This window comes from Miniopterus natalensis, chromosome 2 (assembly GCF_054644295.1).
Source record: "Miniopterus natalensis isolate mMinNat1 chromosome 2, mMinNat1.hap1, whole genome shotgun sequence".
In the NCBI taxonomy this organism is placed as follows: domain Eukaryota; kingdom Metazoa; phylum Chordata; class Mammalia; order Chiroptera; family Miniopteridae; genus Miniopterus; species Miniopterus natalensis.
The window spans coordinates 176,938,593-177,435,692 of NC_142082.1; the positions used below are offsets into that span (position 1 = coordinate 176,938,593).

Genomic DNA, 497,100 nt, shown 5'->3' on the forward strand with positions numbered 1-497,100 from the left:
CACGGGCAAGGGGCCCGCAGGCCGCCCTCGCCCCGCCCCGGCCGGGTCCGCGCGCAGCCCACCTGCCGGCCGCACGGGGGGCGCGCGCCTGCCCCGCCGCTTTGTTCCTCATCCGGGCCGAGCTCGCCTCGGGACCCTCCCCGCGCCCCAGGGGCCGCTCCGCTAACGTTTCCCGCCCGGCCCAGCCCGCAGTCTCCTCGGGGCCGCACCCTCGGCGGCGCGTTTCCGGCTCCTCAGCCAGTCTCCCGACCCCGCCGCTCCGCCCCTCGCGCGTGCGCCCCTCCCCGCCGCGGCCCGCCCCTCCCCCAGCCGGGCCCCTCCCGCGCGTGCGCACCGCGGGCGCGGGGCGGGGCGCGTCTCAGCCTGGCCCGACCGCGTGGAACGCCGAGCGATCGACCCGGTTGCTAGGCGACCAGGGCCGGCGTGTACTCGGGGAGTAGGATCAGCTGAGCCTCGGAAGCAGCCGAGGCGCCGGGTTTCAGTCTTCCAAGAGTTCGCCTCCGCCGGAAGCCTGCGTCCAACCAAGCCCACGATTTTCGAAATACGGGATCTAGTCCCCAGATGGCAGTGTTAGCCAGGAGGAATTGGGATTGGATATCCAATAACCATAACTTAGCAATTTCTTATACCCTGCAATTCAATAATTACACCCAAGAGAAAATTAAAATATATGTGCAAAGGCTTATAAGCAAATGTTCATAAAAACTTTATCTGTAATAGCCACAAACTGGAAATAATCCAAATGTCCATCAACAGGTGAACGAATGAACAAATCAGAGTATATCTACACAGTGGAATACTACTCAGCAATAAAAAAGAACAAGATCTTGATACATGGATGAATCTCAAAAGCATTAAGCTAAATGAAAGAAGCCACAAAAGACTACATATGATGTGTGTCATGTATATGAAATTATAGAAAAGGTAAAATAGTACTAGAAAGCAGATTATCAGGAACCAGAGATGATTGGGAGGGGGGTGAGATTGCCTGCAAAGGGTCACAAGGGAATTTAGGGATGATGGAAATTACCTTGATTGTGGTAGTGGTTACACAACTGTATATATACCGTATTTGTCAAAATATATAATACACTTAAAATGTGTGAGTTTTATTATATGTAAAAATACCTGAAAAAGTCAATTTTTAAAAAATGATGTCAGGATCACCAAAAATTGAAGCATCCTAACCTCGTTCCCCAGACTAGATTAGGTCCACTGTATGCTCTCTCATCATTCTTGTCTTTATTGTAAGTAATTGTTTCATTTTTTGGCGTGCCAAGCAGAAACTTTTAAGTTTTGGGGACAAGACCCATGTCTACCTCATTTAGTGCTATATGACATAGCACAATACCTAGCATACATGAGGTGCTCAATAAATGCAAGCCAAACTGGTATAGTCTAAGCTATGCTTATTGACTCACATATCTATTTATTTGGAGATGTACAACAATTGGCTGTCCAGAGGTTGGGTGAGGAGCTAACCTAGGGTGACTTGCCACTTTAAAAAGACACCAAGGCCCAGCTGGGCGTGGCTCAGTGGTTGAGCATCAACCTAGGATCTAGGAAATCCAGGTTCGATTCCCGCTCAGGGAACATGCCCGGGTTGTGGGCTTGATTCCCAGCCTGGGGTGTGCAGGAGGCAGCCGACCAATGACTCTCTCATCATTGATGTTTCTCTCTCTCTCCCTCTCCCTTCCTCTCTCTGAAATCAATAAAGATATACTTTAAATAAATAAATAAATAAATAGACACCAAGTTGCCAGTAAGACAACAAAAACAGTGGGAGACTTGCTGACCAATCAGACAAGTAGAAATTAAGAGTGCTGCATTTCTTTTACTATTAGAAACCCAAGTATTAGAAAGACTCTGAAACAAAGATGCAGGGTAGGCCTTAGAGATAACTATATATAAGATAAACCAGATAACAACCATTAACATTTTTGCTAGTGGGAAAGAAAAATGGAGAGAGCAAACTACCTTTAAACATTATCTTCTAGCCATAAGACAAGGACAGTAATGGGTGAATTTGGGCTTGGATTGGGCTATTCTGGATATCTTTCTTTCAACTGACTAATTATGATTTCAAAATCCCGCTTCTGATCGCTCATGTTAAGGAGGTTCTGGAAATGGGACTTTTCATGAGGGTAAATCTGTTCTTTGACATTCTTGGGGTTCTCCTCCATAAGCTTGATACAATCATAATTTATTGTATCAGATTCTAATGGATTCATTTCTTTATTTAATATTTGCAGAAAAGGCATGGAAAGAGAGTTTATTCAACAAATATTTGTTGAGTGCCTACTATGTACCAGGCATTGCTCTAGGAACTGGGGACACAACAGTAAACTAAACAGGCAAAAAATACCAGTCCTATGGAGCTTACATTATAGTAGAAGACAGATAAGAAACAAATAATTAAAATATACCACATAGCACTAAATAACCATGAAAAAAATGTGACAGGGAGGATAATTAGAAAGTGCTCAGGAGTGGGGGTTGCAATTTTAAGAAGGGTAGACAGAGGAGTCACCATTGAAAAGGTGGCATTTGAACGGAAGGAGGTAAGGGAGTGATCTATGTGGACATCTAGAAGAAGAGTATTTCGGTCAGAGGGAAAGACAAGTGCAAAGGCCCCAGGGAAGGAGAATGGCTGGCAGGTTTGAGGAATTGAAAGGAGGCCGGGGACACTAAACTGTACTATTTAATATGGTAACCTCTAGCCACAGGCCACAGGTGGTTACTGAACCCTGAAATGTGCCTGGTCCAGATTGTGTGATTACCGTAGGGTGGGAGAGTAAAATAAAGGGATTGTGTTAACAGCCCCAGTTCTTTACTCCTCGTGGTAACCGTGCCATTTGCAAGGTGACTTTAGAGCATCCCAGGAAGAGGTGAAGCTTTTTTCTGCCCCTTAATTCTGAGTTTGCCATACCAGACATGCTAGAACTCAGCCAAACTCAGCCTACATCATTGCCTTTCAGGCTCACATACTAAATACATGCTTTTTGTCTTAAGGTACTTGAGTCTTGCCCAGCCGGGCGTGGCTCAGCAGTTGAGCATCGACCTAGGATCCAGGAGATCAGGGTTCGATTCCCGGTCAGGGCACATGCCCGGGTTGTGGGCTCGAGGCAGCTGATCAATGACTCTCTCATCATTGATGTTTCTATCTCTCTCTCTCCCCCTCCTTTCCCCTCTCTGAAATCAATAAAGATATGTTAAAAAAAAAAAGATACTTGAGTGTTGGGGAATGTTGGGGTGGTTTGTTTGATGGCCATTCTGATGAGGCAGCCTTCCCTTTCTTGGATACTGCTGACTCTCTGCTCTGATGTTGGGAAACTGCTACATGGGTATAAAAGATTAAGCATTAGTATTTGGAACAGTATTTCTCGTGGGTTCGTGTTCCAAGTACCTGGTGTAACTCTTCTAAGGGCTGCCGAATGACTTGTTTTCTCAATGGAGCTGATATGGGACTGGAACTGGGATAATCTTGAGTGTTCTGTTACCTCTTTGGACTCAAGTGGAAAACATGTTGTGTTAAACTAATTGGATTTCTCAGACCTGAAGGAACTAGAATAATTTCAGTGGAAGACTGCCCAGGCTGTAACTGCTGAAGGAACCCTGACTCTGCTTGGGCTTTGGAGTACCCTGCTAGTTGAGACCGAGCAGAATTCAAAATTGCAGGAATTGTCTATGGAGTTTAATCAAAGAAGTTTTGATGTTGGTATCTTTAAATTTTAACCTACAAAGGTAAGGTTCTTTAAACTTTGGGTTTAAATTTTTCCCTAGCAATTTGATAATGGGGGGGGGGTGTGATTTTAAATTTGGAGTATTACTCTGTTGATCATTTATTTGATTGCATAACCTTTGGCCAGCTATATTGGAATGTTCTTCATTAGAGAGAGGAATCAAGATGAGTTTTTGGCTTAGGGACCACCAGGCTTGGGATTAATTTAATGTATTGCTCTGATCTATTTTAGAGATTTTAAGGCATAAAAATTAAACTGCCCATCTGTGATTCTAGGATGATACACAAAGGAGGAGGAGTTGCCAATGAAAGAAGACGAAAACTCAGGAGGGAAAGATAAGAGCATTACTAATGGCCTCCTAAAATTCCAACAGTAATGATCAAAGAAATTAAAAAGTAACTAAACATTTAGCGTTAAGGAACTTCCATGTGGTTATTAGGATGTATTGTACCAAACCTTTAAGGAATAGGTCATTTCCACCTTTTACAAATGGTTCCAGAGCATAGAAATAGATGGAAAGCTACTCAACTTATTTTTTAAAAGTTTAAACCTACGCTGAAACCAAAACAGGAGAGCACAAGAAGATAAAACTATGAGCCGATATAACTTGGGACCTGTAGGAACAAACTCTCTCAATAAAATTTTAACAAGTTGAATCCAGCAGTATATTAAAGGAATATGACTCCATAGGGTTTAATCCCAGGAATGTAAGAAGGCTCAGCATTAGCAAACCTATTATTGTAATTTACTGCAATAATAAATTAAAGAAGAAAATATGCATGATTATCTTTAAGATGCATTTGATACAATTTAATAGCCATTCCTGATAATACTCTTAGCAAACTAAGAGTAGAAGAACATTTCCTTAATTTGATAGAGAATATCTTCTACACGGTGAAACATTAGAAGCTTTCCCGTAAAAAATACAAGGGTGCTAGCTAGCTCTTACTACTACAATTAGCATCGGATTGAAGATCTTAGGCAGGGAAATTCAACAAGAAAAATGAATGAGTTATAATAGCAAGGAAGAAACAAAACTATCATTATTGGTAGACAATATGATTATAGTTTTAAAAATCCTACAAAATCATCTTTTAAAAATAACAATTAGAACTATCTTGAGTGGGATGTTGTTTTACAAGTGTATACATTTAGCAAAACTCATTGAATTGTGCATTTAATATATGTGCATTTAACTGTATGTAGATTTTACCTCAAAAACCATTAGAACCAATGAGAGAGATCGCTGAAATGTCCGGATTAAAGATTAACCTGAAATAAATCAGCAGCTTTGAAGAACAGAAAAAAATACCATTCACATCGGCAACCAAACCTATGAGACATCTTGAGATAAAAAATAACAAGAACCATGTTAAGATCTACATGAAGAAACCTGTGGAACTTTATTAAAGGGCAAAAAAGAAGATCCGAATAAATTAGTTCTATGTTCCTATAAGAGAGATTCAATGTTTTATAAAAACTCAATTCTCTCAATATACCAAACTCAATATACCAAAAATTAATTGGTATATTTAACACAATCCCAATTAGAATCCCAAGTTTGTTTGTTTTTCTCCTAGATATAAAAGAGCATGTCACCTTCTTCGCTCTTCTCTCCCAAATTTGGGCATCCTTGCTCAACAGTCCTTCCAGGTGAGCTGTGGTCAGCCGTCGGTTCTCCAAGCCTGGAGTTCGGGGCCTTTTTCTAATTCACACCAAGGTGCCACACAGACAAGGAAAGGCCTTGCAAAGTGCGTGGTTGGAGGCGGTCGCCTTAAATAAGAAAGAAAAGACAAAAACCGTAAGGAAAGAATGTATTTGACTACATCAAAATTTTTCATTTCTATATGATAAAAGACTGCAGAGACTAGGTTAGAATGCAGATAGTGTTTAAGAAGAACAACAAAATAGCACCGAATTGTACCTGCATATTTGCGGTTCTTTAAATCTTGCTGTAAATTATGTTATCTTTAAAAGAGAGCTTCGTGATGTGGGTAGAGGATCAGTAGAGCTTTTATCTTTCCGCATGACTGTTCGACCTTCAGTTAACTTTCTGTTATCTGTTCCTCTAAAACCCGATAAAGGCAGACTTGTCAACTAGGTCGTTAGGCAACATTACTTATAGCAGAGCAATTACTTGATTGGTAAATTGCATTTGGCCTGGCAAAACTGTAATTACCTGATGGGAGAGCATAGCTTTGGGCTTTCCTGAGTGTGAAAACTCTTTAATTGGGCCCTGGTGGGGCCCTGGAAGCTATGTAGGTGAGGCGGGTACCAGAAATCCCGGCTCCCCAGGGCTATGAGCCTCCTAAGCCAGGGATCTGGTGTCAGTCTTCTTTCCTCGACCTGAGCTCCATGTGGCCGCAGGCGGGTGAGGGGGAGCTGCTGTGCGGTCACGGCAGTGGATTATCCTAAGCACTCCCAGGGAGGCGGGACACCCAGTTCTGTCCCGCTCCAAGCTGTCGCTCCTGACCTGTCTCCTTCCAAACGAACCTGGTGCTAAATCTCGGTGGCGAATCCCAATGTTTAGTTGTACCTAAGAAGACCTCTGGTGGGTGTTGCATATAGTAATATAGTTTCTACCTGAGCTGTATAGAAAAAGACTCCTAGGATAGAACCGTGTTAGATAATCCATCTGAGATTTAGTGAACTACACCTGTGAGGAACCTGATTTCTATCAGGAGGTCATAATACTGTTTACGTTCCCCTGTCCCCTCTTGTGACAGCTGAAGCAAACTGCCAATACGGGGCCAGAAGAGTATGTACCCCTCTGTGCCATGAGCCTAGGAAACACAAGTCTATAATGTGATATCAGATATATCAAGAGAGGATCAGGAGGATCAGTATCTTTACCTCACATGTTTCAGCGAGCGGCGAAGGCCCTGTCAGAGTTTTAGGGGTGGAAGTCTTCCGGGACCTTAGAGATCCCTTTAAATCTACCGAGCCTGGTCTTTAGTGACCCGCAGATCCACGGAGGACTCCACAAACCTAGTCCCAGTGTCCCTGGAGGCTTAGTATAGCTGTAACCCAATCTAGGCATCTTTAAAGTTGGAGAGAACATTTGTCTGGGTCAAAACTGGCTGGGGAGTGATTGGGACTCAGAAGTTCCTCTCTTGATCTCTTTTGTCTTGAAGAAGGCAGCCTCCAGCAGCCCCCACCTTCCCATAATGCGAGTAAAACAATGCTGCTCACCGGAAAAGCCACTTATTTCTAAAGCATTTATGCCTTCAAAAAGCATAAGAAAAGCTCTTCTCAGCATTCTTTGTGACCGTGTAGATACATCATTACATCACTTAGACCCTATAAAAAGACCACTACAGGATCCGGATCTGACAATTTTAGATTGCGGTATTAGGGGGGTGGTGCGGGAGGGGAGGACCTTAGTCCTGTAGGTATTTATTCTCCACAGACAAATTTCTAAAGAGCCAGAAAACCTGGCCCAAGAGCTTTAAATTATAATAGTAAATCTGTTGGTTTGTCAGGGTGTCCTTTACGTTTTCTTTACATTCTCTTACTGTGTTAAACTTCATTAGATTAAAAAATACAAAAGTAATGTGTTCTTTTGTGATGGGTTAAACAGGAGAGAGATCCATAAAGGAAAAAAAAACACTCCCATCCTCAATGGCACCGTTTTAAAATACCAATGACGAAAACTCAGGGCTTGTCTTCCCACTTCATTTTCTGTGCTTACACAAGCACATGTAAGGACGTATGTGTCATGCAAAATAGTTTGTTTTGACTTAAAGCTGGATATGTTATCCTGCAATTAGCTCTTTTTCACTTAACACATGGACATGTGTGCAAGTTCTTACATATGGATCTAACATTATTTTGAATAGTAGCATGATATTCTAAAAGTATTAGCTCTTTTCCTATTGACGGACATTCAGGCTGTTTCCTTTTTTCTTTTTTAAAATCACTGCAAACAATGTTGCAATAGATATTAGTGCAAGTAGACATCCATATTGGTGTATTTATTTTTGGACAAAATTGTAGGGATCTCTGGGTCAAACCATATGTGATGTGCGCTATTAATTTCAATAGTTACTTTCCCAAAAACTCGTAGCAGTTTATGCTCCTGCCCCTTCCCCAAATCTTTGCCTGCCCTGGATGTTAGCAATCTTTTTCATTTCTGTCAGTCTGGGGATGAAAAATATCTTTTAACTGTTCTCTGCTTTGCTCCCTCACCCCCATCTATTCTCCACTCTGCAGATAGTGATCTTCTTGAAAAACAAATTTTGTTACATCGCCTACCTGCTCAAAATACTTCATTTATTTCCTGTCACTCTTAGAATAAAGGCCAATATCTTTGTCATGACGGAAAAAGCACCTTGTGATCTAATCGTCTATCTGCCTCTCTGTGGTGGGCTTTTCTCCCAACACGAAGGGCCTTCTCCGGATCTAACTCTACTGAGGAATTAAGATGACATATTAGCTTGTTTGCCGGAACAAGCCATATAGGGAGTTATGCCTTTTAAAATGTGACTAACTTATGCCTGAAAGGAATAATTATTTCAATTTTATTTGCCTTGATGGAAGTGTTTTTCCAGTTGCTTCGGGCAGATCATTTAGAGTAAACAGGGAAATGCAGGACTTGTCAAAAAAACATGTTAGGGCGACACCTTGGCTCCCAAGGAATAAGCAGATAGTCTGATTGTAAATGTAGGGGGTTTTTGCTTCTCTTGTTTTTAAGTTGGACTTTTAAAGTAGACGCTGCCTTTAATGTGCTGGTGTGCAGAACAGGAAATCTGATTTTTCAGTGCGATAACACATTCTTTGACATTAACCAGTACAGTTGGATTTTTAATGACACTTTCATCTTCAAAGCCCTTCACCAACACTGGTGGATTAATTATTCATTTTTTGGTTGTGTGTTAAAAAGAAAAGTCTTCAAAGCCATCATCCTTACTCCTTGGAATTGGGGCTCCGCACCTTTCAAATGTTGCTTTCCTGCCCCCAAGGGAGAAAAGAAATTGCATCTTTTTTTTAAGACCAAAAAAATACAATAGAAATACACTCTTTCCACTATGGAAAGACAATGTCCTTATATCCTGGGTGGGATTAAAGAGGTCGGAAAGCAGTGTTTAAACTGTGTTTACAGTAAGCACTGTGAGATAAAACTCTGGCAAAAAGTGTTTGTTACTGCTCAGTCTTTTGATGTCTCCTGAAAAGTAGCACAAATACATAGAGCGCCCAGCCTTCGCTGTAAATTGAAGCGTAGCAGGCAGACCCTTATACTTGTTGCTAAAGTACATTTCATTCCTGTCCCCTTCAAACAATGTCTAATTGGGTTTTTTTTTCAAGCCTTCCCCTGGGGTCCTCCTGGATTTGACACATTTCATAACCACAAGGGAGCAGTCTTTCTTTTGATGAGGTCCTCCCTCCACCTCCCCAAAAAGGAAGGAGCAAGTGTAAGTTTGCAAACAGTCTAAAAGCCCTTTCCACGAGCCCTGGACGCCGGAAACCACAGAGGGCAGTCCCCGTTTTGATTTTCAAGGAGAAAGCCTCTGGAAAACTTTCGCTCCGCCGCCAGGAGGCCTGCGGTTCCTGGGAGGAGCTCTTCTGAATCCTCGGGGATTCCTGTGCGCCTGAAGACCCAGCTCCGCGGATTACAGTCATTGTCAACCTCAGGTGGCTTCGCAAGATTACTGTCTGGTGTGCGCTCACATGTCCAGGCCAGGGGACCGCGCGCAGGAACCCCCTTTTGTTATCTTTTGAAAGAAGGAGATCAGAGAGGAAGACGGGGTTTGAAGTGTGGATTAGGGGTCCTCGATCTGCGCCTAGCGCCTCCGACTGGAGCTTTATATAAAGAGCCCGGGGAGCGCGGCGCATCCACCGAGCCGCGCAAAGCTTCCCGAAGCCTGTCCTGGAGCTGAGCGGACTCAGGAGCTTCTCCCAGAACCGAACTTCTGGGCCAGGCGGCCCGAATGGACCGTCGTCTCCGCTTTGAAGAGCCGCAGCCTCGTTTTCCGCCGAGACCTTCACCTCTAGGTTGACCTGTCGGCTCTCCGGCGAGGGATGGAGACGCGCCAAGCGGCCGCGCTGCTGACCCTGCCGCGCCACCTGCACCCGGGGCCCCTGAGCCTGCCGGGGGCGCTGCCCCGCCTCCCCCTCGGCGACCCCTTCAGGGTCTCCCTGCGCCTGGACGCGGCGCGCTGCGCCCCGAGGCGGCCCCGCCTGGCCCTGCCCCTGCCGCTGGGCGGCGCCCTCGAGCCCGCCTTCCTCCGCAAGCGCAACGAGCGCGAGCGGCAGCGGGTGCGCTGCGTGAACGAGGGGTACGCGCGCCTCCGCGACCACCTGCCCCGCGAGCTGGCGGGCCGGCGCCTGAGCAAGGTGGAGACGCTGCGCGCCGCCATCGGCTACATCAGGCACCTGCAGGAGCTGCTGGAGCGCCCCGCCAGGGGGCAGGAGGGCCCGGCCGGCGCCCCGCGCAGGCCCGACTGCAACAGCGACGGCGAGTCCAAGGCCTCGTCCGCGCCGTCGCCCTGCAGCGAGCCCGAGGAGGCGGGCAGCTAGCGGGGCCCGGGCCCGGACCGGACTCGGACCCGGACCTGGACACGCACCCGGACTCGGACCCGGACCCTGGCGTCTGCGCCTCGCGCGCCTTTGCAGTGCGGTCGAAGGTTCTCTCCAAACGGGGGTTGCATTTTTAATCTTGTTTTTTACTCCAGGAAAAAAAAAAAAAAATCTTAGGAAAAAGAAATGAGTGCTTTACGGGGAAAAAGGCATCCTGACCTTCTAGTTGGGATTTACCCCCTTTTATTGGCTTTTGCGCCTGCAACTCAAAGGTGCTCGTTTAAGGGAACCTCTGTGCGTCTCACCTGCAAACTCAAAGGGTAGGAACTGCGGGAGCACCGTCCTGGGTGTGGGTAAAATATATACATAAATATTGAAATAAACCCAACCTCAGCCAAAGAAGAACTTAGCAAAAATAGATACATAAAGGGCAGTTCTTAAGAGGAGGGGGGCCGCTGTCCTGCGTTCCTCCCTGTGGGAATCATATTAGCGATGTCAGGGGCACCGTGCCTTGGGCGAAGGGGACCCGGCTGACCCCGGGACACACCTGCCAGCGAGCGGCCAGACCGCCCTGTGCCGTCGACCGAGCGCGTGAACCGCGGTGCTGGAAGAGACACTCTATGTATTTGATACATCCTGTCTTATAAAAAAGGGACTAATACGGAAACGCCACAGAATGTAGCAGATAACACGTTAGTACCGATGATCTTTTTGGAAGAGAATTCGGATTTGTATGAAAGTTTATTTTTCCTCTCGGTTGTAATTTTGTCCAGTTTTTTTTGTTTTTTTCCATTTTCTTTGCATCGCCCCTTGTAGTTCTGATTCAACTTTTGGTTAAATCGAAGTGACACTGTGACTTTTTTTTTTTTAATTTAAGTAAATGCTTCGATGGTTGAACGGGGTGGACTGAGGTCAGTCCATTCTCAAACCTGAATCGCAACGTGGGCTCCCCAGTATATGGACATTATCTAGTGACTTCGGCTTGTTTCTGGTCTTAAAAAATACTTAATTCTGGTCGTTTATTTTTTTTTCCTCTGAGCAACTATTATAAGACCATAGATAAGTAAAAAACCTTGACATAAGAGAAGATAAGCTTCCTCTGTTTATTTTCTAACATGCTAAATTGCCCTTTTCAAGCAGGCAGCTTTGATATGGGGCAGGGAATGGGGCTAGGAAATAGGCAAGGAGAGGAGACTGACAAGGGTGAGCCCTTTCAGGGAATTGTTTCACCTAACCCCCAGCTGGCCCCATTGGGTAGGGTTTATTACCCCCTTTTTACAGGTGTGTCAACTGAGGGAAGTTAATATTCAATGAACATCTTTTACGTGCCAGGAATTATGTTGTGTGCGTTCTTACATTTTGTTGTGTTTAATTTTCATAAATCTGTGAGATGGGTATTACACACATTTTGTGATAAAAAAAAAATGCTCAGAGATTACCCCCCTTGCCCAGATTAGTGTTGCTACAATTGCTTGACCTGAGAGCCAGTCCTGCGGCTGACCACAAAGCCCAGACTTGCTGTTTCCCTTCGCATGCCTTCTCTTGCACTTAGCACATGTTACCTGACCCTTGGAATGCTGAATCCATGCTAAAAAGTATAATTACTAATATTTATAATGATTAGTATAATGGTTTTCTATTGTTTTTGGCTGCACAGAAAAATGCTGTGCAATGATTCACAGCCAAACTTTCCTTTTTCTTAAGAGCAGTGGGGGAGCCTTTTGGTTTGAATGGGCAAGATGTAAGAGCCGCTTCCTCTTGTTTTCTCTTACCCATCACTTAGTGGAACCTCACACACTCCTGCACTGTATCCATGTTAGCCTCCAGGTGGGTGGTTATTCCACATGGAGGCTTCAGGAAGCAAGCCTGAGATATATTTACTAATTAGGGAAAAAAAGGGGGAGACATTCCTGCTACCTTCCTAGGTGAGTTAGAGGAAATGCTAATTAACCAAGTTATTAAGAGCGTTGAAAGACTTTTTAAGGGGTCCTAGTGGGGCAGTAATCACACTTTCCATTCCTTTATTCTACTCTTTTGCAAAGTAGAAATAATAACCTGGCTGGGTAGCTCAGGTGGTTAGAGCATCGCCCTGATGATATCCCAAGGTTGTGGGTTTGATCCCTGGTCAGGGTACATACAAGAATCAACCAATGAATGCATAATTAACAGGGACAACAAATTGATGTTTCTCTCTCTTTCTCTCTCAAATCAATCAATAAAAAATTTTTAAAGTGGGAATAATAATAGAATATATTTTGTTTAATCTACACAGACTATGTGATTGCTTGCTTTTTAACTGCAGGGGAAAATATACTTTTTTTCATTTCTTTAAAATCAATGTATAAAATCTATGAATAAATATACTTCGCTGAGATCAGTGACTTATAAAGAACAAGGGCAGTTTTAAAGAACTTTATTCTGGGTTAAATGCCTTGAGAAACTTTAATGTGGTTTTGTTTGAAGCCCTATTGAGAATAAGGCAATGATTTTGAGGAACGCTTTGAAAAAAATGAAATCCCAGCTCAATTGTATAACTGTTTTTAGAGGAAAGAAATAATCAGGCAGTTTTTCTGGAACCTTCCTGATGGCTTACAGGAGGAGCACCAGCCCAGGAATGAGACCTTTTAAAATGTTGTCTTCCCTCGTGAATGAACGCTTCATTAACCACGGAACCATTGGACTCTCAAAACGAAAATTGGTTCTAGGTCCTTCCCCTGTAGCATCCTAGCCACAATAATTTTTGCTGCAGACATTTTCACCCACATAACTAGTTGGTCATAAGGCAATTTTGCTGTAAAAAAGATAAAGTAACGGGTTGACCATTTGGGGTTTTGTTTGGTTTCATTTCCCCATCGACATATCAACCACGTTCAGCAGATTTAATGTATTTAAGCTTGTTGTCAGTTTGGTTTCATTTCTCCACTGACAGGTTTTCACAGTTGCTCCCATTTCTATATTATGTATAAATCTTACCTAGGCCTCGTAATGGCCTGTATGGTGACCAGCAGATACGGTGGTGGCGATGGTCTTAAAATAGCATTTCTTCCAGATGAGGATGATTTGCGCCAAGAGTTGGTTTCTTATTTTGAAGCCCACGACATTGGGAGGAGAGAGGCTGAGGGCCCTCTGAGGATGCAGAGTTGAACCCACATTTCCCATAGAGAGCAAAGACAGGCACTTAGGTACGATTCATAAAAGCAGGTATCTGCACAATATCTATGAATCTACACACATTTTTAATGTATTCAAATATTTTGTATTTCTCAATAAACTCTCTTAAATTTTGTTATGTCCTTTTTAAGGCCCCTCTCTTATTTTTGATGATTTTATGCTTTTTACGGCAAAATTGCCTTAGGCCAGTTAGTTGTTTGCGGTGAAAATGTTTGCAGAGAAAATGCTTGCGGCAGATATCCAAGGCAAAGATGCTACTGTGAAAATACTAGATGTGGGCAAAATTAATTATCAACAAGCTATGTAGAAGCAGTGGAGGGGACTTTCAAGGAAACGATACACTCATGAAAGGAGAAACACTTACATGGCCTTCAAGCTCTTCCCTAGTTTTTTGGCCAATCAGCCCAAACATATCCATTGACTATACTTTATTGCTTTTACAATATTCCCTGCGGTTTATAACCCTAATTCACTGACACCCCACCCTCACCCTCGAATGTATAAAGGAGGAGGGGCAGTGTGAAGGTGTGGCGGAGTGTGCCGGGGTCCAACTCTGCCACTCACTGACCTAGTGACCTTGGGTAAGTCCCTAACTTCTGGGGTCTCAGTTCCCTGTGCCAGGACACTCGAAGATTAGATTGCATCATCTTTTAGGCTCAAAAATGCCATTCATCTGACCTGTGCAAAGTCCTAGACCAGGGGAAACAGGTGTCGGGAAGACATGCCCACGTGCCCACTTCCTGCACGTGGTACAGTAACTGTTTCTGTAGCCTCTTTCCCACTAGAAAGATCCAGTCCCAGAGCTGCAGCTTACTCTTTTTGAGTTCTAGTTTCTGTTACAATGCCTAATTTTTTTTTTTTTAAAAAAAGCAAGCTTCATAATTTTTTGTTGAATAGAATTTAAAGAATCTTACAATCTAGAGGAAATATGGACCCATTTGGCCTCAACACGAGGAAAAAAGGTGTAAGTGGTATAACTGATGTCCCAAGTGAAAAATGCTGTGAGGATACAGAGCCGCTTCAAGCGCATAGAGAACTAGGAGGGAAGGCTTGGGGGCTGCAGCACCCGCGGGTGAAAGCGGAATGAGAGGCACAGGCAGAGGGCCCAAGGGAGCGGGATGCCTCAGGGGCGGGGGCTGTGTTTAGAGTGGAAGCTGAGAGAGAGGGTGGCTGAGCCGAGGCTCTAGAAGGCATTGAGACCTAGGTTAAACAGTCCTGAACTTTATTTTTTAGACAATGGGGAGCTATTGAAAAAACTCCTGGTTTTGTTTGGAAAGAGGGTGAACCGTTTGGCGCTGCGGCTGAGGGTCACTAACGGCAGGAAGCCGCAGGCGACAGCGCAGCGATTTCCAACCTTTCTCGTCTCATGGCGCACAAACCAATTACTACAATTCTGCGCCACTCCAAAATAGATATTTTTTGCTGATCTGACAAAAATATAGGTATAATTTCGACTTACCCTGAATGGCTAATGTGCTGGCTGTTGTGTCACCTTTTTATTTGACCATCGACGGGAAAAGAGGTCGGTGCCCCTGACTAAATGGTCAGGTATCGCATGTTTTAAAAATTCTTGCGGCAGACGGGTTGAAACCGCCACCATCGGGCACTGTAATAATAAGAGAGGAAGTGAGAGCCTGACCTGCGGCAGGGAGGATGGGAAGGAGACGGACTGGGAGGCCATGGGGCCTAATAAACTGTTCGAAATGCTAATGCCGGGGTCAGGAAGGAAGCCAAGGCCAGCTGCGGCCTGGAGGGCCACACCCCGCAGGGAGGAATGGGGACCGAGAGCTCTCCCAGGGAGGGGCTGGTGAGAACGGGCACGCTGGCAGGCCCACACCCGAGCGGCGCCCGAGAACGAATGTCTCTGAAGGCGATGAAGACGTTAGTTAGGAGGCCCAGGCTCGCATGAGATCACGGCGATCAAATGCGGATATTATTTTATAAGAAGGAGGGCTTGGTTGACAATAACCGATGAGTCAGAGGTGTCAGGGAGCCTAACTAGGGGACGGACCCTTTGGATTTAACCATGAAAAGATCACTAGAGACCTCTGTCAGAGCGTAAAAGGGGTGGGAGTAGATAGGGGTAAGGGAAGACTGCCCTCGGAAGACGCCTCACAGCGAAGAAAGAAAGAGCTGGGTTGATGTGGAGGGAAACCGGCTGGAGAGAAGGGTGGTGTGTCAGAGAGCTCTGAGCCTGAGGCCTTAGAGGTCGAAGTTCTAGTCGATTCAGACAAGGCTTCAAGGAGCCTGAAGTCCAGTGGAGGTGAAGGTCCCAGGAACTGGGAGGGTAACAGACTCAGGTAAAGCCTGAGGTAGGTGTTTAAGTCAGGAAGGGGAGCAGGGTCCGTCATTTGCCGGTGACAGTGATGAACATGAGCAGAGGGTTTACATTCAGTATGATCTTGAATTAGTTTCAGGTGTCCCCCCTGATAATTCTAGCTCCCCCGGCACCACACAGTCATTATAATATTATTGACTATCTTCCCTATGCTGTACTTTACATCCCCGGGACTATTTTGTAACTACCAATCTGTACTTCTCCATCCCTTCACCTTTTTCACCTGTAATTGAAAAAAAACTTTTTTATTTACAAACACACACACACACATGCACACAGAACTTCTACAACTCAACTACAAAAAAATCCAAACATTAAAAAATGGGCGAAGAGAAAAGAAGAGGGTTGTGTGAAAAGTGTGACTCTATGGGTTTAATGTTGTCCCTTAGGTAATGTCTGCTTTCAAAAGTATTGAGTTAGCAGTTTTTAATGACTTGGTTAAAAAGTTGGCACAAGTCACCTCTGTGATGACACAATTTTAAATTATATTCGTATTTACTTTATATTTTATAGTTTTATGACGATAGGTAACTCTGGAAAGTTCTACAGTGTTTATTATATGAGATAATGCTAATATATGCAACACATCTTGCCCAAGAGTCTGGCAGCAAATAACAGACACTCAATAATTTACTAATTGCCTTTTGTCTGTGGCTTCCGAGGTTAAAAAAAAAAGTTGTCTCATGTAGAAAAACTTCAACAGAGCAACCAGTGCAGAGTGAGGGTCAAAGGCTGGAGAGAAAGAAACCTTAGTTTCTTCCCTTTGTGGAATTTCTGGGGCCAGGGAAGGAAATAAGATAACCTGGGGGGGGGGACGGGACAGAGTTTGGAGAGTAGAACTGAGATGCCCTTCATTCACCTGGGTCTGGTCTGCTCCTTTGGCCAGCAGTTTCTGTCAGTAGGATAACTTTACCCCTGGACAAGGGGGCTGAACCGTCCTCCTGAATCCAGATGCTATCAGCCTTAAATTGAATTTTCGAGCAAAGACCCATCAGGCTGGAAAAGCATTTCACAGGATGAGTCAGCCTTACTCAGCTATAGGCAAGCCAACCAAGATGCCAGATGGTGCATTTCAAAAGCTCTCTGAGCTGTCTCTGTCTAGACAAAGGTTTTCTCAAAGCCCCCAAAGTTATCATTGTCATCTGCAGAGGTGGGTAACAACCCCACTTGTCACCCTGGGAATGAGGCTTTTGATGGAAATGCAGGCCAAGTGCTGGAACCCTTCTCTGTGGAGTGATCTCTAAAAGGCAGCTCTCCCCCAGGCCAGCGCGCTCAGCCCTTCTCTGCCATCCGTCGCCAACCGTTTCATGCCATCAGGCAGACGGGCTGCGGGAGAGGGCGGAGGGCCTAAAGTCGCTTTATATTTTCTTTATTGGTCCGTGAAACCATAGAACTATTTCCAGCTCTTTGATTACCATCGCTGAGCTGTGTGTGTGTTTGATGCACAGGCTGTCTGGGTGGTGAGATTGGTTTTTAATCCTTTCGTAGCTATTTAGCTGCGTCCTTTTGTGAAAACCTGTCAGCGGCCTTTTCATGTTGGGTTACTCGCCGTCATTAATCGCGGCCAGAACGAAACCGCAGATGCTGCAGGAGGCGCAGCCTGACTATAAAACTCTCCAAACTGGTTTCTGCCTACAGAGCAAGCCTTGGGGGGGCCACTCCTGACGACGGTTCTCATTTCCCTGACGGTGGAAAAACCTGAGGAGGGAATCCTATCCAGAGTCACAGGACTAGAACGCGCCTTGGGAAGTGACCTCACTTAACCCTGGGGGTTTTAGTGAAATGAAGGATTAAACCGCGCAGGGCAGAAGCATATCTGTTCTCTTAAAACACCTCTAATGACAGAAACTGCCCACAGCTAACATTTCCTGGGGGCCCACGAGAAGGCAGGCTGCCCCTTAAATGTAGTATTCTCATCTGATCTTCACAACATTCCTAAGAGGTACGTATTATATATCACTCCTATTTTAAAGATGAGAAAACAAGCTTAGAGAGGTGACAGGCAGGCAAACTGTCAAACTGTGTCTGGTTGGTCTTCCTCCATCCATTCATCAATCAGCAAGTATTTACTGCCTGCCTGCAGGAGCTTCATATCAGGAATGCGTACGTTTCAGGTGGTGACAATGGCGAAGAAAAATAAAGCCAGGATTTCTGTGATCCAATTACTTTTCATCCTTATTTTCAACCAGCATCTCCTTTCGCTGTTCTGAAGCAGCCCTGTGCAGATTCAAATGACTAGGTAACTTTCGATCCTAACAGCGCATTTGAAGACTGACATTAAGTCCCGCTCTGTAAGCTCTCGTTTGAGACCCATGGTTACCATACTCATAGCTCAGTACCCACGTAAGAAAAACCAAAGCAAACGAACCAAAACCAAAACCAAACGAGGGACAAGTAGAATAAAGTACATTTGGGGTCCTGGCCATTTAGGGGATTCCCCGTGACACCCATTTACACCCACAGGAACCAAGGTTGATTAGGAACAGAACACGTCCTGATGTCCTCTGGCTTGACACCCGAAGGGAGAGCAGCACTCTCTACAGAAGGCCCGCGGCTTGGGCTGACTTGACAAAGCGGAAAGGACCTGGATTCCCATCCCGGCTTCAGCACTCGCCGGATGTGTTTCCTCGGGCAAGTCATGGGACTTCTCTGAACTTATTTCTTCATCTGTAGAACTAAGGATGGTAACACCTATTTCATCGCACGGGCTTGTGGTAAAGGTGCAGTGAGGTGACGTAAGGGTAAGATCTCTGTGAGCTAGAAAATGCCATCATCACTGCTAACCCACAAGCGAAGCGAGTCTCTCACGGAGACGGATAGCTTTGCAGAGAACAACTTCTCTATTAGGCGGAGGAAAAATTCTATTTGACAGTCCGTTGATGTTGGTTAGATTCTCAAGTAGGATGATGGACAGAGTGACACGCTAGGTTTTCTGATTTGTGTAATGAGTCACTTACAGCCACCGTGACCTACTATTTCTCACAATGGAGAATTGAAATTGCTGGGTGGTGTAAGACGGTCTCTCCCCATGTTGTCCTCCCACATCCTCTTCACTCACATTCCCCGACTGTTTATATTTACCCCATTTGCCCATTCTGCATAATTAATAATCACTAGTTGTTTTCTGAATCTTTAAACATGAGCTCCCATCACCCTTAAGCATTAATTTTTTCCAAATAAGGTCCGATGTGTTTTTTCAACACCACCAAGCAATTCTCAAATTTTTAGTGTACACTGGCCGCGTGTCCAATTTAACTCAATTCTGACACCACTGATCTGGAGATAGCCTCAGATCCCAAAGGTTAAGGGCTCGGTCCCACAAGACTTCAGATACCAATCTGAGTCCAGGTTTACCTGTGCTTCTGACTATAAGTTGAAGGTTCCCATGACCCCTTTCTTGGGTTTGATTTGCTAGAGCGGCTCACAGTACTTAGAAAACCAGTTTACTTACTAGATTACTGGTTTATTACAAAGGCTACTACGCATATGAATGAGCAGCCACATTAAGAAATACAGAGGGGGAGGCCTGGAAGGGTCCCAAACACAGCTTCTGTGCCTTAAGTTTGGGGAATGTCACCCACTGGGCACAGGGATGCGTTCTGGCTCAGCAATCAGGAAGCTCTCTGAACCTCGACCTTTGGGTTTTTTATGGCGGCTTCATGACACAGGCACGATGGATTAAATCACTGGTCATTGGTGACTGACGTCCATCTCCAATCCTTCTCCTTCCCTGGAGGTCAGGGGTGGGGCTGAACGTCCAACTCTCTAGTCACAGGTTGGTTCTCCAGGCAACCAGCCCCCATCCTTAGGGACTTCCCAAAAATCACCTCATTAATATAAATTCTGTTGTAGTTGAAAGGGACTTACTATGAATAATAAGACACTTTATTCCTGTTACCACTTAGGAAATCCCAAGGGTTTTAGCAGCTCTGTGCCAGAAACAGGATAGAGACCAAATATGCATTTCTTATTATATAATCACAGTTCACACAAGGACATGACCCTGCATAACCACCAAGAAATCAACCTGGGCACATCACTGCTGACCCATTTATAGATTCTATTCAGATTTCACCAACTGTCCCAACAAGGCTGGTTTTCCCCTTTCAGCCCAGGATCCTATCCAGAATATATATTGCCTATAGTAGTTGTGTCTTTCCAGACTCCAGAACGGTTTGTCAGCCTTTTCCTGGCTTTTCATTTCCTTGAGTTTTGAGTGTATGGGCCTTCATTCTGCAGGAGGACCCTCAACGTGGGTCCACCTGATGTTTGCTCATGACCAGACTCAGGCCATGCATTCTTTTTATTTTAATCCTCACCTGGGGCTATTTTTTCCATTGCTTTTCAGAAGGAGTGGAAGGGGGGGCAGAGAGAGATGGAGACACAGAGACATTGATGGGAGAGAAACACATTGATTGGTTGCCTCCCAAACGTACCCTGACAGGGGCAGGGGATGGAGCCTGCAACCAAGGTACATGCCCTTGGCTGGAATCAAACCCGGGACCCTTCGGTCCATGGGCCATCGCTCTAAACACTGAGCCAAACCGGCCAGGGGTGTAAGAATGTTTTTTAGGGCAAGTCTCTGAAAGCATCCTGGAAGAAAATCAGAAAACATTAACACCGACCAAAGTGACTAATTGTCCTAAGCTATAAAATACTAAGCACAAAATACAAACAATATATTGCAACTTTATTAGATTTTTATATTTTACTGGCTATTTGGACTCAACCGAAGCCTTAGTAACCTATAACTTTAGCATCTCCAAGGTGTCACAGTAGACAACATGAAATCTAATTAGGTGGCACAAGACTAGTCAGCTTAACACAGAGCAACCATTAACATCACAGACGTGGTTCCTGCTTTTATAATGATCTGATCACCATGTAAACATATTACTTGTGCTGTGCAAGTTATTATTCAAGAAAAGTTTGCCAGACCAGGTCTAATTAATGACAGATACCACCAGCTGATGCCATTTTGCAGGCTAAGTCAAAACTGCCTTACATTCAGAATGAGAAAAGTAACAAGTCTACGAAAAATTATTTTCTCTTGGGTCCCTATTCCTACACTGCCACACACTCACTCATCACTGTGTCCCACCATCCAAATAGCTAACATCCTGACATGACCCTATGGAGGCTCTCCAAGCAAGAATGGTATTTAGGACTTTGCTCAGAGTAGGGGAACGGGGTAGATGGTAGATGAATGGACAAAGTGATAAAAGGAGGGCAGAAAGGAAACATTCTAAAACCTTCCCATTTAACAGAATGTTCATGACACCTCTCAGGATGTAGAGTTCATTCTGATGATTAAAGACTTGTGTGACCGAGTAAGGCAGTTTCTTGAACTATCCCCACCCTCTAATAGATTTCCCTAACAATCTGTGGGACAACCAGAGAGGAAGCATATGCATCCCTTTCCAAATGGGGAACATGTGAGTCCTCCCAGAAGGTAATTTGACAGCACTGGCTCCTGAAGCAGCAGCCTCCGTCAGCCACTTCGCAATGGCAGTTACAGCCACATGCTTTGGAACCTGTCAGGTCTCTGAGTCTTGATGTCTGAAGAGCACTTCAGTCCACTTCCACTACAGTGAGGGTGACTGGAGTCCGGTGGCCACAGGCAGGGTTCTATCCTTTGATAACAGCAATCGGTCGCAGTTTAATGGCCTTCTTGCTGATTCCAGCATCGTGGCAGGTGTTCACAACATCTGTCACATTCTTATAGGACTCAGGCGCCTGCAGGGGTGGAGTTAAACATTGTAAAAGTCTATTTAAACGTCACTTGTGAAAAAGAAGTGCACACTAAAATAATACTGAGATTTTTTCCTGGCTCACAGTCACTCTCCTACTATACTTCTGATTTCAGTATCGAGGAAGAGGATCCTTACAATATTTTTTCATTCAGCCATTCAACTAATACTTATTAAACATCTGCTTAACTAGGCACTATTTTAGGTGCTAGGAATACTGCAATGAACAAAACTAACATAAGTCCCTTCCTTGTAAAACTTTCCGAATAGTAAAGTACCTTGGCTTCTTAGTTCATTGGTTTCTACTCCTTCAGTGTTTACCCTGGCCATTCACTCCCTGGGTCAGACCCCAGAACTTGTCATTACCATTGATCACAAGTCCTTCATTATCTGTTTCAAGCATCTCAGGCTGGTGATCACAGCCTAGGTTTTCAGCTCACTCCTCTCATGTTCCATCTCTGATAATCCTTCAACCTCATGAGACCTACAATCCCTTAGCAACACCCTCAGCAATCCTGCCTTTTCACTGTGCGTACGTGCAACCCGGGTTAAAGGTAACCCAACCTCTACTTCATGCCTGCACCTCTGCATCTGAATGTACTTGTCAACACCCAACACTGAAGTTAGCTCAGGTGGGCCCTTCGTGCCGTCCTGGCAATTACCCCAAGTTTCACTAGACCAATTACTCTTTCTCTCTCTTAGGTGACTATTTCACTCTCTCCTGCATCCTCACTCTGTTGCTGGCCCTACTTCCTATTACACTGAAAAACTGTTGAACACCCAAGCATGATTTCGCCTGGGTTTTTGCGCCTGCTGTTCTTTCTGCCTTTCCTGGAAAGCTTACCCCTAGATACTCACATAGCCCATCCCTCACTGCCTTCAGCTCTTCACTCGAGTATCACCTTACCACGTCCTACTTAAAACAGCACCCACTCCCAATCTCTCCGTAGCCTCCTCTCCATTTTTACTTTGTTGCGCTTATCGCCACCTAATGCACTGTTAAGGTTTTACTATTCGGAAAGTTTTACAAGGAAGGGACTTATGTTAGTTTTGTTCATTGCAGTATTCCTAGCACCTAAAATAGTGCCTAGTTAAGCAGATGTTTAATAAGTATTAGTTGAATGGCTGAATGAAAAAATATTGTAAAACATGCAAGCAAAAAATATACCAAATGTTAATAGAGGTTATCTCTGGTTGGTGGAATTCTAGGTGTTTCCTTTTTTGTATTTTCTAAAACCTCTTATATAAACATGTGTTGTTCTTAAAATCAGGGGAAAATTAATAGTTATTAAAAAAATAAAGCCTTTGTCACTTACCTCTTCCATAACCAGTTTGGGTGATGCGACACGAATTGCAATTCCCATATCTGCCAATTTGTCTAAGACATCCTGGAAATCTAAATTACGTCGCGATTTTGCTCGGGACAGTGCACGGCCCTAGATTAGGAAAGAAATGAACTTCACTTTATAAATTCTGAGCTACAATTTATGTCCAACCCCAACAATTATTTAAATCCTTATAATTATATGCCTTTTCCTCGACTTCTTTTGAAACTAAAAAAGGAGTTAAAAGACAATCTTGAACTATTTTATCAACCTTATTATGTGCCTTTTGTTGTAAGCCTCACCATACCCCTTTGGAAAACAAATTTCTATCTATACAAAGCATTTAGTATTTAAAGATTTAGTTTTGTGTATCTAATTGGTTAATTATCAGGTGAATATAAATATTTTACTTTTTAATTGTAAACAGTATGTCTGTTATCACAAAAGCTTTGTACTCTTTATGATTTAAAAAGGTTTGTCGCCAGGCCGGGTGTGGCTCAGCGGTTGAGCGTTGACCTAGGATCCAGGTGACTGGGGTTCGATTCCCGGTAAGTGCACATGCCTGGATTGCGGGCTCGATCCCCAGTCAGGGGGGCGTGCAGGAGGCAGCCGATCAATGACTCTCTCATCATTGATGTTTCTCTCTCTCCTTCTCCTTTCCTCTCTGTAATCAATAAAGATATATTTAAAAAAGAAAGAAATGTCTATTAAAAAAATAAATAAAATAAAACGGTTTGTCAACCTTACCACTACTGACATTTTGGACCAGATAATTCTTAGTTGTGGGGACTGTCCTGTACATTGCAGGATGTTTAGCAGTACCCTTGGCTTCCACCCATTAGATGCCAGTTGCAAAACTCCCCTCCCCAAGTGTGACAATCAAAAATGTCCCCAGATATTGCTTGTGTGGGTGTAAGATGTCACACTGGTTTTGATCACTGGGTTAAAATTAAGAGTTGGGAGGCAGTTGGCAATGAAAAAGGATCAGAGTAAAAAGGTAGAATTAAAACATATTTGTGACAATTTGTGCTATAAGAAGGTACTCCAGACAGTTTCTATTTTCTACTACATCATTAGCTGACCACTCTGACGGCTTAGAACAGGGCTTGGCAAACTGGTTTGTGAGCCAAATCTGGCCTAACACAGCTGTTTTGTAAATAAAATTTTATTGGAACACAGCAATGCCCATTTGTTTACATACTGTGTATGGCTGCTTTTTTCACTACAATGGCATAATGAACAGCTGCTAGAGACCATATGGCCCCCAAAGCCTAAAATATTGACTGTCTGGCACTTACTGAAAACTTGGCCAAACCCTGGCTTAGAAGAGGCGATATGTTGATATAGTTGTGTAGTCTACCCAAGGGTTCTGACTGGCAAATAGGGCATATCCCACAAATCTTGAGTGGACCCACCCAGTAAGGAGCAAATTATGCAAATGAATAGGTCCGGTGAATAAGATAACTTGAGGTAAATCTGCATCAGTTAAAGATGTACTAGTTATGCTAGTGTGACAATTTCTCAGGCCAGACTTTGTGAACTTGCAGAGATGAGAAACAGTCGCTGGCTTGAAAATGACCCTGCAAGTAGAGATACTAGATGACTTCACTGGTTCACCAGACAGTATATATTATGAGAATAAATTCAGGTAGAAGATAAGACCCAAACCTCAACTTTGTTAATGCTCAATCAAGTACATTTACCTGTCAAAATGCAAAACAATGACGAAACAGAAGAGAGCATTTCTAAGTCAGTTTTTGTTTTCCTTACCGCTCCATGACAGGTTGTTCCAAAGGTCTCAGTCATGCCCTGTTCAGTGCCAGTAAGAACGTAACTACAGGTTCCCATGGTGCCACCAATGAGCACTGGCTGTCCAGTGAGCTGAGGATGCACACAAATCAAACATGTTAAAATTTAAAACAGCACGAGCTTTTCATGTTTGAGATTTAAACTTCCTTTTGCATTGAAGGACTGTGGGAGAAATCTGAGCCACCTAAATGCATTTCTCTCACAACTATGTTGACATTATTTTGGTTTTTTGATAATTGAGAGAGGAGGGGAGAGGAAGGGAATGAAACTGTGAGGACTGGGAAGGCAGCAGAAGGCAGACTGAATTCAAGAGCAAAGCATTCAGGGAAAGGTTATTAGGAAGAACCATCCTAAGTGAGGCACCTGCCCTCTCCATGCTTCCATTTCCTCATCTGTGAAATGGGAGTAGGTTAAGGGTCTTTCTAACTCTGTTACACCAAAGGGATAAAAAGGAATGAAACAGGCTGAGTTTAATCTTAATTCTGTCTTCTAATCATTCAAAGGCTTTAAAAAGATAATCCTAAAGTACAGATGATGGGGGAATTCGCTTCAGAGATGAGAAATCACTGTTCTCATGGATGACAGATTTTCTTTTCACAACTGCTGCCTTCCTGTTTAAATTCATCCATATTTATAACTACCTAAGTCACATACACACAAATAGCTTAGCACATACTTGGTAATCAACAGCAATGAGGGGATGGTGAGGAGGGAAAGCTCGGGTGGATCCCTTCCTGTGTACTAACAGGGTCCGCTCCTTTCCGTCCACCACATGCTGCTCCACTTTGGCGATATTGTGGGAAACATCATAGATCACGTGTAGGTCCAAGTCATCAGGGGTTGTGTTGAAGACCTTGGCAAAAGCCTAAGAGAGAAAGCTTAATTTAAGAGCAGCCAGAACCAGCTCTTCAGAACTTACCTTACTGATTCTAGCTAGTCTGTTCCTGAAGGGAGCAAGGGATTTAAGAGTTGAAAATAGCAGTATTATTAATCTTCATGTGAAGGACAAGAACTGTCCTATAGACCACACAGAAATTCCATTCCATAAATTCCAACTTTGGTTGAAAAACTGCTTGGCTACTCTTGACCCCGCCTTCAGAACGGACTCTTCCTCAGCTGTCTGAATCTTAGTGAATGGCACTTCTAGCTTCTCCAAAGCTCAAGGAAAATTCCAGGAACAATGCTGGCTTCTTTCTTCCCTCATTCCCACACCCGATACTCTGCTTATTTATTTTAAGTAGACACCAAAGGTTTAGACATTGCTGATATTTTGAATATTCATTAATATAAATTTCCAAACCCCAAATTTACAGGCTCTGACTTGACTACACTGTTTCAAAGCACTTAACTTCATCATGAATAACTTGGACCAGAAAAGCAACTTCAAGTACCTGGCGGGTTAAGAAGGTCATGGAAGAGCGGTTGACCCAGGCATAGTTCCCGGCCGCTGCCATACCCTTCAGGTAGTCCTGGCCCTCTGGAGAAGCGATTCGAGCACAAGCCAACTGACGGTCATTGACTATAATCTTGTCTCTCTTCATGGCTTTTTCCATAGCAACCAGGGCATCTGGAACAAGAGAGCAACAAGTCCAAACTAGCCAGCTTTCCCTAAATAATTCAGATCTATTGCAGAAAGCTAGGCTCTATTCAAATCCATTCTATAAAAAAACAAGTAAAGTGCAACTTTCCCTTTGAAGTGTTTCTGAGTTCATCTATTTGCTTGGTCAAGATACATTATTGAGAATCTTTTCTGTCAGAGCTGTGACACAAGCTAAGTGGGCTACAAAGACAACACCTGCCCCGCCAGGAACTTGTCGGAAATGAGATGTGTACAGCACAACAACATGGCGTGCACCACTCCTCTCCCAGCATGTAAATGGGTAAGGACAGACAGGAGTAGTAAATACACTTGATGATCATCATGGTTTGTAAAAATAATTTTCAGTGACTTAGTGTAAAAGAGCTAGATACAAGTTGCTAGATCTTCTGCAGGAAAGTCAAATCCATGACAAAGTGTAGAGAAGTGCTCAGCAGAAAGTTCAGAAATACGGTCACTGCTCCGTATATTTGCTAGGTGAAGTATTCTAACGGGCCAGGCTGGCACAAATTATCAAATTCCCATAGCAGATGAACCATAATATGCAGTTTCAAGTTTAAAATAACTTCCAAGTCTCTATAACTTTTTATCTTTCGCACATCCTACAAATTACTGAGAGCAATCTTCCTACTACTTCCCTGTCTCCTACTTTTGGTCCTGCATGTCCTTGTGCATGACTGTCCAGACTGCAAACATTTGTCCACAAAGCCACCTCTGAAATCTTGAAATGTTTTTCCTTTTCTCTTCTGTAACATTTAATCAACCACCACGTCTATCTTTACTTTCTTTGTAACGGACACCACGTCTCTTTCACGAGACAATGTAAGGGCAGAGTCCTTGCCTATTCCATCGCTGAATCCACTGTAGCACCTAATCGGTACAGGTATCTAAGACATATTTGCTAAATTAATGTCTACAACACAAACTCCACAATTTAAGGTCCTTCTTGCTCTTTCTCGGCCAGATGATAGTAAGAGTAAACAAAATAACTGGAGCCAATATTTATTAAGTACTAACCAGCAGACACTGACGTAAGTACTTTACATATATTATTTCATTTGCTCTCCTATGGCAACACCATATGAAATAATTATTATTCCTATTTTTTTGTCAAACAAGGGAGTTAAGGCCCAATGAAGTTAATTTGTTCAAGGTCTAGTTAGAAGAACCAGGGTAAAAATCTAAACAGTATAATTCCAGAGCTTTCTTTCTTAAATCTCCCATAAAATGCATATTTTAGCACCACACCAAAAATTAGGTCCAGAATATACCTGTGGCTACTTGGTGGCCCAAGCCTCTGCTTCCACTGTGGATCATTACACACACCTGTCCCTTATGGTCAATGCCCATCTTCTTAGCAGCATACTCATTGAAAATCTCATCCACAACCTGGATTTCTGCATAGTGGTTACCTGCTCCCAGGGTCCCCAACTGCAAATATAAGAATGTCTGATAAAACAGCTCTATTCCGATTTTAAAAAATCAACTTAAAAGCATATACATAAAAACCAACCAATAACATAATCAAGAAAATAATCACACAGATAGTGTTTTATGTAATAAAAATATTTCTAAGCCTTAGAAATGCTTCATTCATTTAAAGCAATATTCTACACAACAGCAATAATGCAGAGCAGCTCCTGAAGTTTACTGTCATTATCTGCTTGAGGCACACACGTCTCAAAAGCTTCATAAACCAAAACCCATATCATTAAATGGCTCAAAGGAGATTTGAAACATCATTGAGAGAAGGGTCAAATTTTGGGATGACTATCTATGATTTCACTGGCACCACTATTATTGAAAGAGTATGTCCCTTAACTGGAACTAGCAGATGATTTAGGGAACCAGAGGATGGCAGTACTCGAAGAGTTTTTAGAAGTTGCCTACCTTTAACCATCCAAATTTTTAGATGAGAAAATGAGACCCAGACAGGCAAAAAGAGACTTGCCCAAGGTCAGAGTGATTTAATGGCAAAGCCATCAATTAGCTGTAAATTTCAAATATCTGGTCTATTTTTATCTCATGGACACCATGAACTGACAAAGTTTCTCTTTTTGTCTTCGACGTGAGAAAACTTTCAGCCAAATCTTGTCAAACTATGTACATATGCAATTTTAGCATACATTTTAAGCCTGACCCCATTCTAATTCATGATATCTTGTTTTCTCTTATGAACATCGGCAAGCTCCTGAGAGCTTTTTAAAAGAGTAAGAATGAAGTGCAAACACAAATTTGTGATCATTTTGATATACTGTGAAAAAACCTGGGGAATGTAGATTTCCTACACAGAAAACAGGTTTTTTTTCCCCACCAACAAAAAATATGAGAAATATGAACACGTTCTCCTCCAAAGTAAGTTACCTGAGGAAGGCCTCGTTTTTTTGCCCTTGCAGAGACCTTATTGGGGTCAGCTTGCAGCATTCTTCCATATTCCTCACAGTGCTCCTTGTCTTCAGCCCAGGCATAGCCTTCTCTAAGCGACCAGTCCACACCCATCTCCAAGGCCTCTTCCAAGTCTCTAAGTGAGTAACAAGTGCCAGTCATTTTAGTCAAGGCAGATCAAAACCTAAGGATGACCACGTCTCAAAGGGCAGAGGAAACGGCATTTACTGACTATCGCCTGTATACTAGGCATTGTGCTAGACACAAAGTTTATGTTCTCAGCAACTCTATAGTTTTTGGAGGAAAGCAGCTACATAAAAAATTGCAACATAAGATAGTAAATGCCATATTAGAGAAGTATCTTTCTTGACTTTTTTATAGCCCTTCATATTTTTCAAATCTTATTTACATTAGATTTGCCTCTTTGATCCTGAATTCTATGAGGTGGTGGTCAAGCAGCCAAAGAAAATTTATGACCAGTCAGATATCACTATCTACCATTGACTTTACCACAGCTACCTGCCATCATTAATAATTTATGAAAAATAGTCAAATAATAAATAAAGCTATCTACATGTCTTCAGGAGACATAGGTTAGATTTTAAGTTCCATTCCTACCTTCATAGCACTACGTGGCTTTATTGCACATGGATTTTGAAGCTGAGGTGCACATACATTAATGCCCCTAGAAGGAAAAAGCTCTGATTGTCACCTAAGGGCCAGCCTTCTTCCAAAGCACTGCCAGGAGAAACTGCAATGTGCAGTGTTCAATGTTCCTGCCCTGCCACACCCCATTTCAAACATTTATTAGGACAAAATTCCTATCTAAAATATTCCAGACACGCTTTTCAAAGTGGGCTGGACCTCATGCTTAAAAAGCCAATTCAATACCACTTCCTGAAAAAAGACTGAACAATCTCCATCTCCCAAGTGTCCTGCATTGGAAATGAATGTGAGGGCCTTATGGGTATTATTTCTCTCACTCCATTTATTGGAAACTTGTGCTCTTACTTGGCATTCATTGGGATGACACCTTTTGATCCCACCCCTACAGGAATGTGGTCAAACATAGCTTGGGCAAGTTGCTCCTTCACAGGCTGGACATCACTTTCATCTAAATTGGTTCTTAGCAAGCGGACACCGCAGTTGATGTCAAATCCGACGCCACCTATGAAAGAGAAAAGTTAGTCATATATTATGATAACCAGGTAGTTGGGCATTGTTACCCATGATTTCCCACCATTAATGAGGGTTTAAAGGACAGACATTCTTTTAAACATAACTGTTTTATAGTAGCCAATAAAGGGGTTCTCTGCGGGTAAAGTCTGACCATACCAAAACAATTTAAAGTAACAGACATACTAAAGGTACTTTGTGGGCCAGAGAGGCAGTAATGAACAACGAATAACATCTAGACCAGACATTAAAATGTGGATTATGTTTCTTTTTTCCCTTGATCACTCTTGTTGGAGGTTTATGAATTAGATTAGGTTTTTCAAAGAACCAACTTTTAGCTTTGTTGATCGTTTCTACTGTGTACTGTTTCATTAACTGTGCTCTTCACTATGTCCCTCTTTCTACCTTTTGGGGTTTTTAATTTGTTGTTCTTCCTCTAACTTTTTGAGATGGATGCTTAGATTACTGATATTTCAACCTTTCTTCTTTTCTAATTTGCACATTTAAGGCTATATATTTCTATCCAAGTATGGCATTAACAGTAACCCACAAATTTTAAACATAAGTCTTTTTTAATTAACATTAAATTATTTTCTATTTCTATTATGATTTTTTTGACCCATGGGTTATTTAAATGCATATTGCTTCACTGAATATAAATATATGATGGTTTTAAAAAAATAGTTTTGTTGTTGTTAATGATTTCTTAATTCTAATATGGCAGAAGAATGTCCTCTATAACAATGGTTCTAAAGTGTGGTCCAGAGATCCTTTCAGGTCTAAGACTAAATGTAAAGTAATGCTAAGATATTATTTGGCTTTTAAACTTATTCTCTTGAGTGTATAGTAAAGTTTTCCAAGGGCTACACGGCATGTGATAACATGTTTGCTCTGATGGATAATGAAATATGTACTTGTATATTATTGTTTTAGAAATGTCTCAGCTTTAATGTCTAGTAAGGTAAACACTGATAAAAGCCTTTGAGATCAACCTCAAAAAACTGTAAGAGTGTAAAGGGGTCCTGAGTCCAAAATTTTTGAGAACTGCCTCTCTATGATTTCAACGCTTTGAAATTTGAGACCTGCTTTCTGGCTTAGCACCTGGTCAATTTTGTGTGCACTTGAAAAAAAGTATCTTCTACGGTTCTTGAATGCACTGTAATGTGAGAATGCACAGAACCATGCACGTAAATTAGAGGTCAAGGTGTCAAGTTTGTCAGCGGCATTGCTCAAATCAATGGTTCCTGACTGCAACCTGCCATTACCTCAAGAGAAAAGCAGTGCTCAATGTGGAACTCACGTATTTGTACTTTTCTTTAGATGGTAGCCTCACAAATTCTTACTGCTGTAATAGCTTTCCCATGCTCCCAAATAGATTATTAAAAAAATTGCTTTTTTGTTAGCCTTTCTTATTATTCCCAGCAAGGGATGTCTGAAATAACCATATTTAGCACTGCCAGAGGAAGAACTCTCAAGACGTAATTTATACTCCCCCCCCTCCTTCAGATTCTGAAAGCAAAGATATTACTTCTGATGTGAAATATTTCCAGTGAAAGCACTCACAGCAGAAAAGACATGCACCACGGGAGGTGAATGATGACAACGAGAACAAACACTGAGCACTTCCTGTGTGCCTAGCACTGTTCTTAGTATTTTACACAACTTAGCTCAGAGTCTTCACAATAATGCTCAATTTGCTCAAGAGGTAACTGGGATATCGAAATACATAATTTGTCAGGAAAGTGTTTCAGTTTGTTTTGTAGCCAATGTCTGAATAGTGCCTGACATACTGTGAGAGCCTAAAGGATTCTCCTAAATATATACTTTACTTGATATTTTAAGAGCCTCTGAGTGTCGGTAATTCATTCTCTCAGTAAATGAGGAAAAGAAATGGTAGTGTTGGATGAGACAGGTGCACACACAGGAAGCAGCCACTCTCTAGTTCAGAGAGGCGATGACACAATGAGAAGAGCTACACGTGACAGCAGCGTGCAGCCACCTTACCTGGGGACACCACTGCTTCAGGGTCATTCATATCAAAAGCTGCCATATTCCCAATAGCAAACCCGTAACCTGAATGGACATCAGGAAGCCCAATGGATCTCTGAAAGAGAATTAGAAGATGAAATACAGCTTTTTCAACCTGGCACTCTGGTTGCCAGATGGACCTGATACTGATTCTCAAAGAGGCTGCAGGCTTAAGCCTTCCTCAAATCAAGATCCTAGTTTCATAAAATATTCTCCATTGGTGAAAATTAGGTGTAAAAACTCCTAATCATGAAGTTAATACAGTGGAGAAAAATCCTTCTTATAAAGTCTGACCATTAACTGAAGAAACCTAAAACAGAAAAGCCTCAGTATAACATGACACAGGAGGACCACAGGCTAACTTTGATGTGCTATCACATTTTAAAGACATCTAAAGACAGACATTGACAAATCATGGTCATGGCAGGTTAAAAGGAGAAAAATACCCAACTTATACAGGTCTTTAGTATTTAAGTAATCATAGACAAATGTAATCCATTTAATGGTATGAATACTGTATACTTTCTACATCTGGGGCCTAGAAAGGGATCCTGACCCAGAAGGAATGCAGGTTAAACATGGTGAGGATTTATGGAGATCCTGAGACACTTAAACCCCTTTATACATAAGCCATGTCTTTTTATCCCTGCCCCACCCAGTGCCCAGCACAGTAATGGCATAAAGACCTCAAAAAATGTCTGTAGGGTGGATTCATTTTAACATCTACCTGTAACGTTGGCATCTGAATGTTTGACTGCAGCAGCGGCCCACTTGTACCATCCAGTTTTATCCGTTATTGTCACTACCCTCTTTTTCAATCATGTCCAGAGCAGCTATATCATCCTCTCTCCCTCTCCTTAGTCCCACCCCTTAAACTTCTTTCTATTCCTTCTCTAACCATCCTCTTAGATGGGGCCACAGTGAAAACCACAATGGCGGTATACTACTTCAGGAAAAATGAGGTACAATGACAAAAACCAAGAACACATTAAAAACTACTTTGAAGGTTCTCAAATGCTTATAGATTGTAGCCAAAGGCAATCAGAACCTGTGATGTTATTTGGGCCCAATTACTTCTTTATGTTCCATGGTTATTTCTAGATGTTCAAAGGTCACTGTCTAAATGACACCATTATCAGTGAGGCATGGCCATTCACCCATTCAACAAACTTTTAGACTAAGAGAAAATATAAATGATTAAAGCTCAGAACATGGACTCACATGAACAATCCCAGGCAGGGCTGCCACATTGCCAATTTGTTTCATGGCAGGCAGGAAGCCACCAACACCTGAAGACAAAAATTCAAAATTAGCAAAGAGGACACACTTGATCTTTAGTAAGTATTCCCATACATTTCTAGATTGCACTACATGAAGGGGAGTGATGAGGGCTACTAAAACAAAGCAGAAAAGGATGTCTGTGACGGCAGTGTGAAGGCAGGTCCTTCAGAAGGCAGTGCAGGCACAGAAAGGTAGCGAGGGCAACCGGAATAATGGCAAACACCCGTAAGTGTGCAAACCAGGGAAGGTTGTTGGCAATGTACTGCGAGATGTAAAACGTAACTATTAAATATTATGTTGTCAATAAAGAAATATGTTCTTTCAGAATTCACATTATTTATCAAAAAACATCAACACTGGTTTTATTCTAAGTGACAGAGAAGGGCAATGTGGAGCTGGAAAAGCACTGGGTTAAGAGTTAGGGGACTGAGGTTCTAGTCCCAGCTGTCACTTGGTTGCTCTGTCTTTTTAGACAAGTCAGTATACCCTGGTGGGAGGCAGGTGGGATTTAGTTGGTTGATCTAAAAAATAAAAGGGTTAAAATTAGATTTCAATTCCACCATCACTATTAGAGCTTTGTATAAGAACTTTATACATTTACCTCTAAACCTCGCTGGAGTCCTGCAAGATAGTTGTAATAAACTCTCTTTTATAGATAAGGTAACTGAAGTTAGGTGAAGCTACTCAGTGTACTGGTTAAGAATACTGACTTTGGAATCAAGGTACTCCTGGGTCTGAAATCTGGCTCTGTCACCAAGAAGTTGTGAAACCTTGGACAAATTAAAATTACTTAATCTCACTGAACCTTGACTTACACATCTTTAAAATGGAGACAATATCCTCCTCTTAGAGTTACTCTAAGAATTACAAGTGATAACCTAAGTAAAGCTCCAGTAAAGTGCCTGGCACATAGTGAGGGCACAATAAATGGTCGCTTTTATTATTATCCAAGGTTAGCTTCAAAACCAACCAGATCCATCCAACTCCAAATGGTTTCTACAAGGTCAGGTAGCTAACAGAATTACCACAAATTAGAAACAGTTTTTTTTGGTCTCATTTCAAGCCTTGGTCATTCCTTGACAATATTTTTGTTTTTTTAAGTAATGTATTAGGTGAATTATCATATTTTTCAGGCTATAGGGGAGACACTACTTACGCTACCACATGTAAAATTTTAATGTACTTACCACCACCTCGACAGGCATTCCTTAATTCTTCAAACATTAATTTTTCCAGAGCATCATTCACATAGAAAATCCCTTCAACCTGGTACCAATGAAAATGAAAAACCATGTCTAAGCACATGTACATGATGTATAGACACTGGATGGAATACAAATACTGGATACAGTATTCGTTTTGCTTTACTCTTTCTAAAACACTTTCACAATATCTTAAATAAGCAAAAAACTTCCTATCAAAAAGTAGATGTTTTCATCCTTAAATACAGTTGCCTCTGAACAACATGGGGGTTTAAGGCGCTGACAGCCCCTCTCCTCGGCCCTCCATGCAGGTGAAAATCTGTGTATAACTTTTGACTCCCCCAAAACTTAACTAGGAATAGCCTAACTGTTCACCGGAAGCCTTACTGATAACATGAACAATTGAGTAACAAGTATTTTGTATGTTATATGTATTAGTACTGTATTCTTACAGTAAAGTAAGCTAGAGGAAAGAACATATTGTGAGAAAATACATTTATAGTATTTATTGAAAAAAATTCGTGTATCAATGGACTGGTGCAGTTCAAACCTGTGCTGTTCAAGGGTCAACTGTATATCATAAAAATGAAGTATTCTGAAATGTTCACAAATTGTTTTGTTCATTCTCCTATTCTCAAAGACACATTTAAGAACTTAGGTAAAATACTTCGTATGTGTGATAAAAGTCTTCCAATTGCTCTCACTGCCAAAAGGTCTCCGTATTCTTGTGCTTATAAAATACCAATGGTTTTTAGTGTGGTGACTGTCGGGGGGAGGTGGAGTGGAGGGAGATAGAACAGGGTAAAGCAGGGATAAATGGTGATGGACAGAGATGTGACTCGGGGTGGTGTCCAGATGGTGGGTAGAATTGTGCACCTGAAACCTGTATAATTTTGTTAAACAGTGTCACTCCAATAAATTCAAAAAGGAAAAAAATATCAATGGGTTTTGAAAAAACAGACGAACCAAAATTTCAAATTCCAAACATAAAAATGCAGACTTCTGACTTAAGTGTACTTTTTCTGTGCTTAAGACAACAGCACATCACACTTTATTGTGTCCTATGCTAACTTACAAATCTATACTTAGGTAAATGGTGAGTAAAAAAAATTTAACATGTAGCTATGTAGCTGTGTGCTCAGCTCTATAATCTATATAATGTTAAGAGGATAAACAAGTTTGACAAAGGAGCAAACAAAGGCAATAAAAAATACAATTATGTAACTAACATCAAAGGTCAGAACATTTTTATCAGAGATCAAATATTATGAAGGAACTGCCTGATAAAGAAGAACCAAAGATTTAACACTTAATCATCCAGACAAGTAAATTTCTTTCATTAGAAAGATGATTTTTACATCTTCCCACTGCATGAATATCAGTTGACAGAAAATGTCTCTAGTACAATTTCAAAGGGTTACATCTAGTAACTCCCCAAACATTCACTGAGGACTTAAAATGTGTCAAGTACTGTACTGGGCACAAGGTGAGACAAAGAATATTCAAGATCCTGAGCATCTGGCTAGGCTATAGCCCAGACAAGCAAGTTAAGAGCACAGCGGGGCGAGTGCTGTAACAGAAGCGCAGGGCGCCATGAAGACTCTGATGAAGTGGCTCAGTGGTCTGGGAAGGCTTCACAGGTTGCTCACTTTTTGTTCAGTTTGTTCACTGTCTGAGTTGGCTCTTTAAAGACGAGCGACATCACTGGAACAGCAGCACATTTAGGAGCTGAACACAAAGATGAGAGAAAGATGGGAGCGGAATGGTTTTAGGGAACAAAGAGGAATTTTTAGTGCAGTGTGTGGGCCTTGGGGGGGGGAATAGAGATTACAAAACAGGATAATTATTAGTGTGAAATTCACAACTTTCATAAGAATGGGAAACCAATTTAAGTTTGGCGAGAGGTTGGTAACTTTTAAAGAGCAATATATCAAGATTTCAACTGCCCCTTCTCAAGGAATGGGCTATAGTAGTAAAGTGTTATACAAACAGCTAAACCGCAAGTGCCTAGCAAAATCAGACTTACTCTTAGACAGAATTAGCAGCAGTATGCGCATCAAGGTTAAGCCAGAACTGCTACTAGACAATGACAGTGTTATTTCCCTTTGATGATCATGTCATGGCGATATTTATTTTCTATTTCATTCAGGGAACCACCACACGCAGAAACCGACCATGTAGAAAACAGAGCAAAAAGGAGTCTTTATGACTCTGGGCCTTTTTCCCCCCCTCAGCGTTTAGCTAAGTGCTCTACTTATTGGGGACACTTAATAAGTTCTGATATTGAACAAAAGGGTGGGTGGTTACCAGGAACTTCTACCAAGACAGGACCACCAGCCTTCCGTGCGCTTGCACGGCCCCTTAAGGGATTTCAAAAGCCACTGAACACACGCACCAAAACCTCACAGATGCCGTCCTTAGTTCTCTACGTTAATGGAAGACACTGGGCAGGAACGGCAACGAGGCCCGAGAGACGCGGGAGGAGCGGCTTCCCAGCCCTGGTGCCGGCCGCCCCAGTCCCCACCCTGTCAGGGGGAGACGGGAACCGGACCGCGCGTCCCGGCCGAGCCGCTGACTAAGCGGGCAGAGGGCGCGCGTCGCCGACTGTTCCTCAAGGTCCTCCTGCCAAGTGAATGCTAAAAACAAACAATACCTGCCTTGTGAGTTTTCTAGGCTGTTGCGAGGGAACAAAACCGTTTTTATTAAAAACCAACGCGGAGCAGTGATTGCTAAAAACCGGTTCGGCGGACAGATCTGTAAAAGTCACTTAAACGACCAGCATGACTCGGAGGAACTGAGTTCCAGTCCCGGCAAGTCCACCCCGAACTGGCCGTGCCACCTTGTAAAAGGCAACTAACGTCTCTGCAGCTCAGGAATGTAACGCCTCCCACGGTGCGTTTACGAGACGCAGGTGTGAAAACGGTTCGCAAGCGCCAACGTCGGGTTTACTGGGACCCCCCGCTTTGCTTGTCCACGGGATCTGGGGGCCCCTCCAGCGGGGAGACGGGGTCGGCGCCGGCCAGGCGGTGCTCAGGCCGGAGGGCGGGGTGGGAGGAAATCTGCTCGGGGTGGGGGCGGCCCCGAGGACCGCGGGGCGTCGGGAGGGCGAGGAGGCGGCCCGGCCGGGTGGCCGAGGCGCCGCGGGCCGCAGCCGGAAAGGCCCCGCGCGGGTCTCGCTCCCCTGCCTCACCTGCATGTTGGGCACGAAGCCCTTCTTGATCCTCCAGCAGTTCTTATTGATCTTTTCCAAAAACTGCAGCTCATCGTTGTAGTTGCGACTCATGGCGATGACGGCGGTAGCGACTCCCCGGGCCGCTTTGAAGAGAACTGCCGCGCTGTCCCGGGCCTGAAGCACCGCCTTCCGGGACCCAATGCGCAGGCGCAGTCGGCCCGCGGCAGGGTGGGCTACGGCGAGAGCCGAGGCTCCAAACTCCTCGCACAACCGCTTTTCCCTCGGTTACGGTAGACTGCCCTCCAGTGTTTCCCTTGTAGGGTACCAGTGGTCATCTTCCAGGCTAGAGCTAAACTAGCTAGCTAAATCCAGCCGTTTTCTGTATGATCTAGCTATCTTCTGTTTCGGAAGAGCTTGCAGTGCTGAAAAACGTGCTGACTCTGGGTCGGGTCTGGCTGCCCTAATGAATGAACCAGCTTGGAGTTTCATCCCCAGCAGGGAGAGGGAGAGATGTTTGCAGCTGAGAAAGATGAACACGTTTAATACCACAACTGAGCATTTGTATACACCTTGTATATATTTGGATATACCTTGAGTAACTCTTATGTCAGAAAAGAGCACCCCAAGGAATGAAACATGACAGTTTTAGTACAACGAACACTTACGGGACACCCATTCTGGCCAGGTGTGCACCCCAAAACCCATCAGTGTCAGGCCCTGTGGATGGCAGGGCTTCCCAGCCTAGCCTTCTTTGGCAACTAAGTACTCTAGGATCGTGCTTTTATCAGCAGTGTCTCTTGTTCGGAGTACTAAGTGTGCTTTTAAGTGGCTTCCGTTCCTAGTCCTACCTCTTGCAAACAACAGCGACTTGAGAACCAGAAAGACCTGGATCCAGTTTCCACCTTCGCCGTTTACCATCTTTGAGTGGTGAATCTCTCTTGACCTTTGTGTCCTCATCTGTAAAATGGGGTCCTAATTCTTCATAGAGAGGCTGTGAGGATGAAATGAACTGACACTCCTGAAGTAACCAACACAGGGTCTGGCATGTGGTCAGCACTCCAACCAATGCCCATCCCCCCCAACAACACAAAAGCCAAGTGTGGTTTCTATTTATTCCTTACATCATCCAGGCCAGTTTCCCTTTCCTCCTCTTTTGCTCCAATTACACCCCATTGATTAGGTGCTCTAACAACATTAATATCATCATTAACTATGAGTTATCTAGGGTTAGTACTCTGCACCACCATTTCATTTAATCTGGGAGGGAAAACATCTTAAAACTTAAAGAAGTGATACAACTTCCAGAGTTTCCTGAGACTACCCTTGTTTCTCACTGGAAACACTAAAGAGTAAAAATCAAGCCTTGAAATCTACACAACCTCAGTTTTCATCGTTAAAAATGCTAAATTCATTTCCTTCTTTTCTGTCTTATTTTAAAAAAAATCTGGGGCAGGAAATTTTGCAAAGAAAAAGACAAGGTTGAAATTGATAGAAAACAATTTTAATTAAATACAGGGAACAGTAGTAGTAAATATAAAACACAAAATCCAATATACAGGGAGGGGAGAACCCTCGAGAGCTGAAAGGGCTGAAGGGCTCTTCACTGACACCACCAATTCAAATCTGTACGTAACAGTTTCTCATGCACCTCGTCAGAAGCGGATGCCTAGCTCTTGGCCACAGAATCTCATAAACACAGGAACACACAACATGATTGAAACATGAACACACATTCAAATGTCCATCCCTCCACACGCCCAGAGATGTACCCACCCTGATTTAGCTTTTAACCCAGTGCGCCTCCTGCTGTCCCTGAGGGCTGGAGAAGGAAAGCTTTAAGCCTAGCGTTTCACAAGGACGTTAAGGCTCCAGTGTGCACTGTCTTCTCCCTCTGGGTTTACAGCAGGTGGGATTAAGGGCCATTGACTTCCTGGAGTGGACTCCAAATGGGCAATCAGGGGACTGATTTCCCCCTCCATTGTCCACCTATCAGGTTCAGACCTTCCCAACCGTAGAAACTTGGTTGCTGTTTTAAGGGCGTTTCATACTTCAGGTCAGTGGAAATCAAAAGGAAATGCTGAAAAAGATGCAACAATGAAGACAAGGTTAAACTTTGGGCCCTGGCAGCTATGGGATATCTAGGTTTACCTGAGGGGTGAGGGAGAAATGGTTTCTTTACCATTCTTTACCATAGGTCATACTGTGTCACGTCTTCTCCTCCCCATGCCCCCCAGCCATGCATATTGCCAGATACATAAGCCACTTCACCTCTCTGAATCTTACTTTTCTTATCTATGAAATGGGACTAATACTCCTAGCCTTACAGGTTGGCTTGAGGAATAAAGAAAATAAAGTGCGCTGCAGTCCCTCTTGTTCTGTGGTGTGAACGAGTTTGGCTGCAAAAGGAAATTGGACCTGGTCTGATTTTAAAACTCAAGTTGAAATGCTTTTCATTGTTAATTGCAAGCTTCAAGGGCTAACCATTTTGCTCTAAAATTCCCTGGGCTGGGGAAAAAACAAAGCAGAACAAAATAAAACAGAAAGTAAGCAAATAGAAAGAGGCTTATTCTACTGTGAAAAGCAATGGGGCAGTTAAGAGAATATTCCATCCTTACCTCAAGGACTTCGATGTCTGAATTGACCAATGAGATTTTGTGTGGGTTGGGCAGAGGAAATCCTTGCTGCAATTTTGCTAAAATAGAAAACAAGATGTAAAATCATTGGGCACAAGCACAGATGTTTTGGCAAGCTTTTTTTTTTTTTTTTTTTTTTTTTAAGATATGTCTTTATTGATTTCAAAGAGAGGAAGGGAGAGGGAGAGAGAGATAGAAACATCAATGATGAGAGATCATTGATCAGCTGCTCTCTACTGGGAATCGAGCCCGCAACCTGGGCATGTGCCCTCACCGGGAATCGGACCGTGATCTCCTGGATCCTAGGTAGATGCAACAGCTGAGCCACACTGGCCAGGCTTGGCAAACTTTTTAGTAAGAGACTAGCAAGCAGATATTTAACAATTTGTCTTTTATTCTCCCTGGTTCTCTGTTTTCGTTTTCTCTGATATGTCCCTAGCATTTCCCCAGAAGAATGGTTAATTAATCCATGCTTAATAGAAATGCACCTGCAATTATGTGCATTTGGATGGCAGAAAAATGTTGGCACCTTGTCCAATTTTGTTGTTGTTAATCCTCACCTGAGAATATTTTTTCCATTGATTTTTTAGAGAGAATGGAAGGGAAGGAGGGAGGGAGGGGGGGAGAGAGAGAGAGAGAGAGAGAGAGAGAGAGAGAGAGAGAGAGAGAGAGAGGAACATTGATGTGAGAGAGACACATCGATCAGCTGCCTCCTGCACACGCCCAGACCGGGGCCAGGGATTGAACCTGCAGCCCAGGTACATGCCCTTGACTGGGAATCAAACCTGCAACCTTTCAGTACACAGGCTGCTGCTCCAACCACTGAGCCACACTGGCTATGGCTGTCCAATTTTTATTTTGAAAATACCTTACTTGTTGGGTCCTGAGAACATTCTTGTCTCTAGTAAAAGCATATTTTAATTAAGCCAAACTTAGGCTGCTGCTGTGTGTTAGCAACTGTTGTTCGTTAAGACTGTGTCCACCCAGGTGGTGGTCTTGGCTTCAGGACCACAGCCCCAGCCCTAGGGGGAGTAATGCCATTTCTGGCTGAAGGAGGCTCTTCGCTGCGTAAGGAGAATGGTTCAATCTCCAGAACTCAACCAGAGGCAGCCTTTCTTGCTGCGTCTTAGGTAGAGTTGCTAACAAGGCTTGGACCTGGAATAACTAATTTTGTAACTGTACCGTTGATGGTACAAACTTTTGCAAATCCTAGCGCTGGCCTGGATTCCTAATAACACTCTAGAAGTACAAGCTTCAGGGTGGAAAGTCCCAAACAGTCTCCACCATTCAGCCAGTGTCAGGTCACATTGTTTCCCAGTAACCTCTTACCATTGGCCAGTGGGAGGACGCCAAAGTGGAGGATGGCGGACAGAATATTTTCAAACCTCAGGACCTAAAATGAAAGCGGAAACTAAATCAGTTGCCAAATCAAGGCATTTTGAAAGTCCCATGCCTGGTTTGGACCTGCACTTTCCCAGACCTCAGCGGATAGAGAGCTATAGTTAGACTCTCCCCATGGAGATATGTATTCCAGCCCCCAGACAGCAAAAGCTGTTTTGTGGGAAGCCATATTACAGAGTTCCCTGATACTTTTCCTGCTTGAGGATGAACATTTCTGTTCCCCTGTACCCTGGATCATGGTGACAACAAATGCAGAGGGACCACATGGTGGCAGCAAACATGGCAACTTAGATATCTACCAAGTAAGACAATCTAGAACAACTAATATATAGGGTGTCCCACAAAAATGTATACACACACTTGGAATAATTATAAAAGCAGTGTTTGTTAAATAAAATACACTTCATTTTCAAAACGGAGCCATCAGCTGTTAAAATGTGTATACTTTTTTTGGGACACCCTGTATGTCCCAATTAGTAGTCTTTCCTTAATTTACTGGGAAGCCCAGCCACAGCAGTGCCCTCTTATTATGTCATGCTCCACAGTTAATAGCATCACCAGAATGCCCAACTTATCTTTAATAAATCATGATAGTTGTACAATCTTAGCAAAGTGGTTTCTGGGAAGATTCAGCTATTAAAAATAAACCAACTGATGACCATGAATTCATTCAATGAATATCTTTTTGAGCATCCTATAGGTTTAGCAGTAATGAGGACCTCTGCAGCTTAGCAAGGGGGGCCCTGAAGCAGACTTCCTAGGCTTACCTCCCGTTTTTACCACAGGAGCTATGCCTCAAGCTCCTCAATTGTAAAGTGAAGATAACAGTACTAATCTCACAGGATGCTGCCAGGATTACACAAGTTAACATTATGCCCAGTATATACCATTTCTATTTTTTCAGAAATGTCATTGTTAGTACACTCTGTTGTTGATACTAAGCAGTTTGTGGGTCTTCCTGGAAGACTTGGACTCATTTTGACCACTCTGGGCTCAGGAAATATTATTTATGAGATAGTCAGCTATGCATTTACTGACTATAGTCTGTCATCTAGCAAAAGGCTATACACAGTGGTGCTAATCCACAGTGACCCTACTTGAGAACCACTGCTCTAGCATATAAGAGCCATGAGGGTTGGACGCTAATTAGTGAGATGTGGCTGATCTTCCTGAAGCTTGGAGGTGGGGCGAGGGGGTTTCAAGTCGCATGTTGGGATGTACTCTTCTAATCAGGAGATAATCAGGCTGCCCTCCCCTAAAAGGTAATCCTTCTAGTTTTAGAAGATGGCTAGAAAGCCTTTGAGGAGCAAACTTGACCAGGGCCTAATAACTGACATAGAGCCTCGTCCTTGGTAGCCTGGATCTTCGATTTAACTGTAGAGGATCATTTTATACAAAAATTGAAATCGCCCTGAAAATGCCTTTTCCCCCAACATTGCACAATGTCTTAACAGTCTTTTGAGTTCTTTTTAAAATCTTTTTGGACAGATAAGAGTGAACTGGAGAGTTCCTCTAAGTTAACGCGTTTGGTGAATGAGTAGCTACATGAATAATTTTAAAGTTAAAACCTACACTAGTGGGAAAACCAAGTACCCCTCAGAGGCGCAGGAAACAATCACCCAGCTACTGTATAGGGTTCTCATGTTCCCTGGCCAGGGAACTCTGAGACCGATCCCTACCTCAATGTTGCCGCGATTGGACTCTGGCAAAGAGAGACGGAACCTGGAAACAAAACAAAACAACAGAAAGAAACAGGAAAAGGTTAAAGGAGAAGATTTTAAAACAACCATTTCCATAGAAATAAACAAAAGGCGTAGGGGATTTTTTAAAGCTCAATAAGTTGCTATTTTAATAAAACACCCAATCTCGTAAGGACATAACATTCTATTACCTCTTTTTTTTTTTAACCTCACCTGAGGATATTTTTTCCATTGCTTTTCCAGAGAGAGTAGAAGTAGGGGAGAGAGAGAGGGAGATGGGGGCAGTGGAGAGAGACACATCAATTGTTTGCCTCCCACACTCGTCCTGACCAGCCTGCAACCGAGGTACATGCCTTTGGCCGGAATCGAACCCAGGACCCTTCAGTCCACGGGCCAATGCTCTTACCACTGAGCAAAACCAACTAGGGCTCTATTACATCTTTACCCCTATATTTGCTTCTTAAGAAGCAGAGCAGGAATAGCAGAAGGCTTGGGTTCCCCAAGGGCACTCGCTCTGCGGGACTTACTGTTGGCAACTTGGAATTCAGAGCAATGTTAAGAAATAGTTTTCAGTCTACAGCCATACCCCCTCTGTGCCCAATCTCGTCTGATCTCTGCAGCTGAGCAGGGTTAGGCCTGGGGAGTACTCAGATGGGGGTACAGTTTCAGGTCTTCTTGCTCTGAACTCAACCTCACAACTTCTCTGGTCTAGGCTGGTTCCTTATTAATAAACATGACGACAATGGTAGTGATAGCAATGACACTATACAATATGTCCTGGTTTAGGATATTTATAAGGATTTCAAAATTTAATCTTCACAATAACCCTGTGATAGATGCAATTATTGTTGCCCCATTTGCAGACAAGGAAATGGATGATCACAGAAATTAAATTACCCAAGTTTCAGAGTTAGCAACTGATGGATCCGTCTGACCAGTCTCACTGTACTTGACTCTAGACTCTCTCAGAAGACTGAATCACCTATATCACTTTTTATCTGCTCAATCATAACACACAGGGGAGACGTTAGCTACGATAGCTGCCTGTCATTAGGCAGTGCAGTGTAATTGTTAAGGCACTGCTGGGGAAATGTGAGAGGGTGCCTCCCCCGGCCACACTGCCTCTCATCATGGACAAGGCAGGCCAGGTTAGAAGCCCGGCCTGCATGAAGGTGCCACACACTTGTGAATTTTCCTTTTTTTCTTTCATCACATGTTCCACACACTTGTGAGTTTTCTTTTTTTTCTTTCATCACAACTCTAAGCCACGATTGGACATTTTGGGACCACCTGCTGTATGAGTGAGCCTGTCTGGGGTTTCCCATTAACCTACTATCCTTCCTTCCTTCCCAAGGCCATCTTCTGTCTCTCTCTCTGTTCTCTAGGCACAGTCACAGGGTTAGTTTACTGACGGACTCGTCTCACCAACTGCAGAGAAAAAGGCAGAAGAGCAAACTCTCCCTCCTCTGGTTCTGAAAAACACGCAAGCACAGCTCAGACCACTAGGTGGCGACTGAGGTCAGTCCTTTGACCTTTCATTCTCTACAGGCCCCTAACCTGCTACTTAAAGCCTTGACACTAGGAACTAGTTTTTATTAAAGAACCACAGAGTCCTTGGGGAAAACTGGAGCTCAAATAGCCCTACCTTGCAGACATATAGCCTATTTAAAAAGTTCTGGAGAAGGTTTATTGTCCTGATTGAAAACCAGAGCTAAAGTGCAAACTCTTAAGCATGGCAAAAGGCCCTTTATGATCTGGGTCAATACAGCAAATATGACACAGTGAAGGTCAAGTGGAACAAACACAGGCACTCACAATGCCATTCCTCCAACCCTGTAGCTGCGGCAGACGTTGAAAATCAGTTCCACACTCAATACCCTCTGTGTTTTGTAAAGATCCCTCTGGTTGCAGTGTGGAGGAAAGACTAGCAGGCTGAGAGGTTTCCCAGGAGCTCATTCTATGCTCAGTAATTTGCTATGCAATGTGCAGAATTTTATTTATGCGAGGGATGGAAAGAAGCTGCATGTGCAAGAAGCAATTAGAGAGCAATGCTAAGCAGTGTGTATTCAGGTGCTCTTTTGTGAGTTTACACACCACACTGACTTGCTGCAGGAATTCTGAGATGTGAAAAGGTAAGAAAGCCAGTGTGAGTAGTGTGTGTGTATGTGTGTGTGTGTGTGTGTGTGCATGTGAGAGAGAGAAAGAGAGAGAGAGAGAGGGGTGTGGGAGGAAAATAAACTGCCCTTTGAGAGAAACACTCTGTACACTCCCATGTCCCAGAGCATCCAGTACTGTAATTGCCTGTTAATCAGTGTGTTTCTCTCACCAGGTCGTGGATCTGGAAGGTGAAAACCACTGTCCTCTCTACTCTCTGTATCAAGAACAGTGCAGAGCACATAACAGGTGCTTAATAAATTCTCATTGAGTGGACATATGGATACACACGAGTAGATAAAGGAGATGGGTGGGGGAGTGTTTATTGGAATTGAGGTCACTTTGAGGGTGAGCCAGTGTGGGTTTCATTCCACCACCAGAATGCTCATTTTAGGGAGCTGTGGGAAGCAAGGCTGGCTGGCTTGAAAGGTAGAACCAGTCATTGAAGAGTTTGAAACCCCCAGGCTGTGGATTAAGTCTAACCATGTTGGGTTTTGAGGGGAGGAATGTGTTGGGCCATTCCAGTAATTAAGGAGCCTCTCGAAGACAAGTGCCCCAGTGTTTTAACTTCATTGACATCTGCAATCTGGGAATTCCTCCAAAGAGTCAGGGAGGAAGTCATTTGGGGTTCCCACCTCCGATGGGCCCCCCTGCAGTGGCATTCCTCTGTCCTGGCTTCAACAGCAGCTCAGAGAAAGATGGAGATGGAGGTCTACCTAGGCGCCACGTCTGAGCTCTGCTCACCTGTCCAGCGCACGGTTCCAACAGAAACTGAATCCACTCTTCCCAGACCTGTTTTCCATTCCGGGTTGCTCTCCAGATGGCTCACCTGGGGAAATGTTTATCCGCCCAGGCTGTGAGGAGTGGAATTAGGTGGTGATTCAATCTGTTCGTAGTCAGCTATATTTGCATTTTCTGCCAGTGTTGCATGGGAGGGGTTGTAGGGCATGTGTGTGTGTAGATGGTAGCGGGGTGGGGTGCAGTTTGGGAGCACCCAAAATCTTAATCATAGCAATGTCAAAAAAATTATCTAAAGTTCTAAATGGTTCAACAATAGTGTACATTTGATTGCTTCAAGCTTTGCTTGCGATTAAGCAAAGAGGGTTAGAATTACATCACCTGGATGAGAAACAAATACGGGAAAGTGTCCTTTAATTTGACTTCTGAAATAATCTCAAAATGTCTACTATGTGGGCCAACCTGTGCTGGGGTTACCTCCGAACAGAACTGTGTTTGGAACAAAATTCTCCATTGTAGATAGAGCAGTAAAAATCTGGTGTATGACCCTGAGTGCTAATTCTTCAGCTTGTAAGACTACCCTGGCTTGTCATGTCTCTTGGGACCAATTTCCCCCTCTTACTTGCTCAGACTTTGATCCTAGAATGGGGAAAGAATGAAACACCACTGCTAGGAGGAATGTCTCTCTTGAGCACTGACTATGTGCTGAGTGTTGTACTTTTCACATTAGCCCATCTAGCCATGCAGCTGCTCTGTGGAGAGGTGCTCTGCTTTGCTGGAGAGGAAACTGATACTTAGAGAGGCTCAGGGTCCCACAGCTCCCAATGGCCGAGGCAGAGTTCAAACTCACACATGCCTGACCCCAGAGCCCGTGCTTCGCTAGACATACCCAAAAGCCAGGTTTATTATTTATGCTCCCAGCTTTGGCTTTCTTCATCCTTCCTTTACTCAGCTCCTTAATGCCACGAGAAGGGCCGTGTCGAATGCCAGCGTCTTCCCATCTGTCAACACTTATCATTGAGAAAGGTCATGCTGCCTGTTTCAGTTCAGTGGGACTCCATGCTCAGAGGTTTCTGCTCCTAGGCAAGGGCATTTATTTCCTAAGTCTTAGGTGTAAATCTAATTTTCTAAGTCTCAGGTTTTCACTGCATCAAAGGTACCATAATCCAGTAAGTAAACATTCAAGGATTTGAAAACAGACTCTCCCAGGTTCAAGTTCTGGCTCTGCTACTCTAGTAGCTCTGTGACTTGGGTAAGTCATATAACCTCCAGAAACTGAAATGTGGGTATACTAGTACCTACCTCCAGGGCTATTCACTCAATCTACAGACATTTATTGAGCACTGTGCCAGGTCCTGAAGATTACGGGGTTGTGAGGTTTAAATGAAAAAATTTATGTGCAGTGCTTGGCCTGGGACCAGCAGACAGTAAAGGCTCAATAACAGAGAGTAGTCATAAGTATAGAACAAAAGGTGAGTTCTCTAAGCACTACCCCTGGGTGGGAGATGGGCATGAGGTGTATTCTGAATAGCAGAACTCTTGTAATGATCTTGTATGACTGAGCACCACTTTCCCCTGACTGCGGCCAGCCCCAAATTTTAAATAATAGACACAGCCAACATTTCTTGAACATATAACACGCACTTCACACGTATTAATACATGTATTCCTCACAACAACCCATGAAATAGGTTTTATTTCAGCCCTATTTTATAGAGGAGGAAATGGAGGCCCAGAGAGGTTAAGAAACTTGCCTGAGACTCCACAGCTGATGAGTCTGGGCTGGGATCTGAATCACCTAGTCAGATGGCAAAGCCTGTGACCTCACTACCTCTCTAACCTCCTCACTCTGGATGTGCCTCTGATTTCCACAGATCACAACTACGTATCCTACCCTGAGCAGCTCCAGAAAGGGGCTCCTCCAGGTAGCGGATGGTTAGAAAGGTGAGGTGTTCTGGAGAGCTGTATTTGGAGACACTGTGCTCCCCGGTTCTTCTCAGGGAAGTTTCACTGATCCCCACCCGCTTCCCACCCCTTCCTGCTGTGTCTCTCTGACATCACTGAAGATGAAACCAGCCCATCCTGAAAAGCAGTGCTTGCCTGGGAAGCCCAGGAGTGGAGACACTGGCTGGGGTGGCCTGTGTGGGTGGCGGGGCTACCACTCTCACTGCCAAAGGCTAAGGCTGCTCTTTCAGCACCGCCTCCGCTCCTTTGCAAAGTCTGGCCTCTCACTTTGGCTGCCTGAAGCAAGAGTGAAGCCTGGCTGATCTGCCTTGGCCTTAGTCCATTTACTGCCTGAGGTTTGCTATAGCACCCCCTGCAGGAGCCACCTCAGACTCAATGCAGGCAACCTGTGCAGTTAGGACAGGGCTTCTGCTCAGAAGGGCCCCTGCTTGGTAGAATGCCCCGCTATCTCCATCTTGAAATTCTACGTAATTTTTGAACAAGGGGTCTGCATTTTAATTTTGCACTGGGTCTTGCAAATTATGTAGCAGTGAGGAATTGGTAGCAGCTGAGCTAGGCCATAAGAGAAAGGATTTACACATTTCTTTGGATGATGCGAATGCAGCAGGTTACAACCAGTTTTTCCAATTACTCCATAAATAAACATAACGCCTGCTGAGCACGCAGTCTCTTAGCAGCAGGAACGCTGGAGATTAGGGTCAGCCTGATTTAAGCAGAGAAGCAAACCTGGTCTCTCTGCTCCCTGAGGTCTTTTCTACCTGTCTGCCACAAGCCTGCAGCCCCATCCATATCAAATCCTTCTCTCGGATCCTGACAGTAAACCAGACTGCTGCTCGAGAGCAAATGCTGTCTCCACCTGCTTAGGAGCTTGTGAGCAGCCCTGCCCCGTTCTCCCCATCACTCCAGACTTCCAGCCTCCCTACCAGCCCTCTCCTCTCAGTCTTCAAACAGATGGAGGTCTCCCCTGTCCTTACAGTCCTGCTTCTCAGGCAAACCACGTTCTGAATGCTCTCCTTTCTCTTGTGGCCTAGTTCAGCTGCTGCCAGCTCCTTACCTTTAGTCCCTTCCCTCCTTGTCTCCTGCTCTCTGGCTCAACCATTAAAACTGCCATCCCAGAGGCCACCCACCAAAGGTCAGAGTTTCATGAGCCTTGGTCTCCTGGAAATAGGGCTACATTATGACTTTTGGGGGCCTGAGGTATTTCTGCCTTTGGGAACCTTTCCTCCATAAAAAACGTTATAAATTATATATTAAGACCATGTTGGTATAAAGACAAGTATAATCCATGCTGGATTGTATTCATTTTTTTAATTCTTATTTTAAAATATATTAAAACATTTTCATGGATCCCTGAAGTATTGTGGGCTCTAGACACTGTGCCTATTGAGTCTAATGGAGAAATAAGTCCTGTTTTGAAGAGCTCAGAAAAGTTCAGTAAACCTTGAAATCGTTTGTCTCTGGGAAACCATGCTACCTTCAACTTTTTTTTGTTTTTTTGTTGTTGTTCCTTTTACTGGGAAAATGTACAGTTGACTCTTAAACAACACAGATTTGAACTGTGTGGGTCCACTTATATGCAGATTTTTCCCAAAACTACTGCCGGTCCTCTGTTTCCATGGATTTCACATCCATGGGTTCAACCAACCAGTAGTCACATAGTATTTTTGACCAGCAGTTGGGAATCCGCAGATGCAGAGGACCGACTGTATGTATCGCTCTACATCATTTCATATAAGGGACTTGAGCATCCTTGGTGTTCGGAATCTATGGGGCATCCTGGAACCAATACCCCTCAGATACCAAGGGCCAACTCTAGTTAAGCTTTTTTGGGGGGTCAAAAGTTGTAGCAAATTTTTGACTGCATGGGGGAGGGGTGTCGGCACCCTAACACCTGAGCTGTTCAAGGGCCAGCTTTGTAGTTCTAAAAAACATTTAAGGAAAAGTGCACCTGTTGTAATCTACTCTCTGAACATAGCTCTTCCTTTGCTGTTCACTTCCCTGTCCAGGTAGAAAGCTGTTTTACAGGGCTGACTGTTGTGTTCATGTGGTTCTGTATTTTTCTTGTTCCATTTAGTATTATTTTATTGCAAACATCTTGCATGTTTCTGTAATAGTCCTTCCTGACGGCCATCAGGTTGCCTGACGGTGACTGACTGACTGTCCCCCGCTGCTGGCTTCCTAGTCTTTTTGGACTCCGCTTTCTTTGTTTTAGTCTTTGTATCTTCCTTTCACAGCGTTAACCTGGGCCATGTTACCATTCTTTACTGCCCCCCCCTCACCCAGGTAATCTGACTCATAGCTTCAACTACAGGCTTCAAAGTGCTGAGGAAAATGGGCCATTTTCCCAAGTGGCCCTTAACGTTCAGTGGTCTGTGTCTGTGACCTGCTTGACCCCTTTCACACTGCATGGCCTGCCTCTGAGAGCCAGCTGGCCGTGCGGCACAGGCTTGTTAAACCCTACCTCACATTAATGGGATCCGAGTGTCAGAGCCTGAAGGTATCTCGGGAATGAGTCAGTCCAACTTCATTATTTCTCGGATAAAGAAATGGAGACTCAGCGGTAATAGACTCGATCATGGTTATGGAACCAGTGAACAGGGATTTGGAACTTCATTCCTTGACCTCCAAGATTCATGCTCTTTCCTCAATGGCATGCCTTCTGAATTTGTTAAAGAGGAATTTTAGTTTAATATGGCTGTTCCATTAGAATGTACATTAATATTAAAGAATTCTAATTATTTCGTTGCCCGTTTTAGTTTAGCATTATGTAATGGGAAGGAAAAAAGAAAAACATCGCGATGCATTTTTAAGTCCCTGCTTTGAAATGATCTGGACTATTGCAGGAGAGGTGCTCATGTGACTCGTGCTCTGTCCAGTGGGCACTACACTTGCTCACTTTGTCTCTACGGCCTGTCGACTCACTTGCAATGAAGGTTCCCAACAGTCAAATCAATTGGTCTTACCTGTTCAGAGACAAGGAGCAGACCAGCCTTTGTCCCAAGATAACCAAGCCAACACTGGTACTGGCGACCTGCAGACGACAAAAACATTGGTTACCAGGAGGAGAGGATCCCTCTGGCCACAGGCTGGTCATAAGTATCAGTCCCTATAGTGGAAACATCATAAGTTCCACTTTCCCGCTCACTCTGAGAGATATTAGAAATAATTCTAAAAGGTACTGTCTTTCAGGTAAGAAAACTAACTCTAAAGACTTTCTGTTTGAAGATCTCCTTTGAACTAATTTTCTCCCTTTTCCTAATCTTTCTTCTGTGTGTGTGGTATCTGGCTTCGGTTCATTGTATTAGTCCCTTTTTATGGAATTGCATTTGGCCTTTGTCTGCTCAAGTAAACTTGAATTCCTCCTTGATTGTTTCAAGAAAAAAGAAGTTTGGCTGTCAATGTAACTGAAGCAGAGGGAAGGGCGCACAGGGAGTGGAGAAGGGTGCAGGGCTATCTTACAATGTAGGGCTGTTGAGCACTGGCCTCCCACCTCTCCCCAGCACCCCTCTCAATCCTGTCTCCACTCCTCACTGCTGTATTGCTTCCCAGCCCTCCAAGCACTTGGTAGACGGCTGCTGGCCAGGGGTCTGCTACAGGAACAGGATTGGTATCTGTCGGCTGCCCTTCTGTCCCTGTAGACTTACAAAGTCCATGGAAACGATGGTTTCAGTAGTTGAGTTCTCAGGCTGGGTGAGTATCATGATGGAGGCAGGAATGTCCAGGGTGAAGTTCCCTGGTAGTAAATTGATCACGGGAGGCTCCGTGGCCATGATGCGAACCATGAAGGGCTGGGATAAGATGTAGGTCTCTGCAATCTGCCCGTGTTCAGGAAATAAAAACACCGACATCGGGAGTTGTGAGTTGATGTGGGAAAGTCACAAATACGGAGTGATTAAATCTTACGTTATGCACTAAGAACAGGAAAACAAACTCTTTAATAATAACAACAGTAACATGCAAAGACCAAATAATAATGGTTGAGTTTATCAAACACACACCGTGTGCTAGGTACCATGTCAGGGCTGCCTGTATTATCTCATTTAATCTTCACAAAAATCCCTGTGAGGCAGCTTCTCCCCATTTCACAAATGAAGAAAGTATGTCTCGGAGAGGTTATTTTCTCAAGGTTCCGGGTGAGTAAGTTGTAGGATTGGGGTTCAGATCTAGGTCGGTGTAATTCAAGATCCTTGCTCTAAAACCAGGATGCTCTAAAAACAGCATGTCTCCCTTTGTCCTCAGGGGCAAACCTGAGCTCTCAGTACACTGTGTCCAGCACTCAGGTGCTCTGAGGCATGACATTAATAGTTGCTTTGCTGAAGTCACAAGCGTAGGCACTAGTCCTTCATTTTCCATTTAAGCTAATATCTCAAGTGTGGTAGATCCTTGTGGATGGAACAGATGATTTATTTTGTGAACTTAAAATGCCTTTAATAGTAACTGGTTCAGTAACTATTTGTAGATATTTGATCAAAAGAAAGAAAAATCCCTTAACAGTGCGACGATGGAGTCAGGCTTGTGCCAAAAAGGGATATAAAGAACCCACAAGTGCTCCAGAAGTAATTTCAGTGAAGCCAAATACACTGCCAAGGAGCCAAATCCTGACCACTTACCCGGGAGAGCACATTGCCGATGCCTTGAGAGTTTTGAACCAAATGGCTGGAAATCTGGAAAATTAAGAACCATTGTGTCACTGTGAAGTTTTTACCCTGGGCCATCTTTTCAGGGAAAATATAGCATTCCCTATAATTTTCATGAATTATGAAGCTGTTGCACCAAAAAAGCTGTTTGAAGGCGACATATCATTTTGTAGATCAACCACATGAAGTCTGAGGCCCAGAGAGGTAAAGGGACTTGCACACAGGGAGTCACCCAGGAGTGACATTCCTTCTGAGTAAGTGACTTTTAATCTTGGGAACACTGTGTATATCACATATGTGTGATCCACATGTAAATATTCTATGGTGGTTAACAATACGTTTGTGCCACTGTTCTCATTTTCCGAGATTACAGGGCAAGAATGCTTAAGTGATTCATCTTCACAGACGGGTGTTTTTCAAGTCTTGAAGCTAAAAGTGTCTAATTTTCAGCACCCTATGGTAGCTGGTGTTGCCAACTTAGCTTTTTGAATATAAGGTTTATAACTACTTGTATAATTAAGACCTACAGAATGAAAAGATTCAAAAGGGATGCTCAGTAAAAGTTGTTGGCTGACTGGCTGGAAAGAGAGTTCTCATTTTATGTAAAAGAGAGGGGCATGGCGAAGAGAATCAATGAGTATCTGTGTTCTCACTGGTCATTGCAGATAAATCAGTGGCAACTGCTAATAGGAGAAAACTTTATATTAGCATAACATAAGGAATAATAATAATGATGATGACCAACAACACTCAGAGAGCACTTACTCTGAGCTGGGCACTGGTCTAAATGCTTTACGTATATTTAACCTTCCTTAATGTCCATATCAACCCTATGGGAATAGAATTATTATTATTCCTATTTTCCAAATGAGGGAATTCTGGCACAGAGAAATTAAATAAACTGAAATTGCCCAAAATCACAGGGAATAAGTGATGGAGGTGGTCCTGTCATTATTTAAGAGCGATCTAGAACAGTGACTCGGAATCATAAAAAAGTGAAATGAGAGGAACTGGAAACCCAACAAGTTTCCAACTAATAACATTCATTCCACAACTCCTTCATTTACTGTCTTGATAGGAGTGACAGTCTACAAAGCTCAGGAATAGAAATTATGGCATTAAAAAACCCATAATGGGACACTTATGATAAGACTAAATGTTGGTGCCAATTGTCATCACCTGTTAACTTTCCTCACCTCTTTTGTGGAGAGAGTGACGTTGAAAGCCCCAGCAGAAAAATGAGCAAAAGATGCAGATTTAAAGAAATACTCGGAGATTCCAATGTAGAGCATGGAGTTGCTGCGTTCTGGGAGCACAAAAGGCACCGGGGAGAAGGGGGGGTCAGTGAGGTTTTCCAGTGGATAGAATACGCCCTGTGGGAAAAGAGAGACCAGTGTGTCAAGAGAAGGCTCAAATGTGCAAGACTAAAGAAGGTGGACCCTCTCAGGTCAGAATAAGGAAAATTCCGGAAACTCATTAGGGACGGGAAAAACTGTAAGGCCTTCTGACTCTTTGACTAATGACTATGTTTCAAAGCTCTGAGGTCTTACACGTACATCTAGGCATGCCTGTCCACCCTAGGGTGGTAACCTAGTGAGAAGTCCTTGTTGCTCCTTTGCTCCAAGAAAGAAAGGCAGGCATATTTAGCTGGCGGTGGCAGCTCTGAATAGTTCCTGAGGTGCCAGGTAGAGATGTCAAACCCTTGACTTTCAAAATCCGTGACTGCTGAGCCTCTGGGTTGTCACAGAAAGACTCAGGAGGCCCCAGAACTCTGAATGGTTTAAAGCATTTTTTTTTAAGCACTTAACAAACATTTATTGAGTTGAACTGAGTTGAACACGGCACCTGAACTGCACCTGCATCGTGTGTTCATGACTGCATCATGGACGTCAAAGGCATAGGAGAAAGCCCACAGCATTTCTAATGCTGCCCTCATTAACTATTGGTTGTTATTAGAAAATGGTGTCTTGTGTAAGATTTAACTAATTTGAATGACTCTGAGTGATTGAAATATAAGCCTATATGCATTTTAAAAAAACAATGACATTAACTTTGGGGCAAAAGTAAACATAAGGGCAGTTGATCACTTTTCCAGAATCAGCAAACACCATTTTCATGTGCTAATGGCCCCAACAGAGGTCAGTAGCCCGCAGTTAAACGGACTAATCTGAGAGGAATATGTACACTTACAGATAAGGTAAGTTCTCATAAATGCAGACTACTCTACTTGCTGCCTCCTAGCTCAAACCTACTCCCAGGGGCAAAGGCATCATGAGACTCTTCTTGAAGAAGACAGACATGTCTTGTGCAATCCAAACAATCATTTCCTAGTCAAGGAAATGTTTAAGAGTCTTCTGAAAGAGAATACACAGCAGGGAATGCTTGGAAGGAAATTAAATTATTTGAAGAGCATATAGGTATATTTCCCTATGTACATAATATCTGTTTCCCAAATAGAGTCAACCCTCTGTATCCATAGGTTCTGCTTCAACCAACAGCAATAAAAAATATTTGAAAAAAAAAGTTATGTGGTTGCTGACGGGCACTATGTAGTTGGGCCTATGATGGTTGTGTCTGTACTGAGTATGTATATATTTTTAAAACAACTATCTACATAGCACTTGTATTAGGTTTTATAAGTACTCTAGAGATGATTTAAAATATACAGAAGGATGTGCACAGGTTAAACGCAAACACCATGCCATTTTACATAAGGGACTTGAGGACTGCAGATTTTGGTGGGGAGGTGTCTGTAACCGATCCCTGGAGGACACCAAGGGACGCCTGCACTGGCCGTCACTGGCCAGGACGACGACTCTGATGATGATGAAAAAGTTACCTTCAAATTCAGGTCAATGTAGTTCTCAGTAATTTCTGGAGGACTCATTAGGGAATAATCCAGCAGGGTATAGTTGTTGATCTTGGTTAAGACTAAATAACAAATAGAGCAAAAAGAAAATATACGTTCATGAAAGGCATAACGTATGATTAATGTATATCCAGAACAAATTTTAAATAATTTAATAATTTTAAATTCTCTGTTGTTTACAGTAATAATTACCCTATTTCATAAGCAATATATGTTCACTTTTCCCCCTTATTTATTTATTTAAATTGCAGATGACATTTAATATTATATTAGTTTCAGGTCATGCTCACTTTTTAAAATCCAGGAAAAGTAGGTAAGTCAAGAGAAGAAAGTAAAAACCCTTTAAAATCATATTACCCTGAGAGAAACTTAAGTAAAATTTTGGTGTATACCCTTTTAATCTCTCCCTTCCTTTTTCCCTCCCTCCCCCCCCCCCCCCCACACACACACAGGATGGATATATACTTCTTTCTTAAAAAGGAAGTTAGAGAAACAAAAGTCACTGGTCAATATTAAGCCATACATACTAGGTTGGTATAATGAGAGACTTTCAAGTTCTATGTTAAAGCCTCCTATGTAGTTAGAACTTAATTTTTTTACAGTGAACATGTATTACTGTAGTAATTAGAAATAATTTTTAAAAAGAAATATCAAGAGAAACAGACAGACAGACAGACGAACAGGAGTAAAATTCCCATAGTTGGAGGGGCCGAGGACATTGTCAGGCACAGTGCTACTGACTCGCGTCGCTTTTGAACGAGCGCTTTCAGAGCCAAGCAGAAGGGGAGGCAAGGGCCAGGGAACAGCGGGCGTGGCTTGCAGGAAGCGTGGCTCTCTGTCCGAGACAGGGTGCACCACAGTGGTGTGGTGCTCGGTTCGACCTGCCTGGGAGCTGCTTTGCCGACCACCACCATGTGCAGTGACATGAAGACTCCCTCCCTGGTCTGCAGGAAGGCACATGAGCACCACAGCTTCCCTTCCTGCATGTCATGTTTGGTTTATTCCACAGATGGAGATGAGAAATGAGAAGAGATGAAGTGATTTGCCAGGGTGAGGGAGAAATACTGCCCTGTGTCACCATAGTTTTAACAACTGCTTTCAAATTCGCAATCGCAATGGCTCCATCACCACATAGTGATGGAAGCAGGACAGTGACCATTTTACAGGTGAGAAGAGTGAGGCTCCCAGAGGTAAAGAAACTTGCCCGAGGCAGCTAGGACAAGAGAACCCTTGGCCAGTTCTTTCTTCACTCCATCTTCTGTTTCTTCACCTCCCCAATCCCTTAATTTTCTTTCATCCCCCTGTATCCATTCATCAATCCATTTGTCCAGCTGCCCATCTCCTGTCATCCCTTCATCAATCCAATATTTATTAACTTAGTGTGGCTTTGGCACTGTGCCTGGTGCTGGGGTCACAGAGATGAGTCAGAGTCCCTGCCCTTATGGAACTCACAGTCTGGTGGAGGAAATAGACATGTAAACAGGAAATTAGAACACAGTGTAGTAAAAGCCGATGTAAAGCTGAGCTCTTGATGGCCCCACCACAAACCTATTCTTATAGTCTTCCCCATTTGTATAAGTGGTAGTTCCATTCTTCCAATGTTGTAGTGGCTCAGGGTAAAAACCTGGGGATCATCCTTGACTCCCCTCACGACCCACATTCAACGTGTCAGCAAATAGCACTGTCTCTACCTGCAAGGTGCACCTAGGACGTGACTGTGTCTTACCATCTTCACTCGTGTGGGTCACCGTTGTAGCCTCTTAGGTGGTCTCTCTGCTTCTACCTTTGCCTCCCTCCTTTCTATTGTTAATAGAAGTCAGAGCACTTTTCTTAAAATATAGGTGAGATCATGCAAGCCTTGCCTTCCCAGTGACCTACAAAGCCCTGGACATCTAACAACCTGCTGTCTCCTCCCTGCCCTCACCTCCTGCTTCTCCCCACCTCGCGCCCCCTGTTCCCCATATGGCCTCCTTCAGTACACCTGGCACATTCTGCTTTAGGATCTGTGAGCCTGCAGTTTCATCTACCTGAAATGTTCTTTACCCAGATCTAGGAGTGGCTCGCTCCCTATTTCATTCAGATCCTCACTCTGTGTTACTTTCTCAGTATCTAAAATGGAAATCTAAAATAGAAGCCCCTGGCCACACTATCTAGAATGAAAACCACTCTCCAGCTCCTTACCTGCTTTATTTTTCTTCTTATCACTTATCACTAGGATGCCATAGGTTTTACTTATCTTGTTTGCTGTCTGTCTCCTCCCACTAGTCCTATTAGGGCAGGGATTTCTGTTTCCAATGCTTACTGCTGTATTACAGCACCAAGAACAGCACCTGGTCTACACTAATGGTGAATGAATGGGTGGAGTGGAAAGAGACGGATACTTTCAAAGTATCATGTGAGTACAGAGGTAGCAGAACTTTGGGGTGCGGGCATCAGGTAAGATTTCTTGAAAGAGACTATGCCTGAGCTGAGCTTTAAAAGATAAAGAGGAGTGAACAGAGGTAGGGATGGCTGAGGGGTAGGGAGTGGAAGGGACTGCATCCCTCACGGCTTAGCTCAGTGTTGGCAAAGAACTAGGCGTTCAGTAAATATCTATTAAATGAATAAATGGATGCAGAGGAGAGAAAGCTCTTCTAGGCAGAGAGGACAACATGAGCAATGGCCGGGGTGTGAGGGTAGGAGAAGCAGTTTGATTGCTGGAGCAGGGAAAGGTTCAAGGTGAAGCCAGAGCATGGTGGGTGGGTCTTGTAGTCCATTTATAGTGTTTGGACTTGATCCTGAAGGCAGCGAGGAGCCAATGAAGGGGTTAGAACCGGGGGATAATCTGTCCCCTATTAGCATTAATCATTCTGAAGAGAATGCATTTAGTGCCAGAGCTGGGATTAAAGCCTGTGATAGTTTTAATTCTCTGAACTGCCACTGGTCTCCTGAAGCCACTCTCTCCTGCAAGAAATTGGTTGCAGCAGCAAAGAGTAGGCCTCATACACAGGTAGTGTCCCTCCACACACTGTCCCCCAGCTCTGGTTTGCAGAATGGAAAGCACACTGAAGAGGCGGAGCTATACTGTGTGGAAAGCAAACCTGGAGAGCACCAAAGTGGAAAGGTGGGGAGAGAACCGCCCAGAAGAGACAGTTCAGAGACTCACCTTCCAGCATGCTGAGATTGGCATTCAGTGCTTCCACCTCACCCATGATAATGGGACAGAGCTGGCCATAAAAGGAACCAAAAAAATGCAGGTTAGTGTATTATACTGGAAACCTCTATTAATGGGCCTAGACCCTGTAAACAAAGGCTAGGAGACATCCTCCCTTTGGCCATCAAGACTGTCTCTTAAATTAGTTGATGCCTATGGGCCTCAAGTTACGTATGTATGGGTGGCATGTCACTGAATGCTGACTAAACTCCACAGCAACTGGACTACACCCAGAGAGGCCCATAAAAGAATGATCCCTTGCCTTTTCTTCCTGTGGCATGACAGGACATGTGCCCCAGTCCATGCAGTGCTGTCACACCCAAGGAACCCGCAGTGCCTTTCCCCTGCCCTGCCGTCTGTGCCATGCTGCCAGGAGCGGTCACACCTGGGGCCTTTACCTCCCCGCTGGGCTGGTTCGACAGCCCATTAGATCAGGTATCTGTTTCGATCAGAACCCCATTTGGAAATAGAAAATCAATCTTGAATCAGACTGAAGCACATCTGTAGGAAGGAGGAAGGGTACCAACATTGATGGACCTGCTGTGTGCCAGGCATGTGCTAAGTAGTCAGTGTGGTGGTTACTAGCAGATGCTTGGGAGCTGGGCTGCCTGGGTTGAATCCCTTGGCAGGTTACCTGTACTCTCTGTCCTCAGTTTCCTCATCTGTAAAATGGGACTGATAATCGTATCTACCTCATCAGGTTATTAAGAGTAAGCATTCAGTATATGTTAGCTGTTGTTTTAACCCCCTTTCATCCTTGCTACAGCTCTGGGAGGTAAGCACTACTATTCCCTAATAATGGGAAAACTGAAGAAGAGGTTGAGTCACCAGGAGTCACATCTCTAGCATGGTCTGAGCATTCTTTTCATTTTCCAGTGGTTCAGAGGGTATCCAAGAGGCAAAGGATCTATGATTTCTAAGTCGTATATAAACTCCAGGCAAACTTAAATATTGGCTTCCTCTCAGAGGCCAAGAACCACGCCTCATTTTGAACACAGGAATGATCAAGCGTGAGGTCCTGGAAGGTGGCAGCACTATCTCCCAGTCACTCTTTAATATGCACATTCCTGGGCCCCCAGCACCTGTCAGGTGAGATGGAGAAAGACCATGGAGCCTCAGAGTCCCCTGACCAGCCGGCAATCTCACTGGACAGGCTGCTTAGTGCTCCTATGTGTCGATTTCCTCGCTGACACTTGTTAAGCACCTGCTGTCTGCCAGACACTGAGCTGAGCACAGGGAGAGGGAGGTAGCCAGGCACCGTCCTTACCCCTCTTTTCCAGAAAGGGGTCTCCCTTCTTTTCCAGTCCTCCCCATCCCTCTCCTTGTCTCTCACAAAGTACAGGTCAAGGGGTCAGGGAAGGTATGGTCAAGATTGGAGAGAGGGCACACGGCCAGCTCTGTCTTTCCCCTTCCTCAAGCAATGCCTTCTGGAGTCCAGATGCTTGTAGCTTCGGAAGCCCCTGTTTCTATTGGCTGGAAATGTCCTGTCTTCTTTCCATTCCTTACCTATCCAAATCCTACCTACACTTCAAGGCCCAGTTCAAGTCCTGCATCCTCTGAAACTGTCTCTCAGGATACTTCCAGGCTCTATTTATTTAATTTCCCCATTCTGCTGAACCCCTTCAATTCAATCTAATGGTCAAATAAGTATGTACATATTCAGTGAATGTTTCAAAGCCTGAGTTTAGTTCTTCTAAAAAGATGGTAAGTTTACTTCTTTTCACATCCCTAGCAGGCGCTAGCCTGGTGCTGGGCATGCAGTAGGTATGCGATAAATAAATTCTTGTTGATTTTTTGCCCACCCTGTAGCATGAACTTGAGGAAGGGAATGCTGTAGGGTGATATGTGTGAAAGAGCCTTGGATGGTGCCTAGCACACAGTAGGTGCTCAGTAAAGGTTTATGGATTGGGAGTTAATTGAAACATGGCAGAACTGCTGTTGATGGCATTTTACCATGGTTATGTAACCTCAAAATACTTACCATTTCATTTAAGTTCTTTAAAATGGGTTTCTCCATGGGCTCAGCAAAGGAGTTATACAGGACACTAGGGAAATAAGGGGAAAAAGGGCTCACTCAGGGACCGTACCTGTTGGTTATAAACCCCCCCTAGGTGCTGCCCGGGAACTAGCCCCTGACTAGCCACTGCCAACCAAGGCACTCTCACTCACCTGAGTTCTCCAGTAAATGAGACATGGGCATGGCTCACTTGGGCATAGCAGTCTTGGAGCTTCAGGATGGGTTGACCAAAGTCATTTCGGCCCACGATAAGGATACCAGTGAAGTAGACCCCAGAGAGAAACAGATTAGCCCCTCCTGAGTCTTGGCTGTTGAGAGAAAAAGTACAAGGTTACCCAGGCCTCGCAGGGGAGGAGATGGCTCAGCTCTCTGATTACTCATGGACTCTGAGCTCCTGGAGGGCAGGACCTTTGTCACCTCTGGATTCCTGGCACCTATAACAGGTAGGATCAGAGTAGGTGCTGAACGAACATTTGTTGAACAAATGAAGTGATGAATTATGTGAATGGTGACAGCTTTAGGGACCTTGCAGTTATTTCATCCTGAGTGCTCTCCCCTCCCCCCACAGTGGTTGAGCACATTTTGAGCACCATTCACATACAGTGCTTGTTTAGAGAGAACATGGGGGTAAAGTTGGCCACACCTATGTAGGAGAGACACAGATGGGGAAGTGACACTTAGATATAGTCTGTGAACTCCTTGAAGGAGTGGAGTGTGTGTTACTCATGTGTGTGTCCCCAGGACTTAGCTGGTGGCCTAATGCAAAATAAGCATGCAATTTGTAAGGCTGATGAGTCAGCGAAGACAAGAATGGATACGTGAGTCCATGTTACTTATAGGAGAATATGTCATTTCTCTCCAGTCTACAAGAGTTCTTGGAGTTCTTGAGATGGGAATAAATGGTAAAGAGTAGGTACTCAAGAAATGGTTGTTAAATGACCAAGTGAGTGAATGAATGTATTATTCTGAGGCACCAACCAAGGCAGACCTAAACATTATGCCCAGGATAGCAACTTGCACCTAGTAAGGTGGTCTGTAAGCACGCCCTGAGTTTGATGGCTTCTTTCTAAGGGGGGTGTAAAGGCCTTTTGTTAGGGGAGAGCTGGGCTCAAGCTGACTATCATCCTCCAACCTCCTTGTGAGGCAGGAAGGCTCCAGTTCCCATCAGATGCCCCATAGGTGGGGAATGTGTTAGATGACTGGCTAAGGTCACACAGTGGACTTACTGGGGATCTCAAATGTTGAGCACATGTCCATTTCTCCAACTGTCTGGGACTTCTAGCTCTTAGGAAATCGTAAAGGACATTTTGATCAGTTGCTTTGCCTTTAAGGTAAAGATGATTTTCAGCCCCCTCCCCTCTCTCACTCCCAGCAGAGACATTCTGATTTAAATCTCTCCTGGAAAAATGCTCTTGAGAAAGAGTATCAATGGTTGAGGAAAGAAGCTTAACACCAAAAACATCAGCAAATTTATACACTTTGGGTTTTTGCTCCATTTCCCCCCAGATCAGCAGCAGGCTTTCCAGGGAATACTTACAAAAGTGGAGACTTGACTTCCCAGTTGGTGCTGATGTTGGCAGTGCCGTGGTTGGTCAGCGCCTTGATTCCCACCCCAGGCACAAAGGCTAATGAAGTGTTTGGGAATGATAAGGCGTTGATTTTTATGCTGTAAAAACAAGAAACAGAGAGTTAGGGAGACTCCTCTAATACATCTCTAAGTAAGGCAAAATCAGAAATGCAGTTGTAGAAATCACGGCTGTGAATTCCTAGGGAGCAAGGAACCTCAGGTCTGCAGTGCTGCCTCTGAGCCCAACTTTCTAATTCCCCTCAAACTCTGGGCAGGGAGCTCCTGTGTCTCACTGAGGGGAGAAATGAGCAAGTGTAGAAACAAATTTGCAAAGAATCAATCTACTTTTTTAGTTTCTTTATAGACAGAAAGAGGAACATTTGCCATCATATCTTTTCCTTCAGCTGTTCCAGTGTTTCTAAGTTGGGGGGACATTAGTAGTTTGGGTGGGACAACTTTTAAAAAAATTTTTTTTATTTTAGAGAACTGTTATATGCATTGCAGGATATTTGGTGTATATGCCAACTAAATACCAGTAGTGCCCCTCCCCCCAAATTACTGGGACAATCAAAAGGGTGTCTTCTCCTCTTCCCAAATGCCCTCTATGTGGACAGTATCTCCCCTAGTTGAGAAACTTATTTTAGAGCTTCCCTAGGATTTTCTGAGCTGTCAAACAGGTACCTAGGAGGCCCTGGGTTGCATGTAATCTATATAGGTAGATGGCCACTTGCATTATAATGTTACTGTTATGAACATTGACGGTGATTACCCCCTGCCAGGCACAGTGGTGAGCACTTCACATGTGTTAGCTCATTTTTACCCTTGCAATAATCCTATGAGGCTGCTGCTGTTTTTTGCAAACTGCAGTTCAAAGATGGGAAGATAAGAAACTTGGCTGAAGTCATATATAAGTGGTAGAACCAGAACTAGAAGCCTTCCCAGTCTTCTTCAGACCGTGTTCTTAACCACTAGGCTATGCTGCTTCATTACTGGGCAAAGGGCACTCGACCCGGAGACAAGTTTTGCGCTGGCTGTGCAGCCCTGGGTAAGACACGCAACCTTTTTCAGCTAGTCACTCGGAGGAAGTGTTACAGGCAGGTTACAGAGACAAAATGAGGCCAGCTGAGTATAAGTGTTGCACAGGAGGAAGCCACTGCTGTGAGCTAGATCAGGAAAAATTTAAGACACGTGTGATAGCTGGTAAGACGTGATGGCTGGCTATCTCCTCTGCTTTGCATCCTTTCCTACTTATTCTCTGGGACACACCTGAGACCCTTCGTGGGAAGACAACATCTTGGAAATATTTTCCGTTTGACAGATATGGGTCTTACCCATTCTTTGAACTACTGTAGAGTATTCCAAGCTGTGGGTGTATCATTAAAAAAATAGTAATTCCTTTTTTGGTGTCCACCAACAAGGCTGTTTCCAGTGTTTCTGTATTATAAATGATGCCACCGTGAAAATCCTCACACGTGCAGTAAAGGTATGTGTTTCTCTACAGAGGATGCTGAGAAGCAGAATTGTTGGGTCAAAGGGCATGTGTAAAAAAAGGTCCCTGTAAATCTGTCCAATAGAGATATAATGTGAGCCATATAATTTAAAGTATTCTAGAAACCACATTAAAAAGGGGAAAAAACAGGTGAGAGTAATTTTACTTTTTTTAACTTCACCCAATACATCTAAAATATCATTTTAACAGTAATCAATATAAAAATTATTAATGAGATGAGAGAGAGACGGAGAGAGAAACATCAATCCAAGAGAAAGACATTAATTGGTTGCCTCCTGCACGTGCCCAGACAGAGCTGAGAGTACTGAGCCTGCAACCCACGCACGTGCCCTTGACTGGGAATCAAACCTGCAACCCTCCAGTGCATAGGCCAAAGCTCCAACCACTGAGCAATACCAGCCAGGGCCTCTACTGTCTCCTTTGAGCTTCTTATTTGTGAGACAAAAATAAATCCCTATTACATCTAAGCCACTGTAATTTGCTGTTATATTCAGCTGAACTTTATTCCTAATTAATTCAATTTCAAAACTCTGGGCTGGGTGCAATAAGGATATGAACCGATGTGGCAATTCCATTGTTCTGACAATGATGTCCTTACGCTATCATTATGGACACCAACTAACAACACTTGTGCAGCAAGCAGTTTCAGCTTCATGAAGTGTTTTCACATTTGTGACATCATCTGATTCTGACTGTTAACTGATTTTGACATTTGACTTTATTGCTATAACCTGGCAGAAAGGATTACAGCTGCTACCAGAACTCTTCTTAGGAAGAGAAGTTTGTTGATTGGGAAATTACTTTGAAAAGCACTTAGAGTGTAAAGGAAGGGCCTTTGGTACCCTGAGTGGGTAGGGCTGGGTTGCATGAGCCAGTGGAAGAAACCTGTGTTCCCCAGAGGAGAGGTCAAGAGAGCAGGAGGGCGGAGACCATGTGCCCTGTGACCTCTGAAATCTTGACTACCCTTTAATTAATAAAACAATATTTGATGAGAGTAGATTTATTTTCAAGACTGTGGTTGAATTCTGTTCTTGGTTTATGGGGGGTAAAGGTAGCAATGGGATGAAAAAGAATTTCCTTTAGAATGTGAGGGGTGAGGTGGCCGCAGCTGACAACTGTGTTGGATTAGAATTCTCATTTTAGGGGAGAGGCCAGGATGCAAGGACATCAAGACTCTGAGCAGACTCGCCAGGTGCACACAACAGTATGCAGTGGAGACATGACCTGGACCCAGGTGTTCTGACCCAAATGCCACACTCTTTGTCAGCTTCATGACCCCTTTTTTCTTTGGTGGTTTATCTGATAAGCCCCTCACCAAAGGTTGGTTAACTTCTACTCTGCAGGTCCTGGTGTGTCACCAGAGCAGGTGGTGGCGTATCCACAACCCTGAGAGTTTGAAAATGAGTTTCACTGCCAACAATGCTCTTCTCTTTTACTTACTTTGAAAAATTGTAGTTCACATAATCAACCTTCAGAAATTCAAGAGACTCAGAACCTTTTAAATCTGGGATGTTTCTTTCTTTGGCCATTTGCTCAATAATCTCCATCCCAGCTTGAACGGCTGTGAAGGAACCAAAGGAAGTGTTTATTGATAATGAACAAAGATGGTAATGGCGTAATATCATTAACTATATGAGTGAAATTTATTGAGTAAGGCATGCTCTTAGATACACAGAAAACAGCAATCTTACAAGGTGGGTATTATTGTCCCTGCTGTACCTATGAAAACACTGGTTCTCAGAGGGGCTAATAAAGTTGCTCAAGATCCCAGAGCTAACAGCATGAGGGATTTTCATTATTTCAAATAATGTTATCACAGGACAGTATGATAGGAAAAGTGCAAAATATTATCATTATCCACATTTTACAGGTGACAAAACTGAACCTAACAGAGGTTAATCCTTGCCTAAATCACCCAGCAAAGAACTGGGGTCCCCAGTAGTCAAATCTGGGCAATTTGGTTCCAGAACCCATATTCTTATTATAGCCAGTTCCAGAAAGTAATCTCCCTGGGCCACAGATTCTTTAAGCTCAGGAATTTTTGGCCTGAGGTCCATGGACCTTTGGGAATTTTTGAACCCCCTGAAATTCTAGTAGAAGACTGTGATTGGTTGTACATGTGCCTACAGGGTTCGACAAAAGTCGGTTTACAGTGGTTCATATGGAAAATTATACAATAATTAATAAATAATAATATAAGAATAAACTCCATGTTTCACATACACCTGTAAACCTACTTTTGCTCAACCATATATGTAACCTCATTTTTCAAGGGAGGGGGTCCACATTTTCATCAGATTCTCATAGGATTCCAGGACTCCCAAAAGGTTGGAAACTACTGCTTTTTATTCAGGAATAGACCTGTCTTGATGTGGTAGCACTGCAGGACAGATTCCTCTGAGTTCAGGGAGAAAGAGGCCCCTTCCAGCTTAAAGAGCTTTGAAAAGCAACTGACACATTATGAAGAGTAATCTGTTTACTGAAGCCTTCTTAAGGAGGGAGCTTTTCCTTTACCCCTTACTTTGTGGCTTTCGCTCATTTGCACTTACTCTATCCCTGTTGGAGGTGAAGTAGGCAAGAGTTTGTCTCTGTAGTACCGTAAGTAATACTGCAATATGGGGATGTAGAGATAGAACGTGCGGATGGAAAGATGGAACCAAAGCATTGTCACAGAGCTTTGGGGAATCCCAACACTGCCACTAACTAGCTTGTGTGACTCTGCAAGTTACAAAATCTCTTTATCCTGAACTTTCTTCATCTGTAATACGGGACATTAGTGAAGATTAACCTTTATTTAGCTAATCTTAGGCAAAAGTTGACAGGTGAGAAACAGGCCCACATATTCTGATTTTGTAGGTCCTTTCTTCTATATAATCTGTCCTTATCCGAATTTAGCTCAGAGAAAATCTCCGCCCAGCATTCTCCTCTGCCTGTGTTTATAAATACCTCTAAAGAGGCGGTTCTTAATCTTTCAGTGTTTCAGACTCCTCTGTGCATCTCGTAAACGTATGGAGCCTTTCTCAGGAAAAATGCATAAGCATCATCTCCATTAAGTTTTGCACACAATTTTAGGGAACTCTGGTTCTTTCAGAATCAAGCCCTTTCTGAAACTCTAAGTTATTACTTTTACTCCAAATCTCCTTTCCTCTATCCTATCATGCACTCTCCTTTAGAGCTCTGAGATGTTCATTGTGTGTGTATGTGTGTGAGAGAGACAGGCGAGAATGAATCTGTGGCTGTGTTTGGATATGCCAGCTGTGAAGGTGGTTATTTTTTAGGCAACACTTTCTTCCCAGCCATCTTAGTAGCTTTTGAGTAACGGACTAGATCATCTCACAGTAGAGCCTGTCTCAGTTATGACACAGCTCCCTATGCGCTTTTGGGTTTGGGTCACAGACTCCACCTGGGCAAGGTGGGATGGGGAGGGGGGCTGTGGCCTGGCTTCTGAAAGCATCCAACTCACCATAGTCCAGAGCCCGCTGAGTAGCCCTTGCCTTGATTCCAGGGTATGTAGTCTGAGCAGATGAGATGTAGAAATTCCACAGGAGGAAGCATCCCCAAAAGACTTGGACCATCTTTGTACACATCTGCAATTAACCAACATATATGGTCCTTTATTATTCTTAACTTTCTTGTTCGTCAATTCCACCCCGCATTTCTAGGCTTTCTCATTTTCATTGCTCACTTCCAGGACTCCATCCATCCATCCATCCATCCATCCATCCATCCATCCATCCATCCATCCAGTAATCATTTATTGAACACACTAGAACATGCTCTAGATGCTGACGATGTAGAGATGACCTATGTGTGGCCCCTGACCTCTGCTTCCCACAGACTAGTGGTGAGTCACACACACATATAGACATGATTATAACACAATACAGTATGATGCAATACAGTGTAATACAAGAGCCTTACAATGATTGGGATATGCCTTGGGAAGGATACTGGGGTGGGGGTGAGGAATTCTTGATAGTTTTAGAACAAACGAGTCAGTAGTCTAGAAGGTAGCCTCAGTGGATGTGAGGCAATCACCCACCTACTTAAAGACCCCTGATGACTCCGTTTTGCCTATAGGATGGGGTTTCAGCTCTTAGCATGGCAATCAAGGACTTTCACAACTGGCTCCAAACTTCTTCCAGGCTCCTATCCCTCCTCTCCTGTCCAAGTAAGTGGTAATCTTCTGAGCTGGGCAACCTGAGCTACGTGCTATTCCTCATTTTGCCAGTTCCCTCATGATTGAGGGCTTGTTTAATGCTCCCAATGTAAACACACGCCTGTACACATCCTCTGTCCCTCTCCTCTTTCCCCTTCCTCCCCTCTGCCTCTGGATCACATACACACATTCTGTGAGTGTATCCTCTAGGGCCAGCTCCAGTGTCTACCCTGTGAAAGCTTCCCTCACCATGTCATTTTGCACTGGCCTCAATGCTGTCTCCCCTGTGCTTTCACTGCACTTTGTACAATACATATGCATGCACCTGAGCATTTGAAACACCATGAGCTTCTAGGCAGGCTCATCTTCCACCGTTATACCTCCAACCGTTACACCAAGCCAGTATCACTTCATGCGGATACTTACAAGCTCCTTGCTGGTCCCTCTGCTTCCCTTGCCCTCTTCTGGCTGTCTTCCACATCACCACCAGAGTAGGCCTTTTAAAATGAAAGTGAGATCTTGCCACCCTCACCCCATAAAAGCCTCCAAGTGGTTCCCCATCTCACTCAGCGTGAAAGCCAGAGCCCTTTCACCAGCTGCAAGGCCATCGCCTACTCCACACCTTAGCCTTCTCGTTGACCTCCTTCCTTCTCACAGCTGTCTGGCTCACCTGCCCCCAGCCTCGCTGGCTGACTTGATCTTTCCTGAACACTCTAAGCAGCCTGTGTCCCCAGGTCTTCATGCTGGTTGTTCCCTCTGCCTGGCACAATAATCCTCCAGGCAATCACATGGGTAGGTCTTTCACTTTCTTCAGGTGGCTCAGGTGTTATCTCAGTGAAATCTTTCCTAACCACTCTGTACAAAACAAGGACCAAGCCCACCCCCCTGTCCCCCGTGACTCTGACATTCCCTATGCCCCTCCTTGCTTTTATTTCTCTCCAGGCACTTATCATCTAGTACAGTCCATAGTTACTTATTGTTCATTGCTTGTCCCTCCTACCAGAATTTTTAGGCTTCATGGGGAAGAATTTCATCATTTCAGCACCTTAAACAGGGACTGGCACGCAGTAGGAATGGGTAAATATTGAATGATTGATTGAATGAATGAATGAATGAATGAATGAATGAATGTCTCTTCCTGGAGACTGTGAAGTGGGCCAGATTAGCCTTCTGAGTTCCCACAGCACTTGGAGTAGTCCTTGATCTTAATATGCACCATCTTGTATTGTGATTGTCTTTGTCCCTTCATCACAGGCACTGTCTTACTTTATATACCCAAAGTCTGGTACAATGCCTGGCACATGGTAGATACACACAAAAAATCTTAATAAAACATCTTCTCTAAGGAAAGGGACCACATTTTCTTCACTGTTAGATTGCTAGTGCTCAGCATATGTTAAATGTTCAATGCATACTTAACGGATTAATGGACTCAATGAATTAATGCCACCTGAAGCACAGGTACCAACAGCAACAGTGGCACGGGTTTCTTTTAATGACAGCCAAGTGAGTGATATATTCACAGGCCATATTTGTAGTTCTAGGAGTTTATCATCTCAGCAAGCTATCACTGCTGCATTCACATATGCCAAAGACCCACAGGTGACAGATACCCACTGAGTTAACACACAAATATGAAACAGATCAAAGAAGCATCTCTACGGGGGTAATCAAAGAAGAGGAAGTATGGGAGCCATGCACTTAGACAGAGGGAGGGGTGGGGCAGGGAAGGACTAAAAAGGGTGGGATTCAGGAGTAATCTGGATGAAGGGAAAGGGGTCACTCTAAGAGGTGTGTGGGGTGCTTGGCCAAGATAAACAAGAGCGTTGATAAAGGGGCTGTGTGGGCTTATGGGTAGGGCCATAGAAGTAGAAATGGGGCAACGCAGACAAAAGGATGTCCCAGAGGATTTATTTGAAAGGAATACAGCACTCTGACCAGGGAAGGGAGTATCTGAGTAGGGCTGTTGCTAGCCTATTTTGGGCTTTTGTGTGAAATGGGAAAAAGTGCCCCCTGGCACAAAGTGGGGCCAGGGAAAAGTGTTTTAAGAAAAGCCCACACCAGTGTATCCAGTTTGATGGGGGGAGCAAGGGCTTCCCTGCTCACCCCTTGGGCTGGCATTTGTCTAGTGCGCAAGCTGCCCAACTCATACGGTGGACCTAAGCTCAGTTTAGTGCATGCTCAGGCAGGTATTTTGCTGGAGGGCCATGAGGCTGAGAATTGTATACCTACTGTTTGTCTGTTCTGTATGGTATAAGTCCACCTTCAGGTGTGAGAAGAGGCTGGCTCAGTCAACCTGCTTACATTTCTCACCTCATCTCCCTGGACTCCTCTCTGTGTACCCCATTGTCAAGACAAACTGAACTCCTGGTTCTAAACACAGGCATGTGTCCTGATGCCTGTTTATGCTGCTCGTCTTTACCTGGGCCTGCAGAAGCCCTGTGCATCCAAAGGCCCATGTTGGACACAGCCTTCTTTCTGAAGCCACTTCTGACTTCCCAAAGCTAATCCCATTTCTTTTGGAACCCTCAGTCAAAATATATCTTTATTCATGTATGTATGTTTATCTTCTTGCTTACTGCCTGTCTCTCCTACCAGAATATAAGTACCCTGAGGGCACAGATGTCATCCAGTTTGTAGGTCCTGGAGCTTGGCTCAGTGTCTTGGACGCAGTGAGTGATTGACAAGTATTGGCAGAATGAATCAATGAATCATAAATGGAGGAACAGCCCTTACCTCACTCTACATTATAGTTCTTTGCAGAGAAGGCTGAAAAAGCATCTGTACCCTAGCAGAGCACAGGCACCCCTGAGAGCAGGGGTTGGCCACAGTCCTGGAGCACAGCCAGGTTAGGTACTGGATTGTGCGGAGGACAGGAGAAGCCTTGGAGGAGTGGTCAGTGTTATTGGGGTACTGGGAGTGGGGAGGACACTCAGAGTAGTGACAATTTACTATTGATACTTATTTTTTTCAATATTTTAACACTGCTGTGGCCACATGCTTTCAGTGTGATGTTCCAGCCCTACAGAGTTGGTTTGGGTTGTACAGGACAATCTATAGGAAGAACCTGGGCAGCAATGCCAAGGGCAGGGCTAGCCGAGGATGATCAGGGTGCACACAACACGAAGGCAGTACAGAGGAATGAGACTGAGGGCTAAGGGGAAGGGACTCAGGTAGGACAGGAGGGCCTCTGGTCAAGCAGTGAGTGACCTGAGGGCTGGGAGAAATCAGAGGAGTGGGAGAGCCAGTGAGAACTCTTCCACATTCTGGGAGACAGGGTGATAGTAGCATCTTATACTCAGAACGGACTCAGGAGCTAGGTCCAGTTGACATGTGCGCTAGGCCTTCCCTGATCCTTTAGCTGACCTGGGGGGTGGCCGGGTCTGGGACAGGGAGGTAGCAGCAATGAACGGGACTGTGGGAGTAAGGGAGCACTCCTGGGGCTCAGGTTTGTGGCTATTCCCCAACTGCTGTTGGAGTATTTCCACATTTTAACAAACGATGAGGCCATACAAACATGTAGTCATGCTAGTATCTGCAGGCAAAGAACTGTAAGTGGGTGTGTCATGCCACGGCAGGCATAAGACGAATTTTTCAAAAGAGAAAAACAATTTTCATAGCAGTGGAAAGCAGTGGGAAAGAATGTTAGACCAAAAATTTTATGCCCATTAGACTGCATGCAAATCAAGATAGAAATTGTATCTCTGCCTGGCACATAGTAAGACCTCAATAAATATTTACTCACTGAGCAGCCAACTGACTTATATATCCTGGTTAGCTAAGAAAGTTTCTAGAATAGGGTGAAAAAAATGAGAAAACCAAACCATTGCATAACCAGTTCTCCATTTCTACAGTGAAAAAGCATGATACACAAAAGCAGAGATGTTACTTGATCATGGAATCACAACTAAAATAATAAATTTGTATTTCTTTGCTATTTACAAAGCTCAGAACAATTCTTTGAGGTGGATGTTGTCCGACGTCCCTTTTGGGCATGTGGACACAGAGTCTGAATGACCTGTCCGAGACTACATAGTAAGTCAGGTGCTTGGGTAGCAAACCTCGTTCTTCTGGCTCCCACTTTTACTGTTTATAATTTTCTCCATTTATTGACTTCATAAATGCTAAAGTTTTCGTTTTCATTTGGGAATTTTAAACAGGAGTTTCTCGATGCCATCTTCTATGTGGAAAAAATCATTAAGCATCTGGAAATTTTCTAGCATTGAGCGCAAATCCCTTTGTCTTTTCCTGAGCATAAGTGAAGTTTTAAATTCCCTTCCACCAGCAAAATCCTGTTTTCTTTTCTTGGTTAAATAAAGTTTCTGAAGTGCTCCACTTTGATGGAGATCCAGGACCTCAAAATTGCACATAAAAAACATATTTTTCCTCTAAAAATTTTATGAGTGAATTAAATTACTGGGCTATAAAGGGATGGGTTGTATGTGACTTTCAGTTGAATTGCTTGGCTAGGACAATAATATATGGGCAGGGGAGGAAAGAAACCTTGTCAAACAAGGAGATGACTCCTAAAAGGTTAAGTAATTTGGCTGACAAGTAAGGGCAGGGTGAGTTGCCTGTTAAAAGAAAGGATCCAAGATGATTTAAAAACCCTGCCAGCCAAATTACCTATCCTGTTGCTTCTGAGGAATTGCTTCTTTCCAAGATTCAAAGCCTCGGAACTCATGATATTTCCATACCAATACATGGACAGAATAACACTTCTAAACTAGATGGCCCTTGCTGGAGCCTTTCCGATGACTAGCCATAAGAAAACTCTGGTAAAACAGAAAATTCCTGAGACAGATCAATTCGCCATTACTGCTCATGGGGCAGAGCTTTGACAGACTCTGGAAAAATTGATTAAAGAAGTGATAAGTGAATGAAATGTAGCCTTTAAAAAAGAGGCAAAGGTTGAAAAATTAAGCTCATTGGTTTAAAGAAGCCTAGACTATAAGAATATTCCAACCTGCCCTGGCTGGGTAGCTCAGTTGGTTAGAGCATCGTCAGTCAGGGCACATATAAGAAACCAATAAACGCATAAATAAGTAAAACAACAAATCTCTCTCTCTCTCTCTCTCCCTCTCTCTCAAACTAAAAAAAAGAATTCCAACCTAACAGTGAAGACAAAATGTATATTAAAAGTCTAAATCAACATGTATGGAAAATGGGAAGAACTGGAGAATATTTCTAGGGATTCAGCCCACACATCTGATTTTATATCAAGATCTCTAACAAAAAGGGTCTTGAAAATTTACACCAAATCTTTCTTCCCCAAACTCCATACACAACATGGACAAGTTAAAACTTTCAGACAAGTGGGAGGGTCGTTTGCTCTGACAGGGTCTTGGTCACGGATGTGGTTTCAAGGCCTGGCCCCAAAGCAGAGAAATCACAGCAGCTCCTTAATCTTATCCATACCGGTTGAGACACAGGTTAGAATTTTCTGCCACTGTGCTAGTTCCCCATTGAAATGGAGGCAACCCTCTTAAAACTGCTGAACGATGCAAAATTGAACATGGAAGTCCCAACCAATTCTCTTTTCTTTCTTAGAGCTGTTCACGGCCTTCTGAGTGAGTATGAGTGACATAAAAAACAAAACAGAAAAATTGAGGCAGACAATAATAACTCAGAGTATGTGACAGCTGCCTGTTCAGGGTGTCCTGCCAGATCTGGGACACCTCCAGCTAGAGGGTAATCCCGGCTGGGAGATGGTGAGCTGGCAGAGGCCTCAAGTTAGTTCATGATTCTTACCTTAAGCAGAGGAAGAGTCCACAGCTGGGGAGCACCTTCGAGTCCCTCTGCCTTTGAAGTAGATGTGTTCTCCACTTGAGCTTTGAACTCAGCTGCCGCAAAGACAAGATAATTAAGTCTGAATCACCTAGTGGTGGATTTGTTTAAATGCCTCTTTCAAAATATGATACATAATTGCTTCACTTCAATTACCCAATGGCATGAATGAACACTACAGTCTCTGCCTAGATGAGCAGACAATGCCACCTATGTGATAATTACCTCCCTGCAACACGTACACACACACACACACACACACACACACACACCCCCCACATGTGAAATCGTTATGGCTACTTTACCGGATAATTAAGTCAAGACTTCCAATGTATTGAAAAAGGCGTTGAATTGGGAGAGGAAGATTTTTTCTCTCTGGAGTAAGCAGCTGGTTTCTCCTGGTCAAGGTGCCAGCAGGGGTTGGCTCCACGGCTGCCCTCCATACCTACTGCACTTAGAGTGGATCAGATTCAGGCTGAAAGCATGAGGCTTGATAGCCAGGCTGACCTACTTACCATCTTTATCTTCTAGGGTAAGACCACAGGCGGCATCTCTAGGCGTCCGCTCCTTTTCAGGAGGTTATTAATGACTTCCTGCCTCAGCATTCCTCTGAAGTAATGGTGGGTGCATCAATTAGGTATGATGAAACTTGGTATCTTTAGATTCTAAGCCCCATCCCCACTCCCATCCCCATGTTTTAGTCATTGTGTTTTCAATGGCCAGGGATCTGATTGCACAAAGTGTCTAGTGTCTAACTTACAGTTTTCTGGCTAAGATAGGGTGACTAATTGTCCTGGTTTTCCTAGGAGGCAGGATTTTTGGTACTAAAATGAGGACAGTCCTAGGAGAACTAGGAGGATTTGTTACCTTAGTAAGAAAAACAGGCATGTTCACTTGGCATTGCCTGCCCTTCTGACAGCTTATCAGTTTCCTCATCTAGTATACCTACCATGACATTTACCTACTTAGTCCGAGTTTCCTTAGGGGTAAAATGAAGGTAAAAATAGTATCTACCTTGATAGGTTCTGGTGAAAAGAAAATGTTGGTAATTGTTTTAGTTCGTTTGGGCTGTTATAACAAAATGCTATGGAACAGTCTAAGCTAAACTAAGCTTATATGCTAAGACCACATAATTTATAAACAGGTATTGTTGCTCACAGTTCTGGAGGCTGGGAAGTCCAAGATCAAGGTGCCAGCATGGTCATGTTTTGGTTAGGACCCTCTTCCAGGTTCCTAGCTGGTGTCTTCTAGCTGTGTCCTCACATGGTGGATAGAGTTGGGAGCTCTGTGGAGCCTCTTTTATAAAACACTAATCCCATTATGACGTAAGGGTCCACCTACTAATATCATCACCTTTGGGGATTAGGATTTCAACATATAAATTTTGGAGGGACACAAACATTCAAACCGTAGTAAAAACCTGCGAGAATGTGCTCGTAAACCTATAAAGTGCATGCCCTGGCTGGGTGGTTCAGTTGGTTGAAGCACTGTCCTGTGCACCAAAAAGTTGTGAGTTCGCTTCCTTGTTGGGGTGTGTTTGAAGGGCAGCTGATGGGTGTTTCTTTCTCTCTCTCTCTCACCCTTCCTCTCTCTCAAATCAATAAAAACATATCCTTGGGTGAGGATTTAAAAAAATGAAAACAAAATAAAACTATAAAGTGCTATAAAATCTTATCCATTAGTATGTGGCCATTATCAATGTTGATACGAGACTCAGAGGAGTGTAGACTCACTCCTCACAGAATCACTTATTGTCAGTCATCACAGATTAATCCACTCATTAAATCAACAAATATCTATTGGGCACTTACCACATGCAAGGTCCTCTTCAACAAAAAAGACAGAACCCCTGTCTACTTGGGGTTTATGTTCTAGCAGATGGAGATATAAAATAAGCAAACAACAAAATAAACTAAAGGTATAGATTGTGGATGTGCTATGATGGAAATAAGGGCACATAGCTTGTGGGGTGGTCTTATAATTGGTATGGTGATATAACTGAGGAAGGAGTGCTTACTTTGTTAGGATGGTCCAGGAAGGCTTCTCTGAGGAGGTAATATTTGAGCATTTGAAACTGGGCAGGCAAAGCACTGAAGGGAAAGGTGGAGGGAACAGCAAAGGTGGGCCAGTGTGTCTGGAATGTAGTAGGGGCATAAATAATGGTTTTAGACATCTAAATGGTAATGTTGGAGTTCTGGGAAGAAGTTGGTGGGAAATATGAATTTCCAAGTCATAATCCTCAAAGTGGAATTAAAGCCACAGGAGTGGATGACATCTGAGGCAGTTTCTATGGTGTAGGTGCTACCCTGGAGGGATGCGGAATAATTTCAGATGCTACACCTGAAATTGTATTGTGATTATCTTTAGCGTATTGGAAAAAATACACAGAACCAGACACGGAAGATGAATGACATCACACATCACCTGAAAAAAAATTCATGAAGTACCCCTCTTTCTGTCCTTTCCTCAGAATCTTCTCTGGGCGGCACCAGTTCCCTCCTTCTCTCTGGTCCTAGGTTTCCTCTTATCTCCCCTCCCCAGAGCAGCTTCTTGGTTCTCCCTTCCCTGCTCCTCCATTTTGCCCCCATTCCTTTTAGATCATGTGCAGCCTCCTATTTGTATCTCATATCCATTGACCATAGGATCTGCTAGACTTAGGAGGAAGCTGAGAACTGTAAAATAACAGTTACAAATATTCCCTGATGCAAATGTGAATTTTTCTTTTTGTCACAAAAGACCTGAAACTCTAACCATATCTTGGTGAAAACCTAGTCATCATTGTGTATCCTGGGAGTTTCTGCACAGGATGTGAGGGGCGTTCTCAGGAAGGGAGGCCTGGATGAGCGAGAGAGAAGGTGAAACGTGGGGCCTCCGTCCAGCAGGCCTCCAGGGCTTGCCCCTCACATGGCCCTGCTCTGCCCTCCTGGCTCTGGGACCGTGGGCAACTTTCTCATCCCTCTAGGGCTCAGAGTGGAGATCACATGTACTTTGAAGTCATTATGAGAATTAAACTAAAAGAGCTAGAGCGTATTAAGTTTTTCATAGTGTCAATAAATGAGATACGTGATTACTTGCATTTCCTCTATTTTTATTTTAAATTCATAAGATATTTTAAACAACTTTTATTTTTAAGAAATATGTTTAGTTTTCATGTTTTGTTTTTTTTTTACATTTACTCTCTATTTGGAAGATAATAAAATTTTTCCCTTTATATAACTTCTCCTTTAAACAAATTTACATATAGTTTAAGAAGTAGGTTGATTTATAGGGAAAAAAGTAAATAATGGTACAACTCATGAAGGACATGGAATAATTTTGGGAAAAGGGCTGAAATAGAGTTTAGGAAATGATAAGATTAAAGAAGAGAGTGTAGCTAGTCTATTTTATTTCATTTGAAAGGGGTTACAGATTATTAACCAATGTCACCCCAATAAATTTAATAAAAAGTAAAATAAAAGAGAAATGGGCTATAGAAATCAGCTCATTGGCTTTCCTTTCTGTTTAAGGAGTCACTTTAAGGCAAATTTGGCAAATTCATCATTAAAAACAATAACAATAAAAGCCAGCAGCACTCTATCCAGTTTCACTGTTTATTTTAGGTTTCCAGGTTTAACTGAAGATTTGCTGGGAACCCCTGCTTATCCAGCCTACCCACGATGCCATCTAGAATGCAAAATTAATTACTTCACTTGCTAATGGCTGACAGCGTATTAGTCTCTGCAGATTAAGGGGCACCTTTAATCAAAACTCCGAAAGAAAAATCATAATGAACTAGGTAGGATAATTGTTCATTAAAGAAAGATGTCAAGAGACAGTGCTAAGGAGCTGAGTGAGCATGCTAGCTCTTGGTTTCTAGAATGTCTAGGCTATTTCCATACAGAAAGAATCTATTTGAACATCAGTCTTTTTTTTTGAACTTGGAAGACAACTTATGTTCTTCATGGCAGACAAAAGTGGGAGGGGACAGGGATTAGGTGTATGTGGGGGACAAACCCAATAGGGCAGTTTTAGGGCAAAAGACAATTTGAGCTCTGATCCGTCACTTCTGCCCACCAACATTTTGTGCTGGCCAAATCTGGTTAAAAGGAACCATTGAAAAGAGATATAAAGCGTAGAGAAAAGTAAGAGGTTAACATTTATTGAGTGTTTGTTATGCTCTGGGCACCAGCTATATGTGAACTCATTCAGCCCCCACCGAGACTGTATAAGGTACTCATATTATCTGCATTTTATAGATGAGGAAACTAAGAAATTAAGTGATGTGCCTAAGCTTAGGCATCGCGGACAGTCAGTTACAGAGCCAGGACTCAGGACCCAGCCGGGTAGGTGTTCTGCTTTTGGAAGTCTGTACTCTTAGCCACTATGCTAAGCAGCCTTTTTAGGAAGGTCACTACAGGGCAACTCACAGTCCAGGGGATGTGGAAGGTGAGGAGAGAGAAGGATGCTGTTGCTCAGCAACACATCTGGTTTTTCAAGCTGCTGATTGAATCTGTGTAATTGCTAGCTTGAAATTGCTAGTTTACTCCTGACCAGAGGAAGCTGCCTGGGGTTTGTGTGGCTTTTGAAAGAGGTAAGTGACCCTACAGTTCAGGCCAGAAGGCCTGGGGAGACACCTGGCAGAATTGTCCTACCACCTGGCAGCATCTCCTCCTCTCTTCCCTGTTCTGTTCCAGGCCATTCTCCCGAAGTCTGTGTGATGATGTTTCTGGGTGGACACCAGGGACTGACTCAGACTATGGCTTCTCCCACTCACCAGTCACTCTGGAATGATTTACAGCAGTGGCTCCCTCCTGGTTTTGAGAAATAAACACACCCACTTACCTACTCACCTCCGCTTATCATCAGTTATCTAAAGGAGTTCCATTTGATTATTTGCAGTACAAAGTGAACCTAAATTCATGCTAAATTTTAAGTGCACATACATATGACTTTTTAATTTTTATTTATTTTATTGATTTTAGAGAAGGAGGAAAAGAGCGAGTGAGAGAGAGAAAGAGAGAGAGACTGAGACATTGATGTGAGAGAGACACATTGATCGGCTGCCTCCCGTACACACCCCAATCAGGGATCGAACCAAAGACCTAGGTATGTGCCCTGACCGGTAATTGAACTGGCAGCCTTCCAGTGCATGGGATGAAATTCCAACTGAGCACACTGGCCAGGGCTACATATGACTTTTATGAGAAATGAAGGGTACTGTGAAACCAATCAAACAAGATAGTATGATACAACTCTGACATGTCTGAGAACCACTGATGTGAGCCCAATTCAAACAAATAAGAATTTCTCTACCTTGGCGTTAATTACATTTTGGGCCATATAATTCTTTTTTTCTTTTTAACAATTACTTTTTTTAATTAAAAAATTTTTCTTCAATTACAGTTGATATTCAATATTGGGCTACATAATTCTTTGATGTAGGGGGCTGTCCTGTGTTCTGTAGGATGTTTAGCAGCATCCCTGGCCTCTACTCTGATGTCAGCAGCACCACACTCTCCTACATGAGTTGTGACTGTGGCAAAGGACCCTGCACAGGTCTCAGCTGAGAACCAAGGAAACATCTATATTTAAGTATTCTATCTAGACTTTGCAGTAGAAAATGACACTTCTCTTGAGGATCAGATTCTAATATTCTTTATAATATTTTTCTTAATTACCAATAAATATGTGAATACATTATCTTGGTAAAAGATTCAAACAATACCGGGTTACAGATCAAGCTGTGAGAGTCCTGATGTTCCCCCCATCCCCGACCTCATCCCTGTCTACTGTCTGCCTTCGTCTGGTTTGCTTTCCAAGAATATTTTTCTTTCTTTCTTCCAATAGGTTCCAGACATGGACAGGATTTTAATTATTTCAATAACTTCTGGAGATTTTTCTTCTAACTTGCATGCTTCTAATTTCAACTCACATTTTTTAAATGGTCCATTTAATTTTCTCACCAAGCACAACATCTACATAAATTATTTGAATTTCTTCTGCACAGGAGATTTGCCTATTCTCTATTTATTCAATCATTTGTTTATATCAGTTTGGACTCATACTTATTTTATAGTTTGGCTTATAATCAAAGTCTTAATAATTCTATAAATCTAAAACCTCAAAGTCTTTTTATAAGTGTTAAAGAAAAGTACCAAACAACCACAGTAAGACCATATGGTATAGACCAATGGTTCCCAAAGTGGTATCATAGTAGCATCACCTGGAAATCATTAGAAATGCAAGTTCTCACCTGTTAAATGAGAGGCTCTGGAGGTGGGACTCAGCAATCTGGGTTTCAAAAAGCTCTCTAGGTGATTCTGAGACTAAAGTGTGAGAACTATTGGTAAGTAGATAAAAGCTCAAAATTCAGGAAACTATAATGGATTTGTAAGAAAAAACACCCACACTAAGGTCAACCTGACTTTCCCTGGTAGACAGAATGAGGATCTTACTTTTCCAAACAGATACATTAAGAACTCCAAGACAAGCATGAACATATCATTTTAAATCTTGCTTAACCAGTCGTCATGCTGGACATGGGGATTGAGGGTTGTTGAAGATAGATAAGAACTGCACTTTCCCATTGAGAAACTCATAATCTAGGATTGGAGAAAACCTGGTGTACAAATAATTGCACTGTGATGTGATGGATAACACTGAAAAGTGTGTTCCCAGTGCTCTTGGAGCATAAAGGAGAAACATTCTGCTTGGAAGAAGGGGAGGAAAGGTATTCCAGATAGAAGATTGGCATGTGCAAAAGCACAGAGAGGCATGCAAATTAACTACATATGTACATACATATATCTCCTTGCTCTGTCAGCTGAGAAGGCCTGGAAGCAACAATACCCCAATAGCCATGAGCACACCTAGCACCCAGGTTTTGGTTTCTAATACCATTCTCGGATGAAAGGAAGTAGGACTCCTTGGAAAAAATGGCTGATTCTAGGGTTGGGGCAAGATATACACAAAATGATCCTGCAGCATCTTATAGTGCTAGGAAGTAAGAAAGTGTTCAGAAACAGAACAAATCAAATGCACAAAAATCCACAATGATGTTAAATGGATACAGCAGCCAACCAAAAGATCTCCCAATGGCCAAAGTTGGAACAATTTGAGCAACAAAATAGTCTTAGATTATAAGCCAAAGTAAAAATAAATAAGTCCAAACTGATAAAAACAAATGAATGAATAAATAGAGAATAGGCAAATATCCTGTGAAGAAATCCAAATGATTTAAGCAGATGCTTCACCCCTGAGGAGGTGGAACATAACTCCCTCTCTTTAAGTGTGGTCTGCACATAGTGGCTTTCTTCCAATGGCTACAATATGAAAAGGAGAAAAAGAGTAAATTTACAGTGGAGAAGCCAAATGATTAGGTTTAACACCAACAGTGAGAAGTCATATTGATAGTATGTACTGTTGATATGATGTGATGAGAACGGTCCTCCCAGGAGCATATCACCTCAGTCAAATCATGAGAAAATACAGGCAAATCCCAACTGAGGAACATTCTACAAAATACCTAACCAGTGATCCTCAAAACTGTCAAGGTCATAAAATACAAGGAGAGTCTAAGAAACTGTTACAAACAAGAGAAGCCTAAGGAGCCATAATAGCTAAATGTGACATGGGGTCCTGGATGGGATCCTGAAGCAGGAAAATGACATAAGGTAAAAACTAAGTAAGTCTGAATCAAGTATGAGAACTTTAGTTGATAAAAATGTATCAATATTGGTTCATTAATGGTGACAAATGTACCATCCTAATATAAAATGTTAGTAATAGGAAAGATTGGCTATGTGGTATATAAATCTTTCCTGTATATCTAAAATTGTTCTAAACTGTTTATCTACAAAAGCCTACAGGGAGCCAATGAATAGAGTGCCACAGAAGAGTGACATGATCCCTTTGTAGTATTGTATGAAATACTACAAAAAAGAAATTTAAATTTAAATTTCTGAACTCTTTGAAAGTCACAGTGCCTGTTACTTGCAGACACTAAGGTAACATCCTGCAAAAGAGAAAAAAAAATTTCAAGGAGGGAGGTAATTGAGAGAAGGGGCATATAACATTCTTAGGAACCTCTGAAGTGTTGGGGGATAGTCCTCCAGAGTACCTTACATCCTGGCAGTGCTCTGGTTCTCTTTTAGGACCCTTGTACACTCCTTAGGTTGGATCACTTCTGCCATCCAGTGGTTATACCCTATTGGATAAAGGATTGAGATAAGGATCCCACAGGCACTAGTTTTCTATTGTCATAAAAACTTAGTGTCTTAAAACAAAAGGTGTTATTTCACTAAATCTTTACAACACACCTGTCTGATATATATATTTTAAAATCTTTATTAATTTCAGAGGGAGGGAGAAACATCAATGATGAGTGTCTTTGATCGGCTGCCTCCTGCACCTCCCCCACTGGGATCGAGCCCGCAACCTGGGCATGTGCCCTGACTGGGAATCGAACCACGATCCTAGATCACGGGTTGATGCCCAACTGCTGAACCACGCAGGCTGGGCACTTTTTCATTTTTATAGATGGTAACTTATCCAGGTTTACATAGTATTAAGAAGTGGTCTGTGGTAGATAGTCTCCATGGCCACCATGTTAGCCTTGCACCGCTTTCTCAAAGAATATTTCAGAGAGAAATAAACTTACATTTGTTTAGGTCACTATTATTTCAGATTGTTAGAGCAGCTGAAGCTATATCCTAACTAATATAGTCTCCAAATACACTCACTTTCCAAGTTCTATTATTTCTACCTCTGTATCACATTATTCCTGTCCATCCTATTGCCTCCATTTCCACTGTCATTCCACTTATTCCTTTCTTCTATTACCAAAAGAGCCTCCTAACTGAGCTGGTCTCTAACCCAGTGGTTCTCAAGGCAATTTTGCTTCCTGGGGGATATTTGGCAAAGTTTGGAGACATCTTTGTTTCTCACAACTAGAGGAGGAGGGTTCTACAGGCACTTTGTGAATAGAGACCAGGGATGCTGCTAAACATCCTATAAGGTACAGGATAGTTCTCCACAACAAAGACTTATGAGGCCTCAAATGGCAGTAGTGCTGAGGCTGAGAAACCTTGATCTAACATATCCCACACTAATATATCTACCTGTGATACGTTCAATTTCATATGTGACCCATGCCCCTTATAGTATACGCTTGTCAGATTCATGGCTTCCCATCTTTTGTTTTTGTTTAATATATCTTTATTGATTTCAGAGAGAGGAAGGGAGAGGGAGAGACAAGAACATCAATCATGAGACAGTTGTCATTGATCAACTGCCTCCTGCATGCCCCCAACCGGGGGTTAAGCCCAAAACCCGGGCATGTGCCCTGACTGGGAATTGAACTGTGATCTTCTGGATCCTAGGTCAATGCTCAACCACTGAGCCAAGCCTGGCCAGGCTCTTATCATCTTTTAAAAGCCTTCCTATATTTGGGGACATTCCAATATTTTTTAAAGTTCTGCCTCCCGAGGAAAGGAGTTCAGACCCCAAATTCCAGTGTCTTTGCAGCCAGGACTCAGGCATGGGACTTGGTCTCCCTTAGTTAGATATATCCCTATGAACCTTTGATTTAGAAGTGAGCAAGGATAAATATATATATATATATATATATATGTATATATATATATATATATATATATATATATATATATAAATACATGTAACTCAATGGGAAGGAAAAGATTAATACTTGGATGAAAGTTAAAAATTGACCATAAATAAATAAAAACTGAATGAAAGTACAGAAAAAAAAAGTGAGCAAGGCGAGGAAACAGGCTCCTTTAGAAGCTTAGCATGTTGTCGGTGCAGGAGGCTGCAAAAATGTGCTGCATTTGAAGGTGGCAGCCATTCCCCAGCAGTGACAGCAGTTTCCTCCAGTGTGGGGTGCGGTGGCAGCAGCAATCCCAGTCACGGTAGTTTTCTCATCAGGCCAGTTCTTCAGCATGGTTCTGAGCTTCATTCCTGGAAGCTTAGCCTGGAGCCGCTTCTCCAGTCCTCCCCAGAATTCCCTGACCTATCCAGTATCATTTTAATATGCTCTTTTTTTGCTTAGTCACCCAGCAATAGAAGCTTAGCTTAGCTTCTATTGCTCAGAACTAAGATCCCCAGTAGATAAAGACACCCCTGCTTAAAACTCTCCAGTGGCTTCCCATATATTCCCATGCATCCCAAATCCTTTGCTTAACCCAAGGCTATTTTTGATCTGGGGATGCACCCACTGTCCTTTACCTGGCCACACCCAGCTACCTGCCTCAGTCCCATACTGCCTGCTACTAGAGAACCCTACCGTCACAGCAACCCTCCTCTAATCCCCCCGGCTTTCTCTTACCTCTTGCATAAACAAGACACTTTTTTCGCTTTACTACAAGAGTTAATTCACTCAGCTGTAAACTCTGCACTGGTAGAAACATGTCTTTTCAATCTGTGAGTCCTCAGCGCCTAGAACAGTGTCTGGCACAAAGGTGATCCGTACAGGTTTCCTTAATGAAGGCCAGGATGTGGACAGGCACTGCCACCTATGGGGAGAAAGTGAATTCAACCCTTATGACTTGGACGATGGCTATCACCCCGGGACGGCACTGGGATACTCTCTCCCTCCTCTAAGCCTCCGTCCTCGGCACCGTCAGGCCCTCTGCGGGTCTCCCGGACGGCTCCCGAGGATCCCCGTCCGTCCTACCGCTGGGCTGGTCCTCCCGCGCTGAAGGGCTGGTTTGTGATTAATACAATATGACAGAAGTGTTGGTAGACTTTTAAGGCTAGATCATAAAAAGCCACCGCGGCTTCTGCTTGGGTCTCTCCGGGGTCACCTGCGGGGAGGGAAGCCAGATGCCAAGTGACGGGGACCCTCAAGTGGCCTGAGGCGGAGGTCCGTGCAGTGAAATACCGACGCCTCCCGCCGACGGTCAGGAGGCAGCCACGGGGGACGCCGACCTGCAGCCGAGAGCGAGACGTCAGGTAACCGCGGCCTCGGCCGCACCCCGACTGTAATCTCCCCAGAGGCCAGGGCGGAACGGCCCAGCCCCGGGCCCAAATCCCGCACCTGCGGAACCTGTGGGGCGATCAACGTCCGTCGCGCTAAGGTGTCACGCTTTGCGGGGATCGTTATGCGGCCACAGAACACTAAGGCACTCTCCCGCAGAGATCACTTACTACAAGTTGGTGTACATTCTGCGTGTACAGGAGGAAACTACCGGGGCCTGGGCTCCGCCTGAGGCGTCTCAGGGCAGACGCCGCGGGAGCCGGGCGCCACGGAGGAACCGGGGTAAGAACCAGGCACAGCTGGGCGCTGCAGGGCTGCGGGGCGACGAGGCGTGTGGGCCGCAGCACCCCTTTCAGGGTAAACGTTCTCCAGAAGCAGATGGACCGAGCCGGCCCGGTCACTGCCACGGCGGCGGCGGAGCCGCGACACGCGCGTGCGGGTGCAGCCCCGGCGCCTGCGCAGTGCGCTCCTCGCGCGCCCAGGCGGCGCCGCCGAGCGCCGAGCCATCGATCGCCAGGCCCTGAGCGGCCGGTCGCGCAGCCCGTCAGCCGCCGCTCGGAGGGTGGGCTCCAGAGGGCGCCCTCAGGAGAGGGGCCGAGCGCCCCAGTGCCAGAGGCCCGCCGGCGACGCGGTCTCTCCCCGTGACACCTGAGCACCTCCCCGAGCTCCGGCAGTCGCCGCTCCGGGGCCGCTGCCGCTCGAGGCAGAAGCTGTCAGTCGGCACCTTCGTCCCCGCCGCCACCTCCGGGTCCAGGCCCCTGGGCCCCGCCGCCGCCACCGCCATGAAGCTGCGGGTGCGGCTTCAGAAGCGGACCTGGCCGCTGGAGATGCCGGAAGAGGAGCCGACGCTGGGGCAGCTGCGCGCGCACCTGAGCCAGGCCCTGCTGCCCACCTGGGGCTACAGGTACGCGGCGCCGGCTCGGGGCCGCGGGAGGCGTGGCGGGCGGCGCGGGCACGGCCGTCACGTGAGGCGGGCGGCGGGCGAGCGGGCGGCCCGGGGAGGGCGCGGCTGGGGCAGTGTCGCGCGAGGGCCGGGCGGTGAGCGGAGAACATGGCCGGGCGTCCGGGGGGCTCCGTCCCCCTCCGGGGTGAGCTGTCGCTTCCGTTTTTCAAGGAAACGGAGCCCGGGATAGGCGGGCGGGCGGTGTCCTCCCGCCCTCAGATGCGGGAGGTTGGAAGTGACGGGTTTGGTTTGGGTTAAACCTTCCCAGGCCCTCAGGGAGGTAACTTCAGCGTCTCCAGCTGCCGGGGTGTTTCAGTGAAAAAGTTTGGAAAGTACTAGAAAGAGTGAGCGATCGGGCCCCTCTCCGCGGCCACCTGTTCCTTGTCCAGCTGCCGCGAGGCCGCCGGTGTCTTAAGGCTTCTTTGTTTACACCGGCGGGGCGCCGCCGTGCGCGCTTTGACTTACCGGCGCAATTTTTAAAAAATTTTATTTATTGATTTGCGAGAGTGAAAGGGAGGGAGAGAGAAACCTCGATTTGTTGTTTCACTGGTTTGTGCATTCCTTGGCCGATTCACTGGTTGGTTTCATTGGGGTGCGTGCTGACCCGGGATCCAACCTGCAACCTTGGCTCCTGGGGAGGACGCTCTAACCGGCGGAGCTGCCCCGCCAGGGCCCGCTGCGAAGTCCTGCAAAGCGCCGCGCGTCCGCGTGTTTCAAATGACTGTGTTTTCCTGGGCGACCTGTTGCTCTTTGCTTGAAAGCAAGTTGCGCGTTGGCCTTACGATGGCTCTGGAGGCTCGCAGTTGGGGGCAGGCGGCGACGTTGAGAAGTATAGGGTCGAAGTCTTGTTAATTGCGGCGTTGCAGATGAGGCTGCTTTGTTTCCACTGAAGGTATCTTTTGGGGACAATAATCTGGGAGTAGACGGGCGAAAGTAAGGGTGGTCCTCTTCCAATACTAAACTAGCAGATTTGGAATTGGTGCCAAGGAAAAAAAAAGCTCGCTGGGGCTTTTTAGGCGAATTCTTCAAAAGAAAACCTTTCTGTTCATTAAGCGGCTCCTTTTATAAGACTTTTACAAACTTTCATTTTATTTTCAGGAGTTCAATAAAATGAGGCCATGTTATGAACTTCTCACCCTTCCATTTTTCAGGTTATAAGTAAGCCTGATTTTTTTCCAGATTAAGACAAAAACAGAAAATGAGGCATTGACATAACCCCCTCTAAACATATTAAGTGGCATGCCTATTGTAATTTCTTGGTGTTAAACGTGTTTTGCATGCTGACTTCATTACCCCACCACGAATTTTCAAAATTAATTTCTCATTTTACTTATGTATTTATTTATTTATTTACTTACTTACTTACTTACAATCCTCACCCAAGGATATTTTTCCCATTGCTTTTCAGAGAGAGTGGAAGGGAGAGAGAGAAAAAAACATTGATATGAGAGAAACTCTCAGATTGGTTGCCTCCCTCCCATATGGACCCCAAGAGGAGCCTGAAAGGGAAGTATGTGCCCTTGACTGGAATCAAACTGGGCACCCTTCAGTCCCTGGGCCCTTGCTCTAACCACTGAGCATTATTATTTTTTAATTAGGAGGGGCAGTCTTGAAAGGATGTGCAACCCAATATGACTCCTTGTTTACTCAAGAGCCCAAGTTAGTTTCTCTTTCAGGTTTGTTTTTATAGTGGAGGCTGGTTAACTGGAAGGAATGTAAGCTTCAACTTGTGAAAGTAAATTAAATTCTTCTGAGTGTGTGTTCATTTTATAATAAATAGGCACTTTTAAAATGTGTCCATATGACATTATTTTGAAAGTATTTTTGCTGAGCAAGTGGATCTGGGGTTGCTAGAAAATATTTTTTATAAGGCTTGAAGTTTCTGGCATGGAATTTCCTGATGAGCTTGAAAGGTGTTGTTCCCCCCCCCCCCACAATTTCAGAAAACAACTGTTTTTTAAAGCTTCTCCTGGAAAACCATATATTACTTTAGAAATAAGTCTTCCCATTTTCTGTGGTAGAGGGAAGCTCAACATTTTTATTAAGCAGAGAATTCTTTACCTTTTCTACAGATAGATATTTGGATGAATGTTGTATTTAAAAAAATAACCTTTTGCTGCGATCCATAAACACACAGTTTGTTTGAGGTGTTTTTCTTTTTTCTGTCCAAGTTGGGGTGGTGTTTTTCTGGGCAACTGGAAGATTTCAACATTTATCAAAGTAAATGAAAACAGAAGCATAGCTACTCATTTTCTAGTAAGCAGGAGTAGTTTCTAAAGCCTCAGGAAGTTCTCAACCAGACATTCTAATGGGTAAGAAAGAAAAAGCCGTGAATTATTTTGAGCCCTTTTGAAAATGCAGCATTGTGAGAAACAGTAAACAGAGCATGATTTTTGAAAGAACTTCATCCTTTGACTTTTTTTTTTTTAACCCTCACCCAAGGATATTTTTTCCATTGCTTTTCAGAGAGAGTGGAAAGGAGAGAGAGAGTGAGAGAGAGACACATCTATGTGAGAGACAAATAGAGTGGTTGCCTCCCGCACAGGGATTGAGCCTGCAACTGAGGTATGTGCCCCTGACCAAAATCAAACTCGAGACCCTTCAGTGGGTGGGTCAACGCTCTAACCACTGAGCCAGACCGGCTAGGACCGTCCTTTGACTTTTCAAGAAGTTAATGAAGTCAGCATTGCTGGGCGTAAATGTCTTATTAAATCCTCTATAATTGTTAATCATGCTCACCACTACATGGTGAAATGATGGTTATTCTTTCCAGGTGACATACCCTGTGATGCAGAGAGAGTAGTAGTTCATTGCTTCAGGATAATGTTAGTCCTTAGCTTGTTCACCAGTGAGTTTTTGGATTTGTGCTGTCTTCCCTGTAAAAGACATCATAACTGGTCATCAGTAAGAAGAGGATTTGTACTTATCATAGGAGGGATGAATTAGTCATCCACATACACTCATCTAACTTTTTGTGATTATGAATATTCATTTAGGACATGAGTCTGGTATGTTGGAACCAACATAAGCTAACTGTTTTGTAGGGACATTCGATGTGTAGCCTGATTTCAGTCTCATCTTGACTTCCCAACTAATGTTGGTTGCATTTATTCCACAAATACTTTTATTTGCCAAGTGCTACAGGTACAGTTTTGAACTAGACATACAAGGTACCTGATCTTATGAAACTTCAATTCTTATGTGGGATTGGGGAAGAGAGACAACTTTATTTTCAAATAGTGAAGTTATAATCAATAAGACATCAGAATGGAATAGAGTGATGGAGACTGGGTGGAAGGCATCTCTGAGGAGGTGGCTTTTGAGTTGAGACCTGAATGATGGAAAGAGTCAGTTACTTGAAGAGCTGGAAAAGCAAATGCAGATGCCCAAAGGCTGCAATGAAATTGATCTGTTTTGAGGATGGATAGAAAGCTCATGTGAATAGGAAATAGTCAGTGAGAGGAAGGATGGCACATGGTAGATGAGGTAGGAGAAGCAGGTTGTGCTGTAATGCTGGGCTTGGAGGCCATGTTAAGGACTCTATTCCAAGTTCAAATAGAAGCTATTGGAGGATTTTCAGCAGAGGAATGATGCGATATAATTTACATTTTAAAAAGACTATATTTCATTGAATCTCAGTTGCTGTCACTCTTAAGACAGATTATTTCATGTAACACTAAAGGAAAAAATGCTTTCAGTTAAGCTGTGATATGTCATTGATTTTAAGAAGCATCCTTATTTCAAAGATACCAGATATAAAAAAGTATGTATCTTAGAGTTGATGAAAACATGGATTAATGATAGAGAATTACTGTATCCTATCCCCCAGGCTAGAATTTTAGACATTATAAATCTATAACCTAGGTGTTTGGTGATAAGAATGAATAATTTGGTTGTTTTTCCAAAACTTTGACTTCCTTCTTATTTTTTGTTTTGTTTTCATTATTAATGTTTATCTAGGGTCATACCATGTACCTTATATATGTTCCAAATGTACTGTTGAGGATAATGGTAATAGGTAGCTCTTACCATCCTTATCCGTCTTTCTTGGCAGTTCTGATACCCGGTTTGCAATTACATTGAACAACAAGGATGCCCTCACTGGAGATGAAGAGACCTTGGCTTCATATGGGATTGTTTCTGGGGACTTGATATGTTTGATTCTTGAAGATGCCATTCCAGCACCTAACTTACCTTCATCCACAGATTCAGAGCATTCCTCACTCCAGAATAATGACCAACCCTCTTTGGCCACCCCCTCCAGTCAGTCCAGCATACAGGATGAACAGCAGAGTGATTTATTCCAAGAAGAGGCAGCCCAGTCTGATGTCTGGAACGATGGCAGCATGGTGGGTATTAATATTAAGAGAGGAAATGGGTAGCTGACAAATCATACTGAACACCTCGATTGAATTCTGTACCAGTCGGGATCATTTTCATCAGTAGATTGCACATTATATTCTTATAGAAAAAATTTTTTTAAAACTACTAAGTGCCTGGATCAATATTGGGCAGGCATTCTGAAGAACCCAGTTTTTACCTATTTATTTTGTTCAGACATTCACTCCTTCAAATAAATTATCCTTGGCTTCCATTATTGCCTCTCAGCTCATGTTCCCAGCTTTGTTTCTCTGGTCTACTCCACTCATTAAGGCTATATATAGTCCAGTTATTTCCAAATGATTTGCTGGACATTTATACCTGGGTTTTAAAATTTGTAACCTCAGATTCTGTATGCCAACATAAATTTGAAAATGTGTGAACTGATGTTCTCCTCTTCCCAGATCATCCACCCTCTTTGTCAGTGGTACTACTATTTTCCTGAGCTTAAAACCTTGGAGTGATTTTTGACTCCTCTGACCCAACTTAACAAGCCCTGTCAGTTTTTCCTTTCCCTTTCAGGCTTTCAATGTCTGTTTTTCAGGTTCATTTTCTTCCTACAGATTTTTGATTATGTTGTTCCCTGGCTCTTTTGTTACTGTGTATCACAGATACACCTGTTCGCATATTTTTGAATCGAAAAAGACCAAATATCTCTAGGTCAACCCTGTCATGGTACAGAGGAGGAAGGTCTGTCTTGTACCAGTTTTTAAGGCTTTCTAAGAAGTTGCACTACAACCTTCGCAGGGCTAGTTTCTACTCTTCCTTTCTGTAAACTGTCATCTCCTGTCAGACCAGACTCCTCACTTTCCCTCTACCAGCCAACATGTTCACATGCTTGCATGTGCACACATACATGCTACTAGTGACTGCTTCATGCCTTTGCTCTTGCTGTTCAACCAGCCTGTAATCCACTACCTCTCCTCCCCCTCCTGTCTGTGTGTCTACCCATTCTCCACGGCCTTGCCAACCACAATAACTTTTTAAAATTTCTCTTTATTTATTGCCTTGTAAACACCTCATTTATTATCCTGTCTTTTGATTTCCTGTATGGCTCAAGTGATCACTTTTATTACTTAACAATAACTATATATGGCATCTTGTTAATTGCTTTGTGTGTGTGTACTTGTCACTTCAACTTGATTTTTTTTGTGAGCCTTAAACATTAATTGTGCTTTTTGTGTTATTCAGTATATACAGATAATAAATAATACTTTCTAACAGGTTTGTAAATTATGAAAATCATCTGTGTTCAGATTTTTAGTAATAGTATCCAGAGAGATTAAGCAAGTTAAAAAAAGCTTTTATAAAGCTCAGCGTATTTTTATTTATTTAATTTTTTAGAAATTATTATGTATTGTGTATTTTTGTTTCATAGAGTTAATCGTTTTTTCTGATAGACTCGTTCAGAGATTCTGGTAGAAAGGCCCATTCCCTTTACTTCTATGTACTATTAAAACTGTCCAGTAAAATGGAACTTTTCATAGTATATGTAATACTTTACTAGTTTCCTTTTGGAATATTTGGAGATATTAATATTGCCTTAAGTTAGTAATTTAACTTCTAAAAGCATGTTATTTTGTGCTCTAAGACTTGTATAGGGCGACTGTAAAACCTTAGTGTGGAAACTGAGCTTGAAGTCTCATAAATAATGTGTTAAGTACTTGAAACAGTAGGATCTGCTAATTAAATGTAGAATGGAGCATTAGAAAAGGAAAACAGGAAAATTTTACTCTTGCAGTTAAGTGTAAATTAATTTTCTTATGTCATTATATTTGGGAACTCATCTAGTACCTGTTGATTCTTTAATGGGAAACAGAGATAACATGGTATCAGACTCTAATATTAGCTCTAAACTGCATTTTAGTTACTTGTTCCAGTCATTTGTAAATGACATATGACAAATGATATCATCAGAGAGGTGGTGCTGAACATTTTTTTTCATTTCCCATGTGTGAAGACTAAGATAAATATTCATATCATATCAGAATGGCTCAGAGAATGCCAGCAGTTCTCATGGAGTGGGAGTAAGGTTTGATAAGCTCACCAGGGGATTCTGATACCTTCCTCTTATGTCATTTTCAGTTTAGGGCAACTCTTTTTAATATTTTTTTCACATGTATTCTCTCCCATACAGCTGTCAGTAAGTAGTAAATGGCCAAGAGTTAGGCATAATAGATAGGTAAGAAGTAAAAAGCCTGCATACTTTATAATTTAGTTAGGTGTTAAGTAGTTTTAATAAGTAATTTCTATTTGTTCAAAATTTGATGGAGCCTCCTTTTGTAGGGAGCATAATTGTCATAGGTCTCTAGGTTTTAACAAGAGAATTTGGATCTTTTCCATAAGCTATCAGGGATTTTAGAACAGCCTCATGCTCCTTGACATTCTTCCACCCCTGGACTCATACTGTGTAATTTTAATTTCCTTTGCCCCTTCTTTAATGGAAATACAAACTTAAAAACAAACATGTGCTTTGCATTAAAAGTCGAGCACATGCCTAGGAAACAAACTTTCTGAACACAACAATTAATATAGGTAACTTAGTCTTATTGAAGCAGCATGTCCAAAAGCCCTGAACTGGGCTGGGAATCTGGTGAGCTTGGTTCACTTCAAATTTTATTAGTTGGTAACAGTGATTATTATTTAATCTGAGTCACAATTACAACATGTATCATTTGTCTTGCCTATTTTATAGCATTTTTGTATGGCGCAAATGAGAAAACACTGAAAACAAAAACATTATGAACTTGTAAGATATCCTTTAGCATTTGTTCAACAAATGCTAGAGATAGATGAGTGTGAAATATTGAGTACCTATTTAGCGTTTGGTACTATACTGGGGTTACAAAAATAGGGTACATGTAGTCTGTTCCTTTTTAAACTTGCAGTCATGGTAGGTTGTAGATGCATGATTAGAAAATTGCAATACAGTGTGATGAAGTGCAGTAATAAAGGCTTTGCAAGGCAGAGTGATAGTCTTTGTCACCTCTGTTGAAGAGGTGTGGGCTGCTAGAGTGGGGTGGAAAGGACTAGCAGAAAGTCAACTTGATACAGACTCAGGGATCAGGTGACGAAGGGCCTTGTATGCTAAGGAGTTTAGGAGTTTGGACTTCATTTTGTAGGCCTGCATTTCTCAGCATGTCCTCTATGAAAAACTTGTTTCATGAGATTATAAGTAAGCGTTAATAGGATGCTGAGTGTTGAGGAAGGAGGATAGCGTTTCTGGGTTAAATGTTATGCACACATTATTATTGGACTTCCCAGAGCTTTGTAATGCCCAAACATACTTTGTGAATATGGAGGGCAAGGTTAGGTGGCTGTAGCATGTAGCGTTTTCCAAACTTAATTTTATCGTCAACCTCTTTTTTCCTAAGAACATCTAGGGCACATTCCAAGGCCCAATTTAGGGAAATGCTGCTGTCTTCATTGGGGAAATATTGGCAGGTTTTAAGTTCGGACCTAGGACATAACTGGATTCTTAATTGTCAGAAAACTGGCAACAGTGGGTAGAATGTATTGGAAGATAAAAAAGTGGAGACCGGGATATTGGGGAGGCTGTTGCTAGAAGTCAGGAGATAGATGAGTGTGAAGTATTGTTGGAGTAGGAAGGGGCAGATTTTAGAGATACTTAGGAGATAGATTCAGTGGAATTTCCAAGTATGATCAGATTGAAGGTGGGGCTTAGTAACATAGATAGAGAAGTCTAGGAAGATTTCCAGGTTTTTGGCATATTGGAAGAGTTAATGGAGATAAGGAATTCAGGATGGAGGAGTAGATTGCAGGCTCATTTATGTAGGAGGGCTCGCTTTAATGTCCCATTTCTGAACCCAATCATGCATTTTGGCTTTGAGCACTAATCTCAGTTCACTTTAGGATACAAAATATTGTGTGTAAAAGTCTGTTTAATGAATTCATTGTTTTGTTATCCTTTTCAGCCGGGGCCCAGTCAAAATGTTGAAACTGAGTCAGTTGAAGATGTTGTGGATATGGAAGAAGGCACAGGTTTCTACCCCTCAGAGCCAATGCTCTGCAGTGAATCAGGGGAAGGGCAAGTGCCCCATTCATTAGAGATCCTGTATCAGTCAGCTGACTGTTCTAGTCCCAGTGATGCCTTGATAGTATCCATACATCTACTCATGTTGGAGTCGGGTTATATACCTCAGGTAAGACGACAAGAGAAAACAAGCATTTTTTTTTTTTTTTAATATGTCTTTATTGATTTTGGAGAGAGGAAAGGAGAGGAAGAGAGAGAGAAAGATAGAAACATCAATGATGAGAAAGTCATTGATCGGCTGCCTCCTGCATGCCTTGCACTGGGGATCGTGCACAACCTGGGCAGGTGCCGTGACTGGGAATCGAGCCTCCATCTCCTGGATCATAGGTTGATGCTCAACCGCTGAGCCACACTGGCTGGGTAGAAAACAAGCATCTTGCTAGGGTTTAAGTTTCCCATTGGGAAAGGGGGTGTATCAGTAACTATCACTAGAGTGTTGTGTATTCTAGATTTCTTTATTAAATGTGGTTGGGTATTTTTAAAAATAGATACATATATTTTTATTGTTAACAGTATTATAGGTACCCTCATTTCCACCTCCTTACCCCTCCGCCCAACCCTGCCCTTCCTAGGCCTTCACCACACTAAAATGTGGTTGGGTGTTAAATGTAATGTGCTGAACACAGTGATGGGCATACAGTAGATAATTAGTAGATGTTCCCTTTCCTCTTCTTTTCTCCATTTGTTTTATCATTTTTTTAAATTAAAAAATTTGTTTTTATTGATTTTAGAGAGAAGGAGGGAGAGGGAGAGAGAGAAACACTGATGAGAGAGAAACATCAACATTGATCGGCTGCCTCCTGCAGCCCCCCACCAGGCACTGAGCCCGAAACCGAATCGAACTGGCAACCTCTTGGTGCATGGGTCCACACTCAACCACAGAGCCACACTGGCTGGGCTGTTTTATAAGTTTTTAATTAATATTATAGAAGTGACGACAACTCTGGTTAAAAAAAAAAGACAAAAGATTATATATGATAGTATGTAGATAAAATGGGGTCAATGAGTGTAGATTGGGTGTGACTGGTGGGGAACACCCGGCCTGTGGGCCATATAAGACCCTCAAAATCATTTGGCCTGGCCCTGCCAAAGCAACCTCAGGCGGGACTCGAAATTTAATAAATCTAGGAGCTTTTTTCTTTTTTTTTTTTTGTTGTTTATTTTTAAAAAAATATATCTTTATTGATTTCAGAGAGAGGAAGGGAGAGGGAGAGAGAGAGATAGAAACATCAATGATGAGAGAGTCATTGATCAGCTGCCTCGAGCCCACAACCCGGGCATGTGCCCTGACCGGGAATTGAACCCCGATCGCCTGGATCCTAGGTCGACGCTCAACCGCTGAGCCACGCCCGGCCGGGCTAGGAGCTTTTTTCATAGCTAATTTTTAAGTTGATAATTTTGTATGGACCGAGAATGACGTTATAAATATAGAAATGGCCCTTAGCAGAAAAAAGTTTCCTCGCTTTTTAAGATGATGACTCACTACGTTATTTTTTATGTTGGTAGGTCTATAAATTACCAGTAACTTAATAAGATTCAGTTAGGAAGAGGGACAGTTGTTCTTATGCTGTAGTTGCTTTCATTCATTCATTCATTCATTCATTCATTCATTCATTCATTCATTCATTCATTCTCTATAGTCAGATGCAGTGCTTTGTCCCAGCTCTCACGTTACTTGTAGTCCAAGAGAAAGAAAGATACGTATATAAACCCATTGTACGGTATCGGTTAAATTCTAGGAGAGACTTATATGTGGACTGGATGCTAGAGATTCACAGAGAGCGTTTAGAGTGTGGATCTTATTAAAATGTAGATTCTAATTTAGTAAGTCTAGGGTGGAGCCTGAGATTCTGCATACTCCCACACAATAGCGATGCCACAACTGGCCATGTTATGAGTACAAGAGTAATGCAGTGATCATTGAACACCTGCAGCATGCCATGCACCGAGCCAGGAATCAGGATATAAAGACAGTCCTCTTCCTCAAGAGTCCACAAGTGTGGGAGGTAAACAACTAAAAAGGAAATTGTAGTGTATTATGATAAATAACATAATAGAAGTATGCAACCATAGAAATAGGAGCAGAATGCCAGGGGATAAGAGAGAATGATGGGTGACAAACAGGGCTTGTTATCCTCACCCAAGGATATGTTTCTCTTGGTTTTAGAGAGGAAGGGCGAGAGAGAGACAGAAACATTGGTGTGTGAGGGAAACATCAGCTAGTTGCCTCTTGTATGCACCCTGACCAGGGACTGAACCCGAAACCTAGATATGTACCCTCACCGGGAGTGGAACCCGTAACCTTTTGGTGTACAGGATGATGCTCCAACCAACTGAGCCACCAGCCAGGGCAGGATTTTTTAAAAATTTATTTTTATTAAATTTATCGAGTGACATTGTTCAGTAGGGTCATATAGGTTTCAAGTGTACATTACTGTGATACATGATCTGTATATTCCATTGTGTGCCCACCACCCAAATTCAAATCATCTTCCGTCACCGTATATTTGGCCCCCTTTACCCTCTACCACTTCCCCACCCCCTTCCCTTTGGTAACTACCATACTATCATCTGTCTGTGTCTCTTGAGTTTCAGTTTTATATCCCACATATGAGTTAAATCATACGGTTTGTAGCTTTTTCTGACTGACTTATTCCGCTTGGCATAATATATGTATATTTTGAAAGGGCTTCCTAAAGGAAGTGATACTTGAGCCGTGGTCTTGAATTATGTTATGACTTTGGTAGGCAGAGAATTGAGTCTTTGGAGAGAGAAATTAATCCCTATCTCTGATGTTATTTTATCTATTTGAACAAAAATTTTGATGGAGGATAAGGTATAGTAACATTTTTCTAGCAAAATTTTATTCATAGCAATATTAATGATTTGACAAATTTTATTAAGGGACTGTATGGAATGCTTATTTCTAGACAAGTTAGGGGCTTCCTGGATTTTTAATCTTTTTGAGAGTAATGCCTGTCTTTCTTTGTTTCCCTTTCATTTCCCAGGGGACTGAAGCCAAAGCTATGTCCATGCCAGAGAACTGGAAGTCGGGAGGCGTGTATAAGCTGCAGTACACGCATCCTCTCTGCGAGGGCGGCTCTGCTGCTCTCACCTGTGTGCCTTTGGGAAACCTAGTCGTCATAAATGGTAATCGAATCCATAGTCATGGTCGTTAGTTTACGAATACTTATATGTTTCTCTCCAAATGTTTTATAGCCACTTCATTGATTGACTATTATGATATAGTTATGAGTCTTTCTAAACTTGTTTAATCCCTGTACCACTGATGACATGAGTCTGAAAAGTTGTGGAATTACAGGATTGATGTTAAGGCCAGCAGCCTTCCCTCTTTGGGCAGCCCTACTCTTGCTGTCTTAACTTTGTAATTGTTTTTTGCTCCAGTGGGATCCTGATAATAGGACTGAGGTGAATCTATTACATATGAATTCTTTGAAGAATATGTTTTTCTTTATGTCTGTGAATGGCTTTTTTATTTTTATTGTTTTAAGCAAGGTGTTGAACTGAGAGATGGTAAGAGGTATGATTGAGCTGGGTCCCTTTTTGTTCAGTTTGGCATCTCTGAACAGTCTAGAAATGCACAGACACTAAGGGTTCTGAGGCCTTAGTGTATGTGTGTTTTTCCCCTCACTTCTGAGAAAGTCACTCTGAATAGTTTCTTTCCTAGTTGTCTTTCATATTAAGAAATTTCACTGGGATAGCAATACATTTCATTTTTGTATTTCATTTTAGCTCAGATGCCACCTACAGGTCCATACCAACTACCAGTGGTTGTTGGAACAGTCTCGTAATCACAAATTCTGGAGATCCGTTTGAGTGACTAGAATCTTTCATTTTTGTTGCATTTTGATTTTTGAGGTTTATTCTTTTAAGGATAAGATTGGAATGACTGCATTTTTCATTTTTCAGTACAGCTCATCTTTGTATGGCAAAGGTGGCAGGCGCTTCTATGTGCCTTAACTCAGTGGTTTTCAACATGTTCTGCAGCTCCTAGTTCCTGCTGAGATGGAAGCAAGGAACAGGCATAGTAGAGCTCCTATATCCACTTGCGTCTTGAGTAGCAACATGTTTGTCTATTTCATATATTGGGGGTCCCTTATAAGATTTTGTTTGAAATGTTTTTTCTGCTGAAATTTATTTTGAAAGCTACTCACACTGTCTTGATCTTTGAAATGAAAGGTAGTTCTAGATTCCCCATTATGTAATTTCTGCTATTTCCTTTTAGTCACTGGATTTTTTGAAATGTTATTTAAAGGTCTCAAAATTTCAGCTTTAACAGCTTTGGTGGCATTTCACATTTGTCAGGACATGACTATCTGATGGCACAAGGACCTAGCAATGTCTTTTCAACAATTCATCACAATTACAAATGTAACTTTTAGTTGGGCGTTTTTCTATCCAGAAGGTCAGCAGTATCTGCCTTCATTTAATCATTCTGCTACATCACATCATAACTTGCAAGGTTGAAGTTACCAAATAGTAAATGTGAGGTAATTTTTGCCTCAATTTCTTAACTAAAGTTCTTTAACAACATGTGTATAATAAGCTCTATTTACTAGTTTCAACATACTTAAAAGAGAATAGCTGTTAAATGTCTTATGATTTCTTAGTTTTCGATATTTCATTTACCATTCTTGGCAGATCGGCTGCTTGCAGACTTAAATGGCAGACAGCCATTCCAAGCTTGATTCTTTGAAAAGGAGCAGTGTGTCCTTAAATCTCTCCTTCACCAAAGACATCCTGCTCAGTGCACATGTGCACAAGCACATCACTGGCTCTTTCATAGAATGAGATGAAGTGCGCCTTTGTATATATGAATGAAATTGAACTCTCTGTTGATGTCAAGAATATTGGTCTTTTGGGTCTAGGGAGAGGATTCATTTAATAAACAAGGGAAGACTCATTGCCAAGGGTTAAATAAAAAATAAATGGAGTTTTTAGTTACATTGGTAGAAATAATGATTTTTATTGTGTTTATCTGTCTCCTATTAACCTTGTTGTATACCTTCCAATTACTAATGAGCTGCTGTTGGTAATACTTTTTATATAAGTATTATATATAAAGGTGCTTACTGTAGTTTTTAAAGGTGGTATTTTAGAGTGATTTTTAATTCATGCAATGGCAGGTTTACATTTTGGACTTTGCTGTGAGGGAAGGAAATAAGCATAGAGCGGTTTGTTTTGTATAATGTGTCCTTTGTATATTGGGGGGAGAAAATACAATCCCATACTGAAAAATGAAGGCAATTGATGAAGTGACAATTTTTCATCTTTCTTTTGCTTATTTACAGCTACACTAAAAATCAACAGTGAGATTAGAAGTGTGAAAAGATTGCAGCTGCTGCCAGAATCTTTTATTTGCAAAGAGGAACTAGGTAATGTAACCATGATTTAACTTTTGGGATGAAGCTTTGAGAGGTTCACTTTTAAACACCTGAAAGGTAATGTTCAAAAAGACTGAAAGTTTCTGAATGAGATTAGAACAAATTCAAGAATGTTGCAGAGTTTCTGTTCCCTGTTCTTCTTAGGGTCTTGGAATGCTGGGTCATAGATTCACTGTCATTATGTAATGACACTAGCATGTAATTTATTGCACACTATTGATACTTCATATTTTCTGTATTATTCTTTGGATTTTTCTAGCATTGTGTTTAACCAGTATGGAGAGGATCTGTATTTTGTGGAAACCATATAATGGAACTTCATTATTGAAGATGTTTGCTTAAACCTATATAAATTTGGTTGCTTTTGATGCAGCTTGGACCTTTACCAAAAGTTTGCATTCTAGGCATGGTTTTGCTTATATTCTATAAAATTATTAATAGACACAAAGGAAACAAATTTTCCTTTTTATTTTTTTATTTAAGCCAAAGGATGAGAGGTAGGTAGGTGGTTGAAGGAGAAGAGATGGGGTGGAGAGGGAAGTATCATCTTTAAGTGCTTGTTTTGTGCCTTTACGATGTTATTCCATTTCATCCTCATAGCAAATGTGAGGGTTTTAAAATCCAGATGGAGAGTGGTGTGGTATAGAGGGGAGATGACATATAAGCAGTATCTTTTAAGGGAAGACCACCTAGATCTAGATCTTTGTTTTGAAGGCCTAGAGACTTAGTCTTATTAGTTTCCAGGGGAGATCAGGCCTTGAGAAATTGACCTATATGAACTAAAACTGATAGGAAAAGGAGACATCAGAATACAGTTGACTATTGAACAATAGGGTTAGGGGTGCTGATCCCCCATGCAGTAAAACATCCACATATAACTTTTCACTCCCCCCAAACTTAACTACAGTTGGCCCTTGGTATCTAAGGGGGATTGGTTCCAAGACTCCCTGCAGAGACCAAAACCCATGGATGCTCAAGTCCCTTTTATAAAATGATGTGGAACAGTGCATACATTTGGCCCTCTGCATCCACAGATTCCAAACCATGGATGGAAAACACTATTTTCTACCTACTATTGGTTGAATCCAAGGATGCAAAACTGGGGATATGGAGGCCTGATTGCATTTATTAACAGAAATCTGCATATAAGTGGACCCTTGCCATTGAAAACCTGTGTTATTCCAGGGTCAACTATATATATTTATAATGGTCTCTGAACATTAAATGTCATACTAGACCAGTGTTTCTTAACATTGTTTTCCTTATCAATCCCCCAAAGAGCCTTTGTATACATTTCCCCCTAATCATTCTACCCTGTGAAAATTTGATACCATAGATATACTGTATACTCAAGTAGTATACTGTGGCCCTTTGGAGGGGCACAAACAAATGTAATAACTAGGATTTTATTTTTTTGCCCTTTAAGAACTGATTTTTGCCCCGTTGGGGGCAATATTGCCCCTACTGAGAATGCATGAACTAGACTCATAAATCTCTAAAGAGGGTCTTACCATTAGGACCAGAAATTCCTTGACTACAATACTGTATATTCATTTCTGTACTCTGGGGAGTAGAAATACTCTATACTCTGTAGCAGTCAAGCTTATTATGCCCATTTTATAGATCAGGAAATAGGTCTAGAGGAGGTTAAATTACTTCAAGGTCACAGAGCTAATAAATGGTAGAATTTAGGATTGGAATAGATTTGACTCCTAAGCCTATTTTTAAAACAACTTTTATAGGAATGTAGCTCAGATTCATATTCTTTATCTGGTTTCTGCTAAAAAGGAAATGAAAGGGAAGGAAATGAAAGGGAAGAAAAAAGTTAATACAGTTTTATTACAAGTTTATGCACTAAATGGAATATTTTTAATATAGAACTTTTTATGCTGGGTAGGAATATGCTGCTCATTTGACAAGTTATTTAAGTTAATTTTTACTGTGGCTTATAGTACCTGGTATATACTAGGTGCTATTATTTTTCTTTCTATTGTAAGTTTCTAATTATTTTTATTGTAGGTCACTGAAGGAAAATATTTGTTTACAGAAAATTAGTTTTCACACTTGTAAAAGGCCGTTAAACCAAATTGATTTTTAAAATATCTTGAAATTTGTTTTCAACTCAAGATTGTAATTCATGCAACAAAGATTTAGAGTTTAGCTGCATATATTTCTTACTCATTGTCGATCAAGTTATAATGCGTGTTTTGTGTATTATAGGGAGACACATAAGTATGGAATGGGGAGGGAGCAAGCATAAACTGAATATCTACTGATATATATTAGGCACTGTGCGTGGAGCTTTACATTTTAACTACTCTTCTCTGGTGCAGTGGTGGTGTCTCCTTTAAACAGATGAGCAAACAGGTGCAGATCAGAGGGTTCAATGTTATACACTTGGTAAATATATAGCAAAACTGAAGTGGGAATTTTAGGTTCAATTTGACAGTGTACATGGTGTAATGTACATGTGAATCACCTGGGGTTTTATTACAATGCAGGTTCTGATTAAGTAAGTTGGTGGTGAGTCCTGAGATTCAATATGTGGAAACATTTCCCAGGTGATATCAATTCAGTGATCCATGGACCATCCTTTGAATAGCAATTTAGTGGCCAATATGAGTGCTTTGGTGCCCTACTTAGGTTTGTACCCTGCTCTGCCACTTACTATAAGGCCTTGGATGGGCTGTCTATATCTTGTCCTGCCTTTAAAGTGGGAATAATAGCATTTATCTCTTACTTCAGGGAGAAGTGCTGATTCTAAAGAAGGCTTGAAAACTGCTTGACACAATTGCTGATACATAGTCATCATGTGATAAATCCTGTTTTTTTCTACTAGGATCTAAGCTCCACAAGAGCAGTTCCCCACTGTAGTCCCAGTGCCCAGAACAGATTGGTAGATATTCAGTATATCTTTGCTGTGTGTATGAATCTCACACCGTAAGTGTTGCCTACTAAATTGTAGCCTATGAGCTATATAGGTTGGGTACAGCTCAATTAATTGTTATCATGGGGTTTTAGTTTTAGATCTTAAGATTTAGTTTTCAGAGTAATACACTATATACTTCCCTGAGTATTGGAGAGTTTGGTTTATGTCTATGTAGGAAGTGTGAAAATTTATTTACCGCTTTGATTTGGTTTGGCTGAAGTAGGGGACACCATTTCAAGTTTTTCCACTTGATTTTGTGTTTTGATTTTTTTATTTTAAAAAATATTCCAGGGGAAAATGTAGCCAAGATATATAAAGATCTGCAGAAACTTTCTCGCCTCTTCAAAGACCAGCTGGTGTACCCTCTTCTGGCTTTTACCCGACAAGGTGAGAGATGATGGAATAGTAAGTTTATGTGCTGTGCTTGTGATTCTTCCGTTTTTTTCCTAGTGAAATTCTGCTCTGATTTTAAGACTAAGCTTAAATGTTAATTCCTTAAATGTTCACTTCCTCCGTGTGTTTCCACAGGAAACAGGATTTTGCACATATCTTTATTGTAGCCCTTTATTCAGTGTATCATAATTGTAGATGATTTCTTTCCACCTAAGGTTGTGAATACTTGAAAGCAGGGAATATGTCTTACTCACTTTTGTATTCTCATGGCCTAGCACAGGGTCTGGCCTATAATACGTTCAATAAGTATATACGTAAATAATGTATAGCCTGTAAATTGTGTCTAAGTTCTTGTTTGTTTTTAAAACAATATTTATTGGGGCTCTATGCTAGGCACTTTGGATATTTCACGTGTTCTTCTTACTTAATGCTAATAACTTTGAAGTAGATTTTTATTCTCATTTTATAGATGATGAAACTGTAATTCAATGAGGTTTATAATTCACTCAAGATCCTTGTATTAGTCAGCTTTCTCTTATTTGTATTGTAGTAAAAAATACTTAAAAATCTCAGTGACTTGCCCTGGCCAGTGTCGCTCAGCTGGTTGGAGCATCGTCCTGTACACAAAAAGGTGGTGGGTTCAGTTTCTGGTCAGGGCACATACCCAGGTTTGGGGTTTGATCCCCAGTTGAGGCCTGTGTGGGAGGCAACTGATGGATGTTTCTCACATTGATGTTTCTCTCTCTCTCCTTCCTTCCTCTCTCTAAAATCAATTTTTTAAAATTACTTCTTTAAATCCTCACCCAAGGATATTTTTTCCATTGCTTTTTAGAGAGAGTGAAAGGGAGGGGTGGAGGGAGGGCAGGAGAGAGGGAGAGAAACTTCGATGTGAGAGAGACATATTGATTGGTTGCCTCCTGCACACACTCCTACTGGGGCCCTGGATCAAGCTGCAACCTAGGTATGCGCCCTTGACTGGGAATCGAACCTGGGACCCTTCAGTCTATAGGCCGACACTAACCACTAAGCCAAACTGGCCAGGGCTCTAAAGTCAATTTTTAAAAAATTTCAGTGACTTACAGTGAACGTTTAGTTCTCACTCATGTATGTGTGTGGGTTAGCTTTGGTAGAAGGACATGCTCTTCTTGTGGCTCAGCAGTGTGTACCACTTCCACTCACGTTCCATTGGACAAAACAAGTCAAAATGGCCAAGCCTGATGGTAGTGGGGCGGGGCAGTGTCATTATACATAGAAAATGATTGAGAATCATAACCTACTGCTGTCCTTTAGCTGGTAAATAATTTCAGATTGATATGAACAGATGCGTGGTTTGTATTTGCCATCTGTGTGTGGAGGAGTACTATTTTATTTTTTAAAAATATATCTTTATTGATTTCAGAGAGAGGAGAGGAGAGGGAGAGAGAGAGACAGAAGTATCAATGATGAGAGAGTCATTGATTGGCTGCCTCCTGCACACGGGCATGTGCTCTGACTGGAAATCGAACTCCAATCACCTGGATCCTAGGTCGACGCTCAACCACTGAGCCATGCCCGGCCAGGCAAGGAATAATATTTTAGATCCCAAGTTGCATGGTGCCAAGGCTGTCATACTGCAGTTTCTTCTTTATGGTGGTGAGGGAGGAGAATAATGAGAATTTTACACCCATTATTGCGTTTCGATTGTTTTTGCTAGTGGAAAACAATTTTCATTTGATTTTGGGATATATTAGTATTTTTTCCTTGGTTTTGCTTCTGCATTTATCTGCCTCCCTTTTTTAGCCTGCCTAATAGTAATTGCTAACACCCGAATGCTCATTGTGTGCCAAACAGTGTTCTAAGCACTCTATATGTATTAACACATTTAATTCTCATCCTAGTGAGGTAGGTGATATTATTAACCCATTTGACAGGTAAGGAAATTGAGCTGGACAGAGTTTAAGTAATTTGTCCAAAGGCACACAGCTAAAAGTGGCAGCATTGGGAGCCAGTTTAAAAGCCAATGAATTATCCATTTTCTGAGGTTGAGTAGAGAATTTTTTGTTGCACTGAGCATTGCTCAAAATAAAAAGGGCCATTGACTAGTATCTACAAATTGTCAGTTATGTATTTGATCTGTGTTAAGTAGTATTAGTCTTTCCACAGGAACATAAAGGGAACAAGGAGGGGCTTTGAGTGAGTAGTAGTAATTAGGTAACCTGGGGTTAAAATTTGTCCTAGGTATGAGTGCTGGGTAATCAAGACCATCGCCTACTCGCCACCACTGGAGACAGGAACGAGTTGCCAGCTTTTGTTGAATGCGTAGGGAAGCTGCATGTTCTTTACTCAGCGATGCTTGTTCTTTTTTTCCTTTTAGCCCTGAACCTACCAGATGTTTTTGGGTTGGTGGTCCTGCCATTGGAGCTGAAACTACGGATCTTCCGACTTCTGGACATTCGTTCTGTCCTGTCTTTGTCTGCAGTTTGTCGTGACCTCTTCATTGCGTCAAATGACCAACTTCTGTGGAGGTGTTTATATCTGCGGGACTTTCGAGGTAATTTCCATGGTTCCATGTTAACAAGAAAAGGGCTCTTTCCTACTGAGGTTTATTTTATTTTTAAAAATATATATGTTTTTATTAATTTCAGAGAGAGAAAGGGAGAAGGGAGAGAGAAACATTGATGAGAGAGAAACATCAATTGGCTGCCTCCTGCATGCCCCTTCTGGGGGTCAAGCCCGAAACCTGGACATGTGCCCTGACTGGGAATTGAGCTGCAGCCTCCTGGTGCATGGGTTGACACTCAGCCACTGAGCCACACGGCAGGGAATGAGGTCTTAATTCTTAATTACTCAGCTTGCCCAAAGTTTTTAGTTATAGGTTGTTTTTTTTAGGGTTGCAAATAATCATGACATATAGCCTATTGTAAAGAGATTCTAAGCTTCATAAACCTCTGCATGTGTCCTGAAAACTCTCCTCAAATAGCCCCTTAGACTAAGTAGACTTTCAGGATAGAAAAATGGAAGTGAGACAGGTTTATTCTCTATCGCCCAGCCTCAGTGTCTGACTTAGAAATCCACTGCATTTCTAACTACTTCTGTGGTTGTGATCAGAGTACATGTTGAGAGAGCCCTGCTTCCCAGTGGTGTGCTGCTGGGGAAGCTGCATTTCTGTTTTGTCACTTTTCCAGTAACCTGATCATCATTGCAGCAGTGACGACAGTGGAACTTGGGGCTGGGGAGTTCTCCAAAGTGTCAAAAGGTTTCTAGATACAAGGCTGGAAGCTGAGTGTGGAACTTCTTTTCTGCCACCACCACTTAACTATCAGTGTTTTTTTTAAATTGTGGTTTGACTCTGGGTGGGTCACAAAATCAATAGAATGGGGCATTTTAAAAAAAAGAAAAATCAGCATTTTATAACATAGGAGTAAACTTATATTTCAGTTACATAGATATATACTGTGTTACAATGTAAAATATTTGTGGTTCACATAAAAAAGTTTGAATGATGGTGCAACTGTAAACATGTATTATTATTAAATAAGAGTATCATGTAGAGCCATTTGGATTGTCAGAACACTTGTTTTCTTTTAAAACTTCAAAATGTAAGAAGTGGGAATGACCTGGTTTTTCTTTTTCTTCCTACTCTATTCCTGAGGTCATCGTTCTTTATTTCTGCCCTGAATCCAAAGTTTATAATGTTACTTTATCCCTGGAGGCAGCACATGTCATCTCAGAAATTTAAAAAAAAAATTACAGTCAAAATGAAAAGACAAAATGACCAATGTATATGGGAGAACCAACCAAAAAAAAGCAGGATATGATAAAAACACTCCTGAAAGGAACAGATACTTTTTACTTGCATATTTGAGTTCAGGTTTAAAATACAATTAGTTTTATCTCATTTCCAGATTGTGGTCTACAGTTCATTTGTAAGCCAGGTGTTCAGATTTTATCATGAATTCCCCTGTAGATAGTGTTATGGGGTTGGAGCTTTTATAAATTTCCTTCCACCAGTGTAATAACTTATAGAGAAGACATCACTGTCGTTTATCTAAACTCTTCACTAAACTTAAAGGAGCTCCTCTTCTCCTCATTTCACAGATTTTTAAGTAAGTACACTGAAAATTATTCAGTGTGGTCATACTTCTGAGAGTTGAGTCATACAGAAGATGGTTGGGAGACAATCTAACCCAATTATGGAAGAAAACCTTGTCAGCTGACCTCCAGTAATTGACCATTGGCTGTAATACGGGCACTCAGAGGTTGTCACCCAGTTTAGGGTGACGTGAGACTTGGGTCAGAAGCAGCTGACACACCTACATGAAATTAGGGGGAGACGATGTAGTGTGGGACAGGTAGCACAAGGAGAGAGTAGCCGTGTAGCCCTCCGCATCCCTGAGGGATTCACTGCATTGTTCACGTGGCACTGAACAACGATGGTTGCTCTCAGCCATCAAGAGAGAATTTGAGTGAGAGTCAAGAAAGTGCAGATGATACTGTGTATGTTAAACCAATGACTCATGTTCCTTTTTGTGCTTAATGGGGACGCTTCAGTTCCTTAGGACAAGAGCAAACCTGCTGTTTAATGCTGGTTGACTGAAGCATTTTAAAATCCTTATTTTTCGTTTTTCCTTTGTAGATGGTACTGTCAGAGTTCGAGACACAGATTGGAAAGAAGTAAGTGTAAATATCAAGGTTAATTTTCATAACAAAGAAATAACTAGTGGATTAATATAACGGGCATATTTTCACTTTATGATGATGTAATAAAATCTGTTTAAATTAAATTTATTGTTAATTTTCAGTAAATGGAAATGTTTTCAACTTTTACTTTAGACGCAGTGCCTATTTTCTTGTAATTATATAGGAAGAAAATCTTAACATCATGATTATTTTTCACCTTTATTTAACATAAAACATTTTTTTAAGTGAGCTGCTTTTGTGCTGTCCATCTACCAAGAGTAGTACATTAAGGAAAGAGTCAGTGACTTCACTTCATTTGCAGGTGCCTTCTGGAAAAGGCGGCACTAGAGCCGGGAAGAGCTTGGGATGAAGAACTAGAGGATAAGATTCAGTGAAACAGCCGACTATGTACAAAATGCGTTCTATCCTCTAAAATAGGTGTCCAGTGTTTGTTCTTGTTTAAAGTGAGAGCCATTAGGGACATAATTTAAGTGAAAAGTAGAATTTAGGTGGTGCTTTCCCCCCAACACCTTAACTTCGTATTTTGTGGCATATTTCAACAAGTATTGAAATTTTGCACTTTTGAAAAAGGCTGACATAAAATTTGCAGATTAGCTCCCGTGCTCTGGATTGCAGTTTTGAAAGCACACGTAACTCAGTTATTCCTTTCTTGGATTTATTGTTGCCCCATGTAGGCACAGTTGCTGGTGGCAGTGCAGGTAAAGAATCGAATTCACTCTACTGTCTTCAGAGCCACGCCCCTGTGCACCCACATAGAAAGGGGTGTGCTGGTTGCTTTGTCTGCTGTGAGCGTGGGAAAGGGAAAGTATAGGTCTGCACGGTGGAAGCAGGTTGGAACTTCGGGGAGATGTCCCAGTCACTTACCAGATCTTGTTCTTGTTTTCCTTCAGTTGTACAAGAAGAAGCACAAACAAAGAAAAGAAGCTCAGAGAGTGCGGCACCTGATCTTCCTGCCGCCGTCGTCACCCCACCCCAATCCGTTCTATCCCAACCCCTTCCACCCCCGGCCTTTCCCTCCCAGCTCTCTCCTTCCCCCAGGCATCATTGGCGGTGAATATGATGAAAGACTGATGCTTCCCTATGTTGGGGACCCAATCAATTCACTCATCCCCGGGCCTGGAGCAGCGCCTGGCCAGTTCCCTCCACTCAGACCACGGTTTGATCCGATTGGCCCACTTCCGGGACCTAACCCCATCTTGCCAGGGCGAGGTGGCCCCAATGACAGATTTCCCTTCAGACCCAGCAGGGGTCGGCCAACTGATAGCCGGCTGCCATTCATGTGATTGACTTGAAATCCCACTTCTGGAGCTTGTTTGGCTTTGTTTCTTAAAACTATAGATGTCATCTTGTTGGGATGCTGACCTCTAGTGTTTTCTGATTGTGGTGGTGAGAAATGTACTCACAGAAGCCTTTCAGTAGATATATTTAAAGCTCCAGGGGTGGTGTGGCCCAAAGGTTACTTTGTGACAAGGTTGGCCTTGGGAATAGTTGGCTACTGACATCCGCCCTCTGAAATCCCCTCTAGAATGAAGATTGTTCACTGATAATGTTCTGTATCAGATTTTTAAAAAATTAAGTATAAATTACATGGCAGTCTCGACTTTTATTACAGAAAGCTATGTAATAAATATTCAGAATAGTTTTACAACATTACTTGGATGTTTCAGAATGATCAGAGAACCTATTCATTGTCATCGGATTGTTGCAGGGGATTAAAAAATTTTTTTAATGGCACCCTTTCTTCAAATTAAATAATTTGCAAAAGTGTGATTTATAAAATGAATAAAAGCAAAGTTGGTTTGGTTGGGCACCCATCAGCTGAATCATCTCCTCCCTGGCCCTGCAGCTCTTTCTCAGGCTCTGGGATGAAAACCTGGGCAGCACTGTTTGGTGTCCATTGGGCCGTAGGGACTCTTGCTTCTGGCTGCTCCTGGAGTGGAGTTAGGATTTTTTTCCCTTGTATTTTGAACACTTGGTGCCTAATTTGTAATCTAAATAGATGATCTCTTAACAACAAAGTGTTACTGCTTTGAATGGTGGGCGGGTAGTTGTTCTTCAAAGATAGCCTCTTATCTGAAGAACATTTATTTTTTTAAGACTTAAAATACACAAAATTCAAGGTTTATTTTTCCTACAAGAAAAAAACCAAACACAAATGTCTTGTCATACAAACAACTATGAAACATGCTATAGTGACAAAATCTGAATCACGACACAGGAACAGAACTCTATTAGTATCTGCAGAAAATATTTTGGAATATTGCCAATGTCTTCCTGCTTTTTAAAAAGTCTGTTTTGCATATAAGGAAATGGTTTGGAATGTTATGTGCTGCAAGAATATTTTGAGTCATACATACATGTGAAAATATTTTTTTTTGCTACACATAATAGTCATTTTTTCCATCACAGTGAAGAAAATTCAGTCAGTAATAGGATCTTCCAGAGGCCATGCCATCTTTAGTAGCTTAATGTATAGGTAAAGGATTAGGGCTATTGACGATTCTGTGGTATTGGGCGATAACTGAGCTGCCGGGCAGCTTTTTAAAAACAAGTGTCCACTGGACGCCATATGGCTTTAATTGGATCTGGGCTGAGTGAGTCACCCTAAAGCTTTGATGGGTCCAAATATACCCTAGCTCTCCAGCATACCTCTGTGCCCTTGTGATGTCAGGTTGCACTGTGGAGTGTGTGTGTATGTGTGTAGTGGGGGTAGGAGGACGTGGGGATGACCAGAAGCACCAAATATTATAAAGCAATGAGTTCTCCACATCCAGAGTTTTGGAAAGGTCCTTGAGAGGTCCGTGACGATGCTGATGTCCCGCAGAGACGGATGCTGCTTTCCAGCCTCACCTCGGCCTCGCTGGCCCGTGTGACAGTCTCTCTCAGTTTAGGGTGTGGGCAGTGTGCCATATGCCTAAATTTGTAGTCCTCTCACAATAGTCTATTCTTAAAACAACTCTCAAAGCTTTTCCTCTGGAGTAGCTAAATTTATAGTTCGAAGCTTGTAAGATCTGTGTTCTTTTCATTAGACTGGGCTGTGGAGCTTTGATATTGCTGGTGTATGAGAAGGAAGTCATGGTCTGGCGGTAGCCCAGTCACTGGTTTTCTGACATCACTTAGATATATTGTAATGGAAACAGGAGGGTTTAGAGCGCTGTGGTTACGCATTTAGTAAGATGCTGTTCCGCATCCTTGGCTTGTAGTCTTAACGACTTTCTGTGACCCCCGAATTTTCCCCTTTAGTTATTTTTATTAACAGGGGCTTGCTCCCCCTACCCCCTTCTTTGTTCATAGAAGAAAGATATGGTTTGGCATGATTGGAAACCAAATGCTGGGATGTATCTCTCTTTCCAACTTGAGATTTTTGATTCCTCGAGTAAAAAGTTGAATTCTGTCCTTTCACTCTTGCCTGGCTCTAATTCATGAGATCACTCACTGCTTAGCCTAATATCTCTGTAATTCTTATTCTGACGGAGCTGGAGCTCCTCCCTTTGCTCCTTGTACTCAGGGCCCAGTGTCAAGGTTGGCCTTTTTCCTACCCTGGGCAGTAGCTACTGAGCCAGAGCCTGAGGGAGGAGTCCACGGGTCCCACTTCTCTCTGTGCTGTGAGCATGGTTCATGCTCCTTTACAGTCTCCAGTTGACTCTAGAAGACGTGGAGTGGAGATGATTATTGGGAAGCACTAGGTAGGTCATGTAAAATAAAGGCTTAATTTTAAAGGTCTCCTGGGATTCCCCAATAGGTTATAGCACTTAAATTTCTGCTTTTCCATGGCAAAATAGGTGAAATGTTAGTTGAGAAGGAAGAAAATGTTAACTTTCTTCTGCTCTAGACTCAGTGAAAGACCTTAAACAGTAGGTAAAATATGAGAGGTTGGAAATTGAAATTAAAAGTGGGAGGACCAATCAGAATAAGAAGGAGTATTTAAGATTTTAGAGGGTGAACACACGTAGTAGGAGTGTTTGGTTTTAGAGTGGTCCTCCCTTAAGGAGCACTTCCCTGACTTCTGAACACTTCCCAGCCATTCTTTCTTGGCCTGCTGCTCGAGAGCTCTGAACACAGGACCATCCACTTGGTGTCATCCACTCGGCTATATATTTGAATGGAAACGGAGCTTCTGTGCCCCGTGTGCGTTGTGTTGGGTTAATGAACTGATTTGACTTGCTTTTTGCCCAACCTTCCACTTTGTCTCTAACCAAACCCAAAGTGCCACGTTCTACGAAAATGTAAGTATTAGAGTGAAACTGAATTCAATCGGTGGCTGCTTCAGAGTCAGAGGCAGTGCTGGCACTTGTCAGTACAGTTAGTGACTAACCAGCCTGCTCTCTAGAATAAAGGAAGGCCGTGAGCTCTTCCTCCAGTAGAAGTTACTGCTGATATGTGAGGCTGACCTAACCAGCTAAACTGACTGACCTGCACCAGTCTAAACGCATAAAACAAAATGAGCTATTAGCCTGCTGTAGGAAGCTGAGTAGAGCTCGCAGCTCAGTCTGCTCTCCAGCGCAGGGAGGGCCAGGCTCCTGAAACACACTGCCTTTGGGAGGGCTCCAGCTGGGCCCTGCTCTGTGGCGTGTGGTCAGGGTGCGAGTCCCTGGTCTCGGGTCTTCTCTGTACAAACTGGTGGTGTCTTGGTCTGCTCCCCCCAGCCTCTTCTGACTGATGCTGACAATGGCACCTTGTGTCCCCTGCCCCCTGCTCCCCGCCCCGGCCCTGCTCACCAGGGAGTAGTTTCGTGGCTGGGATCCTGCTGGCTCCCATTCCTTTTCAGACTCAGCCTAGAGTCTGACACCTCTTCCTGAGGGTAAAGTACTGCCATGGGTTTTCTTCAGCTGCTTACCTCATTTTACTAATCTCTCTGTTGGTTTGATTCTGTTCCTGGGCAAGTGACTTCCTCACATCAGTACTCTTAGAAATAAAACAGCCTTTTTCTTCACTCTCAACATTTTGTTCACGTTTTATTAATTCCAGCCTGCTGTGTTCTGTGCTTTGTTCACCTCGCCATTCTCGAGATGCCTGTGCCAGCTCGCTTTCCCCTTGAACACCTTTCACAGCAAATTCAGGTGAGAACTGCCAGCAGGCAATTGATGTTCAGGCTCTTGGGGTTTGCTGCTGTATTTGTTAGCATGTGAGTGAAGGCCCGTCAGCCCTGAAATGTTGGAGAGGTAGAACTAAGTGCCCCCTGAGCAGGAACCGAAGTTCGGGAGGGAATGCTGTGATGACGAAGAGAACACACGGAGTTGATGGAGGGGAAGCCATATATGGTCTATGTCCCTGGAAAGCTGACTTGATGTTTACTTAAACGACAGGGCCATTTTATCAGGCTGCTAGGAGGACGACCTGGAAGAAGGTATTTTGTCTGGCTGGTGGAGGGGTCTGTCGAGGCTGCGTGTTTAAATCCCTGCTCACTGTGCTACACTTGACCACAACACACATGGCTCACTGTCAGGTTTCAGCCTCACCAGGTCAGCTTGGAGAGAAAATGCAAGCCTTTCTTTGGGTCCAAATGGTGAAACAGCAAGAAAACCCAACAAACACAGCCTTTTAGATTCCCCACAGAGGGACTCCCTTCACCCCTGCTTTTTGACCTCTCCCATTAAAAAATGTCAGCTATTAAATGTTTGGAAGGAATGTGCTAGCCTGTGTGAGAAAACGGTCCATTTTGGGGATCCATGGTCTCTACAATACCGTTCTTGGCCTTGACGATCATACACAGACCAGCTAGAAATGTGTGACTGGTTGTTAACTAGAGTTATGTCATGGGGTCATCTGTGCATGGCTATAAAAGTCAGGATGCCTGGCCTGATAAAGGAGTTTGTGCTACGGTACTTGGACTGTCTGGGAGATATAATTTGAATGTTGAGATGTTTTTAGGGACAAGGGACAGAATAAAGGAAAATGGGGAAATTTAAGCCACATAGTCATTGTTGATGGAGCCACTAGTTTTGCTTACAAAAGGAGTGGGGCCTAGGCTGTAATGAGTCCACACCAATACTGCTTCTCATGTAGCAGCTTCCCAGATGTCTGAGCTCAGGGTGCCGGTCCAACTTCCACATGCATGCAGAACACTTGGGGAGACTGATGGAGAGAGAGGTTTGGGCCTTAGGGCCAGAAATTCTGACTGGTCTGAGATGAAGCTAGCTGTGCCTGTGGCCATGCCCACACTTGGAGAAACTCTAGCCTATTGTCCCTTGGCTATGCGTTTTGAGCTGTATTTTATTACTAAATGAGAACTGGGTGAGATTGACTTCTTCCAACCTTAATCTCTAAAGAAGAGTAATGATGACCTTAGGTGTTCCCTGTGTTCTCGAGCCCCTCAAACAGGTGGGCTTTGTGGTGTTACACCTGCCCTACAAGTTTTCTCTCTCTTTTACTCAGCATGTAGCTCTGACCCAAGGACTTTTGCATTTTTACCTCCCTCTCTCTCTTCTCTGTGAACAGTGAGGGGAAGACATGTCTCAAAGGGGGCTGGAAAGGGATCACATGGCTCTGTTCTAATATCCTGGGCTCTTTTGGTGACCAGGAGGTTGGTTCCAGCACCTACAATGTTTTAGCACCAGGTGCTTGGTGATTAGGGGCAGCCCTGCTCCCATCTGATCGTGGGAGGCCTTCTGCGGTCGGGGAAGGAGCACTGAGAAAGGCTTCAGGACTGCTTCCTCCAGCTCTGCAGTCACCGTGCTCAGTCCAATAGGTTTGGGTTAAACACAGTTGAAGCTAATGTCTTTACGTAGGAATTCCAAGAAACTTTGACATGTAATGTGTACGACCAATCACAAAAAAATGTAGAAGGTGTTTCCCCAACATGCTTGGCCATGGGACCCTTGTAATTGAGAAACCTACCAACAACTTGGTGCTCAGTTTGTGAAATGTCGACCTAGCGGTTACTATCCTTGCACTTTCTGATCCTGTGACATTAATCTGCAGATTCTGCTTCCTCATATATTCTTGAGGAGTAAACAGCATTCCTGTGGGAATTCAGAGCATTCCTGGTGGTGTAACAGTGGGTGGAGGAGAACTGACCTCCTTCCTTGGGAAGTTGAGGGCATCGTCCTCTGGGAACTAGAAATGATTCCTGAAAACCTGTGGTCTACCCTTGGCTGTCTGTTCTGGGCGTGAGCAGCTTCCCAGAGCTTCCCCTGTTTCTGTTGTGTTCTGAAAGGCCCCTCTTGTCACACCAGATCTGGTTTCTTTCCATTGTCATCAAGACCTACCTGTTGCCAGGCATGATGGAGCACTTGCTTTCTGGGTCTGAGGCGTGGTCTCTGGATGAAACTAGCATGGGTAGGTTCGAGGTTCCCCTGGCTGGGCTTTTCTTTCGTTTGCAAAACACTTTCGATAGATTATTGCCACCCATACTGCTGAGGTCCTACTAAGCGTCTGCATTGGATGGAGGTGGCAGGGCCTAGAGGGGCCTTTGTCCAAAGGCAAGCACAACACTAACAAGAAGTGAAAACTAGCCACACACAGACATTGCACTTGGTTATCCGAGGCAGGGAAGCAAGCATCTGGGGGCAGGGTGATGTGATGCCCATCATTAGCCCCATTTCAAGGAAGCTGGAGGCTCTCAAAGCTGGACAAAGCTAGAATGTCAAGGAGAAAGCAAGGGGGGACACCTACAGATACTCAGTTCCTGGGTCAAGGCATTTAGAAAGTGTATTCTCAGGCCTTCCATTCTGTTCCCATCAGGAACCACTGCTGAGAGGGCAGAGATGAGGAAGGAGAGGGGAGGGTGTAACAGCCCCCTCTCCCAGGCTGGCCCCGTTAGTCAGAGAACAGGCTGGCGAAGGACTTCCTCAGGTTGCGGATGGTTTCGGCCTTGGCCTCATCTTCGCTTGGGGTCCCACGCTGGGAAGTGTCAGATGTGCTGAGGCTGTTAGTCAGGGACTGGGATTTGCTGAAACAGAAAGGCAAGGGTGTTTGGGGGCCACAAGGCCTGGACTCCTGGGGAAATGCATTGTGGGGGGCCAGAAGCCAGGTGGGTGAGTCCATTTGCCACAAGGATACTAAGACCAGAAACCAGACATTTCAACGCTTACCTGAAGTCTGTGCTTTCCCACTATGCAATATTGCCTGAAGGATCACTTGCTAATTCCTATCAAACCAAAAATACATTCAGCCTTTTATCCAGTAGTACCAATTCAGGTATTTTCTCTGTAGCTAATCCTGCACACATAAGAAATAGTGCATGCCAGATTTCTATTTATGCAAACCAGATTTCTATTTGTGGTGGATAAATTATAGTACACCTGCACAGTGGGATATTATACAGCTGTGAAAAGGAGGCCATTTCAATGAACTGAGCTCCAGAATTTATTATTAAAGTAAAAATCAAGGAACAAATGGTGTGGATAGTGAATACTACCATTTGTGTAAAAAAGTGGTAGGGGGAGAAAGTCAGAACATATGTTTTTGTGTTTGTATAAGGAGACACTAGAGGTACACACAAGGAACTAACTTCTGGGGAGCAGGAGGCAGGAAAGCATTGGATGGGAATGAGATGGGAGTAAGGTTTTTCAATGCATAGCTTTGATACAGTTGATACCTTTTATATTTTTGAGTCATGTGAATGCATTACCTATTAAATAATTATGGTTAGCATGATCCATGGACTGGATGTCCTGTGTTTGATCCCAGCTCTAACAGTGGAAATTTTGGCAAGTTATTTAATCTCTTTCTCTTATTTAATACAGGGTGGGGCAAAAGTAGGTTTATAGTTTGTGTGGAAAATAATACAATAGTTAATAAATAATAATGCAAGAATAAACTGTGTTTTGTGTCTTCACAACTGTAAACCTACTTTTGGCCCTCCCTGGATTATCCCCCTCTGTAAAATGGGGGTGATAGCTATTCTAAGCTTGTGAGAATTGAAAAAACCCAACTAGGTAAAGTGCTTGGCACATACTAAGTAGGTAGTAGATGCTAGTGTAAAACTATAATTATCAATGTTAGTATTTGCAATTGAAGGAGGGGAGGCCCTTTAAAAAACACACCCACATTTGGGATCTCTGTTTCTGACCTCAAACCAAGAGATGGCCTTGAGAGGGAAGAGAATGTGTATTGTGATGGATTGTTTACAAAATTGATAGCACCAATTCCTCAGGTTCCTGTAATCTACCCTTCTGCCCTGTGACTTTGTAGGTCCTCCCATCAAGAGCATGTTTCCCTGCCTCTTGAGTCTGGGCTTGGCCATGTGACTTGCCTTGACCAGCAGCATGGGATGGAATGAAATGACACTGTGAAGCTTCTAAGACTGGGCCTCAAGAGGCCTTGAAGCTTCTACTTGTGCCTTTTTGGAATGTACTTCTACCATGTGAGGAAGCTGGGCCCAGCTCGCTGGAGGAGACCTGTGGAGAGAGAGGCCCAGCCGACAGCCAGTGCCAACAACCACATGTGTGTGTGAGGCCCTCGTGGACCATCCAGCTCTAGTGATGCTGCCAGATGACTGCAGTATTATGAGTCATCCCTGGAGGTAGGGTTGCTAGATTTAGTAAATAAAAATACGGGATTAAATCTGAATTTCAGATGAAAAATAAATTTTTAGTATAGGTATATCCCATGCAATATGTGAGGGAATATTTATACTCAAGATTATTCGTGGTTTATCTGAAATTCAGTTCTAACTGGGCATCCTGTTATTTTATCTGGCAACTCAACAGGAGACCCCTGCAGAAGAGCCTCCCTATACCCTTCCAAATCCCAAAGCACTTACTTGAGATGGGGGTGGGGTGGTGCTGGCTTCTTGGACTCTTCACCCTGTTGGGAGGTGCTTCGGCCTTGTATAGGGGGCCGGGGCTGTGAAGGGAGGGTGGCGACTGGCTTGGAGGCCTGGTTTGGAGAGCCGCTGCTGGATGCCCGAGACAGCTGTGGAGAGCCTGGTGATCTCTGCTGCTGTGGGGATCCGGCCTGGGGGCTTAGGGGCTGCTGGCCTTGTGGGGAGAGCCTCTGTTGGGAGGGGCTTCCAGATCTTGGGGGTTGAGGAGACTGAGCTTGGCGAGGGCCCCCTACAGTGTAAAACAATTATTACATTCAAATTTTTCTTAGGATAACATGGCTGTGAACAAATGTTGCTTCAAGGATGTTCATTACAGTGATTTTTATAATAGTAAAAAATGGAAAACAATATAAATGCCTAACTGATTAGGAATGTTAAGATACATCCACATAATGGAATATTCTGTGGCCATTATGTATGGTGTTACAGAATAATATTAAATGTGATATTGTTGATATATGCTAAATAAAGACTGCCAACCTGAATAAGCAGCTTATGAAACAGTACATGCAGTTCTATTGCATTTGGCACATATGTATAAAGCTACGTAAAAAAGAAAGACCAGAAAGTTATACACTAAAACCAGTGTGTCTCAAACCTTAATGTGTACATGAATTACTGGGGTGATCTTGTCAAAATAAAGTTTGTGATGCAGTAGGTCAGGGTGGTGTTATAGGCTGAATTGTGTCCCATCCAAATTCATAGTTTGAAGTCCTAACTTCAGTGTGACTGTTTTTGGAGATAGGGCCTTTAAAGGAGGTAATTATTGTTAAGTGAGGTCATAAGGGTGGGGCCCTAATCCAACAGGACCAGTGTCCTTACAAGAAGAGAGACACCAAGGGGCAGACACCAAGAGGAAAGGTCATGTAAAGACACAGCAAGAAGGTGGCTGGCTGTCTGCAAGCCATGGAGAGAAGGCTCAGCCCTGCCGGCACCTTGACCTTGGACTTCCAGCCTTCAACTGAGAGAAAACACATGTCTGCTGCTGAAGCCACTGTCTCTGGTCTGTTAGGCAGCCTGAGCTGACCCATGCAGGCGGGCTCTGTGGTCACTGGAGTGGTGGATTGTGAAGGATTTCTCTTCCTTTGCTCCAGTGAAGTTTTACTTAAGATGGATTACTTTGGAAACAATGCAAAGAATGATCCCTTACTTTCGGACAGCCCTCTCAACTTTTCCAAGGACTTTCAAAGCCATGTATCATTTGCTCTAGACAGAGGCTGGTAGGGAGATGATATATTTTAACAGAACAAGCCTTTTCATTGTTTTTATTACTCAAAACAGTTTCATTTTTAAAATTTAGTTGAGTCTGTGCTTGTGCCTTCCATACTTTGACAATGATTTTCTGCCCCTCAATGAGGAAAGCATGCTTGATCCTGTCGCGGACACACTGAGCACACACGGGGCCGCCGCAGGCCCTGCTGACATGGTTTTTCGTTTTGGACAATCTCATAACTTTCCGTCTCACAGCAAGAACTCCACGAAGTCCTCCTGGGCACAGGCCACATGCAGATTTGGTGCTTCCCAACTATCTTGGTGTGAAGGTGAACTGTTACTGGGGTTCGGGGCACCTCGTTTTGTCAGAGGCTGTACTGCAGCACAGCCCCCGCCAGGGGAGGGGTTGGCCAAGCGTTGGACCATTGTTGGCCTGCGGACACGGACATGCCCCAGAGAGGGAAAGGGGGAAGGTGCCATTCTGCTCATCCCACACAGGTGGGAACTGAGCCGCAGTAGGTGTCATAACTAGGAGTAGCCACAAGAAGCTCACAGGGGACCTTGGCTTCTCCCTGCCACTGCACAGAGCATACATTCACCTACAAGCAAAGGGGCATCATAAGCTTGGGGACGTCTCAGCCGCCAAGAAGTGGCTTTCAGTGGCATTTGAAGGCCCCGGCCAGCAAGGTGCACTCTCCTCACCCTCCAGTGCAGGGAGTCAGGACTGCTCGATTTGCTGGCTGCTCAGCTTTCCCCAGCCCCACCTGCTCTGGGACAGTGGCTGCCCCTGGGTTATTCTCAGCACGCTTTGTGGGGTCACTTTAGACAGGGCAGGAGACTGAGAGAAGGGGCTGCAGCCCATCTCGGTGGCCATTTCATAATATGGCTTCCACTCACTTGAGCTCTGTCAGTCTCTACTGAGCACCAGTGACGTCCCTGGCCTTGGGCATCCTCACAACAGCTCTGGGGGTTAGGCATCATTCACACCCCCATTTTTACAAAGAAGCGGAGTCCCAGATATTCTCAGACTTGCTCAAGGTGTCATGTACAGTAAAGAGCCAAGATTCAAACCTAGACCTTTTTAACTTAAAAGTCTCCCTCCCTCTCCCTCTCCCTCTCCCTCTCCCTCTCCCTCTCCCTCTCCCTCTCCCTCTCCCTCTCCCTCTCCCTCTCCCTCTCCCTCTCCCTCTCCCTCTCCCTCTCCCTCTCCCTCTCCCTCTCCCTCTCCCTCTCCCTCTCCCTCTCCCTCTCCCTCTCCCTCTCCCTCTCCCTCTCCCTGCCTGCCTTCCTCTCCCCCCCTCTCCTTCCTTCCCCTCTTCTCCCTTTTACTGTACCACACATGGCTGCCTTGAGTCCACACATCTTTGTGCGAATTGAGAAGAGCTAGTTTCCTCCAGTGGAGGCAGCTCTGAGCGAGGTGCAAGGGGAGCAAGGACTAGATTTCGGTCGACCTCCCCCTCAGACGTCATCTCAGCAGGTAGCCTTTGCAGAGGGCACAGCCTGCATGCCTCACCATGCTGGCCTCAGGAGCCCCAGGTCCTGAGTCCAGCCTTGCCAGTAACTTGCTATATGACTGTGGGTAAGTCATATCTCTCTGGGCTTCGGAGCCCTCGTTTGTAAAATAAGGTCACTGGACTAGCCACCCTCTCAGTTTGAATGTTTCTGTGAGCCTGCCCAGCACTTTCTAGATTGGATCGAATGACAGCACCAATCCAGAAACTGATCCCACATGGCTTTGATTCTTTCTTTACCTCTTTCACCACTGTATGTCCAGTAGCTTGGAAGACCCATTGATCTCAAAACTCAGACGCCTATAGGGCCAGGCAGGTACATAAATAAAGCAGGTGAGTGTCAGAAAAATCATGCGGCTTTAAAATTTTTTCCACTTTAGGTAGAAGCATAGTTCAGAGACCTAGTTCTCTAAAGAGGTGCAAGCATAAAGAAAACAGCCATTGATGCCCTCTCCTCCGCGGCAGTGACAACAGGGAGGCGGAGGACCTGAGGCTCACCCCCACCCTGTCCAGGGAGCAGCTGTAACTAAATGTCAGGGGCCGGCTGCTATGCAGGAATCCAGGCCCATTGTTTCCAGAGCTCCTGCTCTATCAAGAGAAGCTGCAAATCTACATGTTGATACAAAAGCTCCTGGTTTTAAAACACAGGTTTACTTTTTTTTGTTAGACCCACTGCAGGTCAAAGAAAACATCTGTTTTCTGCTTTTATCTTAAGTCTCCTCCCCTCCACCCCCACTGATAATATCTTGGGAAATCTCGACGCTCACTGATTCACTTATTAACTATTTGTCGAGTCTCTATTACACTCCTGGGATACATCAAGAGACACTCTAGTTATTTATTTCAGCTTCTTGGCAAAGCAAACTATTTACCATTTTTATTTGCACCCATACAAGAAATTTTAACTTATGTATATAAAGCATTTGCCTAAGCACAGAACTGGTGCTAAAAAATGATGAGGCCTTATTAGAAGAAAACTTCACTTTCACCGAGTTGAAAACACACATTGCGTTCAAAAACAAGTCAATAATGTGATCTTGTTATTTTGGGAACTCAATGAAAGCATTGTTTTAAAATTGGCCTTGTTATTTTTAATCTGAATGTTAATTCAATGAGCATTTTCTTTAATTATCTTAATTGGTTTTAAATGGATAGTTTTCAACTCACTAAAATTGTGTTTAGCCTCATGCCCCTTAAAATAATATCTCTTTATCAAACATGTCTCTACTCTGGGCCTGAGAGGAAACCAGAGTACAGTGGCTCACTGTTTTAAAAGTGCTCTGTTCAAATGTGTTTTAAAAAGTAAGTCCTGAGGCCGAGTGGGAAAGGAGAGGGCAGGGCAGAGGCACAGCTAGGAGCCTGGAGGGGGATGGATAGTCGTTTCTGAACATTTTAAGTTAGAACTTATCGCCAGGCTGGGCAGCGGTGAGGCTGCATTAGTTATAAGGATTGTTAATGACAACAATCACTAAGAACAATATGTTTATTATAATTGCTTGTAAGACAAGTTATTAAGAGTATGGTTTTTAATGGTAAGAGTTATATAACTTACTAGTTGTCAACTCTCAGCAGTCGGAGCTAACACCTACTAAGCACCACGTCTGCCGGACTCTGGCTAACTGCTTCACCTGCGTTACCTCGACACCTCCCCTCACTCAGCAGGGCAGCTGTGATAACCTCCTTTACTCTTGGGGAAACTGAGGATATAATTTGCCTAGAGAAGGATTTTTTTTTTTTTAAATCCTCACTCGAGAATATGTTTTTAAACTGATTTTTAGAGAGAGTGGGGGGGAGAGAGAGAGAAAGAGAGAGAAAGATCAATTGGTTGCCTCCCACACAAGCCCGGACCAGGGATTGGTCTCAAAACTAGGTACGTGCCCTGACCAGAATCGAACCCGAAATCTTTTGATGCACAGGGAGATGCTCCAACCAGCTGAGCCCCCAGCCGGGGAGGTCATGCTTTCTCTCGGGCAGGTTTTACAGCAGGTCCTTCAAGGGCGGCTGAGAAACTGCCTGGCCCGCTTCCTGATGCCATGCTGCTCCGAAGCCCCAAGCTGGCGCTGGAGCAGCGAGCGCACCTGAGGCTGGGGCTGGGAGAGGGGACCCAGGGCCGATCTCGTCCCCAGCCTTCGTGGGAGAGCACCAAGCAGCTGACGCCCTGGGAGAGAGTGGGCTGTTGCCACGATTTCTTTTCATCACGCCATCCACAGTTCTCCCATTCCCTAATAGATGGCATTTAAGTAGTAACACTGCAATATTTCTTGAACAATTTCAGTCCACAAGGTCATAGGCAACATTCCCTTCTTTCTTTCTCATTCTAGCTGGTTGGCTCATGTTTCTATAATCAGGCACCTCCGGTGGCTGGGAGACAGACACTTTCTAGAAGATCTGAAATGGCCGGCTGGCCAACCTGCCATTTCTTGTCATGCTTCCTTGGACGGAGCCTCAACACCCACCTCCACAGAAAGAAAATATGAATGTTTTCCCTGTAGAGTGACTGGGAGGCCAACAATGAGAAAATATACAGGAGAGTCCCTAGCACAGTGCCTGGCACATCCTAGGTACTTAATAAATTTACGTTGTCTTTCCTTCCTTCTTTCCTGACTTTAAGGGGTGGCAAACCTCACCGTCGCATTCATTCTGCACAGAGAGGGAGGGTACAGTCTGGGGATAGAGCATTTAGATGGGTTTTTCCAGCGTGCCTTCTGGACATCACGCATGGACCCCTCAGGGCCTTTCCACACCCTCTCTGGACAGTTCCTCTGGGTGGCTTGTCGTGGGTCCTACCTTGTGTGGGTGGGCGTGGCTGGGGCTGTCCCAGCGGAGGCCCCAGTTGGGCTGTCCCAGGGGATTTTGCTGGTTTACTCTGCGGAGCCTAGAGCAGGAGAAAAGAAGCCTGTTGTGATCACCACAGTCGTTTACTTCCTGGGTGGGAGGGCAGGGTTTACAAAGATCTTTTCATTATTGAGGTCAAACTTATTTAAAGTGTACAGCACAGTGAATTCTTGCACATGTAGACACCCACGTGACTGCCACCCAGAACCGGACAGAACGTTTCCAGTGGAGGAGGCTGCCCTGTGCCCCTCGCAGCCAGCAAGCCCTCTAAGTATAACCATCACCCAGATGTCTGCTATCACAGATTCAAGTTTTTGTGGGCAAAGGGGGGAGCAGGTTTTGACACTTGTTTTTTCCAGAACGCTGGGGAGCTAGCAAATTCTTTGGAGAATGACCTGGTAATCCATGGTGAGGACTGTGGACGGGAGGAGCTACGTGGGAGCTCGTTCAGGTTGGGGGATGGGGAAAGGGAAGACAGAATAGTCTCTATTGACCGGTGCCCTGGGATCACACAAAGGGCATGTGTGTACACCGACACATTCACCGTGCGCGCACGCACCCACACACCCACCCACACACCCTGCTCAGGCCCAGGATGGAGGGCACAGAAAGGACAACTGACTTCTGACATTAATAATCTCTGCCCACAGACGCCCAAGCCCATGGGAGGCGAGGTTTTTCTCCCCAGGATGGAGAGACGAAGGACCCCTTGGATCTCCCAAACTCCTCCGCCAGGAGCAGGGTGGAGCAGCTCTGCCCCATGCCCAGCCTCCGTCCACAATCATTCCTTTCTCCCCAAGCTGGTTCCTTTCTGGGGGTATCTCCTTTGGATCCAGGGGCCTCCCATTCCCAGACAGCCTGCCATTTCTCATGGCTACAGTCTCTCTTGTTTCTGAGGACCTTACCCAAGGCCTCAGGGGTGAGGGCACTGTGCTCCCTGGCATCAGGAATTGGCTCATTTTGGAGACAACGAGGTCGGCCATCAGCTGTCTGTCTTCTTCCACATGCTCTCCGATCAGGGGCATTGAGCTGTCCATCACCTGCAGGAGGGAAATGACCCCTGAGCGACACCTCTGCCAGGGTATCCAGGCAGGAGAGCTGGCTCAGGGCTCAGAGCAGAACTGACCACTAGATGGCGACGCTCTCCATGCAAACGCCCAGCCCAGCTCCTCAAGCGGGCGATTACCCGCCTGGAGACATCCAGTTCCTTGCAGGGCAGTCTAAACTGACGCCTGGATTCAGTTCAATTCAGCCTACACGCTCCGGACTACAGAGACGCGACCCAGGGCCTGGAAGCCTTCGCTGACCTTTCCTGCTCTTTCTTTGGGGAACTGGTCTCCACCCCCTCTTTTCCCACCTTGGCCCTCAGCCCAAGGTCGGGGCTGGCTTCCTGAACTTTGTCCCAAGGTCAAGGCTTTCCACAAAGCTGGAAGCAGTGAAGTGAGGATTCGATTATGACCAAAAAAAAAGAAGACACGGGTTGAGTTGACCCAGGGTTGAGAGAGGAGAGGGGAGAGGAAAGGCCTGTTCTCCAGGCTCTGGCGGAACGTAAGCCTGGAGTGAAGCTCATTCCACAGGGAGCGGGCTGTTTCTCAGAGGAGGCAAAGTGCTTATATTAGGAGGGGCCTGCGAGATCATATTTACTTACCCTGCTGTTTTTGCAGCTGGGGAAACCGAGGCCCGAATGTAAAGGGACTTGCCTAAAGTCCCACAGGCCCAACATCCAGGCGGTTCCCAGGCACGAGCAGCGGTGGCAGGCCTCGAAGGGGCGAGAGGCCTTGCCTGGTCCTCTCTCTACCCCTCCACTCCTGTCCAGCCCTCTTCACCCACAACACCTCCTTCAAACTCACTGCCTTGTTCCCCTTTTCCCAAGCTCTGGACTCACCAGGTTCTTTCTCCCGCCTGAGTCCTGACGCACTGTTCCCTCAGCTCACTCTTTACCTGGCTGACCCTCACCCGTCAGGAAACATCCAGCTGCCTTCCTCGGGGGAGCGCTCTCTGGCTGAGCAAGCTGAGAAGCCGCCGCTCCGCTGTCCTCCCGCTGTCCTCACTTGGGTCATCTGGAGAGCTTACCCCCCGGCACTGTCATCGCCTGTTTACTTGTGTCTCCCCAACCAGACTGTGAGCCCCTGAAATCGGAGGTGTGCCCTCAATACTTCCTGTTGATGGAGGAATGAAAAGTCCTTACAGTAAGTCCAGCTCACAGTGATGAGGACAGTAATAGTTCCTATATTTTATTGAGCATTTACTACGTGCCAGTCACTGTTCTAAGCATTGGGTGTGGGTGACCTTACACAAGTCTCTGAATAGCTCTTTGAGGCAGGTACTATAATTATCCTCACATTAGTGATGAGGAAACTGAGGGACAACGGTGTGGCAAGTTCAAGGACACATTGGCCAGCAAACCACAGCCCTTTTATCTCTCATTAAGCGCTGCAACAGCTCTCTGTGGGAAAAGCCAGGAACAGGAAACCTGGATTCCTGGCTTAGGCTCTGCTATGGACTTGCTGCGTGAGGCTGGGCAGGTCAGTTTTCCTTTGTGAACTGAGGAGTGTGGGCAGCTGTGAAGACCCTTCCAGCTGGGACTTTAGAGGTCCGTGAGTCTAAAGCACCCACTGCAGTTGGAAAGCTGAAAAAGAAATTCACGGCTGTGAATGCTGATTCTAACGTGGTCCTGAAAACTGTCCTCACAGTGAGCTCCTCACCGTTGGGGGTGGGTCCCTGGCATCCTAGATGCAGTGCCTGAGCTGAGCGTGGTCAGCGTGGGCTGAGCTGAGTTATAATTGTGGATTCTGTCTAAACGTACACAGGCCTGTCCCTTCTCCCCCTGACCCTGCCCACCCCTTTCTGTTCTGGTTTCTGTTTCCTACATCCCCTGTAGGGGAAAACAGCCACCACAAGGAACCTGAGATCAGAACATTTTGGAATCCCCATGGTGGACACAGCCAAAGGAAGCGGACGCTCTGGTCTCCCCGGGAAACATTTTTCCACTGAGCAATGTCATTCCCTGGACAGGTCATGGAGGACAAGTTCAAGGGTCTTTCCCTTGAGTATTTCACTATGGGGATCTTCACAAAACATGCCACACAAATTTTATGTTCTCACCACAGAGGTGGCTGAAGAAAACAGTATTTGTGGATCTCTTCTGCTTTTTTTTTTTCCAGGCTGGGGAAAAACACCTTTTATCTTGCTGGTATCTCCCCATCTTCCTTGACCCCACCCTAAACCCAAGCAAGGGAAACAACTCTGCAATGTTTCTGAGAGAAAAAACAATCTGAAAAAGCCATCTTTTTTTTTTCCTCCCTTTTGGAACATTTCTGAAAAGTTGTTTTCTTGTTTTTAAAACTCGCTAAGTTTGCTTTTTTTTGGTAATGTGAAAAGTCTTTCATCTGTGACTCTTCCGAATGCCTGGAGGTAGGGTGATCGGGCCCAAGAGATTTTTCCTTCCTAAGGGTGAAAGTCAAGGAAACTCAGAGAGGCAGGAGGTTCAGGGGGCAGAGAAAATGCTAATATAGGGAGAAGGAGCTAAACCCACAGGATGGAGGGGGGCGGAGTCCAGGAGCCCTGCATCTACTGATTGCTGGTCCCTGCTCTGGATGGGAGCTCTCGGAGGCAGTGTTCCCTGCTGTGTCCCCATCACCTGGCTCAGTGGCTGGCACCCAGAAGTGGAGCTCAGTGGAAGGAATGAATGACTGTGTGTGTGCCAAACCCGCGTTCATGCCTGGTGGTCCCGTGAGGAGATGCAGAGGCAGGAGGACCATGACGGGTCTCAAGAGATGCCATGCCCCAGGCAGGAGGGCCCGTGGGCCACCCTAGGACTGAAGCTTGCAGGGCACCTCAGGAAGCAGGGGACCCGCTCCTCCAGGGAGCAGCCTGGCTCTGGCCTGGGAGGGAGTGTGCAGGCCAGTAGTTCTGCACCTTCAGTGTCCCCTCTGAGAAGGGCCACTGGGGGAATTTCAGGCACGGTGGAAGCTAGAGGGAAAGCCATTCCTGGACTTGGGGGGAGGCTGTTTTCCAGAGAACTAAACTTGCAAATATACATGCAGCTCACTGTGGGAGCTCCCAGCCTTTTGGGGAGGGTAGAGGGACTGTGTCCACCCAGGACTCCCTTCCCTTCAGCTCCAAAGGCGGCCACTCCCTGGGCAGGGCTGTGAATGTCCTTCTGGCACAGCTGGAGGACTCCCACCCATCGAGTCACCTGGTCCTGTGGTGCTGTGGGTCCCAGGCAGTGGTGCAGACACGAGGGACCGGAGGACCAGCCAGCTCCTGCGGTCACCCCGGCCATGTGCTTCCCATCAGCAGCCCACAGCAGGCGGGGCGGCCGCGGGCTGGCCCTCACGTGGCCTGGCCTTGTGTCAGCCCCCCCCCCCCGCCCCCCGCCGGCCTCTGCTGTGGTCTGAGAAGCCCCGGGAGGGGGGATGAGACGGTGCTTTGGGGACGTGGGGGGTGCGAGCTCGATGTAAAGTCGGGGAAAGAAGGGAAAACTTTGAGGGCAATTTTCAGGGGACAGCAGTGGAGAGTCACGAGCTGTGGTGGTGGGAACAGGGAAGCGGAGTTGGGGGGAAGAGGGAAACATTGTGGGAGCAGAGAGACAGAGGAGTTGGAGGAGAGAGGGGCGTTGTGGGCTTAGGAGAAGCACAGAGGAGAGGTTGGTGGTGGGGAGAGGGTATAGGACAGCAGGGCACGTAGGTGACTGTCCTGGAGGAAGGCAGGGCGCTGTGGGCCTGAGAGACATGGGCTGCAGGAGGACTGTGGGCGAGGTTCTAGGACCCACGGCCCCTCTAGAACTTCTCTCGTACAATTAATTTATCTACATTTCTCCGCACCCCTGCACGGCCGCGCCCCCTTTCCTACCCTGCAGTGTCCTGCCATCACTTGTTTATCAGCCCTCTTCCCTGCCAGCCGCACACCCCAGGTCTGTTTCGCGTCCCCAGAGCTGCGCCCACGCCTGGCCGATGAGAGCCCTGGAGTGCACGTTTGTTGCATGAACAGACGATGGGAACTCGGCGCGGTGACTGTGCGCAGCTGGACACAGAAAATTTAAGAGGCCCAGTGGAACAGCATCTCGCCACTCTCAGCCTCACGTTCGCGCCCTCCTTGTGGCCCGTGGGCCAGGCAATGCTGTCAAGCCCCGTGCCGGGAGCTCTGCAGGCCCAGCTCAGAAGCCTTGGGCGCGAAGGCTTTAGACACAGCTGAGGGTGGTGATGGGGATGCGTGTGAGGCTGCAGGTGCCCAGGCCACGAGTCAGACACCGCCGGCCACGCTGGAGACCACGCCTGGGCTCCTTCCCTCGGGCAGCCCGCCAGGGGCCTGGGCCAGGCCAAGAGGCTCTCTGCTTCCTCCCTCACCTCGATGATGTAATCTCTGCCATCCTTGCTGTGGACGGCCTTGACCGCGCAGATGTCCAGGCCGCCGAACATTTCTGAGCAGCTATCCACCCACAGCCGGTACCTGCAGGGATGGACAGACAGTGAGTGAGTGTTGGGGGCGGAGAGCAGGGAAGGGGGAGCAGAGGGAAAGACACATGGAGACAGAAAGATGGAGAGACACAGAAGCACACAGAGAAACAGGCAGGGAGAGAGAGCGTGACACACACCCATTCTGAGATGGAGAGAGATGGTAAGAAATTACAGACATGTGGCAAGAAAGACAGAGAGAAGAGACAGAGACAGGGAGAGACAAGCAGTGGAAGAGTCAGAATGGTAAAAAATAAAAAAAGAGACACAGATGGACAGTGAGAGAGGGAATAGAAAGGGAGCCAGGCAGGCAGGAGGGAGGGATGGTCAAGGGGAGCAGGAATAATTGGGAGAAATCCCACCCCAGAACCTTGCTGGCTCCACAGTAGTGGGGAGCTTGCCCTGCCCCCATCCAGAGCCATTCTGGACACCCAGTCACCCCTGCTGTCCTGTTCCCTTGGGAAAGCTGCTTGGAGGCTCCAGAAATCCCTCCCTAGCCGCCTTCCCAGCCCCAGCGACCAGGCTAGACGAGAGCCTGCAGGGGGACAAAGAGCACATTCTGCCCTGAGCCAGGGGCGGGCATGCGAGGGAGCCCAGCAGGCTGCTCCCGGGGCCAGGGGCCTGGCCCTCTGGACCTGCTGCTTTTGTTCCCTTTCCAGCCACTTGATGGCTGCGAGGCCAGTTTGCTTTGCAGGGAAAAGAGCTCCATGCTGGACTCTGCCCCTGCAACAAGGGGATGGTTGTATCTGAGATGTTTTCTCGGGCTTGCACTTGGCTTCCCCTGTGGTGGCTGAATTTGGGAGTCACAGGGGACTTTGTGTCAATGTTCTTGCTTCTCTCCCCACTCCCCAGGGTCACACGGGGCACGCCTGCTCTGAGATCTATTTGTGTCTCTGAGCCATAGGCCTGGAATGAAGAGAGATCATGGCTCAACTGCTCTTAGAACAACGCTCTCATCTTATCTGCCAGTGCCCACTGAGGCCCAGAGAGGGAGAGCGGCTTGGCCAGGTCACACAGCAAGATGGTAATAGAGCCTGGGTTACCCAGATCTCCTGGCTCCTAGTTCAATTCTCTCATTCAGCTGTAGCACATGAGATCATAGAAGTAAAAGGAAGGGCGAAAACTCATGCCTATTAAACTCCTAACATGTGCCAGGCATCCTGTAGGGGCTGACTCCTCATTTTTTCTAACCCCCACAACTCTATCAGGAAGGTTTAACCCATTTTGCTGATGAGGAGACTGAGGCTCAGAGGGGATAAGAAGTGACTGTGCGGCTTCCAAACCCAGATCCCATCTGATTCCACAGTCCGCGAAGCCACCCTTCCTCTCAGTCAGAACATCATGACTGTCCTCCTGCCACATGGGAGACCAGTGACCCAGATGCTTGCTGTTAATTCCCTCTATAATTTTGGGTGAGCCTTTCCTGCTTGCAGCCTCAGTTTCCTTATCTGAAAAATGGGAAGGCCTAGGTCTGACTCAGGTTGTACATTAGAATCACTAGGAGAATTAAGCAAACACACACACAGACAGCCTGATTTGGGGGCACTGCCCTATGTTAGAATAATCTCTGTACATTTTTATAGTTTCCCATGTGATTCTATTGTGCAGCCACATTTGGGGGCAGCTTTGGTCCTCGGAGCTCTAAGAGCCCCTTGGGCCCTCTGATCTGGGTGCCAGTATTTGGCACCGATGGCTGACTGTGGGGCACCTCCAGCTTAGGGAGGATGGTGCCCTGAGACATGCTCCTGAATCAGGTTTCTTCTCAATGGAGGATGGACGTCTGGCCCTAGGGCCAGAGGCAACTGGTTTCTAGAGGTCGTTTTCAAACGATGAACTTCTGGGTCACCTACTGGAGTGCACCCCATGGGGAACAGCCTTGCCCCCTCCACCAGGGCCAAGAAAGGGACTTCATAGATGGAGCAGTGTGGGAGAGACTGGAGCATGGGGTCCATGACTGCCTCCAGCCCGGGCATGCAGGAAAGCTGCGGGAGTGTGTGCATGTGCGTGTGTATGGGCCTGCGCGCTGCTGACCCTGAGAGCAGGCGACTGACCCTTCCTCAGGTGAGGGTGGCTCACAGCAGTGTTTCAAGGAGAAAGATGTGAGGGACCTTCAGCCAGAGCACAGGGCTGCCACAGTCGTGATTCACAGGAAACCAACCTCTCCCTCCTCACACTGAGATGGAAATAAGTCTGAGAGAGGACTGGCTACTCCAATAGGCCTGGTCCCCTACCAGAATGCTTCCAAGCTGCTGTCCGAGCAGGGAGGGGCTGGCAAGGACTCCCTGCTCTCCCTCTGCAGCAGCTGGGCAGAGACCCTTGGATTTGAAGTCAAGAAATCAGGGTTCTATTCTCAGCTCTATTGATCAGCTCTGTGACCCTGGACAAGTCACGTTCCTTCTCTGAACTTTCTTCTTCCATCTCAAAAATGGGGTGATTATAATACCTGCCCTGCAGATTGTTATGGGCAGTAAAGGGGACCATGCCTAGGAAGGTGCCCTGTGGGTGGTGAGGCACAAGCCAGAGGGCGAGGTGGCATTCCTTAAAGACCCCTTGTCTTCCTCACCCATCTCCCACCGCGGCTGCTGCTTTTCCCTTAGCACCTTCTTTGTGTCTTACCTCTCCGTCATGGCCACCTGCTCCAGCATGGCAGAGCCTGTGTTGGCCTTCCAGTTCCCAGAGATGGAGGTTCTCCTGTATCAGAACCAATAATACAGGGAGGGAATTAGGGACATCTGTCACTGAGTGTGCAGAGATGACAGCTCCCCAGGCTGCTCGCTGCCTAGAAGGGCAGACTGGCCTAAAGCCAGAGGGTAGGCATGGTAGGGTTAGTGATCTACATAAGGAGAGAAGAGCTCTGGGGAAGCAAAGAAGAAACCAGAGTCACTTACTGTGGCCCCAGAAGGTGGCCATTGAGATGTGTCTTGGAGAATGAGTAGGGATTGTTATCTTGGGACCTATATTGGGGTAAGAGAAGGTAAAAGCTGACTTGAGTCAGACAGATATGAGCTTGGACCTTGGCTCCAGCACTTTCTAGCTGTATCACTATGGTCAACATCTCTGAGTCTTTGTCTCACTGGTGAAATGGGAATAATTAAAGTACCATCCTTACAGGGTATAATGTGGGTTGAAGGAAATCTTCCCATGAATCTCTTAGTACAACGGGTGCTACTATTATTTTTCAGTGAGTGGAAACAAGAAAAGAAGGCATTCAAACGCCAGGAGCAGCGGGAACAGAGCCAGACTGCTCTCCTTCCAAGCAGATAATGACAGTGAGAGTTGACATTTAACGAGTGCTTTCTATGTGTGAGACATGGTCTGAGGGCTCTATAAGCACTGGCTTATTTCAGCCTCACTGAACCTAATGAGATGGACATTATTTTATCATCATTCCCACTTAGTGGCAGAGCCACCAGGCCGTATCTGAAATTCCACGCTCTTGACGACTCTCCACGGCAGGGCCCATCACAGGCTTGGGGAAGAGAGTTGGTTGGCCCCAGTGTGATGCAGCTGCGGGAATGGATGATGGAATGTAGACTGGCAAAAGGATCTCTCTATCTGGGCTGCAAATGCCTGACATTGAAGACGGTGGGGCTGGGGATCAAGGAGCCGGCCTACGTGACCTTGGAAATGAGTGGAGACTGGTGACTCAGTAGAAAAGGAACTGTCCATAAGCCCTATCTTGCAGCTGGTAAAGCATTTCCCATGGGGCTGCGGAGCATTGGTTCTGCAGCTGTGCACGTATCCTGGGACTTACAAGTAAGTGGACGGCAGATGGTGGGAGCCAGGGTCTTCCCTGTTGGAGTGGGAAGGTTGGATAAGCCACCTGGGAAGGCCAAAGTGAGCCCTGTGGGACTACGTGAAAGTCTGAGGCATCAGCTTGAACTCGATTTAGCTTTAGACACAGTCGGATAGGTGTGTGTACGTGGTTAAGGTACACACATACCTTTCCTGGGTCTATCTGCTGAGAGGACTGGGGAACGACACTCCAGAAGCAACAAGCGCAAAGGCCGAGCGCAGGGCGGCGAGTGGGCCAGCGAGGAGGGTGGACGGTCAAGGGCGGAGAGGAGGCTCTACCCTGAGGTCTGACACGAACCCCCTCCCTCGGATGTGGGCCAGCTCAGGGTCCAGGAAACGCTGTAACTAATGACAAATTGGAGCTGTCAGGGAAGAAAGGCTCAGCATAAAGAATGCGGCAATGAGGTAATCCTCAAGAAGAGAAGCTGGGCCAAGGTGTCGTCAATGTCAAGTGGAAACTCTAACTATGAGGAGGGGAGGGAAGTGATGTCATGAGGGGCAGTGGAGGCCTCAGGAATGCACCGGACTGGGGCACAAGGATGTTCCCTAACTCCGAGGGGGCGGGGAGGAGGGGACATCATCACCCCGAGGGCATCTGAGAGCAGTGGCAGGTCTGGCCTGGCTCATGGGTGGACGTGAGCGATTGGAAGGACAGGGCTGAAGTGTTCCCTGAGAACTGGCTCCATCACTTTGGAAGAAATAGGCCCACTGCCTGCATCTTCTCCAGCTTCCCAGGCAACGGCAGAGCAGAGCTGTTACAACAGGGACTATACGGCATGCAAGGCCCCCCCATTACCATCTGGCCTTTTAGAGAAAAATTTGCTGACCCCCTGTCCGGGCAACCCAGGTAGTGCAAAAGCAACCCGAGATCATGCATCAATGGATGTGTATGGCTGTGATGAATAGAACTGCATTTACAGAAACAGGTGGCCGCTGGATTTGGGCTGTGGGCTGTGGTTTGCTGACCCTGACCTAGCGCATAAACTCCGCCACACAGAAGCACACAGAGATCTCCAACTGTCCACAGGCGGCTAGCCGCTGCAGCCCTCAGTATGGAGCCGTTCACGCAGTCAGGGCTCCGTAAACACTTGGCACGCAGGCACTGGTCGGCTCTCTGGGGTCTCATCATTTCAAGTGGAACCAACAACAACATTCCAAAGCGAGAGACAGAGAGCCTCGGAGCAGATAAGATGTCTCTAAAGACAGAGCCCTCCCAGCTCGTCAGGAACCCCCACTCTTCCTCATAACCACAGCACCAGGGTGAGTCACCCTTTGCCCGAGCCACCCCTGGGGGGGATGCGCTGGATTTTCTGTCACTCATTCTTTCCCCCATTTGCACTGGGGCATGCTCCTGCCCATGTTGCATGCTGTCTCGACGGGACTCTCCATGCTGCTTTTCTGCCTTTCTTTAACCAAAAAGCTGTGGCCAGACTGGGACTAATCAGCGCTGTTTCCATGGAATCACCGTCTTGACTTGAGTCCTGAAGATGATTAGGGGAGAGTCGCTTCCCAGTCAGGGTGCCATGAAGATTGTTTATGGCTTCTGGCTACCTAGATCCCTGAGGCTGCCCTGGATCCCAATATTCCTGAAACTGATAATTGAGTGATGTTGTTTGTTTTAAGTTTCTGAACAACCATGGTTTTCTAATAAATCCCCTTTACAAAGCTCCATCAAATTAGTCAGGGGTGGTTTCTGTTGCTCGCAGTCAGAGAACTCTGAGATAGTCTCCTAACTGGTCTTATCGGTTCTAGAGAAGCCCCTTTGCAGCCTGCAGCCCCAGAGCCACCTTTTTATTAATTCAGGCCAGATCTTCCACTTGGAAGAGAGTAGAAGAAAATCCACAACCTTCAACGAAGCATTGGAGGCCCTCCTTGATCTGTCCCCAAGTTTCTCTCTCAGTCTTGTCTCCTGTGACATGCGTCCTGCATGTGCTCAAAGTTTCCCTAAACATGTCCGTGTCTTCCTTCCTCTGGAGAGACAGCCCTCGTCTGGGCAGACAGAGTTCCACCCTGGGATAAGCCATGATGGAACATCAGCCCTCAGCTCACAGACCAGAGAAGGTCAGGAAAGGAGAAAGAAAGGGGAAATGGTGATGTGTGGATGGTCTCCGCCTGGGGCCGGGGACACAGGGCTGGACCTGCATCTCCAGTCTCACCTCCCCCAACTCTCCTCCCACCCCTCCTCCCCGCTCCCCAGTCCCCGCCAGGGACTCACATGTAAGCCTTGTAGTTGGATCCAATTTTCTGGATGCGAATGTCATACTTGGAGTCGATGAAGGCCTCGGTCGTGGCGTAGGTTTTGGCCATCGCCACCATGCTGGTGATGTCCTGGTAGTCATGCTGGTTTTCCACTTTGATCTGTTGGGAGGGCGAGAAGGTGAGCACCTACCCAACGCCAGGACCCAGTGCTCCACGTACAGCGACTGAGAAGGCCCCCTGCCCGGTGGGGTACTAACATCGGGAAGGAGTCGTTCCACCACGTGCCTGTGGGAGAGGAAGGGAGCTACTCCTTGGGTAGTCAGGGGAATCTTCATAGAGGAGGCGAGCGCTGAACACGGTTTGAAAGAATAAATGTGACTTCCAGGGGGACTGCCCAGTGAGGGATTCTCTGGAGAGGTTCAGGGAGGGCAAAGCAGAGGCAGAAGGAGCTGCATGGGGTGGGGATGGCCAGTGGGTTCAGACTGGCCCATGGGGCAGTATCTGAAGAGGGTCATCAGAGAACAGGCTACGGATGGCCTCAATAGCTTAGTAAGGGGCTAGATTTTAGCCCGAAGGCTCTGGAAAGCCCCTGGAAGGAGAGGAGTTTAAACTAAAATGTAGCCTAATTTGTGGTATATACGTGTAGTGTATTTGTGTGTGCATGTGATATGTGTTATGTGTTGTATGTGTGGTATGTGGTATGTGATGATTGTGCATGCAGGCAGTGTGTGTGTGCACGCATGCACTGGACAGGCGAGCTGTGCTAGGCCAAAGGCCCAGGGGAGAAACTCACACTGTTTACTGGCTCCAGGAACACAGCATGGTGCCCTGGGGTCAGGAGAGATCCCAGAAGACCTTCCAAGGCCAAGTGCAGGAGATGAAGCCAAGGCTCTGTGATAGTAATTTAAGACAGAGCAGAGCTGACTCCCAGAGCTGTGGACAGCTGGGTGGGTTGTCCCTTCCCGTTACCCTCAGCTGGACAGCAGAGGGGTTCTGAGGCTGGGCCAGAAGTGGGTCAGAGCCCAGATCCTGGACAGGCCCGGCGGGTGCTGGCAGCCTGTGTGGGAGACAGTCCTGTTGCCACAATCTCTCCTTCTAGCCCTTTCCTGCCTTCATCTGAGGCTCAGCATTGCCTGACAACTCCGTTCCTCCATGGTGAGGCCCATCCACACCTGCCCCACCTTTGGTACTTAGAAAACCTCCTCACAGCTCTCCTGTGGGACTCAAAACAGGACTGTGAGGCAGGCATGGTGGGCATTAAAATGGCCATTTAACAGAAAAACAGATTTCTGCAGCTAAGCACAGAGCGGGCATGGCACCCAGGACTCCCTAAGCACAGCTGTGCTTCGAAGCATCTCAGGGTGTCTACCAGGCTGCTCTTCCACCCTAACAGATCACAAACGACCGTGGGGAGTGAGGCTTCGCAGACCTTCTCTCTTCGCGGCTCTCTGAGAGTCCCAGCCCCTCAGCCACGACTCTTGAGTCCCACTTTGCAGAGAAAATAAAAGTGACCAGGTTGGCGTTCCCTATTTTCCATTCCTTTCCCAGCTCCTCAGCTTTCCCGCTTCTTTTTCCCAGTGGCAGTGGCATTGTGCCTCCTCCCATTCACGGCTGAACCTCTGTTTTAGGACTGCGAAGGCTTACTGCTTGCTGTTCCCCCCTCCTTCAGAAATAGGACGCCTAAGCTTCATCTGGGCATCTGGGCATTCAGCTAAAGATGCCTTTGTCCCAGCCCCCTTACAGGTAGATCTGCCGAGTCTCCAAGTCCGGTCAAGGACTGTGAGTAGGCACGATGTGAGCAGACTCGGGGTGGCGGCTTTCAGACAAAGGGAACCTTCCCTTCCCTTCCCTTTCCTTCTTCTCCCTGGCCGGGATGTAGGCCCGATGGTGGGAGCTGGAGATGCCTCCCTGGACCACAGGATGGGAGTCGCACCTTAAGGATGGCCGGGTGCTAAGATGGGGAAGCTGGATTCCCCGCGCCACGGAGTCCCCAGCCCTTTGGGGGTGTATGCTTGGAATCTCATGTGGAAGACAAGTGAACCCCAATCGTGTTTAAGCCGCTGTTAATGATTGAATACATGCATCTCAGCATCACAGATATGTACCGAGTGCTGTTTATATCCAGATAATTACTGAATGTTTTCCCAGATCTGCTGCCGGAGGCTGGGGATGCAACAGGGAACAAGAGATTTACGATTATTATCTCAACAGAGCTTTGAGCCTATTAATCATCTTGCCTATTAATGCAGCTTAATACAATGTTAGCTTTTCTAAGCTCCATATGGGGGTCGTTCTAAGCTAATATCTCCAGGTCATTTTTAAACACACGGCACTGATGATCCACATCTCTCCGAGCTGGAACTCAAGTGATTTTAATCCCAGAGCAGGTTTTAATACCGGGGTACATGTGGGGCTCTCTTATTTTCATCTGTTCAACATTGATTGTGTCACCTGACTTGTCAACTGTCCCTCTCAGCTCCATGTCACTCATGATTTTGCTGCACCCTTCTTACACCTGTTTCCAGCTATCTGACCTTATTTAAATTACTCCTCTAAGCTTTAGTTTCCTTATCTGTTAAATGTGATAATGACAACTACTTTGCAGAATTATTATTATTTTTATTTTAAATTATAATGGATGCCCAAGGATTTCCCTAGCATAGTGCCTGGCACCTAGTAGCTGCTCAGTAAAAGTTGGTTCTCTTTAGTTGGCTAATCGTTGAGATTCTTTGCTGACCTTAAACCAACAATCAATACTTTTTAATACAGTTATTTATACAATCACACATCCAGCTCCAAATCTACCTCCTGTATTTATCATCCTGAATAATGAAGAAAAGTTCTACATTTTAGATGAATTCTAGCTAATAAATGCACCAGGAGTAAGAGAATTAGAACCTCATCTCTCTGCACCAATCATCCTAATGCAGTAACAGATGTAGGCAACAGTGGTCAATGCCAAGACCACTGGGGAGGGCTGACAGGGAACTTCCTAGTGTGTAAATCAGGCAGGCAACACCTGTACTCACAGATCAGTCTTAAACTTGAAAAGAAAGCCAGACATGAGTATGTCTCCAGACACATCAGAGAAACACCCACTATCTCCAGACACATCAGAGAAACACCCACTATCAACTATAAAGTATTCTTGCCAAAACCCGAGTCCTGAATCAGATCAAGTGTTTATAGCCAACTACCAGTTTACAGGCAAATGCAGGCGATAAACACCATGAAGCTGTCATCAGTCAAATTCAGAATGTATGAAACTCTACAGGAAAATGACTTGTTTTCCTTCAACAAATAAATGACAGGCAAAAAAACAACAGAGGGAAGGGAACAGTTATAGATCAAAAGAGACCTGAGTCATCCCAACTATGGGAAGTATGAAGGCCTTGTTTGGATATGCTGAGAACAACTAACTCAATTAACAGGGTACCTCTGAACATGGACTATGCATTAGATGACATTGAAGAGTTATTACTAAGTTTTTTGGTTGCCAGGAGCTGGGGGGAAGCAGGATGGGAGTGACTGCCAGTGGGTATGGGGTCTTGGAATTACAGATGGTGAGGATTCCACCTTGTGAATATACTAAAAATCACACAAAACCACTGAATTGTACACTTCAGAAGGGCAAATGTTATCGTCTGAAAATTAGATTTCATCTTTAAAAAATGAACAAGTGTCTGGTGGTGTTAGAGAGGAGGTGTGGAGGGGCGTGTAAAATAAAATGACCGTCACTGACTGATGGCTGAAGTCGGGTGATTGGGACATAGGGATACAGCTGGCCGTGTTTCCTTCTTTTGTGTATATTTGAAAATTCTCACCATAATGATAGGTTAAAAAAAAACAAAAACAGGGCTAGAGGAGAAAGACAAAAGCGAGGCCCTAAAATTCTGCATAGATGTTAAAGGTGCACATGAGGTGTCTGGTCGAGGGGGTGACCCCTTTGATGTGTCCATCACAGGAAAGGGAACTTTGGTCTGTAACGTGATTCAGTCTTCCTAAGGGGATAAACCACCAGGTACCTAAAAGGATTAGAGCCATTCTTGGGATTAACATCAGCACGAGGTTCTGGGCTCTGCCTACAGAGGACTCTGATGTGTAACAGATGCCAACAATACTGCTGACTGGATGTTCCTAGAACATCCCTAAGTGTGGGCTCATGGACTCACCTTGTCTCCTTAAAGCATGATCTGAACAAAGTGGTTTGCAGGTGACCAATAAAATACAATCCAATGATCACTTTGGTCCATTTTTTATAGTTCATTTTTTATTTGAAAAAGCAATATATATTTATGGCAAAAAGTCAGACATAAAAAAGAAATCTGGGAAAAAAATAAGTCTCTCTTTACTTTAAACCCTAAGGCCCTTGGTGATAAGTTTTTTGGGTACTTTTCGGAAATAGTCTGTGAATATAATAAGGTGAGAGGAAGAAAGATGGATTGCCTCCTGTCTGTGATATTTAATTTTATGTGTCAACTTGGCTCAGCCACGGTGCTCAGATATTTGATCAAATATTATTCTAGATGTTCCTGTGAGGGGGTTTGGGATGAGATTCACATTTGAATTGGCAGACGTTGAGTAAAGCAAGTTGCCCTCCATAATCTGGGTGGACCGCATCCAATCAGTTGAAGGATCGTCTGGAACAAAAGGCTGGCCTCTCTCTCCTGAGCAAGAGGGGATTCTGCAGCAGGCAGCCTTTGGACTCGAACTGCAACACTGGCTCCTTCCCGCGTCTTGGGTCTGCCAGCCTACTCTGCAGATTTTGGACTTTGGAATTGTGTGAGCCAGTTCCTTAAACAAATCTTTCTCTCTCTATATATACACTTTGTATTGCTTCTGTTTCTCTGGGCAGCCTTGACAAATGACTGTCTCAGAGCCAAAGCAAGAAGACAGAGATGCTGCCTCCCAAAGCGAGCTGTGACAGAGGCCACGGTGGCCAAGAACTGCTGGGCTCACTCACGCTGCTGTAACAAAGTGGGGCTGCTGGGGATGAAAGATTTGGAGATGATGATTTCTTTGGAAGAAGTTGTGGCAGCCTAACTACTCCTCTTGATACGTCTGGTAAGAGCTTCAGTGGAACGCTCAGCAAGACAGGGCCGGTGCCCTGGGTTAGCCTTCTTAGCCTTCAGGTTACCCGGGCTAAAAAAGTGAGTGTTTCTATGGACAACAGGTGGGCTGGGAGTGAGAGGGGCCAGCCCGGAGCCATTTAAAATCCTGTGTGGAGGGAGCAGGGGCTAAAAGAGAGATGCTGCCACCTCCACTGGTCCAAGCCACCATCATCCTGCATTGGACCACTGCAACCATGTCCTTTTAAAATTCCTCTTGCCCAAGCCAAAAACCTCAGACTGATTTCCCCAGAATCTCTGGGCATGGACCAAGGAATCAGGATTTTTGGAAGCTCCCCAGGCAGTTGTGTGCAGCCCAGGTTGAAAAGCCCAACCCTGTATCATGTGGTTCCTGGTCATCTCTCTTTTACACTCAGCCAAACTTGGCCCTGCCTCAGTGCCTTTGTACTTGCTATTACTCCTGCTTGGTCAGTTTTCCTGAAAACCTTCCCAAGGCCCTTTTTTTCAGGTCTCAACCCAGAAGACCCCATAGTGGAGGCTTTTCCAACTCTTGGTATAAAGTAGCTACTCTGCCCTGCCCACTCTGGGAAGGCTCTACTGAATTACCCTGGTTTATTATTATTACCCTTTTTCTTACAGTCTGACTATCTGAAATGACTGTTAATGTGTATATTGTCTGTCTCCTCCACTGAAGTGTAAGCCAGTATGACCAGGGACCTCCTGTGTCTTGCTAGAGAGACAATGTAATGGAGTGTTTAAGAATGCAAGCTCATACCCCAGCTCCCTCACTTCCTAGCTGTGTGACCTTGGGGAAGTTACTTAGCCTCTCTGTGTCTCACTTTCCTTATCAGCAAAATGTGGGTAACTTGCTGACATAAAGTAGCTACTCCATGTCAAATGTGGATAACTTGCTGGGTTATTGTTGAACATTGGATTATTGTTGAGCATTAAATGAGATACGATGTATTAATGGTTTAGAACACTTGGCTCATCACAAGCACTTGCTAAATGGTAACTATTATTATTACCATTTCCTCTTATAACCTTAATACCCAGCACAGTGCTTGGCACACAGTAGGTACTCAAAAATATTTGCTGAAAGAACGAATAAAGGGACCAAACGTGGAATATCTGATGAACAGATTCTAGGCGGAGGGAAAGGAGGTGCAATGGCCCTGGGACCGATGCTGCCTGTTGAAAAGAGATGCACAAGCGTTGATAGAAAACTGAGCCTTGAGGAGAAACAAGATGGCGGCGCAGGTCACAGCTGCACCCGCCGCCTCCTGCAACCACATCAGAATCACAACTAAGATACAGAACCACCGTCACTCAGAGCCTCCTGGGACCTGGCTGCACAGAAGCCCCAGGGAGCTGAAGCAGCACTGAGAGCGGGAGGAGGGGCGGAGACGCGGGCGGGTGGGGCTGAATCCGAGACGAGGCCGCGGGCCCACCCCCGGTGCTACGGGTAAACCCGGGAGGGAATCTCCGAGGTGGAGGTTTCCCGGAGGAGGGAGGGAGGGGTCCCAGCCCCACAGCAGGCCCCCAGCCCAGGGCTCCAGGGCCGGGAAGAGACGTCCCCACAACTCCAGGCTGTGAAACCAGCGGGGACTGTCCCTGAGGGTCTCGGAGGCTGCGGGAGCCCCAGCAGCTCCTCTAAAGGGCCCGGCGCGGACTCACTCGGACGCTCCCTCTGAGCCCAGCGCCGGGCAGCAGCCTGAAAGGACCCGGGACACTCGGGGGGGAACTGACCTGCCTGGAGTCAGGGTGAGAGGTGGAGGGCGGCTTCCTCCCGGGCAGAGGGGCTGGCGGAGGCCAGGGCTCCTGTGGCGAGTCCTCCCCGCACACAGCCCGCAGGCAGGCGCCATATTTGTGTCGCCAGCACCTGACTCGCACCTTTGGCCCCGCCCCATGATTCCCAGAGGCCCCGCCCCTCCCCACCTGCAGCTCATCCAGGCCATTTCCAGGGGCTTTTCTGTGCAAGTGGCCTCTCGAGCCTCATGCTTAGGACTTTCCTAAAATCTCTCAAACAAGCAGCAGCGGGCCCCATACGGCTTGATAAGTGGCCCCAGGCCTGGCACTAGTGGCAGCTGCATTGGCTCATAGCTTGGCCTCTCCTGGGCACCTCCAAGCCCAGCACAAGGAGCAGCCAACTACGGTTTGCTGTGTAGCTCATGCTGGGTGGCCCTGGGCAAGGCACTGGCACAGGCTCACTTTGCACCTCCTGGGAGGCCCCAGAGACAGTGCACCTGGTGGTCAGACTCAAACATGCTGGATTACAACCCTACCACATCCACGAGTGACACTCAAGGGGCGCACTTGGTGAACACCAAAGCCCCACTGAAGTAAATCCTGCTCCATAAGGGTGTCTCCAGCACAGCAGCTCTCTGGCTGTAGTTGCAGCTGGTCCTCACAGCTGATTGTCTGGGGGTCAGTTCCTCCCAGTAATGCCAACAGCAACCAAGGCTCAACTACAACAGGACAGTGCACACAGCCCACACAGGGGAGCACCTAGAAGGCCCAGCTCAGGTGATTGGAGAGGCTGAGCCACTGGACCCTACAGGACACCTACTACACAAAGCCAATCTACCAATTCCAGGAGACATAGCAGCTCTACCTAATACATAGAAACAAACACCTGGAAGCAGCCAAAATGCGGAGGCAAAGAAACATGTCACAAAGGAAAGAACAGAAGAAATCTCTAGAAGAGGAACTAAATGAAATAGATCCAAACAAGCTAACAGATATAGAGCTCAGAGTTTTGTTTATAAGGATGTTTAAGCAGATGGTTAGGGAAATAACTGAGAAAATCGATAACATAATAAAGTACCAATTTGAAATGAAGGCTACAAGAACTGAAATGAAGAATAATTTACAGGGAATCAACAGTAGAGTAGAGGATGCTGAGAATCAAATCAGCAATTTGGAACATGAGGAAACAAAAAACACCCAACCAGAAAAGCAAAAAGAAAGAAGAATCCAGAAATATGAAAATAGTATATAAGGAGTCTCTGGGACAACTTCAAGAGGCCCAACATTCGTATTATTGGGGTGTCAGAAAGGGAAGAAAGAGACCAAGGAACTGAAAACCTGTTTGAAAAAGTAATTACAGTAAACTTCCCCTACCTGGGAGAAGAAATAGACTTACAAGTCCAGGAAGCACAGAGGGTCCCAAACAAGAGGAACCCAAAGAGGCCACAGCAAGACACATCATAATTAAAATGCCAAGGTTAAAGACAAAGAGAGAATCTTAAAAGCAGCAAGAGAAAAGCAATTAGTTACCTACAGGGAGCACCCATACGACTGTCAGCTGATTTCTCAACAGAAACCTTGCAGGCCAGAAGGGAGTGGCAAGAAATATTCAAAGTGATGAAAAACATGGAACTACAACCAAGATTGCTCTACCCAGCAAAGCTATCATTTAGAATTGAAGGTCAGATAAAGAGCTTTTCAGACAAGGAAAAGCTAAAAGAGTTCATCACCACCCGACCAGCACTACAGGAAAAGTTGAAGGGTCTTCTTTAAGAAGAAGCTAATGAACAAAATAATCTGATGAACTGAATAGATCCAGAGACATGGGCTCATGCAACAGGCGATCATATTTAAGAGGAAAGAGGGAAGGGGGGTGGAGGGTGGGAAGAGATTAACCAAGGAAGTTATATGCATAACCCATGGACACAGTTAATAACGGGGTGAAGGCCTGGGGAGGGGTGGGAGCCAAGTGGAGCAGGTCAATTGGGGGGAAAATGAGACACCTGTAATACTCTCAACAATAAAGATAAATTAAACAAAAACAAAAACAAAAACAAGAAAACTGAGCCTTAACATCATATGGAAGCTAAGGGCTAGTGGGGATTCATGCTCATCACACAGGAAATGGGGCCAACATCCTGCCCAGATAACAGTTTGGAATTAATCCCAATACAGAGACATATGAGCAACTGAAGGAAGTCCACTGCCCTATTTAATAGCCTGGAAAACATTTCGGGCAAGTGTGACCAGCGTCTCACCCCGTCCAAATCCCTCTCCTTCAGGTTTCCACAGAAGGCCAAGCCTGTAGTGTGCTCCTCCCCAGTGGGACAGCCCAGACAAAGTTGCTTTTTTCCCACAAAGATGACTGCATGAGGCAATTTACTGAACCAGGTTATTTACGAATAAGCTAAGAGCTGGGAGGCCATCTACCAACAATAACAACCATAGCTTTAGAGCCTTTGCTTTGTGGTCTCTCTTTCGGGCAAGAATTAGCCGGCAGGGCCAGCTGGATATTCAGGCCACTCCTAGTTCGAGATAATACAACCACGACCTTGGGACACAAATGGATGCTTGTTTCTCTGTTTTTATAACAGGAAGTTGTGCATCCAGCTCATTCTGAAGTGGTGTCTGTTCATGAAGAGCGAGTGAGGTGGGGAGAAGAGGGACAGGCTGTGTCTCTCCCTACCCCCCAGCTTCCCACCATAGTGCAGCTCCCAGGCTCTCGGGCTGTTCCGTTCAGAGTCCGTTCCTGAGCTCAGCACTGAAAGCTGAGAAGGGAATGAAAGCTGCAAACAGCCTACTAATGCAGGAACTCCCAGACTTTCTGGGTTCCCGGCTCCCCTCTCAGGAATTATCTCCTGGCCTTCCTAGGCCAAGAGAACTACCAAGCACTTCCACCTACTACTGAGTGGTTACAGCTAACTAGCTGGGTAAGTAGTTATGTCTGAATGACTTGGTAATTATTTGGAAAAAAACCCAACCACATAATATTTTTATTTTGTTTCAAATAACAATTCCTTGCCAATGGAATGTGTGTGTCCAGGGGGCACTGCCCAGGTTCTTCAACCTCGGACTCGGACCGGCACTGTCACCCTCATTCCCTGTCACATGCTGATATTCACATGGCACTTGCTTTTCAGCACAGCCAGCGCCCAAACCCCAGCTTTGCAAAGATGCAACGCCATTGAGAGGACTGTATTGTGACCTAATGCTGGAAGCGTGAGCTACCTGGGCTAGCAATTTGCGTGTCTGACAAGTGTGGAGAGCTGTTGTTTCTCTTAAAAATGTAAAATGTACTGTGGTGCAGGGTTTGGGAATGGGAGACTAATGTTATGACTTTTGACACCCTCCCCTAGCAGTAAATGACAGAAGTCTCTGGGCAATCAATATCTCTGGGAGAAAGCCTACCTGATCCTCATGGAAAACGTAGGTCTGAGAAACCCCCGGGGGGAGAGTATCCAATAAACCAATCTATAGGTTCAACCAGCCCATACTTCAGGAAAAATGACAAATCTGTTACACTTGTTAAGACGGTATAAACTCTATTTGAGATTGATTCATTGGGATCACGCTCTTAGAGCAAACGTGGGTTGGGGAGAGTAAGCTCACTGTTTACAGTAGTCCTTAAGCACATCTGCAATAAAATAAAATGCTCAGTGTTGTATTAAACACACAGTTAAGGCCCAGTCTCTGTCACTGAGGAGTTCTATGGGAGACAGACAGACAGACAGACAATGCAGTAGAGGGTGGCAGTGGCCCCACAGAGGCCAGCACTGGGAGCCATGGGTGTGCAGGAGAGGGACCCTGATCTACACTTGGGGGTCAGGGGGGCGGGCAGGAAAGGTTTTCCAGGTGAGGTGATGGACTCCGCCCAACTTTTGTAGGGCTTATGGAGAGAGGGAAGAATGTAAATACATAGCTTCTCTTTCCTTTTAAATAGCAAAGTAACAGTTCACCGTGGGGGTTGTTACGGGGCTTCACGTAGCTCAGTATTTCACATTCATTCTTTCAAGCTGTCTCACCTATTTTTTAAATGAGCACCAACTATGTGCCAGGAAGTGGACTACTTAGTTTACTATATGATTTCATTTCACAAACAGTCCTCGGGGCTTCCGGCCATGATGCATCCACACAAGCCTGCCTACGTAAACAACTATAAAACTGGAAAAGATTTACGAGGGGACAATTTTTTTGGAGGCGGTGGCAGTAGACAGTGCAGGGCTGTGATCCTGGAGGGGAGGGAAGTTCAGGAGGTGAGCCCAGAGGTGGCCCGGCTCCTTTCCTCACGCCACGCTGCTCTGGTCTGGGACACTCGGCATCCAGGGCTCCCGGTGCCTCCTGAACCTCGGCTCTTCCCTGCCTTTGGGCTTTTGCACATGCTGTTCTCTCTTTCTGGAAGGTTCGTCCCTCTTGTCCCTCCCACAGCGGCTCGTTCTCGTTTGTCACATCTTTGCATAAATGTCACCACCTCGGAGGTTGTCTCTGATAGCTCCCTCGTGTTTTTCTCTCTTTGAATAATCTGTTCTCCTTCGGCCTGAGTAAAGTTTATAATCGTGTATCTGCTTGCTCCTTTATACACTGCCTGCCTCACCCACGATTTCTGTGCCCTGTGCTCAGCACAGCACCCAGCATGCAGTAGGTGCTCAATAAAGCGCTGTTGGATGAGTGAAGGCAGAAAGGCTGCACTGGATTGGCCCTTTCCCTTCCTGGGGGCACGGGCAGTTAGGAGGAACGTGGGGAGGGAGGGAATTCCTCCTCTCCTTTTATGAAAGTGGCTGAACCTCGGAGACCTTACGGGGCAGACCCGAGAAGTCTTCCTTGAGCAGGAGACGGTTTCCTCCCCTCTCACTTCACAGTGGAGACTCAGAGACGTGAAGGGCTTGCCTGAGGTTACCCAGCCAGCCGGTCAGGGGAGGAAAGGGGGCTCAAATCCAGGCCCGGAGAGTTCAGAACCCCACGCCTGTTCACGACACCGGCCTGCTTTGAAAGCGCAGCATGGAGGCAACCTCCTCTCCCCTAGCTTTCCTGCCCATCTTTTCCCTTTCCCCACTCATCCTGGTCTGGGGCTTTTGTAAGCTCTGCCGACTGATGGACTTGGCTTTGCTGGCAAGCGCAGTTCCTGAGAGCACAATGGGGCAGGTGTCCAGTCCCTTCCTGGAAGGACCTGGGGAGGGCAAGCTCGGCCAGCCCAACTCCATGGCCAAGGTATCCCCCAGCTGAGGCTGTGGCCCTGATGACTCACTCCCGGGGCCCCTCGGCCAAGGATGCCTGTGCCAGGGGACCCCGGCATGGCCGAGGCCCAGGGCTGACTCACAGGGCTGGCTGCCACCACCTGAATCACCCACTCCACCTCTGGCTGGAAAGAAGAGGCCAGGGGGTGGGGGTGGGGGGCTAGGGTGGGGCACTGGGCGGGGACCCTGTGACTCATCCTGTGAATAAATAATAACGATGACTGTAATAACAACATCGATGGGTAATAACAACACCCTTAATGAGTGCTTTTACGTGCCAGGTGCTATTCTAACAGCTAGATATTAATTTACTTAGCCTTCGTAACAATCTTATGTAGTCACTTCATACATGGAAAAACTGTGGCCCAGGGAGGTTATATACTTGGCTGCAGGACTCAGAGCTGGCGTGTGGAAGTGCTGAGATGGTACCCAAGGTCTTCCTCACTCTGAAGCCCAGCCATTCATTTGATAAATATTTATTGAGCCCCTACTATAAGCCAGGCACAGTTGTAGGGACCAGGGATACAAGGCTAGAATTGGTGAGAAGCTAGTCAACAAGGACACTTATGACATCTTAGGTGGAGATGAGTGTTATGGGGAAAATAAATTAGGCGGAGGGGGTTAGGGCTTGCAGGAGGTCAGGGTGGAGATGCTGTTTCATACAGAGTTGGCACTGAGCAGACACCCGAAGGAACTGAAGGAACAAGTCACAGGCCTGCCCTGGGCAGAGAAGAGGCAGTGCCAGGACCTGGGGTCGACCTGAGATTGCTGGTGTGCTTGATGGGGAGCGCAGAGGCCAGTCAGAGCAGTGGACCTGCAGGTCACAGCGGTCAGGGCCCAAAAGGCAGTGAGGACTCCAGTCTTAACTTCAAATGATGTGGGGAGCCAGGGAGGGCTTGGGGCAGGGGAACGACACGGTCTGACTTAAAAGGATCCCGTTGCTGTGAGAAGACTAAAGCAAGAGCTGAAAAGCAGGGAGGCCTGTTGGAAGGCTAGTTTCATAACACAGGTGACAGATACCAGGGTGGCAGATTCTAGAAATAATCTGAAGGCGGAGCTTTAAAGATTTGCTGATGGATGTGGGGTGAGAGGAAGGCAGGAGAAAAGGGTGACTTCAGGGTTTTGGTTGAAGCAACTGGACGGATGGGTCCCCTCTCCCACTTTGCCCCTCCACAGGTGGAAAAGGCTGTGGAGGAAGCAGGCTTGGGGGGAAGCCAAGTGCATGGTTCTGTCTGCTGTCAGAGGCCCTGGTGGGCACTTGGTTGTACACGTTCAGAAGGGAGGGCTCGCCTGGGGATTTAAACTACAGATGGCACAGAAAGCCGTGGAACTGAACGAGACAGCCCACAGCGGGAGGTGGTGCAGAGAAGGGGTCAGAGGATCGGGCCTGGGGTGCCGGAGGTGAGAGGCTGGGAGGTGAGAGGGACCAGCAAGGGGGCTGAGACCGGCACCAGCAGGGAGGGAGCCCGAGCTCCGGCCATGACACCATTTGTTTGGAAACCCAAGTGGGGCTTAGGATCCCCAGAGCAATGGGCTTGTTCCGTCCAGGAGAACAAGACTGGGCATCGTTCAGGGTTCAGGGGCCACGTAATTGCTCGTCTGCCCTCTTCTGGTCTTTAAGGTGAGTCTGGGCCCTTCCTTCGCCGATTCTCTCCCTCGTGCCCCCCTCCCTCCCTTCCTTCCTGGCTCCACACCTTCCCTTATGCCCCGCTCATGCCTCCTCCATGCCCGGGGCCGTGTGAGTTGAGGAAACGGGCAGACGAACAGCATCTAATAGACGTGGAACAGGATGGGAATTGTGGCAAAGCGTTTCAGGCACTTAGAGGCCGGGGGAGATTTCCTGTGCTTGTGTGGTTTACAAAACACCTTCATGTTCAATTCTCTCATGTGGTTGTGGAGGGGAAGCTGGGGGGATTCAGAGCAAAGCATCTGAATGGACAGGCATGTGACCCCTGGACTCCACCGGGTGCCCAGCAGAGACCAAGCGAGGCCAAGAGAGATCTCCTAAGATGACTGCTGTCTTCTGCAGTGGAGGCTGTAGGGTGCCCCCTGGGTCCCCCTTGAGGACAGAGGCGCTCATCCCCCCCGCTGTCTGGTGTCGTGGCTGCTGATGGCTCATAGCCGAATTCCTCTCCAGGAGCTGCCTTCATCGAAGGGCGATGCCTCACCCAAGTTTACATCACTTTCCCAGGTCAGCCCACAACCAACTTCTGGTTGGTGCAGGAGTTCAACGGCCTGGCCCCCTTGCCATGATGTGGACAACTCCCAAGGCCCATCTCAGCTCCCTGCAGGATCAGCGGAGGTCCCCCTGGAACTGCATCATGGTTCAGCTTCTCCCTCTGCCGAGGCCTGCTTTCCTCACTTCCTAAGATAGCGCCCCCGAGGGCAGACTCCAATAAACATTCTGTAGCAAGTTCACGCATCTCACAGCCTATACACCATCCATTTCCCCCTTCCTCCATCCTAGCAGAACCCCAGTTTTGTTTAGGCACCTACCCACTTACTCCCAGCGTGAGAGAAGAGCACCCTGCTCCACGATGAATGTGAGCAGCAAAGAAAGAAGCGAATTGCTCAGAATGTCACCGGCAGCCGGCACAGGACAGAGGAAGCCGCCCATGAGTGGAGCTGAGCCTGAGGCCAGAGGGCAGTGATGTCACTGAGACGCTCATCTGCATCGGAGCGGTTAAACCAGTCTGGGGTGGAACTTTCCGTTACTTGCAGCCAGAGTAATCCTGATACAGGTGGATGCATTTACTGGCTCCTGGCTGCCCAGCCCTGCTTCACTGGCCCGTGGATGTGTCTGCAGGAAGGCGCTGTTGCTGAGGCTGAATTTTCCACTCTAAAGGGCCTCGGGACCCTGCGTCAGCAGTGGAATACCTCTAGGTTGGGAGAAAGCTATTAGGAAAAATCTCTTATTTCCAAACTCCTGCAGTTTTCTTTGTGTGGAGGGTGCAACACCCCTGGCCTGTCTGCCCCTTGTCATTGACGCCTCCTTAGAGGGGGTGACGTCTTTGGATTGAGGGGCTTGGAGGAGAAACAGGGCAGTAGCCCCACCCACCCTCCTCTTCTCTCTCTTTCAGAGCCCTCGGTCCCACAAACAGCCTGAAATCTGTTCTGCTTCCCAGGCTGTAAGTTTTTAGGCCAAACTCCCATGTGGGGGAGCCTGAGGCCACCCAACGCCGCCTGTGTCGGATGGGTAAGTCTGTCTCATTCCGGGGTGCAGGACCGAGAAGCCCATTTGACCCCACATCTTAGCTGCCTTCTTTAGTACCTTTATTCCTGCTAAGGTGATAGGTTTGACTTTTCAAATTCCTTCTTTTACCAGACCCCAACAAGAGCCTGCGGTGTGGCCTACTGGTTGGAAAGGCCAATCTCGGAGCAAAGTCAAGCATGAGGCGGGGAAATGACCTCAGATGCTTCTTCCAGCTGAGATCCAGTGATTCTCTTATTGGACAAAGGGAAGTGCCCCAGTTCTGTCTAAGAAACAATGCTTTTGTCCCCTTACACTTAATCCTGAAGGGCCTTGCGCAATGAATAGCGAAGAACAGCCTTAGTAGTGGTTTTATAAAAATTGCCTAAACTTCCCTGGGACCCAACTAGAACCTCCCTCCTGCCCTTTCTCTCCTTTCTTGCATGACGCTCTGGCTTCGTGGGCTGAAGAGAGGGCAGCAGGCTCCTTGTAGAGCTCATTAAGGTTTGCTTCCTTCTTGCCCAAAGCAGCCCTTGGTGAATCTCCCCTTTGGGGTCATCTCAGTTGGCCTGGAGAGGTATTATTTATTCACTGTGACATGATCCCCCCCACCTTTCCTGCCCAGTGACAGGCTCTGACAAAGAGCCCTGCTCCCCCAGGTCTCTGCCCAGCACCCTCCTCTGTCTGGGCTCTCAAGGGGAGTGCCCCCACCCTGGACCCGACTGGCTCTGCCTCCCTGTCAGCACATCTTGGTTAAGCTGCTCCACCCTACTCTCTTACAGGGGGAGTAAAGCAAGGCTTGGTGCCTCCCAGGCGGGATTGAATTCCAGATCATTTATAATAAAAACACACTAAAGCAAGCAAACAAAGCAGATGCTCCCTCAGCCCTGTTTATTATTTCAGCCTCAGCCTGGACATTTCATTGCTTCGGGACATGTCTGCAGGCAGCTGTGCAGGGTCCCTCCTCCCCATTGTCTGAGGTGGGAATGGGCGGCATCAGCCTTGGGCTCTCATGGCAAGGACACAGGAACAACCAAAAATGGGAAAAAGAACTGAGAGCCAGGAGGCCCAGACTCAGCTTCTGCTTCCGGGAGACCCAGACTCCACTTTTGGCCGAGAAGGGACCTCACCGGGTGACCCTGGGCAAGGAATTCCCCTCTCTGAACCCTTGGCTTCAAAAGTTAACCATGCTAGCTTAGGTTATAAAAGTAAACTGAGGACAGCGTCACTCACATCAGCCGATATATGGAAACAGCCTAAGTGCCCATCGGTGGAGGAATACGTAAAGAAGATGTGATTCTGCCACAAGAAAGAAGGCCACCTCGCCATTTCCGACAGCATGGATGGTTCTTTTAGGACATTGTGCTAAGTGATATAAGTGAGACAGAGAACGACAAATACTGCGTGATCTCACTTACACGTGGAAATCTAAAAGAGCCAGACTCGTAGAAACTGAGAGTAGAAGGGTGGTTGCCAGCGTCTGGGGCGTGGGGGGATTTGGGGAGGTGTTAACGGTACAAACTTATAACCAGAAGTTGACTGAGCCCTGGAAATCCAGCGCACAGTACAGTGATCACATTCAACAGTACTGTGTTGTATATGTCAAAGTTGCTGAGAGAGTAGATCTTGAATGTTCTCACCACAAAAAAGAAGTGACAGTTATGTGATGTGGCGGAAGTCAGCTACGCTCTGATGGTAACCATGCTGCAATACACAGGTCTATCAAATCAACACGCCGTGCCCCTTAAACTTACACGATGTTATATCTCAATTAAGAAAAAAGTGAATCAAGGTTAAGGGTGTGGTCGCTGAAGGAGGGCCACCCGGCTTTGAACTCCGGAGGGGGGTGGATGGCTGACTCCACCTCTTTGTATCCCAGCTCCCTCAACTGTGGGGTGCTTGTGAGTACAACTCAGGGTTGCTAGAGATAAGAAGAGTAAGTTAGCCGTGTCCGGTGCTCAGGCAGAGCTGGCACAGAGCACGCTCTCAGAAAAGTCCCCTTCGCCACCATTATCCCTAAGATGTGCAGGGCCTGTGAGAGAAGCAGGCATGTCAGCCGAGGGTGCGTGAGTGCAGGCGGGGCGCAGAGCTCTGCAGGGCTCAGTGTGGGCGCAGGGTCGGGGGGCGGTCACAGCTACCGAGGGGTCGGGGGAAGTTCAGGGAACTCTTGAACCTGAGCTGAGCCCGGTGTTGCTGAGTCTCACGTGGCTGTGGGCGTTCGTGGGAGATAACAGAGGGAGGGGAAGGCGGAGAAGCTCGGAGCAGCCTGGCATGCTGGGGAGTGGGCCAGGCTGGGATGTGGCCAGAGCACTAGGTGGGAGGATTCGGCGGATCCTGGTGGGTCTTGCAGGCTTCTCCTGGTGGGTTTTAGGCAGAGGAGGGATGTGGCCTGTTCTGGGATTGAGGACTCACCCTTCAGCAGCCATTGTGGACAATGGATTTGCTCAGAGGTGATGCAGAGCTGCCCTGGGGCGGTGAGAAGAGAAAGGCAGGAAAATGCAAACTCTAGACACAGACAGAAGTATGGCGATTGCCAGAGGGAAAGGTGGGTGGGGGGAGGTAGAAGAAGGTAAAGGGGGGATAAATGGTGATGGACAGAGACCTGAGTTTGGGTGGTGAACACACAATTCAACATACAGACGATGTATTGTAGAACTGTACACCTGAAACCTGTATAATTTTATTAAAAAATTCAATAAAAACATATTTTTAAAAAAGAAAGGTTAAAAAAAATGCTTGTGGTGGGTCTGAGGGGGAGCTAAACAACAGAGCCATTTGCTGAGTGCTGACCACCTGGCAGCCGTTGCTGAGAGTCCTTTATGCTAGAAGCAAAGTCTGACCGTCCTCCTGCCCTGCGGCCTCTAGGTCCTGGGTGATGCCAGCCTGCGCTTTCTGTGCCTTTGCTCTGGTCTCTTTCCTTCTTGGATTGCCCTCCTTGCTCTTCTACCTAATATCTACTCACTGATGAAAGCTCTGAAACCTGTAGCCTCCTCCAGGAAGCCTTTCTGGTCCACTCCAGCTCACAGGAGTTTCTCCCTCCTCCTCTGAACTCCCACGGGTCTCTGTACTACTGGGGTGTTTACTGCTCATTTAATCCTGAGTGTGTGCTCATTCATCTTGTCTACAAATATTTATTGAGCGCACCACGCTAGGCACTGACAATATGGTAATAAGACAGAGACGGGGATTTTGTCGCTGGGGGAAGTGGGGAATAAATAAGCAGGCAGAATAAAAGGCAGGTAGGTAGGTGGGTAACAAGTAGGTAGGAAACAGTTTGCGGGTGCTTTGAAAGACACAAGCAGGGGAGTGTGACAGAGAAGGTACTGATTGGATTTTTAGGGACCCCTGAAGCTGAGCAGGCCGAGTTTGTGGAATTCCGCCGAATAGGACCTAGGCTCCACTACACCACACTTCCTCCCCTCCCAAGTCACAGAGTTGTCAGAAAAATCAGATGAAGTTCTGTACGGACTATAGGGTCAGGTTGATCCAGGTTCAAATCCTGGCTTAGGCATGCGTAAATGCCATGGTCTGAACTGAATCCTTAAGTTTTTCTGGGGCTCACTTTCCTCGTGTGTAAAATGGAGAGGACATTTATACCCATTCTCACAGGGCCTGGCGGACTGGAATTTACGTCTCTTTGTCTGTATCTGTCTGGCTGTCTATCTAGAACCTGCTTATCTCTCTAAGTGATGGTTACTATCACATGCTAGGAGTTCTGAAAAGCACACAGTGTCCTACAACAGAAGGCATTGCTTTGACCATGGGTTCAGGAACCAGACTTTACCACTTACTAGAGGTGTGACCTTGGGAAATGTCTTAACTTCTCTAAACCTCGATTTGCTCATCTGTAAAATAGGAGCTAGATTCATACAGGGCCCTTCCTGCTTGGGGCGGGGGGAGACAGAGCCTTGGGCCTTTTTCTGATTTGTCTTCCAAGAAATTCTAAGCTTACCCCATATCTTTTCCTTCCTCCCAGAGCTGCCTAACCTGTGAAACAACTTAGCTAAAGATATTAATGGGTGACAGTGGATAAATATGTAACCAGCAGTCTCTCCCTCTGGTCTATGACAACAGTACATTAATAGGCCTTCAAATATCCCAAGGTCATAATTAAGAAATAAAATCAAAAGACTATGAAGTTATGGATTTTGAAAAATGTATAATAACATGTGTCCACCATCATAGTATCATACCAAAGACTTTCACTGCCCTAATTATGTGCGGGTTCTATGCTAGGGTAAAATAAAATAAAATGAGAGCTCTCCTCTCCTAGTCTTCCTAAGAGCAGTGCTCATGGGGGACTATGAGACAATAATTTAATATGTGTTGAGTACCTTCTAGAATCAACACTCCTATGAAGACGGGGACTTTGTTTTGCTCTTCACTGTAATCTCATTGGCCAGAACACTGCCCGGCACATAGGAGGTGCTCAATTAATATTTGTTTAGTAAATTAATCAAATATCAGTTCTTATGCTGGGTACTGGGGCTCCAACCCATGCTTTCTTCTCTCGAGGTCTACTCTAGAACTCTGACAAGCAGATGTAGAACTACAGCACAGTCAGATGGCACAAAAGAGAGACCTGTGCTAGGTCCACAGCTGGCTCAATGGAGGGCAGAGGGTGGAGTGTGGAGGGCAGAGGGCAGGAGGCAGAAGTCACAGTGCTTGGGCAAGACAGAGAAGGTTTTAAAGGGGTGAAGATACTTCAGCTGGGTATAGAAGGATCAGCCCCAAGAGGGAGACATCTCAAAGTATGATCTGAATTGTGTAAAGCACAGGTGGGCTTGGGAGGACCTGGCTTAAGGAGGTGTCATCACGACTGTCCCAGGAGTCATACTCTGGCCATTTCTGACAACAAACCAGTACCTGGACTTAAGGACTCCAGGTCCTGTGCTTCTGATGCCCTGCTCTCCACCCCATTCTAACTGCCCCTCCTTGGCTCAAGATAAAGGTCTCAGGGCCTTAGGTACCACTGCAGTGTTGGTTTTTGGGAGATGGCATTCAAGGGGGTTCCACCCAGAAACACCAACTACATACAAGGGCTGGAAACAGATGTGTCCTGGAGCTGGCTCTTACTGGCTCATGAGAGGCAATAGTTAAATATTTGGAAATTTTGTGAGCCAGTTATTAAACCATTGTTAGCTTGAAATTGTCCACTGTGGAAGTATTTACACCCCAGAAATTGGCAAATACTCTGAATTCGGGCTTTTCCCCCACCCAGAGAGCCAGTCTGCCAGCACACCACTGGCTTGAAGACAGCATATGCTGCCTGTTTTTCACTGTTCCATGGAAGGATTTGAAGTGTTGCAACAAATGTTTGATTACCGTTTTGTTAAAAATAAAAAAAAGTTAAAAGCTTGATTTTAAAGCATTCAAAAAAACCAACAAAACACGAAAAACAACCCCACACTCAAATGTTTGATGTACATTTACTTGGGCTGCCTGGGCAATTTTTTTCTGTGAAGCCCTCAGATTAAGGCTTCCCCTTCATTTGGTTTCTTTGGAGAGTAAGTAACCTGAGTTTGCAGAGCAAGCTGGAGAAACACTGGTGATTTTCTCAAAACTGGGCTCTGCAGGGACAAACTGTAAAGGTAAATTGGGTGCTGAGGCTGACACAAGACCAAGTTCATCAAAAGACCTTCTGTGCTCGCCTGATGGACTTGATGATAAATGTTGTAAGTTAAGTTATGGAATAAAGTTACAGCTGATATAATATTACGTTTTCGCCTGTTATAATTTCCAGTCTCATGTGGGATTTCATTGGAAAGGAGGGTTCTGATGTCACCCTGTACTCATGGTATAGAAGAGAAAATTGAAGTCCCCCTACCCCCACCCTGAGGGATATGGCCACTTTGCTTCTGGCAGTTCAGCTTCTGAGAAAGAAAAGGAAGGGAGGAGGCCTGGAACGGAGGAGAGGAACTTTCTACAGTGAGGACTCTGGCTTCTCTTCATAGCGTTCTTGCTTTATGAAGGAGAAATGTGTACAGATTTCATTATTTCAGCAGGGGAACAAAGCCACCATCATGGGTGGATGCTAAAAACATTGGACCCACACCCATGCCCGCTATGGTCTCATACCTGTGCACCTGTGAGGGCCAGGAAGCCTGGGCCCTGCGGGTCTCTCTGACCTCATTTCCAGACCACCTACCTTTCACCTCCTCCTCCAGTTCATAGAGCTCACCAAGCTCAGGGCTGCCTCGGGGCCTTTGAACCTGCTCTGCTCTCTACCAGCAAACCTCCTTCTGCAGATTGTTAACGGGATCCTTCTCACGGTCTCTGTTTCCTTACCACCTCCTCAGAGAGGCCTCCTCTGATCACCGAGTCTCAAGCAGCCCTTACACTCCCTCGACACATCCTATCACTTCACCCTGCCTCATGTTCTTTCTCACGCTCATGGTGTCAGATTATCTTACAGTTGTCAATACTCCCCACAGTGCAAGCTGGTGAGAACAGGCACTTGCCTGTTAGATTCACTACTGTATCTCTTGCTCTTTGCACATGGTAGGTGTTTGAGAGCTATTTTCTGAGTGACTAAATGGACACACAGAGGCCAACCATGGTTTCTAGGTCCTCTTTGAGATAAGGAGGTGGCTTTCAAACTGGACTCCCTGCAGTTGTGAGATACCCTGGAGTAACCTTGGGGTCACCTTCATTGGGGGTGGACTCATGCAAGAGGCCGGCTGGGTGGGCCTCTGAATGGCCTTTAATCTGCAGCTCCTTCGTACGGACCTGGTTTATATATTGAGTGTTTCCATTGTTCATTGGACAGAGGGCTCAGAGACCACAGAGCAAGGCGGTCATTACTGAGGCAGCCTCGGGCGGAAGGGTGGGCTCCATACCTTCAACCTGACACTTGGGAGCCTGTGAATGGACACAGGTAGAGCAAGTGTTGCTGCTGAGGGGTGGGAGCAAGAAGATCAGGGCCACGACAGATAGGTCACCCGGGTCCAGGCATGAGGTTGAGGCCTTGGGGAGAGAGGCAGCCCGATTCCAAGTTTTCTTTCCAGCTGCCTCAGCTCCCAACCCCTGAGTCACCAACTACTGATGGGCTGGCGGACACTTTCTGCTGAGGCCACATGTGAGGAGCCAGCATTTTCCAACCATGACTTGAAACATAACGTTTGCTCCTACACTCACCAAGAGAGCAACAGTCCCCTCTCTGTGGCCTCTTTAAATGGGACCCTATTTTCCCAGCACTCACTTTTAGAACATTCTTATTTGCTGTTCCAGGCTCTCAGAGAGACAGCCGAGAGGCTCTGCTGATAAAACGACTCTGGGCACGATAGAGACGGGGAGATGCCGAAATGAATAGCAGCTTTGTTTATTTGGCACTGGAGCAGGCGAGAGGAGCTATAGCAAAAAAAAATAAATAAAGTTCCCCTTCTCTCCACAAGAATAAACCTACTCTGGCTCCGTGGCCAGCAACACAATTTACTTCCCAGGGCAGAACAAAGGCGAGCAGGCTGAGATGAACTTCTGGAGAAGAAATTTATTTATAAAGTAATTATGGGATGGGCGTGGGATAGGGCTGGAGAAGGGGTAAGATGAAAAGGCATTTGAGATGCCTAATTGGAGAGCCAAAAATAAAAAGCGGCAACAGACCGGGTATGGGCCTAGCCACATGCATGCGTCCAGACACTAAGGCCTTTCTACATCCATCTCTATGTACACAGGGTTCCTAAATGTGACTGGCCCCCTCTCCGCAGACCAGATCTGTGCTCCCTTCCCACAGCGGCGAGAAGATAATAGTAATGAATAACACTGCCATTTTCTGAGCGCTCGCCATGTGCCCAGCCCTGTGCGAAGTGCCGTGGGCACACAGTAACGGATATTGCCACCCTTCCCGCTTACTTAGCTTCTCTGAACTTCCGATTTCCCTTCTGCAAGATGGGGATACTCAGATTACCTGCCGCACACAGTTGTGACAATTCAATAAGATGGAGCACATAAAACATGGAGCACGGGGCTTGGCACCCAGTAAGTGCTCAATAAACAGCGTGAGGTTATGACTGTTGTTTTCCACGGACACCTCCAACTCAAAATGTTAAGAACTGCAGTTATCTTTCCCCCCAAACCTATCCTTCCTGATATTGTATTTCAGTGAATGACTCATCACACTCTCAGTTATCTTCTGCCCGACATCCAGTCAAGTTCTTTCAATTCTGCTTTTCTCATATCTCTCGACTGCCCCCTTACCTCACCCCACACTGCCACTGCTCCTGGCTGGGCTCAGACCTTTATTTCTTCCCTGGATGGCTACACTTTCTTCCTAAGGGGTCCCAGGAACTCCAAACTGCCCCTCTAGAAGACAAAGTCCAAACTCTGGAGTGCGTTGTAACAGACGCTCGTGACCTGGCCTTGACTCTTCCCACTCTCACTAATTCTTCCAGGTCTCACTGCAGCCCAGAGTTTGACATATCGGCTTTGCCTTAGCATCACCTGGGGATACAAACTGCTGGGGCCTGGGCTCTGTCCCAAGTGGGAGGGTTCATGTTTGTGGCCTCAGCCCAGCGACTACACACACTTACAGTACTTGTTTTTTAAGACAAATGAATAAATCAATGAAGATTCCCCCCCTTCCATCATGGTCCAGTTTTATCTGGACTCCCTTCTCAGCACTTGGGTCGTATTTCTGCTCACAGGTCTGCAAACTACATCCTGAGGGTGAATGCCGGTTTCTGTTCGGCCCATGAGTTAAGAATCATGTTTAAATGACTGGAAAAAAATATCAAAAGAATGATATTCCAGGACATGTGAAAACAATATATAATTTAGATTTCAGTGTCCATAAATAAAGCTGCCTTGGAGCAGCCACCTTTTTATTCATTTACATATCGTCTAGGGCTGCTTTCACGCTATGATGGAGGAGTCGAGTGGTTACAACAGAGACTGCATAGCCCGAAAGCCTCAAATACTTACCATCTGACTCTGTAGAGAGTGTGCTGACCCCTGACTAGCATGACCAGCACCAGGAGCTGCAGGGACCAGCAGCACTGACATCACCAGGGAGCTGTTAGAAATGCAGCCTCCCAGGCAGGCCCCACCCAGGCTTTGTGAATCAGGACCTCATTTTAACAAGATCCCCAGGTGACCTGTGAACACCTGAAAGTGTAACAAATATTTAGGCCCCAGAGGAAGTGAAGCAGCATCCCTTAAGTATCTACACAATTTTTAGAGTGCTTCATCTCAGTCAGTCTGCAGGGCAACCCCTCATCCACTAGTGAGATTTATTAGGGCCATTTGACAGATGAGAAAATTAGACTCCAAATCAAGTGCTCACCCAAGGTCTGAGCTGGGATTTGAACTCCCCAGGCCACTGCACAATCCATGGCCTTAACTATTAGACCCCAGGACCCCCTGTAAAGAGAGGGCAAGTTCACACTTAGAGTCTGGAGGTACCCAGCTGGGGCCCCAAGGTGTCCAGTGGCCACCAGATGTGTTTTATTTCACCTCTATGGTGTTTCAAAATATTTTAAAATTAGTTGCCAATATTTTAAAATCAGAAGAATCCATATGAGAAATGCAGGAAATTGGCTTCTCATTTAAGAATCAGAAGATCAGGCCTCCCCAGGTTCAAGGGTCTCTCGAGACTTTGCCTGGCTGCAGCTGCAGTGTGGCTGCTGCCCTCCTAGGCCAGCCTGGCCCTTCTGAGTCCCCACAACCCCCACCTGGGCTCTCAACTCATTCCAGTAACAACCTGGAGTCAGTGGGCATCTTATTAAAATGCAGCCTGGGTCAGCAGGCCTGGGAACAGGTCTGGGTTCTGCATTTTTAGGGGGTTCCCAGGTGACGCTGAGGCTGCCACAGTGCACATTTTGAGGAGCAAGGCTGCCGAGGAGCTCAGGCCTGCAGGAGCTACACTCACTTGGTCTGTCAACCAGACTGGTGCCCTTGGCTGCTGTTCCCTTATTGCTCAGGGGGCCTGGGAGACCCCAGGCCCTTCTCTTCAGCGGTTCCCAGCCTCCTCCATGGATCCCACGGAGTCCTCTAAATATGACCATCCTCTATGAGTCAACGTCACGGCCTGAAAAAGCCTAAAGCACACTCCTGTCCCCTACACTGTCTCCCGTGTGTCTCCCCACCTCACCTGAAGGACAGGGTGTTGGTGTGCAGGTTTCTTGGCCTGGAGGCCAGGAGTCGAGGAAGAGACAGGGTCTGCCAGGCGTGTCATTTGTCTGGATGGAGGCTCAGTAGAGACTGCTGATAATTGTGCTTAAGACGTCTGCCCGCCCTGTCCTGAAACACATGGGCACACACACACACGCACAAGCACACACACTCCAAAATGTAATAAGCTTGATGTTTACATCCGTCTCTGGCTTCCCCCCTGAAAACAACCCTGCCACTGCCACCTGTCAGCAGCGATGCCAGCTGCCCCCACATGGCGCTGTTTCCAAGAAGCCAGAGATGCGGCCGCTCTCATTCCAGGAACCGCCTCTCAGCGAGGCAGGTGGCTCCGTTTGCTTCGGGACAGGCTTCTCTTGCTGGCCAATAGAAAGAACGGGCTGTGTCCGCACACCTTGGCCAAGGCAGGCCTCAGTGGACACGCAGGCTGTGTTCCCAACAGGCTGGTGGAACTTTCTGGAGGCTGCACTCCTCTGGCTCGGGGCTCCAGGACACGTGGAAAGAATGGGCAATCTTCACACACGTAACCTGCGACCTTGTTCAAATCATTCGTCTCCTTGGCCTCTGCTTATATCATCTATTAAATGGGTATCACGATACCAATACCCACCTCAAAAGGCTGTTGGGGCCTGAACAGGCTCGCAGTGTGGGTGTGGTCTGTAGCTTGCACAGGATGGTCTCCTGCTGGGGAACACGGAGCTGGTGATCAGACTGGGAAATGGTAGGGCGCTCCCCACCCCACCAGGCCATGTGCGCACCCTCCTCCTTCTGAGGAGCTCCTGGGGGACGGCTTCTTTGGCCTCTGTTGCACACAAGGCAAGGGTGGGTCAGCAGACATCGCCAGGAAAACAGGAAAAAAAAGAGGAAATCATGCTGCTTCCAATATTCATTCAGAAATGTCGTTTTTCTTGGAGGGGCTGGTTGGCCAGTGCACACAGAGCAGGCAACACATTCTTCCCAGGTGAGTCTGTCAGGCGGACCCTGTCCCCCTTGGCAAAATGAGACTTGCCCGGGGCGAGGTCAGTCCACCAAACAAGGGCAGTTCAAATGCAAAGGTCACGCTGGTCTCCGAGGTACTGATGAGCCTCTTGGGTGGAGCCCTGCGAAATTCTTTATAAATCAGCTCTCCAGTTAGGTTGGCTGGTTGCCTTATATGGGGAAGAAATGATTCCACCAAGGCACTCCCAGCGATCCCAGGCAGCAGGAGGAAAAGGGCTGAAGGACCTACTGACTTCGGTTAGAATCGCCCTTCCACCACTTACCTGTGACCTTGGGCAAAATAACCTTCTCAGGGACAGAGATGTTGAAGGCGTGTGTCCTGGTGCAGGGGCGCTCAGGAATTGTTAGCACCCTCCCTCTATTCCTTTGCCCATCCCACCTCATCCGATTTGAGTTGTCCTGGAGGAGTCGAGGAATTTGCTCAAGGTCACCATGCTGGCAAACGGCAGAGCCCAAATCAGAACCCAGGGAGGTCCAAGCCCGACGCTTGCCCTCTTTGCTTATCAGCCCATCTCGCATTTGCATGGAGCTTCATGCTTTTTTAGTGCATGCTTACTCACTAGCTGTTCCAAGTCACTGGGTCAAGAAAACCATGCATAGCTGATATACTTGACACACTGCATTTATGTTTAAATGACTTGCCCAGGTGGATATTGCTGGCCCCAGGGAGCATGGGGTTGGCAGGAGGACCCAGGTTTCTGAACTCAGACCAACTCGCTTTCCAGCGAACCAAGGTTGCTACAAGGATATGGGAACTGGCAGAGAAAGCACCACCAGTACTTAGCCTTAAACTAAGAGCCAGTACTAAGAGATCTTAGCCTTAAACCCTTAAAAAAAACTGAGTTAACGATACAGGTGATTTGCTTCAATACGACAAACATCAGGCAAGACAGTCATAAAATGACTACTTTAGTTTGCTTCTGTTTGTGCTCAGAATCATGGCATTTTGTCATCCAAAGGAAGAAAGATCTTTAGGATTCTCTACAGAATATGTGTGTGATGTACATATATATACAAACATGTTCTGGTGTGAACAAAACAGTTCACAGTGACCGAAAGCAATCACACCCGGTGATCTGATCACTAATTCCTACTGAGCAAGTCAAGGTGGCCTTTGACCCCAGAAAGGGCTTAACTAAGCCCTACCCATTGTTCTTGTATACCTAGGTTAGCACACCTGTCCAGACCCCCCCAAGGAGGACTCTGGTCCCTGCCTCACTTTCTCTCACCTTCCTGTAATCTTCCTTACTGTCCCTCCTGAATTCTACGTATATAAAAGCTGTCCCTTTCTGGAGCATTTGAGATCTCGATTCTTGGCATTGTTGTCAGTTTGGCTCAAATAGTCTTATAAAAATTCTCTACAGGTTTAGATGTTTCTTCTGTCGACAGTACAAAAAGTGCACACGTGCACACACACACACACACACGCACAACTGACTCAGCAACTCTGAATTAACGAATGCTGAACCACTGCTCCTCAGGGCAAGACAGGGTTAGGCTCCTTTAGGCTCCTGGTCGCAACATTTTCATCAACCGTTCAATACAGAACCTTATTTTGTATTTCCGTCTAAAGACTCTATTTAATATATACTGTTTCTGTTTAAAGACACTTTATTTAATACAGCATCTTGTTGATTCATTAACATTGAACTCACAGCCAACAGCACGGGAACTGTCGCCTGAGCGAAGCTTATCTAACACACGTATTTCCTCCATAAGGCGCGTCCCAGCCTCTGGCCCTATGGGACTCTACACAGCACGTCAGCACCACACCTGGGGAGCATTTTACACAATGAAACCACTGACAAAAAGCACAGAACGTGCAAGTGTGGCACTAAATAGACTAAGAGGACGCCTGTTTGCAGTTTGGGGGCTGGAACCAGAATGCAGAGCGTGCCTCGTTCGAGCTCAGGAGCTGGCATATCGGGCGACTCAAATGATGTGCTGCTCTGCACATGCCTGAGAATGGCCATGAAAAGCTGTGAGAACTGATCTGAGGGTTACAAATACATTTTAGTGAGCCGGTGAATTTGTAAACATGAAACCTGTGTGCTGGAATCTCTCAGGAGGGAGCACAGTGCTTAAATTTCCATTGAGGTGTAAAGGACTGATAGGTCCCCTCCGGAGGGGATGGATCTAAGGGCCCATTTTGCTCAAGAGAAGCAGAGAAAAAAATTCGGACAGTGGTCATCTAAACGGAGGGGCAGGGTAGGTGGGAGGGGACATGGAGGGCTGGGAGGGGAGAGGGAGGGCAGTGGAGGGGGTGCGGCCAGCCCTCTTCTCCTCCTTCAGTTTGGCAGGCCCTGACCACGCCTTCCCGGGAACACCTTGCAGGCCGAGCCTCTGCCCTGCTCTCGCTTGACCTGCATGTGCTGAGCCGTAGACACAGGGCCCTCTCCTCTCTGTCAGTCTCCCGGGTGCTGGGGAAGCTCTGGCTCCTTAGCTGCTCCCCGGGCTCCATTCCTCCATTTGCTCATTTCTAGTTGTCTCTCTCCATGATCATGTTATTGGGCCACCTACTCCCACTGAAAAATGCGACAGAGCCAGGAAAGCTCCTTGAGTGAGTCAGCCTAAGAGAAGAGACCAGAGTCCAGGTCACCCGGAGCTGATGACAGCAGCAGCCAGGGCCAAGCAGGGGTGTATGTGCAAGACGTGTGGGCTGCCACCTCGACCTCCCAGAACAGACAGGCTGTCTGCAGGGGTGACTCAACCCCATCATTTGCCACTCCAGGCTCCTTTTAGGACAACAAACCCTGTGCATGCAGGGAAGTGTTAGGCTACCTGGGTCTGGGCTTATTAAGCCGTGACCATGGATATGCCCTTCACCTTTTTAGCTCAGGTGCTGGAGCCAGACTGCCTGTACCCCAGCTCCACCACTTATTCACTGTGCCTCAGTTTCCTCATCTGTAAAATGGGGACTCCAAGAGTATCTTCCTCATGGGGTGGTTATGAAGATTGCACTCAATGACTGAATATATATAAAGCACATAGAACAATGCTTGCATTGAGTAAACTCTAGAGAGCATTAGCTCTTATTATTACTGTGGTTATTATTATTATTACCATTCTTTTCTCTAAGGACCTTCAAAACCATTCACACCACATACATAGATTTGTCTAAGTTTCAGGGGGTTCAAACGTCTCAGGCTCAGAACCTCACACAATGCTTAAATTATCTTGAAGCTCCCCATTAAGCATTTATCTCTGCACCGATGAGAACCTCCTACCTACAGGGCCGTCCATTCCATTAATGCTCCCCTCTGATTGCTAGAAAGTTGCTCCTTCAACAACGCTGACGTTCATTTCACTCTAACTTTGCCCCCAGCTTTGCTTGCTAGATGTTCTGTAGAATCAGTCCAATCTATCTTTCAGGACAATTCTTCATGCTGACCATGCTGGCTCTAGCCCTTCCAGGCCAGATGCCTCTTCCTTTCTGCTCAGTTCAAATTTCCCTGGATACACTCATTTGCCAACAGCTCTCTCAACCACCAGGACTGATGCACAGTCCAGAACCCAGTACAATCTTCTGGCCATGGCCTGACCAGTGCATGTTCTGGATCTCAGATCTCCATTAATATGTCCTAAGAGTGGGTGACAATCGTAAAACCTTATTTTACTTCAAAATATACCATATACAAAGAATCGCACAGAACAGAAACGACAGTTCAATGAGCTATCACAAAGCAAACATCCATATAACACCCAGGTCAAGAACTGGACCTTCACCTGCTTCTGCCTCACCCCGATGAGCACCCTCCCCTCTCCCATGGAGGATACTTTTATGGTAACAATGCTCTTGCTTTTAAAAACGTTTTATCACCTAAATATGTATCCCACTTAACAGTATAGTTTAGTTTCCCTGTTTTATTTTTTAATTGCTTCAAGAGAGAGAGGAAGAGAGAGGGAAAGAGGGAGAGAGAGAAACATCAATGTGAGAAAAAAACAATGACTGGTTGCCTCCTGGACGCCCTCCTAGTGGAGATCAAGCCCATAACCCGGGCATGTGTCCTGACCGGGAATCAAACCAGGGACCTTTTGGTGCACAGGTCGATGCTCAACCAACTGAGCCACACTGTCCAGGGCTCCCTGTTTTTTTGATTTTATATAAATGGAATCATATAAACAGGAATTCTTTTGTATCTGACACTGGTGTTTGTGAGATTCATGTATGTTGTTATATATAGTTGTAGTTCATTCATCTTCATTGCGGGATATTTTCCATTGGTCTTAATATACTGTAATTTATGTATCTATTTTATTATTAATGGACACATGGGCTATGTCTGGGTTTTGGCAACTGTGAACCAGCTGCTATAAACACTGGTGTACACATGCATGCCTTTAGGCGGGGCATACCTGAAAGAACTTCTGTGTGATACAGCTTAGTGGGTAATATCAAGCTGTATTCCAAAGCAGTTGCATCAGTTCATGCTTTCACTAGCTGTGCATGGGTGTGCATTCCAACTGTTCCATGTCTGCGTCAACACTTTATATTATTAATCTTTCTAACTTGAACTATTCTGGTGGTTACATAGTGGCAACTCATTGTGGTTTTAATTTGCATTTCCCTAATGGGTAATGAGATTGAGCCATTTTCATCTATTTATTGGGTATTTATGGGTTAGAGGTTTTGGCTACACCTTACTCATCTGACTCACATTAAACTTGTAGCCAAATGAAATAAAGCCTCTGACAGATGCTGCTGCTTAGTCATATCTCCCTTATTGACTTCAGTTGGATTTTGGACACCCGGAGTCTGAACATTCATAATAATGACAGCTAATATTTATTGAGTGCTCACTGTGTTCCAGGCACTGAGCTTGAAATGCATACTGTCTTTTAATCCTCACAAACAGCTTATGAGGTTAATACTCTTATTTTCACTTTACATAAGAAGAAACTAAGGTGGGGAGGCTAAGTAATTTGCCTAGGGTCTCACAACTAATAGGTGGAGTAACCTAGATTCTAATCAATACCCTTTGCAACTATAACATAAGGTCTCCTAAAGATGAAAACAGTTGACTACATTTAAATTTTTTTAGGTGGGATTCCAAGATGGTAGCAGATGGAGTGGAAGCTATACTGACACTCTCCCAGGACTAAACTGAAATTACAACTAAAATATAGAAAAAAAACATCCTGAATGATCAACTGAAGACTAGCTGGAGAGCACTCTCATAACTAAGGATTAAAAGTATAGGCCATATAGACACTGGTAGGAAGTGCAGAGGGCGAGAGGGCAGGCTGGGCTCCCATGGGCAGCAGCTGAAGGTCTGGAGGGATATCCCAGCTGTGGGGGTTCCCACTGAGAACTCTGGGGCCTGAACCCCAGGCTAGGCTTCCCAGCCCAGAGCACCAGAACTGAGAAAGGTGCCCATATAACATCTGGCTGTGAAAAGCAGCAGGGTTTCTGTCTGCAGGGAGAGACTGCTGGAAATTCAGGCACCCTCTTAAAGGACTAATTCACAAAGTTTCCTGTGCAGCCACTCACCTTGGGCTCTGGAGGAGGGAGGACAGAGTGGACTAGAGCTGTGTGAGGAGAATCTAGGGGTGCTGGCTCTGGGGATGCAGCTCAGAGGGGAGCTATCTGGATTCCTGTGCTGAGCCATTCTCCCTATGGCAGAGGACGTCTTTCTCAGGCAGACCTTTACCATCCAAGCAGCTTTTGCCTGGGAGGGGAGGGGGAAAAATTGCTCCACTATGTTGGAAAGCCTCTCGCCCCGCCCTGCCTGAGGCTCATTAAGAGACTGAATAACAATCATCCACCCTACTCTATGGAGTTTCTACAGCCTGAGGCTCATTAAGAGACTGAATTACAATCAGCTTCTGGGTGCTTTGAGTTTTTGCCTGATTTGCTTCTGAACCCAGGGCTTGGAAAAGCAGACTTGGTGTGCATCTTCACCTGTCCAAACACACCCAGACCCAGCAGAGAGAACCACGAGCTGTGGAGTGTGAAAAGCTTCAAACAGGGCACTCAAGGCCGGTAACAAACAGTGTCTGACATTGGTCTGCACCAGAGACCATCCAAAAGACTGGGAGTCCTACCAGATCTACATAATACATAGAAACAAATCCAAACAGGCAGACAAAATGGGGAGACGAAATAACAAGCCCCAAATGAAAGAACAAAAAAATTCTCCAGAAGATGAGCTAAATGAAATGTAGATAAGCAACCTTTCAGATATAGAGTTCAGAATGCTGATCATAAGGATGCTCAACAACATGAGAAAAGAAATGAAAACTATGAATGAAATTAAGAATGACATAGTAGAAATTAAAAAGCCATTAGAAGGAATAAACAGATTAGGGGCAGCTGAAGATCAGATCAGCGAATTAGAAGACAAGGTAGAAAAAAATCACTCAATCAAAGAACCAAAAAGAAAAAAACAATTAAAAAACTGGAGGACAGTTTAAGGGAGCTGTGGGACAACATGAAATGTAACAATATTCACATCTTAGGCATACCAGGAGAAGTAGAAAGGAAGCAAGGGTTCGAGAACTTGTTTGAAGAAATAATGGCAGAAAACTTCCCTAACCTGGTCAGGGAAAAAGTCACACAAGTTCAGGAGGCACAGAGAGTCCCAAGCAAGAAGAACCCAAAGGGGCTGTCAGCTGACTTCTCATCAGAAACTCTATAGGCCAGAAGGGAATGGCATGAAGTATTCAAGGTAATAAAAAGCAAGGATTTGAAACCAAGACTTCCCTATCCAGCAAGGCTATCATTCAAAATAGATGGTAAAATGAAGAGCTTCCCAGACGAAAAAAGGCTAAAGGAGTTTATCACTACTAAACCAGCACTGCAAGAAATGTTAAAGGGACTGCTGTAATTAGAAGTATAAATAGAGAGAGGGAGAAACATAGGCATAAAGAATTAAAATGGCAATAGATAAGTACCTGTCAATAATAACCTTAAATGTAAATGGATTAAGTGCCCCAATCAAAAGACATAGGGTAGCCAAATGGATAAGAAAACATGACCCAAATATATGCTGTCTACAAGAGACCCACCTCAGAACAAAAGACTCACACAGGATGAGAGTGAAGGGATAGAATTTTTTTTTCATGCAAACGGAAATGAAAAAGAAAACCTAGGGTACCAATACTCGTATCTGACAAAATAATCTTTAAACTGAAGGCAATAACAAGAGACAATAAAGGTAACTACATAATATAAAGGGATCGATCCAACAAGAAACCTGAAACACCAATCAGAAAGAATTTATGCACCCCTATGTTCATAGCAGTGCAATTTACAATAGCTAAGATCTGGAAACAGCCCAAGTGCCCGTCAGTAGATGAATCGATAAAAAAGCTGTGGTATATTTACACCATGGAATACTATGCAGCTATAAAAAAGAAGGTTCTCTTACCCTTTGGAACAGCATGGATGGAACTGGAGAGTATTAGGATAAGTAAAATAAGCCAGTCAGAGAAAGACAAGTATCACATGATCTTACTCATATGTGGAATATAATGAATGAAATAAACCAATGGACAAAACAGATCCAGAGACATTTCTCTGGGACAGACTGATGAATCTCAGACGGAAGGCAGGGGTGGGTGGGTGGGTGGGTGGGGAGAGATTAACTTAAGAACTTATATGTATATATACATAACCCATAGACACAGAAAATAGTGTGGTGAAGGCCTGGGTGGAGGGGTGCAGAGGGGAGGGGATCAATGGGGGAAAAAGGGGAAAATTTGTAATACTTTCAACAATAAAGATAAATTAAAAAGAGAAAAAAATTTTAATGGTTAAAACTGAATAATAAAATGAACATGTAACTATCAAATGGAGAAGTATAGTTGCAAAGTATGGCAAAGGATTAATGTGCTTAATATGCAAAGAGTTTTTACAAATTAATAAAAGGACAAGTTTCTTAATAAAGAAATGGTCAAAGGTTTTTGAGGTCAGGTAAATCTGGGAAATTCTGCTCACTTTTTCATGTTCTTTTATCCCTACAATGTACAGGAACAAAATTTATGACTGAGAAGTTCTGTAATAAAACTTATCTTAAAACAGAGTTTTCCAAACCTATAATTATAATTCTTTGGAACAGACTTTGAAGCATGTTGAACTCTACAATAACTAATGCTTCCTCTGGTTTATAGTCTGGCAAAGCTTTCAACAAAAAGAAAAAGAAAATGGAATTAGTTTTGTCCAGGGTTTCTCAACCTTGACACTACTGACATTTTGGGCTCTATAATTCTGTTGGTGGGGGGCGTCTTAGGCATTGTAGAATGTTCAGCAGCATCCTTGGCTCCACCCAGCTGCCAGCTGCCGGTAGAACCTCTCCCACCCCTAGTTGTGACAACCAAAATTGCGTGTAGACATGGCCAAATGCCTCCTGGGGGGCAGAATCATTCTCCCCTCAGAAGAGCCATTGGTCTAGGTGACCGATTTCTAAAGAACTCATGGTGTTCCCCAGGAATACCCCCTACCTAAGTGCTCCCCACGCCGCGTAGTGTTTGATTTCTCTGCCTTGTGGCATCTACCGTGCTTGTTTTAATATAAGAGGTTATCAGTCTATCTCTTTTCTTCAAGCCTTTCTTCTTTGTTAGAATTCCTCACACTTCCAGGCACACCAAACCACCTCCAGTTCCCCTGATGTGGAAGTTTTTCCCATCTTTCCACCCCTAGGTGGAATTAAGCTCCTTCCTTCCATCTACATTAAAATCCTCCTCTTCAGTCCCCACATGCCCTGCGCAGCCTTCTACCAGATTCCACACGCACATTATACGGAGTAGGTACCAAGCAACACATGACCAAAGGAGAAACATAGTCGACGGGCCAGTGATTTCATCCACAGCTGCTCGGTGGGTTTCCAGCAACCCCGAGTTCACCCACAGCCCCTCTGCCGGGTTCCTCCGAGAATCTGCTCTCTGCTTGACTCCAGGCCGACACTCTTCCTTCCCGAGAGCAGCTCGAAGCACCATAGAAGGTACCAATTTTGTTTTTCTCCCTCTGGGCCATGAATATGACATCATCGGCTCACTCGGCATGTCCAGACCGTTCCTGATAGTTTTCTCATTCCAAACAGAAAGAGAAAGGCCCTTTCCCTCGATCTCAGCGTTTCTGTAAACCTCAGCTTTTTCCGCTTGCTGACGTTTTCTGTCCTTGGAGACTTGTCTTCCTTTCCATGTTTCGGGAGTCCCTTTCGGGCCTGAGTTTCTCAGGGGCACCCACCTCCCTCTCGAGTATGGTGTCAGTCGCTTTAAGTGTTTCCTTGCTTTTATTTCTGGTCTGGGATTATTTTAAGCTTTAGAAACAGAATTTAATTCTTGGGAACCCTCTAACTTTACTAGAATTGTTCAACAGGGTGGCAGTGGGTGGAAAGAAAGGAACAAGTTGGAGAAACATTACTAACGGGCAAGTGACAAGACTTGATGACCATTTGGACATGGATGAGGAGAGGAGATGACACCCAGATTTCTGTTTTGAGACAACAGGGGGACTGGCGATTTCTGCCCTAGATACGGCCACAGGAGGAAGGGCAGGAGGAGGCAGGGGAGGAGGGGAGGAGGGGAGCAGGCTCTCTGGGAAGATCACGGGTGTGGTCTGCGATGTTTATGTTACGGGAAAGGGGACCTGGCCCTTGATGGGTCTGCCTAGGGCCGGCCGGTAGTGTGTCGGTTCTTGACTTTGTGCAGGAAAAATTTCACAGCACGAGTCCAGGTGACTATGAGGGAACATTTATTAAAGCTGGGGACCTAAAACGAGAAAGGGCTTAGCATAGAAGCAGCAACAGGAGAGCCCAGGCTGGGCTGCCCTGGCTCTCCGGCAAGTCAGAGGAAAGAAGCCTTGGGGTCAGGTTCAGGGGACTGGCCTGTGACGAGCTGCCTCTGCCCATTGCTGCCCTGGTTGCAAGTCTCGTGGGGTCCCTTAGAGTTTAGGAGATGCGTGCCTGTGGGGGAAGAGGTGGGGAAAGAGAAAGGCAGCAGCGGGTGGGGTGCTCCCCAAAAGGAGAGCAAGCTGGGTCCTTTGTCTTGAGGCTTTTATTTCTGTCTTGAAGGTGGGAATCTTGGGGGAGGTCTCAGAAGGGGGTGTCAGTAGAACATTCACCAGCTCGCCAGGTGTGCTTTTTCAAGGTCATGGTCTCCACTGATTGGTAGGTACCAGGGCAGGGGGTCATCCGTCAGTGTATCTGGTCCTGAGGTAGCCATGGTGCCACTTGTCTGGTTTTGCTGCTTATCTGAGCCTGGAGCTGAAATACAGCTGAGGCCTAGATGTTATCTGTAGGGAGGAAACGCTCAGGGGGTCTAAACAGCATGACCATCGAAATGCTGGGGGAGGACAGGTTACCCTGGGGACAAAGTTCTTGTTTTCCCAGTTTCGCCCCTTGCTAGGCACCCAGGGCTTCCTGCCCTGGTGAGTTTCTGTACCTGGCCCATCCAACACAAACCGTTTACTCTCAAGTGCCCTTGGTTTAGGGAAGAAAGCATGGACTAGGCGGCTGCAAACTGCTGTTTAACAACCTGCCTCAGTTTCCCTGTGCCACTTGTCCTGGCTTACTGGCCTGTCTCGCTTAGAGTCCGAGGTTTCCACGGGAGACAAGATGGGGATGTTGAGGGGGGAACTGGATACCGGAGCCTGGTGCTCTGGGTAGGAAATGTGATTGGGGGCTGGCCATTGACATGCAGATGGACGCTGAAGACAAGGGAGAAGGTGAGAGCTCAGATGGCGTGTGCCGATGGGATAGACGGTTAGCAACGGAGCAGGAAGAAAGGTCCTTGAAGGAAAAGGGAAGCGAGGTCAGAGAGAGAAGAGAGGAGCATGAATCGGAGGTCACTGGAGAAAGAGTTTCGGGACAGGCGGGATGGCGGCAGATTGCAGTGATATAGGGGGGTCAGTTCAGAGGTGGGCTGAAAAGTACCCACTGGGTTAGGTTACTGGGGACCACAGGGAGGGCAACCTCAGTGGAATTGAGGGGTTCAGAGGAGAGGCCGTGGGATCAGACACAGGGATGTATCCAAAGAGGGGTTCACTCATCCACCCAGTCCACCAACAACTGGAGGGGCCACTGCGCACCAGGGGCAGTTACAGGATACAGTAGTGGGGCAACCGGCAAAAGCCCCTGACCTCACGATGTGTACCTTTTAGAGAGATGGAGTGTGGGGGGAGGATTCATTTTAAAGTTGGTTATTAGAATTATCAGCATTCCACAGATGAGGAGGCCAAGAGAAGTTAGATGGCAACTGGCTCAGGTTCCTACAAACGTCAGAGCTGGGGTCGTGGCCTGGCCTGCATGGCTCTTTCCCTTCTTTGCTGCCTGAAGGGCATGGAGTTTAGGTGCGAAGCGATGACGCAGAAGGCACACAGGGTGGGGAAGAACAGAGGTGCCAGTGCGGGATTATTTACAGCCGGGTGGGCCTCCTCAGAGCTCCTTCTGTCTTTGATCTAGGACCCCCTGTGTTGGGCCTCAGGCTTGGGCCCAGGTCTCCCCAAAGGGATGGCAGGCACTGAGATCCATGTGTTCTCATGAGGTTCTAGTTGTGCCAGAACTTTGAGAGGCAGCCTGTGGTAGACTCCCTCCCCCCCGGCCCCCAACCATCACCTCGTCCCCATATTCCCACCCCTTACTTAGGGGTAAATCTCTATTTCCTGTGGAGGCCCTGATCCATATGGTTTGAATGGGGCTGAATATATCTCCGTGTCCATTGTTAGGAGTGGGCACAGAAACCCAAGCAAGGCTGACCTATGTCCCTCCATGAGATCAGGTATAGAAATATGGAACGGGACAGGGCCTTTCTTCCTCTTGTACGGTGACCGTAGGGATCATGGTGGGCCACCCATAGCCGTTTGACTATCTGAAGGAAACATCAAGTGGAGATGTACAGAGTCAAGAGATAGAGGAGACTGAACTCTGACAATATCATTTGAGCTCCTGGATCCGGCTCTGTCCTAATCTATCAAGAACTATTCCAGACTTCCTGATGGCTTGAACCAATGAATCATCTCTCCCCCAAATTTGAGTTGAGTTTCTACTTTTGCAACTGAAAGAATCTGACCAATATGTCAGCTGTGATTGTGTAAAATGTATTATTTATTTTCGCAGAAGCTAACTGACTCCAGGGACTTCCTCCATGGAGCTGACCGATTAGCTACCTTCTAGGTGTTAGTCTTGCAGGTGACAAAGACGTGAGCTAACAGCCCAACCATGGAGATGCTGACAGGTACAAAAGGACCACCATTAAATGCTTTACATTCATTACCCTGAAGGCACAGTCATAGGAAACAGCTAGCAATTCCAGCTTGGTTTCTGCAAGGCGGGCCTGGCCTGGAGAGGGTTCCATGCTGTGGGAGCTCGGAGGAAGGGAGGCAGGGAAGGAGAGGGGCGCATTCTGCGCGTCTCTAACACTGTTCGGGCAGGTGGGCTAAGGTGGGGGTGGGGGACAGAGAGAGAGGGGAACATGTCGTCTGGAGGCTGCATGAGTGTAACGTGAGTGTGAGAGCCGCTTCTCTTACCTTTCCCATTCCGGCGTGGGCGTGTCCCAGCTTCACCACCACGGGGAAGTGCGGGGCTGTGAGCTGAAAGAGACAAGAGGGCATCACTCGTTACCATCTCATCGCGTCTCCACCAGGGCTCTGGGTGCATCCTGTTCCGTGGAAAGATTCAGTCATCCAATATTACTAGGAATCCCCACAAGAACGCTTTGACAGATGGTCATCCTGCCACTGCTCAAACACCTGAAATGCCAACACTCCTGGCTCCAAAGGAAGTTCCAGCCCTTAAAACCAGTCTGCTTGGGGCCTCCACCCATTGGAGAGATGGCAGAGGGAGGCAACCCAACAGGCTTCCTCCCATCCTGGCTTGTGTGACCTCTGACAACTACTACATGGACCTGGGCCTCAGTTTCCTCATCTGTGAAATGGGCATGAGGAGTAGTCATCCCATGGGGTTGCTGTGAGAATTAAATGAGTTACTGCACGTGAAGCATTTACGTTGCAAGTACCCAATGAATGGCAGCTCCGTTATTCCTGTTACAGTTCTGCCTTATGTTATTTCCCCAACAACCTTCAAATATCTGGATATTCTCATTCCCTCCCCCAAGCCCTCTCCAGGCCACTCTGTGAGGTTTCTCAATCATCGGGGCCATGCCCACCACGGGCACAAGCATTTATTGGTCATACCCTGTGGGGCACTGTGCTGAGCCACTGCCCTGTGTGATCTCCAACTGGCCTGTTGCATCCCCAGCTTCCAGACACTGCCTGGCCCAGGAAAGGCATTGGACACGGGATCTGGGTGCTGGGGAGAAGAGGAAATTTGGAGCCAGATTACTGGGGGCCTTCAAAGCTGAAGGGAAGAGTTTATGTTTCTTGGATGGGCCATGGGGAAGAAGGTGAGTTTGGGGCCAGGAAAGTAACCTGCCAGCTGCAGGATGAATTTATCAAGAGAGACCGAGGGGCCAGGAACCAATTTGGAATTGATGAAAACCAACAGGAAGTGTCACTGCTTGGGGACAGTGGAAAGAATGGGGGACTTTCCAAGGGTTTTTCTTTTTTAAAGTAAAACTTTCGAGATTTGAAATAACAGTTTTCAAATGACCATAAAAATTCAAGATGAGGATTGTCCATAACATCATCATCAAATCAAATCAGCGCATTGGCCCACATTACTTTGTAATCCTCATTTATATGTTCAATTAAAAAAATGGGACATTCTGCAATAATAGCAGAGATAGAATTTTACACCTCTCACCCTCCTTAACATTACTCATTAAATTTTTTACAATTTTTGCCACATCGTTTTTTTTGTCACACTGTTTTTTTTGCCCCCCCCCCCCCCCCACATCTCTCCCCGACTCCCCAGCCCGGCTGACTAATCTCACCTGCGGGTGTGTCCGATGTGTATTCCTGCCCATCACTCATCGCTCAACCTCTGCAAACGTGTTCACACATATATGGTTGAAGCTGACATTTGTGTCTTCAAAAATGGCTCTTTTCACTTAATATCATACCATTCACACCCTTCTCCTCTATCAGTAGTGTAAGGTGGGCCAGGTACAGAAGCTACGGTAAGAGACTCACCAGGGCAGGAAGCCTCGATGCCTAGCAAGGGGCGAAACTGGGAAAACAAGAGCCTTGTCCCCAGGGTAACCTATCCTGCTCCAGCATATCACTGGTCATGGGGTTTAGATGCCCTGAGCATTTCCTCCCTACAGATAACATCTAGGCCTCAGTTGTATTTCAGCTCCAGGGCCCAGATAAGCGGAAAAACCAGACAAGTGGCACCATGGCTGCCTCAGGACCAGATACACTGACTGATGACCCCCTGCCCTGGCACCCACCAATCAGTGGAGACCATGACCCTGAAAGAGCACACCTGGAGAGCTGGTGAATATTCTATTGAGACCCTCCCCTGAGACCTCCCCTAAGATTCTCACCTTCAAGACAGAGATAAATATGCTCAGGACAAAGGACCAGCTCTCGCTGCCCCCCATAGGGGGGCATGCCAGTGCCATCTCCTTCCCTCCGAGGGGACCCCATGAGATTCACAAAAGGGGAGCAATGGACAGCGGCAGCTCATCCGGGGCTTACCCCCTGAACCTGTCTCCAAGGCCCCCTTCTCTCTCTCTGACTCCTCAGTGAGCCAAAGCAGCCAGGCCTAGGCTCTTCTTATATGCTCTTCCTTGTCTCACTGTCCCAAGTATATTTTTGCTGCCTTCATGGACCCAAAACCCTTTGGCTTAGTGCTGTGTAGCCCTGCCCTTTGGATATCCCACCCCCTTTTAATAAACTTAATTTTTCTTTACTCACCGTCTGAGATGGCTCTTCAGCCTGCCCGCGCACCACCCCCCATGTGAACCTTTCAAGTGGGTACAGTCCTAACCCAATAGCTTTGATAGCGTCACAGCATCCCACAGGAGCCACGTGCTGCAACTCTTCAGACATATTTTCCATCGACGGATATTTGCGTAATTCTCTCCCTCTGCCACTAGGAGCATGACCCCTAAGCATCTGTCCATCTGTCCTGATAGACTAATGTCTCAGTCCTTCAAGGCCAGACCAAGAGCTTTGCAAGGGGAGAATCAGCAGAATTTGGAGACGTTCTGATAGGTTTCCAAAGTCATAAGTCAGAGCTCAAGAGATGAAGGTGGGCGCCATGGTGTTGCACCCCGGGTGAGTCCACCCGCCGTGCCATCTCCCAGGCCAACAACCACACTTACTGAGTGTCTTGTGAGAGCCAGGAACGGTAGTAAGCACTGTATATACGGGGTGGGCAAAAGTGGGTTTACAGTTGTTTGTATGGGAAATAATACAGTAACGAATAAATAATAATACGAGAATAAACTCTGTGTTTCGTGTACTCACAGCTATAAACCTGCTTCTACCCATCCCTGTTCCTCAGCATTCGTTCCTTTCCCCTTGTGATTTATGAGAAATCAGAGGCAAGCCATTCGCCCAAGGTCAGACAGTTAAGGATGGGGGGGCTTCTCCCTGCCACCCGTGTCTCCTCCCCACTCCCCACCCCCTTTCCTTCCCAAGCTGTTCAAATGGGCTTCAAAGGCCATTCCCATTTGCGACATGCCAGCCCCTTCCTGAACACAGACAGGTCACAGAGAACAAAAAACATCTTGTCGGCTATTTTCTCTCTTCCCTTCCCAACAATAGCTTTATTAGTCCCCCTGGGGACGAGAGCCCTGCATGGGTTTCTCACAGGCTCCCTGTCCCTGCTCACATGCCCCCGGGGCTCCAGAGTTCAGCACTGCCCAATGGCATGAGAGGCCTAACATCCTGTTAGAAGGGGCAAATCAATTTTTGAAACCAGAGATCCCCACCCAGATAAGGGCCTTATTCAACTCTCCCAAGAAATCAAAATAAGTGGCTGTGGCCCAGTGTGCACCCTGGGCATTCTCCAGGGGGGCTGGAGTCAGAGCAGAATGAGCCCAGAGCAGCACTGTAGCAACATCATCTTCAAGGCCTGGAATGGGAGAGCTGGGACCTGAGGGTTCTAGGGCCACTTTCCAATGAAGGAGGCCATTCCCTCTACATTCATAACTTTCTGGAGATTTAAATACAAACAGTGTCTGTCCTGGCTAAGTGATAGAGAAGGCAAACCCTGGAAGAGCCTGGAGGGGGAAATCAAGGACCAAAGAAGTCTGAGAAGATTTCATGGAGGAGCTGGGCCTCTATTCCATGGCTGCGAGGCTCTGCCTAATCTAGCTTTTGCCCACCTCTCTGTTTCATCTTGTGTTTCCCCCTCCTCCCCATCCCAACCCCTGCCCTACCAGTTAGGTTTCACCCCCTGGGCCTTTCAGTTCTTTACTGAATGGGCCACACTCCCTCCAGCCACAGGGCCTTCGCACATGCTGTTCCCTTTCTCTGCCAGACTCTTCCTGACTCTCTTTTCTAGGCCAATTCCTTCACATAATGAGGTCTCAGTTGAAATGCTCTGTCCTTAGACAGTGCCTCCCTGGCCACCGGTCTAAAGTAGGTAATTACTACTTGAAACCTATATAATCTTATTAACCAATGCCACCCCAATATATTTAATTAAAAATTAAAGTAGGCACTTCCCATTACCTTCTTTATTACACCCTTTGTAGCACTAGCCACCATTTGTAATTATATATTTGTTTCTTTTGTGTCCATCTCTCCCCTCCCCTGTAGGTGCTCTGACAAAACCAGGTGTTTTGCTGTTTTGTTTATTTACCACTGTATCTCCAGGCTCCACACAGGCTCGGCGTGCCATAGACACTGTGCATATAGTCAGTTTGTTGAGTGGGTGTTAGATAGCTTCCCATGACAGGCAGAGATGTCATGTGCAAATAGGTACAGTTAGAGAGAAGTTGGGGACAGGAGTTGTTAAAGTTGGATTAAGTGGAAGGCTTGTTGGGTGATCAGTAGGAATTCGTGTAGAAATATGGGAGTGGCAAGCTTGGAGGACCCTTCTGCCAGGTAGAAGTTTCGGCTGTATCCATGGGCACTGGGCAGCAATTGAAGATTTGCGTGCAGAGGGCAGGTGCACACAAAACAGGTTTAGGGAGACTCTTCTGGCCACTGTGGCAACAGCGGCTCCTATTTCTGGAGCACTTACGTTGCACCAGGCATGGTGCTGAGCACTTTGCCTATATTGCGTCATTGAGGTCTCTTGACGCTTCTGTGAGGTAGCTCCTATTTTCATCCCCATTTCACATACTGGGAAACAAAGGCCAAGAGAGGTGAAGTTTCTTGCCTAGGGTCACCCAGCAAGAAAGTGGAGGAGCTAGAGTTTGGCCAGAGGCCCCCCCCGCCCCCGGCTCTGCCACCAGAGCCCATTCTCATGCTCGCCACCATCCCGTGCTTCCCTTGTGCTCAGGACCGTGTGCACCCATTTAATTTGATTCAAGTGGGGGGTGGCGGCCAGTGGACCCACTGGACAAGGCTGGCTACTGCAATAGCCAAGCCGTTCAGAGCTCGGGGGGCGCAGCACAAGCTTTGGAGCCAGAAGGATGCCCAGAGTTCACATCTAGTCCCAACACCTATGGTTAAGAGCCGTTGGGTAGGTCATTGACCACTCTGTGACTCAGTTTCCTCATCCACCGAACAGGAAAGTCACCTGAGAAATCGACATTATAATAGGTGTCAGTTACTAGCTGGTCATGGCCAAAGGGGAGGCTCACATCGAGTTGGGGGATGTCCAAGGCCTGGCATGTAGCAGGATGGCAATCCATACTAGTTCCCACACCCTGATAGCTGGGATCTCAGGGACACGGTGACCAGTGTGACCAGTGTGGGTAAGGGGACGTCAAAGGCTGATGGACAAGACTCAGTCACTTCTTGGATGCAGGCAGGGGAGGGAAGGGGTGAAGGAAGCCCTTTGCACAGGCTGTGAGCAGGAAGCGTGGTGACGCCTTTGACAGAAATGGGGCAGCCCGGAGACGGGGTTTGCTATAGGCATTTAAAAAGGTTCAGAAGGGAGAAGGAAACATCCTGAAGGCTGCTTGATAAGCCTTGACATTGGCATGCAACATCTGACAGAATCCCCTTGGAATTTAAGGATTGCACATAACGGCGCTCCTGGAGGAGGGAGGGGGAGAGACAAGGTGACCTTTGGCAATCCTGTCCAATCCTTTAATGTTGTGACAAACCTACAAAATATCACCTAGGTGACTGGAGCATGGAAAGAGAAAACAATGTCCCAACAAAGATCCTCAGCACGGCGCACAGGGCTCTGTGGGGTCTGGCCCCTGCCTTCTCCCCCAGCCCCATCCTACCTGTGTGCCCCATCAGCCTCCCTGTCCCAGCCTTACTGGCTTGCTTTCTGACCCTGAAAGCTTGGCTCCTGCTGGCCACAGGGCCTTTGGACATGCTGTTCTCATAGCCTGGAATGCTGTCCCTGCTCTTCCTATCCTTGCTTCAGATTGCAGCGCCAATGTTACTTCCCCAAGAAGTGGGCTCTCACCTCCCTGCCTAGGTCATGCCTGCTCACCTCTTCTGCCATTTTTTAATTTATCTGTGTGATTGCTGGACAAATGTTTGATCTCCTCAGAAGACTACAAAGTTGTGGGTCTGTGTCCACTGTTTGTCAATGAACCTCCAGGCCTCTCCTGAATGACAGACCTGCCTCCTGAACTTGGCTCCCAGGTGGTCCTGCAGGCACCTCCAACTCAACCTCATGAACTCCCATTGAAAATGCTCTCTCCTCTTCCTGTATTCCGGCCTCAGTCAACGGTTCACCACCCACCCAGGTGCCCAAGACAGAGATCCCACCTGCCTCCTGCAGAGATCCCACCTGACCTACACCCGGCTTGGCGCACAGGAGGGCAAAGAAGGTCTGTGGTCTCGGCCCAGCTGAACGCTCTCTGCCCTCCGAGTCCCACCTCTGAACCCCCTGCATCCCTCCTCCTACGCTTGGTGGTTCTTGGAAATATACTGGCAGCATATTTAGAAAAATTAAACTAAACCTGCCCTCCCGAAACACAAACATTCTTTTCTCTTCCATTTCCTGTTTCCCTGAGAAACGGGATAGTCAAAAATAAACCGACAGGACGGCAGTATTTGTCTGCACATACCCTTGTTCTCGCCTGTGTGACGTTTATGGCACAGATGGGCCCAGGCTGTCGCCTGTCTCCCACGAGATTCTCCTGAGTGCCCCGCACAATTCAGATGACATCCTCAGCGAAATGGCCCTCTGGGAGGGTCTGAGTGACCCAGAGCCCACCCTCAATGCTTTGGATTCATGAGCCGCGAATTTCAAACCCCTCAGGTTTCCACTGCGAGATTCTTTTATTCCTACTCCTGTCCCAGCTCCATTTCTAGATGGTGAAAAGCACCCATTACAAGTCAGACGATCCCATTATGGGAAATTAGTGTTTCTCTTAGAGGCTTCAAATGGCTAAATAATAATAGCAATGCTTCAGTACCCACCAAAAGCTTTAGTAATCTCCTAAGGTTAAAGTAAAAGTTTCTCTTGTTGGTGTTGCACAGAAACAATACTGCTTCTTTGGGGCTATAAACAAAGGGAGATATTTCCTTGGTTCAGAAAAGCTGTGTTTGTGGAATGCCCTAGACTAAAGAAGAAGAATGAATGTAGGCCTTGAAGGCAGACAGGCTGGAGTTTAAACACTGTTGGTGTCATTTCCCACCCAAGAACCTCTGGGCAAGTTTCTTACCCCCTCAGGGTCTCAGTTGCTTTATCTGTAAATGGGAACAGGCACCCCAGCGATTAAGGTTGTCTTGAAGTTTGTATGTCAGACACATGCTATGTATTGCTGGATCCTATCCGGAAATTAACATTCAAATTATTCCCCCCAAAAACCAAATTACCACCTGATATTGTTCCGGATTTTTTTTGTTTTTTTTTTTAAGTCTTTCCTTTTTGTACTATGCATTGTAAAAACTGCTTTGAAATTATTTTTTAAATTATCATTAAATTGATATAATGGATTGATCTGATAATGATTATATACTTATTTTCCTGTGCAGAAATATACTCAAACTGGAATGATTTATTGCTGCCTGGATTTTATCCTATAAATCTTGCATAACCTTTTATTGAATTCATTGAGATATGACCTACCATAGCTGCAGCGACAGTGCTTGGCTTTTAATTTAAAATAGCAGCTTTACTGAGATACAATTCCTATACTATAAAATTGACCCCCTTTAAAATGTACAGTTCAGTGTTTATCGTATGTTCGCAGCTGTGCAACTTTACCACTGTTCTCTCATCTCAGATGATTTCATCCCAAACCCACTGCCAGTCACTCCCCCATTCAGTCCTCTAGTTCCCAATGATCTCCTTTCCGCCCCCATCGATCTGCATATTCTGTAAATTTTATGTAAGTGAAATCATACCACGTGTGGCCTTCTAGGACCGGCTTCTTTCACTTAGCATACGTTCTCAAGGTTCACCCGTGTTGTGGCAGGTACCGGCGCCTCATTCCTTTTTATTGCCCAGTACTGTCCCATCGTATGGGTGCCTGACTTTTACATACATCTTGGAATGGCCTGGGTATGTATTTCCAGCGATTGCAAACTCGAAGGCCAAGGGATGTCTTAGCAACTCTGAGCGAACAAGGGTAAGACTTTGGTGATGCCATGGCTCAGAAATACTGACAGCATCCAGCTGGGCATCTTGTGTCTATAATGCTCGGGAGGGAGGAGGGTTTTTACAGGCAAACCAACCCTTTTCTGCAGGGAGTGGAAATCTGGGGAGAGGAGGGCTAGTCTGGGGCTGGTTCCCACCCTCCCTTCCACACTTCTCACTGGGCCAGAGGAGGCTCCGGCACCCCTGGGAGAAGGGGTGGGCGGGCAGGCAGGGCAGGATCTCAAAGACAAAGTGCAGGAGCACAGTGGGGCCCGGTTTCTACGCGTGTTCTTCAGGTGAAGGTGTAGGAGTGGATGCGGCCTAAAGCGCAGCTGAGAGGCCCACCCTGGGTCACGACACCTGCAGGACAGTGACTTCCTAGAAACCGAGTTTTCCCAGGAATGCTGGGTGACAAGAGTTCTGAGCACATTCTGGGGGGACAGGGAGCACTCCTTTGCACCCAGCTGGGAGGTGGAGGGTTGGAACACAACCCAGTGTCTGTGGTGGGGGACCCCGGGGCGGGGTGCAGGGTTCCCAGACTTGCTCTCTTGCACCGGGGAGGCAGAGGCGAGGGGTGAGCAGGAGCCCTGGGGTGGCGCTCCAGAGAGCTGGTGCGAAGCCCTCCACGGCAGGGTCTGCAGCTCAGGATGAGCAGGGAAATTTCCACCGTCTCTCACACAGGGGAAAACTACCAAGACCCAGACAGACACTGGGGCCTTGTGCCAAAGGGCGAGACATGACCCTGGATGTAGGGCCTCCTTTAATGAAGGAGTCACGCCGGCCACTGATGGCAGAGACCAGCAGTTATTCAGTGTCTGCATGTGGTGGGTTTCACAGCCACTGCATAGACACATCTCACTTAATCCTCATGAAAATCCTGTTGGAGTGCTATTACCATCCCTAATTTACCAACGAGAAAACTGAGACTGAAATAAATATCTTTCCCAGGTTGCCTGAGGCCAGAGTCTATGCTTTAGGACCAGAATGCCTTTCACACCAGCCTCAGGGGACATAATGAGGACCCAGACCCTGCCCACAAGAGGCTCAAGGCTATTGGAGGTAGCTGATCTATAAACAAATAACTTTAACTCACCAGTGTAAACATTCAAGAGAAGTATGAAGAAAATGCTGTAGAAGCGAAGAAGATGAATGGACACCTGTGGGAGAGGGAGGTCATTGGAAGAGGTGTCATGGACAAGGGGACATTTGCATTGGGTTTTGATGGTCAAGCAAGAGTTTGCTAAGTAGGGGAAAGGGTGATCCAGGCAGAAGTATACACAAGGGAAAAGGCACAAAGGTGTGAAATTTCCTGGAGGACTCGGGAAACGTCAGGGTCAAACACAAGGGCAGAAGGACAGAGGAAGGTGACCCTGGGAGAGTGGAGCTGGCCAGGGTTTCACCTTTGAGAAGGACCTCAAACTTGGACTCTTTCATGCTCTCTCCACACAATCATTGTACTGTGCATGTGTGCTGAAAACATTGGTTTGTTCAATGTACAAATTCAAACTGTACCACAAATTTGGTTAACTTGTTTTGGAACTTTTAAAAACAAATCTGGAGCCTCAAAAAATGGGCTGTCCTCATCTTTCCTAAATACATACTGAAGTATTTTCAGATGAAAGGACATAATGTCTTGGATTTGTTCTAAAATAATCCCGTGTGGGGTGGGAGGTAGAGGTGACAAGATTGGTGACGGGTATATTAAGGGTCATCATTTCACTCTCTTCACTTTGCGTATGTTTGAACATTTCCATAATAAAACAGATTTTTTTAGAGAGCCCCCCCTTACTCTGAGTGGCCTGGGGGAGCCCCAGAATATTCCTCGTAGTGAGAGAGAAGGAAGAAAGATGGGGAAGGAGGGGGGTATGGGGCTGAGAAGTAGACTGGAGCCTGATTGTAAAAAGCCTTGTAAACTATTCTGAGAGGTTTGGAATTAATCCCACGAATGATGGGAAGCCCAGTGCAGAATTTTTAGTAGGGGAATGACACGGTTAGATTCACATTTGGGAAAGACACTTCTGGCTGGTGTGGGGAGGTGGGGCTGGGGTCAGGTGGAGGGCCTGGCCCAAGGCCTGCAGAGAGCCGCTCAGTGTCTGCTCTCCACTGTCCCTAGGCTGTGCCTCTGGGAGGTCCCAAGCTGAGACAGTGGCCACGGGGTACAAAGGAAGGATGGATCTGAGCAAGGCCTCTTTTATCTTTGTCTTCCCAGCACCACACTCTATCGTGGTTACTTATCACAAGAAGGTATTACTTATTGCAGTATGTCAATGAGAATTACTCACGGATGGTGTCTCCGGCTGGGCCAGGTATAGCCAGGCCATGCATCTCTCTCTCCCTTCTTGTCCTCAAAGCTGGCACGGTGCCTGGCAAGAGTCACCTGGTGAGTGAATGGATGCATGTACAGTACAGGGCTGTCTCTGGTCACTAAATCAAGAGGGACACGTAGCATCTATTGGGGACCAGCTCCGTGTTGAACACTTCCTGCTGCACTTCTGTTTTTATTGCCTTGTTTGTCTTGCCCAGGAACTCTACAAGTTAGGTATTATTATGACCATTTTGCAGATGGAAAAACTGAGTCAGAGAGATTAAGAAGCACCCCCAACTTCACCCAGCATGGCACCTGACACAGGGAAGCCCCTCGAGAAAGGCCTGAGGGTTGGACGGCACTGGTGGGACACCACTCCCACTGCCTGAGGTGGGCGAGCAGGGTTCAGTTCTCTCTCAGGAGAAGGCAATGTCCTCTCTGCTCAAGAGCTTCTAAAAAGGCGGCGGGGTCTCAGCTGGAAGGGGCTGGGGGGAAGCAAACCGGGTGCGAGGCCTGTCCATTAGCACGTCAGCCCTTGAAACTGACGTCTCCATTTCTCTCTTGGCTCCTTGATGAGGCGCTTCCTCCATTTTAGACGGATGATGTTTTTCCCCTTCTAAAAAAAGCTTCTAGATGCTTTTAAATTAGGCAAATGAGCGAGGGCAATGTTCGTTTCTTTCCTCTTTCATTTCGAAAGTGCGCGGTGTGCCAAGAGGCCGCTGGACGGAATGTTCAGAGGCCGCATAATAGAACGACGGTGGCTGCCAAGCTCCTAAATCACTAACCAGACAGGACAATCTCAGCCCTTGGGACTTAGAGACCCCTGGACCAGCACCACGAGTCCCTGACAAGTGAGAAGACGGCCCACAGCCCGAGGTCTCAGCCAGAAAGGACACCTCTACCTTGAGGAGCTAGAAATCCCAGGGGGGCCACCTGTCTGAGAGCTGCCTGTGAGGGAGGGAAGAGGGTCCTGTCTGGTAAAATTTCAGGGAGCTGGTCCAAGGCCAACACCTCCTTTCTGAACGTCTGTTTACTCATGGGTCCAAGTGAAGGATTGGGAAGAACAGAATGGCTCTAAATGCAGGTGTGTGCCCACCATCTCCTCTCCTCTGATCCCCTCTCTCTGGAATCTGTGAGCTTTGGCACTCAAAGTGTTGTTCTGGGACCAGCAGCATCAATATCACCTGGGCTCCTGCTAGAAATGCTGAATCTCAGGCCCCACCGGACCCACGGCTCAGACTCTGCAGAGGCTCAGGTGATCGTGGGCAGGTTCACATTTGAGAAACACTGGTCTCCTTACCATATGATCTTGGCTAAGGCACTTTACCTCTTGGCTTTAATTTATTCATTTATACGACAAAAGGCATCAATTTAAATGGCCTCCAGATCTGAAGTCCTGTAACATTCAAGGTCTGCTTAATAAATAACAGCCTTTGATCCCAAAATGTACATAGGAGCTCCATCCCTGTTCTGCAGTCTCAGGTTCTGAACTGGGCCGAGCGCGTGTTTAGGGAAGGTCAGCTGTGTTAGGGAGATATGTTAACTATAAGTATGACCAACCATCCTGGAGGTTCCAGGACAGCCCATTAGAAAATATTGGGTCACATTATCAACCTTTATGTCCACATTTGGCTTGGACACAGTCCCAACTCATGGTAGATTGACTGCACTGATGGTCCCAATTAATGCCTATGTATCCATGTTCTTTCCATGTGGCTTTACAGGTCCTTCCAACAAGAGGTGGAGCCTGTCTTATCACCCCCTGAATCTAGGATGGTCTTGTGACTTTTTTTGCCTTGGGCACAGTATGCGAGGGGCCCGGAAGTCACTTTGCTGTGACACTTGTGTTAAAGGATGGATGCTGCTGCTTTAGGATGCTGAGGCAGGATAGCACTATCCCAAGAGCCACATAAGGCTGCATCCTGGTTAGCGTTATCTTTTTCTGCCTCTTTCTTAGGGCAGGAATGAACCAGAAATTCATTCACACTAAGGTGAAAATGACTTTCTCCAAATTTAACCCGTTCGGCATTTTTAAAAAGGGAGCAGTGACTTTGCTAAAAGACTGGAGCTCTAGCAGAAGAAAAAGATCGGCCCGAGGGTCAGCAGGACAGCCTGGGTTTTGTGGTTGTGGTTCACACGTGGCTGTGGGGGTGGTGGTCTGCACAAGGGCACCAAGCTGAGGGGGTGAGAAGGGGGACTCAGCCCAGTCCATGCCCCCTTTGCTGAGCCATGCCCTGGGGGTGGGCACTGCTTTTCAGCCTGAAGGGAGCACTGTTTTTCCCAATCATCCCCTCAGAGCGGGGTCTCTTTCCTAATTCACTCCAGGCCTTCACTTATGTTACTCTCTAGTCTAGAGAGAAGAATAAAGGAGCCATGGGTGTCCACACGGGGCGTGCAGCGTCTGCTGGGGCCAGCTCCGTGCTGAACACTACCGGCTGCACTTGCACTATTAGTTCCTCGTTTATCCTGCCCAGCAACTCTACAAGTTAGGTATTATTACTATGACCATTTTGTGGATGGGAAACCTGGAGCTCAGAGAGATTAAGAAGCACCCCAAGTTCACCCAGCTAAGAAGTATAAAAGAAGGCGCCCTGACTCAGTTCTGTGTGACCATCCTGACGCCCAGGTGAGACTTGCCAGTGCTGAGAGTGGTGACAGGTAAGGATGAGTCCTGGACTCAGATTCAACGTCACCTGCCTGACCTCACCATCTCATGACCTTCCCCTATAGAAAGGACGGAGGGAGCTGTGTAAGTACAGGCAGGGTGGGGTGGGGAGGATGGGGGCTCTGAATCCCCACAAAACGCCCTGTTTACTTATAGTGGCACAGCTGGGCTGGATTAGTTCAGCTTCATAAATAGCTTTCGAAAACCAGCGGCTGGAAAAGTCCAATTTGTCCTCGAGAATGTGCAGAGGCCCCACCCACACGCCCCAGCATCCCCTGCCAGGTACCCGTGCCTGACCTCTCCAGTTTGTGGCCCATCTCCACATCCTTTCTGGGCCTCAATCAAAAAAAAAAAAAATCTCTTAGTATTTTTCCCACCGCATCCCCACCTTCGTCAAAGTCTTGATAGGCCAAGTTGGAAGCAGCAGCAGAGAAGAGGAAATTCCTTTTAGGCGGAGCTGCCTGGATTTCCTCTTCTTCCTGCCCCATTTCCAGGAGCCTGGGTCTGGAGGACACGAGGGGCTGTATTTGGGGCCATCCATGAAGCCCACGAGCCTTTGTTCCCAAGGGGCAGCTGAGACGGGCCCCTGGGCTGGCCTCAGAGGAGGGCAGCAGAACTTGTTTTCTCAGTCACACTCCAGTTAACGTTCCAGAAAGTCAGCTCCTGGAGGGACTCACAGATCACAGAGGCTCTGACCTTGGGCTGTGGAGGGGGCTGCGCACCTCCCGAACCCGGATGCAAAAATGTTCCTTCGCACATGCAAGGGGAAAGCTGCATGAGCTTCTTCTGTGTCTAAAAGAGGGCTGAGACACCCCCAAAAAGTTAGGAACATTGGATATTTCTAATTTATCTTGTATTTTTTGTAGAAGGGGAAACTGAGGCCCAGAAAGGGGAAGTCTCATGCCCAAGGTCGCTGAAGTGACCAAGCTCAGACCAGAGCCCCCAGAAGCATAGCTTAGGAGTGGTGGTGGTGGTGGTGGGGCTGTTTTTCCTGAACACATTTTCCCAAAGTGGGGCCTTTTCAACAGGGTTTACCCACAAAAGGTTGACCAGATAGCCATCCTGAGTACGATTAAAGATATTAGCAGAAGCGTGGAGGCAACATTGTGAACTGTGGGGAGAAGGTAGAGTTGAAGGTTGTCAAAGGGTAGATCCTTTGGAATGTATAGCACACGTCTGCACCGACCGATGGCACCCCAACCTGCCTGCCTGAGCCCAGCTGGCACACCTGGATGTGCCCTGGAATTCAGGAGTGCTACATCCCAATTCATTGCTTTTTCCTCCTTGCCACTCAGTCAGCCAATATTTATTGATTTCTCAACTCCATACCTGAGGCCAGGACACAGTAATAAACAAGGTTCCCGCCTTTATGGAACTTACTCAAATTAAGAAAACTGATGACCTCTTTATAATAGTGACAGGGGACTTGGGCCCAGGGTGGGATGGTACCACTCTGTTGGTAAAAGTCTTCTCCTTGAGCTTTGAGGTGCCCTCTTCTTCCCCAAGAGAGGGTACAGATGGGAATAGATGGCGGTCATGCTCATTGGTTTCAGCTACAACATCTTCCATCTCACAGGGTCCCGAGGTCTTCCTGACTCCAAGGACACTGCAGGCTCCCGGCTCATAACAAATGATGCTCATGAGCACGCCCGCCCCTCTTTCTATGAGGCAATCCTCGGACGCCTTTGCCAAGACAAAGTGTTTGGCCTTCTGCCTTGAAAGGAGATCTCTTCCGAGTCTGATTATTGCTTTTCTGTTTAACACAGGGACAATGACATCATCGCTCCTTCCCTGGCTTGGGGATTTGATGGTCAGCATGAAGTCAGGGTTTGGAATAATGCCTGCTCTTTGCCAATGCCCAGGGAGGTCTGGGGCGGGGACCCTAGGATGAAGCAAGCTTGTGAGGGAAGGGTGGGCTCCATGAGGTCTCCAGGGGCTGGGGGCAGGGAGTCACTTTCCAATCTGTTGCTGGCATCTGGGTCTGCCCTTCTGTACACACAAAGGGCAGTATTCTGATCAGGGCTGAGCTGATATCCAGTAAATACCTACCTGCCTGGCTATGCCAGTTGTTAAAATATTGACATACTTTCATTCCCATTGGTAATCATTTGCTGGGGTGCCTTTCTCCCATCCCACCTGCCCTGATATCTCTCCTGGGCCAACTCCCCACAATTCCTACCCTCCAGTACCTCCAGGGACCTGTCCAGCAGTCCTCTCTGATGGTCAATGTCCATGTGAAACTGCAGAGAAAGTGTCCTCACAAGGGGATGTGAAAGCTTGGGCTGGTCTGCACGTGGCCAGACACCTGCAGGAAGGCATTGCCAGGTGATTTAGGGCCAGGCCTGCCTCATACCCTGCCCTGCCAAGAGGAACTCCCTTTGGCCCAGTGGGGCCCAGTCCTTGCATAATCCAGAGCTAACATTTCCTTTGTTGGAGGCTGGAAGGCACCTCAGGGGAGTTCTAGTCCAACCACTCTTTGTACCAAGGAAACCTTGAAGGTCACAAAGAGGAAGTCACTTGTTCAAATCAGTGAGGGACAGATCCCAGCCCTCTGGCTGCCCTTTAGGTCATGATACTCAAGGTAATTCCTCCCGTATCCTAAGGTGCCTGACTTTGGGTGAAAGATCCTGATGCCAAGTGGCCTACTTTTTCCCAAGAACAAAAAGCAAGGCAGTGTCCTGCAGTGAGAAAAGTCTGGGCCAGATGGCAGCCCCGAGTGCTCAGAGGGGCCAGTGCATGACCGATGCCGGTGGGGAGGAGGTGGTATCACCCCCACGTTACCCAAGGCGAGCAAAGGTCTTGGCTTCAAAGACCAGGAAGACATTCCGGACATTCTCCTACCCCTCACTGGCTTCTTGTTGCACCCATGGCCGGTTTCGCGGAACAACCAACATTTTCTCTGGTGGGAATGAATTTCTGATTCAGCCTCAGCACGGAGTCAGTCCCATCTGTGCTCAGAGTCTTCTTGCTACGTGACACTGTCTTGCTTTTGTTCTTGGGAAAGTTGTGCTCTGGGTTGAACCAACAGACTACTTCAGCATCCATGATCTTTGTCCCAAGTTCAAGGACAGTCGTTGGTTGGCCACCTGGCTGGGGTTTCTGAGGCTCCTCCCTTCCTCTGCCCACCTCAGTCCCAGCAGTGCCCGGCTCCCCAGCTCCTGAGCTTCCACCCCGGAGCTCTGCACCCAGACCGCTCTGTGCACAGACACTCGCTGACCTCCTGTGACAGACGCTGCACAGGAAAGACAAACTAGAACCTGACTTTTAGTTTAAAGGATCTCAGTCATATTGCGGGGGGTAGACAAAGACACCAATGACACATGTAAAGGCCAGATATGCTGCTGCATAGGAGAGGTTTCGAAAGATAGCTCATGTCTCCTGGGGAAGGGATGGTGGACCCAGGAAAGGCTGCGTGGAGGAGGAAGCGTTTGAGATGGGCCTGGGAAGATAACTCCGGTCTCAAGGGCTGGGAATTGGTTGGGGGTGAGGGGAGGAAAGAGTGTTCAGGCAGAGGGGGGCTTGAGCAGAGGCTGGGGTGGGGAGGAAGGTGTGTGCAGAGGGTGGGGGGCGCGGAGGCAGCTGGGGCGATGTGGGACCTGAGGTTGGAGAGCTGCGTGGACCACTCCTGGGAGGGCTGTGATCACCGTGGTGGGAGCTGGGATCAGGTGAAGGTGAGTGCAGACCGGGGAGGGGAGCTTCAGTAAGTCACACCTTCAACTGAGGAGGGCCTGGCTTCGGAGGGGAAGGCAGGGAGGGAGGAAAATGTATCCAGAGGTAGGAGGGAAGGGGACACTTGACACGCTCCATCTGTGGGATGACAAAGAAGGGAGACGTGTAGAAGCCTGGAGTCAAGAAGCTCCATACTGCGGGTCTTGGGGTTTCCAAGCTGGAAGGGGCTTTGCAGATATGCAGCCCAAGCCCCCCTCCCCTCACACCGGAGGACACTGAGAGGCCTGAGTGGCAGGTGAGGGCCGTGAGCCCCGGGGTGGCAAAGCTGAGTCGTTTGATCTTTCACAGTGCCTAACACATAACAGGTATTCAGGAAACATGTGCTGAAATGAGTAAAATGTTGACTTCTGCCTAGAACTAACTTGGCAAAATGGAAGTTAGGTCCCGCACACCTGGGTGGTTGGTAATAAATTCCAGGTGAAGGTATCGTCTCTGCCCTCCCCTCCCACCACGCCCAGGGGCCCCTCCTCTTGGAAGGGAGCCCTAAAATGATGCATGTATGCCCCCATGGGGGCTCTCTGTTCCCAGGTAGGGCCTCTGCTGGCTCAGGAGTTGGGGTGCAGCGAGCTGCGCGGCTCCCCCTCCCTGCCTGCCCTCCGCCCGGGCGTGTTGTGACATGGGCGGTGGTAGCCGCGGGCTGGTGGCTTCCTGCAGCAGCGGCAGGGCTGGGCATCCGAGCTGGCACCGCTCAAGCTCACCGCAGCATTCTGCACATTTGGGAACACAGGAAGGGCTGCGTTGTTAAGCTCCCTTTGTTTTCAAGGAGGGTCCAGACCCACAGGGAGGAGAAAAACAAAACCAGGAAAACAGATGACTTGCTTTGCAAAGACAGTGTGTGCACTGGCTGTGGCTTCTGGAAGGTCTAATGCACCCAGGTTCCTGTCCACACATGCACAGCCACACATGCATGCCCACACATCCGCCTCCATGCAGACACACATCCACAAACCCACCTCCATGCAGACACACACATCCACACATGCACACACACACATGCACATGTGCACACCCACACATCCACTTCCATGCAGACACACACGTCCCACAAACCCACCTCCATGCAGACACACACACCCACACATGTACACCCACACGCACCCACACCCACACCTACACCTACACATCTACACATGAACATACCCCTGTATTTAGGCAAGCAGAGACACAGACACACCCAGGAGTTGAGACTTGTGTCCATATAGACACCACTCACACCTAACAACAGAGGGACATCCATACAGGCAGATGGTGCACAAAACATACACATGTCTAGAAACAGGGATATCTCTGTGCACAAAGACACACTCCAGATACCTAGATTCCTGGACACACACAGACACGCTGGGAAACCGAGACAGGCATTCTCATAGATGGATTCACAGACTGAACATACACACACACTCACACACACACACACACACACACAGGCGCACACTCCTCCCTTCTCGCCCTCCGTCCCACCTGTACAAACACAGAGGAGCATTTTTACAAGGGGCCTGGGAGCCAGCTGGCCCCAGGGAGCCTCTGGTCTTTCGGGAGACCCACAGCTCTCATCCCTCCACACCCTTCGCCTGCTGCCCACTTGGCCTTGGCCCTCTGCCCTCTGGAGACGGTGGGCAGGCCAGACGACTCTTCCAAAGGCTCCGTGATGCTGAGGGTGACAAGCCCTTTTGTCCCCTTCGGTGTCTGTGCTTCTAAAATGTTCCACTTAGTGTCCTCGTTTAATTTACAAGTTTGAATGTTTCTTTCATGAAAGAAACTTTATAATTAAGGAGCCATGAGGGGAGAGAGGCGGGGGGCCTCGGGGAGGCATCTGGGGCTGGTGGAAGCAGCCCTGTCCTCCGCTCCCCCCACCGGGAGGTTTCTGTGCATTTCTAAGGGGCTGGAGAGAGAGGTTTGAAGAGAAGATCTGGGGGTGGGGTGGGGTCTTCCCAATTCCTCTGGCAACTAAACAAGAAAAGAAAATGAAGAGCCACTTGAATCTTCAGCTACCAGCCGGGAGGCGCCTGATCTCTCTCCTGTAACCTGTGCTGGTACTGGGACTGTTTCCTTTGATGTGTTTTCAACTTTCCTAATCAAAACGGAAAAGTGGGGGCCTTTTCCTGGAGGGAGAGTCTCCTTTCTCCCCGAAGAGAGGCCCAGGTGAGCTGCGAAACAGTGGAAGGTCCGAGAAAATTACCTCTAGATCTCAGGGAGGCAAAGAGAGAGCCCAGCCAACATCTGGGCAACATCTGTAAAAGGCCACAGCACTACGCAACGCAGAGAACCGTTTGCCATGCCCGTTGTAATATATACAGACACCACCATTAAAATGTTTGTGCTGAGTGGTTGATAATTCTGAATGTGACTGTGAAGCGGCTGCAAAGGCAGACCTCCTGGGCCACGTCCCCGGGCCGGCCAGCTCGGGCGGCCGTGCAGTGACAGGGATGTGGCAGGAGGGAGCTGCTCCTGTCTCCCATGAGAAGCTAACCTTCCCTTGATGACCAAGGCCCAAGCACCTGCCCCTCCTCTCGCTGTCTTTTCTGTCACCCACAGGTTTATTGAAAGTTTCTGAATGTTTTTCTTTCTATTTTGCCAGAGCCCCGCCCTGGGAGTCTCTGTGGCAATGGTCCTTGTCCAGCTCCAGGGTGTAAGAATCGCTTTGCATGTTTTCCTTCAAGGCTCCTCCAACCAAACCGCGATGGTGCCCTGACCAGGGCGGGGAGGCCACCTGTGGGGTGGTTAAGGGCATGCGTCCCGCAGGGTCATCAGGGCTGGAACCATGGGAAGGAGAGTGAGGCACTTGCCTCAGTCACGAACTTTAAGGGGATGCCTCTGAACCCAAGAATCCAAATAAATGTGGTAGGGTGATATTTTTAAAAATAAAAAATCAATGCACATAAATCCACGATGAACAAATACTGATATTTTACGTAAAGGCAGGATCCGGCCCTGCACTGGCACAGTCTGCCTCACCTGCCCCACCCGAATCCTGGCTCTTCGTAGATTTGAGTCTCAGCTTTGCCTCTCATCAGCTGGGCATGCTTATCTTTTTAAAAAAGTGGATGTATAGTTTACATACAGTAAAAGAAATATGTCTAAAGGATACAGCGATGTTACTGTTTACATATGTATATAGCTGCGTGACCACCTCTGGATCGAGATACAGGACATTTCCAGTGCTCCAGAGAGTCCCCTCTCAGGGCACCCCTTCTTGCTTGAAATGCTTCAGTGGGATTTTACTGCCGCCAGGATAATCGTCAGACCCATTATCCTGGCCCCTTCCCATGTGGCAGGTGTGTCCCCTACCTTTCTATGGGACATCAGATACCGGTGTGTTTCTCCTGAAAACTCCAGTCCGTCTGGCACACCAGACTTCCTAGCCTCTCGAGGCTAAGCTTGGCCCTGAACTCAGCAGCGACACTGACCCCACCCCTAACGTTAACCCAAGCTGGAGGGACATTTTAAGATGCCTTCAAAGACCAGGTGCTGTTTGATGTGCCATTTTTGGCACCTATTTTGAAATCCTCAGCACTTTGGGCCTTCAGGTCATCTGAGCACATCTTCGCACAGCTCTGCCCTAGGCTTGTGAAGGGGGATCCTGAAGTTCCTCCAGGGGCCAGAACAAGAAAATAAAAATCCACTGAAGTCCAGTAATTCACAGATCCTGAGAGTGGGACACACACACACACGACACCTTAGAAAGCACCTGACACAACCTTGGGCTTTGAAAGATGGACGGTCTTAGGGGTGCTGCATCTTTCTAAGAGCTCAGTAGTAATTATACATCTTATTAAACAGCTACTATGTGCCAGGGATTAAAGGACTTCAGATTAATTAGCTCATTCAATCTTCCCACCCTGCTAGGAGGTGGGCACTCTGAAGGCTTGTTTTATAGATGAAGATACCGAGGCCCAGAAAGAATAACTGACTTGCCTAAGGCCACATGGCAACAGTGGTGATGGAGTATTTGAACCGGGAGGAGTCAGACTCCAGCATCTCCACTCTAAAAGCCTGTTTTGCCCAAGCCAGGGCCCTTTTTATGTCACCAAAGGCAGGAAATGAATTGTCTATGAAGTGAGGAATTTGCTTTTGGCTCTTATTTTGACTTCCTACAAAAACAAGTCAGATAGTGAAGGGCCGGGATCTCGGTGACCCCTCCTGTTGGTTCACCAGGCGCCAGAGAGACGCTGCACATTGGCAGATGGGGGCTGCCCGGGGCAGATAAAGGTGTTACAGCAGCTCTTGGACCAGGGGCTCTGTTGCATAACACAGGGGTGTTGGCATATGTGAGCGAGCATGCTCCTCTATCGCAGGCACATCGTGGAGACCTGGCTGCTCCCGCGCTGATGGTCGGGACATGACAGGAGGAGAGGGTGGTTTATCTCCCAGACACTGGAGACTGCAACTGGCAACTTGAACACAGGGATCTGCTCCCGTGGTTAGGGTGCTAGCCTGTGGGGGCACTGGCCTGGCATTGGGAACCCCAGATCTGACATTTTGTAACTGCGTGACCTCGGGCAAATTACTTCCTCTTTCAGAGTCTCTGGGTCTCTTTCATATATGAGACTGTATTTGTGAGTGTGCAGTTTTTGGTAAGTTCTAAATTAATGGGAATTAGCAGTGTGACCTTGGGCAAGGCATGGATTTAGCTTTTATTTAGAAGACAGAGTCAGAAGATGTATTAGGGATGAACATTGGGCTTCAAGTTCAGAGGCCTCCGTGTGCCCTGCAGCTTGTAGCTGGGTGCACCTGGGCGTTGGCACATCTCTCTATTTGCAGCAATATGGGGGTGATCACACCGGCCTCTCAGACTGCTGCAAGGATTAAAGGTGGTTCCATGGCATCATCCTATATGAGAACAGCCTAAATAAATTGTGCATAAATGTCAACAAGTGGTGATTAAGTCATAGACAGCCAGGCAGTCCCAGCCTCCTTCTGACTTTCTAGCTCAAGAGTGGGCTGGGTATTTAGAATGAACATCAGCTCACACAAATCCAGAGCCCAGAGGCTTTTACACTCCCGTGCGGCTCAGGGTTCCTGGGGAGCAGGCTACGATGTGTGTATTCTGGGCCTCTTCCTAGAAAGTCTGATTTAGAGGGTCTAGAGGTCCAGGAATTGCATATTAAACAGGTGCCCTTAAACCAGCAATTCCACCCGTTGGAATCTTCCCAAGAGAAGTGAAAATATATGTCCACACAAAAAGTTGTACATGAGTGTTTATAGCAGCATTACTCATATTAGCCAAAAGGTGAAAATAGCCTAAATGTCCATTAATTGACAAATGCATAAGCAAAACGTGGTATATTCACACAAAGGAATATTATTCAGCCCTAAAAAGGAATGAAGTTCTGACGCATGATACAACATGGATGGATCTTGGAAATATTATGCTAAATGCAAAAAAGTCCGACACAAAAGGTCACATACTGTATAATTCCGTTTATATGAACTGTCCAGAAGAGGCAGATCTCTAGCGACAGACAGCAGTTCATGGTTGCTTAGGGCTGGGCTGTGACTGTTTAATGGGTATGAGATTTCTTTTCAGGGTGAGGGAAACGTTCTGAAGATGAGGATGGTGATGGTTGAGCAGATCTGTGAATATACTAAAAACCACTGAACTGTGTACTTTAAATGGGTAACTGTGCAGAATGTAAATTATATCTCAATAAAGCTGTTCTAAGAAAAGCCAGAAAGTGCCCTTGAGGGGGTGGGGGACCCCACCATTAGAGGAACCCTTCCTGGTTCCCCAAGTTAAGCAGCACTGGGTTCACAGGGGTGCAGAATGTCCCTACTTGCCCTCCAAAGATGGGAACCCCCACCTGGCAGCTGTCCTGCCAGGTGAGTGTCAGGGCCCTGGGGGGCCTTCCCAGCAGGCTCTGACTCCATACATGGCTCCTAGATGAATCCTTTCCAGCCCAGACAAGCAGGGAGCTCGCCAGGCCTGCAGATAGACGACACTCACGCACACGGACACATGCTCAGGAAGCCCAGGGGCCGCTGGGCAGATTATGACTTTTCCCTCCCCACTGGAGCAATGGGTGGCATTCCTTCCCTCCTAAACAAACACGCTTGTGTACTGGAGCCTGCCAGGAAGGGAAGAAACCCCCTTGGGCACAGCACAGGCAGCCTCTCCGCGCCTCGGCCCCCTCCCTCCCGCCAGCCCTGGGGAGGCGGCGGGGCCTCCGAGTGCGGAGGGGCTTTCTCATCTGTTTCTGGCTGCTCCCAGAAAGTGGGGGAGGAACTGGGTTCAGGTGTCTGCAATCACCGAGCCTCTCTACCCCCGGGGCTCATACTCCCCCGACCCCAGCTCCACCCCTGAGAGTATTTTCAGATGTCATGGAGTGAAGGGGCCATGTGGCAGGAATGGTGAGAGGTGGCCTTGCTGGGGGAGAGGGGGAGGAAAGGGCTCCAGCTCTGGGAGAAACAGAGAGCGGCTTTGGGAGGGGTCTCTGGGGGCAAAACAGGTGTTCTGACAGTGACACCTGTCAGTGTCAGTTCTTTCCTTCAGATCATTTTCTTACAAAATAAAGAAAATAGGTACAAGGGGCCCAGTATCCTTTCTAAAGCTAAAGAGCAGTCAAAGGAGGCTAAGGGCCTTGGAGAACAGAGAAGTACCTCCTGCATCTTGAACTTGGCGGCTCTATACCTAAAACTAACATGTGCTTCATGTTTGTGAGGCTGGATGAGATTTCTGACAATTTAAACTGGTGAATTTTTTTCACCCTGATTGCCCTCTCTCTCTTGAGACCCGCCCCCACTTGAGCCCCTTAGTGGTTGTGTGGTCACTGCCTTGGGAACAGGGATATGACAGGAGATAGCAGAGAGATAATGAAGCACCCCCTGGCTTTTGAGTTTCTAAAGCCTGAGTCCTTAGGGCAACCAAAGGCTCTTGGTGTAGTAGGCCACAGATTTGGGAGAAATGCAGTGAGTGAGAGCGAGGGTTCTCACCTCCGAGATGCAGAGAATTCCTCTGGCTCGGGGAGCGGGGAGATGAGGAGGGGAAACCTTAGAAGTGGATATTTGGGAGGGGAGAATGGGGATGGGGAACTGGACCCTGATTCTGGAGCACGAGCCCAGGGGTAGGTGGCAAACCCCAAGGAGGTTTTGTGACATTTAGGTGCAGAGGGGCCCTGCACACTATTCTCTGGCAGAACTGGGGAGGCAGCAAGAATCTGGAGAGGGAATGGCTGCATGAACCGTCTGGGGAGATGGAGCCACCAGCAGGATTTTCTGCCCTAATGAGGTCTGAGACCAGCAGAGAGATTCCTGTGCAACCAGGAGGAACACAGAAACAGCTGAGTGACCGGAAAGAAACCGTGGGATGGAATTAATTGAATTCAACCTGTGTGGTCTGTTCAACGAGGTCCACAGGGCAGTGGGCATCTCAGCGGATGCCAGTTGGACTGAAGGCACTGACAATGCCTGTTCCCTCCCAATACCTTGGAACTAATGTAAGCCCCCAAACTTTGGTACAACCTTAGGAGATGGGGAGGGGACCCCAAACTGACTGAGTTTTGTCCATGCTGGTGCTTGAAATAGAAAATAAGTTGAACCCTAGAAAAATCCAGTTCCATTTCTTATATCTGAGTCCTCCTGGGATGGTGGAGGGCTGAGATGCCTACTCACATGCTTGCTTCGTGTTGGCAGTTTTAATAAAGATTTCTATCTGAGTTTTAAATGTTTCTTGAGCACTTCTCTGCACTAGATCTTTTTGGGATAACTGATGAATAAATACAGAGCAGAATGTCTTAGAAGCAGTGTCCCAGGAGGGTTGTAAATGCAGCAGCATAGCAGCAGGAAGACCTTGAGAAATTCTCCCCGGGCCTTGAAACTCTGCGGGAGGCTCGCTCAGGTCTGAGTGATGGGACTGCCTTTGAGTGTTGGGACTGCCTTTGAGTGATGGGACGGCCTTTGTGAACAGAGTCTGAGAAACAAGGAAATGGGAAGAATGAAGGGGATATTGCAGGAATACAGGGATGAACTTAATGTCTCCTCTCCCTTTCTGGCTCCATTTCTTTGGAGACCTGCTACTGGTGAATATTTCAGGCAGAGTGGTTGGTGTCAGTGGAGACTGGTTGGGCTTATGGGAGGGGTTTTTGGTGAGCAGTTCGGGGCATAGACAGTAAGAAGTCTTCAGGATGAAAGACAAGGGCTGACTCCCCTGAGGCCCCCACCTTGCACAGCTGGGGAAGCAAGTGAAACTTGGACTTGAATCAGACCAGGTCTGCACATCCCTGCAACTGCCACAGGCTTGGGGCTGGGCTCATCACTTGTTTTGCTTGTCTAGGTTTTCTCTCTTCCACTTACTCTCTACATCATGAGACAACTGGCCTCTGTCCTTGGAAGATGCCCTTAAAATGACCCTCTTTAAGTCAAAGACCAAATTCAGGGGCTCAGCAGGGAAGGGACTGAAGGACCTCCCAAAAGGTCCATTGGTGGCCTTTTCTCAGAACCTACTGAGGGTGCTTCCTCCAAGGCTGCAGGCATATGCGGCTGGGTTGGAGTTCCCGGTGGCCCCGCAGTGATTTGGGGGGATGCTTGGATATAGCATCCAATAGACCGAAGCCCATGGCGAGAAGGTTATTCCATTTTCAAGTAATTTTTGAGCTTCCGGATTCCATTGGGGAGAGTCTGAGCTTGGTGCTCTAACACACCCCAACATCTGGATCAAATGCTGAGGTGCTTTCCAACAGTTCTCGTTCGCTTACAGTGAGCGTGAGTGTGATATTGTTTCCTCACGGTGGGTTTCGATGAGCATGACTGAAACCAAGAGGACCCCAGATGTGGAGGAGAGCTGCAAACACATGTTTCCTGACCATTTATTGCAGTATTGCATCCTTCCTAATTCTGCACCCCTCTCTGCATCAGTATCTTTTGCCAGGTGACTTCGTAGTTTTTTCACTGGAAGATGTGAGTATACTTCTCCTGTCCTTAATTTTGGACTTGCTCATGTGACTTGCTTTGGCCAGCAAGATGCTACCATGTCTGGATGGTACAAACAGTAGCTTAAAATGTGCTCGCGCACTTGGACGTGCCCCTCTTGTCCTTCTGTACTTGCCATGCTCAGAACATGCCCGGCTAGCTTGCTGGGCCAGGTGGAGCCAATCCCAGGTAGGCCCAGCCCGTTCCCAGCGAGAGCAAGATCGATGGTGATTTCTTAAGCCACGGAGTTTTGGGGTGATTTGTTATGTCTCATAATTGTGTCAATCCATGTTGATGACCCCCACGAATTCCAGCACAGGCATGTATGTAGGCTGTTTAATCTGATCCTCAAACATCCCCATTTACTAATAAGGAAACTGAGACTTCAAGAAGGTCCTTGGTCCTAGGTCAAACAGAAAGAACGAACAGAGCTTGGAGGCAACGCTGTTCCGTTCTGGCTCATTCCCATGACATCATGGAAGAGCGGGGCGGTGGGAGGTGGAACACGGCGTGACTGGTTCCACAGCTGGGCTCAAGGCTGGTCCCATCTATAGTCATCCCTGAGACTGCTCTGGCCAACATCATAAATCTAGGCTTGTGACGTCATGGGGTGACTCAGGCAGGAGGTGGCAGGACAGGGAAGCCCTGGTGAAGGGCTGGCCAGTTCTCTAACCTCAGTCTAAATAGGGACAGGGCGGTAACATTAGTAGACAGGGCTGGGCCGCAGAAGCGGGTGGTTTGGGTCAGATAATGACTTGAAATTTATTTTGGAAAATATTTTTCCCAAGTGTCTCATTGAGCCCCGTGGGAATGGGAAATTGATGGGAAAGCCAAGAGGGAAGGTTAACGAGGCTGAGAAGGGACTCATGGCCAGTAGGGCCCAATTTCATAAAACTCAGGGCATCAGATGTGCCCGGGGGCAAACTCTTACTCATCCTTTGGGACTCTTCCAATTCCCCTGCCCTGTGACTGTCCCTGTCATCCAGCAGACTCAATCCCAAACCTCTCTATCCTTCAGTGATCACAACAGCAGCATTTATTGAGCATGTACTACGTGCCAGACACAGTTCTAAGCACTTGACACCTCTAGTTACCCTCTCAATCCTCACAACCCGGAGTGGAAGATGTTCCTATTGCCTCCCCCTTCACAAATGAAGGAGAAACCAGAAGGCACAGTGAAGTGAAAGGTCCAAGCTCACACAGCTGCTAAGAGACAGAGCTGGGATTCGAGCTCTAGGAAATATGGCCAGGATCACTATGCTGTGTGTTTATTACCACATATGGCTGCACTGAGATGAATTTTATGTCATTACAATAGGTGTTTCCATAGCTCTCCTTAGGGAGGGAAGTTTTTGTAGGGAAAATACTCTGGTAAATGGTTGGGATAGAAGGTGAGCCTCCTAAGGGCCTGGGTCAGCTGGGCCAAGGCCTCATGGTGACAGGGATGGCCCTGCATGGGGAGATGAGGTAATATTGGGGAGCTTGGGGAACAGAAAGGGGAGTCGAGAAGCGGAGGTGGGAGGGCAAGGAAGGCTCCTTCCTTAGCCTTCCTGACTAAGGAGGTCGACAAGTCCACTAAACACACCATCCATGGTGGGAGAGCTTGTTGTTTGTAGTGGGAGCCGGAGAAGCAGCTAAATTACTTTTTTCTTTGCATTTATATCTAATCTCAAAATATTTATTAAATTTGTAGCAATTGTGCATTTGGGCTTCAGGGAACAATAATATTCTTTAAAAATTTTTTTCAATTTTTTCAATTACAGTTGACATTCAATATTATTTTGTATTAGTTTCAGGTGTACAGCATAGTGGTTAGACAATCATATACTTTACAAAGTGTTTCCCTCAATATTTCCAGTACTCCCCTGGCACCATTCATAGTTATTACAATATTATTCACTATCTCCCTATGCTCTACTTCACATCCCCGTGACTATGTTGTAACTATCAACCTGTACTTCTCAATCCCTTCACCTTTTCCACGCAGTCCCCCCGCCTCCCTCCCCTCTGGCACCCACCAGGCTGTTCTCTGTATCTGTGAGTCCAGAAGCAGCTGAACTTGATGCTAGTGTGGACGTGTTGGGGGACGACAGCCATGAGGACCCAGTACCCCAAAGGCCGGAGGTTCTGGAGAAGATGAGCGCACCACAGCTTAGCAAAATTCTGAGGAAGGCCGAGAAATTTTCCTTGGATCCTGAGGAGCCGGGACGTCTTCAGCTGACGTCTGGGTGCGGCTGGCATTACCAACGACAGGAGCGCTCCCGTCTCTCTCCCTGGAACACCTGCTCTGGGAAGGCGGGGCCGGCGCTGCTCATCCCTCTCGGCCTCCCAGGGCCGGCTGGGGCTTGGGACTCAGCAGGCCTTCGACACACGCACCTCGAGCGAATGGATGCAAAGGCTTTGAACTGGGGTTCACTGGGGCCTGCTCAGATATCTGCCAACTCAGCCATTCTTAAGGTCTCATCACAAGAAGGTGCTTCGGACATCTCAGATTTTTAACACCCGAAGTCATGGATCTGCTTTCCATGCTCCTTTCATGCTCTTGCTTCCTGAACAGGGGTGGATGCCACACCCACCTCCATCTCCAGGCTCGTTCTTTAGACTGGAATCTGAGCACAATGTTTTATGGGCCCCAAGGCTGCCATCGTTTCTTCCTACCTTGGGCTGACATTAGAGCAGTGGTTCTTACGTGGGGATGACTTTCCCTTTTGGTGGGCATTTGGCAGTGTCCAGATATATAGTTGTCACAACTGGGGAGATTGCTACTGGTATCTAGGGGGTAGAGATCAGGGATGCTTTTAAATGTCCTACAATGCACAGGACAGTCCCCCTGCTGTCTTGGTCAGCAGCCAGAAGGAAATACCTAGATGGAGTGGCTTAAGCAACAGACATTTATTTCTCACAGTCCTGGAGTCTGGGCAGTCCAAAAACAGGGTGCGGTCAGATTCAGGTCATGGTAGGGGCCTTTTTCCTTGTGTGTAGACAGCCACCTTCCATTTGTGTGCTCACTTGGCTTTTCATAGGTGTTTGGGTGTGGAGAGAGAGAGGAAAACCCTCTTTCTCTTTCCTTTCCTATAAGGGCATGAATCCTAATCTAAACCCAACTACTTTCTAAAACCCCCACTTCCAAAGACCATCACATTGGAGGTGAGGGCTTCAACATATGACATTTGGGGAGATACATCATTCAGTCCATAACACCCCCGGAGCAAAGAGTTATCTGCTCTAAAATATTAACAGCACAGAGGTTGAGGGCCTGCATTATAGTGTGGTGGTTAAGAGCATGCTTATTGGAATGTAAGAGAACTGGTTTGAGACCAGACTCTGCCACTTACTTTAAGACAGAGACAAACATTGCGTCTACCTTCAGGGTCATCAAGAGGGTCAGACTGGGTCTGACCAACAACTGGCTCCTGCCCTCTCCTCCCCCAGCCTCCACTCCAGCACACCCACTTCATGCAGGACGTGTGGCCAGATTTCCCCGTGGCCCAGGAACAGACCTCAGTGGGTTCAGGTGTCTCCACGTCCCTGTTTTTCCTACTTCAGAGGCCAAACCTGAGGAAGCTAGTTCTTCATCCATGAACCATGACACACTTCAGCCCTTCCGTGTATCCGAGACTGGGATGTGAGCACCTTTGCTGGAAATAACTGATTGTTTTGCTTTGTCTTACATCCTGGGGAGTTAGTTTGGGGGTATAACCTAGTTGTGAATGCAAAAGATCATCTGCAACAAGGAAAATGAGATTTATAGAAAAATCTGGTTTTACTAAAGGAAACGCTTTTTGGGTGGGGTTGGGGAACCGGGCAGCTCTGTTCTAGGAAGCGGGAGCTCAGGCTCACAGACATATGCTGTAAAAATGTATTACGGGCCCTGAGCAGGAAGTGACGCCAGAGAACACCTTGTCAACCCCCCTGGTTTTACTAAGGCCCAAAAGGCAAGAGAAACTTCCTCAGGGTCACAGCCTAGCTACCGACAGAAAAGAAACCAGACCTGACACCCTGTCCAGGCTGGTTCCACCCCAATGCGTTCTTTTGCTACAGGGAGTCCTTTAGTCAGGTTGGGGGTCGAGGAACAGACGGTGCCCCCTAAGTTTCGATCTTCACACTAACCGAGACATGGTTTTCCAGAGTCATCTCCTGCAAGGGAGCTTTGACCGCATTTTGCGGCCCTTCTTTTGGCCTGGAGGCAATATTGAGGCAATTCCCGCCGGGGGCGCCTTGCTCCGTAGCAAACACACGTCTACCATAGATACACAGGCACGCATCTGTCATTCCTTCCCAGATGACTTAATGATTTCCATGTAACCAATATGCTGCAGCTGCTGGCTTCCTGCAGGCTGAGGCACTCAGAAAACCATCAGTTATCAAGTTGCTTCCACCACTGCGTTTTCCCAGCTGATACATCCCTGCTTCTGGCTGTTTATTGGGGGGGTGGGGGTGTAAGGCTTGGCAGTGACTCTGCTGGCTGGAGCATTGTCCCAGTCACCAGAAGGTGGTGTGTTTGATTCCCGGTCAGGGCGCAAGAGGCAACTGATGGATGTTTCTTTCTCTCTCCCTTCCTCTCTCTGAAATCAATTTTTTTTTTTAAAAAGGCAAGACAAAGGTAAGAGAACAAGTTAAGAAAAATATATTGGGAGCCTCCATCCGATCAAATCCAGAGTCGGTGTCCTTGGCAGGGGGTCTATAGGGATCAGGCTGATCCTGTATTTCTGCAGGAGGCTTCCAGTGAGAGACAACTTTAGTTTGCTCACACATGGCAGACAGTGTCCCATCAGAAGACACCAGGACACACAGGAGCTGAGAGGCTGGTGGTCAAGAGGGGGGACATGCTCTGGAGAAGACAGTGTGTTGAGCGGATGTGGTCAGAAAGACTCAGGTGCAAGTTCTGACTCTGCCACTTGCTAGCTTTGTGACCTTGAGAAAATGGCTCAGCATCTCTGAGCCTCGGTTTTGAAATCTGTGCTCATGGGTTATGGAGGATTAGAGTGAATGATAAATAAAGGTATCTCCTCTTTCCCTCCCCGTTTCTCCTTCCCCACCCTGTGATCTCCAACCCACAGAATTAAGAGGTAGGTATGTTTGGTGAACTAGTGACACTGAACTTGTAGTACCTGGCATTGATTGTCCCTTCTTTCAGAGACTGCCTACCTGGACCAGGTGCAGAAGACCTTTCTGTTCTGGCTTTAAATGCCAGGTCCTGGGACCCACACTGGGGACTCTAGTGCTCAGGGTGTCTCCTGCTAGGCCTTTGCCTGAAAGAGAAGGCTCGTCACAGTAACCAGGCAAGTCAGCTAGGAGCAGCCTGGACCTGCCAGGTTGCCCAAAGCTCTTATTGTCTGTTCCATGTTCTCCACCCTGTTGTACCACCAAGCCCTCTGTCCTGACTATTTTTTGTCTGTTAAGTACACAACAAATGCTCAATCATGGTAAGCGCTTGATACCTGTTAGCGGCTGAAACCAGGATCCTATTTTTGGAAACAACAATCTGGACTGTCTTCTCCACTGCATTTCCTTCATGGGCCTCCTTTTGCCTTGTCTAGCCTGTGCTTGTCCCGGGACCATGAGGGGTGTGACAGCGGCTCACGTTTATCCAGCACTCACCATGGGCCAAGCATTGGATCTACACCCTGCCATTTAGTCCTCTTGACAGCCAAAGTGGCTTCTGTTAGCTCTCCATTTTACAGATGAGCAAACTGAGGCTTCTTTAGTCCAGAGTCCAAAGCAAACACATAAGAGTTACAGGGGATGGATATTCAGCGTTTAAGATTCAGAGTAGGAGGTTCTGAGTCTGTTAGAGGATCATTGACACATAGGGAGTGGGGCTACCGTTTCTGATAAGGGAGAGAGTGGAGATCTCTCCTTTTTGGGTGGAACCAGGAGGCCGACTGCCTAGGGAGGAAGACAGGGTGTAGGAAAGGCCAGGCCAGAAAGAATGAAGAACAGAGCTGGCCCCCCCACCTCGGGGGGTTGTAGGAGGAAGACGGAGAGACAGAGCAAAGCAGAGGGAGGCGAGAAGCCGGTGACAACATCCCCTGTGAGCTGAGTGCCAGCTCAGGGGGCCCTGGTGGGAAAGCTGGTGAGGAGCACAGCGGCTTCTGCCCCAGTTTTGTTTGGGATTCTGGGAGGAGCCCCCTCGCAGGTGCCCTCCCCGTGCTCTGTGTCAGTCTCAGCCTGAGGGACCTGCGTCTGCCCTGGGGAGCCACCCTCCATTCCCCCGTGACCTGGGAAGGAACCAGAGGCTTGCGTAAGTACTCGAGGGGGATTTAGAAGTTAGCAGAGACTGAGGAAGGTGGCTGCCACAGGGGCCAAGTGACCCTTCAGCCAGGGGCCTCTCATGTTCAGGCTGCCCAGGCTGGACACTGGTCCTGTCCAGGTAAGAGCCCAGGAGGACCTCCTGAGAGTGGGCACCACCAGGAGCCAAGTGGTCGGAGAGGGAGTCAGGCCGCGCTTTCGGGAGCTTTGCCTGTGCTCAGAGGACAGACCAGACAGGAGTCATGCTCCAGGGTCACTCTGCAGTCAGGTGCCCAGGACAGGGTCAGGCTGAGCAAGTCTCACTCATGCCAGCTAGACACGGTCAAGTTCAGACCCACCTCCCCATGGAGACCAGCCAAGGACCACTGTGAGGTCAGGAGCCCTCCAACCTCCCTCCCCTGCCATCCCCAATGTTCTAAAGACACAGTTGGCCTCTTATATACCCAGATAGCATCTTGGGCAGGAGAAGGGTGGAAAGACTGAGCATTTATCTAAAGGGATCAAGTCATCTCAAAGGGAGAACTTCCCTCAGCTCTCTGGGGAGCTACACCCGGGACAGACAGTCCCTAGACTGGAAAGGGACTGCAAACCATCAGAGGCCCAGATCTCATGAACTGACAAGTGCAAATTTCTCCCCCATCTGTGCGGTGAGGATGCTTATGAAATCCTAGAAAATAAAGAACTGACATTTCCTTTGCACATCTGAGTGGAAATAGAAGCCAGCCACCCTGATACATAACTGTTATAACAGGTGCATAATAAATCCTTGTGAATGCAGGCAAGCAGGGATACAGGAGAGAATGGGGATGAGTTGTAAGACTGTTTTTAGATCCTACTAAAAACCTCCATTATACTTTCTTCAGGGTCTCAGCAGCAAGCAAACAAAATATATGCAACCAGAATAAAGCAATTGGTATTAGAAAACAACACGCACTAGAGTGTTAACAAGCCAGTACATCACATTAGACAGGAGACTAACCACGACATTAAAGACTAAGCTGCAGATTCGGTAATAGATAGGTAATTGTTGGGGATAGTTTCAGACAACTCCCTCTTATGACATATCATTCTTAAGTTCATTACTAAATTTTGGAGTCCACTGAGAGTCCTCTGTGAGCCCAGGCAACACGGCTCAGTGGGGAAGTGGAAAAAAGTGGCAGGGTCTCCTCAGGATTTAGCCCCATGCCTTTGCCAGGCTCAGGTGGGTGCGGGAAGGAGGGGTGTGTACACAGATGAGGGCAGAATGAACTTTCCTTGCGGGAGCTTTTATAAAAGGCAACAAGGGGGATGTTGAGTTGGACCTTGAAGAATGAGCTGCTGTCCATCTCAGGGAGAAGTAGGGAAGGGAGTTCTACATGTATAGGGAACAGCATGTGCGAAGGGATGGTAGCGTGAGGAAGCACGGTGTATTCAGTGACAGGAACACCCGGCAATGCAGGGAACAGCCTACTCCACTAACGGTGCTGGCAGGATACAGAGAGTGCTCACGATGGAGACGCTGCTGAATTTCCCACAATGCCTTGCAGAGCGAGTGCCTCACGCAGTGCTTGGTGCGGGCAGGAAGGAAGGCTTGCTAAAGGGCCTGAGAGGGATTCAAGGACATTAAAGTGAGCTGCAGGGGAGGAAGAAGGGACAAGAGAGAGTGGGTGGGGACCTTTCCATTTTTATTGTAAACACAGCCCAAGGCGAGCAGAGAGAGGATAAAGGCAGAGCCTGGGGGTAGAGGGCAGTGGCCAGGGAGGCCCCCAGGTCCCAGAAGCAGCCAGAGGCAGGCGGTGGGTGAGGAGCGGGCGGGGGCTCCCTGGGCGGGCTGGGCTGGCAGCGCACCCTGTGCTCCTTGTGCTGGCAGCCAGCCTGCCTGCCCTGGACTCTGGCGAGTGGGCAAGGAGCACCTGAGAAGCAAGCCTGGGTGAGCAGGGCTGCAGAGCGAGCTTATATGTACGACAGGGAGGGGGTTCCTGCTGGAGGCTGAGCCTCGGTCACCCGGGTGACAGCGAGGGACAGGCTGGCCATGCCCTGGCTGGTCAGAAGCTGAGCAGCTGACATCCTTTCCATAATGACAAAAACACGCATCTCTCGTGCTTGTCAAGGGCTTTGTGATTTGCACAGCCTACAGGACTAAGAATTTGCCCATCTGACCCAGGAGGTATCAGGATCAACAGATGCCATTGCCCCCATATGAGGGACAAAGAGGCTCAGGGTATGAACAGGCTTCTGATGAGCATGGAGTAGGGGTTTGTACAAAGATGTGGGCACAAGTGGCTTCCTCTGCAGCTCAAGGGGACATGGAGTTGGATTTTAAAGAACGAGCTGTTGTCCATCTGAGAAGGCAGAAAAAGACTCAGGTACAGGGACTGGCATGTATAAATGCATCGGAGTGTGAGGAAGCACGGCGTACTTAGCAGTAGCAACAGTATTGACTTCTGCTGGGAGACAAGAGCTCCTTGTGGCCCTGTGACGTGACTGTGGCACCTTCTGCATCACACCGTAACTGCATTTCAGCTCTTTCTACATCTCTTGGATTGCTACCCATTCGACACACTAGCCAGGGTTCCTTATTTCCCTAGGAGCACAGGCCAGTGTTAGAGTCCTTGAAAAGGCATCTCAGTGAAAAGTTCCTCTAGCAGGTGTAACTCTAGACAAGTGCCTGCTCTGGACAAACGTGCTGCCTTGCTTTGTTCCTCATATAAACGTGGCCGACCCTGCCAGGCAGCCACACTGGCATGTCCGTGGCATGTCCACAAGTTCCAGCTCTGAGACGAGCTGTGTGACCTTGGGCAAGTCACTGTACCTTTCTGGGATGCACCTAAGAAAAAGGAGGTTCTACTAGACAACATAGACATTATATATTCTCTTCTAGCAAAAAATGCTTACTGTTTCTAGAACTTTACTTTCAAGTGTCTCGTTTCATTCTTTTGTTCAACATAGATAGTGTGTCCCCTAAATGTATACACTTATTTTGAATAATTATAAAGGCAGTGTTTATTAAAATACATTTCATTTTCAAAATCGAGCTATCAGCTGTTAAAGGGTGCATACATTTTGGGGGGACACTCTGTATTTGTAGGGCCAGGCACTATGCTAGGGGCACAGTGGTGGCGTAAGACAGAGAGAGCCCTTGCTATCATTCTGGCTGACATTTTACATTAAAATTCCACTTAGCACCCATGTGCAGGGACATAGAGAAGATTAAGATATGGTGCCTGTCACAAAGAAGGTTTTTATTCAAATCCACCTCCTTCAGGGAAGGCTTCAGCCAGCTGATGTGGACGGGGGACTTCCTTAGAGGGACTCCTTTTACCTTTCACCTGTAACTATAATCAGATGAATAGCCATGCCTGACCCTGTTTCTTTTGGGCATTGCTTTCAGGTCAACCCATCTTTGATAAGTGCCCCAGGAGCAGTAGAGCTGCGAAACAGACATGGCTCAGCATGCCCACAAGGTGGTGGCATTCTAGCGTAGTCCCCAAATGCTGGGGCCGCTGGGGAACAGTGCCCTCTGTTGGCATGGAGGGGGGAGACCACTTCATCTCTAAGGGGCTGAGAGTAGGCCTCATCTCTGGGGTTCAGTGCTGGGGGTGGCAGCTGGACAAGGGAGAATGGCACTCAAGGTTGGCCTGACCGAATCCAACGAGCCTTTCTGGATGCCTTCCCCGAGGTCCCCTGTCGCCAAGTCTGCGTGGATGATTTCCTCTGGCCCTCTCCACTAGAACCCCTGCCATATTGAATCTGCATCGCTGGTGTATCTACCTGTCCTGCTCTTTCGTCCAGCTGGGCCCATGTCCATTTCCTCAGGGAATCCCTGGTCCTACACGGGATCTAGCCCACAGTGCGGCTCTGTCGAATGAATGAAACTTATTCTAAGCAAGAACTGAAAACAGACCCCCATTTGCTTGCCCTCGCCCTGGTGAGGGTGTCTCGGGCCGCTAAGATCCTTGTGCTCAAAGGTGGAAATTGCAAGACGGGGGCCTGAGAGCTGCCATCCAAAGCACCCTAATGTGAACAGTAGGAGGAATGACCGACACAACTTTACTTCAGCCAGAGAATCAAGGCGGAAAAGAGGAAAAATCCAGATCTGGCTAAAACTGGGGCCCGCTGGAGAGAGCCCTTTAGCCTGGGTGTTCCCTTCACTTCCATCTCTCCCCGGGGAGGGAGGCATGAGCTTTAGCGCCGGCAAGTTTCCACCTGCTTCTCTGCCGCCTTCCATCCGGTCCCCCCACCCTGCCACCTGGCACCCCCACCTCCGCCGCTGGACCCCGACAGGGAGGAAAAAGCCGTCGGAGGCTCACCGAAGGGCCCTGCGTCCTGGCCCGAGCCAGCCGGGGAACGAGTGAGAGCCCCTCTCGGAGGAAGTGACTCAGGGACCGCGATGGCCGGGCCGCCGTGACTCACAGCACCTCAATGGGGGAATTGTCTGCGGAGGCCGAGGAAACCAAAGCTCTTTTCTTCCCTTCCCTCTCCTTTCTCTCCTTCGCCCTCCCCGGGGCGGCCTTGTGCAACACCACGGCTGCCTAGAAACATGTGTTTCTCGTTACTGGCTCCAGCCGCCGCCTGGGAGCACTGGGGCGAAAACAAGGCAGAGAGGGAACAGGCCGAGAGGGGAACCGCGGGAGTTAAAGGGGGGCCCCTCCTTCCCTGCGCCCGAGGTTTATCCACCTTCCCCGTCAACACCGACATCCCCAAAGAACATCTGGAGTGGCGGAGAACAGAATTCTGGATCTGGGAGAAAACTTAGAGTATTTTTCTTCCAATACCTTCATTTACAGATGAGGAAACTGAGGCCCCAAGGGAAGTAAGTGGTTTGCAAATATCCCGCAGCGAAGCTACAGCTTGCATCTTGTGGCAGCCACTGCGTTTTCCTGTATCCCGAATCAGGAAATGTAGTTTGATACAGGATGATTTTTTTCCCCAGGAATAGTAAAAATTGAGAAATCCTACTAAGTTCTGTTATAAATCTATCAATTGTGCTTTTCCCCTTACCTACCAGTCTTGGGAAACTGGTCTGCACAGGGTCATGTGTGAAATCCTTTGGCAAATCTACAGACCTTTATGCAGGCCTCGTCTGATGGGCTCTCTTTGTGGTGTAATGACGTTGGTGCCCATGGCTTCTGGGCAGCACCCCTCTGCTTTCCCTTCCTACCTCTCCGGCTTCTCCCTTCAGCATCCTTGGCTCCCCCGCACCCCCGCTCTCAAATGTCTGATTGCACAGAGCTCTGCTCCAGGCCTCTCCTCTTCTCACTCATATCCACGTTCACGGCTTCAGCAGCTACCAATTCACCGACGGCTCCCAGGTCTTACCTACAGCCCATTTATCTTTTCTGAGCCACAGACACGTATCCACAGCTGACTTCTCAGCTCCTTCTTTGGATGCTCCAAACCGATCTCGCCATTCTCCTCCACAGACCTTGGACTACTTCAGTTTGGTGGCCAAGCAACCATGGGACCAGGATAGTGTTTCAAAGCACGAACTCTGGAATCTCACGGAGCCGGCCTTGACTCCCAGACACACCACTTAACTAGCGACGGGGCCTTGGGCAAGTTACTTAACCTTCCAATTTCCTCATCTGTAAAATGGGGATAGAAAAACACCCACTTCACAAGGCCGTCATTAAGAGGCAATGCGTTAGTATAATAGCATTAGCACAGTCCTGGAGCACAAGAAATGCTCCATAAATGCTCAACTGCTGTTTTTATCTTGCATCTCAGCACCTTCCCCACTCCATGGAATTTCAGCCTTTCTTAAAGACAACAGGCCCTTTTATGACTCCGGGCCATTGCCCTGGTTTAGGATACTCTTCAAACCCTTCTCTGAGGCAAACTCACCCTTTAGACTGAGTCCAAGAGTCGTTGCCCTTATAAGAAGCTAGAAGTTCCTTCTTTCGGTCTTATAGAGCATTTGGTACCATTGCCGTAGCATTGATTACCCCGAGTCCTGATTACCTACCTCTCCAGCCTTGTCCCTCACTGCTGTCCCCTCACACTCCACTCCGACCGCATACAGGTGCCTGACAGCCACACGCGTGCATATTTTGGTATCTTTCCTTCCCTGCTTGCTCTGCTTGGAAGGCCTTTCCTTTCAGGGCTCTAAGGAGACACTTCCCCTGAGGTTAGCTGTCCTTTCTCTGTGCCTTCGCTGAGTTTCTGTAATAGGACGCACTGTACCTCATTTTCAGTGCTGAACCCTGTGTCGTCTCTGTCAGACTTTACTGTGCCTTACCCATGACAGATATTCATGGATCACCTCCTATGTGCGGGCACTGTTCTGGTACCGAACCACATGAGTGGGTGAATGGATTTTCTGTTTCAATGCCTGTTCTTCCTCCAGACTGTGACCTTCCTGGGGGCACACTGAAGACGCCGGGTGAAAACGACATGGCAGGCGATGGACTAGGCATTAGCCCCTTATAGTAATACTCCCTCCACAGACATTTAAGGAGAACCTACTGTGTCTCCTACACTGTGCTACGTACTGACACTAGTACTGAGCCAGAGGATGCACAGCCTGATGGGGGAGACATACAAGGAAAACCAGACCTCATAGGGCAGTGTGAGCAGTGCCATGGCGGTGTTTACAGAGGGAGACTAGCAGTAGGGTCTCCTTTCTAGGCATGTCACCTGGGCAGTTACACAGGGCCTTATACTCAGAAGGGCTCCATGCTTGGCTTTATATTCTGCCGTCTTGAAATTCTTCTTCTTTTTTTTTTTTTTTTCAGAGAGAGAGGAAGGGAGAGAGAGACAGAGATAGAAACACTGACACAAACATCGATCAGCTGCCTCCTGTATGCCCCCTACTGGGGATTGAGCCCACAACTCGGGCATGTGCCCTGACCTGGAGTCGAACTGGGACCTCCTGGTGCGTAGGTGGATGCTCAACTGCTGAGCTGCACTGGCTGGGCTTGAAATTCTTAATAATTTCACCCTTGAATTTGTGATTTGTAAGTGATGACTGATGGGACAATGGGGCAGGTATGCGAGCAAAGGAGCTACGTGTAATATGTACGCCCACCACTGTTCCCCGTCGCCCCGCTCTCTTATGGCCTCCTTGATGCCCCACGAGAGCAGAATCCCAGTGGAGCTGTGACCCGTAGGAGCCCAGTAAGACTCACAGCGAGTGCCAGGGAAGTGTGTTACCTCCGAGGGTGAGTGAGCAGGGGCCACCCCGAGCCCCAAGAGGCCACGCTTTCTCTTTGAACCAGAACTTGCTCCAAATGCGGGAAGAAGCCAGTGGTGCTCTGAGACGACCAAGACAGCCCAGCATAACCTTTCTTACTAGCCAATGGCTTACGCTGAAAACGACGGCACTGAAGGAAAGGGAAAGATAGGCGGCTTGTAGTTCCTTGTTCCAGGCCTCTGACTCATCGGGAAGCCAAACTCCCCTCCACACCCCGCATCCAAATCCACGGGCAAATCCTAAGTCAAAAGTGGAGAATGTTGGTGGAAAGGCCGCACGTGAAATGAAACAGGACAGCTGAGCTCTTCCTGTGCTGCATTTCCACTGCTGTGGGATGGGTGAGCTATAAAATAGGAATTGTGTAATTTGCTGACTCCACATGTGAGTTAAATGCTCTTACACTTGCATTTAAAGTTGGCATTGCACAATGTAAAAGTAAATGGCACGATTCATTCCAAGAATTATACATTTTATTTATTTACTTTTGGTGCTTCGAATGGCATTAAGCAGAAAATAAAAACAACAACGCCGTGACAAATAAAAAGCTAAAGTAGAGAAACGGATGTGTGGGGCTGGAGAGAGTTTGATGGTCTTGGAGGAGGCTGGGGCAGCTTTTCTCAGGGTTAAGTTCTGCCTGGGGAGTCTTCTCCCCAAGGGTGGGTGTGTGTTTCCGGTTTGTCTGCTTCTTGGGGCAGGGACAGCCCGGCCATCCTTTGCTGCTCCCCCTGATCCCTCCACAGGCCTCGATTCTCCTCTGTCTGGTGAGAAGACAGATCCTCCCAAGCACAAAGCCACGCTGTCTTGAGCTGGCACCTTCCCACGTGGGAACTCAAGCCACTGTCAACAGCCCCTTCTTTCTCTGTGGCCTGTGAGCCAGGGAGGCGGCCAGCTGCGTTGCTCCCACATTGAGACACTGGGTGAGGCCTGGGGAACCCTTTGGCCTGGGTTGAGGAGCCAGATCTAGGCCCCTCCCTGGGAATTCCATACGATGTGGAAATGGCCAGAGAAAGAGAGCTTTGTGGGGAGGATCCCCTCCCATCAGGCCACAGGTGCGGTGCCCACTGACACTGATGTGGGCAAAGTGTCTGGCTGTTTGATCAGGGCTTGTGCTTGGCTAAGTTGGAGCCCAATCCCCCTTCAATGACCCCAGATGATATGTAAGTGGGGGGGGGTAAGTGGACCTCCATGAAGAGTCTAATGTGGTTCCCCTCTGGATGACGTAAAAAAGCAAAACAAAAAACCTTCTTCCTCCCCCAGGGAAGTAGATTAGGTTTGAGCAAAACAAAGCTGCTTGGGATGGAGGGTGGGTGGGATATTCTTTGGCAAAGGGGGGGGGCCATGCTTTGGAAATGGGGCTGCTTAACGGATGGATGGCTGGTTGGGGAGATAGAAGATGAGGGTCACTACATAAGACACTGTGTAAGAAAAGGAGAGGGAGGGGCCAGGTCCTGAAAGGGATCCCACAGTAGGAGTCGAGTGTGACCCACCCATAACGGCTGAACAGGGCCCTCCTCATTGTGAGCCTTGACGCAAATCACTGTTTTTTGGGGTTTTTTTGGCCAATGTGCATGGATGAAATGACAGAGTCTGGCTTCCACATTCCAGGCACAATACACAGGGATGACCCCTGACCTCGAGGAGCTCTCTGTCTGTTAGGGAAGGCCGTGAGCCAACCGGCAGGTCGGACATGGCACCATGATGGATGCAGGGTGCTATAGAGCCCCCGGCAGCTGGGCCACACCAAGGGTGACGTCGTGGTGGAAATAACCAGGATGGGGAGAAGGGTGGTGGCACTGCATGCATGTGTGGATATACAAGGTACACACCCTAGATAATCAATAAGTGGGCACACAATGAAAACATAATAACAACTGTTTCATTGTCGTCATCAGCATCTTTAGCATCACTAGTTTTGACTGAGAACGTAACAGGCACCAGGAGCCAAACTCATAGGTGCCCTATATCCGTTATCTCACGTAGTCGTCGCGGTAGCCCTGTGGAGAAGAGCATGTTGTGAACACGGGTGTCTCTGACTCTAAGGCCATGTCCCCCTATTCCAACTCCCATCATCTCAGGTCAGAAACAAAGATAAGGTTGAAACGGAGACTATGGGCAGCGAGGAAACCCTGCCGTGTCCCAGGAGCCTCCGGGTTTGTCTGAGTCCAGATGTGCCGGAGAACCCTGCTCTGGCCCTCACCTGGCCGGGTGCTCAGAGGAAAGAGAGTCTTGCTGGCTTGTTTCTCTGTCATCCGGCCCCAGGCCTTTCCATAGTTTCCAGAAGTGACAAAACACCAAGGAACCTCCCCTAACACAACACTTATTCTCTTTCCAAAACCACGCTCAAGTCTGCGTGCCCCTCTGGGGAGGGCTGGGAGCGGGCGCCTGCGACGGGCCCTGCAGGGGTCACTTAGGATCGTTGTCTGGCAGCCTTGGTCAGGGCAGCTGAGGCTAGGGCGACTCTGGGGCTGGACACCTGGGAGATGGCCGGTGTCTGGCGCGCTGGGCTGGCACTGGAGATGTTATAAACGGTGTGCTTTGTGCAACCCTGCACCCCCACGCTGGCCTCAGAGCACTGGATCTCTTCTCTGGCGCCCAAGGCACCTTCTGCAGAGGTGAGTCACTGCTGTGGGGACAGGAGGTTACTATGGAGCTGTAGATCGAAGGCGCCACATTTATGAGTATTAAGCTGAACGTTGGCTAAGCTAAGTGGACGCTGACAGATTCATTTGCCTGTTTGTGTTCTGCAGACTTGATGAAAACCTCCCTGAACTGGAGGTGAGGGGGAGGCGAGACCACAGAGAAGGACTGAATGAGGGGGTCAGACTGTCACTTCTGTCCCAGTGGTCCCATGAGTGGCCAGAAGCTGAGTCACAGTTCAAGTACCCTGAGTGTGCTGTCCCCTGAGGACCGTGGGTGGACTGTCGAGCAGGAGGAACTGTGTGCCCCTAAGACACTGGTCAGCTCTTATCCAAATGCCATTGTGTGGTCAGTCCCTATCCAGTGGTCCGGGACACTCTAAACTCCCAGAACTGACTCTGAGGAAGGGATGGTGGAGAGACAAGGGAAAGAAAAAGGGAAACCTCCACCTGGATCTATACCTGACAGGCATCTCAGATGGACCCAGCCCAAGATCTCCCCTGACAACCCCTCCTCCACCGCTGCCCCGCCCCCATTGCATCCTATCAAAAGCTACATTGGTCACCCTTCATCAAGCCTTCCACCTTCATAGCACAATGCATCGGAGGGATTTTCATAGCACAACGCATTGGAGAGAAGTCTCAAGTGATGTCCCCAGTGCTTGTCCATCAAGGTGCATCATGGGGAATGGATGCCAGTCATCTCCACTTGGGAAGGGTTCAGGTATTTAGAATGAGCCGGGGAGAGGTAGCAATAGGTCCCAGACAGCTCGGCACCTGCAAGATTTATCTGGGCATCATCAGGGAAATACCAGCTTGCTCTAGGGAGTCTCCCTATCTGTGAAGTCTGGAGGTGCATGGAAGGGCCCTGTGCACACACCAGTCACAACAGCGTCCATTCTCCAACACCACCCACGTTCCAGGCCGCGTGCTGCATGATCTCATTCCATCCCGCCAACAAACACACACAGTTGGGGGTCACTCTCCCCCTTACACAGATGAGAAGACGAAGCTAAGTGGCACAGCCAGTAAATGACAGAACCACGACGATTTGAATTCCGGCCACTCTGGTTTCAAAGCCCAAATTCTTTGCAGATTTCATTCAACAAGAATTCATTGGGCGCATATCTTGTGGCAGGCACTATGCTCGACTCGGGATTCAGAAATGAATCCCCTTGTCACAGCCCCCAAGGAGCTTTTACTAGAAATTTCAACATACCCCTGAAAATGCCATTGCAGAGATGCAAGCTCACGGGACTAGGGGTAAAGGAGGGAGAGAGTCACTCTTTCTGGGTAATCAGGGATGCTTTACTCAGGAGCAGGGGTTTGAACAGTGAGTGAGGAGTATGCCAGGGGAAGAACCTCCCAGATGCACTGGTATGTAAAACATAAGCTCTAGGGTGTTTACTGGACCACAGTTCATAGAAGACTTGGGGGCTCATTGGTAGGGGGAGGTGGAATAAACAGCGGTCCAGTCACACCAAGGAATATTTTGAAACCATGAAAAGGAATGGATTTGAGTCACATCAAAATGACAAAAATCTGTTGAGTGGAAGGCAAGTTGCAGAAGTGTTTTGCTTGTGTGTTTGCACACACAACATCTGCACACATGGATGTGAATTCAGTGAAGGGGATTCCCTGTAGAAGTCACAGCATGGTCCAAGTCAAGGCCATGTAAATACCGTTTGGGGAACCATAAGATCTCAGTCCTGCTGGAGTGTCACAGGGAAGCTAAGCCCTCCGAGGGAAGCAGCCGAAGTTGCTTCCAGGAGCTGAGAGGTGGGTGTGCTTGGAGTGAGGGTTTGCTTTGGCACTTAGATACACATCCTCTGGCACTGGCCTGAGCTGGCGACTCAAGGCTGGGCTCCACAGGGGTTTGGTGTTGCAATGGTCACAGTCACGCAGAAGGGGTCAGAACTGAATTTGAGTCTAGAATGGAAGCCAGGGGTGGTGATGTAGAGGAAATATCAGGGAAGTCCAGACATTTGTGGCCTAATCCAGTCAAGCACAAACTCTCTGGGGGCTTTCAGAGTCCCTTCCCCCCTCTAGACCTTTCCTATTTATTCCCAACTCTCTCAAAATGTGGGGTGTCGGAACCCACAGGGCACCCTGGCCACACCCAGGCAAGGTCCTTTAACAATGAGCCCAGGCAAAGCTGTGAGCTCCAGCATCTCTGTCTCCACGGCTCCGCTGCAGTTGCCCTTGCTTAGATCACCACGCCCCCTCCTTCACAAAACCGCTTTTCCCTCTTGACTTAGGCGACAGGACACTACTAACCCTGGCAGGCCTGTCTTCCCTGACCTCGGCTGACTGCTCTTTCTACATCTGAGATCCGAGTGCTGCCTGCTCGAGATGCCATTCTGAGGCCTCTATACTCTCCTTAGGGGATCCCATCTAGTCTTTTAGGAGGAGGGACAAAGGACATTTCTTTTCTATTCCTCTGTTGTCACGAGGAGGAAAATTTCCGGAACATTCCGAGCCTTGCGCCCCACTCCTCAGATGGAGTGTGCTACTGACTTGGTGAACTTGGGGGTAACTAAGCCTCCGTAGCAGCTTTCTTGGTGCTTGGCGCTCTCTGAAATTGTCTTGTTTATTTGTTTATATCTTTCTTCTCTGTCTCAGGCACTAGAGTATAAGCTCCATGAAGGCAGGGCCTAGTCCGTCTTATTCATCACTTTACCCCGGCACCTCAATGCCTACACATAACAGGCGTTTGGTAACTATTCTGTAATTGGATGAATGAGTGCATGATCCTTGATCCCTGTGGCTAAAGGGTCCTTCTTTCCTCAGGGTGGTGTTAGGGCACTTATGTCTGAACCGCAGCTCCTTGTGGTTCCTCAGGCAGCTCTCTCATCCTAGCCAAATCCTCACGTTTTTCCTGCTTTTCTGTGGCCCCAGTTCAAATGCAGCCTTCTCTGTGCATCTTCTTTAATTCTTTATGGCAGAATTATCCACTCCCTTCTCTGCTTCTGAGGCAGGATAGTAAGAAGCTAGGGAAGCTCCTTGACAAATGGAGTAAGGGAAACTGAGACAAAACAATTAAACAAGGCCACACTATTTGAGCAATTTACAGCCTGCTAATGAATCACGAGGTTTTGTCTTTCCTAACCAAGGACACTTAGGAGCAAGTGGTTTACATATTCCAGACCACCCCAGGACAGAACGGCCTTGGTCCGGTCCCTCTTCAATGACATTCTTTAAAAATAAAACTAACCAGAAAATAACCCTGACCCCTCTATACACACATTTTAATGAATCGACATAGTGAAGGACACACCTGGAAAGCTAATGAATATTCTGTTTAGACCGTCCCTGAGACCTCCTCTAGGATTGCCGCTGGCCAAAGAAAGATAAAAAGCCTCAAGACAAAGGACCCACAGCATAGAGCATGCCCACGCCTTGTCTCCCTGCTGTCTTTCTCCTAAACTCTAAGGGTTCCCACGAGGCTTGCCACCAGGGGAACAGCGGGCAGTGGCAGCTCGTCCCGGACTGACCCCCTGAACTTGTCTCCAAGGCTCCCTTTTTATCTGACTTCCCAGTGACCTGACAGCAGGTCTGCTTTGACTCATTTCTTTCCTGTAATGTTTCTAGGGAGTCAAAGCAGCCCTGCCTGGGCTCTCTCCTGTTGCTTCTTCTACCTTAAGCCCTTGTTTCACAGTCCCCAGCTTTAATAAACATACTCTCAAATTCACCTGGACTCGTCTTGAGAAATCTTTCCTGCACAAAGTCAAGAATCCACACACCACTGGCCTGCTTGAGACAGACCCACTCCAGGCCCACAGCCCGTCCAGTAACACTCCCACAGCCCTTGGCCTCTGCCTGAATTCTTACAACAGTTTAATGCTAGGTGACAGTAGAGTTTCTTGCTTCCTTGTTTGTCTGCCCTACCAGACTGTAAACTGCTTGAGAACAGAAGTCATGCTCTGTTTTTCTCTGTATCCCCCCTAACCCCCAGCTCCTAACTTAGCGTGTCCTTCTATTCATATATCTTGTTGAAACAGAAAGAATCTAGCCAGCAGTACTCTCATAGCATTGCTCACACGGACCGGCCAACTGGTTTACCTGCTGGGCTCAACAAGGCCTCCTTAGGTCTAGGTTGCAGCCCTGTTCCAGAAGGCAGTCTCTTCTATTCAACTTTCCAGATGGGTTTCCTCCTTTCGGATTCAGATTTCCCTGTTTGTTCAGAGTTATAAATCTCAATGGCCAAGCTACAAGGCCAACTCCCTTCATTATCATCTCTCTTAGGCTCAGGGCGTGTTTAAGAATCCACATCTAAAGCCAAGAATCAAAGGATGGCCAAATTCATTTTTTCCTCTCTTGAGGTTTCTTCCATATATTTAGGCAGCACAGACATCAAATATCCCAGTTCCAGAAATGTAAGCTGGTTCAAAACAATTCCTTCTACCTCCAGAAGGAAGCTGTAAAGCTCAGGAAATGTGGCTGCTCTTCTCCACACATCTTCTCATGTAAAATTCTACTCAACCTGTAGGGCTCAGCACAGTGTGATCCTTCCCAGGCTTCCCTCCGCCTTGGTTATGATGCTCTTGGCAATGATGAGCACTTAGCATATGCCCGGCTGTGTCCTAAATGCTTTCACCTACACAGCCTCTGATCTTGCCAACAGCCACATTATCCATTTCACAGTATGAGAAAAGCACGCCTCGGAGAGACAGGTGTTCAACCACGGGTGCCCGGTTAGCGTGTGGCCAGGGCAAGACTGGGATCCAGCCCTACCGGCTGGGGGGACGGGGCTGCCCCACTGCACTCGGCTGCCAGGGGGGGTCCATCCCGCGCTCTCAGTGGCTGTTTATCACACACCGTCTGCCTGCCAGGAGCTGTTCTAACCACTCGGGATACATCAGTGGGGTAGCCAATACAAGTCCCTGCCTTCATGAAGGTTATATTCTAGCGGAGGGAGATACACCAAAATGATAGGCAGAAAAAAAAAGTTATAAAGTACTAGCAAGTAACAAGGGGTATGGGAGAAAATAGCAGAGTGAGGGGGCTCGAGGGTCCCGAGGGCACCGGGTGGTAAATGCACTTTCAAGGAACCACACTGGGACAGTGATGTTTAAGCAAAGACTTGAAAGAGGTAAGAGAGTTAGTCACCTGGGATTGGGGAGTCTGGGGAACCCAGTCTGGGAAGAGCATCCAAGCTGATAGCCTGTGCAAAGGCTCTGTGGTGAGAGCTCACCAGGCAGGATCAGGAAGGCAAAGCAGCTAAGGGAGCTCGGTGGGATGGGGGCTGAGAGGGCTTAGGAGATGAGGCCACGGCGGTAACAGGGGTTGGGATGACATAGGACAGTGGTTCTCAACCAGGGGTGATTTTTACCCCGGGGGATATTGGGCAATATCTGGAGACATTTTGGGTTGTTACAGCTTTGGGTGGGGATGCTACTGGCATCTAGTGAAGGAAGACGAAAGGTGCTGCAATGCATAGTTCAGCCACCCTCCCCTCTAAGAATTATCCAGCTCCAAATATCAATAGTGCTGAAAGTGAGACACTCTGATGTAGAGCCTTATAGGACTCTGGGTTTTGCCATGAGTGAGATGCGGCACCTTTTGAGGCCTCTGAACAGAGGAGTGACACACATGAACTGATATTTTGAAAGGAGCCTCTGGCTGCTGTGTCGAGAATAAACAGGCCGTGGGGAAGGGGCGAGGGAGGAAGCAGGGAGAGCAGCCAGGAGGTTACACCTGAAGGCGGGCATGAGGTATGGGTGACTCGTCCCCCTCTAGGGCGGAAGGCCCCGGACGACAGGTAGAAAGGGAAGGACCTTATTGAGCACCGAGAGGGTGCCAAGCTTCACATTCATTATCTCTTTAGATCGTGTCTGATCTTTATTAGCACCAATTGTTTGTTCTGGATGGTGCTCTTTCTCCAATACGTAGATGCCTGGGCTGCAGGCGGGCACATGCCCTTCTAGAGACATATAAAGAAACCTCTTGGTGACGCGCGGGTGGACCTCCCCTCGTCCCCTTCCATTATCATTCAGTCACTATGCCCTTGGGAGGTGCCTCGCTGGGGTTGTTACATGTTCTGTTAAGAACAGACGCTTGCGCCGGGCACCTGAAGCCAGGCAGCTGTTGGCACCCTTCCCAGCAGAGCCAAGCAAGGCCTTGAAAATGTCTATATTAGGGTCTTTCCTCCAAAGACTGAAGAGCAGACAAGTAGGTGTGAGGGGAGTTGCAGGAAAGCAAGAAACTGAGCCAATAAAATCCCTGAATGGTGACTCATAGCGAGTGGTGATGACAAGTTAACTTGTCTAAGTGGAGTAACTGATGGCCCATCAGTACTGTGGTCCTGCTGCGCCTCCCCGGGGGTGAGGACCGGAGCAGTAGGTGTGACCCCTGCATCTCTTCTCCACCTTTATCGCCTTCCCCATTCCTGGGGCAGGTGAGCAGGTGACCAGCCCCTCCTGCTTGGAAGCCCCCCCTCAAGGCTTCCTTGGCCACGTGTCTATCCCGTCAGCCTTCCTTACACCGCTTCTGCCTAGAATGCCTCCATTGGCTTCCTACTGCTGCTGGAACGGGTTGGGTGGTTTAAAGGAGCAGAAATGTGCTGTCTCTCAGTTCTAGAGGCCAGAATTCTGGAATCCAAGTATTGTCGGGGTCACAGCTCCTTGGAAACCTATGGGGGTCCTTCCTTGCCTCTCGCAGCTTCTGGAGGTTTGACAGCAGTTGTGGGTGTACCTTAGCTTGGGCCGCATCGCTCCAGCCTCTGCCTTCATCATCACACGACATTCTCCCGTGTCTGCTTTCACATGGCCACATTCTTACAACGACACAGTCATTTGGATTAGAGGGCCACACTACTCCAGTATGACCTCATTTTAACTAAGGACTTTGCAACAACCTTATTTTCAAATAAGGTGACATTCTGAGGTACTGGGGGTTAGGACTTCAACGTATGTTTTGGGGAAACAACAATTCAACCCATAATAATGCCCCTTCCCACTCTTCCCTCATGGTGAGAAGGACATGAACAAGGCAAGCTAGCACTGCAGACACAGAAGGGACTCTGGTTATTGCCCCTCACTGAAGGATGGATGTAGGTCTCTTCAAACTGTTATTTGGCTGCATCAGTGGTCTTTTGGTAGCTATTATTCATTCCCACCTGATGTAATCCTCATGGAGCATCAAGCATGCTGGTAGAGTCCCTGACAAGAGTGGTCACTGAGAATGCTGCATGCCCTGGGCACAATGATTGATCCAGTGGTGAGCACATGACCCAAAAAGGGAGAGTCTGTGAAATTTGAAATATGGTGTCAAGAGGGTGTGTTTTTCTATCTTTTAAAGAATTGGGCCTGGTCACCTAAAGACTTCTGCAGGAACAAGCAGAACAGAGAGAGGAGAGGGTGACATAACCTTATCACCTCATTTCAAGCCCTGGATCCAGCTGTGCCTGAAGCCGTTATTCTTGGGTGTCTGAGCTACAGGAAACAATAAATTTCCTTTTTCTTTTAACTCTTTGGGGTTGGATTTTCTGTTGCTTGCCATTGGAAGAGTTTATGAATTCAACTGCCTTCTGCTACTATCAAGCTCTTTTCAGAAAGAGCAACCATGTCATCGTCAAACGTCACCATTAAGACTAACTCTTCAAGCATAAGGCATGGTCCAAAGCACTTTGGTTTACTTTAAGGCACTGAATTGTAATCCTTTCCTCAAACTTCAGGTCTCATGCAGACTACACATTTGGCAAATGCCTTCGGCATTTTTTCATTTATTGCTATTTATTTAACTCACACTGCTACACATTTATGAAAAGGGTTCATCATGCAGCAGAGAGAGCTCTACATTAGCTGTGAGACTGGAAACAAGTTCCTTGGTTTCTCTGAGCTTCAGGCTGTTTCTATAAATACAGTTTTGTTGCAACACGGCTAGTCCCTTTTCTTACATATTGTCACGACAATAGCAAAGCCGAGTAGTTGCGACAGAGACTTTATGGCCCCGCAAGCAGAAACCTAACACTAAATCAGGGGCATCTATTTATTACCTGGTCCTTTCCAGAAGAAATCTGCCAATCCCAGCACTGAAGTGTCCTGGAAAAACAAGACCTGGCTTGTCCTGATTGACAGCAGGGCCCCTCGAGAGCCTTCTTTCCGCCCCCTCCCTGGAAAGCTCCTTCAGGGAGTTTTACTAAAGGACTAACATCCCGTGTTGGCAGGATGTGATGGCTGATGAGTGATGAAAACAGGAACATTTTCCGAAGGGCAGTTTGACAATACTTGTCAAAAGCCTTAAAAATACACTATTCCCCTTGACCCCATCAGCCCACTTCTAAGAAGCTGTCATAAGAAGTAATCAGAGTTGAGATGCATCTACACATTTAAGAAATGATGGTGGAATAATTACCCAAATTATCTAGCATATTCTACACTAAACGTCTTGTTTCACAGAATCTTTAATAATATAGGAGAATGACCCTGTGATGATCTTAGTGCACAAAGCTTCATAAATAAATGTTATAGATGGTATGACTCCAGTTTTATAAAACAAGGCTAGCAGGAAGCGGATCCAAATTTAATGATGATTTTTTTCTGGATTCATAGGAGGCTTTGATTTGTTAGTTTCTTTTTTTGTTGTTGTTTTAAATAGCTGATGATCTGAGCTACCCTTGTCCATTACCTAGAAAAAGGGCGGTCCCAGGCGGAGGGCCAGGCAGGGCAGCAAGAGTGGGAGGGGATTGGCGGGCATGGGACGGGGTGAGAGGCAGGGCCTGTGCTCTCCAGAGTGGCAGCTGCTACTCAGCTCTGGCTGACAGTCACCATGTGGGGATCTCATTCAAACCCAGTGGTGCAGATTTTCTTTTTTTCAAGACAAGGCAGAAATCTGGATTGTGAACTGGAATGCACCAAGGCTTAAACTCCGTGCGGGTCAAATAAGACGCTTCTGTGGCCCTCAAGGTATCCATTGAAACTGCCTGCTCCAAACCACGAGACTTGAGAGCTGGAAGGACAGTTGCAGGTAATTGAGCCCAACTGCTACGTTTGATTTCGCTGCTGTAAAAGGACTGATCCAGGGTCACACACTAAATATCAGCAGAGCCAGCACTAGAGCAAAGGGCTTCTGATTCTTGGACTGGGACTGTTTTTGCCCTGCCGTTACTAAACCGAGATTCTCCCCACCATCCACGCCCTCCCCAGCTTCCCCCTCTCAGGGAAATGGCCCCAGCATCCTGTCAGGTGCCCAGGCTGGGCCTTATCCCTGGCCCTGATCAAGCATGGAGACCCAGGAAGCCTGCCTCCTAAATCTCTCTTGCATCCATCCTGTTTCTCTCCCTTTCCATTGCTCCTACATAAGTCCACGCCCCTGTTACCTCTCACAGGGCCCACTGCAATAGCTTTCTAACTACCCTTTGACCTCGGCACTCCCCTGCCTAAAACCTTTCCTGGTTTCCAAAATGTACGAGACCTGGCATGACCCCACGTCCCTCAGTGACCCACCTTGTATCTCTCTCCCTCTCCCTCTAGTGCCTCTAACCTGCCATGATCCTCTCCTCGAAAGGACTTTGTCCACACACCATCCCACTTGTCTGAAATTCTCTCTTCGTATCTTCTTAGTGTTAATCCCAAATAATCTAATCCCAACGATCTCAGGACAGTGCCAGTCCATCCTAAATTCCAGGTAAATAATTAGCTATTGTGATTTTTACTCTTATCATCTCCCAGCTCAAATGTCACCTTTCTGAGGACTCCTTCCCCGGCCAGGTCATTCTGTGATTCACCTTCATAGCACTTAGCACAGTCATAGTTCAGTAATGAACCACTTTAATTTGTTTTCTACCCACTGCCTCCATGAGGCTTCAGGGTGCCCCAGGGTAAAGACTGTGTCCGTCTTGTCCAATTCCTTACGTCCCCGTGACTGTCAGAGTGCGCACTGCAGCTCTCAGTAAACACGCATTGACTGATGCCGAGTGAACGCGTGCGTAAATGACACACCTCTACCAGTCGCAATGGGCAGCGGAGCTGGGAACACTCTTCCACGCTGGCCATTGCACAGATGAGGAAACTGAGGGTCAAGGGCGCCAATTGTGACTCCGTAGGTCTGTGGCACATGAGCACATACAACCCCCGTCCCTCAGTCCTTCGCCTGGTGCCATCCCATCCCTGACTTCACTGCTGCCTGGCTCAGAACTGGTGCCCGGGTATTTCTGAGGCAGTCTTGCCCAGGGGAGTGTTACTTGCTCAGTGTTCAGGGAAACAGAAACTCTCCCTTTGCTAGCTGGCTCTGGGGTGGAAAAACTTGACCCTCACTCACTGTCTGCTGCTTGAGGGTAATGACCTGCTTTCAGTCCCTCTTAATCATGGGCTTTCTGATAGGAATCTGGAAAATAACTCCTAAATCACTCGGCTTGGATGGTAGCCATGTGTTATCTCCAAGTCTCTGCACCCAGTTTTTTCAGAAAGACCTTTACACCTGGCCCGCAGGCAGCGCCTGGGGGCCCTCCAGCCAGGTGCCTTTCCCAACTTGCTCTCTCTGTAGAAGGGTCATGTGGCAAAGGCCCTTGACCTCCTGTCAAGCTGTGTTCTCAGTCCTGTGACTGTCCCCGAGGCTGTGCTCGGCTACCGGGGGGGGGGGGGGGGGGGGGGGGGGGGGGGGGGGGGGGGGGTCGTCCCTAAGAGGCAGCCTTAGACAGTGGCCTGGGAGTGAGCAAAGCCAGTCTTGGATCCTTCCTCTTATGTTAGGACTGTGGGCCTTGGGCAGCTGACCTAATCCCCCAAGCCTCAATTTCCTTAACTGTAAAAATGGGAATAATAATCTCTTTTAGGGTTAGTGGTAGAATCACCCAGAAAATAATAGGCACTAAAAATTTTTTAAAAATTTACTTTCCTCCTGTAGCTTTCAGTAGGGCTGGAGGGTAGGGGGGTGGGAGCAGAAGATCATAGAGGTGGGCTAGGGAAGGGGGGTCTCTATTGGGTGGGGGGAGGCAGAAGATCATAGGGGTGGGCTAGGGAAGGGAGGGTCTCTGCTAAGATTGGCAGCTGGAAAGTCCAATCTCAGCACTCTTGTTGGGTGTTAGTATGAGTGCCAGTGAGGGTGTGTGTGTTGAAAGTGAATGGCCTCTGGGCACTCGAGTCAGACAGACTGGGTTCGAATCCCAGCTCTGCCACCTCCTAGCTGGGTGACCGAACTGCTCGGCGTCTCGTGGCTCATCTGTAAAGTAGGAGCAATGACTCCCGCTTCACAGGGCACCATGAGGGACACGATGTTACTCTAGTGCTGAAGTGGCCACTTTTGGCCACTGGTACAGAAAAGAAAAAAATAATATAAAAATAATAAAAGCTGCTCTGAAGGGAGAGAAAAGAATAAAGCGGACAGGCAACCGAAACAGAGTGGTGACCAAGCACACCACCTGGTGGGTCCGTCCACTCAGGAACTGCGGGGGGCAGCCCTGCCTGCTCGGGGGCGCGCTGTGCAGCGGGCAGGGCGGGGAGCCCTCCCAGCCGGGCAGGAGCCCCGGGGCCGAGTCCACCGCCGCCTCCCTCCTCCTGCTGGAGCCAGGGGACAGGGGACGGAGCCTCTGTCCCCACCCCAGAAATGTCTTTCTTTTGCATTCTTTGCAGACTTCTGCAGGGCTCGTGAGCACGCAGCTGGGGAGGAGCAGGCCCAGGCCTCCGACGCGCGCCCCGGGAGCACCGGCCCTCCTGGAGCTGGGCGCTGCTCCGTGCCCGTTGCCTCTGCCTGTGCCTGTGACGTGCATCTCAAAAAATAACACGTCCTTCAAGGCTCGGCTCCCATGCCATCTCCTTTCCAAAGCCTTTACTAACCCACTCGGGCAAAATCAGTTTCTCCCTCGCGCCAGCACCCGCGGCCCTTGGTGTGCTCCGCCACCATGGCAGTTTTCACACTGTGCTATGCTTACTGGACATTGAAGTTTCATTTTAAAGAACAGAAGTAACACATGTTTTCTGTATCAAGGGAGGCAGGAAACCTCTCTCCCCCTCCAATTTCTCCAGCACGCCCCCCCCCCCCAAAAGCTAATCACAATTAGCAATTTCTCTGGAATGCTTCTAGAAACTTCTATGTATAAGTAAGTACGTAGGAGGACATTGTATGTATAGTTATTTGATCCAAAATGGATCAAATAAAGTTATATAAAGTTATTGTTTTTCAGCTTGCACGTTTCCCTTATAGGACATCTTTATTTTTTGTAGAAAAGTACATCCTGTTTACATTAAGGCTCTATCAGTGTGTTTAAGCCTAAACTCTGTCATCTTGGTTTATTTTTTAAAAATAAAATGTTCACTTTGTTTTCTACTTTTCGTTATGTGGTTCTTTCCTCCTTCCCTCTCCTTGCTCTGTCTCTCTCTCTCTCGCATTTTGTTTATGAGGTTCCCCCCCCCCCCCCAATTCTTCTCATGGTTTGGAAGGTTAATAGCTTGTTTCTGGTCCTTGAAGTGGTTGCCCTTACAACTTTAAACTCTACACTTAGACACCCATTGCCTGATTTATCACTTTTATTTCATATTCAATGCACAAGCTCACCACCACGAAGATGTAGAACTTGGGGCACGTCTATGTCGCTTCACATCTCTTCCTCTGCCGTTGTTGTCTGTTAAGCTATTTCCGCTTATACAGCTGTGGCTTAAACATTTGCATTCCCTTCCATAACCATAATCCCCGCAGCTGTTTAGCTTTAGTTCTATATTTAAATGACTATAAGGTTCACCACCAACTCATGCATTTCATAGCTTCTCCATTCCTAATTTGGTCATTTCTGTGTAACTTTCGGAGGACTGGATTTCCTTATCAAGAAAGTCTCCTACTCTCCCACCCCCTGAGCTAATCGGTGCTGTGAGCTGTTTTCTCTGAGTCTGTGTTGGTGAGTGCCTTCCAGCTACTTTTGCACGTGAAAGACAATCAGGCCGGCTATGACATTTGCGAACACACTCATTACCTTCAAAAATTTGTACCCTCTGCTGTGGTGTGTTTTGGCACTAAAAGGGTAAAGTCGCAGGCCAGCCTGATTTTTCCTTTAGACTATTTTCTGACTTTACTCTTTGAATATTCTCCATTAAAGTTCTGTGATGCATTAAGGCTGTTCTTTTATTCTGTAGATCCAGGAATTTCTTTCATCCAGGAAAAGTTTTCTTCTATAATATCTTTGAATAGTTTTGAGCCCTGTTCTTCAGGAATGCCCAGTGTGCATGTCCTTTCTTTCATAAATATCACCTTCTATTTTAGTTCATTGTCTTTATTATTTTTCCATTTCTTTCATCTCTTATCCCTACTCACTATTACTGGCTCTGCTCCCAACTGAATATATTAACTCTGCATCTGCTGATGCAAATTGATTCCCTCAGTAAGAGTTTTATTATTATTTTCAAAATTTTCACCCCAATTTGGATCCTGTCTGCTTTTTGGTAATTTTACTTTGGAAAAGCTTTACTCTGTTTTATTATGTTCTCAGGAATATAATGGGGTAGGATGGGAGAGTGAGCTGGGACTGCCAACAGATTCCTCTTGAGTTTCTCCTCTCAGAATGTGTTACCAAATATGCTTTGCCCCTGGGGGTGCATCTGCCCTGGGCTTCCAAGAACTGGCCCCACCTCAGGGATAAGGTCACTGTGGGTCACAAAGAAGATCCACAGCTGATGAGTCCTCTGATCTGTCATTGAACGTTTATGCATCATTCTGGCGATTAGCTGCAAGGCTGATTGTCCCTTCCTTCTCTCCTCTACTCACCTCTAAGGCATTTAAGGAATGGGAGTCGGGCTGAAAAAATAATACTAGCTACGGACATCGTGCCACCTTCAGCCCTTTCTCCCTTGCCCTCCCACCTTGTGGAACTGAATCACTACAGGGAACCGCACTCTTCCAAGGCCCACCCACACCTCTGCTCCTTTGCTTTCCAGCAAATTATATTTATTCGGCCTCCAGGGATCCCTTTTCTTACTTTCAAGGAAATCTGACAACATACGTAACTCCTCCTGTCTTTCTTTGGTGAAGTCCAAGCTTCATTGCATGTGGCAGATGTGGGTTTTAGCTTGTTTTATTTAGAGTAACATTAGCTTCTATAACAAACAACCGCACCCCCAGTTTTCAATGGTTTAGCCGGATAGAAGTTCATTTCTCACTTGCATGAGAGTCCAATGCAGATGCCCCTGGTTAATGGGCAGCCTGCCACATGGTGATTGAGGGTCCTGGGCTCCTTCTATTTTGTGAGGTCTTGGAGGCCTCCATGCCCAGCAAGAGGAAGGGGAGAAGGTACACCCATCTACACCCATCTCTTGACCACGTTGGTGCAGGAGTGTCACAGATCACTTCGGTTCACACTACAGCTATGAGAACTAGTCACATGGCTCAGCGAAATGCAAGGGGGAGGTTGGGAAATGTGGCCCCTGCTCGGGCAGCTTCCTTGCCCCCCCGTCTGCTCCTCTCTAGTATTATGGAACAACAAGACTGAGCCTTGGTGAACAGTTAATCATTTCAGTCCCATAAAAATTTCCTAGTTTTATTGAGGATGGAATTTTCTTTACTATTTTCATTCTTTGTGTTGTTTTCAGTGGGTTTCCGAGAAAAGTAAATATCTTTTAACTTGTTTACAAGTCTGTCTCCCCTCCTAACCTGTGATCTCCTCTAAATGGAACCATGACTTTACTGTTTGGTATTTTCCTGCACCCAGTATTATGGCTGACACAGAGTAGATGCTTAATAAATCCTTCTTGGGTGAAAGAATGAGTGAATTCCTGTCCTGAGCACCTTCCCATTCTCAGCTTAATCTTTCGATCCCCTATCTCTTTTCTCTCTTTAGGAGAAAGATAAGAGGGGGGATTGTCAAGGCCTCTCCATTCTTTCCTTTCCAATTCCCCTTCCCATTGTCGTTTGGTTCAAGGCACGAGTCTCCCGTCTCCCTGCACTGATTGAACCCTCCCTGGATGAGATCTGGTTAGAGCCAGGCCCGTGGCTCAGCAGGCTTCTTGCTGGCAAGCCAACATTTAACAACGTGTCTCCTTGCAGCTTGGCTGTAGGATCGACACTGGGAAAAGAAAATTTCTGTCTGGGGAAACATAACTCACTGGGGAGGCTGCCAGGTGTACTACCACTCCAGCTGGTGTAAAAGTCATGGACATTAAGTGGGACTCGGGTGTGGATCAAACATGTGTCAGGGAGGGAGCCTGACCAAGCAAAAGGCTCTTTCCTGCTTTCAGTGCCTGTCTAAGAGGCTCACTATATTCATATCCACTTACTATGGCAAGTTACTTTTGTACAGTGGACAGTCCCTGGAAAGGGTATCGGTGGAAAAATAAGTGGAATAGAGTAGCTAAGAGCTTGATCATTGGAATCCTGCTCAGCCATTACTGGCTATATGACCTTGGACAAGTTATTGAAGCAATTTGGGCTTCAGTTTCTAAGCCTATAACATTGAGATAATAATATCTACCCTGCTGGGCTGTTATGAGGACGAACTGAGTTCAACCTTAGACATGAAAGAGACATTCAGTATTTGTGGAACGAATAAACTTCGGAGGTACATAAAGTTCTTAACATAGACCTGGCACATTATAAGCAATCAATATAAAATGGTTATAGCAGTAATAACAGGCTAGGTTTGCCGTGGTAACAAAACCACAAGAATCGTATCTTAAAACAAAGGTTTATTTCTTGCTCATGCTACATGTCCACAGGGGGTCAGGTAGGGACGCTGCTCCAAGTAATCCTCAGGCTGATGGGACAGCTGCCACCTGGAATGCCCGCAGTCACTGTTCATTTACAAAGTACATTTTCCACGCCCTGATTGTGAGTTAGGTCATCTGACTTACTATGGTCCATGGGATGTTAAGGGGCTTGAAACAAATAAGAGACTTGAACAAGCACTTGCACATTTCTGCTTGAGCTCTTGTAACTCTGCCATAGACATGAGAACATGCCTGAGCTAGCTCCTGGAGCAAGAGAGACAGGTGAAGTGGGGTCAAGGCTATCCTAAATCAGCCCGCACCTGGCTGGCTCCAGACATATGAGTAAAATCAGTTACGATCAGAAGAGCCTCTTGGCCAACCCTAGCTGGCCCCGGATTCACAAGTGATAAACAACGACTATTGCAGATTGAGGTTTGGGGGTTGTTTGTTACACACCATTATCGTGGCAACAGATAACGGATATACCCTGTTTTGGCCTCAAGCTCTCCAGTGCATAGGACTCGGCACATCTTCCCATGCATCAGAAAAAACGCACATGGCAGATTTTACTGAGGACTCCAAGGGCAAGTCTGAAGGGAGTTTGACATCACATCATTTCATGAATTTCTCTTAACATGACTTCTCTGTTTGTTTGGCTGAGATGCTAACCGGGGCTGCTTTTTCCCTCTTACTTAACATAGGACGGTATTCTGGCAGCTCACATCTACTCTGTTCCCCATCCATTCATCCCCTCCCTAAAATTTCTCACTTTCTTTCATAGAACAATTCTGCCTTGTCTCAGATATTTCAGACTCAAGTACTTGGCAAAGTCCTTCTGTTTGTGGGACCCGTGCTCCTTCAGAGTCAGTGGTTTATAGATAATAATAACCCTTGTTTGTTTTTCTTCATCATTAGAAAGCCTCTTGAGGGCAATGATGATGCATTAGTATTTCTTCTTAGTACCAAGCAAAGCTCCTGGGTCATTTTAACCAGTTAGTAAATGGCTTTGGAAATACTCATTGTTACTGGAGGAATTTTAAGAGCGTACGTATCCTTAATACTATTTCCTGGGCAACTGAGAGCCAACTATAGAGAGTAAATATTATTTATCCTTTCTGTATGTGAGGAAGATATGGGACAGACTTCTGCAAGTACTCAGTGACAAAAGATGGGAGAAAGTAGAGAATGTGTTCCAAGATGGCAAGGTGACATTGTCTCCATTTTACCCAAACAAGGTCATGAGGCCCCAATAGGTCATCTAGATCCAAGGTCAGAAAGCCAATAAGAGGTCAACTAGAGATAAGCATCTGGATCCTTTACTTTCTCCGTTGAACCAGACATTGAACCTTGGCACTGGACACTCTGAAACTTGGCCTGGCTTCACCCCAAGCTTGGCCCAGGGTCTCCAATGGCTCCACTGAGCTTGGCAGGGCACAGAGCTTGACAGAGTTGGCCCACAAAGGCTCCAGGACAACACCCAAACTCAGCAGTGTCCTCGCCACAGAGCACTTGTTTTGGGGGCTTTACCTGACAGAGAATAGTGTGTGTGGGCAGCCCTTGGCATGTGGACTGAAGTTGGTTCTGACAACCCAGAGCTGCTCATGGGCTGCTGGGCTCAGGCCGGGAGACAGGCTATTGCCAGTGGGCAGGGAGCTTTAGCATTCCACCCCTGCTCTTTTAATCCCCTCTGCGCAGGAATGTTCCACTGCAGACAGGAGAACTCGCAGAGACGGGAGGTGGTGCCAACAGGGAGGAGGTGGGGGCTTCGTGGGATTTAGGGTGGCGTGTGGGGGGGAAGCTGGGTTAGGTTCAACCACGGACTCACTGTGAGACCTTGGACTAGTCACATCCCCTTTGGGGATCCCATTTCTTCATCTTCAAGAGGTGAGGGTCGACTAAAAATATATATAAGGTTCATTTCAGGATAAAGTTCTAAGATTCTAAGAGCTGTTTCAGTCATGAAGCCCAAGGTGGGATTTCTTTCTTTCATCAACAAGGCCTCTCCAGACTGCTATATAAGCACATTTGCATGGAATAGGTTATCTTAACGGGATATCAGAGGGACAGTCCGTTCCTCAATTCTATCCTAAGACTTTAAGCATCTTGAGGCAGGGCCATGACTCATACAACCCAGCAGGTAGGATCCTTCTGAATGTCAGAAATAGGAGGGCACTCAGAGGTCGTCTAGTCCAACCTTCTCAATTTCAGAGTGAGAAACTGGAATCAGAGTTACCTTCTCAACATTGTGCAATAAATCTCGCCTAGAGCTCAGGTTCTCTGATCCCCAGAATAAAGCTTGTTCTAACCGTAGAAACTTTCTGCCTGAATTTCAAGGCCTTCAGGTGCTTCAGCTTTTAGGACAGGTTTGGCTCTTCCCTCCTCTGGGCAACTTTCAGGGTTAACTCAGGGATCGATCATGGAGATGAGACTATGAGGCTTATATGAAATGTGTAAAATCCAAAGACGTAAGTGTCCCCTAGGGATCCTGAGATTTCTCCCAAGCAGCCCAAGCCTTGGACGACAGCCACCCTCGAAGGGATGTGGCCTCCTGTATAGCTGGCCCCCACTCCAACGCCACGATGGGGCATGAGACCCAAGTTGACATGAGACAGGCCCTACTGTGAAGGAGAGAGCCATGGCCTCTGCTGAGGGCTAACATGCTAATTTGAAAGTCTGCCTGCAACTAGAAAAACAAACTGGAGCAATGAAACTCCAGGCAACTTTTTAGAAGGTGAAGGTAAGCTCAGAAGCATGAAAGGAGTCCTCACCAGTCACTGTCTGTTTCACTAACACTCATTAAACACCTGCCATGTGCCACCAATGTGCCAGGCACTTTGGGGGATACAAAGAGGAAAACAGAGCAAGCCTGCTCCCTAAAACATCACAGTTTAAGAGGATTAGATAAAACATGCAGACTGCTAATGTTTCCAGGCAGTACGTGAAAAGTATCTCATCCGTGCCCTGTAGCTTTAAATACTATATAATATTAAGCAGTCCCAGCCTAGGTCTCTCTTTGGAGCTCCAGACCAGAATCCAGCACAATGTCACTGCTTGAATGTCTCACAGGCAACATAACTTCTGCAAACAGAGCTCATGGTCTTTCACCCCAAATTTCCACTGTTCTGGTAGAATAAAGGACATTATAATTTACTCAGCTGCTCGTTCCAGAAATGGGAGTCATCCCAGTTAATTACTTCTCCCTCACCAACCCCTCACATTCAATCAATCACTGAGCCCTGTAAATTCAAAACATTTCAGACATGCCTCAGTGTGTCCCGTCTGACCTGCTACTTCCCTGAATGTGAGTCACCATAATCACTGGCTTCAACAGACTCAGAACTGGCCATATGATGGGGAATGAATGAATGAATGAATGAATGAATGAATGAATGAATGGATGGATATTCCCAGCTTGGACTCTCTCAAAGATACAAGCTCAGCATCGTGAGCAGATGCGGGCATGTTTCTTTACCTCCCCGGGAGCTGTGGGCCCTTCACACACGCACTGCTAGTGTAAGTCAGGAAAAACCCGGGCCATATGGAGAAAACCTGAGTCATATCTTTCGCCCCCAGGCCTCAGCTAGGAACCACCAGGGATTCTGAGAAGCGTGGGCCACCGCATCCCTCTTCCCAGATGCCCGTGCCCAGAGCTCAGAATGCTCGCCTGCGGCCCTCCCGCCCGCGTGCGGTCAAGCCTCCCCTCAGCTCCGGGCCCTGTGACAAGAGGGAGGCAGGGTGTCAGTCTCACGCTGACCAGGGACCCTTTTTGGCTCTGCCTCTTATTTGTCTTCCTGAGCTGGTGTCCTTTCCTGTGAACTTGGGGTAACAGTACCTACCCCCGGAGGCTTCTGTGAGGCCCACACGGGGTAACACGCGGGAGCGCCTGCTATGAACTAGGAGCATTTTCCCAACTCCTCTCCCTGCCAACTGGCTCAGGCGCTGACGGTCAGGTCTGTCCTCTCCCTCCTGATAATCTCTGGTGACAATGCTCTAAGCCCTGGGCCCCGCAGAGGGCTGGTGGGAAGGAGCTTGGACGCACTGTGTCTCATTTCCTTAAGTGTCCCTGGGCCGGTCACTGCACCTGCCAGGGCCTCTGACTCTGCGTGTGTCAAATGGGCACGACTGTTCCCGCCTCATCGGGCTGGTGTGGGAACCAGGAGGGATGTGGCTGTGGGGACATTCTGTAAATAGCCAGTGCTCTGCAACACCGGTGAGAACTGCAGTTTAGAGCCGGAGATGATCTGCTCAGGGTGTCCCCATCCAGACAGTACAGCTTTGATAAATTATCAAAGTATTTCTAAGTCAAAGAATATACATATTTTTTACTTTTCATAACAATTTTCACTCCCACCATCTGTGGATAGAAATGCCGATTTCTCATCCCCTGGCTACCACTGACATGCCCAAGATGTTTGTCACTCCATCTGCCCCCCAGAACTCCACAGAGACCCATCCCACCCACAACAGAAGAGTGACTAACTGTCCCAGCTCGCCCAGAACTGAGGAAGGTCATGGGACATGAGACTTTTTATGGTTCGGATTGTCTATGAACGTGAGCCAGTTGTATGCAATATTATCACACAACAACTGATAATACAAGAGCAGTGCCTGTCGTGGATCGGGTGCCATCTGTGGCAGGTGTGCCCGGGTGGGGGGTTGGAGTGGTTAACATGGGTGATGAAGAGTGTTTATCACTGGCATTGCTAAAAGGTTGATGTGTGGGGGTCATCCAAAGCCAGTCGGATTTTAGCCAGTGTTATGATCGTTTTTAAATGATATGCAGGCCAGAAGGCCCCTTTTTGCTCCACCGCAGTGGACCACTGGCATTGCCCTGGACACACTGGTGGCAGGCTGTGTGGCAGGCAATTTCAGAAAGATTATTCCATTTAATATTCACACCAGCCCTGGAGGGAGGGTGCTTCTTTCTGCTTGCTCACTAACAAGGGAAATGAGTTGCTGTGGAGGGTCCTTCCTAAGGTCACCCACTAGAGGGTTCCAGGGCAGCACAGCTCGGAAACCATCCCGGCTGAGGCTCGGATGGCCCCTGGCACAGCATCAGGGAGCAGGGTCCTGCCAGGGCCCTGCCTGGTGGCTGGGAAGCCGCTTGTCTGAGGTAGGAACTGACCTGCCTCCTGCCGGCCCCCCTCTCTCCACCTTATGTCTCCTTCTAAGAGTCCTCCATGCAGTCAGAGCACACCTTAAAACCGTTAAAAAACCTGGCCGGTGTGGCTCAGTTGGTTGAGTGTCATCCCAGGCTCCAAGAGGTCACTGGTCAGGGCACATGCCCAGGTTTCGGGCTCGATCCCCAGCAGGGGGCGTGTAGGAGGCAGCCGATTGAGGTTTCTCATGGATGTTTCTGTCTCTCCCTCTCCCTTTCTCTCTAAAATCAATTAAAGATATATTTTAAAAACGTTAAAAACAACAACAAAAGCGAGATGCATGTTTCGTTGGTGAGAATCTCTGGTCACCACTCATGTCATCCTCTAGAAAGCCACCCCCTGGCCTAGGTGGCTTGGGCCGAACCATCCCCTCGGGCTGCAGGAATTTTACCGCAGGTTCCTTGGGTGACCGTGCGGTGCCTGGCTTGGGAGACGGACGCCCCGGGCCCTGCGGGGCAGCGGCCCAGCTCCCGCCTGCGGGAGCAGGCGGAGGGTAAGAGCGGCAGCGGGGCCGAGGCCCAGGGCCGCGCGCTGTGACCACACTGTGGTCAGGCCAACAGGCCTTCTGGAAACGTCCCAGCTGTGGCTTTGTTCTGTGCTCTGGGGACATGGCTGCCTGCAGGCCCTTCCAGGCTGAGAGACAGCAATTTTATGGATAATTCAGAGCCCAAACCTCTCTTTGCCTTCATTCCGATTATTGAGGGTTATTATGGGAATTCTGAGGAACGACTTGAACTGCCTCAAACCATGAGCCAAAATAGGAACCAGCCGCTCGGCTGGATTATCCCTAAACCAAACACCGATACTCATTTTCTATAAATGCAGCTCAGATGGAATCAACGTTGCTTTTGTTTTTAAACAAAACCAAACCCAAGTGGGCCAGTTGAAACCTGAATCAAACCTCTATGTGTCCTAAAATTAATGGGCCAGAACAAAATTGGAAAATAAAAGCTTTTGCTGAATAAAAACACTATTTCATTGGGTTTGTTGGGCCAGAATTTTTTATGTCTTTTTAAAAATGGGACAAAATCCAAATACGGAAATAATAATTACTCATTGCAAAACATTCAGAAAAATTAAGACAGTTTAAAGTTGAATATCATTTGTAATCTCACCACTGGAATATTCCCACAACTTTTTTCACTGTGCTTTCCCCGCTTTTTACAGAAATGTGATTATTTATGTAATAATAAATATTTAACCACCCCCTTTTAAAAAGAATATTTCATGGAAAGGTTCCACATTAACATTTAGAGAGCCACATCATTATTTTTAACGGCTACGAAGCATTCATTGGCTATATTCTTGTTTATTTTGCTCACTCTCTATTGGTAGTTATGTAGGTTCCTTCCACGACTTTACTTACACAAATAATGCTTCAATAAATAGCTTTGCATATGACTATTTGTACTCTGAGCAGATTATTTTGGATAAATTATCAAAGTATTTCTAAGTCAAAGAATATACATATTTTTTACTTTTCATAACAATTTTCACTCCCACCATCTGTGGATAGAAAATGCCGATTTCTAATCTCCTGGCTACCACTGACATGCCCAAGATGTTTGTCATTCCATCTGCCCCCCAGAACTCCACAGGGACCTATCCCACCCACAACAGAAGAGTGACTAACTGTCCCAGCTCGCCCAGAACTGAGGAGGGTCGTGGGACATGAGACTTTTAGTTTTGAAACCTGGAAAGTCCCAGGAAAACTGGGATGAGTAGGTCCCCCTAAGTCACCATGACCCTCGAGAGCCGTGCAGCCAGGGCTTGGCCACCGAGGGTGAAGGATGGCTGATCACCTGGCATGAACAGATGATCTGAGCCAGAAAGATTTCTTCTTTGGGGAATTTGCTTTGGGAACAAGGAAAGAATGTATCAGTGGACAAAAGGGGTCCATCTGCCAAGCACCAGCCACAGTAACGGGGAGAAACAACCCGGAGTAAGGAAGGGCGCTGGTGGTAAGAGGCAGAGAGAGGAGCAGAGTGGCTGCGCTGTGCTGAGGGAGAAGCAAGATCCTCCGGCATTCCCGACCTTCCCAAGGGATTCTTGCCCCCCTCTGACTCCTGGGCAGCTGGCCTCAGGAGGGCTGCTCGCGCCCTCTCCCTCCCGTTAACTCACCCTCACTTGCAGGAATCTCAGTTCCTTGGAAGCCAAGAGGCCTGTTCAACACCCCTGGGTACTACCCATCATTTTCATCTTTGCCAACCAACCCAACTGGCCCAAATGGACTTCTCATCTAATTTTGTTAAACGTGCATATATTGAATAGGACCAAGTTTGAATATCTGCGGTCACGTGGGCTCCTGCCCTGCTTCCTGGTCCTTCTGGCTTTTTAACGCTAGAAGGTTGTCTGGGTGACAGCCTCTCCAGGTTAAATGCATCTCTGTGGCTGAGCAGGAAGGACTTCACCCTGACCCTCCAGTCAAGGCTGCCTCTGCCCGGGCTCTTCTCTCTGCCAGGAGCACTGTCCAGTTACCCCGCAGCCAGAGGCTTCCTTTCACTCCCGTGTCCGCCCATGTACCAGCTCCTCAGAGAAGCCTGCCCCGAATGTCCCATCGGATGTGGCTTCTTCCTCCCTACCTCCCCATGCGCTCTCCATAACATTACTGTTTGATTTTCCACAGAGAACTTATGACAGCTTCATAGTATACGATTAAATTTATTGTTTGTCTCCCCGACTAGCTGTAAGCTCCTTGGGACTTGTCTAGTATGACTTGCTCTCTGCATGCTCGTATCTAAGACAAGGCCTTGCAGGTGGGCAGGCGCTAACTGACCGAGCTAATGACTTAACGAAGGGAAGAAAATTCCCTGCAGCAGAGCTGGGTTGGCCCCCTGATCACGGTCAGCCTGAAGGGGTAGCTGATGCGTTTCCTAGCTGACAGGACCCATGATTTGGGGGCCAGCTGTATTTCCCAGGACATCTGATGTGGTTTGTCAGCTTCAAGCCCTCCAGGGGCTTCCCACTGCCCTTGGAACAACAAGGCCCGCAGGGGCTGACCTCTGCTGCCATGCCCGGTGGCATCTTCCATTTGCCCACGGCTCACTCTGCTTCAGCCCCACTCGTCTTCTTTTGAGTCAAGTTCTGTCCTGCCTCTCAGCCTTTGCATACACTGTTCCTCTGCCTGGAACGTCCTTCCTTTATTTTATCTGCAGCCCGGAGAAGCTGCCTGTGACCCTCTTCCCCGGGCGTGGCCTCCATCACCTGCACCTGCTCACTTCCTTCATAGCATGTGTCCACTACAGGATTTCCTACCCACTTGCTCATTTGCTTTTATATTATGACTCCCCCCGCCCCCTTCCCCATTCCCCAAGCATTTGAAGCTTCATGAGTGGATAGATCATGTTTCTTAAAACCAAAGCCAGACACTGCAATAGACTGTCTCCAACAGTTCACTGACTTATGGTCAATAATTCTGTGCATCAACTTCACTCATTCAGTCACAGATCATTTCTGCACTTAAATCATCCTCAAGAATACACTGGAAAGTTACATGTTCAAGGTTAAACACTGGGCTTTACAGAAAATGTTTTCTGGGCTTCAAGCTTTACCTAAATTAAAAATGTTTCTGTCCCCAGTGTTTCCATATTTCGCAGGGAGCACCTTCAGGGCCTTGCTGCTCTTCTCACGCCTCCAGCGGGCCCCGGCTTATGGGTGAAGCTCACCCGGCCCTGTCTTGGAACATTTTGGTGCTCCCTGTTCAGGTGGGCTGGGCCTCCATTCAGACTGGACAGCTGTTCCAGGGAACAGCCAGAATCTGCATGAAAATCTAGGGAATCCAGGCCACAGAAGGCAAAACGCTGACCAAATCTCCTCGGGGTGACCTTCCCAGGAACCAGCTGTTTGAGGCTAGAGAGGGGGATTCCCCCAAGATGAGCACGGGGGGCAGGGAAAGGCTCTGTGGCCTGAATCTTTCTGCAGTTCAGGATAACGGTCTCCTTGCACAGAAGGGCATCTTTCCCTGAATGCCCTTAGCTGATAAGGTCACCTGGGTGGAAAAGTAGCCAACCCTCAGCTATCCAAAATGACTTTGGATTTCAGCTGAAAGACTATCTTTTTAAGCACTGAGGTCTGAAGATCCTTCCTGCTAAGTGGAAAGGGAAACACACGGGAGCCAAGAGGCCCAGGCTCCAGTCTGATGTTTTGCAAATGACGGCTGTATGACTCCGGACAGGCCACTTCTCCTCTTTGGGCCTCAGTTTCCACATCCACCTTTGAAGAGGAGTGACAAACTGACATATATGAAGTGGCTGGTGAACAGCTGAGCTGGGACTGAGTCATCCATTGAGGCCTGGATGCTCAGTGCAGCAAACGGACCCAGGGAGGACTGGAGGAGCCCTCTGCCAGAGGAGGCTACCAGCCAAGCTGAGAGCACAGGAGGTTCTGGGGAGATCAAAGGAGAGAAAGGCTCCTGCAAGTGGGCAGAGGCTGCACCAAGACCTGGACAACAGAACAAGGATGCGGTGGGTCAGCCGCCCCCCCTCATTCAGTTTCCAGCAGGGTCTTACCGGGAGCAGCTGGAGCACCCGTCTCCAGAGGCCCAGGTTCTCTCCTAGACACCTCACCCCCTCCACCGTCCTCCCTGTCTGGGCATGCTTGGGCATGCTGCCTTTTGATAAATCTGTGTGCATGGGTATCTAACTGTCTGCTATTCCGAGGGCTCCCAGGTAACCAGGCTCCTTGAGAGTTGAATTCTCTTCGGTGGGAGAAGGTGCTGGAGCCCGGTGGAATCTAAACTCCATACTGGAGGAGACGCCACGCTTACCCTACCTAGAGCTCTATGAGAAGTGAAAGGTGGCCCCTTTCAAGTAAAATAATAGCTGTTACTTTTTAAAATTGTAGTAACATGTACATACATAAATTTACCATTTTAAGTGTATAGTTTAGCAGCCTTAAGCACATTCACATTGGCCTGCAACCATTACCAGCTTTCACTTTCAGAGGTTTTTTTAAACTCCCCAAACTGAAGCTCTCTACTCATTAATTACCAATTTCCCATTCACCTCTCCTGCTATTACTTATGGCCCGCTCCTTAGGCCCTAGGCACTGTTCTAGGAAACTTACACGTATTAACTCATTTAATCCAGATATAACACTACAACGGAGGGAACTGTCTCCACTTTACACAGTGAAGGAAGAGATGGAGAAATGGAGGGTAAGTAACTGGCTAAGGTCATAGAGCTAGGAGGAGCAGAGCCAGCTGTGAACTCAGCCAGATCCAACTCCTGAACCCACGATGCAATACCTTTCATCTACTTCACAGCCAAGGTTAGATTCATCTCAGACTCAACAAGAGGACAGACCCCCTGTGAGGCCCCTTGAGGCTCCTGGGTGCATGAGGGCTGGAACCCCTCAGCCTTTGAGGGACCAGTACTTGACATCATCCATCCCTCCCATATCAGATGATCAGGCCCCAAGCAGAGGAGCCAAGGGTGGCCAGACAACCCCTGAGTGGTGAAGGCTGTGCCATGTGGCTGGGAGGGATTTCTGCCTCTCTGAGAGCAGTCAGCTAAAAATGTTGGGATGGAGTGGGACCAGGTCCTGCAGTCACAGCCTCTGAGGTGGCTCTTTATTCTGGGGGTGGTGATGGGAGGTTAAGGGTGATGTCAGACTTGGGCAAAGTAAGGGCTGGGGCCAAGGAAGCAATTGGCAAGACAACTTCTTGGCAGACATGGCTCATCCTGCACTTGAAAACAGCCACCTCTGAGCTCCCTCCAATGCAAGAATAGCCAAGGTGGAGGGTAGGGACAGAGGTGAAAGATTCTTGGCTGTGGAGACAGATTTTTGGAATCTGCATGACAAGGCCCGTCAAACAACTTGCACTGGGGATCTGACTTGACATTGAAACCTTGGTCTCATTTCCTATGTGGAGGTCGGTATGGCCTTACCCCTTTGGTGGCCTTGTCTTAAACCTTGCATGCAAACTTGTATCTTTGTAAGTTCAAAACAACTAATAATGAGGCTCTGTAGCTAGTTCAGAACCAATCATATCAAGCCCAGACAGAGATCTAAGGCGACTAGCTTGTGTTGTTTGCTTGGCCTTCTTGGAATTAGACTCATAGGTTAGTTACACAATCGGGATGGAGCTTCCCGGCTGGAGCCGGGTGGAGTGGAAAGTGATTGGTGCTGTACTGCTCCCTGTCTGGCTAGTGGCAATTACTATGGAGGGGGCCCAGGCTGGAGAGTCCACACCCTTGTCACCCACATTCTGCCACATCTCCTTTCTGAAACTTCCTTGCTGTCCTGCCCCCTCTATCAGAAATTCCCCACATTCCGTCCCACTAAATAAGTCAATAATGGTGTCCACTATGTCCACCATAGCTTTTGGAGGAACACTGTTCTTCCTTCAATGCTCTGCCGAGGCTATTTCTTTGAGCAAGAAGTGGTCACTGATGGACACCTGACACAAAGGCAGCCACGCATACTAGGATAAAAGACCAAAGGACTGAAAAAACAAAAGGTAGATAATATAAACAGATACACAGGTGAACCATATTTTGGTGTTATCACTCATAGATTGTGAAATAACTGATTAATATGTTCAAGAAAATAAAAGAAGAAAATGGAAAATTTCTACAGAGAAAAAACATTGACAAAAAAATCAACTGTAAATTCAAGAACTGAAATACGAAATAAAGTATTTTAAGTACCCAAAGAATAGGTTTAACATCAGTTTAGACACAGCTGAAGAAAGGATTAGTAAAGAGGAAGATAGGTGAAAAAAATACATGTGTGATTGAATCACGCTCTTACTCAGAGATCTCCTATGACTCTTCATTACTTATCTGATGGCACCCAGAATTCCTATAATACCTATAATACTCTAGTCTCATTTTTTCCCTACATTCATCTTGTTTCTCACCTACATAAAAATGAATACTCTGTGTTCCCAAACTCATTGTGGGTATTTCTGCTTCTGTGTCTGCTCTTATCTCCAGGGAACCTTTCCCTACATCCCTGTCTGGTGCAATCATCTTTATCTTTCAAGGATAAGCTCAAATGTTACCTTCTCTGTGAAGCCTTCTCCAGGCTTCTCCTGGTTCTTCCCTCATCTCCTCTTTGAGGTACTGTGGGAAATTCATCCAAAACAGTTCTTTTTTTAAAAAAATATATATCTTTATTGATTTCAGAGAGAGGAAGGGGGAGGGAGAGAGAGAGAAAAACATCAATGATGAGAGAGTCATTGATCGAGCCTGCAACCCAGGCACGTGCCCTGACCGGGAATCGAACCCCGATCACCTGAATCCTAGGCTGACGCTCAACCGCTGAGCTACGCCCGACCGGGCCATCCAAAACAGTTCTTAGCACCATGTATTAAGATGACTTAGTCTGTCTACTTCTCTTTCCAGAATAGTACCTCACAAAAGGCGAAGCACGTGTGTTATTCATCTTTTTAATCTCAGTTCCTAGCATACTGCCTGGTACATAGGTGGTGTTAATGATAATAAATAATGCAAGAATCAAATTATTATTATTTATTTTAAACCTCACCTGAGGATATTTTTTTCATTGCTTTTCAGAGAGCATGGAAGAGAGAGAGAGAAACATTGATGTGCCAGAGATAAATCGACTGGTTGCCTCCCCCTAGCCATCTGTTGGGATGCAAATTCTGAGAAATAGGTCTTATCTAAGCCTATGCTATCTAAGCCAATCAGTTTAATTCGGTTCACCTGTGAGTTGCTAAGTCAGTAGGTTTTGTTGTATACCTGTCTCCATGGAAGTATGCCTCTTAAAGTGCCAATGTGTTTGCCAGTAAAGAAGCATGTGTTTCTAAAAGTTATGGAATGTGTTTGTCAATCTAGGAAATGTTAATTATTTACTTTTAGCTTTCTCTCCTTACCTGATCCCTCCAAATTTCGAAATCTTAATAAGTGAATCATGGCAATACATTTCTTTGCATAAATCCAATAAGACCAATTCCAACCTATGTGGTCTTATTAACCAGGACTTTGACTGGAATGCCATGTCTAAGGGAGACATGACTGGATTCTGGATGTCACCAGAAAGCCTTAAGGAATTGAGATGGACTCTCAAAGCTCATCAAAGCCCATCAAAAGCCACTTGCAGAAATGGCCTAATACCTCACTTGGTCACCTGGTTCATGGCACTCTTTCCAGGTAAGGAACGAAGGTTGCTTTCCTAAAAGATGGCAAAAAAAGAAACCTCAAGGCACTTTTGGGGACCTCAAGGACTTGAGGACTTGACCCAAACTACAGGTATTCCAGGCAAAGCCTGATGTCAGCGTGGTTTGGCTTCTCTACCTTGAGGTGCTGACTGCTTACTAAAGGTCCATATTCCCTGTGAAAATTCCAGCAAAGCATATTTGAAAGAGCCTGTGTGATCAATTTGATTAATTGCTATTTTTTTTTTGTATTTATGCAAATAATCAGGCCAAACTCAACCTGGACTTAATATAGTCTCTTTGAAAATGAGGGTAATCTTAGGGAGAAAAAATAGTGTTTCAGTAAAAATCACCATGTCCAATTGTGGATATTGAACTCCAGTGCAGTTAACTGTCTTCAAAGTTTTGTTTTTAAGGCTGCATCTATGTATGCCATTCAGACCTCAGCACCTAATAACACCGCCAAAGATGTTCTAACTGCAGACAAGCTATCAGATTGTCACTGTGTGATTTCATTTCAGCAGAAGCCTGGCATCTGGAAGTCTTCTCAGCTGGTTTATGATTTGCTATGTGCATTAACCTTTTTGTTTCACATTCTTCTATTTTCATAGAATGTATGCCTATGTCCTTATTTACCTGACTGCTTACTCACACAATATAGGCCTCACTTTAGAAGCCATCTCCATCACAATCTCCTGAAATATGAGACACAAGGGTTTGGATGTATGATTGAGTCAATGAAGTATGGACAATCCAGTGGCTTCACTGAAACTGCTTCCCCTTTTCTGCCCAAACAGTTCAAACAGAAAAGGCCCACAGTTTCTCATGGGGAAATCTTAAAATACATCCCTTAGCTTAATTTGGGTTAAATATGGTGGACAAAAGGGCTTCAGACAGTTGTGACTCACCTGCCTCCAGGAAAGCGACTCCTACAACCTAATCAAGGACACTGTAAGTTAATCTTTCCCTATACCGCATGGGTTTTTACCTCTCCTTAGACCTTTAGTTGCTATGTCACCTCACTTTTGAATTGTGCCTTTTAACCTTCTTGTAAAGTTTGTCACTTCTAGACAACAACAAGAGTGCCAACTTGTGAAACGTGCCATCCTCCTGGACGTCACCTATGTCACCTCCCAGGGACACCAGACTGACCTGGACTTTGCAGAATCCCTCTTACCTACATAAAGACTCCACTTCCTTTCTGCTCTGCCTTCCTCTGTCAGACAAGAAGAACCTCTGAGCCTTGGGACAGGCAGGACTATGCCCCTCTGACAGCCTGAATCAGCTACAAGAAGACAGAGACTTTTGTCCATTTCTCCTCTGTAAGAGTATAAAGAGGTTCCTTTTTTCTTAGGGAGGAAGGATACCATTGTAATTAACATGTTTTTCATCTACATGGAAATGAATACTCTGTGTTCCCAAACATGCGCATATTTTTGCTTCTGTGTCTGCTTTTATCTCCAGGGAACCTTTCCCTACATTCCTGTCTGGTGCAATCATCTTTATCTTTCAAAGACAAGCTCAAATGTTACCTTCTCTGTGAAGCCTTCTCCAGGCTTCCCCTGGTTCTCCCCTCATCTCCTCTTTGAGGTACTGTGGGAAATTCATCCAAAACAGTTCTTAGCACCATGTATTAAGATGACATGGTGTGTCTACTTCTCCTTCCAGAAAAGGATCTCACAAAAGGCAAAGCACATATGTTATTTAACTTTTTAATCTCAGTTCCTAGCATACTGCCTGGTACATAGGTGGTGTTAATGATAACGAATAATGCAAGAACCATATTATTTTAGGATCCTACAGGTGAGAATCTTTAATAAACTAACCTGAGTGAAACTGTGACTTGATGTTAAATATTTTCACTTGTTCATCCCCCTAGCTCCCCCAAAGGCTACATAAGGACAGAGATTTTTCTTTTTCTCTCTGTTTGCTATTGGCCAGCAGATAGTATTTTGGTTTGGTCACAGGTTTTCCTGTTCCTTCTAAGGCCTTTGGGCAAACCAGCTTCATTCTTTCCCTCAAGCATCTACTATGTACTTGTAATTTGTGTCTTTTCTCATTAATCCCTGTCCCATGCCCACAAGGTTGATATGATTGGTGCTGGTTATAGCTGAGGAAGCAGAGATTCAGAGCTGCTAAGTGACTCTCCCAAGCATCTCCACAAAGTGAGAAGAACCAGAATTTGAACTTAGGTCTGTTTTGTTATCCAAGGCTCACGGACCCAGCCTACCTTGCAGGAGGTCACATACCTAGAAGAACCCAGGTCTTCTGGGCCTCAACCTGATAGCATTGTAATTAACCTAGTTCTTAATAACAGGAAAGGAGCAAAAGGGAAGGTCAAATATCATAGGTATGTCATTTGGGCAGCTTCACCAGGAAGCTAAAGTTTTACACTCCCCAGGGAGCCGCGATTCTCTTCCCCATAGATCCCTGGGGAAAGAGACTGGACTGGGGGAGACAGATACATGCTCAGTAAAGTTGGAGGGACTAGAGAAGGTACTTGACTGTCAATCAGACCAGGGAACAGGTCATTGGCTAGAATAGGTGTGGCCATTGCAAGGGCATGTACTTTGGTATATGTAATCCCCTAAACAAAGGAGTTTGTTCTCTTGGTTCCTCTTGTGTTCTTGGTTTCTCTCGGTGCCCTTGGCTCTCTTGGGACTCTTGATGAAGGGGGCACACTCTCTTGGCTCCCCTACATTTGCCATTTGCCTACATGGCCCACAGCCATGTGGACCCCACAAGCAATGGACTAATGGACTGCAACTAGCCTGATGCTGAACTGGACCTGGTTGCAACATGGAATGGAAACGCTGGACATTGGCTTTGCTTTTAGCTTTACTGAAACCCCAACTACACTCCTATGACTGTAGGGGGACTTTAAAGACACAGAGATGTAATTCCACAAATAAAAATAACTCATTTTCCAATGAGAGTCTCAGAAAATTCTTTTTCTTGAGGTATCATAAGGATGCCACGCCCAGCACTCCACGGGGAAAGGGATACCTCAATTTCCCCGAGAACAAACCTAGTGTTATTTTCGCTGCAGGACAGCCAACTACGTCAGGCTTCTCAGTGGTCATCACCAGTGTGCTCACTGGGCAGCTGAGAAGACTGAGGCCCACGGTCCACAAACCAGGTCTCGTGGCCTCAGAGCCAGTGGCCTTCCCACTGTGCCACCCTACTCTTGGCACCTTGGCAGCCTCCAGAACAAGGAAGCTATTGTTTTTATTATTAGGTGTTGCCCAACTTGGCTTCCAGGCCTAAAAAGAACTCAGCATAACTGGAAGGCTCAGAGCTCAGAGCTGCCCTCTCCAAGGCCCCTTTAACCGCCTATGTGGACTCTGATTTTTGCCCTCACCCCCACCTCTCAACAGCCCCTTTCCTCTGCTGTTGAGACAGCTCTGTGGCTCCAGAGCAAGGGGGAGGAAAAGGCCCCAGAGTGCAGACGTTCACATCAGGTTCTTGGGGGCTTTCCTTTGCCTCCCGGGCTCTCAGAGCGGCGGCCAAAGCCAGAGAATCTGTTTCTCATTAGCTGTACTTTTGCTGTGAAATGAAGTGTCTTTGAACCTGTGGGAGCAGGAAAGCCATTTACACCCCTGAGAGGACAGGGACAAGGCCTTGCCAGCACATTCCTTTGGTTCCTTTTATCTCCTGGGCGGAGCTCTCAGTAGGCGGCTGCTGCTGCTTGTCCCCGGGGCAGCCACGAGGAAAGGTGGTGAATGGGGTGAGCAGGAGGAGACAGAGGGGATCAGGTCCCCCTCTCTACTGGGGCAGGAGAAGCGAACTCCCACTGGAATTGTCTACCCCCTTCCCTGCCCCATCTTCTTCCCGATAGCACCTTTGTACTGGGGACTTCAGTAAAACCTGCTGACGTCGGTCATCTGTTCCTCCCTCCCTCCCAATGGGAACTGTGAGCACGAGTCAGAACCAGGAGAGTCCTCTGGTGTAACCTATCTCCTTCCCTTTCGGTTCACTGATGGGGAACCTGAAGCCCAAAGAGTTAACTTGTTCCAGGTCACAAGCAAATTCATGGATTCATTTGACAGATATTTATCGAGCATTTTCCGTGCCACGCCCCACTCCCACTCCAACTGGAGGTTCACTGTGGATACAGCCGTGAAAACATGTACCTGTCTTAGCCTTCATGATCATTCTAGTGATGGGGGTTAATGAATGAACAAATACCTAAACATGATAACTTCAGATGATGGTAAATGCTCTAAAAAACCCCAACAGCGGTATCTCTCTGAGAGGAGTGGTTAGAGAGCAAGGACTACATTTAAACAAGGTGGTTGGGGAAGTGTCTCTGAGAAGGTAACATTTGAATTTAAACCTGAGTGGTGACAAAGGGCCAGTCACAGAAACATGTGCTTTCCAGGCAGCGGAATGGCTGGTGCAAAGGTCCTGCGGTGGGATTGAGCTGGGCTTGTTTGAGAAACAGAAAGCAGGCCAGCGTGGCAGGAGCAAAGAAGCGAGAGGGAGAGTGGTACGAGGTAAAGGCAGATGGTTAAGTGCCTCCCAAAGGGACTGGGAATCATGTAAGGAGTTTAATCTTTGTCCAGTTGGAAGCCATGGGGGGTTCGAAGCAGGGGGCTGGCACGAAGGGTTTTGTGTACTGAAAAGGTCCCTTCTGGCTGTGACTTAGGAGAGGCAGGGGGCACACGGGGAGGCTGGCTGGAGGCTACTCAGGGTGGAAGTATAAGTACAAGGCGAGAGCGGGTCCCACCGTCTCTCATCTGGCCCATGGTGGTGGCAGCCAGGTGGACAGAAGAGGCAGAATTGGGAAGCATTTGGGGAACAGAGACAAAGAGTTGACCTAATTTGCTCACGGGTTAGGTACGGACTGTGAAGGAAAAAGGGGGATGGAAGGTTTTTGCCTGAGTAGCCCGGGTAGACGGTCAGGGCACGTGCTGAGAGGGGAAGCTGGAAGGGCGGCCTCAGTTGTCCTGTGTGGGGGCATGAACCTGGAGAGGCCTCTCGGGTACTCGGGCGCTGCCAAGAGGCAGATGGGTAGAAGTCTCCAGTTAGTGCCCAAGGCTGGCCACGCAGACACCCGGGGAAGCATCTGTCCTCGCAGGGCCGGCCACCATGACAAGGGGCTGTTAAGAAGGGGCTGCCCCTCCCACCTCCAGGCCAGGGAGGGGCTTTGGAGCTGCCAGGACTGCGCCTGGGCCTCCCCCGGAGTCCCTCCCGAGTGGAAGCAAACCTAACTGACGGTGGGGGTGTGGGGTGTGGTAGAAGGCGTGGAGATCAGACTTCAGGGGTAATAAGAATAATAATAATAATAAAAGCTTCTGTTAGGAGACTAAGTCCCTTATTCTTGAGTGTCTTCATGAATAATCATCACCTCAGATTCGCCACAGTCTCTGGGAGATTGGCAGCCTGGGTCCAATAGCCCCATTTTCTAAATGAGGAGACTGAGGACCCAAAGGAATTCTGTGACACCTCCAAGGTCATCAGATGATGGGTGCAGGACTCAAACCTGGGCCCTCTGAGACCAATTTGATTGCACTCTGCTCAATATTAAGCTGTCTGTCCCCAGAAAGGCCTTATTTTGAGAAAGCTGGGAGGGGGGCTCCGACGCCCAACTGCCAGGGTTCAAATCCTGATATCACTTGCAGGTAATGTGACCACCGGCAAGTGAGTTGACCTCACTTCCGTTTCCATCTGTAAAATGAGGAGAGTAAGGGGACCCACTTCAGGGGGTTATTGTGAGTGTTAAGAGAATCAATATTTATAAAGCGCTTAGAACAGCACTGAAGGTACTACCCACGTGTTGGCTACTACTGACAACATTACCTAAATGCAGATGTTCCTTGACTGATGATGGGGTTACATCCCGATAAACCCATTATAAGTTAAAAATAGCATAAACCAAAAATGCGTGTCCCACACGAACCTACCAAACATCCCAGCTTAGCCTAGCCTACCTTAAACATGCTCAGAACACTCACATGAGCCTATAATTGGGCAAAGCCATCTAACACAAAGGCTATTTTGTAACAAAGGGCTGAGTAGCTCATCTAATTTATCATGGGTATCTCCTTTGCATCATTGCAAAGTTGAAAAGTCACAAATCAAAGTGCCATGAGTCAGGGACCATCTGTGCACACGAGCAGTCTCTCCCAGAGACCGGGGAGTGCTGGGACCTAGAGGGAGGCCCGAACCCCTCATGTAACAGATGGGGAAACTGAGACCCGGAGAAGCGGAGGGAGGCAGCCTCCTAAGCACGGTGGGCCCATGAGTCAGGCTGGGAGAGCTCTCTCTACTCTCTGAAAGGCACCTCTCAGCAGACTATTTTTTCTCCTGGAGACAGACTTCCAAGCTCTATATGCCCTTAATTCATGTGGAATTTCTGCTCCGGGCTTGGCTCCCAGGAGGAGCCCCTCCGCCCCTTTATGAAAATAGAGTGGAGTCATTCGGCAAAACCTCAACCTAATGCTTTTAAGGAACTGGCAGGTTGAAATAGGAAACTGTTCTAAGTAAAAACCACAGAAATAGCACATGCTTGTGGCTGCCCGCAGCTGCCTGCATCCTCGGCCGAGGCCCTGGGGAGGGGGAGCTGCTGGCCGGGCCACGTGAAAGGGCCTTGGGAGCTTGGCCCTGCTGCTGCTGACTGTAGTGGCCACGTGACAGCAAATGTCACGTCTCCTGAGAATGATATTTTCCACTAAAGCAAGGTGAGGTGGTCAGACAGGCTAACAGAATTAGAAACACAGAAGGCCAGTGTCAGAGCCAACCTGCTCTTTCCTGTGCAAGCCCCTCATGTTGTATCTGCTGAAAGGGAGGCCCAGAGAGGGGAAGCAACTTTCCTAAGTCACCCAGCAAGGAGTGGTGAGGCAGAGAAAAGTCCTAGCACCTAACCCATTGCTCTTTAATAATAACCCCTCACTAACTAGAGCCCATTCACCCCCTCCAGCGTAGGGTATCTGTTCCAGAGCATAAACACTGGATCAGAAGACCAGAGTGCAACCTAGGCTCTGCCTTTTCTTAGCTGGGTGATCTTAGGCAAGTTACTTAACCTCTCTGTGCCTCCATAACTTTTAAAATAAAATGGGAGATAATAAGGCTACTGACCTAATAGGGTTGCTGGAAGGATTCAACATGATAATCCATGTAAAACTCTTAGAATGGTGCCTGACAAACGGTGAAAACTCAATAAAGTTTTTATTTTTTAATGTATTAAATGTCCAGTCAGTGCCAGCTACTTTGCCCCCAAAGAGCTCCGTGGAGGGGACAGACAGTGAGTTTTGATATGTTGCTCCAAATGCTATGACAGCAGGAAGCAAGGATGCCCTGACGCAGGTCAAGGGCCTGACCCCAGTGATCAGGTGGACACTGAGAGGACTGGGCAGGTCAAACATCTGTGACACATCTATTAGGTGTAGTGATCAGAACCCAGGTCTGAGGGCTTCTTTCCACTGCATTAGTTTTTTTGCTCCTTTTGAGGATGACGCCAGCAGAACATGCCTTGGTTTCCCAGGAGCAGGGACGCGTTGTACAGAGCCATCTCCATTCTGTTGCTTACCACCTTGACTCTTTGGCTAGGGCTGGGATGTCAGCTGAGGCCATAAATCTGAACCTAATTATTTCTCCTGAGGCCTGGCACAAAATGAAGGTACTAATCTCTACATGTAAAAACTCACTTAGTGTGGTGGACAGAACAATGGCTTCCCCCAATGATGTCCACATGCTAATTCCCAGAGCCTATGGATTTGCTCTTACCTGACAAAATGGATTTTACAGGTGTCATCAAGTTAAAGCTCTTAAGATGGGAGATTATCCTGGATGATCTGGGTGGGCCCAATGGAACCACAAGGGTCCTCAGAAGAGGGAGGCAGGAGAGTCAGTCAGAGAAAAGATGTGATGACAAGTAGAGGCTGGAACGATGCAATGAAGGGGCTGTGAGCCAAGGAATGCAGGCGGCCTCTGGAGGCTGGAAATGACAGGAAAGGATTCTCTCCTAGAGCTTTCAGAAGGAACCAGCCCTGTGGACCCACTGCAGACTTCTGACTTCCACAACTGCAAGGCGATAAAGTTGTGTTGGTTTAAGTCACTAAGTTTGTGGTAATTTGTTACAGCAGCCACGGGAAATGCATACATTTAGTCAACATTTGGCCTGATTCAGCCTTAATCTGACTTTGGCTCTGCCCTCTGCTATATGTAGTTTGGGTTTTATTTTTAGTTCTGCCCTCTGCTATATGTAGTTTGGGTTTTATTTTTAGCACAAATAGAAATAAGTGCCCCTGAGCATGTCTCAAAGGCCTTGCTTGATCTGGCTCCTGCCTGGCACTCATCTCCTTCTCGCCTCTCTTATCCCAGGAGAGGGTCTTGGCAAAAACAGCAATACATGAGGTATGCAGTGTGAGCTCCCTTCTCCACCTTTCCTAGAAAAGATTCAATAAAGTTTGGATTTCTCACTAATAACCCCACGTGGATGCTTTTGAGTGTACTCAGAGGGGCTCTGAATTCCGTGTCCATGTTTACCATCAAGTGCCATGCTTGTGAGATGTGGCATTTGCTGTCATGTGGCCATGTGTGGGCAGCCATGATAGTAGAATGTGTGACACAGGACCTGGAGGAAAGCTAGGGGACAGCCGGTTAACAATACAATGACGCATTCTGGCTTGGCTGTTGCTGATTCAGCTCACAGTTCCTTCCCCCTCCAAGTACACCTGTATTAGTCTGTATTTTCATATCTGGGAGCTTATGTTTTGCAAGGAGGAGGGTGTTGGGAGAGGACATTTAGGAAAACAGAAGATGGAAAGGCACAGAATGGTATCTGAGCTTGTCAGGTCTCTGTCTGGTTCACATCCTCAAAGGAGAGGGGACATTAGAGACATTTGAAACTTGGGTCACAGCAGAAATAACCTCATAAGTGGCCTTGTCTTCCACTCTTCCCAACCTCTTCGCAACAAAGCACCTGGAGGAATCTTCTAAGAATGTAAATCAGATGAAGTCCCTCCCCTGCTTAAGACCCTTCAATGCTTCATTAAACTTGGAATGAAATCCAAACTCCCTCTCATAGCCTGCCCTTACCTACCTCTCCAACTTCATCTCCTGCCAGCTCTCTCTGTCCTGGGGCTTGGGCCAGGCCGGCCCTCTCCGTTCCCTGAGCACGCCAGCTCCTTTATGCCTTAGGGCTTGGGCTCCTGTTCTAGCCTTTCCCTGGAAATTCCTCCCCTCTAGACCTCTGCATCTTGGATGCTTCCAATAATTTGGGTCACAGCTCAAACCTCACTTTTTCATCAAGCCATCCTTGACCTTACAGCTCAGTTTGGGTTTCCTCCAATCAGACACGCATAAGCTGTCTCAGCATGAACGAGAGTCAGGGAAGTATGAAGAGATGGGCAAGCAAACAGGGCGTGTTACTGGTTGGCTATACCTGTGGGAAACTGCTCGATCCTGCTGGGGCCTCTGGGCATCACGTAGAACATGCCTCAGCACTGTCCTACCAAGAGAGGGGAGTGGGAACACTTATCCATGGCTTTTGCCGTACTTGGTTGAAGGTTGCCTTGGGGGTGGTCACACTTCTGTGGCACCAGAGGAAGCCCTCAGAAGGAGAGATGGAGAGATGCAGGTGGGACGGTGTCTGTGTGCCTGGGAACCCACCATGGCAGGTGCCAGTGAACCAAAGTTGGGCCGAGGAAATGTGGGGCGGGGCATCACAATATCTGATATGCCATCCTATCCAGTGCTTCTCCACCCAGGAAATCTTTATTTTCATCATATTTCTTATCTCTATATGAAATTTTCTTGTTTATTTATTCAGTTACCTATTGTTAATTGTCTGTTCTTTACACCCCCAACTAGAACATCAGCTACACAAAACCGGGGACCTATCAGTCTTGTCCACCTTTCTCTCCCCAGGCCTGAGAATGGTGTCTGGTACAAAGCAGACCATCAGTAAATACTAGGTGAATGAATGAATGAATGAATGAATGAATGAATGAATGTGCTGTTTCTGGATACAAAAGCATGGCATCAATTCAGTGGGGAAGGGACTCTAGGCAGGACATAAACAAGAGGAAAACAAAGACAGCGAGAGAGGAAGAGGTGACCGACACCCACCTGCGATTACAGCTGATAGGAAGTTTCATGGGCAGGTGTGAAGCACCCTCGGGGGGCCCTCCAAAGTAACTGGGGCCTACACGAATGGGGACTACCATGTGCTTGGGAACCTTCAAGCCTGCGGTTATCATATTAGCAAGAGTACTGATGTTTGTACAAATGTTTCCTCTTTCAATAAATTAAAGTGGCTCAAGGTTATCCCTCTAATGACATCACTCTCGCTGGCTCGCAATCCAATCCACTTTCCCGAGGGGGGAGAAGCTGGGTTTCCAGCATGCGCTTGCTCAGCAGGCATGTAGAGCAGGATCCGTGTCACTGTGCTGCAGAGGGGCTGTGTGTTAAACGCAACCGGAATCTCTTCTCTTCCTCTTGCCTGGGGAATGACCTTGGGCAAGTTATTCTACCTCTGTGAGTCTTGGGTTCTTCTCTCATGCTCAAAATGACAGTGAGGAAAACTATCCAACAGGGTCATGGTGAAGATTCAATGGGGTATCAGTATTGCTTCATAGCCTATGCTAAACGCGGGCAGCAGTCCACATAGCCACTGCTTTCCATCGTTCTGCTCCTGCTGCTGCTGCTGATGGTGATGGTAAAGGTTTCGATTACAATGTACTCAGGCTCCAGGTAAGAAACAGTTGCCCTTGGGCTCATAGCACGTGAGCACCATTAGAGAACTTGGAAGTTACCTAGTCTCCTGCCCTTAAACTGTGACATTGTCTAAGAAGACAAGTCATCACAATAGTGGCTACCACTGACTGTGGACACCTTAAATATTTCCCATCCCACCAGCCCAGTAGAATCTCCTGCAAGGCGGCTGCGTCAGGAGGTCTCAGTCTGGAGTTGTCACGCATTTGCTTTGACTGGCCCTTTACTCTGACCCTTCTGAGACACCTGCTAAACAGCCACCTGACTGTGCTGTGGCCTCCCACGTTTCTGCTTTCAGAGAGACAGTGGGCTAGGCATGCTGATTACAGGATTTTCTCATTCAGCTAAGATTTTCATCATGAATGAAACATTTGGCATTCTGATCTCAATTTGATTTCCTATATATCTTGATGGGAGAAGCTGAACTGACAATGTCTTTAAGGATGTTCTGGTCTGAGTGCTAACTGTGCTCTCATTTCACTTTTATACAACAATGCTGTGAGTTTGGTTAATGTGTACCCACTCCCGAATGGTGTGTTTGCTTGGGATTTGCTGACAAATCCGGGTCGGGTGCCTCGTGACCCACAGAAACTGTGATGTAATAAGTGGGTGTTATCTTAAGCTGATGAATTTATGGTAATCTGTTACCAAATTAGCATAGAAAACTAGTCCAGACCTCAAAGCCTCCTTGTCTTGCTTCGGTGTTTCAGTTTCCTGAATGAGCCTCTCTTTGGTTCCACTTGCTATACAGATGCCTAGAGCACCCCTCCCTCCTTTACCTGCAAAATTCTCCCTTAGCCTGTGTGTCACCTTAAATGTCACTTTCCAGAATAAGCTGCTTTGATCCCCCGGACAAGGTATATCAACTGATATGGGGTCCTAGAGCCTCCTGTGCTTACCTCTTCATAATATTCATCACAATTGTGATTATTTGCTGACCAGCTGTCTTCCCTGCTGGCCTGTGAACTCCTTAATGACAGGGACCACACCTATCCTCCTTGCTATCCTTAGTGCCCCTGAGGCACATAGTAGGTGATCAGTTAATATGTTAAGCCAGAGAATGAATGGAGTGGCAGGCAGGGGAATGGGCCTTGCATTAAGAGTCAGGAACACAGACTACTCATCTGACCCCTGCTGTGTGACTGGAGGCCTCTGGGCATTGATGCTTCAGATGACATTCAGAGACTAGGATTCCAGCAACCTGGGTATTGGAGATATCTCTGCACCCCATTGTCCTGGGTGACCCAGAAAAGGTCACTTCCTTTCTCTGGAATCTCTAGCTCCACAATCTATAAATCTGGGATGTGGCTGCCAGCCACCTTTTCTGGGGCAGTTGATAGAGGACAAGTGAGTAATGCTCAGGAAGTTCTCAGAAAGATTCAGCTTCATAAAGGCCTATGGCCAGGCTTTTAGATTCAGGATACAATCCCGGCTCTTGGCTGGGCCAGCGGTGATATAAAGGCCAGTGGTGAGGTAACTGCCAAGGCCAGGGGGCCTCGCCAGCAAATACAGTGCTGCCCGGCCCCAGCCCTGCAGCCAAGCATCTTTATGTCTCAAGTAGGTGCGGGATCAAGACCAGGTCTGATTAGATGCTGGCGTGTGGGCGAAACTCCCCACACTTAATGATAAAGCCTCTACCAAGACTTCCAGATGTTTCTAAACATATAACTGAGACGCAAGTCACCAGAGGCAGATGCAGCGGAAGCTATAGGATGTGATCTTTAGGACTAGGAGCTCTGAAGGCAGAGGGCTTTGGCTGGAAAACCAGCTCCACTGTTCAACTGGCTATTACTTAACAACCTCCCCGGGCCTCAGTTTTCTCATGTGTAAGACGGGAACTAATCACAGTGCCCATATGCAATGTTTTGAGGGGATTACTGAGAAGATCCAACCAAAGAGTCTAACATAATGCCGGGCACAGAGGCTGCTTAATATGTGTTGGCTGTTACTGCTCTGATTGGTGTGGTTTTGTCTTTATCGATTCCCTGTGGAGATGCAAGCACTTTTACTTGCTCAATACTAACGACGAACCTCTGTTTGGGAAGTGCTTTCAAGTACACGATCTTATTTTCTCATTCGACAGTGAGGCAGGGACCCGCTTGGTGACCAGCTCGTGCCTCTTGCCCGAGGCTTCATCCCCAGCAGGCAGGACAGTGCCCGGCACGTTGCAGGCTCCTGACAGCCACTTGCAGAACCAATGGATCCAAGGGACCTAATGAGAACCCTCAAACAGAGGGGCTATTGGTGTCACTTTGCAAATGAGGAAACAGGGTGATCTGCCCACAGTCACCACCATAGTGAAGTCAGAGTCCAACACACCCGACTCCAAATCTGACCCTTTCTACCACCTTCCGCCTACTGGTGACTTCTCACACTCACCTAGCCCAGCAATATGGTGCAGGAAACAGAGAGAGGTGACAGGAGCATGGGCCCTGGAGCCAGAAGGGCAGGTTCAAATCCCAGCAATACCACTTCCCAGCTCTGTGACCGTGGATGAGTCACTCAGTCTTTCTGTGCCTCCTACTCTTGTCAGTCGAGTGGGGACTAACAGTCTCTACACACCCTATGGGGTAGATCTCATTGCCTGATGTGCAGATGGGGCTCTTCCATACAGGTGCTCTAATCGCCCACCTTTGTGACAAAGAACAACCCATCTTTACAAAGAAGATCCTACGTTTCTTGAAGGTGAGGACCAGGTCCATTTACTTCATCCAATGAGCTTAGTAGGTCCTACAGAAGGGAGTCACATTTACTGAGCATCTATTAGGTGCCAGGCAAAGTGCTAGGAGCTTTATTGTTTTATTTAATCCTGTCATCAACTCTATGAAGGTGTCTCCATAAGACTTATTTAACACATCAGACAAAAAACACAACGAAAACCTGAGGTTCAGAGAGGTTAAGAAAGATGGTCCCTGCTCTCACAGCTGGCAAGTGATTCGAACTCAGGACAGCTGAACGTCAGAGGCTGTGCCTTCTCCTCACACTGAGTGCCTTTCCACAGGGTCTGCGCCATCTCACCAAGGGACCTATTGACCCTTTACGTGGTGGCAGGAGACAGGAGGTGGGGTCGATGGGAAGAAGTGCATTTTCAGCGACTTGGAAGGCTAAATCAAAGGCCACCGGGGGAAGCCGGATTTATGGTGGCCGCAGCAGCTATGGCATTAACAGGACTTTATCTAGCCTGAGCAGGGTATGTTCGGGGTGGAGCGGAAAGAGGGCAGCCATTTTACACAATTATGATGACGTACAGACCTTTCTTGGGCCTAAAATGCTTCCCAAGTCCCGAGGGGAATAGTATGAATACCTCATTGTGCCCACGGAGGAGGAACTAACAAAGGCTTCTTATCTCCCTGCTTCCTATGCCAGGGTAAGATTTATCTCTGACATTCTGGGCTCTTGTCATTCCTCTCTTGGCTGCCCGGGCCCAGGAGAGCGGTCCTTTGTGGCAGGCTCTTGGTTGCTACCCAATGTTCAACATGGCCAGCGCCTGCTGGAGCTCCACCTTTGCCAGATCTGTGGTCTCCTTGAAGGCCGCCGCCTTCTACTATTTACCTCTGTGTCCTGTCATCTGGCATAGCACTCAGGGTAGAGTCCAAACTCGCAGGATGCTGAATTGAAGCCCAAACGTTTGGCCAAGTCCAAATGGCCAAGGTCCACGTGATGTTCTTGAAGTTCTTGCCATGGGTCTCTCAGCTTGGCCTTCCCAGGCTGCTGCCACCGGAAGCTGGAGGTCGAGTTTTAAAGCAGTTGGGCCATGGCCTTTCTGAGGACACTCTAGACATGGAAGGACAGTGTAGGATCGCAGGGTGAAGCTTACTCAGAGTCTGGCTGAGAGAACAGAGATTTATGGCATGGAAACCAAGAATTGACAATTAGTCTAAAGGGCCAGCAGCCAGGACTAAGCTGAGCCAAAGCCAAGACTCTAGAGGAGATGTGATCTGAGTGAGAAAAGGTCTAGAAATAAATGAAGACTGTCTAGAACATTTACTACCACGTCTGTGGGTGGGGAGAGAGTGGCCAAATCAGCTGCCTTAACAGGCCTGGGATAGGTCTGCCGTCTGAGTGTCAACAGCTCAGAGGCATCTTTGCAACTAGGAGCAACCTGGAAAACCCCTGAGGCTTGATCAGGGGTGAATGGTATGGCATGGGTGTGTGCACCTAGGATATATCTTGGGGAGTGCTCTTAGCCCGTGGACCAACAACTCCCCCCACCCCACCATCTCCAGTGCCTGCCTTTAACTCCAATGGAAAGCGGAGGGGCAGCTGCTATTTTTATACAACACGTCCCCCACTGTCCTGGCCTTCACACATGTGACCAGCGATGGGCATCTGACCCCAGCTCAACCGAGTGTCTACCCTGGGCACTTGGAAGGAAAGAGCAAGAGGCTGAATGACAGGCAGACCATTACTCGGTGAGGCTGGCCCTGCAGGGGCGGCCAGGCTTCCTGCTGCGCGGACCTGACAAGCAGAGGAGCCCCCATCTTCGAGGAAGGAGGGCACAGCCAATGCCCAGAGCAGGGCTGGAGCCAGACACGGGGAACGTCCTGACAGTGTTGCCTGTTCCAGCCATTCCTGCACGTATTGTTGCTTTCGGATTCCATGAGAAGTTCCCAGAGCCTTAGGCCGCACCCCCCCGAAGCACGCTTCCTCACACTGGCCCCCGCTGCTTGCTGTCGGAGATCCCGCCAGCAGGCCTGCATCCCTGCACCCCCTCCACGGCCTCTGACTGCCCCCAGCCCTGAGTTACCTTTTAGGGTCAATATGGTCTTCAGCCTCCGTCCACTCTCCTCTGATGTGCCTGCCTGTTCTGGAAGAAGGGTCGGGAAAGGCTAAGACTGCACTGAGACTCCTTAGGAGCTAGGGCCCCAGCGTAGCTTTCTCTGACCAGGTGCGCCTGTGAGATTCGGGAGGCAGAAAGGGGGGGCCACGCTCCCACTGCCTCTGCTGTTCGTCCATGGGACACGGTAGACACAGAGGCCCCCGTTTCTGGCCACTTGCTTTGTGTGTGTTGAAGGGAAGGATGCGAGGCATCTGCTCTCTGCAGGTGCTGGTATCGGATGGACCAGGTTCAAGTCCCAGCTCTGCCACTTCTAGCTGGGAGGCCTTGGACAACTTATTGAACCTCTCTATGCCCTAATTTCCTAAGCAAGTTAATGAATGTTAAAGCCTTTAAGGAAGTGCCTGGCCCACAGTAAATTCTCAGTGAAAGCTAGCTGCTGTTTACTATCACTGCTGTTAGCAGTTCGAACCCACAATGTGTATTGAAGTGTAAGTCACCAGCACAGGCTGGATCATCCTTCCGGTCCCCTTTCAGCTTCCCTTCACATCTAGCCCTGGAATTCCCTGGCTTTGGGAGTTCCCAGGCCCTAAAGGGGGGTGGGGTCTGTCTTATTCCTGGCATAGTTGCTAAGGATCAGAACAAGAGGCCAGACCCCGAAGTGTCACCATCAGCTGCCTCTCTGCTGCCTCCTACGCTGGCTCTGGCTCGTGAATCACCGTCAGCAGACCCCAGCAGCCGGGGGGGGGGGGATCAGCAGATCCCCCAGCCCAGCGGGGGTGCTGCTGACATTTTCACCCCTTTATGAGCTAATACCAGGCTCCCACTCATGTCTAGGACCTGGCCTGCATCATTATCTTGGTTTCTTGACAAAGCAGAGTGAGTGCTGCAGCTGGCAGGCCCAAGGGCAGAGGATGAGATCAGGATGGGATGTGCACAGATGGGGCCCAGGCCCCGAGGAAGGGAGGACCGAAGAAGAAATGCTCCTGGCCAGCAAGCCCTACTTGGTGGGCAGAGCAGGGCCCACACCTGGCAGGATCTCCTACAACTGGAGTTAGAGCTCATCTAGCACAAATCTCTCATTTTTGTTTTGTTTCGTTAATTTTTAAATTTACTGATGTACAGTTTGCATGCAGTCAAACTTAAAATTAATTTTAAGTTCAGGTCCATGAATGTTGACAAGTGAGTATATCCCTGTGACCATTGTCATGATCAAGATATGGAAAGCACTTCCATCACCCCCCAGTTCCATTGTGCCCCTTTGCAGTGAGACCCTGCATTAGTCAAGGTTCTCGAGAGAAACAGAAGCAGTAGGATATGTAGAGAAATATCTAAGAGGAGATTTATTATAGGAAGTGGCTCGTGCTATTATGGAGGCAAGAACTCGCACAATCTTCCACCTGCAAGCTGGAGACCCAGGAATGCCGGTGGTGTAATTCAGCCTGAGCCTGAAGCATGAGAACGGAGGAGCTGATGACTTAAGTCCCAACCTGAGTGCAGATTTGAGTACCAGGAGCACTGTTGTTCAAGGGCAGGAGAAGATGGACGTCCCAGCTCAAGGAAAGAGAGGAACTCTGCCTCTCCCCCACCTGTTTGTGCTCCCCAGCCCCTGCATGGATTGCATGTGCGCACCGTGTTGGTGAGGGTGCTCTTTTTTACTCAGAGAAGGGCACCTTGGACAATTTACTTAACCTTGAGAGGGTTGTACTAGATGAGTTCTAACTCCCATTGTAGATCTGCCAGGTATGCCCCCCTCCCCACAATTTACATGCTAATCTCTTCTGGAAATACCCTCACAGACACTCCCAGAAAGAATGTCTCACGAGCTATCAGGGCATCCCTTAGCCCAGTCAAATTAACACATAAAATTAACCAACCATCACAGAGCCCTTTACTCCAGGCCCCAGGTGACCATTTATCTGCTTTCTGCCACTATACATTAGTTCTCTCTAGAGTTTCATAAAAATAGAATCGTACAGCATACACTCTTGCGTGTGGCTTCCTTTGCTCAGTATACAAATTTTGAGACTTATCTATATTGCTGCTTGTATCAATAGTTCATTCTCTTTTGTTGCTGGATAGCATTCATAGCATAGAACACTCACCCCTTCATTTTAATATTATCCAACATTGTAAGGTTCATGTCAGACAAACAGGGCTAATGTCTTATAAATCTTTTTCCTTAGTCTCCACAACAATCTTAGAAGGTAAGTGCTTTGAATATGCCCTTTTCATGGATGGGAGAATTGAGGTTCAAGAGAGATAGTGTAATTATCCGCAAACACACAATGTGTAAAAGTTAGAAGCAATATTTGAACGACGACTCCGGAATCTATAACCTGAAGAATCATGGCCCACTGCCTCCCATTTTATTGATGGAGAAATAGGGGCAGGAATGGAAGTAATTTGAACCCAAGTCAGAGGCAAAATATTTAATATTTTGAGAACCTAAGGGCCCAGATTCCCAACATACCATGAAGCCTTCTTAGAGGAGGCTCAGAGAGACTGCTGGCCCCTTCCCTACTTGCTTGATGCCTGCGTATCCTTCAAAGCCAAATTCAAACGCTACCCCATTGTTTATTGACCAAACACACACCAGTACCAGCCAGTTCAGGACCAGGCAATGCTCTAGGCCCTGGTCACACAGGTAAGTGAGCAGACATGGCTCTCTGACAATAAAGCAATGGATCCAGAACACCAGCTCCAGAATATAGAAAGGGGAGAACTGCAAACAACAGTTATGGCTCTGTGTGTGCTCAATCCAAAGTGTTCAATGATATTATAGATCCAAAGAGGCAATTTGATCTGAGCTCCAGACTCAACTAATATTCTTCTAGAACAGTCATAATGGGTCACCCAGGTCCTGTGTATTGTCATAGCCATTGCCCAAACCTCAAAGGTAAGTGCTCTGCTACGTACCCCATTTTGCCAAAGAGAAAACTCGGGATTAACGGGGCTAAGTAATGCCGCCAAGCCGTTCTTATGAATCTTGCGTAAACATGGTCTCATTGTTCCCAGATCCTTTTTGGAGTGAGATGAGGGAGCAGATCTCTTCCTACCAAATACCCCAGTGGTCCCCTACATTTCCCATCCTTCCCGTCAGGCTTGGGCCCTTGCACCAGTTCTGGCCAATGGACTCTGAGCAAAGGGGCGGAGGTGTGTCACTTCCAGGCAGAGGCACTTAAGAGCGGATGCACCACCTTCATCTTTCCCTTCTTTTCTGTTGCAGTGACCGGAGGGGGCTACGTGTTCTAGATGGTGTAGTTTCCGGATGGGGAAAGGACTGCCTGACCCATATCAGATGTCACATGAGCAAGAAATTAGCCCTCACTGTGGTAAGCCACTGCAATTGCAAAGGTTCGTCTGTTGTAGCAACTGCATATTAATTATCCTGACTAATCCGGCCACACTAACCACAACTACCACCACCACTATTTCATGTTTACTCTGTTCCAGGCACTGTACGTCTGTCGATTCCTTGAATTCCTTCCTACCTTTCTAGCCTACCTGCAGACTTCAGAGATATGTGGTCTCCAGTGGGCTGTTTGTTAATGACCTATGAGGGAAAGACCTTCCCTGGGAGGCAGAATTCTCAGCAATGAGTAATTCCATTACCAGGGATAATACAACAGTGGCACAAGCCTAGAAAATGCTGCTCCCACAAGTGCGGGCACTATTGTCACCAAGCAGAACCCACACTTATTATATCAAGGAGCAAGAAACACAGGGCTCCAATGGAAAAGAGAAATCGACAGACTTGGCTCTGTCGGATGGGAAAGAAAAGCACCTCAGAGGTGGACTCCCTTCCCCCTCCCCGTTGATAATTGCAAAAAACACCAGAATGAAGTTCTCACTGCATGATTCTGGATACGAAGAAAGTTCTTCCTAATATCAGGTTTCCCGTAAGAACAAATTTCATCAGTTTATTTCCTGCTGGCTCCCTATTGGCCCCCAGGAATTAAACATGACATCCAGGGCCCCCAATTTAAGTTTAACAGGTAGGGTTAGGTTCTGGAGGAGGGGGCGTGTGAGCCAGTATTCATAAGAGAGCAGAAGTTTGCCAGCCAGAGAAGGGACAACAGAAGATTCCAGGAAAAAAACATCAGATAAGGCGTGGAGCTGTCAGAGGGCTTGGCATGTTCAGAGACTGTCTGGAAGCTCGGTGTGGCGAAATGCAAGGTGGGACGGAGGCGAGGCTGGAGACTTAGGGGGGGACCGCACTGTGTGGGAGGCTGGCCCTGGCCCAGTGAAGCCCGTGACCTTGAAGGTAAGTGGGTCTATCCTGGGTTCAGTTAGGAGCCCACTCTCCTGCAGGTTCAAGCCAAACCTTCCAACTGCACCTTTCCCAGGTAGTGAAGGTGATATTTTCATTCCCATCTGTTCATTCTTTTTCCTTTCTCCCTAATTCGTTCTGAAGTTTGTCAGGGAAAAGGACTGTCACTTTCTGTGTCCCTTCAAAGACCCCCAAAGCAGGTTCAACTTCCAACCCCACTCCACAGATGAGAAAACTGAGGCTCAGAGCACTAAAATCACTTGCATCTGGTTGGGTCCGGGGCTGACAGCCGGTGGTGTACGCAGGTAAGGCTGCACCAGCTGTTAGAGCAGTCAGACACCGCTGTGCTGGCCGCTGATTCTCTGATCCAGAAACTGGAGGGATAACAGCAGGCACTTTCCGACCCTGCTCTAACACTGCAGTAGACTGGCCAGCCCTGGGCTGTGCCGGGCGTTCTGTGTTCTAATATAACCCCTCTGTACCCGGCTGCTGGCTGCCCGAGCCAGAGGCTGAGCCCAGTCCGGCTGGTCCTAACGCCAGTGCTCTTTCCACGCTCCGAGCCTCTCGTGCCCAGACTAAGTGGGGACAGTCCTGCCACACCAGGCCACACGGGGGGCCAGGATTTCGCTTTGGAAAACACACACTGAGAAGAACACAAAAGCCCCGGAATTTGTCCAGAGGAGAATGACTGGCTGAAGGGGACCTGACACCATATCGTGGAAGGAAGGGCTGAGGACTGGGCGCGGCTCTGAGAGGCAAGGGTTCCAGGCAGCGGGAGGATGGCCTGTGCCCATTTGAAGGGCAGGCACGCGAAGAGGGGTGGGACTGCCCCGGGGGTGGCATCACTAGCACGTGAAGAGGGGTGGGACTGCCCCGGGGGTGGCATCACTAGCGTGTGAAGAGGGGTGGGACTGCACCAGGGGTGGCATCACTAGCGTGTGAAGAGCGATGGGACTGTGCCGGGGGGGGGGGGGGGTGGGGGGGGGGGGTGGGGTGGGGGGGTGGGGGTGGGGGGTGGGGTGGGGGGGTGGGGGTGGGGGGTGGCATCACTAGCCAACTTGGTCCTCACGTGCTCACTGGGTAGATACGCTCTGGACACCTACTCTGTGCGGATGTGAAACTAGCACTGGGGGATACGATGCTACAAATAAACAGGGAGCTGCCACTAGTGGGGGACACACATGTGACCAGACGATGTCGGTGCAATATGAGAAGTGCTGGAGATGCTCGGAGGAGGGAACCCTGAGCCCCTGGAGCCCTTGGAGCCCTTGGGGGAGCTGGCAAGGCCCCTGGAGAGATGCCTTTGATGGGAGCTGAGAGAGTGCAGGAGACGGTCAGGCAGAGGAGGGGAGGGAGGCACCGCAGGTGCAAGCTGACAGGATGTGAAACGGCTGGTAAAGTTTGAAAATAGGTGAGACGGGTGTGGCCGTGGGGTGAAGGTGCGGCGGGGACTCGTGAGGACTCCTGGGTGGGGGAGGCGAGGAGTCTGGACATAACCCGGGGCGGCGAGGAAAGAGCAGAGGCTGACAAACAGGGAAGTGATGCGACGAGTTGCTTTCGCCTGACTCACGGTGAGCTCAGTGCAGGGAGAATTTCCCTCCCCTGGACGGCCGGGGTTCTTGTCACTGGAGGCATTCGAGGGCAGCCGGGAGGACAGCTTTGAAGAAAAGGTGGTCAACAGACCCAGGGTCCCAAGAGCGGTCAGAGATGACCTCGATGGTCTGGTCCAACCTTGGGCTTGTCTGAGAGCTGAAGACCATAGTCCCGGAGGGCACCAAGGGGCGGGAAGGGACGGTCTGGGGCCCAGTAGGAACTGTAGATAAATGTTTCCGTTTGGGCTCTGGGTGGCTGGGAGCAAGGAGGCTCTGGCTCTCTATCCTGAGATCAGGCACAGGCTCTGAATGTCTTCCACCAAAACACAGGGGAGGAGGGGAAAGGCACAGCGGTGATCGTGACAGGCTGGGACCACGACAGGCAGGCCCTGTTCGCAGTATTTTAGATGGGTCCCCTCATTCAGTCCACTGAATTATTGTCCCTATCTTACAGATGAGCAAACTGAGGCACAGAAAGGTTATGCAACCTGCTGAAAGTGCCAAAGCTGGGATTTAAACCTGCGGATCATGCCTTCAGAGCCCATGACTGGGAATTGAACCTGGGACCCTTGGGTGCGAGAGCTGATGCTCTAACCAATGAGCCACACCAGCCAGGGCCAGAATGCAGCTCTTAACCATGATAGCACACTCGTGTGTGCCCTACCCTTGTGGGACAGGCTTTTAAAAAGTTATTAAGCAGAACCCCCGGCGTTAGTACTTTACTTGCCAACGATAAATCAGCAGGAGGCAGCATTCACTTTATGGGTGGATTTCTCACAGGGTCTCTTCAAGCAACAACCTCCCTGATGTCTGTTACTGACCAGGCTGTAGCAAGGGTCCCAAACCAAAGGGTCCCAAACTCCCACTGATAACGAAAATAAAGCAAATATGAAATTCAGTTTTTTAAGCCTTTCTTGCTTAAAACTTTCCTTTTTACCAGACAGGAAGTTAAAGCATCAGGCACTAGGCCACACAGTCCAGAACGGCTCCTGGGCCTCTGCTTGGGCTCTTCTAGGGTCTTCCAGAAACTTCCAGAAAGGCAGAGGATATGAGGGCAGAAAACCTGGCTTAAATCTAAGCTTCATACTTGCTGGTGAGGGGGAGAAGCTCAGGAAGATGGGAATTGGCATGCTAATTGTTACCATGGAAACTGCTGTTTGGGTGTCTAATGTGGACCAAACAGAGATAGGTTCTGTGTCACTCTATAGGCGAGGAAACAGAGGCTCAGAGAAGAAAAGCAATTCACCCAAGGCCACCCAGAGGAAGCAGGTGAGCTGGGATTTGAACGTAGCTCTGCCTGAGGGCAAAGCCCATTTCCCCTCCCGGGGCTCATTTTTCTCCTCTGCAGAATGAGCGGTCTACTCCATGGCCAACTCTCCCACAGTGCGGTGCGCTTTAGATATCCCACCTACCCATGACACTAACAGCACTGCCACCAACAGCTAACAGTGAAAGGTTACCAGCCCCTGGAACTCTTCTAAGCATTTTATAAGTATCAATGCATTTCATCCTCACAAGGACCCTGTGAAGTATGATAACTTCCATTTATAGAGGAGGGAACAGAGACACTAAGTAACTTACCCAAAGCAACACAGCTAATTGTCTATTAAATGACAATGAATGGTTACAAGTCAGTCAAATCCTTTGGATTAATCAAAGAGCTCTACAATGATCAATCAGTGGATCAATATGAGATAATCAGCATTTTTAATACTAGCTATTTTAGTAACCCCCTGTGTGAGTGTAAAGGTATGATTGGCATGCAGCTCCAGGGAATATAGGAAGTTGCTAATGGATTGCGAAGGGCTGGTGGAAGGGCAGTCTCTTGTAAGAAGTCACAGTGGTCTAAAGCTTAATATTCCAGCTCTGATTCCGAACTTAAGTGTCTCACCAGCCGGGCAGGACTTCAAGAACAATCTTTGGCTGGTCTCCACAGACAACTCCGTGCCATCCTGGTGCCATGAGCCAGCTAGTAGCCGGATACCCTTCTAAGCAGGGGTGGAGCACACAGGGGAAGCAAGGTTGGAGGCAGAGGAGGGGGAGGGAGCACCAGGGAAGAGAGGGGAGGGGAGAGAGCTGCAGGCGAGTCGGCTCTTGTGACAGGCTGCGCAGACAATTTCTGGAAGACGCAAGTCTCAGGGGTCCATGAATTTCACCAAAGTGGTTGCAGGGTTAAAAATAAGAAAATGCAGAGATAAACCACTTTTCCATCCAGGCAGGCAGAAGGTTGTCTGTATCCCTGGGGCTCAGGTGACAAAAATCTTCAGCTATCCCTCATCGAGGGCTCCAATTAGCACAGGTGGGCTTGAAGGCCCACTGGGGCTGCCAAACTCTTCCACCCCCCACCCTCCGTTCCTTCTTTCCTGGAGACCAGCAACCTCAGGCACCCTGGAGAGGAACTGAGTTGGCTTTCTTGGGGGTCCAAGCCTCCTCTCTGGGGCCTCTTTTCTATTTGGTGGCATCCAGAGGCAGCAGGTGAGGGAAAACTCAGCTCTGGGTCAGACAGACCTGGGTTCGAGTCCCACCTCTGAGCACCTCCAGTTTTGTGATCTTGAGCAAGTGAACTTCTCAGGGAGAACAGGACGTACTTCGCCAGCTTGGGGAAGAGATATGAACGAGGGCACACGTTTCATGCCCTCCCAGACCACTCCTTGCTCTCACCCCCTCCTCTGTGCAAACCTGCTGCCAGAGAGGGGCTGGTAAGTCCCTACCTGCCTCTCGGGAGTTAGGGACCAATTTTGGGTGAGATGCTATCTCCTCTAAATTTTAATAGAAAACAAACAACTAGATGAATAACCTTATCAGAGGTTTAAGCAAACCCCTTTCTCTCTTTGGGGCCCCATCTTTCCCTTCAAAATGTGGAAATGGGTGGCAGACCTAGAAGCTTCTTGAAATCTCGATTCTGAGAGGCTGGGCACTCCCGGGAGCCCCCTTCAAGCTGAACTGTAATAGAAACCCACCAATGGGAACGGCCGATCAGTGCCAGCTGTCCCGTTCTAGACACCTCCACTTACTGAACGCCCGGTGCGTTACCCCAACACTGTGCTGGGTACCTAGAGACGAATGCCGTGTAATAGCAGGTACAGCCAGAGCCCTGGCAAAGGAGGGCTCCCTGGGTGCCTACTATGCTAAGCTCTTCAGAACCCAATCCTGCCCTCATTATGGCCATTTTATAGGTTAAGTCGTTGCCCAGGCACACAACTAATAAGTAGAGGAGTCCAACCCCAGCCTGGGCCTAGCTGACCTTCAGGTCCACGTTTTCACCCAACACTCTGTGGTGAGCATAAGACACTGTCAACAAGACCAGTGGCTCGCCGTGCCAGCGAGGAGACAGGATGCCACAGAGCACGGTCTGAGACTAACAACAATAACAATGGCAGTGCCAGTAACAATAATGGTGTGGCTATGGCCATGCGGCGAGGCAGCCTGGGGGAAGACCCACGGAGTGGGGAAGGCCAACAGAGAGCTGCAGGGAGCAGCGAGGGACAGTCAGGGGAACCGGGCTTGTCCAGGGGGCTTTCTGCGAGGGGGCGGCAGGGACGAACGTGCACTGCCAAGCTCCGTGCTGGGCTCTTTAGAGCAGCGACCACTCCAGGGTCCCATCTAACAGGTAGGAATTGAGGGCCAGCCGAAGACATCCAGTGGTCCAGAGGCACGCTGCTAAGACGGGAGGAGCTGGGTTGGAGCCCAGCTAGTGGGGACGAGGGGCATGGTGGGTTTCTGTTCCTCCCCCTCTAGACTCTGAGTTCCCACCCAGAACAGAGAGAGCGAGGCCTCCGCTTTCCACTAGTGTTGACGCTTGTCTCCCATCCACGCCCTCCGCCCCCCCTGCTTAGACCAGCTGTGAGGTCACTGCCCGTCTCTCCTGCAAACCGCTCCAGCCTCAGTCCGCACATCTGGAGGGCGGGCTCCACCCTTCCTCAAACCAGATGTTCAGGGGCAGAGAGGTTGGGAGGGGGACTGTCGCTGACTAATGCCTCCTGTCTGTCTCTTCTCGGGGGCTCCTCTTTTCTTTCTTGCCAAGGGAATGCACAGCTTTGGGGAGGGGCCCGGCCAGATTCCCCAGGGGCCCACCCTTCCCGCTGGCCCAGGAACTGGACGCTGGGAACTTAGAGGGGTCTGCGAGGGGCAGCCCCTGCGCAGCCCTGGACTAGTGAGAGCACAGCTATGTGGCAGCTCCCAGACCTGCAGGCCTTCCTGGGAAGGGGGAGGGACGAGCAGCAGAGAGCAGACAGACAGAGACAGAGAAAGCGGAGACAGACAGACAGAGAAAAGGGATGGAGGAGAGATTAGAGGAGAGACAGAGAGAAAGGACGGTGGAGACAGGGACAGAGGGGCAAAGAGAGACAGCGAGAGAGAGTCGGTCAGCGATGACGAGAGGGACCAGAAGGACGACCGAGGCAGGACCAAAAAGCAAATGACAGAACCAGCCCAGGGACCACACGCCAGCCGTGTGCCAGCCGGCAATTCCTGCTTCCTAGAAAGCGGTTTTAGGACAGGACGGGAGAGGAGGAGACGGCGGGGGAACCTACACGCCCGCAATGAGAAAAGCGAGCTTCCAACTTCAAAGTCAAATGGTGATGTTGACTCAGTGCTCCCTAACTTCTGAAATCAATTTCTTGGTTTCACAGTCACATCTTAACGACACTGTCCAGGCTCCGTCTCCCTTCTGTGAAGTATGTTACATGGCAGTTACTTCATAAGTGGCTGGGGGCACTGAGGGGGAGGTGATAGCCTGGAAACTGTCAAGTGTTGTGCAAGGATAAGGTTCTCTGTGGTAGCCTACGGGGCAGAAGGAAAGGGAGTTCTAGTTTTCTGGATTTATTTAAGACCAATTGGTGTCTTTTCCCAGGGAGTGGACATGGATGCCTAAGAAGAAACACTGATCTTCATATAAATGTTGCCTGATGTTTCCAGCACACCTACCCGGGTGACCTGGGAAAGTCACATCAGCTCTCTGGGCCTCTTTGTAATGATTAGCTGGATGAAATAATAATTTAAAGCTTCCTCTAGCATGGTGTGTTGAGAAATCTATGACCACCCGCCAGAGGAGGTTCTAGTATGGTGAAGGCTTTCATATTTGGACATGACTGGGTGAGGGTCAGCTCCTCACAGATGTCCCCTCCTCTAGGAAGCCTTCTCTGATTTTCCCAGGCCACATATAGTGCCTCCTTCTGGGTCCCCAGTCACAGTGCTGCTCTGCCCTATTGTATGGTATTGTCTTTCTCTGTGATGTGACTATGTCTCCACTAGACTATGAGCTTTGAGGGCAGAGACCATCCTGCCCATCCCTGGATCCTCAGGGCCCAGGGCCTGGCACAGAGCACTCAAATGATGCTTGTGAATTCAAATGGGACTAAACTGCCAGCTCACATAGTTTCCCATCGGGCCAGACGTTTTCAAGGAAGAAGGGCTGGGGCCACGCTTAACTGCCGGAGGCTTTGGAAGCAACCTTTGGACAATTTGTGCTCTGCTCCAAATCCTCTCTGGGAGCCAACCGAGATTCCAGGGCTGCGGAGAGCCAGAAGGGTGGGAGGGCGGCTTGCTGGCTGGGGAGAGCCTGGGTGGGGTGGCGGACAAAAAGGGAAACCATCTTAACCCAGTAGCTGGCGTTTCTCTGGAATGCTATGCTTTACGTAGTATTTCCACATCCACTATTTTGGTGAAGCCTCGTAGGAATCTTAGGGGCTAAGTAGGGCAGGTTCCAACATCACCACTTTTCAGACGAATAGGACAAGACTGAGAGGTGAAGTGACTTGCTGGGAGCCACGCAGCCAGACCAAGTTGGATCTTCGGACTCCAGGCCCAGTGTCCTTCTTCCAAGACTAAGAAAAAGGCAGGAGGTAGTGCCCACGAGGTCTGGGTAATTTCCCCCATTCATTGGTAGCTTAACAAATTGCTCGGTCTTTCTTAACCCATATGTATTTCAAATGAATTATAATTGACCGAACACTGGTAAAGTACTTTGTTCCAAACACGTTATCAACATTTATCTCATTTAACTTGACCTACGACCCTGTGAGACAGGTTCTATTATTAACCCCACTAGACAGGTGAGTAAAGTGGGACTCGAAGAATGAAGAACCAACTCTAGACTACACAGGCAGGCAGTAGCCTAGATTCGAACCCAAGAACTCAGATTCTAGAGTCTGAGCTCTCGATCGCCCACCATGCCGAGACCGAGTCCTCTGTACCAACGCTGGAATCATTCAGTGAGTAGCCAGACACTTTGTGCCAGTCACTTTCATATACTGTGCCTTTCATCCAGTCACCCATCAGCAAGCAGAGCCCGAGGGACCGCCCTGGGACAGGCACTACAGCCCTCAGCTTTGGGCTTACAGGAGCCAACCAGAGACAGGGCCTGCCCTCATGGAGCAGACCTCCCAGGGAGGAATTATCCCATTTACAGATGAGAAACTGAGGCCAGGAGAGGGCGATGGGCTGTAGGCAGCAGAGCAGCGATTTGAACGCTGGTGTGTTTGACTCCAAACCAGTTCTGCTCATCCTTATATGTTCCCACGACCACTCGGAGCCCCCAGACCATGGAGGCGGCCACACCCCAGGGCTCTGCAGGAGCTGCTCCGGCAGCCTGCCATGCCCTCCTCACCTCCGCTCCAACCGGCTGATCCCCAGGCCTGAGCTCCTCTGGGAAGCCTTCCTGCCGGGGCTGGGAGAGCCCCCCCCCCCGCAGACACCCCGGGTTCACCGCCATGGATGAAGTCGCTCATGCCCTTCCTAGACTGTTGGTCTCCACGGGAAGGTGAGTCCTGTGGGCAGGACTGTGTCTCCTCAGGGCCGAGCCATCATGTCCAACGGGACACAGGGTCCAGGACCGGGGCCTGTCAACTCAACCTCCCCCTCGTCCTAAGATGCTTCCCCAGGGTTCAGCCAGGCATGGTTGGCAGACCACTGCCCTGGAGGAAAGTTCTGATGCCTGCTGAAATAAAGCGGCTCTCTGCCTGAATGACCGCACCTGGGTGGGAACAGGCTTTCAGAGCCTGCTCAGATGGGGGGGCTTGATTCTGAGAGTGCCCTGAGGGGGTGCCTCGGGAAAGGCTGTCCCGCCAGAAGGTGTCTGTTTTGCTCCCTTCCCTCCACTGGCTCACTTTCCAGTCCTGGACCAGTGGACTTCCCTGAAGCCCACTGGGCTGTCCTGTGCGGCTGCTGGCCTCTGCCATGTGGCGATTCAGGCCCCGAGCAAGGAGAACAAGCCCCTCCACCTGGCTCCCCTCCCCCTCACTCAGATCTACATGACAAATTCCAGCAAGTTCTCGAACACTCCCTGAACATCCCACACAGCTGACGCCTCAATGCTTTCGCACCTTCAGCCCAGGTGAATGGCAAGGGGAGTCTCCGTTTGCCATCGGCCAAGCCCCGTGCAGTCTCCAGGCTGAGAAACTACCATCCTCTGCTTTTCCCAGCGGGTGGGGCCTTGGGCCAGGGCCAGGGAGCACTCCAGAAATTCTTCCTACCTTAGTCACTCATCTCCCCACAGACCCCACAGCTGGCCAGAGAGGACGGTGGAAACTCCCCAGCGGAGGGGGACGTCTAACCTCTCCTCTGTGTGAGGACAAGGTTGGGACTCAGCTCGACCCCACTTCCTCCCTTTCGAGCCCAGCTCTGACATGGAAAACGGGGGAGCAGGGGACAGAGGCTGGGAACTGGGCTGCGGGGCTGGGGGAAGGCGGGGGAGGTTGGAGGAAGGGAGCTAACATCTAACATTTATGGAGAACTACCGAGTTCTGGCACCTTCTGTAGATGCTACCTTGTGAAACCCCAAATGCGACATAACCCCATGGGTAGGACTGTTCTAATTCCCATTTTGCCAAGGCTAAAACTGAGGCTCGGAGAAATAAAATGACCTGTCCAGCGCGGTAAACCCAGGTTCAAACTGGGTGGATGCTCCTATCACCTCCAGCCCCTGCCTCAGGACCCACCTCACTGGCTGCTCCAGAGACACAAGGAACCTTGAGAGCCCCGAAGACTGACCTAGAGCCAGGGAGCGTACACCGCAAGGTCACCCGTCTGGTCCGAGGTGCTCCCTTTTCCTTGCAGGAACGAGGACCAGGGAGGTTTCCCCTGTTTCAGCACCGGGAACTGGCAGAACCAGGTTCAAAGTCGTGTCTTTTCACACCAACCTCAGTGGTCTTTCCATTCAGTTATCTACTCTGGCCAGATTTCTTGGCCAGAAATCGTGCCCCAAGTCCACTCCAAGTCCCATAAGCACAGCCTCCATTCCCTGTCCTCAGTGGAGTGACAGGAAGGGCTCATTGCCCTTCTGCTGCTGGTGACCGTTCACCTGGGACGGTGGCTTCAGCCCGCCTTCTCACGCCTAATGTCCCTCTCTGTTACAAATACCCTGCAGTGCCCCTTGAACTGTGCTGAAATAAAATTCATATTTAACTACATAAACAATACTTAAAAATTAAGTGTGATAGAAAGGAGAAATCAAAGAGACACAATTTACAATAAGAATTAAATAAAATGATATGTTTCCATTTGTAAATACCCACGACTACCCTGGAAAACAATGGGATAGTTGGATGCTGTGCGTATGCCCTGAATCACCGTGAATTTCTCAGCTCCACGTGTGGGATGATTCAGGAGCAGGGTTGCCATTGGTGACGTGATTTTTTTGAAATAACTTTTGGTAAGGTTCATACAACACGAAGTGGGATCTTCCCTGAATTTACTCGGCAGTTGAATTTTGGGGAAAAGCGTGCATATTACACGGCTCCCAGTTCCAATGCTCTGTGTTCGAATCTAACGTGGAGTCAGGTCCAGGGTTCACATACTTAGAAATGGGTTTTCATCTCTCTGGTGTATGATGGGACATCAGGGGTCCCATGGGGTGCAGGATAGCTCTAGGGTGTGCAGGACTGTCCCACGCATATCACTGTCCCCTCCCAGTAAGTGCCCACTGCTTGTGGTGACAATGAAACCCATCCAGAGAGGTGGTACTGTCCCATGGAGAACCACTGGTTATGTTTTTAAGCTTTACTCAAAATTTATATCCCAACCTTTTAAAATGTTTCAAAGTTACTCAAGCCCTGTGTTTAGTTGTGGCATCTGGATGGAAGACGCAGCGAGCGAGAGGCGAGAGGAGCTCCCGGATCAGCTGGAACCCAGGCTACTTTGCTTACTGCTGTATTTCCAGGCCTGCCCGGCACATACTAGGTGCTCAACAAACATTGGTGATATGAAATTTTTAGCTGTGTGGCCTTAGGGAAATTATTTAACCTCTTGGATCCTAAAGCCCCTCATGGGGAAATGATGGTCATACTATGAGAGAGAATTAAATGGGACCAAGTGGAAGAAAGCCTGGGACACACAGAATGAGCCCCACGATGGTGAGTTGACAGTGAAAATTGTGGTCCTGCTCTGACGTGGCCGGGGAGACTTTCTGCGCCACGGGAAAGCTAACAGGGGAGTGTTTGCAGAGCAGCCTCTGACTAGAGGACTTGGCCTTTGGGACAGGTGGCTCCTTCCAACCTTGAGACTCAGCACTGGTGAGTCGCAGTCTAGACAGAGCTGGCGTGAGGAGCGACGCTCTGCCCACACTTGCCTGCTTCTGGGCGCCCACCACTGCCAGCTCCTTGGGCACCCCTGAGCCTGCCTCCCCTTTTCCAGGACTCTGACCACTCCAGGAGAGCGCCCCCTCCACCCTGCTGCTCTGCCCTGCCATCCAGTGCGGGAGAGACCAGAACACATACAGAGCTGCCAGGACCTTCACTGTTCTGGGCCATCCCATCCCCTCCTCACGTGGGGGAGGGGGAGGGGGGAGGGGGAGGGGTATCCCACACGCAGTGAAACAGGCTCACAGATGGCAGGACACTGGCCCAGGGATTTGGGGTGAGCATAGGGCAGGGCCTCCTGGAGCTGGCCCTTCCTCCGCCACAGCAGGGGAGGTTGACAGAAGCACAAGTAGGCCCCCCCCCCCCCCCCCCCCCCCGTTTGGCTCCTGGGACTCAGCAGGCGGTTCCTCTGCCCCCCACCCTGGGTTCTGAGAGGCAGGGTTAAGAAGGGCTGGCAGAGAAGATGGGAAATGCTGAAAGGCCTGGATGCCAGGGATACCGGAGTGGGCCGGGATCGAGGCGATGGAAGAATCGTAGTGGGACAAAGGGATGTTCAGTGAGGTGCTTTAAGAAGACTGCCCACAGCGATGGACTCGGAGACTTCAAGGTCAGGAGGCTACCAGGGGTCTCCTTGGATGTTTGTTTCAGTGTCACACTTCCCTGTCCTTTCACCCCAGCAGGGGAGCTCCTGGGGCACCTGAATCCCAGCCAGTTCTCCAACCTGAGGAGGTGGCTGCTGCCAGCTCTGGAAGCTGGGTCCACTGACTCTGTCTTCCATTCTGGCCTGGATTCTGTGCCAAGGTGCCATGTGAGCCAGGGTGGGTCACTGCTGCTGTCCCGGCCTTGACTCCATGCTGGCAAGATGAGGACATTGGGTTGAATGATTATCAAGAACTCTGTGTCCTTTGATTTTATGGGGGGTAGAGGCCCAGGAAGTAAAGGGACATGAGCGAGAGACAAGGGATGGCAAATGAAAGCCACGAGTACAAGTCCCCAAAGGAGTCTGACTCCAGGGGCAGGTGGCTCCTGGTTTTTCTCCTACCCTGGGGAGGGGGCAAGGTCGGGCCACCAGAGGTCTGGGACGCAGCCAGCTTGCCCTTGAGGGCTGGCACTCCAGTGTTGAGCACCACAAAGAGGGGCTGGGTGGGTTCTTCTCAGGCGGGGGTGCCTCTGAACCCCTAGGATGCAGAGTCCTTTGGCGATGATAACTGCTTTGTTTTGGGGAGAGGCAAAGGACTTGCTTTTGAGCAAGATTTCCTTCCTCCACATATTTATTTACTTTTTGAAGAGTGATTCAGAGAAACAACCTCAAAACCAGGCTCCAGTGGGAAGCAGGAAGGGCCAAACCCTCAAACATCAGTGTTCCCGTGAGGTTTTTGCCCGTGGAACTTTCCTTAAAATAACTGCATCGGGGGATTGTCAGGGTGGGAGTGGGCAAGAGATGGCCTTGGAAGTCCTGTGGGGCTTATGAAGGACTCCCAGCAGCGCTCCAGCATCTTCTACACGGCGAGGGCTGGGATGCGGTCTTAGCTTGGTCTCCCCGGTCTCACACATTCGAATGACAGGCAGGATGGCTGCGACGGTAGAACACAAACGGGACCCTCCCTGCGCCGAGACACGTGTTTTTCTCCTACACTATAATGGCTTTGGCTCCTTTGGTTTAACGGCAACAACACACACACAAAGTCTTTCTCTTTGTTACAATGCATGGAGATTGGAAATAGGTCAGCAAGATAAAAGGCTGTGGAGGAAACAGTGCCAGGCAGGAGGTTGAGGAGACGCAGGTTTTATTTCAGCTCTGCAGAAGAAAGCCTCGGACCTTGCATAGGTCACTTCCCTGAGGTCACAGAAGTCCCCAGGGTCCAGGAAACCCTGGGTCTGGAACCAGGAAGGCGGGTGGGATCTGAGCACAGAGTTGGCGAGGGGCACCGCAACGTGGGGTGGAGCCCTGGCCCGAGAGTCGCGCGAACGTGGGGCATGTCCTCGCCCTCCACTGACTGGCTGGATGGCCTACGGCAAGTCAACTCTGTCTCTGAGCCTCAGCTTCCCTATCTGTAAAGTGGGGGAAAGCAGTAGCCACTCAAATGGCTGTTGTGATAACTGAAAATGAAAGAATGTTGGGAAAATGCTGAGGAAACTGGAAAGTATTAGTCAAATAAGAGACGTTATCATTGTTCTAAATTTTTAGGAGCCAGGAATATTAATCATCAAGGGCACAAGGTTAAATAATAACAGTTACTGTAATAATAAGTGTCCATATTGGGTGTTTACTAAGTGCCAGACAACAAGTGCTTGAACTGTCCGAACTAACTGAAATGTGCGAGCTCATGTAATCTTTTTTTAAAGTATAACATATATGCAGCAAATTAATAAAGTGCTCTAACCTTAAGAATACTGCTTAATGGATTTTTTACATTTATACATATCATGTGGACTCATTTAATTTTCATAAGTGCCCTACACTATCTCTTCCCATTTTGCAGATGGGAAAACTGAGGCAGAGTGGTCCTCAAATCCAGACGGTCTGTCTGCATGCTGTTAGCCACATGGTGCTGCCCTGGGGATCCACATGTCAAGAGAGTGGCTGGAATCACCAGCAGCTAGGAGACTGAGAGGTCCCCTGAAGCCCCTGGAAGATTCTGCCCCAGGGAGAACCTTTCGTTTACTTCCCTGTGTCAGGAAAGCCCAAAACGGAGGGCAAGGAAGTGGATGCGGCTGAAAGGCAAGGGGGAAGGAGAACAGGGTATGGAAAAGGCAAATTCAAATAGTAGAGAAGAATTTGAGAGGTGACAGTTGCTGCTGATGGCCAGGCAGGGTTTGGAGGACTGATGCCTCCAAGTTGGTGTAGAGGACCCAGTTCTTAATCAACTTTCCTGATGTATTGGCAGGATCAGAATCAAGCACACTCATGCGTCACCCTCTTCCCCTGTGAGAGCTCACGTCACCCAGCCTGGGGCCCACGGCAGGGCCCCTTATCTCCCTGTGGATGTCCCCTCCCCTCAGAGCTTCCACTTCACCCTCCATAGGGGAGCAGATAGAGGCTGGGCTGAGAAAGCACGTTTGGGAGGGAGGGAGGCACCCAATGGCCCCACTGCGGAAGGTGACCTGCTCTCAAACGACAAGAAACAGGCCACCGCAGTTGGCGGCAGCTTTGTGCCCGAAGGACACTGAGCTCAGGGGCAGGAGGCGCAGTTCTAGTCTTGGCCCTGCTCTGGCTTCACGTGACCTTGCTCTCAGACCCGACGTTGGGAGTGCCATGTCTGGTCCCTGGGCCTTAGTCCCCCCAGACCCACAACTGTGGAATTAGAGGCACGGAGAAGATGACATCTGTCCCTTCCACTTTAAAACCCAGTGCAATGTCTACCTGGTGATTAGGGAGCCCCGAGAGTGTCTGAACTAGCCAGTGGGCCCAGGCGCAGCGCTGCATAAGTGCCAGGCGGGGATAGCGGACAGCGTCCGTCTATTTGCTTCTCTCATTTCGGCTCCTTCGTTCTCCCTCATGGTCATTCTTTTTGTTTTTAATCTTTATTTTTATTGTTGACACTATTCCAGATGTCCCCGTTGCCCCCTTTACCCGCCTCCACCTAGCTCCCCCCCAGGCCGGCCCCACGCTGCCCTCTGTCCATGTGTCCTGCATGCAGGTTCTTGGGCCAAAGGCTCTAAGGAGGTTGGGCTGATGCGATAAACATCGGCTCCTTATTTGGAGGCAGGAAGTCGCTCCTCACCGCCACCCCCCACCCCCTTTGGCCCATCCAGGACTCCCACCCCAGCCCCCTCTGTTCAGTTTCCTGCTTCCTGGGGGTCTTGGAGCGGGTGGGGGGACCTGGGTTACAATTCCTCCGCAGGGATCAGGGGAGAGTGAGAGCGTGTGGAACGAATTCGCCAAGTGAAGGGGAAAGGCGGGGGCTAGGGTCACTCAGAACAAGCCAGTCCCAAGAACCTAAAATTAGTTCTGGGAACTGGAATGTTCAGGCTCCAAGGAACGGCAGCTGTGAAAAGAAATCACGAGACGAGGAAGGGAAATGTACCCGCCCCACACCTACCACACACTCGGCTCGCCCACCCCGTCTGCCCCCGGGGTCTCCGCGGCGTTGGACCCCCCCCCCCCCGAATCATTCTGGCCAAGTCCACCAGGCCGCTCAGTGGGAAACCCCCTCCCTGCTGGGCTGTCATTTTCCTTCCTGGGGACCACAGAACAAAGTGGCCTAGGATTCCTGCTAAGATGATGCTTAATTGGAAACAGGAAAGTGGAGGACAAGTTTGGGTCTGGGGTAGTGACGACAACGAGAAAATGACAGGCCCATGCAGGCGAGAGGCTGATGGCGGAGGAGGGTCCCATGGCCAGGAGGGTGCACGTGGGCAGGAAGGCCCCTGGGAGAGCGGGACACATGGGATAGCGCACAGGCCTGCTGATGAGAGGAGCCAGCCTGGGAAAGGGCCTGAGGAAAGGGGGGGGGGGGGTCTGGTGCAGTGCACCCCTTTGCACAGAAACTATCATGGGATGTTTAAAAAAGATCACACATTAAAAAAAAAAAAAGAAAGCCCGGCTGGCGTGGCTCAGTGGTTGAGCACTGACCTAGGATCCAATCGATGGCGGTTCGATTCCCGGTCAGGACACATGCCCGGGTTGCAGGCTCGATCCCCAGCAGGGGGCGTGCAGGAGGCAGCCGATCAATGACTCTCATCACTGATGTTTCTATCTCTCTCTCCCTCTCCCTCTCTCTGAAATCAATAAAGACATATTTTAACAAAAAAGAAAAAAAAGATCACACAACAAGTGTGAAATCCTGCGTTTCTAAGTGACTGGAGCTATCATATCAAATGCAGGCCCCGGGGAAGGATGTCCAGGAGGGGCCAGGGGCCAAAGCTGAGAGAGGGGCTCATAGGGAGTCACCCCACTCAAGCTGGGCTTGAGATTCCGGTCCTGGAAACCCAGGGCACCTCCTCCAGTTCCTCATCCAGATGGGAGAGCTTGGCTTTCAGGGAGTTCTGCTGAAATCATGGAAGGTGGAACCTTTGTGGTCAGGGGACTATGGGGAGGTACTCAGAGCCAGACAGTTCTGCCCGTCCATGGAGGAAGCCTGGGGCGGGGGGTGGAGCCACTGTGAAAGCCACTTCAGGAGGGACAGAGTGGATGTGATAGGCGTCGAGCACCTTTTGTGTTTTTCACGTCCCAGGCTCTGTGCCTGCAGCTTTTCTTGCCACCATCACCCAGAGTGGAAGCCCCGGGAGGAAGGGACATGGAATGTGTTCTTTACCAAGGAATCCACAGCCCTGGGAACAGTGGCTGGCAGCCAGGGACCCTGTCGTGGGTGCGATATTCACAAAAGCTCTGAAGGTCTGCGTATCGTTGCCTTTACGGATGAGGGAGCTGCTGCTCAGGGAAGTGGGATCACTCCGCCCAGGTCCCACAGCCGATGGGAACCAAGGTTTGAATCTTCTCGGCTCAGAGTCTCTCCACGCCCAGTGGGCCTCGCAGCCAGCCAATCCTCAGGCAAAGCTGTTTATAAAGTGACCCAGTTCTGTCCTGGGTGCCTGTTCCTGCCTCCATGGGGCTTCTCCACTCTCATCATGTCACCGAGAACCAAACGTCTTCATGCTTTTCCCCTGGTGCCCCATCTAGGGCCTCCAGATGGACGGTTCCTGTATCCTTCCTTCGGGGGACTGTGCTAGTTGTGCAGCGAAGGGTATGAACAGATAGGTCCCAGCCAAATGATGTGCCCACTGGGCTCCGATTCCAGATTCCAGAGTCAAATACACATGTACTAAAACATGCTGCCCTGGCAGTTTTCCTCAGTGGTTAGCGCGTCGGCCCGTGGACTGAAGGGTCCTGGGTTTGATTCCAGCTGAGGGCACGTCCCTCAGTTGCAGGCTCAATTCCCGGCCCCCATCAGGGCATGTGCAGGAGGCAACCAATCAATGTGTCTCTCTCACATCTATGTTTCTCTCTCTCTCCCTTCCACTCTCTGAAAAGCAATGGAAAAAATATCCTCCAGTGAGGATTAAAAATAAAATAAGTGCTTTATGTATGCAATTCTGATAGATCTTCGGGTATCTATAGTAAACTGTTTTCTTTACCTCTCCCCGCAACCAATCCTATATTCCTCACCTCAGAAATGGCAACTCCTTTTATTTGATCAGCCCCAAAGCCTTGGTGTCACCTTTAACTTTTCTTGTTTTCTTATATTTCACATCCAACCCATTGGCAAATTCTGGCAGCCACACTTTCAAAACAAAATCAGAACTAACCTCATTTTATCATGTCTATTGCTACCCCCTGGTCCAAGTCACCATCCCTTTCCTCTGCAATCGCTCTATCTGCCCTTTGTTTCTGCCCTCTGGCCCCCTCCCCTGTCTCTTTTTCTATCTCACTCCAAACAAAAGCCAGATTCCTTACCATGAGCAACAAGGTCCTCTGTGATCTCCTCTCCACCCCCATCTCATCTCTGACCTCATCTCCTGCTGCTCCTGCAACACCAAGGACTCCCCATCTCAGGGCCCTTCCACTTGGTATTCCCTTGGTCTAAAAACTCTTCTAGGTATCCACATGGCTCTCTCTTCTGCCTTTATTCACGTGTCCACCTCATCAGAGAGACCTCCCCTCACCTGTATATAACAGCAACTTATTTATTCCTGGAGCCCCCTATTCTCCAACCAACAGGTGTGTGGCCTGAATCAAGCCTCTCGGTGGTTCTGTTTTCTCCCTGTACAGTGGCCATAGTAAGAGCCCTCCTAAGGATGCTGTGAGGATTAAACGAGTTAATCCATGTAAAGCACATTGAACGGTGCCTGGCATATAGTAAGTGCACAATTAAGTGGCGGTTGTTATTATTGTTGCTTTATGTAACCAGCCTGTTCCCCTGAGGTTGTCCACCACACAATTGTTAAATCCTAAAAACTGAGTGCCTGAAAGAAAAAGTTTGCTTGCGGATTTAGTGACGGGGAAGACACCAGAAGCAGCCTAAGTCCCGGGCCAGCCCCTCGGCACCCTCCACGCTGCCGCTGTGATACGGTAGACCTCGCCCCGGCTGGCGGAAATGACCTTAGGCGGGGAAGGGGCTCCAGGACCAAGTCTGCCACCTACTATCTCTCTGATCAGTTGCCTGATCTCTCTGAGCCTCAGTTTCCCTTCTTTAAAATGGAGAGGCTAACATTTGCCTGCCTCCCCTGCCGGGGAGGATCATATAACTTTTGGCACCCATACACAGTGTGCACGAATGGCCATTTCAAAAACCCACCAAAAGATGAATATGTCCTTTGTTTATTTTCATGCTTGTGGGCTGTACAAAAAGTGCATGTTCTCCATGGAGCAGGTTACCTGGGCACCTGCGTGGTATTAATTCATTCCCACAGCAAAAGTTCATGTTCATTTGTCACCACACTTGTGCTACTTTTACCAGCCAGTGAGGACACCCAGAAACTAGCATCTCTCTGTTTCCATGATCACACTTTGGAAGGGGAGGGACAGTATACTTCTTAGTGAGCTGCTGCTTGGGGCCAGGTCTCTGTGGGGCTTGGGGGGCAGAGCTGTTCACCTCCAGAAGGCTGGCTGTTGGCATGCGGCTCAGTGGGATGTCTGGAGAGCATCTTTGCCCAGAGAGGATGGGGGCAAAGTCCTCCGAGGACATCTGGAAAAGCCATCAGGCCTGAAAAATAAGGTGAGGAGAGGGTCCCACTCTGGAAAACAGAACTTGTCTGCTAAAAACTGCTCTCATTCTTTCTGTCCCCAAGGACAGCTCTGGGCCAAGGGGGAGACAAAAGCAGATGTTGGTGTTATTTTATTGTATTTCCTTGCAGGGAGAAGTGGGGCAGGGTGAGGGAGACATAGGCAGTCCTATGAAGTGTTTAACAGAATGGAGAACCCTGGTGGGGGCCAGATGTAGATGCAGAGTGAGCCCAGGGGCCTCCAGAAGGCAGATTCAGAGAGTGGACGTTGACTGTCTGGGAGTAGCTTCCCTCTCCTTCTAGAACAGGGTCAACAAACTTTATCTTTATAAAGGGCCACGTGATAGGCTGAAAAATGACCCTGCCCCGCAAATATCTACCTCCTAATCCCTGAAAGCTGTAAGTGTTATCTTATTTGGAAAGAGGACCATTGCAGATGTGATTAAATTAAGGATTTTGAGATGTAGAGATTATCTTGGATTATCTGGGTGGGCCCACATTGTCATCATGTGTATCCTTGTAAGAGGAAGGCAAAGGTAGGTTTGACACACACATGCACACACACACACGAGGCCATGTGAAGGTGGAAGCAGAGGTCGGAGAGATGTGGCCACAAGCCAAGGACCGCTGGCACCCACCAGAAACTTGATGAGCCTCCAGAGGGAGCACAGCCATGCCCACACCTGGATTTCAGCCCAGTGACACTGATCTTGGACTCTCGGCTTCCAGAAATGTAAGAGAGAATAAATTTCTGTTGTTTTAAACCACACAGTTTGTGGTCCTTTGTTCTGCCAGCCGTGGGAAATGAATGCACACATGATCTCAGTAAATCCCCAAAATAATCTATGAAGTAATAAAATATGATCACTTAACATGTGCCAGAGAGTGTTCATTCAATATTCACAACAGCCCTCTGAGGCAGGTACTGTTACCGTCCCATTTTACAGAGGAGAAAACTACAGCCCAGAGACAGGATCCAGCTTTCGCAGAGTTACAGAGCTGGCACCTGGCTCCAAGCCTGATCCTCTGGGCCACCTTGAGGGCACTCGCTGTCCCACAGCAGGCATTCTTCCTCCTGAGCCACACAGCCTTGAATGTTTGGTTCACACCCACCCTCTGCACCACCGAAGTGACCTCCTGTGGGATCCCATGGGGATCAAATGGGACAGAGGACGTGAAAAGCATTCAGGAAACTGTAAAAAGTGTTCCTGGGGGATGGCATAAGAATTCAAAATGGAAGCAAGCCTGCTGGCTTGGCTGGCATGGCAAGGCTGCTGTGACCACTGCTCAGGAGTAGGTGGGGGCTCCAGTAGCAGAAGCCACTCCTCAGCCACCAGGCACACACAGGAAAGTTCCCAAACCTGGGAGTGCCCATGGATGACCTCACGGCCATCACTACCCAGGGCCACCCGCAATGCTGACCCTAGAGATGATCTCTGGACGTCACGGAGTCCATTCTTCCAGCCTGAATCCAGCTCTGCACCAGCTCATCAGCACCTCCCTCTGCCTGCCTTCCCTGTGGGCTTCAAATTCAGAATCAGCCCCTCCCAGAAGCATAGATTTTCTTCTCCTGCAATACCTCCTGTATTCCACAGAGGAGGAGACATTAAGTGACCTATCCAGGGCCACAAAGCTAGGGTGCTCCGTCCAAAGTGTCCTTTGTGCCCTAGCTGTGGGTCTCAGGATTCTCAGCAACCCCTCCATGCCAGGCAGCTGGAAATTCTTTCTTATGGGGGAGGACCCGAGAAGGGGAAGCTGGCACTTGGGCATGTTAGATTTCATTTCATGGCCTAGAGGCAGACCAGCCTCCTTTGACCAGTTGTTGTCACACAGATACAGGTACCAGCTGAGGAAGAAGAGGCCTCCCTGTGCACTGTGGCCCCCAGGCATCGGAAGGCCCCACCTCAGTGCTCTTGCCAGAGCCCAAGATGCCATTCACTTAGCCATGGTTTCCACATCCGCGCATCCCACGCTCAGTGGATTCACTGAGCTCCCACATGTCAGGTACTGTGCTGGCGCTTGGGATGTAAAGAATAAAAGATAATCTTCATCTCAAAGGAACTTAGAGATTAATGGGGAAAGAGAAGAGAAAATAAATAATTGCTGCATTTCTGAAACTCACACATTAGCTTTTCACATGCATGATTTTTCCATTTTCTTGTAACAGTTTACTGTTATTATTTTACTATTATTTTCTTTGAATTGACTCATTTTTTGTTGTTGTTGTTAATACTCACCCAAGGATATTTTTGCCATTGGTTTTTAGAGAGAGTGGAAGGGAGGGAGGGAGAGAGGAAGAGAGAGAGAAACATCAATGTGAGAGAGGCACATCAATTGGTTGCCTCCCGCATGCACCCTGACCAGGGTCAGGGCTCAAACCTGCACCCCAGGTACATGCCCTTGACTGGGAATCGAACCCACGACCCTTTGGTGCTTGGGCCAACGCTCTAACCATTGGACACCACCAGCCAGGGCTGACTAATTTTTTTTTCTTAAAATACTAATTTTGGGTTTATCCTAAGCAAGAATATCCATGAATTTGTGGATTTAACTTGTTAATTAAGGTTTTTTACACTATAAATTGCACTGAAAAGTGAACTATTAGATAAAAAGTTCATGGGGACACCAGCTAAAGCCTGCAGGAAACACTAAGTTATTGCAAAGGGGGGCGGGGGTGAATGTGCTGTAAGAGAGGCCTGCAGGCTGCTGCACCAGGAGGAAACTGCTTTTCCCCGCAGGCCCTGGCTGGTCAGGACGAATTAGAGAGGCTTGACAGGCAGGAAGCTCTATGGTCGGAAGCAGACAGCTCCGCGCTTTCACCCCAGGATCTCAGAAGCATTAACTTTTCAAGGTTCACACCATCCGAAGGAGAGACGAGGCCCTTCTCATCTCCAATGTTGTAGACCAGAGGCAAAGGGGATCAGTGACGTAAGACCACATTTTCAAACCACTGTTTCCATCAAGATCCCGTGCCATGACAATGACACTGCCCAGGAGACAGTCTCGTGGGATTACGCTGAGTGGAGTGTAATCCTCAGGGTTTGCATTGAACTGTAGCTCCACCCAAGAAGCGTAAGAAGAGCAAACAAAAGAGGATGACGCTATTTTAAAGATGATCCTGAACATGCTCCACTAAATTGATCAACTCCAGGGCTTTCACTAACAAGAACAAAAACTGACTTGCAACACTCCCTTCCAAGTAAACGGAGCACAGCGGCCCTTCGTTAATTTACTCCACAGATATTTTCTGAGCACCTATTATGTGTCAGGACTGTATTAGGCATTGGGGTTACCCTGATGGCCCAAGACGGACACAATCCCCGCCTCCATACGGCTAGTTAGGGAGGCTGATGTTAATTAAATAATCGTCCGAATAAATGTAAAATGTGATGTGTGCCACAAAGAACTCAGACCCGGTACTGGCTGCTAACAGTGAATTCTGATCTGGTCGGGGGTCAGAGAAGGCTGCCCTGCGAGAGTGGCAACGGCGGAGAACTGAGTGTGCGACATGGCATCACTAGTAACGCCTCATCTTTCTTCCCTGAGCCAGGCCCTGTCTCATACAATCTTCACTGCGACTCTGAAGCAGGCATTATAATTCCAACTTCACAGGAGAGCAAACCCAGGCGCAGAGAAGTGTAGTCACGTCCCCAAGGACACATGGCTGGCTAGTGGCAGAGCTGGGAATAAACCCAGGTCTGTGTGACTCTCAGGCCACATACCTTCCCCCCACCCCAAGACTTACTACCTTCCCAGGGACTGCATTAATAGGAAAAATATGATTACCAGCTGTAGGTGCACTTTGAAGGTTACAACTGTGATGTCCCCTATATCAACCCCTTTAAATCCTCAGTACCAGCGAGGATACGTTCTGCAAATGGATGCCCAGGGCAGGAAAGCCAAGCGTGGCGGGGGGAGCGGAACAGAGAGCTCCCTCTTATGGGGGGGGGGGCTGAGCAAACCTCTGTGCCCTGCCTCCTGCGAGGCCAAGGCCGAGCCCGAGCCCGAGGCAGGAGCGGCAGGCCCCGAAGCCTCCGCCGTGGTTTCTGTTCCCCTCCGCCTACCTGCCTGGCTACAGGTGAAGCAGCTGCCAGCTCACGGGTGTGGGGCACTGCGGCTGGTCTGTGCTTTGCTGAACCGGGCAGGGATTTCACGGGCTGCGGCTGGTCCTGGGGGTACGAGGCGGTAAGTGAGGTGCGTGACTCAGGAGCGTGCCCTGGGGAGTAAAGTTGCAGATGGCCAGAGTGCCACCGCACAAGACGGAGCAGGGCCTGAATACACAAGGCCACCAAAGGCCACCGAAGGGCCTCTGAGCCATGCACCGTCCAGCGGCTGCCCTGATTTCTGCTTCACAACCCTGCATACCTTGGCGTTTTCTACCTGGAGAGTCACTGACTGAGAAGCCCGGACATTTCTGTCCCCATCTCTACCCTTGGAAACCTCACCACGAGGAGCTTTGCAATCCACCAAGTACCCTGCAGTTGGGAGGGATTACACCTTCACTTCAAAGATCCACATTTTGTTAGAGGCTAAGAGCCCGGCCCCTAACATTGCACCACCTGGTTGGAGTCCTGGCTCCCCAATTTACCAGCTGCGTGACCTCAGGCGAGCCACTGAACTTTCCTGTCCCCGTTTCTTTATCCTTTAAATGGAAGTCATAACATTACCCACGTCACAGGGCCGTTATTATGGGGATTAAGTGACACAGCATGGGCAAAGCACTTAGCGGTACCCGGCATAACAGACACTTGATGAGCGCCAGCTGCTAAGACAACTATTCATTTTATTGCCTCTATTGCTTTTCTTCCTTCCTTCCTTCCTTCCTTCCTTCCTTCCTTCCTTCCTTCCTTCCTTCCTTCCTTCCTTCCTTCCTTCCTTCCTCCCTCCCTCCCTCCCTCCCTCCCTCCCTCCCTGTCCCTCCTTCTTCCCCTTTCTCCATCTTTCCATCAATCGTTTCCTAATTCTGGAAGCACTGGGACTGCCAAGACCTGCAAGACCCGGTAGCTCAGTCCTGCCCGAGGTCCCACAGCCAGAAAGCGGACTAGCTTGGAAGACACAGCTTTTAGGGCCTTGCTCTTTCCCCCTGCCCCCCGTCTCCTTCCTCTCACCCCTATGCTGCCCAGCACGACACCTTGCGCAGAGACCTGCTCAGTCAGTCCTTGAGAGTCCACGGTACGAATCTTGGAACAAGAGTCTGTCTATAGGTTTGAACCCTGGCTCTGCTGCTGGTGGGCTGTGTGACCTTGGGAAGGTTACCTAACCTCTATGGTTTTTGGTTGTCCCACCTATCAAACAGGATGTGATCATGTATTCACCCCACTGGACTGGGCTGAGGCTTAAAGGACTTAATAATAAAGGTCTTAAATCAGTGCCTGCCATATAGTAAGTGCTACTGAATGTTAGTTTTATTGTTGCTATTGATGAGCTTCGAGGCACAATGGCTGTTTAAGGGTTTTCCAGCTCATTTTCTGATGAATTTTCCCTCTTCCCGGGGCTGCCGTGATTCTCGAGCAGAGAGTTGAAGCTCTGATCCGATGTGCAGCAGAATATGTTTCTCTCCCTCCTTTTTCTCTGCATCCTCTTGAAGGAAGCTTTCTTTTTAAATCAGAACAAAAAGCATCGGCAAAGAGCTCCTTTCCCTCCTTCCTATTTCCTCAAAGGGTTGGGTTTTGTTCAAAACCATTTCTGAAGGGAAATTCCATAATACGAAGGAAAGCAAATGGGTTTTCAGGCCTGATAGTTCTAAGACAAGGGATCTGGCTTCTTAGTCTATGCAGCTGGGCCTCAAGGATGTTTATTTAGGAGTCAGTCCCTTCTCCAGGGTCCCATTGGGACCAGTTGGACCCTAAACTGTCATTGCCATTAGACAAGTAAGGGAGCTAAAGACCAAGGGAGGCAAGGGGCTTGGTCTCCGTTCCCAGCAGAGGCTGACCCTCTGATATTTGAATCCTGACCTATGACTCCCCTCCTCCATTGGCTGAGCTGCTCACAAGGTCACTAAAACTTAGCTCCTTCTTTGTTTCCTCCCATGCCATGGGGTCTACATTGCCTGAATGCCTGGCCTAGGAGTTTATGGTACAGTCTGGGGCGTTGAAACAGGAGTATGAGTAATAACAGACCTGTGGCCTCCACTGAAGAGACAATAGGGAGTGGTGGGGACTGTGGCGCACAGGAGCACACTTGCCTAGCCTAATCTGGACCACTGCTTCTCAGCACCTGGTATGATGCTTGGGGCAATGTGGACTCCGAGCTTCTGAGAGGCACCCCCATCTACCACCTGATAGCTTTTACCCTTTGGTCCTAGTGCCTTTTGGGGGAAACTCAACCTCGTCTTCTAATGGCTGACTGTTCTTGCGAGGCATGAACTCAAGGGACAGACTGCCTGGGTTCCACTCCCAGCAATGCTACTCAACAGCTGTGTCAACTTGGCTGTTACTTGAACTATCTGTGTCCTGGTTCCCTTACCTGTAAAATGCAAATGATAATAGTATCTACCTAATAGGGTGGTAGGAAGGTTAGTGAGCTCATATGTAACAAGTTGTCAGTTCAAGCAATATGAGTGTTTTTATCATTATTGTCTTCTTTCCAGGTTACATTTTCCAGTGCTTTCAACTGTTCTCTAACCTCCAGGGTTTTGAGCGCTTTCTACACTCTGATCACTCCATTTGGAGGGTGGATCTATGTGGTTCCCACATCCACAATTCCCTTCCTGAGTGGGGACAGGGCCTATGACATGCTTTTGGCCAACAGAATGCAGCAAAGGTGACGGGGTAAATATGATGATGTGTACATGGTCACATTACATAAGGCTGCAGTGCTCTCATCTTGGGAGGAGACTTTTCCCCGCAGGCTTTGAAGAAGCGAGTTACCATATAGTGGGCAGCCTGTAAAGAGGGTCATGTGGCAAGGAACTGACGGTGAACTCCAGCCATAGCCAGCGAGAAACAGTCCACAGAACACTGAATGTCTCCAATAGTCACAAGACCAAGGAAGTGGAGTCTTCCTTAGCCGGGTTCCCGATGAAACTGCAGCCCTGGCCGACACTGGGCTGTGGCCGTGCAGACCCAGCTGAGCCACGCCTGGGCTCCTGATGCACAAGAACCATGAGATAATAACGTGTGCTGTTTGAAGCCACTAAGCATGTGGCAATACTGTCACACGGCGATAGATAACTAATAGAGTCAGCTAACCACAGTGGTAACTCTCCCCCTCCGCCCTGCTTGGGAAATACTCTGATGCCTCAGAGGCCTGCTCAGAACAGGAGCCCTGAAATAGGCCGGCGATGACAGCAGGCGCCCTCTGCACACTGCGTGAGGTGCGGCCATAAATAAAGTCGCTGCTTTTCTAACCGGCGTGAGAACAAATGCACTGGCTCATACACGAGCAGGGCCTGAGCCTCTACTGTGTGCAAAGCCCTGCGCTGACTGTGAGGCAGAGGACTCGCCTGTCCCCTCGGTGCCCGCCCTCCGCGACAAGCACGCGCTCTGGCTCGAGGTGTGATCGCCTGGAACAGCCCATACCTGCAACCCATCTCTTTCCCTCCCACTTCTCTTCCCTCTTTGTGTTACTCTTCAAAGAGGAGGCAGAGGAAGAAACAGACCAGGCAGGCTCACAGGGAGTCGGGGAGGCTGGTGTGCTCCGTGATTAGGGCCCCAGGGAGGGCTTGAAGCTCTCATACATCCCACTGGGGGATGCGTCGCATGAGGAAAACACTTACTGAAAAACTAAATGGTGTTTGGCATTTTCCCGATAAAAGGATCTAGTAGAACCCCCGCCGGCCGCCCACCCCAGGTCACTCGGTTGTCTCTTCCACCGAAATGGCTCCTCTGCACCTGTGCACTGTCTGCACCATGCAGATGTGAGGACAGGGGCTGCACCTGGCCTGTTTGCTGCTGCGTCTCAGCGCCCAGAACGGGGCAGACCTGGGGTATAAATAAATAAGGTGAACAGAAGACGGAATCTGTCTTATTTCTTATGAGAACTGACCTTAAGAAGGAGGAGAGGAAATCCAAGGAATCCAAACCGCTTCCAAGAAGAAAAAAGTCTAGCCTTCTAGCCAAACACATCCCTCTACTTGCAGTGCACTTGCGACGCCCCGAGCGCACGGCAAGCTCTCAGCGTGGGGTATCTCATTTAATTCTCACTTCGGCCTTATGAGGCAGGTGCTCTTGGTGCCCTCAATCCATAGATGGGGAGGCTGAGGTGCAGGGAAGGGAAATACTCTGCGCACAAGCACACCGTTGGTAAGAGGGTGCGCTGGGTTTGAACGCAAGCCCCAGGGGCTGAGCGGCTGCACCGCACCGGGGGTGGCGGCCTGTGATCAGGAAACGCACTGAAACACTGCGGGCTGGGCCGAGGCAGGCCTGTCTGCAGCTTACTCTTAAAGGGGTGGGGGCGTGTGTGAGAGAGACAGAGACACAGAGAGGGAAAGTGAAGGAGGAAAGGAAATGCAGAACTATGTTAAAATGTGGGGAATCTGGGTGAAAGGTATCTAGCAATTCTTTAAACGATCCTTGCAACTTTTCTATAAGTTGGAATTACATCTAAATAAAACACTTTTTTGAAAGCTGATGGTGGGAAGCAGGTAGAGCTCATGTCCTGAGGAGGAAGGACACATCCCGCTGGGCTAGGATGAAGCCTGAAGAGGGGGGTGCGGCCAGGGCCGAGTCCAGGGACAGAGGCCAGGCTGAGCATCCAGGCTTCATCAGCGAGGCGAGACGTGGACACGGACGCGGACGGACACAATGACGACAGCCCTCATTTATCCAAGTCTGCCCATCCTCGAGCTCTCCCAGGGCCCTGGAAGCTAACTTTTAAATCCAGCTGCTCATTCCGGAAGTTACCCACAGGCCGGCACACACATGGTCGGGGAGAGCATCGGCCCCCCGGCCCCTGGTGAGGTTTCCACTCTAGGGATCCAGGCAACATGCCAGCCTTTCCGCCTCAGGACAGGAAAGGGACACTGTCATGCAGTTGTCCCCTGGGGGAGTGGAAGCACCCAGAGAGGGTAATTAACTCATCCAAGTGCACACAGGTGGCGGGACTTGGCCTAGAACACCAGTGTCGTGGGTCCCCATCAGGCGCTTACATTCTTATTTCTCGGTACCGCCGTCATTTTACTACTAAAGAGCTCACGGTCAGCCTCGTGTTCTGGTTCCTTCCCTTGAAACAGACACCAACTGCCCACTGTTTCCTAAAGGAGCAGTTCAGGGGGGAAGGGTGTGTACCCCCATTCCAAAACGTGGGCTTTGGAGTCAGACAGACCTTGGTGACATCGCTTCTTATGGGGTGACCTTGGGCGGGTGATCTAAGCTCCTTGAGCTGCCATTGTCTCGTCTGGAAGATGATGACACTGATGTCCCGCTCGCTGGGTTGTGGTGAAGATTCATTATCTTGACAAATATTTGTTAAACACCGATCTAGGTGCTGAGAATACAACAGCTACCAAGACATACCAGGGCCCTGACCTCCAGGAGCTTCCACTCAAGTTAGAAACAGCAATGGATAAAAAACAAACAAGATTTTTTTTTTTTTTCCTGATAGTGATAAGTACTAAAAGAAATCTGAAAAATGGGATGGTGGGAGGCATGAGTGACCAAACATGGCTGTGCTACTCAGGCTAGGGAAGCATCTCTGAGAAAGTGACATCTTGAGGTGGAATCTGAGAAATGAGAAGGGATTGGCCTTGGCAGACCTGGGGCAAGGCCGAGGGAGGAGGCGGGCAGGCCTGGGGCAGGGGTGGAGCTTGACTCGGTGACCGAAGGAAGAGGAGGCCAGCAGCCAGGGGAGGAACAGCGGTGGTCAGTTCCAGGGACAGTGAAGGGCATGAAAGCAGGGACAGTGGGGCCTCCATCACGCTGGGTGTCGAAGGGTCTGGCTTCGAGGCTTTATTTTAAATACACTAGGAATCCACAGAGAGTTTTGAGCAGGAGAGTGATCCGATCCGATTATTTTTCTTTCTTGAAATTAGATAATACATGTAACATCATCAGTGCAGGACCTGGACAGGGTAGGTATTTAATGAAAGATCGCTTTCTCACTGTTTCTCATTCCTAAGCATCACCACTAATCATCACAGACTTCCAGAAGGTGGGTGGCCCATGCGTAGCTTCTTTCTAGAGGCGGTGCAACTGGATGCACCTGACTAGGGGAGGGGGAGAGCAGTGGGTGCTACTCTTGACACCCTAGACTTCCTCCCTCTTCCCCACCCCCAACCTCCACCCCAAGGCAAATGCCAGCCCCATCTGCCAGGCCAAGGAGCAGTCAGGGTAGGATCCCTGGGTCCCTCTACAGCTAACCCCAGCTCCGGGCCTCCTAGCTGCCTTCACTTTACTGTAAAAATGCAAAGCATTCCAGCCATTTTAATTACTGGGTGTTGCATAAGCCAGCAACCAGCTCATACAAAGGAATGACAGACAAAAAAATGATTTTTCAACACGCCTTCAGCCTCTCCCTCCTCTTTCTCTAAAATCAGCCTCCAAACACTGGCTCCGGGCCAGGTACGTGCAATCTCTTTTTGAGTCTGTTGATGTGACATCGAGATCTTTTTTTCTCTCTAAATACTTGAAGCAGAGGCAGTTCCAACTACCTTGAAGCGGTTTGGAGATGACCAGACATATTCCTGCTCGACATGCTAGGACTAGCACAAGGGCTCCATGTCATACACACTGAGCTCTGTTGTATAGAGAGTTTGGTGTGCGGTGGGTCTGTCCGAGCACCAGTTGGGGGATTTGAGTTTCTGAACTTCCAAAATGGCCTCATTATAAGGTACTCCCAAGGCATGAACCCCAAACACGGTATTCTATTAATGCTTAGACGTGGACAAGGATTTCTTAAAAGTTTGTAATGTGATTAGAGGAGCCTCCAGTTTCCGAATTCTGGTTTTTCAGCAGCTTCTGAATGCTTTCTTCACTAAGTCTCATCTAATCTAACAGTGTTTTGAGGATCTACTGGGTGTCAGGCATTGTGCTACATGCTCAGAAGATAAAATTCAATTAGACTTTGTCGATTAGCTCACTTTCTGAAGAGGGGAAATGGCATGGAACTGACAATCCGAGCACAGTGTGCTGAGTATTAAGGCAGAGATATCTCTGATGGGTTGGTACCCTGCTTGGATGGAAGGAAAGGCTACTTATAGGAGATGATACCTAATAATATTTACAGAGGCCACTCACTGATGGCTGACTCTGTGCCAGGCTTTCGGCTGAATCCTTTCCATGCATCGTCTTGCTTATTTCTTCCAACTCTGTGAGGTAGGCACTAATACTGTTCCTATTTTACAGATGAGAAAACTGAGACACAGGAAGGTTACTTGTCCAAGATCACACAGCTAGGAAAGGGTGAGCTGGTAAACATTTAACTAGCTCTCCAGGACAAAGGTCCTATTTTATAGCACCTGCCAATTGCTGTAGTGTAAATACTCCAATCATGGCCAATTTTAAGCTCCCATGTGATGTCACTGAATACAGAGTTGGGAAGAATGTGGCAGATACTGAGCATCTGCCCTTGAATCTGCATATTCCCCTTCTCCATGAACAGGCAGGCTAGCAGGGTGGTGAAGAGCATGGGCTCTTGAGCCAGACAGCTCTGGTTTCAGATCCCAGCACTCCAGCATCCGGGCCAGGAAATCTTGAGCAAATTACATAATCTCTCTTTACCTTTGTTTCCATAGCTGAAGGAAAAAGGAATGGTGAGGATAATCCCATTTATCTAACAGCTTTTGCTGTAAGGATTAGTCTGAATTAAAATACACAAACCAGCAGAAGAATGCCCAGCACCCAGTAGGCACCCTGTAAGAATTAGCCATTTCTATCAAGTTTTTGTTTTCTTTGCCTCCTCCCCACCCCATGTATTACTTACATGGTCAAAGGGGATATGGGAATATGCTTCTCCTTAATAAACACAGACCATATGCTGCTTGAGGGCAGGGGCTGGTCTCATTCACATCTATACCTGCAGGGCCACACGCTGGTACATATAGGTTCTCAGTGAGAATTTACCATGTGCCAGGCTCCTTACTCACCATACCTCGCTTGATCCTCATGAAGATCCTATAAGGTAGGAGTCTCTCCTCCATTTTACCATTAGACATCTGACGCTCCAAGAGGCTAAGACACTGGGTCAAGGTCACAGTAAAAAAGGTCCAAAACCCAGATTTATTGACATCACAAGCCTCGATCCCTAACCTTTTGATAGTCTGCCTTCCACAATATTCCATTGGGAAGCTTTAAAAAAATCATAAAATCCAACCTCCTGGTTTTGCATTTGAAGAAAGGGGGTTCACTGATTTTCTCAAGGTCACCCAGCTATTGTGTGCAGCAGAACTGGGACAGAAACCTGGTATATGGCCCCAGTCTCATGTTTGACATTTCAGGAGGAAATGAAGCCATATTCAAGAGCTGTTAAAATGTACTGATCAGTATTCTATCAGCTCGCCTCTGGTTTCTGGGCCCTTTCTTTGTAATACAAATGTAATTTTCCTGTGGCATCCATCCAAATTCTTAGGAAGGAAGGGCACACCCACACCTCCAGAAACTGCCTGCCATATCAGGTCTCCTGCTTTCCTCCACTGCAAACCCGGCGCAGAACAGGAGATGCAGCTCACCTGCCCAGCGATAAAGCTCCCCGTGTGTCCCTCGGCTTGGCTGCATCGCACAATATCAAGAGCTCTCAGCACTCATGGGACCCCAAAGACAAAGAGGAAACCACTAGCACTTCAAATACTCCAAAGAACCGAAGGGCATAGTGAGTTGCAGTCTCCGGAAAGAGGGCTGTTTTGGAAGGAGGACTCTCAATCTGAATCCCAGCTCTGCCACTTCCTCTCTTTAAGAGATTGGACATGAAATTTAACTTCTCTGAGCCTCAGTTTCCTTTTCTTTTTTTTTAACCTTTTGACACCCTTCTCCCCCCCCCCCCTCTGGCAACCACTAATCTGTTCTCTGCATTATGAGTTTGTTTTTAATCTTGTTTTTTTAAAGCTTCCACATATAAGTAAGAACATATGGTATTTGTCTTTCTCTCACTCACTGCACTTAGCCTAACTCCCTTGAGGTTCATCCAGGTTGTTGGAAATGGCAAGATGTCATTTTTTATGGCTGAATAATATTTCATTATATATATATATATATACACACACACACACACACATATATATATCAATCACAATCTCTTTCATTTATCCATTGATGGACACTTAGGCTGTTTCCATATTTTAGCTATTGTAAATAATGTTGCAATGAACATGGAGATACACACATCTTTTCGAGTTAATGTTTTTGCCTCAGTTTTCTTGACTGTAAAATGGGCATAAAATAATATCTATTATTTAGGGCTGTAAGCATTGGAGGAAATGCTGTATTGAACGTGGCTTGTACAGAGCTGGTGCTCAACTAATGTGAGTTCCCCTTCCTTTCTCTTGTCTCAGAAACCTTTCCCAGCTTATCATCCAAGGTCAATGAGCGTCACAGGGAAGCGAAATGGCTCTAGCTGAATCCTGAAAGATAAAAAAGTCCTGACAGATGAGGTGGAGGGGGGTGGGGAATATATTGTTCTCGAGTGGATTCCAGGAAAAGAGCGAGGGTGAACAGAGCCTCAGAGGCAGGAAACTGAAGGCTGGAGCATAAAGGGTTGGGAGACGGGAATTAGGGCATAGGCTTGGAGAGATAAGCAAGGACAGGCCTGCTGTTGCATAATCTCAGGGGTGGCCATCACATTGAATTCCGTGTGAATGGTCCCCCTCTGTGGGGCCCTGGGAAGAGCCAGATCACAGAGGGCCTTGTCTGCCTTTCTTTGGAGTGTGAGACTTTGTTCAGCAAGCAGCGGAGAACCAGTGAATCATTGGAAGGAAGCGAAGGACAGCGTGATTTCAGGTTTATATTTGAAACACTTTCAGGAGCAGCGGTGCAAATTGAATTGGACAGAGAAAGACTCTGGGCAGGGTGACCAATTATGTGACTATTGAAATTGTCAAGAAAGAATCTGTGGGGGCCCGGTCCAAGCAGCCATGGTGGGAATGGAGAGAAGGAGATGGTTACAATGGGTGTGGCTTGAGGGTGGAGAGGACTTGGCGAATGATGGTGCCCTTGGTGGGGACAGGTAACACTGCGGGGGAAGACAATGAGTTCTCGAGCCTTTGGAGCCTGAGGGACCTCCAGGGACAATTGTCCAGGGGGAAGCTGGATGTACCCTGGAGCTCAGGGGGACACTGCCGCTTGTAGTGCCCATCCCAGCGCATGTGGCACAGTGGTAGGTAGAAACGGGGCACAGGGTGGGGTGAGCCGGGGAGAGGGTGGAGGCTAGAAGGAGGGGAAGGGAGCCAGTTGGGAAACGCGTACATTTTAGTGACAGGAAGGGCCCGAAGAGTCTGCCAGAAGACCAAGAAGGTACAGTTGGAGAGGCAGAAAGTGCAAACCCAGAGCGGGTGGTCTTAGCTGCCAAGTACAAGGAAGGATGTATGTGATCAGCGGCGTCAAAGGCTCTTTGGCCCATCCCTGTGGTCCAGGACAAGTCAGTTTCAGTTCCAGCAGGTTCCACTGAAAAGAGCTCAAGTGCCTTGGCAGAGACAGGACCTCCAGCCCAGCCCCACAGGAGCCCGACCAGCCCTCCCTCCCATTCCCTCCGGAGCCATGAGGGCAGCGGCCGGGGCACGCTCGTGTGCATCTGCTGTGCGAAACAGCGTTCGGCCTTCACAGAAACCACAAAGGAAAAACACGTGAACTCCAGGGTCGTGAGGAAGACATTAAGACAGGGTCGAGGAAAGTCCTCCCTCCACTTCATCTTAGCCTTTGCAGAAATGACCAACTGAACACACAGGCATTAAAAAAACTTAAAAAGCAAGAGCTGGCATATTAACACTGTTTCCCACCCCCCACTCCCCCGAGAAAACAGGGGGCACACGTGTCTGCTGTGCCCATGTGTTTTCTGGCTTAAAATCCCTGGAAGTCGCTGGGGGTGGAAAGAGATGTGAAAACCCCAGGGTTCAGGTGAAGCAACCAGGCTTTCACTGAGGGGTCTTCACTCCAGGTGGGGGCTGGGGGAGAGCTGGGCAAGAGACGGGCTGCAATTTTACTGCCACAAAATTGGTTCCAGATGGAGGCAAGGAAAGGTGTTTACTCCCTGCTGGTGCCAGACAGAAAGAACCTGAAGTACCTACTGTCTTAGGTTCCTAATTCCCCAGTGCTGGGCGGCAACCCCCCTGAGGGTCGGGCCAGAGCTCAGGGCTCAGGGTGGACCAGGGCCGTCTGTTGCTTGGGAAAGGCTATTTTGAATGTAATGACTTTCAGATGGGCTGTGGGCTTGGGGGAAGGCACTGTGGGTAGGGTCTGGAGAGGAAAAGCGGGGGCGGGGGGGGGAGAGGTGTTCCTCTATGAGGCAACAGAAACAATACATGTGTTGTCAGCACCTTCTCCAGCTTTCATTTGCAGAGGCCAGGTCAGGATGAGTGGGACCGTGGCATCCTCTGCTGTGTTCCCAGATCCCCGATTCCCCCAAACCCCATGATTCACAAGTATTCTGTCTTCCCAAGAGCAGGTCTCCACCTCGAGTTGACGTGTGGCCAGCGTGAGGGTGGAGAAGCTGGGCAGCTGCGGGCTCAGACGGGATGCTGACTGAGAGCTTTGTGGTATTGCAGCCGGGAGGGGTTAGCTTCACCCACTCAGGGGCCCCTGCACCCCACTGTGTGGAATTGAGCCGCTCCGCCTTTTCAGTGAGGCTGGCTGAGGCTGCAGGCCCAGGGACCGGGTGTTCTCTGGCTTACAGCGCCCCCTAGCACTGGACAGAGGGATAGGGCTCTGTGAGCTCCACCTGCCCACCTAAATACTGGGAAGGGGCTGGCGGGGTCAACACTCATTCAACCAGTTCTTACTGACTTTGTTACCAACACCTGATCCCTGTCCTCAAAGGACTCAAAGTTCAGGAAGGAAAGAAGATGCACAAGGTGCTGTGGGGAAACACAGGTGCTGAGAGAGTTGATGAAGATGGGAGGGAAATCAGGAAAGGCTTCCTGGAGAAGGTGACATTTAAGCTGCGATCTGAACACAACATAGGAGTTCAATAAAGTTTGGAAATAATGCATGGAGACAGTAAAAGACATACTTTCTCATCTTTGAGTGCTTATGATCCAAGAGGCAAACAGACAGAAAAACAATCAATTACAACAGGGCTCTATCAGAAACAAGACCTCAGTCTCTCCTATGCCTGCACGTCTGTCTTTGTTTTCAGTCTCGGTCTTGGAGGAGATCAGAGTAAGAACTCGATAACCACTGATTGAGAGACTGACAGCTGCACTTCAGTCTTGGGCATGTTCGATTGGCCTCAAACCTGTTTAAATGATAAGATCTGTCATCCCTTTAGCAACACTCACCTTGTCCTAGAGAATTTTCCATGAAATCTTAGACTTTTCGAGCCAGTGGGGGATCTTGGAGACCACTGAGTTATATCTTCATCCAATAAAAATGGAAACTGAGGCCTGGAGAGGTGAGGTCACTTGTCCACACACACAACTGTTTTCTGCAGCGACTTTTGGGACAAATCTCAGCTCTTTGGTCTTTTTTTACAAGCAAGTTTTCATGTGTCTCTTTCCAGCAATATGCTTGGAATGTTTTCAAAAGGCGTTAGATAATAATTTGGAAAGGAAAAAATGAGACGCAGAAGAGATAAACTTCTGAGGAGCAGAGGGCGGTATTCATTCTAATGAGCTCACCCGGCCATGCTGGGCAGAGGGGAGGATTATTATCACAACTATTTGGTCAGTCGGTATAGGTGAAATTCTTCACACCCGTCACTGCAAATACCCTGAAACGAACTCATCTTCAGATCTGAAATGCGGATCCAGGAATGTGAGTGGCTGGGTTTCCATGGCCAACGTGCAAGCATTAGTTCATGTGCTGGGGCGGGGGACAGAGGCCCGTGAGTGTGGGAGAGAGCCCCAGGGAAGGATCAGGCCGCAGCTGCACTGTCTTGGCTCTGCCACTAGCTGACCATGAGATGCTGGGAAAATTCCTTCGCCTACCTGAACCTTATTTTTCCCACTGATAAGAAGGTGGGACCTCTAAACATCGATGTTTCCAGAGACTCCAGCATTCTGTAACTTGATAGCAAGGGGGTGGGTGGTCATGGGATCACCTTTCCTCAAAAAATTCCAGGAAAGGAAATACCAGGTTAGCCTGGTAGGTCCGCAGGCGGGCCAGACACATTTAGAAACTTCCTCAGTTCTTCCAAGGCTTATACATTTATCATTGTTCTCAGCTGTCAAGAAAAAGCGGGAGAGCCAGTATCTTCATCCTTACCATGAACCCTAGGTGTGCTCCATCTTCCTTATAAAGTGGCCCTGGAAAAGCAACCCTTACCTATTAGGTCCCTGGGCACTGTGACATCTGGATGGACAGCTGTGAGGTCTGACTGCGGGAGGGTTTACCCCGGACTCCTCTGCATAAAGATTCATGCAGCTTGACCGAGCTGACCTCACATAGGTAGGCAGAGGGGAGTCCCCTCAGGTTAGATGTTAGGGAGAACTTCCCAACTGAAAGGGAAGAGGGGACCCAAAGATGCTGGGTGGACTAGTTTAGGATAGGGAACGAGAGGAACTAACCCAAAAGATGATTTCATTACCTCTCAGCTGGAAAAATCAGATCACTCTCGAGCTTACATCCTTAAGTAGCTGCCAGAGTCGAATGCCTCAGGTGCTTTCTGTAAGGAGCATGCTGCTTAAAGTTCAGCACGAGTTATCTGCCTCAAACGTATATTCTAGGCAAACTAGCCTTCCCTTGGAGAAAACATTGGCATTTTGGACAAAACCGTACTGTGAAAGGAAAAAAAGAGAAGCATCTTATCACATAAGATGCTTATCCAAAGTGGATTTGGTCTGGGAAGGCTTATAAAACCTTCCACATGACTGGCACCGCACAGGAATAAGTGAAACTCTCAAATCCACCACGTACGCCTTCGGTCAACCTTGGTCCTTGGAGTGGCTTCCTGAGTGTCCACTGCTCAAGACTCAGTAGATGGCTGGCGGACCTACACCCAAGTCTCCTGGGGCCCCACTTTGTGCTCTGAGGGCTAAAAAGCAGTGTGGCCAGATACCTCTGGCTCCAAAGAGCTTCTAGTGTGGTTGGGAAATCATACAACCACAGCCCAGGAAACAATGGGCAAAGCCCTGGAGTGGGCTTTGAGGGCGGGGAAGGTCTGTGTGGGTCAGGCTGTAGAGCTGAGGTGGGAAGGGTCTTGAAAGCTGGGAGGGGGCAAGACAAAAATGTGAAAACTAGGCTCCTTTCCTCAGAGCTACGCATTTTAATGGATAAAAGGAATTTTTAAAATGTTCTTGGAAACACCATTTCCGATGAAATGTTCCGCTTCGGTCATCCCAATGTCACTTCTCTGAAGGGTAAACGGAGGAGTTTCTGAGAAAGAGGCTGATTGTGCATTTCTGAGCGGTATTTTCAGTCCTTATTTTCTTTTAAACTTTTGGTTATTTCTATAGCCAAAACACTCGGGTCTCTTTCTAAACGGGATGAGTTGGTAGAGAAAGGGAGAGAGACACAAGAATGAAAAGATAGAAGGCTCCAGCTGCAAAAGGGCGTTTGCACAGTTAGAGCTAACTCTCCAGGGAAACAAAACCTCTCTCTTAAGGTGGAAATGAATGAATGGAGTCCCTGGCCCGTTGCCGTCAGGTTACCTTTCTGTACCAGTTTCCTCATCTGGAAAGTGTGATTAAAACTTTGTTTTCCCTACCTACGACTGTGACGTATGATCATGAGAGTACATAAAATATACGGCAGAATAGTCCAGACGTTCCTTGATAATAATGAGTCATAGTATTACTTATTAGCAATTATCCATTGTAGTTCATAGTCCAGGATCCTGGACAGTCCTCCAGGACCTGGTTCAGCCCAGTTATCCGTTCACCCCCAAATTCCTTGCTGAACGGTGCAAACCTGTCGGCCCTAGGTGGGGTTAGCTATTTCCTCCTGTCCTTTCTACTTACTGTTTTTCAAATAAGCTCAGGGCCTTTGCACTGCTGTTCTCCCTGACCGGTGTCCTCTCCTCCCAGATTCTGCTTGGTCACGTCTCGGCTTGGATGTCACCTCTTCAGAGAGGCTTTTCCCTTCCTACCCCGCAGAAAGCAGCGCCTCCGCAGTCATTTCTAACCCATTACTCCACTTTGTTTTCTCCGCAGCACTGACCCCGCAGACAAGTACCCCAGGCATTCCTGGATTTCTTGATGTGTTACCTGCAAGTTCCACGGGCGCAAGAACTTTGCTTGGCTGACCCCAGCATCCAGAAGAGTTTGTTGAATGACTTCACAATGTACTCCGGTGAGCCTGGGAACCCACCTTCTATTACAGCTGGCTCCAAAAGGCAGGCGGCTTCCTCATGTCCAGGAAAGTGGGGGTGTGTGTGTGTGGGGGGGGGTGGAGAGCATAGGCCACCTATTTAGTTTCCCCCTTCTGACTGCTCTTTGCAGAGAAGGTGGAGAGGTGGTCTTTTCCTAACCTTCCACCCAGGTGCAGTCAAGGCCTCCAGGTCCAGGGCCGCCTCTGACCCACGCAGGTGGGGGTGGCGCTGGGGCGGGTACCAGTTGATTCTGGTTTGGGTCGGAGGCGCGCAGAGGGCGGGGTGGGCGTGTGGCAAAGGTGCGGGAGAGAAGGGGCGCGCGGGCGCTCCCCGGAGGCGCGCCCCAGCCCCTGCGCTCGCGCGCCCAAAGCCGCAGGATTCCCTATAAGGATCGGAACGGCCCCGCGAGGCCCCGCCCCGCCGCCCCGTCGCCCCGCGCCCCCGGCCCCACCCCCTTTTCGGAGGCCCGATGAGGTAATGCGGCTCCGCGATTGGTCGGAGGGGCGGGACCCCGCGAGGGGGAGCCGAGGGTACCGCGCTATATTACTCCGCGCCCGGCCGCGGCGCAGAGCGGGCAGCAGGCGAGCTCTCGGACCTTCCCCTCCCCCGGCTCCCGCGGCTCCTGCTCCGGCTCCCGCTCCGTGGCCCGCAGAGTGGTGCGCCAGCGCCCCCCAGCCTCGCCGCACCCCATCCCGGCCCTTTGGGCACTCGGAGCGCAGCGCGCCCCGAGGTCAGAGTTGCCCCGTCCGGTCGGGCGGACGAGCTCCGGCCGCAGCAGCCCCGGCGCCGGCGCGCACCGCAACTTTGGAGAGGCGAGCGGCAGCCCCCGCAGCGGCAATGACTCCCTGGCTCGGGCTCGTCGTGCTCCTGGGCAGCTGGAGCCTGGGGCACTGGGGCGCCGAGGCGTGCACATGCTCGCCCAGCCACCCCCAGGAAGCCTTCTGCAACTCCGACATAGGTAAGCGCTCGGGGTGTCCCCGTGGGTGCCCCCGCAGCGCCCACTCCCGCGCTGCAGCCCGGGACCCGATGCTGCCAGCTGCTCCGGGTGGCCCGGCGAACCCCGTTACTTCTTTCCTGCCCGGGCTTGGGGTGAGCGCGCCGACCTAGCCGAGGGGGAGATGCCCTGCAGAGAAACCAGCCCCGCAGTGGCTGGACGAACCCTTTGCAGCCTTTGCTCTCCTTTTAGGGGATGAGGCCCCTGTGGGTCCTTTTGACATCTGGTAAAATTCCCTTTTCACCATGGAGGGAGGAAGGGCTGGGGGTAAGGGGGAAAGGGTTCCTAAAACTTGGAATGCCGACTAAACCGCTGGGATGTTGAGTAGTTAAAAACAAACAAACAAACAATCAAAAACCCACAAAAAGTTGCCAGCCATGTGCACAGAAAGTTGCAGGAGAAACTTGAAGTTTCTGAGCCTGCATCGCCTCCTGCCCCCAAGAAGTCCATTCTTTCCCTGAGACCCAGACTGACCTTGAGTGTCTCAGGCCAGCGCTAATGGAGCTTCTTGGACTGCCAACTGTGGGTGGATTTAAGGGGGGAAATGAGAAGAAAGTGGAAGGGGTGACCCTCCCCGGAGGAGCTGTACTGGAGGGTGTTGATAGCAAGCAGGAGGTGGCGTGTGTGAGGGATCACTTATCACATAGCTGTGAGAATTCACAGGAAGGCTTTTTTTTTTTCTTCCTTGAACGTGTGCGAGGAGGGGGTTATAGATTTGTCACAAGAAGAACAAAGATGCCACGGGTCACACAGCACGGTGACGATTCCAAACTGGACTTGTGTCTTGATCAGAGAGACTCGGTACAAAGTGGGAGCAGTGGTTATCGAGGGCCTTGAGAGGGTCGTGGGAGAGCTTGTCTGGGAGTGTTCAGGACACTGGTTTGGATGGCGAGAGGCGGAGTAGCAGCTGGAAAACATCTCTCCTCTCCTTTCCAGCTCATAAAGCATGCAAGTCCAGTGGCCCCTGCTGTGTGTGTGTGTGTGCGCTTGCGTGTGTGTGTGTGTGCGCGTGTGTGTGCGCACGCCGGCTGGGGTGGGACACAGTCTAGCCGCTCTGCTGAGTCGATTCAGAATAAAGAATGGAGTATGTGTGTTTTAAGTACAGTCATAAAGGGAAGGAAATTTTCCACTGGGTCCTGGGTGAGGGCTCCACAAGTGTGCTGCAGGGGAGGGGGGGAGGAGGCAGGAGCCGGGCAGGGGAGGCAGCTGAGTTTGGGAGGGGCGCTGCTGGTGGGCCTGGCGTAGTCTAGGAGAAGTCAGGGAGGTGGCTGTGGTGACCAGGTCAGTCCAGTTAGCAGCCCTGGGTGTTTGTGTGGCCTGGGGTCATGCCTTTGAGAGGTTTCCTGGGGCCTGAGTGGCACACCCTTCCCTCTCCAGGGGGAACCTGGCTGGCCCCTGGATTTGCCTGGAAGAACTCTGCTGAGCCGCCTGAGCCTGGGAGGTTTTCTCCCTTCTCCTCTGACCGACCCCACCCGAATTCCACTTGGCTGTCTCTTCCCACCCTGTAGGTACATTCCTACCTGAGTAGTGTTGTTAGCTGCTGCTGCTGGTTTCTGGGCTCCTCAGTGAGGAGCACACACTGGGGCCAGGAATCTGACAGGTAGAGCCAGGGCGGCCTCTTTTGCTTGACAATGGCTCTGGTGTGTTCCCTTGGACTTGCTGGTATGTGGGGAGATGGAGACCTCACGCCTCCTCCCCACGCCGCCCCCCCCCCCCCTTAGCTTTTGGGTTTCCACCCTGAAAGCTGACTAGGGAGCAGTGAAAACAGAAGCAAGGAAACCCCGCTTCCAAGTGGGGGCGCTGCCTGACTCTCTTCCCTGTGTAGGCTTCCTGCCGTTGGCTCTGCGCTGATGCTGAAAGTTTCTTGTCATTTCTCTGGGTTTATTCAAGAGGTAGTTCCCTTCCCCCCAATGAACTACCCAGAGAAAAGCTAAGTTACCAGGAAGTACCCCAAGACCAGAACCAGTTTCTTGGTAGCAAAACTAAAAAAGAAACCAAAAAAAATCTTTGATACGCTGGCCCCGATCCAAGCTGTTCTGCCCGGGTTTGGTGCACTGCACTAGGGCAGGGATGAGCTAATGCTTTAAAAATGGGAGGTGTGGAGGTGGGATGCTTGCGGGCTGACCTCCCTGCCTCACAGCTCCCCGCTGGCGTCCAGCAGGGGGCTCTCCGGTTCCCGAGTGGCAGCCTTCCTCGTGTCCAGTCTGGGTGGAGGGCTGCCCATTGCCTCCCTGAAGGAACCGCCCGGCAGCTCCCCACTCCCCTTGACCCATATGACCCACCAATCTCATCGCTGTAGCTCATTCAAGAGTCTCAAGCCAGCCCACCAGCTTCCTCTTCCAGAACCTTCCTGGCTTTTTCTCCTTGTGGCCTGGTGCCATGTTGCCGGGCGAAGGGCATGGCATGCCTGGCGCTGCCCTCTGGAAGGAACCCCCCGCCACGGCCTTCCCTTTCCTTTCTCTTCACCCACAGGTGTCTCTTTTTGCCTTTCCCCCCTAAAGCCCTGGGGATTGGCACAGTCTTCTGGGTGAGGAGTTCAAAGGTGTTTCTATGGCAACTCCAGGCCCTGCACCCCAGTAAGTGTTTAGGAGAAGAGTAAACTACATGCTGGCTTATAAAACACACTGTGGGGGAAAGAAAGGACTTGGCAGCAGCCGTGATGTCTGTGGTCCCCTCCCCACCAGTCATGCCCTTGAAACTCCTGACAAAACCTTGACTCTGAAGGAGGGGAGGGAGGGGGCTGGGAATGAAGAAGGCGGGCGGGCTTGGCCGGGTAGATCCTGCTCCAGCAGCTCTGTCCAGCTCAGGAAGGGGTGGGCAGTGTGTGTGTGTGTGTGTGTGTGTGTGTGTGTGTGTAGGGGGCAGTGTTTCTGTGGGGGTGGGGGGCAGCAGAGAGAATTTTGCTTCACAACTCTGAGCCCTTTTTTTGCTCCCTTGCCCCCTGCATAGAGGAAAAGGGGCTGTGAGATGGGGTGTTGGGGGCCTGCCCCCTGAGCCTGTTGGGAGTTGGAGAGGAAGGCTCCGCTTGGGCTCCCACTGCCGTCCTGGAGGGTGGCCCCTGAATATCTCGGCATTGTTTGGGCAGGGACCAGTGCCAGCGGATTCTTTCTGTATCAGATCTGAGGTTGTGGTTTTAGCAAAGAAGCCATTTTCAGAGAAGCCAGATCCATCCCCTCTCACGATCACACACAATGACACTCCACACTGGGCTTTGTGACTTAAGAGAAAAAAAAAAAAAGGATCAGACTTCAGAAAGGAGCCAGCCACCTGGGGAGGGGACCCAGGCTGTCCAACATCTTGGAAACCTTGGAAAGAGGAAAGCTGCTCTGCTTAGGACCAGGGAAGGGACAGCTCTCAGACAGCAACCGGAAGAGTAGGTGTTCTGCCCATTGCAGCTGGAAAACACTGAGGCTGAGAGGGGTTGTGCTCGCTCAAGGTCGCCCAGCTAATCAACACTGTAGCTCGCTGTAGCTAAATAAGGCGAAATGCATTGTTGGTTATGCTATTTTCTTCAATAACTTTTCAACTTTCATTTACCCTTGACATTCTAAATCAGGGCACCCCTCCTGGGACCAAGATGGAATGGACGGTTAACATTAGAAGACTTTACTTACTGATTTGAGAAGTTTTAAAAAATATGAAGATAACCAAATGGCCAGAGGTTATTATTATTTAATATAATAATATAAATGGAGAAACTGTCTGACCTTTGGATATTAGAACTGGAAGAGACCCTCAGAATCACCAAGTCAAAGTGAAAAAAATGACTCTTGGTCTCACTGAGGCACTGGGAGCACTAGAGCTCTAGAGACAAGACATCTCAGGCTTCACTACTTCCCTTCTAGGGGCTGCCCAGGATGACATGTGCAGTTTGTGCAGGTGGCCAGTGTAGGGGATGCAAAACCAGAGAGAAACAGGAGGCTGGGTCCCGGCTGGCTGGAGAAGGCGCCCCTCCCACCGTAGTGCAGATAAAGCTAGAAAAGTGGCCCCGGAAGTGGCCGGGTGGAGGGACCTTTGTGTGTTTTGCAGGAACAGCAGGAACCATTCAGTCCCACTGCTGAAGGGCACATTCCAGCAGGTTTGCCGATGAAAAACAACAACACAATTCTCCACTGCGTTTGGTTTTCCCCATTCCAGCCAGTATGGACAAGGGGGCCCCTTCTTCTAGCCTTTGTCACAGTCAACTCCTGGGTGGCCTGGAGAGGCAGAGGGGCTGGCGGCAAGGCCCGGGGCGGGCAGGGCTGGGCGGATCCCCCGGGCCTGCTGGCTGCGCTTAGGCTTGGTCGCGGGCGGCTGTCAACCTCACTTTCGTCATTTATGGGAGGGGACTAATTTTTATCCATGTCTAAAACTTACAAGTGTTATGCGAACATATTCCATGCCCACGTGCATATGTGTGTGCGTGTGACCTAAAATGCGATAAAGGTAAAGTCCTTTTTGATGGCTTCCTCTAACTCTAGCTTCTTCCCCAGACCCTTTCTTCCCTGTGCATTTACAGACAGAGGTACATGTAGAAAGTTCAGGGTAGCTCTTCCCCTTGGAAGCATGGATAAGGGAACACTATGAACAGGAAAATGCCACACAGAGCGTCCTGCTGTTTCCCCCTGAACAGTGCATTAGAGGCTGGTCTCAGGAACACACAGGGACCTACTTCATTCTTGTAAGGTATGGTATCCCCTAGAGTTGTAATTTTTAAAAACCGATTGTGGAGCAGTTACTCTGTCATGCATCAACTGCTTTAATTCTCTCGAGCCCTGTGAGGCAGGTGCGCTATTATCATCTCCATTTCACGGATGAGGAAACTGAGGCTTAGAAGAACTAGGGGACTTGTTCAAGGTTATAGCAGAGCCCACATTTAAACCCCTATAGTACCATAATAATATAATACAATATCCCTATAGGTGTAGGTATAATATCCCTCTAGGTATATCTCTATAGGTGTATATTTATTGAACTAATCCCCTCTTGATAGATATCTAGGTTTCTAACAGCTTTTCATGCTTACAAAGAGCTAAAGTAGTCACTCTTGTTCACGGGTACAAATATATCTCTATGACAAGAATACAATTGGAATTATTGGACACGAGGCATGTGCATTTTACATTTTAGTAGTTCCTGCAAGTTTGCCCTCCAGAGTGGCTATGTTAACATATTTCTTTTCCTGTGGAAAACAGTATGAATATGGAGGATCCTCAAAAAATTAAAATTAAAAATGGAGCTGCCTTATGACCCAGTGACCCCACTTCTGGGTATATATCCGAAGAAACCCGAAACACTAATTGGAAAGAAATTATGCAGCCCTGTGTTCATTGCAGCAGCATTTACAATAGCCAAGCTACGGAAGCAACGCAAGTGCCCATCCATAGACGCGTGGGTAAAAAGCTGTGGTAATATATGCAATGGAATATTACTCAGCCATAAAAAAGAATGAAATCTTCCCATTCAAGACAGCATGGGTGGACCTAGAGGGTATTATGCTAAGTGAAATAAGTAAGTTATAGAAAGACAGATAAGACATGATTTCACTTATACGTAGAATCTAAAGAAAATAAATGAACAAACAAAATTGAAACAGACTCATAGATACAGAAAAAAGACCGATGGTTGCCAGAGGGAAGGGAGGTTGGGGGGCTGGGTGAAAAAGGTGAAGGGATTGAGAAGTACAGGTTGGTAGTTACAAAATCATCATGGGGATGTAAAGTACAGCATAGGGAATATAGACAATAATATTTTGGGTACTTGCTAGTCAGTCTCCAAAACCTATATTCTGAATCAGTCTCTAGCATAGACCAAGGGCTAGGATTCTTTGGACTTGGGAAGGTACATCCCTTTTGCCACATCCCCCCACGTTGTTTTTTGACCCCCCCCACTTTGATTTTCTCCTATAGACAGCCTCTCCAGCCCCTGCCTCCCCGCTGCCGCCAATTTTATTACAGAAACCAAGTTTATTATAGCATGTCCCGAAGAAAACCCAGCCTTGGCCCTACTTCCAATTCTTAACCCTGTGCTCTTTCCACCGAATCAGGGGTTCCCAGCCTTTTCAACACCAAGGACTATTTTTATTAATTTTCCTTCAGTGAATTCCATGTTTGGAAAAATGATCCATCACAATTTCATGTGTTGAGAGTTGATTGTTTTTCCATTAAAAAGAAAACAGTTAAACTTTATCCATCACTGCTGATACCAGGCAGCCTAGTATTATTCTGACATAATCAGCTAATACACCAATTAGTTGCAACCCAGAACAGAGAATCTTGGCGTTTTCTTCAGCCTGGGAAGCACTCTCCTGGGTCAGTGGATGACTGCAGGGCACAGCGGTTTGGTTGGCTTACTGGACTGCTGAGCATAGCTCGTGGACTCCTTAGTGGACCACTGTCCTTTGCCCCTCTGAGATTGGCTCCTTAATGTCGCACCAGTTTACCGTGTCTCCTCCTGTGGGCAGGTCCATTTGCCACCCTTGCCATTTTTCTGTGTACCCACAGTGCTGAGAGCAGGGCTGGCCGAGGTGGCAGGTCACCCATGGGTCCTGGTTGAGTTGCCCCCTTTTCAGAAGAGGTGACATGGGTTCAGGTATCTATTTTCCTGAATTAATCTCTGTCAGGCTGGAGCAGAAGAGTATTGATTCTAGCTACAGGGCCTCACTAAACAGCGTTTGACAGGAGGCCACCAGGTGTCTGTCCCGACTGTAGAGAACATAGAGGCCTTTTTGCTTAGTTCCTGAAACTTGAGTGTCGGGAGGAGGGCGGGGCCCCGTCGAACCTTCCCTGAGCCATGCACAAGCTACCTATCTGCCAGGGTGAGATGGCTTGGCTGCCACAAAAGGGACAGTCCATGCCACCCAACACCAGTTGTGATTTATGTCCCTGTAAACCGTATCGCCTAACGGTGGCATTCTGCGCGCAGAGAGTAGGGACCTGAAGTATTCTCAGGCCTGCGGCCACCTGGCTTTTTGTGGGGGTGGGGAAGGGAAGGAAAGCTGTAAGATTTGGCCTCAGAAAACCCAAGGTAAAGTTCAGCTGGTGGAAAAACAGAGCCCTTGGAAGGTAGAGGGTGGCGGTGGGGAGGGCAGAGGGGAAATCCTGAGCAGACCAGAGCCATTCCGGAACTGGAGACCTTAACTGCTGCACGGCAATTATCCCCTCCCCCTCCACATATCTTTGCTCCCTCTCGGAATGAGGTCGCCAGGCATCGGGTAGCCCAGCTGCCTGCAGACAAGAACTGTTTCATTCAGAAATCTCAGGGTGCCTGCAGTCTCCAGATTAGGGCCTGAGGAAGGTGAACCTTGCAATTTGAGGGATTCCTGGTGTTTGGCTAAAGTGCTTGCAGCTCAGAAGTTAGGAGGGTTCTCCTTGTCACCTAGTATTTATCGCCCTCACGGCAATTTGAGTTTTGGAAATTTAGTAGCTCTTGTGAGCTCTGCTGCTCACAAGCTTGGGCCAGTTTTCTAGCCTCAGTTTCTTCATCTGCAAAACGGGGGAATAATAGTATGTAACACATTGGATTGGTGATTAAGTGAAACAATTCATGGCCAGTGCTTAGTACAGAATCTGCACATACTAAAAGCTCAATCAATGCTGGCTTCTAGTAGTGCTGCTATATGATACCGCAGAGCGAGGATTCATTCTCACTTTATTTTCAGTGAGGAAAATGCGGCGTGAGGGGTGATGGGACATTTTTCAGGGTCACATACAGAGATCTGAGTTTCAAAAATCATGGTTGGTTGACACTTCCCTCCCTTAGTTGAATGCTTTTGTCACACTGCCTCCCACAGGACAGAGAAACAAACAACAAAGCTCCCTACTCAGTATTTTCATGACTCTCCGAATTTTAGAGTCTTAAGTTCACTTGATCTTATTTGGTGACCCCAACATTCCAAGGAGGACCACAGGATGGTGGAGGTCATGGCTCCCATTAAATGGATGTGACTGAGAACTGGTGTGGTTCAGGAGTCTGGCCACACAGCCAACACACAGAATTGGGGTTGGAACCCACATCTTCTGAGGCCAAGTCCCACACTCTCTTCAAGGGTCAGGTGCCCCCCTTCCCTGTTTAGACAGCTCTGGCACGTCTGCCTCTGGTAGAAGGTACCAGGGTAGCCAACGGAAGGGCCTGGGAAATGGATCAGTGCTACTGAAGTTGGATGTCAGACCACACTCCCTGTACCCACCTATGCTCATCTCCCCCAGGGTTTTGGGGCTGTGCCTTGTACAGGAGTGAGCCCTGGCCTGGAGTCAGGACACCTGGGTTCTAGTTCTAGGTCACCACCTGATTTTGGGAGTCACTTTAGTGATGCCACGTTCCCTGGATATCAGCCTCTTATCTGTAAAACAGCAGGATTGGCTCTCTGTGGCACATAAACACTTTTTACACATATATTTATAGTAATCATAGTAATAGATATTTTCCTGAATGCCTACTATATATCAAGTGTCTCTGACTCTGCATTCCCTGGGGGGTGTCTCTCTAGCTGAATAATTGAGCACCCAGATCCATCCACAATACCTTTTAAGAGGTAACTTCTTTAGAAATATGGTCTATTAAGATCAGAGCCAGGATCTCTGTGGTTGTACAAGCAGATGAAGGCTTTGACTGAACAGAACTACTAATGAGCTGACACACTTTATTGGATGAAATATTTGACCACCAAACTTCCTGTTGCAGCAGAGCCGATTTTTCCAAGCAGAGAGCAACCATGCAGCCCCAGCGGATGGCTAGAATTAAATATCAAGGTCACATCAGGGTCTGTCATCGAGCGCTGGATGGCTTGGTAAAAATTCTTTTGAAACCCATTAGCACCTCTACTGAAGCTGACGGACAGGAGGCGGGATTGAGACTCAGTGTCCGTCAAAACAAGGCCTTCCCGATCCATAGTCTACCTGGGCAGCCCCCTTGCTCCAGAAAGTTTGGCTAACTGCTCGGCTCACACAGCTGTAGCTGGGAAGACTCCTCTCGTGAAAGACTGGCCCAGATGAACCCCTGGGACTAAGGTGTGTGTGACTGGATGAACCCTGTTCACGTGAATGAGAAGGGGCTTGGAAGACCCAAATCAAACATATACCCTTTGGAGGAATCAAAATCCACTCCCCTTCCCAAAGGGGGGGATAGAGACCCTCAAAGATCCCTTCCTGATACCAGTGTTCACTAGAAGGGCAGAGAGATGTGAAGGAACCCCAGCATCCGTGTTACTCTCAGAGTGGGTTTCTGAGCAGGTGGGCACAGTGGGGAAAGGCTGCACCTGAGGAAGGCAGGTCTGGTCCCAGTTCCTCCTTCAACTGATTTTCTCTTGGCCTGGATTTCCTTACCTCTCATCTAAGTCAGATCACAAACCCAAATGCCTGCAGAGGGGCAGTCCCAGAAACTCGCGCAGGGATATGTTTTGTATTGGCCCATACGTATATGTGTGTGTGAACCCTTAAAAATCAGATTTCACATTAAGAAGTTGGATTTCTAGCTTATGTTTGCTGATGAAACATATTGAAGCAGTACTTCTGGCAGAAAATATGTATGTGGTTCCCTTATTCTCTTGTGTTCCCACTTTGGAGGGCTAAATGGGTACTTAAGTATCTCTTTATTATTAGACAAACAGTAGAACAGTGGGAAAATGCGGTAATAAATAGCAACTCGTCTTTGACTTTGGAATGGGGGCAGCAATAGACAGTGGTGGTGACTGTGGTGAACTGAAGAGGTCATGTCCCTCTGAAGTGGACAGCTGGTGTGCAGCTCCAACCTATCAGCATGTGAGTCCAGTATTATCAGATTTCCAGTCTCTTGGAATAAGCCAGAAGTCCAAATTTTTAATGTAAAATCTGCTTTTTAAATGTTAGTGCAATTAAAAAGAAACACACACACACACACATACATGGGCCAAACAAAAACGTATCTCTGGGCCAGATTCAGCCCTGTGGGTCCCCAGTTTTGTGACCTTGAGTCCAGATGATCTCCTGAGTTTCCCTTGGGTTGTAGGATCTTTGAGTGAGACCAACGGCTTTGTCAGGGCCAACAATGTCCCTCATCCTCTGTCCCCAGAGAACACTGCTTATGTGCTTGTGATCACACTGTCCATAGTCTCTGGGGTGGTGAAGAGCACAGGTCCTGGAGTTGGATGCCCGGTTCAAACCTGCTTTCATTAATGGCCAGCTGCATGACCCCAGGCGAGGCAATCCTTCCCCCCCCCCCCCCCCCTCGCTGTGAAATGGAGAGTTTCATAATAGTGCTCTTAGCCTCACAGGGCTGCGGGAGAATTCACTAAGGTGATGGAGTGGCTGGCTTGGCCCGGTGCCTGGCATAGAGTAAGGGCTTGATAAATGTCAGCAGTCATATTATCACTGCTTGGTGTCTCCCCCAGGGTGAGCAAGCTGGAGGACAGGGAGTCATGTCTTTCCAGGTCATTTCCTGCTGCATAGTAGTGATGCAGTGAAAGTATCTTGAATGAATGAGAACATTTGAGGGAGGTGGCACTCCAGCCCTTTTAGGCAATGGTGCACTTCGCTGTGTGTGTGTGTGTGTGAGAGAGAGACAGAGAGACAGAGAGACAGAGAGACAGAGAGAGGAAGAGGGAGAAAAAGAAGAGAGATCAGTTTTGACATGTTGGGAAATGACCAGCCCAATGAGAAAAGCTGTCTTAAGCTGCTAAGATAGTGTGCTAAACGGAGGCCATTGTCTTGGAAAATAACACCAAAGCCATCGCCCACCCTTTCCTAACAGAGAAGACAAGGGCCGGCTTGGGAAGCCAGGTGCAGACGTGACCCCCAGGTGCCCACCGCGTGCGAGCATCGTGGGCAGCTTTGTCAGCTTGACGGCTTTTATTTATTCAGGGCCCCTTTCGGCCAGAAGAGCTTCCTGGGGCCTCTTAAAATGTAATGCCCCACCTGCACAGTTCACATCTGTGTTTTATTTTGTTTAAAAAACGTTAACCCTAAACAGTTCAGATTCCTCTGTATCCCTTGGAGAAGAGCTTCTACCCGGCGACTCATGGGCAGGGAGGCAGAAGCAGTGAGGCTAGGCCAGCCTGTCCCAGAGAAATAACATTGAAAGGTGGGAATGCGGGCCATGTATGTATAATTTAAAATTTTCCCACAGCCACATTAAAAAAAGAGGAAAAAAATAGCTAAAATTAACCTGATGTATCCCAGATATTATCATTTCCACATGTGATCAATAAAATTATCAGTGAGGTTTAAATTTTTTTACATGTTTGAAATTTAACATGTATTTTATATTCATAGCCCATCTCAGTTGGACTAGTCATGTTTCAAGTGCTTTCTAGCCACCCATGGTCAATGGTCACCATATTAATAGGACAGCACATGGTCACCATGTTAATAGGTCAAGGTGATATTTGCGAATTTGAGGCATCTTTTAATTTTCTCCTGTTATTATTATGGGCTGTGTGTAGAAGCAGGGAGCCAGGAAGTGCATTGGGGCTGATCGAGGCTCTGGCTTCAAGTGACTTTCAGGGAACCATGTGCTGTGACACTGTAGAAGCCACCTGACTCCTCTCTCACTTGACAAAAGGGGACACTGAGGTCTAGAGAGGTGGAGTAGATTGGCCTAAGAAATCGAGCTGGAACTAGAATAAAACTAATAACATACTATTTGATAGTATGTAACATTTATGAAATCATTTTTACATTCCCAGACCTTTTCATGCATTGGCTCCTTAAACTCTCATAACCACCCAATGAGAAGGTGGTCTTGTTTCTGTTTTGCAGATGAGGAAATCTGGGCGTAGAAGAATTAAATAGTAAAGTGGCCAATGTCCACAGACAGTTGTTCTAAGAACTTTATATACATATATTATTTATTCTATTATGTGCTAAACCTTCACATTACACATTATCATCACCATCATCCTTCTTCGCAAATGGGAAGACGGGCTGCAAGAAGCTGAAGGGTTTGTCTAGAATGCACCTAGCATGTGGTGGAGCGAGGGTTTGGGCCCAGGCTGCCTGACTCCAGATTCCGAGCTCTTAATCACAAAATCACCCCATGGCCACCCGGCCATGCAGTGGCACAGCTGGTATTTGAGCTGCTCTGTCTGTTCCCCGGTCCACAGTATTCCGTCATTGTCCCCTGGGTCACCCTCTTTGTCCCCAGTACTTTCTGCCTCACGGTGCTGCCAGTAAGGACCAGAACAGACAGGCTCTGGACTCCAGCACATGCCCAAGCAAAGCAGGCACATGTCCTCTGGCTTGGCCGATTCCCTGGATACCCTAGCCTGTGAAGGCCGAATTTTTGGCCCCGTGGAGGAGGGTGGGAAGAACACTTGTCCACTCTGCCTTCCCAGTGGGGCGAGATCACTGGACCAGGTTGGAACCTGGTATGTGTCTAATTGCAGGGGAAGGGGGGCGGGGGAGGCTGAGAGGATTATCACTCTTTAAATAGACACCAGAAAACTAAGAATAGCCTTGCTGCCTGGAAATTAAGGGATATTCCTGACCACAGGCCCTCCCACGTAGTAGGTGCTCAGTAAATGTGGGTGAATTGTACATGGGTCATTGGGGGGAACCCTTAGCCAGTGAGACTCTATGCTCTGTATAAAAAAAAACACCCCAACACTTTAGACTGAGGTTATTTGCGCCTTCCTGCAGGACGAAGCCCCCTGTTGCCTTCACTTCTCAACTTCCGCTGTCTCAAGGCCAGTGCCTTTATTTTTGGCCAGGAGAACAGCAGGCAGTTCTAATGCCAGGGGAAGAAATGTTCAGTTTGCTCCCCCCTCGTTTCTGGCTTGTTGCCTGCTAACCCGCCAAGCTAGAAAGATGGGAATAACTTCCCTTTGTGCTATTTCCACACTTGGTGCTCCCAGAGCTCTTCGTAGATTCCAGTCCCTTGGCGCCTTAGGTTTGGAATCTCCAAATTTGCCACCAGTCCTCGATCCATCCTCCATGCTCCTGGGTCCTTACTGAAGGCCACCTCATAGTCTGGCTCAGAAGGGAGGCTGCCTTCCTGGCAGAAACTCAGCGTTGTCCACTCCTGTAATTCATCAGGTGAGCTGTGAGGACAGCGGCAGGGAAAGTGTCCTTGTGCATCCGTGGGAAAGCTGCAAGCCACGTTCCTCGGGGTGTGGTCCTCCGAACACCAGTTCTAAGAAATGTGTTTTTTTTGTTTTTAGCCAATACGTGTAGGAAAGCCTTTTACTGTCTTCCTCTCTTGGAGAAGGTAATGAGCAGCAGAGGGGACATACCTGTGTGTCCCCACCTCTGGTCCCCGCGTGCATAGCCTGAGCTCTCACCTCTCTGATCTATTCTTCTCTTAGATGGCCATCTTGAGCATTTCATGAACTAGAGCCTTTGAGAATCTGATTTAAAGCTCCACATACAGATTCCCAGTGGTTCAGAGACCTTCCAAAAGGCCATCTATAACCCTCCTCCCCTTCAGAACACTTGTCTAGGGAATCACCGAGTTAGTGATGGTGTTAAAAACGAAAACAAAAACGAAGAATGACCTAACAGAGCAAAATGGAAAGTCAGCGGGCTGCTAGGAATTCAGCGGTTTCTAGGAATGTTTGGTGAATGAATGGCCTGGGTATCCTGTCTCAGTCCAGCAAAATGGGAGGTGGCCCCTGGGATTCCATCTCCCAGTTCAGGGCTCTGGGCAGAGCGAGGATGGACACCCCCAGCCTGTGCAGTGTGCACGGTATGTTCACATTTGTACCTGAAGAACTTCGGCTAGCCAGGGTCCTGGGGTGCAGTGTGGGGGTGTAGAGAAAGGCCAGTGCCCCCAGGGCATAGGGCCCCAGGCTCTGCTCCCTTTATCTGTGTGACTGTAGGTGAGTCACCTGGGCCTCTTTGAGGGCCCTTGATGTTGATGCTGTTAATGAGAAGTCTTGGTCCTAAGCACTGACCACCGTGACTGGCTTTCAGAGTATTGAAATGAGAGGGAAAGAAAGAGAAGTGGGGTGTCGGGTGGTGCTGGTGGTGAAAGGCGGGGCCTGCTGCCTGGCCCCCAGCTCCTGCACCTTAACTCCAGTCAAAAGCCCCGTGCCTGTGGGTAGACTGGGGAAAAGGCGCCACCCGGGCGGAGGACAGGCGGCTGGGGAGCAGAGCGGCAGGTAGGGCTCGGACGCCGGCAGGAATGTGCGCTGGGGAACGGCTCCCTGTCCCGGGGATGCCAAGCCTGGGAGTCACTCGTCACTCGGGCCCCTGCCACTGCTCCTTGCCCCCTCCTACGATTTCCTATTTCCTGCCTCCATCTCATCTGACACAGCTATAAATACCCCCGAGGCTGGCCTGCGGGCCTAAGTATGGGCGAGCCAGGGCAAGTGGAAGGACACGGGGAGCTAGAGCCTGCCACTTGGCCCCGGGGGTCACAGGGTTTCAGATTGCTCAAGGGAATATTGTTTTCTTGTTTTTTCCACTAGGGACTGAGGCAGTGAGAGGAAACAGTCCATGTTGCTTTGAGGAGGCCTGGCCTCTGTTGGGCTGGTGCTGGGTTCCGCCTTCGGGGAGCTGCCTGTTGCCCAGCTGCGATCCCAGGGCCACAGGCCTACAAGGGCTGAGAGAGAAGGCATCTCAGGATACTCAGAGGGCGGGTGCCACGTCCGCAGGACCTGTGGCCTCCTTCCCAAGCCCAGTCTGTTCCCATGGGGGAGGCTGTGTCTCCATTTCTACCCTCTTTCCTAACCGCTAGCCATGTCATTCATCAAGACTATCAGGCATGGGCCTCAGTCACAGTCTGGGTGTCTCCCTCCCAGCTGGGTAGATGGTTTTCGTGACTCTGTAAAGTTCCCATGAATGCATCTGCTAGGGACACATCCATTCCCTGAACAAAGATTTATTGAGCATCTACTATGTGAGGTGCTTAGGCCACAAAGAGGCACTGGCCATGGGTCTACTCTCCCTTCTCGACCTCCCAGCTTGGATGACTGAGGACCTGCAGGAAGCGCACTCAAGGGCCCCCTTTCCCACCACATCTTTTGTTTTTAAAGGTTCAGAAAACAAAGGGGGGATCTGGAGTAGCTGGTGTTTGAACTTCTGTGTACCCCACTCACTGCCTGACTTCCTGTTCTGCCATGGCCCATGGAAGTGCCTGCAACCATGATTGTTTTCCGTGGTTCCCATCCTACCTCTTGGCTTCCTCAGATACCCATCAGCTTGTTGTTGTTGGGTTTTCTGGAGCCTGAGAGCATTGGGACTTGGAGGTATTAAAAAAAAAAGTGGTATGTGGTGCAGGCTGCGGACACCTAGAGGGGCTGCCTTTTTCTGATTCCCACGAAGGTGCAGTGTAAGTGTCGCTCCTGGCTCAGCAAGGGCAGTGAGTCAGGCCTCTTGCTTGGTTAGGCCCTCTCCAAGGTTGGCTCTGGCCCAAGGCCATTGTCATTCCCTTTGGGCATGACCACAGGTCATTCCCGGGCATTCCCGCCTTCCTCTACTGTGTGTGTGTGTGTGTGTGTGTGTGTGTGTGTGTGTGTGTGTGTGTTTGTGTGACCCTTCTCTGCCTGCCCACTCATTCTACTGAAGCCCCTGAGCCAGGGGACAATGGGCACCCAGCTTATTGGCAGTTTTTTTTTACCCCATTTACTTTTAGGATGAGGGGCAGTCTTAGAGTCAGCCTCACATTTTCCCTTGCATTTCATTGGAACATCTTGATTTTGCAACATGCTTGGTGAGGCCCCAGAAAATTCAAGTTTTAGCCCCAGTATCTGGTTCCCCGCAGGCGCCAGGAAGCACCTGGGACTGCAGGGGAGGATTTGGGGGTTTGGGGCGTGCTCTGGGGCAGAGGATTGCAGAAGCTCCCTCACACCTATTTGTAATCCAGGTCTGTAGATGTTGTTTCTTGCACGGAGGAGAGGAAACTTACTGCTTGCTTACAGACAGGAAGTACTGTATGAATGACAGAGGCCAGGGAGGCTTCGCCAGGCACTGCTAATTAGTTCTCTCGTTGCTTATTTTATAGATAATAAAAGTTAGGGAGAAACATGCTAATTGGCTTCAAGGTGCCTGAGCCAAGCATGACCAATCGGAGAAATTGGTGACTTCATGCTTTTCTACTTCTCAGCCCTGCACTGGAGATGTTCATATTTCTGAGCAGGAGGAATCTTCTGTTAGGGCTGGTTGGCGAGACAGTGGAGGCTCTTAGAAAGAGATGGAGATGAACCAGGGGTGAGGCTCACTAAAATGTTGTGAATTCCGAGCCTCGGTTTCCCCTCGGCAAATGGGAAAGACCCGATTTCTAGTCCAGGACTGATGGAAAGATGGGTGAGATATGCCAACAACCCCAGGGCTCTCAGCATATGCAGAACTGAAGCTGAATGTGAAGAGTGAGCTTTTTATTTTCCAGTGAGGCCCACTCTCTCTCTTGCTAATCACGAAGATGGACCAGTGCAGTGTGAATGAAAACAGAAGCCAAAAAGGTTGGCTTGGCTCTTCATGAAGGTAGTTTATAAAAATGGATACACTAGAGAGACCAAAGAAAGGTGAATGGAGGGAAGATGGTGGAGATCTGTCTCCTGGTCTAAGGCTGGTTCTGAGATCAAAGAATTAAGAATGTCAGACAGATGGAAAAACAGAGGCCCAGAGAGGTGAAGCCCTATCCCCAAGTCACACAGTTTGCTGGGGAGTGGGACAGGCACCTTCTAGGGATTGTGTTCCTGGTCCGGGCATGGATCACTACCCCATGTAGCTCCTCTTGTATGCTTCACTCAGGAGGGACACTTTTGGGAGACACGGAGCCTCATGTGGCCCCCAGCTGTCACCTGCTCACTCTGCCTGCCTCCGGTTACTCTGGGAGCAGCAGGGGCCCCTCCCATCTGCTCTTTCCCCACCTGCCAGCTGCTAGTTTGCTGTGAGCTGGTGCCTTTGGGGATTTCCAGGTAGTGCGCCTGGACTGGTGCGGGGTCATGACACCTGTATTCCCATCCTCATGGAGCTGGTCTGTCACCTTACAGGCTGCTGACGGGAAAGCAATTACAGTGGCCTCTTTGAAGACAGTCTGGCCCTAAGAATCAGAGCCTCAAAACTGCACACTTTAACCAGCAGCCTCATTTCTAGAAACCCAGTTCAAGGAAATAAGCAGTGGGGTCCACAGCTGTATCATTTATAATTATACAGCCCAAAGGGATTGATCTAAATGCTTGTCATGAATAGATTGCCTAAATTGTGGTTTATTTACAGTGGGCTACTGGGTAGCCATATAATAGCTTGAGGTAGTCTCTATCGAATGATAGGATACTCATTCCATTGATGTACTTTTGAGTAACTGAAACCCGTTTGTTTAAAAAATAATAATAATATATATAGACGCTTAGAGGAATGTCTGAATGTCTATATACCAAAATATCAGCACTAGTTATGTCTGATTTGTGGGATTTAGAGCGATTTTAATTTTAACCAGTATTTTCTGGAAAATGAAATTTCACAATGGTGACACATTATTTTTATAATCAGATATAAAAACAATGGTGGGAAAGTGAGGACTCAGCAGCTCCCCTGGATCTGGGACCAGAGCGCTCGTGGCGGAAGGCAGCAGTGGTCTGCTTCTTTCCTGGGTGCTCACCTGTGGCTCCTGGGGGCAAGGGGACGCCTCCACCCTAGGATGGGCTCCTGGCAGCCACTGTCCCCCTGCACCCTGCTTCTGAGGACCTGAGCTGATTTCCTGTGTCTGAGGGACCTCAGTGAGTGGAACCTGCTGGGACTTGCCCCAGGGACGCAGGGAGGGGTGTTCCCGTTGGGGGCTATGGGTGGAGTGGTTTTCCTCTGCTTCCCTTCCAAATAGAGGAGCCAGATTTGCACCTGGGGGTTTGCCAAAGAGAGACCAGAATGCTGCGGGCCCTCCCTGACCCAGGCAGAAATAGCCAGGGTGCTCTGGGTTGGCACAGAGCTGGCTGGCTTGGAGGGGGCGGCCTGTGACTGGGGGAGCGAACACCAGTGGGAATAGCAATTGGAGGGAAGCAGAAGCTTTCCCAAGAGAAACATGGGCTATGAATGCGGGGTTCTGATAGGCAGCCGGGTAACTGGCTGAGACCAGAGAGACTTGGTGGGCTCTTTGGGGGTGGGAGGGATCCCTGCACTCAGGGTGGAAAGACCTGGGTGACAATCACAGTAGAATTCTCAGTCATGGACTGTCCTGGGCAAGTCACTTTACTTCAGAGCCCCCACCTCTATACCTGTGAAACGGGGTGTCCCTACAATCCCTGGTACATGGAAATTGTGGGGGAAGACCTTTGACCCCTGCAGATATAAAAGTAGGGGAGCAGCGTCTTAGGAAGTCAGCACATGGAAAGGCAAAGGGTCACATTTAGAAAGTCAGAGAGCCCTAGATCCCTCTAAGGTACGGTGCCATCTCCACACCCCCATCTGGGGCAGGTCCTCCTTCAGCATCCGGACAGATCGCCCTTGCTGCGGTGAGCAGCCCCAGGTGGAGCAGCTGGGGTGTTTTGTGTGCGTGTGGAGGCGGGAACACAACATAGGAAAATCACACGCTGTATCTTTGAGTCCCATAGTCATACAGGGACCAGCCGCACCTGAGACAGCGGATACCTGGCTGAAGCTTACTCGGGATCAGGGGTGGGAGGAACTGGCCAGATGTTGAAAATGGTATGTGTGTGTGTGTGTGTGTGTGTGTGTGTGTGTTTATAAGAAAATAGACATAAGTGTATGCCAGGCAGAGTCACTGAGTTCCGACTGGTTAGAGGCATGTGTGTATGGCGCAAATTTCCTGCATACATACAGAAGGAAGTTACTTTTGTTAGTTGAATGCGTTCTTTTTATGGCTGACTTCACAAAAATTATTTTGGTCTGTTTCCTCTCCTTTCGATGTCGTTCTTTTGAGTCAGGACCAGCGTTTGAGGCAAATACCTTTGATCCTGAGCCAGGAGAGGGGCAGGCAGTTTGCACTCACTCTTGCACCGAAAGGACGGTCCCTACCCGCGCGGTACACGGACCCTGCGCCCTGCGCGCCCAGAGCTTTCGTAAGCAGACGGGCGTGCAGAGGCCGTGGTGGGAGGCGGCCTCCCCCCGCGACTTTATGACATAGAAGATCGGGCTCCTCTTGACCCTGCCTGTCCTGGGATGTGTACTCAGACCTCGTAAAAACTTGGAAATTGCAGGCTGGGTCCGACAAGGCAGAGAAGGGCCAGGACTCAGGCCAGCAGGATTCCTTTCGGGCTTGATCACCAGCTGGCCAAGGTGGGGTGGCAGCGGGGCTGAGGGAGGATGGGGGAAGGAGGAGTGAGTTGTAGGACCTGAGAAACCGTGCTTCATGCTTCCTTAGTTATGCTCAGTGCAAGACTCAAGTGTCCGCAGAGTAGCTGGCTTACGAGTGGGGAGGGCCTGCTGACTGGGATTCGATGGATATTAAAGCGATAGGTTTAAAAAGCGGTGATACATTCTAGATCCAAAGGGAAAAAATCAGGTAAGTCTGTAAAGATGTCTGTATGTATGTGTGTGTATATGTATGTATATAAACATTTATGTTAGTATATGTGTATATATACACAACCATGAACACACAAGGATGTTTATCACAGAGTTGTTTATAAAATGTCCAACAAGTTGCTGTGTATTTATGCGATTGAAAACAATACAGCTATTCAAAGGGACGAGGCAGAGCTATATAAACTGACATATTAGGATTGAAAAAGACAAGATCACCTACAAGTATGTTCTATAGGATTCTATTTTGGGGGCAAAACACATCCGCAGGCTCACGCGAGCGTGGGAAAGATCTTGACGCTAACCTACGACTATGGAGCACAGTTATAGCGGGGGGTTCAGGACTTTATCATATAGTTTCTCTTTTTCCTCCTAACTTCCCTTAAGTAAAGTTGTGTTACTTGTGTAAAAAAGAAATTGACCTAGGATCCAAGCGATCAGGGTTCGATTTCTGGTCAGGGCACAGGCCTGGGTTGCGGGCTTGATCAATGACTCATCATTGATGTTTCTATCTCTCACTCTCCCTCTCCTTTCCTCTCTCTGAAATCAATAAAGATATATTTTAAAAAAAGAAAAAGAAAAAAAGAAATAACACAAGAAAATAAAAAGCATGGGGAAAGCCCCAGAAAACATCCAGGTAGCACGTGGACCAGGAGCTGCAGGGAGAGCAGACACCTCTGTGTCTTTCTGCTACGTTTCAGCTGTGGGGCCTAAGGGGGAATTTCAGGGTCCCTGCTGTGCAGGTGACAGGCAAGGGGGGGCGGTCCTGAGAAGTAACACTTAATTTTTAAAAAAAACTGAATATTCAGTACTGTGGGCCCTCTGTATCTGCGGGTTCTGCACCCGCAAATTCAACCAACCTCGATAGAAAATATTCAGAAAAGAAAAGATGTATGTTTTTGCGGATGTGCGCCATGTAATTGGGCCTGGGATGGTTGTGTCTGTGGCGCATGGGCAGACTTTCTTCTTGTCACTATTTCCTAAGTGGTGCAGCATAAACAACTGCTCAGCGTTTCTGTCGTATTAGGTGTCGTAAGTAATCCAGAGATGACTTAGAGTATATGGGAGGATGTGTGTGGGTTACATGCAAATACTATGCCATTTTGCAAAGGGGACTCGAGCACCCGTGGATTTTGATATCTGAGTGGGGGTGGGATGGTGTGGGGTGGTGGGGGGCCGTGGACACTGGTCATCCTGTTGATTATAATCTTCTGTGGACTTCCTGGCATTTAAAATAATACTACATTTTAGTCGGGAAACAATGTATGGTGTGTTTTCAGATTCCCCAAACATTCACTATGCACCAGGGTGTCCACTATTCAGCCCAAATCTTGTCACCCTGAAGGGGGCGGACGGTGAGTGAGTGAGTGCGTGAAGGCAGGCGCTCAGCCAGGCCTTTTCACGTCTGCTCTCCCAGGGGTCCCCAGGATAGTCCTTAGATGCTCCTGCTGCTGTCCCTTGCTTACCTCCTTTTGAGGAAACCTAGAAGCAGAGACGAGATTTGAATCCAGACCCCCAGCTTCCAAGCCAGTGCTGCGAACCCCAGCAGAAAACAGAGGGCTGGCACCCACGCTGCTTTCCAGCCTTGCTGCTCTAAGCACTGGGGTGCCTTCTCTTGGGGTTCTGGACTTGGATGACCATGCTCTTTGCAAGGGGCCTCTGGGAAATAAAATCTCCCTAAGTGCACAAGTCTCCAGCACCCCTGCTCTTCCCTCCTCAGTCCTGACAGTGAGGCCAGGAGAGAGGAGCTTTTGCCAAGAATCCAGAGAGCGAATCTGCATGGGTGTCAGCTTCCCCGCATTGCTGGGTGTTAGCTTACCCCCGTCCGGCACCAGCAGCACAAGCAGAGCCAGGCGTGGCCGAGAGCAAAGTTCCTGGTTTAAACATGTGAACTTATCTGGGCCTGGACAGCTGCATAGCTCAGGCAGGGCACAACCTGCCGCCTAACCCCGTTTCCTTGAAATCCACACGGGACGCGGTTCCAAAGAGCCGGTGCCAGACCTGCAAGCTCCTACTTGTAAAAATGGTTTTAAAACACGTGGGGATACATGCCTCCTCCTGAGCCTCTGGACATTGCTGGGTGTCAGCACGAATCTCATGGGAACCTTGCAGTGACCCTGGGAGGTGGGCAGGGAAGGGGTATGGCTGTGATTATTATTATTTCCTTTGCTTTCACTCCAGCCCCCTCTCCCATCCATTCTCCAAAAAGCAGTCAGAGTGACCTTTTTAAAATGTCATTCAGATCTTGGCAGCGTCCAGCTCAAAGCCTTCCAGTGGCTTCCCGACTCCTTGACAAGTTCTAGAAGGCTCTATGGGACCTGGCCTTGCTCTGCTGCGGCCACACTGGGATTCCGGCTCTTCCTCGAATGCTCTGGGCTCCAAGTCTGTCTGTATCTCACAGCCTCTGAACCTGCTGTCCCATTTCCCTGGACCACATTGTCCCCAGATTTTCATTGGCTGGCTCCTATTCATCATGAAGGTTTCAACTCGAATGCCACCCTCCCTGCATGCCTCATTTTCAAATACCCTCCCCCCCCCCGCCCCATTCTCTATCCCCTGACATCACTGGGTATTTGTTTATTGCTCTGTCAGTCTCCTCCAACAGTATTTAGCACCAAGAGTGTAGAGACCTCAAATGTCTTGTTCAGTGCTTAGAATATACTTGAAACTCCCATATTTGTTAAATTCATGGGCGGATGCCTTTTTCTAGGTGAGGACATTGAGGTGCAGATGGGTGGAGAGTCTTGCTCCAGGTTGCCCAGCGAGTGAGCAGGATGCTGGACTTAGCTTCTGTCCTCCAGCCTAGAGTGGGCGAAACTCAAGAAAGTTCTCACAGGGCCACTTGAGAGCAGACAGCCTCTCAGGACCACATTCTTTCATGCTGATGTGAAGCAGCAGATCTTTCGGAGATACGAGCCCGGGAGACTCTGCCATCTGTCGGCTGTCGGGTTAGAGAAAGCCTCAGAAGGAGGTCAGCAGTCCAGCCACTGCACAGTGGTGCGCACCCGGGAAGGAGGGACAGAACTGAAAGAAGTTTCCTCCCCCTCTGGATGAGCTTTCTAGACCACAGGCGGGACAATACAACTCAGAGACTCTCAAGGGCCTTTATTCAGCCTCTTGGCCTCCCAGCTGGGGAAATGGGCCCAGGATGGGAATTGACTAGCCCAAGGCTAGCCCATGCGTTAGTGGTCCAGGTAGCTGGAGCTGTTTCCCAGCTCAGCCGAGAGTTCTTGTCTACCCCCTGCAGACTTGCCGGGCTGGCCCTGGGAGACAGAGTCCATCCCTCTCCTGCATGCGTTACGCCCACGTGTTTGGCTCATCGGCACTCTGGAGTGAGCCTCCCCAGGTTCAGTGCTGGGGCCAGCAGAGGGGAGTGGTACTGGGGCTGAAGGGTCCTTTGGCCAAGCTGGGGGGGGGGGGGGCAGCCACGTAAAGAAATTCACACCCTTCCTATCGTATCAGGGGTCCCCATGACGGGGAAGGTGGGAACAAAAACAAGGATCTCTGTGGCAAACCAGTCCTTACCTCTCCACTGCCCCAGAGATAGCCCTGTGGATGGGAGGGGACCACCGCCTTGCTCCCTATAGTGGACTTGAACTTGGCACAAAGAACCAACTGAAAGTGGCACCGTTTCTGCCTGCCAGAGTGTGCTACCACTGAAGAAGAGGGGGCATGGATAAAAAAGGAGCTGCTAAATCCAGCTCGGCACTCCTCAGCAGGCCCCCCATCATTGCTGACTCCAGTTCTAAGCCAGGGAGGCGTGAGCTGAGTTGACCATTAAAACGGGTGCCCTCTTTGATCTGAACCTTCCTTTCTTGATCATGCCCAGTGCCTCAAAGAATTGCCCCCAGCTTCCTGTCCTGGTGGTGCTGAAAGAACATCAAGTAATTATCACCAGGCAGTGGATGGAGCAAGGAAACAAGTGCCTTTGCCCACCTGGCTCCCACCTGGCACCTCGCTAGAGCAGAGGCTGGGAGGTGGTGTGAGGGTGCCCTTCGCATTTCATCTGCACCCATGTGCAGGCTTGCTGCTTGACCTGGGGACTGATGGGTGCTAGGTGCTCCCTCTAGCCAGCGCCCCCACCACAGCAGGGCTGCCCAGCTTCTGTTTTGTAAAAAACGGCCCTGATTTCCATCAGACCCTAATTGGCCTGTGTTTGGCCTTCCCTCTGCTGCGGTTTCCCCACAGAATGCTGGCTTCTGGCTGTTCCCTGCTCCGGCCAGAACAATGCCAGGCTCTGGCCGCTGACCCTGGCCCAGGCAGGCCTGCCAACTCTGTGGCGCTCTGCCTCACTTTGCACACCAGCACTGCTTCCCACACCCCCCGTCTCTCGCACTGCTCCGGGTGTTCACTCCACTTGGGCTGATGCCAGCGAGCGTCGGTCGCTTCGGCCTGACCTGAAACTGCAGAGCCCCGAGCAGAGTAAGTGGGGCAGCCGAGCACTGGCAGCGGGCTGTGTGCTCGCGACGCCCCGTGCGCGCCCGCGAGGACTCTGCATTTGCCTTTCTGCCTCCCCGGGGCTGCACTGTTCCTCCTGCTGCCCCCCAGCCCCTTCGCTGCCTTGGGAAAGGGGCCCTCCTGGGAACGATCGTCATCGCCATGGCTTCTTACATTCAGCGTCTCGCTTCACCCTCACAACCGCCTCTGAGGCGGGGACGACAGTGTCTCCATTTCCAAGGATGGGGGGTGAAATGACTTGCCCGAGAGCCTGCAGCTTGTCGAGGTTGAAGCTGGGATTCAGCTCCAGGTTCTCTGTGCCCAAGTCCTCTCATCCCTGACCTCTGCGCCTTGCGTCCCTCTTTCACAGAAAACATGGCTTCGCTAAACCCTGGCACAGAGGACCCTCGGGAAGGGCCTTTGACCTTTCTGCCTGTGACCTTACTTACTGGGTCCCCTCAGCACGGATCACACACAGGCAGCTGGGAACAGTTATGCGGGTTAAAGGAAAGCACCAGAGAGGCGAGCAAGGCCCACACAGCTGTGTTCACCCCTCGGAGGCCTGGGATCCCGCAGCCATTTCCTGTGCCCCGGTCTCCGAGCCGGTCACATGCACCAGAGCGTGTCCGCCTGTCACTGCTCCGCAGCCCCTGCCTCTCCCCATGGATTTTGCAAGGTGTTTCCTGTAGATCTTGCTGACGGCCATTACTGGTGTGAAGCAAAACCGGCCAAGAACATCACGATCTGCTGGCCTCAGCCGAGCCGGGTTTTATTTTTGTTTAGCCTTGAAAAAAACACCCCCCTTCCAACCAGAGGCTTGGAGGCAGAAGGGAGGAGGAAGGAGATGAAGGTAAAAATATTGACAGAATGAAAAATACTGACTATTCCTTCTGTTTCAAAAATAGAAATCTCCTGGGCTGGGATGCAGTGTGGCTGAAGCTGGACTGAGGTTGAAGTTGGGATCGAGGTAGCCACTTGGGCTTCATCCCTCCATGTGTGCCTTTCGGGGGCAGTGGGGGCCTGAGGTTGTGTAGAAGAGAAAAGAGCTCCCTTTTTGACGAACAGCTTTCCCTGGGGAGCTCGAGGAGCACCTGAAATAAGCCATTAAATGAGTAAGGGGTGGATGGTGCCCTGTCCCGCTCACACGGGAACTGGAGGGGTGAGTCTGAGGTTCCTGAGAACACTGGAGTGGCTGGAGCATCTCCATGTCTAGTAGATCACCCTCTTAGCTACTGTTAAACCAAACCATCAGGGCAAAGGTGGCTGAAGTTTATCTTAGAGGATGTGGCATAGTCCCCACTTGGTACGTGTGAGGTCACGAGAGCACAGCCCCCCTGGAGATGTCGTTCAGGAAGCATTTTTATTACCTTGGATTAACGCACAACTGGGAGATTAACGCAGAGGCCCTCTCCTCCGCGTGCTCTAGAATTCTTCTGTTGGTAGATATGGGCACATGCATTAATGTCAGGATCCACCCAACCCCACCTGATGTTAACGTCCAGTGCATCCATAATGTACTTTAACCACTGAAATGATCCCACATGTGTTTAAACTCTTTGCTGGTCTGTCAGCCTGGAAAATAGGATGTTATTGCAAAAAACAAAGATAGGGGCTCATAAAGAAAATAGGTTGGTGAGAGCCACTCAGATTGTGGAGCTGATGGACTAGATGGGGTGACTTAGGAGCCAGTTCTGTGCTTGCTGCTGTCCCCTACTTGGCGACTTCAAGTCATCCAGACAGATGACAAGAAAGACCTTAGGACAGGGCCAGAGGAGGCACTGGAAGCATCCTAATGACTTACTCAAGTTTGATCAACTTTTTAGAGATGTAATTCTAGACTCAGCCAACAGGGAGAACACTACATCCTGGACCATTACCAAAAAAGAGAAAGGAGAACCCAGGGGAAATGCATGGAGTAGAAAAATAAAGTGAAGGTAAAATAACCTTAGACCCTTAGGTCATAAGGGACCCTAGAATACATCCAGTCCAACCTCTTCATTTTTCACAGTAAAAAAAACAAAGCTCCAAGAGAGAAGTGATTTGTCTAATTCACACAGCAGATGAGTGGAAGAACCGGAAAGAGAATCCAGCTCCCAATCCATGGCCTAGGGCTCTTCCTACTGCTCAGTACTTTCTATGTAATAAGATTTCCTTTCCCTCACCCCAAATTCCTTTACTTTCACACCCAAATAAGTGTAATTATTTAGCGGAGTAGCTAGAGTTTTTTACTAGATCATGTCAATGATGGGAGACAGAATCTGTTTTGAAAACAGTAGGGGTTTATGATGGAGGGTGGTGAAGTATTAGACTGTAATGCCAACAGTAAAAGGATCCAGAGTGGGGAAGGCAAAGTCTCTCTCAGCTTTGTACACTGAGCAGCAACCCCTGGGAAATCTCCATTCATCCCCCAGCAACACAGTTCTCAGAGCACTAAAGGCCGCCGGTGAGCCGGAGGTGACGAGGGGCCTCAGAACTGCGGCAAAGGCGGAGGGCCATCAAGACCTGTGAAAACATTTATTCTGGAGATGACTTAGGGAACACGACCATGCTCTTCAACTATCCTGTTTTGGGTAAGCTGAAGATGCCAGCTAGCTGAGGAAGGCCACCGGAGGCAGGATATGGAAGAATTTGGGTACAGTAAAAAAAACTGGTTCAATGTGGAACAGGCTGACCCAGGTCAGAGATGGTTGCCTACTCGCCAGATGGACCCTGGCATGGGACGGTAGAAGAAATTCCAGGGAAGTCACACCGAGTGGCTGTGAAGGTCCCAGACAACCTAGAGCCTGTGGCCTGTAAAATGCAGTCAGAATGTGCGTCAGGAAGGGAGGTATGACCCTCCCTTGGGGAAGTAACTTAGAAAGTCTCTAGGAGCCTCAGTTTCTAGAAGACGGGGCTAACGACAGCACTTCCTTTGTAGGGTCCAAAGGAGGCTCCAGGGGGACAATCCGTGTAAAGCACTTAGCCGCTCAGGTGGGTAGTGATAGATGACGGCACACAGTGTTATCGACTGTATTACGATTAGCATTATAATCAATGACAACAGTGTTCTTATCCTTATGGCGAGTTGGCCACTGCCCCCAAGGACCATGATCCTGAGGCTCGTGTTTCCTGTCCCCAAACCATGGGGCCTTAGGCTGATTGCTGGACTTCTGTTTGGGGCGGTTAACCCCACCCCAGAGCTCTCACTACCTGTGGCTTCTACGAGGCCTTGGGGATTTTAATTTCCTCTGCATTTCTGATGCATTTGGCTTGTTGGCCGATGACTTTAGATTTGTGAAACTGTCCAACAGGAGACGGAAGAGGCTTTGCTGCAGGGCACACGTGGGACCTCTGGCGGGTTCCTTATCTACCCAATGGAAATCATGCCGCGATTTCTCAAGTTTGTTTTAAGGATTGGGTATCTGTGAGGGGTGTCTGTCGTGTTCACTGTGTTTCTGCCACCCCACGCAGTGCCCGGTGTGTAGTAGCCACTCAAGACATATTTACTGAACGAACGAGAGGCCCGGGCACTGTCGGCTGCTTTCAGAAGGTGTTCAAGGGTCGGTGGTCGTTTTCCTCTTTACGCTGACACCATCTCCCCATCAGTCAGCCAGGGCAGGTGGTTCAAAACGACCCGGGATTGGCTTTCTAATCCTGCCATTACCCACTGTGACCAAAGAGGGCAGCAGTTAGCACTCTTTACTTTCTATTTATTTTAAACCAGAGGTTGGCCTCCTTAAAAGGCACTTGGATCTTAACCTGCAGCCGTTCCTCTGTACTCTCCGCCTTAGCTGTCCCTTGGGTGACTGTCCTGGCGCTTGATGATCTGTAATCTGGCCTTGTTTTTCCTCACACCTGTCCCTGGCTGAGTGCCCTCTCCCTGGGTACCGTGGTTGTCAGCTGGTGGGGAGGTTCTGAGTGAGCTGGGCAGGGGAGCACCTGCGGTCAATGGCACCCTCCACGCTGTGTCCACTTGGTGTCCATAATCTTCCTGGCTAGTCAGAAACTCAAGGAGAGGAGGTCTTGACTATTTTAAAAGATACCCAAAGGGTGAGTTATACCCGCTGCAGGGTCTTCTTGGCACTTGTGCTGTATAACCCCAGACACAGCACACAGAGAGGACACTGCTGGATTTTAAACCACAACGGAGTCTTGCACCCACCCCAGGGCACTCTGGGAACAGTCGCTGTCTGCAAAGCTGCATCTGCAGGTCTGCGTGCCAATGAGGGAGGACCCTGGGCTGAACAGCGGCCCAGCTCCTGGGCCAATCCTGAGTCCCCCAGCTCTCCTCGCACACAAAATCCCAATTAGCAGAAAACAAAATACTGTAGCCGGCTCCTGAGATGCTGCCAGCTGTGCTGGTCCCACAGAGTGACCTGACCCGAAAGCTGCGAGTTCTGAGAACCGTCGTCGGCACTGTATTCTTCTGGGCACTGCTTCAAAGGCGCCGTGGTTGAAGACCAGGCGGCTCTTCTGGTGGCCTCTTGTGTGGGATAAAGTTTCCCATGGGTCCCTGGGGAGGGCTGGAGGACTCACTCGGGGCGGGGGCGTGTGTGTGTTCTGAGCACCCCTCGCCCGTGTGCCTACGGGACTGTGAGCAGGTCTCATCTCTGAACCCTGGGTGAGGGGGAACTTTCTAGAGGTGGGCATGCACCCTGGGTCTGGGATGCCCTGGAGATGAGTCAGCCAAACACCCAAGGCAAAACCACTCCAAAGATCAAAGGGTTTGAGAGGAGGGAGGGCGGGGGGTGGGGTGGGCAGGACAGGGATTCGTGAAACCTTACTTTGAAGATCGGAAGTGGGATGGGCACTGGAATGGGTCCACTGGGGGTTCTGATGCAAAGCAGGGCAAGCAAAACCCAGGCTTGTTTTTAGGGCTTTCTCTGTGCTTTGGGGACCTACCCCTTTGGGCACATGTTATCCTAAAGGCTAAGGGGAGGGGTAAAGTGATGTCCATCATTGCCCTTGGAGTGGACACCCACCTGAGAAATGACAGTCACGTGTTGGAGCAAGAGCCAGCCTTCAGAGCTGGGCATCCCTGCCTGCCCTTTGGCTTCTGCCTTGCCTGTCTCTTGTCACACACTCTGCTTTCTGTCACTGTGCTGGACTAGGCTCTGCAAACTCCAGGGCTCTGCCTCTGCTCCTTGCTCTACCCGAATGCCTTTTCATCCTCTCTCTTGTCTGCTTCTAGGTGATTTCTCAGACTCCAGCTTTGGCAAACATCTTCCCCCAGCACCATGTCTCCTCAGGGCTGACTCTCCTGGGGAGTGAGGAGGGAGATGGCATTTCTGTGCCCTGGGTTTCTAAGAGAGCAGTAAGGTGACTGCCCCAGAATGTTCGCCAACCATGACTAGAATCGCTGAGGCTTTTGCTCTGCAAAAGGTGGTCAGGAGGGGAATGTCAATGGCCCCAAATCACAGAAACTGTCTGTCTTGGCTGGGTGTGTCCGCTGCATGCTCCTGTAGCTCCCAGGACTGTAATCACGTATCTTTTGGTCTCACAAGATAGAAATAAGCTTCTTGAAGGTGGGGACCTTGTCTGTCTGCTGACTGCTAAGTCCCCAGGTTACAGCACAGGATCTGCCTACAGCATGCAGCCAGGTTACAGCACAGGATCTGCCTACAGCATGCAGTCACTCAGGCGCTTCTGAATGGTGAATGAAAGAATGAAGTAACTCCAAATACCCATGACAGGAGGGGGAGGAGAGCATGAAGAGGGGGAGGGGAGGGGAGGGGAGGAAGAGGGTGGGGCGTGTGGGGGGGAGAAGGCACCTGCACCCCTGACCGCCTTTACGATGCTGGGCCTTAGGTTTCCCACCTGTGGGTGGAGTTTGTGTGCTGCCCCTCCACAGAGACATGTCATCTGGGGCCTCCTGTGGCTGGACCCTGTGACTCACTTCTCTTTGGATGTGAATCTTTAGTATTCGGGGCCCCATTTCAGCTTCTCAGATCACATAGTTACCTGCCCCCCTCTTCTTTTCTGGGTGACCCTTAGGAACTAGGACTCCAAGAGTGTAAACATCAAACCAGCTCTGCCTTCCTTTATCGTATTACCTTCGATTCCTTCCTGTAGCTTCATTCATTCATTCATTCAGCCAATGTTTTGAGAACCCCTGCCAGATCCTAGGTACTGTGCCAGGTGCTGGGGTCCCAGAGGCAGTCCCTTCCCTCTAGTAACTCAGGCCAAAGAACTAATCATTGAGGTAGAACATAGCACAAAGGAAGCTGAGCAGAAGACAGGAGGAACCAATGTGGCCTGGGCCAGGAAGAAGGCTTCCCGGAGGAGGTGGCATTTCAGCTGGGTGGGTCTTCCGGGAAGACAGGCGTGTGGGCAGATGCCTGGGGAACAAGCCATTCTCACCAAGACAAGGGGCATCACAGCACAGGTCCTGGAGTAGAGTTAGGGGGGGTGCAATGGGGGTGCTCTAGGCTTTGGAGTGGCAGGACTTGAGGTGGGGCCCCAGCTTTGGAGAGCCATGTCTACATTGCTGAGCTCTTCAGAATAATCCTGTAGATGCCGTGAAACCAATGGACACTTAGGTGGGCATGGGGTGGGGCTCTTTCTCCATCTGTTCCTGGGAGAATGAGCTGGGCTATGGAAGGACCACCTTTTGCACTTCCTGTGCTTTGGGGCAGTTGCCTTACTGGCCCCTTAGAAACACAGGTCACAGAAACGCCATCTCCCTTCTGAGATAGTCCTCACTCCCCAGGTAAGTCAGCCCTGAGTCCAAGAACAAGCCAGTTCTGGGACTTTGGCCCTGTTTTGGGCCAAATGATCCATATCTTTCTCCCCTGTTGGCCTTGGCCGCAGGAAGAAGTTGAGGGCAGATGCCTTTAAAGAGGTTAGACTGGAGATGAAATATGTCAATCCCAAGTCTAGGCATATGCCTAGGTGGTATTCAATTTTGTCTTTTAATAGTTGGAAATCGAGATCGCCTCTTAAAACAGGAAAGCAGGAGTGAGATACTAATTTTTCTTGCGCTTCTTCTGGATAATCTCAGAGTTCCAGGCAACTTGACTTTTCTGGACCTGAGTCCCCTTTGCTCCCCTCTCTGAGCCCCTTCATTTCATATACGACAGACATCAGCGGGGCCCCCGGACGGCTCCAGCATAAACCCACAGCGCTGACAAGCTGTGGGGGGAGCTAGGAGCCCACACAGATCCCTCCTTCCTCTTTGCCACCCCCGGGACAGCCTTGCCTGGGGGACCCCTGAACACAAGGCAGGCCCTGAGAAACAAGAGTCTCTGTGCAGAGAGAGGTTTTAATATCCTCTCGGCTTTAATAGCTTTCCCTGGGATGGAAACTTGGGTTGAAATGATTTGCTGCTCTCCAGATTTCCCTGAGTGTGTGTGTGTGTGTATTGGGTTTATTTTTAGCCACAGGGGTTCATTTCTTGCCAAAAAAGCCCTGCTTAAATAAAACCGAGATTAATATTTTCACTTAGCGGAAAGAGTTAGTCAGGGCAGGCTTTGAACTGGAGACTCCCTATCTTGATTGCGAGAGCATCTCCTTAAACTGTCTGGCCCTGGCGCTGACATCAACAAAACAGGCCTTTGAAACTGACGAGAGAAGTGCTCTCAGGGGACGGGCTTGGGCGCAGAGGAGCCTATCTGTGAGATTTCTCTGAGGAGCAGTGTTCGCTCACCCAGCCTGCCCTCCCGTATCCCTCACATTCTCCGGGGCCATCTGCCCAGAGAGGCGGGGGTCTGTCCTGGCTTTGCTTCTCTACGAGCCTGGCGATTCTGCCTGACCCCCAGTTGCTTTCCTTGGCCCCTACCCCAGGTCTGATCCAGGCTTCTCCTTCCTCTGGATTCAGATCAAGCAAACTGAGTCTCTTTCCCAGATCGGCTGTCACCTCCAAGGAGCTCCTGACTCCCCTCCTCTCAGGGAGACGTCACCCCACTTTGTGCGCCCTGGTCTGCTGTAATTGCTCATGATGCCGACGTGCCATCCTTGCATGCAGTTCACCTGTCTCCTGACCTCTCTAAACTCCGGCTCCTGGGTTCCCCAGGGCCTCACTTCTCTCCCGCTCCCTGCAAGCCTAGCACAATGCTCACTAAATGACGGCTGGACAGATGTTTATCTGACCTTCTGAGCTGAGAACTGCCATCAACCCCTTCTGATTGAATACAGCTCAGAAAGACTGGATCATTTTAAAAAAATCACCCTCCGTGTGTGGCACTTTTAGCTTCACATTCAGCAAATACGTATCAGGGGCCTGCTCTGTGCCAGCCTGTCTTCTGGGGGCTCGGGCTACAGCAGTTAGTAAAACAGGGAACCCGCCCATTTTAGTGGGGAGAGCCACTCAGTGAGCAAACAAGCGGATAGAAATATGTCGGAGAGCGGTGAGTGCCAGGGTGTGGGAGCAGTGGGGGGGATCGGGGAGGGCCGGTCCCCCCCCCCGCCCCCCCCGCCAGGTGGTATTTGAAACAGTTGAGGGAGGGAGCCGTGTGGCTGCTCAAGGAAGAGGTCTGAGCACAGAGACTGCAAGGGCAAAGGCCCTGGGGTGTGTTTGGGGTGATGGGAGACGAGTGAGGAGGTTGGGGTGACGGAGTGGAGTGGCTGCCGTTTCCTGAGATGGGGAAGGCCCCGGGAGGCCCAGGTGTGCCTGGGTGAGGGCCATTCTCGGAGCTCAGCTTGGGATGGGCTGAGTTTGACACGTCGTATTAAACTTCCAGGTGTAAATGTAGATGCGATGCAGACTCTTGGATATATGAATGAAGGCCATGGGAGTTCTGGGTTGGAGGCTACAAAAATGTGGGAGCTGCCAGTTGTATGGATGGCGTGACAGCCACGGGCCGGGTGTAAGAGGAGGTGAGGGCCCGCCACTGCCAGACCGAGCCCCGTGGAGGTCGTGGTTGACCTTGACGAGCGCTGCGTTGGCGGAGCGGGGGCATGGGGCTTAGGGCATCCCAGGAGCCCTCTGGGGTTAGTTAACATCACTCCCAGTTCATGAACTGGGATGGGAAGTGACTTGCCCAAGGTCACCCAGTGACAGGGCAGTGACTTCATCCAGGTCCCACGTGCTCTACTGTATCACGGCCACATCTCCAGGGGTTTTCTTGAGCTGATCTTTCTTTATTCTTCACCCAAGGATATGTTTTTATTGATTTTAGAGAGAGAAACATTGATGTGAGCTCGATCGGCTGCCTCCTGTACTGATCTCTTAACTTCTGAGTCTTTGTAGAGGGGTTTACGGTTCACAGACAGGCTGGGGACAGAGGACCCAGTTGGGCAGGCCAGTCGTTCTGTGGGCATCATCAAAGAGGCAGCGGCTAACTGAGGAGGGCCTTGGAAAGGGTCACGGGAGGTGGAGACTGAAGATCTCGGGAAGAGAAAAGACACGTCCCCGGCTGTCTTCCTCCGCTTAGCTCGTTTACGAATCTACAAGAAATCGCCACCAGCAACATGGCAGCGTGTCATCTGCTTTAGCTTCAGGGTTACAAAGTGTCTTTTTACATATACGTTGTCTCCTCTAATCCATCAGTCTAACCTCAGACTCCAGTGTTGCGAGAAACATAAGGAGCATGGGGTTTTGTGGTTTCTAAGGTTTTTTTTTCCCTCTTCCATGAAACCCTTGATGGGGAGCATCGTATGCTAAACAGATGATATTCTGTGATATTGCTAATGGTGATTACTTGCAGAGTCTTATTACTAATAGAGGATGCATGTGTGTGAGTGATTGAGAAAGGGTGGTGGGGTGGTCACGGGAGGCCCAGGTGTGGGGGGGTCATTGGGGGCTTACCAGGGGGCCCTTCCCCCTTTCTGATCCTTAGCGGGGCTGACAGTGGGGGTGGGGAGGTGCAGAACAATTATGACCTATTTCGCAATCAGTACTAGGCCCATGGATAGGTTTTTGGGGAGTCTGCTTTCTTAGGGGACCCACTGATTTTTTTTCCCTTGGGATGCAAAACTGCCCTCAGGGTACCCGACCCTCTTTCCCGTAGTTGGAAAACGGAGACAAGAGCCACCTCATAGGGTCACCGTGAGGATAGAGGGAGATGACATGCTCGCACTGCCTGGCCACAGGAGGGGTTTAATAAGCAGTAGCTGTTGTTGCCGGGGTCTTCTGGTTCCTTCCCTCTCCTCTAGACTTACTGATGTGATGCAGTGAAACACAAGGGGTGAAGCAGCAGGTGGGCAGCTGGAGGAGCAGGGGGGCCTGCCCTGCCCTCCCTGGACAGACTAAAACGCAGGGTGCAGCGGCCCAGGGACATGCGCAGCGGGCTGAGCCAGAGGGGCCGCGGGCCTCGCTGCTGTGGGGTCTCCTGCCTATTGTCTTTGCCATGAGCACTCCGGCCTCCAAACGGACTCTTCCTTTGCCATCCTGTGAGGATGACAACAGGGAAGTAAACACGAGGTGACTATTAGACAAGCTGGATTGCAGGCTTCCTTCCTTCCTCGTTTCAAGTCCCTGGTTGTCTTCCTGCGATTAGCACGTTTAAGAATCTACATGAAATCGCCATCAGCCACGTGGCGGTGTGTCATCTGCTTTAGCGTCAGGGTTTCAAACTGCCTTTTTCTCAGCGCACATAGCCCGGTCAGTTTCTTCTCACCTACTTTCAAGTTAGAGCACTCCTTGCTCTGTTTTCTTCTGAGCTCCATTCCCCCGAAGCCCAGGTTCCCTTCGTGGGAGTAGGAGAGGCTCCGAGACTGAGACTCGGGCTGCCCCTTGTCCCCCTTCTGCGGCTAGTGCTGGGCACCTTGGCACCCAGCCCTCCAGCAAGGACTTTTAAACACTGGCTTCTTCCCACTAGACCAGGGCTGGGGACCGTCCGGATGCACACGGCCCGCGAAATCATTTGGCCTGGCCCTGCCAAGGCAACCGCAGATGGGACTCGAAATTCAGTAAATCCTGGAGCTTTTCTCATAGCTAATTTTTAAGTTGGTAATTTTATATGGCCTGCAAATAATGTTATAAATATCCAAATGGCCCTTGGCAGAAAAAAAGGTCCCCCACCCCTGCACTAGACTGCGCTCTGTGGAGGCAGGGGTGGGACTTTGATTCTTTGTCGTCGCCCGCCACGGCGCCCAACCCGGTTTCCCGGACACCAGCCAGTTCGCACCTGTGTTGGGTTAGCTGCCGGGGGACCGCGGGTGGACGGTGCGGGCCCCCCTCCAGCATGTAGGGTGAAGAAAACCCCAGTGTCAGCCGGCCCATCTGCCACGCTGGCGTCCAGCCGCCACATCGAGGTGCCGCCAGCTCCCAGTTCGGACACTGTCTTCTGTTGTTGGAGCACTGTGACCTGCCCACGTCTCCCCTGCCCACTGTGGCCCCCTGGGCCGGCGAGTGCCTTGGGAGCGGCCTTGTTGCCAAACGAAAAGCACAAAATAGCACACATTTGAATTGCAGAGGAGAAACTGGAACAAATAAAGACGCATTAAACTCACAGACCAAACAGGCGCATTTGGAGTCGGCCGGGGATTTGACTTTGGAAGGACTTTGCGAACCTATTTAGGAGAGCAGAATGTTGTTTAATTTTAGTGCGGTTTTGTTGTTATAAGGAAAACATTGGCGTGGCCTCCACACAGGGCCGCCTCAGTCTTTCTGGACCGTGGCCCTGGGATCTCGTTGGGTCCTGCGAGTCTGCACTTGGGTTACACACGGGTGATGACGGGACAGGTGTCTTTGCTCCAGGCACTTCTGCTCTGATCAGCTCCTGTGTGCGCCCCCATCTCTCCCTGACATTTTGCAAGGCCAAAATATTTTGATGAGCCTGCCTGTCTTCCCATCGTAGGGTGAAGCCCCAGGCCTCAGTTTACAGGGCATGTTGGAAGCCTCACGGTGCTCCAGGATGGACAAATAATGATAGGAGTCACGGTGGTGGCGGCAATATTAATAACAGTGATAGAAGACATATGGGATGTGGGTCAGGCCACCCACTGTTCTCAGTGCTTATACTTAACCCTCACAGCAACTTTATGAGGCATTGTTACCGTCATTCCCGTGTTAGAGATTAGGAATGAAGGCACAGAAAGGTTTAGTAACTCCCCTAAGGTCACACAGCGCCAGTGCTAGGATTTGAACCCAGGGCCCTGGCCATGTTTCTGCTCCATTAGTAATAAGTACATCACTTGTAAGCCACTGGAGGGGCATCGGGCCAAGATAATCCGAGAGATTCAGGAGGAAAGAGCTCTGGGGACACTGGGGTTTTCCTGAGGCCACACGGTAATGGTGGAACGCAAACTCAGATGTGGCTTCCTGACTACAAAAAGCATCCTCCCTTTTCACTGAACCGTTCTCCGGCGAAAAGATTCCAAGCTCAGGCCTTTTCGGAGTGAGGGAGGAATTGGCTCACTGTGTGCGCAGAAGCTTCCAGAGGTACCCAGCCTTATGGGACAGGTCTGCTTATGACATATTTTGTCTAAATGAAGTTAAGCCATTTTGGAGCCAGGAAAAGTAGCTGTTGCTATTTAAAGGACCTTCTGCTATTTCCCCCCCTAGGCAAGGGCTCACTCCCTAGTTTACCTTCTGTGTCGATGAAGATGGAGAAGGGGAAGCCAAAGGAATTCAGGAAGAATCGATAGCAAAGTCCAGGCAGATGGGCTTTCTGCTTGATAGTTCAGCTGTTACCACCTGCCTGTGGGAGTGACCGTGGAGGAAACAGTCCCTGGGCCCCTGGGAGGAGGGCTCCCGGCCGAGGATGCTGCTGTGAAGTGGACGCAGAGGCACAGGCTCGAGGGAGCCTGGCCCGGGACCTCGCCAGCCTCTGGTCTGTCCAGCAGACTTGGAAGCAGCCCCTCGCCGCCTCCCGGTGTGAGCCGCCTTCGCTACGTGGCTGCCTTTGCCAGGGGGCCCCGTGCGCTGCCAGCCATCCCTGGCAGGAGGGTCTGGAGGGGCCGTTAATCCATCTGAGCCCTGACTTCAGGTCTGACTGGGGAAGTAGGATCCAAGCTCGTCTGGGAAGGAACAGGACAGAATCCCGTTGGGATGGGGAATTGGTTCCCAGTAAACAGAGAGAAATCCGTTTCCATCTTTGAACGGAGGGGCAAAGTTTGTTCTCCTAACTGGTGGTTCATAAACTTTTACGAGATGAGAGTGGAGGAACCGAGAGACACGGTGGGACATGTGAAATGGGGAAGGATAATGGAGCCGGCGGAATGGGCAGGGTGTGTGTGTGTGTGTGTGTGTGTGTTCAACTTGTGATTCAAAGGTGGCCGCTGTACATGCAAAAACCCATTCCACTTCGGTCAAGGTCTTGGCATGCAGACCCCCTTGATGGAGACCTTGCCTCCATGGCAGCCCCCGCACCCAGCTTTTCTTACTGGTTCTTATCACTAGATGACTTTTTCTTTGGCTGAGCCAATAAATGTGACTTCTGTGCAATTTCCGAATTCTGTCTTCGAGACCTACCTCCCGTGTGCCGGCTTTACAAACATTTGAAGGCAGCTTCTTTTGTCACAAGAAGTAAAAAAGAGAAAGCCCAGCTTCTCTGAGTCAGCCCCTCTCTTCTCTGTCCCCACTGCATGCAGTAAATGCCCCTCTCCCAGCCACGGTCACGCTGGGCCTGCCTAATGATTTCCGTATTCACGATCGCTCAGTGTTTACGGAGCACCTTTCTCCCAGGCGCCACAGTAAGAAGTTTCACAGGACCTTTTGTTTAATCGTCACCGCAATTCCCTGACATGGGTGGAGTGACACCCCCTTTACAGATGAGAAAACTGAGGCTCAGAAAGAAGATGTGTCTTCACTTCTCTGTCAGTACCCTTATCTGTATAATGTGGATGCCAGTGCTCCCCTTGTCGGGGTTGTGAGGGGCAGTGGGGATGCACTATTGCACCTAGTAGGCGTGCAATAAATGGGAGCGGCTTTTCTGGTTGCAGTCCTTTCGAGGTCAGTCCATTCCGTTTTTGGCAGTGATGATAATCGTGGAGATATTAACATTTATGTACTACAGCCAGGACACAGTGCCACGAGTTTCACAGGTATTATCTTGCCTAATCCCTTCAAATTCAAGAGATTGGTGCCACTAGTATCCCGGTTTCACAGAGGAGGAAACTGGAAGCCAGAAACAAAGTTGCTTGCTCACAGTCATAATAGCCATAAAGAGCAGAGCTGGGACTAACACAGTTTAGTTGGCTCCCGAGTCCACACTCCCAAGCACTGCCCCCCACCACACCCTTGCCGAGCGACAGGCTACTGCATCCTTTGCCATCGGAGTGCTGGGCACCCAGGATCCCCTTAGGATGCTGGCTGGGGCATGAAGGGAGGCTGGGGTGCATGGCAACAGAGCAGATATGTCAGGACATGGTGAACTTACAGGCAAAGGGAGAGCCCCAGATGAGGCTCAGGAAGGGGTCCTGTTAGAAAGAGAAAAGGTCTGGGAGACCAGGGGAATCTCAGATGGGCAATGGAGGGAGGGCAAGAAGCTCTAACAGGTGGAGCAGATTTGGGATTCTGGTGAAACCAGAGTCCAGAACTCAGGGGTGAGTGCAGCCTGGGAATGTACAGGGCTGGCGATTGTGAAATTGGGAGTAACTAACCCGAATGATGACAGCCTTCCCTACCTCTTCTACCCTCCCTCCCCACCCCAGTGTCTCTCATCTGAACTCTCTGATAAACACAGTATCTATTCTAGTTGGCTCACAGGTACGAGAGCAATGCGAGGCCGTCCAATTGGCTGGATGTCCACCCGATTGTGGCTCGGGCCTCACTAACCTCCTCTCTGTCTCTGTCTTGCCTTTTCTGCAGTGATCCGGGCCAGAGTGGTGGGGAAGAAGCTGGTGAAGGAGGGGCCCTTTGGCACACTGGTCTACACCGTCAAGCAGATGAAGGTGAGTGGCAGCAGCCTGGCTTCAGGAGGGTTTGTGGGTTTGTTTTGCCAGAAGAGGCCTGGCCGGTGGAGGTCAGGTAGTCTGGAACCAGGGTGTGAGTTTGCTCAGTATCTGAGCCCCAGGTCCAGCCCTTCTGCCCTGCTGGAGAGGGTGTTGCTGAGGCGGCGGAAAGGTGGGGGGGATGGTGGCTGCTTCATCCCAGAGCCAGTGCAGGTGGGGTCCCTCAGAGGTGGCTGTTAAGAGGCTGGGCTCTGGAACCGGACAGCAGACAGACAGCCTTGTTACCTGGTAACTATGAGACCTTGGCCAACTCACAGCACAATCATCTCTGGGCCTCAGTCTCCCCGCCTGTCTTATGAACTCTTTCAAGCTCTGACTTGGAGTTTTGACAATGCCTACAGGTCTTGTGCAGCCACTGAGGTTGCAACTTAGGTTTGAGCCCTTGAATTTTTACACTGAACTTGTGCTGATCACAGAAACCTCATTGTGAGGTAGGAACTGGGACCTCTGGCCTGTTTTCCCAGCTTTAACGGTCTTCTTGCACCCCAGCTAGTTAGCATCATTTGCTGAGCACATTCATACAACTAAACATAGCCCTGCACATGTTCCCATTGTGAGCACACTAAGGAAGTCCGCCTTAAGGAAATGGACACCGGATTCGAGACCGAGAGAGCCTGCTTCCTGGTCTCAGCTCCAGTCCTGAGTAGCTCACTGACCTTGGAACCCTCCCTTTCCTGGGCCTTGGTTTTGCCATGTGGTAACCGTGCGGGGCGGGGTTCGGTGCCCCTGGGACACTGGCCACGTTGCTTCTAAACAGGAGCTGCTTGAGGTGCTGGATAATGTGGCCCTGGCCGGTCACCCACCTCTGTAAGCACCTCCCTGTGTACAGCGCTATGTGCCAGGAGCCGTGGAAGCCCCTTGGAAAATGGGGTTCCTGCATTTAGGAGCTACAGTTGGGTGGAGAGAGAAGACACATGGGTGACAAATCAGAAACTTGAGATGGTGCACTCAGGTCCAGGTGAGCTGCCAGCCCCTTACTCATTGCTCACATCTGCACCCCCAGCATTAGGGGGGATGACACAGCCCTCGGGAGGTGCCCATAGGCGGACTGCAGGCCTCTCTTTCTGCATCCTGAGGCCTGAGGTTGGATGTACTAAGTCAGGAGAACCTGCTGCTTTGAGTTTGGAAACATCCACAGCCTTCTGGTTATGTAATGTCCAGAGTCAGCCCTGGCCGGCTGCCCTTGGCTGCCCTTGGCTGCCCGAGCCTGGTCATGGGACCCGCTTATGTCTTCGGACGGCCATGGTGAGAGAACAGTGGGTGGAGGGGGGACCAACAACAACCCAGAAACCTACTGCGCAACCCCTGGCTGCTGGCGAGTGAACCAAAGCGCGTTAGACAGAAGCTGAGGTTTAGGAAACATTCCCTGCCTGCTCTGCACAGTCCTGCATGTTGGAGACTCTCTGTGGCCAGCAGACAGCTGCAAGGAGAGACCTGGGAGGCAGTGGTTCCTGGGTCCCTTTTTCTTCAGGCCCGAACCCCAGCATGGTCAGAAGTCCTTTCTGTGGGCAGATGTCCTATTTCCCCTCAGTGGTGTCAGACCAGCCACTGGGGGATGGGGGAGTGTTTCGAGGCCAAATAACATTTGCTCGTCCATTAGCTTCAGAGTCCCCCGCCCCCACTTCCAGGACGCTGGTCTTAACGCTGTCCATTCACCACCCTTCACCTAGGTTCATAACCAGGGTGCTGGGCATTAGAACATAAAATCCCTCATTTTACTTCTGACAGAGACTCAAAGGGGAAATGATTTACTCAGAAGTCATGTAATTAATTAAAGGCATATCTGGTCCCCAAACTGAGGTGTCAGGATTCCTTCCCAATTCGTGTGTGATTCCCTAGATCTCCTGCCATCTTACTGTGATCATCAATCACTATCTAATGCCTTTTATTTATGCCCCTCCTTCCAGCCCAATCTTAGATAACCCATAGAACTGCTCACTGCCCGTCTATCCAGAGAGGTCCCTGAATTCTGCTGGTCTCCAGGTGCCAGTCTGTTAATCAGAGAAGGTGACGCAGGAGACTCCTCTCTCTCCCCTCCTTTCTCACCTTATGGGTGCTTAGCACTGTGCTTCCAGCTGGGGCTACAAAGATAATATTTGTTGCAATGAATACAAGACTCCTTACGGGTAATATTTATTGAGCGTTTGCTATATCCTGCTCTCTTTGCGTGGCTCAATCCCCACAACAGCTCTATGGAACAGATACACATTACCCTCTATTTTAGAGGGGAGGCGACTGAGACTTGGAAGGTCATACAACTTGAGTCAAGATCATAGAGCTAGAAAGTGGCAAACCAGGGCCAAAACATAGTCCTCTCCTACACGGAGATTCCAGAGCGGTGGAGCAGTGGGCCGATTCATCATTCCTGCCCACCTTGGGGGCCACCCCACCCCATTTGTACCTAGTTCCCCCAGGGAACACAAAGGGATTAGCTTGAGTTTATGGGTTTGCAGCAGTGTAGCTTTTGACTTGCAATATCCTGCAAAGAGTGTAACAAAAAAAAATCTTTGTAGGAGGGAAGGGGGAGAGGCCAGGGAGGCCAGCCTGCGTGAGTTTTGGCACTGGTCCCTGGGGCACTTTATTCTAGCGGGCTAGAGAGCCTACCCAGAGATGGGGGAGGCCAGGGCTCCCTAAGAGCAGGCCTAAAGGGACTCGGAGAGCTGGAGGAGTCAAGCCACCCTGTTGGACCTCTCCCTTCATTCTCAGAGCCCCCCCTCCTCCCCAAAAAACCCTTCTCACCCCGATGAGATATAGGCAGACTGTCTCCCACGTGCTCATTCCAGAGCCTCTGGACAGTCTCTCAGGCACATCTCGAGCGTGCAGAGACCCCTAGGTGTGTGGTAGTGGTGGTGGGGTAGTGGTGGTGGGGTAGGGGTGTTAGAATGTTGAGGGAGCTCCCTGCAAACCCAAACTTGGAGATTAGCTGGAGCTGAGCCACGGGGCTGTGGTGCAAAGGTGGAAGTTGCCAGAACTGGCCGCTGTAATCTATGGGGACCTTATCTCCTGTCGCTACCATGGGAAAGCAGTGTGCTTGGCCAGGGGCTGTAGTTTGTGCAGTAGAGACATGCTCTCAGGCCAGCTGCAGGGGACAGCACGTGGGGGACATTATGTCCCAGCTGGACCCAGGGGGAGGCCCGCTGGTCATGAGCTGTGCATGTCCTGACTCTGACAGGATAGATCTGCTGGGCAATTGCAATGCTTGGCCCCCAGGGATTCCTTAGCAGGGTCTTGCCTCTGAAGCTCCAGCTGGGAGCCTCTCCGACACCCCCGCCCCCAGCACACAGCATCTCTTCCTCCCTTTGCCTGTGACTCTTTATGGTCTGGGTCTCGCCAGCCTTGTGCAGGGACTGACTCCATTCTCGTGCCCTGCCTCCCCAGCTAGACAGCCGCTCCATAAGAGAAAGACCGTGCACTTGGTGTCACAGCCACGTACTAGCTGCGTGAAGATCCGATATTACATGAGAAATGTGCCAGTTCCCTCAGACTTAGAAACTCCTCCCTCACATTGTGTCCCTTCACCCCAAGGGAAGTGAACTTCTTGGAACTTTGTGGAGCTACCACCAAGGTGGGAGGTCCAGGGGCTTGTAGAGTCCAAGTGTCAGAGACACACACAGACACAGTAGAATATCATTCACCCATAAAAAAGAAATCTTGTCATTTGTGACAACAGGATGAACCTGGAAGACGTGCTAAGTCAAATGAACCAGACACAGAAAGAAACACTGCAGGATCTCACTTTGATGTGGAATCTGAAATAGCCAGACTCTCAGAAGCAGAGAGTAGAATGGAGGTCACTGGGAGCAGGGAGCCGGGGGTAGTGGGGAGATGCTGGCCAAAGGGTACAAAGTTTCAGTTCTAAGATGAACAGAGGCTGGATCTGATGTATGGCACGGTGACTCGGCTACACACACGGCCGCACGCTCAGGCATGGCCCCTGTTGAAGCCGGAGAGGCACCATCTATCACGGAGGAAGTGGGGGCGACATGCCCCTGCTCCCCACGGCATCGTTGAGGACCGGGTGCGGATAGCCCTTCTCGCAGCGCCTGACTGCGCTTCCTCCCTCAGTGGGCCCACGGCGGGGAGGGTAGGAAGGGGGGCCGGGTAAGTTACAACCATCTGCACCGATGGCTGCACACGACTGCAAGAGCGCTCCCCTCAAAAGACAGAGCCTCCCAAACTCTGAGTCCCTTCTGATGGCGAAGCTCCTAGTGGGCCACCTACCCCGCCAGCCAGTCACCACTTAGAACACAAGGAGAAGAAAATAGCCCATTAGACCAAATCAGGGGCCCTTAGATGAGACACCAATGAGGTGCTGTCTGGCTTATTAATTACCGTAAGTAAATTAATAACGCACGCCGGGAGCTAATGCAGAGACATGGTCTTACTGTAAACCCCTGGGATCAGCCCAGAGACCACCAGAGTCCAGGGCGGGTGTATTCTGAGCACTGGAGGATCATGGGCGTGGGCAACACCTGGGTGCCCTACCCTACCCCCACCAGACGCGGTTACAGAGTTGTCTCAGCAGATCTGGACCCACGTAACACTCGTGGACTTGACCCGGAGTCACCACGTGGATTCAGTGGTCCTGAGCGCCTGCTGATAGGGCAGGCTCCGTGGTCACGAGGAGCATTTCCCTGCATCACAGGCCCCTGGGCGTGAACTTGTGAGGCTGCAGTGGAAGGCACCGCGGGATACTGGCTAAGAGCATGGACTCTGGAGCAGATTCCCCTGCTTGGACCCCTGCCTTTGCCATTTACCAACTGTGTGGCCTTAGATAAGCCATTGACCTTCCTGGGCCTCAGGCTGGTCATCTATAAAACGGACACAACAGTTCCTGCCTCATAGGGCTGTCACGGTTTCCAATGGGTTGCTATTAGAGTAGAATGTCTCAGCCTGGGTACTGTTGACATTTGGGGCCAGATAATCCTTCGCTGTGGGGGCCACCTTGTGCATCCCAGGATATTGACTAGCATCCCTGGCCCCCATCCACCGGAAGCAACCCCTTCACCCCACCACCTCCCAGCTGTGACATTGCCAGATGTCTCCTGGGGTGCGGCTAAAATTGCCTCCAGTTGAGAACGACCATCTTAGACTATGTTGTAGATAAAAATGCCCAAATATCAGCAATTTCATAATTATAAAGTATTTAGTAAAAACCTAGGAGTTTTGTTCATGTGTATGTGCTTTATCTGGGGTAAAAGAACCCAATGCTTTCACTCAACGGTCAGAAGGATACGAGCATGGAGAACCTTGGGCTTGACTTCAGCTTTCGCCAGCCAAACGGAATTGCTCTCAGTGACCGTGTCTGTAAAGCAGGTACAGGAATGCCTGCCTCCTAGGGTCCTTGGGAGGGTACAGTGAGGGGAGTGTGAGCGAGAGTGCTCTTATACACTGGGGCACGTCACAACGATGTCATGAGAGTGCCGGCTGGCGGCCTTCTCGGAGCTTAGTTCCTGAGGCTGGAGAAGCAGGCAGGACCCCTTTCACAGCAAATTCATCTCTGGATTTCTATACAAGTGTTGGGATTTGAGAAAAGTGTGTCTCTGGAGGAGTATCGTGGGGGTGTTGGAATAGGAGGTGTGACCGGCTGGACAGTCTCCAGTGATGGCTTAGCCAAGAGGAGACTATGTGGCCTCATCTCGAGCGAAAGGCCTGGGGTGGGTGGGTTGGTGACTGGCCGCACGCTGGCCAGTTAGGGGAATCAGAGTCCCAAAGACCAAATGACAGCATGCTTCCTGAGCCCTGGCCCGCCTCTCATAACGTGCCTCCTGCCCACAGATGTACCGCGGGTTCAGCAAGATGCCCCACGTGCAGTACATCCACACGGAAGCGTCCGAAAGTCTCTGTGGCGTTAAGCTGGAGGTCAACAAGTACCAGTACCTGCTGACAGGTAACGGCCAACGCTAGCACCTGGGCCAGGCTGGCCAGGGCCACTGTCCTTTCCTGCAGAAGGACAGAGGAGGAGTGGTTGACCAGCAGTGTCCCGAGGACCTGTGCCATGCGCTCAGCGAGGAGTGTCTTGGGTTAAGTCCACCTCGAGTAGCCAGGGTGGGAGCTTGAGGCTCCCGCCCTGGGGCTGGGTTTTAGTCTCAGCTCTACCGCTGAGCCCGTGGAAGAAATCTAGTTTTGGTTTCTCGGTGCTACTGTAAATTAAAAGGGATTGGCAGGACCCATTCCTCTCCACTCACAGTCAACCTACTAGGTCTGTCTTTGAAAGCCCCTCCCCGCCCCTTTAGGCAGTCAGTGTAGGAAAGGAAATAACCAAACCAAACCCCAAGCCACTGACGGGGGAAGTGAAGAGTTGGTCTCTAGTCCCAGCTTCAGTGCTTCCTGGTCAGAGACCTTCTGCAGATTCCTTAACCTCTCTGAGTTCATCTTCCCCAACTGGAAAATGGGGATACAGTTCATCTTCAGAGGGGGAGGGGAGGGTGAAATAATAAAATCTCAGGACTGAAACGTACCTAGCACAGTACCTGGCCCGAGGTGGGTACTCAGGAGGTGTGAATTCTTTCCCTTCGGGCTGGGCTCCGGAGAAACCACTCTCCCTTTGTGCTCTCTTTCCTAGGCCGTATCTATGAAGGTAAGGTGTACATAGGACTGTGCAACTTCGTGGAGCGGTGGGACCAGCTCACCATCTCCCAGCGCAAGGGGCTGAACTATCGCTATCACCTGGGTTGTAACTGCAAGGTAAGCCCTGGGACAGGCGGGCGGGATGGGATGGGGGGTGCTGACTCACAGCTCCAGAAATACCAGCTCTACCAGCTCCTGCTATCCTGGGTGCTGGGCCCTTGTGCTGGGGAGAGAGGGGCCAGGGCAGAGGGGCAGGTCTGAGCAGGGGTGGAAAGGAATGCTGCCCCCAGGCTGAGTGGCAAAGAAGGCGAGAGAAGAATGCCTTTTTGCTGTCATCTGCCGCCTCTGTGCTGCCCGCTTGGCAGCTGCTGGGACACAAGGGCTCTTCAGGGTCCTTGGCCCCTCCTGCAGCTCAAGTTGGTAGCAGGTACAGGGTCCTTATACTGGCAGGTCCTGCCAAGTAGTCCCAAGTGGGCTCACTCGAGCAGCTGACTCTGGCGGCCCCACCCTGGGCAGGAGAGCTGGCTCAGGACCACTGATGCCACATACTACAGGTGACTCCAACCAGGCCTAACTCCTTGACCCCAGCACAGGGACAAGGCGCACAGCCTTCCTGCTGTGGGAGGGAGCTGGGCTGTTCTCTCACTTGATTCTCATAACTCTGCATTTTTTATTACTATCATCCCCATTTTGCAGATGAAGAAATAAAGGCTCAGAGACCTTAAGTAACTAGCCCTAGGTCACACAGCTCATTAAGTCTGCTTTCCAGCCTAGGGCAGCCAGACTCCAAAGTTTATGTTTTAATCTTTCTAATTCCTCAATTTCCTACAACAGCTGCAATCGCTCATCTGTGCTTGTTACCGTCAGAGAGGGAAAAGCTCTCTCAAATGTCTAATTCTACCACTTTCTGGCTGTGTGACCTGGCTGTGCGTTTACTTAACTTCTCTGAGCCTCTATTACCTTGTATGTAAAAGGGAGCTATATCTATTATGAGAATCAAAACGAATAACATAGCAACGCTTAGCAGACTGTCTGGCACACAGTAGGTGCTCAGTAAGTGTTAGAAAGTATTATTGATATTATTTTCACTAAGGGCCTGATGTGGCTGGGCTCCCCCTGCAGTGGCTCCAGGTTCTGAATCCAGACTGGGGCCAGCATCAGACCTGGGCCCTCCATGGCAGAGTCTACCAACCGCTGGCTATTCTCTAATTGCAGATCAAGTCCTGCTACTACCTGCCTTGCTTCGTGAGCTCCAAGAACGAGTGTCTCTGGACCGACATGCTCTCGAATTTCGGTTACCCCGGCTACCAGTCCAAACACTACGCCTGCATCCGGCAGAAGGGTGGCTACTGCAGCTGGTACCGAGGATGGGCCCACCCAGACAAGAGCACCACCAATGCCACAGACCCCTGAGCACCAGACCCTGCCCCGCCTCACCTCCCTCCCTTCCCGCTGAGCTTCCCCTGGACACTAACTCTTCCCAAATGACGACAATGAAATTAGTGCCTGTTTCCTCGAAAATTTAGCACTTGGAACACTTAAAAGAAAAGTCTGTGCTGTCATATGGAGTTTATTTGGAAACATCCTCCTGGCCCCACCCGACCCCTTCTTTTTGGTTTTGACATCACCTATTTCCACCCCTGGGAATTTTCGGTGCCATGCCAGAGAGAATGAGGAATGTTCACTCCTCTTCCTCCTGATAACATAATCTATATTTTTTTAGGAAAACAAAAATAAAAAAACTAGCGTATTTGGGCACTGTAATACCTAGCCCACTCTCTCCTTCCCCAGCTCGGCATCTCCCAGACCCTCCGCCCTTTGCCCCCCTCCACCCCAGCCCATAAGGAACAGATAAGGGCGCTGCTGAGAGGCCAGCTGGTTCGGGATCAGTCAAGGGTAGCAAACAGATAGACTCAAGGTATGCGGAGGATCTTGCACACCGAGGAGATGCTACTGCGCGTCCCAACCAGACTCTGTCTGTCTGTGTCTCTCTGTATATAAGGGGGGTAGGGGGAGGAAGAAGCTGTGATGGAGGGTCTGAGAGGATGCAGCACACACAGCTGCCCCAGGCCAGGGATGCTCGGGTTGACCAGATGTCCCCGAGTCTGGAGCACACAGCCAGGCCAGAATAACAGAGCTTTCTTAGTCCGTGAAGACTTAACACCTGCCTGAGGTCAGGAGGTAATTTGCCTGCCTTGTACAAAGCTCAGGTGAAAGACTGAGATGATTGTCTTTCCTCCCCTCTCCCCGCAAGATTTCCTCCTGGATAACTCTTTGGTCGATCTGGCCGGGAGCTTGCCCTTACGTAAATTGGAGACATGCACACGCCATACACTATCCACAGATATAGCCAAGGAGACTTGGGTAGAGAATACTATTTCCAAAGTAGCGTTTAGCTCACCTATGGGGCTGTGTTTATACACACTTTTGCATACACACACACACACACGGGGACATACGCTGATTTTTTTATAGGACACAGAATTCTGTTCGATGCTGTCAAATACACCAATAGTTTAATCTCCTCTATTTTGTTGTTGTTGCTTGTTTGAAGAAAATCATGACATTCCAAGTTGCCTTTTTTTTTTTTCATTTTAATTAAAATTTGAGATTCTGAACACCCTCAGCATTCCTTTAACTGGGGTCATCTGGCCTCTGCCCCACTCCTTTCTCCTGCTTCATGTTTGGGGCCTTCATTTAACTGCCTTACTGGCTGGGCTCAGATGGGAGATGAGAGTGAGTGTGGGTCAGGGGCCTGGGCACCGGAGGGAAAGCTGCAGAGTGTCCCGCCAAGGCCCGATGGCCACCTTTCCTGGGTTTGGAGACAGTTGCTTCTCTTTCTCCAACTCGCTGGTGGGTGAACGCCACCTCCTGAGGTCCTCACCTCATGGTTTTATTAAATTGGTGGTCACTGGGGAAGCCTGACTCTGCAATCAGCTGTAGGGTTTTTTGTTGTGTGTGTGTTTTGTTTTGTTTTTTTTTTGAAATAAAACTATAATATAAATTCTCCAATTAAATAAAATTATTTTAAGTTTTAGTGCTGAAATGAGATGCGGAGGGTAGGCGATAATGTGTATTTCAGAATTGGGGAGGGGCGGGCGGTGACATGTAACATGACTGCTCTCTTTTTTCAGATTATGGGTATTTATCCTCTGTTAGTATCTGTATCTTCAGTTCATTCCGCTTTAGGAAACAGAGCTGCCAATTGAAACAGGAGAACAAAAAGCAGGCGACATGTGATGTCTCGCACGCACACGCAAATGCCCAGGCAGGTGCTTGGCCGAACCCCAGAGGGGAAGACAGTACAGGCATCCGGCTTCCTTAGGACCGATCCCATGACCTTGCACCTTTCACCTTGCGGTCATGACATTTGGCACGCAGGAAACAGGAGGCTTTGCCATCTCGATGGGGCAGTGTGAGCAGAAGGAGCTGAGGTCAGCAGGCCAGTGGCTTTTAAGGGGTAAGCCCCAGACTTGGTGTTTTTAAGATTTTATTTCAACCTCAAAGTCTTATAAGGCGGAACCCCTAATCCAACCTGTCCAAGTGCCCTCCCACAGCCGCTGACATGAGCCTCTCCTCCATGAGGCATCTGACCATTCTTGGTCCCTGCTGGGGTCACCTCCACTCACACAGCAGGGAGTTGGGGTGAGGCCTGAGCACGAGTCACCTGAAATTTCCCTGCAGACAAGTTGGGCGGGACCGCAGGCCATTTGCCAGGCCCTGGTGAGGAGAACAGGTCCTGGGCTACGAAGGGCCCTTTGCAAAGCGGTGTTGTCAGAGGGCGGTTGTTGAGCTTTCTCTAAGCTATAGCTTTGTATATTTCACCTGTTCACTTACTGTATAATTTAAAGTCATTTATGTAGCTGAGACACTTCTATATTTCAATCATATCGTGACGTTTTATTTTGCTAAATCATGTCATGTGTAGGCTGTAATATGTGTACATTGTGTTTAAGAGAAAAAAAAAATGAAACCCACATGCCACCATTTTCCCGAATCAAATTCTACAGTGGAATGGAGGGTAAATACTTCTGTGCAGGCAGCTGGACTGGCGAACGGGGGAAGCGAGAAGGAACTAGCACGAGACCCTCCGGCCTCCTCTCGGTCAGCGCCCTGTGCTTCCCGGAGCAGGCAGGAGGCGGGGGAAACGGCAAGTGCATTCGTGTCCTTGCTCAGTATCAACTGGCCCCGGGCAGTCTGCCGGTCATTCCCATCCCTTTTCCCCACTAGTCCCTATGGCCATCCAATTGGAAAGCCATAATTTCTCCTAAATCCTGGGCCATGAGAGCCGGAATTCCAAGGTCTCGGCGTCCCCTGGCCATCTCCCTGCCTCCCTCCCCAGGAAACCCCAGCCTAAGCTCTGCCTCTCAGTCCAGTGCTCCAGCTGGCAGGGCACATAATACTGGGAGACTCCTCCTGGGCTTCACCCTCACACAGCCCCAGACCTGAACGGTGGTCAAGCTATAGCCCACGAGCACCACTTTTCATACCATGGTTCTCGGGCAATTTAAGAAAGACGATTTATAGGGACAGCTCTGTCTCAGAGGCACCGAGGGAGACGATACCCTTCCCTGCCCCAGCCCATCACCCTGTGCTTGATGGCCAACATGGATTATCCTAAGATGATACCTAAGTGTTTGGCTCCCGGCTGCCTAAAGTAAAAATACCACTGAAATAGTTTTATACAAGAAAAACAAACGCTTTGAAGGTCGGATGGCAAAAGGAAAACAGAATGGGGATGGGCAGGAGAGAGAGGTTTCAACAGCCTCCTAAATGGCTCTTAGGAGGTGCGAGAAGGGGAAGAGTTAGAGACCGGTTCACGCTCGGAGAGGGCCCCCTAGTCTCCCACACCCCCGCCTTCCCCCTTAGCCAGTCTGCTGCCCTGAGACCCAGAAGTGATGGAGAGACACCAACCAGAGAAAACCCTGTCCAGAAGGAATGTATTTGTTGCTAAATTTCGTAGCACTGTTTACAGTTTTCCTCCATGTTATTTATGAATTTTATATTCCGTGAATGTATATTGTCTTGTAATGTTGCATAATGTTCACTTTTTATAGTGTGTCCTTGATTCTAAACAGTAAAGTGGTTTTATTTCTATCACACACCTGCAGTCTCTCACCTCCTTGTGTCCTGACCGCCGTCGGGGGTGATACAGATCGCGGAGGGCCTGGGAAGCTGGCCAGTCCTGCCTGCCCTGGCTCCAGGCCCCTACATACTCCCCTCGCTCCACTCACCTCTGCAGCTTGGGCCCACCTGCCCCAGTCGTTTCCCAGGCAGGGAGAATTTCAGGAGAGGTTCTTAGATTTCCTCCTGGCTGCTGCTCCAGCCTTGACCTTGCTCCCTGATCTTATGGCCAGAAGTCTCAGAGTTCTCCAGAATCTGGATCTTTATCTAACTACCTATTAGTGGTACAGGTACTCCCAGACGGGAGCCCTGACTTGGCCTGCCCTGTTTTCTTCCTAAGAATCTCAACCACATGGAGGTGGGGAGGGAAAGGCTGCAAAGATTGGTCCTTGATGCCAAACGCCTGCCTGAAATTCTGAGTCGTTCAGCCCAGTGGGGAATGCCAGGAACTCATGAGGCATCACTACAGATGGCAAAGCCCTCCCAGAGCTTAGGGCTGCTTGTCACCCTCAATGGACTAGGCTGGCTACAAACCCTTCACCCAACTTTCACCCCACTGTTGACAATGTTCCAGGGTACAGCTTTGCTCACATTTTGAGTCTGCTCTACTTTGAACACTCTATACACACGATTTCATTAAATCTCAGCAGCCCAATGAAGTGGTTCCACTGTCACCCCTGGTTTTCAGTGACGGAAGCTGAGGCTCACAGAGGTTAATTCAATTGCCCAGGATCTAGTAGGCAGGCAGAACTAGGATTCACGCTCAGGCTGGTTTGATGATAAACCCTCAATTTTTTCCACTGTGGTCACGCTTTGGTGGAATATGCCCTTCTCCTTCCAACCAGCACATCCTGGATTATACGACTCTCACTGGATCAGATATAAGTGAAAGAGAATCAGTGGAAAACCTCTCTATCCGGTTAGAGGGCTCCCACCTGGAGCCTGCAGTCCTACCCATCAGTGTGTCCAAATAGGACTGCCCAGCGCAGCAGCCCGAGCTCAGAATTCTACAAACAGGCACCGTCCCCAGCTGGTATGATCGGATACCCCATTACTACCCTGGTCCCCAAGACTCCCATTCTTCCCAAGGCAAGCATGGAGCTGCAGCCCCGCACTCCTCTGACCAGTTTAAGAAGACCACCAACTGCACAAGCGGGCATGTCACAGGCTGTTTCTAGCCGCCCGGGACTCTGCCACCCAACTTCTGCTAGCCGTGGGATGGAGAGCTCTCCACCCCATTCAAAAAGATGGTAACCTCTACCCCCCAGCTCTCCAAATTAAGCTCCAACCACTTCCCAGAGATAACCACAGATATATTCAACAGCTGGAATGTAAAGAGACACACAAGGAAACTGCCCTTTAACAATCCATGCCAATCAAGTATCACTGCTTTTATTAAAATCAGAGTGGAAAACAAGTCCTGCACAGGCGCAAATAAAAATAACATCCTACCTTTGAAACATCTTATACCCTTCTTGTCAACCTTTGACCCCAACATGCTCGTTCAAGCTGTCCCCTTGTTTGCTGAAAACTCCCGATGTTCCCAAGGAATTCTGTCCACCTCTGTCATCTGTCCTACTGCCTTAAACGTCACCTGCAGAGATGACTCTTTCCTTAGGAGAGCATTCCCAGGAGACATCACGGCTCTCCCTGAGAGCCCACCCCCTCCGCTCGAATGGACCGAGAACATAAACGTGTGTTGGCTCCAGATCGCACAAATAGGCAGCGTAATAAAGGCCACTCACCATTGGCTTATGGTTGGGAAAGAACGTCTGCTCCACGAGCGGGAACTTCTCAGGACCCAGGGAATGGAAGATCTTAATGAGCTGAGAAAACTAGGCCAGAAGAGGAGAGAACATCGTTAACACCTGTCACCTAGTGCCGCGGAACTGCCCCCTTGATCCCAGGCCTCGAGCATCTGACTGTTCTGAGCTGAGCTACAGTAGCTGCTCGCCACCTATGGGGTAAAGGCCACCGCCCTTAGCTGGACATCTGTCCTCTCCATCATCTGGCTGCGTCAACCCCTTCGATCCTGCCAGGCCACCGAGTTCAGCTCAATGACTTCTAATGAGCATTTCCCACACCCTCGGCATTTCACACAAGCAGCACAACCCGCAGATGTTCGGGCCGTGCCCCTGGCCCCCCTGCCCGTCTTTCTAGAGAGGCATGTGGCGCAGCTGTTTATGGCACAGACCCGGGGTTCAAATTCCTGCTCCACCACTTGTTATCTGTGTAACCTGGGAAAGTCATTTAGGGTCCGGGCGTCTGTATCCCCATTTGTAAACAGAGGAAATGAGAGATCCAACCCCCCAGGGGTGTCGTAAGGATTAAACAGGCAGTGCATTAAAGGGATTTAAGCGTATTTGGGGGATTGGAGGGTGGTATTTTAGGAAAAGTCTCTCTTACAGGTAACATTTAAATGGAGACTCAAATATATCAAGTGAATGAATGAAACAAATGAATACAAGGTGGGGAGATTGAAGCTGAGCATGATGACAATGGACTGAACACCAGACAGCACACGTTTCTGGTACTTACTAAGTACCAGATGATATATGATAGACTATTAGTAAGAACAGTTGGCACTGCCTCTTACTGCTAATATTATAAGATACCACTGCACCATAATAGGTGTCATAGGGTAGGTAGTTGTTGGGCAGTAATTATAAGTAGGGGGCTGGGATCCAACTTGCTCACTCAAGTTGCTTAAAAAAGACCCTTTTACGTGTGAGGCCCCCGTGCTGGGACTGGGCCCGTTTCGGGCCTGGGAGTTCCTCCCGCTGGCCCCTCTTCTCTCCAGGCCAGCCCGGCCCGTCACCTACCACCCAGGGCTTGCTGCAGAAGTTGTAGACGGAGTAGAGGGAGTTGACGGCGGGCAGCCCTCCGTACTGGAGGCCGATGACCAGGCTGCGGTAGTCCTCGCCCAGGGCCATGCTGTAGGCGTGCTGGCGGACCAGGAGGAAGTCCGGCTTGAAGGACCTGCCGAGAGAGGGGCGACAGCAGGGTGACTGGGCTGCGGGCTGAGGGGACACCGGGGCACTGGGCCACGGCCTGCTGGACAGGACGGACCCCGCACGGTCGCTGCCCGGGGGAGCCCTCAGTTCAGAACTGGGATGGGGGGGGGTGAGGAGGGCCGGTTGCAAACACAAAGGAAAATGACTGAAAACGACTCTCACTTTCTTCTGCTTCTTTTTGGGGCTGTTTTTTCTGTAAGTGGCAGGGCCAGGTCTGTGTGGCCTCGAGGCCCTTGTCCCCAGCCACTCTGCAGCATGGCTTCCCCGCTGTGTATTTCAGGTGTGTCTTTTCCCTTCCAAGGAAACAGCGAGTACTAATGCAATGGGCGGGTCCCTCTGCAGACACGATCCTGATTCTCGCTCACACCGACCTGGATAAGGCTGGGGCTCTATCTCCGTTTCACATGATCCATTTCACAGATGGGAACACTGCGGCTCAGAGAAGCGATGAATCTCCCCAGGTTACAAAGCCGGTTTGAACTCGGGCCATCTGGCCCCAAGTCCACGCACTTTGCCTCCACTGCAGGCGCCAGCAGGACTCACACATTGTTTCACTCATGCTGCCCAGGATCCATCCGTGTCCGAATTCCTCACTTTAGTCACAGGAGAAAATCAGCCTCACGGCAAGGGGTTCACACTCAGCTGGTATTTCCCGCTTAGCTCATCCGGAGTCAGACGCTTAGCGTCAAATAAACTGTGTCTCTTTAAAATTATTCAAAGGTAATTAAAATAACTGTCACGGGGAAAGCGCTGCCTCCACTGAAGCCAGAGGGAAGAACATGCTGCAGGTGCAGACACTGCTCAGATAGTTGTGAGCTGGGCCTCACCGCACACCCAGCACCTGGCGCGGACACGGGCGTGACAAGCACATGTTGAGGGAATGAATTAGGGGCATGAACGTCCCCTCATCCCCAAAGGAAATGGCCAAGTTTCCCCGGCTAAGTCGTAACTCATCCCTGGGGACTGCCATCACGGGCATGGTTACCACCAGGCTTATGGCAAAGGTCAGTCATGTCACTCTAGGGTTAGGGTTAGGGGTAGGTTTGAAGCTTGGAACTTTATGCCTATGTCCTTATTGTATTCTTAGAACGGAACCAGTCCAACCAGCGTATTTTACATATGGGGACACTGAGGCCTGTAGCAAGGCAGTGGTGTGTCCCGGGTCACCAGGGAAAACCCCTGTAGGGCAGGAGGTCGCAGCCAGGTTTCTCCCTCCCTGTCCCTGCCTTACCAATGTTTTTCGGTGGGAGATGGTGTTAATGAACGCAGGGATAAATGAATGGATGGGAGAATGAACGAGTGAACACAGTGGAATATCTACTGGAAGAGGGAGGAACCTCTTTCTTGTGGTCCTGGAGAAGAGAAATACGACTGATGGCCAAAGTAGCCAGGAGATAACATGTGGCCCCTGATAACTCGGGGGCTGCCTCACACGGTAACAAGTTCCGCAAATATGGAGGGATGTCAGCGTCACCAAGAAAGCTTTAACCCCAGGGAATTCAAGTTGGACCCCATGACCTCTTCAGATTCTCAGATACAATATGTAAAAAATAAACACTTTCCACAAGGGCAAACAAGGCAGCTGTTGGAATTCTGCCATTCGCTGCTCCAAAGAACGCACAGCGTCCTTCCTGAGAGTCTGCCGTATGAGGGATTTGCAGAGAAATAAGGGGCTCCAGCCAGGTGACCTGTGGCACGCAGTTCCTTTCTCCATACCCAGCACCCCAGCTTCTCTAGCCACGTCCTGAATGTCACCCAAGGCCATGGCCACCACCAGTTACCAGGCCCCGGCAGTGGGCCAAGCACCCTGGTAGAGGTCGTGTTCATGAAACTCACAGTCCCAGGAGCTGGGTGCAATGCCAGAGCATAAAGACTTGCTAAATGACCAAATGCGCAAGCCAGTGAAGTAACAGGGGCCTGTACAAGGCGCTACGGTGGCCCCAAGGTGTGTTCACCCCTGTCTGCGGGAGGGGGTGGGTCAGGGTGTACTGGAAGGCTTGGGTCTTGAATGAAAAGCTGGGATTTGCCACGTGGGCAGGGCTTTGAGGGTATTCCAAGTAGAGGGAATGGCGCCTGAAACTGAATGGTTGGACCCTTGTACTGAGGGTAGAGGACTGTGCTGGTTTTGTTTCATATGCTCAGTATCTTTTTTTTTTTTTTTTTTTAAGAGCCCATGATAAAATCCTCTCCAATCAGAGAACCCCCTTCCCCTGGGCAGTAACTGGTCCAAGGCCTGCATCTCTAATGTAACAGGCCCATCAGAATCCTCCTTGGGTGCTGGGAGAAAGGAGCGACAGAGATCATTCTTGCTACGTGGAGGGACCCCACCGATAACAGAAGTGCCGCTGGGATCAGAGGCAAGGAGGGGGAGTCCCTGAATCCTGCTGAGCCTGACACCAGAGTCATTTTCATCTTCTGAGTTACTGAGCTATTAGCCTCCCTTTTTTGCCTACACTGGTTGAATGGGCCCTGTTACTTGCCATCACTGTCCTTCTGACTGATCCTGGGAGGAAATGACAAAATTTATAGTCCGTTACATGCTGGAGTATAGGGTCTGATGAGGTGGCAACGAGAGATGAGCTTGGGTAAAAAAAATCCCCTTCCTGCCCCTGTGTCTCCACATCCCAAGCCCTGAGTCTTTCAGGCCTGGGCAGGAAGGCCTCCTTTAGTCCCACACAAGTCGGCACATCCAGGTTACCTGGGTTTTGTTGTTATTTAGGCTTTGGACTTAATATGAGCTGTATTATTTGGGCTTCTGCCCCCAGGTCTTTCTCAGAAGTGGCTGTTGGCATTGGAGAGGAAAGCAAGAACAGCCCATAATTAAATGGTGAGATGGGACAGGTGATGCGTTGCTGGGAGATTGCTGGGTGTTTCAGGCAGTGTCGGGAGGCAGGGGGCCAAAGGCTGAGGGGCTTTTAACCATCGGAGTATAATAATTCCCTCCAGTATGCAGATGCCTGTGATGGCGAGAAAAGGTTTTGGCTGGGCTTTGCCTGGGACCCAAGTTTATAAGCAGAAGCCTCATTATTTTCAGCTGCGTGACTGTTACCCTGTAACTGTCCCTTGTTCCTCAAGAGCCAAATCAACAAAGGGTGACAGTGATGCTCATTTGGTCACATGCTGACCTGTGACACCCAGACCTGACCCCAGCTGTGCCTGGGGAGGCTCCGGACTGTCTGACACCTGTGCCCACCAACAAGAGAGATTTCAGGTTCCCTCTCAACTGTCTCCACGCTCCTCACAATCCCCCTCCACCCCGCTCCATCCCCAAAATTCAGCCTCGGTACAAATCTGGGAAAAAGAGACCGAGAGAACCGAGTAAACCAGCAAAACCAGGTGTCCTGAGGAAAAGGGGAGATCGAGGCATCGACACGGCTGCTATGCTCCTGAGGGCGCCCGGACCCTGTGCTGCAGCAGGAATGGGGCACGGGTGTGCCCACTGCAGACGGAGGGGGGCGAATGGGCCGCACGGAAGGACTCTGGGAACCAGCGATGCTCCCACCCGCCGAGGCTGAAAAGAAATTAGGGGACAGCCAAGCAAGAACCTGGCGGCGAATGGACAGCAGGACGCTGTAGCGAGGCCCGGGGGCGGGGAGCCACCGCGGCTGCCAGCTGCACCGCGTGCGAGCGAGGGGAAGGGGCCGGGTGGGGCTCACGGACGGCGGGCTCTCTGACGAATCCCGGGCTCTGTAAAGTACGAGGAGATTCATAAAACACAGACCCGAGTTACGGGAGGAGGTGGGCTTCCTCTCCCTGCTCAGCCTCGAGGCCCAGCCCGGTCTCTTCCTTCCCTTTTGTCCCAGAGAAGGGGCCCTCGCTCCTGCATCCTATTTCTCCATCACCCTGGGGATCCCACATTTATGGGTTGAACTGTGTCCCCCCAAAACGGTAAGTTCTCAGCCCTGTTACCTGCGAGTGTGACCTTATTGGAAATAGGTCTTTGCAGATTTAACCAAGTTAAGATGAGGTCATAATGGGGTAGAGGGGACCCCAACCAGATGACAGGTGAATTTATAGGAAGTGGGAGGCTCGGACACAGGCACACAGGGAGGAAGGAGAGCACAGCACGTGACGACGGAGTTAAAGATCGGAGGGACGTGTGCACATGCCAAGGAACGCCAAGGATGGATGGCAACCATGAGGGGCAGCCTTTAGGGGCAGCCTGGCCCTGCCGACGCCTCCATCTCAGGCTTCCCGACTCTGGAACTGTAAGAGGAGAAATGTCTGTTGTTTAAGCCACCCAGCCGGTGGCACTTGGTTACAGCAGCCTCAGGAAACAAATACACGGCGCCCCCCCCCCCCAATATTTCCTCTTTCTAGCAGCTTCCAGAACCTTCTGCTTCCTTTGTTGGTGTGTATATCCTTCCACAGCCCCCTGCCCACTTCCCAAATCAACAAGCCCAACCCCAGCAACAAGGAAGCCTTCGCCTCAAGGTCGAAAACGAATGGACAGTTAAGTAACGTTCATGTTTACATACAAGATGTAACAGGTTGACACACTGATTAAATGCACGAAGGTTTGTTTGGAAGGATGGTCACCAAAAGGCTAACGTGACTGTCTCCGAAGGGGGGATGGGAAAGGGGGTTTTAAATTGTTCTGCAGACTTCGTGGTACTATCTGTATTTTTTTTTTTTTTTTTAAAGAAAAGAACACAGAGTGTTTTTACAACCAGGAAAAAACAATGAGGTTACTTTCATTTTGGAAAAAAACGATCAATGTAGCAATGGTGTAACATCACGGAAAATGCTTATGGGACCTTTTCATGGGACATAAAACAATAGAAGAGACTGTGTGAAGACTAAAACACTGCAAAATGATGGTCCTGGGAGGAAAGATGGACAATGGCTCACTTGTTACGGTGGTGAGGCAGCAGGTAATTTCATTTGCTTTGAAAATTTCCATTTTTGTTATAATGTGGTTTGGGCAATTATCCAGACTTTCGGTTAGCATCAACACATAATAGATGAACATGAAGCCAGTCCTCCTCTTCCTTCCATCGCTACACCTCTCAGACAAGGCAGCCCGTGCCTGCTGGCCCCAACCCCCAGGCGCCCACCTCCACAGTCCTCGAACCTGGCCGCCAGCCCCTTCTACCCCATTGAAATCGCTCCCAAGTGCCAAACGCCAAGGTCAAGTGGCTCTGCCACGCCCTCGCTTCCCCTGGTCTCTAGTAATCGCTAACGTGCTATGAGCCTCTATTCTAAGCCCTCTGTATATCTTCAGTCAGTTACGCCTGACCGCAGTCCCCAGAAACTGCTGTAATCATCCCATTTTCCAGATAAGAAAACTGAGGCACAGAGTGGTTAAGAAACTTGCCAAGCTCACACATCTGTTGGTGGCGGAAGCACCTTCAACCCCAGAAGCCTGGGGGGTCTGGAGAAGAGTCTCTGCATATCGCCGTCTTGGAGCTGGATAATTCTTTGTTGTGGGGGCAGGACGCGGGGGGGGGGGGGGGGAGCTTCCTTTACATTGTAGGACGTTAGGAACATCCCTGGCCTCTGTCCACTAGACACAATAGCACCTCTATGTCCAGGTGTGACAACAAAATGTCTCGAGACGTTGCCAAGGGTCCTCTGGAGGGCACCCCCCCGGGGAGAACGGCTGCCCTGAGCTCCTCTCCCCGGGGCATCATCTCTGCCCTGCCGGCCCAGGCCTTCCCTCCAGCTCGGAGATGCCCTCTCCCCTCGTTTCCCAGCTGCTTCCTCCGGCTCCTCCAAGGCTCCGCGCTGGCTCTCTGCCCTGCAGAATCATCTCCGTTCAGTGGGTTTCCCACCGCGTCCTCACAGGCAGTAGTGACAATGACTTGGATGTACAGAGCACTTCCCAAGGAATCGTTTTTAGGCTTTTATTTATGTGATCTTGAATCTTCACAATGACACTATGAGGAGGACAGTGCCAATGGCCTTATTGTCAGGAAATGAAGACACGGAGAAATTAAGCGCAGGAAGGACTGGTCCACGGGAGACCAGTGCTTCAAGGCCACGTGCATGACCACCATGCAGTCAGCACTGTCCACCCAGCTGGACTTCTCAGCATCACCTCAGACCCACGGTGCCCAGACCCCAAGTCATCAGCCTCCCCCAGAATGGGTCTCCTGACTTCTGCTGAAGGGCCCGTGGTGCTCCCGGGAACCTGGGTTCTGTCACCCTGAAGTCACCTGCGAGTCTTCACTCTGTCATCCGTTTATAAGGATCCAAAGCCGCTGTCGAGTCTTCCCTCAGACATCTGTGTCCAGGACTTGCTCTTATACCTTCCCTCCCTTCTCTCATTCTGGTCCCCCCACTCCTTGCCTCCTGCCTAGAAAACCTCAACAGGCCCTTCACTCCTGACCTCGTGCCCCAAGTCCCTCACCTACTCCTCTCTGCAGCACGGGCCCAGCTCAGAACCCAGAGAGCCCAGTGCTGAGCATTAGGTGACTTCCGTGCCTTCACCCCCAGGTCCCAAGCTAAATGCCACAGGGCCCCAGCAGATAACCTCAGGCCAGGCGAGGTGGCCAGGCTTTGCTGGCAGCATCTTTCGTGTGATCCTTCCAACACATACTCTCTTTGCTTCCGTATTAAACACATAGGAATAATCTTAATTCCCACAGGCTCTCTCTCTGGTTGCACTCCATCTTTCATTCTGCCACTTTCGAGAATGACTGGAGTACAAGAAACATCTTGTTTTTCAGTATGAGGGCTCTGTGATCAGGGACAGCTAGTACAGGCCCCTGTGGATGGCAGGGGGCGAGATGGGACCTAGAGAGTGACCTAGAGAGTGGCCTGAGCTCCAGCTGTTATGGCCATATAGGAACGAGGTCCCAGGTGGCCCTAATAACTTCTTAAAAGTAGCCCAAATACGGATATTTATATAAAATTCTCAATTACTTAAATGCTGACTACTCAGCTAAAAATTTTTTTAAAAAAAAAAAATCACTGTGCAGACTGGTAACAAAAATAAACAAAGCAGAGCTGCTATGGGAAAATGCGGTGGGTCTCTGAGAGTACTACTTCGCCTCTCTGGGCCTCAGTTTCCTCAGAGAGCTAAGTGACCTCTGTGGGCCCTTTCTAGGGCGACTGCCTCCAATTCCAGACGTGGAACCAAGGCTTTCAACACCCATCTCTCCGTCACATCTGCTCGAGTCCCCTGTGACTTTTTGTCACATAGCGGTAGTTTGTAAGAATCGCGATTACTGACGACTGGGTACTTGCCAAGTGCCAGACACCTCCAAGGGGCTTTTCAAGCCTTATCTCACCCGATTCCCTCACAAAGCCTCGGTGAAGTGGGTACTTATCTGGGGCTGGGCCCCCTAGAAACAGAGCCTCAAACAGGTTTCCAAAAGCCTGCGGCTCAAGGAGGGAGGCATGCTCTCCAGGAAAAGCCGTGGAGGGTGAGGGACACAGGACAGGAAGAGGGGGTGTAGCCACAGTAAGTCTAGACCTGGCCTGATCCATGGGGGGCTCTGGAGCATAAACAGTTGCCCCAGGTTGTGCACCTTGAGGGAAGAGGCCTGGGCTTTTGGGTCCCCAATATAAGTCAGTTACAGACTCCCCAGATGGGAGGGGAAGAGGTTGCAGAAGGATTTAGCCTCTCAGCGGTGTCAAGGACACGGTTACCATCTGCCCTAGGCTCTGAAGGCCGGAGGTACAGCTGGCACAGTGGCATCGCAGTGCTGGGGGATGGGGCACTGGCTGGCAAAGGAGATCTGAGCAGAGAACTATACAACACTATGATCAGCCCATTTGCAAGATGAGGAAAACGGAGACCTGGAGTGATTAAACACGCTCTCAAGGTCACATAGAGAGAAGTCTGTATTATTAGCTACAAATCACATTTCCCATAAACAGTTCCCACCCCCAAGGGACGGGACCCATGTGCCCGTTTCCCAGCACCCAAAATGGTGACCGCACCCAGGGGTGCTGACATGTGCTGGAATGGCTGCGTTTGCGGGCTGCTGCTCGCCAGGGCCCTAAGGGTTGCCCGTGGCCCGCGCGAGGACCGGGAGGGGGTGACGCTCTCCCACAGCTGCCTGGGCTCCGTGCTGTCAGCGCCCGCTCCAGCCGCGGCCTCCCGCCAGGCTGCCTGCCCGGGAAGGGGAACATCATTCATCAGGGAGATAAGGCAGCTGATGAGAGATGGGGCTCAGAGCAGCTGTTCCTCGGCAGGGCTGAGGAAGCGGAGGGAGGGGGAGAGGGGGAAGCCCATTTTGAGATAAAAAATGATGGTGCTGCTGGGGGGTGACAGAGAGCACATTGCGAACGGAGGCCGGGCGTGTATGTACTCATACCCAAGGCCCTCCCCACAAATATCCAGCCTGACAAGCCACGGATGTGCTGTCAGGTTAACTGCTGAACAAGTCGGGGGCCCTCCCATCAGCTCACTCAGCAGGAAATCCCCACCTGCGGGTGCTCAGGTCTCAGCCTGAATCACTCATTTCCTGCCCCCAGCACTCTGGTGGCAACGGCTTCAGGGGGCTAAGCCCTCTTCCTGTGCTCCCCTGGGTCTCCCCTCTTCTCCCAAAGCTAGCCTGTACCTGATGGCATTGTCCAAGTTGGGGAGCAAGTGTGAGTGAGGTTTCTGTATTTATCTTTGGGGGTTTTTGCTAGTTTTTTGAAGGGAGCAAGAGAAATGGGCTTTGGTGGGGTTCCCGGACTGTGCGGGAGCTCCTGACGGTTTTCCCTAGCGTGCCCCGGCCACCTCTCCAGCCCCCTCCCTCCCCAATGGTCACGGGCCTTTCTGACCACACTGGAGGGCTTCCCCAGAAGCCAGGGGCGCTGCCCCATGCCCCGCCGTGGCAGTGCCCATCCTCACATCCTGACTTTCACTCCTCGTTAGCAGTCAGAACAGGGAGGGTGGGTAGAGGGGTCTATTAAAAGTACCCATGATACTATTCTTCTCTTTACAAAAAAAATCTGAAACAAATACAGCAGAATGTTGGGATGTGACAAGCTGGTCATGGGCAGGCACACAGGTAAAAACAGTTAATGTTTACAAAGCACACAGTGTGCGCGGGGCCCTTGTCTTTTTGCCCCTTTACCTTGATTAATCCTGACAATTACCTTTCGAGGTAGGTGTTCGGTTTTTAAAAAAAATAAGACAGAGGCACAGAGAGGTTAAGTAACCTCTCCGAGGTCACTCTGCAGAGCCAGGTAGCCTGCCGCAGAGTGGGGGCCCTTAACCCCCTCAGCATATGTGGGCGCTTGTTACATTATACTCGGTACTTCTCCTGTGTTTAAAATAGTTTAGAATTGCTTTTTAAAGGAGTTGAAGTAAACATGGGGAAATGCTAGTATTTGCTAAATCGGTGTGTTCGACGACATACGTTTAAAATCATTCCAAACTTTATACACATGCATATGTCAAGAGAAAAAGGGAAACAAAACGCCTGGGTGTTGTTCCCACCTCTCCAAAGCCCTCTGGAGGCCCCCTAGTCCCTCCTCTGAGCTCTCACTTCTTCTTAAGGCTCCATGTGGCCTCATCATGCTCATGCAGGCTGGTGATTTACATTGATTTACTTCCCATTTCCTCCCTCTGGGCTGGGAACTCCACCAGGGAAGGGGCGATGTTGGGTTTACATCTGTGTTTCCAGGGCCTGGCCTATCAAGGAATCTAGATGCTCCATAAAATTGTTAGACTAAATGGAGCCTCTCCGGGGGCCCCCGTGGGTGAGGACTGAGCCGCTGATGGAAGTGAGGCTGCGGAGCGTGAAGGGAGCAAATGCGGGCCCTGCCCTCCCTGCTGGAGACATATGGCAGTAATTTTTAGGACTATCACCCAGCCAGGGTTTCCAGCATAAACGCTTCCAGCTATACCTTTCACTGCGCACAGGAACTTCTTAAGACAGAATCTTGGCTGCTGCCAGTTCAGCTCACGCCCGTCAAAGAAGTAGAGGCAGGAGCAGCTTTCGAGGAGGCCCCCTGGGTCTCACGCTCCGTGTTAGCCCCGGGGCGCTTGCTGGGCTGGCTGCTGCCTTCTAGCTGGGGCTCTTAAGCTTGGCTGCACTGGAATCACCTGGAGAGCTCCCAAAGCTGTACACACCTAGCCCTGCTCTCATTTCCCACCCTCAGATATTCTGATGTGATTAGCCCGAGGCTAGGATCTCTAGAAGTTCTCCAGGTGACTGCAACAGACAGCCAAGCTGGGAACTCCTCTTAGGTGCCCTTTGCAAAAATGACAGCTGGCACCAGGTGAACTGGGATGGCTTCTTCATTCAGTGCACGGTTACCGAGCATCTATTCCGTGCCAGGCGCAGAGGAAGGAAGGAGTTTGTGACCTCTGTCTCGTGGAGCAGCGAAGCTGGGGAGAGGAATTATTCAGCTGTATTGGTAGGTACAGATCACATGGCCAGCCTGGGGATGGTAGGGTCTCGGTGCCTCCCAAGGCCACTGACAGGTATCACCAATGGATCACAGGAGAATTCCCTGCCATGTCCATAGTGATGGTCAATTAATGGCTGCTGGGCCCTGGCCAGTGTGGCTCACTGGTTAAAGCATCGGCCTGCACACCAAAGGGTCTTAGGTTCGATTTCCGGTCAAGGGCACATACCTGGGTTGCAAGTCTGATCCCTGGCCCAAGCCGGGGTGTGTGTGGGAGGCAATCAATCGATGTGTCTCTCTCACATCGATGTTTCTCTTTCTCTCTCCCCCTCCCTCCCGCCCTTCCACTCTCTCTAAAAATCAATAAAAAATATCCTTGGGTAAGGGTTAACAACAACAAAATAATAATAAATAAATGGCTGCCAGACAAACAGCAAGGTGGTCACTACATACACAACACTCAGGTATGTTTCCCCAAGGTCCAGCTGGTCACAGACTGATTCTTTCCCCTGCTGGGTGGGACTTCAGGTCCTCAACAGCCAAGAAACATGTCAGCAAGTGGCACAAGTCTGGCTGAACCTGGGCAACATTCCTAAGAATTTAAATATACTTCTAACAAAGCCTAACCCTGCTGGTGCACAAAGTGCTCTTTGAGAACCACTGGTTAAGGCGAGCACTGGCTAAGCACATACAAGCTCTTTGAATCCATCCAATAACCCCAGAGGTCAATCAGTGGAGTGTTTAGGGCATAGACTTTGGGTTCACGCCCTGGGTTGCAAGTCTGATCCCTGGCTCAATGGCCGTGTGATCCTAGAACATTAGTTAACACTTCGGTGCCTCAGTTTACCCATTTGTAAAAAGAAGATGGTAACAATAACATGCACCTCACAGAATTGCTACAAGGATGGGATTGGCCAATCCAGACAAAGAGCTGGGGTCAGTGTCTGGCACAAGGTGAACCTCTGAGAATGCTAGTTAACGCTCGCTAACGCTGACAGGTAGGCAGCATTTATTTGTGAGGCTTGTCAGTTTCCATGCATACGATTAAAAAAATTGTCTTTGGTATCTTAAAAATAGATAATTCATGCATGTGAGACCACATATGGCAGGCCTGTTGCGAACCCACCCGAACCTCAATGGTTTCTCCTCAAGAGGTTGGACCACGGGCAGGTTCCACAGCTCCTGCTGTGAAAACATCGCTGCCGCACGGCCTCTTAGTCCCTCCATCGCTACTGTCTTCAGGCGGCCCATCCATGTGAGAGTTCTGGTTAGGGTCTTGTGCCCACCTTCCAAGATCCTCTCCAGAACCTGGTGACATACTGTAGACATTTCCGACGACTGTGGACTTCAAAGTCTTCTAAATGCTGTCCCAACTCTTGTTTTTCTACCTGACAGTATAGCTTGGACATCCTTTCATATCAGGACAAATGGAGACGCTCCTTTTATTTGGAATTGTATCTCATTAGATAGCTCTGCGCTGGTTTCTTTAACCAATACCCTACAGGGGGACAGTGGGGTTGTTTCTAAGCTTTAGCTATCAACAAACTCTTCCGAGAATGAAACTAACCTTAACATTCACACAACATATACCATCAACTGCCTGTCACCAAGTTTGTATGTAATGTAGTGCATACAGGTGTTTAGAAGAATTGCACCATGGAGCTGAGTGCAAAAAAAAAAAAAGATGTTTAATTGTATCTGCCTCTATCTTCTGTATGCAAGATGATCTTGGCTGCAAATAACAGTGCTGACTAAATCAATAAATAAAATGCATGACTCACACCCCGGAGCAATGATGACAGTGATGGGGTGAGGAAATCACAGGCTCAGGGTCACCCTCAGGGACCTGAGCGCTCTGTGCCCTCCTGACTTATTCTCAGGGATGGACTTTTGTCCTCATGCTGGCCCTTCATGTTATCAGTGAGTTACCCAGGCCCCTGGGGTCACATCCTCACGTCCGTCCGTGAGAAAGAGCCCCTTTCCTGAATGCCTTTAAGAGGCGTGGTGGACATTCCAGATCCCCTGGCAGCCACCTCTCGGCCCCATGGGCCAGAACTGCTTCTCGGGCCCTTTTCTCAACACATCTGTCTCCGTGGTAACAGGATGACCACAACTGGCTGAAACTAACCAAGACTCATCCCTGGCATCCCTGTGTTTCCTTGAAATGTTATGGCCACTAAAGTCTGGATCAACTTAGGATCTGATAGCAGGAAAGTAGGCAGGCGACCAAGAGTATACAGCCCGCCTTCTGAAACCTTTATCTTCACGGGCCATCATATGTTGTGCTTTTAAAGAATTGGTTCATACGTTGACCTAGGACCTAGGAGATGGCGGTTAGATTCCCGGTCGGAGCACATGCCCGGGTTGCGGGCTCGATCCCCAGTAGGGGGCGTGCAGGAGGCAGCTGATCAATGACTTTCATGGCTGATGTTTCCCTCTCTCTCTGAAATCAATAAAAACATATATATATATTTTTAAAGAATTGGCTCATAGGATTATGTGTTTCAAGAGAAAAATATTACGTAGATTTACAATGACACATCTGGATAAATTTAAAAATGCAACATTAACTCTTAAAATCTACTATGAGGCTTTAACGAGACCTGGAAGACCCAGTGGTACAAAGAACTCTTGACAAGGAACCAGAAAACACAAGCTGAGACTGTGTGCCCCTCGGTGAGGCCTTGGGAGCGTTTCCTTAGCGCTCCAGGCCTCCACGTTTCACCTCTGTAGAAACTGCAGCCCGGAGGACAATCAGAGGTCGCGCACAGAGAAAGAGACCGGGCTTTGCCATTACACCTGATGCAGAACCCTGGCACCCCCCCGCGGCGGCAAGTTCTGAATCTCCATTTCCTCACCGGTAAAATGGTGATAAAAATCTGCCATTCACGGGCCGTTTTTAAAATATACTTTACAGAAGTATAATTTGCATGAACTAAAATGCACCCATTTAACGTGCAGTTTGATGAGCTTTGACAAATGTATGCACCCATATAACCCTCCTGCCAGTCAAGACACACAGTTTCATCACCACAGAAGTTGCCTTACACCCCTCACAGTCAGCCCCCATTCCCTTGGCCCTAGGCCACCACTGATCTTTTAGTGACTAGACGTTAAGTCTTGCCTCTTCTAGAATTTCCTATCAATGCAATTCTAAACTTCGAAGTCTTTTGTGTCTGGTTTCTTTTGTTCAAAATAATGCCTCTGATGTCCATCTGTGTTACGTGTTATGAGGGATGGAGTGGAAGGCAGCCTGCATGACCCTGCCTCCTGGTGCTCATGCCCTAACTTAATCTCCTTCTCTGAGCATGAGCGGCATCTGTGACTTGCTTCTAGAACATGGCAAAGGTGATGGGATACACTCGAGGATCGTGCTACATTATATACGTCTCTGGCTTGCCAACAGACTCACTCTTTCTCCCTTGCTTGCTTTGAAGAAACCACCTGCACGTTACGAGAGGACCCTTGGAAAGGGCCATTGTGACGAGAAACCGTGGGCAGCCTCCAGGAGCTGAGGGCGGCTTCTGACAGGCGACTGGCAAAAGCCAGGACCCTCCGTCTTAAGGCCACAGGAAGTGAATTCTGCCAACAATCTGAACGAGCTCGGACGTGGTTCCATCGCCAGTCAGGCCCCCAGATAAGAGCCAAGCCCCGGGCGACATCTGGACTGCAGCCTGGCAGGAGGTCCGGCGAAGCTGCGCCCGGGCTCCTGGCCCACAGAAGCTGCGAGATGATAAACACAGTTCATCCTGGAACAGTAGTTTTTGTTACGACATTGATGAGATGTGGTAGGAACTTAAGTCTTGATTATATCAATGAACCTATGGTGAAACTGGTTTCTCTATACATTGTTGAGCTGGTTTTGCTATACATTGTTCCGCGTAAAGGCGCAGAACCTACTGACGACGTCAAGTGAGGCCTGACGAGGTGTTGTCTTGAGCGGACACATTTGCAGTGATTTGTCTCTCAGCATAGAAAACTAACACACATCTCAGGGTCTGGTCCCTTTTATGGCAGAGAAGCATTCTGTTCCGTTACTGTGTATCCACTCGCCAGCTGATGAACATGTGGGTTGTCTTCAGTTTGGGGCTATTATGAATCAAGCGGCTATGAAAATTCTTGTACAAATCATTTAGTGGACATGTTTTGTGTCTCTTGGGGGGAAGCTGGTAGGAGAATGGTTGGATTATGTGGCACTTATATTTTTAATTTTGTAAGAAGGGGCCAAACTGCTTCTTAAAGGGGTGGTGCCGTTTCACACTCCCACCAGCAGCTGTGAGCGCGCCAGCTGCTCCACATCCTTGCACACAATTCTGATTGTCCATCTTTTGAATCTGATACATCGCTATAGTTTTTATCTGCGTTCTCCTGATGAGTAATGATGTCTGGCATCATTTCATGGACCTATTGGCCATTTGTTGTTTCTCTTCTTTCGTCAAGTGCCTGCTAAATCTTAAGATACCGCCATCCTATTGGGCTGTTTTAAGAAAGCAATATGTCCACGTAGCATGATTGGCATTTAATAGACGCTCAATAAAAGAGAGCTATTATCACTTGCATTATCTTTAAGGTCACGTAAGAGAGAAAGTGCTGCGATTCTGTAAAGGGCCCAGAAAGTGTACTTTTAACCGTAGATTCTAAATCTTTATTCTCAAGAAGGGAAGGAGGGGGAAGGGCAAGAGGTTAGATGACGGAGGAGATGGAGCAGGAATGCAAGAGCCCCAGGACTTGAGCTGGAAGCCTTCCAGGCAGGAGGGATTGGCCAGCTTAGGCCGGCTCAGAAGTTTTGCCTTAGAGATCGAAGGGGAAGCTGGCATTCCAGCGGCTTCATCACGGGGCCTTCCACCAGGGTGAGTGCAGAGGGCGCCAGCTCTGTCAGCTCTGCCCTCCAAAAGGGTGCCAGACACCTCTATTTAAAGCAGCAGAGATTTCAAGCATTTTGCTGCAATCTGAAGTCTGTTAGTGCCCGGGTTAGCCCTGCAGTCCCTGGGGCAGGGGCTGGAGGACAGAGCTAAGCATGTGCAAGGGGACCTTATAGGAACCTTGGAACAACTCTCTATCGGAGATGCTAAAATTAGCACATCTCCCTCCTCACTGCTCCTCCTGCCCCAACTCTAATTACTCACCTTTGCCCCGAGCTCTAGTCCGCCCTGCTTCCAGGGGCCTCGCAAGGGGTGGGTTTCTAAAAACTCGAAGAAGGTAAGGGCCGGGACTGTGCCCAACAAGCTTCTCAGGGTCCAAATTTCCCCCCAAAGGAAAGAAATAATTGTATGGGATTTTTCTGTTAATAAATGTTACATGAGCTTGAAGGGGAAAAAATCAAATTGCATAGCAACATACAAAAAAGAAGGGTGAAAGAATGCAGTAGCCCCAGAGCCAGGGACGATGTTTACATTCCAATGTATTTCCTCCCATATTTTCAAAGAGCAAACATACCTGTAAGTGCATATATTTCTAAATAAGAGGGACTTACAGAAGCATGCCATGCCATAATCTTTTCTGTACCATTGCACAGAGATCTTTGCATCCCCAAATCAAAACATCTAGCCCTCTTCATTGACTACTTAGTATTCTACACTTGGGGGGCATTTAGACTTTTAAAAATTGTTACAAAGAGTCCTGGGAAGAATGCCTCTATAAGAATACCTTTTTCGGCTTTATTGATTTTTTCTTACCAAAAGTCTTTAGTAGGGAACTTACTGAGTCAAAGGCTATGAACATTTAAATTTATAATGTCCTCCAGAGAACTTGTTTAATTTTCACTTTTATCAATAGTTTATTGGAAGGTCAGTTTCCTGTACTGTCAGTGACATGAAGTCGATCTTTTTTTTTTTTTTTTTTTATCATTTTGATTCTGAAAAAAAATGTCTCCTGGTTTCCTTCCTTTGTTCCTTAATCATTGTGAATTAGCATTTTTTTTTTTTTTTTTAACCTATTAGTTCACAGGCTAATTTCTTCTTTGCAGTAAATTACTTGTTTGTAGTTAGTGCTTATTTTTATACTGGGATATTCATCTTTATATACCGGGGTAGCGATCCTTTGCCTTGGTTTGCAACATTTCCTCTAAATTTGTCATTTCTTTGACTAGGTTCTTCCTCCCCAGGAAGGCATGGGGTTGAGGTTACAGAGAGACCCACGGTGGCAGCCAGGAGACACTCTAGCTCTTCTGGCTCCTGCTGTCCCACTGGCGTGAGATGTGTCAAAGCTTCTTGTGCCTCCTGGGGTGGATGCTCAGGCGACTGGCACTGCGTCTCCTCCGGGTGGTGTGTCCTCTTGTCCTGCAGAGCATGGAATGCTGGGAACTTCTTTCCCAGACTCCTTTGCAGCTATTGTTCGGACCGCAAGCAGGTTTGACCGATTGGAAATACTTGCTGAGCTTCCGAGGGCAGAAGTGAGGTGACGATCATCTCCCTGTCGCCTTTCACTGTTCTTTGCTGGCGGACAGGTTTCTGGAAGCACAGCTGTGTGTGTCTGTGGCTTCTCCGGGGCTCTGCTCCAGCTTCTTGGGTGCCAAGAGGCAGGGAGGGTGGTAGCAGCTTCCAGAGGCTTTGTCTGAACCCCAGCAATGGCAGAGTGCTCTGAACTGGGACACTGGCCATCTGACGGGTCACTTCTGCAGAACTCCAGAACCCTTCTGGAGGCCCCACCTGGAGCCCATTTCCCCACTCCTGCCAATGACATTCCAGATACCCAAATCCCTATATTAAGTTCCTTTCTGCATAAAGACCCCTACAATACTTTCGGTTGCCTGCACCGAACAGTGATGGATTTTTCTAGTATTCCCATGGCTTCTAAGTCCTGCCACTTCTTTGTACTTGCCCAGGTTTTCTACCACCCCTTTCCAGGCACAGAGTGATCTCCTCCTCTCCACAGGCAGCCCAGAATATTCACTGCAGGTCCCCAGAATCCTCTAAGCACTTGTATAATTCATTGCATCCAGATTTCTTTGCAAATTAGATAGTAGAAATGGATGTTTGCCACCTTGCTTGGGTTCCTATCCTGGCTGAGCCATTCCTGCTTGAGACAGTTGCTTAGACCCTCTGTGTTTGTCTCCACTACAATCATACCGTAGGGACGGGAATGCCTGCTACAGGGAACCGTCCTCAGGGCCATGTGCCCTCGGGCAGCAGGTGCTCAATACTTAGCTCCATATAATTCACTCAGCCACTGTTCCCTGTATTAGCATGGCTCCGGGCAGGGTATTAAGCCCTGACTCACAGCTTCCTTCCATGCAAACTAGGCTCCCTGAAGCCTACCTTACAGAATTGTGAAGATCCGAGGAGACAGCACAACTGGAAGGCGCCCCAGTGAGAGTGGGGACGCTCCGTGGTTGTGCGTGGGTCGGGGAGGAGCACCTTCACTCCGGAGTCAGGCGAACCGGCCGGCTCACATCTCCGCACCGTGGCCGCTGCTCACTTGGCCGGCAATGGTCTCGTCCGCCTGGGCTGCTCGGCAGGTACCGGCTCTTCCTTTCGGACGTGGCTCAGCCTTCGCCTTCTTGGTAACGAGAGCCTTCGCTGAGCACTGCGGGGGGGGGGGGGGGGCCCTCTCTGCAGCTACAGCGTGCTCCACGGTATCTCCTGCTCTTCTCGCTCATGGCCCTCACTGCCCCAGTGGTGCACGTCGGTTTCACAAAGTGGCTTTCCACCAGTCTGTGGACTCATTCAGAACACAGACGACACCCTTTTTCTTGTAATACTATCCCAGCCCAATCCTGGGACAGATAAGGAGCTGGGGCTCAATAAATGCTTGTTCAGCTGAACGAGTCTTGTTCTGGAGTGGGACCATACCCGGGGCCCCTGTTACTGGCCCGCTTGTGTGTAGTTTCTCCTTTGAAAGTCTTCAACCTATAAAAATACTTATAGGCTGGGACCTGGAGGCAGTTGACTCACCGCTGAGAAATAGAAGTTTGAACGAAGGCTCCACGTGCTAAACCGTAGCCTAGAGCACACAATGGAATTCTCTTCCACATATTACAGAAAAAGGAACACGGTCCAGGGTCCTAATTCTGACTGTTCTATCGCCGACTCTGTGACCCTGAACAGGTTGCTACGATAAACGCTGTTGGCAGCTAACCCAGCAACTCACCTGCTCTTACGTCTTTCTGTTGTTTTGGCCAGAAAGCCAGATATTTAATCTTCTCAACCTCCCTTGCAGCTATTCTAGCCCCGTGACCCAGTTCTAGACAATGAGGCAGAGCTGGAGGTCCGAGAGGGGCCTCTTCTGCAAAGTTTCTGCTTCCTTTAAAGCAGAAGAATCCTAAGAGAAGAGCCACCTGGCATCTCTCTGTCCTGACCCGGACGCTGACATGGCTCCTCCAACCATGGCAGGCCAGGTGGGACAATGTGATGGTTACTTCTATGTGTCCCGGTGACTGGGCCGTGGCGTGCCCAGCTATCTGGTTAAACACTGTCCTGGGTGTGGCTGGGAGGGTGTTTCTGGATGAGACTAACATCTGCACTAGTGAACAGAGTCAAGCAGACTGCCCTCCCCAGTGTGAGTGGACCCCATCCCCTCTGTTGGAGGCCTGAATCGAGAAAAGGGCTGACTTAAGAATGAATCCTTTCTCTCTGCCTGAATATCTTTGAGCGGGGCCATCAGTGACTTCCTTTCTTTGGACTTGAACTTGGACTGGAATTTACACCATCAGCTCTCCTGGGTCTCAAGCCTTTGGACTCAGGTGGGAGCTACATCATCAGCTCTCCTGGGTCTCCAGCTTGATGAACTTAGATCTTGGACTTGTCAGACTCCAGGATCACGTGAGTTAATTCCTTACAGTATATACATATATGTTTATTAAACTGCTTCTACTGGTTCTATTCCTCTGAAGAACCCAGACTAATACAGACACTGAGGTATTGAGCATGAGAGGGAAAAGCCAACATGCTAAATATGAAGAAGAGCCTGGATCCGCAATGGCAAATTTTCTCTCTGCCCCCAATCTGGAAACACGGACTTCTAGACTCTTAATTATGTGCGGAAAAGAAACGCCTCTACTGCGAGCCGGGCTACCTGTTGGGTTTTCTGTTACGCGCAGTGAAAGCGTTCCTGAGCCGCCCCATTGTCTCACATCTCCGGGCCTCGTTTCTCCAGTTACACGCTCGAGTAAGGCCGGGGAAGGGAAGGGCCTTAAGTGAAACTCACGAGCGTTTCCGGGGCCTCCCGATGCAGGGTCCTGAGCGAGGGGCTCCGGGGAGGCGGCTGAGTTGGTGCCTAAGAGTGAGGGCTCTGGGCCAGGTCACCTGGCCTGAAAGCCCGGCCCCACCGGCCAGGTACACAGGTTACATACAGTGGTCATAACAGTGCCGTTTAATAGGACTGTTGGGATTAATGTGAGGCGCTCCGAGCAGTGCCTGGCACCTAGGAACATGCTCGATGAACGCTGATCACAGCTAAGAACTAGACAAGGGTCAGCGCTGGGGAGTTTATCCAGCTTGGAAGGCGAGAAGCGCAACACGTAACACTGAAACCTTCAGGACACGCATTCACGATGGAACAAGGAAGAATCCGTTTACTCTTTTTATTCTAAAGCAAACTTAGCAGCTTATTGTCATAAGAGATAAGAGGCTAAGAACCTAGCTGCCTTCAAGGAAGCTCTAGGGAAATCGGTGGAAGACAGAACCATAATGAGAGGCTGGCAAGAGAAGGTGGGTATTTGGAGATAATCTCGGGATTTGACATTCATTGTAATCATGAGACAGCAAAATAGAATACTTCATAGAATTTTTTTTTTCATTTTTAAAGCCTTTTTTTTTTTTTTTTTTAATTCGAGCAACTTTGTTAGGAAGGGCAAACACTGTGAAATCCTTTCCAAACCTGACCTCACTGTGATCCGCACCTCACTTAATAACTAGCACAAGTCTCATGTTGCAGATGGGGGACCGTGGGCTTCTTGCGGGGCTCACATGAGATGAGTCAAGCAAAGCACATTCTCTCTAACTTCTCTAACATAGTCACCGTGTGGCAGTTCGGAAGTCATAGTCCCCGGTGACGTTTGGTAACCTGTACTCCCACCCACCTCGGCCCCCTGGAAGGGGCCCCATAGCCCTCCTGAGGGCTCTGTTTAAGCCACTTCCCTCTCAGAAGCCTGGGCTGCGGGAACCGCCCCTCAGAGAACTCCTTCTGGCTCTCTCTGGGTCTCCAGATGGGTCCCAGGGCTGGGCAGGTCATGAAGGATCTGCTCCCAACCCCACCCCGGCAAAACCACCTGCCCAACCACTGAGTACCCAGGACCCTTCAGGAATGTGCGTGCCTGGACCTGGCGCCTGCTGCCGTGAGATAAAAGTGTGCTGGCAGGCAGGGACACTGGGGACGTTGCTCTCCTCTCCTCCGCTGAGGTCTCAGATTCCTGAAGCATGAATCTCCCTCTAATCGCAGAGATCTGAGGCCCAGCTTGGGAAAGCGCTTCCTGAGCCAGGCTGCCTAGCAGGATGCTGATCTCAGGCTGCCCCTGCCCGGAAAGGGCTCCTTGCTTTCCTAAAGCAGAGCTCTCACTCAGGACAATCACACAGCGACACATCCAGAGGGTTCCCGGGATGCCCCGGGAAGGGCAGGGACTGTGACCCTGCTTCCAACTCTCCTCCTGCAGAAACAGCAGCAGTGGAAGCAGTCAGACCTGGCTCCAAAGGGGTGAGGCACGCAGGCTCTGGGGCCGCCGGCCTGGGTTCAAATCCTAACTCAGCCACTTGCATCACTGCCAAGTTACTTTCAGCCTCTGCGACTCACATTCCTTTTGGAAAACGAAGAGAATAACAGCATTGGCATCACAGAGCTGTTAAAGGCACTTAAGCGAGTTCATGAAACATGCCTGGTCTGTAGTTAGCACGCAATGAATTTCAGCTATTTCTATGTTTTGACCTGTGATTGTGATCAAGTCTGTTTTTTTTAATCCTCACTTGAGGATATTTTTTTCCATTGCTTTTCAGAGAGTGGAAGAGGGAGGAAGGAAGAGAGAGAGAGAGAGAGCAACATCGACGTGAGAGACACACATCTATCGGTGGCCTCCTGCTTGCATGCTGACCGGGGCTGGGGATCCAGCCTCTAACCGAGGTATGTGCCCTTGGCCAGAATCGAATCTGGAACCCTTCAGTCCATGGGCCAGCACTCTAAGCACTGAGCAAACCAGGATAGAGCTATGATCAAGTCTTTAACCTACTGAGCCTCATTGTCCCCATCTCTGTAATGGGGACATAGCCCACTCCCTTTTCTCCCTTTGTTAACACTCATCACACCTGTGATTACTCAAATGATGTCTGTCCACCTAACTGTGCTGCATCTGCTTGCAGTAGAGTGCCCGACACATAGTAGGTGCTCAATAAAAGTTCATTGAAGACATGGTACCATTGCCAGGACTAAATGAAGCAATGATATAGGCAGTTTGGTCTGATAGACAGCATGCTGACTTCAGAGAGAGAGAGAGAGAGAGAGAGAGAGAGAGAGAGAGAGTGTGTGTGTGTGTGTGTGTGTGTGTGTGTGTAAGCCTCTGTGTATATCTTTGTGGGGAAGGAATCTGAGCTGTCAAGAAACCTGGCTGGTGTCCCAGCTTAGTCCTTACTAGCTGTGTGACCACAGGCAAGTAGCTGGCCTCTCTGAGTTCCAGGGTCCTCAGCTGTGAAATGGATGTGGTAGTTAGGGAGACCAACCAAGGTAAGTTATGGCATCGCCAGTCCTATGCCTGGCTCCTAGCAGGAGGCCCACAAGCAGCCCACTCGCCCCACTTCTATGAACTGAGCCAAAGGCACTTAGGGGTGCCAGGCACTGTGCTCCAAGCTTTAGTTGTGCTGTCTACAGTGCAGTGGTTTTGAAATGGGACTTAAGAAATCTCTTTGTAAGCAGGAGTGGGGTTAGGGAACCGAGGCACCATTTACCTGCACTTTCATAAGACCGAGAAAATGTTGACCGTCTATCAGAGACAGAGTGTGCGTATAGGAAGGGAGCTGGTCTGTGATGGCGATTAGGGCCCACCACTGGCCCTCCAGGTGCCTTTTTCCAGGACAGCTCTGAGTTTATCCAAATGAGCTTTTATTTGGAAAATAAGGTTCTGCTGCTTAAAATAAAAATTAACTAATTAATTAATTAAGAAGGCTTGGAAACCCCTCCTATAACGAGAGAACAGAGGCCTGGAGTTAACGACCTGCTTCCCATCCTGGTCCTGCACCCATCAGCCGGGGACCTCGACGAAGATCATTCCCCTCCTGAGCCTTAGTCCCTTTATGGGGATGGCGAGGGGGTTAGATAACATAACCACTTCTGTGGCCTTTTTCAGCTAAAATATTCTGAGTGAGTGTGACCTTCTGGCTCCTTCTGCAGTGGAACTTTCCAATCAAAACCCAGAGACCAGCTCGTAAAGACGACTTGCGTCAAGAGAGGGTTGAAATGGACCGGCTCTTAAGTTGCCACTCCACACAGGGCCATCTGTCTGGATCCTTGTTCGGAGCAGGGCCCCCCCCCCAGTCTTTTAGTCCCTATGGAACCTCTGTCCACCCTGGTCCTGCCGAGTTCTAGGAACTGTCCTGACAAAATTCTATTCGCCTTTCAAAACTCAGTGCAGATGGTCACTGTTTACTCAGTAACTATCATTAAGTACCTACTATGTGCCAGACATTCTTCTCAGAGCTATACAGTGAACAGAATAAAACGCATGTCCTATCTATTTTAACGGGGACAGCTTTTTCCAACTAACCAGTCTTCTGCGCAGACTTCTGTAACTGTACGATTATTTTAAATTACGCGTCAGCCTCCCTGGTAGACTGTTCGCTCTGAGGGGGCAATAGCTCTACACAGTCCTGACTTCATTTCTAGTTCCCCAGAGCAATGCCTGGCAGACAGCCTGCACTCCATGCATTTTTTTTTTCTCCCTTGAGGATATAAAGACCTGGGAGCATATACTATCGTCATTGTCACCCCATCCCAGACAACGAACTGACATTTCTGGGCAAGACTCAGTGTCTAGTATTCTCCTACTTAGATTCTCTAACATGGCACATTTGATTCTTTGATTAATATCTGCCCCTTGTCCATTACACTATAAGCTACATGAGGGCAGGGAATATGTCTGTCTGTTTACTGATATAGCAACAGCATCCAATAGGCGCATTGAGCACACAGTAGGCACTCACAAATGTTTGTTGAATGGACGGGTGCTGGGGGGTGGGGAGGAAAATGACTAAGCTGCGGGCTCCAGGGCTGACCAGTCCCCTTGGCGCTGGGAGCAGGGCGGGTGCCGTGCGCTCGGAGGGCACCTGGGCACGGGAGCCGGCCTCCTAGCCCAGCGCCCCCGCTCGAGCACCGCAGAGAGCAGCGCTGCGGGTGACCAAGTGCCGCATTCCTGGAGGAGATAAGTGCTGGAAAACATGCTCTGCAGCCAGCGAGAGCTGGGTTCAGATGTCCTTTCTGCTACTTACTAGCTGAGTCCTTGCTGATACTTAACCCACCTGAACATTGGTTTCCTCACTGGGAACATGAGCCCTGAGTGAGCAAATGCATGTCAAGCACGTAGCGTCTGGCTTTTAGTAGATGCTGCATAAGTGCCGGCTCTTAGCCTTTCCTGCCACTCAAGCAGACCCTCCCCACCCTTCTAGGCCCGGTCACATTCCTCAGCCTTGGCCAGCCCTCCTCTGACCTCGCAGCTCACAGTCACCCTTCCCTTCCTGAAGGACTGGCTAGGTCTCTTGCTTTGCCTGTTTAGTTTCTTACCTAACAAATACTTTTATTATACTTACCATGCACAGTATTCTACTTTAAGAACTTAATCGATTTTAATTCCCTTACCCTTAGAACAACCCTCTGAGGTCAGTTACCATGTTGCAGATGAGGAAACTGAAGCCAGAAAGACTTCAGTAACTTGCCAAGAGCACATAGCTGGGAAGTGGTCCTGCGGGGATTCGAACTCAGGCAGGCTAGCTCTAAAGGCTGCATGTGGGAACCCAAGGGCCACACTGCCTTTCTGCTTTACAACGTCCGCCGATCATCCTCTGAGCTGGCCCAGCCCTGCCTGCCAGAGCTAATGCTACTTCAGGGAGGGGCCTGTAAGGAGAGCAGAGCCCCACAATAGTGCAGCCTCCTCTTAGAAGGGGCCCAGAGATCCTTACAAGAGCTCAGAGGCTGCACAGCTTAGTCAGGGAGGGTCAGGAAGGAGCTGGGAGCCCTCCGACTGCAACGGGGAGGAAATGGAGGCGCATGCCTTGGGTTGTTGCTGCCTCGACACACATTTATTGCGCATGAGAGCAGGGCTTGGTGCTGAAGATAAGTTCTGGAGCAGGACATACACAGCTCTGAGCCCGGGATGGTGTGGGAGGCAAGTGAGGGCACAGGCCATTTCAAAACAGTGTGATGAGTGTGGCCCGTGCCGTCCCTGAACCCCAGGGTGGGCCGAGCTGAGGAAGAACACAGCCAGTGAGGGCCTCTAAACACAAGGGAATGCTAAGAGAGAATCAGCAAGGCGGGTGAAAGTTGGGCAGGAAAGGGTATTTTCTGTGGGTGAGGTGGCAACATGGGTACTCCAGTGAAGACTGGCCAAACTCCCAAAGCCTGGAGGCAGAGGGCGCCGTCGGACATACCTGCTCCCTTTCAATCCCTACCATCTCGTGGAGAAGAAATAGTCTTTATTAGCCCATTTTTCAGATGAGAACATTAAAGCTGAGGAAGTGCCTTGTTTAAGGTCACCCTGCTAATAATGAGTGCTAGAGCTGTTCATTTCAAAGCATCTACACATCTGGGAATACAGGCTTTTACCAAATAAAAGGATCATGAATCTAGTGGGCAGATTTATTGGCCTAAGTTCTAATGGGAGATCTGGTTCCCTCACTGGCCATGGGAAAGTTACTTGAACTTGATGGGCTCCAGTTTCCACATCTTTTGGCATCTGCTGCAGGGTCATTCTCGCTCCTGTTGGCAAACAGAGCAGATCTGAATATGCCTCAGAGCAGATCTGAATATGCAAACTAGTAGCCTGGATGAAATACAGCCCTTGAAGGCAAAAATAGCCAGTGATTTTAGACATACTCTACAGATGAGGTTTAGGGCGGCGAACAACTTGCCCAAGTTTGCACAGCTCAAACGTGGCAGAGCCAAGATTTAAACTACGGTGGTCTGGATTCAGTGTCTGCAGTCTTAAGCAACACTCTCAAGTACAGAGAAATGGTCACTGACACTCAGCCCCTATGTCTGGGAGACATTAGGGAGTGGTGGAGACTTCAGCAAACTACAGAGTCCATACCTTAACGAAAGAAATGGTCCCGTGATTGACCTTGGGTAAGGGCAGTGAATGTTTTGTGTCCTAGTTTTCTCCTCTACAAAATTGCCACAATAATGATACCTATCTCATGGGGTTATCTTGAAGACTAAATTAGTTAATGTACATAGCACATAGTAGACATTATATAAGTGTAAGCTGTTACTATTGTTACTGAGCAGTGACCTTTGTCTTGAAAGTTCATAATATCCACTTAAGTGTGGTATGGTGAGCTGGGCACACCACAGAAGATCAAGTTTCAACAGTATCTCTGGGGCCTCTCCTCCTCATTCGGAGCAACAGTGGGGCTCGCAGAAGCAAGGTCTCCAGGCCACAAGCCGTGAGCTCCATGCATCAGCAGCAGCCTCCATAGCTGGCTGCGGCAGCCCCTCAGTGAGCTCATGGTTACCATCGGCCTCCAGGCTGAAAAGAATGTGAGGTGCAATGGGCAGCCTTCCAGGGGCCCAAGAAGGGAGGCCTCTTCCTTTCAGGATGTTTCAGGCTTCAGATAAAACCCTTCCTGTGTTTCAGTTCATAGCTGGCAGGGGCAATCGGCAATGACTGATTGGGATGGGTGAGTTGTCAAAAAGATGTGTGTGTGAACCAAACGCCTGCTAGCTGAGGCAAAGCATGCATTCAGGAGGCTGGTGGGAAGACCCTCAACTGCACAATGGTGATTTTTGCACCTACTATGTACTCGGCCCTGGGCCAGGCTTTCAGGAGGTGGTGAAGTTAATAACAGCAGCAGCTTGCCTGCACTCCCTCTCCCCAAGCACTGTAACAGCCACTGTCGCTCTTCATCCTTGGTACAATCCTAAAATGCAAACAGGTGCCATTTCCTGCATTAAAAGATGGGTAATAGAAGAGACTTGTTCAAAGTTCCAAAGTGCAGCAGGGTCTAGATACTTGTTGGCCAAACTTATTTCCTTTTTCACCGGAGTTCCCAGCTGGACTACATTTCCCATTGGCCTTTGTGGTTGGGTGCAGCCATGTGACTGAGTTCTGGCCAATGGAATGAATGAAATGCTGGTGATGAAGATGTATAGCTCCCGTGGTCCATAAAAATATCTCCAAACAGTCTTCCACCCTCTCTTTCTCATCAGCTAACAGATGCAGCCTGCAGAGGATTCTGAGGATCTAGGGATGATGGAGCCACAAGATGGAAGGGGCCTGGCTGGACCCCTGAGTAACAAACGGCTAAAAGTCTGTCACAATGAACTCTTAAGTGAGTGAGAAGTGGACTTCTCTTGTGTTAGGCCACCCTAGTTTTTCCCCCCACAACAGTTAGCCTACCTTAATAAACAGAGGAATGCAAATACGGTTGCGCCCCCCCCCCCCCAAAAAAAAAATAAAAATAAAAGAGAAACTGGAATTTCCCATCACTCATCATTTTCCACAAGATTGGTATTCAATGAACTTTCGGTGGGAGCAAACTAAGGCAGAGTATTACTCTAGCATGTGACTTCACTAGGCCTGCAATCTAGTTGGGAGATCAAGAACCACACGTGCAAAGCCAAGAAACATTCTAGAGAGTGAGGCACAGCATCGGGATGGTCAGGCAGAGGAGGGGTGAGCAGAGGGGGAGAAACCTACTGATCTCTCCCAACCCACCTCCAACCCAATTCTCTGCTGACACAATTACACCCTGAGTGCCAGACATTCAATGGATGCTTTACCTTCATACTTCACTTAATTATCACAGGAGCTCTGCTGGGATTGTTCCTATTTAAAAAAGCGGGACCCAAGAGGCACATGAATATTAAGTCACTTATCCAAAACTCCATGTAGGTGAAGAATATCAGAGACGTGGGGCTTTGAAGCAGGCCAGTGCGGCTGCAGAGCCTGCTCTTTCCACGTTGCCTCTGCTCTCCTCTGTGCACAGTTCGGTCCCCAGCTTCCTGTTGCTCTCACTTCTCCAGCTCCTGAAGAAGAGCTGCTGGCGTCCTGCCCTTGGACAGTCAAGAATCACAGAGTGGGATCTCCTGGGGAAATCCCAGCTTGCAGGGGAACCCTGGCAGGGGCCCCACATTCAGCTGAGGGGTGCAGCAGGTGGGCAGCAGAGCCCTCGGCACACTAGCTGGGAAGTCTCTGAGACACAAGAGCCAGAGGTGTGCACAGCTGCAGGCCCTGGGGGAAGGCCTGGGAGCAGCTGGAACGAACTGACCCCATCTGGAACGAACTGACCCCATCTGGAAGCAGAGCCCCCTCCAGAGAGACGGAGGGAGGAGGGGAGACAGGAAGTGGCTGACGCAGCTTGTTCTCAGGAAGCAGCAGGCCTGAGAGAGACACCGGTCCCTGCAAACCCGAGATCTGGTGTTTCTCAATGTGTGCTCCTGGGGCCCCTGCAGCACACTCACCTGGTGTGTTGAAAAGGGGGATTCTTGGGCCACAGACATAATGAATTCAAATATCTGATAAGCTGGGACAGATTCCACATGTCAGGCAAGCTCAATAGATAGTCATGGCGCTTGCCAAGGCTTAAAAACGGAAAAGCCCACGTCTCTGAAATAGTTCCACCCAGTCCTTCCTTACATGCCCTACTCATTTCTGCTGTTTTGCCCACTGGTGACCCTTAACCCCAGAAGAAAGATAACCCAGAAGTTACTATCCATTGGGTGTTCATCAGGTGCCCCATTCTCTTTAAGCACTTTAGATTGATCAACTCATTTAAAATCCTCACGGCGTCCTTATAAAGTAGACGCTACCATTAGCCTCATGTTACGTATAAGGGAACTGAAACACAGAGAGATTTAGAGACTTAAAAAAAGTCACACAGTAAGTGGCTGGGCCCGGATATGGACCGAGGTGGTTTGAACTCCCAAACTTGAGCTCTTAGCCCCTAAGCCATGCAAACACTGCGGAAGGCTCCATCTATTGAAGACCTACTCGGTGCCAGACCCCAAGCCCAGGGACTTCGAGCATTCAGCAAACATTAATTGAATGTCTGCTACAGTATGACAGCAACTGCTCTAAGTTTTGGCCAGGCCAGGGCTAGGGTGAGGTGAGTAAAGCACCTTGGGCACAAAATTTGAAGGAGAGGCGCCCCAACATTCAGTAATCAAGATAAATAAAAATTTAATGCAATAGTAAAAACACCCCAAATGAGCCAGCGATGAACCACAGCTAGCCACCTGTTTTTACACATATGGTTTTATTAGAGGAAGACCAAATAATAAGAATGAAATCATCTAAACCTTACCATCAGGGTCCCAAAGGGCAGGTATTAAGATCACTTCTCTCACATACACTGCCCTCCCTCTGGGCAGCTAACGATGATGCAGGCTGACAATGTCAGACGCTATTTTTAAAGCGCCTCACAAGTATTATTTTATTTCTCCCTATAAGGAAAAAATCCAGATCATCTCCATTTTATAAATGCTAAAACTAAAGCACAGGGAAGTTTTACTATTTGTCCAAAGTCAATACAGCCAGCAAAGGGCAGAGCCGGGATGGGAACCCACAGAGCCTCACATCAGAGCCCATACCCTTAACCAGAGGTCAGCAAACTAAAACCTGCAGGCCAGTTCTGGCCAAATCCAGCCTACCACCTATTCTTGTAAATAAAGTTTTATTGGCACACAGCTACACTTGCTCATTTATATATTGTGTATGTTCACTTTCATGCCACAACCAAAGAGTTGAGTAGTCATAACAGAGACCCTTTCGGCTGCAATGAAAAAAATATTTGCTATCTGGCTACTACAGAAAAGAAATGCTGACCCTGCCCTGGACCACTGTGCAATGATCAGCAGGAAGCTCAGTGAAGTTATGCCCACAGTCAGAAGAAAACAGGGGTGGGCTACGAACCCAGGTGTGTTTCTGAAGACTGTGAGTTTTCAATTCTGCCTGGCTATGCACCCTCCCACGGTGCCAATGCCTCCTTGTTTCCCCGGGTTTAGCGCACTGCCTGGCCCACGGAAGGTGCTCCATAAATGCTTACTGAATGAATAGATGGATGAGCCTTAGCATTTCTTACAGTGGTGGAGTCTGGAGAAACAATCAGATGGACCCTACCTGGGAATGTCCAGCCTTTCTGTTGCACCCCTTATAAGCTAAAACTCTTGGGGTCCCATTACTATGGTAACCTGCCCTAATAGCCTAAATTAATTGGTAAGTAGAGTGTTTTGAGAATGTCTTAACTATCTTTGTACCTACTCTACTACCCATCCCAAGCGAAAGTACCACAATGGTCTCCATCTAAAGCCACAGTCTTGACATCCAGCCTAAACTGCTCTTTCCTTGACCCTAGAGGTCAGGGTTGTAGTCTGAGGACCTATTCATCATCAAAAGAGTGTGAACTCAAGAGTTAGAGAAACTTGGTTAAATTCTGGCTCCTTCTGGCCCATCAGCGGTGTGACCTTGAGTGAGCTCCTTTACCTCTCTGAACCTCAACTTCCTAACCTGTGCCCACAGCAGGGAGAGGAGCTACACAAAACTGCGGGCCTCAGTGGCTGGCCGAGGCTTTGTTATGATGATGGAGACAGCTTAGCAGAGCAGTCCGCTCAAAGACCCCGAATCCATTATGCATGTTTTATCTTTGTGCTCCCGGGATCATGAATAAACAATGTCTTCATCCAGTGTTTAAAAGACACTAATTCCGCTGCCTCAGAATAATCACCCCTCCCACCCCCGCTGAAATTGGCCAGCTCTGTGCCTGGCCACCGGCCTGAATTTCCAAAGACTGTTGGTTTAGCATTTCTCAAATGTATCCCATTAACACTATGAACCTGTCAGCCCTCCCTCCTCTCTGAGCTCAGGTCTGACTGTCACAGTGAGAGACAGAGCCAGCAGCAGGAGGCCAGCCTCTGGGACTTGTCTTTGTGAAGCAGGGTGGTGGCTGGTCAGCCTGCCTGGGACTGGGGCACCTATCAGCCTGTACAGGAGGGGGCACCCGGGTCAGGCGCAGACACAGGCAGTGTGCTTGGAGACTGGGAGAAAGTGCACTGGAATGAGGGGACTGGGAAATGTGAGCAAAATACATTCTCCAGTTGCCACTTGAGGGGAAGAAACAAGACTGTGAGCCAGGCTTAGCCAAGAGCCACTGCTCTGGGAATCAGGAAGCAGCTCTGCCCTGGCTCAGTCTCCCGCCCACTCGCTGTGTGGCTGTGAACAAGGTATTTACCCTCTCTGTGGCACATTTATTTAAAAATGAGTGGGTTAGGCTGGGCCACGTGCTTTTAAACTCTTGCTTAGCAGCAGAGTCCTTTTTCAAACACATTTTTACTTGGAATTTCAATATATAAACAGATGAAAGTGGAACTGATTCTCCAGGCTAAAGGTGATGGGGTGGGAAGGGGGAGCTGGAATCCTGTCCACGGGGCCCCCCAACAATCTGAAAGAGACCAGGGGTGCCTCTGCAGAACTGGATTTGAGAACCACATGACATGGCAGAGGATCTATAGCATCTCCCGTGTGGGGCAGCCTCTGATCCTGGCAGCAGGAGCTGCCACTGCCAACACCAGCGATGGTGGCTTCTGTTTATTGAATACTTTCTTTGGGGACAGACTCGACTTCTATGTGCTTTACTTTGAGGGTTAGTAAAGAGCCCTGACTCAAACTGCACCTTCACCAGGTTAGCAGCTGTGTGACCTCAGGCAAGTTAGTTCACCTCTCTCTGCCTCAGATTCTTCACCTGGAAAATAGATTATTCGGGGGATTAAAAGAATGAATCCCTATAAAGGTGCCTAGAACAATGGCAGGCACATAGTAAGCAATGAATTAGTCATTTTTATCATGTTTGCATAAATTATTATAACTAATCTTCATAAGCACCATTCTGTTTCACGGATGAGGGAACTGAGGCTCAGAGAGGTGGAGTGAGTGCTCCTTGGTCACACAGCTGGGAAGTGATGAACTGAGGACTTGAATCCATGTTTGTTCAACTGAACAGTCTGTGGTCTTAAACACCCAGCCAAAAGGGCTTTGCTCTTGATCCTAGGGCAGGGCCTTGGTCCAAGTAATTTGCTTAAGGACCTCCAAGCTTAGGCAACAGGTGACTACAGTGACCTGTGCTTCCAGGAGTTCTGGAGTCTGAGCATCTTGGTGAATACAGGTCCCAAGGAGAGGATTTTTTTGGAGTTGCCAAAGCCCAGGGCCATCTGACGGTCTTTTCTCCAGGCCACATTCCCCAGCCTTTTCCCTACAAGACATCTTTGTGTAAATCAGTAAAAGGGCAGAGGCGGCCCCACCAGAGGGCACAGAACAGGCTGACTCCCGGCCCCCACCTGGAAGACGCCTTGGAGCAGTGCAGAGCTGCAGGGCCTCCCGCACGGCCCTTACTCTTCTCCTGCCTCCGCCGTTGGTGGGGAGTCGCACAGGGAGAGAAAACGAATGGCTGGATGAGAGACAAAGACAGGCCTCGGCCTGGCCCCGATGCCCCACGCCCCTGGAGCCCTGGAGGAGGGAAGGGGTGCCGAGGCTGCGCCTCAGGAAGCTCTGCGTGACCGCCCAGAGCTGATTACCACCCTCCCCAGGCTTCCTGCCCTCAGCGCGGAGGGTGGTAATAAAGGACGGCCGCCTGGCTCTCTCTGGGGAGCTGACTGGGAGCCAAGCCATCATATGGTGAACAAATGCGGTAATCGCCCCACTGCAGAGCGGCTGCCGCATGTTATTAAATGGCAACAATCCCTCCGCTGACCCCTGACCCCAGGAAACGGAGGCCACCAGCCCACCCACCCGGAAAGCCCCAGCGCCCTGCCACCAAGGGAGGCCCAAACCTCGGCTCCCGCACTAAGAGGCAGGGGGCGCGGCACAGTTGTAAGAACGCGGGTCTCGGGTTCAGTTCAGATGGAGCTGTATTCACACAGCAACGCCGTCCCTCATGAGCAGTGGGATTTGGGTAAGATACAGAACTTCTCCGAACCTCCCTTTTTCATCTACAAAATGCAGCTCATCACACCGACCACACAGGAAGCATGTAAAAATGAGAAATAATAAATGCAAAGCGCCCAGCACAGCGCCTGAGGCACAGTGAGCGCTTGAAACAGCTGCGCATCTAGGTCCCTTACGCTTCCCGTGAGGACGGACTGCAAGTCTGCTGAGCAGCAGGCTCGGTGACTCTCACACGAGGGGGTGTGAGCGGTGTCTCTGAAGGGGGGACACTGAGCTGAGATCTGAAGGACGAGCAGGAGTCTTCTGGGTGAGACCTAGAGGAAAGGCCTTTCCATGCTGATGGAACAGAGTATGTGAGGCCCCGTGATGGGAGAACTGAGACAAAGCTGCCGAAGCTGCCGCAGGAGGAGGCGGGCGAGGCGCACGGGGCCAGGCTGCTTACGCCACAGTCGAGAGGGTGGTCTTTCTCCTGAGAGTACATAGAAAGCATTCAAGGGTTTTACCAGATGGGGTGACATGGTCAAATTCAATTTTTTAAAAGCTCACTCTAAAAGGGGTATATATGATTCCAACTCTATGACATTCTGGAAAAGGCAAGCTAGGGAGGCAGTAAAAAGGTCAGTGGCTGGCAGGGGCTAGGGGGACGGGGGGATGGGTAATCAGGGCACAGGGGGTTTTTAGGGCAGTGAAACTATTCTGTATAATTCTATCACGGTGGATAGTTGTCATCATACTTTGTCAAAACTCACAGAATGTGCCACATAAGAGTGCACTCTAATGTAAACTAGGGATTTAGGATGATAGTGTGTCCTGTAGGTTTAGCAGTTGTAACAAACACACCGTTCTGGTGGGGGCATCCTTAAATCTAGTTTTTCCCTGTACCTGTCTTTGGCCACTAGTATGCGACGGAAGTAATGCTGTGGAACTTCTAACTCTGGTCTTTAAGATATCAACAACTTCTACCCCTCTTGAAAAACCCGCCGCCATATAAGAAGCCTGACTATCCTGAGACCATTTGCTGTGAAGAAGCTCAACAGCCACGTGGAAGGGGGTGCAGGCTACTGGGACCCTCCAGCCCCAGCCAAGCCACAGGCTGAACGCAGCCCAGGGAGTCACCCAGCCAACACCACCTGCAGCGGAGGAACCAGCTAACTGAGCCCGGCCTGAATTCCTGACCCGCGGACTTCAAGCAAATAAAGTGCCTGTGGTTTTAAGCCTCTAAATTTTGGGGTAGTTTGTTAAGCAGCAATTGATAACTGCGACGGGGGTAATGGCAGAAGCCAGGAGGGCCCTGCAGAAATCCAGGTGAGAGAGAAAGATGATTTGGTCTACAGTAGGAGTGGTGCTAGAGAATTAGAAAATGCTGATAAGAGAAAAAATTAGACACACACACACTGTCATCATCAATACGAGAAGCTCAGGGTCTACAGACCCCACATACGCCAGTGGTGGTAGCAGGGGTCCCCTCTTTGAGGCTGCCTCTTTCAACGCAGGGCTGATTGCCCAAGGGTCAGCTTTGTTCTCAGACACCTGACGGCCACCAGTATAAACACTACAGAAGGTAAAGGGATATATTCCAGAATGCCAGAAAATAGGCTTAATCACACATATTGTTATCAAAATGAAGAAATGTCCCAGAAAAGATTGTTCATCGTCACATAACACCTAATGTCTATATACTACTGCACAGATTATCAGGTATTTTACATGCATACATTTATGTACAAAACCTGTACATAAGGTGAAAAACCTCTTCTGATTCATTCAACGGTCCTATGAAGTTGGAATCGCCACCCGCATTTACAAGTGAGGAAACAGACTCAGAAAGGAAACCCAACGACTATTCTATGTCCCCAAGGTCAGCAAGTGATAGAGCCAGACATTGAACCTCTCCCTTTTCCAGGCAAGTCCAAATTGATTTTTTTTTATGAGTTGCAAAATTCCCACATTTATGTTAAAACGAGGAAGAATAAATTAAAGTAATATATAGCTCTGGGCTTCGGTTGTCTGCCTGCTGCTCCGCTTCATCGGCCTCTTGTGCAGTGGTTTTCAAAGGGGGTCCTTGGACTCCTGGTCTTGGACTCTCACAGGTAGAGCTGAACAACATGCAGGTTCCTGGGCCCCACCCAGGAATCAGACTTTCTGGGAACAGGGCCTAAGCATCTGCATTGTAATAAGTAGGGGTGGGGGGGTTCCTAAGTTGTTCACCTTCACAGAAAAGTTTGAAAGTCACTGAACTGGTGGGTCACCAAGCCTGGGACATGCTTCAGTGAAGAAACAGAGTCTGAAAACGGTTTAGAACATTGTAATGGGTCATTCCACCATGTTGCCTGGCGGGAGGGGGCCTAGACAGTCTCCTCCTGCCTTCTCTCTCCCCAGCAGGGGGGCGAGGAAGGGGCAGAGCGAGCACAGGGGGAGCACCCACGGCGTTTCAGGCACCAGCAGACTTTCCCCCTTTTAGTCCTCAAACAGCCATTATTTCCGTTTTACAATGGAAGGGCCTGGGAATCAGGTGGTGAGGTTACTTGTACAGTCACATAAACAAGTGAGGAGTCAAGATTCGAACCCAGGGCCCTTCGACACCATCATTCGTGTCTTTCCCAGTATCAAGCTGGGCGGAAGGGCAGTGTGACGTCGAATCATGGGAGTTTGAATCCCAGTGTCTGTCATAAGCTGCGTGACCCTGGACCAGGTATCATCCGTCTCGGAAGCAGTACCCTCACTTCTGTCAAGAGGGGGTGAAGTTACCTGCCACTGAGAAGGCCCCGGCACCCACTAGCCTTTTGGGAAAAGTGACTGCTTCTGAACGAGAGAAGGCCGGGGTGCCGAGGCCAAACGGTGATGTGACCATCAGGGCAGTTTCTCCCACAGCGGACTGTGTCAGGTCTAGAGCGAGCGGGGAGGGAGGGCAGTGACGGGGGGCCCAGCTCGGGAGCCATTCCCTGGACCAGCCACAGCGTGCGGGAAGGTGTGCAGGACCGGGCAGGGGCTCTCTGGTGGCCCCACAGTCTCCTCCGTCCACTTCTGACTCTGGGAACCAGAGCCACCCTGTTTTTCCCGGCGGAGCGCGCTCCCTCGGGGGAGCTAGGGCTGGAGTCCTGGCCCCCAGGGGCTCCCTGCTCTGCAGCTGTGGGGGTCCTATTTACAGGGATGGGTCTGCGGGTCCCGAATGCTTTTGGCAAGGATGTGGGCACCGTGCCAGGCACTGGGGGTACAATTTGGAAAACAGTCCTTAACCTGATCCTCAAGGAAGGCGCAGTCCAGTGGGAGGCATGGGGAGTAAGAACATAATAATGATGGCCCTCCGGAGTCAGGCACAGTGCGGGGAGGGCAGGAAGGGCAGTGGGGGCCCGGGCTCACCCAGGCCGGCTGGGCTCAGCGGTGAGAGCGTCGGCCTCCGGACTGAAGGTCCTGAGTTCGATTCTGCCAAGGGCACGTACCTCGGTTGCAGGCTCAGTCCCCGGCTCTGGTTGGGGCGTGAGTGGGAGGCAACCAATCAATGTGTCTCTCTCATCAATGTTTCTCTCTTTTCCTCTCTCTCCTCCCCCACTACTCTCTCTGAAAAAGCAATGGAAAAAATATCCTCAGGTGAGCATAAATAAAATAAGATGATAAAAAAATAAAAGAAGACGAACTCATAGCCATTGGTTAAGGGTTGGTTCACTCCTTCATTCATTGAACAAATAGTTACTGAGAACCTGATGGGCCACTGACACTGTTCTAGGGGCTGGCAATACAGTGGCAAAAATTAAATTATATAATAGCATATCTATAATATGTCACATATTTTATATATTATATTTACCACATGTTATATTAGTATATGTATCTAATCTATATAATATTTTAACATGTATTATATGAATGTATGTATCTAGTCTATATAATTACACAATAGTGCATCTTATCTCTCCATATAATATTGTTATAATATTATATTAACGTATCTATATAATCCATCCTCTCTTAATCAATTATATATCATGTATCTATAATGTCAGGCAGTGATAAATGCTTGAAGAAAAAAATGCAGAGCTGGGCCTTAAGCGTGAGGATAGCAGGGCCTGGCAAGGTCTCTGAGGAGGCGACACTTGATCAGAAACATGGAAGGAAGTGAGTGTTTCAGGGAGATGGAAGCGCAGGTGCAGACTGTCAGCCAGACTCACTCTACCTACTTCATACATATCGCTCGGAAGTAAGGCTACTTGCTCCCACTTTACAGATGGAAAAGCCAAGAGCCAGAAAGGCAGAGAGACTGATCCAGAGCTTTACGGCCTGACGAAGGCAGAGCTGGGACCCACCCCGGGCAGTGTGCCCGCCTCTGTGTGTGGGCTCGGGGCCAGGAAGCCACGCCACCTACCCGGGCACGTCCTAGATGCTGTGAGCACAAAGGACGGGCCCAATTCGGGGAAGAAGGCTGTGTAAACATGACCCTGATGGACATGGACCTGAGTGCACCGAGTCAAGGAAGAGCTCTGCCCTTCTCCTCGGCCCCTCCGGCCCCAGAGCTGCCCCCCACCCGAGGGCACCTCCGCTCAGAGTCGAGAGGGGGTGGCTCCTCCCCAAGTCCCCGGGGCTCGCTCCGCTCACTTTATTTAGGTTTCTGCTCAGAGAGCCCTTCCCTGCTCACCCCGCTGTCTCGAATACCCGCCACGTCCGGCTCCTCTTGGCTTCGACCATTTCTCACGACCTGCCATTAGAATGCGTATTTGCTCACTTGTTTGCTGTGCATTTTCTGCAACTTAAATCTCAGCTCCACAGGGGCTATTGTCTGTTTTGTCCACTGCTGTGTCCCCTGTGCCTGGCCCATCTTTAATGAATGAAAAGACAGAAAGTAGGAAAAGCCCAGTGGGGGTGTAACCATTTAGGAGAGTTAAAGGGAGCACTTTTCCAAACAGACGCAGACCAAGAACTCCGAGCAGCACCTGCGCTCTTTGTCATATCTGCCCTGCTGTGGCCAGCGCTCTGAATGTGCTCAATAGATATTTGTTGAATGAATGAATATCTGGAATTTGAAACTCCAAGTTCAGGATGCTCAGAAGACTGGGCATGTATGAAATAAAGAGTAAAGGCACGTTATTTTACCAAGCTCTTTGACAGGATGTTTGAGACGTCCCAGGACAGAGATCAGAAAACCTGAGAGCTGCTCCTGGAGAGCATGCGCTAGGAGGATTTGGACAGTCACCCTCCTCCCCACCCCCCAGGCCATAGTTTTCCCATCTGTAAAATGGGGACGCACAGAAAACTCGAAAGGACCCTCCTAACTCTGAACTCTAAGATTTTATAAAATATCCTGTCCTCTGGGATGGGCCCACGCATTTCGGTCTTGTCCCAAACATCCTCCCTGGAAATAGTAAGTCCGGGGTGGGTATTGGGGGGCAGTTCACTCTCTTCAACCCTCCCCAAGGTCTGACCTGTAAAGAGCGGATGTACATTTTCAGCCGCTGTGGTTTGAATGGGTGCCTGTAATTTAGGGTTGCCTCACGCTGGAAACTGAGAGCAGGGCTTGCGTAATTAGGCTGGGGCCTCATTAACGTCTGCCTCTTGGGTGTTTCTCCTTCTTGGTTTCTCCTATCCGGTATTTCGAATCCCATTCCCTCTGTATGGACGCAGCGGCCCTATTATTTCATTGCGCCATTGTGGAGTCAGGCTTGAACTTGGGCCCAGAATGGCCACAGCCATCCACAACGCATGAATCTTCACATGCCCTGGATTGGCCCTTGCTCTGCTTCTGAAATAGAATTTTGCAACTTTACTGAGAACCTGGGTGTCTGGGTTGCCCTGAAGCACCTCGAGCTGGCGAGCAATACGCCCTTAGCTTGGGAGTCCGACAGAATCCAGAGTAAGGGTTGCTATCGATTTAATTACGGCAATTACTGATGATTTCAGCAACTCGTATGGAATACTTTACCATTTACAAAGCACTGCTAAGAATCTAAACTTGAACAGGGACTGAGTCTGTTTGGACGACTTTCTAAGAGACTTCTTTTCTTTGTTGCCCCTCCGCCCCCACCCGCTCTTCTCTGCCTTGCTCCGAGCCCCAGGATGCTGACCTCTGTGGACAGCATCAACCGGGCTCTCTGGCTCACTGCTCTCTGCTTGGCATGGGCCAGGGTGAGGCCCCAGCAGGAGCCTGGAAGGCAAGGAAGCTTGGTGGCATTCCTTCCTAGTGCCCGCCCTGCTTCCACACCATCACTTCGGAGGTAGCCGAGTTCTTCACAACTACAACTCCAATTGAGAGGCTCTCCCGTTCAAGTCTAGATGGAACCTACTAGATTAAGTCTAGTAACTATGTCCACTCCTGGTCCCTTTACCCCTAGAGATGACAATGGCTTCCTGCTGTGTGCTGTTGTTAGACACTGGCTGCCTCATGTTCCCTGAGCCCCACACGCTCCTCCGTAAGTGGTTCCTTCAGTAAAATCTCTATTTAGACCATTTGTGGGGTGTATGAATTGTTTTCTGCTTAAGCCCTTGTCTGATACAAATCCCAATATCTGGAAGGGAGTCTGGAACACAGTAGACCCTTAATCAATATTTGTGGAGTGAATGCACAAACTTCTCATATATAATATCTCACTGAGTAATTACAAAAACTACGTAAAATAATACTATTGCCTTTTATAGATAAAGAAACTGAGGCTCAGAGAGGTAGAGTCTCAGGTCTGAGCAGTGGATTTCTAAGACAGAGCAATGTTGACATCCTAAACCCTGGATGAGCCTGCGCCATACTCAGCACCCTGGAGAAACCTCTATTTCCTGTTGCTTCCTGTACAATCTCAAAGCCCACTCATGCCAGCCTGGGATGGGCTCAACAGGACCAGCTACCACAGAGCAGACAGGGTTGTAACGCAAGGAGGGCAATGACAAAAATCTCAGAATTTAAAGACACGTGGACATTGACTTGGCCACCCAGAGACCTGGGTTCAAATCCAAGTGCTACCACTTTCTCTGCCCCTCTCCCAGGTTTCCAGCTTTTATGACTGGCAAATAAAAATGATATACATTTATGGTATACAACATGTTTTGTTATGTATTTAAGGTGTACCACATGTTTTGATATATGCATAGAGCATGAAATGATTACCACAATCAAGTTAATTAACATATCCATCACTTCACATAGTTAACTTTTTTTTAAGTTTAATTTTCTTCCTGTTATTTATTTCTAGTTTCATACAACTGTGGTTTGAAAGATATCTGATATGACTTCAGTCTTCTTAAGTTTAAGACTTGTTTCATGCCCTAACATATGATCTATCCTGGGGGACGTTCTGTGTGCACTTGACAATGTGTCTTCTGCTGCCTTCGGAAGGAACGTTCTGAGTATGTCTGTTAGGCCCATTGGTATGAAGTGTAGTTCAAGGCCAATGTCTTCTTATTGGTTTTCTGTCTTGTATGATCTATCCATTGCTAAAAGTGGGGTAGTGAAGTTCTCTACTATTATTGCATTGCTGTCTATTTCTCTTCTTGGGTTTCTTAATATTTGCTTTCTATATTTAGGTGCTCTGATGTTTGGTGCATATATATTTACAATTATTATATCCTTTTGATGAACTGATACCTTAATCATTACATACTGTCCTTCATGGTCTCTTGTTATAGTTTCTGACTTAAAATCTATTTTGTCTGACATAAACATAGCTACCCCTGCTCTCTTTTGGTTTCTATTTGCATGGGTATCTTTTCCCATCCCTCCAATTTCAGCCTTTAAAGCTAAAGTGAGTGTCTTGTAGGGAGAATACTGTTGGATCTTTTTAAAAATTCCTTCTGTCGATCAGTGTCTTTTGATTAGAGAATCTGATCCATTTACATTTAAAGTATTATCGATAGGTAAGGGCTTATGATTGTCATTTTGTTCATTGTTTTCTGGCTAGTTTGCAGTTCCATTATCCTTTACTCCTCTCCTGCTGTGTTCCTTTGAGATTTTATGATTTTCTGTAGGGATGTGCTTTGAATCCTTTCTTTTTCAGTTCTGTGAGTCTACCATAGGTTTTTGCTTTATGGTTACCATGAGGCTTACATAAAACATCTTATAGTTATAACAGTCTGTTTTAAGCTGATAACAACTTAACTTCAACCACATACAAAAACTCTATTCTTTTATTTCCCCCTCCCTACATAGATTTTTTGTCTCTCATCACAGTTTTCATCTTTTCATGCTGTGTGTTCATTTAAAAATCATTGTAGCTGCAGTTACCTTTAATACTTTTGTCTTTTAACCTCCATACCAGAATTGTGAGTGATTTACATACCACTATTACAGTATCATTCTTAATCTAACCAAATACTTCCCTTTATCAACGAGTTCCCTACTTTCATATGTTTTTTATGTTGCTAATTAGTGTTCTGTCATTTCACTAAATCCCCACCATCTAAAAGTCAGATGCTTGGACCCCTTTGATATTTTTCTACCAAATGGTTGTCATAGTCTGCATACCACTCCTAATGAGGATCTTACTGACTCTTTAAGCAGCTCTGACCACGAAACAGTCTCCCCTTCTTAAAGAGGTAGTCCAGTGCAGCGGTGCCACACGCAGGCTCTGCGGTCAGACTTCCTAGGCTGGAGTCCTAGCTTTGCCACTTTCTGGCTGGAGACCTTGACTCCACTGCCCAGCTTATTGGTGCTCCAGCCTGCTTATCTAGAAAATGTGGATTATAATAGCATCTGCTTCATAGGGTTGCTAAGAGGGTGAAATGAGTCAAGACATGTTAAGTGCTTGGAGCAGTGCCTAGCACGTAGGAAATGCTATGAAGGGTCTGTTAAATAAATAAAAATTCATGAATTCTGTATGTGCAATTCCAGCTGGCTTAATCAAAAAGAAATTTTTGTGGGGGGAAGGAAAGATTTAGATTTAGAGATGAGTCTGGATCCAGGGCCTTGAATAATATCATCAGGTCACTGACTCTCTCTCTCAGCTGTGTTTTCCTTTGCCTTGGCCTCAATCTCAGTAGATCATTCCCTCAAGCAGAAATAGAGATGGCCATCAGCAGTCTCAGGCATCCACTCACCAGCTCAGCAGCCCCAGCAGCCCCAGCAGAATGCACGTGTCTCTCACCCAAGAGTTCGAGCAAAAGCCTCATGTGGGATTCTCACTGGCCTGGCTTGGGTCCCAGTGTGATATCCTGATTTCAGGGCTGCTCATGTGCCATCAGTTCCAGACAACACACAGACTGCAAGCTGAAGAGGGGTCACCCCAATGGAAAAATCTAGGTGTTGTTCCCCAAAACAGAAGGGATAGATGCTGGAGAAAGCCAGCTATGGTCTGCTGTACTGAATCCTGGTCCCCTTCCCTGAAGGAGCTCCCCACGAGCAAGACTTTGGAAGACTTAGACCTGGCTCATATTACACACTTTGAAGGAATATACTGAAAGTTGAGAGCACTGCTCGAAATCCTTGCTCTGGGAGACCACAGCTGGGACTTGGAACAGCACCATATGCCTGAGGAAGATTCTAATGACTCCCCACATGCAGGTCATTGTGAGTCAGGCAGGGGGTACCTAGTTTGTGTGCATGTTCTCACAGGTCTATAACCTGGGACTTGCCAAAGTAAGTTGCCTAGCTGAGACCGCAAGCACCATCCTGGGCCTGGACAGAGTAAATCTAAACAGCCCCAGGGACCCCTGAACTTTGGCTATGCTCACACTGCCCTCACAGCCCTATGCAAGGTTGCTCTCCCACCAGCAGCATCAGCATGTGGGAGCTTGTCCACTCTTGCTGCTCAAATTGAAGTCTGCAGGACCCGCAGCAATGGCTTCATCTGGGAGCTTGAAGGGGGCTCAGAATCCCAGGTCCTACCTGAAGACCTTAGTGATGAGAATCTGCACTTCAACAAGATCTCTGGGAGGTCTGCGTGCAGGGGAGAAGCACTGCTCTACTAGTTCTCTAGAGTGGCCATTACCAAGTACCACGGACAGAAATGGAATCTCCCACAGTTCCGGAGGTTGGAAGTCTGGAATCGAGGTGGTGGGAAGATTGCTTTCTTCTGAGAGCTGAGGACAATTTGTTTCATGCCTGTGTCCTAGCTTCTGGTCGTAGATGGCAATCCTTGGTGATCCCTGGCTGGGAGATGCAGCACTCCAATCTCTGCCTCTATCATCATGCGGCATCTTCCCTGGGCCTCTGCATCCAAATTTCCCTTTCTTATGAGGACACCAGTGCTGTTGGATTAAGGGCCCACTCTACTCCAGTATGACCTCATCTTAACTCGTTACATTTGCAACGACCCTATTTCCATATAAGATCACATTTTGAGGATCCAGGAGTTAGGACTTTATACATCTTTGGCGGGGGAGGGAGATGACACAATTCAATCCACAGCAACTGTCTTTGAAGCCTGCCATTCTTAAATGTGGGGAGGCTAGCTGATCAGGAAACACCTGGAATATTTTAGTAAATGTATTTTTGTAAACAATTTTGTAAGTTCAGGAAGAGGAGGGCACGTCTACCATCAGGCTTGGAGGTGTCTATTTGTGCAGGGTGTTTCTTGTTTGGGCGGCACCCCCAGCAGGATCCTGGGCTTTACAGCTGACCCGGCCCCAGTGCAGGGCCAAGGTCAGAGCAATCTGGGGAGGTCTTCTATCAGGCTGCCCACTGGAACCACTCGGGGAGCTTTCAAACTATAATGCCCAAATCCTACCCTCAGGCATGCTAGTGTAATTGGTCTGGCATACTGCCTGGGCGTCAGGATTGTAAACGTCTCCCGCGTGATCCTAATCTGCAGCCAAATCTGAGGACTAATGGGATAGATGTTCTGGTTTCTACACATCACAAAAGAAGACAGTTCAATCCCTTTCCCAGACAGGGAAGCAGAACACAAGCACAAACAATCCCAAATACGAACATATACGGACTCCTAAATTTTGAATTTTAGGGTTTTTTGGTTGTTGTTGTTTTATAGTTCTTATGTGCAAAAAATATATATGTAGCACAATTTTCAAAATCTCCCATGATGGTGGACTGCTTATTTCTCATTGTAGTTTTGCCAATTTTTGAAGTGTATTTTGTGGCATTTTAATTTGGTGCTTATACATTTAAAATGATCTCTTCTGGGTAAATGAACCCTTTATTATAATAGATTTCTTTCTTTTCCCTAGTAATGCTCTTCATCTGGAAGTCTATTTTGTCCCTGATATTAACACAGCTACATTGGCTAGATTTATTTTGCCCAGTAGTTAGTTACATGGTTAATCTATTTTTCGATCCTTTCACTTTCAAAATATCTATATTCTTACGCTTTAGATGAATCTCTTGAATGAAATATAGTTGGATTTTAAAAAATCTACTTTAACAATCTTACTGCAGATGCCCTGTAAATTAGAGCATTTAGTCCATTTACATTTAATGTAGTTACTCCTCTTATATATTGGTGATATAATACATATTTAACAACTTACACAGGTGACTTTGTGGGTGTTGCAGTCCTCACAACTGACCGTGAGAGGGCAGCATTAGGGGACTCAGGGATTTATAGCCAAGAAGGGACAGAGAGAGCCCAGCATCTGCTCTCTGGGGTCCAACACTGCTCCCAAGTGCGTGTCTCCCTGACAATTTGGGGCACCCCCTGACCATGGGAGGAACAAGGATATGGACTGGGGGGCAGGGGTGTGGTGAACCGAGGAACAAAAGAGCAGCCCAGTGACCATGCCCATCCATGGCGCGAGGGCTCAGGGCAGAAGCTATTTGTCAACTTGTACAGAAAAATTTCAATATTTGATTAACTAGTAGTGCTGCAGGAGCCATTCCCAATGACATCAGCCTACTGAAATATATGGATTTAAGTCTACCATATTATTTTATTTGTAACACCTGTTCTATGTTGGCATCTCTCCTTTCTTTATCTTTTCTCTCTCGTACTTTTTAAGCACTACATTGTTTCTTTCATCTTTTTACTTTTTAGTAATTACCTAGAAATTACATGATTCATCTTTGACTTTTCAAAGCCTGTTTTAATCAATGCATTGACTTTCCTCCCTGACAATACAAGGGCCTCAGAACACCTTAGTTTAACCCCAGTCCCTGCTAACTTACTGGTGTATATTTTAATCCCTCATATATTTTAATCCTTCATAAGACATTATTATTATTATTATTATTAATTTGAAGACAATGTTTATTAACAGTTACCAGCTTGGTTCTTCACCCTTCCTGCAGCTTTAGGTTATTCTGGGGTTGTTTTCTTTTTGCCTAAAGCACATACTTGACAATTCCCCTTCCTGAGGGGCTCCTCTTTGTGAATGTTTTTATTCTGCCTTCATTCACGAAAGATGTTTCCCTGAGGATGGAATTACAGGTTGGCAATTATTTCCTCTTGGCCCCTAAAGAGACCCCACCCCTGCCGCCTGGGAGCTGGCTGTCAGCCTGGTAGCCCAAGCGAAGCAAGCTGCCTTTCCAAATCTGGCTCCTTTGTATTTCCCCCATCTTTCCGCACTGACACTTGTGTCTTGGCAAGCTTCTTGTTTATTCTCCTTTAAATCTGTTGTGCTTCTGTGGTTGGTGTTTTGGGGTCTTTCTGAAAGATGCTGAGCCATCATTTCTTGAAATACTGTCTGTGCCCCATCCCCTCCCTTCTCTGAGGCTCTGGTTCGATCAGCGTTAGACCTTCTCCCGTGATGGAACCAGCTCTTCTGCATTTCCATCTTTTCCTCTCCGTGCTTTACTTGGGATAACGTCTTCAGCTGCGCATTTCACTTCATTAGCACCTACTCCATAGTATTTAATAGGCTGTTCAACGCAACACATCTGGCGATTTGGGTCACTGTATTTTTCGTTCTTAGAGGTTTTATTTGGTTTCTTAAAAAATCGATTGTGTCGCTTGTTATAGTTTCCTATTCTCTGCAGATATCTGCAAACCTGATTTTTTCAACTTAATAGGTGCGTTTTGTTTTTTGTTTTTTTTTAATTTTAAGAATCTGTGCCTCATAATTCCAGCATCCGAGAGGTAAGGGGTTCTTCCTGTTGTCTACTGTTCCTGTTTCTTCTCACCCAGGGTGTCTGTGTCTGGTTAACTTTGACTATGTGCTAGCTATTGTACAAAAAAAATCACCTAATTATTTGAAGCCTAGGATGAAAGTGCCTCCCTCTATGCAAGACTGCTGTTATTTCTGGCATGTCTGGGATCACCATAAACCAAGCTGAATGCTTGAGGCTCCCTGGAACACCCATGAAGCTGCAGTTCAAACTGCCATGACTTGTGAGGGTTCATCGGCTACAATTGCAATTCACACTCCCCTTGAAGGCCTCGGCTTACCGTGGGGAGGGCCTGCCCTCACACCCCACCCTCAGTGGCCCTGGCGTCGAGCTCTGTCTCCCCTGCCCTGACTTAGAAACACTCTTAGGAAACACATAGCTTGTGTTCGTTTATTTCTTTGGGTTTCCATCGCCCCATCATTCTCTTTCTGGTGCTTCTTTGTGGTCCCAACTCTTTGAAGGCTTTGAAGATTTTTATTATTTAAAACCAGCCCTTACATTGTGTTCAGTGGATGAGTTAGTCCAAGTAACCTAGTCCACCATTACTGGGACTAGGAAGCCACGTAATGTCTTTCCTGGCACTCAGGAAACGATGGCTGGATTATTACCACAGCCTCCCAGACACACTCTTTTTTGCCTGTGTGCACGACAAAGCCTGTGTCCCGCTCTTGGAATGCACTGGGTGTCTGTACCCCACCTGACCAGGCTGGGAACGAATGCCTTTTCCTCAGAGTCCTTCCTGCGCTCCCCTTCCCCAGACTGAACCCCATCTCCTCCCAGTCCAAGCCCTCACAAGACTTAATCTGCAGCCTCTGGCGCTTAACTAGATAGAAATAAATTAGCACGACCGTTGATGTCTCCTGTGGGTTTCCACTTCCTTGACCTTTCTGGGCGTCTCAAGAATTCCCTCACTTCCCCGCCAGCTCAGCACACACTATACGCAGGTTTCTTGGGAAATAATCACATCCAGGACTTTCAGGCTGGATGTCCGGGAGGGGCGCCCCGGACCGCTCCGTCGGCCTTGCTGCTGGAAGCAGGGCGCAGCTCGTTAGGACAAACCCTTACGTTTGTGCCGCGCTTCAGAATTAGTAGGCTGCTCTCAGGCACCTGCCTCCTGCTTCAGGGCTGCTATCCTTATGCCGCCGATGACAATGGGGGGGGGGGCAAGGGAGACTAAGGGGTACCCCAAGCGGAGCCACAGGCCAGCGCCCGCTAACTCCCGCAGGGTCTGCACCGCAGCCCCGCCCGGGCCCCGCAGCGGGCCCTCTGCGCGCGCACCCGCAGCCCCAGCCCGGGCTAAGGTCCTGGGGCCGGCTCGGGGGATCCCACACGCACCTTTCCCGGGGGAGGGTGTCCTGCACCTCAGTCCTTACCTCACCACCTTGGTCCCGTTTCTCACGACCTGCATGTCCACCATACAGCCCCCAGTCACATAGGCGGCGAGGTTCAACTCCGAGAATTCGGCCTGAAGGAGAAGGCAGACAAAGAAGGATTCCGCAGATATTCACGATGCTGAGGACGGCGGACACTCACGGGGTGCCTATCTGCGCCAGGGGCCCGTGGACAGCTCGCTTAGGAAGTGGGCGACATTATTCCCTTCCCCTGTTGAAAGGTGAGGAAGCTGAGGTGCAGAGGCCGGGGGCACGGCCAGGGTTACATCGTTAATCAAAGGCAAAGTTGGACTGAAACCCATGCGTCTCTGAGTCAGCCCCACGCCTTCGGCCACTATTCATTTCTACCTGCTTGAAGGTGGAAGAAGCTCCTCTAGCTCCAGGACTAGAAGAGATCAAACGCTGCCAACGTGACCCTTTCCCTAGACCTTCCCAGCTCCCTGCTAGGCTGTGGGGCGGCCCGGCAGCTACAGGAGCGCTTACCGCTCATCACTTCAAGGGGACCCTCCTCGGGTGACAGGCCATCAGTTCCCTGTTTTGGTCGCGGCCCCTCCCCTCACTCCATCCACTTGGTTACAGTAGGAGCACCTTGTCTGTGCATCCAAATACTGTTCCCCTGGTCACAGCCGCTGGCACTGGCAACTGACCCAGGGTGCGGATGAGATGCCCTTCCATCAGAATTAGAATCTGCTGAGCAATTCACGTGTTTCTTTCTAAGGGGCTATATCCTTAACACACACACCTGAGAGCAATTGGGGGCCACGTTTTCTGCCATCTGGATTGGGGGAGCACCAAAAAACAGGGTGGAGGGGGAGAGAGTGAAAGGCAGAGAGGGAAAGAAAGAAGAAAGAGAGAGAGAGAAAGAGAGAGAGGGAGATGCGTGTGAGAGAAACATTCATCGGTTGCCTCCCGTACACACCCTGACCGGGGATCGAACCTGCAGCCTCGGTATGTGCACTGACTGGGAATCAAGCCCAAAACCTTTTGGTGCATGAGACAACACTCCAACCAACTAAGCCACCGGGCCAGAGTGACATGGGGAGTCCTCTTGATGTTCTGCGCCAGCTATAATCCTGTCCTTGGACTTGACGAGATGCCTCTATCATAAGTTCATCTTTTATTATTTGTTTAAGCAAGATTTAGTGAATTCCTGTTGCTTGCAACCAGAGCCCTCCTAGCAGATCATATGCTCCCTCTGGGGACAGAGATTTGCGTTAGGACCACCTGTATTAGTTTCCTATAGTTGCCATAACAAAGCACCACCACTAAGCGGCTTAAACACCAGAAATTTATCAGTTCTGGAGGCTAGAAGTCCAAAATCAAGGTGTTGGCAGGGTAGGTTCTCTCTGAGGGCTGTGAGGATCTTTCCCAGGCCTCCCTCCTTGGCTCACAGATGGCCACCGTCTCCCCACGTGTCCTCAGATTGTCTTTCCTCTACACGTGTCTGTGTACCCAAGTTCCCCTTTTTACAAGGGCGGCCATCACACTGGATTAGAACCTGCCACATGACTTCATTTTAATTTGATTACTGCTGAAAAAAATCCTCTCTCCAAATAAGGTCACATTCTGAGGAATTGGGGGATAGAAAACTTCAACACGTGAATTTCGAAAAGGCACAATTCAACCCATAACCCCTTCTAGAAAATGCAGAGCACTAAACCGTGCCTTTTACACAGTAGATTTCAAAAGCTCCTTCTTTGGATTTAGTGAATAAAAATAACTGCTCACACATATAAAACACTCACTGTGTGCCAGACACTGTCCAAAGCATTTTACATGGACGTATTCATTTAATCTTCACACTTGCCCAGATTTAAAAAAAAAAAATGAGACAGAGATGAAATAACTTGCACAATGTCACGCAGTAAGGAGCAGAGCCAGGATTTAGACCCAGGCAGTCTGGCTCCAGCCTGTGTTTTTAATTGCTGCCCCCCACTGCTCTGCTGTTGAGTTGAACAAGGCATTAGGTGGATTACAACTGGGAATTTTACAGACCTAAAGTAACCCATTTAAAGAGGAAAAACAAGTGTACATTGAAAGGAAATATCATTTCATGGTGACTTAACTGTATCCCCTTGGAAACCTTTAACAGAAATCATGACCAAAGACAGAGCCATCTCCCCAGATGGCCCTAAAGCAGACCCAGCGCGCTTACGTCTCTCGCTCTAATTAATAACCTCATTAAGCTGCTCTAAGGTGAAAAGCAAAGAGGCCTGCTAATGAGTCCAGGTTGGTAAACAGTGGTAATGACCTAGTTATTAAGTCTAATGCCTTAGAAATGCAGTCCCGTCATGTTTAAGATACTTCATTGGCAAGATTACAAAGAAGCGTTCGCAAGAAAAGTTGGCGCTTGTGTTTGCGGGGAGAAAGAGGTTAGCAGAAAGTTGCCACACGGGATAGCTGGGCACCAAGTATGGAGACAGGGAGTGAATCAGAATCTTGGATGATAGAACTTTTGACTCAAAGAACTTCTGGCAGAGACTCCAGGGCTGTCTTACTGCCCATGTGCAAAGAAAGATCCTTGGATAGAAAACACACTCAGGCTTGACACGCAAGTTTAGAAGTGCCTCTTGTTCAGATCAGGTGTCCAGAGTTAGTTCCCAGCCGTGGTTTTTGAGTAAATTGCAGGAAGGAAACGCCTGGGTTGTAGGGTAGCAAACCTCTCCTGGATCGAGCAGAGAGACTTGGGTAGCAAAGGAAGGACACTCATCTGCATTTAGCTTTCCAAGAGCCTCAATGACCCTGGGCACGGACACAGGACCCGAGCCACCTCTCCTTCAAGGGCCTGGCAGCCCTCCTGGCAGGCTCCTAAAGAGCAGCCGGGTTTGAAGAGGCCCGGAGCTCGCACAGACTGCAGTGGGTCGAGCTGTCCACTCCCCCAAATGTGTCCACACCCTCACCGGCCATACCTGCAAATGTGACCTTCGTAGGAAACGGTGTCTTTGCAAAGTTAATTATGGATCTCAAGAGGAGATCATCCTGGATTAAGGTGGCCCCTAAATCCAATGACAAGTCCTTATCAAAGAAGAGACGAGGGGAGAGAGAGCCAGGGAAGAAGGCCAGGGCCGTGTGGAGACAGAGGCAGGACTGGAGTTACTGCCACGAGCCAAGGAACTCCAGGACTCAGTAGAAGCTGGGAGAGGCAGGAAGGACCCTCCGCTAGAGCCCTCAGAGGGGGTGCACACCTGCGGCACCTTGATTTCAGGCTTCTAGCCTCCAGAACGGTGAGAGAATACACTTGTGTTGATTTAAGCCACCAAGTTTGTGGTAGCTTGTTATGACAGTCCTGGGAAACAAATATAATAATTTTGGAAATTAAATGCAACTTCAGGATTGCATGCAAAGGTGTCGGGGTTCAAAGAAGGTCACTATGGTTAGATAAGGCTCCTTGATTCACTGCACCTAACACATACATAAATGCATATATATATATATATATATATACATATATATATATATACACACACACATATATGTATACACATGTTCTCTCCCCTCCATACACAAAGTAAAACATCAGCCATTCACTTATATTGTAAAACAATATCATCAGAGTCACTTAAATTTTCTGCATAACTTAACCTTTGACTTCAAAAACATTCAGCCCCAGCTGTTTCCTTATGTGTTAATACTGCACATTAAGCATTGTGGTGTGGATAAATGAATATTCAGAAAGCCTGCATTTGACTGTAAGCTGGGCAATATACTACCTGAGGAGTCTGATCAAGTTACTAATTGCTTTAGTCTCAGTTTTGACATCTTTAAAATGGAGATAATAATATCAATAATCTAGCTTTAAAAGTTTTTGTGAAGATTCAATGTAATGTATATGAAACACCTGTCACAGGGCTGAGACACAGAAAGATCTCTCTAAACAGCTGCCATTATTATTTTCAAATATTTCCTTATCTTTTTAAGAGTTAACTGAAGGTACAAAAACTGGTGTAACCAGAAAAAAAGAGCAACTCCTTCAAATATGTATAACATAAATTTTTTAAAAAAAATATTGAGGTATAAAATATAAAGAGTAAGGACTTCTGCTTATGGCTACAATGAATTAACAGGGACTACACTTACACTCTCATCTTAACTAGAAAACCAGACAAAACATATTAAGTAATAGTTTTCAGACAGTGGACAACAGGTGTGGCAGGACTATGATCCCTGCAAAAAGGAAACAGATGAAATTATCCCTATGATTACTCGGGCCAACTGCCTGGAGGCAGTTTCCAGGCAGTAGAGCAGCGTGGGAGATGCTGACACACTCGGAGGTCTCACTGAGCTGAGGAGTCAGAGACTAGAGTTCAGGAAGGCCAAGGCCACTAGAACTTGCAGGACAGAATATAGGAAGAAATGGAAATGCACATAAAAAGACCTCCAGGGAGGTCTGCAAGTCTTTTGAGTGCTGATCTGAGCATGCATGAAAGAAAAGAACCACCAAAAAACAGTAAACTCAACAGTCTCCAGAACTCACACATGCTGGGAATAACTCATGTTCTCCCAGCGAGAGTGTCAAGACCTTGTCATATGAGTAGGGTCCTCAAAATTTATAGTGGGACTAAGTTAGTGGACTACAGCCTGCTCTAGATCTAGGGTGTTTAATTTGTCCTAGCCTGCTAGGAGCTTTCCCAGTTTTAAAATGGAAAGTTCTACTTCTCAGAAACTCAGCCCTAGTTTTTTAATGAAAGTCTCATACCCCAGGCACCTCCTTAGACGCAGGCACACTGGGATGATTCACCACTCCAGGAAGATATGTCTTAAGGAAAGTTTAAAAGTATGCCCCGAAGGTATCAAGTATATTCCAAGACACTTAACTACATCCCAGAACAAAGTACACTATTTGAAGGAATACAACAAAATCCATCATCCGATATGTAAAATTCACAATGTAAAATTTACGGCATTCAATCATAAACCACCAAGCATGCAATGAGGCAGGAAAATATGACCCATTATAAAGAGAAATCAATCAATAAGAACAGACCCAGAAATAGGACACACGATGAGAAGAGCAAAGATGGAAGTTAAAAATTAGAAAGCTGATTAAAACAGCTATTATCAATATGCTACACATTATTAAGAATGTAGAAGAACAAAGATTAACATAATGAGAAAGTGGAAAATTTTAAAAATGAAAAAAATAAAACTTCTAGAGCTAAAAATATAATATCTTAAATAGAAAATGCACTGTATGGAATTAACAGTGAGAGAAAGCAATACAAACTATAGAAAATGAAGCCTATAAGAAAATAAGAAAAAAACAAAACACACACACACACCCCCCTCTCAGTGAACTATGGGACAATTTCAAACAGTCTAATATATATGTAATTGAAGCCCCAGAAGAAGTAGAGAAAGAGACATAAAAAATATGTAAAGAAAATGGGCCATAATCATAATCACATCTGTAAATCCCTTTTGAGTATCATTTTCACAGATTCCGGGGATTGGGGCATAGAGATCTCTGGAAGGTCCCTGTGAAACACTGAAGTCTGCAGAGGAAGGGAGTGATTAGATATTTAACCACAAATATTTATGCAGCATTTTTTAAGTTCCAGGCTCCGTTATCAGTGCTAGATAGGGTTGGAATCCTATCCACTAACAAAATCTCTTCTACAACCCCCCAGATCGGAAGGAGATGCAAGCACCTGTTTATAATTAAATGCATGTCCAGTTCCAAGAAAACGCACATGCACACACGTGGAGACAGACAGACACACACACACACACACACTCAGACAGGCGGGCACAAGACGGAATGCATTCATTTCCTGCAGCGCCTTTCGCTGCACTCTCACCGGAACTGGCACCTAGCAAGTACGGGATGCCAAGCAGATAGCATTACTGAAAGCATGGGATATTCCTGTTTAGTTGCTAATAATTACATTTGCCATGATGATTACGTTGACGACAGAATGGAAAATGGGGACCGCAATCATCATTATCATCATAAATTGAAGGATGCTATTAGGCCAGCAGATCAACGAGAAAGAAACGGAAATTGGGACTTGAAATTGGATGACGGGCTGGAATGTACATAAGAAACCCCCAAAATGTGTGGGAATGTGGACGCAGCGGCTACCACCAACCTTGACCGTGACGCCGACTGAAGGAGGATTTCGACACAAAGAGATGTTGTCCAGAGTTCCTGAGGGAGGCAAGATGCTGGCGGACAGATTGGTCTGGAATCCAAGGGTGGCTGATAAGATATTGGACATTCCTGTCAGTCAGCGAAGACCTATCTGGTCCAAACGGTACCCTTAACCCTTAGAGGGTGCCCCTTTCCGTGGCCTAAAGCACGCCATCGATTTTGCAGGAGGAGAAAGACAGACACAGGCAGACAGAGACAGACACTGAGTTGTCGTTAGGAGAAGGTGACAGGCCTCCAGCACCCCCAACCCCAGTTTCTAATGCAAGGACAACTTCTGGCCCTCTGCCCTACTCAGAAACACTGTTAGCCAGTGGTCAGGACATCACGGTGCTGCATGTAACAGTGGGAGCGTCACCGTTGGGCTGAAAAGCCAGGCAACCCCACGTCCTGCTGCTCTGCAGCGAGTGTCTGCTGATCTGAGTGTTCATCCGGCCGACTGCCTCCCTCCTGCCTTGTAGCTCCCCAAGGAAGCGAACCCCAGCACCCATCTTTCCCTCTGCCCCTCCCTCGCCCACGAGCTGGCAGCAAAGCCCCTGACTCTCAGAAGGTGCTGATGTCCTGCTCTCTTTCCACGACTGTTTTTGCTGTACCGAGGAACTCTAGTAACAGGAGTCACATACTTAGTAACATCCACACGAGAGGTTTTGGCTTACAGGAGGGCACGAGGTGGCATCGCTTTGGTCTGGAGCCTAAACTGAGGGATTCGGGGCAGCTTTTGCGGACAGCCCTGCACTGGGGGCAGTGGGCCTGGGCCAGCTAACCTTAAGGGTATTTCGATGCTCATTTGCAATTCCTCCTGTTTTCAGCTACCTTGGGAACCTGGCACAGGGGCGGTGGTGATTGTCAGGGTGGGATTAGAGCATTCTTGAGTCCTCAAGCAAGTTATCATCAAAATTCCACCCTAATCCCTAACAGATTATATCTACTCTTGGGAAGGAAACTGTGTCATCAACAAATTCCTTTAAAAAAATCTTCATTCTGCATGTCCTGTGATTTTCTTCAGTATTAAGTTCTTTCATAGAGTCTCATAGAGTCTAAAAGACTCGTTTAAAAGACAAACAGCAGCAGCAGTCATTTAAAAAGTACTAAATAGAGAAAACCTAAGCCCTACCTGGCCTGTAATGTCCCCCAGGATGACCTCCTTGGCATCGTCTCCCACCATCCCCTTGTACCCCAATTCCAACTCAGCTGGCCTCCTTTCCATTGTGAAACACACCGAACAAGCTCCAGCCTCCGGTCCCCCAGCCTCTAAGCGCTTCTGGGACCTGGCAGCGTGATCTGCTCCCTCCTGCCACTCACACCTCTGCCCCACGGCGCCCCAGAGGCACCTCCTTGCAAAGCACCTACTGCGCTCAACGCCCCATTTCCTTGTTTAATCTTCCCCCACAGTCCTCACCCCCATGTGACACAAGTATTTATTTATTTTTTATTTATTTTATTTTTTTAAAATATATCTTTATTGATTTCAGAGAGAAGGAGGGAGAGGGGGAGAGAGAGATAAACATCAATGATGAGAGTCATTGATCAGCTGCAGCCCGCAACCCGGGCATGTGCCCTGACCAGGAATCGAACCCTGATCGCCTGGATCCTAGGTCGACGCTCAACTGCTGAGCCACGCCCAGCCAGGTGACACAAGTATTTATATCCCTCCCAATTAAATATTTAGTCATCCATCTCTCGCTAGAACAGAAGCTCTAGAGAACAGGGATTGTGCCTGTTTCATTCTCAGCTGCATCCCAGCACCTCACCCAGGGCCCGGCGCACCACAGGTGCTGCGTAATATCACTGAATGAACAATGCCTACTGGGCAGATGCCAAAGGGAGGCCCAGGGAGGCAGAGCGACTTCGCCCAAAATCACACCCTGGTAATTACATCAGCTTGGACCCAAACCCAGGCCGACACCCTTCACACTGCAACTGGTAGCTTCTTTGCATTAACTCGTGAGCCAATGCGCAGAGACGGGTCAGCTAAAGGGCCGCCTTCATTCTTACACCTTCCCGTGCCTTCTCCACGCCGGTTTGCAGCGTCTGCCAGCGAAGCCCACGGGCCCTGCCCCTCCTTCACCACTGTGCCTCGTCCGACTGCCCCGCTGCTGGCAAACCCCTGGCAGGCGGCCCAGGGCCTGCAGTCAGCAAGAACAGCTTCCTGTAGGTTTCCCGGCACAGGCTGTGTGTTTAGCTCCGAGGGCCCAGTGGGCTCAGTGACTTCCTTGGCTGGCATCTCGGGGCGGAGGTCTTTTCCATCCGTTCAGACTCACCTCGAAGACAAAAGAGGCTTTGAGAGTCTGCAGACTCACTCAGTGGCCTGGTCCAGACGAGGCGGCCTTGCTCAGGAGCCACGCCTGGCACCTCAGTAAAGGCCCAGGCCTGGGTCAGGGTGTGCTGCCCGGAAGCACTGCCCACCCACCAGGCAGAGCACAGGTGACCCAGGGCACATGCAAAGGCACCTTCTGCTCATCAAAAATCATACTATCTGTGTGTGTGTGTGTGCGCGCGCGCATGTGTGCACACCCAGGCATGTAACAGGCAGGGCAGGAAGAGATAAAGACATAAAAGCATGTCAAAATAAATATAAAAACATAGGAAAAATGATAAATGCTACATTCTTAAATGTTCCAGTAATGGAATATCCAAAGTTAGGTGGTCACCACATTATTTAAAAAAAACCCACAACAATAGTGATTTGTTGTTTACAAAGTGTTTGGTATAGCATAGTGGTTTTGTGGGGGAGGGGGTTTAATTTTAATTTTTTTATTGATTTCAGAGAGAGGAAGGGAGAAAGGGAGAGAGAGAGAGAGAAAGAGAGAGAGAGAAACATCAACATGAAAGAGAAACATCAATTGCAACCAACTGAGCCACACTGGCCAGGGCCATAGTGGTTTTTAGAATCAGACCACACGAGTTTGTGTCTAAGCTCTACCCCTTACTTGCTGTATAACTAACTTGGGCATGTTAGTTAGCCTGCCTATGTCTCAGTCCTCATTTGTAAAATGTGGCTAATGCCTTCCTAGGGCGGTTGTGAGCATTAAATGAATTAATCCATTTAAAAGCCCTTAGCAAGGTGCAAAGTGAAAATAAGTGTGTAATCAATCTTAGCTATCACAGTTATGGTATTTCATTTGATCAGTAAAATAACCTATTGATGAGGAGGTAGGTTTTAGCAACCTCACTGGCTGATGGCAAAAGTGAGGAGCAGAGAGGGCAAATAATTTGGCCAGGATCACAACGTAACTGAGCAAGAGAGCTGGGACTTAAATTCCAGTCTGTGTGACTCTGAATCCATCCATGACTTCACTCCCTTAACAAATTGTTATTGAGCAGCTACTATGCCAAGGATCGGGCCTGATGACGCAGCAGTGAAAATAACAGACAAAAATCCCCGTTCTCATGAAACTTGTAGCTACTGGGGGAGACGGACCATTAACAATAAATAAAGTCAGGAGAGGAAAAGTAGACCCATAGAGGAAAGAGTGCCTGGAAGTGAGGGTTATGTCAAACAAGGGGGTCAGGGGAAGGAGGCACTTGATCAGCGATATGAACAAAGTGAGGGAGAAAACCATGCATTGGGGGGGCGGGCTTTCCAGGCAGGAAGAGCCAAGGCCCTGGGGCAGAGCATCGGCGCAGGGTGCAAGCAACAGCGAGGACGCCAGTGTGTCTGGAACAGGGCTAGCGAGGGGTGAGCGGGAGACGAGGTCAGAGGGGGCCGGTAGATGGGATCACGGTGAGGGTTTTATTCCATGTGAGATGGTACGAGGTCAGCATCGTCACCATCCTCGCCACCAAAATCGTCGTGTTGACCATCATCACTGACGGTGACGAGCATTCAGCCGCCGCCGCATCACCAGCACATCTGGCAGCATCAGTCAGGGGGGCAAGCTTGAGAAAAACCACCGGGAAATGCATCGTTCTGATTTTTAAGGGATATCCGAAGAGCCAAGTTTTGTTCTCCAAAGCATCAATGCCCATTTATGAGGGGTCAAGGGGAAGTTCCGGTGACCGGCCGGGGGAGCACCCAGGCGTGCCCTAATTTTGTCCTAACGATCACCCCTTCCTGCTCAGGCTCCCGGGACAGCTGTGCCCACGAGAAACCCCAGCACCTGGATAACCCAGGTAAAGCCTCCATTGTCATTTTCCCTGGGCCAGGGGACACTCCAAGGGTAGGAGGGCTTTTCCCAGGGCCCTGAGAAGGGTGTTTATGGAAGGAGAGGAAGAGGGGAAGAGGCAAGAGGAGGGAGGAAAGGGAGGGAGGAGGGAGGAAGGGGGGGAGGAAGAGCCTTTAAGGCGGACAGAATGGTGGGAACACCACAGCCTCATCTCTCATTACCTCCGGAGCTTTGATAAGGTTGGGAGACTCAGAAACCAGCTTTGCTACCTGCCACAATTGTTGTTCCCTGCCACGGGTCAGGGAAATGTCCAGAGATTTTAAGACCACAGCCCAGCCGCACAGAAAAGGGGGACGGTTACTGTCCCCTCGACATCCATTCCTCACGGCCAAGCTGGGCTCCAGGAGTTTAAACACCATTCTGCGGACTGTTCAGAAAAGTGTGCTCACAGGGTACGCAAGCAAGTGTGGAAGTCTCCCCACGTCTCCAGGTGGGCCCTGGGCTCAGGGGCTTGCAGACTGGGATGCGGAAGCCACGTCTGCCGTCGGCAGCTTGAAGGTGAAGGTGACCGTGGCTGGGGTCCAGGCGGCGGCGCTGTTTGGGTGAGACGAGGCTGGAGATGCAGCAGGCACGGCCCCGCCAAGTGCGGTGAGGGGAGATACCAAAGGGCTCACGTGGGCCTGATGCAATTTAATTTCTGTAGGTTTTTTTCCAAATGGAAAGTTCAGCGTTATAACGTGATGACAGGGACCTTATCCATCAAAGCTCTGAGAAATTACAATGCTCTGTCCTGACCTAAAATACTTTTATTTATTTCTTTTTAAAGTTCTCAAACCATTTTCAGGGTTGTCAGGTGAAATAAAGCATTGCTCTCCTTTTCAACCCACCACTCCCACAGCCTGGGCTCTCTCTTCCCAAACTGCCTCCCAGCTGCCTCTCTACCCCACCTTCCGGCCATTTAGCCCAACCTGCACATCCAGGGCCAGCTCTGCACCCCCCCCCCCATTGGGGACCTGCCGCTTCCTCCCGCGGGGGCCAGGTGTGAGCTCCAGGCAGGGAGCCCTGCTGCTCTATTGCAGCTCGGGCTCAGCCCTGGGCACGCAGGAAAGACCAGCCGGTGTAGCACTCAGGGTGCTGGATGCTTTGAAGAAAAATGGAGCAGGAGAAGTGAATGAGTGTGACTGAGAGGTGTGCAGGGGGGTGCCACCTCAGAGAGGGTGGCCCGGCATCTCTGAGGAGGCGACATCGGTGCAAAGAACCTGAACACAGTAAGGGCATGAGCCATGTGGATAACCCTCAGCCTGGGGGAAGAGGGTTCCAGGTAAAATGAACAGCAGGAGCAAAGGCCCTGGGGCAGGGTGTTCTCTCTTGCGTTTTTCAAAGTTTGTTTTCATTGTGGTAAAATATACATAACATAAAATTTACCACTTTAACCAGTCTTTAGGTGTTCAATAAAGTACACATTGGTGTGCAAACACCACCACCATCCATCTCTAGAACTTTTTCATCTTCTCCAACAAAAACTTTGTTCACAGTCCTGGCAGGGTGGCTCGGTTGGGTGGGGTATCATCCCGTACACCAAAAAGGTTGCAGGTTCGATTTCTGATCAGGGCACATGCCCAGGTTGCGGGTTTGATCCCCAGCTGGGGTGTGTGCAGGAGGCGGCAGATCGATGCTTTTCTCACATCAATGTTTCTCTCTCTTTCTCTCTCTCTCTCTCCCCCTTCCTCCCTCTCTAAAAAAAGTCAGTGAGACCATATCCTCAGGAGACGATTAAAAAAAGGGGGAAAAACTCCAAAAAACTTTGTACCCATTAAACACAAACTCCCCACTCCCCTCAGCCCCTGTAAACACCATTCTACTTTCTATCCTTTCTGTCTCTGAATTTGACCACTCTGAGCACCTCATAAAAGCAGAGTCATACAATATTTGTCCTTTTATGTTCGTCTTATTTCACTTAGCATCACGTGGTCAAGGTCCATCCATGTCGCAGCATATGTCAGAACTTCATTCCTGTTTAAGGCTGAATAATATTCCACTGTATGGATATACCACATTTTGTTTACCCATTTGTCCGTTGATGAACACCTGGGTTATGTCTACCTTTTGGCCATTGTGAGTAATGCTGCTATGAACACGGATTTAGAAGCACCTGTTCGAGTCCCTGCTTTCCATTCCTTTGAGTAATATCCAAAAGCGGAATTGCTGGGCCATATAGTAGTTCTATGTGTAACGTTTTGAGGAATCTCCATACAGTTTTACACAGTGGCTGCACCATTTTACATTCCTACCAGCGACGCATCATGGTTCCAATTTCACCACATTCTCGCCAACACTTGTTTTCTGTTGCTTGATTTTAAGGGACAGTAAGAAGGCCAGTGTGGCTGGATCAGAGCAGCCAAGAAAGACAAGGCCAGAGAAATCTAACCATGAAGGGCCTATAGTCAGGGGAAGGACTCTGGCTATGGGGAGCCTTTGGAGAGCCGTGAGCTGTGGAGGATGCTCATCCCATTTATAATCAGAAAGTTGAGCCTAATGCTTCCAGCTCCAGAAGCCTGGGGCCTCCAAGGCCAGCACAGTCCTCCACTCTCCCAAGCTGCCAAAGGGTTAAGTAAACGCAAACACGGGCAAACGCAGTGAAAGGAGATATTTCCTTCCCCTGGCTGACACACCTGACGCAGGAAGCAGACTCGTGCTCCCCGAGAATGGGAGGCCTGGCCAGACTTGTGCTTCGAGGAGAAAATGAACGCTGCCTGGACGCAGGATGGCTTAGCACTTCCCATGTTAGTTTCTGAGCGCTACCGAACGGCCCGAGGCCCCATCTGTTTGCAATCTTGTTAAAAGGGCCTCGTGTGCTGGCGCCTGTTTAAAATAATGCACACATGGAGCTTCTAAAATGAAGGAGAAAAAAGACCCGAGCTCTCCGGGCCCGCGCAGCTCATGTGTTTATCTTGGAGCAGGCCTTGGGAGCTCTGAGACAAGACAGAGCTGAGCTCTCTTCCCAAGGCTGATTTGCAAGTCCCCGTAGGTTTTGGCTGCAAGCATTTAAGGCAGCTTGGTATGAACTGGTCACCCGTTCAAAAGTCCACTGTGAAATATCTCCAAATTAAGGCTGGGCTCGGGAAAAGGGAGAGCCCAAGACAACGTTCCTCATTGCAAACAGGCTGTTTTCCCAATTCCTTTTTCTCAGTAGGGACTCATGTTTCCAAAGGCCAAATTTCTCTTCTTAAATGCTCATTTTCTTCCCAAGGGGCCACAGTAGTTCTAAAACAGCATGACCCAGGCAGGGCTCAGAGCCAACCTGAACCTAAGCCCCAAATGGGGACCATAGGGGTAGTGTCAGGGGGAGAAAAAACCCTGCAGGCATGCATTCACATGTCAAGAAACAAAGGCAAGAGACAGTGTCTCTGTCCACGTGCCGGGGAGCAGGGAGGCCCTGGGAGCCGCTGAGCCAATGACATTCTTGACTCACAGTGGCACTTGCACGTCCAGTGTCACAAAGAGCTATAATGGGTCATTTTTGACCTTGCAGTTCAGAGAAAATAGCTTATAAATATAGAATCACACACACAACCTCCTGGATAATGGCCCCACGTGTCTGAGGACTTTATAACTTCCTAAACCAGTGCAGGAAGTGCACAGGATACAAGAGGAAGGACAAGCATGTCACCCGTGGCTCGAGAGTGACAGCTTATGGCTCTTTCTGCACCTTCACACCTGCTTTGACTCTAAGGACCCATCTGACGTTGTTTGCACTTGGTGGTGGCAATGCCCACGGGCGGTGGTGACAACGGTTATCCCAGTCGGAACAACAGTAACAGAAGCAGCAGTTGTAGTCTTTGGAGAAATAGAAACACAGGTGGTGATACTAACAGGACTAGACGTGGTAGCTATAGGAATACCGTCGGTAGTTCCGGTGGCAATCTATCAACTATGGTAGAGCATATTTATAATTGAATATCAGAAATTACATTTATGTTAGAATTACAATTTACCATAATTTTTTGACGCACCTACTATGTGCCAGGCACTGTTCTAAGGACTTTGCACGTATTAACTCCATTCATTCTGACGGGAACCCCATAAGGCAGGTCCCAGTGTTATTGCGCCCGCTTTATAGCTGGGAGTACTGAGGTGTGATGAGATCAGATATGTCTCCAAAGGTCACATGGCTGGGAGGGGACAGACCGAGAATGTGAACACAACACTGGCTCCAGGGGCCATGCTTTAACTGCGCAGCCAGGCTCCTTCCAACTGTGGCAGAACTCGACGCAAGCGAGGCAGCGGGGCTGAAGGTCGTGGTAGGATGGCTTCCACAGAGGCATCAAAGGGGGCGTGTGTGGGGTGGGTGGGGGCTGGGGCACTTTCGTTGGAGGTTGAAATGATTCAGGGTCTTCTAGCTCTGCATCCAACAGAGGAGTCATTTTTACTTCTAAATTTGTATAAATATTAGGTTTTATATAATATTGAGTTGGAAACAAGAGTCCTGTTTTCTAAGACTCTTAAAATGCAGCTGTGCAATGAAGCTTTGGACTTGGACAGGTATATTATCATGTCTTATTTTCTAACTCCTAATGCTTTGACATCGGTGGCCTGTTGACCCCGGGGGACTGCCTCTCATGGAGTCAACCAATTCCTAGAGGCAGTCAACAACTCCCATAGAGAACACCTTTGAAATGTAAGCCAGCCAGCCAGACCCCATGCTCCCAACCTCCTCCCTTACTGGGCTCTCACACTCCAGCCCGCTATCCCCCTGCACTGATCACCCCAGGGCCAGATCCCCGACAGCCAGGAACAACTAGGACCCCTATACGCTGGGGCCTGCTGAAGGGATTCAGATGAACCCATCCTAAACCTGCCTGCTTCCCAAGAAACCACAATAACGGCTCTTGACCACGTTTACCCGGCTCCCTCTGCCCCCACTGGCCGTGGTGCTTCCCCGTGTTTCCCTCAATGTGGCCTGCAGCACCTCCTGCTTTTAGGGGACTATAAATGCAATTCCCTTCCTTCACGACAGTCACATCTGCATCTGCATGTCTCAGCATTAACGACGGAAACAAACCCCTCTACCTTTACAACAATGGGCTTCGTCCAGCTCTTCCGGATGTCCACCTGCTCAGGGCCTCTGCTGGGCTGTGGGGCACAGAGCCAGGGGCGCACTTACTGGTGAGGGGTGCGTGGCAAAGGTCACTGAGCAAGGGGTAAGGTAGACCCAGGGTCCAATCCCATTCTTGGACTACATTGCAATGGGATGTTGGGGAAAGGACAGCAACTCCTGCCTCAGTGTCTGTTGAAGTAGAGGGTCCCCGCCCTGCCCTATCCATGTCCCTGTCCCTGTCCCTAGGCTGCTGTGATGCCTCAAAGGGAAGTGAAAGTGCGGTTTCTTCAGAGTGGCTGTGAATCCTCATCAGCATACACTGGACGACCATCGCCTGTCTTTAGGGCACCAGGGGATCCTGGCACAAAAAGCTGTTTCAGTCCAGCAGTTTCTCAGCCTCGGCACACTGGCATTTTGAGCTGGATGACCCTTTGTTATGGGAGATCAGCAGTATCCCTGGCCTCCACCCATACATGTAAGGAGTATCCCCTGTTGTGACAACTAAGTATGTTCCCAGGCCTTGCTGAATGTCCCCTGGGGGGCAAAACTGTCCCAGCTGGAAATTAATGACATGAGGACAGATTAGTTAGGCTCGCTGACTACCTACCTACCTACCTGCCTACCTATCCCCTTCCAAGCACGCTCAACAGTGTGCAACCCCAGGAACCCTGCACAACACCAGGCCTCTAAGACATACACCTGGAAAACAGCCGCTCGGCAGACAGCTCCAGGTTAGAGGCCGCCAGCAGGCAACGCAGAGGCCTGCTGTCGGTGGGTCTCATTCCCGTGGTGTATTTACCAACCGCCCTCATCTGTCCAGGACCCAACCGCCTCATCCATAATTTACCACCCTTTCTAAGTAGACTCGTATCAACCCCAGAACGTGAGACTGAGAGTCCCTCTGGGGCACCCAGTGGGTTCGTCTTGCCGGCAGCTCTGGCTGCCGTGTGCGGAGCAGCGGGAGCGCCCGCGGCTGGGCCGGAAGGCTGGCCTTCGCCGAGCAGCGGTGCCTGCCGTGACCCGGGAGGGCCGGCAGGTAGAAAGTGCTCCCTGCATTTATCAGGCCTCCTTCCACACGCGAGTCACCCTGGATCCAGGGCCCTCTCTGATTGAGCTACAATGCACCGATCCCTCCACTGTGACGAATGTAGGGATAGCGCTGTTACTACCTCCCCTTTGCAAATACAGAAACCGAAGCTCAGAACACTGAGCGGCCTGCCCACAGTCCCACAGGCAGTAAGGGGCAGAGCCGGGACTCGATCCCGTGCTCTTCTGGTCCAAGGCACAGCTCTGTCCATCCTACTGAGCTGTCTCGAAATATCTCTGCTTTCTTCCGAGGCAACAAAAGCTTTTCCTCCACACAAACAAAATACTATAGAGTAGTAATAAAAACTAGTGAGAAGGAGCCAACTTCCTTTCAAAATCTTAATGGCATTTCCCAATAGATGTAGGCCAAGGGCAGCTGAGGTAAGGATCAGAGGAAGCCGAAAGCCGTGCAGAGGGCGGTGGGGATGGCAGGCGCGGATGCCAGGAACGAGGGGCGGGGCAGCAGTGGGAGTCAGGAAAATACAGGCTTTTACAGAACACGCGCTCGTGGGGAGCCAGGAGTCCAAATCCTGCCTCTGCCAGCGACAGGCGGCATTGCGAGGCCCCTCGGGACCTTCGTTTTATCACCTGTAATAGAAGCAAAAAACTCACAAGGCCAAAGTGAGGTGACAGGAATAGAGTAAGTCTTGGCGGAGTACCAGGCATGTGTGCTTTAAAGCTAGTGCTTACGGTCACCACTATTATTAGTATTATTACTGTTATGAAGCACTACATTTCATAAAGGTGTTGAGGGGAAAGAAGCCTAGTTCTGAACTGATTAGAGACCACAAAATAAAAGAAGCGGGGAGCAACTTAGGTTTTAGAGATGGATGGACGGACGGACGGAAGGACGGACGGATGGAGGGATGGATACGCAGATATTCATAGAAACAACAGTTTTGGAAACCAAGATGCAGACCTGAAGGGAAGGCCACTACAAACAAGAGGCCATCTAAATGAAGTACTGGCTCCTCCAAGGACGTTTGGGGACCACGGAGCAGGGAGAGGAGAGGAGAGGGGGTGAGCGAGCCAGGCGGGTGCCTGGATGGGAAGGGCCTCGGTGTTGCCTAAGGCCCTTGGCTTTCGTCCCACAGACACTGAGGAGCCTGGACATGGAGAGCAGAGGGAGCCCCAGCGACACTAAGCAGCTGAGCGGGAACAGGCAAACTAAGCCCAGGGATCAAACCTGGGCCTGTCCCCTGGATGCAAAGCTGGGCGTCCTGGCACTTGGCTGGCCCCGCCAGGGAGGTTCAGCCCCTCTTTCTTCCCCTGCTTTTCCTGGCGGCAGAGGGGTGGGCTGCTTGTCTCCTCCCCATCCGGACAGAATGTAGGCCCCGAGGCGGGGTGGGGGGGAGGTCACCTGGCTCAGTTCCATCTTCAACAGGCTGAGAGCCACCCATGAACTCACGAGGAGAGCCTCAGGGAGTAAAGGAAGGTTCCAGAAGCACAGATAAAAGGTCAGAAAACCCAGGCAGGCTGTCTATGGTTTCCAGGAAAATCGATCTGAAAACCTGCTTTAGGTCGGAGGAGGCAAACTCTTTTTCCAGGTCTGGCTGGACAACAATGTAAGGTGGACAACGGAGGGGGTGAGGTAGAAAAGGTGGCAGGCGCTAGGTCACAGAGCACCTCGTAGGCCCAGCCTAGGTCCCACAGAACAGGGCTAATGTATAAGCCAGACCTGCATATGTGAGAAAAAAAATCACCAAGTCTCTGGGTTTTATTTCTGCCGTTTCCACCTTCCCAGGTAAAACAGAAGCTGGAGTTAGACTTTGAACTCCAGCTCTGCCCCTTGTACACCGCGGGGCCTCGGGTCAGCCACGTAACCTCTCTTAGCCTTAGTTTGGCCACCTGGAGAATGGGGGACTTGCAGTGCCTGCTCTTCAGAGGGTGGTGATGAAGATTAAATGAACTAACCCACGGGACGTCCTGAGCATGTGCCTGGCACTTAGCAAGCGCGTGACTAGAGACTCGCTATGACCGTTCCTCCCTCTGAGCCCAGGTGCACAGCTGTCGTCTGTCTATATGACAACGCCGCCCGTGAAAATTCTCTCATGTCACCCTCTAAGCTCCCTGAGAGAAGGGGTTCAAGACGGGCTCAGCTTCGGCCGAAGTCTATTCGGAGGTAAGCAGCGCCGTAGAAAAGCCCTGTAAAGACAGACACAGTGGGACTTCCACACTCATCCTCAGCTGTCAGCCTCCCCTCTCTTTCCCAGGGAAACGCAGCCAGGCTGGGTCTGACCCAAAGGAAGCCAGTTCAAAGCACAGCCCCGGTTCTCTGTTTCTGTGCCGGCCCCGCTCTCCCCCTCAGGAGATCCTGGCCAGGGTGGGCTGGGAGATTCCTGAGACAACCTAATAGATTAGTTTCCAGTTTAGCATAGCGGCCAGACGGATTTTTGCGGTGAAGTCATCCAAGTCAATTAAAAGGCATTTTTTCCCCTGCTGTGAGTTCAGAAGTCCCTTTGCCTCGTTCCAGCTCTCTGGGATGTTTCATAATAAGTCCCACCCCGGGTTCATTAATAACCCTCGGTTCCTACCGAAACGCAGAGGCTGGAAGCCTGTGTGTGAGCACATCCGGGCAGGGGCTGCTGGCAGGGCTGGGGTGGGCCTGGGGGGCTCCACCCGTCGGGGAGCGAGCCAGGCCCTGAATGGTGGGGATGGCAGTGGAGCAGGCAGCCAATGTGAAGAAAGGCTGATGGTCCAGGCCCGAGATGCGGTATGGGGAAGGCAGGAGGGGCAGGGGAGGGAGGGCAGGAGCAGTCCACGGCAGGGACGTTGCGAGTGCGTTGAAGTTCGGGGTGAGACGGGTGAGGGGAGTGGCCAGGATTCAGGTGGCGCCTCAGATGTGCCGACAGTGGCTTGCTTTTCGGTGGTGCCAGTTCACACACTCAGAGTGGGTCTGGGTCCATCCCCTCTGCTGTGAGAAAGATGGGGCATCTCTCCTCTTCTCCAATACAAGACCCAGGTATGGGGATGAAGCTTAAAGGGCCAAGCACACGGTGGCAGGAGCACACATGCGCCCACGTAGCGGTCACCTGCGCCTGCTCCCCACGCGTAACAGCCAAGGGTGAGATGCCTTTTCACCCAGTCGGGGGCTGAGCTCCCCGCCTCCAGCCGCCGTTCCCACCCAGCCCGTTCTCTAAAACCACTATCAGCACGTGCATCTTAAAATGAAAACTGTATCGCAGGACTCCATAGCTTAAGAAGTGCCATAAATGCGTCCCGCTGCCTCTGGGACAAATGTCCAGCTGTGTGCCGTGTGACACGAAGCCCACCCTGAGCGGGCTGCCCTCTGTCTGCTTGTCCAGCGTCATCTCCCCCCACCCCTTCTCATGCACCGTGTACTCTGGTCATCCCCACGTGTGACACGCTGAGATCTAAAACACGCCCCTCGGCTGGGAGGCCTGTTGTGCACACCTGCCCCCGCTCGGCCTGACACGGCTAACCCTCCTCCCAAATCCCCGCCGAGCGCCGGCGTCTGCGAAGCCTGAACTAAGAACACTCCAAGGCAAGAAGGACGGCCCCTCTGCTGTGCTCCGCCACCCTTTGGACACGTATCTATGACAGGCCCCCCCACGGCGCGCTGCAGCGACCACCCAGTGTCTGCCTTCCGCCCAGGGAGAAAGCCTGGAGCGGGGAGGGCCCGGCAGTGAGGCCAAGGACAGAGCAGGTGCTCAGGAAGTGTCTGGGATGAAGGAGAGGTTGAGATAAGACAAGTTTTGTTTATTTTTTATTACCTATTCCTCAAGACAGCAATGGGCTTATTGAGTTCTCCTTTAGAATTTCTACTTAGTTTCCACGGGGGTCTCATTTATCTGATGAAACAGGGGTAGGGCAGGGGCTGATGCAGTGCCGCGGCAGTTAGGGAGGGGGGCTTTGCCGGACTTAATGGGGAGGGGCCGAGGAACTGTGAGCTGCTTTTCCAGCTTTCATTCCCACGGCCCCTTTCTTCCCGCCGCTGGTTAAGATGCTAACGGGTGGTCCAGCCACACCAGGAAGGGGGGCTCCAAACGATCACCCCGCTGGCAAAGCAGCACCGTTGCCGTCGGAATGAGGAAGGCTCATCCACCCCGGTCTCCATATCCCCCAAACGCCGCCACTGGGCAGGGCCCTCCTCTGGCCACCAGCTGACGCTCAGCCCTCCATCCTAGACCAGCCCCGCCCCCCAGAAGAAAGCCTCTTGCAGGTACGTGGGGACAACGTGGACGTCATGACCACAGCGCTGGGCCCACTGTTTGCTAGTAAAGGCATCAGAGGGGACTAACGGCTCCCTAGAGGGGGAAGGCAAAGGTAACACTGGCGGGCGGGGAAATGTGGCAGGAAGGGCACTGACATGGGGCACGGGAGCCTGGGCCTCCACAGTTTGGACTCCAACAGGGATCTGATGTAGGCGCTGGGTCTGGTCACTTCCCCTCTCTGAGCCTCTTAGCTGTTGAGCAAGGAGCCTGGAGTAGGTGATCGTCAAGGCCCCTTCTACGGCTGTACCACATCCACCCACTCACACGTTCACTCGGAAACGCTCAACACCGTGACCAGCCAGCGCAGCCTGTCTGCTGGCAAGGAAAAGTCAGAGTTTACACCAAGTGCCAGCGAGTGCCAGATGCCCATGGGAGACATGATTGGACATCTATGTAAATAAAAAATATACACATTAAAATACACCACGAACTTTTTATGTTTCTTACTCCCCACAACCATGTAGTAAATTTCTTTAGAACATGGGTTATATCTTTTTCATTTTTTTTTGGACAGAATGGAAGGATGGAAAAGAGAGAGAGAGAGGAATCAGAAACATCGATGCGAGAGCAACACATTGATTGGCTGCCTCCCACTCGCACGCCGACCAGGGCAGGGGATTGAGCCTGCAACTGACGTACGTGCCCCTTGGCTGGAATCAAACCCGGGGCCCTTCAGTCCGAGGGTCGGCGCTCTAACCACTGAGCAAAACTGGCTAGGGCTTCATTTCTGAATAATGCCAGAGACTGACACCTAGAAACTACCCAGGGCAGTGTGTCTTCAGCAATGTGAAGGTGATCATAAAAACAGCTTAACACTCGCTGGCACTATCTATAAGCCGGTATCTGCTCTGAGTGCTTCAAATGGGACATTTTGTTCCAACCTCACAACCCTATACGGGTTTATTCTTGTTACTACTGTTATTTTAATTTTACATATGAGGAAACTGAGGCACAGAGAGGTCACATCACTCAGGAAGTGGTGGAGCCAGATTCAAACTCAGGTGCTCTGGCTCCAGAACCTGAGCTGCTATCCTGTCCGTGTGGTCTGAAGACACACAGTCACACCTCAGGACACATAGGGAACTTCAACCGGGGAGGAACAGAGAAGAACACGGAACTGGTGACGGGACTATGAGGCGCAAAGCCAGAAACATCAAACGCCTAGTGAGAGCCATTGTGAGGAGACTTTTGCTGGAAGTACGCCTCGTAAGAAGTTGTAATTTCTCCAGTAGATCAAAAGAGCAGGGTGAGAGCCCTGGCCAGGTGGCTCAGTTGGCTGGAACGTTGTCCACATGCACCAAAAGGTTGTGGGTTCGATTCCCGATCGGGACGTGGACAGGGGGCTGATCGATGTTTCTCTCTCACATCGATGTTTCTCTCTCTCTCTCTCTCCCTCTCCCTTCCTCTCTCTCTAGAATCAATGGAACTGTATCCTTGGGTAAGGATAAAAATAAAAATAAAAATAAAAATAAAAATAAAAATAAAAATAGCCGGGTGAGATAGAAAGGGAGGGCGGGGTTATGTGCTCAAGGAACCCAAGGAAGGAAAAAGGCCAAAGCTGGATGCAGACAAGTTCCAGACCCAGCAGACACCCTGGCAGATCTACTCGGTTAAGAACCAGGCCCCCAGAGTTGGCTGAACCTGGGCTGAAACTCCAGCTTCCCCACACACTCACTAGCTGGGCGACCCTGCCTGGGCAACTTATGATTTAACCTCTCTGAGCCTCAGTTTCCTCCAAAACAGGCACACTGTGGGGGTCAAACGAGTTAACTCATGGGAATCACTTGGCACGGCTCCGAGCATGCGGTACACGTTCAATGAAAGTTCTCTGCCATCGCCATTACTACTGTTTCTCCATTTCTCAATTGTCTTCTTAAATTAGTGAGCCTAAAAATAGACCCCGGGGGGCGATGGACCCGCATTAATCAATGCCGTGGCGGAGAGAAACACTTGCTCCCTGATGAGTTATGTTTCAGCGAGTCCACCCTAGTGGCCCACCTGCTTTTCTTATTCCCCCAGCTGGTTCTTAGATTTGGAAAGAAAAAGGCTTCCATGGAGACCTGCACGCTTTTAAAAATAATACAAAACAGAACGTCTGAGGTCAGGGTAAGCCAAGCCAAACAAATAAATCTTGCAGGACTGTGTTAACAAAACAAGGCTTAGGGGATCAGAGCAGGTCGAGTTCCGTCGGAATCAGCTCCGCACAGGAACGCCAAGCTCTGGCGAATTTCAAACAAGGGGAGGTCACAGAGGATCCGATGATGGAGCACCTCGGAGTCCAGCAGCAACGCTGGGCTGCGTCCAGGAGAGCATCCTGTGCGGGATGGACTCCCGAACCACGGGTCCTGGAGAGTCCTAGCGATCTGGACCAGAGGCCCTCATGCATCATCTATACAACCTCAAGGGAGGGTAATTTGGCAAAATTGATCAGAATTATAAATGTCCTAGGAGGCAGACTCCGAGATAGACATTAGGGAGCATTCAGGGAAAAGGGAAGGGAGTGGGCCTAAGGGAAGGGAGTGGGCCTGGGCAAAGGGAGAGGTCCAGCCACACAGCCGTCTCCGCAGAGGCCTCTGCCAACTCGACAAGGAGCTCTGAAGCTGGGGTGGCCCTTCAGAGTTGTCCCCAGTTGGGTTCAAGCGACTAGGTCTTTACACCCTGTGCCAGCCAGTCTTTGAATGCAGCTGCCCCCAGGAAACAGATGTGACCTTGGGCAAGGCAGCTCTCCTACCTGAGTGAGCCACTTCTGAAAGGGGCTGAGAGCCGAGGGCTGTCTCTTGGGGGGCCCCCTGCAGCTGCGGGAAAGTCCCTCATTCCTCAGGGTGCGTCGCAGCACTTACCTCGTGCAATACTTTAGGAACCAGTTGTATTTCTAGGAAGGAAGCCTACGGCTACACTAACAAAGGACACAGATTTAGCGTTATTCATAACAAAATTACAGAAAATACACTATGGCATGCCCATTTGATAGCACCCTAGGCAATCGTGAACAATGAGGCAGCTCTGCACACACTCTCATGGAACAAACTCCCCGGTACATTAAGGGGAAAATCAGGAAGCAGAACATTATAGGTAAGGAGGGGATGCTGAGCGGCTAGAGGGGTGCACTGTGCTAGTCAGCCCCACACCCGTCCTTCTATAGTCTCTCCGGCCTTGTGGGGGCTGGAGGCCTAGATCTGCACTTCCCAGGCTCTTTTGACACATGGTTCCCGTTAATTTCTACCAATGGGAGGCGTTTATGCAAGAGTTGAAGTTAGGACAATGGTAACAGCCATTCTGCTCCTAGTGGCAGCTCAGGAAGCTCCGCCCACAGCAACAGCAGAGGGCGCAGGTTGGGGCAGTTCCTGCAGGGTCGGTGGGGTGCAGGGTCGGTGGGGTGCAGGGTCGGTGGGGTGCAGGGTCGGTGGGGTGCAGGGTCGGTGGGGTGCAGGGTCGGTGGGGTGCAGGGTCAGTGGGGTGCAGGGTCAGTGGGGTGCAGGCTCGCGCATCTCCAGGGGCAGTGGTGGCATCTCCAACAGCAGGAGGGGCAGCGACGAAGCTGAATGCAGGGCTGCTGTGACTTGGGTAATACGATGACCCCTTCTGACCCATGTGAAATCAGCCTTCCTTATTAAATCTTCTTCTAAAATACCTACAATGGTTTATGTTTCTCTGGCTAATTACCATTGATGAAAAACAAGGGGAAGTAATCATGGATGTGTACTAATCGTTGCATGGAACATCTCTGAAAAGCTGCCCAAGGAACTAGTGATAATGGTGAACTGAACTAGTTAACGAGTGGTTAAAGAGATTGGGGGGCAGGGTCGGAGGTAGACATCCCGCCAGATACCATTTTTTACTTTTTGAATTTTCGATTATGTGAATATTACCTTTACCCCAAAACGAAGTAAGAGAAAAAAATAAAAGTTTTTTCCTATTAGTTTTATAAATTTTCTATGAAATATTTCCTGAAATAACCATCTAGTTTTTGCTGAAGCGTTTCCAACACAGGGGACTCCCTACCTACCAGAGGGCATGGCATGTCCCGTTCATCACTGGTCAGCACCGTTTTCCAGCATTTATATCAAGTTGAAAGCCATCTTCTTATAGGATGTACCATTAGCCTGAATTCTAGTCCCAGTGAGACCCTATAGGGTGGAGGTGCAGCACACATGCAGATGAAACCTGGGCCCAAATTCCTCCTCTCACTCATTTCAAGCAGGGCGCTTAGCCTTTCTGAGCCTCAGTTTCTTCATCTGCCAAGTGGGGAGAGTCACAGTACCCACCTCAAAGGGGCTGAAACAGATTATGCATGCAAAGGGGTCTAAACAATACACTGGTTATTGTTCTTGATGTCTGCAACACTGGCAGGAAAATGTAGTGGATCAGAGGAGGGCTCTGAAGTCCGACTGCCTGGGTTTGTAAACTGCCAATGGCTTCTGCCAATGACGTGTCGGCAACCTTGGGAAATCCACTTATTCCCTCCGAGCCTCAGTTTCTGTTAGATGGAGGCAATGCTAGTGCCCACACCTACAATAAAAAATATCAAGCCTTATCTTGTGAGTACTCAACAGATGATAGCTCTTACTGTTTTCAGCCACTCATTCAGTGGTAGGTGTCTGCAGAGTAGACTGGGTCCTATCAGACAACTCTCTTTTCCTGGACTCAACATCTCCAGTTCCTCATACTGATCCCCTTTGCTCACAGAGGCCAGTCCTCTCCCTCCAGTCTCTCTGCAGAAGGCAATCCAGGCTGCTATTACCCCCTTACAGTGTGATACTAGCTGGGCCCCTCACTAGGGTCTGACCAGCACAGTGTATGTGTGAGTGTGTGTGTGTATGTGTGAGTGTGTATGTGTGAGCATGTGTGTGTGTGAGCGTGTGTGTGTCCACGTACCATCACCTTCCTGTATTCTAAATGCTGTACTTCGATCATGCAACCAGCAGTAGCATCAGGTTGGGGGTATTAACAACCATAAGACTGGTTTATTGAGCCCTTCATATGTGTGCCAAGAACGATGCTAAGCGTAATACGCACACTAACTCACTGAATCTGTGCAATAGCTCTAGGGGGCAGAAATTATTTCTCTCATTCTGCAGACGAGGAAACTGATGCTTAGAGGTGTTGTAAGTAGAAGGTCAACACAGCTAAAATGTGATGGGGCTAAGATTCCATTTCTAGTTATCTTACTCTGGAGCCACAATCTTAACCTCCACACCACACTTCCTCCCACACATATTAAGAATGTACTCAACTCAAGTCTCAGGTCCTTTTTTTCATCATGGGGTTTTAACAGACTGAGTCTTCCCAATCCTGCTCCTCTTCAGCTGAGTTTTTGAATAGGACCTTCTAGCATATCCCCATTCGACCTGATCATATCAAATTTATTCCCATTCAGTTTCAAGTCATCAGTGAATTTAATTAGATGAATTGCTGTTAAGAAGGAGGAATTGAGCCCGGCTGGTGTGGCTCAGTAGTTGAGCATTGACCTACGATCCAGGGGATCGGGGTTCGATTCCCGGTCAGGGCACATGCCCGGGTTGTGGGCATGTTCCCCAGCAGGGGCATGCAGGAGGCAGCCGATCAATGACTCTCTCATGGTTGATGTTTCTATCTCTCTCTCTCCCTCTCCCTTCCTCTTTCTGAAATCAATAAAAATATATTTAACAAAACAAAAGATGGAGTAGAGCAAAGCCAAGGGCAGAGCTCTCTGACAAGCTATTAGATAAATTTCTCTCAAGGTGTATTTCTACCCAGTAGTCATTTCCTAATGGGGGTAATGTTTGACCTGCTACCATTCCACCAAACTGAATTAACATCCAACCTCCATTTCTCTATCTCACTGACAATTATTTCTTAAAATATCACATGGTGTTTATGGTCAATATCTACAGCTAAGGGCCATTCTAAGAAAGGATGCCCCAGGAAGAATTGTGGAGGGCAGGCAAATGGGTACGAGAAAACACACACATACGATGGTCTTGAGTGCTGAAAATATTTTAAGGGGAGAACCCTACCTTTGCTTCCAGAAGGCGTTTAAGTTGAGGAAATATATAGTTTGAGGACAAAAGATGAACAGAACTCCAACCAACAGCCTTCCCTGGGATCCACACACATCTACCTAACCCCAGCCCAACCCAGGTATCACACAAGGACAGGACTCAAGGGGAGCCACAGGCACTCGCGTGTGAACCCGTGGCCTGCCCAGCTTCCACGGCTGGATTCAAGGGCAGGGTCTTCACCTTCTCCTGCCTCCCTCTCCATCTGCTGGAACAGGGCACTGTCATCCCTTATGCTTTGGTACCTCTCTGAATACCGAGGAAAGACTGAGCATGGAAATTTCTGCCTTTTCTATTGGAGCAGAAGGAAGCCCAAGGCCTGTCTCAGTCCCAGTCCTCTAGCCTCGCAGAGCTGTGCATCCTCTCGATATTAATCTATTCATCAACCTCATCACCATTCCCACAGAGGGGTGACTTGTACCTGCGGCGAAAAAGACCCTTTGCCTCAAACATAAACAGAGGAGAGCCTGACATGCCAAGCACCCTGGCCAGAGCCTCTCAGGCCCCCAGGCCACTGCTGTGAGGCCCCGCAGAGCCGGGGGGCATTCTGGGTAACGGGATGCAACCCGATGCGGTCCCCCCCACTGGCCTCCTCGGGGGGGGGGGGGGGGGTGTCCTCATTTCTGGCTCTGCAAGAGCTGAGGCAAGCAGTTTTTGAAATGGGGGGTGAAAGGGTGGAGAGAAGGGGTGGAGGCTTCCTCGAGGCCAACCACAACTAACTCATTTACTCTGTCCAGCAAAACCCAGACAGTGCAATTATCTGGTTAATTTGGCCCTCAGTTGGGAGACAGGCTTCCAAAATGTGAGGCCGGCTCAGACTAAACAGTGGCTCCCATCCGGAGACTTCTCCCAAGCGCCAGAGGATGCGTATCGGAGATTCCTGGGGGGCTGCTTATGCGAGCCGCCCATTGATCCAGATGGGAAAAGACAAACCATTCAGACTCTAAGATGGGGCTTAGGAAGACATGTCTTCCAGGGGAAAACCTCCAAATGGCCTGCTAACTGGTCTGGCTGATTTGCCTTCTGGCTTCCATGGAGCACCCTGGCTGGAAATGAGGACTCTAAATGAGCCAATGTTTTCCAGTGGGACTGCAGCCCCCCTAGGCTGGCTAAGTGTCCCCAGAGTTATTCTTAGGGCAGTTCCCTCGGATGCTCCTGCTCACGGGTTTTGTACCCATAAGTTGGGCCAGGGGAGGCACTGACATAAATGGGTAAAATTAAAACATGCCTCTGGGGTTTTCACAAATGGGATGAGACAAGGTTAGCTAAGCTGGCAGCTGAGCATTTACCAGATGGTTTATGGAAAACTTAGATTTTTCAAGGGAGATTAAGGAGCAGTGATTTATTTCCCTTGGAAACTGACAAACAGCCTGGAATCTGTGGAATCTAGGAGTTATTCACCCAGTGAATATCTGCTTCGGTTCTAGTATGTGCCAGGCTCTGTGCTACTTAAGAGTGAGATCCAAACAGCCATGGCCCCTACCCTCATGCAAATAATTCCACATCTAAAAATGGGGTTAAAAACTCAGATAAAGGCCAGGAAGGAAACACCGGGGTACTACAAAAGGAAATAGCCAGGTTCCCTGACTGAGGTCGGGGCGTGAGGGCTCCAAGAAGGAGTCTTTGAGGAAGGGATTTTAACGTTAACACTTCTAAGAACCTAATTCGATTTTTAAGAAAGATCCCTCTGGCTTTAGAACAAAATATAAATTGGAAGTGGGTGAAAAGATGAAATTAGGAGGCTGTTGAACAGGAAGAGTGGCTGAGAGCTGAGATGGTTCAGCCAGGGCTCTAGGCAGTGGCGTCGGAAGGAGTGGACAGACTAGAGCAACGCGGGATTCGGAGTCAGCGGGATCTGGTCATTGAGCGGGCGTCGTGGCAGAAGGAGAGGGAGGGGTCCAGAAGCCGGTGCAGGTTTCTGGCTAAGGTGGAAGGTAGACGGTGGGACCCCTCACTGAGAGAGGAAACTCGGACGTGAGTAGGATGGGGTCCGGGGAACATGATGCGTCCTGGTTTGGAGTCAACCAAACTGGACTCCCCCCCGTTCCATACCCTGTGCTTCTGGTCTCCTTAGCTTTGCTCCCACTGTTTCCATCTCATAAACTCTTCAGACGTTGCCTCCACCTGTTGACAGCATAGCCATCCTTCAAGATCCACTCAAATACCACCCTCTCCTCGAAGCCACTCCCGACTCCAGTTAGTGTGGCCTCGGCGGCCAGGGCGCTGAGTTCGGGCCTCTCTTTCCTGGACTCCACCTGTGTGGAGGTCCTGTGGTGACTTACCGTGCCTCCTTCGCTAGACCACAGGCTTTTTGGGACAGAGCCTCTGCTCCTATATCCTGTTCCCCGTGTCAGCTAGCTAGCACAGTAGACGTTTGACAAATATTTGTTAAGTGAGCAAAAATAACCTGCTCTTTGCCATGGACGGAAAACCAGTAGACATTGGACAGACTTGAAAGCCACAGGATCAAATTGAAATTCAAGCTGTAGGTGTTTTCATACTAAGCCAACTCAAATGTGATGCTCAGAAAGGCTTTCTGTTCCTCCAACAGAAAGAAACTCAGAGTACGGAAAGGTCACAGCCCTCTATTTTTTTACCGCACTTTTCTGAGTTCACCGTATAGCAGGGCCCTTTCCTATCTTAGGAACTGTTGACCTTTGATGATGATGATGATGATGATGACGACGATAAAAGGGTAACATTTACTAAGTGTTGGTATGTGCCAGGCCCTGTTCTAAGGCTAACTTGTTGATCCTCACAGCCCCCCTATAAAGTTGATGCCTTCATTACCCAGTTGTACACGTGACGAAACTGAGCTGCAGAGAGCTTAAGTATTACTCAACCAAAGTCACTGTTAGTTGGGATTTTACCCTAGAGTCTGGCTCCAGGGCCCATGCTTTGATATGCTAAAGCCACAGCACGATGCTTGGCATTGGGCAGGTCCCCAATAAGCATTCACTGAATGAATAGGAGGAGCCCTAGATATGGAAACCATAGATTCTAGTCCTAGTTCTGCCACTGACTTCCTGTGTAGCCTTGAACAAGTCCATGTTTCTTTCCCCATAAAATGAGGGAATTAGATGTTGGTATTAATGCTAATTCTAAGAGCCAGTATTCATGATTCTAATCTCCTTTGAGGCTTTACATAATTTAATCCCAACAATGATACCAAAAATATACCAAAACATGATACAAAGAGATTAAGTCACCTGCCCAATACCCAGAAAATGAGGGAGCCAGGATTCAAGCCCACTGTGCTCCCAGCTCAAGTAGTTCCATGCCTTGTGGACCATGGCGGGGATGCGGGGACTAGAACAATGGAGTGATGGACCTCTGAGCTCCCCATGCTCATTCCCACTGGAGAAGCTCTACTTGTCTCTATTGAGATGCCCTTAGAATCAGGAAGGTTCTACTGCTAGGACAAAAAGGTTGAAAACCATTGGACTAAATAACCCCGGAATTTAATGAGACTCCCAGGTATAAGCCAGGATTTTTTGGTAATCTTGGCTCATTATAGTTGTATAAGGTTGGGGATCAAGGTTGCTCCTGGGAATGGCTCCAAGGTCAGGGTAATAGCACTAAAGGATCCGCGCCAACCTACCTGCTCCACGCGGATCTCAATCTCTCCATTCACCTTCTTCCCGTGGAAATACTTGGCCCTGCGAAGGAGAGGAAGACACCTGGGTAAGGACGCAGGTAGCTTAACTCTTTCCTCCCCTTTCCCGAAGGCCTTACAACCCCAGAGGTGCGTATCCAGACACATTCTCTGCCAGTGCTCTCTCCTCCCACCGCGACCGCCGCAGTCCTCGCTGCTTCTGCGTATTGAGGGAGAGACGGGGGAGAGCACTGGACGGGAGAGCTGGAGGCTCAGGATCTTGTTCTGCCAAGTTCTTTGACCTTCCCGAGCCTCTGCTTTATCCACTCTAAAAGGGAGACATTAAAACCTGCATGATATACTTTTAAGGGTTATGTTAAGGATCAAACAAGATAAAGAATCCTATATAAATGAATAGTGTGGAATTATTTTACTGAGGTACACTCTATATACTGAATAAAGGACTTATTAAATTGACGTATCCATCTGCTTTCTCCATTTGTCTCTGTCCAGTGGAGCAGGCCGTAACTGTTCCTTTGACCATCCATCCACCCATCATCCATAGCCCATCACCCGCCCCCTAACCGTCCATCCTTCCATCATCTTTCCTTCGCACCCCGTTATCAGCAAGTGGTGCCCCATCTGCTCATTACTCCAGGCAGAGACACACACATCATTCCTCTCCCCTCTTTCTCGCTCTATCCCCATTGATTCTACCTGCTAATCATTCCTCAATCTACCCACTTACCTACTTTTTTTAAAAAACACCCCAATCTTGGCCTCTTCGCTTCTCTTCTCATATAGATTTCCTTGTCATGCTCTTTTCTTTCATAGCACGCGGGACGGTTATAACTAGTAACTGTGTGCAGTGCCCGTGTCCCCCACAGTATAACACGGCTCCTCGAGGTCAGGAGCAAGCTACCTCACTCATCATGCTATCCCTCGACTACCGGAGTGTTTCACACACAGTAGGAGCTCAATTAATACCTGTTGAATGAGTCAGTGATTGAAGAGATAGATGAAAACAGACCCACTTGTTTTCTGTGCTATGGGCTCTGACCTATCGTCTTTCTCACTTAATGTTGACAACCGCCGCCAGGAGGTAGGTGTTATTATTTCCTATAGGCAAGGACACTAAAGCCCAGAGAGATGAAATGCTAAGCGTGTCCATAAACCTCTTCTGGGGCAGAGACAGCTCTTTGATCCCAATACCTGGGATCCTTTCCCACAGTGAGAGAGCCTATAGAACGTAGATCCCAACCCTCCATTCAGCTGGAATGGGCACGAGATTGAGTTCTAACCAATAATTTGTAATCATTACATCCAAGAATCGTCTTAGTCGCTTCTTTCATTCTTTCCCCTGGAACATCAATGCTGCCATCTTTTTTTTGTTTTTTTCGTTCTTTCATTTGCAAAGGAAAGAAGCCTTTCTACAGATTCTCTGGCCACGCTTCAGTCAGTCTGCTTGCAAAGCCTACCTACACTTCGCCGGTGCCAGTGGAGTTCATCTCTTTCCAACACTGCCCGTGTCACTGACAGCTCTGAGAGTAACACCACTTTTTCTTACAATGTCCTCGGGCTTAGATGTCAATGAGGCAGGATTTTAGTGCAACAGGAGCTGTTAGTGTGACCTGAAAGCAAGATTTTGGTGGCTTTTTTTTCCTCCCAGGAAAAGGGAACTTTATCACGTAATTTGTGGATTTTGTCACAAATCCGTAAAGGCAGTGTCGGCAAACTCCAGGAGCTGGGATATGCCCGCCTCTAATGTTTTGTGGGGCCTGGGGCAAAAGCACAAATGGAGGCCCATGTCTCATAGGCCGAATTTTCAAAATTGATATATAAAGCTCACAAACATTAAATAAAACATGTCCGTCTTGCTTCCTGAACAAATACAATCGCATAATTTTCTGCAAGGGTCAGGATTTAGACTTCTCAGAATTCCTGGACGGGGCAACATGGGAACTGCCATATTTTGGTTCCCAGTGACATCCCTAATTCTCCTTCCACCCTCCTCTCTGTCCTGCAGATGATGGGGCTTCTTACGGAGGCTTGTGGACGGGCCAGGCCACGTGGCCAGGCTTTACCTCCTTGCCCACACCCCCATCAACAGCTGTCCCTTGGCCTCATGCCTTGGGAAGCTAGACTACAAGGGCCCTGGAACTGCGCCTGTCCCTCTGGGCAGGAAACTCTAGGGTGCACGGTCCCAAGGATGCAATTTGCAGGGCCCTCCTTTGCTGTCAGCACGGGCATAGCTGGTAAGGGCCACAGGAGGACTTAGGTCAAGGGTCCCTCTAGCTTGGGTTTAACAGAAGTACTAGGTGAGCCTGGGACCTCAGGACAGTAACTAGTGAATGTAATCACTGGCATGCTGGGAAAAAGCATGGATTTGGAATCACATGGGTGTGGGCACAATCTGAGCTCTGCTACTTACTCACCACGTACTTAACCCGTCCCGGTCTTAGTTTCCTCATTTGTCAAGTGGTGATCACCTCTACCAGGCAAGGTTGTGAGAAATTCACTTGCTCTTTTGTGTAACAAGGCGGTAGAGTGTCGTGAGCTCAGGGCTGCACCGCCTGGATGTAATCCCAGCTCACTCACTGCCTTGCTCTGTACCTTGGGTTACTCACTCCACCTCCGTGTGCCTCAGTTTCCACATCTGGGAAGTGGGAATCATCACAGTAGCTCTCACGCAGGGTTGTTGTGAAGATTAAACAAGACAAGACTTAGAAAGCACTTAGAACAGCTCCTGGCACATAGTAAGCTCCAAAGTCTATAGGCCAGGGGTCGAAACAGAACCAGCAACAACAGAGGACCACTGAGTGTTCACTCTGTAACTGGGGGTGCCGTGTGGCAGGGACCCACAAACAAACGAGACATAATCTTACCCTCACAGAGGTTACAAGGCAGAATTGCTATTCGCCTGGCTTTATCCGTCCCGTCGGTGCAGTAAGTGATGGACAGTGATAGTAATAAACGGGTGGCGTGGATACGGAGGCCCTGCCCTTCCCACCCCTCCTATTTGACCCCAATGTCAGCCCTGAGCGGTGGTTGGGCAGAGAGCAGCCGCCACATGTTCCAGATGGAGACGTCCCTGCTCAAAGCCCCACAAAACCTCTAGTAGCAACAGTGAACCACACCTTATGCTTTAAAAGATTTGGGGGATTCAGTCCAGACCCTGTGGGTCCTTCAGGAGCTGGGCCCTGCTGACCTGAGGCCCATTTCTCCTCCGCTTTTCCGCCCACCCCACGGACCCGCTCCCCGTTCTGCCAGCCCTTAAACATGTCCCATGCTTTCATGCCTCTGGGCCTTCGCGTCTCTCTCTGCTGAGGGCGGCTTCCTGCTCTTCCCTGCGTGGCTGCCTCTTTCTCACTCTATCAAGTTTTCCCTGGAAGCACCCCCTAAGGAGGCTGGGTCAGGTGTCCCTCCTCGGGGCTCCCATAGCCATTAGAACTCGCATCTCCCTGGGCTGCAATTACCCTTTGCTTGTCGGTCCCCGGCCCCCATACACCTAGCCTGTGAGAGCCTGGGAACCCCGAAACTGTGTCTCAGGGCTCACTGACTCTCCAGCATCCAGCGCGAAGTGCCAGGGCCCGAGGCACATGTTTAACAGATGTTTGCTGCCTGGGTAAATGAATCGTGTCTTTCAGGCATAGGCCACAGGGTATCCGGTCCTGGAGACGCGTCACTGCCACCTCCTGGTGCCCTGCTGCAGTGCACTTACACACCTACACCCGCCGCGACGCTGGGTCACACTGCGCAGCGACAACTGGCGGCCCTGGCCTTGATTCCACCCTGGAGCCCAGGGCACGCTGCACTGCACCGATGCCACCCAGGGCGCTCCGGCCTTCAAAGGCTCACCTTCCCAGGAGAGACGCTCGTTTCGCCCGTCGCTGGGATGTTTGCCGCAGGGCCTGGCAGACAGACGCAGGCTGAGGCGGAGGGTCAGGCGGTCCATCCCCCTGCCTGGCCGCGAGTCAGAAGCCTGTCTCCTGACGGGCCACACAGGCTGCTGCCCCTTGCCGGGGCTCATTCAGGCCGGAGCTGCCTCCGAGCAGCTCTGTCTGGCCGCGGGAGCGGCGGGGATGGTCTGGAATTCCAGATGCCTGGGGGGCTGGGGCTGCCCGCTGCCTCCGGAATCGCCTGGCTGTTTGACCTCAGGTGAAATGGGGGGGCCCCGCTGGGCCCAGGGCTCGGTCTCCCCAAGGCAGACCTCTTTCCGATGCCCTCATGTTTACTCTCATAACGAGCTCCCTGAATATCCCGGCCCATCAGTCAAGCCCTTGGCCTCGGGAAGGAGGTGGGGGCCGCTCTTGATTCCGCCAAGCTTCCATCTCTGTGGGTGGTCTCATATTTTACCGCCACATCAGAGGCACCAGGAAGGAGAATATTATAAAACCGGCTGCCCGGGGTGGGAAACCCCTATTTGGGGAGGCGGGATGTGGTGTGAGAGGAAGATTTATGGGGAGCGGGTACCGGGTCTTCCAGGGCTGCAGCAGGGGCAGGAGAATTAGCACAAACAGGATCCACCTGTGCCCAAGCAGCGCCCTCCCCCCAAATCCATCTGGGATGTAGAGTCAAGGTGGCCGGGTCTCAGCAAAGTCCTCCCGGGGGAGGAGGGGTCAGGGGCGGTCTGCCTCAGGCACAGCCCCTGCTGGGGAAGGGGAGGGGGGCAGGGAGGCAGGAATCCGGTTCCATTAAGGGATTTTCATGTTTTTAACGCAACACGTCAGTTGCTCATTTGTGGCCTAGACAGAAGCAGGGGGAGACAGAAGGTGGACCACGCAGGAGATGGCTGAAGGTGGACACACGCAGGCCTTTCCCAGTTAGTGACACAGGGAGAGTCACATGGCAGTTTGGTTGAATGGAGATGCAGCCAAAGCAAGACCTTTGAGCGCAGTCCCATTCAGAGATCAGTTCTAGGGCTATTACTTACTCCCAGAATAGCTGACCCTCCTGGCCCCTCCACTGCCAAAGGGGACCCTCCAATGACCGGCAGCCTCTCCATATCCCTTTTTAATCTGGGGGTTCCTGTGGGTTAGGAAAGGGAGGGACCCTCTGAGGGTAACGCCCCTGGCACCTGTACGGGGATCTGTGGAGGTGAGGAGCTGAGACCTACTAGGGCCCCATGCCACAGGATGTGACAAACCCCTCATTGGCTTCTGACGACAACAGGGAAGGAGATTTTTGTGGGTAGGTCGGGCCACAGTTCCCATCACCTGTTCTGTCTCTCATTGTATCACTATTTCCTGAGGCTCCTGGGACTGGGCACCCCGCTAGGCATGAAGGGAAAGGCTGATCCAGTTCCTGCTCCTGTGGTGCTCACGTGTCCTGGGAAAAGTCACAAAACTAAGCAGGTGAAAAAGAAACGACGGGCGCTGTGAATGAAATGCACGAAGTGACAGGGTACGTGTGGGGAGCAGGGGAGCTCTGACTAGGGTTGCTCAGGGAAGAATTCTTTGCAAGACACAACACACTTTTATTGACCATCTACTATATGCCAGAGCGTGCAGGCTCTAAGGAAGCATGAGGCTTACGACATAGCCACAGGGAGAGACACATAAATGGGTGATCACACAGGGCATTAGCCCAAAGATCCAGGTGCACCCGCAGAAGGGGATCCCAATCCAGTCTCAGGGCCAGGGGCTGCTTCCCTGGGGAGTGGCCCAACTCATTCATCATTCCACCCAGTATCTGGTACCTATTCTTTGCCAGGGCCAAGGGCCTCAAAGACAAATGCCAGAGGGTCTGGATGTGTGCATGCGTGAGAACAGAGAAGGGAAAATGAGTTGAGTAGATGCTGCAGGCACCCGGGGAGGGTGGTGAATTTTCCTGGGGCATGTCCCTAAATGTGCAGGAAAAATGAGCGATGGGCATGGAGTGGAAGGTCTAGCTTTGAGTTGGCAGCTCTGGCACTGGCTCCATGATTTTGGATGAGCCTCTACTTCTTCATCTGTAGAACGGGGGTAGGAGAATCTACCCATTGGGTTGTCATGAGGATTAAGTGAGGATGCAGCTTTGAAGGCCTGCTACTAGGTCTGCTGCTCACCTGTGGGCTGCTGGGGGGGGGGAAGACTTCACCTCGCCAGGTAAAGAGGGGCGTGGGCACTGCCAGCATTAGAGAGAGACCCAGGTCCTGTCCAGCTTGATTTATTTCCTAGTTCTGCCTCAGACAAATGTCATACTTCCAGAGTCTGTTTCATTTGTACAAATAAGAGCATTACTATGTTTGCCACAAGGCCCCCATGAATGACCTCCCTGACACGTGGCAGGTGTTTAATGCTCATTTCTTTCCCTCCTGTCCTTCAACAGGATAGGCAGAGGGCTAAGGTTAGTGGATATGTCCTGGGGAAGTGATGGTCATTGTCTCTCCAAAAAGAGGAAGGGGGCAGCCTCCTCCCAGCTCTGAATGGGACTCCAGCTTCACGTCTAGCATGACGGAAACCTGCACCGGACGCTCCCTGGCACGGGCCTTTAGGGTAAAGTCATCAGGCACCCAGTTCACTGTGACTGCAGAGATGGGCTAGAATGTCATCTCCCATCCCTTCCCCTCTCCTCTCCAAAGACACAACACTGTGTCACCCTCATTCCCACAGATATCTGAAAGCCCACAACCTTCATTCCACCAAAAGGGTGAACATTTAGAAGGCTAAGCTGTTCCATCAGCAAACACTGAGTGAACAACTAGTAAGAGCCCAACCAGGAGAAGTTCCCATGGGAAAGATATGCACTAAAAGGTAATTCATACCAAGGTGCAAATGACTAACACACAATCATTCTAGAAAAGGGGCATAGATGTTATACGGAGGATGAGAAGATGAGAACCATGAGAATATTGAGTGCACAGGAGGAGAGGACTGAGGGAGCTTATTTTCTCTCCTTCCGTCCCTTTATCTATCCACTTACCCATCCATCCATCCACCCACCCACCCACTTATCCATCCATCCATCCATCCATCCATCCATCCATCCATCCATCCATCCATCCATCCATCCATCCACTTATCCATCCATCCACTTATCCATCCATCCATCCATCCATCCATCCATCCATCCATCCATCCATCCACCCACCCACCCACTTATCCATCCATCCATCCATCCATCCATCCATCCATCCATCCATCCATCCATCCATCCATCCACCCACCCACCCATCCACTTATCCATCCATCCACTTATCCATCCATCCATCCATCCATCCATCCATCCATCCATCCATCCACCCACCCACCCACTTATCCATCCATCCATCCATCCATCCATCCATCCATCCATCCATCCATCCATCCATCCATCCATCCACTTATCCATCCATCCATCCATCCATCCATCCATCCATCCACCCACCCATCCATCCACCCACCCACCCATGGTCTACTACGTGCTCAGCACTGTGCTAGTCCCTCGGAATCACACTGAACAAACAGCCTCCCTGCCATCCTGGTACTTACAGCCTAGCCAGGAGACAGGCCCAGAGAGGAGCTAGGCTGCATGCGTGCCTTGACGCCTGTCTTCTGTATCAGAAGATGCCAACTGGCAAACCTCATGGAGTCCATAGTCCTGCTTTATTGGTCTTAAATTGTATACTTTCAATTTTAAAATAGAAAATTCATATAAAAATTTCAGATTCCTAGCTTCCTTTGAAAATCAATAATGGCAACATCACACTCTTATTGTCTCAAGGTAGAAATCTGCTGAATGGACCCCAGGTGCTGCCTTCAAAGAGGCCATCGGTTCTCAAACCTAACACAGTCCCCACTGCTCCCTGTCATCTCCCTGAAGCTGAAACCAAGTGGCAGGTCCATTTTTTCCTAGGGCTTCTGCTCGTGTTTTCCTTACAGCAGGGAAACATTTCTCTGTGCCTATCCCTTTTCCTACCACCTGTCCCTTCACTCACCGACTGGCTTGTGTCCTGTGAGCAGCTGCACAGGCAACCCCTAATTTAACTAATTCCATTCTGAAGATGGCGATTAGCTCAGTGCAAATCTGCAGGAAACACGCACCCTACCCTTCCTGCAAACCCGGGGTGGGAGGTGAGGAAAGTGGACAAGAAGCGCCATCCCCTCTCCTGCCATCACAGACAGTCTCCCTCCTGCCAAGGAAACGTGTCCCAGACAGGCGTCCACAGGCCCCAGGAGAAGAGATGTTCTGTAAAGAGGCTGGCCTCTGCCCAGCCACCTGCATCCTCCAGGGCAAGGCTGTCACTGGGCGGGGTGGAGCCTGTGGGAACAGGAACAGCTATTGCTAAGAAAGCCCAGGGCATCTGAGGGGCTCCTTCAAAGGAAGGTCATTCAGAGGGCCTGGGCGAGAAAAGTATGTTTTGGAGAATGAGGAAAGATCACAAGTTAAACTGCAGAACTCCTCAGAGACAAATCAAGGCAAGAGCAGGGAAGATGACTGAGACACAAAGTCAGAGAGGGAAAAATGAAGAGCGCCAGGCCCAAGAAACCTTGAAGGGCTTGTAGGCTGACCCCTCTGTAGCCTGAGCCTCTTCTGCATTATCCCTCCCAAACGGCCAGCCCAGCTGTGCTTGAACACCTGCACATGACGGGGAGCTCACCCCCTTACCAGACAGCCCACTGGATCTTTGCTGACCTTCCCATTCTGTACATTGAGCTGAAATATGTCTCCCTTTGTTGGCCCCGCTGGTCCCAGTTCTACCGATAGGGAGCCATAGGTTTCCCGAGCTCCACTCTAGATATTGTGATTCAGTAGGTCTAGGGGTCATCTCATCCATTCTGACTTCTAGTGATAGTCTTTGCATGGATGGAACCAAGCCTCTCTCTTGCAGTCTTGGTGGGACACACTGTGGGCCCTACCAGGTTTTTTCTTCACCTGGAATTTGATTTTTGAGCCAAGAGGCACAAGGCTGGGAGGAACCAAGAGGTAACTTCTCCAGAGACTGCCCACCAGCCCCTGCCTCCTAGATTCTGGCAGAGCCCGGGGCCCTAACCTCTCTGAGACAGAGGTCTTCATATTTCCTTTTGATTCTGTGAGCCTCCCACTATTTCTAATAAATCCCCATTTTGCCCGAGTCAGCCAAAGTCTATTTCTTTTCCTCACAAACAGAGAACTCTGTCCAATAGAAGGCGCCTGAGAACCTGAATGTCATTCTGATGGAAACAGTCTATTGAGGACTGTGATCTTAGTCCAGCGTCACTCTTTGACTTTGAGGAAACTGAGGCCGAGAGGACAGTGGCTCCACTGAGATCCGGCTGCATCAGTGGAGCAGGGAGAAATTAGGAAGCAACAGCACCCATCCGATTTCTTCCCCGTAGTCTCTCCTGCCCGAAGACATTTCCCTCACATTTTCCAGCCACTGTTTCAGAGGCGAAGACTCTACCAGGGCAGGAGAGACAACCCTTCACTGTTTTCCCCCTCCCTCCCTCTCCCCCTGCGAGCTGGGTAGGAAGCGGCAGGGGCACCGGGCCTCTGGATTGGACGGCTCAAAGACCTCACGGAGAGAGGTCAGCACTTGAAAAATTCCTCAAGTCAAAGGGCTTGGGGCTTGGGTGCCACACAAGGCCCTCACTGTGTGCGCACATTGTCTGCCCCATAAAAGGGGCCGGGCCTGGGAAAAGGGAGCCCGTCTCCAGGCGACTGGGCAGGCTGCTGGGGAATGCCCAGGGCATTCCCCTCCCCCAGGCACCAGGGCCAGGCCTTTCGGGGGAGGGGCAGGTGGTGCCCTGGGTGGAGGGATGAGTCCAGAGGGCCAGTGCCACTCCAGGTGGTGCGGCCTGACCTGTGGGAGGCAGCAAGTGAAGCCCCAGGAAGGTGACTTTAGGCCTTTGCTGGCTCCCTGTCCCATCCAGCCCTGCATCTGCCTACAGGACACAGGCAGGGCCTGTCCTTGTTCAAGGAGAGTGTCAGGGGTAGGGAAGCGGTAGGGGGAGGCATAGGAATTCTGTTCCCTAGAGCCAACTGTCTTCAACACAGGGGTGTGGGTCTCAGCTCTGAACCCCCGAACCAACTCTGGGAGGAGGGCTCCACCCTGTCTTCTCATCTTCAAAGATCCAGGCCCCTCCTCCGGGCCGTTGGAAGACAGCCCTGCAGCAAATCCAGCTGAACGGAGGAGCGTGCCAAGTGGCTTCCTTCCGCTGGCTCCCAGCGCTATTGTATTCACCAGCAATTAGTAACTGCAATTAATTGTAAATAACAGTTACCGTTTCCGCACCTGTTAGGACGGGCTAAGCCCTGTCCCAGCCCCACCCATGCCATCATCTCTAATCCTTACAACAGCCCTTCACAACAGACAGGACCAGGTCCTGCCTCACAGCTGAGGAATGTGAGGCTTGGAGGTCAGGCTGGCAGAAGGTCACCAAGTGAGAGGGAGGATGGGGACCGTCCACTCTGTTTCGCTCCCTCCCTGCTGGTGACCGACAGTCCTCAATCCTCACCCCAGGCAGGGAAAGCTGCTCTCTGAAAATGGGGCCATGTGGGTGCCTGGTTTGGCTCCCCAACCAGAAAGCAAGGAAGCCCAAAGGCCAGGCCCTCACTGGGCCGTGTGAGTGGGGCTGGGCGCTGTCTCTCGTGGCCATCCCCATAAATAGGCAGCCAGATAAAATACGGGACAGCCAGTAAACAACAAATTCCAGATAAACAACAAATAAGTTTGTAGAGCCTGCCCCAAATACTGTATGGGATATACTTATACTAATAAATGGTTTATCTAAGTATTAACTGGGCATTCTATGTTTTTATTTGCTAAATATGGCAATTTTCCCTGCAAGCCAGGGCTGGTGACGCCAGCTCTGAATTCAAACCCCCCGCAGGTGGCACAGTGATTAGTGAATGTCCCGGTCACCACGGGCCACTGAGACTCACTGCAAGGCTTCAAGGCAGCGCAGAGACGCCAGGACGCCCCGCAGTCCTCACGCCCCCACCCAGGGTGGAGGCGGAGCCTCTGGGTCATCAGTTGGATGATTTGAGGAAGGGGAACCTCAGGGACAGTGGACGGACACAGGGAAGGCTCCAGAATCCTAGGGCAGCTGAGTGTGTTTTCGAGAAAGACTTGCCCCCAGGGCATTCTCGATCCTAAACTTTCCTGTCGTAACAGCAGCGTTTAGCACGAGCATCCACTTATTCATTAACCGAATCATCTCACTACCCTATTACCCTGTCGGGCGCTGGCCTAGGCTCCGAGGACTCGGTGGCTAAACCAGGGAGGCACAAGGCCGGGTCCAGGTGAGCAGACCGAGCACCCTGAAGACATCCCTGAGGGGGAGGAGCAGAGCGCTCTCACCGGAGCCCCATAGCGCCCCGTGAGCTCAGTGGAGGCGAGGTGGTGGCACTATGATCCCACTGTAAAGATGAGGAAACTGAGGCACAGAACGGTGAAGCAGCTCGGGAGACCACAGGGCAGGTGAATGGCAAGGCTGAGACTTCAACCCAACCTGCCACCTGCAAGCTCTGACTTTCTGCACTTAATCTCCTTTCCCATTGGAACCCTCTTGGGAAACACGTTTAACATGCTAGGAGGTCACATCTTTAACATCCAAGGGCAGGGAAAAGAAAATAAGAGACCCTGTGCCTGCTCCCTTGGTGACTTATAAAGAGGAAACAGTCGCCTGGGCAATTTCTACAAAGGAACCAGTTTCCAAACCTGAGCTGGCGAGTGTGGACGGCTCCAGGAAGCCCCTGGGCCCGGGCACCTTAACATTCTGGCCGCCCAAGGGCTCCAGCAGGGCGGGGCCGCCTGGCTCCGGGAGGGACGCTTTCCTCTGAGGGCGAGGCCACCAGGATCCTGTGCTTGGCAATGACAAGGGGCCCTGCCACCTCACCCCTCCTGCTGACCTCAGATGCCAGTGTGTGCACGTGTGTGTGCACGTGTGTGTACACGTGCGGGGCTCAGGGGGCCGGCGTTCTCCCGCCCAGCACAGTGCCTGCGCTCAGGTGAGAGTGGGAAGGGTGACAAGGGAACAGGGCTGTCCAGGACGGTCTGAGCTGGATCCCAGATGCCACTGGAGTCGTTTTGATGTTGGGCTCAGAGATTCAGTTTCCTTATTTATAAAATGAGAACAGTAATTGTACTACATGCAGTTGTCAGGAGGGTTAGAGAATCGATGGGAACCATCTCGCACAATGCTGGTCATGGAAAGGGCACAAATGTTTGTCACGAGACAGTGATGGAGACATGACCCCATCCTCAGAGCTCACATTTATTCACCTGTGTGGTCATTCATTTCTCAACCAAGACTTTCCGCATGTACCTCGTGCCAAATACCAACGCCCTGAGCAGTGGTCAGCAGGCGGCGGGTGCCGTCAGAAGTGCCTTTTAAGAAGTCAGTCCCATTCGAGTCCCAGACTAGCCGCTCTCCTACCCGGTTCCGAGCAGGTGTGTGATCTCTGTGCTTGGCTTCCTCACCTGTAAAATGCACTCCCACCCGTCCCCAGAAGTGCCGAGCAGTGGTGTGCTGGCAAATGCTGGACAACCGGCTCTCTGGGGAGACTCGAAAGCCCTGGTCGGTAGCATTTGCCAATGTCTGTGGTGTAAATACCCTCGCTGGGGCCACTGTGACTTTCTCTTGAATTAAGCAGATGAGAGAGAAAAGGGGGATTTAAGGATGCCGCCAAGGGCGCCCCTTGGTTCCATTGTCACACCCTTACCATCATTACCAACAACTCATCACCTTCAAAGCCACTCAATCAGCAGACATGTCTTGATGATACAAGACAGCACCTCGGAGTAGGGAGGTGAGGGGGGTAGCGGTGGTGGGAACACGGTGACCACCCAGCGGGATAGCTCTGGGTGAACTGGAAATGCACAAGGCACTTTAACGGTTGTCATTAGCATTGTTTACTAGGACAGTGTCGCCTGTCTAGAAGGATGGTAGTTCAGGGGTGTTTCAAACCAAAAATCTTCATTTCTTCCCCAACCAAAAAAAAAAAACAAAAAAGAAACCAGAATAACAGGGAAGGTAACAATAGGTCACTGTTGAAATGGAATAGCTGACATTCTAGGGACAGGCCACAGGTGAGGTAGGAGGAGAGGAGAGTTCCAGAGGCCCTGAGGGAGGGAGGGGTTGGGGCACAGACTTAGCTGCTTCTGTGCCCCCCTCACCCCAACGGCCCCCTCACCACCTCCATCCCGCCTTCTGGTTATGAGCAATCTTTTATTTTTTTGTTATAATCAATGTTTTGAAAATCAAAGCTGGAGTTTTGGCACATTCTGTGGGCAATAGTAAGAGCTTCTGCCTCATTTTTAAAGAATCTCAAACATCTACCTTACACACTGGAAAATCAAGAACCAAGATTTTACACATAGGTGAGTAAAAACAGAAACCCCTCGACTGCTGACTCCTAAGGTAAGGTGACTCCCAGGTCCCATGATGCCCCTTAAAAGCTACCCTGCTTGGACTGGGGGGGGGCAATGACAGATGCTAAGTGGATACTTCCTGTGTGATGAACGGCAGGGATATAAAGAATAAGACACTGGCCCTGTTCTTGCAGAAGAGACAGCCACCGAGCAGCCAATTATAACACAACGTGGTGAGCGTGTGTGGTAACGGCACAGTGAGGTACGTGTTGAGTTACACAGAGAGGTGGTTGTGAGCAGCGATGGCAGGGCGGGGTGTGTGGGGGAAGACTTCACGGAAGAGGTGACTCCTGACCAAACTTTTAAGGATGAAAGGAAATTGGCCAAATGAACAAGATAGGGAAGGGTGTTTCAGGTAGCAGGGAACAGACTATGCTAAGGCAAAACCGCATGTTTGGGAAGCACACGCTGTTTGCTGTTCCTTTGGAATGAGCAGCAAGGCAGGAAGCGGACTTGCAGAACTAGAGGGAGGGCAGACATGCCCAGGACTTTGAACTTGAACTTGAGGGCAATGACATAGCAGGATTATAAAGGGGGTGCACAGGGTGCCTGGGAGCACACCGATCAGATTGTGTTTCAGAAAGACCACACCTTGGTGGTGACATAGAAGGTCACCAGGTGAGGTTAAGACAGGAGGCCTGAAGCCAGTGAAGCTACTAGAAAAATCTAGGTAAGAGAAAAAGGGGAGATCAGCAGGGCTGAAGGAAACTGAGCTGGATATCCATGTCTGTTATTTCTCCTTTCTCTTGTGGTTCTCAAGACAGGCTGATCTTTCACCCCAGAGGACAGCACCAACTTTAGTTCACACCTACAACTAAGCCAGACCGAGGGTAGTGAGGGGCTGGGGGTGGGGTGGGGTCCAAAGTTCCCCAAACACCCTTGCCCAGCCAGGCTTACTTTCAAGGGAAATCCCGAAAAGTGGTGGGATCTTAAAATGCACAGCCCGAGTCCTTCGCAGCAAAGTTGGCTCTCAGACCCTGTATTTCTGCTCAGAAGATGAAAAGTCCCCTTCCCCAGGTCACTGACGAGGTAGGAGAGTGTCTTTGGGGGCCCAGGCTGGTCCCCAGAGTCTGGGAGCCGGTCTCTGCAGGGAAGGAAAGAGTGGGGGGTTCCTGCAACTCCCTTGCCTGCAAGGAAACCTGCCTGCAGGAAGGCCCTGGACCAGAAAGTGGCAGACAGGGATCTGGGGCTCAGAAGGGAGAAAGGGAAGCAGAACTGTTTCCGGTGGGTTCCCTCTTAGTCCAGACAGTGGATCATTGCCTCCCCGTTTCATTATCATCTCAAAGGGGGGAGGAAGGGGCTGTGTGACCTGGCTTCGCCCCTTTAGCCACTTCTTCCTCTTGGGGACAGTCCCACAATGAAGGGGAGGCTGGGGACCGCCTGGGAAGGCAGCCACGGCTCTGCCAAAGCCGCCCAGGGACAGTGGGGCTGGCCCGCCACCTGCTGGCCGCTCCTGGGAGCGGGGACAGGAATTTGCGGGGAAGAACCCGGATTCGGAGACGCCAGCATCCATTTGGAGAAAGTTGGGAATGTACTGAGATTAAGAGGGGTTAGGAAGTTTGCAAAGGACGCAAAATGGAGTTCTGAGTGAGCAGCTGATGGGTCTGAGGGCAGGAAGTTTCTGTCACAAACATTCAATGGATGCAGAGCCAACGTCCAGGCAAGTGGGTGAGTCTCAGCTTCTCTTTTTTAACCACTGAGGGGCAAGAAAAGGACAGCTGCTCTCAAGACCTGATTAAAACACGGCCACGTGAACAGGACTGGAATACAATATGCGAAATCCCTTTAGCCAAAATCGTGTCCCCCACCTGTGCGCACAGCCTATAAATTCACGCAGTGTCACGCCTGTGGGTTACAGAGGTTGAAGACCAGAGGCCATCACTGCATTTCAGCCACTGTGCGCATCCACTACACTACACAGCCTGTGGGCACCGGGGGCACAGAGATCAGTAAGACCCAGCTTTGTCACCCAGGAGCTAGCAGGGAAGAGTGACCAGCACAGCATCCCGGCTCATTGGGGGAAGCCTAATCCGCTCTGCCCAGTATGAGCATGAAGAGGGTAACAGGCATGCCTACCTGGGGCTGCAGTCAAAGTCATTAATGTTGCACAGGTCGCAAGAGTTTGCGGTAATAATACGCACTTAAATAGCACTTAGTGTCCACCAGCACTTTTATGTGAACTCAGGATTGAATCCTACTGACATCTGTTACCTCTATAGGTGGGTATTAATATTATTATAGGTAGGTTTGTAGTAACTTACAAACGTCATACAGGCAGAATGGGGTGGAGACCGGATTTGAACCCAGAGCGCCCAGCTCTGAAGCCTGTGTTCTTAGCTGTTGCACCAGGCTGCCATTTACGAGCTCAACCTCCATGCAGGAAGCAACCTTCCTGACAAATAGGTTTTTAAGCACCTACCCATCACCCAGTCATGGCAAAGCCTGACTAAGCCAGAGGCGACACAGTCAGCAGAGGATACTCGAAATCGAGGCCAAGCACTGGGACAAAGAGAAACAGGGCTGCAAGGACCACGTAGGCATTCAATTACCCGGTGGGCTGCCAGCAGGTTTGCACAGGCGAGAGTCCCTGGAGGCAGCCCCTCTGCAGAAATCGTCCCCTAAGCTCAGAGCCTCGAGGTGGTGCAGATACGCACATAGGCAGAGATGAGCAAGGCTCGGTGATGAGGGCCCTCCGGCAGGCAGTCCTCGGAAGACGATGCAGCCGGTCAGAAGAGGCCACGCGCATGGCCTCTGGATAAGATCAAGTGGTTTCTGGGCAGGAAGGTGGAGACCGACCTGAACCTGCTAAAGGTGCTTCAGTGGTGACTGCATATGTGTTATACACTCTACATGTCTCCCACTCAGTCAATCCCAACCGGAGTTAACTTCTCGAGGAGTGCAGGTGAGTGCACGCGTGCTTGTTAGACTAACAGCGCCCGGTGTGCTTAGTGAGCTGGAGCATTCATTCATTCATTCATTCATTCACTCAACACGCATTTACCAGGTGCCTGCTCTATGGCAGCCTGGGGAGACACGGGCATGCAACCTTGCTCTCAGCCCCCACAGCCACCCACCACCGGTCGCCTGTCAGAACTGCCCTGCTGGGGAGCTGCCGTGTCTCCACGTTTGGGCTCACCTCCCGGCCTGCAGATTCTGTGTCTCCAGCCGGACTCGTAACATTTATCACCTGTCTCTACCCAAAATGTGGAGGAGAGACCCACTCTCCACCTGTGCGAGGAGGGCCTGCTCACCACTTACCTGACCACCTACGGCTGTGTCCTGCACTCACCTAGTGCTCGGTAACTACCTATGGAACAACCCCAGCAATGACCTTGGCACACTTGTCTGGTCTCTGCCCCGCGGAGCTTACCATGAAAAGAGGCTGGAAGGCGTGTCGCTTTCACCCACCTTTGGTGTTAAAGGCCAGACTACCAACCAGCACATGTAAGAGCTGGGATGCAAACTCCGCCACTCTGCTCTCAGGGGTTTTAAATACTGTGGACCTGTGTGGGTTTCCTTCAACCTCACAGAAACCTCAGTTAATGGGGGGAGGATTCCTGAGGCTGATTGATGGGTAAGCAACTATTTCAGATCCTAAAAGTTCTCTGTGTTTAGAGAGGTGAGATGGCACATACAACACATACTGTGTATTGGATCGTGCTTCCAGGGGCTCTGGGCAGCACCCCACAGCAAGCGCAGGAAGATGCTTGCAGCAGGTCATATGAGCAAGCACAGTGAGCATATAATAAAGACTGTTACAGTCCCACTTTCCTTCAGGTCAGGCTCAGCTGTCCAATGGACTATAACATACTTTTTAGTGTTTAGAGCTTCTGGGATTTGCAGGTGAGGGACTGTGGACCTGTTTATGTAAAGCCCAGAGGAGAAGCAGGTGCCACACACCTAGCATGCTGTAAGCACATGGCAAATGTTCGTTTCCCTCCCTCCCTCCAGCCGTCTCTGCACCACCCAGCCTCGCAGAGCCCCACGAGAGTGATTTAAGCCCCATTTCCGTTCCTGCCGCCAGCTGGGAGGGCCCCCAGTCCCGCTCACCAGTCTGTGTGGGCATCGTCGATCACCAACAGGATCCTGGGCCTTTGCACAACCGGCGTGGAGGGCCCCGGAGGCTCCATCAGCCCCGCGGGGGCCTGCGAGGTGGGCTTCATGGCGCTGGAGAAGGAGCTGAAGAGGCTGGAGCCCGGCGACGAGAAGGAGGCTGCCAGGGGCTGCGGGTGCCTCCGCTCCGTGGCCGGGGACGCGGGCGAGCTGGTGGAGCTGTCCGGGCGCTGCAGGTCTGTCATGTAGCCGTTGGGCAGGTTGGCCACGAAGCTGCTGTCGGAGAGGCGCCGCCGGAGGAAATTCATGGCTGTGCACGCAGGAGGGGGCTTGTTCCCCTCGGATGGTCTAGGCGAGGCCGGGGACACAGGCTGCCAGGAGACGGAGTAGGGGGGCCTTGGACCAGGAGGCTGTGTGCGCTGACCAGAGAGGGGCCCGGCGCCCGTGGGCTTCAGCCGCCTCTGCCACCTGTGGGAATAAGCCAACGCACACGTGAGTGGAACCCACCTCCGGCCCTTGACAGCAAGCAGGTGTGGCCCCTTCCTGCGCCGCCGCTGGGGGCAACGGGAGCGGGACATCCTTAAGGAAGGAAATTTGGCGACATGTAATGAGAGCACACCCTGTAACCCACGATTTCCACTTTCTAGAATTCCAGCCCAAGAACGGAACCCGAGCTCCAGATAAAGCCTCCTGCCCAAGCGCGTTTACCGCGGCCTGCTGTGCGCTGGCGACATGCCGGAGGGGACCTGGCCTTCAGGCCCCGGCGGCTGAGTGGAGAAGCCACCGCACAAGGGCTCCGTGACACCTCTCGTGGCTACGGAAAAGGGCAGCTTAAGGGGGGACCCTGGTAACAGAAAAGCTCATGTTGTAAATAAGATCATGGTCCAAGAGTATAGGTGCAGAGAGACTACAACCACCTGGACGGTCAAGTAGCAAAACGCTGGAAAGAAACCCCGCCGGATGCTAATGTTAAGGGCGGTCACCTTGGGTTAATGCGATCCCACGGCCTCCCCCCTCGTGTCCACCGGTGTAAGATTTATTACCCCTCAGAAAGCCCTCCTGGCCCCCCGGTCAGTCCACACACCCTCATAGGCCAACTCTCTTCTGATCCAGTCATCCGACCTCTCCTTGACCTCGCTGCAGTGTCACCGCCGGCCGTCACCGCTCTCGGGCCAAGGACACCTGAAATGTTCCCGTGTGGGGGTACTGCGAGTAGAATTGCTGTATGGGTTTTTGTGTGTGTGGTTTTTTTTAAGTATTTTGGGGTGAAAAGAGAGGGAAAGAGACTTTTCTTTGGCAAAACACATACCTAGAAGTTAGTTCGCTGGGGCACAGGGTTGGCAACTGTTGAGCTTTATAAGAAACTGTCACAGAGCTCCCACCGGGAGCCGCAGCTGCTGTGTCCTCACCGCCCGTCGGTCGGTATTGGTCTTTTTCGTCTCAGCCATCCTGATGGGTGTAAAACGGTATCTCACTGGGCTTTCCGTTTATTTTCTCTGATGCCTACTGCGGCCAAGTGCCTTTTTCGGGTTTACTGGCCGCCGATGTGTCTTCTTTCGTGAGGTGTCTATTCAAGCCTTCGGCCCATTGTAAGCAGGTGGGCTGTTTACGTTTTTACCATTTATCTTTAGGAATTCTTTATAAATTCTGGATATGAGTCTTTTGTCAGATATGTCTACTGTGAATATTTTCTTCGTCTTTGGCTTGCCGTTTCATTTCCTTCATGAGCAGAAGTTTAGCAGAATAATAAAATAACTTTTACAAAAAGTGAATCATTACTTGAAATAAAAACATACCCAGGTCGTAGGTTCGGTCTCTGGAGAGGACACGTGGGGGAGGCAACTAATCGATATTTCACTCTCACATTGTTTCTATCTCTCCTTTCCTCTCTCTAAAATCAATGAGGGCATATTCTCCGGTAAGGATTAAAAAAAAATTTTTTTTAAATAAAGGCATTAAAAAAAAAAAAAAAAGATGAGACCATATTTCCATATCTTGGTTATTAGGAATATTTTCTATATTCACACAAATATATATATATGCATATGTATACATATTTATAACCACATACATAAAATCTGTTACATATATCTGCAGATATTTTGATAAACAAATTTTAAATTTTTATGAAGTCCAATTTACCAAATTATTTTTTATGGTTCCTCCTTTCTGTGTCTGCTCTTTAAAATCTTCGCCAACCCCAAGATGATGATGATGTTGTCCTAAAACTTCTTATAGAAGTATTACAGTTTTAGCTTTTCTGTTTATGTCTACAATCCATCCAAATTCAATTTTTGAGCAGGATGAGGTGAGGTTCATTTATCCAGTTTTCCAGCACTGCTTATGAAAATATTTTTCCCCAATGAATTTGGTGGCTTTGCTCGCACCAATGGACTGTACATACAGGGGTCTATTTGGGGCTCTTTATTATGATCTACTCACATGTATATCTTTACACCACCTTGACTACTATGGTTTTATAAAAGCCCCCAAATCAGGTACGGTGAGTCCTCCTACTTACATTTTCTTTCTCAAGATTATTTGGGGTATTCTAGTTCCTATGTTTGAGTGCATTTTAAAATCAACTTGTATGAAAAAGTCTGTTGGAGCACCGATTGAGATTACAAAAGATTTATACCTCAGTTTGGGTAGAACTGACTTCTCAACGATATTGAATGTTCCACTTCATGAACATGGTAGAGCTCCCTACTTATTAACTCTCCTTTAGTTTCAGAAATGTTTTATGATTTTCAATATAGAGGTGTTACACATGTTTTGTTAAAATGACTCCCAATAATTTCTTGGGAGTGGGAATGATACTTTAAGACTGTTTTCTATTTCATTTTCCATTTGTTTGCTGCTAATAGCATATAGGGTGTCCCAAAAAATGTATACACACTGTAACAGCTGATAGCTCAATTTTGAAAATGTGTTTCAATAAACACTGCCTTTATCATTTATTCAAAGTGTGTATATACATTTTGTTGGGACACCCTACATATTTGCCAATTATTGTCACTATATTGACCTGATAAATTCAATTATTGTTTCTAGTCATTGTTTACAGGTTACTTAAGATTTTCTATTTAAACAGTCATGTCATCTACAAATAGAAACATCTGTATTTCTCGCTTTCCAATTTCAATGCCTTTTACGTTTTTCACTTTTCTTATTACAGTACTAGGACCTCCACTGTTGAATAGAAATGAGAGCAGACACCTTACCTTGGTCCAACCTTGAGGGAAAATGCTCGATATCTCACATTACAGTAATAAGATGTTAGCTGTGAGTTTTCTGTAAATGCAATTTATCACATTGAGAAGGTTCCCTCATAGTCTTAGCTGGCTGAGGGTTTTTCTCATGAATGGATGTTGGATTTGCCAAGTGATTTTCTAAACTGATTGAGAGGATTATGTTTTTAAAAATAATTTATTTGCTTAATGTGGTGAGTTACAGTGACCGATTTTCAGATGTGAAAACAAACTTGTGTCCCTGGAATAAATCCACTTGGTCACTGTGAATCCCCTTTTACAGATTGCTGAATTCAATCTGATGACACTAAGTTGAGGGGTTTTGTGTCTGTGTTCATGAGGAATATTGGTCTGGAATTTTCTTTTCTGGCAATGTCTTTGCCAGGTTTTGGTATCAGGGTAACGCTGACCTCACAAAGTATGTTGGGAAGGGTTCCCACCTTTTCTATTTTCTAAAAGAGTTTATGCGATATTGGCTTTTTTTTTTCTTAAATTATTGGCAGAAATGAACAGTGAAGCCATCTGGGGCTGGTTTTCTTCTTTGTTGGAAAGGTTTTAATAATAAACTAATGCCCTTTCATAAATCTATTTCTATTCTCTGTTTCTTGTTATTTCAATATTGGCAACATAAGCTTTCAAGCAACTTGTCCATTTCATCTCAGCTGGGTTTTATTGGCATAAAGTTGTTCATGGTGTTTCTCTATTATCCTTTCATTTTCTTTCTTTTTAAATTAAAAAAATATATATGTCTTTATTGATTTCAGAGAGAGGAAGGGAGGAGAGAGAGAGAAACATCAGTGATGAGAGTCATTGATCGGCTGCCTCCTGCTCGCCCCCTGCTGGGGATTGAGCCCCCAACCCGGGCATGTGCCCTGACCGGGAATCGAACCGCGATCTCCTGGATCCTAGGTCAATGTTCAACCACTGAGCCACGCTGGCCAGGCTATCCTTTCATTTTCTGTAGAATATGTTGTGATTTTCCCTGATATTCCTGATAATGCTCATTTGGCTTTTCTCTCTTTTTGAGCAATCTGGATTGCTACAAATTTATAAATTTTATTAATCTCTTAGAAAACCAACTTTCTATTGTCTTCTGTTTCACTTATATCTGCTCTTTATTACCTCTTCCCTTCTCCTTACTTTGGGTTTAAGGATTTAACTGGTTCTTTTTTCTAGATGCTCGAAATGGAAATGGAAATCACCAATTTTAGACCTTTCGTCTTTTCTAATGTGAACATCGAAGGCAACGCATTTCCCTCTATTTTGCCGCATCTCAGAAACCTGACAGGTATTTGCATTATCGTTCAGTTCAAATTATTCTTCATTTCTCTGTGATTCTTTCTTGACCCAGGTGTTACCTAAACATGCACTTAATTTTCAAATTCCAGTGCTCTCTCAGATATTTTATTGATCCATTTATGATGAATGAACATAGTCTATAAGATTCTAACCCTTCAACGTCTTCGACATTTATTGAGATTAACGTTACGGCTCAGTAAGCTCTGTCCTGATGAAGGTGCCATGTCGCTTGGGGAGAACATGTGTTTTGCAGTTGCTGGGTGTGATGTTCTCTAAATATCGGTTAGATTGCTCCCGGTCGGGTTCCCAGCCGGCAGCTGCTCTGCCCTGGCCATTTGCAAGCAGGATGGTGACTGGCGAGCACGCCCACGATGAACTACTGCGGGCGAGTGTGCAAAGCAGAAACGGGCTGAAAGAAGGGGTGGAGCTACAGTAGTTTTAAGTGAGGCCTCGCTTGATCTTACTGGGAGCATGGAACTGGGGCACGTCTCCAGATTTCCTCATTTTCTGGCTACTCTGTTACGAGTTGTCAGACCCCTAATCCTGCCACATGGGCTGGGGAGTGCTTTCCAGGAACAGCCACGCGAGCGTGGATCTCACTCGGCGCTTCCCTTCTTCCAAGGGACAAAGCCCCCTTAGTCTATCTGTGTTTTGTTTCTCTCCAGGATCCTCAAATAGTTTCTTTTAAACATTTTAGCCGAAGTTTAGAATGATCTGTGAGAGGGCTAGAACCGTGGAAGCTACTGAGTCATTAGTGGAACTGAATCTCTTTCATTTTCTTAAATACTAGATAAAGAAGTAACATGATGTTAGAGTTGGAGGGACCCGGGAGGCTGTTTAGCAGTCCCTTCAGGAGATCTGGTCAACCTTGCCCTGGGGGGAGCTCCCCACCCGCAGAAGAACCACCTCATTGTGTTTGAACTGCCCCAGTGTCAGTCACAGGCTCCTCCTGTGACTTCTCCCCACCTCAGGCCCCAGGGGAGCTCACAGTCTGGTAAAGGGGGGGAGAAAATGAACCAGTGAACAGATATTTATGGATTGGGGTAAGAGTTAGTAGGAAATACACAGAGTGCTCACAAAGGCTAACATGGAGAAGGACAGGCAAGGCCTCTCTGACACATGGAAGGTGAGGGGAAAGGGACGTTTCTATGCAAAGGCCCTGGGGCTGGAAAGAGTTAGGCAATTTGAAGAATAAAAGGAAGGCCATCCCAACCAGGAAATAAGAAGGAGATTTTTATAAGAAAATGTTTAGAAAAGTGAAGACGGGCCAGACCATGAAAGGTCATACTGAAAATAATTTTGATTTTAATCCAAGTGTAAAAGTAAGCTACTAGAGGGTTAGGAACAGGAGAGAGACGTGATCTAGTCTACCTGGCTCCTGTGTGGGAAACAGACTGTAGGGGGTGTGTTTGGAAGGAGCCAGACAAGTGAGGGGCTGTTAGTCATTTGGGTCCTTAAGTGAGAAAGGAAGGAGTTAGATTACGTGATTTGCAAGGCATCTCCCTGTTCCCTGAGTCACTCATTTCTTCTGCTACTAGACACTGGATATTTCTTCAGTGACAACCTTAATCTGATAGTGGGACAAGGTGACGATGAGAGGGATTTGGGGAGGTAAAGGAGGGAAGGAAGACTCTGGGACAGAATCCTGTTGGCCAGCCGAGTGCTCAGCCTCACACCGCCCCACCAATGGCCACTAGTGGGCAAGAACGAGCACACCAGGCAGGACAGAAAAAATAAAACTAAAACAAACACCTTATAAAGCAGCTTTGCAAACTTACTTCTTGGCGGCTGTGCTATGAAGGAAGTCTTTACTGGTTTAGGATTTTTTGTTGTTTTTTAAATAAAAAAGGGCAGGAGACTTCTCAGACGTGTTGGTGGAGACACCAGACAGAAGTAGGGTGCAAATCATAAGAACATGAGTATTGCATCCAAGAGGGCAACCGGTCAGCCCGGACAGGAGAATAGACATCTCCACTAAGGTGTTTCATAGACCCCAGACTCATTCCTTGGTCATCCTGAGATAAATTCAGCCATCTGGGCCCCTCACTTGCTCCCTGAAGTCCCCCTATTTGTCCACTCACGTAGGCCACAAACCTGAGTCTCACACTTCACTTCTTAACCCTCACCAATTTCAGCCACTTAGTCACCAGGCCCTGTCAGTCCCATCGCCCCAAACATCTTTAGCACCATCCTCTCCTCTCCATCACCCTATCATAGTCTTGGTTCACACGCTACTAAATTAAAAATGAGCCAAAGACCTTAATGGCCACGTCACCTAAGAAGATATACGGATGGCAAATAAGCATATAAAAGATGCTCCACATCATGTGTCATCAGGGAGATGCAAATTAAACAATGAGACACCACTATACACCTATCAGAATGGCCAAAACCAGGAACGCTGACACCACCAAATGCCGGGGAGGGTGTGGAGCAACGGGAACTCTCATTCACTGCACAGCCACTTTGGAAGACAGGTTGGTAGTTTCTTATAAAACTTAACATACTCCTACCATATGATCCAGAACTCACGCTCCTTGGTATTTACCCAAAGGGGTTGAAAACTTGTGCTCACCCCAAAACCAGCACACAGTTCATAGCAGAATGTTTATTTATAAGTGCCAAAACTGAGACACAACCAAGATGTCCTTCAGTAGATGAATGAGTAAATAAACGTTGGTACATCCAGACAAGGGAATATTATTTAGTGCTAAAAAGAAGTGAGCTATCTAGCCATGAAAACTCACGGAGGGAGCTTAAATGCATATTGCTAAGTGAAAGAAGCCAGTCTGTAAAGGCTACCTACATACTGGGTGATTCCAACTCCATGATATTCTAGAAAAGGCAGCTACGGAGACAGTGCAATTGACCCCTGAACAATGCAGAGGTTAGGGGTGTAGACCCTCCACAGAGCCAAAAATCCATTTATAACTTTATTCCCCCCAAACTTAACTACTAATATAGTCTACCATGGGCTGGAAGGCTTACCGATCACAGAGATACCCGATTAACACATATTTTGTATGTTATATATATTATGTACTAAATTATTACAATATAAGTAAAAGAAAATATTAAGAACATCATTAAAAAAGAGAAAATACATTTACAGCATTTATTTTAAAAGCTATGTAGATAAGTACACCCGCACAGCTCAAACCTCTATTGTTCACACAGTCAGCTGTAAAATGGCCAATGATGGCCAGGGATTGGGGGCGGGGGTGGGGAATGAATAGGTGGAGCACAGAAGATCTTCAGGAAAGTGAAAATACTCTTGTTTGCTACCATAACGATGGATACATGTCACTGTACATTTGCCCAGATCTACAGGATGTACAACCCCAACAGCGAACCACGATGTAAACTATGGACTTCGGGTGACTATGACACGTTAATGCAGACTCATCACTTGTAACACAGGTACCACTCTGGCGGAGGGGTGCTGACAATGGGACAGCTATGCACGTGTAGGGGCAGGAGGCATATGGGAAATTGCTGTACCTTCCCCTCAGTTTGTTGTAAACCACAAGCTAAAAAAGGAAATACTTTACTGAAAAAAATAAAATAAAAAGATTTCTTCAAGTGCAAGACCCCTACCAAACCCAGGTTAAGGACCACCATGACCCTCAGTTTTCTCATCTGTGAAATGGGGACAGTGTAACAGGACGCCTCACAGGGTTCTTGTGAGAGTTAAGTGACATGACACGTGCAGAGCATCGTGTGCCTGGCACGCCACGAGCATCTGCTGGCCGGTGTCATGATTTCGAGTGCTTTCCGACAGCGTGTTTCCCGCGGCGGAGGGTCTGGCGGCGGGGTCAGCGTAAGCCTGGGCGGCAGGGTGGCAGGGAGCGCAGCATTTACATGAAGCGGCGCCGTGGGCAGGCCTGACTTGGAGACCAGCTCTGCCTCTTGCAGCCCAGTAACATCTGGGCCACAGGTTCCTGATCTGCAAAGTGAAGGTGCCAATCCCCACCTTCCTCCCCACAGGTCTCGGAGCAGAAACAAATAAAATGCATTGTTACTTTTCTAAATACTTATTTTTTAGGTCAATGGAGTCAAATAGACTTTTTTGGTATACAGTCCTATGAATTTGAACACGTTCGTGTAATCAGGGCACAGAGCAGTCCCACCTCCCCAGGTGAAACTGCTCTTTCCTCTGTAAAGTGCTCGCAGATGTCCACGGCGCGTGTTCCGCGGGCGCACGCCTGGATCTCCCGCGTGGGCGCGTCGGGTAAGGGATATCGGGGCCGGGCACGTTCCTTAGAGAGTAAAGGAAGATGAATTGCAGTGATTGAACCTGCTCAGCAGCTGCTTTGTGCTGGCTGTGCCTTCGCCTGGAACACTCTCCCTGCGGAACCCTGCATGGCTCACGCCCTCACCTGCTTCAGATCTTTGCTCAAATGTCACCTTCTCAGCAAGGCCTCCTCTGATGACCCAGCGTTAAGCCATCCGGCACTTTGGATCTCTCCTACCCTATTCCGCTTGTTCTGTTTCGCACAGCACACACTGCCTTCTGGAAACTTTATAACTGACTGATTTATTTTGCTTACTGTTGAGTCTCTGCTCCCTCTGGAAATATGCAGCCTCCAAAACCAAAAATCATTGTTGGCTTTGTTCACTGCTGTATCCCAAGCACTTAGGAAAGTGCCTGGCACGTGGTAGGGGTTCAATAATTATCTGTTGCGTGAACCCGTTTAAAAACAGGAATGAAATGAAACCATCCTCAGCTTTTGTTTGCGAAGACTAACTGTGTGACTGTTACACAAGAAAGCAGCTGTCGCAGTGCCTGACACCGAAGCCCAAGCTGAACCAAAACTGGAATCATGCAAAGGAAAATCTAATTTCATTTTCTAGTAAAGCTCCTCTCCTCGTAAGCACACCGAGACCTAAGTCCTCTCTCTCTCCCGCTTCTGCTCAATGAGCGCTGAAAGGTTTTTGGTTTCCTCACCCATTAGGAGCCAGCGTTTGGGTAATGAACAGCTGCAGACATCCCTTCCGCACAAGCGGAAAGTTTAAAAATTCATGGAGACAACGTGGGCTGGGCTTCATCAATATATGGATGAGCCCAGGCAGTGTGGGAGTCCGGGGGAGCCTGGGAACCCAGGGGCTGTGCCATTCAAGGCACAGAGCTAGGAGACGCTCAACTCCCTGCAAGAAGGTCTGCTGCGCCTCTGCCCAGGGAGCGCCCATCCCTACATAGATCCCAGGCCTTTCATCCAGGAGCTCTCCTCCGGCCCAGCAGCATGAAAGTGTGTGCTGTCTTTGATGAGTTCAAGTCCACCCACACAGGCCTTGCCCTCCTGTGAGTGGCAACACTGTTGTTCCCACTGTGGGTCCCCCGACCAGCAGGACTCGGGCTTCGGAGCGAGCATTTGTGGATGAGTGAGGCCTCGGTACCAACCACTCCCTCCCCTTGTTGGAAACTGTGTAGGAGAGAATCTCCGAGACATCAAGATAAGTAGGATTCTTCCATTTATTTGAGACCACCCCCCCTGATCCAAACTACTTTCAAATAGAGAAATGCCAAAACAGAGTCAAATTAAATGAAAGCTTTTAGCCTAAAATGATAAAGCAACTATGTTAGGCACAAAGTAATCACCTGATTTATATACGAACAGAATGGATGGAGCTCCCCAGGCGGCACCGGGCAGGATACAGCCTGTGTTATCTGACAATCACCGGAGAGCCTCTGATTTACCAGGACCTTCAACTAAAGGTCACGTCAAAACTCTAACAGAGGCCCTTGATAACCTGAGGTCCGGAGCCAAATGATCATCCTGAGCCCCTCAGCGACTGCTGTTCAGAATACATAAAGGTGATTTTTTAGTGATGTTAACTTACTGTAAAATAAACCAAGTGTGGTTTGTGGGCATATTTCACAGTATTGTTCCTAGGCATTTTCATTCTAAACTGGGCTGGAGAGATGCCCACCTTGGTGATCATGTGGAATACGGGTCCCTCTGGGCAGCACCCTCCTCTCCTGCGGGGGCGCAGCTCTGCCTCCTTCACCGCCCCCCTTACACCCACACAAGTCAGGCTCAAACCCTGAAGATAACACTTTGCTCCTTGCCTTCCTACTTTTCTTAAGTGGCTCTAGAATGCAATCCCATCTCCTCCCCTCCTCGCCAGGCCACCCTCATCTCTCCTGGGTTCAAATGCTACATCACACAGGCATGTCTTCCCTTCCATCCCTTCCCCGCCTCTCCATCTTAGGAGATGTAAACCATGATCAACACCATCTCCATTTTACAGATGTGGACACTGTGGCCAGGGAGATAAAGGACTTGCCCAAGGCCTTGGGTCTGGGTCAGTGATGGAGAAGGGATGGAAACCCAGGCAATCTGGATCCTGGGTCCAGTTTGAACTACATACAGCACGTGGCTTTCCCGAGATGCAGACCAGATCAGAACAGGGGCAGAACATGGACAGAGCCCAGCCACGACCCCCAGGAGCCTGCCCTGTCCTCTCCAGGTTCCTCATCAGCAGGGCCACAGATGAAAATCCAATTCCATGCGAGGGGAGGAAGGAGAGAGTGGAGTGGCCCAGGATTCCCTTGTGCTTGTCACAGCTCCTTCCTTCTCAGGGCCGGGCCCAGGAGGCATCTGCGAATGCTGACTCGCACCCGCTGCAGAGGGGGCCTTGCTGCTTGCTGGCCTTTAATGTGACTTGGGGGAAAGCTGATGAGTGGCCAAAAGCTCTGCTGCCCAGAAAAAGGCAGACAGTCTTTTCAGGACAACTGTGGCCAGATTTATGGCACTTGGCTTCCAGTCTCCAGGCTGGATGATCCATGATGTTTGCTGGGAGGAGGGGGGCAGTAAATAAGCAAGGGCTAGACGCCGGGATAGCCCATGAGGATGGTGGTGGTGGTGGGGTCGACTGCCTCTTACTGAGCCTACACGGGGAGCCAGGGACAGCGCAAGAACGGCCTATCGATGGTCCCCAACTGTCGTGACAACCCTGCCCAGGAAGTGCTATCACCCCATTTCTCAGAGGAGAAAACTGAGGTCCAGAGAGGATAAGTAATGTACTCCCAGTCAACCTGTAAATAGCAATTACAGCTCCTCCAGGCAGGTCCTATGTACCTGATACATATTAACTCCCGCCATCCTCCCTCCAGCCCCGTGAGCTGGGGATGCTATTCTCTCTGCACTGTACAGCTGTGGACACCAAGCCCCCAAGTCACACTGCTGAGAAGTGGCGGAGCTGCTACTCGAACCCAGGCAACCTGGCTCCGGTGGGCAGGGCGCTAACCACAAGGCAGCATGGCCCCTGTGTGGTACCAGGAGGCAAACCCAGGTCTGCCAGGGGCAGGGCCCACTGATCTTCCATCACATGTGATGCCTCGGGGCCCCGTGAGCCGGGATCTGTCCCCCATCCCCCACCCCCTGCCCACCCCCGCCCCCAATGATTTGACATCTGTTCCCTCTACCTGGCACAGCTCCCTTTGCTTTCCTACGTTCTTAGGCTTGTTCTTACCTCTGACTCAGCTCACCCTCCTCCTCTAGAGACTGCTCTGACTAGTCTCACCAACCAACCGGCACTAAGAGAGCCGCTCTGCGTCCCCGCAGAGCCTGCACACACCGCCGCTGTGGGTTTGGGGCTCACTGAGCTGGGGGGGGACAGCAGCTGGCAGAGTCGGGCACCTCGAGTCAAGGAGAGATGCCGGCATTGCCAAGGTCCGGGAACCAGACGAGGTCTTCCTTTCTCCTGGATCAGAAAACACATGGCGCCAAATAAGTAACCTTCTTCCCAGAGACAAAGGAGACCTTTGGGGAGCTCACTCAGCCTAAGACATACCTGAGGATGCAAAGGAAGGGCCAGAATGAGGGGGGATCACCAGCCAGCCACCTGGAACACCTGAGTAAAGCTACTGACTGGTGACAGAGGGAGGGGGAGAGGGGGAGAGAGACAGAGAGAAATAGAGACAGACAGACAGAGAGACAGAGAGAGAGAGGCAGAAAAATAGAGACATGAAGAGATAAGATCAGAGAGACAGAGAGACAGAGACAGGGAGAGATACAGAGAGACAGAGAGGCAAGGAGACCGAGAGACAGATAAAGAGACAGATAAAGACTGAGAGGCACGGGGGAGACACGCAGGGAGACAGGGATGGGGGTACGCTGAGGCCAGGCTGCGGGGACTGCGGCCTTCGACGCCAGCGCCTTCGGTGGCCTGGCCTCCTGCCCGAGCTGCCGCAGGGCAGGCGGCCAGCCGGGCGGTGCTGCTGGCGCCCGGGTGCCGCCCTAACGAGGAACTTAGCGAGCTCACTCTGGAGGGAGCGAAGGCCTAGCTATTAGGCATCTGAAGTCATCATGATGATTTCCCGCTGTCTCCCCTCCCCACCCTCCCCCTCAGCAATGCCCCGCTCAGCCATTTAAGCGAGAAATTCGGGGAAGCCCACGATCCCTCCCTTCCAGCCCCCCACGCCCAAGCCGCCATCGGCTCCTCTCCACAGCCTCCAACCAGCTACTTTCAACCCGCAGCCACCTCCAGGGTCCCAGCCATCGTCTCGCACCTGGACCCAAGCGGGTCTTGGCCTCCCTTCCTCCCCGTCCGCTCCCCTAACACCGCCGGCCCCTCGCTGGTCCCCACAGGACTTCGGGTGGCACTCAAGCCTCTTTCACGGCCTGAAGCCTTCGTCACCCTCCCTCACTTTCTACAGCCAAACTGGCCTTCCTTCCATTTCTGGATGTGCAGACTCAGCCGCAAGGTGAGGACACGGTCCCCACTGTAGACAGGAGAGCCGGCGGCCTCACCGCTCACGCAGAGGAGCAGCTGCGGGCAAGGCTCAGGCAAGGACGGGGTGCGGGCAAGGCTCAGGCAAGGAGGGGGTGCGGGCAAGGCTCGGGCAAGGAGCGGGTGCGGGCAAGGCTCGGGCAAGGAGCGGGTGCGGGCAAGGCTCGGGCAAGGAGGGGGTGTGGGCAAGGCTCGGGCAAGGAGGGGGTGCGGGCAAGGCTCGGGCAAGGAGCGGGTGGGGGCAAGGCTCGGGCAAGGAGGGGGTGCGGGCAAGGCTCGGGCGAGGAGGGGGTGCGGGCAAGGCTCGGGCGAGGAGGGGGTGCGGGCAAGGCTCAGGCGAGGAGGGGGTGCGGGCAAGGCTCAGGCGAGGAGGGGGTGCGGGCAAGGCTCAGGCGAGGAGCGGGTGCGGGCAAGGCTCAGGCGAGGAGCGGGTGCGGGCAAGGCTCGGGCAAGGAGCGGGTGCGGGCAAGGCTCGGGCAAGGAGCGGGTGCGGGCAAGGCTCGGGCAAGGAGCGGGTGCGGGCAAGGCTCGGGCAAGGACGGGGTGCGGGCAAGGCTCGGGCAAGGAGGGGGTGCGGGCAAGGCTCGGGCAAGGAGGGGGTATGGGCAAGGCTCAGGCAAGGAGCGGGTGGGGCAAGGCTCAGGCAAGGAGGGGGTGCGGGCAAGGCTCAGGCAAGGAGGGGGTGCGGGCAAGGCTCAGGCAAGGAGGGGGTGCGGGCAAGGCTCAGGCAAGGACGGGGTGCGGGCAAGGCTCAGGCAAGGAGCGGGTGGGGCAAGGCTCAGGCAAGGAGGGGGTGCGGGCAAGGCTCGGGCAAGGAGGGGGTGCGGGCAAGGCTCGGGCAAGGAGGGGGTGCGGGCAAGGCTCAGGCAAGGAGGGGGTGCGGGCAAGGCTCGGGCAAGGAGGGGGTGCGGGCAAGGCTCGGGCAAGGAGGGGGTGCGGGCAAGGCTCGGGCAAGGAGGGGGTGCGGGCAAGGCTCGGGCAAGGAGCGGGTGCGGGCAAGGCTCAGGCAAGGAGCGGGTGCGGGCAAGGCTCAGGCAAGGAGCGGGTGCGGGCAAGGCTCAGGCAAGGAGGGGGTGCGGGCAAGGCTCAGGCAAGGAGCGGGTGCGGGCAAGGCTCAGGCAAGGAGGGGGTGCGGGCAAGGCTCAGGCAAGGAGCGGGTGCGGGCAAGGCTCAGGCAAGGAGCGGGTGCGGGCAAGGCTGGCATGCATATCTGCACCAAGGGAGCAGGCGCGGGCACCCTCGCTGCCCGTGGCGTGACCTTTGCAGGAGTGAAGATGACGGCAGCGATAGCAGCAGCCGATGTTTATGTAATGCTTCCTCCGTGCTAGGTGCTGTTTTAAGCCTGATCATCTATTAAACCTAATTAGTCCCGAACAGGTATCTTCTCCTGTACCTTTTCCAGCCCTAGGCTGCTTCTCTCATTTGTCAAATGAGGGGCTTGGAGCTGAAGAACTCCGGCGTAAACCTCTGGTTCTCACTTTTAAGGGGGAGAACCAGGCACAGAAAAGCGGCTTCTCTCTCTGTCTTCCTGTGTACCGGCTTCTGATCATATCTGTCAGACCGGAGCCATAGTAGCAGCATGGACTGAGCCCTTACCGCTTGCCGAGCGCCTGGCCGGGGCCCTGCCTGCACTCGCCCCCTCCTGTGCTCCGGGCAACCCTACGGACAAGGTTCCACTGTCCTGAGCGTAGAGCCCGAGCACCCGAGGCTCAGGAAGGCGCGGGAACCTGCCCGAGGTGACCCAGCGGGGCAGTGCCGGGCTCTGGCCGCAGAGCCTGCCGTCCGGCTGTTTGTTGCCCCTTCATCCCTCGCCGGAGCTGCAGGGGGGGCGTGGCCGGTGCCTCGTCTGTGTCCGCGGGCACAGGCCCGGGGGACGGACGCGGAGGTGAGCGAGTGAGCAGATGCAAAGGAGGAAGGAAGGGGGCGGAGGAAAAGAGAAAGAGTGGAGCGAAGGAGTAAAAGAATGAAACTGAATGAAGAAAAAATAAAGAAAACAAAGAAAGTGGGGGGAAAAGGGAATAGATGTAAAGCATATCCTACGCTCACGGCCCTCAGCAGCCGCCCCTGCCTCCCAACTCCAGAGCCCGGGGAGCAAGAGGCTGGCCCTGGCCAGCGGCAGGAATGTCCCCCTGGGCCAGGCTCTGTGCTACCTAAGGATGGGTGATGGGCGACAGGCAGAGGGAAGCGCCCACGGGAAGCAGAGCTTTCACATCCTGGCACCAGATTGCCACCCAAAGCCACCCACCGTTGACTCGCTCCGAGCCGCCCTCTCCCTGTCACTCGCAGGCAGGAAGGGCTCTTTCACGGGGGGACGGGGTGGCTCCCCAGCCACGGGGGCTCCTCCAGCCCCCACGGAAAACAGCCTTTTCTGCTGTGCTCGCTGGTCTCCCGGTGAACAAAAGCCGGACTTGCCTTGACACCCACCAACGGTTTCACCTCCACTTTTGTTTGTTTTTTAATCACTAAAAGCTTTTCTCACATCCCTTCCCTGAGGGTTTGGACCTGCCTGGGGACAGAATCCTTCTCAGGATACAAGGAGACCTTCCAGGGCCACAGGACGTGGCATGACATTGGGCCCAGCGGCTCCCTGTCCCCAGCACACTGCAGCACCTCCTTTACTGATGAAGGGATAGAGAGGGGAATCCAGTGACCCCACAGCCCTGCTCTGGGACACCAGGGTCCAGCTCTCTCATTCACAGAGGAGGGGAGTTAGGAACCCTGGCTGGCTGTCAGAGCTCAGAGGCGGTATGCAGGGCCCCTGAGCTGCTGGAGGGAGCCTGGGCTGTTCTGGGACTTCTGCCTCTGCCCAGGGCCCCGACTCCATTCTGCAGAGTCTGCAACAGCAGAGCAGAGAGCCCTGGTCAGGAAATCCTGCCTCAAAGCCTCCGGGGCCCACCTCACAGGGCCCCATCCCCACGAAGCCTGCGTGACACCCGCCAGAGTCATCCTCAACACCATCAGTAGGTACCGTATAGTGAGCTTCTTCGGTGCCCCAGGCTTGTGATGAACAGTGAGGGTCTCTTTCCAGCCCCCTGGTGATCCTGAGAGATGGGCGTCACCAACCCCATTTTATGGATAAAATAATCCACAATCACGAAAGTGAGATAACATGTCTAAGGCCACCCAGCCAGTGCGGCCTGGAGCCAGGATTCAAATTCAGGCCTGCCGTACCCCAAAGCCCCTGCTCAAAGCCGCTACACCACATGCCGCCAGGCGGGTGTTTTAGTCTCTATATTTGTACATTTATGATACTGTTCCCCTGCCTCCTTTAGCTCTTTATTCAAATGTCACCTTCTGAAAAGCTGCAGGCCCTCCCCCAGCACCCCTTCTCTCCTCCCCTGCTTTAGTTTTCCTCTGTAACACCCACTGCCGTCTAACACAGTATATATTTTACTTCTGTAGTGGATCATTCCTGTGCTTCCTCCCACCAGAGGGTGAGCCCCGTGAGGACAGGGGTCTCTTTACTTTTTTACTGTCCTGTCTCCAGCAGCCACCAGAAAGGGTGGCACGTGCAGGGTGTTCAAAAGATATTCGTGAATCCAAAAATCTCAGTGAACCCATCACTTGTATTATCAGTGATTTCTCAGATGGCCCTACATTATGAACTCCCTGACAGGGAGCCTATGAAATTATATGGCCCCACACAGAGAAGAGGGGTTGTGCTGGGCGCGGAAGAGCGAAAGGGATGCTTCCACACTCGCTTCCTCTCTCCAAACACGCCAGACGCACAGCCTCTGCCCCGCACACTGCAAGACCCTCCCTCCTGACCCGCTGCATCCAATGAGGGCTCCTCCAAATCCACTTTCACAGCACAGGCCGTCAGAGACATACAGGGTGCCCCCTCAAAAGTGTATACACGCTTGAACAGCTGATAGCTCAATTTTGAAAATGTATTTTAATAAACACTACCTTTGTAATTATTCAAAGTATGTGTATACATTTTTGGGGGACACCCTATATTTTTAAAACAAGATCTGACCACATCACTACAGCAGCTGCTCCTGGATGCACCTCCCAGGTCTTCCATGCAGCGCAGAGACCCTTCCTGACCTGTGCCAGCTTCATCGGCCACCAGTGCTCCCTAATACTTATCCGCTTGCCTGCCATGAGTTCTGTGCCTTTGCACGTGCTGGTCCTGCTTCCTGGGACGCCAGCCTGCTTTATTCTCCAAGCCCCACCCCGCCCCATCGGATCAATGAACTATTCATTTTTCAGAACTAAGCCCAGACACTCCTCACCCAGGAAGCCTCCCCAGAACTCCCTTCCTCCCCCCCCCCCCCCCCCCGCCTCCCCACCAAAGGAAGCTTCAGAAGTCTCGCAGGTCACGTTGCAGTCCCTCTGCCCTCTGGAGGTCCTTTGCGCAGCAGACTCAGCTACCCAACTGCTATGGGCCGAACGTGTCCCAGCTGCGCCGATTCATATGTTGAAGCTGTCATCCCCAACATGACGGTATTTGGAGCTGGGGCCTTTGGAGATATTTAGGTGAGGACGGCGGAGCCCTCGTGATGGGATTAGCGCCCTTATAAGATGAAACCCTGAGAGAGCTTGCTTCCTCTCTCCTTCCCTGATCCCTATCATGTGAAGATGGCCCCTGCAGACCAGGAAGAGGGGCCTCACCAGAACCTAACCACACTGGCGCCCTGATTTTGGACTTCCCAGCCTCCAGAATGGTGGGAAATAAATGCCAGTTGTTTAAGCTCCCGGTCTGAGAATTCAACAGCCCAAATGTACTAAGACACCAACACAGCTGAGAACCTTGAAATAAGGGAGAAAGGTTCTAGGCCCATCAGTCGACAGCACCTCCCGTTGAACCTTACAGAAGGAGGGATAGCCTTTAGTCAGGGCCCACGGACTCTCCCGTGGGGGACAATGCATGCAGGTTTGGTTGGTTGCCTTCCCTGACTTCAGCCAAACAGACACGGACATTCAGAAGGAATTTCTTCTGGAGGAAAGCACACTAGCACTTGAAACAGGAGACGTTAAGGAGAAAGACAGACTTGGAAGAACTCTAAAAACATGATAACCTAGGGCCACTTAGTATGAGAGCCAACAGTCCCATATATAACAACTTTCAGGGGCATCATGATAGTTTAACACTTTATGTTGCTCTTTCAAACCTCACAAAAGATTACCATATTGTTATTAACTAGACAAGAAAGAATAAAAATAGTAAGTTTTAACCCCAAGCAGTAGCTTCCTTCAAAGGTGCTTCATCAGGAGACTGAATGCATATCAGCCACTCTGCACACCCAGCTCTGGGGCTGCTGGTACCTTTCACCACAGAGACCCTTTGTTAGTACCTGGGAGCTGATGAGTTGCAGAAATCACTTTAATTCATTGAGCACAGGAGAAGTCATGTGACTCCCACCCATTGCTAAACAGACTTTTACTCTGTGGTCAATCATCATCATCACAGAGAGGTTAAGTAACTTGTCCAAGGCCACACAATGATAGGGAATGTCTGGTGTTTTTGAACTCAGGTCTGTGTAGCTTCCAAACTCATTCCTTTTCCACCTCAGAGTTTAGAAGCAACATTCGAGGGCCTGAGGCTGAGCACTGGCCAGAGGAGCCAGATAGGACCTGCCAACTTCAAATAGGAAAGGCCAACCTGGTTCTTCTCTGAACCTTTGCAAAGACCAGCACTGACAAGTCGGCTACAGCGAGATGCTAAGAACCTTCCAGTAAAAATGTCTTGAGGATCTGCCCTGCAACAGTTCCTGAGCTCAGGGTTCCCACATATATCCTGTCATTTAACTCTCATCACCATGAGAAAAGCCTGTTAACACCTACGAAGGCGTCAGAGGCTGTCTATCCAAGCAGAAGGGCATAAGCCCTGCAAGCAAACACCTGAGAGTCGCCTGCCCCTGGTTCATGCCAGGGAGAAATTCTTCAGTTGGGGACACAACAGTATGAAGACCCAGACAACTGCAGGTAGACTTTCTTTGGCTCTTTCTTTGAGTCTAGGTTAGCGTTTTGCGTATGAGTTAGCACAGAAATCACTTCAGGGTAGCATACCCCAAAACCATGCATTATGCAAATTTTTGGCAATGAAAACATTTTCGAGGGTATTTTTGACTATGAATGATTTTCACTCTGCTACAGCTTTGGAACCTAAGGAAGTGATAAAGCCCAGCTCAGCAAGACCCCAGCCTCCTTGCATTTACTGCTTCTTAGTAGATAATCAGGAAATCCTAGGTCTAGATGGGTGTTAGAGGCTACCAAGTGCTGCTTCTGATGACAGGGGCCTGGGAGGCAGGCTCTTCCCACTGGGCAGCACCCCCCCCCCCCCCCCCCGCCCACTTCCTCTAAGTATCTGCTCTCTGCTCCCCTCCAACTGCCACCCATTGCTTCTGGCTTTGCTCTCCCGCCCTGCAGAATAATTATAATCCTCTTTCCTACGATGACCATTTGAATATTTGAAACTCGGGATTAGGATGATTCTTTCTTAACATATTGATCAAGAAAAAAGAGTACCCGCACTGTGCTTTTTAACGATGACTTGGTGTTTTTAGTTTATTTTCTGGGTGTACATCTCTGCACATCCAAGACGGTGACACCCACCTCCCCCACGAGACAGCTCCACGGATTAGTTCTGTTCCACGTTTTGTGGGCTGTGCCCTGGAAACACGCAGCTTGGCTGGGAAGACAAAGAACAGAGACCACATGCCATGTGGCACATGTTCTTACAGTGGGATAAATGAGGTGCCCGGCACACGCAGAGAGGATGGGTGGGGCCTCAGCCCACCCACTTGGAAAGACGGCTGACCTGTGAGCTCGACCCTCAGGAAACGGCCCACAGGGCGGGCTCCTCAGGACACTGCCCAGGCCTCAGAGGGGGCCTGCTTACGGCCCCCGCACGCCCCGGGCACCTGCCCGACGCCAGGGGTAAGGTAGCCATCCAGTGATTCTAACTCCAACCCTGGCACCTCGAAAGGGCCTGAAGGTGAGAACAACTAAGTAAACGATCCCAAAGCTCTCAAATGGATGTTTAAAATAACTCATTAATAGTAATACAACTTCACACACCTAAGACAAGGAGCCTTGGCCTCTACCCCTTGTAGCCTATCGGCCCCTGAGTGACACGGAACGAGTCACCCAATTTCCCTGACCTCCACTTTCCCAGGGATACACTGAGAGGCCTGGCCCAAAGGACTATAAGGTCCCCTTCGGGCCCGGATTCCAATCCTCTTCTGTCCCAGACAGTAAACTGGATAATCCACAATAATCTGGCTGAACTAGTGAATCCTAAAATCAGAGCGTGATTTCCACAGAGAGAGAGCGTGCAGGAGGCAAAGGCAGAGAAGACCAGCTCGGGCCCTTCCGTGCCCCGCCACGCACCGCCGCCCGCGTTCACCTGCACAGGTCAGTGCCAGGCCCTCATAGCGCTGCTGTGGGGTAAGCCACTCAATCGCCTTCAACTCTGATATTCACATTTGTGGAGTCAGGCTAATCCCACTTAATCCCTGGGCTACTGGGAAGGTGGAGTCATTTAAAACATGTATAAAAGCGCCCAGCACCCACGGGACACACACTGCATGTCCCCTTTACTCATTCTTCACCCATCCAGCCCACTTAACCAACAGCCTCAGATTCCAAAGGCTTTCCGCAGCCCAAAGCACTGACAGACAGGGCTAGAGGGGCTCTAAAAGTCAGCCCCTCCAACTGCCTCCCACCTCTGTGACCGACAAAGGAGGCTTGGGAGGCCTGGTGACTTGCCCAAGGACCTACATGTTCTTTGGCAACAAAGCCTGACCCAGAACACAGGGAGGCAGATCCCAATGGCCATCCAAGACACAGAGAGAACCCGCATGGGCTCCTCCCTCTCTAAGGAAATGGGCAACTCCCCACTTACAACCAAATTCTGAAAAATAAAAATAACAGAACTTTTTATTTATGGTTTTTGGAGGGTTGAGGGAGAGAAGTAGCATCGTGGTGTGTCTATGAGATGCAAGGTTTCCTTGAATTACCTATGAAATGAAGGTCAGGGCTTCTTGCTAGCAGCCTTTCCCAGCTACTCGGCTCCCTTTGCCCCTCCCCGCTTCCGCTCTTTTCAGCTTGCTCCTTGAGGCAGACACGCTTGCATTAGGATCCTCTCTGGGCAAGGTGAGAAGTCTCAGCCTGGAGCAATTAATCCCGGCCCAGGGAACACAAGCAAGAAAACCATCACAGCTGTACTATCCATAATACAAAAGGAATTCCTCTCCCAAACCCTAAGAGCTCCAGCAGGAGACAACTAGGAAAGTGCTCCAATTCATTGAGGCACAACAATTAATCCAGGGTCAGGAACCCAAAGGTCCCTGAAACAACATGATTAAATCCCTGAGACCACTCAGGTGTTTCTGCGGAAAGCTCAGGCCAGAGTCTACCGAGGGCCACTCTGCTGAGCAGGAGCACTGAGGAAGGAGCCCAGACAATGTAAGGAGGGGCCTGGGTTATGCTCCCTCCTGTCCCAGATTCCCAGAGCAAAGCCTGTATCTTCAGGGAGCATTTGACAGAAAGCTACACCAACAGCACGCTTGTCTACAGCTCCTGGTCAGCACACTCCCAGCCAGGGTCTCCCAGGGCTCAGAGAGCCCTAACCCAAGCCTCACACTGTGCCCCGGAGCAAACAGACCCAGAGACGGAGACCGTTGCGCCCAAGATCACACCGCAAGCCTGGGCAGCCTGGGGATAAAGCCTGTGCCCGACCTTCAGTGTGGAGCTATTCCCTTCCGACCACCCTCAGGCTCCCCTCTGCCAGGCCCCCTCCCTCTTCCAAAACCCTGAGCTCACCTCCGGGTTTGAGGGTCCCGCCAAGTTGAACAGCGCTCAGAAACAGGTGACAGTTTAGCAATTCACCCAGGTGGACCTCTGCAAAGCCGCAGCAGCTGGGGCCCTGCCTGTCCCCGGCGGAAGGAGAGACTGCAGTGCCCAACTTTGCAAGGGCTCCCTCCTCCCCACGGGCCCTCCTCCCCCTCCTCCCCCCTCCCCCTCCGTAGTACTACGGAGACACGTGCTCGGCTTGGGAGGAGGTAAGGGGGAAAGGGCCGCCGTTTATTGGAAGGAGAAAGGCAACACCCCGCTGCCGTGTTACACACTCACACCCAGCAGAACGGGAAAAAATACCTCTCTGCGGCCACAGAAGGATTAACCCCGAGCTCCAGCTTTGCCCCTCGCACAGCAGAAGCGGGGGAAACAATACACTTAACCAATGGAGTGCCAGCCAAAGACATTACATCACCGGTCGGCACCGTCATTGGCTAACAATTCCTAGAAGGCACCAGTCTGCCTCTAGGTGCTTAACCCTTTCGGGCTCATCACAGCGAGGACTCGAGCTTTTTCTCTACACCAATGTTCCTGGGCCTTCCTTTTATAAGTCATCGGGGTGCTTTCTACACATACAGATCACTGTGTTCTGCCCCACCATCTAAATCAGACCCTTCAGGGGGGCATGGAGATCTGTATTTTAAATAGTGTACAGCGTGTGGGGACCATTGGTCTATTAAGAAACACTTCTCCAAAAGGTACATGAGATAACATTTTCTGAGCATTTATTAGGCAGCCAGTACTTACAGTATCATCTCATTTATTTCCTACACTGAGCAGTGGATCTTACTGGCTCCATTTCACAGGTATAACAAGTGAGGTTCAGAGAGAATAAGTTGCTTGCTCATGAGATGGGGTCTGGCTCTGAAAGCCAGGCTGTTTGCCCCCTACCTGGCTACCCCTTTGAAGCTCCCACCTGAAATCAAACCCAGCCATTTTTCTACCTATTGCCTCCAGGGTTATAGAAAATACAGACCCTCTTGAGATGAGCTGGAAAATGCCAGCGACCTGCGAAGAATTGGGGAATGAAGAGAGTGGTGATTCCCTCAGGAGGTAATCAGGGATCATGGGCCCTCCAGAGACGCACCCTCTTTCTCAGGCTAAATCTTTCCGCTTTCTGCTGCGAATCTCAGCTTAGCTGTCACTTTCTCTAGGGAGCATCCACTCACCCCCAAACCTGGGATAGATGCCCCTGCTCCAGACTCCTAAGGATCCCTGGATCTGTTGGCTGCAGCTGCTTATTTACCTGGTAAACTCCACGAGCTTAGAGTCATCTCTACCTTCTCCACCAGCATCCACCCAGAACAGTGCTGGCACACAGGCGTACTCAACCAGGGCTGCAGGAGGGAGGTGAGGGAGGGAGGGAGGGACGGACAGATGGACGGAGGGAGGAAGGGTCTTTGCTGAAGTTCGAAATGGTATCACACTGAGATGGGAAAGGGAAAGGACTGGAGGCCAGGGAACCTACATGAATAAATTATCTGACCTTGGACAAGTTCATTTTAGGGGGCCTGAAACTGAAGGCCACAGCACCTTCCTCACAGGTTTAAATTAAAGAGTGACCCAGGCTTGGGTGTGGTCCTCTACGCGCTCTCTCCCTAGATCTCATGCATTTTGTCCGCTGACTTCTAATTGCTGACAAGTCCCACATTTGTGTCTCAGCCCAGACTCCCCCCACGCTCTCCAAGAAAGCATTTAAATTTCCTCCCCTTAATTCCAACTCGCTCCTAACCCAGTCTCCTCCGCTCTGTGATTGGTACCTCCATCCACCCAATCTTTTTGTAAATAATTGAGGTGAAATTCATATAACATAAAAGTAACCATTTTAAAGTGTGCGATTCCGTGGCATTTAGTGTGTTCATGATGTGGCGCACCATCACCTCTCTCTGATTCCAAACATTTTCACCACCCCAATGGGAAACCACTTACCCTTCAAGCAGCCATGCCCCACTTGTCTTTTCTCCCCAAGCTCCTGGCAAAGCACGGGACACCAACCCATTTTCTGTCTCTATGGATTTACCTATTCTGGATATTTCACATAAATGGAATCATACATTAAGAGCCCTTTGTGTCTGGCTTCTTTCACTTAGAATGTTTCCAAGGTTCATTCACATTGTGCCTCATATCAGCACTTCATTCCTTTTCATGGCTGAGTAATATTCCATTGTTATATGTTCCACATTTTGTTTATCCATTCATCTGTTGATGTACGTTTAGCATCCAATCTTAAACCATAAACCGGGGGGGGGGTGTCTTTCCCTTTGCTGTATTCCCCACAGCTAACCTATCAAGTCCTGTACATTTTACATCCAAAATATAGCTCGAATCCTACTCCTCTCCAATGCTACTATCGTGCAGCCGAACACCATCTCTCACCTAACTGCTAATGTGTGACCAGCTCGGATTCTTCTCTCTACTCCGCTTTTCACCCGGTAGCTGCACAAACCAGACCATCCCTTCCCTTCAGCAATACCTCCTGAGCTCTTTGCTCCGTGGAGCTTGCCTCCTAGTAGCATGACAGACAACAAATACGTACAGCGCCAAGTCATTACTAGGCTTAAAATCCTTCAGAGATTGTTCATTGCACTTTCTTATAAATTTTTTCTTTTTTAAACATATTTTTATTGATTTCAGAGAGAGGAAGGGAGAGAATGAGAGAAAGAGAGAGAAACATCAATGATGAGAGAGTCATTGGTCGGCTGCCTCCTGCACACCCCCGACTGGGGATCGAGCCGGCAACCCGGGCATGTGCCCTGATTGGGAATTGAACCACGATCTCCTGGATCCTAGGTCAATGCTCAACCGCTGAGCCACGCCGGCCGGGCTTGTTCATTGCACTTTGAGGAAAATCCAAGCTCAGCATGGCCTCCCAAGGCCCGTCTACTCCTCCACACTCACCTCGGGCTGCTCCCCAGCCATGCTGAGCTCCCTTCCTCCACCTCACGGCCCTTGCACAAGCTGTTCTCTCTGCCTCTTGGTCTTGGCATGACTGCATCAGTCTCATCCCTCAGATCTCAGTGTGAAATATCACTCCTCGTGCTGACCCTCCCTGGCTACTCTGGAACACCCTGCTGACCGGTCATGAGGATACTGGTGTTTTCGTGTCCCAATGTTGCTGACCGGTCATGAGATAACTCGTGTCTGCACTTACATTAACTTAAGTAATTTTAAGGTCTGAAAGCAACGTAGAGTTTTAAATAAGCGGGAACGTAGCCGGCCGCATGGGCAAATTCTGGCCTGAAATAGCTGGTCAGCAAGTTAAGTGGATTCACCCTTCATTCATTTTAATCATTAGAGAAATCTGAGGTGAGCGTTGTGCTAGTCTCTCTGGATAAAGCAATGCAGGAACTCCCGGAGCTTCAGACAGGTGGGGAGGACCAACGCATGGATGGGAGGGGACCAACGCATGGATGGGGGAGGACCAATGCATGGATGGGGCAGGGACCAACGCATGGACCGACGGGGACCAACACATGGATGGACAGGGACCAACGCATGGATGGGGCAGGGACCAACGCATGGATGGGGCAGGGACCAACGCATGGATGGGGCAGGGACCAACGCATGGATGGGGCAGGGACCAACGCATGGATGGGGCAGGGACCAACGCATGGATGGACAGGGACCAACGCATGGATGGGGCAGGGACCAACGCATGGATGGGGCAGGGACCAACGCATGGACCGAAGGGGACCAACGCATGGATGGACAGGGACCAACGCATGGATGGACAGGGACCAATGCATGGATGGACAGGGACCAACGCATGGACGGACGGGGACCAATGCATGGACGGACGAGCCCTATGAAGGCAGAGTAAGAGGGAGGGGACCTGTGTTACCCAGGACGCCCGAAAGGCCTTCCGGGGAGGTTCCACGGGGACTGGAGGGTGAGGGCTCAGTCGGGAAGAGGTCCTGCTCCCCGCTCTCTCCTGCCCCGTTGCCTCCTCCCATGCCTGCCTTTGAAGGAGCAAAGCATCACGCTGTCCCCGTAAGAGACGGCACCGTGCTTCCAGCACCTAGGACAGCGCCCATCATGCGGGGCATTCAACACTCCCAGGATAATCGGATTAAACAGGAAAGGATGAATTAATAAAGCCACCAACAAAACCACTTCAAGAAGCATGACAAATCGTACAGTATTGATATTTGTTATTATGATCCTATGGCAAAGGGGCACCCGCTCTGCTGGGTCTGGAACACCGGGCTGACTGGAACATGAGAATTCGAGGGCCTACCCGGAGGATGCCTGGGTCTGTGGGAGGGAACCCTGCAGGGCAGAAGGGGCGCTCAGGAACAGACACCGCGGTCACCGTGGCCACTGTCCTAAAGGCCCCTTCTTTACAAAAGCCGATCTACTCCCCTCAAACTCCAAAGTCCATTTTCAGGCGCAGTCGAGATGTCACAAGGTAAGAAAAACGAGCACTTTTAAAAAAAACGCCTGCTCTGCACCGGGCGCAGTGCAGAGCACTTTCTGTCAGTTTTCTCATTCACTCCCCAGGCCCATCCTTCCAGGGCCTGCCCTGCTGCAGCTCTCAGCCCCACCGGAGACCGCGGTGCTCCTCGCTGCCCCGGCTGCAGGACGTGCTGGTTCTCACAGCTCATCGCTGAGGGGCACCTAAGTGATGCCCCCTCCCTGGGGACAGCCTGCACCCACCGGCTGGTCAACATGGGGCTGCACAGGCCTGGCCCATGCCTCGGGACGAGTGGGGGCCTCTCCTGCACACCATCGCAGACCAGCTGCTCCCTCTGCCCCGTCCTGCTCCCTTCCCCACCTCCGCCCCCACCCAGACTAAGACGGCTCCCAGGAATCCCCTACACACAAATCTCAGCGTCTCATAGCCTTTTTCTCAGGGATCCGGGCCTAGGGCAGGTGAGTATGATGATTTTCCTTTTAGATCAGGACGCTGCAGTTCAGAAAGGTTGACAGTGTGCCCCAGGCACACAGCTAAAGCGACTTTCTGGTCTGTCTGACTCCCCAGCAAACCTTGCTCTTCACTACGGCCTCTAACAGCTGAGGCTGTGTCTCCCTGAGACAGAAAGAAGAGCCAGGGACACAGCAAGGCCAGCAGATCAGAAAACGGGAGCTGGGGTACCCTTCTCTGTCCTTCAGGGGCATCCCTGATGACAAAGGGGAGGCCAACGCTCCCAGAGACAATATTAAAACGGCCCGCAGATGCAGGCATCACATGGACACCATCTCCCCACCGTAATGCGTCCATGGCTGGACGGCAGGGAGCGGGCCTCCTGGGCAGATGCGCCGCCTTAAGGGGCCTGAGTATTTGCAGCCACATCCCCAACAGCAGCTGCACCTTACCAGCTGTCTACTGCTCCGGTCCCCATCCATTTTCCACGGAGCTGCTGGCGCGGCTGGATGGGGGCAGAATTCTCCCAGTGCCCCCCGCATCCCAGGACAGGATTCTAAATAGCCTAAGGCTGCTTTTTAAGGTCCCCGCGTGCTTTCGCCCCCTGTGGTGTTGACGGCTCATTTCCTACCCACAATATGCCCCCATCCTATTGATTATCCGATGCAGGATTATCTGATGTTCTAAGTCAGGACACTGGGCTTTTTCACTTTATCTTTGTCCAGGAAAATCTATCTGGAAGTCCTGCTATCCCATCAAGCCCCCCCTCCCCCCATCCCCAACACACACAGCTTTCAGCCTGACAAACCCTCCTCCTCCTCCAGTGCCCACTCAACAGTCGCTTCCTCTCTGCAGCCTTCCTGGCTTGCTCGGGGGGGGGGGGGGGGGGGGGGGGGGGGGGCCCTGCCCCTCAGGCCCCCGTATTACAGTGCACTATGGCTGTCCCTCCTCTTGCCCTGAGCCCCAGGCGCTCCTCCAAGGCCCTCCTTCGTGGCTGGCACACAACAGGAGCCCAATAAATGCAGAATAAATACACGGGGCGCTGTGTGAAGGGCTAGTCTCTGCTCCTGGCTGGGCCAGGGAACGGCCGCCGAGACATTTTCCCTGCGCCCCAGGATGACCGGCAGTAGGAAACGGCAGGGCAAGTCTGACCCCGCACCCCCGGGCAACAGGTCACGAGGGGTCTGAACACCCAGGCAGAGCAGAGGTCCGGCCGCTGCGGTCCCCGACACCCCGCAAGCGCTTCCCGGGCCCGGGCGCGGGGTGCAGAGAACCAGAGGAGCCGCTACCCCGGGTCCCCCCGGCTCCCGGCCCCTCGGGCACTCCCCGCACGCGGACCTCCGTCTGCCCAGGGTCGGGCCCCGGCCCCGCAGCAGCAGCCCGGGGAGGGAGCGTGGCGCCGCGGCTCCTCGCTGCGCCGCCGGGCCCTCCGCGCGCCCGCATCCCGCGGGCACGGAGCCCGAGCGCCCGGGGACGCAGCCGGGCGCGGGGACGCCGCCCGCAGCCCGGGCGCCCCGCACAGTCTCCTCGGCCGCGGGGCTCTGCTTACCGTGCGCGGCCGGGGACCCGGAGCCGGCGGGAGTCTCGGCCGCCGCGCCCGCAGCTCAGCCTCCGCACCCGACCGCCGGCCAGCGTCTGCCCGGGGCGGCCCGGCCTCCCCGCGCCGCGGCGCCCCATTGGCCCCCGCGGCCAGGCCCCGCCCCTCCGGCCCCGCCCCGCACGGCCGCACGGCCCCGCCCCCGCGTCCTTCCCGCCTCTGCGCCCGCCCGCCCCTCTCCTCCCCACGCGGGGAAAGTTGCTGCTAGACTCCGGCAGCCGAGGGGGTGATAACTGTCCACCCCAAGAGCGCGCGGCGGCCCTTGGGGAGCGCGAGGAGGGCAGTGTCCTTGAAGCTGACCTTGAGAAGCCGCCCGGCCGCCCCGGGCTGCGGGACGCGCCTCCAGGAGACCTGCGCGCCCCTGTCCCCAGCGCCTCCGAGAGACCTGCGCGCCCCTGTCCCCAGCGCCTCCGAGAAGCCTGCGGGCCCCTGTCCCCAGCGCCTCCGAGAAGCCTGCGGGCCCCTGTCCCCAGCGCCTCCGAGAAGCCTGCGGGCCCCTGTCCCCAGCGCCTCCGAGAAGCCTGCGGGCCCCTGAACCGAGTGTCTCCGGGAGACCTGCGCGCCCCTGTCCCCAGCGCCTCCGAGAAGCCTGCGCGCCCCTGCACGCGACAGGAAACGAGGCGGGGTCTACCCCGCATGGAGTTTGCAGGGGGGCTGGGGGTGGGGGACAGGCTGTAGGCAAACAACCAACCAGGAACATACCGTCAGCTTGTTAGGAGCATCATGGGGTGGGCCTGACTATAAACAAGACAGGGGGCCAGGGATGCTTTAGGCTGGGTGGTCTCCAAGGCCACTTTGAACTGGGAGGACGTGATGAAGCGACCCCATTGCTGGGGGGGGGGGGCAGCACACGCAGGTGGTCCTGGGGCTGGAACCCGAGCCTAGGACGCCCAGTGTGAGTGTGGTGGCCAAGGGGTGTGAGCTAGGCCAGGCCCTGTGGGCCAGCCTGAGGAGCTTCAGCTCTGCTGCCAGGACAAAGGCAAGCCTCTGAAGGGTTTGACGGGGTCCATGACGGCGGTAAAAGACCCCTTTGGCTGCTGGGGAGAATGGATTTTGGAAAATAATGAATGGAAGCAGGGAGGCCAGTTTCAAGGTGCCTTATTCTGCTCAGGCTGCCGTAACAAAGCACCGCAGCCTGGGTGGCTTTATTTTTTTTCCACAGTTCTCTGGAGGCTACAAGTCCAAGATCAAGGTGCCAGCATGGCCGGTTTCCGGTGAGGGCCCTCCTCCTGGCTTACAGACGGCTGCCTTTCCCGGTGTCCTCGTGTGGCTGGGGAGAAAGAGACCAAGCTCTCTGGGGTCTCTTCTTCGAAGGGCACTAATCCCATCATGAGGCCCAGATGCTCATCACTTCATCTAAACCTAACTACCTCCGCCCCCAAAGCCCCCTTTCCAAATACCGTCACACTGTGGGGTAAGGCTCCAACGCGTGCATTTGGGGGCGATGTAATTCAATCCATAGCGGCAGGTGATTCCAGAAGTCCAGAGACGATAGCAACTTAGACCCAGGTGCTGACAACGGGGTTGGGGAAAGCGGACCAACCGAAATATATTTTGAGAATATCCTGCAAAGTCTTGATGATGGACTGGACTTAGGGCATGAATGAAGGACTCCGGGGTGTTTAGCTTGAGCACCCATGGGATAATGGCGCTCTGACCAACATGGGGAGGACTGGGGAGGAACAGGTTGGAGGAAGAGGAAAAGTAAAGGCTCCACCGTAGGCATCCGAGAGCCCTATTAGACATCCAAAAACAACAGTGCCAGGCGCTCTTCAGATGGTTTCATATGTATTAACGATTAGTCTAGAGAGAATTCTCATAATAACCGTATGATGAAAATGTATTCTCGCTGTCCCCACATTACAGATGAGGAAATGAAAGTAACTGAAAGATCAATAACTTGCCCAAGGTAGGTGTTGGTTCACAACCTGGGGACCCCCCCCACCCCACCGTGCATTCAAAACTGGCCCCATTCACAGAAGGCAAGGAGAGACGGAGGAGAGAGACATACCACTCCAGACTGGGAGGAGGCAGGTTTAATAAGCAGGAACTGACACACGACGCTTGTCAGGCAACCAAAAGACAGTAGGTCTCCGCACCTGCCGCCAGAATCTTAACAGTTTATGTCGAGGCTTCTCTTAACTGGTTTCAGTCACATACTCAGTCCAGATGGTCTCAACAACACATTACTCTCTGAAGGTGGCGTCTTTGAAACTGCTCCATCTATGGGAACAGTGGGTGGAATTTACATTCCAAGGACAGGGGAAGTTGTGAGGAGCCTCCGATTGCCTGAGTCCAACTCTCAGGTCATCCACTGGTCCCGTCCTCTCGATGACCTCCTCCAACTGTAGGTGGCTGGATACGCAAGTCTAGAGCTCAGGGGAGAGTCTGGGGCCAGAGATTTGCACCGGGGAGTGCCCTGGCCTGGGACTGTATGAGACCACCTGGAGAAAGCGTGTAGTGTGCGGAGAGAGGAGAGGCAAGGACTGAGCCCTTGGAAAATTCTCTTCCAGCATCACCACGTACTGCCTGGCCCTTAGCAAGTGACCTCAGTCAATAAGAGGGAGTGACCCAAGTTCAGTAACTAAGAGGGGATAAGACTGGCTCAGGGACAGCAAACTCGAATCCTGTCGGGGACAGGCAGGAACGTAGCAAGTGAGGTTGGCGGGTGTGGTAGAACAGGGAGGGGCGGGGGCTGTGGCCCACGGAGGCCTGCACACCTGCCCAAAGGGGCAAGGGGCTCAGCAACAGCTGATTTTTGCCATATGGGAATATGGACCCTGAGTTCCCGGATGATCTCATTTTTATTAAAGAGCCAGAAAATCAGATTATGTTAAGTCTCCTGATTTTTTAATGTTGGCAATTAATTTTAAAAAAATGTAAAGGCTGTGTGAGCCAAGACTGTTGGACAGAATCAAATCCATGTAGGGGCAGGATTGACTCCTTCAGCTGCTGCTTCCCACCTCTGGGTTAGATAATACCACAGGTTCCTTTAAGAAAGTCCTCACAGTTTCTGTTCAGACAAAGATAGTGACAATAGTGGGACATAAAAGGATCAAGGAAATCTCAACGGAAACCCAGCATAGCCTTTCAGGGCCTGTGGCCAGCCTCTGCCTCTACCCACCTAGCATAGCCTTTCCAAGCCTCAGTTTCCCTACGTGTCAAAACAGGAGGTCAGAGAAGAGCTCCTCCAAGATTCCTCCCAATTCTAAAATTTGGAGTTATAACAAGAGTTGTTTTTTTTAAAAAACTGTTGGTTTTCAAATTTGCATGGGAAATTTGCTTGGGGGGAAATGGAAAGGGTGTTCTTGGCTGGGTCTGCAAATTCAAAAAGCCTGGCTAGTAAGGAGAGGAGCAGAGTGAGACTGAGTTTTAGATAAGAAACCAGGCAGATTATGGCATGGAAAAAAATTTTTATTGCACTATGAATAGGAAAAAAAAGGCGATTTGATGCAGAACGCGCTTGCTGGTTTCTATTGAAAAATTCAACATATGGTGGCCAGTCCTCCATCTATATCACCAAGGCTTTGCAGTAATGAGACTCCCCATCACGTGTTGGAGGTGAGCTGCATTCCAGCATTATTTACTTTTATGTGCTGAGCTTATGTCATGAAAATAGCCTGAGAACAGATAATCACCCTCTATAGAGTCAGTCCCTTTGTCCCCACCTGAGATATTGTTTAAAGCTTAGTAACAGCTTGTGCTTTTACGAATCACTGGGTTTTGCGTAGGAGTGAACGTGGGGTTGGGAGCCCGGAGACCCGCCGTGCACTCATTGAATAGCCTCTTCCAACCTCCTTCATCAGTGAGTGAGAGCCGGACCAAAGGCGGCTTCCAGGAAGACGTTTGCATGTAACCTCCACACTTGGGGGCGGGGTTCATTGTGTGGAGACTTGGCCATTCCCACCGTCAGATCTTCCCACAGTTCTCTACCTCCTATTCCCCCAGAGTCCTAGAGGCAGGGATGTCACCTAAACGGGGCAAATTAAATGCTCACTCTTGGGACTTTGTCTCTCCAGAAAGTGACAACGATGGAGAGAGAGGTTGGCCATTGATCGGTGATGGTGGTGGCCGCAGCAGCATCCTGAAGAGGCTGGGCCGGTGGTTGCTGCTCATGGGTCTTGTTAGCCGACCTCCAGAATTCCCTAGGTTCCTGCCAGTTTCTCAAGCCTGGTCCTTCATGCCATCCCTGCCCACCATTCAATTTTATTCTATGAATCTCCCATCTCTACTAAATTCCCTTCTTGTGTTAGCAGCCCAAATTATTTATCTCGCTTTTATCCAAGAATCTGAATGGATCCAGGGAGGAAGGAAACATATTGCATCATAGGACCCTTTCCCTGGGGAAGAGTTCAGAGCAGGAGTTTGCATGCATGTGGACGCACACACAGCGATAGGCACTCGTAGGAAATCCAGCCCCACAAGGTAGTTGTGCTGCAGGTTGAAAAAGGCATTTATTTTTGACAAGAGGAGCCCAGGTGTGCTATTCATAACAGTCTAAAAAAACAAACAAACAGAAAAAAAACATGAGCAAGCCCTTAGAATAGCAAAGCAACTGTGGAAATAAGCCCTCTTATATGTAAATGTGGTAGTTTGCAAAGTCCTCTCACATGAATTCCCTCACTTCAGCTCACTCCCCTGAGGTAGGCAGATTCCATAGTGTTCATGGTTCATAGATTATACTAATAATAGCTGTCATTTCACTGAACACTTTTTGAGGACCAGGCACTGGGCTAAATGCCTTACATACCCATATACCAACCCTGTTCATGAGATATTAGCCCCATTTTGTAGGTAAAGAAACCGAGGCTTGCACAGTTCCTATACATAATACATAGTTGAGGTGGGAGCTCACACTGTTGTAAGTTCTGTGTGATGACCAATGCCACAGGTGCTTTTGACACACACAGCTTGGTGTCATATAACACAGTTAGTGGGTGACAAACGACACCCTGGAACCTAGGTCCTGAGTCAGGAATTTCCCACTCCATTCGGCTATAGCTTGTTCATTCTTGCCAAGAAGGGGCAGACCTGATTCAGTGGTCCATTCATGGGGAGATTGTTAAGGTCATAGGAAAGATCTTTTCATGTTTCCCCCTCTGTACCTGTCAAGGTGCCTAAAATCTGCCTGAAGATAAGTTGCTAAGTTTGACGACCGATCCAGGGGGAATAAATGCAAGGATGCCCTCGAGGGGTTAAATGCTAAGTTTTATCAATGGAGGAGTAAACAGGCTCTGGAGTCCATCCAGAGAGGGGTGAGGTGGTCACCATCTCACTGTGTAAATCAACCATGTTGCACACCTTAAGTACGTGCATTTTTATCAAAAAATTAAGTGAAAAAAACATAAAGATAAAAGCGGAAGAACTTGCCTGGCAGGTGTGGCCCAGTGGTTGAGCATCAACCCATGAACCAGGAGGTCACGGTTCAGGTCAGAGCACATGCCCAGGTTGACGGCTCCATCCCCAAGTAAGGGGTGTGCAGGAGGCAGCCGATCAATGACTCTCTCTCATCATTGATGTTTCTCTCTCTCCCACTCCCTTCCTCTCTCTGAAATCAATAAAAAAAAAAAGTGGAAGAACTTTTCAATATTTCCTCTTTGGGTTAAAAAATATCTTCTAGGGAGATGCGGAGGTAAGGCATAGAATAAGAGAAACTCTGACAATATTAATTTACTTCTCTACGGGAAGCAACTCTTTCGTCTCAGAGCCCTAGTGAAATGAGCGGAGAGTTTGGGATGCCCCAGCATCTATGGTCTTTTTCTAGAATTCCCCAAGTGCAGGCTCTGAGGTGGCTCGGCCTGGGCTGGAGCTGAGATGGAGCCTGAGCTCCAGATTTTGAGTAGTTCCCGCCTCTGTGTTTGTAGTGCAGAGCCTTTTTGCTGACATTGCAAAAGATTGTCATGGCAACCAGAAGAAGAAGTTTCCGCGTCCTTGGAGTCCCCCTCAAGGAGGGGCAGGTGTCAGCGGGTGTTCCTTTGGAGTTGAGGGCGCTTGAAGGCGTTAGCTGATCCAGTCACCTTCAAAGTCATGTTCTAACACATCTGCCTCCACAGCCCACGGGACGTGGCTGGCGTGAGGCAGAAAGCAGGCCGGCTGCAGTGGGATGGGATGTAGAAACCCGGGCGGCAGTTCTCACCACCGGCGGCACCTAGAATCACCTCTAGGGGTAAAATGCACCAATACTGGGGCCACTGGGGCCCCAGCCATATCAGTCGACAGGGCGTGAGGCCTGGGCATCCACAGGCACATGACCTGTCAGGTGACACCCTTGTGCAGTCCAGGCTGAGGGCCGCTGAACTGGAGCTGGAGTCCCAGGGCCACAGCCGTGGGGCCGAGGGCCAGCCTCCCGCTTGTCCGAGCTCTGGGCCCTTCCCCCGCACAGTGGGGGAACCGAACAGCTCTGTGCGGCTGCTGCGAAGCTTAAGGCTGAAAGCGCCCGGGGAAGACCATGGCTTCGGATCAGCGAGGGGTTGGAACCCCGAGAGCCGCTCCCTTTTGGCTTAAGATCTGCCTGGCTCTCCATGCACCTCCGCGACTCTGAGTTTCTCAGGCCTGTCAGCCCAGAGGCACAGCAAAGAAGCTGCACCTGCCATGTCGTTTTCCTTCCACCCGAAACCCCACCTAGTGACGGCTCTGCCCAGGTTGGGCTCTATGTGTCCCCTGTCATCTCAGCCGCGCTGTCCCCGGAGGAGCAGCCAGGCGAGCCTGAAAATGGATTTCCCCCTCGACTGCGTGGAGAGGACCAACTGCAGTGGTCAAGGACAGGAAAGCTGGAACTAGACTGTTGGGATCCTTGCTCTGCTACTCGCTAATCGTGGGACTTCGAGCAAGATTTTGCCTTGGACTCTCTATCTGTAAAATGAGGGTGCCAACACCTCCTTATCATTCAGAGCTCAGTGAGCTGCCCCCTGATCTCTGGGTTAGGAGGGAGTGTGGCCCAGAGGGGTGCAGCCCAGCATTCAGCACCACTGGTTCCTGTCTTATTTGTCCCAAAGCAGGGCTGTCCTATTGGAGTTAGGGGCGTGGGTTTCACACTCACGTGCACCCAGCCCGGCATCCACCTCTGTCCCTACCCCCCCCCCCCGGCAGGAAGACAGCAACGTGTGTCCCTGCTCCCCCCTCTTTCCTCTGACCCCTGAGACAAGCTGGGCTGCCTGGCCCTCCTCCTAGGCCGACCTTCCCTGGCGGGTACCCATGTCACAGGCTGGGTACAGTCGTCCCCATCATCACTGTGGCAGCTGCCAGGGAGGCACTGTGCTAAGCATTCTGTAGTCACTCACTCATTGAATATCCCAATAACCCTGAGAGGTGGGCACATACATTGTTCCCATTTCACAGAGCATGAAAACTGAGGCCGACAGTGGAAATCAACTGGCTAAGATCACACAGTTGATACATAAGCGCATAGTTCCGTTCCCTTTGCCACCCTACCCTCTGCCGGGTAAGCTCCGGGTCACTTCCCTGTGGTCACAGGCCCTCTCCCCCCTCCGACAGTCCCGGGATTCAGCCCGTTCCCTGCCTCTTGAATGCTGCTAGCACTGGTTTTGTTTCCCCCCATTCCTTTCCTCCCAGTTATGACCGGCGGGCAGGACTCAGTCTCCCCAGCTTCTCTCTGTCTTATTAGTTCTGAAAATAATTTCAACTGTCCATGTTAGTTTGAAAGGGTTGGACTCAAGCTATTCTGAGGTAACACACGTGGGGAAGTTAAAAAGCGCTCAGAGTCCTATAAAGTTCTGATACTTGAGCGGTAGCCTAGCGAGGAGAAAGGAGAGGGGGCTTGGAGAGCATCAAACTTTGGTTTGGGTCTCAGCTCTGAGCTTTCTGGCTGAGCCACTCTTTGTGCCTCGGTTTGTTTTTTCTCCCCCCCCCCCCCCCCCCATAATAATAGCTGTTTCTTAGGGGTTTGGTCTGAAGGGACCACTAGTCCTGGAACAGTAGGTATGAACTACTCAAGTAACCTCTGAAGTTGGGGGGACCACACCCAGAGAAGACCAATTGAGGACATTTCCTTAGCAAATATTTTCAAATCCCAACCCATTATTTAGTTTCAAGTTTATCTACTTTGTGCCTCATTTCTCTGAGCCAATACTAAAAGCTACATCCAATCAGGGATGCACTACTTATCAGGTCTTTTCAAGGTTAGTTTACATGTTTCATTTTATTGACCTTCACAAAACCCTCTGAAGTTAGAGTTACTGCTCAGAGAAGTGACCTTGCTTGCTCAAGTGTTTGCACTTCTTTGTGGGGTAAACTGCTTCGTCATGTGTCATCCTTCTAAGGTAGGATATTTATATTTTCACCAGAGCCTTCTGGAGACTTAGTGCTTTCTCCCAAAGGAGGGTCACGAATGAGGGAATCGCGGGCACTGCTGCAGGCGCCAGGGGTCGTGCTTCGGGCCGGGGCTCTGGGCACCCTCACATCCTCCCACTTACACACAAGCTTACCCCCTGTGCATGCTCTGCTTTCCAGACCCATCTGTTCCTGGCCATGTGGGATTGTTTAATCCCGAAAATATTGTATGTCATTTTCTCTTTGGTGTGGAAGGAGTCATTTGGCAGGAGTGAGCCTCCGGAGACCAGTGTGCACCAATTGAAAGGATTCGAGGCCATCTCAAGATTAAAGATGCTCCTACCCCGTGATCCAGCCACTTCACCTGTAGGAATGGTCCCTGCTCACAGGGTCACACATTGCAGAGGGGAGCAGTGCGGCGCAGAGGGGCCCACGTACCGTGAACCCCCTGACTGTTCATCATAGGGAAACGCTAAGTGTACAGCAGCACGTCCATATACGCGGAATATTACGAAGGACTGAAGAGAACCAGGTGGATCCACAGACGCTAATAAAGGCCAAAGAAAAGTGCTGAGTGACTGAAACAAAGAGAGGAAAGTGTGTATAGTCTGTGCATATACACACACATATCTGTATACAATGTGTGTGTGGGGGGCTCACTGCACTGCGAGATGGGGCTCTCGCTTCTGGCTTGCAAGCTTTTGGGAGAAGAGCAGAGTTTAACTTCCAGAAGCAGACAATTGCTTTTTCCAAAACCATCTCCCTCCAGGCACCAGAGAGCTGACCCTCGCTCTCAGCGAGCGGATGCGTGGAAAGCACCGCCTGGTCTATGAAACGCTCTGTGAGAGTTAGGTACAATTTTCATCACCGTCCCGCAGGGGCACATAAATATTTATTGACAGAATACATTCTTGCAGCTTTGCCTTTCAAAGGGGAACGAGGTGATGGCAAGAACTTGCCTTGACATTACTAGAGACTTGGATTCAAATCCTGCTTTATTACTTAAATGGGGCATGTGACCCGAAGCAGTAATAATAAAAACAACAATTGTGCACTTCGGCACTCGCCTCTGTGCTGAGTGTTTAACCTCCATTATCTTTTTTCTTTCAATGACACCTTGTGATAGGTGTTAATATCTCTATTTTACAGATGGCAAAACTGAGGCTCAGAGAAGCTAAAAATACTTACTCAAAGTTGTACACTTGATAAGTGGCAGAGTCAGGAATGGAACCCAGCTCTACATTATTTCAGAAGCATGCTCTTCCCCTTTCTCAAGGTGTCCCTGTCCGCTGACTTCAGTTCTGCCTGTTTTGCAGGGTGATCATAGGGGTCAGCTGGACCAATTTATATTACCTGTCCTGTAAGTCAGAACCTGGGATGTCCATTTAAAGACAGGTGGAACAGAGGAAAACGGTCATTTTTTACATGGAAAAGAGCAGAAGGAGATATTATATTGGCAATATTAAACACACATATCTGTGCTTGTGATTTTTGGGACAGGGTCACCTCCTCATGGCAGGTGAGATTGTGCATAAGAATTTTTGCCGCCGCCAGAATGGAAATTCTTCTGCCTGCCCCAAATATTGCCCATTAGGCTGCTCTGTCAGCATGACGGGGAAGCACATTCAGGACAGGTGGAATTAGAAATTCAGCGATGTGCTGCTCTGGCCGTGGCCACTGCTCCCAGCATGAATATCAGCTCACTCGTTTATTGCTCCCCTGGGAACTGGCCGGCTCCATCGCTGTGTTGCCAGGCAACCAAAACCGCACCTGCATCCGGAGGCAAACAAGCCAATCCGTTCCCTCCGAGGAGGAGCTTTGCCTGGTTGGCCTCCAAGGTGGAAAGAGGGCTGTCTGGGCCCACTCAGGGCCCTGGCTGCTGAAATCGGCACGAGAGCTGGCGGGAGCTCAGGGACTCCGAAACCTCCCATTTTGGATGGCTAAGTGGGCGTCCTGGTTGGGTGGGAGTGACATCTTCAGGGTCACACAGCAACTCAGAGGCAGGGCCAGGAGGACAAGTCAGATCGGTCCCCGGGCCGGTGTCCCAGCACTTGAACTTTATTGCCATCACTGCAAAACTCAAGTGTGGGACGCCATCTATTATCAGGCTCTCTGCTGGGTAACGGGGGAGGTGCAGAAAGCATTTGGACACCATTCCTCATTCGTTTATCTAAAGATTATTTATTACACTTCTGTAACCGTAGAGCATGGTGGTGAAGGGCGCAGCCCTCCAGAGTGAGACAGGGCACAAATGTCAGCTCAGCACTTACTGCTTACGGGAGAATTCGGCTCACTTAACCTTTCTGTGCCAAAAGTTTTCTCAAATAAAACGATGGTAGCGAAGAGAATGAAAGAAGCTGCTTATTGCGTTGTTACGCTTAGTGCAGAGCATGGTCCTGTCAACGTTGGTCGCCCTTGGTAATAACAGGTGGACACTTGACTTGAGCTTGGACTCTGGAACCAGGCTGCCCGGGGTCAAGTCCTGGCCCTGCCCTGCACTCACTACACGACCACTGTCAAGTTACTTACAATTTCTAGGCTGTAGTTCGCTCATCTGTAAAATGAGTATAAAAAAACAGAACCTCATAGGTTCATTATGGAGCTAAAATAACAATATATATAAAGTGTGTAGAACAGGTTCTGGAATTTAATAAGTGTTCCGTAAATTTTAGCTAATATGATACATCAACAAGTATTAATTGAGCACTTAGCATGTCCCAGGCACTGTCCTAGGAGCTGGGGGGTATAAAAATGAAGAAAACAGGCACGTCTCCTTAGTCTTCATGGGACGATGATTATTACATTCTTAGTAATGTATGTTCACTTTATGATTCCTGCTTCCAGATTAGTAACACCTCAAAGGCAGGGCATGCGAGTTGCTCGCAGTGTGTATTACCTGTGCCTGGCACGGGGCCTGGCATGTTCAGTAAATATTTGCTTTATGAATGCCGGGCACTGCCGTGGATGAAGGACAATGGTTCTTAGTCAGGGATGATTTTTTTCCTCCAGGAACTATTGGACAATGCCTGGGACGTCTTTGGTTCTTACAGCCTGGGGGAGGGGGGTAAGGGGTGGCGGTGCTACTGGCGTCTAGTGGGGAGAGGCGAAGGGTGCTGCTAAACATCCCACAGCACACAGGACAGCCTCCCACAACGAAGAATTACCCAGCCCCAAATGCCAACAGAGCCAAGGCTGAGAAGCCCTGTGTCAGAGACCAGAGATAAGCAAAGCCCCCCGAAGACCTTCCCTGAAAAGCTCGTGGGAGGAGGGAGAGCGCCAAGGACCTGGGAGGAGGCTGGGGACAGCGGAGGCTCCTGGTCTGAGCTCGGCCTTCGAGGACAGGTACAGTGGTCGGGCAAACTCTGTGTGTGCCAGGAGGAGCTGCAGGACCTGGGGAGTGTGAGGGACAGGGGGACAGCTTGGGCAAAGGCATGGATCCTTCCAGGGCGCCTGGTTCTGTTCAAGTGCAAAAAACGAGAGCGGGGAGAGGAGGCTGGGGCAGGAGGCCGTGGGGGTCCACGGAAGGAACACAGAGGCGGGCACGATGCCCTCAGCCAGGATCTCCCAGCATCTGTTCTCTGCGCACTGCGCCTTCAGGATGTACCCAGAAAGGGCCGCAGTCGACGAAAAAATGAGAGAGTGTCCTCTCCCGCTTCGGAGATTTACGAGGCACGTTGGTATCGTACAGTTTCTGACAAATCCTGCACTCGAGAATCTTTATTCATTTCATTTGATTTATCCCGCAGTTTCTTGGCCATGAGAACTGACTTCCCAGATGTCTGTCTCCATTGGGTCTACGGGCCTCTCTTTAGGAAGGGGAGCCCCGGGAGTACTGTGGGCGGCGATACAGTGGCTGCAATGCTTTTAGGATAAGCTCCCCGGCTCCCACGTGGGGTGGGTTCAAAAGATAAGAAATGTTTCCACGTGTTATTCAAGCACTTGTCATGTTGCCGCAATTTATTGGCCCTGGGCCGTCTCTCCCTTTGGACTCAGTGTAGGAGGCGTATTTATGAATCCCTGTGTCCCGGTGCCTAGCTCGGCTGGCAGGTAGTAAGCGCTCACGGCATTTTTGTTGTTGGATGAGTGGGTACTATTTTCAGGCACTATGCTAGACACCGAGGCTGAACAAGACTGATGCCACCCCTGTTCTCGCGCAGTTAGCAGACCAGCGAGCACACAGTAGGCACTTTATGCATGTTTATGGGCCGACTGGATGATTAGCATAAAGAAGACAGAGGTGGCAAGGATCAGAAACGGGCAGTGCCCGGGAATCTGTATTTTAAACCAGCTCCTCGGCTGCTTCTAATGTCCAGGGGCTGGTCTACGGGAAGCTCTGTGCTGCCAATCCCAGGCGGCGCCTCTCTGGACGACTGAGCTCAAGGCCCAAGCTTCTTACGCAGGCTGTTCCTGACTCTTGCCATTTGGGGCCTTTAAGCCCCTGGACTCACTGCCCCTGAGCTGCCACCCTGCCTTCCCGACCCTGCTTGGATCTTCTGAGAGGAGCTTGGAGCCCTACGGGTCCTTCATAGCCCAAACCCTGACGGGAACCGTCCCTACCCGACACTGAGGGAGACGTTTGCTTCTGGGGCCCCCTCTCTGCACTCGCCCTCCACTCTCCCAACTCTCTCCCGGCCGTACCACGGCTCTCCTGGGTCTACGAGAATGTCCCTCAAGATCTGCCTGAAGACACCTAAGAGGGAAAGGCATTTATGTTTGAATGTTGGCTGTGCACACATCAGAGCTGTCTTTTGTTTGATGTGAAATTCAAAGAAGACGGGGGAGGGGAGGGGAGGACGGGACAAGGCCGGGGGAGGAGGCAGCCGATTTAAGAGAAGCTGGGAGGTTTCTCTCCATTTTATCCTGGAGAGTTAACTGTGGAAATGAAAAAAATAAAAATGTTCCTCCCAGACTAGTTTGTGGCCGGTGGAATCATTTTCTCAGCTGGCGGGTCAGAGCGGAATAGTTATAATTGACTTAACCGGTAGTTTCACATTCTGCCTTGTGGATACGCTTCATCAGGAGCATCCGAGACGCTTATGGGAGAGTCGTGCCCAGGCCTCGCCTGAGGTCCTCTGAGTCAGGGTCTCCGCAGGTGAGGCAGAGGAATGCGCGTTTCTAACCATCCTGAGATGCCGATGCATGGTCTAAACTGGTAGGTGCTGGGCGATGTGTGGTGGGAGATGGACCGCTCCCCAGCCTGGCACAGTCCCGTCCTCTCAGTAAGCCAGCTGACTCTGTCCCCGCTCTAAGTCCCAGCCCGGTGTCACCCGCCCCAGGCTACCGCTGATAGCCCCAAGATCCTTTCTCATCAATTCTTGGACCCTGCTCATGCCAGCAAAGGCCGTTCACAGTCCTGGCTGTCAGACACCGGTCTACAAAGCCCCAGGGCTGCCCCCCCATTCCAGCTGCACCCCCCTGTGAGTTCTCAGCACGGACATTTCCGGGCAAGGGAGAAAACCAATTTTCCTGCAGCTCTCTCGGGGGATACAGGTTTCCCGTCGTTAGAGTTGGTAATTTCCCTGATGATGCAGACATGTCAGCTCCCATCCAACTGAAACAGGTCATCTGGTGCCTGGCTCTTTTCCCCCTTAGGAAATGAGGTCAGGAATTAATGCCTCCTATTTCTGCCCAGGAAAAGACTGCAATTTTCTTCTATTCCCTTTAAACTTTATTCCCAACGTTTAAATAAACTGCGCTGATATTTTCTCATTTGCCTCCACCAACAATTCTTTAATAGAGCAAAGGGGCTTTGTTTTACTGGAATCGAGGGGCTTGCACGGCCCAGTGCCCGTCTTTAGCGAGTGGGGCCGAAGTTCTCAAGTTCAATGTCACATACACAGGCCTCATTACTGGACCCTGGGTCAGTCTCTCAGTAAAGTCATTTTAAAAAAGCAATCTAGTCCTGGCCAGTTTGGCTTAGTGGTTAGAGCATCGGTCTATGGACTGAAGGGTCCAGGGTTCGATTTCCGGCCAAGGGGACGTATCTCAGTTGCAGGCTTCACTCCCGGCGCTGGGGCGGGTGCAGGAGGCAACCAATCGATGCTTGAAGGCCAGTAAAAAGGACCCCATTATATAACCCAGAACAACTTTTTAAAATCCCATGTAGTCTTCCTCTCCGCTCTTTCTCACCCTGTCTATGGCCCTGAGCTCACCCTGGTGAAACCCCTCAGACGCTAACACCCAACCCTTTCAGCTCCTGTTTTCACTCCCTCTTTCCTGTCTTTGGCTCTCCATTCACATTCTTCATATTCAGAATTTGTTTCACGAAACCCTGATAAACTGGAATAGCTTGCTGAGGCTCCACTAACTGCTGAGCAAGTTTAAAAAAAAAACTTGTTTTCCTGAGTGTGAGGTAGCGACTGTGAGGCGGGGACACCCGCGTCCTAATGAATCTTGTCTGCTCCATGTGCGTCTGGGGTCAGCCCCGGGACTGCGGCCGCAGCCCTGTAACAGCCGCCGCGGTGGTGTCTTTATAGCCTCCCAAACGGCGGGAGGGCACGCAGACCTCCAGGCTCTCCCAGCCACAAGCTTCCTTCCTGCGTCTCTCCCCCCTTCTCGTCTTAAGCTCTTCCAGGTCCATCATCTGCTCCTTCTGGCGACTCACACTGTGCTGCTCTGCTCTGGGCGGATGTCGACAGGAAAGCAGGTGGACAGGCTGACTCGGCAGAGGTCTCGGTCAGCAACTGTAATGTCAGGGGCGGGCACGCAGCTTTCCTTCAAGGCCCCCTTCTTGCTTTTCTACGTCATAGCCTGGGGCTCCTGCTCCTTCCCCGGGACCCCCTTTCACCCCTCCTCCCTGTCCATAGGCTTCCACTCCTTCACGCGTCATTGTAACGTAGAGTAAAATATTTTTGATGTGATCCCCTGTGGTCACGATCAATCGCAATATGATGCATCCACCTTAAGAAAACTAAGTAGATGAAAGATCAGATGTGGTTTCACAAGAAGCAGGTCTGCAAAGGTGAAATGATCCTCTGTCTTTAGTCTTCTGTCTGGGAAGTTAGGAAAGGGGGCACCCGCCCCAGGGCGTGGACTACTTCATGTGTGGCCTGGCACCTCCTCTACATGTCTGACATTTACCGGGTCCTTAGGATGTGCCAGATGCTATCCTTTTATGCCTACCAACATTTCCAATCATCACAACATCTTCACGAGGTGGTTGCTGATATTATTCCCATTTCACGGATGAGTAAATCGAGGCTCAGGGAGATGAAGACACTCGCCCAGAGTCACTCGGTTGTAATGGTGGAACCAGAATTTCAACCCGAACCACTGCCAGAGCCTGCGCGTTAACCACTCGGCACACTGCTTCGCCACCTTTTAATCCGGGTGGCTAGTTCGATTCTTTACGAAAACATAGCGAGAGCCATATTCCAGGGAAAGAATTACATTTTCGTAGCCTGGAGAGGTATAAGTTCGGGAAGGAGCAAGGTATGGTGGCTACTATGCGACAGAGATAAAATCTGAGGTCGGTTCTCACTCCAGATCGCACGGCTTTTTAAACACTTGGATAGTTGAAAAACTTCATTGGCAATGACTGGGAAAACCCTTATGCCGATCTCCAGGGGCATTCCCTTCATTCTTTTCTCAGCTCCCTTAGGTGAGTCAGTCACCTGTGCCCAGCTGCCCCGGCCTCTGCTCGCCCCTATTCCGCCCCACGCGGGGGCAGATTAACTCACGATTCCTCCCAGGGCCCCAGGAGGAGCCGTGGGTGAAAGAGTCCCCATTATGCAGGAGGGGGGGTGGAGGCTCAGGGAGCTTGAGGGCGTTTCCATGATTACGTGGCTGGCGGGTGGGGGGAGTTTAATAACCGTCGAAAGGCCCTTGGAGGAGAGAGATTTGTGGCGACCCTTCCTGATGTCGACGGGACCTCCTTGAAGAGCCCGGCACTGCTGGGATACACGCAGCCTTGAGTGATCAGAGCCATAATCCACATGGCTCCTCGGGATCGCGCCCGTCCCCCGCTAGCCGCCCCCGGCGGCTGTGGCCGAGTGACGTTAGAGAAGCACAGCAAAGGGAAAGTTTTCCCCTCACGAGCTCTGGGGACTCTCCACCTCGAGTGCATCTTCCAGACGAGATGATGTCATCCCGATCAGATGTGGCCTTAGGGGCTGATAACAAGCTCCCTGCGAGTGAGTCACCTCCCTTGGGGATGTCAGGGTCGGGCAGAGCCTGGGAATTCTGAGGCGCTCGGCGAGGCCCAAGGAACCCGGTGCCTAAGGCAGGTCCGCAGCAACTCGGACCTGTCTCCGTCTCACAGGCCTGAAGCGTCTCTCCACCACGCTTTCGAGCACACCGGGAAAGATCAAGAAAGGGGAGAGAATAATAATAGGAAATAAGCCTTCCTAACTGACTCGGCAAGGACTCCTCCGGAGCTCACATCCGAGCACTTGGCTTCTCCGTCTATTCCTATCTCAGGAACAATCACCACGCGCGGCCCCCGTGCCACCGAATGTACACAATTCTCCTGCTTGACACTATAAATACGCTTGTTCTAGGGACTTAATTAGTTCTTGGCTTCGGCTGTGTGGCTTTGTAGATGCTATTTTTCCTCTCTGTTCCAGGGACTTGTACTTGGTAATTTCTAGGATTCTTGCTAAGATATTTTTGAATACCGTGTGTCCGTGTGTGTGTGCGCACGTGTGTGTGCATGTGTGTGTGCACACGTGTGTGTGCATGTGTGTGTGTGTGCACGTGTGTGCACACTCTGAAGTACCAGACCATCATGAACTCTGAAAGGAAATCTTCAGTTATGTTCCCAGCGCCACTAGGATTTGTCTGCTGTCCCTGGTGCTGAATCTTACAGGCCATTGGGGTTCCCAGTGCGGATATTTTCTGAGGCAGAGGGAAAGGTAAAAGAAGCAAAGCCAGATGCTGAGAGTTCATAAAGGCCTATCGGCCTGGCAAACAGTGTCTATGCATATGCCCATGAATAAAGTGAGCAGGGACAGGCGTAACAGAAACAAGGCACCTATGAACACATTTACTAAATGTGCTACATATTTGAGAGGGAAAGGCCCTGAGCCCCCCTTCCGTCGTGATATATCTGAAGTGCTGGAATGTTACTTGGTCAAATGAATACTTTTTGAGTGAATGGTGACTACGTTCAGCCACCGTTCCCAAAAGAAGTGAATACAGATTTAGTGTTCAAGAGGAACGCTCTGGGACCAGACGGCCAGGGTTCACACCCTGCTGTGCTGCTCGAGAGCTGCGTGGCCCTGGAGAAACCACTCATCTCTACTCAACAGGACTGCCTCGGGGTTACCATGAGGGTCAGAGGAGTGAATGTGCCCAAAATGCTCAACACTCACCCTGTACCTTGAAACTATTATTATTATCTAGATACTATTATTATTTCCATTATACGGAGAGGAACCTCAAGAGGACTTAAGTAACTTTCCCAGGGCCACATGGCAATTTTAGGATACGAACCTAGGACACCTGGATCCAAAGTCAGGCCCTTAACCGCAACACGTTGCTGCTCCTCAGTCTTTTTGATTCCCCAGTGTTGGGGGTGGGGTGGGGCAGGCTTTTTCTGTTGATGAGAAGGTGGTGGCTTGAAGGGAATTTTAATGTTAAAAAATCTTCCTTCAATATTGAGCCATTGTTATGGCTCACATGAAACAAGATGAATTTCCAACATTTTAATCTTTTTCCTTGAGGGGAGAGGAAGGGATGGGATATTTTTTCCATTCCTTTTCCAATGAGCACAATTAGCACACGGATGCTAAACGCCCGCTGTGTATATTTTATTTGGTTGACGTGGAGATTAGCACCGGTTTACTGTCTTCACCCCTAACCCAGTTGTTAAAAT

At 48.9% G+C, this 497,100-nt stretch overlaps 6 protein-coding genes across 8 annotated transcripts; 3 read left to right on the top strand and 3 right to left on the bottom strand.

The window, feature by feature from the left end:
- The first annotated feature begins 9,761 nt into the window (after positions 1–9,761).
- ASCL4 (achaete-scute family bHLH transcription factor 4) lies at positions 9,762–10,259 on the top strand. Its single transcript, XM_087813981.1, has one exon. It carries the CDS (start codon positions 9,762–9,764, stop codon positions 10,257–10,259), a length of 498 nt encoding a protein of 165 aa, XP_087670107.1.
- A 10,178-nt stretch (positions 10,260–20,437) lies between these two features.
- Positions 20,438–37,626, bottom strand: RTCB (RNA 2',3'-cyclic phosphate and 5'-OH ligase). Its single transcript, XM_016223000.2, has 12 exons — positions 37,512–37,626; positions 34,307–34,385; positions 33,060–33,127; positions 31,815–31,914; positions 29,646–29,802; positions 28,614–28,770; positions 27,521–27,680; positions 26,044–26,219; positions 25,329–25,517; positions 24,614–24,724; positions 22,835–22,954; positions 20,438–21,504 (listed from the first exon to the last, which is right to left on the bottom strand). The coding sequence occupies exons 1-12, from the start codon at positions 37,602–37,604 to the stop codon at positions 21,397–21,399; spliced, it is 1,518 nt and encodes a 505-aa protein (XP_016078486.1). The 5' UTR covers positions 37,605–37,626; the 3' UTR covers positions 20,438–21,396.
- Positions 37,627–39,447: 1,821 nt separating this feature from the next.
- Positions 39,448–67,464, bottom strand: BPIFC (BPI fold containing family C). Its single transcript, XM_016223482.2, has 15 exons — positions 67,341–67,464; positions 65,318–65,438; positions 62,338–62,466; positions 60,953–61,108; positions 60,765–60,828; positions 58,736–58,796; positions 55,561–55,652; positions 53,918–54,094; positions 52,695–52,748; positions 51,729–51,899; positions 51,048–51,115; positions 43,207–43,249; positions 41,456–41,519; positions 40,109–40,185; positions 39,448–39,570 (listed from the first exon to the last, which is right to left on the bottom strand). The coding sequence occupies exons 1-15, from the start codon at positions 67,462–67,464 to the stop codon at positions 39,448–39,450; spliced, it is 1,524 nt and encodes a 507-aa protein (XP_016078968.1).
- An 18,101-nt stretch (positions 67,465–85,565) lies between these two features.
- On the top strand, positions 85,566–109,316 carry FBXO7 (F-box protein 7). Of its 2 annotated transcripts, none has more exons than XM_087814881.1 (9): positions 85,566–85,702; positions 89,796–90,090; positions 94,057–94,284; positions 97,184–97,325; positions 99,488–99,571; positions 102,801–102,896; positions 105,256–105,432; positions 107,518–107,555; positions 108,473–109,316. In XM_087814881.1, the coding sequence occupies exons 1-9, from the start codon at positions 85,581–85,583 to the stop codon at positions 108,863–108,865; spliced, it is 1,575 nt and encodes a 524-aa protein (XP_087671007.1). In that variant the 5' UTR covers positions 85,566–85,580; the 3' UTR covers positions 108,866–109,316. The 2 variants fall into 2 exon arrangements, with proteins under 2 accessions (XP_087671007.1, XP_087671008.1); XM_087814882.1 differs by lacking the exon at positions 85,566–85,702 and adding an exon at positions 85,850–85,886 and having other exon boundaries at positions 89,948–90,090.
- A 5,555-nt stretch (positions 109,317–114,871) lies between these two features.
- Positions 114,872–450,753, bottom strand: SYN3 (synapsin III). 2 transcript variants are annotated; one of them, XM_016222974.2, is made up of 14 exons: positions 450,443–450,753; positions 433,084–433,141; positions 402,754–402,845; positions 401,113–401,115; positions 355,863–356,019; positions 354,786–354,875; positions 173,189–173,251; positions 134,376–134,518; positions 130,982–131,056; positions 128,258–128,360; positions 123,815–123,949; positions 122,862–122,949; positions 117,289–117,580; positions 114,872–115,473 (listed from the first exon to the last, which is right to left on the bottom strand). In XM_016222974.2, the coding sequence occupies exons 1-14, from the start codon at positions 450,751–450,753 to the stop codon at positions 115,341–115,343; spliced, it is 1,743 nt and encodes a 580-aa protein (XP_016078460.1). In that variant the 3' UTR covers positions 114,872–115,340. The 2 variants fall into 2 exon arrangements, with proteins under 2 accessions (XP_016078460.1, XP_016078450.1); XM_016222964.2 differs by lacking the exon at positions 401,113–401,115.
- TIMP3 (TIMP metallopeptidase inhibitor 3) lies at positions 302,348–350,920 on the top strand. Its single transcript, XM_016222987.2, has 5 exons — positions 302,348–302,689; positions 341,204–341,286; positions 347,125–347,236; positions 347,912–348,033; positions 349,132–350,920. Exons 1-5 carry the CDS (start codon positions 302,569–302,571, stop codon positions 349,327–349,329), a joined length of 636 nt encoding a protein of 211 aa, XP_016078473.1. The 5' UTR covers positions 302,348–302,568; the 3' UTR covers positions 349,330–350,920.
- Positions 450,754–497,100: the final 46,347 nt, after the last annotated feature.

Bases quoted from the DNA above. Each gene is read 5' to 3' on its own strand.
- ASCL4 (XM_087813981.1), top strand. From the start codon at position 9,762: ATGGAGACGCGCCAAGCGGCCGCGCTGCTGACCCTGCCGCGCCACCTG.
- FBXO7 (XM_087814881.1), top strand. From the start codon at position 85,581: ATGAAGCTGCGGGTGCGGCTTCAGAAGCGGACCTGGCCGCTGGAGATG. The intron at 85,703-89,795 runs GTACGCGGCGCC...CTTTCTTGGCAG, and splicing joins CTGCCCACCTGGGGCTACAG to TTCTGATACCCGGTTTGCAA. The intron at 107,556-108,472 runs GTAAGTGTAAAT...GTTTTCCTTCAG, and splicing joins GAGACACAGATTGGAAAGAA to TTGTACAAGAAGAAGCACAA.
- RTCB (XM_016223000.2), bottom strand. From the start codon at position 37,604: ATGAGTCGCAACTACAACGATGAGCTGCAGTTTTTGGAAAAGATCAAT. The intron at 25,518-26,043 runs GTACTTGAAGTT...TTTCTCTCTTAG, and splicing joins TGACCTTCTTAACCCGCCAG to GCTTTTGCCAAGGTCTTCAA. The intron at 24,725-25,328 runs GTATGTGCTAAG...GTGCATCCTCAG, and splicing joins TCATTGCTGTTGATTACCAA to CTCACTGGACAGCCAGTGCT.
- TIMP3 (XM_016222987.2), top strand. From the start codon at position 302,569: ATGACTCCCTGGCTCGGGCTCGTCGTGCTCCTGGGCAGCTGGAGCCTG. The intron at 341,287-347,124 runs GTGAGTGGCAGC...TCCTGCCCACAG, and splicing joins ACACCGTCAAGCAGATGAAG to ATGTACCGCGGGTTCAGCAA. The intron at 347,237-347,911 runs GTAACGGCCAAC...TCTCTTTCCTAG, and splicing joins GTACCAGTACCTGCTGACAG to GCCGTATCTATGAAGGTAAG.
- SYN3 (XM_016222974.2), bottom strand. From the start codon at position 450,753: ATGAATTTCCTCCGGCGGCGCCTCTCCGACAGCAGCTTCGTGGCCAAC. The intron at 354,876-355,862 runs GTAGGTGACGGG...CTTCTGGCCTAG, and splicing joins TCTGCAGCAAGCCCTGGGTG to TTTTCTCAGCTCATTAAGAT. The intron at 131,057-134,375 runs GTGAGTCCCTGG...GTTCTGATACAG, and splicing joins TCCAACTACAAGGCTTACAT to GAGAACCTCCATCTCTGGGA.
- BPIFC (XM_016223482.2), bottom strand. From the start codon at position 67,464: ATGTGTACAAAGATGGTCCAAGTCTTTTGGGGATGCTTCCTCCTGTGG. The intron at 58,797-60,764 runs GTAAGTATTTTG...TTTTATGGCCAG, and splicing joins TAAAGAACTTAAATGAAATG to CTCTGTCCCATTATCATGGG. The intron at 41,520-43,206 runs GTAGGGATCGGT...CTTTCATTTTAG, and splicing joins CCAATCGCGGCAACATTGAG to GTCCTGAGGTTTGAAAATAT.